Source organism: Grus americana, chromosome 1 (assembly GCF_028858705.1).
Source record: "Grus americana isolate bGruAme1 chromosome 1, bGruAme1.mat, whole genome shotgun sequence".
NCBI classification, from domain to species: Eukaryota; Metazoa; Chordata; class Aves; order Gruiformes; family Gruidae; genus Grus; species Grus americana.
The window spans coordinates 63,411,841-63,913,201 of NC_072852.1; the positions used below are offsets into that span (position 1 = coordinate 63,411,841).

General features: G+C 44.0%; 4 protein-coding genes and 1 long non-coding RNA gene across 20 annotated transcripts; 2 read left to right on the forward strand and 3 right to left on the reverse strand.

Moving 5' to 3' along the window:
- Positions 1 to 15,475: 15,475 nt before the first annotated feature.
- Positions 15,476 to 45,979, reverse strand: SPIC (Spi-C transcription factor). Of its 5 annotated transcripts, XM_054838851.1 has the most exons (8): positions 45,841 to 45,979; positions 41,929 to 42,096; positions 35,081 to 35,127; positions 25,976 to 26,002; positions 25,251 to 25,344; positions 23,490 to 23,602; positions 22,454 to 22,562; positions 15,476 to 17,745 (listed from the first exon to the last, which is right to left on the reverse strand). In XM_054838851.1, the coding sequence occupies exons 4-8, from the start codon at positions 25,976 to 25,978 to the stop codon at positions 17,318 to 17,320; spliced, it is 747 nt and encodes a 248-aa protein (XP_054694826.1). In that variant the 5' UTR covers positions 25,979 to 26,002; positions 35,081 to 35,127; positions 41,929 to 42,096; positions 45,841 to 45,979; the 3' UTR covers positions 15,476 to 17,317. The 5 variants fall into 5 exon arrangements, with proteins under 5 accessions (XP_054694826.1, XP_054694740.1, XP_054694659.1 ...); XM_054838765.1 differs by lacking the exon at positions 41,929 to 42,096; XM_054838684.1 differs by lacking the exons at positions 35,081 to 35,127; positions 41,929 to 42,096; positions 45,841 to 45,979 and adding an exon at positions 30,802 to 31,138.
- Positions 45,980 to 49,658: 3,679 nt separating this feature from the next.
- On the forward strand, positions 49,659 to 66,693 carry PARP12 (poly(ADP-ribose) polymerase family member 12). 2 transcript variants are annotated; one of them, XM_054838153.1, is made up of 12 exons: positions 49,659 to 50,034; positions 51,103 to 51,238; positions 52,275 to 52,569; positions 53,567 to 53,665; positions 55,464 to 55,587; positions 57,159 to 57,354; positions 57,952 to 58,072; positions 59,611 to 59,707; positions 60,704 to 60,782; positions 62,122 to 62,252; positions 62,937 to 63,077; positions 63,951 to 64,122. In XM_054838153.1, the coding sequence occupies exons 1-12, from the start codon at positions 49,709 to 49,711 to the stop codon at positions 63,982 to 63,984; spliced, it is 1,779 nt and encodes a 592-aa protein (XP_054694128.1). In that variant the 5' UTR covers positions 49,659 to 49,708; the 3' UTR covers positions 63,985 to 64,122. The 2 variants fall into 2 exon arrangements, with proteins under 2 accessions (XP_054694128.1, XP_054694044.1); XM_054838069.1 differs by having other exon boundaries at positions 49,661 to 50,034; positions 62,937 to 63,088; positions 63,951 to 66,693.
- A 1,180-nt stretch (positions 66,694 to 67,873) lies between these two features.
- Positions 67,874 to 318,175, reverse strand: TBXAS1 (thromboxane A synthase 1). Of its 2 annotated transcripts, XM_054838288.1 has the most exons (16): positions 318,146 to 318,175; positions 316,796 to 316,879; positions 313,336 to 313,463; positions 303,332 to 303,524; positions 250,243 to 250,336; positions 223,934 to 223,986; positions 199,851 to 199,947; positions 172,070 to 172,186; positions 164,637 to 164,725; positions 162,065 to 162,213; positions 160,247 to 160,377; positions 138,409 to 138,699; positions 77,565 to 77,653; positions 74,976 to 75,113; positions 72,267 to 72,429; positions 67,874 to 71,637 (listed from the first exon to the last, which is right to left on the reverse strand). In XM_054838288.1, the coding sequence occupies exons 4-16, from the start codon at positions 303,427 to 303,429 to the stop codon at positions 71,563 to 71,565; spliced, it is 1,584 nt and encodes a 527-aa protein (XP_054694263.1). In that variant the 5' UTR covers positions 303,430 to 303,524; positions 313,336 to 313,463; positions 316,796 to 316,879; positions 318,146 to 318,175; the 3' UTR covers positions 67,874 to 71,562. The 2 variants fall into 2 exon arrangements, with proteins under 2 accessions (XP_054694263.1, XP_054694355.1); XM_054838380.1 differs by lacking the exons at positions 250,243 to 250,336; positions 303,332 to 303,524; positions 313,336 to 313,463; positions 316,796 to 316,879; positions 318,146 to 318,175 and adding an exon at positions 225,534 to 225,554.
- Positions 318,176 to 339,439: 21,264 nt separating this feature from the next.
- On the forward strand, positions 339,440 to 481,122 carry HIPK2 (homeodomain interacting protein kinase 2). 10 transcript variants are annotated; one of them, XM_054814346.1, is made up of 16 exons: positions 339,440 to 339,871; positions 383,678 to 384,776; positions 435,885 to 436,008; positions 438,134 to 438,253; positions 438,991 to 439,089; positions 440,159 to 440,343; positions 442,705 to 442,764; positions 444,140 to 444,302; positions 447,004 to 447,130; positions 448,737 to 448,858; positions 453,418 to 453,560; positions 453,936 to 454,115; positions 456,744 to 457,025; positions 466,709 to 466,956; positions 467,965 to 468,125; positions 469,877 to 481,122. In XM_054814346.1, the coding sequence occupies exons 1-16, from the start codon at positions 339,853 to 339,855 to the stop codon at positions 470,342 to 470,344; spliced, it is 3,600 nt and encodes a 1,199-aa protein (XP_054670321.1). In that variant the 5' UTR covers positions 339,440 to 339,852; the 3' UTR covers positions 470,345 to 481,122. The 10 variants fall into 10 exon arrangements, with proteins under 10 accessions (XP_054670321.1, XP_054670266.1, XP_054670330.1 ...); XM_054814291.1 differs by having other exon boundaries at positions 339,453 to 339,871; positions 446,911 to 447,130; XM_054814355.1 differs by having other exon boundaries at positions 339,454 to 339,871; positions 438,991 to 439,077.
- On the reverse strand, positions 471,555 to 487,578 carry LOC129202168 (uncharacterized). Its single transcript, XR_008575643.1, has 5 exons — positions 487,464 to 487,578; positions 487,070 to 487,350; positions 477,756 to 477,909; positions 474,313 to 474,493; positions 471,555 to 472,419 (listed from the first exon to the last, which is right to left on the reverse strand). It is a non-coding gene; the product is annotated as an uncharacterized LOC129202168 (long non-coding RNA).
- Between the last annotated feature and the right edge of the window lie 13,783 nt (positions 487,579 to 501,361).

Sequence of the window (501,361 nt, forward strand, 5' to 3'; positions counted from 1 at the left end):
GTGAAAGAATAGAAATGTTGTGATCCTTAAAAAAAGTAGAGAGAGAACTGGGTAACTCTAGCCCTGGCAGCCTGACTTCAGTTCCAGGTAAAATATTCACAAAACCTGAGAGGAGCATCTATTTTTAGATGGATAGAGCAGACAAACCTATTGGCTTGAAGCCATGAGGGATTTGTGAATCAGACAATGCCAAAGAAATCTGATAGCCTTTTTTAATATGGTATCTGAGTGGGTGGGTTTTTATAAAAAAGACCTGTGCCATATGGAAACAGTTTAAATAATGCCTGGATAAGAATTCAATCAAGTGACGAGCAAGCACTTTACATGCATACCGTGCCCTTACAAAAAGTCCTTGTACTTCTTTAAAGGATCTCCTTTTACCCAGGTGCTTTCTTTACAATAAGGCAACATAATTCAGAAAATAAACACAGTATAGACATAGTAAAAGGCAGCACTCTCCCACTTGTCTTTTTCTTTCTTTCTTTCTCTTTCTTTCTTTCTCTTTCTTTCTCTTTCTTTCTTTCTTTCTTTCTTTCTTTCTTTCTTTCTTTCTTTCTCCCTTCTCTCACTCTCCTTCTCCTTTTCTCTCTTTCTCTCTCCTTTTCTCTTTCTCCCTTTCCTTCCCTGTCCCCTATTCTCCCTCTCTCACACATGCTCTTGCACATAAACACACACCTTTATGCTTACTGGTTGTTTGAGGTGCTGACTGCAGGCTGTTGAGATAAGCTACATTGAAGAAGCACACTTAAAAGAACTCAAAAGAAAGATAAACTCAATATTCAGTGTCTCAAGAGATGAAATCAGTGTGCAGTTTATTACCAAATTACACCCATGGGGTACAATGTTCACACCAAACTTTTTATTGCAATAAACCCATGACATTACTGAAGTGACTCAAAACTGCATCGGAATAGACCACCTCCACTCCACTCTGTATGGGATGGGCTCGGTGGAAAGCATTTCTTAAAGTCAGGCATTAAGTATGTGCCCCTACATGTGCTTGGACAGAGCTACGGCAAGCTTAGTTTCCTTTTTCTTGTGCATGGGGTTTGAATTCACAATGAGAAACAGACGTGGTTCTTCTTGTGTGGGATCAAAAGAAATTCTTCTTTCTTTCTTTCCATAAGCCAATAAAGCAATGGAATGGCATGGTAATGCCTCCTCTTTTTCATGTTGGAAGATGTTAAAACCACTTTGATTTTTCTTGCAGTTCTCGGGGAGAACACATTAGAAGCTGCATGCCAGGAAAATTCAATTGAAAAGGAATGTTCTGGCCTCAGCTGCCGCCATAGCTCACCCATGGGCCGGCTAATTTTCCCCTCCCCACTCTCCTCAAACAAAGCTTTATCTATTTGCTGTGGTACAGCTTCATGCCTCACGCAAAGCAATGCAGACAGCAGGCCACCGGGAGGTTGCTGTTCTCTCTGCTGTGCTCTGCTTTGCTCTCTCCCTGCTAGCAGTGCAAGGTGATTGCATGTGCGTGATCAAGATCCAATACATTTTAATAAGACTTCCTCAGCAACTGAGCTTCTCATGTATCTACGGCTTCTCTAACACAACCTATTTGCTCTGATAATTTTGCCTAGATAGATTCTGAGAGGTTTATATATTTATCTAGGATTTCTGGATACCCCTAATGGCTAGGAGGAGCGGACCACGAGCAAAATCTCAGAAGAACAGCCATGCTGGTGTTATAGTGCATGTGCTCATGTCTCTGTTGGCATACACAGCAGATCCAGAAAGGTTACAGAAATTCTAGAAAACCCCTTGAAATGTCATCATTGCTTATGAATTTGTATACAGAAATCTAATACATAGAGACTGCCTGATTAGGCATAGCTCTGTGCCTAACTACTCCCTATCAATTTCTTTGCCCTTTATGATAAAAAAAAAAAAAAAGAAGAAAGAAAAGAAATCAAAGGATAAGCTTCTAAAAATGGCGGTGTCTGGCACAGAGAATTTAATCCCTGCTAGCACTGCAAATTTTAGGCAGTTACTTCTGTAAGCACTGTGCAGAGCTGCAGAAAACTCCAAGAAGGAGTCCTCTCGGAAGCTCTTCCACCTGGGTTGCCTCACGCACCAGTTTTACTTTCTTGCGAACAATCCTGTGCAAAATCGGCTTTAATGTCTCTCCATGGGAACGAGTATTTTGACCAGAGCAACTGTCTGCAGGATAGTGCCCTCTGTCTTACATTTAGTGCAGAACCACAGCGTGAGTAGCTGTCACAGCTGTAACATGTAATGATACGTGAAGGAAAGTTCACGCGCTCTGCTCTGATGTGAACATACAATTGCCGCCTTTGCTTAGAGGTTTTAGAGGAGGACTTGCAACTTAAGCAAAACCGAGAGTGACCGTTCAGGCTAGAGGCTGTGGTGAACACTGAATAATTCTCCTGGGATGGAGATTTTATTGCAGAAATTGGGAGGGAAGCCAAAACAATTGTAAACTGGCAAAAACTGCAGATTTTCTCCCTTCTAGGAAATCTTGCAAGCACTCAGTTAAGAAAAAATTGTGAAACACACAGGTATTTTGCGTTTCCCCACTCTACCAAGGCTTACTTAATATTTTCTGAGCAGCAGAATCCTTCATTCTCAGCACATTGTCACTTCCAGAGACGAATGAAGGAAATTGAATTGTCACAATCAAGAAGGATCAGGTTCCTTTCTTAGCATCACCCTAGCAATGCCTTCCCAAACGAGTGAGCCTTCATCCCCATCTGACTCCCAGCTGTGCCTAAGCAGTTAGAGCCCTGCCAGATGTAGCAGAGCCTTCTCTTACATGTATTGCACAGCTAGGCAGAGCAGGGCCTTAGCGTATTTTGAGGACAGAACCATTACCCAAATACTTATTTCTCCAGCTAGGATCTGACAGTCAAATTAGTCCTAGAGGTGACTCACAGGACCTATGTTCATGTAATTATGCCCTTACATCCAGCCCAAATAAAGATCTCTATCTACATGTGCATATGTTGTATGTATATAAACACATACATATCAATGGGTGTTTGGACGTGAACAAAAGCACCACTTACTTTCTAATGGTCTCCTCAGAATTTTATTCCAGTTTCCTTTGGCTGCATTTAATTTCATCTCAGTTAAGTCAGCCATACTGTTAATTGATTTCAGTCTTTTCATACTTTTTGACTTGATTTCTCTTGTACCTAGAGGTTTCGATGGTTATTGACAGCTCCTATCCTGCAATTATTACTTACTATTGCTTATTACTCCTATAAATTATCTGCAATAGCAAATGCTAAAACATAAAATTGTAAGAAAATAGGGCTAGAATAAATCTCAAAAGATTGTTTCATGCAGCCCCTATGCTAAGGCAAGATCACCTATCCTAGTATGATTCTTGGGTTTTTTCCTAACCTGACCACAAATACCTCCAGGGTTAAAGAATGACTACCCTCCCCAGAGACGTATTGCATTCCTTCGTTGCCCTCACACTCCCCAAATTTTTCTTAACAACTAAATTGAATCTTCCGTGCTAATGTATCTGGTACCATAGTACCATACTTTTAAGTGGCAGATGTAATGGTTTCAGAGAAAACTCACAGAGGAGCTGTGAAAGAAAAGTAATATGATTTTTACTTCATCTCAGCATTCATGAAATGACTTTTATATAATTTTTATAACTGGAGAAAAGACCTGAAAACCTTTGTGAAGATTAGTTTTTCTGAAGCTTATGTTATCACTGGTGACATTTAATGATGAGGTTCAAATAATCTCAATAAATCGTGTCACACAAGGAAATTAGAAACTCACATGTTTTTTTAATGTAATAACCATCATCTGTTTTATTCCTGTAGGATTTTCAGTAGTTATTGTTATTACAGATAAGACCTTGATACTCCTAATAACACCAAATGTTATTTTGGGCATCCATTCACATAATACTTTTGTAAGAAAGAGCTATGCCTGATTACCAGTGGGATGTGATTTGATATGAGTTACTTATCAAGAACTGACATCAGTGTTTCTATTTTTATTGCTGAAAAATTTCTATACAAAGCTATAAAAGATTCATGTCTAGCAAGAGGAAACAGATGAGGTATACCTTACACACAGATATGTAATGCAGTTACTGGAAAAGTGAAAAGCTGATATGTTAGGATTGCTAGTACACTGAACACTGAGTTGTCCTGGATAAAAGGCATGCTAAAATTTTGTCTAGGTCCATCCAATGTCAAACCTCAGCTCATACCATTGAAGCCTGGTAGACAGTGAGACTAGGAGCTTTTGGGAGAATTGCAGAGTCTTTAGCAAGTGTTGGAGGATGGGGACATGGGACTGGAAAAGGTCAAAGCATGGGAGATGACCAGAGAGAAGGGAAAAGGATGGAGGGAAAGCCATTAGGAATAATGCCAACAGTACAGTGAGCAGAGCACATGTGAGCCTAAGATTCCTTATAGAAATGCCATAGGCATGAGCTCATGGACACTGTTACAACACTGCAACAATTGCTTTGCACTAAAAGGGGAATCTTTCCCTCCCATAGATATTTGTGTCCCCAAAGCTCTGAAATAAAGCTTTAACAAAATTAGGGAGCACTATTTGCATCCTGTCTGTCCTACATACCGGAAATGCATTAAAACCAGGATCACTGGACAACGGCTTGTACTGGAGCTCTCAACTCACCACACGCAGGAATTGTCAATTAGTTGGCGTCTCAACTCTTTTCCTAAAGAGAAAAGCAGAGCGAGTCTTCCGTCCATGCGAGTAAAACAATCTTTTAGAGCTAAAGCTTAAATTGCATACAAAGAGCATGAAAGAAAAATTATTAGCTCTACTGTAATCTAATTTATGCTCTTTATTTGCAGCAGCAACTCATTCTGATGATCATTAACCTTTAAAAAAATGAAGCTTTAACCAAAAGGATTTAAAGGGATTTAGTGCTGAATTTTACAGATCTTGCCAAAGTGTAATCTGAAGTCTTACATTTTAGTTCCCATCTTCAGCATGCCAGAGTTTGAATCATAAAGCTAGCACCGAGCATCTTGGCTGTGGGTCAAGATCAGCTGCAGTCACATGCAGGGTGAAGTGGTGAAGGTGACATTGCTCCTACCTGGCTCAGGAAAAAAAGTAATGACCTTTGCAGCAACCTGTGAAGGACTTAAGCTCATAAGTTTGTGGCAGACACTCTCTGGTTCCAGTTTTCCACATCTAAATACTCTCTTTAATATCCAGAGTAAGAAAGTGTGCTGGACAAGACTGGATGTAAATTCATCACTGACCTGGGACATACAGTGCTGTGCTCTTTGATCATATGATTGACAACTGGCAAGAGCCTGCATTGTTTCTCTGTTACCTAGTGAGTATATTTGCAAGGTATTAGGATGTGTCAGTACAGGGCAAGGGAGAAAAAGGGTGAAAAAACCCCAGCAATAAATACCCCCATCTAAAAGAGTGCTCCAGGGCAACATTAAGCTGAAAAGAAGATCAAATGCAAACACAAATTTTTTATATCCCTCACTCTCATGGAGTACGAGGGAGGTGGATCCTAATACAGACTTCACAGTGTGCTCGTCCCTAAATGGAGCAGACCAAGCAACACCGCCTTTTGGAATTTGAAATGCCGATTTTGTGACTCCTAGGCCAGTCTAGTCATAACAAAAGAATTAATTAACTGGGAGTATTCAGATTATCATCAAAGCAGTATATGAAGCCTTTGCATACCTCTTTATGAAATACTCTCATGAAATACTTGTAACTCCTCCAGGACTGGGAAAGAACTTCAACCCTCCTGCAATACTGCAGCTACCAAACAGCACCAACGAAGAGATGCCCACAAGAGGCAGGCTACCCTCACCATCAACCACTGCCAGCTTTTCTTGCACCTTTCCCCAAGCTCTTGGCATGGGCCATTGCTGGACACAAGAGAGTGAAGCGGCCCAGCCTGGCGGTTTCAGCAATACCTGTCATGAGATGATTGCAGCATGAAAAGGCAGTCACAGCTGCTGACATAGAAAAAAAAAAACCCCACTGAAAAATGCCTGTATCCATGCACCCCAACCTGCAGGGACTGACCCCACCAGGCTGCCCTGGGAGCCCTGACAGTGCTGCTGGGGACCTCGGTGTCCTCACCCGCTGCCATTTCTGCAGCCGCTGCATGGCATCTTAGGGTTGGGGGACTTTACTTTCACAGGCAGAAGCATGAAGCACAACAAGATACTTACCACCCCAAGTATTTTTTTCCAAAACATGACTTGGACTAACACTTTGGTGCCTACAAAACACTTAATTAACCGGAGCAAACTCCCACTTCTATTTTAACTTTTAGTGTCTGGACAAAAGTCATTAGGAGGCATTTTAGGGTTCAGCTCACCTTGCCCCCAATACAGTGTGTCTCAGCACAGCTCAGACCTTTAAACCTCACAGCCGCCTTCCTACCTCTGGCAGACCTGGGATGGGGTGAGACCCATCCCTGCGGAGGTGGGCGACCAGAGTCACTTTGGGGTGACCCAGGGTTTAGGGGAACTGGAATTAAACTGTATTTCCCAATGGGACATTAAGTCACTGCAAAGAATTTAACTATTTACCTATATTTGAATCAGGAAAAAAATATGAAAACACAAATTTTATTCAGGTATTTTATCTACAAGATGATGAGTGTGTATGCAAGGTTTATGCATGTGTGTGGTTCCTTTATATGCATTCACTAAGAAGATCCCTTCTATCCTGCATTTGAGTAAAATTATTTCCGACCAATGCAAAGTAGCACTCTCTTCCACTTCTAGGCAAATATCTAATTACATATTGCTTTATTTCAAACTGCTCTACAAAGCATTTATTCATCTATTATCAAGTATTAACAACAGTACAGTTGCAAAAATAAAGTTCAGTTGCTTAACTCTTTCTGGTTTATAATGCAAAGCCCTCAAAACAACTAAAAGACAATAACAGCTCTGAGTACTACTAGAAGTTATCATGAATAATTGCAAGCAAATTGCTGTGTCTCTATAGCCACTCACACCTCTCACTACCTTGAAATTAAAAATTGATCCTGTTACACAGGCATAAATCATATAAAAAATAGGCTCATTTTCAAAGGGCAACATGATATGAAAAGTATTCATGAGATAGATTTCACCTATCTACTGAACCACTTACATCAGTAATCAAACAGCAACAATCATATATCATATTAAAGGAGTAGAAGGAGTTCAAGTAGCTCATGCCTTTCTCTCTTTCTGTTTCAGTCTATGCAGAAAATCTAAATATTTACTATATTCATGCCCATTTGTATATATAAACTTATATGTGCATGTATATGTTCTGCATTATGCAACATAAATGATGCAAATATATAAAAACTCTAGATGCTAGACATTGAATGATTGAGTTATGCACATGCATATGCCCCTAACTGGAAATCTACATGCAATAAATGAGATGTTTGGTTGTGTAATCATATAACTTGTGTGTTTCTTGAGCTCCTGACTAGCTGGACCGCATTTAGCCTGTTCCATGGGTGTCCTCTGCCTGGGCCTAGGAGGACTTACATGAATTTTACACAATACAAAATTGATACTTACAGATAGAAATCCCTGTAGGAGTGGAGCTTAATCTACCTTCTCAGGAAGTACTGCAGCATTCCAGGCCTCTGAATATCTTTGAACAGCTGTTGTAAAAAAATTAACTATGGCACAGTAGTACAAAGTTCATGTCCGGTCCCAGTGCAGGTAGTTCACAGTCTTGGCAGACTGAGACTGAAATGAGGGCTCCTCTGCTTCCAAATGACTCTGGCCCAAGTCTCAGGCTGATGAAATGGTTGTTTTCTCTGACTCAAACCCCACATCTGTACCTGGTTCCAGGCCTCAGAAACATAAGAAAGGGAGACTTTTGCCACTGGAAAGTAAGAAATCTACCCTCCTCATGGCAGGAAGTGCTTCTTCCTTCCAATCTCAGAAGATCATTAAATACAAGAGTTCAAGGTAATTGTGAGCACTTTTAAAGGTGTTCATTTTTCAAGTGGGCTAGTTAATTTTTCTTGTAGTTAAAATGCATAGAGAGCTTCGCGTGGCAACACCTTTCACACCTAATGCTGGAGAGTCAGGTTGCATGGTATTTGACTTCCAGCCCAGCACAGGGTGGCAAAAGTCTTAATCTCAACAAAAGTGAAGATTGATGTGGGTTCCCTTGAACACCTGCTGCTGCTGAAGCCATTAGTGTTTGGGGCACTCTTCTGCCTACACTGAAGTTGGTGTGAACTGTCCTCTTGCCCTTTGCAGAAAGAGGATCAGGCCCTTACTGAACAAGATTAATAGGAGCAAGCCTGCCATTGATTACGTGCTGCTGTCCTCACCATGGCTGAGGGCAAGCCAAGGGGTGAATTACAGCTACCCGGGGACTCCAAAACGTGAGAAGAAATCAAACCGACAGACACACAGTGGAAATTAAAGCATGCTGTATCTGAGAGAAATCAATACAGAAAGCAGAAAGACTTATGTTTCCAGTTACTTTCAGCCTGCAACAGTCCAAATCCTGCAGAGCTGTGTCATTAAAACATCTCTTTGCTTAGTCCAGGTAAGGAAGTGCTACCACTTATACCGCTGACCACGATACTTGTGTAAAGCTTATTCCGGAGTGAGTGTGGATTTGGCAGAGACTCATGAGGAATAAGAACTCACATGTGGAGAGGGGAATACTGGTGTAACAACATTGGTTTAAATTCGCAGTTTAGCACATAATAAGAGAACTTCCTTCTGTAGACAAGAGCTACATAAGAGGTGGGGTTTTTTGCGCAGAGGTCAGAGAAAGAATTAAATGCTTCCCATATGCCAAACAATACTCTGAATGACCGATTAGATACTATTTTCAAGTAATTCCATTTAAGATTGTGTTTCATTACACTTCCCAGAATGTGGTAGTGGCATTCATTCATTAGGACTGAAAATTTTAACTTGCACTTCGGCTACCTTTCTGTCTGTGAACAGCAAGGGCAAGGTGCTCCGCAAGGAAAAGGGAGCAGGATGCTGAACATTTCAAGGTGGACCAGGCAGGGACCTTGCTGACAAGGGCACAGCACCATAGCATCCAAGCAAGGTGAGCAGAATAGGTTTGGTGGCAGTAACCAGGTGTTATGGTTTAACCCAGCAGGCAGCTGTTTGCTCACTCCCCTCCCCGGTGGGATGGGGGAGAGAATTGGATTAAAAAAAAAAAGGTAAAACTTGTGGGTTGAGATAAAGACAGTTTAATATGGCAGAAAAGGATAATCATCATCATCATAGAATAGAATATACAAAACAAGTGATGCACAGCACAATTGCTCGCCACCTGCAGACCATTGATGCCCAGCTAGTTCCCGAGCCATGATCTAAACCCCTGGCCAGCTTCCCCCAAGTTATATACTGAGCATGACATCATATGGTAAGCAATATCCCTTTGGCCAGTTTGTGTCTGCTGTCCTGATTGTGTCCCTTCCTAGCTTCTTGTGCACCTCCAGCCCACTCACTGGTAGGGCAGCATGAGAAGCTGAGAAGTCCTTCAGTCCTTGACTTGGTGTAAACATTGCCTAGCAACAACCAAAATATCAGTGTTATCGACATTATTCTCATCCTAAATCTAAAACACAGCACTATACCTGCTACTAGGAAGAAAATTAACTCTATCCCAGCCAAAACCAGGACACCAGGTGAGACACAGTCCAGTGATTGCCAGACAAGTCCATAGTGATGAGCAAGGTCTGAGGTAACATCACAAAGTCAGTCCATGGGTCAGGGTGAGGGTCTGGATCAACAAGATACATGGCCAGGCAGGGCATGGATGCAGCACAGCTCAGGCAGGGTCTAAGACAGCTTAAATTCAGCTCTCAAGCAGAGGAGGAGAGTCCCTACTGAGGGCTCTTTCAGCTTTTTCTCAAACAGCTCTTTCTTCACAACATCTTCAAGGCCAGACAGCTGTTTATTGAATGTGGCCCTCAGCCCAGGCAGCCAACCCCACGGGAGAGGGGGACGTGCACTCAGGGCCCTGATGCTCTGTAGCCAGCCCAGCACTTTCCATTTCTAGTGTGCTTTTCACAGGACACAGCATAATCTCACAGTGACACCAAGTGAATACTGCAGTTTTCCTTCAGGACTGCTTTTAGTGAGATGCTCAGACCTTCCAAGGCCTTTTGAGACGTTTAAGCCTGATTCTCATCTGGTTTAAATACTGTGGGCTGTTAAACCAGTGGAATGGACAATTAGACTCTCTGGATTTTGTGCTAGCATGCCGAAATGCTGTCTAAATCTTTTGCCTTAGTCTATGAAGACTGAGAGGATCTGCAGACCCCAGAGGTCCAAAGTAATCCAGTAGCATAAAACCAGTCAAGAGGAAACTGAGAGCAGGAGGAGCTGGGTGAAAACGTGGCTGCCTGTGTGATTGCACAGACTTCAGGTGGCCAGAGACCATCTCGCTGCTGCATCTTTTCCTCTTTGTCTCTGCTTGCAAGTTACTAACCACTTGTAGTGGGTGGGTTTGCCTCCATTACGAAGCATGTTGCTGCTTGTACAGAAGATGGAGTTTTCCTAACTATTCTGCATCTCTCCATATGTGCTGCTTTTCCAAGAACCTCAGCTCTCCCAGTCTTTGGTTCTTTCTGTTGAAAAGAGTGTTAGCCTCAACATTGCTGGGTGCAGACTGGAAACCTGAAATCAAGGAAGTTAAAAACTAGAAGGCAAATCAAATACTTTAAATATTATTTTTCAGCCATCTCCTGTGGTTTCTGGTTCTCAACAAAACTAACGGGCTTAGCCAAATCTGTAAAGAATTGTGTCTTCTAGTTGTGATTGAATTCTGCTCTGAGACAGAAAAGTCAACCTAGACCCTCGGACTACTACACGCAGCTAGTACTCCAAATAGATTTGCTGAGTTTTCGTTTCCTCTGAAAGAAAATATTATATGGCTTCACCAGCACTCTGCGTGGAGATAGTACTGTAACGATTAACTACATTCCACTTTAAACTGTCATTAATATTCCCCATATGTAATTAATGCCTCTAATTCTACACAGAGATATCATGACAAACAACCAGCTGCCTGTCTTTTTATTTCATTGTGGTTCTTGAACTCTTGGCTCAGGTTATGTGTTTCTGGAATGTCAAATAAGGAATTTACTTTTCCATCCATCAGTTTACACTCTGCGTGCAGTTTGATGGCATCTTGCTAATACAGCCTGGTTGCACTGTAATTCACCTTATAATCCATTGTATCAACACTGACTGTTCAATGTGCAACTTCCTAACAAGGTGGCCGGTGCCTCTTAGGCACTATAGTGCGCTGGGAGAGTGGTATTTTAAAATGTATGCCCAGCACCAAGGCTGTCTGGCTTGAAGCTCCCAACTGTCATAATTAGGTATAACTTTCTTCACTAGAAAAAAGCAAAAGAAATACTCTGCTCAGGCAAAAAGGTTCCCATCTGCTTCAGGACTGCCCTTCCACACTAGTGCATCCCACATTTCAAACCCGAGGTGTGCTATTGAGTAATAAGAAAAACGTGCTGCCTCCAGGTGTGCCTCCAAGGTGTGCTGTATGCAGCAGTGGGGCACTGCTAACTTCTCTTTTGGGCACTTTTAATGCTTTCAGTGGATTCTGCTAATTATTTTACTTATTTCTTTTGATGTCTCAGAAACAGCAGGAAGCTGGACCGGCACAAGGTGGTCCTGGCTGCTGGCTGCAGGACAGGGTCAGGATGCTGGCATTCTCCTCACACTGCTGAGTCCACGGACATCTGACCGTACCTCATGCGTGCTCTGCTCTACCTGCAGATACAATGGGGATGGTACTTTTACAGAGCCCTTTGAAATCTCGGGGTGAAGGTGATATAATAAAAGACATGATAAGACAGCCATGTTCAAAGATAGGCTCTGTGTTGCTGGTGATGCACTTTGGTGTTAGAGGTCTAGGCCTCTTTTGAATAAACCAATGGTGAGTTGGTACTGCTGCCAGTTTTTGTTTCAAAACACACCACGTGAAATTCACAGCATGTCAATGGGTAAGACAACTAGAAGTTGGGTGAAATAAGGCTCTAAACCAGTAGCAGATTTCAGCAGAGGTCCTTACATAGGTAGATAGTCACTGCCTGTGAAGGGCCACTTGCAGGTGGCCAGTTGGTAACTCACAGGGAGCTCTGCTGGACCTGAAAACACAAGAAAACGACGCATTTTGGCAAACGCCCTCTGCTGTCACTATCAACAAGGGATTTCTCTACATAATGCACTGACTACACAGTTTTCCAGGTCTCCTGCAATACACATGAGGCCTTAATCACATTGCCTAATGGAATATTACAGGAGAGGTTTCAGTGTGAAATGCAGTGTCTTTGTAAACCTGACTGAAAGCAGAATTGGAAAACATTGTCCAAAAAAGGTTTAAAATACAAATTTTATTTTAAGGTCTCGGGCTCTCTCCAGTCCCTCAAGTGAATCTGTTCATGCAGACAGCAGTGGGCACATGCAATGTCATTGCCCTCAGCTTGTGCACAGATGCAGGAATCTGCTCCTGCAGTTTAGAGAGAGTCTGGGAGTTTGCCTTGACCTGCGTTGCAAAAGAAAGTATGGAAACTAGGAAACTAGGAAAATTGCCAAGGTCAATGAAACATAACTAGAAAATGGCCTGAACACCCAACTTGAGCTCCAGCGTTACCTTGATACACCACTGAGTGTTTGCAGTCATTCATCTATTAGGCAATTAGCTATGGTTGTTTAGATGTTGCCAAGAATGCAGGGGCAGCTCTCATTAACCAAAAAAGAAGATGACATAGTTTTGTTTACATCTGGCACTCAGGATACCTTTTAGGAAACAATCCATGGGGCAGTTTCTTGCAAAAAAGCCCACCACTGTTTGTAGTATTTCCCATCCTTTTTATACTCACTAAGCAATGTACTAATGGTAAACCCACACATGCAGCTCTGTGAGAAGATAGGTGAAGATCTCAGCTTGTAAAAAGTAGGAATTGATAACCCAATGCTCTCCATGAGACAGCATCCATCTGCGCTTGGGTCGGTGGGGCAATGTGACCCATCTGCCACCAAAATACACATCTGGTAAGCGTCTGACAAGGTGCAGGCAGGTACTTGATGTGTGGTTAAAGTGCTACCAAAGGGAAAAGTTTCACTGGAGTCAAATTCAAATCAAATGAAATGAAATAATATAATTTTTCAGCTGGAAGCTAAGAATCTCTCCTGCTTTTGGTCTGCTGAAAAGGATATATATATATAGGTAAGTATGGCATAGACCAAGCAAGATGGGGTAGGAAAAATATGTTACAAAGATTCTCTGGTTCTGCCTCCTTCACACAGTCTGTAAGGCTGCCAATGTAATCCCTGCTTGTAGAAATTCAGAAGTCTAAATCTGAGCTGAAAGATCAGCTTTATTTCTTCTTCATGCACCACCTTCAGCACTATTGGAAGCCACTGCAGCCACACTTATTTTGGAGAAGATACTGAGCTGCAGATGTAAAATTGACTGTTGTCCAGGGTAGTTCGACACAGAGTTGTGGATCTGCTGACATAATATATCTGCTTTAATTTGTGGGTTTCATGTCATCATCTTGGCCACAACATTTTCTATATCTGCCACAGCTGGAACTGGCCTTGTAATAACTGCGAAAGTAAAGGTGTTGCTACTGCCACATCTGCAGCAGCACTGTGCATGAAGATGAAAAATATTAAACATGGTGGAGGGGAGGAACCAACATGAAAGGGACGAATAGAGAATAAATGACCTGGAGGCCTGCAAGCTTCACAAATTCCATGTGAAAAGCTGTCCGTTAGTGCCATCTTGTGGGCCCAGAGCCACCCCCCCCACCAAGCCAAAGAGGCAAAGCCCTTTCTACCAAGGTACAACTCCACAAGTTGGCTCCATACTGGCTTGCAGCACAGGGACCTTCCATCAGAGGACTACGCTGAAGCTACAGCAGATATATAAGGCATGATACCCTACCTGCCGTCACGTGAGCAAACAGTAACTGTGTGTTGGGGAGAGGCACCATCCCAGCACTCACCTGGGACTCTGATCTTGTCTGCCACGTCTGCACAGAAACCAGGCTGCAAAGTCAGCACAATGTATGAGCAAGGAGACTGTCCTCATCTCTAGCTACACCTGCACAAGAGGACTTCTGCCATCCTTTCAGAGGCAAACTTCACTCTGGAAGGCTCATGTCCTCATTAAGTGCCTGAAGCATCACGAGGCACAGTATTAGTTACATGCAGGACTTCAGTATGAGGCACCTTGCTCAGACTGGGGTACCCTCTGAAGTGGGGTACTGAGCATGGGAGCTGGAAGGAGCCCAGCTTCTTTACTCATCCCCAGGCCCTGTCCCAGGCTCTTCTGAGGCAAGATGCAGCCTCTAAGTCAGAAGTGAGTGTGAAATAAGGCAGAAGGGTGGGCAGGCAGACTGCTTTCTGGCCCACTTTGGCTGCTGGGGGTGAGGAGAAAGGAGACAGGAGAGAGACAAAGGCGAAGTCAGCAATGGCAGCAAAAGGCCAGCTATCACAAGTTACATCGATGGGATAAAGCCGTTGTCTTGGGAGCTGCCGCTCATGTTTCCCCGGGTGCCTGGCACCATCACATCTTGTGTCCAAGCCTATGCAGATGGGAGGAAGGAGATGCAACACAGACACTGAGGATGGGAGGACAAGGATGGAGGGTGAGGTGCACAGGGGATTGCACTGGGAATCCACATGCCTTCCAAGCACCCACTGCAATCCTGTTTAGATCGCCACATGTAGCCTTGACTTTCCTACATGGAGTTGCCTGACAGGATCCTGTAAATACTGATACTAGCAGGAGTCTGATTTCCTACATTCAGTCTTGTGTCTTGTGGTATGGCTATGACTTTACGATAACCTTATTGCAGTACTGTACATCTTAGAAATGGATATGGTCTTGGGTTAAAGATGTTGAGAAACAATGAATCCACCACATCCCTTGGTGTGTTGTTTCAGTGGTAAACACTTGCACAGTTAAAAACAGCCTCATCTTATTTCAGACCTCAGCAAGTCTAAGTCTGTGCTTCAGATATTTGGTAATCTTGTCCTTTTCCTTATGATTTAACCTGTCTTTGCGGGGTTAAAGCGTTGCTAACAGTCAAGAATCTTTTCTGTATGTAAGCCCAATATGAGTGCATTGCACAGTTAAATATCCTTCTGTATAGCCACAGAACTACAACAGAAGATTCTAAAAGCTCTCCAGATACTTTTGATTGGGGGGGAGGGGGGGGCACTACCTTTTTTGAAAGAAATCTCTTTCTAATACTGCCAGTCCCCATGGTTACTCCTGTGGCTGAAATCTCTCTCTTCCTGTCCACAGATAATATGATTCCCTCATTTCTTCTCTGACTGATTTTCCTTCAGTTCTTCTTACCCCTTATGCTTTTCTCTTTCAGCTCTGTACTATTCTGCCAGCTGCAGCTATAGCATCTCACTTGGTTACCAGTTCTATAGGAAGTAAATGCTAATGTTTATACCTAAGTTAAAAAGGTAACACAGAATCTGAATAAGTATTTATTTCCTTAACAAGTAGACGAGGGTGAGGAAAGAGAATCTAAACATATTGGTAAAGTAAGCATTTTACACAAAGCAGACTCTTAACCTGGTGTATGTCACCAGCCTTGTAAATAACATAAAGTCAGTGTGCAATGCATGACAGATGTGGAGGAACTAAACTGTGCAGTTTCTTGGCAAATTTATGTACATTATGACATTTGAAATGTATTTATGTATGAGCTCACATAGTGAAGGTATCCTAAACTGAAAGACCTCACTCCTTTGTAAGAGTTAAATTCCCACTGCATTCAGTGCTACAGCAGGATCCAGATTCAGTTCTGTAAGACCGGTGGCATTCTTGTTCCTGCTTTGTAGTACTGTTTACATTTGACAGGACACTACACTCGAAATACTAACAACACAGTTATGACCTTCTCATTTTGGCAGATGTTTACTGACTTAACATCTGTGTCTGTTTTTAGTTCTATTTAACACACTTCAGATTTCTAAGAGCACACATCTTTTGTTTAACAAAACTTAACTCAAAACCTTGAATTTCGCTTGAGTGTGTTGCACTGTGATTATTACATAAAATTATATCCCTGTACAAGTAAGCAGGAGTTAGAGCAAGGGGTAACTGTCGAAGTCAGTGAATTTCATCAAACATATCAGGCCACCATTTATACCTCGCCACAGAAATTAATTTTGTCTTCATTAATATCTGGACCTGCACTGACTTGAAGGAAAATACAGAACTTGGAATTTAATGCAGTTGAATGGAAGTATTTTGGCACTACAGATAACTCATATGATGATACAAGTTGATCAGGTAAGAGAAGTATGAGAAAAAGTAGATTTATGGGTATCATCCTGGCATAAAGGATCTAATATTTTCTTTTTACCTAAATTTAGTCCTTCTTCCCCATGAAGAGAATGTAAAATCACTGAGCCTTTCAGCTACATTCCCATGTAGGAAAAGAGCTGGAAAAGTGAAATTGTATTTATATAGAGAGAGTTGTAATTCCAAAGGAGGTTATAAATAACAAAGCTATGTTTGTTAGGTGAGTACAGAACTGCTGGATAAAAGTTCAGCTTCTCGTATTAGTGGAGGAAGAACTGTAAATAACTTCATGAAAAGCATAATCCTTCACTAACCCTCTCATGGTATGGTCACTTTCCTAATGAATCCACTGCCAACAGTGAAACGTGCACCTGGCAATCCTAATACCATATGTCAGGATCTGTGCTAAGATATGTTAATTTAAGTGATTAAGGATTAACAACTTGGCCAACAGGTGCACCTTCACGTGGACTCTGTCGTTCAGCCAGCCATTCACTCAGAAAATGTCTCTTAACAAAGAACATATTGATTAAAAAAGCAGACAGTAGCTTCGTGCAGCTGGCAAATCTCTTCCTTTTCTAATTCAAGTGCACCCAACTGATAGGGAGTCCATGTGCTGTGGCACAACCGCATCTAAATTCTGATTGGAAATGTTGGAAAGTTGAATAAAACTTCCAATGAGTGTTTTCAGGATGGGATCTTTGATGTCTGCTAACAGACAAAAGCCTTGATCCTGATCTTGGATATACCAGCTTGAATCTGAAGTAATTCCTCTGATTAATGTCACAGAAAATAGAATGTGCCCTACAGCTGCTGGTTTTCTTTAACAGTCAATGAACATTTATCATTAACTTCAAAAGGAACAAAACTAGGCCAACATCATTTTTAAAACCCTCCTCTTTGTGTGTTTGTATGATATCATAAAGGAAAAGCTATGTACAGAGAAGAGTTCCTGTGCTGGAAAGTATTGCTAGCTAACAAAGACCTGTTTATGTAAAAGATACGTCTAGCTGTTAGCATGCTGTAATGCATAACCATTGTTATACATGTAATTACTGTAATTGATCCAGTCATCTGCACACTGATATTCTTGATTAGACTGAATGTACGGATGATAAACTGTTTCTTTTCCCAAGAAATAAGATGGAGCAAGTCTCTGTAAAACAACAGCACTGAACTGGTATGTCAGCTTCCTTCGAATTTTAATGATTTCACCTGTTCTTCCATAATTCCTCAGTGCTCTGGCCATTTTCTGATATGTCATGATCTTGCGGTTTCCCTTTCTTTCGCCCCACAGCTCTGCAAGTTTCTCCTTGTTTTTGGAGACAAACTGGAAGACACCATTGGGCTTATCCACCCACTGGATGCAGTTTGCCATAGCTGGATCATACAGAGACTCATGCAGGTACTCAAACAGTCGAAGTTTTTTTCTACCTGTTAAGAAATAAAGTACAAAAGGTCAGAACAAAACTCATTTTAAAAGATGAGCGTTTGTCTTTTTCCTGGAAAGGATCTTACAGGCAAAAGCATAGGTCAACCTAATACCCTGTTACAAGTTAAAAAGATCGGTATAAACTATTAAATGGAAGACCAGCAACGGCAAATGGGATGACAGTTCTGAAACATTCTGGATTTCATCTCTAAGCACATGGAGGAAAAGAAGGTTATCAGGAGTACTCAACATGGATTCACCAAGGGGAAATCATGGTGACCAATCTGATAGCCTTCTATGATGCGATGACTGGCTGGGCAGATGAGGGGAGAGCAGTGGTGTTGTCCACCTTGACTTCAGCAAGGCTCTTGACACTGTCCCCCATAACATCCTCATAGGTAAGCATAGGAAGTGTGGGTTAGATGAGTGGACAGTGAGGTGGATTCAGAACTGGTTGAATGGCAGAGCTCAGAGGGTTGTGATAAGCGGCGCAGAGTCTAGTTGGAGGCCTGTAGCTAGCGGTGTGCCCCAGGGATCAGTGCTGGGTCCAGTCTTGTTCAACATATTAATCAATGACCTGGATGAAGGGACAGAGTGTACCCTCAGCAAACTTGCTCACAATACTAAACTGGGAGGAGTGGCTGATACACCAGAAGGCTGAGCTGCCATTCAGCGAGACCTGGGCAAGCTAGAGAGTTGGCTGGAGAGGAACCTGATGAAGTTCAGCAAAGGCAAGTGTAGGGTCCTGCACCTAGGGAGGAATAACCCCATGTACAGGTGAGGGGTTGACCTGCTGGGAAGCAGCTCTGCGAAGAAGGACCTAAGTGGACAACAGGTTATCCATGAGCCAGCAATGTGCCCTTGTGGCCAAGAAGGCCAATGGTATCCTGGGGTGCATGAAGAAGAGCGTGGCCAGCAGGTCAAGGGAGGTTATCCTCCCCATCTACTCTGCCCTGGTGAGGCCATATCTGGAGTGCTGTGTCCAGTTCTGGGCTCCTCAGTTCAAGAAAGGCAGGGAACTACTGGAGAGAGTCCAGTGGAGGGCTACAAAGATGATTAGGGGGTGGCAGCATCTCTCTTATGGTGAAAAGCTGAGAGAGGTGGGTCTGTTTAGCCTGGAGAAGACTGAGAGGGCATCTCATCAATGCTTATAAATATCTAAAGGGCGGGTGTCAAGAGGAAGGGCCCATATCTTTTCAGTGGTGCCCAGCAACAGGACAAGGGACAACAGGCACAAACTGGAACACAGGAAGTTCCATTTAAACATGAGGAAAAACTTCTTTACTGTGAGGGTGACCGAGCACTGGAAGGAAGAGGCTGCTCAGAGAGGTTGTGGAATCTCCTTCTCTGGAGATATTCAAAACCCGCCTGGGTGCGATCCTATGCAACCTGCTCCAGGTGATCCTGCTTTAGCAGGGGGGTTGGACTAGATGATCTCCAGAGGTCCCTTCCAACCCCTGCCATTCTGGGATTCTGTGTAACATACAGATCTGTGGTGACAGAAAGGGATTTGGTCATTAGAGTTTCAAGAGCAGGTTAGTTGGGGATCATGACAAACATTTGCTGACTTCATTGTGTGGTAAGTCTCAGAAGTTACTTTCAGCAGTCTTCAGACACATGCTGTGCAGGTGCATGGTGAAGGAACCCACCACAGGAAATTACATCCTCAGTGCAGGAAAGAGGTTCTGGAGAACCAATCTGAATGTTTTGGAATAAATGCTTTCCTTGCTTAATTAAAGCTGAAAGATTTTGAGATGACTCAATTTTGTCAGGTTTGTTTCAAGAATGTTTTCGGGATGCAAGGTAGTCTCTGATATAAGAAAGGGTGAGTGGGTGAGTGGGAAGAGCAAGCTAGTTTTGGACCATAAACCTCACTTCGTCAATAAGGAGCTAGACCTTCTGGTACGCTGTAGTTTTCTAAAAATGTGCAGAAGTGTCAACTTGTATTCCCGTGCAGAATAAAGCAAGCTCAGTAGTATGTTATTGGTCAGTTAGCTAAGTGCTTCTCCCCACAGGTTCAGCTCTCAAACTTCAGTTTACTAGTGAGGCTTATTTAGTTTCACTTAGGTCTTGTGGATCCCTCTCTCTGAAGTTCTTCTAGTTCCCTTCACAAAACAAAGGGTGACCAAGAAGCTGTCATAAGGAGGAAGAATTTAAGATTATGAGACAAAGAGGAACATTTTGCAGAAAGGGGAGTCTATGCAGAAGAACGGCTTCCACTTTAACCAAAGTGGAAGCAAGCAGCTGCACCTAAAGTTCATAAAGTCTTATCTTGCAAGGCTATTTTAAACTAGGAAAGGGGGAAAAGTGGCAGTTGCTAAGGAACACTGAGGTCAAGCCAAGACATCTGTTAGGGATGACAGTAATTCTGCATCTGATGCTAAGGAAAGAGGAGAGAAGTGACAGTCAGGCTTAGGAAGAAGAAGAGCCTGAAATCAGAGGTACTTTCCAAAAAATTAACAAAGTTTCATTATCTAAATAAAAATTGGCCTGTGACTAGATGTACACATTCTACTAGAAATACATATAGTATTACCAAGATGAGCAGCTTAAAAGCATACCAGTGAAGGACACTGCCCGGTCACAGTAAACACTTCTTAGTACGTGACCTCCTTCGGTCCCCTCCAAACTGAATTATCCTATAAACCTATTGTAGAACAATTAAGATCAGGGGAAAATCTGCAGACTGCTGCAGACCGAGTCTCTGCTGGAAAACAATAGTATAGCCATGTCTGCAGCAGCATCTGATTTCATGCTGTCCATCCTCTTAGTTCCGGTGTCAATTCTGCCCAAGCTTTTATTTCTCGACACATCACCTCTACCTGATGTCTTGTTTTGAGATGACTTATTTGCTCTTATGTGTTAATGCAGCTATGTTTCTAGACCCCAGCTATTATCTCCAAAGTGCCACACAATGCGGATGCACCAGTTTGAGCTGGGGTTAGTTCACAGATCTTTGCACTGTACCTCATTGCATAAGCTAGTGGTGTTCATTACCAGGCCCTGAACATCAGTCTAAGTTAGCAGGCTAGTGTCTGCCGATTTCTTATGTGGTCAAGTTCCTCCAGAAGGTGTTTCAGAGCGTCTACATGAGATTTCTGTGCTGAATTGTCCCGAAGCAGCATAATTCTCTCTGGGTGTGTCTGATACAGATGCATTTCTGAAGTACCTCTCTCGATTATCTCAACTTACCGAGCTTTAGTTCAGATCATGGAATGGTCTTGACATGCATGAACTGGACTCCTTCAGAGGAAACCTAACTCAAAGATGCTTTCCAGAAACATACCTAAGTCACTGAAGATTTCAGAACTTGCGGCCAGCCTAGAGATTGTCCTAAATACACCCTTGTGAAACACTTTAAACACAGACTTTGGGTCTTCAGTGCTGATAATTTCATCTAAGATCTATTCCTAAAGGGCCACACTACTTGCTAGTGTACAGAAAACCTCTCATGTCTCAATAAGAAGCCAAGATGACTAAATTTATTTAGGTATAGTGGAAATAGTCCCCCAGATCACAAGTTTCTGGCAGGAATATCACCATGGACACAAAAAACCCCTGTAAAAGGACACAAAAAAACCCCGTAAGAATAGTCAGTCATTCTGAAAATTCATGCAATATGGCCTTCTGGAAAAGAAGATTGATAATAATGTAAAAGAAATATGAAATAGTAAATGAAGTTTAACAGAGCAGTAACAACTGAAGGTGAATTCAGATACTGACACATAAAATCCCCAACCCAGTGGAACACTGGGTAAGACTTAAAAAAGCAGTATTTCTGGATTGAAAAGTTTTCATTTGCAATGGTCAATTTCAAGCACTACAAGTACAAAACTTAAAAGGAGAGGCTACTCTTCCCGTTGTCCCAAGGAATTTGTGGTAGTAGTTGCTATTAAGCAACAGAAACCACAGTGTTCAGCATCAATGGGAAGAGATGATACCAAAAACTGACACCATGTGGTTATAGTTGAGAGAAGGGGATTTCGACAAGCAGTAAAACGAGGAAGCTACTCAAAAAGACCCCACAGTCAAAAGTAGGTACAACAGCTCAGAGTGAAGCTGTGTAAATCTCATCTAGCAAAGTCATAGAAAGGATGCTGAGTCCCAAACAAAAAAACAAAGAATGAATGCAATACACTAATGAAGTACTGTAATGACTAATGTCACCCGACCTATTTTTTGCAAAATAGATATCCTCTCAAGTAAAGTCAACCAAAAGAAGCACAAAAATAGCTATAAAATGCACACTGGAAGTGACAAAATCTAAGAGGTAATTTGAAAAGTAAATAAAGGCAGGCATAAAATCAGGTGCAAAAATATTCATGTATGTGAAAAACCTTCAAGAAAACCACTCCTTGTTGGACCACATGAAATAAAATAAGTTATTAAAGTGGATAAAGATGTTATTGATAGCTAGATTTACTTCTCTGCATCAGACTTCCTCCCAGATGATTTGGAGTGAAACACATCTCTGGTTTGTTTTGCCATGTACTAAACAAGAGGACAGAATAAGATGATAATAGATTTATCTTATGAGATTTAGCAGATAGGAATTGAACGCTAGCAGTTGTATTCTAGTTACTACTAAATGTTAACTTATTTTTTCCTGTTAAAAGTAAAAAAAAATAGGAAAAAGAGAAAGCATGATTTGCCAAGAGATTTTTTTAAAGTAACATAATGTACATATAAAGATACGCTCTTTCTACGCACCTTTCCCTGCTTTTGGCTGGCCAGCAGCAGCATGCATCACTTGGCTTTCTGGAGTATTCTGCAGCGTATGGTAGACGGTCTCATCTGCATAAAAATCTGCTGCACTGGTCTTCAAGAATTAAGACAACAAAGAGTTACTAACAGAGCACATTCTCTGAGGAAAAAGAAACTTGTAGTAATTAATTGCCTGAAGCCTTCAAAATGCAACTTTTCATCACCTCACCCATGGAAGACTTTTCTCAGCCACAAAGGCATGCAGCATGCTGTACCAGTAACGAGCAGCACCAGTTTGTGTCCAGTGGGATGGACTGCTCACCAGGGGAGAAGTTAAGAGGGAAATCAGAGTAATTGCCTCACGCTGGACCTTCAACTCTTCTGCTGGATGCAGAGGAGGAACGCTGGACTCTGTTTCCAGAGTTAGTAAAAGACAAGGGCCACCTGGACAGTGGCCCCTACAGACTCCGTAGTTCCCGTGTCGTGTTGTCGCTAATCTGCTGGTTGAAAAAGGGGTTTTGGGGATTCTGTTTACCTGAAATTATCTCCCCTGCAATATCCACTTTCTGGATATCCTTCACTCCTGGAGGCCACACTCCCAGTGTTTTTAAGAATGACTATGGGCTCTGCAGGCTGAAGCTGAGCTCAGAGGACAGATAATGCTGTTCTTTCCAGCACTCTTAAAGCAAACTGCTGGAGAAGAAATCAAAGGCATGGCACATTCTCACAGCAGCTGGAAGTTGTTGTTCTCTGCCTGTTCCTCAGTAATGGAGAGAAGCCCTTTTCCCTATTGTACTAGTGGGCTTGTTTATTAGCTGTCATGTTACGTGGTGAACTACAGAGGAGCATGAGAGGCAAACAGCTAAGAGGAATCCTAAAAAGAGACTATTAAACATGTTTTGCAAATATTTCCCAATGCAGTTTCATCTGAATCATGCCTGGCCAGACTGAACTTCTGTTAGAGCTAGCGAAATGATTCGGATTAGAAATAACAAATTTTCCATTTATGTCTGACTCTGCTATTAGTAATCAGTTCACTTACAATCACATTTCTCCAGCTATACCCTGGGTCCTCTGTAGATGGTGCTGCAGAGTAGCTGGGACTTGCTCGGAGGTGGTGGTGATGGTTGATCACAGTCAGGCAATTTTTATAACCTGAGGGTTAGGAGGATGGAGCAAAAGCTGAGCGAGTAAAAGGGAGAGAAGAGGGGAAAAAACCCCAGTGGCAAACAACCTAATACACTACTGGGTCTGTCAAAAAGCATTTATCCTATGGCTGCCTTCTAGATAATAAACTCTTCAAAGTCAAGTTGTTTTATATCAGCAAGTTATCCAACATAATCTGTACTGTTACTGCTAATCACACCCTTAGGCTGGTTTTGTTTGCCTTCCAATGAAAAGCAATATTTGTTAAGATAAAATGTCAGATATTGCATAGTATTATGAAATAGTTTGGTGAATAGCAAAAGGAGGGCCAAAGACATCATCAAACGTAATGAATGGGATAATTATAGAGTACTATAACACATATATTAGAAAGGAAAACGGAATGTCACTCAGTTCTTCTGTGGGCCATTAGTACAACGCAAGTAAGAGTCTCCAATTGTGAATGAAGTGAAGGAGCATCAGAGCATCCGCAGTGCCTGAAAGAACGACATGGAAGGAACCCAAGACCTTAGGATGTTTAAAAGAAGCAGAGGAGAACACCGGACTGAGGCACTTGGAATAAATTATGCACCATAGGTGGTCAGAAGGAGATTTTGGAGGGTACATCTATGGCAAGTGGAAATGTGGGTGCAGCTGTGGGACATAGTAAACACTGAGTTGCAAGTGTTAAATACCTCTGTCCTTTGACCCCAACAACAGATACTGGCAAGAACATTGCCAGAAATTATATATAGTGGGCCCTTCAGCATGTGTAAATTACCAATGCAGTGGAGCCAAAAACTTATTAACAGCAGCTGAAGATATGGCCCAATTGGTCTTATTTAGATTTCAGTACATAATAGACAATATGTAAATAAACTTCCTTGTATAAAATGCATTCCACACAGAAAACAATATATTCTGTTCTGGACTTAAAATGTTTCTGATGTACCCTCCTATTTTCCCTTCCTTCCATCTCTATTTATAATGTAAAAACACCAAACACAGATTTCAAATTTTATAGTAATTTAATTGCCAAAACTTTGCCTGAACTAGAACAATTTACAGCTTGTCTGTATTTTAAGTCTTGTAAAGCAGAAAATTCTCGAAGCCAAGAAAAACACTTTTCTACTAGTTATCCAGACTCAAACTATCATTTCTGCATAAAAATATTTAAAATTTATTTTTTAATGTAAAAAAAAAGTAATTGTGGAAATTAATTTCACCTGTTGGATTCTTGATCTTTCTCTTCCCCCCCCCCCCGCTGGAATTCATTGTTATATGAGTTTATTCACAGCATAACAGAAGGGCATTTTTCAGCTAAAGCATTAAGACTGGAAAATGGCTGTTGCACTATGGTCATATACCCTCTGATTACAGGAAATCTGAGCTCAATGCACCAAGGCTAGTACCCGGGGGGGGAAGGTCCAACAGTTTGCCTGTGCTGTGACATGGAAGATGTACGCCACACCAGGCAGTGCTAACGGAGGGGCGGAAACCCTCCAAATATTCTTCCCCTTTTCCATCCTCCCAACATACCCCTCTGCTGTGCATTAATCCACCACTGGGAAATTAGTCTCCCACCTACGTGCTTCAAGGTGTACTTTCCTGTAAAAACACCAAGTGGTGAATGAAATGGAATAATGGTCTTTTTTACCCGGTGAACACTGCATTTCTCTGTCAGAGTGCTGCTGCAGTACTTCTAGCGCATCTTCGAAAGCCTGGCCCAGTACGTCTTGGTCAGGAAAACTCTGCAAGAACATTTTTCTGTCAGGAGCCAGAAAAGACCAGTCTGGTTCTTTCAACATTGTCAGTCAGAAAATCGCAGAAAAATACAGTGATTATATAGAATATACATCCTCTTGGAACATGTATTTTGCAGGCACTGAGGCATTACCATAATTGTTTACTATTATGAGAAAGTTCTCACTCCTTTGAGAAGTCTCTTTGAGGTCAGTGGGACAACTCACACGGGTAACATTACTCAGTCGTGCAAAAGTTTCAAGGTTCATTTCCTTAATTTGCAGCAGAAGTTTACTTAAAGGGTGTTTACTGCTATCGGAGTGTTTTATAGTATGTTCTACAGAGGTATGTATCACTTGTGTAACATGATTTATGAAGCCAAAGTTATCATTGAATAACATTGAGATGACAAAAATTATTACTCACAAGTTATGAAGTGGTTATAGAATCATAGAATAATGCAGAGAAAATGCTATAGGAAACCAAGTGTGGATTTTCAGAAAAGTTTTTATTATAATTTCAGAAAATCGTGTTCTAAAAAGCTTAAAAATGCCCCCAAATCTGAGTTTGCCTAAGAGTTTTCTGTAGCATATTTGAAGCAATTAATAATGAAAAAGAATAAAGGCATTGTAGACTTACCATTATTTAGATATCAGAACTTGAATCCTGTTTAAAATAAACAATATTTTTAAAATTGTATGTTTCAAAATAACCAGTAATTCTCTCAGTATAAATAAAATTAACTAAATGAAATAACTCTGTATTATTTCCAATGATGAAATAAAATATATTTAATAACACAAATAAAAGTAATTGAGGATTAGAGAGTAGTATTTTAATGAAATCAAATACTTGCAACATTGTATTTTGTTTTATAAATTCATACTATTTTTTTTGGTACCAAAGTTTCCAGTTTTATTAATACTGTACCTTTTAGATTATTATCCACATCATTGCAAACACATTTTAAAGACATTATGAAGTGAAAAATGTGTTACTGCTGACATTCGGTCTTAGCACAACTACGAATTTCCCAAAGGAAATACTGATCTGAATTAAACACAAGTGTTTAAGTCCCTTTGGTTTGCAGACACAGTTGAAACAAGCTTAGGGTTTTTTCATAATGCAAATTAGCATATGACTGCATATGAATATACATAACTCTCAGACTAATTGTGAGTTCTAGAAGCAAATGTGATTGTTTAATAAACAGTGAAAATAGACACATTTTCAGCCGGTTTAACATGGCTTTTAATTTATATACAACATTACTCAGAAACAATTCCTTTGTACTTCTTTTTTGTCTATATTTGTTACAGATTAAAATAACCAGGTTTTGTTGCCTTGCAGGTTTTTTTTTCCTGTTCTCATTTACTTTATTATTTCAAAATTGTAAATATAGCAATCAATATATCATTATTTTACTCATTACATGTTTGATTGTGATCTCTTGAACATACTGGACATTTTGGCAGTTATTTCAGCAGATGCAAGATTGGTCTCTGTGTGATGTTTTAAAATGCAAAGGAGAGACAAGATACATAAATATAAATGAGGAAGAATTTTATCCAAGACTAACCATGAATGTTCTAACCTGGTAATTATGCCTCCAATAAGTATGTTATAAAGTACTGTCAAAATTTGTAAAAGTGTTTTTTTTAAATCTCGATGACCAAGTGTATATGGTGAAATCCTGGTGACTCCGTAAATTGACCTCATTAAAGTCGATGGGATTTTTCTCTTTGACTTCAGTGCAGCAAGTATTTCAGCAAACTGATCTAGTATTATTCTAAAACCAGAATGGGCCACATTAATCTTTTAGCTGCAATAGTGGCCACAGATTCTTGAGGTATAGTGGGTAGAAATTGAAGACATGAATCTCCTTTGTAAAGATCCCCTAATTTTAAGTAATTTCACTTTCCTTAAATCGCTTTTGTCTAACTCAAACTCCAGATATACTTGGTAACCTTGATGGAACATCCACAGTCACTGTTGGTGCCTTTCAAAGTCTAAAATGTCCAAGTACTGGCAAGGTATTGTTGAATGGTCATACCATTTACCCAGCTGAATTCATACCAAAAAAGAAAAAGTCACACCTTAAATAAGTTTTAAAAAAGTGGACACTTACCTAGAATTTCAGCTCCACATGCAAGACAAGAATCTGTCTGGTTTCATAAATAAATGAAAGACTGAGTTCCCACAGCAATGGGCTGGCAAAGGGGCTGCATTAAATAGCTGATTTTAGGGAAGTGTTTTGGCTAGGGATTTTTTTTGAGAGTAAAGGTATAGTAAACTGCTAGCATGGCCTTTCATTCTGCACAAAAGAAGGATGATTTATACTGATATAAAATAAAAATAAATGTTTTAACTATTGTCCAAAATGTGCAGATTCTAAGCACTGGGAGAGATTTCTTTTGGCTATGGCACATCCTAACAAATCTGTCATTGGTATGGTATGTCTAGGGCAAAAACCTACATCCCTCATGTGTCCCATACAGACTGCAGTGGACTTTGAGGTTTCATCTCATAGCTTAGCTCAGTGTAAGAAGCAGAGCAAACTAGACCTCAAAATAAGAGTTTGAGGGAATTTCAGAAGTCTGCTTCAAAGCTCATGTTTGTAGCCCAGGCCCAGCTCTAAAGCATTCACTGAAGTATTCAGTAAAGATTCAGACAAGCTGTAGTTGTTAATTTGCCACATGCTTTCTGACCAGCTACAAGCCGTGATGTTGCATCCTATAGGATGAGAACTCCATGTTTTCCGGTACAAAACTTCTTATTGCTGACGTAATCCATCCTGTGCCATAGGTCTTTGCAGCCAAGTCTTTCAGAAGCATGTTTTACAAAATTTCCTCAGCATTTGCCATGAAACTGCTGTAAAATAGCAATTACCTCTTACAATATTTATCTATACTCCCTCAACCAAGAACCATAGTCAAAAACTAGCCTGGCTATGAATGCTGAGTGGAAGCAGTTTGAAGCCACTGTTAGCACCAATGATTTCTGCTGGTTTCAGATGCAAGCTGCCTTTTCATGAAATACATTAATACATGTATGTGGTTTTTTTGAACTACAAGTTCCATTTTGTAGCATTTCTCTGGTGTGACTTGGGCTTATAAAGGAAAATTAACCACCAACTGTGCTCTTAAAACATCAAATTGTGACTCAGCACTGGATTTCAGGCCAAATTACGATTACAAAACTAACTTTGCTTCCACATACAGTTAACTTTCCTTTGCAACATGGAAAAGCATAGATTTCATGGTTCAGTTCTTTCCTGAAGTAGAAATATGTATTGGATTTAAAATTATGAATGAGCTTCAAGATCGCTCCTGGGTTTCTTCTTGATAAATGATGTCCTAACAGGCCCTCTGATGATGCAATCTAACCTGCCTACTCCTTTATCTCTACCTGAAGCTGGGCAGTTACAGTTCTGGCCTCCTGTGCTCCCCACTCATCCCGGTCATGAAACCGCAGGGGTGGCCCCTGTGAAGGAGGTCAAGGCTGACCTGTGCTGGTCACGGCCAATTCCAGCGGGCTCTGCAACAGACGCACCACGTGCCAAAGCGGAGCCCATCAGCCACGTGGGCGACGCCTCTGCGAAAACATACTGAGGAAAAGGCAGAAAATGCCAAAGGGGAGGAGACAAACCTGAGATGGAACACCAGAGGGGACAAGGAGGGCACAAGGGAACAAGTCGACAGGGATAGAAACAAGGTCAGAGGAGCTGGAGGTGCACCATGACTGAGCCCGCACACCCCCAAAGGGACTGTGGCCCACAGAGGGACCATGCTAGTGCAGAGCAAATGAGTAAGAAGGAAGCAGCGAAGGAAGAAAAGGGTGAGAAACAAGGAGAGGTAGAGAGAAACCACTACGTCCTGACCCCAACCCCCTGTGCCACTCATCGCCTCGCCAAAGGGACTGAGCGTAACCTGTGGAGATAACAAGAAGGGAGGAGATGTGTCTGGAGTGCAGCTGAGCCTGGGAAAGAGGAAGGAAAGATGTTTTAATGTTTGTATTCATCGCTTCCCAGTACCTGAATCAGCAACCAAATATATTATGGCAATAAATTAAGTTAAATTTCCAAAGTGCGCGAGCAGCTGTGTGGGTGAGTGGCTGCCGGCCGGGGCCAACACACCTCAGTAGTAAAAGAGGGTGAAGGTTGAGAGATTAAAGCTAATGGTTTTAACACCATTAAAACTATCAGTCTTCCTGAATCAAATTACTCTATCAGAATGTTCTCATTTCAAATAAGAGACTACACCATAAGGCAGGTCAGCAAAAGGTTTGCTTTCAGAGGAAATGGGAAGGCGCCATACGTAGCACAAACACACAGCATAAACCCAAGAGCAAACGCTGTCTTAGTAGGGTAGATTCAAACTCTGTAACCCGTTTGTACATTGCATCTTTGGCCCATCACAAGCTCAGAGAGAGAGCACAGGCTAGGTCCCCAGGAAGCCTGTAAGGGTTTGGGAGAGGCAGAGTAAGGTAGAGCTCAGGACTGAGTGTCAGCTAACACTGACTGCTCACTCCTCAGCAAATCACAGCACAGCCAAGGCAGGCAGCGCGTTGGCCTCTACCAAGAAATGTTATTAGACAAGAAAGCCTGCTTTGATTTTTGCATTGCATGGGAAGATGGATTCCAGATACAAGCCTGAGAAAGAGAACTTACTATTCACATTTTAATGTCTCAAACAATTGATGTGCCTGATACCAAAATTTGAACATCAGTTAGAAACCACAACATCAAGCTCTTCTCCTTCCTCCATGTTTTAAAAATAAACTTCCAACAACAGAATGATTGTTTAATTTTCAGAACTTTCTTTCATCCTTGCTTGGCACTCAAAGCTAGTTCATAGTAATGGTACAGAAGAAACATTTTCACCTCTCTTTGAATAAAAGACAGAACTAAATAGTGTATTACAGCACTTGTCGGAAGGCTCAAGAAAGCATGAAGACACACATGAGATATTGTTCAAATGTAGAATAAAAAACAGTCTCTCCCCTCCTAAAGGAATGTAAAACTTGAAATGCCAAGTTTTCTCACCAGGCATCTGTAGCTTTCTCATATGTTTGGGGTTTTTTTTGAATGTCAGACAATTTATAACTGCCCAAATAACACAGATAGACCACTCACAATAGAAGGCACTTAATAGAAAATAAAACCAACTGGTTGTAGAAATGATTCTGTTCCAGGGAGTCATTTGCCCATACAGAAAAGACTGCCTACCAACTCAACAATCTCCAGAAATCAGAAATTGGTGAATGTGACAGCCACAAAGAGCTTCTGTGCTTACATACTTGTTCTAGCCCTTAGCAGACCCCTTTGCCACCCCTCTACTGGCCATGCAGCTCTGTAATAATCTTTGTCGTGAATCCTTATGGGTGTAGGTTCACAATAATTACACAACTACAGATGCTGTCTCCCTGAAAGTGGAAGGGTTGAGAGATTACGTGCCTATGCTCACCTCCTGAGTCTAACCATGGTGGCCAGCGAACTTTCAAATCTCTGCCATTATACTGCTTCTGGTCCACTCCATTCAAGTTTCAAAACAAACGGGAAGTTTCTTGCAGGAAGGATGCAGCCTTTTCTCTACACAGCAAGAACAGGGATCATCGCATGGAGAGCTCTCTTCTTTTACCCTTAGAGTGCAGTGATAATCCAGGCGTGAGTGTTTTGCTGTGAATCAGTCTGCAATCTGAACTTCAAATTAGTAGGCTCAGAAAATGCCTGAACTCACATTCCCAGCCTCAGAATACAGTGAAAACTCCCTTTAAAAAAACCCAAAACACCAAACAAAAAGGAAATAAATGCTGCTTAGTACCAGCCTAAGTACTATTGCTTACCATGATTTTGGTCAGGTAATTTAGGGTGGAATCCATAGAGAAAAAAACTGAAATGGAACACAAAACCCAAAAACACAATTATGGCAAATCAGTTGCTGAAACTGGGTCCAATGATTCCATTTGTGTTGGGAGACTATGCATTTCAACAAACATGATCGTTTATTCAAATACCAGAAGATGAGGATATATCATAAGTTCAAACTCTTCACTTGCCTTACAAATCGTTCTACAAATAGAAAACTCTCTGCAATGCAAAATACAGACTTTTGTTGTAATTAGTGGAGTTATAGTATCGGTTCCTTAGCTGGTGGAAATTGGTATAGAGCCACCAAAGCCAAAGGATCACTGATGATTTGTACAAACAGAGGTTGTGGCTCACAGTTGACACTAGTATTATTTGCAGTACTGGAAGGGGAAACTTGCTGTGCCAGCACTATTGTTGCACATTCTTCCCTGACTTCCTGATTTGTTTTAATTCTTTGGCTACCTTATAAAGCAATGCAGTTGGTTAAACAGAAAGAGTGGCATTTTTGCATTTTAATCCTTGTAAGAGCTCTTTATAGCTACTTACAGGGCAACGTTTTCTAAAAGGGCTTTGTCCAACCATTATCTCCAAGTACACCTTATGTATGATGCTTTTTCTCTTCTTAAGGAAGAAAAAAATACTGAAAATGTTTTACAAATTGAATTTGAAGCCTAAAATGAGAGATTATCTCAATCAGACTCATTTTCTTACCTTTGAATATGATACCTTTGCATATCACATTGGGATTCCCACCTCAGAATCATGTTTTTAATTTTAATATTGCTTTGAAATATTTTGCTTTTAAAATGCTTTAATCCTGTTAGAGTTAATAATTTTCTGGACCTCAACGTCCAAAGAAAAAAATGTCTTGCTATTTCTTAAGAAGATACTCTCTATGTTTAGACTATTTCAGAATTACATATTATTATCTAAATGTAAAGGATATAAATGGAACCACTGATATGTTTGAATCTTAATGTTTTTCTGCTTTAAGAACTTATGATCCAACCTTAAAAGATATATTTACTTGGCTAATTCTACATCTGTAACATATTCCACTTAGAACCATCAAATAATTACAGTCATAAGTTTAGGTATTTGGACAAATCATTGCAGAGATTAGGTCTAAACACGGAATTACCTCTTCTGTGGCCTAAAAAGAGAAGTGCAGATGAAGGCTGAAGTTTCATGAGTGGACAGATCAGCTCTTCAATGGAAAACCCATATCTAAAGCCCCCACTTTACAACTAGACCCAATATATTGGTCCAGTTTTACGTGTCAGCAGGGCTTCTCAGGAAGCTTCTTCTTTGGCTCCATATAACCAAAGGAAGTGACTTTCTGCTGGGAAGCCCCGTGAAGATAGAAAACCAGAAACCACAACAGAAGCACAAGGAACTAATAACCAAAAAGTGCATTGGGAAAAAAGAAAAAAAAAAAAAAAAGCACAACCCTGACTAAAAGAAGATTTTAAAGTGAAATATGAAATAATTACTTTGATTAATGTACCGGTATAATGAGTACTCTCTTAAATATTAGGATAGCTAAACACCCACAAGTCAATAATACTTCAGTGGAAAACTGAAGCAAGACAGGAATAACATGAGAGGACTTCATAAACGTAACAATGGATAAAGGAAAAACTGTAATTAGGAGGTGAGCCTGATAAGGGGTAAAAATGGAAGTTTTTTACTTAAAAAGATAGCATATTGAAAGAAGAACACAGTATTTTAATAATCCTTAATGGTGAAACAGGGGAAGCCAAATAAGAACTAATCATTTTCCAAGTAACCGAGCTATTTGTGGAAGAAACACACCTTCAGATTCAAGGGGCATTTAGATCATTCAAGATTAATTCAATACCCTATTTCAATCCCATTCCCCCTAAATCATAAAGCTGAGACTTGACAAATGTTCAGACTAGGTGACAGAGCCTTTTGAACTGCAAAGAACGGAAGGAAGCAATTGTGTCTACTTTGGAAAAAGCTGAAAAGACAGGCATAAAATAACTGCTGTAGTGACTGCAACCATATTATAGCTTAGAAACCCTGCCTTTCCACTGCATAGACTTATGGCCAGGTCAATAAAAAACAGACTTTACAGTGTAGGCACTTAAATACATATGCCTTAGCCGTCTCCAGAATGCAATACATTACTCTCCTCTGAAGATCTTGGAAGTAGTTTAGTATCTCAAAATCAAATCAGCAGCCGCAGCACCACGCAGAAAGTAAAAGCACTTTATCTAGCTAGGAAGAAACAAGGTGTCTAAAATCCCAGCCCCTTCTTTTCTTTGAAAGCCCCACTGGGGAACAGGGCAGTGGTGTGCATGCCAGCTGAATGATCGCAGCGCTGCCCTGGACAGTGGTGATGTGCGTTGAGTTGCATCCTCGGTTTCAGGAGTTTGACCTCAGTTCCCCACCGTTCAGGAGAAGGCCCTGAACAGTAGATCTGTTTGTTAAATCCCGGCTATGGCACTTCTTCACCTCGAAGCTGTGCCTCAGTGGGACATCTAAATTTGAATCTCATTAACCATCGAAAAGGCTGTTTCCAAATCTCTTATTTCCATAGCAAGCATTCACGCCACTGAACCTCAACACTAAAAAGAGGCAGCTCTCACCCACATTTTAAAACAAAGTGTCTGAAATAACATTAGATAAAAGCCCTGCTCATTAGCATTAGGAATGATCTAGAAACAGCTGAGAAGTATTAGAAGTATTAGAAGGGACGCTAAAGGACACCACAGAGGAAAGTACGCAACCAGCAAAGGATACTGTACTTCACACAACAAACTGTTAATTTACAGAAGATACCAGTTATCTACAGAATGTTGCAGAAAATAAGAAATAATACCTTTTCAAAAATAAATTGGAGGAAAATCTACTCAGGGCTATTAAATATGGAGATTTAATCAAATTCCTTAAGCTACAAATCTTTGGGGAATGCCAGGGTGGCTGCACATGGTGACCATTAAGATGTTTTTGTGTTACATTCAGATCTCTAATCATCTAGAAAACTTGAAAGGCAACTGGAGAGGTGTTGGTGAAATTAAATGTTTACAGACTCAGGCAACTGCAGAACAGTGCTTTCTAGCTCAGTTTGTGCGAGAGTGCAAAACCATTTCCTGATGACAAAACATCCAGGTAGAGTCTAGAAATAAATCTGAGGGGGTGAGTATTTGAGAAAAGGGAATATTCTCAGAATATATACATGCCTTCTAAGAAAAAAAGATAAAAGCATGTAATAGTATGGTTGCTGGCTACAGTGCAAGAATTTTGGAATTGTTGGTGGGACTCATTTTGTAGTTCAAAAAGCAGAGTATGTAGGGAATGAAAAAAATGTGTTCTGCTTTAGCTGTGTTATGGGGGAGGCAGCATTTAAGAACAAGGCTTAAGAAGACAAGAATGGCTGAAATGACTCTGACCAAAAGTCCATCCAGCTCAGTATCTTGTCTCTGACTCACCCTGGATGTCTGAGGAAGCACCTAAGAACAGGATAAGCATGGAGACCTAGTTTCCAGTGATCAATTGCACACAGACCTCCCTGTGGCTAACATATTTGCTTCCATGAATTTCTTATTCTAACTTTTGTATGAAAAAAAGCAGAATAATCACTGATAACTATTATCAACTCTCAGAATAGGTCAACTTTAAAGGACCTGCACCAAGGGTTTGGATACAATGATGATAGTTATCACAAAACATTCATAATTGGGAAAAAAAAAGAAGGACAGAGATTTGAAGAAAAAGGAAAAGAAGGTCTTAGAAATTCTGTAGCAGATAAAAAACCCCCAACAATTAAAAGATCTGTAGCAGACTTATATAGAAGCAAACAATATAAATGTAATGTAATCCTAACATTTTTAAGACAAGATACATACCAGGTTCAGGCAGACAGACCACGTAAGCATCTCTTGAAGGACCACATCTGTAGTTGTTGAACAAGAAGAAAAATCAACATCTTCTATTAAGCAGACCCTAAATCATCTTTAACTCCTCTGTAAATTACCAGCAATGGAAAAATATGCCTATAACGAAAAGGCAGCAGAAGAAAATCATGGGGCCAGCCTGGGATTCCTAAGTCTGTTGAGCTAGAGAATAGAAATAATGAGTGCACTATTAATGAAAATACCCATATTATACATTATAAGAATACAAGGTGCTTTTTTCATTATAAGAATACAAGCTGACCTTTACCTTAAATCAAATTCAACACTCCACAGGATACTAGTATAAGGCTTATGAAGAGTATGTATTTCATTTAGAACTTAAAAATAGGCAGTAATAGTATGAAACACTATAAAAGAAATAAATTACCACTTAAAATGGGAGGAAAATGTTTGTAACACAAATATGACTTTTCTGCAACACCTTTCATGGAAAATGTGCAATTTTATCAGAAGACCAAGAACTGAAAAAGCAAACTGTACGTAGGCATTAACCTCCTGAAAACTGAAAAGATAAATCAGTTTGGGCTTTCAACCAAAAGATGAAATGTGCCATAGGAATTTTCCTGCAGCTATTTCTGCTGCAGGTAATTTTGTCTTGAATAATTATAAATAGGGTACCCTGACAGGCTGGCCCAAATTCCACAATATACAACAGGAAGGCCAACTGCCCTTCCCAGGCAGATGCATTGCAAAGTGAATATGCTCCTATTTTTTCTATTAAGACAAACTATGGGATCACATTTTTACATCATTCCCATGCAAGTTATTACTATACTACATGACTGGTACCACAAAGTTAAGAAAATGTTTAAGCGTGCAACGACCAAAAGCATAGCAGTTTGAGCCTCTGACAAAATGTCCATTTTCAGGGACAGACATCTACATTAAGTCCCACCAGGGAGTTGGACAGATACTGCCTACACAGTACGCAGTAGGCTGAGATGGAAAAAGTAGAGTAATGAAGACTTGAAAACAGGTCATCTGAAAGGAAGGAAGCTGTATGATTGGGAGGAAGACAGTAATAAATAGTTCTGAGAGGTAACCAGTTGATCTAGTTCAGTTGGAGACACGAAAACATGTCTGCCCTTACAGTCAAATGCTCTGAATAAAAGTAGTTAAAATACAGAAACTATTTAAAGCCATTCTTGGTGTTATAATTGTCATATTACAAAAACAAACAAACAAACAAACAAACAAACAAACCCCCAGCATATTCTGTCTTTATTGAAAGTAGAATGAGGTCAGGTTTCTGCCAGAATTCTAGATAAAAGAAATACATTTTAAGGAACTGCAGAGCAGTAAAGGAAATTCTTCAAAAATAGAATTCCTCTCACTACTATATTCTGAAGGTGACTAAAAAACAGCTGTCTCAAATAATGGGGGTTTATGCTTTCATGAGGCAAACAGTTATGTGGGCATAAAGTGCTACGACTAGCAAATAAATGCTTCCTATATTATCAGGGAAGTGCTGAAGAAGCACTTAGGCTTTGGGGATTTTTACAAACTGGTGTTAAAGAAATCCTGTATCTTGATGGTAGGGTAGGAGGTATGTCAGTAAAATTGTTTCCTGGCTTGGAATCTTTTTTGAAAGAGAATTTTCTAAAGCTGAGTGGGTTTTAGTTTTAAATTTCAAATGAAACTGTCTTTTTGCAATGGCTTCTATTTGGCCACACTTTTTCAGTTTCTTTTTGAGGTAAAAGAAATGGTAAAATCTATCAATTATCTTGTCTATGAGGGTTTTTTTCTAAATTCCATTGGGTAAATGGGTAGAAAAGTAAAATCTATGGGGAAATGTTATCAGTTAAGATAAAAAAACTGGGAATGTTTTTTTGGCCACATTGCTGTTCCCACTTCCACTCATCAGCCACAGAAGCCCACAGAATCAAATAAACACTTTAAAATCTAATTCCTTTAAGAAAGACCTACGACAGAAGAAGGCTGGATGCCTGCATTTTGAATTACCATTGGATTCAACAAAGAAGCAAGAGACCTGACAGTTATGCCACACCTTAGACTTACGTATGTCCTGTAAATGTCTTCCATGGAATTCCCCCAACCCACACCTACAACATGATCTCAGTGACTCTAGCTCACTCAAGCTTTCTAGCATGTATCTCATAAAGACAGGTACAAAAAACCCGCGAAAAAACATGAAGTTAATTGAGAAGTGGAATCATGGGTATATAAGCTAAGGCTTCTGGTTGCCTGTTTCATGAAATTGTTATTAAGCTGTTGGCCAGCTAATTGCTTAATACAGTTCTATACAAGAATCTAGAATAAAGATATGAGAGGTTTAATTTAAAATTACTTCTTTAGAGATCACTTCAAAGATGTTCAGAGCTAGGGACCCAGTTCTAGAAAACATTCAGGTGTCATCTTAAACTCATGCCTAATTAGAAGCACATTTTAGCTTTATGCCCTTAACATGTCCAGACAAGTTGAGCTCCTGATTACTGCATGGTAAGAGGTAATGATGTGTTGCATTATAGCTCCCCCAAAAGATGTCAAACACCTTACAGAAAGAAATATAAATATAATTCCAGAGAAGGCAGCTTGCAAGTCGAATCATTAGCATGATGCCTCAAGGGAAATTGAGAAACATTCCACATCAGCCTTCAAACCAAATAGTATTTTTGACCTGTCTTCCATACTTTTTTCATTTTAAGCCAAGCTCTTAACATTACCAGTGCAAAATATACGTTGGAGGCTTGAACAACTTTTAGATTCAGGGAATACAGAGCTTACTCAGTTAAAATAAGCACAATAGAAACATTACATATTTCATATGCACAGCCTAAGAGGTCAAACTTTACTCCATCCCATGTCAGGGAGTTATAACAATGTGGCGGATGACTTGTAATTCTTGCCTGCTTTCAAGGTTGTTTCTAAATACATATTGAGAAAGGTCTGTAAATGCAAATCATGACAGAAATAACTGGGTAGATTTTATGTTTTGATGCCACTGTGTGCTTCATGTTGAATATTTGTTCAAAAGTGTTAGCTGAAATGCACAGCAAGTAGAAACGCTTTGTCATTAAAAAACCATCTTCTTTAGGACTGTTTAATTATGCTATTGATCAGACACAGAAAATCTCACAGGTGCTGTATGGTTTGTGTTGGGGACGTGCTTTTTTTCTGTTCCATAAAAAACTCGTCTGAATTTAGATGACATCATTGCAAGACACTGCAACTCTTCATCCATGCTCAATGAATTGTTATACTTCAGCATCTGGAGCTGGAGGACCCTGGGCAAGGGGATGTGCTGTGTTTCTTCCCATCTTCTTCCTAGGCACGGGACTGTGCATGTACTCTTCCACCAGCACATGCTGCGAACAAGTACTGCAAGGGCAAATCAGGACTTGCCCTGTAACTGAAGCATTGTACCAGGATACGGTTGAGCACTAGCAGTGTGAAAAATGTCTTTTCCCTGCTCTTTCAGATTAACATTTTCTTCTACCGCCACCCGGACAGCACTGAAGCTTCATGGGACAAGAAGATGCTTGACTGGAATACCGGCACAAGAAGGGCTGAATTCGGGAGGAAGCAGTACCAGAGACTGCTATGCAGAACTCCAGGTGAGGTGTAAGAAGGAAACTGCGATTGGTAATTAGAAGAGCAGAAGGTGCTGAGAACACTGGGAGCTGGAGGTCATCGGAGATGGAAGGTGGTTGCACAGACACTGGCTCTGAACTCCAGTGCGCTCAGTGGAGTGGTGGGCAGAGGTGTCAGAAAGAGATTTGACCAGGATTTGAGAAGAGAGGATGGGAACCTATTTGGCAAGAAGATAAAAGGAAAGCTAAGATTCATAAGAGAATCTGGACTAATTTTGTGTGACCTGGATGAAGAGAATAGGATTGGGGATGAAAAGCCTGGGCTAACATGTCTAGGATTGAGGGGGGCAAGAAGACTCAAAGCCAAAGATAGTGGAGAAGGAAGACAAGATTTTGAAAGATAAGGGAAGGAGAGGGCAAGCTTGAGGAATGGAGGGGGAAGGACCCATGCCGTCTTCCCACTCCCAAATTCCCAAGACTACAGTGGAGCCCTAGATTTCACCTGGACTCTTAATGCTTCCCTGCTGCAACAAATATCCGTGAAATTCTCTGGTGAAGTAGGAAGAGAGCAACCTGTGATTGCCATCGGCTGAGCAGTTAACTCAAATGGTGGAGATGCAGGTGGCAGGCTGAATGGATTTTTTACGCCAAGGTTTTTCCAAATGTTATTGTTGTTAACTGAGGAATCTGAAAGCGGAGTATGGGGGAGCCTCTTCCAGGAGAATGCAGAAGCGCTCCAAAGACACAAAATACCAAATCAAAACATAATCATCACCCTTCCCTCCTCCTGAAGAACACTACTTTTTTTCTGTGCATGGGATAAATCTTGCTCTAACGGGACTGTGACTGTTCTGTAAATGAGACTCATTTGCAGAAACCCTGCTGCATCTGTTGCAGAAGTTATAAATTGTCTAGTGAATAAGGAAGAGAGAGGATGCTCTCAAAATTAAAGCAGCTGAATGTTACCCTGGAGAAGTGGGTTCTGACCCTGTCTCTACCACAGAGTTCCCAAATGATGCTAGGCAAGTCCCTTTGAACAAATTTTCACAGGTGGTCACTTACTGTATGTTCCTCATTTTTGGGATTTCTGACTTGAGACCCTGGTATCAGATTTGCAGAAATGCTGAGCAGTACCATCTGCAACTGCAGTCCCTGAGCACTGGTCTGAGCCCACAAACTGCCGACAAATGCTGAACTCTCTAAAACATGAGTTCTTAGGTATCTTATATCGAATACACAAAACCAGCGGGTATTCTGTAATTTAACCTCTTTGTGCCTTCATCTGTAAAACAGGGATAATAAGGTTATCTTCACATCGCAATGCTCTTATGAATATAAATGTCTTAATGCTGATATAGCATTCATATGCTGTAATGGGGGAAGCATAAAAAAAGTCTATAAAGAGGTTGGCAATTCTCTCTTGAAAGCAACATCTGACTTTGTGGTAAATAAGGCTTGGGGATGCAATCAGTAATGAAATCGCACTGACTAATTAGTCACTAAAAGAGTACTATCCCACACATGCACCAAATGAAGGAAAGATCTTGTAGCAGAAACGCCTGGTGATCATGTCAAAATAGTACCATAATGCACTGACCCAGGGAGGGCAAATTAAAGTTGTACTTCTCAACTTAATTTTGCCATGATGTAACTAACATTTGATTACTTTATTTGTAATCATAATATCCTGTTAAAGGAGTTTTGACTGTGTCCACAGACAGGAGGGCTGTGTTTTTACTAGTTTCTTTAGAATAAAGTCTCATCTTCCTTTTTTTTTTTTTTTTTTAAAAAAAGGACTTCTAAAGGAACTTCTTGATCCTTGCCAGAAGGTGCTTTAACAGCAATAACAACTTTTTTCCAAAATGTTTTGAAGACTTTTGACTCAGGTAGAGGTATTTCTATAAAACAACATTAACAAAAAACTAACTAGCTAAAAATTCCTTCCCCTCAATTCTCAGCTTCTCAGTGTTCATCTCTATTTTAAAAATTACCAAAATGACAAAATCTCAGATTGATTACAGGCACAAAGCACATACAACATACTTCAGAAAGTTGTGGGAAGGGGAATCTCGGGGAGTGTTTACAGGTCAGAGATGACAAAGATATTGCTAGTGTTGCGTTTGGGAAAGTATCTGGGCTGAGCTTGCAAATAAATTTCCAAGCAACGTCAGCCTCAGCAGCACCACGTGAGGAATTACGATTGCTAAACAGCCTCTGTCTTCATACAGACTCCAACTAGTTATGAGATGCAGTTAGAGCTTGAGATGTGTCTGTGGCCAAGAAGCTGAAGCTTTGGCACATCCGCTCTCCTCATTTCATGGTTTCATTCATTTACTAGCTGTCCCTGGTCTTCTAACACAAACATGACATGAAGATCTTGATATGTGTAGTGCAGAAATAATCCATTTATATAACAACGAGGAAAGAGAGATGTCAGGTCTTTTTTTATAAGCAAAATTAAAAGCAGAAAAAGAACATGGCTGTATTTTCCTCTATGCATCATTTCCAAGTAATCAGATTGTCTCTTATTCGGTACTATTTGCCTACAGTTAAATATTAAGCATCAGTGATAATAAATCCCACAGGTCATCTTTTAGAGTTCTTTGTTATTTCAGAGTACAAAGACTGATGAAAAATCATCTGCTTGTGAAAATGACATGGACCAGTAATAACTTGGGAACTGAAAAGTACCAAATGAAAGGAAAATGAGCCAAAAAGAATGTCATCAGCTTTGATTAAAATCATCTCTGTTGCAAGTATGGAATTCCCATGAGAATGCTAGGAAACAATTGTAAATCTACTTTTAGAAGACTTATATGACTCAGCATAATGTTTATTACAAATAAGTTCCTCTTTTTTTAATAGAACTTGAAACTTGCTAACGTATAGTAGCACCATTCTAGCAGAACAAAAGCAATATTTCCCCATCCTACATTTCAGCAGACATACTAGCTTTATTTTGAGACTCTTTTGAAGAAGTAAATGCAATCATTACACAAAAAATACACGCAATGTATTTTCATACAGAAATTATAAAGTACTACATAGATAGATAGCCCTTGTACTACATAGGTAGATAGCCCTTGTGTGGCAAGAGGGAGTACAAGGCTAACAGCAGTTCAGCTGATAAACGTCCTTATTCTATGTCAACGTAGAACATTTGCCTTGCACAGATCAACCACAGATAATCCAGATTAGCTAGCCTATCTTGCTAGTTGGAATGGGTACCTGGGCAAAAAACCTTTCTCGTGGGTCATCTGACAAAAGAACAGAAGGTGCAGCAGACTTCTCTGAAATGATGCTTTTTTCTGCACCAGCAGTAAACTGTGTTATAGGGCATATTGTCTTCGGTCCTGCTGGAAGTACTTTTCAGAATGTCCTTTGTCTGATGAAGATCTGTGAATACATTCCAATTTCACTGCTTTTTTCTGGTTAAACTATACATGCTTAAGAATTATGTGTAATTTAGGTCTCCCTTTACCAAGCATCTAATTTAGTTGGGATTCTAGACAGCTGTTTAAGATAGTATATGTTAGTTATACACGTTAGTATACTATTGCAAGAAGCTTTTGAAAGCACAGATTGTTGCTTGCTTTTGATGAGATCCTTTGCTCCTTCTGTTTATCCCGTCACCATAAGTAGCTGCTACTGATTTCTGAATCATTTCCCCGTGACATTCCAGGTGATGTGTGACACACCGCATGAACAACTGTGAACTTAGCTGATGAACACACAGAGTAGTAAATGAACTCACAGAAGAAAAAGTCACAAGAAAATTTCTGAAAGTTTTCACTGCAACTAGGAAGCTTCAATGGAAACTAGGGTCTAGCAGCTGGAAAATAAAGTTAGAAGTTTCTGATTTCTTGCAAAGGTAGTTTTAAGTGTTTTTATATTTGTTTAGGATGTTTCCCATATGCAGTTGGCTGCCGTCTTCAAAGGCTTTGGGCAGAATGCCTGAGAAACATACCAACTCCTTTTGAAATCTGTTGCCATCTCCTCCAGTATTGATGATCCTGCTTTTTCTGTGGTGTGTTCAGAGGCTACAGGTCTTACATTTGTTGCAAAGCGCTGAAGAGCTTTCGGGGCCTCAAGGTGTCTGTTGGTTATGCTGTGGACTTTTCTGAATTGGATATATAAAGAATCAGTTGCTCGTGATTGTGACTGACTAGAGTTGATGATCTGTTTGATCCCTTCTCTCCTGTGTTCCAAACTGGTTTGATGTTATAAAAATACCAGTGATCTAGCCATAAAATAGCAAGGGTTTTTTGAACTACTATGTGCAGCATAGAATTGTCATTCATAAATATTGCATATTGCCATAAACATATCTCTTCATACAGCTGGTGGAGACTGAGCGGAGGTTAAGTCCTTATCAATGGAATTTCACATTTTGTCTAACACAAGATGAAACACCATATGATGAGGCCAACTTCTGTATTATTGCTGATTGCAGCGCGAAACGAAATGTAATACAGGGTTCAATAACTGTTCTGGTTCCTGACAAATTACATTTTTTTAATCATAAGAAACTGAAAAAGTACTGAGCTTTTAAAAGAACTTTTTTAACTGTTGGAACTGCTAATGTAAATGCATGCATGTTAAGTAAATATTTGTGATACAAAGATAAGTGGTTTGGTGACAACTCATACCTGAAGGAAAATAGAATCGCTATTCACTAGCTGTCAACAGGGAGGTCACTCCCATCAGAAAGTGGAAGGCTTAAAGGAGGAATTAACAGGCAGATTCAGTATATTAGGACAGTAGATAATGTAGACAGTGGATAATGTGGTGACAGATGCAGGCAAAACTGTTGTGAGACAACTGAAGGCTTCTAGACTTTGGCCCTATTTGCATATTTCCATAAACTTATTTGGTTTTGGTCGGTTCCCATGCTTTTCCCCTTCACCTTGCACAAGTTTCACCTTCAATTTCTATTCTAAATGAAGGGAAACAGGAACACAAAAACTTAGCTGAAATCAATGGATTTGGGTTTTTTCCCTTATTATAATCGTGACACCTTCCCTGTCTTTTAAAGGGGTGACTTTGTGGGCTAAGATGTTTTTGCAGTTATAAAAATGCTCGTGGCAACATATTTGGACAAAACCATTCAGAGTCACTTGTTAAGGGCATTCCGTACAGCGGTAGCCAGCATATATACTACCATTCACACAGCTTCTCCATGGGTGAATCAAACTACTGCTGCTCAGGATATGGCTCACTTAATGCACATTTGAGGATCTATTGAAGGAGTCATTAACACTGTTAAGAAGTCCTGGAAGAGAGTTGTGCTTCAGAGGCTTAGTTCCAGCATACACAGAAGTTTTAGAGGCATGTCTACATGTGAGCTGACAGGGCTGTGCATTCCTCTTCTAGCAAGAGGTGAGCTTCCTGAAACACTGAATTAGGGAAACAGCCACCAGGAATGAGACCTGCAGCCTCAAAAGTAATGGAAAGATTCCCTCCCACATTTACGCCCATGAGTTTAGCATCGGATCTCGGAGAAGAGTGCACAACTCAGTCCTTAAAAGAATAAAGTAGGTGAGACACACGATCTGTAGAGGAAAGAAGAGTGTAGAAGAGAAGTTCTTAAGAGGTTTCTGAAAGATGGAGGAACCCAGTGTAGAAGGTGATGGCTCCGTGTGAATACAATACCTTTTCGAGGGTATGAAACCAAGAAGAAAAAAAGTCTATGGCTCGTACAATAAACAGATATTTACATCTGCACCAGGTAACTAAAACTTCAATACAATAAAAGTAGAGGTGTGCCAACGACAAATAACAGCATCACTAACTATACTGCGAATTTTCAGCCCAAAATTATTTTTAATTTCAGAAGCAAGGCCACTTGAAACATATTTATGCAACAAAGCAAACTGTATGCAATACAAATTCTTGCATGTACCATTAGGCTGGCCTATTCTTATAAAATAGACATTTTTTCCTAGATCCTATCCAGACTATACTGTTAGTATGTGAAATTAAGCCCTGTTCTGAGGCAACAGTCGAAAATGAGGATTTATCCTGCTTGTTGCAGAGGCTGCAAGATCTCTGGGACAGCCAACAGCCCCACAGTCTGGTGCTACTCATGTACTGCACCAGAACCGAGTTCCCAGTTTCTTGCTTTTGAGTTGTGGATGCACGCATTATCTGTTGGCTGGCTGATTTTTAGATCAGTGTGCCACTGGGAAGCTCTTGGGACTGTAGCTGTAAGCTTGGTATGTTGTCAGTTAGTCCAGATTTCAGAAATACAAGTCATAAGTGAAGAAATTAGAGTAGTACATTGAAATAATATATAGCAGATAAAAGCCACTGTGAACAGACCAGTTGCAGACAAAATTACTGAAGGTTTAGACAAGTATTTAAAAGTAACCATGCTGTCAGACCATCACTGGGAAAATGATTAGCCCTCCAAATGTGTGTTTAACTGTAGGTTGAGAGGCAATCAAAAACATTTGCAAGCAAGCATATCCCACTTCTAAGCTTCTGAACCCCTGAGAGTCAGCAATGCAGCCGTATCAACCAGAAAGTGATGTTTCATCAGAGAACATTCTAGCTGACAACTGGGTCTAAAATTTGTCTTGTTCTGCCCATTTTCCTTACATCATCTTCCAGAATAGACAAGACAAAGCTAGGAGCTTCACCATGCTAGCTAGGAGAAGGGCTAAAACAGGTGGATGGGGTGGGAAGTGGGCGTACCATGCACTATTAGGATGATGGATGTTTTAAAGATGCGTACAAAAATTAATGCAGAAAATCATTCAATTACTACATTTTGAAGATTGATGCATGCAAGATTATGAAATTATGTCGCAATTCAAATTAACACGATTATCCATCAACTGTTCCTAAAAATAAAGATACTAGTCTAATGACTGACACATGAAAATTTCTAGAGTAAAGTTTCCATAGCATAATACATCAGATACTAGCAAAGGTGGCTCACTGAAACTGCAGTACCTCAAGTCCCACAATTATTAAAAATCCATGCATTCTGAGTTCAGCAGCCATTCAGAAACCATAGGAACTGCTTAAAGGGAGCTTATTACGGGGCCAATGCACAGAGTAGTCATTAACTGCAGGCAGAATAGCTCATATGCGATTATGCTACAATGGCATTTAAGAAAACAGTTCCAGCCTTACCTTTGATTAGAGTATTTGAGAGGTGAAGAGGATCCACTGGCTTTATGTGCCCTTGAGGTCTAACGTAACCCCTTCTTTCATTGCAGGTACTTAATGTTATAAATGAAAACTGACTTTTCTACTAGCAGAAAATTCTTCTGAAGAAGGAGAAAGTACAATTTTGCTTATATATAATTCATAGGTGGGGAAGTTCTATCAAATCAAAGAGGTACTTTTTTTCTTCCTGAGGAACATGCCACAAAACAAACTACAAAAAATTTGTGTGAGAAGGAATAAGCTATGATTTACTTTGGGTATGCGTTCGGGGATGGTAAGGTACTTAAAGGCAGCTCTGCAAATCTTCTCTCTGCATCAATCATTGCCTGTTTTCCTAGTTTTACTTTTGTTCTCATGAAAAGAGATAGAATGATAGCTCCGCTCCAGAGCCTCGAAAAACTCATTCTAGCTGCAAAGCAGGAACAGCAATGTGAACTTCCTTGTGATACGCACACCAACACATTGGAATGAATTGCAATGTGGTAAAGCTAACTGTGAACACCCCTCCAACCTGACCTTACACTGCCATCCTTTGCACTTCTCTCTGTAGAGTGTTGACATCTGCAGTGGCATAGTCATTCATACAAATTTTGTGATGAAAAAATGCCGTATTTCTGCCAAATGAGTGGGCTTTTTTTCAAGTGCATGAGGAAAGGAAGTGTAAAGGGGAGATGCAGTTGAAACAGCTATCTGGACAGCACAGTGATGCTGGGACAGGTCTTTAAGATGTAAGAGGTTGGGAACCAGTTAGATAGGATGGATTTAGGACACTGGAAATAAAAAGTAAATGGAGGCCTACTGGGGAGATGTGACTGGCTTCAATGCTTTTTACCCTAAAGGGTTCCCTGAGTTTTGGTTCAGTCAAGATATCTCCTACTGACATGGCAGTATACATAGTTATCCAACAATTTGAAAACATTAGACAAAACACCAAAATTAGGAGGCTTCAACTCATGTTCTGAACAACTCGGGGGTGAAATAGCTGAATTTGGGTTTGGACTAGATGACCTTCTGTGGCTCCTTCCAACCTCAACTGTTCTGTAATTCTGTCCTCACTTAGAAGTGCCTAGCTGCCAGAGGACTTTCTGTAGCAAATGTGGCACCTGGATCTCAGGGGGGATCCAGAGAATTGCAGAGCAGGAAGCTAAACCGCTGAAACCTACAATTTGGAACACGAGTTGTTGAAAATAGAAAATAGTAAACAAAAGCCAGCCAGGCCTTTATAAATTTATACCTCAGAAACACATGGGGCATCAACAAGCATGCAGGCAAGGGTCAGAGGAGTTTGTACAGTTGACTTAGATTTCCAAAAGCTCTTCCCAGCAGAGGGCAGTCCCACAGTGCAGGACTGCTCACCCCTGCACTAGTCAACATACTCATAAATCACCAGGAAAAGAGGATAAGGCAGAAAGATTTGCCAAGAACACTGTATTATTCAGGAAAAAAGTGATTATGGCAAACTACAAAGAATTGCTGAAAGACTCTATAGTACACTGGATGATGAAACAGCAGCTGAAATTCAGTCTAGATTTAGACAAGAAGGCAGAAACTGTCCTATCTTCATATGGATAGTGATGGCTTCTGAACTATTACTGATCAGGAATGAGATCTAGGGAAAATGGGATAATTCTATGAAAACACCGGCTCTAATGTGTCCATTCACTCATATGCTGGGAGCAGTGCCATTAGGTCAAAGCAAGAGCAACACATAGGCAGGACAGGAAAGGATAAAGTTCATGACGCAACCGTTACCCCTGCAGCTTGCTGTCTCCTGCAGCCATTGTCTTCTGCGTTCTTACATATCAATCCTCTGGAAGTTTCTTCAGAATCCACTATCTTATGGAGATGATATAGACCAAACTTCCAAGCTGGAAGGTATAAATGCCATCAGCTTACCCAAAAAGCTGACTGAACAGCAGCCAGACTGCTGAGGCTTTTGTGCTTCCCTTGCCATGACGGAGGAGGAAGGATGAGCGCTCTCACCCTCAGCTAGGTAACTATTTTGCTCATAGGTGCACGAGTTATGAGTTATGAATTAGAAAACCTGTGAGTCAGAAACTTCATGAATTAATGAAGTGATGAGTTAGTGAATTCACATTTTAGTGAAGTCTGTACAAAAGGGGATTGAGCCCTTGTTTGACATGCTTGTTTGGCTTCTTTCCTAATGAGCTCATAAAATAAAGTTCAATTTACAGAGTACATTGTCCTATAAATTTGAGATATCTAAATGAACCGTGACGCTCCAACCTCAAAAGTAATCAACAAAATCAAACAGTAGGGATTATTAGGAAAGCAACAGAAGACAAATCAAAAAACACTGAAAAGCAACTGTGCACATTTGATGCACTCTCATCTTGCAGACTATCTGCAGGTCAACTTCTTAAGGAAAGACAGTCTTAAGGAAAAAAGGAGGACAAAGACAGCCCAAACTATGGAATGACTTCCATAGAACAAAAGACTAAAATAGACCAAAACTTTTCAGTTTGGAAAAGAGACAACAAAGAGGGATATGATCAGTGGATATAACATCAGAAATTGAACCAAGAAAGAGAATAACACTTTTTCCTTGTTTCAGGAAAGCTAATCAGTGGACTCTGGAAGGGAGGGATGAAGGACAGTAACACTACAGCCTCTCATGTCGCCTCCGAGGCACCTGTTGACGGCCTGTCAGAGGCAGGATACAGATCTATATGAACCTCTAACTGACCTAGTATAGCTGTTCTTCTGTTCAATGTACTTGCCTAGCTTCTCATTTTGTCACTCCCTTCCTGATCTCACAGGGCAAGCAGGAAATGAGACGAGACAAGGGGAAAAGCGCAACAGAACCTGACTGGCAAAAGAAGCAAGCAGGCAGGATTCTTGCTCAATGAGAATCACCATCCACTTTAACAGTCCCCGTGCCTGCTGCTGCCAGTCTGACTTAAATAATGGTATTTTACACCGTTGTTTTACCATCATTTAAAGCATGCCTCTGAGTGAATGGGATGCAGCACCAGCAGTACTGAAACGATCCACAGGAAGGCACTTAAAAAAATTAAAAGATGGTCCGCCTCCTAAGGAGTTTGTGAGCTCCCAGAGGGTGAGCACATTGCTTGGCCACAGTCTGGTGCCACGGCTGCAGTGACACCGAGGTGGTACTACATGCATTGCAACCCGGGCCGCTGCCTGTTCAGCAGACGCGTGCCTGTGACCGAGCTTTTAATTTAGATACTGAAAGGAGTGCGAGAGCGGCCTTCACGATGTAGCATCAGAGAGCTGACACTGGTCAGAAACCTTAACTGAGAAGTTTTTTTGGTGCCTCACGACGGTTAAATTCACACACCAGCCTTCTTCCTGTAATGGAAGGTGGTGGAGGAGGCTTGGCTGCAGTCTCTTCTCTCCCCTGGGCCACTTATTCCTATAGGAGATGTGCAACCTTGCAGCTGCCACCCCTTTTTGGTCGAATTTGGTTAAAAATGGCCGATACATCCCAAAAATCAGCAGGAGGAGGGAGGCGAAGTGCCCTCATGCAGTACCACTGCATGTGTCTCCCTCCCTGCAGTCAGGCAAAAGAAAACCAAACCAAACCAAACCAAACCACCCCCAAGCCCCACTGAAGAGATATCAACGCCTTTTGAGTAACGCTGGCTTATCTGGGACCGTCTCAGCAGGCAAAAGGAGACTCGGGCCTTGCGGGCAGCGATAGCCCCGCGGGCCCCGCCCGTCCCGTTTCCCCGCGCCACCGGTTTCGTTTTCGTTTCCCGCAGCGGAGGGTGGGGCGTTCCGGGGCGGGGCTGCCCGGGGCCGCCCCCCGAGCGCGGCTCCGGCCGGGGAAGGAAGCCGAGCGGCGGTCATGGCGTTAGCTGAGCAAGCGCTACGGGTATTGTGCGCCAGTGGCGGCTGCCTGGAGCAGGGAGAGCTCCAGCGGCGGCTGCCGGGGCGGCCCACGACGGAGCAGCTGGCGCTGCTGCTGCGGGATGCGCAGCGGTTCACGCTGGTGCAGCGGCCCGATGAGGCGGCGGGGGCGGCGGCAAGGGTGGTGGCGGCGGCGGTGGTGGTGGTGGCCACCAGCCCCGTGCGGCTGTGCCAGGAGTACGGCGCGGGCTGCGAGGGGCAGTGCGGGCGGCTGCACCTCTGCAAGTACCACCTGAAGGGGCTCTGCCGCAACCAGCAGGCGAGGTGAGGTGAGGGGCGGGGGGCGGCCCGGGGCGCCTCCATCGCCGCCTCTCCGCCTGGGGCTACCGGCGGGGACCCGGGTAGCGCTGCCAGGGCTGGGAGGGGGCAGGCGGGGCCGGGCCCCGCGGGGTGTGTGTGTGTTTGCCTGGGCCTCGTGTGCTACTCTGCCTGCGGGCGCGGTTGACGTCCGCAGAGCCCCCTTTCCCCTCCGGGCCTCGGCAACTTTCCCTCCCCGCGAGGGCCGGGGCCTCGCCCGGCCTTGGGAGTGCCGCGAAGCGAAGCCGCCAGTGCTGTTGCTGGCTGCCCTGTTGGTAGTGCTCACGATAAGTGTTTTGGAGAGGACAGCCGTGGAGGCACCGGGGCGCGGGGGCTGGGACCGTTTCCGCCTCTCTCGGTGCGGGCACGGGGCGGCTGAGAGCTTGGGCCTGGACCCGGCTTGTCCTGTGGGGTGAGGGGGACGCTGCCTGAGGGTCTCAGCCTTGCGCTCGGTGTGCCCCCAAAGCTCGTTTCCGTGTCGGAAACGCTCCTCTCCTCCCCCCCCCCTTTTTTTTTTTTTTTTCAAAGTAAAGAGACGCAAGCAGTTGTTTTACAGACTTTGGATTGCAGCACTTCCTCCCCGGCTCACCGCCCTGCTTCGGGCGCTACACCCCACCCCCCCCCCCCGCCCCGTAGGGTGGAAGCCTTCCCCCCCGCACACAGCGAATCTGGACGCTTTGTGCTGCAATAACCTGGGGAATGCGCTTATCGGTTTGAGTGGGAGGGAGCGTTACTCTGGCGTTTTGGTGTTTTCTCGCGCGTGGTTGTGAGCTGCAGGTCAAAAATGCCAATATCGTCAGACTACACTAATGCCATAACGACTGTAAATCAGAAATAGCGTGGCGATTATCCTCAGACTAATTATGTAATCTGCTTAGCAAATCACATAATTACTTTATAAAGGAACACTACAGTTTTTTTCTGAAACTAGCTAATTTGGTGTGCTTTTTAAACTGTTTAGTGTAATAGAGTTGGCATAATGAGATAGTGCCTGTCTGTTACACTCATTTTGCACTTGGGTTTCTTAACTTGTAGGAAGGAATGTAAGTTTGTTCACAACTTCTACTCGGACCACAACCTCTTTGTTCTAAAACAATATGGACTTGAGCGTTTTAACAGTGATGAACTTCGCCAGCTTCTGCTTCAAAATGATCCTTCCCTCTTACCAGAGGTGAGTAGTGCTGTGACAGTTTCTTAGCCTTGTGTTTCAGTGAGCATCACAAAGTGGAAGAGGCTTGATACTGGCTAGAGATGTTAGGTGTCAGTTCAGTTAACATAATGCAAATCTAAAACTTCAAATCTGCATCATCTGCGGTGGGTTGACCCTAGCTGGCAGCTAAGCACAGCCCTTCATTCACTCCCCTCTTTCTCACCCCAAAACAAGAAGGGAAAAAGTGACAAAACTTGTGGATGGAGACAAAGACAGTTTAGCAAGTGAATGAAAGAGGAGAGAAAACAAGTGTTGCAAAGGAAGTTAGTCACCACCTCCCACAAGCAGACCAATGCCCAGCAAGTCTCTGAGCAAGTCCCGCCTTGTAAGAAGGACCCACCTCTGCTTTCTCCCCTCTTTTTTAATTTTTTTATTTTAGAGCATGACATTACATGGCATGGAATACCCCTTTGGCCAGTTTGGGCCAGTGGTCCCAGCTGTTTCCTCTCTCAGCCCACCAACCCTGGAGTGGGGGGGCCAGAGTGGAGGAAAAGAGAAAGCTTCAACACCGTGCAAGCAGTGCTCAGCAGTAGCTGAAACATTGGTGTGTTATCAACACTGTTTTGATCACAAATCTAAAACATAGCACCATTCGGTCTGCTGGGAAGAAAATTAATTCCATCCCAGCCAGATCCAATACTTCTTACCATCAAATTCAATTCAATAAAGTTCACTATTCCAAAACTAGAAAACCAAAGAGTTTGGGTAGTGACACAATAAAATTGCCTATCCTACATTTATGTGACTTAGTACAAAATCCCATCTGCTTGAGAATGTCTATAAGATGGTTGTTGTCTGTCTGAAAGATCTTTCTAGACATTAGCAGGGAAAAAGGAAAACTATCAAGCAATCATTTGGAAAACAAGAAGAAACTCGTATAAGTCTTTTAAATGCAAATGTAAACATGTAGCTGTAAAAACTTAAAAATCATGAATTCAAACAATCTGTATGAGCACATTGTACTTTAAATTTTTTTATTTTTTTTTCTCTACCCAAGGTCTGCTCGTATTATAACAAAGGGGATGGACCTTATGGATCTTGTACCTATAAAAAGATCTGCACCAAACTCCATATTTGCCAGTACTTTTTGCGGGGACAGTGCAAATTTGGCAGCAGCTGCAAGCGATCCCATGACTTATTAAAGTCAGAATGTTATGACAAACTGGAGAGACAGGGAATGAGCTCAAACATAATTCAGAAACTACCTTCCATTTATAGGAATATGTATGACATAAACAATGGCAACAGGAACATGTGTGACGTACAAGATGCCAAGTCTTCACCATGCAAAGGTAAATGAGATCAGCTTTTGAAAACATCAGAAGAATAATCATTATAGTGAATGTAACATTCTCACAGATGTCATTAAGAAAAAGAAAACAGAATTCACATCTTGACATGTCTTTTAGGAGGTACCTTGCACCTTTCTGATTGACAGAGATTTGTGTGTTGACAGGTAAAGTGGATTTCAAGGCATTGTGGGTTCCTGAGAGATAAAGTGCTTGGTATTTATGAAAATCTTGAATTTGAGGTTAGAAATGCATAACAGGAACTGGAAATAGGGAGTTTTGTTGGTTTTTTTTTTTTTTTAGTAAAAAACATAAACAAGGGTAGTGAACTGGTTAAGAACAGGGGTGGCATTTACTTGTGTGACTATAAACTACTTTAACCATTTTTTTTTCTTTAATGCAGTGATTGTTTAGCACAAGAATACAGACAGCAGCATCGTAGTTCTGAGAGCTGTAATATTTTGTTTGTTCTTTTCTTTTGAAGTTCCTTAGAATTGTAAGATAAATATAATTTAGCAGGGGAGAAAAGAATGGCAGAATGGAAAATCCAAGTGTGTGTGTGTGTTCATCTCTGCCATTCTCCCTGCAGTTCCTTCTTCCCTTCTTTGTTTCCTTAGGTGTGCTTTAATTTACAGAAGTATGAAATTTTGAGACTTCAGATTTTATAGCTGCCAGTGTGTGCAGCTATGTGGAATGTGTGGTTAACTCAAGTCTGTCTAGAAATGTAAAGGCATTGGATTCTATTATTATTTTGTAGTGATAACTAAAAACTGCTTCTGAGGAATTTAGCAGTTACAGGAAAGTCAGGTTTAGAAAGGATGAATAAAGGGTTAGGACTTGTGAGTATATAAGGTTATCAAAGACTTCAGTGCCTTTCTGGAACTGAATGCAGTTTCATAGCTATCAACACTGTAGGCATCTTCCCTACACATAAGTGCACTTTTAAGAGGGTTTATTGGAGCAAGATATGTTAATAAGGCTTATAATTCCCCCCCCCCAGAGAGAAAACACAGCTCTAGTGAAGTATCCTCAACTACAAATGATGATGATTTGGAACAGATCTGTTTATATCATCTGTACAGAAGTTGTGGCTTTAAAGGTAGGTTGTGACTATAGCAACTCCAGTCTATTTTCTCTTTTCTCATTGTCCTGGTCTCGGCTGGGATAGAGTTAATTTTCTTTCTAGTAGCTGGTATAGTGCTGCGTTTTGGATTTAGTATGAGAACAATGTTGATAACGCACTGATGGTTTTAATTGTTGCTAGGTAGTTGTAGTGTCTAAGTCAAGGACTTTTCAGCTTCTCATGCTCTGCCAGGCGCACAAGAAGCTGGGAGAGCACAGCCAGGACAGCAGACCCAGACTGGTGAAAGGGATATTCCCTACCATAGAATGTCAGGCTCTGTTTATAACTGGGGAAGTGAGCCAGGAGGGGGGATTGCTGCTCGGAAACAGACTGGGCATCGGGTGGTGGTGGTTTTGTTTTGTTTTTTCTTCCGTTGTGGTGAGCAATTGCATTTGTGCATCACTTATTTATTTTTTATTATTGCTGCTGTTGTTATTATCTTCTTCTTTTGTTATCCTATTAAACTGTCTTTATCTCAACCCAGGAGTTTTTTTTCCATTCCCCTCTCCATCTCCATGGGAGGGAAAGGTGAGCAAGCAGCTGCATGGTGCTTAGCTGCCAGCTGGGGCAAACCCATGGCACTCATAAAGAGAAAGTTGTAGACGTCTTTCACAGAAAGGGGAAACTTCAAAGCTTATGCTTATCTATACTTAGATCTCATTGTAATCTTGAGTGCTGGTAGGAAAGCGTTTGACCTGCCTGGTATACCAAACAAAGGAGCTGTTTTGTTTTACTCTGAAATGTGTAATATCAGCCTGTGCTGGACATTGGCTACTCCACCTGTGTTCACCTAAGGGTGAACTGACACTGAATGACAGGAGTCCCATTTCCAAATAGCTAGAAAAGATACTCTGAATTCTACGTTCTTCCTTGTTTCTTCTAGCACTCTTCTGTTCCATCTGTCTGAGCTGTCTCCCTTTCAAAATGTTCCGACTCATCCAGGAAGAAGGCTGCTTTGCCGGCTTTCTTCTTGTCCTTTTGTCATCCTTTTCCTTCTTGATGTTCTTGACCTGTAGTAGCTCCCTGATGTAGTGCACAGCTTCTTATAAGAGAGCTGTGTGGTGCAGACTCCTTGACTTTCCCTGTAGTTAAGTTGCCTGTTGTTCTATTATGAAAGCTAGCCTCAAGTTTATGCATATGTGTACTTGTGATGGGATCTTCTTTTCTATTGAGTGACTGCATACTGACTCGATTTCCGATTAACACTTGCGATACCTGAGCCACTGCTACCACTACTCTTGTTCCTCCTGGTGGGGCCTAGACCCTTAGAGACTTCTTGAAGTCTCTAAATTAGCTACCTCCTATCCTTAAACTAAGAACTGTTTTGTGTTTAGGTTTGGGGGGGGGGTGTTCCCCCCTCAGTAATACCACTTTGGGACTACGTAGTTAAGCGTAGATATTTGAGTCTACACTGTTAATTCTGTATGTGAAATAATAGCTTTGTGTGAGCTTGTGATCTTGATGCATTGTAAATTTTTGTCTTTGAGAAGACAGAACGATCCTTCACCACTGAGGTCTAGCTAGCAATTTTGAGGCACAAAGAGAATCTAGTAGGTACAGAAACTGAACTTCTGCTTAAGCTCAAAATTAAGTTTTGCTTGATCACGCTGAAAACTTCTGAGTTACTGCTTGTAATGATTCCATAGGTGAACGCTTTCCATACGTATGCATTTGATACTTTGACAAGCTAGGTGTACAGCCCTGAAATGTTGGAGTTTTTTCTCATAGACTGTAAAAATAATGCATCCCTTACTTTTTTTTTAAACTTTTATAGACAAGTGTATCAGAACTCATTTTCACTTGCCATATAGATGGCAGATCTCTGATGGTAATACCTGGAAGGACTTGAAGAATATGGAAGAAATAGAAAAAGCATATTGTGACCCCAGTAACGCCAGGTATAAACTCTTATAAAATTTTATTACGTTTGGAGTTTGCTATATTGGACCAGACCCTTAGTGGCTATAAATTGCTACAATTCTATTGCAGTCATTACATAAGTAGCTTCATTCGGTATTCTTCTGCTGACCTTGCTATGCTGGAGATCTGCTCCATTGTGACTTACTTCTGCCTGGAGTCTGTGTAGGACCTTCTGGGTTACCATACCGGCTTTGGCTGAGATGGAGTTAACTTCATAGCAGCCCATATAGTGCTGTCTTCTGGATTTGTGACTGAAACGGTGATGACAATGCACCAGTGTTTTAGGCATTGCTGAGCAGTGCTTGCCCAGAGTCAAGGCTTTCTCTTTTTCCCCCGCTCTGCCCTGCTGCTTCACAGTGGGTAGGCTGGGGGTGAACAAGGGGTTGGGAGAGGATCAGCTGGGACAGCTGACCTGGACTGACCAAAGGGATCTCCCATACCATATGACGTCATGCTCAGCAATAAAACCTGCGGCAGAGGAAGAAGAGGGTTGGGTTTTTGGTTTGCGAGGTGGCTGCTGTTTGGAGGCTGGCTGGGCATTAGACTGCCTGTGGGAGGTGGTGAGCGATTTGCTTTGCTTTATTTATTTGTTTGTTTATTTATACCACCACCCTCCTCCTTCACCTATTGAATGGCCTTTATATTGACCCATAACTTTTGTCACTTTTGCCCTTCCTATTTTCTACCATCTATTGTGCAGGGGAGGGGGAGTGAGCAAACGACTTTGTGGGTACTTGGTTGCTGGCCAGGGTCAATCCACCAGTTATGTGACTGACCCGTAGACTAATATTCTTGGCTGCAAAAAATGCATAAATACTTCCTACTGCTGCTACCATAGGAAGTCTTAATCCTCACTAAGAATTGCTGGAAAGCTGCAGAGAACTGCAATTTTATCACAAGTACTTGTGGGAATCTGTCTTTGGTTAGAGCTTGTCAATACACAGCATGACCCCATGCTCAGTAGTAACCTTCTCTTTCACCTTTTGAGATGGAGGATGGAAACGTAGCATGAGATTTGCCCCTCCAGCCCTCTTCCCCCCCAGTCCATATTGTGGAACTGGTAGAACACCTTGTGTATCTGGAGAGAGAGGTGCAGAGAACCATTGAGAATACAGAAATACCTTTAAGAGTTTGGAACTGGAAGGGGCTCCAACCAGTATGCTGTGTCCCATGCTGGAGAATTTACCTAGCCCTCTTATGTTGTGTTAGAGGCTCTTTGAAGCCATGCTTAAGTTATGACAGTGTTCTGTTTAGAATATAGTTGGTTAGCAAGAAGAAGGCAGTGTACTTTTTTCACTGTTTTTGTTCATCTTACGTAACTCAATAATTTACAAGTTGATAATGGTTACTGCACACAGAACCAATGTGAGACGTAATACTGTAATGCAAAATATGTACAAACGCAAGACAGAACTGGGATTGTGGTGGAAACTGCAGGTTTGTGTTCTGCTTTTGAGTGATGTTGACTTAATTTGCAAATTTGTGGTGGGCTTCTAAACCTATGTGTAAAGCTTCACAGTTCTGATTTTTTTTTCTCCCTTTTTTACAGATTTAATAATGATGGTACTGAAAGTGGCTCTGTCTTGTCATGTATCTGCTTTGTGAATATGTGCTGTGGGTTTGCAAAGGTTAGACGTCTTTCTACAGTCTCCTCTGTGACCAAACCCCCTCACTTCATTCTTACAACAGAATGGATCTGGTACTGGAAAGATGAATATGGCCTGTGGCAGGAGTATGGAAAAAAAGTAAGTGTGGAGAAATGGGGAGACTCTCAACTCTGTGTTAAAAGTGCAGAACTACTGAAAAGTACACAGTGTTTATATATCATCCCCTCTTTTGTCACCCTCTCACTTCCTCCCTCTCACTGATACCATACAGATGGACTTTAGAGGCCTAATGGGATCTTTTCCCTGAGAATTTGACTGGTTCATGTAGGGGAATGCTTACTGGTGAGTCACAAAAATTATTGACAGATAATTCTTCAGTGAGTCATGCCAGATAGGATCACATTAATACATTCTTTTCACCGCTTCTGACTAAAACTTCCTTTTTCTGAGGTTCCAGTAGTGCTTTGTGCATCTTCGCTAAGGTCTAGTTGGTGAATGTGCAGTCTCAGTAGTAGTGTTCACCGCATGTACTTTGCAATGTAAATTTAGGCTTCATAACACTGCTTGGTTTGTTTTAGAGGTGGTTTCAACAGGGTTTTGCCTGACAGCCACTGTCATGCACAAAGGCTGATACATACTGCAGCAACCATACCATATGACAGTTGTTGGTTTTTAAACTTGCTTGTATATAACAGACCAGGCAAATCTTCTTTTCCTCTGGTTTTGGCCTGACAGGATGATAATCATGCAGCTGCCACTGTCACTAGTGATGACCTGGAGAAAGCTTATATAGCCAAAGGTTCTCCAAAGCTGAACTTCCAGGCTGGAAGACATGAATATGAACTCAATTTTGGAGGTATGTTCCATTTTCCTGGGGTTTTGTTTTGTTTTTCTCCTTTTCCCTCCCTCCCTGGTCTTTTGGGGTTTTAAACTACAGTAGTGCAGTAGATAGGAGAGAGAAACTTGAACTTTGAACTGCAATGCTTACAGAGGCAGATCAAACTTCTCAGGATAAGAGCTGTTCACCTAAGCAAAGTAGCATTCCTATTCCTCCAAACCTTTTATTTTTTACAAGTTCTTGTGCTAGGCTTCAAAATGTCTGTCAGCAAGTCAAAGTGTGACATTGCCATTGATGCTGGCACCAACACAAATGGTGAGAAACTTCTGGAAGACTTGGTAAGCCAGCTTCTGGTCTGTGTTAATCACTGGCTTGCAGAAAAAGGAATACTTGGGCAAGGTGTGGGGTCCAGACAATCTTTAGCATTGCAATATTTATGTAGCTATTTTCTTTTTGTAGCTCTACCTGTCTGAAAAGGCTGAGGAAATACCTTGACTGTGTCAAAGTAGAGAGATGGGTTTTCCAAGATTTCAGGAAATTTAAGCCACTTGTGATGGCACTGTCCTCTCTGAGCTGTTGCCTTTCCAGGTATCCTCTTCAAAAATCATGGGGAACAGTGGTCGTGGGAATCAACCTGCCCATACTGTCATTTTGGTGTAGTTGCCTTTCATCCAACTCTCCATTACTATCTCATTCTGCACGGGGGGAAAAAAAAAAACAAACAAAACAAGCAGAAAGGGTATGTGATATGTTGTTTGTGATTCAATTGAAAGCAATGCTGTAATCTTCTCTACAGGCTGGGGAAACTTGTCTGGCTTAGAAAAGAAAATTGCATAGTAAATCAATCCCTTTTATAAGGTTTGGGGTTTTTAGTAACAGGCAAACGTGCTCAATGTAGACGTCTTCCAAAACTTAGCTTCTAGGCTTGGTAGTGCCCAGAGGTAGGTTTGTTTGTTTTCTTCCTGTGTGTGTATCTCTGAAGATGAGGACTCATTCTGCTGGCTGCTACTCACTCTTAGTTGCTAGTACGATATGGCAGTAGCTACAGAAAGAATGCCTTTTAAAATTCGGGTTGCTGTGACTTGTTTCTGCTGGTGGTCAATAAAAAAGAACGGCCTGTGGTAGCTGTTGGGTTGCGTTTATAGGGTTTGAAATCTAGAAATACATGCAGGAGGACAGTATCTTGATTGCAAGTTGAGAAGGAGGGGATGCAATCCATGGAGCAAAAGTAGATGCTTATTTTACAGTGATCCTTTTCGGTTCAGTGTGGCTTTTGGAACAATGAAGAGAAAATAGCTACTAGTGTCTTACCATTCCTTCTAAAGTGAATAGCAAAACCGAAACTAAAATCCTTCTCAGTTATTTATACAGATAGATTGTGGGTTCCACATCCTGCTCTGACTTCCCTTTGCGCAGCAAGAAAAAAGCTTGGTGCCTTTTTGTCAACATTTTTAACAAAACAGCTTAGTGGCAAGTTTTGCTGCAATGTGAAGGCTTTCTAAATCATATTTCTGATTGTTCAGGTTTTTGGTGTTTTGTTTTTTTCTTTTCTCCAGCCATGATTCAGAAAAACATTCGCTACAAAACAGAGAGAGAGATTTGCAGAAGACCTAAATTTGTGTCTCAGACAGAGGTGGAAAAGACAAGAGCAAGGTAAACTGCAACTGCTCATTCTGAGGTGATGGATTTAGTGCATTGTGAATGCAGCGTCTTCCAAGGGTGTTAATAAGGTGAAGGAGTAGTTGTTAAGGCAATTGTGAAAGAAATTGAGAGGGGAAGGGACATACCTTTCCTACAAAAATGTCTGCAGTATTGCAGCCTGGCCAGCAGTTTTCAAGCAACTCAGGAGCCTGGGGGATGAAGGAAGTTTGGGCTTGGCCACAGAAAGTGTGGAAGCATAGAAAATAATTCAACAGGTAGCAATGTTGTAGGGAGCTGCTGATTAGAAGGAGCTGTCTTATTAGAGCAGCTGGTGAAGATGGAAGCAATAATGTTTATGCATACTAGCCATTTCTGACATCTGAGATGACTAATTTTCAAAGCTAAGTACAAGTTTAGAAACAATTCTTCTGAGAACAACCAATCTGAGAGGAAAGTAGTAGTTGTTACAGGTGAAGCAAAAGGAAAGAGTCTGCAAGGGGAGAAGTTTTATATAATTGCATGTAACAGCCAACCTTTTTTATGCATTCCCTTGCAGCACATAGTGCTCACTTAAACAACACAGAAAAGAGCACCTAAACATGCGAATTAAAATTGAGGTGGAAGCTTGTGGGGGGGCTGTATCTATTCTGTTTCTGTCGTATTGATATGATACTGCACGCATTTTTATTTATCTGCTGCACTGTAGCAGAGCTTTTATGTATACATTCAACTCTTTGCAACTAAAATAACTACTTCATGTTTAGTTTAGTACGTATCTTTTTTTTTTTTTCTCATTTGGCATCTTACTTCCTGCCATAAGTCTTGACATGATTTGGAACAAATATTTTCATGTACTGAACTGAAAAGACAATTTTGAAGTGTTTCTGAGTATGTTCAGTTGCCTATATTCTCCCTAAACTTGGCAAGAATATTTAGTGTTATATGTACATAAAATGTAGGGATTTGTTTTGTTTTAATTACCTATTTGTAATGTCTTGTAATATACAGCGCCTTTAAACATACAGAAGAGTTTAAGCACATTCCAGCTCACTGGGACAAATCTGCCCTGCCTGAACTAGGATTCAAGGTTTGGAGCTTTTTGGTTTTTCTGTCCATCCGTTTTGTCGCATACAGGTTTGTTACATCAGAACTCATGCCTTTGTAGATGACCGTGTTTCTCATGCCTTTGTAGATGACCATTTCTTACGTAACGTAATGCAGAGGTGTTGGTAAATTTGAGCCTGGCGTCACACTGGGCAGACCTAGAGGTGAAACCAGACCCAAATTTAAACTAACAAATGGTGTCAGTATAACCATTGCAACGTTGACTTTCACTGCTACTATTTATCCCTTTCCTTGGCAAATTTGCCTGAAGCTTATGCTGTATTAGCAAGACTGTTACTGGTTCCCAAGATAAATAACTTTGAAGTCCAACAAGTGCTGAAGCATCAGAAAGAAATCATGCCTCTGAACTTGAGGGTAGCCATTCCCTGAGCTGTGTATAAGTAGACTGTTGTACGTCTATGGAGCATTGCTGAAACGAGCAGAGTTCAGACTGGGATCATTTACTAAAATGTACCATAACTCCAGTGGAGAGAACTTGTTTACCTTTGTAACACACCTAGTTAATATCTGCATGGTTTACCTTTGCTGACTTCCTGCCTGCCTCCAGCACCACCTCTGTCAACTCCAGTAACTATACCTACAGAACAGATCATCTTGTATTTAGCTTGAAAATTATGAACTTGCACAATGCAAATCCTCAAGAAATTGTCAGTAAAAAAATAGGGAAAGCTAACATTGACATTCTCTGTGTTCCTAGGGAAAACATGTGAGTAGAAAACTTTGCTTGCTTTCAGGACTGTCATGTCAGGAACTGATTTTTGGCACAGTGTCCTTACCCTTTCCTAAAATGATTGATTGAATAAAGGCTTTTCAATTTAAAAACATAACAGGCAGTGCAGTTTGTGTTCTCTGGCTGTAGGGAATATAAAGTATAAAGATTTAAAATGCATGGGTGTAGAGGTACTCTTTGATTTGCTGCAATATAAATTCTCCATTCTTTTTTTTTTTTTATTTATGTGTTCATTTCTTCTGTGCTTAGGTAGTTTGATATATGCATGCAAGTGTATCTTAGCCCAAATATTAAAAGGGGCTGAGTGGCTGCACAAAAGCACGCAGCTCCTTTAATCTCCTGTGAGAGAGCAACCTGGGTATCTTAAACCGCAGGAGTTAATGTTCCCTAGGTACGAGCTCACTTTCACAGAGCAGGGATCTCTAATCTGCCTTTTTTCCAAGAGTATTTTTGCTGCTCGTACCTCTGCTTCACAGAAAATACTTTAAAGGTCTGAGTAGTGTACTAGGTAGGGTGATTTTCTTATGATTTAGTAAAAGACGAGAGTAACTTTTTAATCTTTTCCTTACAGCTGATTGAGCTTGACAGGTCTTCTGAAGAATACGAGAAAGTCAAGGCGGGCTTTCAACGCACAATGCCCAAAACAGTTATTAAAAGGATTTGTAGAGTTCAGAACCCATCTCTCTGGGTACTGTATCAATGGTATGTGTAAAATACTGCTCTGGTACATGTGCATGAAATTTGTTGTTTCTGCAGTTAGCTGTATGCTAAAGATAGACACACACATTCCTGAAATGCAGCTGCATTTAAGAATCTGCTTCCACTCCCCCACTGAAATACCTAGCCAAGGTCAACATGTAGATAAAGAGGTACCGACAAAACCAAAACTCAGTCAAGACCTAGAGCTTAGAATAGTCAGATGAGCTCTGTGGGAGGAATCCTTGCTCCTGAGTAAGTGGTTTTGACTTCTGCCAGGCCTGTGTCCAGGACAGCTGCCTTGAAGCTGGTAATCAGTCACATCTGGCACAAAACACTGCTTTGTAGCTGGTCAAGACTGAAATGACCTTCAAAACTAAATGCAAAACTCACTGAGGGAAAGTCTTAACATGAACTCCTGTGTTTAGGAAAAAAAAATAATGCTAAAATTCCTCCCCCTCTCCCAATAGGCAGTGAATGAAACAAAACGTTTTCATTATTAAATATCTGGAGGCATTTGTGTATAACAAAAGCATGTTTTTACACAGCTAGACAGTAAGATACCCTGTATGCCCAAAGTTTAGGCCTTAGTGTAAGGATTTTCAGAATGTCCTCTCTGTGTAAAATTGTCTGAGTGCTCATATGGCTGGAACCTGTCTGGAACTGCAAAGATACTGCTTCTCATTGCAGGCAGAAGGAACAAATGCAGAAGACCAATGGTGGAAAGGCTGTGGATGAGCGATTTTTATTTCATGGGACCAGTAATAAATACATTGATGCCATCTGTCATCAAAACTTCGACTGGAGGATCTGTGGCCTTCATGGGACAGTGTACGGCAAAGGTTGTTTTTCAGCTCTTTCATTAACCCTGGACTTGCTAAAAAATTCTCAGTAGTTACTGCAGAGGTGTGAAGTTAGAAAGAGGGCACTCAGCCAATCTAGGGCTTATCTTTGTGATGATGTAGACAACATAGCTGACTTTGGCAATGGTCATTTGGAGCTAAGGCATACTGAAAGGCCTTGGCCTCTATGCTCCACTCTGTCTTTGCAAGAAAAGACAGGTTTAGGAGAGGCCAGTTCTAGGGACGGTTTCTCCTAGAGTCCAGGCTTACTTGTGTTCTAATTTCTCCAAGCTCCTACAGGAAGGCAATGTGGCATTATTTATTTGGGGTTTGGTTGTTTGGGTTTTTTTCCAGGAACATAAATGCCATTCTGGTTACAGACTTTTTACTTTCTTAGCAAATTATATTCCTTTAGATTGTCCTGTGTACAGGAAAGGATAAACATACCAAATGGAACAGCCAAGAGACAGGCTGACTGACTGACTACCCACCCATCTGAATACTTTGTAACTCTTGGAAATGTTCTAATGAATATTAGTAGCCTCTGTCAAGAGAGGACCTTGGGTGAGATTGGGGGAAGGTGGACGTCTAGGGTCAGGAGGAAATCTTTTTGAGGAATATGATAATATTTAAAACATTATTTGTGTGGCTTTTTAATATCTGTGCTGTGAAAAATAAAAGTGTAGGTAATACAGAGTGGTGGTTGTCACAAAGAAGGACATACAGGACAAGTGAAGGCTTTGGAAAGGTCGTTCATTAACTGCTTCATGGCTTTTGTTTATGAATTCATTTTCACACTGTATCACTTCTTTCCCTGCAATTTTGGTGTCTTATCAACTCTGTCTTGGTTTCTCTTCTGCAGGAAGCTATTTTGCAAGGGATGCATCTTATTCTGACAACTACTGCAAGGAAGACTTATACACCAAGACCATGTTTCTGGCACGGGTGCTGGTGGGAGAGTTCACTCTTGGCAATTCTTCTTATGTTCGGCCTCCCTTGAAGGACAACCAAAACTTCTACGACAGTTGTGTGAATAGCTCTTCAAATCCTTCTATCTTTGTCATCTTTGAGAAACATCAGATTTATCCAGAGTATCTCATAGAATACACTGACCAGGCATTGGCAAAAATGCTATAGCAGCAAAACCTGTCACCATTATGTTTAGCTGGTATAAACATTTTTTTAGTATTGGCTTAAGAGAGAAAAAGTGATTTTTAGAAGTTTTGTAATTGGGTAGGAGAGTGTTCAGAAACATTTATTCTCTATCCTTTCTGTGCAATAGGAAACAAGAGGTAAAAAGACACAAAAGATGTTCTAAAATTCTTAAAATTCCATTCTCCTTCTTTAGCAGGTATCATGTTTCCCTGCATTATTAGAGCGTAATAAATTTATTGGATGAACTCACTGATGGTTGTGACATGAGGATTGGCTGTGACTGCCAAGTTTAAACAGTATTTAGTTACAATTGTTTCAGGATAGATCTTTATACTTGCTTGTTGGTCAGAGGCGGCTGTCTCCTACCTGTTTTTTAACTCAAAACTTGATAAACTTTTTAAAATAATGTCTCCTGTAACAGTAGACATTCAAATGTTTGCAAATGAGACTGTACAATCTCTGTCTCTGTGCTTAACTCATTGCATAAATTCTTAGCAGCACTGTTTTTTGTCCCTACTTAATCTTCACCAACAAAGCCTCAAAAATTAAACGTCTTATTGAAAACTAACAGAGACTTATTTTTCACTTGTTAATTGTCTCATTTAAAACTACTACCAAAGATATGAAGCACAATAAGGGTTTCTTGGTGCTGTGCTACTCAGAAAATTGACTTAACTCTATCAAATAAATGCTTGTGCTGGTTTTTGGCTGGGATAGAGCTAATTTCCTTCATAGTAGCTGGTATGGGGCTGGTTTGGATTTGTGCTGGAAACAGTGTTGATAATTCAGGGATGTTTTCATTACTGCTGAGCAGTGCTTACACAGAGCCAAGGCCTTTTCTGCTTCTCACACCACCCCACCAGCGAGCAGGCTGGGGCTGCACAAGGAGATGGGAGGGGACACGGCCGGGACAGCTCACCCCAACTGACCAAAGGGATATTCCATACCATATGGCATCATGCTCAGCATAGAAAGCTGCGGGAAGAAGGAAGAAAGGGGGGATGGTCAGAGTGATGGCATTTGTCTTCCCAAGTAACTGTTACATGCGATGGAGCCCTGCTTTCCTGGGAATGGCTGAACGCCTGCCTGCTGCTGGGAAATGGTGAATGAATTCCTTGTCTTGCTTTGCTTGTGTGTGTGGCTTTTGGTTTACCTGTTAAACTGTCTTTATCTCAGCCAAGCTGAGATACACAATGTAATTTGCTCACTGCCTGGAACCTGGTGCCCAGCCCATCCCCAAGCAGCAATCTCTCCTTCCTGGCCAGCTTACCCCCCTAATAAACTGAGCATGATGTCATATGGTATTGAATATACCTTTGCCTAGTTTGGGTCAGCTGTCCTGAGTGTGTCCCCTCCCAGCTTCTTGTGAAAATTAACTATCTCAGCCAAAAAACCGGGACACTGTCTCTCATTAGGTGTACTGCCCCTTTGGTTGAAGGAGGTACACTGGTTACCTGTGTAATCAAGGTGCTTTCTTGCAGGAAAAAATGTTTACCTGGGGAGTGCTTTTCAGCCGCAGAGCTGAAACCTTTTAAGCTGAATATTTAATTGTTTCCAGCAAAAGATGTTAGTGTTGAACAGTCAGCATTATATATATGCAGATAATCAAAAAACTTAAACTGTCATGTATTTCTTAAGATTAAAGTTGCTGATGCATAGACAGATACTTTATCACAGCTTTAATGCTCCTGAATGAGTACTTGATAGCTATAGTGTACTGCAAAAGCCTTAAGATATACTTTGCATAGGACCAAAAAAAGCTCATCTCTACCTGTATTCTAGATGCACTTCTTTTTAATTCATCTGGATGATGATTGACAGGTGTACGCTGGCTAACTTTATTACTTCAGCACTGTGAAGCAACGGCTTAGCAATGATTAGCTGCAGTAAGGCTCTGCAGAACAACTTTTTATATGAACTGTAAAACTAGCAGCATGATATCTAAAGGAAAATACTCCTGTTCCATGTTTAAACCCAGTAAAATACAGGATGTGGAAAAGCAAGTTGACTATATGCTTTCTTTTGAAAGACTTGTAATAGAACATGCATGATAAATCTCATGTCATCAAATGAGTTCGTCAGCAAATGCTACATTGAGGAGGAAAACATAATGTATGAAAGCTTTCATACCTGTGCAGAATAAGATTTTTCTGCCAAACCAAAAACATGCTTATCTATGTGTTCATGGCAAGTAAGAATACAGATGGTATGCCTTTCTTCTGCTGTACATAACCAGCATTTCAGCTAAAAACTGGAGTAGCTAAAGTCATGTTCATCTTTTACCAGAAAATTGAAACATTTTTTTCATGTTGAGATATTTTTAGTAACACTTTTGACGGCTAATTCAGGTAAAACTGGTAATATTTTAAAAACCTTTAACTTGATTCTTGGAGAGGATGCGTAAGTGTGTGTGCGTGTGTGTGTATGTAAATAAAGTAACTGGAATAAAATGGCTGGTTGTGTAACTTTGTAATCTGTTATTTTTTCATTAACACACACAAAGAAGAAAAGTTACTATGTTTTCTACTGTTGAAACTGCAGTGGTAACTTTCTTGTGTGTGGTAAACAAACATGTACTCAAACCACTGAATTCCTTGTAATGTGTTTCTCTCTTTCAATACTAAAAGGACCATGTTTCACTATGTACCTGAATTCTTGGGAATTTTCTTAAAGATGCTACTGTTAAGTAGTGGAGTCTCTCTACAGCTGTTTGGATTGCATTTGGAAATAAACAGCTTAGAGTCATTTGTATTAAATCCAAACTTTAGACAAAAATCGATAGTTAACCTCTTTTCTGAGTGAGGAGGATCTCTCTTGGCTGCTTATGGCAAGAAACTGAGCAGGAACAGTGTAATAATCTCTGCCTCACTCCTACACCATGTGAGGAGAAAGACAAGCCATAAAAGTTGTTTCCTTCTGATAACAATCACAGCCTGGCAAGACAGATGAGAAGCCGGCAGAAGCCAAACAACTTTGTTAACGCCAGCAGTGCGGTATGGAGCATGGTAGCTTGTGAGCCCCCGGCCCCCCCCGCACTGGCTGGGCTGGCAGCCAGCCAAAGCCAACCCACCACACTGTTTAATGAGTTTTACCTGTAATCAGGTTTGTCATGATATTCTGCCTAGATTTTATAAGATGTGGGTGTCAAAACCCTGTCTATAAGTGGCGGCAGCAAAGGAGCAGCAGTACGCTACCCGGTTCGGATCCCTGCAGCCTGGCAAAGTAGGAGTGGGGGGTAAGAGGAGCTTAGCTGGGTGGCACGTACCGACTCCGGTAGCGAATAGCTCCCTTGCGCTTCTTGTTTCAGGCCCTGTCATGAATTCATCTCTACTTGCAAAAATCCTGGCAATTTGAGGGAATCCTGCTCCCTCCTTGAACGTAGCCATAGCACCCAGCAGTGCAGGAAACAAACATCTTGGAGACTGATCAGACTTTTCACAGTCAGAAAAAAGAGAACGGGGCCAGTGCAAACCAAGCAATGAAATAAACAGTTTACAAGTCAGCTTTAAATTTTTTTTTAGCATGTTTACTACTGTAAATGCACAGAAGAGTCTGATACTAGGTGAAGCTGTGTCCAATATGGAAACATCATTTAACAAAGGGAAATAAGAAGGTGGTCATTTCAGAAAGTATCATACACACAGAGGAAATTGTGCAGTTTAATGCCAAATAATAGGTAGTTCAAATTTGTAATCAGTGAAGCATAATAATTTCTAACACCCAGCTCTGTTTTTCTAGGAATACTATTTATAAAATACAAAACTAAAGGTTTTCTGTATCTGCAGTATCATTAAAATACCATTTTATACTGACAGCTTTCTGTAATCACTGCAAAGTCCCAGAAGATGTTTTTAATAGAAGTTTTCCTCTACCAAGCAGCCTTTGCTTCGTATCAGCTGTCAGAAAATGACTAAGACCCTTTTGTAAAACAGATATGCCCAGTTTTAAACAAACCCACAGCTCAGCAATGCAAGACAACACACTTATGTTTGTGAGGAGAGAAATTATTTTAAATCAGCTTCCTTGTTCCTCCCTAGACTCAACAGCTGTTGACTGAAGCTTGCTGTACCAGAACTGCTAATAGTCACCATAACTTAAGGATATAAAGATATGTTTTGATATTGCAACTATAAACATAATCCTCTTTTTTTTTTTTGGTAGGTTGGTTTTGGGTTTTTTTATGAATCCTAAAGCCACTTTTGCTCAGGATCAGTTCAGGACCACGTTATATGAATGCACAAGGTCACTGGGATTAACATGGTATTACTGTTTCTATTTTGGAGAGCTGCTGTCAGTCTCACGTCTTGTTTTTTGCAAATGTGTGCTTCCAGGGGGCTAGAGCAGCGCCAGTCCCTCAGCACAGCTTGCTCCTTAGGTATGTGGCTGAGCGCACACAGCCAGGGCGAGGGCCAGCATCATTAAGTATCCTGGTAAAATGTCTGTGCAGTGTCTGGTGACTGTATCAGCAGCTGTTGTTTAAAAGGAAGAAATGGCTTGGGGCTCTTCCTATATTACTGGGAAGCTGGCAGCCTTTTCTCTGTCTTTTACTTCTCTAGCTGTCTCGCTAGGCCTGCATGTAGAACAAGGGCTGATGCACTTCCAGAAATCTGACTTGGCCCACGGCTGCAAAAATAATTCCTCTATTCCATACTACTACAAACTGACAGGTAAAAACAGATAATACTTCCCAAACAGAAAACTTTGCAGGACAGTTGAAAAAAATGTTAGTACAGACTCAAGTGAGTTTACTTGCACATATACTGTCCACATTCAACTTAGAAGCAGCCAGGAAAGACTCTTGGTGCAGTTCCCAAGCCTGTAAAATGTGATGCACCATTGCAGCTTCTGCAGTACTGGTTTTTTCCAGTGGTGTCAACATGATATTCAAGATGATAATGCTCTGTTCAGGCACAGAAATATGACTTGTTCGACTACTCTACATGTTAGTGGCACTATCTTGGATAAATATTGAGGATATAAACAGCATTCGGACAAGCTGTAGAACAGTCCATACAAAAGTGTATAGAACAAAGGCATGAGCTTGATTTAGACTTGGAGTATTTGGTCAAAAATGCAGCACACAATGATCTGCTAATTCCCATAAGGAAGAAAAACAGTAAAAAAATTTTGAAGGGACAAAGAAGCCTTTGACAACTGTCTTCAGACTGGAATGAGCTTCCTGCTCATTCAGGTAGGTAAGAAGTTTTTAGGCAAGGCACATCTAACTTTTTGCCAGTTGTAGACATAAGCTGTACAGTAAATCAGCTGCCAGCATGCTATTTTCAAGAGAGAAAAATGATGGATAACATGTAGAAACTAGGATAGATACAGTGTGTTGCTTTTCAGACAAATAACAATCGCTCCATCAGTAATTCATATAATGGGTGTGTCTGTAACAGGCCACGTGTTTAGCCTGCCAGAGACGCTCCATGGAAATAGGAACAATTCCAAGACTGCCAGGGCAGTACTTCACCACTACTACCTGTACAGTTCTGGTTAAAAAAAAAAAAAAACCCAACAAAAAACAAAAATTAAAAAAAAATTAAAAAAAACCCCAAACCAAGAAAAAAAACCCACCAAACCAAAAAACCCAACCCAAAAAACCAGACATGAAAGAAAAAGGCAAAACCTTCCAGGAAAGATACAGTAACTTGATCAATGTTAAGGCAGCGTGTGGGAACAAAGCAGCTACAGGTGCTTGCTGGAGAGAAACTCAGGAACTAGCCAGGGATCCTTCCAGCAATCCTTGCAGTGAAACTGAGCAGTCAGTCTCTTCCTCCTGCTGCCATGACACTTCCCTGTGCGTACCACCAAGAGACATGCTGTACCGAAGGAAACCTTGAGCAGAGTATGTCAGCAGGCAGAAGGTCAACACTTGCAAAGAACCGAATGGTGCTTCCTTATTTTTATGGTGCCGTAAGAATTTCTGCTATTTATAAAAACTTAAAAAAAAAGGGGGGGGGAAAAAAAGGACCCTAATACTGAGACTATCTCCTCTCATGGTTTTGTTGTACAGCCAACCAGTTTGTGGTTCCCACTGAAGGAAATGTTTTTGTGTTTTGCTGGGTTTTTTTCTGGTCAATTGATCACTGCTGTGTGATGCTCCACTAGCTGTGTGGTGATTGAAGGGCTTTGTAGAGGCGTAGGAAAGAGCGCGGAGCGAATGTGAGGAGTGGAAGCGTATTGCTGCTTTGGCTGTGAAGATGCATGTGCACAGTCATACGGCTTGAATGGATCCACGGTGCTGCTGCAGCTGGCAATCAGACAAGTTCCTTCCTGAGTGGAGGCACTTGGGACGTGACCTGCTCCAGTGTCACGTAAGGAATCAAGAGAGCTGCTGGGACTGATGATCCGGGATCCCACTCCCTTGCCATTGGCTTTAGTGCATGCAACGCTCTTAATATCCTTGAGTCAATGAGCTAGACAGGGATGGTGCCAACTGCAGTGCTTGAAAAGGAGAGGCCTCAATGTGAAGCAGATGTTGTACCAACACCTTCTGATTACTCTTAAATGTCCTCCAGTTCTCCTGCTTTCTTTAAATTTGTATCATCTTCTTTTTCTCCACCTTTTCAACAGCAGTTCAGCAGCCAGCAGAATGGCTGCCACCTCATTTCTTTGGTCTTAGCTACTGGAACTTAGCTGGTAAGCAGGCAGGGGAACTCTTCATTCCTCTTCAGTCATGTCGATGCAATGTGCCAAGTGCAAATTGTTAATCTAAGTGTATTTCAAATCACTTCAAAAGCATGAAGAATGTGCAGCTCCTTTCACTTTACAGACACAGGGAGAGATTAACCATTGTGCAGAAGACTCAGCTTTGATTTTTAGCAGAGTTCATGATAAAATCCAACGCACTGGATCCCAGGTCTTCTGCTGTAACTGTGGTGCCTCTTGGGCTTTTTCTAGAGTAGGGACTTACAAGTGCATGAGAAGGATGTGTGAGATAATGAATTATAATTAAAATCTATTTTAAATCACGTGTACACTTAACACCTGCTCCATTTATTGAACTTGAGCATGAAGAAAGCATTCTCAAAGATAAGTGAAAAGAAGTGCAATGTAGAAAAGCAAGTGAAAGTGGGATGCTTCTTTACAGATACTATTCACAGCAATTTGAAAGCCACCAAAAAGACTGTGGAGCCCACATCTGATTTTAAAAAGTGACTGGAGGCTCTCCCACAGGAGGGCAGTGAGGCAGCACCTATTGACCATCAGTGGGACTTAGGCTCCTACCTGTCTGCAGGGTTTTGAAAATAGCTATACCCAGTGAGCCACTGAACAAGGGGTCCCATCCCAGGAGGCTTCAGGATGTACATTTTCTTTTAGCGAGATTCTAGCATAATGTAGACTCCATTTTTTGGTCCAAGTGTGGCTTTTGATTTCAGCTGCAGAGGAATCTGAAAGAAAAAAGAACATCTTACATACAGTTGTATGTATTTGTTTATGTGTGTATAACACCCCCACATACAGACAGACATTTTTGCTGGGGGACCAATTCATACCAGGATCACTGTGGAAGCTTTAAAGTACTTGTTTTACAGTCTGCTGTGGTAGTATAATATAATAAATAGAATTTACAGCCAGGGGCTGAGGCAGTGGTTGCCCGGGTATACTGTAGATCCGAACAGAAAGAAATTAACTCTGTAAACTCTAGAGCTGCTGAGTAAGTGTCAGGTGCAATGTACACAGGAATAGGCATATACTAAAGTGCTGAGATCCCATGAAAGATGTACACTCCTTCTCACCCCATATAAATCAAGGTCTTTTGACTGTGGTGTTGCTACACTGCTCTCCACTAAGGCAGAGCTGTGTAACTGTTTTGTTGGAAGAAATCATAAAGGTTAAATCACATTTTGATTAAAACATGCAGTTGAAGCCTCTTCTCCCACCTTATTATGGAAGTGGCTCTTGCAGTGTTCTCAAAAGGAGAGAAAGTCACAAAGGCAAGTCAGTCACCCTGTCTAGGACACACTGTCAACTCCCTGAAGTTGACAAGTGTGGCCTTTAAGTCTCTGCACGTACAAACCTCAGTTTCTGGACAGGTCTTAAATTGAAACTTTTGCAAAATCCTCAGCAGAGTAATTTTTGTCTCCAGCAAACCCATTTTCATGCCAATGCAGCCACGGGGTCCTGCCCCAAAGGGCAGGTATGCAAAGGGATGTCGTTCCTTCTTGGCCTCCTCCGTAAACCTAGAAGGTGCAGAGATGGAAACTGGTTCAAGAAATGCTTTTTGCTCCTGATTCCATGTTTTTCATTTACGTCTCAAAAGGTGGTTATTTCAATTGGTCTTAATGGACAGGTCAAGGAGACTATTGACAGATTATGTCCTGATGGGCCAGACACCCTTAAGTAAACAGATAATTGACTTATGGCCATCAGCCTGTGTGAGGACAGACAGACATTAGTATTGCTTCCAGTCTATCTCTAATGCGATTGCCTTCATTTGATGACCACACTCAGAAGAATGATAACTTCAGGTGCAGACATGCTAGCTGTGTCGACCTTTGCATGTATGAGGGAGAGATTGCAGCTAAGAGGAAACTAATGGGCTGCAATGTGAACTAACTAGAATTAGCAACAGTGCTTCCCTCCTGCGCACCGCAGATGCAGATCAACGGGAATTTCTCTTTGAAGCTTGCAAGGGGAGATGAAATCTCGTGGGATTGGACAGGCCATGGAAGACAGTTATTACAGTTCAGTACAGCCCTTCTTTCTGCTCTGGGCCCAAAGAGACCAGGTTCCCCGTTGGGAAACACTGAAATTGCCGACAGCTCTGTTCTTAGAGCTGAAGTACCTCAGTCCAGTTGGAAAGACTGATTAATGTGGCAGTCTGTATGCAGAACTGCATCAACTAGCTAGCTTGGAAATACTTGATCAACCCATTAGAACTGAGCCTTTTTTTTCTTTTTCTTTTTTTTTTTTTTTTCACAAGGAAGGAAACAAAATTCCTATTTGAACAGCAGTCCAAAGGAAAAAAAGTAAAATCTATTTGCCAACATCTGCAAAGATGGATGTATACTGGACAGAATATGTACAGACAAGAGTACAGAGTGTGAGTCAGTACAAGTTATTAGGGCCAATGCATAATCAACAAGGTGAGACTCATTCTGGCCTATGCTGAGTCCCTGATCAGAATGGTTCCTTAAAACACGCAAACCTTTACAGCAATGGCATTACGCTGGAAATCTACATACTCCTCCCATGCCATAAGGTATTTGGAGCTGTTCTGGTAGTACAGAACTACTTTTCTGTAGTTCTGTATGTGGATAAAGGTTCTGTCCTTCATGTATAGGATCATCTCTGAAAATCTCTCATGTCTTTGGATACAGTTTGCAAGAACTTTAGACTGCTAAGGCCCAGAGAACTCATGCAGAGTAGAATGAGATGAGAGGTAATACAGGCTATTTTGAGGTTTGGAAAAAAAGAATATTGTGTATTTCTGCTAGCTCTATCCCCATGCTTAGATATCCTAAATAAGATTGGGCTACTACTGCAAAAAGTAGCGTGCTTCATTCCTCACAGAAATTTCAAAAGGGAATTAATCTCAGATTCGTAACAAACAGCACCATGAGTCAAAGGGACTGCAACCCCCACTATCCATCTTTCCCCTGTAACGTGCTTTCATACTACGTTAAAGTGGTGAATAAACAATTAAGACAGCATTTCTAGATAGGTGTTGCTAAAAAAACCCACCCAGACTTCCAGTAATTGCTCAGATTCCTCCCCAGCAAAACCTCTGGGCTTCTCTAACCCTGGCATTACTGCTCTTCATGGCCTAAAGTGCCTGGTAGGGCATATGCCAAGATCTGCTCCAGAAGGAGCGTTGGGCAAACCCACCTACACCATACATGTGTTGTCTTACTGGCAAAGATGGTTCTGCGCTGCTACCTCACACCCAGTCAGTCATTTGTGGAGCATGCACTTTTTTACTTAGTAGACTTTTCAATGTAGTGGTAGCTTAAAATGCAACTGCCCACAGAACAGCTTAAAATACAGCTGCCCACAAAACTAAATTGTGCTTCCACACAGCACCACATCAGTTGAAACTCTCCCTGTAAGCTCAACTCAGCATCTGTAAGATAGGGCAGAGTACAAAACCACAACTTGACAGTGTCCCCTCGAGGTGAAGAGAATAAATGCTCCGTATGAAAGCATGTCTTGCCAAGCAGAGCTAAGAACCCAGGATACTAACTTACGGACAGAGAGAAAATTCCCAGTGGGAGATGGGATAGGTTCCCCACTCACGTTGTATCCACATCATTACAAGATCTTAGGTAAAAAGGCTGGTCTAAACCAGGCAGGAGCTGGACGAGTTTCCAGGGTACCTCCATGTCAATGAATATACTACCTCACTTCAGAATTTCTCCATCCAGAGGTGACACAATTTGCAGCATCTGATTTGGAGACAGGTCTGAAAGACCGCATCACATTTCAACCTTGACCAAACCTCACACCCTCTGTGCAATGTGCCACTATCACCACTTGTCTAATTTGGTAGAAATAATGTATTTTTATGACCCAAATTAAACTGTGCTCCTCTTCGTGGAAATACTGCTTCCGGTGAGTAGTGGGTTACTGTGGCTGTGAGGGAGCAGCAAGGTCTGGTGTCTCCACTGGACAGGCTGGAATCCTGTGCCCATGCTAATGCGTGAAACAGCATTTAAGGCAGGTCTTTGATCTAAACAGGCCCAAATAAGGACTTCAACCTAAGAATGGAAAGCATTACTACACGTACCTCTCAGGAATGAACTTCTCAGGCTCTGGCCAGAACTCAGGGTTGTGGTGGAGATGTCCAACTGCGGTTTCAATGACAGCCCCAGCTGGAATACGCTGCCCCAGCACTACACAGTCTTTAGCTGCTTCCCGAGTGAACCTGCAACAGTAAGTGTCACATGTCCCAGATGATTAATAAAGGTAAAAACACAGCAGGAAGGGACCATAAAAGTGAATCTCTTCAGCTGGACTGATCCTCCAATTTCGGGAGCAACACTTTCCCAGTAGATAAACACAGCAACAGTTGCTGATGCTAGCGACTTCTCAGGTTACAGTCACCTCCACCTAGAAGCACACAGCTCCAACCCAGCTAGCTAACTTCTGCCCTTGTCACAGTAAAGCATTTCTGATTGCTTACGGTTTTTCAAAACATTAACTGTTAAACTGCATTTTTGCTGCTAATGTTGGTTTTAGACTCATGTTTTATGAAAACTGCAGATGAAATATGTCAGTCATCTCTAATAACAGGCAGAAAGAGTATGCTGCTTTGCTTTCAGGAAAAAAGTTATATCAAATACAGTTTTGAGTTTGTTTATTTGAGAAGCTCCCCCATGTTGGGACAGCACCTGAAATTTAGCAAGGGATGGTTTTAATATTAGGGCTAAGTGTGCTGCTGCTGCTGCTGCTACAAAAATACAAACCAATTCACAAGCCTTGGGAAACTGCATTTCACATACACTCATCAAAGATAGGCATGACGTTAGCAACAAAACTCTCCAGTTTCCTCCCACCCTGTGGTGACAGGTGACAAGAGTAGGACTGTCCTTAGGAACCTCATCATGACAAGAAGACTGAGAAAAGCCACCTGCCAAAGCCAAGCTTGGGTCTGTAAGCCTTGTAAAAAATGGCATGTGGGTGTGCATGTGGGGTGGCAGATCCTGATCTAGATCTTTCGTCGCTTGGGTGGTGGCTACAGACCCCTGAACCAGCTCAGACCCGGGCGGGTGCCCTGCCATCTCAGCCTGGGAGCTGGGAGCATAGGAGTGAGACAATGTGCAGGAGCTCCTTTTGCTGCTCCCCACCCTGTGCCTACAAAGTTGGACAAAGATTTCAGTTTCAGGGCTGTCAGTCTGGTATCATTACAGGAACACATTCATTCCTCGCTGTCACCCATCTCTCTCTCTCTCATAGACAAATAAATAACAGAGGCTCCAAAACTGGAACAAAACACTGGCATGCTAAAAAACACATTGACAGGCCATCCTTCTCATCTTTACATGAATTTGGTGATAGTGGAAACACGAGTTCTGGGGAAGAAAGTTCTCTGGCTAGTAAGTTCATTTTTAAAAAAAAAAAAACTACTCATTTTGCAACAAGCTTGGCTGCAACTGAATTTTCCCCTAACTCAGCATTATCCTTATCATGAGCAATTAGCATCTTTCTGAGGCACTGGGCTGTCCTATCCATTCCACATCCATCAGAGTAAAAGCCAGATCAATAAACACCACCACCAACACCAACCAAAACTTCGGAACAAGTTTGCTCCGTTCTCATTCTGTTTCCCTTCTGACAAACATTGATTCTTTCCCAGTGTTTCAGCTGAAACTTAAAGATCCTTGACACTTTAACTGGCAAAACAATTTCCACTTGTATGCCATGTATAACAGTAAAGCCCAGTCATCTCATCCAGGAGCAAGTATATCTTTGACATTTACTCTCCTAACAATCCTGCAGATGTCCATGGAAAAATCTTGACTTCCGATCTTTGTGAACATACAAAAGAGAATATGATTTAAAGCATTTTTATTTTAAGGTACTTGCAATCATGGGGCAAATTTTTCAAAGGCTCTCACAGCAAGCTCAGATTTGGCTCCTTTCCAGTCATCTGAATTTTTCCCCCAGCTTCACGAGAAGCAGTGCAACTGGCTGACCGCTTTGACAAGTTCCATTCTTAACATTTGCATTTATACTTCTGATAATTTGGAAATTTGACAATCAAACAGTTTTCTAATTTCTTTTCCCCTTGTTTTCAGTTCATCGATATAACTTAGTAAAATTAGTCTTGTGTGAATTGGGGCAAAACTCAAAATTTAATGGATGCAGCCATTAGCTTAGCTATATTAGTATAGCACAGTACTAAATGCAAAACAGTAGGGGTCCAAGTTAAACACACATGTAAAATTCAGTTTTCTGAATGTGCAACCCTCCCACAGATCAAGGCCTTAATGACTAGCAGGGTAACTCATCCACCAGCCAGCAGGCTAGGATAGGTCTTTGCTTCGTATCCCCGAAGCTTGAGGCATACGGAAGCAGCATCATCTGGCTTCCAAAGGCCAGTCCTGCTGCAAAATGGCTTCATCCTCTAACCTTGGGGCATGTGAAGAATGGTGAGGAAGCAATCTTGGCCAATCCGTTGTAAAAAACTCCTTTAGAAATACCAGTGCTAGCCAGTTTTCCTTCAGTAGGCCACATTATATCTTTCAAATGCACAAGCAGTATTGATGTTGGCACAGAGACCAAGGGCACTTTGGTCTTCCAACAGCAGATTTCCATTTTATAGAGCTAGGGATCTATCCTGTGGAATCAGAAGGGAAAAAAAAAAAAAAGATACCTGAATGCAGGTGGGTACATGCGCAATGTCTCTGCAATCACCATGTCCAGGTAAGGGAGTTCTTGTACATTTTGGTAATCAGGGACCATCTGAAAAGGCAGGAAGAAAGGAACAATTACATTTTCTCACATGTAAGTGCCAAACTCATCTCAGATTAGCTTTTAAATCATCTATTTTTTACTGGGCATTTTTCCTGTAGAAGAACTCGATGTCTCATCTAAAACAGTAAATGACAAAATTATACAAAAATGTGGGCAGTAATTAAATGTGTGTATAACATTCCTTTCATCATCAAAACACTTTGGTCCACAGCCCAGCTGAAGATATAATAATAAATCAACTTGCTAGGAAGTATTAAAAACAGGGCATTACAGAGAGCATTAATAGCTACAACAGAGCTATTGTATTATACATGCACTAAAATCTGCACAGGACCCTTCTTTCTTCCCAAAGACGGGAGCGTGGCAGACCAGGAGCACTTTGTCTCCAGGAAACAGCAAGTCCTTCAGTTATTCTTGCTGATGTTGGAGCAAACCCTTTGCCCTTTCCCAGTTACAGAAACGAAGCAAAGTGCTGGTGGAGGGGTGGGAGGTGGCACTTGAAGAAACCCACACCCCGATGAGGAATGGCACGCAGTGGCAAATTGCTCTGCCGAGTAGAGGGGGCTGAGGTACAGCTCAAATCCCACCTGGCAGGATTGCAATAGTGCCTGGGGAGAGAAGCCTGTTTCCTCCCGTGGCCACCCCTTGTGTAATGCTGCTTAATTTTGCGTGGTGGGCAATGTCGGAGCCCACATTTTCATAAGACTACAAAAACACCCGGCCCTTGACAATGAGTGCTGGGCACTAAAACCCAAACAGGGCTGTAGCTCAGAAAACTTTGCCCTCTGACAGGCAGCAAACAGACAGCGAGAGACACCAAACCACGGATGACCACCAGCAGCAGTGGCACGACTTGGCGCATGGACAAACAGAATTTTTCCCACTGTCACCTTCCTTGGAAAAAGGACACCTTCCCTGTCTTATTCAGTGCTCTCAGCAGAGGGCAGCCAAAGTACATCTAATAACCTCATCAGGAAAGCAGAGTTTTGTTTTGAATTAGAGCATCTCCTAAAGACTGACACGGAGTAAATTGGAGAAAAGCACAGACGTCAGACTAGACTAAACCTTTTATGAAGATTTGGGGCCCCTGCCGTTCACAAAGGGGACTGGATTCCATCCTTCCTTTATTTACTACAGCACTTTTCATGTATAATGCATATTTTATTGAATTTTCATGCAAAAACATATGGTACATACTGAAAATACTAAGCAGAGAACAACTCCAGATGGTATGCAGAAAAGGCGTACAATAGAACGAGGATACCTTGCCGGATTAGGGTATCCCACTTATTCAGCACTAAGCCACCATGCACCATTTCACATTAACTGATCTTTTCTAGGAAGGAAATAGATACATTCTATTATCCCCGTTTTTTTACTCAGGAAAGAAACGCAAACCCAGAGAGAGCAATTTGTGCAGGCTGAGCAGAACCAGTGTGTCTGCTGCTCTCTAAGGGAAAAAGATGCAATTCAGCTTGTCAATAGATGAAGTATTTTGTCAGTATATGTCAAATATTATCAATACAGGAAGTACAGACTGCACTGACAGCCTTCCAGTGTTGCTTTTCTAATGAAGTAGTGCTTACTAACTCAAACCTTTGGCTTTGGTCGACAAATGACTAGGAGACTAAAAGCCACAAATGGCAGCAAAGTCATGAGAACTGTGGCTGAAGGCTGTGCGAGGAGCTGTGCTCCAATAATTTGAATAGCTAAAACCAAAGACAGGAGGATGATTTTTATCATCCTTGTTTTGCAGAAAGGGATCCGAGAGATACATGGGAAATCAGCAGAAGGCTGGCAATGAACTGTGATTCGACTCAAATGTCAGGCCTTTGTGGCAAAACTACTCTTCTCCATGACCACACAGGTGCTCCACGCTTTGATGCAAATGCATGCTGTGGTGTGTATTCATTTTTCTTCTGCTAATTTTACGTCTCTTTCTAAGAACTTTCCTCTATCCTTTTTATACTGCTCTCCTGCATCTCTTTGAATCCTGGGTCAGCATCTGAGTCCCGTCCCTGCAATTCCTCCTGATTTCACGGACAGGCTGGCTGAGGGAAGAGCTCAGGCTCAGAGTAAATGAGTGGTGGAGTCGAGAGCACACTGTGATGTGTTCGATTCTCTGAGCCATACTCTTTCCACTGGGCCTTCCTGTCTCTCTCATAATCCCTCGACTTACTTCTGGAGTCAATAATTAAGATAATTATATGGTAACCTGATATAATAAGTAGCCACTAAATCAAACCATACATCAACAAATAATATAACACTAAATTATGGGAGCTTTGATTTGCTCTTTCAAATAGCTTCTATACCTTCAGGGGATTACCAGTTCAGAAAAACAAAACAAAGGTGAAAACCAGCTGATTTTCCTTAGAAGAAAATTCCTTTTGCTGACATAAAGAAAAAGGGGTCGGTCAAATGGCAGCACAGTGAACTCTGCTATCGTGAGCATGGCAGACACATCAGTCACTTCCTACATCTGATGCAACTTAATTATTGGCACTTCCATGCTTTTAGCATCAAAGTAGCTGGACCTAATTTAGTAGTTGTTTGCAAGGTCTGACCCAGGGCTGCGTAAAGTACACACCAGCCAAGTATCTCTATTTAGGAAGGACAGCTTGCTGCTTTTTTTTTCCTTTCAAAGAAAATATTTTCCATTTGTTTTTCCACTCCCTCTCTTCAAAATATTCCTTTAGCCAAGCACATTTCAAAGGAACTTAAACATGCTTTTCTCCCTAAATGTCCCTATTTATATCTTTGAACTGCTGGCAGGTTTGCTGGGGTGGGGGGTGGTGTTGTGCAAAGATGCCACTTCAAGCCCCTGGAAAAAAAAAAAAAAAAAATATCTACATTGCTTCTTACTCAAGATTGGGTGTTTTTTCATTAAGAAAGAGATTCCTTTCTGTAACAAGTAGAGATGTGGGGGGAAGAAAGGAGGCACCACATTGCATGTAATAAAACATCCTATATTTTAATTTTGCAGCCACTGCACAGCAGTTTGTCTTATGCTTTGCACAGCCTTGTAGTACCTTTTCCTGTTGATGTGGAAGCAAAATGGCCATGTAACATCTTGTGGCATTTTCTCTGTGTGCACCTTTCCTCGGTTTGATTTCTGGAGGTGTGGTGATATACTCTCACCCACCCCAGACCATTCAATCAAGCATCTAGTTTGACCACCAGTTCTCCTTTGTGACTGACAGCAAATCCTAGGCCTCAGTGCATTAGAAAAAGGTGGGAAATTAATTCTTCACCCCACAGAGTACCCTGAGGTGAAATACCAGCAATGATTATAAAATTGCCTATGTGCTACAAGGATGGTGCATGTTTTAATCCCCATATAAATTCCAAGAGCGATAACTGCCTTCAGATCCACCTCTGCTTTTCAGTATTGGCTTTAACAATTTCTAGGCAGGCAAACCTATTTTTTGCCACCACCCTCAGTTAACTTTTAATTCCTCAATGAACACCAAGGGAATCCAAGTGCTGACAGGAGAGGTCTGGCCAATCTTTCTGCTGCAGCTTGAGATGTTACTGTTCCCAGTTGCTCGCTCCTCTTTGCTGGCTGTGGTTAGCATCACCACAGCCAAGTCAGCAGAAGGGAACATATGCCTGCACCTCAGTTGCTTCCATACAACGTCCAGCATGAACCCATCTTCAGCGACAGTTTAAGACAAGATTCTAACTTTTTCCCAAAGTAGCTGCCGAGTGAGGCACAGATCCTCCTCTACCACCTCTGTTTTGGGAACGGTAATCCAAGTACACATCAGTGAATAAAAGATTTCCACTTATCCTATTGGTCATGGTCTGGTGGTGCTCAGCAGCCAGAAATGTAAAAAAAAAAATCAGAGAAAATTTTGTGTAGCTGACAGAGTGTGACATGCACCTGAAATTGATTTGGAAGCAGCGAAGGCTGCAGAGACCACATTCCTTATAACTAGTGCTGCTGAGTCATGGCCTGAGACTGAACCGGCTGCGGTTTCTGAGAAATTGCAATCCAAATCAAATGCCTCATGGGCAGGTGTGACTGTGACAAAGTCCATGTCAGAGAGATGACGTGCAGATCTGCTTAAATGCAGATGTAGATCCATGAGTTATCTGTGTATGCATAGCTACACAGCCCACATCGTCTCTCCCTCAAATGTAGACTTCAGATAGCAACAGAATAGGGGAAGGGGAGTCAAAAAAACAAGCCAGCATCATCCCCAGTGTCGCTCACCCACCTCCCCTTCCAAATTGCCAAAAGAGCTATTGAGACCATAGCCATAGCTGGGCTTCACAAACAGGTCAATAATGTTCCTTGATCAAATGGATCAAAAGCTGTTGACAGATCAAAGAAACTGCCTGGGGTTTTGACCTCTCTTTGGCCACCTCTAGGACCTGCTCATCCCCTAACAGAACCAGAGCCTGCGTGCCACGCTCAGCCCGGGAGAGGGGGAAGAAATGCAAGAATACTATGTCAAGTTAGGGTTGCCCCATGACAACCTTGCTAACAACCATATCAAGAAAGGAAAGGTCAGAGACAGGATAGCACTCAAAATGCAGATCAATGGAAAAAAAAAAACCAAACAGGTTGGGTGGTTCAACAGACACCTATCTTTAACTTGCTTAAAGAAAGCTTGCCTCATGTTTTACCACTTCCACAACGATATGCTGGAATAGCTGTAAAGCACCGAACTAAAACCTCCCTACAATGTCAGGCAATGAAACAGGGACAAACCTGAAGTAAAATTTCTTGGCTTCATCCTCAGAACTTGGATCAAATACTAAAAAAATGCTTAAGGCAGTCCTCATGCGATACTTACTGGAAAATAGCTCTCTGCTGTCTGTAGTGGAGCCCACACCTGCCAAGTGAGATGTCTCCCTGAGGCACGGCACCAGGCAGAACCAGCCTCGCCGCTGAGGAAGAGGGACCCTGAAGGTCCGGAGTGCTACTCATCCCAGGAGGCAGGTCAAGGCAGAAGGTGTTGCTTTAAGATACACTGCTTTAAGATAGAGAAGTAGCCTATCTAAAATCACAAGTGTCTGTTGGCCATTTCCAGTGGCATAGGCCTACAGAAGGGTTTCTTCTAGCAAAATATTCAGTTCTTGACTATAGAATTGAGAACTAGGTTCAGAAACAAAAGACCGGACAAGTCTGGTTTCCAGACCAAGATGCAGCAGCAAGAGGCTTCCTGAGCTGCCTAGCACCTCTCCTCTTGAATCCTTACAGCACTAAAGCCTCCCCAGCAGCACTGTGCCTTCTCACACGTTCCCAGACAGGAACAAAGCAAGTTTCCAGCTCCATCTCCTCATGCCTCTTACCCCAGAAGCAAGAAAAGGCTATCCAAAATGTGTACTCCCAAGCTTTCTCTTTATTTATTCTGTGTGGGTTACCTGCCAGCTCTCTCATCTGCTTGGGCTACCATTCAAACGCCAATGCAGCACGCAGGCCCTTGACCCCACCTTCGGTGGATGTGGGCACCGAATGCTCCCTGGGGCCAGGAGTGTCGCTTTGCTCACTGAGGCACTTCCCAAGCTGCCACAGCACACAAACTCTTCCAGCACTCACTGCTTCAGACATCTCATCAAACAAACTCCTCCCGGCTCCTCGTAAAGACCATGCATGCCAAATAATTTAGTATTACAGCTTTTTGTTCAAATTGCCCACCGCTCACCCTCACACCTCCTCTAACTCCACCCTTCCTGTTCCCCTCTTGCCTGGTCCGTCGCCACACAAGTGGCGTGGGCGCAGGCAGAGGCAGGTGCTGAGTCACAGGCCAAGTTCTGAGGTGGTGGGAAAGGCCGGCGCACCAATTACGCACTGATAACCACATTACACGCAGACCTTGCAGCCAAATTCCCTCCGTTACTTTGGTGCAAATCCACGCAGGTCCCTGGGGTTGTATCAGTGTAAGGAGAGGAAAATGCGGTTCTAAGTATGTACCCAACAGTGCTGGGGAAAGAGCCAGAAAGTATAAGGTTACACCAATGATGACTCTCTTCAATGTTACTTTGCTTTTTGAATCAAAGACTTCAGCTCCTGACAGAAGACAGACCTGCACTACCTCCAGTAACTTTCATGGGCTAAAACAAGGTCTTTGTAGCATCACTGTTCACAAGCAAACTTCTGTGAGATAAAAATACTTCCTGAAACTGAACAGTGTCCCAAAACCAAACAGATAAACACAAAAGCTGCAACCAAAACAGTCAGAAATGCGCTTCCACCTACATTACTACTGACACATGGTGATCAGCAAGAACAGAATGAGTGCCATCAGGTAGAAGATCTGGGCGGGGGGGGGGGAAGCAGGAAAAAGAGAAGAAAATCACTATGGAAATCCTTTATAAGGCAAGCTACAAACTAAAAGGAAGGAGAAAAAAATCTGGTTTGATCCCAGTTTTGTAAATTTGTCAACTCCACCTAGTCCCAGACTGCCATGCCAAGAGAAGTGAGTGCTCTTGAATGAAAAGTGAATAAATGACTAGGAGTGAGACTGGGCATGTGGGGTGCTCCGCTGTACAAAGGACGGGGCAGGCCCCCGATGTGCTGATGGTGCCCAGCCAGGCAGCTGGTAATACACAAGTAACCTCACTATACCTTTTTTTTTTCCTTAGGTTTGGTGGGGAAGAGTAGCTCCTCTCCAGAAGTGGCTCCCTACCTGTATGCAATGCGTGCCTTGCTCCGGCTATTTGTGGACATGATATAATCTGTGGCCGTGCATTGTAGCAGGCTAAGCCCATCAGAAGCACAGAGACTGCCCGTTTCTCGCCTCCTTAAAAACCACTCAGCCCCCAGGAAATCCCCCCCCACCCCATTCTCTCCTCAGCCCACCGAGGCTCGAAAGTCTCTCTTTCTACACTTGTCTGACACAATCAAAATTTCTACTTGGGTGGCAGAAATGCTGAATGGTGAAGGATCCCAGTGGGAGGGAGGCAAGGAGGAAATTAAACAGGAGAAAGGACTGCCAGAGGCCCAACAGGCTGAGAAAGAGAATTATAAAACTGGGGTAGGTCTGTCCGAAGGGCATGTCACCAGTCCAAAGCACATTAAGCACTGAAGTTCGTGCAAGACTTAATCCTTCCTGCTATAGAAGTGTCCCTTGGTGGTTGCTGCAGATCTACAGGAATAAAGAGGAGGGATTTTTTTCCCCCTCTCAGCAGACATTCATGGTATCACACAAGAGCCAGATGATTTAATTTAATCATTCCTGCTCCAGCTGGTATTTTCTGTATGGAGGTGACAGTGCTTTAAATTAGGGCCTTGCATATAAAAGGCCCGTGTGTTTAGTTTAATCAAATGTTCATTTCCTCACGTTATGTTATATTAAAAGGCATCAGCATGAATTTTCATGCTGCAAATAGAGGCTATCATATGGGCTATGTAGTGAGGTCCTCTTTGGTCGTTCTTCATCTCTATGGCCTTGGACGCTTGGCAGCCTTACAGACTGAAAGGTGACTCAGCCTCAGGCATGCAGTTTGGGGAAAAAATGCCCTAGAGAGCATGGTCCAACCTATGAGGAGAGCAGAGCTTTACACAAAATAAATTACTTTGGTAATTCGCCCTTCTGCAGATACTTAAATATTGGCTTGAGCCAGTGGCTGCTTAAGTCATTGGCTTCAGCAGCTGCTGGATGAGACCTTTTCTGAATTAGTAAATAGGCAAACATTCACAGCAAAGAAACTGCAAGATTCTCCCATCACTCAGCGTAATTATTATTTGCTCCGACAAGGGCAGGTCAGTTTTAATACCATACAACACTTATGTAGTGCCTGATGCCTTGAAAACATTTTATGTACATTAGGTGCAGTACAACAATAATAAAACTTTGCCTTTCCATAGTTGCTTTTCCCCTGAGGCTCGCGAAGCGTTTTGCAAACATTAATTAGTTGGTCATCTTCCAAATGCATGTGTGAGGTGCTCCTGGTAAATACTCCCTCCCTGTACACAAGGGGCCAGCAGAGGTGCTGAAGACTGAGGCCAACAATTTACAACCTTATGAGTCAAGCACCCACCAACTCGAGCCTTCCTAAGTAGTCTGATTTTTTTTTTTTCAGCCTCAGTGTGACTCCTGTGAGTAAACAGGCAAATACTGCTCTGAATGCATAGACTTAAAATGACCAAAAAAAGAAAGAAATCCATTGTAAGGCATTTAAATATGTCTTGAACAAAAAGGAGCTTTGTTTGTTTTCGGCTGCCAAGATCATAACTCTGGGCTCAGCCTGTCCTTGAGAAACTGATGGTACTCAAAGTACAGAAAATAAAGAAGCTTTTCTGGTGTCAAAGCTCCAATTCCTTGCTGTAGACTCCTGTACCTCCTACCTAATACAGGCAAAATCTTAACCCTTCTCCTTACTTTCCCCATAGTGAAATAATTTTCTAATATAGGGTTTAAAACTGACGAGCTGTGTGATGCCTTGGATCAGAGGAGTGCTGGTACGTCCCATCCGTGTGGCAACTCTTGACCTCCACCTCCTTCTTCTCCCCATCCAGACAGCGCTGGCAAAGTTTCCTAAGCAGGGCCTTAGTGCCCTGTGTCACTCCCACTTGCTGCCTCATTTCTGACGGGCAACGTGGCTCATGCCATGTCCAGTTCTAGCTCCAAATTTTAGCATTATGTCCTTTCTACAAGGCACAAAGGAAAAGTCTGTACTTGTTGAAACTTCTCACATTTTAGCTGAAAATACAAAAAATGGAGAAAGAAAGGGGAAAAACTTTTCTGACCAAAGCTATTCAATGCCTTTTCTTCTTCTGCTCCCTCTGGAAAGTGCTGACTGCCTTGGGTACAACAAAGTAATTTACCATTGGTATGTGAAAAAACTTGATAGCACTTAAAACAGGTTTTGTGTTTTACCGCTTCTATGCATGAAGAGGGTCTTTCAAAAAAACTAGATGCCAGTCCGAAATCCACTACCCCAAGCTCAGTGGGGAGCTGGCTGTGAAAAGGGGTGTCTGCTAGCATGACGCTATCCTATGACAAACCCCTCTAGATATTCAGATAAAGCCGTCTGCAATGAATCCTGGCAGATGCCTATTCAAGGATTTCTTTCCCTTTCTTCCCTTACTCTATCTCTTCTCCATCTGGGAACACAGAAATTTCCCTAAGCCTGTTCACACTTAGATTTAGTGAAGCCATCATGGTGTCATGTTCTGGCGCTGTTTTGTGTCTTTGCTTTCCTCTACCCTTTGTAGAGCAGCATGGCACGGCTGTCCATCTGTTTATGATTTACTTCACACAATAACTTCGTCCTGATTACACTGATAGGCACAGTAGGTTATTTGAGGGCCAACTGGACCTCTGTAATGACACTCAAACTGTACCCAAATTGTGGGAACGTTTCCAATCAAGAAAAAGGCCAGTGGAAAAACTCCACCGGCACCTCCCCCAGGAGAGCCTTCCTGTCCTTAATCCCAGGAAGTAAAGACAAAAATATATTTTTTATATCTGGAATTCTGCAATTGTCAGCGTCAAAGTGATCCACAAAAACTGAAGACAAGAAGAGAAACCGAGACTTGGGTCTTTCTGACATTTGAAGATGCATACTGGAGAAGAGATTATAAAGAACAGCATTCAGTTCAGGTGGTCACATCTTTCTAAAGAACAGCATTCAGTCCAGGAGGTCGCCTCTTTCGTGGTCTCCTTTAGCACAGACGTGAATCACAGTGTCAGAGGAACTGTGCCAATTCGCACCAGCTGAGGACGGGTGTCAGGAAGTGTAGCCGTTTGGGGGGCACGGTGTACTGCCACGGGTGGGAAGCCCCTCCGCGCCTACTGAATCACTGGCCCTCATCAGCACATGGGAGTGAGGGGAAAAAAAAACACAACTCAAAAAGCTGCAGGATGAAGTCATAGGGTCAGCAGCGAGAAAATACAGAATTCATTTGTAATCTGAACAAGGTCATTTCTAGCATGTTTTAGGATGATATAAGACTTTACGGGGAAGGCAAATGGAAAGTATTGCTCACGATTTCTTCTGCTTTATGAGTAAGCTGCTTTGGCCTTTATTTATTTATTACCTCACAGTCCCACAACGAGCCTGGCGTGCTGTTCTTTCTCTCTTGCTTCTCAAGGATATTTTTGCTTCTTGAACCTGACCCTTTCCTGTCTCAGTGCCTGGTCACCTCACTCATTTACCTCCCCATATTTCCAAGGAGACCCTTATTTTCACAGTTCCCCACACCTCACCTCTGTGCTGTCATTTCACTTATGGCCACACTACTTTAATAGCCAGTATTTTATCCTTTCTCCTTTTTTTTTAAAGCTCTATCCTGCTCTATCAGTCACAAAGGCTCTGGGGTGCCGTGTGGAGACCCAGGAGAACCTGCCCAACGTGGTGGTACCCACCTGGATTTGAGTCAGCCCTGACAGGGAAGCCATTTGATCCAGATGCCACTGAGACACAAAGGTGGCACCCACAGAGTGACACACTTGCTGAATCATTCAGCACAAAAGAGCACTTTTAAGCCAGAGAAGTCCATAAACCATAGTAGTCCGCAGGAGGTTCACAAGCAATTTTGCCCATATAAAATACCTAACAAAATACTGTATCCTTTGCCCTTTTTCCCACAAGTTGTGGCACAAGGATCTATGGATACCTACAGATGGGCTAATTTGTTGGGGGAGGGGGGCGGTCCGAGCAAAGATGGAGCGCAGCTACAGGCTTCTCTTGTAAAGGCCCTGTCACACACACCACAGCAGCTAGGCATACTCAGAATATTACCAACCCCAATCGTAAACATTATTAGCAAGGCCCCAACATACTTAGAAACTGGCTAGAAAACACAAGAGATTTATAACAAATAATAGTATTTTGAACTTCATTTGCCTTCTGGCTTCTGAACCAGGTTTAATGTTTTCAGTCTTACCTTTTCAACTAGAAACCTTTTTCCTTTTTTTTTTTTTATTGGTTGCTTTTTGTTTTAATAATGAAAGATGAGATTCTGGTTATACACCTGACTTCAGTGTTGAGTGATTTGAGAGAATACAAAACAAGTACCCAGAGACTTGCAGTGGGATGGCAGGATGCTGGTAATATTCCATTTACAGAGCACCATGGGCCATCCTTGCCTGCCCTTTGGCCATCTGCTGCTAGCACTCGGCTAGAATCACACAGACCTTTTGAAAAAAAAGAAGAAAAGTCTACAAAACCGGGAACTTCATGTGAGTAAACATCGCAGAAGCGTGAGCTGCCCCTCAGAGTGCCCACAGTTTTATAGCACACATTTCGGGGGGGATGTGTGTTAGTGCAAGAGGGGCCTTGGGGATTAAGCATCCCACCTCCTCTTGAAAATGCCAGACTTGGTACCTTGGCAAAGCTTGACACAGAACGAAATTGAAACATGCAGACAAAGTAATTGGGGGGTAAACTGCGCTGAGTCTATATATAGCATTTTGTTTCTGCTGGGTAGTAGGAGGGGGGGTAGGGAAGGGAGGAAGTGAGGGGGAGAGAGGGAAAAGAAAGATAAATTTTGGTTGCTGCTGTCATACGCAGATCCACTTATCTATGGCTGAAGCCCAGACAGCTGTGTGACTCTAAATGAAGAAATTTAATTAAAAAGTAAAAAATGAAAATCAGCAAGAAAAAAAAGGGAGAAAAAAACAGGACTTCATGCTTCCCACACCTACCCTAATGTATAAATAGAGACTATCTGACTGATGAAGGGTGCTTATTATTTCTTTGACTTCCATGTGTGTAAAGAAACCTACAATTCTTTCTAGTGAACAAGCAGGGTAATGACAAAGCCAATGGCACATTGCTGCTATTCCAACTTTGCTGCTCTAGTTTAAATGGTATCATGCAACATCTTGGTAGTCCCAGTCATATAATACCTATGACGCACTAAAATAAAAAAGGGGGAGGGTTGGGTCAATTATGAAGGAAAAGATTTTGGAAAGCAGCTTACTTGGGATTATATTCTGCCTGAGTTACCTCTTAGAAGAAACATGTTCAGAAAAACTGCAAGTGGATGCGATTCCCTTTTGCACCTCTTGCAGACTTAGACCTGCCTTCTGTCAGCATAACTTTGAGCAACCTCGCGGTTTTCCTTGCCTTAGCTCCCAAGGCATTTGCGATGCAGCTCAGAAGAGCCAGAGCATCTTGCACTTCTGTCCATACCCACTGCTTTTCCTAACACATTCGCTTCCCATTTCACATTATGGCACAGTAAGAGAGATTGGTATTAGTACTTTTGGCCTCTCTTCATGTGCGCACACATGAATGCATGTGTATTTTCTCTAACACATCCATCAATTTGAAATGGTATAAAAATGACTAAAAAAAATTTTAAAAATCTTTAAATCTCAGAAGATTTAAAGTGTCAGTGCTGCGAAGTCAGAAAATTCATTCCAAGTCCTATTTATCTAGGTCAGGATGTGGGAAGATTTTTTTTTTGCCTTCTGCATACGCACGTCACCACTTTTGCTCCTTGGTACTACACAGGCTGGGAGCTGAAGAGCCAGGGAAGACGATGGCTTGCTCCCTGCTTCCACTGGACTTGATAGAAAAATCCCTTTTGTGTTCCTTATAATGGAGTCTTGTCTCATCTCTACCACAAGAGACGCTTCGGCCAGTATATTACAAATACCACGCTGACAGTCAGCGCGTGTACACAGCTCTGCCTCAGTGCCACATCACCACTGCCTCTTCTTTAAACCAGAAGAGAAAAGCAGCCTGCAAAGCAAGGAACAAGTTAAAAAAAGGCCTCATTTATCTCCAGCTGATACCAACGTGACAGCAGGAAATGCAGGGTCAGATTCCAGGCACATTATTGTGAGGGCAGGAGGAACGGGGGGAGTAGCTGCTGTGTGGAGAAGCCACGGGGCTCGCAGTCAGGAGGTCAAGTCCTGACGCAGCTTTCCAAGCAAATTTGGGAAAGTCTCTTCCTCTCCTCCACCACTTTTAATAAGACCGGTAAACCTGAATCATGAGATTGTGTGGATACTGCTGGCATGCTCAGAGTCAGGCAATGTAGGATGCTCCTGTTCAAAGCCTGATCATTACACAGTACTAACACTAACTCCACTGCTTCTTTTTTTAAAAATTTTAAGTCATGGGTAAAGTAAGTCTTGGCAGTTAGTAGTGAAATTATATGAAATAAAGGTAAATCTTGAAAGGACAACAAAATTATGGACAGACTACCGGAACAGAAATTTTACACATTCCTTCTGTGTAAATAAAGAAGTGAACTTAACCCATCATTAAAGCTTTGCTTTACGATGTGCAATTGCTGGAGGAAAAAACTTGTAATGGGTGTTATACACTCACCCAGACACCAGCAATAAACAGGCAAAGAAACTCACTGCTTTCCTACCTTTGCATGGAAAAAATAGTTGCAATTTGAAGCTTAAATGATCTGCTTTCAAGGATTATCTATCTATGATGGCCTTGGGTCCCAAACAGAGGTTAGGATCCACGGGGATCCTCCCTGCTTCCCACACCTCTGCCCTCTCAAATTACAGAGGGGGAACCATGCAAGGAAGCTGCTGCTGCTGTAAGACCTCTGGAAGAGGAGCTGCACCAGAAGTGCTCCCTGAGCAGGCACCAGGACGGGCTCCTGCAGCCAGTGTCCGGGTGCAGAAATCCTCGTCCTGCACTCCTCAAAATCCAGAGGTGGGGCTGTCGGGACAAGGCAACACTGTTCCACTGCACATGGCACTCCCAGCGCATCTCTGGTCCAGCTTGGATGGTGCTTCCCTATTTGATTATATTTTCCATCATGCATTTCTTATTTCATTAAGGGTAGTTATTAATCAGGTGACCCAGGAGTGACGGGGCTTCCTGTGAACCTGGTGTTATCAACAGTAAGGGATGCAGCCGGTGCTCTGCTTGGTGTCAGCGCGCTCCCTCCTTGCTCGAGCTGAAAGATGGCTCGTGTTCAGAGTGTGCTGCGTGCGGCTGGGCTCCAGACAGGACGCAGCATGCTCAGCTCAGTGGGAAATGAAAAGGATATAGGCTCTTTTGTCAGCTTCACTTGGTCTTAATAATGTTTAAATATCTGAAGGTCACTAAATTACAGAGTGCAGAAATTTGGCACAAAGGCCTTTCTCTAAGATTATCTGGGTTTGCTGAAGTAAGACAACAAAAGGGAATAAACCAAACTGAGCAAAACCAACAACCGCTGCTAAGATATTCTTCTTCTTCTTAAGCTTATATGCAGAGCCTATAGAGAAGGCAGCATTTCCTGTCCCTCTTGCTGACGGTTCAGTATTAGGGCACAAAGGCAGGTCACTGTCCTTGGTGATATGGTAAACAAAGATAAGAGCTGAAAGCAACAGAGTATTTTTTTAACCCTGATAATTCACTCAGAATAAATTCCATTGTGGAGAGATTTATTGTTTACTTAGCACTCCTCAAAAGAGCTCCTCGGGAATGCAATCTCCTTCCCATGTGCCAGACACAAAACACGTGTTTGAGCTGAAAGCGCTGGCCAGGCCTGCTCAGGGCATCTGTTCCTTGTCCCTGGATTCACGTGTATGAAACATACAGGAACCTGCTGGAAAAACACAGCCCCAAACGTTTGCCCAGATCTGCTTGTTATCCTGGGTTGGGAACTTAAACAGATGTCTTCAATGGGCTGCCATGCTCATGAAAACGCTTTGCCAAAATGCCAACAAAAAACCCCCATTGCTTTCCTTTCCTGCTCACATAATGTCTGCAGCAGAGCAGCATAAGAGTGAAAAACATCAGTATATTTTTTGACATTTTTAGTAGAAGGAGGACCAGCCTTCCCTCTACCCGCCCCAAATCTGTCCCATTCCCTTCCCCTCACAGCCCATCTCCACAGATGCAGCCACACCAAGCCACTATCAGGGGAAGCATGCGAGGAAGACATCACTGCCAATAGCAGAGACAGTCTTATCTTTTCCGTGTAATGGCTCAGCAGCTTGAAGTAAGGCAAGAGTTTAAGCATTTGCTGATCTAGAGCCTATGGCACTGGACAAGAATTTGGGAGCTGTGGGTGCTGGCACAGAAGTGGCCATTAAACCCCGCCATGGCTCCCCTTCCCACTTGGGAAGCAGCAATAAAACCTCTCCAGCAGATTGCCTGGGACCTCTCTGAAAGGTGCAGTCGGTAGACTTCTCCGAGCAGTAGCAGACATAACAGCAAACCCAACTGGATTAGATTTGGGCAAACTGACTTCCAGAAGAGCACAGCGTAGGGACTGGAGGAATAAAAAGGAATTTCTCATTGTTCGTGCTGTACATTTGACCTTCCCAACCTTTTCACAGGGCCTCTGGATTTCAACAGAGACAGGAGTCTCTTTTCAGGACACAAGGAGGCTTGTTGCAATGCAGTTCTTAAACATTTATGTGCTTACTGGGGACATCCTAGGATTGGCAGAGATGGATTACCTATGGCCTTGGGCTGTGCTGTAAAGCAGATTGTGAGTTTAAAATGTTTCTGTTTCATTTTCTGAAAGACCTATAAGCTTAGCTGTTACTAAAGTTTCCAACAGCCTTCTTGGGGATAGATTTTGTAACCTGATCTCATCTCCAAAGCCTTACTCTTTTGTTCGGACTACTCCCTCTCTATTTCAATTAAGAACTGAACTCTCCGGCTCTCAAAGCACTGCAACACCCATAGGACGTACGTGTCCATATTCCTCTTGCACGTTTTCAGATCACTGCTGCTCCTGCTCAGTGGGCGCCAGTTGCTCTATCGATTGCACCAGGCATGTACTTGTTGCTTTTGAGCTGTTCTCGTAACCTCTTTTTAGCAGCTCTCCTGCCAGATAATCTGGAAACTCAAAAATCTGTTCCAAAGAAAGTTTTTTCCAGGACCACACAAAGGTGCCGGAATCACAGAGGAATTGTTTACACTGTACCAGCGTGCCGTCCAGCTTCTGATTTTCAGGTCAGTCAGGGTTTATCAATATAAGCAGTTCATGCTGCAGGTATCTTACTGCATTGAGACCAGTTACGCACAAACAGAAGCTGAGCGGTTGCGGAGTCCTGAAGCAAGCAGCAATAAAGTTAAGCTGTTCCTCTGTACTATAATTCACCCATGGAATAGGAGATCTATGCCTACCTGTGGTCATCACCTCCAAAACACACTGGGGGACTTACCTGCTGTCTTCTACTCATCATTTCATGTGCTTAATATCAAACTGAGGCCCTGCACTCAGACACTTATACTCTACGCTATATGTATAGCATATTTGTATTGATATGCTACCTGATATATGTTAGAGTTATACTTACTGATTGGTAGAATGGTGCTGGGGATGAACCTTACTTTCACAAGCAGAGGTAAATTCAAGCATAGTTGACTTAAAAATGTCAGATGGCGTAATAATTCAGGAAAACCCATGTCAGTACAAATGCCTTTTATTGACTCACTGGACCCATTTATCGCAATACAGCGAGAAGAAACAATATTACCAGAATGCTTTTGCCAGGGAACTGTAGCTATGCTATAATACATCTCAGTGCAGATATGCAATATCTAAAGCTCATAAACGAGTGCTGGCAGAAGAACCACACATGGTACATCTGACCTGTGTAAACATGAGGCTGCTAAATACAGCATTGTCCCATCCAGATACATATATGGAACATGCTCTATGCAAACTACTGTGCTTGGTAGGAGCCTTAGCAATGACCAAGGGGTATTGCTCCACCAACATCTACTAGTTCTCATGGATGAACACTGAAACACACGCCCGTGCCTTGTCCGCACTTCCTCAAAGGGAACTTCTCTTTTAAAAAGAAATGAAACTACAAACTTCAGAGCAACATCTGAAAAAAACCCACAATAAATGGATTGATAGAATTACTTCAACCTATGTAAGTCATTAGCCTATCTATGCATAGGAGAGAAAAGGAATCAGCCCCCTTTTAAACAGTGGTGACAGAAAGGAGCCGTAGAGCACATCCCCTGATGACAGACTTGCCTAATTTGGCTAATAGACTGTTTTAGAGTTTGTATAATTATATCAGATGAGAAACCTTTGTAATTAAAATGAAATTAAAGTATAATGTAAAGGCATTATATCAAACTAAAGATGCTTGTACAGGAAAAAAGAAGTTATGCTGATAGAAGCAGTTTTATACTTGTATACTTCCATGTATGCTAGGAAGTTGCATGGCATTAACTGCGTTGGTTTCTAAAGTAACATAGCCATCAGCTATAGCGATACGATGTGTATAGATGCGTATAGCTGTATACACATGTGTACACCCACCCACATCCTGTTCTTCCTTCAACACTGTGCACAGAAGTTTACTGTTCTTTTCTGTAAGAGCAGTCATGTGAGTAATCTGTAATACAGAAAGGGCAATTTATATACTGCAATTTCTATACATTATTTTTCAACAAAGATCTAATTGAAAAACAAGACCAAAAAAAGGATAGATTAATAAAGCACCCATCCACGCGGTATTGACTCAAGTTTTCAATCACAAGCCACTTCAGAAATAAGCAACAGAGTCCTACATTAAGACGCACACTCACACAAACACACATGCGTGCACACATGCACACACAAAGGAGAGACTAACAGTTATTTATATTTCCTACTTTGAGAGACAGGAAACCTCCCTTTGCATCTGCTTTTTTCTCACTATGAAGAATAATTTTAATTACAGTCACTTGGCAGGAAGCCAATTTTGATTTTTTTTTAATGACATCTGTCTAAGCATTTTTAAACTTCCTGCTCAATGTAACTTCCTTCATTATATAGACCAACACCCAGTTACAGCAAAAAAGAAAAGGGAGTAGCAAATGATTTATTCATTTTTCATGTTAACTCTTATCAGGTATATCAAGTGGTTCATTGTTCTGAGAACTGATGGTACAGAAAGCAGATTTACAGAGGGAATTTAGGACTCAAGCAGTCTGGGAAAGGAAAAAAATAATACATGCATGGAAAAAAACCAACACCGTTGTAACTTAACCCTAAAACAACTCAAGAGTTCCTGTTCCGCAGACTGATTTTCCAAGGTTTGGCTAAGCCTTTTTTCAGAAAAAAAAATGAGGGGAGAATAGGACAAAAGTTGGGGCAACATTCTTAAAACCGAGAACATGAGGCGTCATGGCCTGTGGATGCCACCTACACCAGCTTAACTCTGGGCAAGTTTTTGCTGCACCAGGGAAGTTCCCCTGGGCTTGGTCAGTGAAAGCAGAGGTACAGTCTAGACTTGAAGTCCACATCCCAAGCCAGCACAGCCCCCTGCTTCAGTCAAGTAACTGGGACAGGAGCAAGAACCCCAGAGCTCCTTTAACAAAACTGACCTCAGAAAAAGCAAAAATTTAATTTTCAGATGCTGAGTGTTAAAGCTGCCCTCCCTCCTCTGCCTTTCAGTCTGCCGTCAGCCACGGCTTACAAGGTAATATTGCATGGCTTGCTGTTTTCCTCCTGTACAAGGATCATGGTGAGCTGAGAGGTGAAAAAGAGGAGACAAAAACACCGCCAGAGAAGGAAACTGAATAATGCAGGAGCAGCGAAAGGAGAGAAAACAAGAGACCTGAATAAAAAGTGGATGCCGTGGGATAGAGAGAAGGAAGCAAGGACAGAAGCAATGGTGGAAGGGGTGGCAGGGGAGGTACCCCGTTAGTGGTCACAGCCTTCCATGGTACCTCAGCCCTTCCCTGAGATGTAGCAGGGTGCCACAGGGCTGGGGCCAGGGGAAGGCTGGGGGCCAGGCTGCACCGGGGAGCAGCAAGCGGGAGAGCCAGCAAGCAGCATGGAGGAGCACTTTTTATGCGTCCTTCCTGCCACTCATTCCCTGCTCTGTTGGAGCTCAAGCCACAGGCGCGTACCCACACCTGGCTAACGGAGGTCCCAAAGGGATGAGATTTATAACATACATCAGACACACAGCCAGTGTTCGCTATAAGAATATCTGCCTCTTGGCTGGCCCCATGGCTGGGACACAGGTAAGCCTAATGAATTGTTAATGCCTTGACACCAAAGCTGCATTTTCATTCTTTGCTCCAGACAACCTAGATTTTATTCTTTTGACTTACATGTTTTCTCGAGCAGAGTAAATCACCTTTCAGGACACATGAACAACACAACACAAATGACCTGGGAAAACTGTGTCTCCCTCTTGCACTTTCTGCCTCTGTGCAGATCTAACCTCCAGCCATCCTGAAAGCACTGCAAAAGTTTCCATGTGATTTTTAATTTCCTGGTCCTGGCTGGAACCAAAACTGTGAGTGCTGGAAGCCTCTGGAGGAAAAATTAGTATTGTCAGATTCTACCCTAATTTTCCAAGATTCAGGAGTTTCAAAGAATATCTCAGCTTTTTAAGTGTTTGGAGCCTTCACTCTCACAAGTGGCTGAACTGCCTTCTGACTTGAGTCAACACAGCTGGAAAATGAAGTTAAAAAAAAACCAACCGAAACCTCACTGAAAACCAGATGTTGTCATTGAGCAGAGCTACTGTGTTAATAAAACACTAGCACCCCTGCACTCCCTGAAACAAAATGAATAGCTCTAATAGATTTCCCAAACTGTGCTTTATGCCAGAAAGAAAGTAGAAGAAAAATATTTTAAGACTTGAAGCAGACTGTGGAGAGGTATGGTTCTGGTGCTGGCACTGGGATTACTGCGCAGTAAGAAAGATCTCTATTTTTAGGAAGGACAGGCTGTGATTGTTATTTGGCAGGAAGCGATCAGGACCAGTGATTGCAACATTATTGCCGGACCCGTGGTCGGCTGGATATGAATGATGTGTTGTAACACATGGTTTGGTACCGGGGTGCCGAACACACAAATGTTGCTGACGAGCTCGGTATGGTGTGCCACACAGTTTAAGCAGGGTCAGGAGTTTATGTCTACCCCCGGGGCACACAGTGTTCCCCCAATGGTATTCACATTGTAGCTGTAAAAGAAAACATCTCAGCGCTCTCAGCAGCAAGACAAAGATGTTGGGGCAGTTTTGCTTAAAAAATAGGGGAATTTCTTTGCATACTCCCATCAAAGACATTTTTCTATCAACTGCATATGCCTCACAGGATGTAGATGCATTATGTGATATGATATATACACAGCTAAGCAGGAATGCAAGCAAGAACTGAAAAACAACAGTGTTTTGTTTAAACGCCCTGTTTCATCTCATCCAGCCAACATCCCATTATGAGCCACAGGGGGCCAGCTTTCTGAGGCCACCAAGATGTCAACAGTTGGAGGAAACGTTCACTCAAATGCCCCTGGGGTTGCTCTGAAAGCAGTCACTGATAGGACCTCCACAGCCTTCTGCAACAGAAGCAGTGGGGCGCAGATTTGTTAGCAGGATACTTGAAGTTGCCACAAACTAGAGAAAGCTCATGTCTTTGGAGAAAAAAGTTGACCTCTCTCTTCTTCCCATCACATACAACATCCTCACTTTTATTCTCCCTTAGCATAGCTGATAAAGGGTCTTTGGAGCCGATGAAGAGCGCAGACCAGATTCATGCACCACGTGGCCGCAGCCCATGTGCCTTGGCCACTGCACAAGTAGGCTAGTGCCGGTTTGGTCTGCACCAGATGCCAAGAGAAAAATGGGTTTCACCCCTCATGCTGCTTTGTTGTGATTGAGCCCCGGGACCACTGGCAGTACTGACTGGTTACAGCACTAAGTTTAGGTTGAATCACTGATATGACTTAGACTACTATGAACATCAATATGTCCTTAATCTGTGGGTGGTTTATGTTTAGCAACAATAGCAAAAGTAAAGCCAAATTAAAAGTATAAATATGATGAGGTGTTTCAAATGCAGAGCTGTACATTATAAATAATGCACTGAATGTATCCAGTGCTCTGACACTTAATGAAGTAAATATATGACACCTTTTACCTGGTAATCTCCAGCCATTTTAAAAAAAAAAAAACAGATGGGGAAGGTGACTCATGCAAAAGGTAAAATGTTTTGCGTAAGGTCACAGATCACAAATTCAGTGCTAGAAAAATCCGAGTTCCTTAAGCTAATTCCCTTGCTTTGTCACCAGATAATATTGGCTACAGTACACTTGAGCAATAAATTAGACTTTAAAAAACTCAAGGGCATTAGCAAATTATAATTAAGCACACATTCTGCAATGAGATGAATTGTTTTTATAATAAGAGGCAGCAAAAACTAGTGCCTATAAATTGCACATTGTAGGAGAGTATTACTCCTTCTTAGAGACAACAACAAATACTTTTGCCAGATTTTGATGATACAGATGTGTGTGTATGCGTGTGCGTGTTTAGAATACAGTAAAAGCAATAACAGCCTGGCCGCGCTCACTGCTGTGCACCTTGATGGGGAAGATAAGTGATGCTAGATCCAGAAAACACTTCAGGGCCTGGTTTAATTCAAAAACACACAGTATTTTTTACATTAACACTGCCAAACATGTGAATTGTGTTTCCTGGAGTGGATGATTTAAGCACAAGCCCCAAAGAGACACCAACTGTCTTTGGTAACTGCATAAACTGCATTGACACTTAGTTATTGCTTCTTTGCAGTTAGATGCTGATTGCAAAATCAGGATAAGAAAATCAGCAATGACATACCATATTCAAACTCCGATGCTTAAAATGAGTTGCCAGATTAGGACGACCCTCCTAAATAAATGTTTTGGTGCTAAAAGGCACGGAACATCTACAGCTCTCATTCATGTTAGTGGAAATTGCTGGTGGTTAGTCTTTCTAATGAACTCAGGCATCTATTTAGGTGCTTAGATACAGAGTTAGAGGCCCAACTTTAGGCACCATGACTGAAAATACCACTGTTAAATACTATTTGTGTAGGCTGATGCTGAAATACTAATATGAACTTTCCACAATGTCACAAAAAAGTAGGAGATATAACAAAATTATAATAATATGCTCTCTTCCCTAATGCCCTTCAGTCGAGAATCTTAAGCATCCATTAAGAGTGACCAGCAGGTCAAGGGAGGCGATTCTGCCCCTCTACTCGGCTCTTGTGAGACCCCACCTGGAGTACTGCATCCAGCTCTGGGGCCCCCAACATAAGAAGGACACGGAGCTGTTGGAGAGAGTCCAGAGGAGGGCCATAAAGATGATCAGAGGGCTGGAGCACCTGTCCTATAAGGACAGGATGAGAGAGTTGGGGTTGTTCAGCCTGGAGACAAGAAGGCTCTGGGAAGACCCTACAGCAGCCTTCCAGTACCTAAAGGGGCCTACAGGAAAGCTGGAGATGGACTGTTGACAAGGACATGCAGTGACAGGACAAGGGGTAATGAACTTAAGCTGAAGGAGGGTAGATTTAGGTGAGATGTTAGAAATTCTTTACTGTGAGGGTGGTGAGACACTGCAACAGGTTGCCCAGAGAAGTTGTGGAGGCCCCATCCCTGGAAGTGTTCAAGGCCAGGTTGGATGAGGCTTTGGGCAACCTGGTCTAGTGGAGGGTGTCCCTGCCCATGGCAGGGGGGTTGGACTAGATGATCTTTAAGGTCCTTTCTAACCTAAACCATTCTGTGATTCTATGATTCTAAGAGAAATATAAGCATGCTCCATTGAACAGGTTCACATGAACAGGCTGTGGCCTTAGATCAAGTCAGAAGTTAAGAAAAGTCAGAAACAAAGAGTTCAGGTAATGCTAGCCAGTACGCACTCCCCAAATAAGAAACTAGCCTTCCCCCCTCTGTTCAGAGGAGGAGGAACTGCACATTCCTCAGCGTTTTTGCTATGGTCCTCCTGAGAAGCCCAACACCATGGATGTTGACTGCTATGTCATAGGTCAGGTCTGTGTGCACGCCAAAGTTGAATCAAAAGGGAACAATATTTTCAGCTTAGAGTTTACTAAAACCCCCCAACATACTGATAAAGAAAACAATTGTATTGCTCACTGTGCTCTTTACTGATTTGTTCTCCTTAAATCAGCCCAAGCTACCACCTTCCCCTGGCAGGAGGGCTGGTCAAACATATGTTTCTGCAGATGATCCAAGTGCCAGCTGGCACAGGGTAAGAGGGGCAGTCATGCACAGAAAGGCTGGCCCACATCTTCTTCTGACTCTGAAGATGCTGTTATCTCTGTCACCCACTCCAGCTCTTATGTCCTACAACTAAGCCGTGGCATGGTGGGTCTGCTTTTCGACTTGTCACTCTGCCATGCAGCCATCTCTCTTCCTTGGGATTAACTGTTTAGCTTCCAGCAGGGTGCAGCTATTGGGACAAGCTTGTTATAACTTCACGAGCAGTACTGTTGATTAAGCCATTAAAATACATGCTGCTATATCAATCTGATACACAAAGCCCTTGTTGTTCGCTGATACACCAACAGTACCAAAGGTACTACATAAGGTAGAGAAAAGAGCTAAGGGATGTCTCGGCAATCATTAACTTTACAGCCACACAATTTCTTACACACTTCAGAAACCCGAGGTGCAGGGGCTTACACCCCTTGAAATCTTCCCCTCTTCCCCTTAGAGCTGTATGACCAGAGTTTGACTGCCAGGAGCCAACAGCCAAAGCTGCATGCAGGCTTCCGCTCAAGGTCGTTGCTGGCACCTTCCTCCCCCTGGGAAGAAGGGCTGGGTGTGATGACCCTCGTGCCTGAGGTCTCCGGGACTGTCCTTAGGTCAACCTGGGGATAGGTGCAGCCCCACCAGGCAGCCTTCCCCCATCACAAACCACCTGGGCTCTTCCTGCAGGAGCTTTAGCCCTGGCTAGTTCAGGGAGAGAGAAGGTAGACCTGTGCGTTTAATTCGGCCCGTTCACTGGCAGAGGATCTGAGCGGATACGAACCCGGTGCTGGACACAGAGGCAACGCACCCCCTCTGCACCCAGGGGCCCTGACCAGCACCTGCCACTACAGCAGCGTAGGCCAGAGAAAGCGTTAAGCCCTCATTAACACAGCGATGAATACCATCTCATCTGGGGGACCAGCGGCATGATAAACACAAGCAGCTACTTCCTCACACCCCTGTTTTTGCCAGTAGTTACGTTGCTGCTCAGCAGGCCCGCTGCCTCTGATAGAAACGGAGGGTTTGAACTCCACAAGCCCTGCAGGTGCCCTCAAGCAGCATGGGGAGCGGGGCTGCGCACCACCCCCGGACGGCTCCTGGCAGCACAGGGCTGCTCCGCACGGCATCCGGCTGTCCGCGTTTAAAGCGAGGCAGCTTGGGGTGATGGGGGTTGTGGATGGAAAAGGGTTAGCCCTTCCTTTTCCCTCCTGTCCTTTCTGCTCCCCTGGCCTTCTCCGTGACTGCCTATTAACAACACACACACAGCCTGCTCAGTGACCAAAACTGCCGCAGCAGAAAGATTGAATGAGACAGGGAAAAACTGCTTTTGCAAATTCAAATACCCATCTTTTAATAATATAAACAGCTTGCCTTGCTGAAGCAGCAAAGCCAGGCGTTGATGGGAATGTCTACTTCCATTTCACAGAGGAATTAAAAGATCACTGGCACCAGCCCTTGAACAGACGACCGCCTCCTCGTCTGTGCTGCTGGGGCTGGTACCATGGGCACCGAGCAGCTGGCACTGAGCTCTGGGGGCTCAGACCCAGGCAACCACTGCTCAACCTGCAGGCCCACCTCACCCGAATCACCCCCTGAGCCCCCAGATTATTAAACGATGATAATCCTGTGTGAATGCATCCTTTTTCTTACTCCCACCCTGGCGTGGCTCTTTTACCTCCAGCCCCACCAGAACTTCACAACCTTCAGTAAAATCTTTGCAACCCCCATTTCCCCCCCTTGTGCCGAGTGGGGACGATGCCCATGGTAGCACCCAGCCCGGCACCACAACATGCCGGAGCAGGAAGGCCGCAGGAGCTGCGCAGCAGCCCACGGCAGGGATTTCCCTGGCCATTTCCAAGCTTGTAAAGACAAGCATATGGCAACATGGGCTGAGTGTAAACATGGCACCTTGCAAAAAGTTACAAGGTCCTTTACAAGGCAATGGGCTTTTTCTCCCTCTGTTTGTCAGTGTATTACAACAAAATATTCTCATCTTGTTTGCACTGTTTGGATAATGAATAACCTGTACCGTGTTTGTTTTGTACAATAATGCTCTCTCAAACCTCTATCGCTTTATTTGTGAATGCACACAGACACAACATCTGCTACAAAATTTTCTGGTGAAATCTCCACTAGCTATTAGAGCCATCTCTGCTCCCACATGGAGCAAGGAAATGTCATATAGGGGTTGGCTCTCCCAGCTGAGCTTTATTCCAGTTGTAAATAAAGTTATTAATACTCCAGACAGCATAAATAGCTACATACCTATTTTTAAATGTATGTAATTATCAGTCTGCTAACTATTAGTTTGCTTCTTTAGACCTTTCCAAACGGGCTTAACTATGACACAGGCAGTATTTATTTCTCATTTAATCCCAGCTATTTCAATTGGAGAAAGGTGGCTGCAAAGAGGGTGACTTATCTGCAACACTACAGTATCTGTCAGAATGGCATTCTGATTTAATAGGGAGGTTACAGGGCATGTATGTTTTATTATGCTCTGGCCATTTCATGACACTTGCAATTACAGAATTAATAGTGTTGATGTTAGGAATTAGAAATAAACAATAGTTCATTTAATGATTGATATTCACTGAAAACAAGATTATCTTTAATGTAATTGAATAATTAGTTATTGATGAAGGGCTCATGATTAATTACAATTTACCTGCCTTAGCAGGATTTTAAAGATCCAGTATTATTTTCAATGTCAATGAAGAAATAAATAAGGAGAAGTTGCAACTGTTAAATGTCACGATTTCAACACTATGATTATTAAAAGTAGTTAAAAGATCTGAAAACCCTTCCTAATACATTAAAATCAAAACCTGCCTCAGCAGAGATGGTTGCCCTCTGCCTCTGGGCTACACGTCCCTCTCCATTGTGAACCCTCTGGATTTGAGCCTGAGGCTTTGGGCCAGGGTATCAACTGGCACAAATCAGCATAGCTCCTTTGAAACCAGTGACACAAATAGTAAAAAACTCAATTTATTTGGGTGTTTGTGTAGGTCACTGAGATTATTCACGCTTTGTAAGGAACCTGGATGCTGAAATTGTGGGATCAATTGAAAAACGCCAGATAAATATTTAACAGTCGTCGTGTAATCGATCAACGATGGATGCATAGGATTGATTTATATGACATCACATCACATTTTCACAGCTATGTTAATAGTATCCAGGAAGGGCATAAGGAAGCAACCATGTTTATGCAAGTAAACATCTTATGAAGACAGATGTTGCTAAAACACTGACTAGGTTTTAGGCCTGTTGCTTTGATTTCTGCTTGCAAAAGGGACTCCGATACTGGCTAAAGCAGCTGTTAAAAAATGTTTTCAGGCTTCCAGATGCTACATGCACTTTCTTTCTTAAGGCATTCATTCCTTCATTTTGGCTAGATAATCGGTGTCCCCAGCCTCAGTAGTCCTTGACCAGCTCAAAGACCTCAGCATGTTTTCATGAGTGGGGAGGAGGAATGACAGATTCATCACCACATAGATTTCACCACTGACAGCAAAGCAGTTCTGAGGTGGATCAAATCATTTTAGCACAAAGCACCACTGGTTTTCTGGCTGTATTCAAGAATGCAATGGGTGACGGGATGCCTCCCAAGAATATAAGAAAGGATCAAATAGATGGAAAATAAAGATGCAAACACTATAGGTTTCCAAAAGCACTTAACCTGGCTGACAAAAATAAACCCAATGCAGTTGATCCAAGACCTCTCCTAAAAGTCTTTTGTTCTGCATGTCTCTGCAGGACACTTTCTCCTTACGGAGGCTGCTCTATTCCCTACATTTGGATGGAAAGGACTTCGCTATGCTCCTTTCTTCCTCCACCCCCTAAACCCTAATTCAGAGGCGTACCTTGGCCTTTCCCTCCCCTTCCCTCTCTTCCCTAGAGAATAATTTTTTTAAAAAAAAGGAAAAGAAAAAAAAAAGAAAATGTAATTTACAAGGTGGAAGTAATATAACAAATGATGCCTTATGGGGAAACCCCACTGCTCTAATAAAGAACTAGTAGGATCTTGGGATCATTCCTTGTTGGGGAGGGTTAATGGAGGCCCTGCTCCTTTGCATCACAGTATTAAGCTTGACATTTTTAAAGGAGAAAACACTCCCCACTAAAACATAAAAGGCTTTGCCTACAGCACTGCCTATATATACCACTTCTCTTACGATGCAAAGCTAAAGCATGGGAAGCTATAAACCACTCTGCAGTCACTGCCAGCAGACAAAGGACTTTCTTTAGAGAAAGCCAGAGACTGCAGCAAGAGTTAAAACAAACAGTTAAGATTATACAGCTCACTTCATTTTCCCTTAGGAAACCGAAACATCCCTTTCATTCTACTCCTGCTCCCCCTAAATCAAGTTCAATCCACTCATATGAAAGGGCCACAATACAATACCCTTAAGGAAAACATATCCCAACTGTGATGTGCACTGTTCCTATCTGAAGACCTTGGAGGTCAAGGCTGTATGAAAAGAGCAACCAAACAACACATGAGCCTGGAGAAGTTAAGTAAGAATCCTTTGCAGCAGCTGTCTATGGGAATCTGAGGGAAACCTTGCGTAAACTGATGGCTTTGGGGAAGTGACCCTGGGTTGTGTGATGGCAGATTCAAATATTGCCTAATGGGAGCGTCCTGAGAAATTCAATTTTCAGAAAAATTAGCACTTGGAAAAGGCCCCCTTTTTATGACTTCCTCTGACATGGTAAGCTGTGAAAATATAATTTCTCTCTATAGTTTAGAGAGATTTCACTCACTATTAAAAGGTTAATGTGAAAATGAAAACCATTAAAAAGATATCTGTGCTCACCCATGTACTAATAACAGCTTTGATCATTAAAGATGAGTTTTATTTAACAAATGCCCTGTTACTGCCAGGACTTAAGATCTTGATCTCTCTTTCTTTCTTCCTGTGGTACATTATAATTGCAGCTAGTGATGTTTTAATAGAGGTTTCAAGTCGGCTATGAGGGCCTGGGACCCGTTCCATGATCCACAATGTGTTGGTAGTGTGTGGAGAAGGAGTTTTGTGGACCCTTTCAAACGAGACTCCAAGCATCTGCTTCCACATGAAGGCATGTGCCGTCTCCCTGGGTGTGCAAAAATCTAAGATTGCATTTTACCTTCGTGCTATTTCTTTAACTTTCTGAATTTTACTCAGAATGGGCAGTGGACTCAGCAGCCCATGCTCACATGAATGCACCACAGAAGCTGCCAGAAGGGGCTTTGTGAGACAGTGCTGCCTTGTGGTAGTAAGCTGGGCAGGTCAGCATATGGCTGTGTTGTAGGCATACTATGCATTGTGCGTGCCTCTGAGCTGGACAGAGTTATTGCTTCCATTACTCATCACCACCCTCAACTGCAAGCTACCAGCCCCTCAGATCTTGACAGCAGATCTGCTCAGGCAATTGCTCTCCTCTTATTCAGTCCAAAATCCCTACAACTTTATGAAGTCTTGCACTAAACTAAAATTTCTTCATGCTAATAAACAGGGTCAATTTGGCTGAGGTAGGTGTGGGGGGCAGCTACTCAAGCTTGTAGATTTGAAGGGAATGTAAGCTGTGGTGCACGCAAAAGGTTGGTTGACCAACTGTTGCTGTCCTGCATCCAGCTTGGGTACATCTAGAGGACTACATGATCATAGTCAGAAGCTTTGATGGTGACCTTAGGAAACATCCAGGCTCTAGTACCACAGAGGGGTCGCTGGGAACCCAAGTACTGATTCAGGGTCCTAATCAGTTCAGTGGTGTTTCACTGAAGAGCAATGGTATACCCATCTGCAGTTCCTGTATTAGGAAAGGAGTCAACATCGCCACCAGCGATATACAACCTTAAATCCACATTGTTTTGTCAGTTTAAGTACACACCGCAACTTTTGAGAATCTATGTCCTATTAGGTTTTTTGAACATCGTATGCTCCAATAAAACCCAGATCTAGGGTGGAAATTCTCAGCGGTACTGTAGCAATAATCACAGGAATAAGGATTGCAGCAATATTCCCTCAGGAAGTCTGCTTTGCTGTCTGGTTCCCATGCAGCAGGGATGTGTAAATTATTCAAATGTACCGTGCAGGAAAAGAGGGCTTGTATGAAAATAAGTACAATTGTTATTTAAGAAGAGAAGGAAATAATGAAGGAGGAGCTTTTCAAAACACATCCGTAATTTTTCCACAAAGCAACAAATGGAATTTATACACAGAACTATTTACTGTGAAAGTTTGGTTTGTCTGTTTTTAAAAAAATATATATTTTCAATCAGAAACACCAGAAACAGGGATACAAAGCAAGTCTGAGGGACTTAGAAGTGAAATGGCAGCTTTAAAATATGACAGTAACCGAGACCCTGTTCAATTATTTTACTAGCAGAAAGCTCTTTAGATTTTTAAAAGTTCATTTTACTTACAACCAAAGCTTTGCAAACTTGGGCTCACACCCATGATATACGTTTCGCTGCTTGTTCTGGCACACAAGAGAAAAACAGGGAATTACAACTGACCTGGCACAAACCTGCAAACCAAGTTCGTAACAGCATTTACAAAGCTAATGCTGTGTGACATGGTTAGCAGGTCAAATGAAAGCAAACCAGCAAGTGGAAGTAAATGATGTAAGAGAATTATGTTTAATTTGGGGAGGCAGAACAAAACTTCAATTGCTGTGTTGTTGCCTTGAAAATAATACCGGACGGATTCAGAACTCTAAATGGAAGGAAAAAAACCCTGCCAGCGGCAGCTGTACTTTGCACTTGAGTGGCCACATGGGGAAACCAGGGGCAGGTCCTCAACCAGGGCAAATTGCCTTAGCTCTGAATGGGACCTGAATTCAGTGGGAGTCTATCTGTTCACCGACTTCAATGAGCTGTGAATTAGACCCAAGAGTGCCAGGTTTCCATCATTTCAGAATGCTCTCTTCCTCATTAAAATGTACTTACTAGTGACAGCAGCCAATGTTAACCTAATGAACAAAGAAGTTCATTACTGACAAAAAATGCTAATGCATTTTTATGCACCACTCATGACAAAATCATCTTTGAAGAAAGCAGAGCGAGATCCTCACCCTTGGCTGGCTTGGACAAATTCCTCGTCCAAACACTATGGAAGATCTCCAACAACTGTCTTGCAAGCCTAAATGCAACGACTACCTTGGGCAGGGGAAATTTGGGAAGCATCAGTGCTGTGAAGACTTTATCTGGCCTTTTCCTGAAGATTGTGCTTTCACATAGATTTCCCAAGGCTCTCAATATTAAAGGAGGTGTAGCCCTTTGCCCCAGGAAAGCTAACACACGGACAAGGTGCCAAAAGGACATTCTCTGGCTTTTTTACCTTATAATTTTTTAAAACTTTTTGATCCCATCTCCTTTGTCCTGAAAACCACACCAAGCTTCTTAGACTAAGTCTATACTGCAGTTAGGGCCACTAATGTGGACGTACCTGCTGAGCTAGCTCTGGGCCAGCTAAGAGTAATGGAAACCACACCAGAAGCGGAAAGGTCAGTGGGAGCTGAAATGCACGAGTAACTAGGTGATAATTAACTTGTCCTGTCATCTGGACCAAGGTTACTTAGCTAACCAAAAGCTAAGCAAACCCATTATCTTGGTTATGCGGCAGCCATACTATCAAACACAGAATGTATACACAGCAGGGCCGATCCAGCATCTTTTTTGTGTTTGGGGTTGGTAAAGGCATGCCCCTTTGAATGCTCCTCGCTTGTTTTGTTTGTCCTGCAGGCTGTTGGCTTCTCATGGCAGACACAGATGTTCTGCCATGAAACCAAGAGTAGTGTAAATTGCTGGCCCTCAACGCACCCCATACACAGCCATAACAGTATTTACAGGAGCAGCAGCAAGACCCCGCTGGCTTGTCCAGCAACAAAGGGAGACACTCAGCCATCTTCAGAGAGAAAGACCAAAGGGGACATTTTGAAAGCCAAAACCAGTATGCCGGTGCCCAGTTTCCACCAAGGGACAGTGAGAGACTAGAACATTGCAGGGGATTTTCCGAGGCACAAATGGCAGTTAGCTTGCCCAACTACCACTTCAGCCTTTGAGAAGTAGCCAGTAAAATCTCTGGTCTGAATCTTCTCTGTCCACCACTCTGCCGAATTAGTCGTACTTTTACAAACTGAGGGTAAAACGCACCTCGAGGTGCTTACCTTGGAGCTGCATAAGAAGGAATTACACAAAAGACAGACCGCAGGGCATCAGGCTCACCAACTCCTGAATGGAAGATGGGTGATAGCAGAAGGCAGTAAGTGAACATTAAAAAGAGCTTGAGTCACCTCAGGACACCCCAATTCAAACAGCCCCTGAGAGGCTGCAGAGTAAGGAAGGATTGCTACATCCAGCCACATCCTTCAGCTCTCAACGTGCCTTCAGTGTAGAGCACACCACCGGCAAAAGTGAGGAACAGCAGTATTGCACCACACACATCTCACCCAGAAGCTGGAGCCACCTTTGAGACACCGCTGGCCATATTTTTGGCCCATGTACCAATAATTAAGAATGAGAGATAGGGCTTACCTATATACAAAACCACCAACCCAAAACCCAGCTCCACCCTCCCAACACCAAACCTTTAAGCAATACTGGAAGTATTTAAGAGCGTTAATTGCTCTACAGCTTCAAGAACTCAACCTCCTGAGAGAGCCATATTAAAATATAATTCTGGCTGCCATCTCACAGCACTGTGCTGAGCAGGAAAGCTCCATAACCTGCCATAAACGCAGACAGGAATACAGTATTGCTGTAAATACCGTCACGTCTCAGAGCAAAATCATAGTGACAGGCACTCTGGTCTGCTGCAGTTTACAATTGCATGAAATAGGGGTGTGGGTAGGGTATAGTAACAAATAACAGGTATAGATTTCAAAACAGAGAAACCCATTATTTGTAAGAAAGACGCAGGCAAAAGAACTGAAAGGCAAAATGTATTGATGGATTCTTAAGTCTCTGGAGGTTGATCTTATTATGCTAAAATTTACTTTATCCTCTTTTCCACAATGCCATGTTTACTTAGCAGGCATTAAAAAAGGAGGAGAGGAAAAAGGGTAAAAGAACAAAACCTACAATGACTGAAGCTAAATTTATACGCTCAACAGAGACAGATAAAGCATCCCAGGGGACCTTATCAGTTTTACACAATAACCAACAGGCTGTTTCCTGTATATAGCAGCTTAAGGTCGGCGGATGTTTATTAGAGGCAGAGGGGAAAGGAAATGCAGTATCTTTGACTGACACAGCGTGGATATATAAGAAGTGCTATTTATGCTTTTGACTTGAATAAGAACCACTGTGACTCATAGTTGTCTTATACTTAATATTCCAATTAGAGCTCCAAGAACGCTGAGCACCAGTGTCCCAAAAACGTGGGGCTCATTTACTGTTCCTGACAAGAAATATTAGAGGGTAGGAAGAATTTCGGCTTCTTAAACCCATTACCATCTCTCAGTTAAGAACTGCTGGGATAGATCAACCTCTTTCCACCCTCTTTGATTTTTTAAAAAGAGGCATTAATTATTAAACATTTGTATCATGTCCAGTGGGAATCCAGTCTAGGTTTGAGGCCACACTAAATACAGCTCTGTGGTATGCTAGAGAAACCGGCTGGCTGTGCGCTAATTCTTTTCATTCCTGGAAGCCCTGTCAAAACATGAGAAGAGAGGTAGGCATTTGGTCCACTGTTTTTCTATGAATTAACCTAATATATTATTGAATCAGGAGTTTTGGAAACTCCACAGGCATGAGGGGGGTGGGGGGCAGGGACATCTTGTTTAAGCACAGCTCTCCCCACTATCTGGCTATGACGAGGAGCTTTAACCGGAGGTGGGACAGCAAGATGGAAAAATTAGGAACATACCGAGTATTTAGTAGAGATCCTTCCCCAGAGAGGCAAACAGGCATTTGCTTGCTATCGTTACGCTGCGGTGAGCTCCAAGAGGAGGTCTTCAGGGCTCCATCGTGCTGATGTAACTCTGCACTGAGCCTGGGGTACAGCCACGGGTGTAACATTTTGGCCTCAGAGGGCTAACAGAGCACATGATGCTTCATGTTTCATGAGGAAACAAAGCATACAGAGAAGCATCTCGGGAAAATGAGGCAACTCGCTGCTTGGTCAGAAGAGGAGGGACAAGAAGTCAGTGTCTGCTGGAGACTTTGGAACTAAAGCAATATTCATTTTAGAGAACATGAACTACCCTGTTGTATGTAACCAAATGCCTCCTTCGCTCTCCCCTTCAGCGTGAGACAGTAAAGCACAATTACACTCCTCTTACTTGCTCTTTAAAACACCCATCGTTTCCCACAGTGCTGTACAGAAAAACAGCGATCACACTGCTCTCAGGGCTTTACCTGCCCTGGCAGAGGAGACAACTTCCTTCGTGACTCCGTGCAGAACGGACATAGTCCCTGAGGTCAGAGGCGCACAGGCTTTTCTCATTCCCAAAAGCCTCGAGGGGGACACAATGATGAAGGCAGGGACAAAGGTGAAATGGAACGATCACTCTTTTTTCCCTGCCCCCAGGATTATACAGGCCTGCAAATAAGAAAGAGCTTATGCCACTCTCCTGGGTGGGTGAAGCTGTCCACATTGTACATCACCTGAAAAAAATTGCTAATGATTACTGTTCTCTGCAGAGAACAAAGCCCCTCACTCCATCACCCTGGATGAAAGGACAAGTATTCATCCTTTGCTCCAACTACCTTTTACCAAAGCTGACATGCAAAGCTGCACACAGTTTAACCATATTCAAATACACATTGATGCAAACCTATCTGCTGCACGTGAATCATGCTTTCTCGTGTCCATCTTGAGACACGTCAAGGGGAGGAAAACTACAGCTGGACATTTAAAAAAGATATCAGATAACATCCCCAATAAATTGGAAGTAAACTTACCTGCCTCACAAGAAGAGCCCCTGCTGTAGTTAGGAACACTGACTTCTAATCGTAATTCTTCACTATTGATCTGTGCATTGTACAATGAGGCTTGGATGTTCAGAGGGTTTGATTTCTGCAATAGGTTTCCAAGGAGAGCTCACCTCCCATCTAGATGTCATGCAAGGGGCAGTCAAACATCTGAGATTCAAACAGCTGGGCATACTGGTATCATACTGGTATTAGTATGTGCTAGATGCACACAGCTGTCCTGAAAGCCAGAATCTTATTCACATGCCTAAATGGGGAAAAGTTTCAGAGGCATCAAGTGCGGTTAGGCACGTACCTTTCTTGCTCTGCCCCACAAGCTGGACATCATCTGGGTAAAATGGCAGCAGGACGGAGCTTCAGGCCAGCCTGGGAGCAGCAGCGTGGTCCATAATCTCTATTCCAGAGATCAAGAACTCCAAGAGGCCCTAAGCTTATGCTCAGCCCTGAGTTTATGCTCTGACAAGCCCCTCTAGATTCAAGCCTCACTTCTGGTTCTGGTTATGGCTGGGATAGAGTTAATTTTCTTCCTAGTAGCAGGTATAGTGCTGTGTTTTGGATTTCGGATGAGAATAATGTTGAGAACACACTGATGTTTTGGCTGTTGCTAAGCAGTGTTCACACCAAGTCAAGGACTTTTCAGCTTCTCACACCACACCGCCAGCGAGGGGGTGCACCAGAATCTGTGAGGGGGGACAGCCAGGACAGCTGACCCAAACTGGCCAAAGGGATATTCCATACCATATGACGTCATGCTCAGTATGCAACTTGGGGGAAGCTGGCCGGGGGGTTTAGACTGTGGCTCAGGAACTAGTTGGGTGGGTGGTGAGCAATTGTGTTGTGCGTTGCTTGTTTTGTATATTCTATTATCATTATTATTATTATTATTATTTTCTGTCATATTAAACTGTCTATCTCAATCCACAAGTTTTACCTTTCATTTTTTTCCAATTCTCTCTCCCATACCACTGAGCGTGGGAGTCAGCAAATGGCTGTATGGTTGTTTTAGCTGCCAGCTGGGTTAAACCACAACACCTCTATACTAGCGTTCTGTGAGGATCGATTCATGGACACCTCTCTAACATTTAGGCAAGTATTTGTACCATGGAAAGTCACCAAACAAATGTTTGGGAAAAAATCTATCCTCAACTGCAGATGCCAAGCACTGAGTTGAAGCCACCTCCACTGACTATTTTGGAAAGGTGGAGACCTTGACTTACTGAGCAGTTAGCTTCAGCTGCACGTCTCCAGCTTTTCAAACAAGGAAGAAGCAATACATGTCTCTAGCTATGTCCAAGAGCTCAGCCTTGAGGAATACAAGTCAACCAGTAGTAACCAGCACTTCTTGCCCCTGGCAGGCCTGCTTTGAATAAAAACAGGGATATGCTGAATTGAAATGATTGAGATTGGAGATGGGAATGATTTCACTGTGAATCATATGGCTACAAAAAGGGTATGACATGCACAGCCTTCTCTACAGCACAAGGGAGGGAAGATAGGTGTCTCATGAATTATGAGTAAAGTGGGACAATTTAGGGAAAGTTTTAACTTTAAAAAAAAAAAAGAAGAGACCAAAAGCCATTAGATACATAACCTTGTAGTCTAATATGGCCATAAATTAACAGCTGCACTATATTATGTAAATTTATGTTAAATTATTCACTACCTGTCACCATATCCCCATAAAAAATCTACGTACTGACATTTACGAAAAATGACATCTTCTGATAATAGTTTTGCTACATATTTCAGTGGCTGCAATTGCCTTTTAACCATCCTGACTGCTGCTGAGGCAAACACTACTGGAACAGAGATGCTTTAGGAGGTTTAATGAATTCATTACTATTCACAGATTCACCCTCCAGGAGGGCACCGTCCATGTAAGCCAGTGTCCTTAGGGCAGTACACTTCTCCCTCTAGTTTCAGAACTTGCTGGAGAGGAGCCAGGAAGGATCCCACAGGTCCCTGCATCACTGCGGCTACAAGCTGAATTTGGATGCCCTGTAAAGGCCCTGGCTATGCCCATTTAGCATTGAATGTGCTGGCCACTAAACACAGCAGGGCCATGTTCAAGGGATACACAGCCCAACTCATCCTCCTTCACCCGTAAGGAATCAAAGCGATCATCCAGTTGTGGAAACCTGCCTCAGAGCTCTTCTTGAGATGAGATGTCTCCTGAATCACACCTGGCTCGAGGCAGTCCTTCGGCTTTCCAGCTGCGCGCTTCTGCTGACTGTGGCTGATACGCAAGTGGGACTCCCCAGCAATCCTGACTCTAGCGTGGCGCAGCACGCAGAAACACGTTATCCATGCTTATTCTAAATAGGACATACAAAGGGCTTGGGAACATTTGTGTGTATCATTCTCCACAGCCTCTGAAGCAGCAAGGCACATGCAGCTTCACCACTTTTTCTTTTGGCACCTATGTTAGAAACACAGATACTTTAGGCTCCCTCTTTTCCTAGCCCACAGGGAAAGAAAAGTCTGCAGGGGATCATTCAGACGTTAGGACAGGACACCTTTCCCTCCACACGTGTCCTTCCCCACCGACTACAAAGGGAGCCCGTGATGTGGGTTCACGTGAGCCTCACACGCTGCAGACAGAAAAGCAGGCTCTGGCTCTTGGCCTCCTCCTTAAAGGTCGAGGCAAGAAGCTCTGGCTCAGCCCTCCAGTCCAGGAGGGAATCTGACTGGTTTTACTATCCGTTGGCTAGCTGACCGCTAACACCCAGCTTATGCACAAATCTGCACCCACAGAGCAGGCGTTTGCTAGCGGCGACTGTGTCGTGACTTTAGGTGGCAACAGCAACTGGAGTTTACCGAAAGAGTCCCGCTGATTAACTTTGGACCAAGCCAAGGATAAGGAGGAAAGCTCTGAAGTTCACTGAGAAAGAAATGGGAAAGAAGTTCAGCTTGTTCTGCTTCTTCCTGATAAATTTTGAGTATAAGCTAAGAAAAGAAGCAGAGGGCAAAAGATAAAAGAAAATTCAGGCGCCCTCCTATGAAGCCAAAAAACATGCAATAAACTACTAACGCACTTTCAGGGCCACTGCCCCTAATTTGACCTTGCAGTTCTGCTCAAAAACATTAAGCCAACATTTCAGAGACGAGAGAAGGGGAGAAGGGATATATGTTAAAGAAAAAGAATGGAGGGAGGGGGAGGGAAGGCAGAAGAATAAACAAGCTTTTGTGACAGCAGGAAGCTCTCTCTTAATTCTGAGATAATGAAACGCTTCTAACCAGGCCCAACTGCTGAATATTACAAGAGCCATCATCTCGTGTGGATTGCATGCAGCTTTATTTTCTACTCCCCTGCATGGACTGAATATGATTCACAGCACAGTCACAGGAAACAGTCATTACTATTTATTCGGAGCGAGATGAGTGACTGCTCTAAACAGCATCAACTGCACCTGCGATAGCGCAGAGAATCTTTTTTTCATTAAGCACACCCATGCCCTCTTTTTTCCCCTTCTTCTCTTCAATATTCTCTTCACAAAGAGCATTTTATTACAGTGCTGGCTGCGTAGTTCAAAAAGGAAAGAGGCAAATTTACAGCGATCATTAGAGAAGATGCAAAAGTATGGCAGCAAACGCTAGCTTCGCCACTTTGTGCGCACAGAAACATCTCCACACCGTACACGTGCCACACAAACAGTATGTACACAAGCACGAAGAGACAAACAATTCATAAAGTACAGCTAGTTACAATACAATTAGAATATAATAACGTATCTGGCTGTGGGCGAGCCTACTCATCCCTATTTCGTATTTTTGCTCTGGCTGGAACATGTCAGAACACTCCGAAGTCACTCTGCTCCAGACAACCCCCCCAAAACCACCTCGTCTCCCTCAACCCCCAGCACAGCTCCTCCATTCTCTTTGCAAGACACCGCTCGCAGTTTTGCTGCAGCAATTTATCTCTGGCTGCAGAGAGAGGTGAGCAGCCTGCTCCCCAGCTTGCTGCTGCTCTTCCCCCTGCCGTACTTCAGCAGCTGATGCTGAAGCCTCCCTGGCCCCCAAAACACCGCACCTATGAGGTCATGGGGCCTCAGCTAATTCCCACCCCACTATTATTCACCCCTTCAGCAGTCTCTGCAGACGAAGGTACGCTTTTAGGCTGCTATTTTGAATTTAATATACAGCTACAGGAAATTCAGAGCGCTCAAAGCACAGACCTCTCTCTCATCTATAGCCTTTATTGCCCAAGTGCATGCACCTGATGTGCTTACAAAAAATGTCCTTGCTGGCAAAATCCTCTTAAAATGGCACAGCTCCGTTTTCTGCTGGTTTCAGGCCAACGGTAAGGAGAAGCTAAGGCCATTTCATCCCTCTGCTGTAGGTATCAGTGTCTCAAGTACCGGCATCCTGTGATGCCATTAAAAGCTTCAGGAGATTAAAAGTGTGGGTTTTCTTGTTTGTCTAGCAAAGTAAGGTACTTCACAGAATAATGGATTGCTCTTGAAAACTAATACCCCTAATAGCAGTGAACAGATGCACAGACTGGATTGTTTTTCCGTAGCGAACTTGGGTACTTATTTTTGTAAATTATTTGTGGCCTCTGCAGCAAGCGTGACTTCAGATCACAACACTTATGGGAACGTCCTGTTTCTATACGGTCACTGTGATGCCACACGTGACGGACACAAAGACACCTCCCTCACCAAACAGGGAGCAGTGCAGAGCCCAGCACCCTCTTGGACGAGGGACACCATGGGGAGACCAACAACACAAAAGAGAGCACGAAGGAATTACAGAGCCTGGAAGAGGGCATAGATAACACAAGGGAGAAGGGGGGAGCAAGGACTTTGCGGAGACCTGTACTCTGTTTACACTACAGCAGCATGGTGATCACCCCTATGTCTGGCACACAGACGCTAAAGCAATTGGCATGGATAAAAAGATGGCAGAAAAAAAGGAAATTAATAGGGTTAATACATAAACTACTAAAAAGGTCTTTTGATTGGACTACTACAAGCTATAAAAGTTCCTAGCTATTGCATTGCATGCTGTATGCTTTTCCCCAAATGGTTTTTAAAAAAATCTCTTAATACTGCTTCTCCTACCACAACCTAGCAACAAGTACTACAAGACAACTTACTTTCCAACTGAGGGAGGGTTGCACCCACCTTGGGTCTCAGCAACTGCAATCGCTGCCCTGTGAGGAATGCAGCGCAACGACCTTCTCCTCTACCGGGCTGAGAGCTCTGCTCCACCATCCACAGTGACGGACTGCGCTGACCAAGAAATAAGGACTCTCATTTCCTTGTTGCAAGAGTACGTAGAAAAGCAGAAGCAGTCTCGTACCAGGCAGGTGAGAAATACATCATTCTCAGCATTAGGTCTTTTCCTGATTCCAAAGAGAACACCTTAAATCCCAAGGCAGGAGGACCATCAAAGGCAATCCCAGCTATGATTTCATTTGTTTTGCAATATAGATACTAGCTCACTAGGAGCTGATCCCAAACTATTATCACTTCACTTTTGCCTTTGATAGCAATTAGTCAAGCAATATCTGGGGACAGATTCTCCTCCCAGTTCCAAGCACGGTAACCTCCCGAGCTGACAAGGTTATTCTGTATTTGTACCCCCAGAACCGAGAGGCAGGTCTCATTTTTTTGCAGCTGGAGGTAGCAGAGGTGAAGTGTGGTAATTCCCTCACGGGAGCTGCGAGGGAGCAGGCCCTCACGGACACGAGTAGCACGAGGCTGTCCGTGCTCGAAGGGCCGCGCAGAGGGGAACCGGCTCCAACCTGGCCGGGGAAAGAGCTACCCCACGTCCTCGGTGACGGGGGCTTCCCAGGAGACAGGTCACCATCACGCCAGCACGCTGAGGGTCCGACCATCCCTTGCACTTGCCACTGCTGTTGGAGCCTTCCCTCCTCAGCACGGTCAGGGCGGTGCCTTCTCCGACAAATTATTTTAAGCAAAAGCCAGGGTTTGAGGCAGAAACTGCTTCTCAACATGTGAACTCTCAGCCCGTGAGAAGAGCGAGAGCTGCGAAAGATTCGTGGGTTCCCCCCCTGCCCCCGGTGTTTAAATGATTAATTAACAATTTCTAGAAATCAATTCACAAAAGGAGAAAGGGCAGATTTTCAAAACTATCAGCTTGTAAATGGAGCAGAGCGGATTCTCTGGCAACTCTTCTAACAAGGTTTCTTTTTTTTCCACAGTATTTGTTTTATGCTTCCCAAAGATCTGTCCCTAGTCTAAATCCCAGCAGGGGGAGATGCCAGTGGAGTTTAATTACATTCCACCTATGGGGAACATTCAAGGAACAGGGCTCTGAAAAAAACCCCACAACTTGGTCTAAAAAAAAAATAATAATAAAGAGGAAAAAAGTAATCAGATTAAAGCAACGATATGAATGTGCCGCATGTCCTAACCATAGGTTTAAAACATTCTCTTCTTACATCTCTCAAGGCACAGAGCCAAATGCTCTGCTGAAGCAAATAGGGAATTTATACCATCAATTTACAGCAGACATCCAGCATCCAGGCCTACGGTTTAAGTAAATAGTTATGAGAAGTGGCAATTTGAAGGGTTTTGCTTTTTTTAAAGGGTTTTTTCTTTTTTTTTTTTTCTGCTTTTTTTCTTTCTTTTGCATAAACTAGACACGCCATGTGTTGTGCTGAAAATCCTTGTGATTCAGGACAGGTTTTAGCTTGGACATGAACTATTGTTAGTATTTCATGGGATTAAAACGGGCCCTGTGCTCTGCTGGCTGGGGTGGGTGTGTGCACGCACCCCGCAAGCCCCAGCAGAAGCTGGAGTCACATCTCACCCCGGCCAGGAGGGGGGGCAGGAGGCGAAGGCACGCACATAAAATGCAAAATGGGAGACTCACCGACCCGTAGCCATGTCATGGGAACCCACTGCCCTCAGCACAAGTGTGAAGGAGAGGGAAAGAAAACTGCAGGCAGCCTCCTCCAGGTATAATTCTTTACATCTGGAAAACCCATCTAGCTGAAATATCTTTCTCTGCAGGAATCGGGCAAATGACTCCTGTGCGTTCAGCTGGGACACCTGAATGGCGGACTAGACAGTGGAGGAAAAATATAGCATTCAAAGCCGAGAGGGAAAACCAGGCTTTTTCACCATTCCCGCTTCTGGTACTCCTAAATCAGACACCTCGGTGCTCTGCAACCGGCCACGATGAGACCCAACGTCAGCACTCAGAGAGCAGCTCCCACCAGGGGCTGCAAAAGGGACAGTGAACATCGCTTCTCCACCAACTACCTGGAGCTTGGTATTACGTCCTGCTGCACACAACGGAGAGACTTTCCACCAAACAAGCACTGAAATATTTAATCATTTGAAACATTCAAGTGCGACAAAATTATCAATGAAACTAATTAAGAATCTTGAGATAATAAGCACTGATGACAAAATGTTCCACTCTAGCGCCTGCCATCAGGCAGTCTGGATTTATAATATCTGTCATTTATAAAACTTACACCCTGAAGGATCTCAGTGCACTTTCAAAATGTGTGCTTCCACATACAGATAGTCCTGCTTCCCAAGGTGACTCGAACTACTCATGCACACCCCGCTATGGTCCCCAGATTAGGGGTCAGGACCTCAGTTCACAACGGTGGAAATACAAATATATCTGGCGTTGCAAGCAGAGAAGCTGGGAAGTGCCAGCTTTGATGTCCGTGGGGCCAGGTCTCACCCAACCCAGCCTTGTCATGGAGACCCAGAAGGGCAGGACACAGGAAGGGGAGCAGGGAGCACACAGAGCAGACGTGGGGAGGGAGAAGGTCACAGATTCGATGAAAAGCTGCCGCGCCAGCATTTTATGTGCCGGAATTTTTTCAGCAATTTAGGACAGGAAGTGAACTGGTGTCAGGCGATCGACGCTGCAGATGGGTCTTTAAACAGCCAACATGTAAATGGAGTTTGGCAAAGATACCACCACTAACAGCCTTTTTTTTTTTTTTTTTTTTGTGAGAAATGCCATTTTTAGATACAGTCGGAGAAATGTTGCCTTCTGCCTGCTAAGAGCAGGTGTACAGATGTCGACAGCGAGTTCAGGCGAGTGCCAGGTACTCGAGAGTTGTCACTGGGTATGTAAGCTGCCTAACACCATCTCCAAGCTTTTGCAGGAGGCAGGTTTTTTTGTGGGGTTTTTTTTTGGGGGTTGGTTTTTTTTTCTGAGGTTTCCAACGAACTGCATCTCTGGCAGACCCTGTCTCTGGGCTCAGCAGCTCAGCATAGCCTGATTTTTATTTCTTGTCTTTGTTTCTAAGTTAAGCCCTCTACTCCAGGCCAGGTTCTAAGAGAGGAAGATGGTAGGTCTCTCTGACTCACCGGCGCGGCTCCCAACGAGCTGCCCACGAGACAGGTACAGCTAATCTGAAATGACGCCTGGTAACTGCAACATGTAATTTCAGACTCAAGGCACCAATTTCCCAGTCAGTTTGTAGCTACACTCTGTTACCGTAACGGGTTCTCTGCACAATTATCACAACGCTTAGTAAGTTATTCATTTCCGAGAGAGCTAAGAAACGTTGTAAATGATTTTCATTTTAAAGTAAGTAGGCATATCCCCCTCTGGAAGAAACAAATAGCAAAGTTTCTCCCCCTCATGTTTTGTTTATTATTAATGTTTCACAAATAATATTATTCCATGATTAGTATTAAAATATCTTTACTTTAAAAAAATCTAATAAACAGGCAGGAATTTAAAACCCAGGTGTGTGTGCCTTTGTGGCAATGGCATGCATCAGGCACAGGCAGTTTGAATATTTTATACTTCATAATTTTTTTCTTAAATAATTAACTAGCTTTAACTAGTGATTGTCCAGTCCTGCCAGTGCTGCGGGTTTAACTGCACATTACATCTCCGAGTGTTCCTTTGACGGCTCTGCTTCTCCCCGCTCTGAATCCAGGCAGAATACATCCTCAAGCCCTGCTGGATTTTCAACTTAGAGATCCATTTCCTACCTCGCTCTGAAGAACAATGTAAATCCATTTCCTGCAGCTTTCCCTCCTGCAGCAAACCCAAATAGCTCCTGTTAATATCTCTTGTGTTCACCGGACGGACCAGCACCCAGACTGGTATCTCTTAGCACAGTGGAGAAACCTCCCTAGCTCCAGCTGGTAATGCGGGCTTATTTGATTCTCTGTTTGCCTCTTGCAGTCCAGAAATTAAGAGGTTAAAATCCCATAGCTTGGTTTGATTACTGCATCGCTGGCAGTAACGCAGGATTGGACCAGGTGAGGAGGCGTACTGCACCACTGAAGAGTTGCACCCTTTGGGTAACGCATTGCAATTAAACCCTTTCTCCCCATTGCTGACTTGGAAAAGAAATTCCTCCTTTTTCAAAAAAAATCCACTACCAAGAATGATCTGGTCTATAATTACCATCCCATAGCATAGTCCAGTGTTGAAGGATACATAAATGTACATATATTTAGATACACATAGATGCGCATGAGGGCTTGGTAGCATTTGCCAATGCACTGCTTAGGCTTTGTATATCTGCCTGTGCACAGCAAGTGTCTCGTGGCTACCACATTTCTCTCAAAAGTCTGTCAGCAGGATTAAACTATTACTTCCTTAATCTGAAATGCTAAAAATACAACAGACAGTATTCATATTTCAATTCAGTTTCAAGCAACCATGCGGCAATTAGTTTTGACTTGGTGGGAGTTAAGCGATCTGGTAACATTGTTTTCCTGCAAAACAAAAACCTAAACTCCCAACTTGGGACACCACCTTCCATCTAATTCCTCTTACTGTATTTATAGAACTATAAAAACAGGAAAATAACACATTGATAAAAAGATCTAACAACACTTGGAAACACTTAACTCCGACAACTACTACAACACTTAAAACAAGGGCACGCTGAGCAAAACCAGGTCTGTGAGATAAGTTTGATAAGATTTCACACTGGTGGAGATTGCTTTTAGAATACTCTATCCAAATTATAATATCCACATTTTCCAAAGGGTGTTAAAAACCCGGAGGTGAACCTCTGAAAACAGGCACATATACTGTCTAACTTCCAATTAAAAAAAAAAAAAAATCATTTTAGGAACTTACAGATTTAATACAAGAAAACACTAACGGGTGATATCACTGCTGTTTACAATTAAAGTCACACAACAAGGAGAAAATACTTTTCCTATGCAAAGGGTCTTTTGTACAGCAGTCCAAGAATGATGGAAATTCAGGGGATTCTGAGGGCAGTAAATTGGAAATGGAAACAAACCTAATCTTTATTTACGAGAAGGATAATTAATTATGGGAAGAGATTAAACAAAACTGTGGTAAATTCATTGTTTGCCAGAAAAGTTAGGGTAGAAGCAGGAGGATTCCTTGCATGACATTCCCAGCCCTATTTGTGCAGGATGTCAGGACTGGTGGCGAGATGAATCCTTACAGTGAAGTGGGGATGGAACCAGAGCTTAATTCCATGGAAAAAGTTCACACCTGCATGTTATGACCTGGATCTATCTATGGTTTTTCTTGTAAAATCAGAGCTAGGAGAGAAATCAGGATGTTCACTTTGCACCAAGTCTCTGTGCCCTTGCATTGTTCTCCATTTAAGCGCACTGCTAAGGCTCCACTGATAATAAAAGATTGATTTAAAAGACCATTCTACAACCTAAGCAAACACTGAGCCTGGTTAATGTTACATATCATATCCTCTTGTCATTTACTGCTACTCTGCGTGTTTACTGTGCCTCTCACTCCCCCTCAGAACCAGCCCCAATTTACAGCAGAGCAGCTGGTCCTCCGGGGCTGAAGCGTACGACTGTAACCCTGAGCCCAGCAACAGCAGCCTCTTGATTATGAAAGCACAGCACTGATCTCAGGATCTGAACCAAGAGGCTTTGGGTCAAGTCTTTGCAGATTTCCTAAATGACAGGCACCTCTTTGTTACTACTCTACAATCTGAATGTAATCTCCGGTAAGATCCAAAATTTAATCAAATTATCTGCATTCCTATATCAAGGTTCCTACTTCAGTCCAGCAGAGAATATAATAAAAGAAGGTGGTGTGAACAAAAAAGAATAATACAATTGCTTCCACTCCATCTTTAACTTTCATAAGAAAATTATTATTTTGCATGGGCTGCACTTCTTATATCAAAGTCAGTACACGGCACGACAAAAACATTCATGTTCTTCCCACTAATGAAGAAGGAAAACTTAATGGAGTGTGCCATGTTTTGTCTTTTCTTTCTCTTATCATTTTCTGAATTACTGGTTTGCTTTGTGCTCCTTGCCAGCAAGATGAGTATTGCTCCTTTCCTTTAAACAACTGGATCGTAAGAACAAGAGAGGTGTCTTTGGAGCCTGATTCTCAGTTGCACTGAGGTCCTACTACGGCGGCATAAACAGGCCTTACCGTAGTTGCAAGCACTTGTTTATATGTTAACAAGGTAGTATCACGCAGGAATGAGGTGATGATAACAGTGCTGCAGACAAAGCGTGAGGATGATGTACACACACCTTGACAGTCCATTCCCGTTGCAGGAGTGGTGAAAGAGGACATAAATGTAAACTGAGAATCAGGCTCTTGGTCTGCAGTTGCCCTGGATACAGTTTGTAGGATTTATATGTTTAATTAACGCAAAAGGTGGAAGGTTCCACAATCCTAGAAGAACAACATGCTAAAGATAGTTTTGCCCAACATTTCTGGAAAAGCAAAACTTGCAACAATGGAAAAAGGATAATTAAAAAGATCACTAAGGCATTTTGTTTCACTTGTTCTTCTCGGGATCCTTCATTTTCAAAGTCAGGAAAGACATTTTATGCTATCTAATTAAAACAATTGGGAGGTGGTGTTTTCTAAACAGATATACTAATTTAAACAGAATTAATGCAGTGAAGTCCTATGCCTTTGGTTGCACACAAGATTAGACTGCACAGTAACAAGCTTCTAAACTTAAAATCTATGGTTTAATAAATTTCGTTGACAATACCTCTTTTTTCCCCCTGCAGAATGGAGTGTGCTTTGCAGGGACTACTCAAAACACTGGCAAAAACACAATTTGCATTTCTGTCCTTGCATAGGGTGATGCATGCACATCCTTTAATTTGTGCACACCAGTAGATCTACTGACTTCAGTGATTTGGATCTCTGATGAAAACCACTGTATTTTCACTTAAACCCAGGGGGGGAACACCAGATGATTTTACAAAGGATTCCTTGTGGGATATAAGTTAACCAGAACATGCGAATATTGCTTGATGATTTATTTCCCATGCCAAAACTTTTAAATTCTCTGTGCCTCACCCCAAAAAAACCAGGATCATTAATTTTACAAGCCTTGTAAGTACATTTAGAGGTTAGTATTTATGTATCATTTGGGTGTTATCATATGAAAAGTGCTAAAATAACCTAAAATATTTAGAAAAGATATGGTATCTTGCTCCTGTTGGCAAAAGTCTCTCTGCTGAAGTGGAAGAGTACCAAACTTAAAGAAAAGTCATTTGCCTGACAGTTACTGTTCGGGTTAAACATTGTTGAAACCTGTAGGTAAAGCAACCACTTGTCTCGCTGGATAAATATAAGAAAGAGATAAGTTCCATTACAGAATCAAGTAAGGAGGATTACAGCCCCTGCGCAAAGTCGCACAGGCGACTGTCGCAATGCAAAATGACAAGCAAGGTTATGCGCAAGGCTTCTGCGGGCAGAGTGGCTTCTCCCGGTAGTTCTCCGCACAGACCCGTGTGTTCAGGAAAGAAGGAAAAGGATCAGAAAAGGAAAACAAAGGAGGAGACGAGGAAGCACCAGGCACGGTCTCACAAGTACGGCAGACCCGGCTTGGTGAGGGACTGCCACCGTCCACGCCGCTCCGCGGAGCTGTGAGTGCAGGAGCCACGTCCTGCTGCTCAGCTCCTGCTGGGCTGGGCAGAAAGAGAGTTTGCACCTTCCTTGTAAAGAAGTAGGGTCACTTCAAAGATATTTGGATCCTAGCTCCAAGACAAACAACGCAAAGGCCCTGAAATTTCATCTGGCTGCTCTGCTCGACGCAGGTAACCAATGTAAACAGCCAACAAATTATGGTATGGCACAAAAACTGACAAATGTTGGAATTCTTCTTGGTTGACAACGTGGCCACATCCACAAAGGTATGCCTTTCAGTACCAGAGCTCACACAATCCTCTGGCGAGGGATCAAGCACTCCCGGTTTGCATCCAAATTGTGCATTTTATCTCACATTGAGCTTGCTCAGGCAACAGGCGGTATTTTAGGTAACAACCTACTACTACTTGTTCCTCGTATCTCCATAGGAAATTGCTGGTAGTCATGACTTTCTTATTAAAAAAGGTATCAAACACGTACAAACGTTTTAAAATAACAAGCTGTTGGGGGAAAACCCCACAACCTGTGACACTATCTGAAGACACGGATGCAACTGGTGTCAAGCTGTGCCACTTAAAAGCAGTTCTGTGGCACCCACCTATGACAGCCCGGCAGTGTATATTTGTGAATTTCTCACAGGCAGGGAGTAAAATGCTTTTAAACATCACCTTCTTCACCCCCCCCACTTCTCCTCCCAGCGGGGATCTCCGCTGGCTGGTTTCTACCAGGCAGGTAGAGCAAGATCACTTTTAAATAACAATTTCTCCCACTCCTCGATTTCCTCGCCCCAAAGCCTGGGGACACGTACCTGAGCACTGGGGTGCCGGCACCACAACGTACCCGTGGCGCGAAGCCACGTATGCTGGATCGGGATGTGACATCCTGGGCCACCCCGGGGGTCTGGCAGAAAGTCAGCCCTGGGGTCACCACGTACCAGAGACTCAGGTGGTGAAATCCAGGGAGTTTGAACATTTCCAGAGCGTCCGTCGTAAGCAAAGCTGCTCGTGAGGACGTAATCTTCAAGAGCGGAGGGCAACAGCACAGAGCTGGGAGAGTGCCGTAATTTGACAAACCGCAAAGGGTTAGCTGGGCCCTCTGCCTTGGAAAAACAATGGAAAAACTCACCTTTGGGTGAAAGGGCACTCACAATGCCGGCAAATCGTGGAGCGAAATTCAAGTAAACCCCTCATGACTGCTCCCCTCACCTCTCCTTACGCTGAAACAACATCAGAGCTATCCATCGGTGGTGCTTAAATGCTTGTGTTTTTCACATCACAGAGGCAGGAGTTTTGGACCCCCCGATTCCTATACTTACATACCTTTGGAAATTAGCATAAACATCTCAGCTGGCTACCGATGTGATTAAGATGTGCCTCCACTTGGCAATTTTTCCTTTGAAACAAAGCAAAGGCTTTCATTTGTTAAGTGAAAATTCCCTGGTGGAAACCCCTCTCTCTTTCCCTCCCATTTCTGACCCCATATTGGGCACTTTAATCTAATTTTGGTTTGAGGTTTTAGAAGCTGAAGGCTGCTTCTGAAGATCACTGAGGGAAAAGAAATCACTGGGAGGAACACCACACTTTGAACTGAATGTCCCTGGCACAATGCATATTGGAAAAAGCACTAAGAGCATTTCCCAATCAATGTAGCCGTATTTTTCACACCCGGTTAGAAGAAATGGAAACCTGTGGTAAATAATGCTGCTTTGCACAAGTCCAATTACCTTAAATGATAAATTGCCTAATTATTTCGGCTCTAGAGTCTTTCCCAAGTTCTTTATCCTTTTCTTTGTAGTCACTGTCTGCAGAACAAGAGCGTTTGACTGTTACTAATTAGCGAGAGAGAAAGATGCAGGACACTTAGTAAATTCACTTCCCTTTAAATCCATCTTACAGTTAGTTTTCCCCATCATGGAAAAAAAAAAAGTAATAATTTATTTAAAAGCTGCTCTGCTGGAAGAAATTTTTTCTCCATGACTACTCTATGATATTAAAGCAGTCAGCTATTGTTTTTTACATTCTCCAGAACACCAAAAGATTAAAGGCACAGCAAGGTTAGATTAACACCTTGAAATTATCTGTAAGGTTCTTTACTTATCAGGCTATTAAATCTTCATTCCTGACTGCACAAAATCTTCTTCATATCGTATCCTGAGTGCATATGAATTTGATGCATCTTGAGAACAAACTCCAAAAAGCAAGAGCTCTTAAGAGTGTTTTGTTCCAGCTCACAGTACAATGACTTTCTGACATCTTGTTACTTCCTTGTTCCTTCATTTAGATCAACAACAGCAGAAAGGGGCTGTGGATAATTGCCCACTGTTCAGAACTTTTCCAGTTGTTCTCAATTTTCTCCTTTAAATTTGAAGTGTAACGAGGATTATTGAGAAAGATATTAAAGCTTCTTCAAAATTTCCATTTTGAATAAGGTCAAAATCTTTTTAATGCATTCCTTCTTTCGACCTGAGGGTGTGTTAAGCATACGTACGTAAATAAATAAATAAAAAAAAGTACTATATATTTTTTTCTCCCACTTAGTAACAGAAATTTTCTGAAATTCAATTTTTGTTTAAGATGCACGTAAAATCAAAATGTTTTACATATAAAATAATATGAATACTTTGTCAAATTCTGAAAGCACAGATTTCATACAGGTAGAAAGTATTGAGTCAACAGTACCAAAGAATGAATTCTTCTGTTTGAACAACGTGCCCTAACGCGCTATGCCTCAGTGGCAGCCAGGAAGGATAATTCCTAGGACTGAGAAAGTAACTGAGTTCTCCATCTCATTCGATCTGAGACCTAAGGAAACTGCAGAATTTGGTACCACTTATTAAACGAGTCTTCATTCAAGCACCTATTTATCCACTCAGTGTTGGCTAGAAACCAACAGTCCAGTCCGTACGAGCTACTGGCGTTTCTGGTGTATAAAAGTCCTGTCTCCCCAGACCGAGGCCCCGAATGCCCATCTCGGCAGCTGCTACAGTGGTGAGATTCCACTTCCGACCAGCCCACTTCCATAGAAAGCATTTTGGGGCACTGACCAAAGCATTCAAAAATGTGACTGGTTACATCGAGGTACAAGTTTTTTGGTTGCTTTAAAGGATTTGATTTTGGAAAAGACCTGCAATCTGTCTTTTGAAAACCAGGTATCAAATTAGTTGGCAATATTAGTGAAAAACTGGTATCACCCAGTTCTCTGAGACAGTAAAAATCTATTAACTGGTGTGAAATGGAAGAGTCCTTAAATAGCATGACTTTCCTACATTTCTTTGCGTTTTCCTGACCACTCCCTCTGCACCAGTCTTGCTATCCGGTTAAGTAAGGAAATGTTCACTCACATCACTGGAAGACCACCACATTTCTAGAGCAAGGGCACACCCAGAAATACCACTTTTTCTTTCTTTCCATATAAAAAGGGAAGCATAAGATGAAGCAGGACAAACAATACAAAAGCCATGTCAAGCTGATTAAAAGTAACACACAAACACATTGTTAGAAATGGAAATTATTTAAATACATATGTGCTGCCAGGGTGGTAGAGAAGGGGGGAAAAAAAAGGAGGGAGGGGGAGGAGGTCACAAGAAGTTCATTCTACCAAGAACTGCTTTACATAATCATGAAATGCAAACTAGTTTCCATTCCTTCTGGCACAGGCTCATTCAGCCTTCACTTTGAATGCTTATTGACAAATAAATGGACTGGTTACTTCCTATTAATGCTACCTAATTTATGTACATACCTGGAGGAAAAATTCCATTTTGACCTCACATTCATACAAGCTAAGATCATTTTTAAGCTGTGAATATGCTGAATACAAGTTTAATTTCATCTTGGTTGCTGCTGGGGATTTGCTGTTTCTTAACAAATGAGGCACGTGTTCTCCTCAGCTCAGCTTTCACACCTTATGCATATAATATGTGCAATTCAGGAATCTGTGTTGAACTTTCAGATGAAAGACCTTCTTTTCTTCAGCCATGATTCATTCTCTCCCTCCTCCTCTCTCTCATATGCAGCACACACATGACCTGTTAATCGGTTTTTGGTTTATGAGCTGTTCCCCAATACCACTCCTTCTCTCCTCTCTTCCTCAGCCCATGAAAAGTCCATACCAAGAAAGTGATATTTGTTTTCACAGATCTCAAAATCGCTATTGGCCTGACCAGGGAAAGTGCTACTAAAGCAAGATTTTATCCCTGAGTCTTGAAGGCATCTCAGAAGTAGACAGTTCAGTGGAGGTCTCCACAGCAAACGATGATGCCAGGGCTGGACCAACATCTTCATACCCTGAAGAATCTGCCTATTATGCTGGGAACCTCATGGTGGGATCTCATTCCAAATGGATGCTAACTAACATAGAGCTTGAAAATGTTTCTTTATTTAGTGTTTAATATTCCCCAGGAGACAACTTCCTGTCTGATGAATGTGATTGGCTGCTAACACTGAGATACAGTGTGGGGTTCTGACACAGATGTCCAAGGCCACCTTCTCTCATTTGTAAGTTCTCTCAGGGCCAGATGGCTTGGTTTCTCTGATTTCTTGCATCCAAGGTTGTGCCTATGGCTGGCTGTCCTCCCTTTCATTGCTAGGTATTTACAATTCAGGAGCACATACCTTAGGGAAAATCTTTTGGTGCCTAAGTCCCACAATCCCCCCCCCCCCCAATAAATATGTATTGGTATAGTACCTTTCTGGACTTGACCTCTACTTCACACCCAAAAAACTCCTGAGTGCTAGACAGACTGCCATTAAAAGATCAGGCATTATACCTCTGAATGGCATCCCCACTCCTGAGAAGCCACGCCACGTGCACCTCTCTTCCTGCCATACGTAACTCATCTGGCAAGACTGGTGAGAGCGTGTCCCTCCCAAAGTGGTGGAGAGGGGTGGTGCTGTTCGCTGTCCTTTGAGCTTATCTCCTCATTCGCTTCTGCAAGGCTCAACTGCCCAGTGCAAAATTTGATCTGCCTGGAACTATGCTCCACTCTGCAAATAATGCTACCTACCTGTAGCTAAAAAGTTAACACGGATGCTGGTAGTTAGCACTGATTAAACACTGATATTGGTATGAATTTGGTTTTCTCTGTCCCTGGGGGAAGTATGTTGACTGCCATATAATGTCCAGAGTGGTACACAGGAGCAGCTGGGATACGAAGAAAACTGTAACTAGTTTCTTACTCAGCAGTGATATTTTTCCTTAGATTAAAAGCAAATATGCTCTTTCCTCCATAAAAGCCTCAGATGGAGGGTGGGGAGGGAGGAATAAAAAGACAGGGAAGATACATCCTTCCCTTTACTTCCTCTTTAAACAAAACTGTCTAATCGCATTTAAAGTACTGTATTATTAAGATCTTCACTATTAAATGTTCCATGTCACTAGAAAAATTTATTCATTTAACATGAACCCTGTAGCAGTGATAGCAGGTCAATTATTATGAGGATGGCAAAATACCAGGAAAAATCAGGGGTGAAAATGAGTATCTGTCTAGCATATATTACCTGAGACTCAGTTTTGCTCAAGAATAGCAATAAAGCAGAGTCACTGAGCAACATGTGACAGTGCAAGCAAAAGATAAATTAGTCTTCATGGGCAAGAGACTGATAAGCTTGAAGTGAACAAATGGAAAAATAAAAGTTGTGGGTTTTGGGGTTTTCTCTTTTTTTTTTTCCTTTTTTTAATTTGGTGAAGAGGGGTAAATGAACCCTGCAATGTCAACAACAACAACAACAACAAGTTCCTTGAAATATGAGCACATTAATCATCTCAAGAACACCTCATACCAGGCCACGTAGAATCAACAATTCTCGGCTGTCAAAAGGATTTCCCCAGGAAAGAAGCTTTTTTCATACCCAGGTTGTCTTTTTGTTAGGATTCTTGGAGAAGTCCAGGAAAGGGGACAATACCCCTTCCTTGAAGATATTACTGGGGTTTAAAACACTGACTCTGTTTCTATAAGCTAACAGTAGACTTTTCAAAAAAGCAAAGCCGAAACATTTCTAAAAGACACCCTGGACTTACCAGTTGATCAACTCAACTCTTTCCATAGTATAAATAACCTGACCCTTCAGGAAGTGCTTATCTTTTTAAGAGGTACCTGTGGAGAGCACAGACCTGTAGATAACAGCGTAAGAACTACAAATACATGGTAAGCAAAAAGAATTGCCCTCACACGGCTCCTGGCAGGTCACGCTCTTCCTGCTTGCCCGTACTCCTGCTGAAGGATGACTGCGGCTGCCTACAAACCACAGCTTCTCTAAAGCGGGAGCAAGCAACGGGGATCTTCCAGAAAAGCCTCCAAGACAACTTCTGTGGCTGGCACTGTGAGGGTGCCTGGGACAGAAGGCAACCCGTGCAAAGAGATACCTGCTAAGGCTTGCAAGGTGAGCAAACGCAGCCCAGGCTTTCCCCCTAGGTGCTTCCCCTCAGCGTCTGAGCGTAGGAACAGGCTTGTGGTGAAGTGGGCAAACATGAGGTGGGCTTGGGCTCAAGAATTTGCTCAGGCTACCCCGGCTTATACAGTAGAGACACAGTAGAGTCAGTAAAGAGACCAAAGGCTCAAGTCTCAGAGGTCCTTGAATGAATGAAAGTTAGAAAGAGTTAGGAACCAAAATAACCTCTGCCCAAAAAAAGTGACTTTGGGTCTCTTGAATCCAAAACCTGCATTCAAATCAGTAGACTGCAGATACTAAGAGAAGGGGGGGAATGCAGGGAAGGGTTTATTATCTTCTCCTAACTTAGCAATCTTCAACCTGTATGTACAGAAGCGCCATGAGACAAAGATAATTATCAGATTTCAGACACTGAGCAACTGTATGAAGAGCTGCAAAAATATAACCTAACAATATTCGGTCTCTACATGTTTAAAAGCATCTTTTTATTTAACAACAAAACTGATCGCTGACAGCTGACACCCGTGAATAATGTGAGGCTCTGCAACATCTTCTTAAACAAATAAAGAGATCAAGGAGGGTCATTTCCTTCAACAAAATAAACAGCAACACCATACAATATTGCTTGTGCTTACTGGTTTTGTATGTTTTGCGCCTGTATGTGTATGCATGTGTAACAGCAACTCTCTTCTGTGGACTTTCTTCTGCAAACTATTTACAATTCAGTCTGCCTTGATAAATGCAAGCCTCCACAGTCAGCAATATTTGCTTAGTGAAGCTTAGTCTCTGTAGTGGCAAGCTTCTGAGAGCATAGTGCCTTGAGATACTGCACGAAAGGCACCAAACTGATGCAAATTGTTGTGGTAATTCTCTGACTTTCACCTCTCATTTTCACTAATGCTCGGAGAAAGCAGTCTGTGCTACCAAGGAGATTCTCTGCATAAACAGCTTAAAAATCTAAAGTACTCTATCAGACACAGAGACACCATAAAAATGGTCCTACCTCTCACTGCTCTCTGGGAATTTTATGGGAAGGGAAAATTCTGAAATGACAAAATCTCTTTACAATAAGACATCTCCGTTAGGCTGCAGAAATATTAGCGAAGGAGCTCTTCAATGCAAAGAACGGAATCATAAGCCAGTGTAGAATAGTATGACTCAAGTCAATGACGCTGTGCCACGTTATCCCAGATGAACAACTGCCACACCCAGTTTGTTTGATAAATTACAGCACCAAAGTCATAGATCATAAAAGAGGAGCTTATGTATCAGTCCAGTTCAACCCAGCCCATTCACAACTGACCAATACACAGCAGTTAAAATGGAATTAAACTGTACCTTTTCATAAATGAAACTATAGATTGCAATGACTTTGGGCTGGTGTCATTCAATATTACTGACATGAAAGAATACAGTTGAAACGTAGTCTGATCAACATTTTCAATTAGACAGATGGAAAATATTCCCGGGCCCTAGAGCTATAGAAAAGCAAATATTTGTGGGAACAGGAAGTTTTCTTTCCATTAAAGAAAAACCTCCAAGTCTCCATTTAAACAGTGAGAGTTTGCCAGGATTTTGAAGTTTCTTTAAACTTTATGAGCTGTAGCCAGTGGTGAAAATGTTGATAAGTCACACCAGCACTGAATCATTACGCTAGTGCTTTGTGTGGATAGGAAATTCGATGGAGTAGAGACATGCTGGGGCTTATCCTGCTCTTTATTACTCTCCACACTGATGTTTCTAAGTATCATCTCAAGCAGTGATAAATAAGAGCTGTACATGGCTTTTTAAATATAGAATGGAAAACCCAGTTGGTCTTGCAGTCTCCAATGAATGTTTTACCGTAACAGCTGCCCTTTCATCTATTTACTTTTATTTACTACTCCTGACTCTGTGCTCTCCTTCACCTTTGCCAGGGGTCCTGAAAGTATTCCTAAGCATTAGCAGCAAGGAGGAGAGAGCTGCTACTCTGTCCTTCCCCAGACCTCTGCCAGCTAGCACAGAGCTGCTCCATCCTTGCGTATCAGTGCAGCAACGCGTCTCAGGTTCTGTACCCAGCACTGGAACTGTAATGCAACTTTTTCTTGTGGTGCTTGAAGTAATGAGAGGTTTATGTAGATACGAGCTAAAAACCAAAACTTTTAAGTACTAAGTCTTCCAATTTGTTAATGCAAGGCACGGTTGTCTACTACTGAGAACGTGCAGCAAATTATTCCTGAATCTGAGATTAGAATTCAGGCTGCTCCTTGCTCCAGATTTCTCTACACTCGACACCTTCAAGTACACATTTCTTTATCACATGGAGGCAGAGCAGTTCATTCTTACACCTCTTTTGCCCTCCTTAGCTGCCCCAAAGCATACGTGCTTTCCCTCCCTCAAAAAAATGACCTCATTTCAGTGGTTTAACCTGCTATGTTTACTTTGCAACAGATCAGGAGCACAGACATAGCCACTTACCACATTTCACCTAAGGGCAACAAATAACTTCTTATGAGAAGTTAATTTGATCACCTATGTTTTTGCAATCAATTTTGTGCCGCTACTCTTCCTGTCTAAAATTGTGTAGTCCAGGAAAAGAAAAAAAACCAAAACTATAATTGTGAATGACTCAGGCTTGAGAGGAAGGAGAAGAGAGGGAAGGGAGGAGGGAGGAAGACATTTAAATGCTAAAATGGGAAGAAAGGTAAAAAAGAGAGACCTTGTATTAAGGGAATCCCCAGCATGGATTTTCATGCCCTAAGCACGGAGCAGCTCAGAGTGCAGCGGGGCTCAGAAGCAAGTGTCCATCTGCTCAGAACAAATGCGTGCTGCAGGCTTGCTAAGCTTTTGCTAAGCACACACACATGCAAAAATAAATAAAAAGCAGCTTGTTTTTACAATAAAATAATCAGTGACAAGTACAAAAACTGTTCATAAAGTACACGCCTTCTGAAGGGCTCTTTAACAACTCTGCACAGGGATCGTTTTTGACTGAAATGGAGAGGGTGAACACCATGGGTGTATTCCTTCTCACCTAGTTAATGTGGATAAAAACTTCTCTCTCACAACTGTATAGCCTCTAACAGTTTAGGGATGGTTAGCCACAAACCCTATAAAAATCTGGTCTTGAAATAGCAACCTTTCCCCCCTGCCCCCCCTCCCCGCTCCGTCCTCTTTTACTGCTATATACCAGACTAACGTCTCAGCTGATGCCTATCATCATAGCTGTACTAATACCAAACATCTTGTGCCAGTTTACAACCTTCTGAAGATCTGAACCCTCTCTGCTGTCCTGGAGACAGATCTGTGGTCTCTGCAGAAACTAATATTCTTTTATACACACACAGATGTAGGTATCCTGCCCCCACTAGCTCATATTTAACTCTCTCTTAATTTTGTTTATTTTGTCTTCATGATATAAAACCAAGCTGCACACCCAGCAACAAGCTTGCAGCAAATAGGTGCATCTTATTTTCAGTGGATGGTCCTTCACAGGGCACATACTACACCCCCAAGGGATTCATGAAGAGGGCCAGGTCGGAGTCTCTACAATTTTAATTTCAGTCCGTCTGTTAGAGGAGTTAGGCTCAAACTTATCTTTCCCAGTGCAGTTGGAGCAGACACAGAGATTCACAGGTAGAAAGGGAAGGTGCAGTATGTGGTGACAGTGGTCACCACTCAGTACCCTGTCTCTCTGCTTCCCCCAGAGACGATGAAAAGCTGTGCACTCCCTTTCCCTGCACCCCAAAGAGCCAGAGAGAGGCAAGGAGGGCAATAACCTGTGTGCCCTACCCTCTGCTATAACCAAGGATAGAGGTTTCTCCTGCTTGCCAGACTTTGAAATGGGCCAGGTGCCTCTTCTCACTTTCCAGCCTCCACACTGAGCTATCAGCCAAGAAAAGACCTAAAAAGCCCTTCAGCAAACAGATGAGGAAGATCCTGGAGGTAAAAAAAAGAGGTAGCAATGTGTGATGCACTCCAGGCACTGTTTTCAGAGGACACTTGCCTGGAAGTGCCATTCAGGCAGCATGGTGGAGAGTGATGGAGACATCTCCCAAGAAAGCTCTGACACAAACGGGCCGGACACAACACAGCAGTACAGCACGGTCAGCCGGACCTGCCTGTCCTCTGGGCTCCCGACTCCAGCACAGCGCTGGGGCTAGACCCCTTCTAGCACCTCGTCTCCTATTTCTGCAGCACACCGCAGCAGCCTGCACCACGTTAGCACAAGGATCTCTAACACAGCAGTGCCTCGGCTTTCTGCTTCTCCTTCACGCTGTCCCATTCTGCTAAGGTAACCACTCTGCAAGCAAGACAGCTGAAGATCAGAGCAAACTCAGGGGTATCCTCAAGTACAACCCCCAGAGCCACCAAAACACCGCTGTACGCCCAGATGGGTGTAAATGTTGCTCTCCTTGCTGGCTATCACAAGGTCACTGTGCTTTGAGTTTTTGACTGGTGTGCCAGAAAAACTGGAACTGGGCCTGTCATTGATAGCACATTTTCTCAGATGGCTCTCAAATGTCTTTATAAACTTTAGAAAATGAGTGTATAAACTAGACCTATCTACACATAAATCACTGTCCACCACCAAAGTACAGCCATCTCTGGGATGATACACAGCAGCTGCTGTAAAATCAGACCGCAGCTCTACACCACAGATTAGGGCAATAAAACATGCTGCATGAGGCAGGAAGGGGGACATGGTGGAGAGCATTTTGTAGTTCTAATTACCCGAGTATAAATTTGGCAAAGAGAGTACTGTGTTTAACACTTGCCTATCTGCAAATCAAAGCAGTCTTCCACCACCTGTCAAAACAACCTGACTGTAACATTCTCCATGTTTTGGCCTTCTAAAGCCCTTCCTGAAAATTGCAAAGCACCTTGATAAGAGCAAAGCGATGTGCTGAGCACAAGCAATAACCTAATCAAATTTCTTTAGCAACTGACTTGATAACTGAGTCTGTAGCTGCTATGCCCCCTCCCTTCCTCTTTCCTTGCATGACAACTGAACATAGTATATATTCCCAGTTTTAAAATAGTTTCTGCTCCTGTAACTTGCAAACCATTTACACAGATCTTATTTTCTAGGCTAAAAGTAGTTAATTACAGTCACTAAGGGGACTGAACTGCTGCATCCTTCTCCTTATTCTGGGACGGTCTCCTTGAGCAGTGCATTGCCCCTCCTCAAATCATGAACTGTTTATAATAGGAAATCTTTAGAAGGATGAGGCTGCACAGATTAGATCTATGAATTTCCTGGTATCAAGGACAGCAGATGAACAGTTATCCTCTCCCTCTTCTCCTTGGCCATACAGCCATATACGCATCATCTGAAGCTAAACCTCAGAACTAGTAAAGTATGGGGAAGTGATTTGGAAGGTACTTCCACCCAGTACGCGACATGGGACAGCATGGTTTGGGATGAGGCCACCAGCTGGTGGGCTGATGCACCCCACAGACTGTGCACAGTGCTGACCTGCAAAAATCATTCATTCGAGTGCCATCTCTCTACACCAAGTTTTAACTTCTCTGACGCAAGTGTCCCAATTTCCACAATCTCTCCCAGATACCTCAAAAGCTGAAATTATTAGCAAAATATTCCTGTTGGAGAACCAAGAGAGTCCGGCAGTACACGTTTGAATTGGTTTATTATTTAAATACTGCTAATCGTGAGTGAGAGCTCAGACAGACCATACACAACATAGGGTCCATTCAGTTCCCTCGGTTGGATCAGGAGCACGCTAACACGCGAGTCTCCTGCACGGGTTCACACGGCAGCCTCCACGTGCACAGCAACGGCTCCTTGAACTGGAACTAAACCAGGAGATCGGTCCAACTGCTAAGGGGAATTTGGTACACAGGGCCGGATTCAAACAAACCCAAAATAAACTCCCGAGGTGTGTACAGCGTGCACCCAACAGTCCTTACTACCAACTGTGCTAGATGACAAATCTGTGTCTATGGGAGCATGCTACTTGGTAACGTAGATGTAGCCATATACACGGTCTCCCTGTGTGAAATGTCTGTAGGAATCAGCCAGTTAATCATGGAATCACAGAATGGTTTGGGTTGGAGGGGACCTTTAAAGGTCATCTAGTCCAACCCCCCTGCAATGAGCAGGGCTGACTGCTTGCAGTCAGCTTTCTATGCACTTACATGGAAATGTTTATTAATTCATATACCCATCTACAGACAGATATGAGTGACACCACGTACCTATCATATTGGATACCTCTGCCAGCAATTTCACTTTGGTTTCTCTAGGCTGTCAGTTTTCAGGAACTGGCGAGGAGGTGAACCATGTTTCCCTTGGGGCTGCATAACAGGGGTTTCAATGTGCAACTCTGCCACCAGTATTAACCAGTAAACTGCACATACTCCACACCAAGTTGCACCTTCACATCTTTGCAGGCCTTAAGGGAGTCAGTTGAACTAACCGGACATGAGGGCATAATTAGGTCTGCTGTGTTTGAACGAAACAAGTAAACATGCTCCAGCTGGAGTGTTGCAGAGCTAATAACCTAAGAATATAACCCCAGCCCTGTAAGTTAGAACATGACACGTCAATGGTTTCATTGTATTGAGTTAACTCACACCAGAGGTATGAAGCACGCACCGAGAAAAAGCTCTGTGGATCAGATTGTGCAGTCCTAACCTCTGCTGCTGTCATCCATCTGCACCCTCAGAGCAAAAGCAATCTTAGATAGAGAATCACTACGCTCAGAACCTCGTCATGCAAGACAAAAGAAGACATTTTCTGTGTACACAAATCCTGGCTTTCGTGTTTGCACAATCAAAAGGAGGGAAATGGCAGCTTTTGAATGGGCACACTTCTGCATAGTTGAGAATTTTCTATTACCGGCAAAGCAGAAAATTATACAACTCTTTTCTTGTTCTGTAAGTACAACACAGAGCATGGAACGCATAAAAAGTATGAAACTCCCAAAACTGTATAGTTAAGGATTTCGGCATGCAAATCCAGCAGCTAAAATCCTACAAGACAGCTATGCCAGGTGTCATTTTATTCCTGTTAGCCTCGTGATCCATTATAAAAGTGTTCATGAACAGAAAAAGACCCTCAATCTGAATTTTTATAACTAACAACTTGTTCAGAGAGTGTAAGGTGGAAGAATGGCTGCTGCATGGTCTGCTAGATATATAAAACATTGTCAGTGGTTATCCAGGAAACATAAATGCCCTTGGTAAATACAGATAGTGAAGAGAAAGTAATTTGAACACAGTATAAGAGAATTAGATATTGTCTTTTTTTTTTTTAAGCATACATCTATATTCTGCTGCTGAAAAAAACCAAAATTAAAGCTAAACCTCACAGTTTATGGTTTGTAAGAACGCTGTTTATGTCCTTACAAAGACCAGTAAATAAAATCAACCACAAAAACAATAAAAGTATCTGGACAAGAGGAAAAAAATAGAAATGTGTAGGTTTAGAGTCTGGCGACAGCTGGTTTATTTCAATAGCGTAAAATATTTTGTAAAGGTTAAGCTTTCACTATGACACAAAGTTTCTGGGCCATCTCTTCAGTTGCTGTGACATAATTTACCAGTGTCCAAAAAGCCCTAAATAATATAGATTAATTTTTGGCTGAAAATCTGAATAAAATGTTAATCTATGCGTACACAACTGAGACAAATAGGGGTCATGCAGGTGCCACAGTAGCATGACAACATTCACATTGCCTTGCTCCCCGCATGAAGCTCCACACCAGCACGTTGTACTCACGTGTTTTGCTGAGAACTCATTAACCTCCTGAAGCACCTTCTCCTGGCACCCCGGGTTGGTGGCTAGCAAGTATGTGGCAAAGGACAGCGTGCTAGTGGTGGTCTGGTACCCGGCGATCAGGAACAGGAAAGCTTGGCCTGCTATCTCATCATCCGTTAACGTCTTCTGAATGTTTTCAGACGGGGCCCTGCCAGCAAGAGGCTCCTCGTTCTGTCTGGAAGCGGCAGATGGGCTGATCGCATCAGCGGAGCCGCGGGAGTCGAGCATCCACTGAAGAAAATCTCTGCGCCTCTGCAGAATACAGGATGGGAAGAAGCACAAAGAATGGGTCACAGAGCAATGCCTTTACCCATGGGGGATGGAAGGAGAGAGCTGTTTCCTATTTGTACTGTCCACTTGGCTCCCACAGAATGGCCTCCAGCCTTCCACTGCACAAGACTTCTATAACTCAGCTAGAAATGCCATCACTAAGAGCCAGTCACGGCTTTCTTCCCAGTGGGATGAGACTGATCTGCCCCTAATACATAACAGGTACATAATTTCACAGAGGATTGCTAATGGCCAGCTCCACGCAGAGCTTCCTTCATCCTCAGGGTGAGGTTTCGGTACTTGTGGAAGTAAGGGCATTGGCACAGTCAATGCACGGTCCCGTGTGCACCTGCCAAGTGGAGGTGGCACAACTCGTGCTTGGAGGAGATGGCCCATCTGCTTGGAAGCACCATCCTCATTTGTTCGCATGGTCCAAAGCATGAAAGTCACCATCTAGGTTTAGGGTTGCGTCTACAATCATTTCTGTGCCAGCTTAACAAGACAGGACTAGAAACTGATCTCAGTAAACTAGTGCATCTTTTTATGAGAAAGTACAGTTATGAACACGAGTACCAATATAGCAATTTTTTTTGGTTTTTTACATATTTGCAGAAACGCATTACAACAGTAAGCATTCCTCTACCATAAAACCTGTTTGGGTGCCTTGTCTTTGCAAAATGCCCACTGAATGATTCTACTGTTATGAAAACTGCTTTCTTTCACACTAGTTTCTGACAGAAAAACTCTAATACACAGACCTATGGCCAAGAGTGAGTTGACTTCAAACCAGTCTGAACAGCAAGCTTGATTAGGCTTTGAAATATAACCCAAAAGGTTTGAATTGACTTTTGGGAGTGGGCATAATAGAATTGTGCTGAACCTAAGCCATAAGGCTATGTGATTGATTTTTAATTCCTCAAATACCAACAGAATACATGATAGCTCAAGGACTTAGAAGTGACTGCAGTGCCAGAACATGACAACTTGTGCAGTGGGATGGACAAAAGAAGGCACCAAGTCTTTCTTCAAAAGAAAAAAAAAATGCTGTAGAGCTGCATTTATCCGTTAAAAAGAAATCATTTGAATGATTTCTTGGATCTGATGATTGAGAGATAAAGTAGAAAAAGGAAAAGCCAGAGAAAAGGACAGGCAAACAAGATAAGAGTAAGGAAGGACTAATTAATTATAAATGTCAAAGGACTTAATCAGATTTTTTTTCCACACGACATGGGAAAAGAGAGCAGTGAGACAACAAAAGAGGAGAAATACTTAGTGTCCTGTGCTTAGCTCTGCTGCCGGAGCAAACTGTTCTGACCGATCTACAGGCAGAGAGGAATAGTTATTTTGAGGTTTGTATAATACAAGGGATTAGCACACCGCCTCTTTAACGGCTCCTTCCCTCCACCCCACAGAACCTTTTCATTTTGCGCGGGTACATTATGCACCTTGTACCCATGACCATAGTGCATCTTGCAGCCTGGTGCAACCAAGAACCGATGCTCCGGATAGTAGCTAGTGCCAGTCACTGCACGCTAAAGGACTCAACAAATTGGCCAAACTGCATCACCTCCGAGGCACAGGATACATGCTTTTCCCCCAGTAAGTGAAGGCACACAAAGCAACATTACATATATTGTGCTCAGCAAATGAGCTCCAGCTCTGAAAATATTTCCTTGTGCCTAGACTTAGGCACAATTTCCATATTCAAACTGGCCATGCTTCCTTGGTCTCTCATTTCTAATACAGCAAGCCGAAAGTTCTAACTGCCCTGCCACAGTCATCCTCCTCCAGTGTGAAAGGATACCTCTGCTCTTTTATGTTCTTCTAAACTGGAAGAAACATGCTTCATGCATACTTCAGCTGTGCACAGCTAAAAATCTCATTTAACTTTTCCAAGAAGGGCTTTATTCACATTCTGGGTGTCCCTGTAGTGCACAACTCAGAGTCCAACTCTTTGGCATAGCCTACACTTCAGGGATTTTCCTGCTGCGTATATTTGGGTTAAGACAATTTTTAAATAAAATAATAAAAAACCCCAAAACAGTCCAGTTCCACCGTGTTCATTAGCGTGTGGATAAAGTAGTCAAGGATATTAATGAACTGCATCTGTAGAGATACTCCCTTTTATTCGTAAGACTAGTCATCATCACCTAAACCACCTTTATGACATCAAAATGTATAATTACGTTCCTATTCAGTGGAGCTGTAACACTGTAACATATTATAGTTTGAATGATAAAACATTTGGTCTGGTTCTGCATTCATCCTTCTCTAGCTGTGAATTTTCTTGTAAACAAACCCATTGCTCTCTGAGGGTTTGCAGTTCCCAGTCATGAGCTGTTAGCTGAGTCTGGTCTTATATTTAGACAATACGCTCTCTGGAGACCCTATAAGATGTTTCTCCAGCCTTAGACAAAATCAGGTCCTGGCCTTATACAAAGCATCTGGTTATTGCTGTGATAGTAAAGTAATAATCCTAATGACTAGTGAATAAAATTTCATTCATGAGAATTTTTGCTGAAAGCAAACTTAATGAATGCTAGCACAAGTGGATATTCCCAAGAATGTGCTCTGAAATGCCTCTGTGGCCATTTTGAGGAGCTCTTTTTATTACTCACATAATATATTTGGTTAGGAATTTAAAAGCTTGTCTTGTTGCAGAATCTGTTTATAAGGTCACCCTATCGAGAAACAACAAAATATCTTATCTGTGCCATGTAATTTGTTCACAGGTGAGCGGGGGTTGCTGAGAGCAATGACTTACAAAACAATCCTTACAAAAACAACATTCATTTGTAAAAACTACTTGAATAATAGTGGGGAAGAAAAAAAAAAGCATAAAATTAGAAAGATGCAAGCTTTTTTCAAGATAATTCTACATGCTGGAGGAGCTATTTTTTAGCAAAGCTTCTCTTCCTTATGGTTCATTCTACTTCACTTTAGGCATCAGTATAGAATGCAACATAAAAAATCATCATCAACCCAAGCGAGAGAAAAGATTTCCAGGGTTATAACCAGTCATAATGAAACATATTTTTCTTCCGCATCATCAGGATGGAAAAATCACTCTGACTCAAAAACCTAACAATGGCAATAGAGGCAAACACTAGCATAAAAGCAAATATAATTGGATTGTTAAGTGCTAGAAATGAGGAAAAGGTATCTCATGAAAATTCACGGGGGTTTTCTGCACTTCAGTTGACAGCAGGAAAAAAAAAAAAAGGCATTTCTTCCAGTTTGACAACAGACCAGGTACTAACAATGTCACTGCTTAAAAACATTCTCTGGTCATCACACACAGCTGCTGGCTTCCTTTTTCCATCAGGGACATTTGTTTGATTCTCCTCACAAAAAGCAGAAGTCCATAATAGCCTCTATCCTGTCCTCTGACACTCACATAGTTATGTTACAGTGGGCTCAGAAACAAGTTCCCGCTTCAAAAGAACGGCGTGCCAATGCGACGGACTCTTGTTTTGTCCCCGTACAACACAGAGCCTATCATTAAGCCAATGAAAATTGAATGGAAAAGCTACTATTTGAAAAAATCTAATTTGAATGCAGTATGGGATGGGGTGCATGTCTAACTTGGTGGTGACATAGACATCCCCTTTGAAATATATAATAAGACAAGCCCCACTTTCAGCTTCGCCAAGATAGACACCTTGCAATATATTTCCTGACACCAGTGTTCTGGGCCGTATCATTTCTCTCATTAGTCTCCTTAAACATCACCTGGCCATGCAGAGAAATCATTCTGCACAGAACCGTAACGAGCTATGTGCTACACACTGGAAGAATAGACGCATGCTATACTGGGGAAGGCCAATCCGGCAGCATCTATCACCCCTCCTCAAATCACCGCTTTTAAGTTTTGCTACTGTCAGAAGAAGAGAGATATCTCGCTCACATGCGTGATGTATCATGACTTTTCTCACAGGAGGCAAGGGTCCTGGGGGGCAGGGGATGTCTCCAGCTCCTTCCATCCTAAACAGGGAACTGTATTTTCATATCGAAGATTGACATACTGGCTGACCTTTTGGCAAATTCACTGCTGCTTTGGGGATTCGGGGGACCCTTGGGTTATGCTTTCTGTAAAGAGATTGTGCCATGCAACCTCTCTGCAAGGTGAAGTAAAAAATTACTTAAGGAAAACTAATATACTTACGGTATATTATTAGTTGGAATTTTTGTAACTACTGTTGCGATTTCAGTTGTATTTTCTGCAAACTATATTCAAATTTTGCACCACTCTGATCGTTCAGTTCCCCAATCTGAGTTCAAAAGAGCCCAGAACTACAAAAAGCAACTTAAAGATGAAGAAAAGAAGCAAACTAGAAGACATAATCGGTTGGTATTCTGTAAAGCACTTGCTGTGGTGCGAACATCATATAAATGTGATGCTGTTCATACACTACCACTCACAATAAACTGTGCAGACCCTCCTAGCCTTTCTCAGATTCTCTGATGGCGGCTCAAAAAAAGCAGAAGCTAAGCTTCAGAATCCTTATCTTACAGGTATAAAGCTCACATCTCTCTGAAATATTATTTCAGTTTCCTGCAAACTTGTACAAAACCTGCTATATTAGTTTATATCCAGGTCACTTTTGTAAGTGTGATTTAGCAACCATCTTTTTAGGTGAGACAAACCTGTGTCACCCTGAAGTTCTCACTAAAGCACTGTGGTAGCTACCCAGATCTTTTTGAAAAAGAACAACAAAATGCAGTCTCACTAAAACTATCATTTGCCAAACTGCTTTGAAAGGATCAAATTCAACCTGTCCCTAACACTTGCAGGTTTAATTTGTTTTCTCCGTGAAATCACAAAAAAAAGCCAGTCTCTCTGCCAATACATCCAGTCCCATTTCAGAGAGATCATCCTTTTGCCTTGTGCTTGAACCCAGAAGCTGGAATTAACTGGGAGGCCAGAGCTGACAGCCCTCAAATTTGTGCGTCTGAAGGTTGACGGCATGGTGCTCTCACGGGTGATGCTCAGCTCTGGAAGGACCGGGAGTCTGTTGAACTGCAGGGTACGGCCGTTGTTCGAGCGTGGCTGGGAGGCTTTCAGTCTGGCAGAAAAAAAATCTTTTGTTTGCATTTGTTAACATCTGCTGATGAAATCACTGTAATGTTTTTATTGTAAATGGGCTGAATGTCCGTGGGCAGGCACGTCTTACAAAGCAGTATCACTTGCATTAAAAATCTGAGTAAATTTAAAGCAAAAAAAAAAAAAATTATTCACTGAGTGTCCACTTGGAAAGTGGAGCTGCCTTTTGCCAGCCTGGCCTGATCTTAACACTTGTAGTGAAACCCCAGACTGAGAAGATTTTGTATAACTTTGGACTTGTTCTGATATTTTCATATATTACCATCACTAAACTCCTATGCAAGTTTCTGGCAATAGTTCACAGCAACGAGGGAGCACTGTGAGTATTCAGTGTCACCGCATTTGATATCAGAAGTCACAGCAATGCCTTGGCTTTCGACTTGAAAGAAAACAGAAGTGTCCCTACAATAATGTTGCAAAAATGCAACATGAAATTCTGAGCAGGCACGTCAGCAAATTGATGGAAGCACCTGAGCATGGAAAGTATTAAACATGGTAACAAAACATATCTTCTATCTGTGACCAATGCTGTTTTAAAAAATAAAAATAAAAAACCAAGAGTAAGTGTAAAGTAAAGTATGACATGGATTTTATTGGCTGAGTGTGCGACTAAATCTGCAGAGTGGCTGATAGGAATTACTGGTTAAAGCTCTGACATCCACAGAAGCTGGGATGCTTAAAGCTGCACTCCCTTTTTTGCCTTTAAAACACAGTTATAACTGGTGCAGCTTCTCCATCTGTAAAATCGGTACAACACGCATCAAATCTTACAAAACCCCGTGAGGAAAAGCTAATGATGATCTCAGAAAACCCTCTAAGACCTAGGATGAAAACAGATTTACAGAGACTCACGGAGTTTAAGGCAAAAGCACCATCACACGGGGGAAAGAGGCCTGGAAGGAACTCAGCAAGTTATCTACTCCATCCCCTTGCCAGGAGGCAGCATCAGCCAAACCACCCCTGACAGCTGTTTGTCTAACCTGTTCTTAAAAACCCAGCCAAACTCCAGCTTCACACAGCCTCCCCAGGCAGTCCACCCCAGCACTGAACCATTTTCGTCACCGGAGAGGTTTCCCCTCCTCCAGTGAGTCATTGCAGATCATTAGATTTCACCCAGCTGCACCCGTACCGTCTGAGGCTCCACCACCTGTACTTGTATGCGTGTCTGTATCTCTGTATATTACTTCAGGAGGTCTTTAACAAAGCATGCTGATAACAGAAAAAATCATACTGCTGAAAAATACAAAACTATTTTCACGTGGTAGTGCCTTCCTTCATGAGGTGAGGGAGAAGAGTGCTCAGGTACTGCTGGTTTCTTCCTCAAAAATTTTGCACTTTTCTGACCTTCAAAATACAAAGTTAAAGTGAGAGCATTAATGATCTACAGAGGCATGGGCAAGCCTAATTCAACCTGAAAATAAAGCTGGGGGGAATTCTTATAAACAAAGGATCCATCTCCCTTCAGCTTAAACTGCTGCAGGTGGCACTAGAGGGCTCCCACCCTGAAAGACAGCCACCTCCTCAAGATGTTCCCACACAGTCCAGGGATGAAAATAAATTTGAATTTCAGCTTTAATTGTCAGTGAATGGAGAGAGATCAAAGACCTGTTTCTAGTTGAGACACGCTTAACATAGCTCTTTATGGCTCTTATAGGAGGAGGCTGGTTTTAATCTTAACTGTGTGTGGACCTGTTGACTGTGAGCTGCAAAGATCCTAGCCGGAGGTCTAACTTGGCTGAAGTGATATGTAGGATGAAGAGATATTACAATTATGGGAGAGACAAAACAAGGCACACGCCCATTTGATTGTTTCATTAATTATGTGGGCCCACAGAGAAACCCATGGCTTACCTAGAGAGCTGGAAACCCTTCCCATAGTTCTTCAGTGTAAAACCAAGGGACTGCCTGCAGCCTCGTCCATTTACACCCCTAAGGGACTGACCGTTGTCTCTGACTCTGGAGTATTTCCTTCCAACACCAGGCTAAGCAGAATGATCTAGGTGTCTAACAGAAGCGCTAAGGTTCTCCATTACATTCAGTTTAATGGCAAACAAGCGTCACGCACTCTGTGGCAGCTGGTTGGCATCTCTGCTGCGCTGGGCTGGCAGCCTCAGCCCAGAGCACAGCACAACGGTATAACCACCACAGCTCCCTCCATCGCACGCACACGTGCAGAAAGCTCAGAAAACAGCCCAAAATGCAATGGCTAGAGAGTCTTATCCAGCTTTCCCAATCCCTGCATCATGGTCAGCAAGAGACAGTGGTAGCAAATAACAGTGGACTGCAACCTTCTTATTCTGTATTTGCAAAACATTTAGGATAACAGCACTCCGATAACGACTCCTAGCATTATCAGAGTACAAACAATAAATATGGGACTTGTGCGTGCAGTAGCCGAGCTTCTCCTGCCTCACACACGTTTTGCTGCTTGGAGGTGGAGGAGTGAGGTTATCAGAACACACAGTGGGCAAATACAGGAAGAGAAGAAACAACTGGGTGCTGGAGAAGAACAGCTTGGGACGGTTCCCCCCACGAATGCCAGTATGTGGAACAGGCACTGACTCCCGGATCAGCAGCGAGCTGACCACTCTGCTGCACGCGGTATGCACGCATCCTCTCCCAAAGCTTTTCTGGCCTCCCAGTAAACCATCCGACACTCCTCCCCTCCGCTATTTGCCGGGGGGAAGGGTGCAGGGAGTGTTTTAGGCCAAGTGTCTGACACCCAGAAGCCTGACCCTCTGCCGAATCAAATTGCTGACTAAAGGCTTCTGTTGCAGGCAGCCCTCAGTTCCTTTTCGATTTGCCACAGATTATAATTGTATTTGCTTAAATTTAATTCCTGATTAATAATCAGTTCTGTTTTTAGCAGTTGCCTGACATTCAAGAATATGCACAGGAATCTCATTATTGCTTCTTTATCCTTTGTTCTTCCTGCCCCATATGCTCTCTTCAACATGTTTGCAAAACCCCACCACTTGCTTTGAAAATCCATCAGGATGTTTCGGGGCCATCCTGGAAATTTACTGTTCACATCCTGTCCTCCCTCATGTCTCCCATGGTTTGTTCAAGATCCTCTCTTTCTGCATCACATTACATATAGATTGCATACATTTTGAGGGAAGGAACACCTCATTATTTGGGTTCGTGATGGCCTTAAGTAATTCTGGGTAACTAAAAAAATATGTTATGGCTGTGAGACTGATAAAAATGACATGTACTGTTACAAAAAAGTACAGTTAATGTTATTTATGTTCTTTATTAACAATATGGAAAAAAACCCACTTGCCTTTTCTATTACTTCTCTGAGCAACTGCTCTCCACTGCTGGCGGGCAATCCTACTACTGGCTTATCCATTCAGGATCACACCTGCACCCTACATGAGGATTTATCCTGGATCTTCGGCTATATTAAACTGGCTTTTAGCTACAGTACATAAATTGCCTCTACATCTGACTCTCCACTTGCGTGCGTGAAGGGGTACAGGTTTCTAACGCAGTGGGTGAAAGCAGCGTTGGGAAGGAAAGGATTATTTTCAGCTATTCGGTGACCAATAACAAATTGTGTTATCCTCCGCAGTTTCATGGATGCTTGGGTTCAGTTATGGGTTTTATCCAATAGATGGCTCCTCGGTAGCAGGAAGGATTCTCCCCCTGCTCTCCTTTCCTTCACAGAGTTTCAGTACGACTTTCTAATATTTACACGGCCATTATCTTGCAAATATAGGCATTTTGCGCACACTGATAAACCCACAGAAGAAGCATGTGTGCGCGAATGAAAGAACAAAAGAAAAATTAAATGGCATTTTATACATTTCATGCCACTTTGTCCTCTGCCAGTATGAGGATGTATGAAAAATGACAGTCAGGCAGCCTGTGGTCTGGAATGCTTCCTAAAGTCAAACTAAAAAAATACAACTTCAGAAACACATGAATATTAACAGCCTGCCAGAATACCAGCTGTCTTTCTCCCTGAAAATATGAGGACATCTCCCACACCTTACATATCCCTGACTGAGCAATACTTAAGGAACTTACAGGCATCATTACTCCTCTGTCAATGAAAGATTTTTCACAAGGGAAAAAAAAAAATCCTATGTGTAATTATTGATATAATGAACCAGGAGAGCTCTATGTAATTGGCAGGGTGCGAGTTAACATCATTATGAGTAATGTTGCCATTTCTGAGATGGGAAAAGTGAATACGCTTTTCTTGTTTTCTAGAAAAGCATAATCAGAATAATAATAGCAAAACCCGAGACATTAATTACATTCAGACAAATCATGTTTATCCCATATACGCTCTTGTGACTTCTCTGAATCAGAAGAGCAGTTCCCAGTCATTTCTGTCCTGAGACCTACCTTGCATCTCACTCAGATCTTGTCAAGATCTCGTCAAACACCTGGCAGTAACCCCACTTCAGGGACTGCGACCCTCAAGTCAGACCACACAATCAAGTGAAAAGTGAAAACAGAACACCCACAATAAGTAATAAATCTTGTAGAAGCCAGACCATGGCTATTTAAATCCCTGCGGCTTAACAATTCAATGGGGCACAACCATAAGCCCACTATACCTGCTGTTAGTATCTAAAATAACAACATTCCTAGTAATAACCTTTATCCTTGAAATATTAAGCTGCTTTGTAAAGAGGTGGAAGGTACTAGTTTACTATAAGGATATGTGTAAGTATATAGCATCTTAACATTAGCACAATTACAGCCATAACTGTCAAGAAAAAAAACAGATGTTTTGTCCCTGTTCAAAGCTGAGCACAATCACTGTTTACCTTTCAGCGCTCCGAAAGGACTTGCCTAATTGCATACCTCAAATCAGCTTTTTGCTAGCTAAAAAATGGAAAATTTGAACCAACCTGCACTTTGCTCACTCCGAAATACGCTCATTGGCATGCTTGATCACGGGCTGTTACACTTCTGCCCTTTATTCCTGAGCAGATACCCCAAACAGTCCTCCAGCCTAATGGGTATTGTGCAGAGACACAGCGCATGTAAAGGTAACCCCGTGCTCTGGTCACCCCTCGGCTGGCATAAGGGCCCTCTGCATGCCCAAAGAACAGCTGTGGCATTGCTCTTAACCTGTGCAAGGAGCAGATTTAACCCCAGCCAGTCCCAATACTGGTGAAACACAAAAGCTCCGTCTTTCCTCCTCTCTCTCTCGGGATGCTGCAGCCAGCAGAACTTACCCAGACCCAAAGCCGAGCCTGCAGACTTTCACCCTCCTCCCCTTTTTAAGGGCCCAAGTTACAAACACGCTAAAAATCAGAGTTGGCAAGTGAAATACTGACAACAGTTTTCACCGTGGAGCAGTTTAAAACAGGCAGCAGTGATATTCATTAAGCTGTTAATAATGGATTGTGGCACAAAGCAATTTATCAAGTTTCCATTGTAATTAAAATCACTGAATATTTGGGCACTTGCAATGCACCTAGCTCTCCCTGCTTCTGAAGCTTTACACTTCATTGTGAATTATGGCTCCCTCTCCCCAGAGACCTACTAAAAAGCCCATTTTAATTGGTATGTTTTTAATTGAGATTACGTTATTAAAAAGTGTACATTTCTGTTGAAGAGAGAAAGGAGGTGCTCGGCTCCCCTCTAGTCTCTGTCTCTCTTAGATATAGCTTGCCTATCCCAGCGGGAGGGAAAAATGAAGGGTAGTCGCTGCGAATAAAGTGGGGAGAGCCCTGCACAGTCGCAGGCTATGAAGCCAGGCAAGGCTGCCATCGACTGCTGGGGATGCAGGATTTCCTAGGTGGATTTTCAGGGAGGGAGAGGAATCGCCACAATCGTTCAGGCTGCTCCTTAGCAAAAGGCAGACGGAGGAACGCCACGCAGGGATTCCCGCCTCGCGGCCAGCTGACATCGAGGGCACGTTTTAGAAAGCCTCTCCTCAAGGTTTCCAGTGACAGACAATCTGTCATTTTCCATAATAATGTTAAATTATCCTCAAAATCCAGATACGGTCATGAGCGGATGGGGTCTAGCGAAGGCCTCTGGCTCTGCTGGCTCCGGCAGATTGCAGGGGGGAGAGGCAGCCCCTGGGGCAGCCTGGGCACGGTGGCAAGAAGGTAATTGTCTCAGCAAATAAAGTTGGTCACCTCTGGGCATTGAGATGGTCAGACTGACTTGCCACCAGGTTCAAAAGAAAAGCAACTTCATGCACTAGGCATCCAAATGCTAGCCATGTAAATGGTTCTCCTGTTGGCAAGACGGGCTGTCGGTGTCTCTTACAAGTAGGAGTATGGATCTGCTAAGGTAAGTAGACACAAGACAAAAGGGAGAAATATCAAAAGGAGTGCAAAGTAGACAACAGTTGAGATAGATCAAGGGAAAAACCTCCAGAGATCAAAACATGCCAACAGATGGACAAGACGGTTGAACCAGAATAAAATATCATGGAATGGCTTTTTTCCTAACTGCTTCAGAAAAGGTCATACTGTGTTGCAAAAAAACCAAAAAGGCAGCGCGTGGGGCTGAGAGAGGTCACTGTAGGCAAATACAGACACAGAGACACCAACAGAGACAAATTTGAAGATCACCCGCTAATATCACAAGTGCTGTAACTCCCCTCCTAGTTCTGGGAGAGACTCTGGGAGGAAGGATGGTGAACCAATAACAGATAAAAGACAAAAAAAAGTATGAAATATGAAAGACAAAACTGAAAATGTTAAAACTGAGAAAGAAAGGGAAAGCTCTGTTATTGCAATTAGGTCAGTAAATCTGTTATTTTTTTCTAAATTAAGAATTTAGATGCTATGCTCTAGTTTCATATGTCAAAAGAAAGACTGTAGAGGGGAAGTACCCAAACATGCTATTGCTCTGAGCAGCAAGGTGAAATAAATACATAAAACTCCCATCAACACATCCCTTGCAGATTTAAATCAAGAATAAGTAAAAATAAAAAAAAAAGGCTATGTAAATGAAGATTAGATCTTATATCCCACCTTGGCATTAAAGGCCACCACACTGTTACGCAGAAAATTCATCTCCAGATGATTTCATTTTATGGCAAGATACCCTTTCTTTGCTGAATTGAAAACCCCACACCCTGGATGAAGACCAGATCACGAATTGAGCTGAAGAAAGGAAGGGCTTTCAGTGACCTAAAGTAGGATCTTCTGAGAAACCTGGGAGGGACAGACCGCAAGGATAACGTACAGAAGAGATGAGGAAATGTAAGAGAGAGAAGTTACAAGAGAAAGGGAATGTGCACAACTTCAGGGTGACTTTTTTTTCTTTCAGCCAAAGGGATGAATACCGAGACTGCACCATGAAGGAAAGCAAATGACAGGGAGTGGAAAAGACAAGTTGAAGATTTACTTTATGCTGAGGGAAACGCAAAGGGAAACTGCTTCCAAGCCTATAGGAAAATAACCCTGAAAGACAGATGTAACACTGCTTAGGCTGGATATTTTGCACAGATGAGAACATGCAACAGAAAGGCCAGATTACTTACTGATTTGGCATGTATCAACAGATGTATAACTGCATCAGATTCTGCCCCGAGAGCCAGAAAAGAAAGGCAGCTAGAGATGTTTTGCTCCCTTCCCAGAAAACAGATACCTATTTCTCAGGCCCGGGCATAGCAAAGTCTCATTGGGTCTGTGTAACTCCTGTGACCCAACACCCAGGAACATTTCCCCAGTGACACACAGTGACCCAACAGGTTGCAACAGCCTTGATCCAATTATTTTCTCGGATCGGAGTGTCAGGAGAGATGCTAACTAACCAAGGGACAAACTTTATGTCTAAGGTCATGAAACAGCAGTACTGAGTACTAGGTATAAAAAGTATTAAAGCCTATGCCACATCCTCCTCAAACAGATGGCCTTTCAGAAAGATTTAATCAGACATTGAAATGCATGCTGCGAATACTCATTACTAGCACAGGATCAGGCTGGGACAAGTGGCCAGCACTGACGTTATTGCCTACAGGGAATTACCACAGGCATAAACAGGATTTTCAGTGTTTGAACTTCTCTCTGGATAACAACCACAGGGTCCCCTTGCCATCATAAGGGAGGGTAAAGCAAAAAAAAAAAAAAAAAAATTATGATGAAGTGGAACAGGTCTGGTTGCAGAGGAGAAGCAAGAGACCCAGGCCCTTATAAGGAACAACCACCTTTTTTTTTTTTTTTTTTTTTTTTTTTTGCTTCCTCATCTTCCATTTTTCACCTGTGCTGGTCAAGCCACCACGAAGCTCAGTGACACAGACCGGTGTTTGCTGGATCACACCTTCAAACCACAGTCAGCTCTTGCTATTCTTATTCTTAGGGACACATAAAACAGAGCTGTAACCACTCCCTCCCTTTCCGTATCAGGAACAGGAAAAACAGGGTATAGCCACAACAACCAGCACCTAGAAGGAGGTGTAAGTAGGGCTGGAAAAAATAAAAAAAAAAAAAAAATAGAAAAAAAATAAGAAAAATAAGAAAGAGGACTTTTGATCTCCCCTTCAAGGATGGGGTGGTTTCTTTGAAAAAGACAGATTTGCCTTTTAATTCTTTCCTCCTCCAGGTTTTCAGAGAAATTTTACTGCAAACATTATTTGAAAGAGTCCTTAAGCTATCTTTTGGCCTGGATTTTTGATAAACAGTATTTTAGAAGTGACTGATTTTACCATATAAACACAATTTTAAAAAGTCACTAAACCCCTTGACATTACCAACAACTGAGCATGTGGGTTTATTTATTTTTACTCTGGATGAAAAAGCCTTTTTTCAACACTAAAAATCCCACCCTTCTCAATTAAAAGATGTTTCTCATATGCTGTAGATCAGCAAAGCCAAATGTCCGTTTTCACTTCCCGCACCGGCTGGTGAAAACAGGAGGGAAATACATGCAAACCTTATTGACAGAAGCATTTAAGTCCTTCCTCCCTGTAACTCTGAAGGCATCCTGTTGGCCTAATGACTTCTGCGGATTAATGCTGCTGTAGGGAGTGTCTGAACCTCCCCTGTTCTGCCCAGAAAGGGGCAAAAATACCATTTTTTGGAAGGCCCTCTGAAGGAGCTCCACCATGCATCTCTTAGAAAGTGAGTTTAGCTTTTCCTGCATAGATACTTACATTTTCCCAGTACTGTCTGCAAGATCATTCTTGGCAACTCTGGATACCCAAAAACTTCACCAGCTTAATCCATATGAACACCCTGGTCCTTTGATGTAATTTCTGTCCTTTGGTACAAGTCTACGTTCTCACAAACCGAAGCACGTGAGCAGTGCTCCAAGCAGTCAATGAGATTGTTCATGTGCATGATGGCAGTTTGGACCCCAGATTGTAGCTGAGGTGGGACAGGTGAAATAAGAGATAGGGACACCGCTCCTGTCACCCCCTGAAGAAGAAATGAAGATACACAGCAGTGGCTGAAAAAGGGAGTGGGGAGAGGTGGAGGTATCGGATAAAGAGTCCCAGATGCTAAGATCATTTTGTTACGGTTGCTGCAGGGTTTACTGGAGTGGGGCCGATAATGTATATATGATACCATCTGCCTGTTCCTTGTCTAGGATCCATGAGGTACTCTGATCCGTAAACCAGGAGGCAGTAGAAGTGGTGCGATAAGAGCAGAGGGTGAGCGACAGCAAGCAGACCTGGTACGTGCTTGCTGGCAGCAGGTAACCAAGCAGACATTTGCTCTCTTCTTGCGACTGCAGTGCTCGTAAAGCGCTGGGCTCACAGGTGTGCTGGGCTGCAGAACTGGGACAGCTGCAGCAGTACGCAAAACTCTTCCTGCTTCCCCATCAACGCGCCTCAGGGAGGCAAGAAAGTCACCGCTCTCGTTACTTATTCTATCCTTGATCTCTTTTGAGCAGAGAGACTGCAGAACTGCATTTCCTGATGAAAGCACCTCAGCCAGACACTTCAGCCCAGGCCTGAAACCAAAAGATCACATTTCATAGGCCGGCAATTCATCCTTGGAAAGATAACAACAGACTGATCAAGAAATTTCAACTGGTGACCAAAAATAATAGGGATTTCAAATTCATCTCGATTCGAGGTTTTGAGGCCTTGCTATGTTTGAATGCCCACTTAAAAAATCCTGAGGAAGTTATAAAATTCATTACATCTTTAAGAAGGAAGAAAAAAAAAAAAAAGAAGGATTTTTCTTCAAATGTAGGAAGGAAGGAACACAATTTTAAAGCAAGCACTAATGCCTTGATTTTTAAAAGAAGGTGAATAACTAAAATGCCTTTTAACATAATGCCACTTTTTTCCCCTCTTAGAATCACTGTCTGCTGTCCAAGCACAGATAGCAGATTTACTGTTCAAAAAGGTTTTTAACATATTCTAGAGGAACGACACCCTTCTGCTTAAAACAGCAGAGATACAGGTTTGACATTTGGGTTCAAACCCCATATTTAGCACAAATTCCCTCTATATCTTTAAGATACACGTTTACTTTTCAGAAAAGCCCACTCCACATTTCCACCCAACAAAGGCAGTGGATAATGACACGATCAAACCATGAGAACAGCCCAGCAGAACAGAATCACAGCATCCCTCCTACAGACTTAGGTAAAAAAAAAGGATCAGACTGATCCTTTGTTTTACTGTCTTGATAAATCAATAAAAATGGATTATTTAACATTGCCATATATTGTGTATCCTTAAATGGACACCACCTCCTTTCAAATATAAACAAGTTTTGCTTGGTTTTCTACAAAGGCAGGAAAACTGCACACTATTAGAAGGTGTCTAATCCTCCCATCTGCTGTTTCCTTAGAAAAATATTTACCTTTTAACATCTGTACTGCATTTCCACAGTTCAAACACACACATAGCTCCTGGAATGTACATAGTATTTAGCAAATTTTTAACTAAGTTTTCTTAGTAATTGTATAGTTTTCCCTTGACAAGGAGAGGATCAGACTTTTTCAGGAGGATTACCTCTGCTCAACTCATTTCAAGCAGCTCTTGAATAAAATAGTTCATTAGTTCATGAAAAGGAAAAACTCCAGGGAACTGCTGGGGAAGGAAGAGAAAAGAACAGAGTTCCACAGTAATTAGGTTTTCAGATTGTCCCTTATCCTCCAGAATGCAGGTACACACACACACGTGCCTCTCTTCCCCTTAGGTAAAGCATTTAGGGGAGCTCATTGCACAGTTTTCCCTGGGAATCAGTGTTCCAGAGATTAAAGTTGTAACCAGGCCATCTTCTCCCAGAAAGATATTAAAAGATACCACTTCCTTATAGTACATAAATATAGTACTATTGCTACCTAGTGAAAGGGCAGCTCTCTCCCCTTTGCAAGCATTTGAACAGCTTAGTATCAGACTTCCTCAAAATTCAGTTTTCCAACCTTTTTAGGCTTCCTTGGCCGATGCTGGAAAACCAAAGGATCTCCACACACCAGGAATCACTCGTGTCTGCCCGGCTGTGTGGGCAGCCGGGGGGGCAGCAGAGCCCATGCCTACTTATCAGGGATCAGGGAAAGGATCGGTAAGAATGAGGATGAGAAGTCAGGAAAACTGGAGGCGGCCACAATTGTTCACTGGCAATTGCTGACCAGAGGAAAAAAACCTCTTTTGATCCAGACCTATCGCAGGAGAGTATGGAGCATCCCAGGGCCATATCAACTCACGGGAGCAGAGATCATCGCCAGGACTGACAGCACCATACAGCTTCTCAGTGACTTTACACCACGTGGCTCACAGCAGCACAGCCTTCACCCTCTTCTCCCGCTGTTCCTTCTGTCTGCTCTGCACTTACACCAAAAGCATTCCGGTAGTCCGTAGGTCTCCAGCCAGATTGACTCAACTGCCAACCGAGATGCCAATGAATACAGTACTGGTGGTACTTCTCTATGCTTTGTCACCCTCTCATTTCAAATGGGCTTGAGACCACCAAGAAACAGCTGTTTGTCATCAGAAACATCATCAGGTCACTACCTGCCTGGCATGGATCAGTGACCTCGAATTATGCATTCACAGCAGACAGTATGAGTGGAAAAATGAGGAGATGCCAGAAGAATGTGTTGCAGCCTCTATGAACTCTCCTTGTTCAAGGGCACATATTTTGAGAACTGGATTTTCCCACATATCTGTTGTGATTTTCCAAAAATCATGTTTTGCAATTTCCTTAAATTGTTACATTCCAATTGTTGTTATTACTATGGATTACAAACGAAATTCTGGCCTTTCATCCGCTGAGGGGCCTTAATTTCAACCCACAGTTTTAGAAAGGAGACTCAATTTTGAGCACCATGACAGACTCCTTCATCTAGATATCATAATTTAAAACAGACTGGTAAGTTAAGAACTGAGCTATAACATGATAGAAAACCAACTCTTACATGAATAATGATTTGCGTATCAGATTATTAAATGAAAATCTATCAAACTATCATTTATTGAAGTAAACAAACAATCTATCTGCCCTGTTTCTGGAAACATTTTGCCTAAGGGAAAAATTTGAACCTGGGCAGATAATCAGGATAAGGTATTTGAACACTTAAATCCTGCTGGAGTCTTCAAAGTAGGTGTTAAGTGGTGCATTAAATTTGTGCTGTTTCTTCTGAGCAGGGTGAATTTGCTCTTCTGTAAATAGTGGGAAAAGCATTTTACAATAATTTGAATCCATGAATAAACGTAATATATTAAAATTTCTAAAGCACGACCACTAAATGTTTTTGTACATAAGCCAAATGAGTGGAATATCCAGGACTGAAATTATTTGACTGACCACAGAAAGATAATATATAATTAAAATGACATCTGCAGCACTAACCGATGGGGTAAGAGAAAGTGACATCACAGATCTCATATAAACTGCAAGCGTATTATTAGATCTAAACCTGGCTGTAAAATTACTATCTGCCCATGGGATTATCTTTAGGCATTCAGAAGCATTGTTTCATTTACTGATAGAACAGGGATGATAACAGGCTGACTTTGCTTGTCACATTGTTTTTTGGCCTTTCTTCTTTGTTCGCGTTAGCTACAGATGAGAGGAAGACAAGCTTCAGCTGAATCACTTCTGTGGAGCTTTTAATTGTGTTACAGTTTGTTCCAAAGGCTTTTTAAAATTGTTTTGCCTACCCCCCCACCAGCTCCTTCCCTCCCAAAAAAAGAAAAAAAAACACCGAAAAGCATTTTTAACAGTGATAAAATCAATGAGGAGTAAAAGATGCACACAATGTAACATCTAGCAATGTGGCAACCTAAGGAATACCCATTGGCCTAACGCAGCACAGGGAGACCATAAGACTTTGCTTATAGCTCCCATTATTAGCACGAAGAACCAGTAGCTACCGGTTATATCTTGGCCTCATTAAAATTCAGTGCCAAAATTCTGACTGACTTCAGAGGGTATGTTTCATCATTCGAGACCTAGGACACAGGACATAATTCTCCTTCATATACAGGGCTATCTGGGACACTTAATCTCTACAGATTACATTTCTGCATTAAATTGGACACAGCTGCATTTTGATCTGTTTCAGACCATTTTTATGTTCCTGGCAAATTATTAAGTTGCCTATACTTGTAACAAGACTTGTGTGCCACCAACCTAAAATTGTCAAAATTCTAAGAGCGCGTAACAAGACAGGCAGTGAAAAGGGGAAAAAAGGAAGCTCCAAACTTTCCAGTCACTTTTGAAAGCCATACTAATGATCTTGAACCGCAAAGGGAACTTAATGCGCTCTCAGAAATCTGGTCCTAAGTGTCTAACTCCCAACGTTTGAAATAGTTCCCATATGCCAATTTTACAAACTAGGCAAAAGTCCAGGAGCAGACGGGACCACAGCCAGTCATGGACTCGTGCATACGCTGTTAAGGCAAACATGGACCTTGTACTTCCCTCCACACTGCCCCAATACCTGGCAGCTACTGCCGTGTGTTATCTCTTACAGCACCTCCCAACATCCCTTCCAATATTATCTTAAACCTCTGCTCCATCAACGACTGAAACCTGCAAACAGGCTGCATAGGCAGAGAATGCTGCCTCCTGCTCTTGCAACTACCAGATTGTTTTTCTTTGTGTTTTCTCCTAGCCATACCCACCTGCTGTCCTTCATCTTAGTCTGCAGTTTGAGTGACCGTCTTTAGTGTAGTGAAGGATTTAGCCCATGATGGATGCCCTCAGTGCTACTGCCACAGAAATACATTGCATTTTATTAATAGTAGTTAATACATTAACTACTTTAATTCACATTAGATTGTTTCATTTTCCCTTTTATCCTTTTATAATTGATACACAGAATAGACTTTTCATGCAGACCCCTTTGGCATAAATCTTTGATTCAAAACTCTCCGCATATTCAGCCGTACCAGTATGCCACTAAAAGTTCACAATGGATCTATGCATTAGAAATGAGGTGTCTGCATGCAGCTTAGATACACCATCCCTGTTAGAAAATATTCCGCCAGCACTCAGCCTGGGCCAGGAGCCACGTTTATGAATCACAGAATCATAGAATGGTTTGGGTTGGAAGGGACCTCAAAGATCATCCAGTTCCAAGCCCCCTGCCATGGGCAGGGACACCCTCCACTAGACCACGCTGCCCAAAGCCCCATCCAACCTGGTCTTGAACATTTCCAGGGATGGGGCCTCCACAACCTCTCTGGGCAACCTGTTCCAGTGCCTCACCACCCTCACAGTAAAGAATTTCTTCCTTATGTTTAATCTAACTCTGCCATCCTTCAGCTTAAAGCCATTACCCCTTGTCCTATCACTACACGCCTTTGTAAACAGTCCCTCTCCAGCTTTCCTGTAGGCCTCCTTCAGGTACTGGAAGGCCGCTATAAGGTCTTCCCGAAGCCTTCTGCTCTCCTGAGGCTGAACCACCTCAGCTCTCTCAGCCTGTCTTCATAGGAGAGGTGCTCCAGCCCTCTGGTCATCTTCGTGGCCCTCCTCTGGACTCGCTCCAACAGCTCCATGTCTTTCTTATGTTGGGGGCCCCAGAGATGGACACAGTACTCCAGGTGGGGTCCCATGAGAGCAGAGTAGAGGGGCAGAATCGCCTCCCTCGACCTGCTGGTCATGCTTCTCTTGTTGCAGCCCAGGATACGGTTGGCTGTGGTCAGTCAGTGGCACATAAAATCTTTTGGATGTAAAAGAAGGACGGAGACAAAGACCTAAAGGCTAGTGGGGGCAAAGACTCATAAAGGTGAGCTGCAGGAAAGACAAGAAGCATGTGGTGATAAAGCACAACAAATACAAAAGTGAGACTTCACTGTAGAAAAAAATCAAAGAAAAAGAGCAGAACACGCAACACAGCAAAGAGCAGCAGTATCTTGTAAAACCAATTTGATTTTGAAATGTATCCTGGATGTAAACTAAACTAAAATCCATTTTTTCCTGAAAGGTGACAGCTGTGGGGCTAAGCTATGAGAAAAAGTTGGGAGGATCCATTCTCACCTGCGCTGTTACCCCATCAGAATTGCTCTTCATCTCAAAGTGGTAAGAAAGATCTCTTCTATTTCAATATTAACAGCTTCTTAATGTGTATACTGTAGCATGTTTCATCTCAATTGACATGCAAAACTTGTCTCAGTTATCTTTAAAATGGAATTCTCATTGATATTCTTTGTTTCTCACTACACATCCATATTTAATGGGTTAACTTATTTTTAGGGATATTATGTGCAGTCTGCAGTAAAGAATGGTCCAAAAGGACATGCAGACCTGAAGAACTTTTGCATCACAGAACTGAAGCACATGCCTATGTTTCAAACACTTCGTATATCAAAAATAGAGAGATTTTCATGAAAATGCATGTGCCTTCAGATACTTCATAAAGCAATTATTAAAACAAAACAAAAAAAACCCCAAACAAACCAGAATTGCCTTATGTCCAGACGAAAGAGAAATACATGGGTAACAAATGATTTGCTAATAATGCATACTCATTAGTTTGAATACTTCCGGTAGAATCTACTACCTTTCTCTTTAGCCAGCTCAATATCAAGTGTCTGCTCTTAACCAGACATTCAGGTTCTTTCCATTTTCAAAAGCAGCAGGAACTGTCACAGGACTATATAAAACCTGCCTCAGCTCCTAGGTAATGACTGGGTTGAAACACTCAGTGGGGGCTCCCTTTTCTCTGGTCGTTAAGGAAAAGCAGCATAGACAAAACACCTGACTTTAAGATGAGGAAAAATTCTATAGGGTGAATCCTTCCTTCTGGGTCTAGAAACTGGGTTGAAAAGTCATCCCAGATGTAACATTTTCTGCATCCTTCTTTGAATAGAAATACTGAGAGAAGCAATCTTTCTTACGTGTTAACAATTCTGCATCAGCACCAAGCTTGGCTGATGGTACGTAAAGCTAAAAATGAATAAAATTTTCACTAAATTGCTTTGAATGTTCAAACAGACTGAGTTTGCTTTTTCAACTGAGTCTTATGCCACTTCCAGTTTTTCCTCCAAACATTTGCTTATCCATATATTTATCACAGAAATAGCCTTACCTCAGCTGCATCTTGCTGGTCTCTGAAGACAATTGCATTTTTTATGGTTTGGATAAAAAATCCATTCAGTTCCTTTTGTTTCTTGTTTGGCAAAATCCGGAGCAATGGGATCATTATGAATGGGAAAGAAACTGTAAGAGATTTTAAAGAGGAAAACACTGAATCAGACTGCAAAGCACATATCCCCCTCCTTTCATTAATATTCTAACACTCATCAAGTGGGATGTCTTACTTTTGTGAAACCTGTTTTTTCCTCTTTCTCTCCTCCTCTCCCTCTTTTTCTTCCATCCTCAGAGGATGGTAAAGGATTTCCTTTTAGAAATTCCATGTTGGCCAGGACTCCCCTGCCAGATAGGTGGCTTCCAAGCTTGCTTCCACAATGCTTCAGGATTTCAGTTCAGCTTCTTGATGCCACAGATCCACCACAGCAAAGGGGAGAATTATTTTCCCTGCCTACTCAATCAATCGCATACAGAAGGTGGGGGATCTTGAACTAGCCTAGCAGCTTATGGCACTGATGCATGAAATTGTGTAGTAGTCATTCTCATTTACAGTTCTCCAATATTAGGATATTGGTTTGCTATTTTATTTTGCTTCTCTAAACAGGCCACAGACTCTGGAAGTGGGATGTTATCACAAGGATGCTCTCCAGTCCTTGGTCTTCATAATCAGGAACTAGAAACCTAAGTGAAGTCTTGCATCTTAATAAACCCTTCATTAACTTATGAACGGCTTAAAACTAACAAATCAGTCATCAGAAAAACCCCGTGCTGCCAACAGAGCAATAGAGTGTGGAAATTCAGACCACAAAATGTACCAGCAGAAAGAGGTCAACCAAGGAATCCAACCCCAAACCCTACAGAAACTTTAATGAAGGACATGGTCTTAGACATACAGGGGCACATCTCTGTTCCTTCAGAAATTAATCACAAATCACACCTTGCCATCAGGTTAAACAGGACATTTTGGATACACAGCTCCAGAAGGAAACAGTTCATGTGCTGCTAGTACAGGTGCAATCTGTAATGCCAGCAGGATCAGATGGGCACAGGAAACTTTGCCACTGTGCCACCTGACACTACTGTGAGCAGATCTAGATAGCAAGATGGTAAAACCTCGATTATGCTGTGGCTTCCTCAGCTACAATTCCCACTGCCCTTGCATTAACAAGGCCATTGTCACCACGAAGCCTTAGCTTTCATGGCCTAGAACTAAATGGCTTTATACACCATTCTTGTATTCCCTATCTATTCACCTGAAAATAAATGCATTCTCTTACTGCCAGCCTGTACTGGCACTTACCATCTTTCTCCTTTATAGCCATCAACCAGGCTGCTGCTGCTATTCAAATAAGAATTTGGAGGACTTATATATGTGCTTATGCTCCTCCACCTCTTTTCTTTAGCTGGTTATTAACAACCACTGTTGTTTATGGGTGGGATTTAAATCTCCACCAAGCAAACTGAGCGCACAGAAACTTTACTCTCAGGCTCTGAAGGGCGGTTACTCTGTTTTAATGTGGAAGTGTATTAAAAGAGGTATCATAGAAACTACAGGTTCCAGAAACTTTCCACTCAGATCAACCCGGAGCATCGCCCTCCCAGACTCTCATTTTCTGGAGGAAGTTGCATTAATGGTGACAAGAGCTGTAGAGCATATGGTGGAAATCTTGAGGGCATGCTTGGCCTGTAGGTTGCATTCTGAATGCCTCTGAAATAAAGTCTGCTATACATCCCCCTGCTTCAGCATATTTTGCAATTTGAGAATGACTGTTAGAAAATTAACATAAAGAAGTAGACAAAAGTAGACTATACTCACGGATTAGAATGAGGAGAGGCCTAAACAAAGACATTTCAAAGAATGTTCTGCAATTCTTAACAAAGGGGTCGTCGGGATTCTTCTGAGAATCCACCTCAGTACCAAAAGCTACGCTACCAACGACATCCAAGGTAAAGCAGTTGTAACACCTGCATTAAGTTGAAGAATGATAAATCATTACTTACAAATTACATATCCATTACTATTTTGCTTCTGCAAACATTACATAACATTAATTTTTGCCTCTGATTTTCTTTCTGCTTTTAGATTTGAGCTTTGCCAACAAGAGATGTTTCCATCATTCTGACAAATGCTGGTACTTAATAATGATCTCCATCTACAAAGTGAACATATTTTCATATAGCTCAATAATTCCACAAAAAAATTATAAAAAAATAACCTTTTTCATTTGTTATTACCTAGAGATCAAATGCAACAGGTCAGGGATTCATAAGCATTTTCGAAGTATGCATCCTAATAAAAGAGATAATTTCTTTCTTGTTTTAAACTGCAGAAACCACATCTACTACCAGTTCAGTTGAAACTCTCAGTGACAAGAGGTGCTTGGCCTCCTATAGCTATAGCTCCTTTGCAATGTAAAATTGTGGTAAAAACCAAGAGGAACTGAAACCGTATGAAATCTGTATCTCTGCAGAGGAGCAGCAAATGCTTTGAGAACTGCAAATGATCTGTGGACCATGATCTAGAAACTTTGGAACTTACTGAATCTCTTCCTGTGTATCTGACCATCTATCCAGTTGTCTCACCATCTTTGTTTCTACTGGGCATTAGAAGCTATATTTAGTTTTGAGATAAATGGGCTGAGAATGTAAAATATCTTTGAAATTTGATTCTTCTGATGTGTGGTCAAGTCTGCGATGACTGTTCTTCTATGTTCCCTTACAAAAGGCTAATATCAAATTCTCTGGTGTTTTAACCTGAGTGAGCATGTACTCATGAGAAAGACAGACTCAGGCCCAGTATATCTTGTGTATAAGTTGTGAAGCAGCATTTCTAAACTATGATCTTTGGGCACTGTCATTCTGATGACACCAAAGCAGATTTGGAAGATAACAATGATACTACAAAGCTAAGTAACTTCTCTGGGTTTTGAACTCTTATACACAAACAAAAAAAAGCATTGTTAGAAGTTGGAATGTTAAAAGAGGGGGCACTACAATAAAACAATAATTTCAGAAGCACTTGATCATCTACCTCTCCAAGGTACTGAAAAAGCTTAAAACCTAAATTTTGAGTTGTTGGTGAACCACAAAATGGCTAAGAACAACTAACGTAGAAGACAACAGGAAGTTGCAGATAGGGTATTTACATCCAAAACATAGCTCCCAAGTCAATTCTGGGAAACTGCAGGGCAATGAGTATCACATTTATATATGTCAAACTTGCTGAAATGGTAGTATGATAAAATAACTGGAAGATCATATTCTGAGATAGTCAACATCATTTATACTTTCAAAAGGTCTTTTCCAAAGTGCCTCTTGAGAAGTGAAACCCTATCATGGATCAATAGCTAAAAGACCAGGCAAAGAAAAAGGACAAATGGAAAAAAGGGAAAAGCCTGGAAGGACTCAAAAGGTCAATTTTCATCAGAGCACTAGGCTAAGCGTAATGTATCTCAAGGTTTCATCGCATCTCTTTAGATGTTTAATAAAGAGATCTCTGTGCACACACATACACTTGCGCACCTACTTGAAAGGAGATGGATGAATTGTGGCTAAATATCTATCTCTTTAGATCAAACAAAGTTATTTTCAATGCTGCCGTTTGGAGGAAATCATGAAGAGCTTCAGAGGGCACTGACCAACCTAGCAAATGAAATGTATGCAAAATAGTGCCTATTAGAAAGAATGCATTTGAACTATTCATATGCCATACAGCGTTCTAGAAGAAATGCATCTGCTCAGAGAAGGGACTAGACAGTGTTGTGAACAGTTCAGTGAAGACCTCTGATGAAAGAGCAACAAAAAACATAATAGGATATTAAATGCATAACAAATGGGAGAAAGCACAGTATGGAAAATATTGAAGTGTCATTTTATAAATCAATGGTGCATTCTCATCTGAAGTACCAATCCCGTCATTTCACAAAAGGCTAGTGTGCCATTAGAGGGGGTTAGGACGAATGTGGTAAGAATTATTAAGTGCTCAAAAAACCTCATATGAAAAAAAAAAAGAGGGTGATGGACTAGAGGGATTTGATACTAGATCAATTCCTATATTTGTACATTATTGGCAGACTGCAGAGAGCAGACTGGACAGGGACTGATGCAGCTTTCCTTTCTGCTTCCAGCTGTTAAAACGTCATTAAACAACAGCTAGAAATACATTAGATGCTTTTCCAAAATTACTTTTCAAGTATGCAATGGCTGCCCCCAGGAAGAAGAGGCATCTATCAGACACATCCTCTATTAAACTCTGATCTCCACTTACAAAAGTGAGGGAGGGAAAAAAAAAATCTTCTTTTATACAGTAAGCACATATTTAGAATAACTGCTGCTATTGACTTTTTTTTTTTTAAATCTGCTACTAATTTCTGGCATGTTGAACATACCTCTGGATATCAAAAGCTTTCCCAGAATCTGCATAGACTTTCAAGTTACACAGCAGGACGTCACAGGCCTGGTTTATTAGCGGTGTCATCTAGAAAGGAACACATTGTATTGTGAAAAACATTAAAATGTTAAAAAAAAAATCAATTATTCAAAAATAGTTTTATCCAGTTGATGGGACAGAGCTCTCAAGATCCTCTGGCAGGTGTGATCAGGTACTTTTGCACACATAAGATGAAATGTTGGGACTTTCTCCTAAAAATAAACCTACACATTACAGGCATGCCCTTCTCCAGCTCTGGGCCTAAACACAAGAGGCCCTGTTGCTTACCCTTTGGTTCTTGCCCACCTGTGGCTATATATACAGAGAGCTATCAAGCAAAGACACCCCCCTCTCTTTTTAATCACTCCCCATTCCAACTGATGTTTTATCATGATCCATATTTACAGTACATTACATTTAGGTTACATATGCTCCAGGGCAGAAGGAATAATATTTTTCATAGTCCCAACGTGCTGTAAAGATATTAGCATCAGAGGCCCAGCATTTCCATCCTGCTGTCCCCTAGTTTGAGAGATTTAATGTCTACATTAGAAAAGCACCACGTATACCACTACAAGTTGCTGAGGGCAAACTGCTGTTGCTACCTGAGGAAAGGGTTTTCCGGAGTGGTGATGCCATTAAATGGACATTCACATGAATTTATGCGGCTAATGGTTCTTTCCAGTCACTGACACATGATGGTCAGGTAGACTTACCCACAGCCTGGCTGTAGCTAACAGTGCAACTGTCTCCTCTTTAGGGCTTCATGGAAACCATGACATCAGCAACCTTCAAGACCTCATTAAAGTCTCTCTCTCTCTTTAGCTTTTTACATATGAAAGGCATCAGACACTTGCCTTGATTACTCCTACAAGGGGGCAAAGGAAGGGTGTAGCAACAATCCAGCTGTGACCCCAAAGGCATTATCTGCTATGGCTCTTTCTCCATATAGACTGCTGAGAGATCCTTGTAGCCTACAATTTAATACCACAGTCTTGCCTCAACAATTACGCCAAGCATCAGCAGACATACGCACAGAAACTTGCCTTTCCTTCCTGAACAACCTCCTTCAGCATACGGATGTCAACAAACATGAGAACAGACTTGTCCTACTCCTCTGACATTCTTGTTACCAAAAAAGACTTACTGCAGCCTCTCAGCACACTCAGAGAGCTATGCAGCCTGCCCAGCCAAGTCCATTTTGCTTGGCACTCCTACCTCTGTGAAACTGGCATAACACTCTGTGCACAGGCACACTGCCATCCTAACACATGGGCAATACTATACGCAGTCAAAAGGCCAACGCGGGAGCATCCAACACGTTTTCCAAAGGCAGAAGTCTGAGTCAAGAATGTGTCTAGCTGCTCTCGAGGTCCCGTACCTATATGGGACAGAGCAGGTTGTCGTTATTTCAGTACAAAGCCAGATTGATTTTGGCTTTGCCACAGTCTCACAAGAGAATTCTGAAGCCAGATTAGTATTCGGTAAAAGTAACTGTTATGTGTTGGGGAGGTGTACACCACGTTATGTGACAGTTTTCTTCCCCTTTTGGCTTTCTAAAGAAGGTCCCCTGCAGTGAGCTTCTTCTCAAATGGCTCAACAAAATTAATACATTACTGTTCAACAGATTGAACCAGGGTGAAATGCTTTAGAATCTCTGGGTGCAGCCCCTCCAATGAACTGAACCAGTCAAGGAGAACAAAATGAAAATCCATATTTTAACAGGTATGATGTTTCCTAAACAGATGGTGATAATTTCAGATTTTCCTTTTATTGCCTTATTTTCTCTTTTATTCTTCATCACATCACCAGACCTGCAAACAGCCAGCTGGTTGCTATTGCTTTCCAACAGCTGGCTGAGATGGCAGGGGCACGTACGTCTGGCCAGGGCATCTCACAGCACCTCTGCACTTTCCACTTTCCACCAGCATTTCAAAATACCGTTGCAATTAATTTCTAGCCATAAGACATTTCTATCAGTAAATCTAACCAGAAAAATGAGGGGGGGGGCACATGGATTTGATTTATTGTTAGCATGATAGGACAGAGTCATATCAATGAGACAATTATTTGCATATGAAAGCTACAGGGGATATCTGCTCAGGAATCCTGGGTTTGGGTTTTTATTCCCCTGAGGGACATAAATTAGTCCGAGATTGCTAACTACAAAGACCACAGACTGAAACATTCTTGAGTCCCTTAACACTTTAAACTCTTTGTTCAATCGTCAAGAAAAGTAAAGTAGTGTTGGGGGAGGTGAACTATACCAAACTTTGAAAACCAGCACAGAAACAGACACGTCGATCTGTACTGCCTTGGGTATCACCAACTTCCTATACGTTCTCATTTGCCAGTCAGAACATAAAAGCTGCATAACCTGTCTGAGATTCAGTTCTTGGTGGGTAAACAAACCCCAGCTGCTCTGTGTTCAGATTGGCTGAGGGTAACAGGATGAAGAAAAATCTAAACAATATGGTCCCTGTAAATATTTGATCTGCCAGTTATCTAATAGCAAGAGTAGCCCAGAGTCCAAATTTCTTTCTTTCTGCCAAAGAAGAGCATTTGGGGTTAGGGTTTTCATGATGCCAGGGGCTTTGCTGTATAAATCCTGCCAATATGCTATTTGGCACATAACAACAATTAGTTTCTGATTCTGCGTATGCACAGTGCATGGGGATTTTTGCACTGTTCAAAGGCACTGGAGTCACGTTCTTCTAGCTAGATGTAGTCCTCAGCATTCACTATTATTACTCCTCTTATTATTAGCACCCAAACTATAAAGTAGAAGGCTGGATCATGTTCACTGTAAACAGACACACTGGAGCCTCTTCTGTTCAGCTTTAGTATGCAGAGGTCATGTTCGGCCTCTTGTCGCACAAATGGGATGAACTATAAAGGAAGGAGAAGGAAAAAGAATACATCCCTAACATAAGAACTGCTTCTGTACCAGATTTCAAGTCCCTGACTAAAACCAGGAAAAGAGCAGAGTGTCAGGAAGATGTTTGTGAGAGGATTTGTTTCCATCACCTCACAGTGAGGCCCTGCTATTCATGGGCACAACTTACCAAAGCGAGCAACTCAACTGGGCACTGGCTTGTGGCTCAAGGATATGCACATTCCACATATCGGCTTTTACGTTAGTGATTTGCTTTATCTCAGGTGAGCGCGCTCACTTTGCTGAGTAACAATAGCAATTTCCAGAGACCCCTCCAAAATGGTTCTCGCCAATGTGCACAAGCAGAGTAAGAGCAAATCAAGGAAACCTCAACGGTTGAGCTGTCAGATCTTATGTTCTACTGCGACCTGGAAGATCTACATGCCTGAAAGACACTAGAAGATTTTCCTGCACTGTTCTGCCATGTTATCACAAGTTCTGCTTTGTGTCTCCCTTTGTTTGAAAGAAAATGCCTCAATGTAAACTCCACTTTGCAGGGGTTTAGGGACGTTACATTATGCTGTGCTCTTTTCTTTAAATTTTCTGTTCTGTTTTGTTTTAATGGTTGGTTAATGGAGGAGAGGATTACCAGCATACTGATAGGAGATGACAAGACTACTGCAGCACCATCAGAATAAATAAAAATCAATAGGTTTTCTGCTGGTGCTGGCTGTAAAAGAGAGCAAAGCTATTTATCAAGTCTGACAAGGGGTCCAGAACTGCAGGGTCATCACAGGCACCACGGCAAAAAGAAGAGGAACAAAATAAGAAATACTAAATAGGGAATCAAGATCGGTACAGCAAGATCACTAACGTATCAGCTTGTTTCAGTACAATAATTGCTGAGGAAAGCATGACAGGAACACCGGGAAATGCATCTTTTACTTAAGGACCTCCAGGTATTTTACTTCACCAATTTCTCATGAACTACATCTTGGATCAACCTTCAGTGGTCAGTATTATTCCCATTTAACACATGAAAATAGTTTCATGCACAGAGTAGCTTCTGCCAGATCACCCACGGGCAGTCAGTGGCAGAGCTGGAAGTGAAACTTCTTGGGTCTCCTGTCTCTCATTTCTCACTCTTAGTGCCCCCATTGCAATGGCACTAAGAGGTCCATTCAGGGGTCTCACCGGAAAAAGCTTATTAGCAACTCCAGTGGAATCTCATGTGGGATGCTACCAAATCTTATTCCAGGATCAAGCTTAGAAGTCTATTGATTTGTGCTATGCTCACCACTACAGTATTTGAATTTAATGTTACCTGGAGCCAAACCTTCCTTCAGTTGCAGTGGACTGCTTTACTAACCTTTACATACTTGTTAGAAAAAGAAAATTGAAAAAGGAGAACATACAATTTATAGAAATCCACAAAAGCAACAGTGAAATGGTGCATAGCTTTTAAAGAGAAATTGAGGAGACAGAGAAAGAAAGCTGGAGAAGATGCCAGAAAAATCTTGAAAAATGTTAGGCAAACAACTCTCTGCATACACACACCAATCACTACACTGGCTACCAAACAGCTCTATAACCTCTACTTTCAGATAATTGCTCATAACTTTGCAAACTTCAAAATTTCTGGGATCAACTTTTCCTTATTTGGTGACTGGCTGCTGGAGATTTTTGCCAAACTACGGGGAAATCCCTCAGGCTTAGTGAACTTCTCAGTGACGCTACACCGCTTCTGTGGAGAGACAAGGGCAAAGTACACCTCTGTCCCCAGCCACAGCACTGAGATGCCTCTGTGGGGCATTATGGGTCAAACCTTAGCAACATTCATTCGCTCTGTCTTGGGTTTTGTCCTCCAGCAGCCAGGCCAAAGAGTGGAAGACTGGCTTCTTCGTGCTGCTAGTGCTGAAGCTGTCCTTTAACCTAGTAGTAGATTCTTGTGTTTGTGAAATGGAGATATCAGGAACCTACACTCAACTCTCTGGCCCTCCGTGCACATTTTTATCTGAAGTGATTGCTATGGGGAGCACAAGGAGTTGTTAACATTTATTGCTCTGTCACAGGCTAATAGCTCCCAGTTCTCTCAGAGCATCCAGACAGACAAGTCTATGTTCGGAGCAGCACTAGGCGCTGCGGTGCTCAAGGACAGCCACTCTCCAAAGCCACTCGGGAGGTCTGCAGTCCCTCCAGCATCACTGGGGAGTTTGCACAGGGGAACGGAGGCAAGGCAGACATCCAGAGTGAACAGAGAGGAAGACTTTGGTATGGAGTTTTTGTCAGAGCTCAGATCTCTGTGGCAAAGGAATCAATGTCTTAGGAGAAGAAACGAGGAATGTGTCTAGCAGTATTTATAAATATGTATAAAAAAACATATCCAGGTTCTTATGCAATAAATTAATACCAAAAGTAGCTTATTTGTAACTCCTTTGAGATAGAGAGGAAGAGTTTATAATAAACAGGATGCTTCTACATAACTCTGAATACTCTGTAGTATGGCCAATACTAGAACACAGTATTTTTATTTCCATGCTGCTGTAGGGGTTCCGAGAGAGTACTAAATATGGGAGAGTTAAAAAGTGAGATCATAATTAATGAGCATTGATTTCCTTTGAGAAGTGTTGGTATGGCTTCTAAATTAAGCAACAGGAAGAGAAGCACATGGGCAAGGACTTAAGTTGCATTAACTTCAAATCCCAGGACTGTTCATGTATCTGGATAGAAAATGCAATGTGAGGCGGAGGAGTGCATCCATTCAAAAGAGGTTCTTAATCTCACATGGGCTTACTGCAAGCGTCTCTCTGTGTATCGATGGATGGTCTTCTGGTGAAGACATGGGACAGAGGAACAAAGCTAGGCCTTTCACAGAGACCTTCCCCACTCCTTGTTTTCCCACCTTCTGTAGACTGGTAGGAGAAAGTGACCATTTCCAGGTCACCCTGAGTCTACTCACAATTGCACCCCTTCCACAGAGTTTGGGAAGAGGCAGCCCAGGGAAAGCTGGTTATCACGCTAAAAATAAAGATTTCAATTTTTGCATGTGAGACGGCCACCAGGCACTAGCCAGCCCTCCATTTTACCTCCTACCACTACTCCTGCATTGCAGCTCCACCACCAAGCAGTGCAAAGTGAGCACCGTGACTTCTCCTCCCACCTTGGTTTAATCGGTCAAAACCTGCGGTCCCGTGCCTGCCCGGCCCCAAAGCATGATGCCCAGGACCTCTGCCTGCTCGCCCTCATCACTCTCCTCCGTCAAGTCTGCCCGGCTGGTGCCGGCAGAGGTTGCTCTCCGCAAGTTGAGGGGAGCGCGGCTTTATCTTTTGTTAGTCCGCCAGCAAAGAGCCGATGACCTGCAGTAAGGCAGATTAATTTCCGCTAGGAAAATGCAAAACTCTCCTCTCCCCGCAACGCCATGAGCAACTAATCGCTTGCATATTTAAACATCCTCGCCTCGCTAAAATTTCGTGATGGAGCCAGTGACAGAGCAAATGTCGGGGTGCATAACCAATGGCATTGTCAGTCGTGATTAATCAGTATCTCCGCCAGGCTGGCGGCCAATTAGAATTTACCATAATAAGGAGGTGACAGCCGGCGTTGCTAAGCGACCGCTGTCTATAGAGCTGGGAGAGCCAGACACATTTAGATGTTACTGTGGATTTCGACAGCGGCATGTCAAAACAACACAAGCGTCTGCCCAGTGGAAAATTTTACAACCCAGGACTGGGCACCGGAGTGAGGCATGGTTCCCTTTCAGAATAAAATACATAAAGGAAGAGGTGTGTTTTTTGTTGTTGGGGTTTTTTTCCCCCCTTGAAAGAAGACTTTAAGCAGTCAATCATTTATCCGTGTTTTATTAAGAGATATTGTGCCACTGGAATATGACTTTGTTACCGGGTAATGGGTTCCCATGGCTAAGTAAATGCTGAGACATTTATAGGAAATTAGCAGCAGGTCAGCGCGGAGACATTTATTTTCAGTCAGAGGTATTTATCTGGCAATGACATTCTGTTCCAGTGACTTATTTTATTATATGAAAGGATTAAAGAATAAAAGGAGGAGGGGGGGAAGGAGATGGAGAAATGAAAATAGACTGACAGCAGTTCCCGTGTTAACGTGAGAGCTGCTGACTCTGCAAATCACGAAAAGCTATGTTTCAACTGGGAGCAATAACCTCTCCTGTATTTTAGCTTACTCTTAAGAGGGCGGGGAGGGGTGTGGGGAGGGTAAAGGTGTAAAGTCCTTTTTGAGTTTGCTACACTTTTATGGACAAACTGGTTTATATAAAGACAGAGGATCATATTCTCAGATGAACTATTCTGATTTTCACCAATCTATGACCTGGACCACACTGTATGTACGCTCCACTGCATGTGCTCTTCAGGTCTAAATAAACTGGCACAAAGTAGAAGTTTTTTGCCTGTTCTGAATATAGAGCTATATAAGTAGATGCTTGCATGAAAGAAAACAATTATGTCTTCTAAATTAGGAAAGCGACACAGCCTACACCTTACCTCTTTCAGTTTGGTATTGCTGAAGGCTGGGGTCAGGAGGCTCCGGACATACTTCCATCTGTCATCACGAAGACAAAGGATGCTGTCGAGCATTGGCTTGGAAATCAAGCTTGGCTTCTAAGTCAAAAGAAAACATGATTCAGTTTTAAGACAAATGCAACTAGAGCTACTCAAGACTCTGGAACTTGGCAAGATTGGCCATGAAGGCATTGCACTGCTGTCCCACAACAAGAGAGGTTTGAATCAGTCCCAAACACCAAGCTAAACATGGATGAGGTTAGAGAAAATTTCTCTTTTGCTGCATGCATTTCCTCTTGGACTTACAAAAAAGCACCAGGCCAGTCCAGTAGCCCCTTGCTCAGACTGCTGTTCCCGGTGTTCTCCTGCAATTGCCAGTTCCCCTTTGCTGAACCCTGGCTTCTTTCCTCCCTTTCTAAGGTGACTAGCAAGAGGACCTGTCAACACTCCTTCTCCGTGTGACATGAGTGCCAACGCACCACACGTGGTGTTGGTGGGGGACATGATTTCTGGTGACAGCTGCTATGTCAGACTGTTACATGCATTTTAAAAGTCTTCAGAAAATACAGTGATTAGAAAGCAAGTTCCAGTCCATACTCTGTCTATAAGGAACACTCTCACTAAGAAGTTGTGGCCTGAGACTCTTACAGCTTCAGCAGTTAGTCAAACATAGTAGTTTAAAGCACTGCCCCATGAAGTTCTGTACCAAGATGACTGCTATGGATTTGCTAAATTTTAATCATTCCCTCCTCCCCACCCCACCCCTCAACTAAGAAATTCCTATCCAGACTATAGTGTTATTCACCAAGGAGTAAAAGGATAAAAAAGATGAAAGAGGAAGCATGTCAGAAAACAACGCAGTTACACCTGGAAGAGGTGTCAGGAGATGTCCAGCCCCATAGTGTAATCTACTGAAATTTGTATTACTGCTAGAGGATGTTTCCTAATTGTTCTTGAAAGCCTCCAAAAAGGGAGATTCAATAACATCCCCATGCAAAGTCTTCCAGTGCTGGACTACTCTTACCATGGAGGCATGGTCTCTCTTGCTGGAACTTATGGTCTTTAGTTTTTGTGCTAACACAGGCATAGAAAACAGGTTATTCTCTCCCTCTTTGTAGCAGCCCATACATGCAGAAAGCTATAATAACCTATAATACTTATCAGTCATGCTATCTGGAACCATTTGTTCAGTCCCCTTGCTGTCCCTCTGCATAGTCTTCTTGATTTACATCTCTCTCAAGGTATAGTCCCTATCACTTTACATGGTACTCCAACCAAGGAGGGATTTTTTTCATATGTTCTGCAGGCTATATTTCTCTCTATTCACCCCAAAATACTACATACCACAGCATGGCAATATTGACTTATGTACTAGTTTGTGGTTCCCTGCAACTCTCAGACTTTTTTTGAATAATTACTCCCTAGGAAGTTATTCCCCAGCCTTTATCATTAAAGTTGGTTACTCCTAAGAGTCATATATAGAACATGTCCTTGTTGAACTGTGACCATTCTTTTTATGATTACATCTCCAACGGATCAAGACCACTTTGAATTGTAACCCTTTCTTTCATAGCATCTTTCATCCTTACCAGCTTAGTGCCCTCTGTATAAATTGTTATCACACCCAGTGCCATCATCTAACCCATTAACAAAAGTACAGAATAGCCCTTGCAAGGAAGCCACCTCTGGGATCCTCCCAGCTCATGCATCCCTTCCAACAGTGAATTGTTTCCAAACACTTTCCAAGTCATCTTCAATCAGTATTTCAGATATTGTACAGTAATGGCCTCCAGACAAACCATCCTCAAATTGGTGGGTGGGAGCAGAAGGTGTACAGTTCTGTAGATACCAGGCTGTAAAGAGATATTTGCCCATGTGAGATCTTCTGGCACCCAGGCCCCTGCCTGCCTGCCCAGGGTCGCAGCGGCAGTACAGTCCCCCATGTTATCAGGAGCAGCAGTATCCACTTTACTGGGAAAGACTCAGACAAACCAAAGACACTTTGGCCTTCCAATGCCTTTCCATTTCACCCTCTAACATTTTCTTTCAGTCTTTCTTTCATTACTAATGTACATGAAAAATTAGTTCTTACCACCTGTTCCACACCTGGATACTTTCATCTCATTTCGTGCCTCAAGACTTCTGATCTTATTGTCCCTACATGCTGTTTTTTTATCTGTGTTCTTGGAAATCTGACCTACTTCCCACTCTGTAAAAAAAACTACTTCTCTTCAGGGGCCATGAAGAGTTGACAATTTAGCTACACTGGTCTTCTACTGCACTTCCTTAACTTTCCTCCTTATTGGAAGAGTTTGCACTTAATATCTTTTCTTTAAGGAGCTGCCAGCTCTCCTTAACACCTTTTTCCTTTACACTTGCCAGAATCTCACTACACTGCATAAGCTTGTAAAATGCAGAACCCTGTTTTATATTGCCAACAGGCTAATGGGATAGTTTTACATTCTCAGCACCACCACCCAATGTAGTAAACTAATGTCACTGAACTGACACTACAGACCAGTTTTGAGCAAAGATGAGCTGTTTTCAAGTTGAAGAGTAGTGTAGCAGGATATTAAGCGGAAGGAAGAGACTGACTCAGGTAGTCTCATCAGATGACTACTGTAAGAAAAAATATGGGCACATTTTAAATGTATACATAGACTATCCTATTGCATGCAATAACAAGGAAAACTTGGGACAGGCTGTCAAAGCTGAGGTGGTTTGGACTGTCTTCTCTGAGTATCCTCTTTAAATAAATGATCTGTTTTCTAAGTTGTTGGTAGGTATCTGTTCTGAGGATCAGAAGTGCAGCTAGAGAGACCATCACTCACTGGAGCGCTGCCTCATTTGTTACAGATATTCAAAGGCATAGTAGAATCAGAAGAAACAGGCTCTGGACAACTGGAAATGAGCATCATCCTTGGAGAAAGTACTGTATGCTTGCCTCTGCTCCACAGTTTTTATGTGCTGCTAGGGAGCACTAGGGAACACTAAATCATGATTCACCAAATCATGGTCACCAAGTAAGTGTTCCTTATATCTTTGGTCTTCAGTTTCAAGCCCTGAGGCCCAGATTGCAGAGCTCCTGAGCACTCACTAACGCCACTGAAATCAACAACAGGGAACGTGCCTTGATCACACAAAATGCATTAGTCCAAGAAATCAGATCATTGAATGGGCCCCCCCAAATTAGCACACACTCTTGGACCTGTGCTTCAACCACCGGCCTTCACTCCTGATTTATAAAGTGGAGATATCACATCACCTCCTCAGAACTGCTAACAATACATTAACATTTCTGAGGCACTCAGAAACTGCAGTGAAAGAGCAGAATAACAATTCCCACAAGGAAATGACTGATTCTGTCTTCCAAGCAAGGTCTGAATAGTGTACAGAAAAAAGAAAAAAAAAAAAGAAAAAAAGAAAAATTATAGGCCAACACTTGGAAGAGTATTTTGCATCCACTCCTAAATTGAAGGCTGCCCAATCTGTGCACTCTGTAAGACAAATCTCCTCTGGACGACAAGGCTCCACTTAGATAATAACAGATGCGATATAAATCTCACTGCATTTGCCTTGAAAGCAAAACCCCATGCTAAAACCAAACATTCACCCTAAAAAATGCTCCTAATTGCATAAAGACTGTATATAGCGCATTCACAGAGAGGGGCCCAGTTACTGAACAAAAAGCCTGTTAACTATAATGCTGTAACTATGACACTAACCATAGCATTGCCTCTTTAGCACTCTACTTTATGTCAGTAATGCTCCCTTAACATATTTTTGGTGTGTATAGCATTATATACATATAAGCACTGCAAGGAAGGAAAGACAATTTTGGCCGTAAATTATTTTACTCTGTCTCTTTAAACTGGGTACACAAAAACATGTTTGTGTTTATTGGAATAGCATCAGCGTGACTGACAGTGTAGAGCGGATTTCATTTATCAGGTTTTCCTTATCATTTCTGCAAACACTTTCCTCCTAATTGCATAACCTATGTTACAGGTTCATATAGCAGGAATGAAAATGGATTTGGTATGAGAATGAGCTTGAAGTATCTTAGTGAAAGATGAAGTGTCACCTCGCTCTGAATGGACGAAGTACTAGCTGTATCTGAGAATTTTTGAGCCTATAAAAATCACTAAAAAAATTACCATGGAAGGCAGCTGTAATATTTTCAGGGGTGGAATTTTGGTTTTTAGGCAGGGAAGGGGGTTGCTTTTAAGCCAAAGGCAATCAGACTCATATTCCATCTAGCATTATCTAAATACTCAACGACTGCTCTGCGCTTCCTTCCCCTGTGTAATCAACCATTTCTGACCATGGTACAGTAATGCTGCATGAAAACTACTGGCAGCATGGTAATCTGCTGCAGCATACCTGCAGGTGCTACTGAGTTCCCACAATCACAGGCATGCCATCAGAAGCAACAAAGAAAATTGGAGGGATTTGCTTCCAAATAGATCCTTTAAAACACCAGTGCTTTTAAAACAGAAAACAAAATAATGTTTGCAGATGAGCAGTATCTTTGCAATTGATGCAAGAATTCCCTCCCCATTAAGCTGCTCCTTAGGCTGACCCTTCAGACCCAGTTATTGGCTTGTTTGTCCCCAAGTCAATTTGGCTTGCTGTGTATTACTAAATAATTCAGGCAAGTGACTCTGGCTCTGAGGCCAAGTGGCACAGAACACCTCCTGTCCCCAAGGTTAAATCACTTTACCAAAGAGAATGGCAATACCCAAACTGCTTATGGTCGTGGTGTATGTTCACCTCCCGAACTGTGCCTAGATCATGCCTGGGGGACAGCTAATCAATACAGGACATAACCATGCTAAGAAGCATGTCAGTATGGACATCTGTAGGACCTACCCATGCACTTAAATCCTGTCCCTGTTTTATTCTGGAGTATAACTGTAGCCTTGTGCAATTCACAAATCATTTTCTCCTTTTCTGAGCTTGTCACTAGAAGGCTAGACTGAACCTCTGGCAGCCAGCAATGACTGCCTGGAGCAGCAGGAAGGGTAGTAGCACCACAACATTCCCTCAGAAACCTTCTCTTCTTCCTTTGGCAGAAAAACGAGGGATGAAGGTTTGCAACCAGCAGAAGAAAGTTAACGCAGCCATGCACTCTTAAAAAAAAAACCTGAATAGATGAATCTTCAAAGAATCTAAAGGGCACCTCTAAAGACCTTTAAAAATCTACTAGCTCCAAAACCTGCAATACAAACCATTCACCTCCACAGAAACAGCTGCTAATCTACTTCACGTGCTTTGACAGCACAGCAAGAAATGAAACTCTATAAAACAGGATCTCAGAAACTTTGTTACCTTAAACTTAGACTTAATGATAGCCTAGTGCTAACAAAACCAAATCAAAAAAGATTTACTGCTTCTGGAGCCAGCCCTGAGCACTGAAAGCCTGGTAAGATTCAAACAAGGAACTAAGCTCTAGAGCACCCAAAATCCCAAATCCTAACAGTAACTCCAGCACTAATACTGGCATTAGTCATAGCTAGCAAACACCAGTGGCCTCCATGTAAGTCCTCAGCTTTCTTCTAGCCCTACAGGCTTTGCAAGATCCAGCTTTAACTAGAATCCCGCGTTTACGGTCCCCTGAGCTCTAGCCCTAGTCTCAACCTACAACCCATGCTAATGAGAACCATTCACGCCTCTCACCTCCAGCCTTTCCTTCTGTACCCATGGACACTGCAGAACCCAGGATTAAGTCCAGCTCTGGGATCCCTCCACCCCCACCCTTTTTCCTCTCTGGGACATTTCTGGGGTATGTTCCCAGTGTGAGGGGTTGTCTTTCTCCCAGCCCTTGGGCATGCCATGCAGTATCTGTGATAGCTCTAGGGGGAATGGGTCTGGGTTTTCTCTCCCTGGGTGAGCTCCAGAAGTGATGAGCAGGCAGTAGTGCTGGCACATCAGTGGGTTGATTTGTTCATCATCTTATTTTCAAAGAGAGTTGCTGTCCTTGTCTTGCTAAAAATGGACTTGTGATTAGGCGTTGCCATCCTGCTTAAGAAATTACATTTTAAAATTGAATTTAATGAAATGAAATTTAATGAAAAAAGAGAGAAAGTTTGTAGCATGAAGACAAAACTCTCTCCCCATCCCTCAGACAGGAATTATTCGTAAAATCTTTTCACAAGGTTACTTGTTCAACCCTGTTTGTACCACTTGATTGACAGGTCATCACCACCAGTTCAGCCAGCAGGTGGAACCAGTATGCCCATGAACTGCTCAGATGGTATTTAATCCAGCCAGTGGCAGTGTCATGACATTTACAGATCAACATAACACTTCCTATTAAAAAAAGTAACAGGAAAAAAACCCCTGAGGTATCTCCAGGATTACATCTTACCAAGCCTGCAGTAAGTGGATCATGAAAGTGGGAATGCAGAAGATGCCTCCATATATTTGTTTTAAAAATTCCCTGTTGGTAAACTTGAGAGAGTATATTCCTTCAAACTTGCTTTGTGTTTTGTAAGAGGAAAAGTCATGCTGAGCTCTCCCTGCATTCATGACATTCAAAGACACATTGTGTAGTGACTTCTGGTTGAACCAGGAGAGCACTGTGTTGCATGTTATTAAAAACAAAACAGAGTTGATTTATGTCATATACAATGTAGTTCATTAGCATTTTCATCTAGCAGATTCTTGCTTACACAGATGTTATAGCCACATCTCTTCAAAATCACTTTTCACAAATCATTATCATCTTGGAGCAAGACTCACCTCCCTACCCAAAGATCACAGCCTTCATGGAGGGCAAAGGCCTGGCACTGCCCTCTGAGCACCATGACCCAGTGTGGGAGACGACTGGGTCCCTCCCACCCCTCTGCCCTGCCTGCGAGGGGCCTCCCACCCAAATAGCACCAGAGACGATCACTACACACAGGCGTTGTCTCTCCCAAAGTAGGCTCACTCTTCCAAAATTCCATATCCAAATCCTCAGCTGCCGGACTGTGGCTCCCAGGTGACTGAAGTCACTCCTTCCTTTACTATTAAAACCGTGCACACACGTTTCTTTGCAAACACTTTCCAGAAAACCCTCCCAGATCATCATTAACTCTGCTGATAGTCTGTTACACTTTTTCCCCTCTATAAAGGGCCATTTAAAACATCTTAGTATCTATGATTTAGGAGGTGTTCTTATGGCTGCAGAGGGAAAAAGAAAATCACCAAACTAACTCCAAAAAGCTTATGTTGCTTTGCAATTTCATAAAAGCATCTAGTAAAAGTTTTTAGCTTAATTTGAAACCAACATGCTGCAGAGAAGGGGAGAAAATATCCATACATTATCTGTTTCATTAAGTTTTTAGGTTCTCCTTGGTCATTCAGATACTTAGAAGTGTGTTACAAGGTAGAATTGGTTTCAGTGATTACAGCAATTGTCTTCCACTCTACTGTATAAATCAGACTATACAAAAAAACCATCTCCAAGCCCATTCCTTTGTTGTCAAGTCAGGATCTTCAGCAACTGGCTAATGGCTACTGTTCGTCATTACTCACTGGAAAAATGGCACAGCCAACACCAGCTTACAAGTAAATACTGGCTTTTTTTCTCTCTGGCAAGCAGCCTGGATACATCTGTTCTTGTCTTCACAAACATTCTCTTAAGTCATGGTTTTGTCAATATAAACCAAAGCGAGTCATTGCAATGAGGTAAATATAACCATTCATAAATGCTAAAATAAACACATATGGCCTCCCGCAGTCTGACCCAGACTGATGCAAGTCACACATCATTCCATTCATTGGTGTAAGCAAGATCAAAATTAAGTCCACACCTTCATCAGTTTGCATATAGTGGCCAGTTTGCATATTTGGCGTCAAAATAATCAAACCAAAGAAAAAAGTATTTACTGTTAATTAATTAGGTGTTTTGGTATCACAGATTCAGGTTGTACTAGAGAACCTGTGCTCTATATGCAGTTTCTGCTCTGCCGAGAAGCAGTTTTTAAACACAATGTTTAAATCTACTTTCCAGCTGACGTAACTGGACTTTTTAATATTGGATAAAGTCATAAGACTATTAAAAGCCTCTCTGTTTATGCACACTTTTCCTAGAGGAAAGGTTGAGGACCAGAAGGTTCCTTTTACAGATTGTAAGGAGAATTTGGCAAAAAATAGTTCCCAATAACTTTTGCTACAGATATATTCCTATGCTGTACATGGGCTAGATCTTTCTGTTACATAGGAATATCATATTCCATAGTCTGCTCATTCAGAGACGTCACTGTAGCACCCTTGGAGATTCTGGAGAATACCAAGAGACACTGTAAGTACTACCCAGCCTCCCACTGCCTGTCCCCTAGGCTGCTGACCCCTGTCATAATCCCAATGCTTGGGTCTGCAGTTACATACCTCAGAAGAGGATTCACCAAAGCTGAGCACTGAACTGTCTGAGCTGCCATGACAGCAATGCAGGAAGAGTCCCACACTTCCCTAGGGCCTCAGCACCTCCCTTCTTATGGACATCGTAACACCAGAAGAAAGGCCACTATGGCTGTGATCAGCCTTTATTTCAACTGAAAAGTGAAGGAAGTCATGGTGGTCACTCCCTTTCATAACGTCACTGATGGAACCAAACTCACACATGGAAGAAAAAGTTGTAAGTCCTTCCTGGGTAGAAGGATGGGAAGAGTAAGGAAATAAGAATAACGAAGAAGTAAAGAACTATCAACAGCAAGAGTACAGGCTAGGGGAATGTGCAGGGAGGGGTAGTCCCAAACCCTCCTGTCCTTGCCAGGAAATACTTAGGAGTCAACTGAGACTGGACTTAGAGCACTCTCTCCCCTTGTGAAACGGGCTACAGTCCCTGTCCCTCTCCAAGGGTCTGTTTATATAAAACTACCATTAGATAAAGATACATGAGTAATATTTTGCAGTAGTATCTGAATCCTTGGCCTCCCTGATCAGCAATATTTTGTAGTAGTATCTGAAACCTTGGCTACCCTGATCCAGATGACTACACTATTAGGCTGCAGAGATTCACTAACTTCTCTACCATGAATGCTAAGGACCGCATGGAGTACGGAGCAGCTTCACCACATAATGCTGCAAGTGCATCTTCCCCAAGAATCACCTACAGGTTGCTAGGTAGGGCACTTTCCAGAGAGATAAGATGAGCACCTTGGAATGATTTCCAGAAGAAAAATGCATGAAAGCCTTCTTCGTGCATTCTGGGCAGCTCCCCTTGTCACCGTATTGAAGAGGTCCAGTTCCATCACCTTCTCTTGTGACTCAAAGGAATGTGTTTGCTGCTGTTACTTTTTCTTCAGAGCCTGAACCACCAGCCCGTTTCGAAGGTACCTGTGAGGTCCATCTCCTCTCAAAACATGATATACATAGGTCTCCTAGGCTGAACATGAGGTAGGTCTTTGGCACCAAAGTGCCAAAGATGATGCTTAGAAAAAGAACTGGAGGTGCCTGAGAAACATCGGTGTTGAAAACACCAGCTCCAAGGGACTCAAGATGCTTCCAAGCACTAGGTATGGTTGAGCAAGGGTTTTTAATCTGTATTTTCAAATTAAGCTCCTCAAACGGGGGTTAAATGCTTAAGATTTTCTGATTACTAGCAGAGGCAAGCTAGTCAGGTGAAGGGGAGACTTACCAATGGGTTAGTTTAAAAATATTACTTGTATGCAAAATGTTTCTTCAGAGCAGAGTACATATGAAAAATGTTACTTTTTCATGTATTTTATATTTTATTGACAATTTTGGCTTGACCTCTTTCACTCAGATGTTGTAATATAGAAATAAAATTATAAACAGGCCAGTCTAGCTTAAAATCTCAAAGGACTGAGAAACACTAAAAGTAAACAAATGAGTAGGTACTTAACTATGATCAAAAGCTGAGAGTCTTCTCAAAGGGTTTCTATCAGTCTTTCAAGGTCCCATGCAGCACCTAAAAGTTTTTGCCTAATATCCCAATTCCTGTGTGACAACATCCTGGTAAACAAAATATACTTCAAACTGTTACTTATCTGATTTGAAACAGAACATTTGGAATCCATACTTCAGACCAATGATATCCAATGCATGCGAAACAACTCAAGGAAAAAGTATTTCACCTTTTTTCCCCCCAATGCCAAAAAGAAAATTTGAAAACAATGTCAAACAAAGCAAATAAAAGTTTGCTTGTGAAGAATCCTCATAGTTTTCAAAAATACGAATGGCTTCAAGATGTTATTTAAATCAAACTACTGGAAGAAAAGGGCTAATAAAAATTAAAAACATGGATGCAACCTCCAGCTCAGGAAGTCAGCCATGGACAGTCAGATGTTAGGGGGCTATTCTATAGGAAATACCACTCTGCACTTGCTCTGTTATTCTGCTCTTTTTCTAAGCATCTGCTGCTAGTAAGAGACAGAGCGCTCCCCGGCCAAATACATCTCTCTTTATGTTAGTTTCCCTTTCAAAAGTCATTCAGAAAGAAAACTCCAGGTCAGCTGTAATGGCAGCATAACAAGCTGTCAACAAATCACATTTACAATATCCGCTTAAATGAAGAATTTGAATTCCCTGCCTGCTACTTCACAATTGTTTCTAATTACATTAAGTGTATATTTACACATCAGGGGAAAAAACAAACTTTGTGTATTAAGATCTCTACATCTATCTGTCAAAACACTAATGCATTTTCCTGATAGTAGTAGCTGCTTTCATTCCTCATTTATTTGTCCCTCAAGAAGAGCTAGGCTATAAAACTTTGTAAGTAGTTGCATAGCACACTTTCAGGATTTTATCTTCCAAGATTTCATAGTTGTGGTTATTTGTCTGGTTTCAATCAAGTAAAAAAAAAAAAATCCTGATTTATCAAAGCATGTCAAAACATGCTTATAATGCTTAGATGCAATAGCATTTGTTCATTTGACTCTCACAAATTAATTTGAGCACATCGAGAATTAAGTGTTTGTCATAAGATAATTTCAACAATAATAAAGTCCTATTGCATACAGATAATATTACAGGACTTATCACGAGTTCCCTGGAGCTCGCAATTTCAGTAAAACAGCCTCACTTCCCAAACAACCTGTAACCAGACTGTTCCTCACATCGCTCTTATTTGATTTCTTCCAGGAGAGCAGCTAAAATGCTCCTCTGAGTATCAGCAAGTACCTTGTTCAAAATAAATTAACAGTATCAGCTACTTTTGCATTCTCAAACATATTAGGCTTGTAATAGCAAGCAGTGTGGATTATGAAGCGTAAAGCACATCACCACATCTTGTCATCTTAAGAGTTCTAGGATAAGATAAAATTTAAAAACAACCAAAAACCCTACAGATAAGAGCCCACGCCCCAAAACTCGCCGATCCCTTTCTTGCAGAACAGACCGCCTTCAGGCAACACAGCATTTGGAGGGCCCGTTTCACCACCCCATTGCTTCAGTTTTCCTGCGTTGTCACCATGACACGGAACCAGAGGGATGGGTCAGATCCTGAATTCTCCCCACCCCTTTATGTTGCTCAAAAAGCCAGCGCTAGCATTTCAGGCGTAGACAAGCTGGAGGCTCAGCAGACGCACACTAGGATGGAGCAGCATTTGGGATTTAGATTCTGTTTTATCGAGTGCCCAGGGAAGGAGCGTGTGCCAGCCGTGAGAATGAAACACCTGCAACCTCTCACGGCATATGAACCCCACAACAGCCAGGCACACATGGAAAGACAACGGGGAACTCCAGTGGAGGTTGCCGTAGTCCTGCCTGCTAGGACTTCCCATTGAAGGAGGAAAGAGGACTCGCTCTCTAGAAGACCACGCATCCAGTGAAATTGCACCCATATTCAGCGCGCACATAGAATCGCAGAACGGCAGGGGCTGGAAGGGACCTCTGCAGACCATCTAGTCCAACCCCCTGCTAAAGCAGGATCACCTGGAGCAGGCTGCACAGGATTGCATCCAGGCAGGTTTTGAATATCTCCAGAGAAGGAGACTCTGCAACCTCTCTGGGCAGCCTGTTCCATCACGTTTGATTGCACACAGCTAGTGTTTTTGCAAGTTATCGGTATCTGCACTTCCAAGCCCAGCTTCACTGGTGGGTGGGCTTCTCCTACGAAAGGAAGGGGGTTTAGTTTCCAACCATCAGTGCAGGCCAGTGCAGCATGAACTCCCACATCACAAGAACTCATTTTGCATCTGCACAGCTGCTTCTCCCACATCTGAGGTCGGTGCTGAACCCCCCCCCCCCCCCAGCATCTAACAGCCTGATAAATAAAAGGGATCTTGAAATTGAAAAAATAACCCTGTGCAACATGTCTAAAACCCTGCTGAAATTTTTACTTAGAATAAATCTTAACCCTGGGACCAGCCTAAGTTCTTACAGCCAAAACTGACTGTGCACTGCCAATATAATATAAAAGCTCCCACGAGCACCAAGGGAACAGCCGAAAGAAGTGAGGAAATGAGAGCTCGCTTGACCACTGAGGAGGGAAAAAACAAGGCTGCACCATCCAGCAGCCGGGGCATTCAGAGAACATCTAACCTGACATGGTCAAACACCAATTAGGGAGGGGGTGTTCCCTCTAAAAACCCAAATCAAACATTGAACAAAATAAAACCAGAGCTGGTTAGAGAAACTTAAATAAAGCTCCATAGTTGAGAGAAACTGGAAATACTGCAAAACCAATTTGGTTTTCCAGGCTTTCTGGAAGAAAAAATGGAGAATAGTTCCAACAAAATATCTTGTTATAGATGTTTTCGGAGCAAAATAACTTTACTTTCCAAATTGAAACAACTTTGACTTTACATTAAAACAACTTTGACTTTACGTTTACATTCTAACTAGCTTTTTATTTTTATTTCGACTTTTGACTCTTCAAAACCAGCCATGACATGAAACTGCTATCTTCCACACATTTCCTAATCACATCTCAGAAAACATTAAGGGCCATGTAAGGTTGGGGGTTTTTTAATTCCTGATGCTGGCAATATAGCATGACATCTATTCCTATTGCAGTCAATTAAGATTATATTAGGAGGAAATTAAGAGAGCAAAATAAAGTGAAAAAAGGTTTGAAAAAATCTTAGACTGAGTGCAGCCTTTGTATCCTAAATCATATGCAAAAATGGGTCCAATTTTTAGCTATGTTATCCTATGCTATTTTTCCCCACAGGATCTCTATTTGATTTTGCAAATGTAACATCTTAGAAGAAAATAATGTCCAGAAAGGTTTTAATATTACACATATAAAACCCCCTCAACTTTCACATGAAATGTATCAGTTGCAAACTCAGGATTCTCAACCCTTAGCCTTAAAGCTCACATGACAACTTGTAGAAGAAGTTAGTGATCTGTAGAGCCCTGTCACCAGAGAGTGATACTAGCAAGTGAGTTTCCATGGTCTTTAATAATTTTTGTTGAGTCTGTGTTTACTGAGAGTCTTCAGGGGCTTATAAACTTGAGCAGTTTGGTCAGATTTTCAAAGTGGTTTTTATATCTAGCCCTTACACTAGAGGGATCAAAGCCAAAGTCAAAGAAAAGGACTTAGGGTTTATTTTCCCCCCGCAATGGACAAATAACCCTATCTTTTCCCTAGGCTTCTCCAAAATAACGAGACCATTTTGCCTGAAAAAATCTAAACGGAAAATATTAATTGAAGCAGTTAAAGTTTGATAAACTACTGAAAGGTAAACATTATAACGGAACACATCGGGCAACTTTAATTATAGATATCACCATTGCCTCTGCTACAATACATTTTCTTTGGAACTGATGAAATACCAGTATAGTCCTGACGACATTTAAAACGTGACTGAAGGTCAACGACTGGTTAAACTGGAATGTTTCTGAGCCATTGTTAAATTATTCAGAATTATTTTAGGAAAGCTGCATAAAAAAGTGCAAGAGTGCAGTTTTAGCTTCATCTAAATGCGCATACTGAAAATGGAAAAGGAAATGGGGAAATTGTCCTTTGCAATTGCCTTGAAAAGGGAAAAAAAGAATATCTTGTGTATCTTCAACTTACAATTAATCTAGCAGAGGAGAACAGTGCAAGATAGTTCTTGTTTTTACTACTTATTTCCCCAAACCCTTTTCTGCAAGAGCAAGTGTGAAAGGAAAAGAAGAAGAATGGGACATTATTTCAGTACAGAATGTAGTTATTTTAGTTTCTATTGCTTAACACCAGTGAGAGGAGAATGGTAGGAGTAAATAATTAACAATGATCAACAATCCTTTTCTTTCGCTGCAGGATAGCTGTTTTCCTGATCCCTGTACATATCTGTTGCTGCGTATGTGTCTGTGGGGCTGAATGGAGCCTCCTCTAGCTGTCACCGAGCCTTCAGAAACAGGTGAATCAACATGAAAATGAGCGCTCAAAGCAGGGAGCAGTTGTTATGTGGAGAGCTGGGAGCAAGCCACGCAGTGTGAAGACTTGAAGTTTACATCCCCTCCTTCTCTTTTAAGTGTGGTGAATTTAACGCTGACGAAAAGTCAGCAGCACTGGCAAGTGCTCCGCAACTTTTCTTGGTCATGGTCAGGAGCACTGCGTAGCGCTGCCCCAGCACCTGCATAACACACTGCAGCGCGGTCCCTTCCTAAGGCTCAGGTCAACCAACTATTTGCTATCAACTATTTACAACAAACGATGCCAAGGCATGTGGTTGCTATATAAACAAAGAAGAATTCTCACTAGAGACTAAAATAAGACCCGCCGACTAATTTTTCATTTATGATCCGTAAGATTTATAGCTGCAACTTACTGTCAGTGGTAAGGAGTGCATCGTCTCTAAACACCCTTTCCCATGGAGGTTTTACTCTTGCAGAATGAACATTACATAGTATAGGATCCCAAGCAAAAAAAACAGGATGGCAAAAATTTTTGCTCAGAACAAATCTACTGGAGTTAATTGCTAGGCAATTTTGTAAAGATCAGAAGGGAACTTTCCAGGCTATGGTCAGAGAACGACTGCAAAAACAGCTGCATCAATTTAAGATGCTACTACCCCATCAGCTGTTTGCTACTCCGCATCTATTGGAGATTACCCCTATTGAAATGGAGTTGGTGGAGAGCCTGTGTGAGCACTCATCATCTGCTTCAGTGCCAAGTCAGCCTGCATAGTTTTGAAAAAGTCTGCGCTGATACATAAACTAGGATGGATTAGCTTCTGAGCTGAACCAGATGAGGAATGCTCACATGATTCATTTTGTAGACCTTGCTGTGGGAATGGTAAGTCCAGCTAAGACATCTTAACAAAAGGTTGTTAGCATTGCGCTAGGTAAGAATATTATATTAAAAAAGAAAGAAAAAAACCTTTCATATGTTTAAGTTCAATGATAAGCATAAAGGCAGGTAAATGGATTAAGCTATCTGAATGACTGACTAAAGAGAGAATTATTCCCACTATTTTTGAGATGACAATTCTACTTTTAAAAGACTTAAAATGTATAACAGAGGCTTCCAAGGATAATAATGCCCACCTGTATTACATTAAGTCTCACTAAAGAGGAATGAACTTCACTTGCACACACACAAGTCCCCAAATGTAACTCCTATCACATTCGAAACAAAAAGTTCATCCATGGGGAAAAAAAAAAGTCACCTGCTTGCAGGTGTTAATAGAAAGGATTCAAAACTGCTGGGGAGAAACCGATTTATAGCCTATGGAACCATTAGGAGAAATGACGCCCAGTTGCAGCCTCTGGCACTGGAAGTCACCACAGCACTGGTTGCTGGAGGCTGGGCAGAGAAGCCAGAAGGAAGATTACTGTCACTGTCTGTCTTGCTGTTATGCTAGTCTTCTGATTTCTGCTGTCGGCTACCTTTGAAAGAGGACACTCAGCTAGGCTACACAGATCTTAGGCATGATACACGACAACCATTCAAACTATCATATACTGCCGTGTCACATCTGCTCCAATGCTCAGTGCTGAACTTCTAGGCTTCTGCCTAGGTACGTGTAAATGACTTCTCTGTGCTGTGAAGCATCGCTTGCATGGACCTGAATTGGTTCCTCTACCATCAGATGCTTCAAAAGGACTTTTTGTTCATGAGCAGTTGAGTTACCTCCAAATGTGGATAAAGACATGAAAACATAGCGAAGTATTGGGTCTGAACTCTGATTGCTCATGTGTGTAAAAAGGCCAACTTGAATGTTGTGATCTGAGCTTATATCAATTGCAGAACAAGTGACAAACTAATTACTCTTCTCCTAACAAAAGCGGACTGGGAAAGGCAGGAATCAAAGGACACGATGCTCTCAAGAAAAGGGAAAAAACTGTAAACAAAACAACCAATCTGCTACTGACAAATAACAGTTTCAGAAGTCAGAAATGAGGGACTGTTGAAAACTTGTGCTATTAGAAAAAATATCCCCACAGTATGTGTCCAAAGAAATTGGTGTCGTGGTTTAACTCAGTTGCGCAAGTTGAACTTCCCTTTAAAAAACAACAAATCAACACAAATCAAAGGTCAGGACCAGCAAAGACCAGCACGAACTGCATCTCCACTCCACATGTATCACACCTACTTGTAACATAGTCAGCTAAAAGAGAGGATTAGATAAGGAAGCAATACTGTATTTAAACAGGAAAAAAAATATTTATCAGCCTTAAGATTTCACATATTTTATCCAGCAATAAAACATATTCTTTACATAAGGAACACAACCCTGGGAGTAGATAGTCCTTTCCTGTACATAAGTGTTGTTTGTCTTTAGTGCTGCAGTATAAAAAAAAAAAAAAAGTACTGCAAAACCAATAAATAAATAGCCAGTGTAAGTTTGATGAAAGATTGGCTCAGAAGACTGCTTTTGGCCTGAATAGAAAGATATGCTTTCATCCTGTTTTGACTATACTCATACATTTACCTAACATAATTGGATGTAGTTAATATTGCAGGAGCCTTCAAGCAGCGCACATTTCCCTCATTAGTGGGTTTAAAGCCTTAATGATATCTCCTGTGCTGCAGAAAAGCCCAATGTAGGCTTTAAAAGTGATTGGCAAGTTTCAACAAGAGAAAAACTGGGGGATGGGAAGGCAAAACCTAATAAAACTCTGATCTTGTTTTCTTCAGTTGTTTAGAAAAGGAAATTTTGCAGAATGATAGAAGAAAAAAAAAAAGTGAGGATAAACAAGCCAAAAGAGATAATTTCAAAAGTTGATCTTACAGTAACTCAAAGAAACACGTGAAAGAAACAGGGAGTAAGTAAAAAGAGGGAATGTCCCTTCACGTACCTGCAACACACTAAGACACACACACACTTAGTCCTACACAAACTCCTTCTGACAAACAAGTGCATACACACAGAGTACTGTCAAATCAGCATCTTCCTACACCTGCAGCAAAACCACCTTTTTTTAGTTTCATTATGCAGCTTTTTTTCCCCCCTTTAAGTCTCAATAGAGTTGGCAGGGAAGCCTTGCATCTAAGAAACAGAATGTCACAATATACCATTAACTAAGTACATGCAAAGGGTTTGGGGTTTTGTTGTTTGTTTGTTTTATGTTATTGACTAATTTTGACCATTTTCCAGGAACAGAAATTTCACAGGCTGGTTTAGTTTCAAAAGAAGCATAATTATGTACAGCTGTATTCAGTATTTCTTAACTGCCTTGAACAATCAGTGAAAGGGAGATTTGCACACATTATCAGCCACTATCATTAGTGCTGTAAAGTACGTAATCCATCTGGTGTTCTGGTGTCTACCTAGGAGCAGGTATTGAACCAACGATGGCTGCAGTATAATAGCATAAAGAAAGAGCATTAAAAACAAACAAAACAACACAGCAACCCAAGTAATTTCTCAATACCAGATTGTCCTTGTGTTTGTGTTCCCCCATGGTTTTGTAAACCATTTTTATACGTATAGGCGTGGAGAATGGAGAATTAAAAATGTAAATTTCATCAACATGCAGTTTTGCAGTCTTCACAGGGGAAGAAGTAGCAGGATACCATGGTGATGGCAGCACTACAGCCCATTAATAAACCAGAGAAAGACTCAGGAAAAGATTCAAATACTTAGACCCATGCTGAAAAATAACTCACTTCATAATAAATCCTGTAAAAGATAAGATGGCTGTGCATCTCACATCAGCCGTGGTCTCAATCTACTGATTCATCATGTCTTGATGGGGGGGGGGGCGAGGAAAGAGGAAACTTTTTTTTAAGCTTTCTAGCCTCCTTACAGTCAATTGTTTTGCTTTTATATTGCCAAGGTTTATGGCCCATAGCATCTGAAAACAGACAACTCACGTCTGGAAAAGAGCAAAAGTGGAAAGTTTTTATTCTTGTATTCCATCTGTGTGTAACCCATCTGTTTCCACCATCACTGCTAGCCCTTTCATACAGGAGGGATCAGCTGGTTTTATTTGCTATCTTACCTGGAAATTTGGCAAGTATTAGTGTTTGCTTACTCAATTAGAGATTCATAAATCTTAAGCAAACAAATTCACATGACGTACCTGGACAACAATATATTAGCCAGTTAAAACAGCGGCTTTACAAGAAGTGTGGCTTTCTCCAAGCCCAAGTATGGTCTGACCGCCACTGCTGGGGATATGCTGACCTCTTGCAGGAGAGCTCTCTCCAGCCATGACAACACAGAAAACCTTCCTCAAACAGCAAACCATCTAAGTAAGCGCTCAAAGAAAATAAAATGTCAGTGAGAGGTTATCCTCTTTAACAGAGGGTCTTTCCAAGTCAGTCAACTAGACCATCCTCAAACTAATTGGACTTAACTACAGTCAGCGTTTTTAGATTGATTGCTTGTAAGCCATTCTGTCAATATCTTTCTAAACTTTCAGAAGTCTTTATCAAATATTTAAATGCCAGGTGTTCAAGGTAGGTACAAATGAGCTTTCCCACCTTGCAGGACAGAGATTGCACTTAGTTTCCTGTTCTGAATTAGAATTACAAATAAAAATTACAAACTTAAGATAATCCTCAAAATACATTCAATTGAAACTGTTAATAGTAACTTTATTACTTCAGGGTTTTTTAAAATACTTCAAAATAGAAAGTTATTTAAAAGGAAAAAAAAAAAAGAGCTTTTCAATAATCTTTTTTCTTCCTCTACATTTCTGAAGCTTCTTTTAAGAACAAAAAAACCTCCCTCCACAACTATTTCAATTAACAGATAAACCAAATCCCAACCCTTTGCCATCAGTTCTGAAGCACTAACATTCACTAATGATAATGTTCAGCTGGAAATTGCCAACATATTCTTTTACATTTGTTAAGGTGATAAAGCATTTCCTAAATGATTTGCCCTTGTAAACACAGGAATTCTGTAGCAAAGCCAAAAACTGAGCTCAGAGCTCCTAAATCCCAACCTAGAGCCCTAATCACAAAACCAGACTTCATCTCACTGGGATTCTGAGGATCAGGTGGTTCCCAGAACACGGTCTACTAATATGTCAAGTCATTCTTTAAGGCTAACTGAAGCCAAAGTCTGATTAATTTTACAGTCAATAGCAGTGATCATTTGACATTAGTTTTGTGCTATTAGCTACAGCATAAGGGGAATAAGGGACAATTTGTTGTGCATGCATAAAAAGGCATACACAGTCTGAAAGAAATGGCCCTCTCAATATTTATTATTTTAATTTTACAGTGTCTATTGCAAGCGTATGCACTGCTACTTTAAAACATTTAAACAAAAATGGATTTAATTGCTCAGAAAAATTAACCAGCAAGGTCTGAAAGCAAAAAGAGGAAAGAGAAAAGAAATCCAAAATTTAAAGCTATTTTACCAGGTAAAGAAGGCAGCAAAATAGTCACATATACATTGACCAGGCTAGAAGGTATCCTAGTATATCTAGAAGACAGCCACGGTGGCACACTGTGGGAAGAAAGTAGATATATCATTATGGTTCTTGAGCCTAGGAGTTCCTCCTCCAGCACCGCCCAGTGAGAACCATCAGGTCAAAACAAGGATAAAAGCCCTTGCTCAGCTCCCTGGCAGGGACTGGCACTGGAAAATCTCTCAGGCATCTGGGCTCACATGGCTGTACAACAGCACCCACAAATATGCAGTCAAACAAATTAATATTAAACAGTTAAGTGCTATACAGCCAAACGCATTCCCTGCTAGCATAATTCCCTTTCTATAATAATGCCGTACCAGCCAAGATTTCAAACCAACTATGATCTAGCAGCTGTAGAAAACTGCTAGGCAAAAAAGTAAATCTTAATAAATTCACTGCTTGGACACCTTTTCACTTATCCTCGTAAGGCACAGAATGATTTTTGGAAGCACTGAATATTCTCAGCTCAATGAGACCGAGCCTTATTGTACATGTGGCAGGATCGACACTTGCCTGAATTTGTCCTACAAAGGGAGAGAGGGAGGGAGGAGAGAACATCGCAGCTCTGTATCACAAAGAACTGGATGTTCAAGGCACGGCCTGCCATCAGGTGTGATGGCTTTGCTGCATCAGGAACTGATATGTCACCACGGCATGCACAAAGAGGCACATTTTCTGAAGTTTCCATAATAAGATATGGCACAATTGATGTCTGCAAGGCTCTAGCGAGGACTAGAGTTTCAGCATTTCTTCAAATCACAGAGAGACCCCAAATCAAATATGTGTGCATCTGTATGCATCCACAAATATACAAATATACATGCATGCACACGTGCAGGTGTAACAACTAATCCTGGGACACGTTGTGTGCAGAAGTATTATGCTGGTCACCTTCCACGTCCTATGTGAATCCAACAAAAATCAAGATGAAACAAGATGAAGGAATGGAAAAATGAAGAAACGTAGCTAAAAAGACTGAGGCAGTGAACAAATTTAAAGCATGTTCCTCCACTCTGCTGCCACGAAAACCAGCTTGTTTTTAAAACTAAATATCACAATCAAATTATTAGCACACACTGGAACATCACTTGTGTACTAAACCATCCCACTGAACAGTCATTTTAAAGAGTGGGAAAATGAAGATCTCATGATATACATTTCATCATTTTTCCTCATTTGTTTGAATCATCTTCCAAATATTGACTTACCCACCATCGTAGTGTGTGTCACTAGCGCTCCAAACCACGCGCCCATGCAAAGGTGAGCCTCCAACAAAGCACACTCATCATCTGTTTACAAACTGAGTTCATTGCGCTTTGCAACAACAATTTGGAAATAAACTAAGAAAGTCACAGGAAAGGATGATGATGATGGCATTGATGATGGTGATGACACAACCGGAAATAATCATAGGACATTTAATCTGAAGAAAAGAAACATTTCTAAACCAAACAACCAAGGGTACAGTCAAGCATGTATATGCATCTTTTGGTGACAGTACACAACTTTTCATTCCTTAACTATTTTTACATACCATGTCTCCAAATGAGTACATCAGCGGGTTTATTTTTCAAAACAAAAACCATATCTGTGAGAGAAGGACTGAAGAAATAGCCCAGCCCATAAGCTCGATCAGACTATGGGTTTGGATACACAACTGAATTACCACTGTTTAATGAATGACAGCACATCAGCAGGGCTGCTGTGTACAGGCAATGCCTGTACTCTAAAAATCAAGGCAGACGGCATCAAGTATGATCTTGCACAAGACATGCAAGTGACCCTTTACTTGCAAAAGTCCAAGAACACACCAACACACACACACACAGAGTCAGTTCCTGAGGGACCACACTGAGCTGTTTGAAGCCAGTCGTGCATCCCAGCCCTGCTCTGGAGATGCGTAATTGCTATCAGTCGGTGTGGGGTTATCTGAAGTTGGTGGAAGTACACTGTTTCATGCTGGCCGAGGGCCTGACCCAGAATTCAGAGAATTACAGGATGGTTGAGATTGGAAGGAACCTCTGGAGGGCTTCTTGTATCAAATTTGGATAGACCTTTTGATAGAGCAATATATGGACGCTTTTCTTGCCAGTACTGTGTCCCCTAGCAAGAGACCGGAGAGAACAGCCGATGCAGGAGTATGTCAGCCATCCCAGACCACAGCTGAACCAGATGCAGAAAATACGGGCCTTCCTATTTTGGCCACAGGTAGGCCTCAAGCTTTACAGATTTAACAACATAAAGATGAAGCCAACCTCTTAGTGAAACAGGCAAATTCTACATGTGAAAAGAATTATAGCCTGTGGATGAACTAGGAGAGGAGAAAGGGGAAGGATAGATGAGCAAAAAGAAAAGAAGCTCAGGCAACTCCCTTCTCCTTCAAGAGGGATACAAGGAATTTGCACTGTCACATTATATTAACTTCCATACTACATTTTTATTCTTACTTTTACCACTTATTACTTGTTGTTAATCCATTGTTTTTCCACTGTAGCAGCAAAGCTCCTGATGGAAAACAGCAATGTTTTCTTACAGTTATTGGCATCAGTGTAGGTTTTTGTATTTAAAAATGTCACCCTCCTCCACCTGGTTGTCATGCAGATTTAAGGATTTGGTCTGGATCAACTACTAGTTTCCTCTTGTGATAGCCACATGAATCCTGGCAGAGCACTGACTCCAGCAGTCTGGCAAACCTTGACTAGCCAGTACTTACCTTTGCCTTTGTCGTGGTTTAGGCCCAGCCGGTAGCTGGGTGCCACGCGGCCGCTCACTCACCCCTCCCCCAGCGGGATGGGGAGGAGAAGTATAACAAAAGGCTTGGGTCGAGATAAGGACAGGGAGAGATCACTCACTATTTATCATCACGAGCAAAACAGACTGAACTTAGAGAGGAGATTCATCTAATTTATTACCAAGCAAAACAGAGTAGAGGAATGAGAAATAAAATCAAGTCTTAAAACACCTCCCCCCACCCCTCCCATCTTCTCGGGCTCAACTTCACTCCCGGCTTCAACCTCCTCCCCCCTCAGCGGCACAAGGGGGCGGGGAATGGGGGTTGCGGTCAGTTCAGCACACGTTGTCTCTGCCGCTTCTTTGTCCTCAGGGGGAGGACTCCTCTCAACGTTCCCCTGCTCCAGCATGGAGTCTCTCCCACGGGCTACAGTCCTTCACAAACTGCTCCAGCGTAGTCTCTCCCAAGGGGTGCAGACCTTCAGGAGCAAACTGCTCCAGCGTGGGTCCCCCACGGGGTCACAAGTCCTGCCAGCAAACCTGCCCTGGCGTGGGGTCCTCTCTCCACGGGTCCACCGGTCTGGCCAGGAAACTGCTCCAGCCTGGGCTTCCCACGGGCCACAGCCTCCTTCAGGTGCCTCCACCTGCTCTGGCGTGGGGTCCTCCACGGGCTGCAGGTGGAATCTCTACACCCCCTCATCCTTCCTCCATGGGCTGCAGGGGGACAGCCTGCCTCACCATGGTTTTCACCACGGGCTGCAGGGGGATCTCTGCTCTGGTGTCTGGAGCACCTCCTCCCCCTCCTTCTTCACTGACCTGGGTATCTGCAGAGTTTCTTATACCTCCACACTCCTCTCTCCGGTTGCAAAAGTTTTTTCTGATTTGTTTTTCTTCTTAAATATGTTATCACAGAGGCGCTGATTGGCTCGGCCTTGGCCAGGGGCGGGTCCATCTTGGAGCCGGCTGGCATTGGCTCTGTCAGACACAGGGGAAGCTTCTAGCAACTTCTCACAGAAGCCACCCCTGTAGCCCCTCCCGCTACCAAAACCTTGCCACGCAAACCCAACACACCTTAGGGCTCACTGATCCACATTTTTAGCAAATACTTTGGCCTACAACTTCTGAATCATTTAAATTACGTACCAAGTAATGTCTCCCTTCACATTGTTCCATCTTAACATTCTGCTCTTAGATTTTTAAAAGTACACTTTAATGATTCTCAAGTACTAATTCAAAAACAAATTTTCAATGCAGAAATTAAAAACAATCTGAAAACAGATTATGTATCATTATCTTGCCTGGCAGAATGCAACAAACATCATAAACCCATCTCACAACACAATAATGCAGCTAAAAATGGTCTTAGTGCTCTTAAAAGAAAACTTCTATTCAAGAGATGACTTAACCACAGTTGTGAGAAAAAGGTATCATTTACTGCAGCACAGCCCTGCCTAGAATGCTGGCTGAGGTTTCCATGGTTAACCTAAATTAAAATCAATTCCATATTTTTTTTGGCAGAAGGTCTATAAGCTAATTTTCATCTTTTCTTCTTCAACTATAATTAAAAACAGAGGGAAAAGGCTTCGTATGCCTCAAGTATGAAGGTACATTACAGTAGACATTTTTGGTTTTAAATGGCTACAATGCTCACCTTAATCAAGTCAAAATTAAGTGGGAAAGTAGAATGTCATTATTGCCTTCTTGTGATTACACAGTTAACAACAAATATACCCCATGGCTACAGGGGAATAACACCCTGCGTGCTAGACTTGGTTGCTTTTTCTAAAAGGACGTGAACTTTAATGCAGATTTGATCTGCAGTCACCATACACTTCTGTCACAAGAATTACTAATCAGTAACTCAGAAACAACAGAAATAGGCAAGGGAACCTAAAAGGCTTTCTACAGCAATACTCAAAAGATATTCATAGTAAAGATGTGCAATGTATAATATCAAAGGGAAACATAATTGCATAAAACGAACAGTAGTTTGGCTTGTGTTCACTAGCAAAATCTACTTTGTCCGTATAACGAGTGAGCACATAGGTTCAATGTGAGAGAAATGTACAAGTGGTCCAGGTCTCTCTGGATGTGGAGACAGGACACAAGGTGCTTCCAAAAGAGTCTTCTCAGCAGATTAAAACCACCCTGATTCCATAAATGTCTTCTGATGACTTCCCAGCAAGCAGCCAGCAAGCGCACAATCCCAGATTAAGGTCATTCTTCTAACATGCACTCAAAGGCATGATATCACATTACAGACAGCTTTCATAAAAGCTCGGAGTTCACTGAATCATCATCTTCATTCTATCAAGTACATCATCCACTGTTTGTAACCCTTCACAAGTTCTATTTCCCATTGTCTCTTACTCTAATAAGTACATTAACTGAAAGAACAGCAAAATAAAAATGGAACATAAACTCTTCCTATCTCCTCATACACTTAGCTTTTAGAATTAGTCCTGCGCATCCTGCAATTTAGTGACACTTATGTTAACATATGATTGCTACAACTGCTACAGAGTCTGGTGAATAATCTCTCTTTGTGGCATTCTGAGTTAGATAACTCACATTTCACCTCTGATGGATGAGGTACAAATCTTGATTTTGGAAATATATTGGAGGAAGAAAAGAAAAGCACAGTGGGTTTTACCAAGGCTGGTTCAAACCCCCCGGTCTCGCCCCCTTTCCCATGCTTCTTCACCCTTGAAGACTGACAGTCTTAAGTTAAAAAAAGGCTTTCCGTTGAAATAACAAGTGTATGCCATGTCTGGACTGAAAGATACTAGCCTAGCTTTCTGAAAAGCACTAACTCCAAAGTCTAATCTATGACCACTCATCAGTAGACCATGTGGAGAAGGAATGGGTAAAATAAGGTAGGGGGATCTATTTTGCATTTTGAATTCTCCACCAGCAAATATAAACCCTCAGTTAAAGTCGAGGAACTTGCTTTGAATAATCTTAAAAGATATAAACAGAAACAACCCTATTAAAAGTCTTAAAACATTTAACAATTGACAGTTATTCAGTCAATATGAGAAGAATTCTACTGCTTGGAAAGGGCTTTTCTCACTCTTACCTTTCAACCATTATTCACATACAACCCAAATCACATCTGAATAAATTCCACTGGCCTTCATTACATACCATCCAGCATTATTTATTTTCATATAGATTCCTTAGTATACAGGACAGCCAAACACTTCATCAAAAGAGCCGATTGTGAATTAAAGAGGAGAGGCAGCTTCCAGTGTGAAAATTCAAGAAGTAAGAATGATCCCCAAGTCAGATGTGGCATGACCCAGAAACAGAAGGCTGCTTATCCTCAGTAAGTGAAAAACAATGGGTGGAAGAGGGGGAACCAAGTGGAAAGTGAGAAATAACAACACTCAGAGATTGCAGCTGTGTGAGGAGACCATGGAAGAAGCAGATAAAAGCAGAGAAGATAAAGCAAGTTCATTTGAATTAGACTCATGGGCATTAAGCAAGCCAGAAATAGCAACAGTGCACAGGGGGGAAACTGTTCACTTTGTTAGAGAAAGTGTAGGAGTTAAATTTACTCGTCTGCCACAGGCTTTCTGGTTAGTGGTGGGGATGTCACTCCATCTGTGCCTCAGTTCCTCATCCATAAAGCAGGATGTTGTGCAGAAAAGCCAAAAATGGTTCAGGGGAAAGCCAAGTGATAAGGGTGAGATACAAACCTACACAGACAGGTATACCTAACAGATCCCTGACGAAGAAAAAAAAGGGGGAGAGAGAGAGAGAGAGAGAGACTGGCTATAGTGACCTAACCTACTTGAATTTTAGAGAGGAACACAAATGTTACAGACCATGACAGATGGATATATAACCACAAGAAAGAAAGATAAACCTCTGACCATAAAAGCCTGGAGAGAAAGAAAAAATTCACCAAATAAGGGTGAGAATGCACAGATAGATATATTCAATTGACGAGGCTGACTAAAATTCAGAGCAGAATAAATATCTGAATGTACCCTCAAAGGAACGCTCTCTGATTTCAGGGAGGTGTTACCTGGGCACCAGCTACTGCTATGAATAGTGAGTACAGTCTACTCCTATCAAACATACTGGAGAAAAGCATGGGAAAGTTATAGACAGGAAGAAATAGGGTTCCTGATTGGGAGCAGAAGGAAAGGGCTGGGAAATTCCTTCAAATGAAGAGAAAATGGAGGAAAGACCCTTGCCACACACAACAACTTCAGCCTAAGAAGCTTGCACACTGGGATTCTTCCATTCAGATGTGAGCTACAGGCAGAACGGAGGATGACTGGTACAAGTGGTTATTAAATAAGGTACAGGTAGTCACAAGATGAACCTCATGTACCAAAAGAAGCAAGCAAAGGAGACAAGCAGTCTGCAAACAGACTGTCTGGTTGCAGAGAGGATCCAAGGGACAGAGGAAAGAGACAGCTAATCAGAGATGAAATTTTCCCTGAGGGCACAAACAACCCACCTGAATACATCTGAGTTTATTTGAGCAGGTTTGAGCATACAAAGGTGCCAGGATGAAGCAGGGAATGGATGGCACTAAGGCAGCGTGTGGTCACAGTGACAATATTTCCTTGTGAAATGATGAGGAACTGCTGGAAATCTTTACTATCCCTCTGGCCATTCCCCTCTCATTATCTGTTCTAACCAGTACTTGAAGAAGAGTTTTTATGTATATATATGTGTGTGTATATAGGTAAGTAAAATAAGTAACCAACGGCATATGTGTAAGTCCTTGCTAACCCCAAATTCATTCTTTGCTATTTGTTATTTTATGGTAATTATGACAAAGCAACACATATTAGCTGCAGGAGGCATATCCCTGTCCCAAGCAGCCGGCTCCTGCCTTTGAAAGTCTAAAAACACAAAATAGACCACAGGTGGGAGAAAGCAAATAACACTGTCTTCATGTTACGGATTGAGAACCAAAGAAGAGAGCTAGTAAGTGACTTTCCCAGGATTTCACAGGAGGTCAGTGGCAAAACTGGATATTGAAAGCCTCTCTCTTCAGCATCCATCTGGTGCCTCGGTCACAAGAGCACTTTATCTCTTTTAAGGACATTCTGTTTCATCCTCAGAGCGTCCTAATGAGAGGAGTTTTTGACTGAAACGTATATATTGAGCTTGTATACCTTCAAGTTTCATTGAACCATGTTGTACTTCTTCCTCTCCCTATTTCCAGCTCCCGTGCAGTCACTTTTGATCTCAGCTCAGAAGAGGAGTACTACCACCTTCCTCCACAAAGCCAACCTTTCTATCTACTTACAGTTCTGTTGGTGAAGTTACTGAAGTCTGTCACTAAGATTTGCTTGATCATCTCTGGTGTGGAGACCACCACAAACATCTGGCGACCAATATAATACCTACAAAGAAAGAAAGTAGAGAGTCGTTTTAGCAGATAATGTCAACTAGAGAACAGTCACCTTCCCTAAAATACCTCTGTTGGCTTAAAAACACTTGCCATGAACAAATATCACAGAAAATATATTCCCTTGGGTAAATCAGTATTTTTCCCCATCCCTCTCAACTATTAAATTAAGATGCATGGTCCTGGAATTTAAAGGAAACAGCTTAAAACCTTCTACTGATTAATCAATACTCAGCCAACATTTTTACATACAGGTTTACACACTCAGTGCTCACTGTGAATTCTGTACAAAGTGATGTAGCATCACTAAACCAAACTACAGAGGGGCAAAACATTAGTAACCAACAACGCAAACATTCATGAAAGACCTACAAAATTGATAATCCTGCAGTTAGCCACATGAAATGTCTTTCCATGGCAAAGCCCTGTCTACAATGAGCCTTTCCAGAAGTCCCCCAGCATGGCTGCAGTAAAGGCACACTTCCACCACTTCTACTAGCGCTGGAACTGAACGCATCTCAGACCCCAGGCTCCATGTTACCACAAACATAACCCTCTAACAGATACCATCAGAACCTCACACAACACCAATGAGGGGAAAAAAAAGAAAAGAAACAAATAAACAAAAAAAGGTTCACCGAGTTTAAAGGAATTAATAAACCCTTAGAAGAAGACTGAGTGAATAGGGGTCTCTCACTCTCTGCTTGTATACCCTCCATCTCCCTGTTCCTGATTTAATCTGATCCTGTGGAGCCAGGGTCTGTCCTTGGGGGACTTCACACCATTGTGGATGCCGCAGAGGTACTGGGACCCACCCCAACCCCACAGCTCTGAGGGGTGCAGAGGTCCCTTCTCCAGCAGCATTCCCCCCAAGGCCCATGGGCGCTCCGTGCTTGGCTGCTCTGCAGAGGGAGGAGGGAGTACCACCAGCAAGCAGAGGTTGCCTACAGTCCCCACCTTTGCTGACTGCTAGACCAGAAAGACTATGCAGGCGGCGCTGCCATTCTTCTGCCACGAGAGAGGAAGAGGAGGCTGGAGGCAGGCACAGGAGGGCCCGGCAACTCAGAGCAGAACACAAGAGCAATACCACAGATGCTGCAATACCATAGCAATATTGACGCCTAATCATTTTTGTATGATATAGCTTAGCATCAATATATTGCTTATCACCTGTCTACACTGCAGCAACAGAACAGACAAGCAAACCCTGGGCTGAATTAAATTTAGTAACTGGAGGTTCCCATGGCAATGAAGCTGCAGCAGCACTGATTTCACTGGGGGTAAACAAGTCAAACAAATATCTTGATTCCAAAGCAGGGTTTCACAGTCCACCTTGACCCCCGGTACCACCAAAACTCGTAACAAACAAATGGCAGAGAAGAACAAGAAAATAACTTTTTTCAGGTAGGAAGAGATCTTCTTTTCTTCTCTGGTGAGTTTCAAGAGGGAACTGTTATTTCCCAAATCCAACTCGCAGACTCCACTTGAACCTTAGATACAGGTTGTATGTTCTATTAAAATAAACCTTTTTCACCTCTCCCAGTTTGCTAAACCACAGCAAAGGAGCTGTCTGTTAACAGTCTAACTTTTCTTCAGAATCCTAATAGGTGCATAAGAGCAAGCTGAGACCTCATTTTAAAGAGTGCTTTCACCACGGTCTTTGGCAAAAGAGGATAATGCCCTTCTGCATGTACTTTGTACAATTTCTGTGGCATTAGAGAGGCAAAGCAAGCTCCCAAGGTGAAGACCTGTATCGCTCCAAACCTACCTGGGATGATCAGCCATGAATACTGACCTCTCACACTCACACCTTGCTTTTCTCTTCCCCTCTCCAAGTTTATCAAGTTCCTTGTCTCACTTAATGGCTAGTGGCTGATGGTCCTCCAACACACAGCTTTTCATAGGGACCAAATCCCTAACACCAGATCTCAAATCTGAATCAGAAGCTGATTGCGTCTACCCAGACAGCTTAACCCTGACCACCAAGAGGTACTACACGATACATCATGCAAAGCACACGTGTGTGCGAGAGAAAGAGACACTGCTAGTTTATTTCAAACTTGGGAAGTTGCAGAGCTCCAGCTCCAGTCCACTGGAATAACAGGACATTACTCACAGTCGGAGCCCTTATGTCACAGTGCACATTGTGCTTGAAAGCATTCAGGACTAAAATTTGGGACAGGAGCATCTCCTACTCAAGCTGCTTTTATGAGAAAGTGACTCACAAGCCAAGCTTATGCAAACAAATCTATTCATCATCCTCCAACTCAGACCAGTCACCCGAACTCCCAGTTCTGCTTCCACAGCTAAGATCTTTCTTTTTTATTTACTCTTCTCTAACTTTCTATCTATAGGTATCTATTTTTCCTTTCCTTGTCCAGTTATAAATAAGGGCAGAAAAAGAGAAACAGGAAAAGGGAAAAAATATCCTAAAATTAATAAACTAAAAATAGTGAAAAAAAAATCTTAAATTGCTTTTTAAACAAAGTTCTGTCTGCTTTTAAGGAACGCCTGCTGTAAAGCACACGCAGACTAACATCTTTTATTGTATCCCAGCCAGTAAAAGCCTTCTCCCTAGCTTTTTTTCATTCTCTTAGTTTCTGTATATAATCTTTCTAACCTTTTCTAGGACACAAGAAGAAAAGGGTGTGTACTGACATGCTTTGGAAGTCAAAATCCATAGGCTAGGAGCATGACTTCCAGGATCTTCCCCTGAAGTTAAGGAAAAAGGACAAGAACAGCTAAGCATGAAACAAGATCATCTGAGCTATTTCATTTAGCAAACACAAATCCAGAACCTGCAAAGCCACCAGAAATATGCTTAACTGAGTTTTAACATTTTTAAAATCCTTTGCAGGATCAAGGCCTTAGTCACAAACCAAGAGTATATCTTGCAAATAGATTTTTATTTTTTTTACTTGTTCCAAAATGGCAAGTAAAAGATAAAATCCTCCTGAATAATAATCTATTCTTCCCAAGTAAATAACATATTCATCCCTGCCATGTAACTTCATTTTGATTCTGTATTGCTACATGAGGATATCACCAGCCACACATAGACTTAGATTTATTATTGAACAAAACCCGATATTCTTGTCAGATTTTAATAAATAAGAGTTTGAGAAAAACAAAAGCCTCCTGGCAAGTGCATTACAAATGGATTCATGAATAATTTAGGACAGCACTTTTTATTAACTTTCTCTAGGTTAATCTTTTTGTCCACACACAAAAGTCCTGCCTTTAACTACAGTGATACAGTACCATTGCACTGCTTGACCCAACCCTCTGTAATATTTTCATGTAGGGCATTCGGGGTGTAATACAAATGCTCGTGACTATCTACTCCCTCCTGCACAGAAACAAGAATGCACGAATGCAGTACAGAGCCTTCAGAGCGAGGGGACTCTGTCCACATGGAAATCTGCTGTAACACTGCCGTACTGGTAAAAGGAAATTTCATGATCCACACGTGACTGGATCTCTACACACTTTCCTGTGTAGATGAGGCCTCAGTTATTTAAGTTACGCTGTTGGGGCAATATCTACTAAATTTCAGTTTAAAGTGCAGCCCTCCAAAATAGAGGAAAAAAATCCACTTTTTTGGACCAGCAGTTTTAGCTCCATTGGAAGGCGAGACAGGAAAGACCTGGTACCAGTACATCACCTGCACGAGGACAGCATTAGCTTCCTCCAGCAGATGAAAGGGCGGGCGACAAGCCATCGCCCCAGGGGGGCTGCTGGTGCAGAAGCAGGCAGCCATGTGCTGCACCGTCCCCAAGGAGGGCCAGGCAAAAAGCTTTTCAGAACTGCTCAACAGAGGGCACGGATTTACTCCCACAAGTGACGGAAAAGGCAGGCTGCCCTCCAGCGTGTTTACTAAAGGGCTCATAGGTCAAGGGGGTGGTTATGTTATGGTATATTGAGCAAAGGAAGTTCATCTGCATTCAGAGTGTTTTAATAACTTAAGAGGCTACAAACACCCAACACACTCAACTGCAGCAGTTTGGTTTGTAAGAGCAGACAAGCACCACTCTTACAGCAATTAACGAAAGGGACAGAGACTTCTGCCTCGTGTTTACGTTTCACCCAGGTTGTTGTGGTCCTCTTTGCAATGATTTAGTTATTTAGTAAACATATTTTTTCTTTTATCGGCAAGAATAAGCAGCAATCCAGCAATGATTTCTGCTGTTTTGCACATACCCCACCACTGCTTTCTGCAGAGCTGGGGCCCAGGTGTCCCAACCCACACCTAGTGCCTGCCATGGCCACAGAAGTAACCCCATGGAGGTAAGGGACACCTGCGAGATGAGCTGCTGAGCCCAACCACGAGCCAAGGGACATGTTGGGCTGCCCAGTCCCTCCTGCAATATCCAAGCACACCATCTCTCTTTCCAACTTTCACCAGGGAACCCCTGGGAACACAGATTGAGCGAATCAATCAGCTACTTTTACTTCGAAGGACCAATTGAGCATTATCTTTTCTGTGCCCCCAAAAGCGTTCCGGTCACACTGCATGGTCATCTGCTGCTGAGAGCATCCCCCAGGTCCTGAGCCACAGACGTGCTCTCCGAGCAAAGCCCACAGCAACGTCGCCTTGCTGTGCAGGAAAAGATGAAGTGCGCACATAGTACATCATGGCAAAGGGCCATATGTTTTTGTGTAACACCCGTGTGGGAAACACCTGCAACCCTTTCGCCTTCTTTATAGTGCTGCTGTCAATTCACAGAAGACTTTGATCTCCCTGTCTATTATCAGTCTCATGTATTACAAACACATCACATTAATCATAAAACACATATATGCTGTTAGGCAATAAACAAGGCTTTGTTTTCTATGCTGCAGTCTGGTAAAGCACACAAAGATCATCTGGAAAGCCAAATGAAAATAGAAAATTTTATTATCTCTATCTTCCTCAGGGAAGAGCAAAGAACAAAGAACGAAAAAAAAAGGGGGGGCAAAAAGGAGAGGTATGCAAGGATACAAAGATGCAAGGGAAAAGGCTAATTTTCTTAGGGGACATTTCCTTAAAAAAAGTTCCTTGATCACTCTGCCTCTTTCGTTTATAAAGACCCATTCACTGCAGGCAGAGAAACACAAAAACGAATAGCACACTACTTGTTTAAAATAGGACTCAAGCCTGGCGTTACTTGCTTAATTATTTCAGAGGTCAGCAAATTGATTTGTCACGAGCACTGTCCCCTTCCAGCTCTTGCAGGCAATTCAGGCTCTGTAGAACCAAGCGATACATAACGAGCAGCTGCAAAGCCCAGGCACAATCTTCGCGGAAAGGGTTACTCTGAGCTGAGAGAAAAGGAAAGGAGGGGACAAAAAATTTCTCAGGTACCATGAGTCCCATTATTATTTGTGTTATATTAGCAGCTAGAGGCCTCCAAGGTCCCTGGGCCCTAATTTGGCAGGAGTTATACATAAGTAGAAGGTTTATTCTAGGCCCGCGGAGCCTACGTTTTAAATAAGCGGGAATGACAAACAGTGGGAAAACCACAAAATATCCTCCATTTTCCAGCTGAAGGACTGGGGCACAGGCAGGTACGGAGGAGCCGGGAATTGCCAGCAATCCCCTATTGTTTTTCTGTTCACACCCTGTGAGAACAGAGCTCCTCAGCTGCCACGTACACCCAGAAATCCCACGCCAGCTTTCTTTAGGCAGGGGAAAGTCTGCTGGAAAGTTGGGAGAGAACTCCCGTGCCACTTGTCCTGCGTCCCGCACTGTGACTCTAGCTGGCAGGGAACCTTCCTGGACTATCTTTATAACGCACTGACAAGCTGAGTATCTCCGGATTAGAGAACTGAGAAATACACATTACCATTTAGAAAAAAAACCCAAAACAACTCAAAACAAGAAAAACCCAACCAAAAAACCCACAACACCCTAGAAACAGGTGAACTTATTGCACATGAAAATGCAGCCCCGGTAGCACTGAGCAGTCTCAGGCACAGAGAAAAGTTTCAAAGCACGGCTCTGCCAACACACGCACGCCTCAGCCGGAGACTAATCCAACCAATTGTGTAAATTCATGAAAAAGATGACATGGCCACAGTGATTTCTATTTAAGAATAAATTGTTCTTCGTTTCCTTTTTCGATGAACTATGCTTCTTTTCATGTCGTGAAAGCTTTAAAATAAGCACATAGAACCATTAATTTAATTCCTGACTGTATTAAAAATATCATGTAACAAGATGCCCGCACACTTTCTGCGCTCTGTATTGCTATGCATCCACCTCTTTGTCCACATACCCGGGATTAAAAATGCTATCTTCTACATACCAAGAACCTCTGCGCTATCTCAAACTTGCACCTTGCCAAGAGACCTCTGCTTTCTGACGTGCTTAAGGAAGTATCAAAAAAGGAAGAAAATTCTGGGATTATTTATATTCTCCCCACCACTAAAAGCACAGCTATTTTTAAAGGAGCTCCTCCCTTGTCAGGTGCAGTAAGAGACTCCTGGTATGAAAGTAATATATTTACGGTTGACAATAAGGAGAAGGAGGGCTGATTTGGGCCATTACAAGGTACAGAGCTGGTGGAGTCTTTCAAGTACCTTACACCAGGGTGCAAACGAGATCTATTTCTGGGTATCTCTAACCCCGGCTGGGGTTTAGCAACTTGAGGGTGTCACACATTTACTAATCCCTTCCCCCTTCCAAGTGAGCAGCGCGGGAGACGCAGACTCTGCATGGCTGTGCTAATTCATTCATGAAATGAAGTAGATGACATTTACCCACATATAGGGGATGACAGGGATTAAATTAAGCTCACAAAATGCCACGAAGAGAGGAAGAAAAACGAAAAACCACCTCTGAATTATACAAGCATATTTGGCAATCTATGTCCATTTGGTTTACTGAGGAAATCCGAGTCCAGATCCGAGTGCAAGTAGAAAAACTCAGGCCCATGTTCAGGGGTTGGGAAGAGAAGCAGCAAAGGGGACGGACAGGGATAACAGAATCGTTTCTTTTCCAGCTCCAGGTGGGCTGCGGGAGAAGCTGGGTGCCAGGGCAGCGTGGAGCCATGGGGTCCCGGGCTGTGCTCCTCCGCAGCTGGGGAGCTGCCGCTTCCCAGGGCTGGTGGGGGTTATTTTTATCCTGGCAACTGGGCTAAGATGATTGCCACCACCGCCGCCACTCCGCACGCTTGCATCATACCGCTAGCGCTGATTAGCTACATCAGTATTCCACTTCATTAATGCGAAATGAAAGCTGTAAATAGGGTACTGCTTTTATAGGATGCCACTGGAAATGAGAAGTACTGTGCTATTAATAAGAAACCAGTTGCTCCTCCTGCCTGGCTGCGCGATGCTGTTGCTACTGGGTGACGCTGAAAGCGCTCATAGCTCTTCACCTCGTCGAGAGCGCCAGAAGGTGGTTTCTAAATCTTTTCCCATGGCATTTCCCACCAAGCCTGGACATTATTAGTCTGTGTTTTGTTACCCATGTTTGGACTGTGACATTTTCACCAAAGCTTGTTTTGTCTGTGCTTGTTAAAGCACGGTATGCCTGACTGACCTCATGTGATGGTGCAAGCAGACGTTTCCTGTGGGTTTCAGCATATTTCTATGCCTGGCCTGTCTGTGGGTTTGCGAGACGTGGCGTGAGAGCAGTCTCATCTCTGGGTCTTTGCACCCAATTCACTACCAAAGTACTCCTTTGCCATACCCTGAGAGAAAAACCATCAGGTTACTATTTCTAGAACACTGAATTACTATTTCTAGGGAAGGCTACATCTGGGAGCTAGCAAACTTGCTGTGTCTCCAAACTTTACTTGCTACTGTCTACACACTGTTCATTTGTATGGATTTGTATGAGTCTATTATTTATATTCAACAGTGCTACATATTTTTATCAGTGCAGTAAAAAAAAAAAATATGGCTACAAGATGGCTGAGGAGGATAAGCAGACAATGTTATTCAGGCTAAACAAGGGCAGCCTTTTCTCCATCTTTTTTTTTTTTTCCCACGTAAGGGAGGGAGGTGGATCTGCTCAGTGCTTATCCTGATTTCTAGTCAGAAGCTCTAAGCAGCTTCTCTTGACAGACAGGTAAGCAATTTCTGGGAAACAACAGGCAGTATTACCCTGGCAGGGCTACAGCCATTTCGTACAAGATAAATGGAGATAGAGCAGCGTGCTTGAAGAAGATGAGGGATATGACTGTGATGCTACATCGAATAACATGGCTGAGAGAACACATAGAAGAAGGGCGTGCGGCGCAGGGCTACTTTCTAACAAAGCAGGGGGGACCCATCCGAACCGGTGGCCACGAAGCCAGAGAGGGTCATCAGTGTCCCAGAAAGCCAGAGAGCGTACCTGTGCCGTGGTGCTGGCTCCAAGGAAAATTTGGGGACGGGGGACAAAAAGAGAAGAGCATATGTGTGACCATATGGAGAAAATGAAACAGGAAGGAGGTCAAAGTATTTAAATATAATTTGTGATACTACGACATCGCAAGATACAGCACGCTATAAAACAGGTTGACTATAATAAAACCACAAGTGTAATAAAGTTGCTAGTTACACGCCCATCACTAAACTTCATATAAGCAAACACACTTCAAGATGACTAAAACAAAACGTGCGTGATCTGACTTCTGCCTCTCATAAAGCATTTCTGACCATCATAAAATTGAGGTTTGTATTATTTTTCCTCCCTGAGACTTGACATCAGGGTACAAAGAAAAGCCATCCATAAGGCTGCATTTCTACAACCTTCATCTCTCCTATACTTTACATATCATGGCCAGGACTCGAGTGTGACTAGAGTCTTTCACATCTCTGGTTTTGGTTAGCCATTTTAGCCCTGAAGGAAAGAAAAGGATTTCAGAAAACACTGAGTATCTCTATCTGCTGAAAAGTCATGTCCTCATACATATCTTCAAAAGAGGCATTTGGAACAGAGGCATTCAAAATCAGTAGGCTGTTTCTGCTTGTTTTAATTCTGCACTTTATCTTTGATTTCTTCATAGGCAAGACAGCTCATGTGCCTCCTGTAAATATGATCAGTGGTGGACGATACAATATTTTATTTTTGCATGTGTTTGAAACAAACATACACATAATTTTCTTTCAGTCTACTCCTCCTTACTGGCATTTTGATCTTAAATCAATGAGAGAGTTAGAATATATTGCACACCATCCCTTTTTATTCCTTTGTTCTGTTTACGTTAATGCAGACACATGCATTTCTGAAATAATACCATCTCAATATGTGAAAATTTTAATTCCTCAATGACAAATAGGACTCAATATACTGATTTTTTTCATCATAAAGATAACAGGATGAAATGAGTAAGCCAAACTGAGTTTTGCCTAACTACACATGCATACACCGTTTTATTGAATAAGAAACAAAACACTTTGACTTGATCATGGCTAGCAGCCTGAAGATATCTGAAGTTTAAACAAATGAAAGCAGGGTTTCATAAATGGGAGGCAACGGGCAAGCCATTTATCTGATTTGTGTGCAATAAAGACAGAGATTCCAGCCAACACTGGAGAGCCTTACTCAGGCAAGTAAAGGTTTGCCAGACTGGCCATGAGGCGGACAGTCACTGGGACTTGCTTTTCTTTCCCAATCTGCCTTAAAAAAATATGTTGAAACAAAGAAAAAAAAGGGATAGTAACCACCTACTGAGCTGGGAATGTACTTTTGTATGTTGTAGCATACAAAATGCACACAGGAAAGATTTTTTTTCATTTTTTTTAAATCCTTGCATACCTATAGTAGTGTGCACTTTTTCTATACGTTCTTAAGAGCTACACACGTACACACAAAATCATTTAATTTTGTTAATGCATTATTAAATGCACACTAAGCCCAATAAAAGTCATTTCCCAACGCTTTATGCATTTATCATGAAACGACTAGCAGAATTCTTTACAATAAAAATGCTAGCCGTACACATGACCAAACTAAATTATCTTGGGAAATGGCTAATATCTGACCATGTGGAAACATTAGAAAGCAGGGTTTTGTTATAGGACTAGAAGGAAAAAAAAAGATGTATTTTCTTAGAGAAAAATTGCAATGATAGAAATATTTTTAATAGTAAAAAACGCTGCAGCTCCAGGAAATTTTCCTGTATCAATTCAATCTGTGTCATGCCAGACTTTAAAAACCCATTAAAAATAACCATGATAAATTTCCTAACCTCTTTCAGTGCACCATGCAGAAGACAAAGGAAACTGCAATTCAACAGAGATAGAAAAGAAAGAACAGAATGGAAAAACCTGATAGCTTGTGCATCAGTGGTAACATTGTCGCTAACAACAGGCAAATCTGCGCCACAAAGGACAAGAGGAGCAGGAGTGATGTGTACAGCTGACAATGGCACTCCAAAGTAATGACTTCCAGGAAAATGTGCTGTTACAAATGGACAACACGCTGCTGAGAAGTAGTTGAGTCACAACTTTCATAACATGGCAAATTGTTTAAGCCTAAAAATGGACGTACTGAAAAAACAGGATGCATACAGCTCTGGTAAAGCAACTGCGGGGATAACATCCTACAGACAGCCAATATGCTCACCTGGTTTAAATTATTAAACCTCGCTGAAATCCACGCACATTCAGGGATTTTTCCCAATATTTAATGTGCAGTAATAAGACACAGATCATGTTTCAAACAGTAATATTAGTAAGAGCACTACCTAGTCGACCTATTTTCCATTTATTAATTTGTACATATTATCAGTTGTAACAAAGACACTTCTTTTGATGTTCCCTTTTTTGGGGGAGGGAGAAGGGGCAATTGTGTAACAAATGGCATATATGTCACCTGCGACAACCCAAATCCCTGAGGATGGAGGGATATTTAGCACTCTCTTCTTCCACAGATGGACCCTTTCAGCACAGAGCAGCAGGTCCTGTTCACCGACCTCCTTCTTCTGATGGCCAGCCAGGGCGCAGCGTATCACACCGATGCTGGGACCCGATTCCCATGTGCACATCGCACATGTTTGAGCTCTCTTCACAGCTGCATTAAGCAGCTGTCCCAGGCCGGCATCTGGCTACCCAGGGACATGAGCAAGATGTAGGCTCAAGAACATCAAAGATGTAGGCTCTTTCTCTCGGTCATAGCTGCTTGACTAAAGACCTCAGGACTCCCATGGACCTGCCTCACTTCCGAGATGTCCAAGTAAATGTTATTGTCCAACACTGCTTTGCTATGTTATAGAATCACAGAATGGTTTGGGTTGGAAGGGACCTTAAAGATCACCTAGTTCCAACCCCCCTGCCATGGGCAGGGACACCCTCCACTAGACCACATTGCCCAAAGCCCCATCCAACGTGGCCTTGAACACTTCCACGGATGGGGCCTCCACAACCTCTCTGGGCAACCTGTTCCAGTGCCTCACCACTCTAACAGTAAAGAATTTCTTCCTGACATCTCATCTAAATCAACCCTCCTTCAGCTTAAAGCCATTACCCCTTGTCCTATCACTATATGCCCTTGTAAACAGTCCCTCTCCAGCTTTCCTGTAGGCCTCCTTCAGGTACTGGAAGGCTGCTATAAGGTGTCCCCAGAGCCTTCTCGTCTCCAGGCTGAACAAGCCCAACTCTCTCAACCTGTCTTCGTAGGAGAGGTGCTCCAGCCCTCCAATCAGCTTCGTGGCCCTCCTCTGGACTCGCTCCAACAGCTCCATGTCTCTCCTGTACTGGGCCCCCCAGAGCTGGACACAGTACTCCAGGTGGGGTCTCACGAGAGTAAAATAGAGGGGCAGAATCACCTCCCTCAACCTGCTGGTCACACTTCTTTTGTATTTATGTTTGGGATTGCGCCGACCCACGTGCAGGACCTTGCACTTGGCCTTGTTGAACTTCATAAGGATCACACAGGCCCACCTCTCAAGCCTGTCAAAGTCCCTCTGGATGGCAACCCTTCCCTCCAGCATGTTGACCGCACCACACAGCTTGGTGTCGTCAGCAAACTTGCTGAGGGTGCACTCGATCCCACTGTCCATGTCACCGACAAAGACGTTAAACAGTGCCGGTCACAATACTGACCCCTGAGGAACGCCACTCATCCACTAGTCTCCACTTGGACATCGAGCTGTTGATGGCAACTCTTTGAGTGTGACCATCCACCAATTCCTTATCCACCGAGCGGTCCATCTGTCAAATGTATGTGTCTCCAATTTAGAGACAAGGATGTCGTGCAGGATGGTGTCAAATGCCTTGCACAAGTCCAGGTGGATGACATCAGTTGTTCTTCCCTTATCCACCAACACTGTAATCCCGTCGTAAAAGTCCACCAAACTTGTCAGGCACGATTTGCCCTTAGTGAAGCTGTGTTGGCCATCACTGATCACCTCCTTATTTTCCATGTGCCTGAGCATAGTTTCCAGGAGGATCTGCTCCATGATCTTGCCAGACATAGAGGTGACACTGACCGGCCTGTAGTTCCCCGGGTCTTCCTTTTTTCCCTTAGTAAAAATGGGGGTTATGTTTCATCAGACTGCCATGACTTCTCAAATATGAAGGATAGTGGGTTAGCAACTTCATCCGCCAGTTCCCTCAGGACCCACAGATGCATCTCATCAGATCCCATGGACTTGTGCACCTTTGTGCAATTTATTCCCCAAGCCTTTGGGACCTCTGGAGTCTGCTGGAGCAGTTTCCTAGAGCATTCCCCTTCAAACGTTCAAGCAGATGTGAAACACCAGCAGTCATACTTAGGATTTCTGAGGAGACAATTTCTGAACCAAAAATTGTATTTTTAATTGCTCAAAGTCTACCTAGAAAAAAGGGAAAACTAGCAGATTTGAGAGCAGACCAATGTAAACACTTCATATTCCTTCTACATATATAGGTATTGGGGCAAAATCAAGCAACTCGATCCTCACACAACAACAGCATAGCAGAGATACAACCCACTGAATCTATTCATAACCCCTATAAACAAAGCAAAAAATAAAATACAAGCACAACTGTAGGATGAACCATCACCGAAGTAAATATATTGATCTATCAAAAATGATTGAAGACTGACAATAAAAGGGTTATAAATGCTTAGAAGAAAGAGAAAGCAAAAACACAAAATCAACCCACTGAAAAACTCCCACCTGCATTCACAGAGAAAAATGGACTGGAACAATAAAACACAATGGCAGTGCCTGTACGTCTTTGATAGCTGCCCCTCCCAGAAGCTGGAACAATCTTGCTGTAAACCAAGCAAATGAAAATGTAAATGCATGAGCAATCGTCTGGGGGATTCAGACGCTTCGTGTCCTGTAGGCAAAGAAGGAAGGGGAAAAAGGTAGGAAAGCAAGAGAAGGCACCACTTTTAATATTTGCAATTATTATTGATCATGCTTTCCTCACCTGCAGCCTTTTTAATCCAGGAGAGACCTTACAGTTAAATATGCATTGTTGCCTGCATGGCAGTTTTAGTGCTGCCAGCAACATTTGCTGGTCCTCTGACCTCAGCGCAATCCGCTGCTTCAACTTCTCTGGCAGGAGGCAGCAGGCAAGGACAGCCTGCAGATTTTGGGGGTGCCAGCCAGAATGAATCCCATAAACAGCTGCCTGCAGAAATCCAATATTTAAAATGGCAAACTCAAAAGTAGCATGGGATGGGGCAATATGCTGAACGCAACACCCAGAGCAGTCCTGAGAGTATGTATAAACACATTGGTGTATCAAAGGGGGATCAGGGGCTACTGGAGGGCTTACAAAAAAACTGTGTATTTGTTTAAATATCTTGCTAAGAAAATGAACATGAGGAAAATTACGGTAGTTTCACAAACTCAGTTCTGTTCTTCAGTATTGGTGAAAATCCAATTCCGTTAGTTATTGGGCAAAAGCAAATAAAACACCACTGATGGAGGAGAAAAGTTGGATCTGTAGTAAGAATAAGTTTAGGTACTTCAGGTATTGATCTTCGCATTTTACAATACATTTCTCTGCCTCAAAAATCAGAATTTAAATTATTTAAATAGAAAATAATGTCATATTTAATGGCAAATGCCTTTTCATGTGACATTATGTTACCATCTGACCTATTTTAACATTTCCCTCTATGCTGTACTTGTAGACCTACTTTCTCTTTCTCCTGCCCCATGCATAGCTTATTTCCTACTGGGCCAAACGGACAGCCAGTGGACACAGAAAATTGTGAGGTTGCTTTGATAATATTTTACTTTGGCCCTTCACACAGCGTATTTCATAAGATGTTCCCTGTGATAAAAGGTCCCAAGGAACCAAGATCATCTCATAATGTCACTTTGAAAGACTCTGCAGCAATTCCCAGTGTCCTTGCCAAGATCCTTTTTCAATAAAATAGATTCCAACATTGACAGAAAAGCTTGGATTATTGCTGAGTGATAAAATGTCTACTGCTAGCCCTTACAGAGTCAGAACATTGCTCCCAACTCACTCCTTTTTCTGTAAACTACTTTAAGACGTCTGGATATGTCTTAAAAATTGCTGCACAAAACCTAATTTTATTCAATAGGCACCATCATCCAAAAATCGAAGTTATATAACATAAGAGATCTAAAAACATTGGGTCAAGATCCTCAGGTAGTCACCACTCTATACCTTTAATGGAGCTACACTGAAGTAAACAACAGCTTGAAAGTCCAGACCAGCATTTTGAGGCTTGTTTACATGGGGGAGAGAGGAGATTCTGGGACAAGACATGGTTTGAATCTTAATAAAGTTAGACTAGAAAAAACTCCTATGGGAGCACACCCCTATCAATACAATAATTGCTGGGGAAGATGGTCAGTTTTTTCCCCTGATGTAGTTTGTGTCATTCCAGAACTGGTGTGTCTGTGCAAGGGAGGTTTTTTGACATTACTGTAGCTGTTTAATTATACCAGTACAATTTTATCAGTATGACTACAATAAATCCCCCTTCAAGACAAGCCTTCAGGTTTAGCCACCAAATTTAATGGAAGGAAGGAAAGATTCACAATCCCCAGGGTAATGGTGGCTCAGCTCATTCCACGCTCCCCAAGCTAGGGGGAAAAAAAAAAAATAGAACAGCTGAAAACAACTTCTTCCTCTCCGGCAGGGTACACTTTTGCCTATTGCCTGATGAAATCATACCCAGTTCACCAGCAGAAGGTCTGACATAAAGCAGACTCTCCAGGGAAAGAAGAGAGGTAGTTGAACAGAGGAAAAAGGGTAATTTGAAGATGGTGCCAAACCAACGAAGAAAAAGGAGATATTTTGTTCCCCTTTCTACTAATAAAACATAGTAGACTAAAATTGATCCCCAGACTAATAAGGTAGAGGAAAAACTAAAACCTATATATGACAAAACAATAAAAAAGTAATGAAGATATTTATGGAAGTACATAAAAACCTTGGAATGACGTAAAAATTGTCAGGTCATGTTACTGTTTTCAGCTCAACATGGATAAGAAAAACAGGGAGGAATAAAAATTAGAGCATGGAGGAAAGATAGCATAGGGCTGAAGGGGATGGAGAGAAGCAAGAGAAAGAAAATAAAGTCAGAGCAAATATTTTGGAGGCGAAAAAATAACAGCAAGAAGCATGGATACAAAGCCCACAAGACAAAGTTGTCAAAGTAAAAAGAATAAAATGGAACAAACCCCAGAGCCAACAAAGTGGTTGCACCATCAAAAGACAACAGGCAGCAATGGAATGGGAAGTATCTCTGTACATATTGGGAAAGTGGCAAAGATGACTATTTCTAAGAAACTAAATAAGAGACATCCCCAATCCATTCTTGTGCAATGCTTAGGTGTCCTAAGGGCCAAAGGCTCCATGAGATCTTGTCTAAGGACTCCCCAGCATGGGGAGAGAGGGTCTAACCAGCATCTGTCTCCCTCCTGGAGTTCCTAGCAAGGTGGGCTTGAGGAGGGGACAGTCATGGATGCTCCAGCCTGTGCTGGGGCTCTCAGAGAACCGGGACGTGCAACAGGCTGCTGATTTGCAGTTTCTTCTCTGCATCCTTCTTCTCCAGCCCCCAGTGGGGGATATGTGGGGATAGGAAACCCTCTCTGCCTGTTGCTTCTCATGGCACACGAGAAGGCAGTCACAAGCTGGTTTTGGATTTCTCTAGGCTGCCACAAAGAAGGGTAAACCATCAGTAGGGAGTCACCTGGAGAGGCAGTAACACAGCTCTCCTGTGAAGAGTCGGGTGACCAAGGAAGGCAGGAGGAGCTCCTGAGTTGCATTAATTTAAAGCTGATCTGCTTCAAAGCCTGCCAAGAAATGGAAGGGAGGTAGGCAAGGGACATTGGGAGATGATGCATTTTCCTCCCTCTTTGTAGAGCGGGGGGGAAATGATTCAGGAACGTCACTGACAAAAATTGCCATGCACGGCACTGGGAACAGCAGTTCATAATCAGATAAATAGCTGGTGAAGTCAGGGACCACTAATAGCTCCTGGACGTTACATACTGTATGTATTCACTTAATGTTTGCATCAATACTTCCTGGTGCTGTAGGAAATTCTAATGAAAGCATTTAGTATGTACAGCAAAATTTTTCAAATAGAATTGGTATACTAAAATAACACCCAGATTTTTCAGCCTTTTAAAAGCCCTCAGCCTGCTTTTTCCCAAATGGTGGAAAGGAGTTAAAAATTACAAGATGGACTTTACAGTCTGTTAAGAAAATTAACTAATACAGGCTCTGGTAGATGGTGAAGATGGCAGATCAGGGTGAAATTAAGCCTAGGTAACTGGTTTTTATAAGTGTGGGGTTCACTCAGAATATTTTCTCCCCTTGCCTTAAATTAGGATGACACAGTCTGGTATGCAGGTGCTGATCATATCACTGTTACATAAGAAGAGGAGGCAATCTGTTTAGCAGTCCCATCCCAAGCCCCTTAAAAAATGATGATTTTAAGCATTAATTAGCTAAGAAGCAGGCAGTACAGATCAAAGATCACCTGTGTTGCACATTAGGTGTAAAACGCTTCTCAGGCAGCACGTTTTCAAAAGAAACTTCAGTTTTCAAATAATATTAACCTGGAGCTCACAAGGACTATGCTTTAACAGCTAAGTGCTGCACTACCGATGTTCAGGGAAACAGTGGAACTAAGAAACACTCGCCCCTGGGAGCAAACAGAGGTGAAACCACCTCTCAGCCAAAGCTGCTACCTGCACATGCAGCAGCAGACCAAGATTTAATCAGGTTCCTCAAATACTAAGATACGGTACAAAGGTCTGCGCTGCTACTTCTCTCGTCAGCCTTCAGAGCTGACACAGTTCTGGCCAATCTCACAGAGCCTTTCTGCATCCAGCCAACGCCGTCTCCGTGGAGCTGTACTGACCAGGGGATTTCCCTCTATACAAACACTAATTCAAACCGCCATGAGTACAGAAACAAGCATCAGGAACATGGTGCAGGTGACAGGCACTGTCCTTTGCTGCCTTGCCAAGTGCATATAAAATATCTGTCTCATTTGGTTGGATTTCACACTCTCTTTCCAGAGGTGTAAAAGATTACATCAGATCTTTGACTTACGTTGGCTTGAACAGCTGCAGTAGAGTCATGGAGCAGTCATGGATGGAGGAAAGAAACTTGGAAAAAGCGCAGCAGGGAACACATGCCTGCACCTCAGCCACCCCAGGGCAACGTCTGGATTCTCAGAGAAGAGACGGAGAGCTTTGCGCACAGAAGAGTTCACCACTTGCATCAAACTTTTCCATCCAAGTGGCTTTGCCTGCGCTAAGGGCTGGAACTGTGACATTTTAGTGGCCCTTTGAGTTTCTGTTTGTGAATACCTAGAGCATGACTGTCCCTGGACCTGACCAGGACAGCAAGAGACGACAGTTACAAATCAACAGCCACCACAGAGCAGACAAGCTCAAGTTGCATGGTTCTCATGGGAGGTCATAGTAAACACATAACATTTTGTCCATGGCTAAGAAAAGGTCATTAATGAATGCCTTCAACATTACTAGTACACTAAGCATTAATTCGCAATGTTCCAGAGACCTAAGTAGAGTTGAAACATGCCAGAATTAAACTAGTCAACTAATTTACCATAAATTCTGCCTATAAACTACATCCCACAGGTCTCTGTATGCAGAATGTAAAAAGCCCCATAATGATCAGGCAGCCCACAAAAACTATTACAACTGTAACAATAACACTAGACTCCAATTCTCAAAACAGTGTGGTATGACACCTTTTGGGTAAATCTTTAGCCATCAGTCCCATAAAGGGCTATGTTTCTAAGACCAATTAACTCCAGAGAGAAGAGGAGAAGCTGATGATGATATAGCCATAAGTAATTCACAGGACTTGTTCCAGCAGCTTGATTTAACCATTGGAACTAGCTAGAACCAATACCTGATTATGGTTAAGTGTGAGGAGTCAGATGGAGGTGTAGCATTGTACTGTGACCTTACATTTAGCCAGGAATATTGTTGGGTTTGGGCTCTTTTTTAAAAGACAACTTCTAAAAAATAGGTTACTATTAACAAATTCTGAAAGTGTTAATTAAGAAAAAAAGTTTAACTTCAGAATATTAAGATTCTCCTATTGTTCAGTCAATTTTTGAGATAATCTTTTCTATTTCAGAGAAAACGGCTAGCACATTACACAGAGGAACAATAAAATTGTCTACATGCAAAGTGCTGTCAAAAGAGAGGGTGGGGAGGGTGAAGATGCATTTTTCTCCCCATTAATTTCTTTCAGCTACAATAGACCTAGGTGTTTATGTGTACCAACAGCAGTTAAAATATTTTTCAGGCGCAAATGCAATTGTTTCTTTTACGGCTCTGATTCAGCAAGGTAGATAAACTTCTGCCTAACTTGAAGCATGTTGAGTAACACCATTGACTTTAATGGGATTACTCATGTGCTCAAAGTTAGGCACATGTTTAAGGGTTCTGCTGTACTGTATCCACAGCTTGCAGGTATTTAAAAGAAAAAGAGATAACTCTAATTCACAATAGCAATTCTGGGGCTGATCAACAATCTTATAGAGTCAAAGGACCTTATCACGACACATAAATGAGGAAATACAGTGAGGAGAAAAAAAAAAATCTTGACAGAACATGAAAGACTTGACTCTGGCCATAAAAGTGTATTGCTCTTTAAGAAAACAAAAATCTAGAAAGTGAGGCTACCAAAAATCTTTGTCAGTTTAAATGTGAAACAGAAATTATAAAGAGCTATAGATCAGAAATAGGAAGCCTGTTTTTCTTCCTTCTCCCCTATCCTTGCTCAGGCATGATTTTCTCTAGCTGAAATATGAAAAGTAAATTGTTTAAAATATCAAAATAAAGGAAGGACCACAGGAGAGGTAGTAAGTCCATGATAACCCTAGTGTAAAAGAGGAAATCAAACAGGATACGATTGTTTCATAAAACTAAATTATTTCTTTACATGAGCCTTCAGAGACAAAAATGAGAATACCTGTCCTGGGATTAGTCTTTCCACATAAAGCAGAATAAGGCTTGAAACAGAGAGGTTAAAAAAAAGTTTCTGAAATTAAAATGGCAATAAAGAGACTGTTTCTTTGGGTAAATTAACTGCATGATGAAGACATCAGCTGTTCCCGGCAGGAGGAGATCCTGCCCCTATCTACGGTATGTTCACCCCAAGGTGCTTGAGGAAGGCAGAAGGAAGGATAAGGCTCTGAGAAAAGTTTCAGATGCCCAAATCCCAGAAACGCATGCCCCTCTTCTGTCCACGAAAAGGGAAAGCCTCAAACCTCCACAGTGACCAACCAGTGTGCTTCAGCTCTGATGCAGAGGCCAGGAGCAGCAGCAAGAAAAGCCTGTTTCTGGTCCACAACTGTTTGATTATGGACTCAACTGCAGAAATGCTAACTAGTGCCATCTGCAGCGACATTTTTTTGGGAGAGGAGAAGTCAAGCGTTAAGACAGAACCAACTCTGGCTGCATAGACTTGTGAAAAGCTGTCAGCTGCCAGTGTAGCTCACAATCACAACTCACCCCTGGACACATTTCAAGTTAGTGAGTGGCTCCATGATCTAGCCTAATCCTTTAAACCACCCAACCATTTAAGTGACCAGGCTTGATCTTGGTTCCAATAATGACTTCTTAGGAAATCATTTAAAGAATATTAGGAAGTCTTTAAAGAAAAAAAAAACCCCACCACCCACAGATCAAACATCGAGTAATTCCACAGACACCTTAAGAAAAATCACTTGTTCTATTTTACGTTGCTTTCTGCGTATTACTTTAAAACATGCTGAAGTAACCCACTGCAAACCAAGATACTCTTTATATGGAAATGGAGCTCCATTCACATCTGTGTTTTAACAGGATGCTTCAGCACCCATTTCTGTGCCTGCCCCTTGACATGCTTTCTGTGTTACTGTGCTGATCCCGGGATGCTTATGCTGGAGCCCAGCAGAGGCTCAGTTTGGGGAGATGCAATTTGCTGCTGGTGGTGGTTTTATTAGGGACTGAGAATGGCTTACAACTGGATCTTGTAAGAAATGTTCTCATTAGCTTCTGCCCCCATCAGAAAATGCAGATTTTCAGCTCATTGACTCTCTTTGCCAGTTCACAGCCTGACAACCCTAGGCTCAAACACCCTGATTGTCTTCTGGTTTTTTAGAGGTGGTTTAATCCAAACTCCATCCTCTTGCTACTCCTAGACCCATCTCTTCATCTCAACTTTACTTTGTTCTTGTCCTTCTTAGCACTTATTCTGCTTCATAGTTGGTCAGACTTCTCACAGCAGGTCGAAGTTGAGAGTTCAAGTGAAGGAAGAGTAAGAATAGGGTTTGACCTGCTTTAAGCTGTTTCAGACACAAAAGGACATGAAGAAAGAGTGTCACCCTACAAATTGCACCCACTTTTAATCTTCTGACCTGACTCTTTGATTATACACACAGAGGTCTATGTTATGAACTCTTACACTCTTCCTGACATCCAAATGCATTGCTACAGTCAAAGGCAGACTAGGTTCATTCATCCCAGAGGCAATCACCTGCCCGCTTGGGGCTATATCATATTTTTTGTTCCTGGTGTGTTGTCGGGCCAAGAATATATTACTTATTTTGGCACTATCTTCCAACTCCAAACCAGCCATACATGCTTACAGTGCTGTAAAGTCATAATGATGCAATTGCAGTAGGGTGGTCAAATGCATACAAAGTGTGTATATAAAGTAAAATTAACTCAGTGCCTCTACAGCTCTGCTCATGTTGTAGCAGCTGCTTTTTCTGATTTCATAAAGTACACTCTCCTCCTTTATTTCTCCTCTTTGTTTTTCTGTCTGCTTATACCACCTATTTCTAATCAGTAGCCATAACCTAAAATTGAAATGGAACAATTGGATATGGTACAGGTGAAAGTAAAGTGTCAAAACATCAAAGTTTATACAAAAAATAAGTCACATAAGTCACTGATTTCCGCAGAAACCAAGACTACTTTCCTGCAAAATTCTTACCATAAAAAGGAGAATGTTCAACACAAGTCTTAACATGTATCAATACATTGCTTTCCAAATAGGATATTTTTCACTTTTTATTTTTGGTAAGGAGAACCAGCACACATATTTTAGAGGAGGTGTTTTTACAGAAGATACATCAAACTATAGCTGAACCAAAAACTACCATTCTGTTGCAGGATCTCTTCAGAAGTCCCATCAGTGGCTTGGATTCCCCTGTTGAACAGAAATGCTCCAACTCTGCTTTTGCACCAAACCAGAGCTGTTTGTTTCTGCCTTGGCCTCCACCTTGGGCCATCTCTGTATGAAAACAGACAGTTTTCACAGCACACACTCACAACTGAAGACTATTTCCATTGTCTCTCTCTATAAAAGAGTAATACCATCACCTCTCCTTTAGATCTGCACATGGAAGCGAAGAAAAAAATGCTTTTGTGACCTACAAAAGCCTTACTTGAAATAATTCTCTACGACTTGAGGCCTTTTGGAATGGAAGGGATATATTGTTTTGACTTGATTAAAGCTGAAAAGTTGATTTGACATCCTGTTGTCAAGGAAACCAATTCACACACAAAAGAAAACAGTTGTGATGGTATCATTCAGACTATTCAAGTGACCTTAGAAAGAAAAAAAAGGCTTCAGTTCCAAAGATTTGTATTCAACTCACTTCACCACTGTAGAAATAAAGATCATTGCTCTTTATGCTTATTGGAAAGCAGTTTTCAATCTGGAAAAAGCAAAATGCCACATCTTCTTTCAACTGCCAGATCCAATACTTTGCTGGGACCATACACACAAACACACCTATCATTTATTGCCTATTTCAAAGAACCACAGAAAGAATCACACAGAAGACATATAGGGAAGGAGAAGGAATTTCTTTAATTGACAGAAAGGTGATAAATACCCCCAGACACATACCACACCTACTGAAGAGCAGCTCCCAAGCCAGGTTTTAAAAGATCCTTCTTCAACTACAAATAAAGCTTACCTCAAGCACAGCAATGTTTGAGCCCAGCTTTGTTTTCCTGAGAGATATAAAAAACTAGCATTTATTCTCTGCCAGCTTCCTAGATCCCTCACAAATTTAAGTTTTTCATGCACACAATCAATGGCTATGTGTGAGTTATGCTCAAGCTGCTCACTCCTCCTACCTAGGGGATCCCAAGGAGGCAGAACTGTCCTGGCTGACCACTTCCACCATCATCCAGCTTTGCAGCCCATGCAAGTCTTGCAGAGGTTTCATCCCCTAACAGCTGTGGGTAGACTGGAAAAATGAAACTTTCTATCTATCCGCTCACAAACTGTAATTATACAACTCTTTCTCCGGTGACATAGCCTCTGCCTGGCCAAGTGATCAGACAGACTAAATAGCAACTTGTCTCGAACTCAGCTTAGAAAAAAATAGGCATGATATTAATAAGGAGGGAAATACACTGAGGAATGAATGCCAGTGTTCTTACATTATTGTCATTTAAGGGCATCACACCAAAGGTCACGGAGATAATAAGCCTCAGTCATTTTCCATTTGTTACACAACATACAAATTGCCACAGTGTTAATGAATATCTTTCTCCATTCCTGGCCAGCCAAGACGCTGTATTATTTCGTCTTAGACAAGTACCTAACCCTTGGAATTCATTATTTCCTTCACTTCATCCTTAGGGCTGAGCATAAATGCCACAAGGCGGCTGTGACTGGAGCATCAAATGCTTCGTATGCCTGAGTCTGACTTCTTTCTGATAGAGCTTTTTTTGCTGGAAGAGCATATAAAGCATATGTATGTAATTTATGATCAAACATGCACACACACATTCATACATGCTTACAAGTGTCTTAAACCCCTTGCAGAAGACAGAAAAAAATTTTGACATTGTCTGTACTTTGTAACTATTGCTTGATACTTATATATTGAAATAAAAATTATGCTAGAAACACCAACTGAGCACAACAATAGAAGCTACCATGAAATAAGTGCATTTCCACTTAAAATTATGACAACTGGAAAGTAGTTCTTGGAACAGAAATGACATTCACAGAAATGTGGAAGGGCTTGTATGAAGGGATATACTGCTTAAACTCTCTTTACTCCTAATAAACTGCTAAGATAGCACAGCTGAGCCATAGAGAGAGGAATGCCTCATTTCTAATCTGTACTTCATTGTATTTTAAGTTTAGGAATTTTGCATATATATAGATAGCAACAGCTGAACCAAATTCATACTATTTCATAAACTAGGTGAGGGTTTGGGGTTTTTTTTTAAATGTTAAATTATTTCCACTGTTCACCATAAGTATAAAGAATATGCAGATGAAAAGAGAATATTGAAGGCTAGTAGCTTTGTACAGTTCTGAAAAAGACTAAACTTTATGTGCCTAATTAAAATTAGAAAGAGAAGAATGAAGTCCAACACCAAATGCTGAACTAAAATAAGCCAAGATAACTTTCTGCACATAACCAAACCACCTCCACCTCTGTCCCCCCCACTGAAACACTGCAATCTGCAGTCCGATGAACATCTTACCTGGGCATTTTCTCCTCTCCCACCCAACAAACCCGAACAGCAAGAGCCAGAAAAGAAGAAAGCTGATGGCACTGTTAAGCTTACCCACAAACAGGTCCATACTCTGTTATGAGTTTTGTGTGGTTTTCCCAAAATCCCTGGATAAAAGAAAAATAACAAAGTATTTTAGAACAGTACTTAACAGAAACTCTATTATGCAGTGCTGCTAACACACCAAAGCTTTGAACCTCAACTAGGAGAACCATGCATGATGTTAACTCATAACCTCACCTTTCTCTCATTGTCCATCTCTGACAGTAGAGTCTAGAAATGACAACTGAAAAAAATCCCAACCCAAAAAAAGCCCTATTCATGGAAAGCCATGAAATATATTTTCATCAGGGTTTTACACTCCAAAGTATGTTACCATTTCATGATTTATTTTTTTAACTAATTTCACAGTTGGGATCCTGACTCATCATTTTTTTTCTGATATGTGTGTGGATAGAAAAACTGACAGAGAAATTAATAACCAAATAACTATATGACTTACTACACACAAGAGAAATACAGGAAACATGGAAAGGTTGTCTTGTTTTGGTTTTAATTCTCTTATTTAGAAAAAAAACCCCAAACCTGCAAAGTTGGAGTTTAGCACAAGGCAGTCACCTGGGACACTCTGCAGAATAGTAAGCAGATTTATTTTAACAAACTTTTAGAATTTTTACTGTGTTTCATTTTCATAACTGATGAAAATTGGTATCCATTTATATAAATAAACCTGCCACTATACTAAATTGTTAGCGTCCTAAATGAATTCAAATTGATTAATCTGAAAGAAGGTGTGTAAAACGTATCCCTAAAAGTTAATATAAAAAAAATCTCTTTTCACAAAACCTTGATATTTGAGAATCATACTGCATTGTGTTTGTAACTTGTCTATGGAAAAATAACACTTCTGACTGCATTAATCTGCATTTATATTAATTCAAGAAAGACTTGTGATTTATCTTCATTCTTCAGAGAAAATTCACTAACAAAGTAGAATACTTATGCCTCACATTGAATCTTTCTTATTTTTTTAATGACATACTGCAGAATATTAGCTAGAACAATATGAACTACTGTAAATACATTAACTGCAGACATAAATAAACAAGACTATGTAATGCGTGTATGCTTTGGGAGCATTTTACCACGCTAAGCAAAAGAAAATCTGGTAATCAAAAGTAGTTATCCTGCTTATCACCCAAATTAGCAAAGCGCTTGCCACCACCTACAGTCCTCCTCTTATAGAACCCTTCAATTGGTTTTCATTCTTAATACAGTTGTGGCTTTGTTGGGTTTTGTGGGGTTTTTTTTAATCCTAGACTTGCAATATCTACAGGACAATATGTCTCTAGCTTAAGGCAAGAACTTTAGGTTTTCCTTAAGCTACAGAAAGCTAAAACACTGCATGGTGTGTAACACACTAAAGATAAAATTATGAAAGAGGTAGTTTAGATGATTCCCTGAAAAAATATATATTCTCACCTGAAAAATACTTTACTACTAAGGTAAACAGAAAAGCCTCATCCATTAAGCACACAAAAACTAAGGTAGACAAAGCCTTTGTGATACCATAAATATATACCGCTAACTCAAAAAGGCTTTTATCTGCAGACACGAAGGGAGGGGGAAAAGGTATGCATGCATTCACACCGACCTGCATTTTGCTACAGTGGTACTTCAGAAGTAGCAGGATTTCAGCCTGCAATTGTTATGATTTCAGCATTACAAAGGTTGCTTGCTGCCTTCCCCTGCTGATGCAAGGGGAAATCTTAGGGCCAAATTCCCCCCAGCGCTATTCTCCAAGCAGCCACCTAAGACTGCGTAAAGCAGGCTCAGCCCATGGGTGCACTCTGACCGCTTTGCCTGGGAGAGCGACTCCAACCTGCGTAAACACAGCTGACAGATTTACAGCCGCGCTGAGGCACCAGCGCAACGCAGGGCACTGCTCGAGGTTACCGGGCACAGTCGGAACACCGGGGTGCAAAGCGCTGCTGTATCACAACGGTATCGGCTGCACAGGGCAGAGGGACATCCTGTCTTGTGAGACGACGCCGAATCAGGACTGGCCTCCAGCCTGCCTTCCTCCTGGCCTGAGTGTTCAGCGAGGACATCCCAAACTACAGCCTGAACCTCGCCTGCTAAGTTTTGCTTTGGATTGCGAGCACACACCTAGATATTGCACTTGCTCTATCCACCAGCTGCATTCCAGCGAGCCAGCAGGATATTAACACTTACAAGAAGCCTAGGCTTTAAATGATTCAGTGAAAAAGCCTTCCAGAAAGCCAGCTTCTTGGAAGCACTGCTCCTGGCTCACGACAGTAGAGGGGTCAGGCAGAACACATTTCAAATAAGGCCTGTTAACCAATAACTGGTTTTCCACCTCCACGTCTCCTAAATGATTGCGCTGGCTTAAAATTAACCACACTTAGTCTTTCTTCCCCAAAGTGAGATGTACAAGCCTGCAGGATGGGGGGAGGGAAGGTTGAAAAGAATCTGGGAGAGAATGTGAGAAATCATCCTCAGGAGTAAAAAGAGTGCTTGTTCTCTACGCTCCAGGACACTTTCTCATGTCCTGCACCGCTGCACACACATACACACCGCTGCCTGTCTCCGCTGTCCGCCCCCGGGACCCACTGCTGTCCTGTCCCCCTCCAGGGGCACGTACGGTGCGGTGAGCGCCCTGGGGCACGTCTCCTCAGGCTGCCTGGGAAATACAAGCAAACAGCACACGGGGAGCCCTGCCAGGCTGCGGTGACTGGAAGACAGGCAAGGCAGACGGAACACGTGCGCGCATCCCTAACAACCCAAGGCACGCCTTTCAGCTGGAGTCATAAGAAGGCATTTGTGTTTCTCCTTGATAGCCATGAGGAAGGCAAATGAACCTGTGATGGTCTCAGTACACAGTGAGGGGATACACCACATCCACATAGCTCTGCCAGTTTTGCAGCATCATCCCCGAACATGGCTTCCAGTAGACAGATACCTTGAAAACATCATCATCCTCCTCCTCCTCCTATGAGTCATGTTTGAAGCACAGCAAGTCTCTGAAGTGCTTTTGGTAACTTATTTACACTAGCTGAGGTCAGTCAGCTCTAAGGCTCATTACTGCAGGTTTGTCCAGGTTTATAATTGTATTTGTACTTAAGACTTACAGGATAACTAAGCACCTGCCCACCAGCAGCAACTGTTTTACAAGAAAAGAGAGGTAGAGACCTCTCTTTGACTCAGGATCACCCAGTGAGTAAACACGAGGAGAGGAAGCAAACTTAGAAATGGTGCCTGCTGACATGTACCCAGTGGCTTAAACAGCCTTAAGACAGCAGCTATAATGAAGCAATGTGGGGCTTAGGAAGGGGATAATCAGGAAAAAATGGAAACGTGTATTCTGATTTTTTAGGGAAACTGAAAATCAAAACAATGCATGGCATTATGAGACGACACCATGTGCATCAGGAGGAACTGCAGCACTTTACACAGTCACTCGTAACAATTAAGTGTAAAAGCATAGTCAGTAATGCTGTTCCAAGTCAGAAAAATCACTTGGCTTTTTCTTTGTTTGGAAGCTGCAGAATATGAATTGTCATCAACAACTCAGAAAAGGGTTGGAGCACGGGGGGAGTTGCTGCATGTGGCCCCTACAGTGAGGTAACCAGCCTGATGACAGCCCATTATCAAACAAGATAATGCAGGAGTATGAAAAGCTTCTTTCCCTGAAGAAAGCATATTTTACAGCATCTGGTACACCATGGAAACAGCAGCTCAAGTGGGCTGACTGCTGCACACCCAGAAGGCTTCTTTGTTTACATGGCTGGCGGTTGCCTCCCTACAGGGAATTTGCATTCTCCCCTTCCTCTGAGCACGTATCATCAGCCGCATCTGTGGGTAGAACCACTTGCAAGGCCAAATCCTGCTCTCAGGGGTACAGGTGCAACCCTTATGGAAGGGAACAAGATTTGGGTCTGCATCAGTCAGAGCCAAGTCTGGCCGTTGCCAACCATCTATCTTGAGATATCGAACATTGAGACTTCATCCTGAGCAGCACATACATGAAAGGGCTTTAGAAAGAACGCTGTTGGCTCAAGTATCCTCTTTCCTTTTTTCAATAGATTCTGTCACTGCAAGACAGATCCCTCGGCAATTTCCTCCTTGTTGCACATTCACCTTGCTAGTTCCTCACAGCAAGGAAAAATCTGCAGCAATGTCATCTTCCCTCCTTGCTGAAAATGGGTGTAGGCACTAAGCCAAAGTTTTCAGAAAGAGGCAATAGAATTGTGCGTTTTGATTTTTGGGGTGTCTAACATGAGACTTATCCAACCTGTTCTTATCAGTTGCTCAATACCTGCAGATCTCACGGCTGCAAATGGGGACTTAAGTGACCTGAAGCTTAAACTCAAGCTTAAAGTGATCCAGACTTCATGGAGGATGCTTTGCAACATTTCAGCTTGCTGCAGCTGGAAAACAAATCACACAGTTTACAAACTTAGCTGCAATCCCTAAGGGTCACTAGATAAAATGGTTTGAAGGGGGCCATATAGTCGGGATCCAGCAGATGCGTGCTCCTGACAGTAGCTCAAAATTTGGACTCCAAAAAGGTGACTCAGAAGGCATGAGGGTAGTCCTTGAATTCTGTAGTGTACTGAATGCTACAAAAGCTACTGAGCTGTGTGGAGAGCAATGTGGTGTGCCCAAAGTCCGTTGCAAGTGGGAAACATTACCCATGCAAGAACGGTCAAGGGAAAAAGGCTTCTTTTGTTGCCCCTTTCTGAAAAGCATCACACATTACCTGATGTCAGTCACTTACCAAAACAGCCTGGATTCAAATCTGTGACTCAGAAGCCAAAGATGCCACATCCCATCATTAGTCCCATATGCGCTCCACCCTCACCACCCTGCAGTCAGACATGATGTTCTGTTTCTCTGATATTAATAACCAAAGCATCATTGTTTGAGTGCACAACTCATATTAAGAGACAAAAATCTATACAGTTATTTATGGTACATAATGACAATGAATGCCATATATGGATCAGATTTTTAGTATTCAATGGGCTTCACAAGTCTTTTTTCCTTAGATCGCCTGGAAAAAAAACCCAACTGCTAATAACCTAGTACCCAAATTGATTATTTTTTTTTTAATACAAGCTAACATTTAATTAAAGCAACCTTGTATCAGACTGCAGCCCACTTTGAAGGAATGACCCCAGACTGTACATCATCTCCAGGAATAATCCTAGTGAAAACACTAGGATGCCAGCAGAAAAGAGGAGGAAAACAGCATGAACTTCTAACCAGCCTGATTCCAAGCCATGTACATAGTTTGTTTCCTTTGATCATTACCCTTAATGGCTGTCCTCTGTATGTAATTTGGTTTAATTTATGTGTATGCCATTTCAGATTTTAAAAAACACATATAGCCCTTCCAAATTTATTAAAAGCAGCCTTCCTACCCTTAATAGTTATTAAGAGAGGTTAGTGTTATGTAATTAAGTTAATCCTCATCTGTAAAGGCTAATTAACTAAACACTAATTGAATCTGCATATGAAAATTCGGACAATGTGTTCTCATTACACAATTACAAAAAATTACCTGAACTAAATACCAAAGAAATTTTTTTCCTTCTACCTTTTCAGGTCTTTAATAAAAACTAAGTGGGCAGGTTTATTTCTGTGTGGTGTGTTTGCCCTGGCTGTCTGGAACAAGGAGCTGTCACATCAGCATTTGGAGAAACTGGTCCTTCCCTAAAAGATGGTTGTTTTCCCTCTTGCATGAGGTCTCCCTTTCACTCTGCCCTTACCCCATGCCTTTCATCACCCTCTTCTTCTGCTGTCTGTCACCCACCCTGATCAGAGAAGGCAGAGGCTCTTGGGATCGAGTCATATCACCCAAAGGGCCAGATGGCATCAAGGTATCGCCTCAATGGATCATATCACCTAAAAGGATCAGGTGGCATAATATGATTCAGTCATGCCGATTCACCACCCCAAAACCTCCACGCAGCCAGCTCGAAGCCACCTGGGCAGTTTTGGCATTACAAAAGCAAGACGTGTTTTGGATCCTTTTCAGCCTTTGCTTGAGACATTTACAGTTTAGAACAGTCAGGTTTCCAAGAGGGAATTAAGAAAAGCACATCATCCTTTCTGGTATTTGCTGTCTCTCCCCGTTAACCAGGTTAATGGCTGATTCTAATAGGCTGGTAACTGAAGAGTCGGCGGGAGGGAGGGGAAGCCAAGCAAGTAAATACAGAATTGCGAGCCTGACCTCAATAGCATGCAAGATTCCCCAGTGTGTGGAACACACACAGTCCTCAGATTTTCTCACAAACCCCACCATATGTTTTTAACATTTGAGTCGTAAGCACCAGCGCTGTGTAAGTGGCATGGCTGGACGGAGCAGCTGCAGCCAGTTAACAGTCCCTCCTGCACCACTTCTGGCCCACCGGTAACAACTTGGCACCCTGCTTCACAGGGAAGTGGAATACATCCCGTGTTACCTTTCTTTGGGAAGATAATACATTTTCTAGGTGAGGAAGATGTACACAGACTTGAGTAATGCATTTGGTCTGGTGGCAGGCGAACAGTCATCACACCCAAAAGGATGAAGATCAGGCTAAAAATTGAGAGACAGTAAACATGCAAGCTGTAGGGAAATGAGCACGGACTGAGTTGAAAGAAAAAGTACAGGCATGAAAGAGGGAAGCCCACAGATTTCTCAAGGGTCAGTCTTTGGACAAACCTTGTTCAACGTTTTGAGGACTGACTGGCAGAGAAAGCAGACAGACTTTAGTGAAGTACATTCATGATTCTGGGTTGAAAGACAGATTCTTTCCTCAGCAGGCAGAGAGACTGAGATTGTCATATCAGAAGAACTGGATGACCTAAAGAACCTGAACAACTGCAACAGAGGAGAGTCTTCAGTTGAAAGCAAAGCTTCATGGCCTTAGAGTGACTATGGTAACCCCAAGAATTTCTGGAGTAGTAGATCATTGTTTGAAAATGACAGAGAAGGGAAAAACCTGGATGGACACATCAACCACAGGATAATGATGAAAAAGTATGACGGAAACTACAAATGTAGAATATCTGGGATATGCTTTCTCTGGAATGCTGCATGCAAATCTGATGAACCACATTCAAAAGGAATGAATTAAAAATGGAACGAGTGGAGAAAAGGGTTACACGGATCCTCAGGGACCAGAAGGCCTGTCTTACAAGTAGTAATTAGGAGAGTTCATTTTAGCAAACCAAAGGTTCATTTTACCAGACCAAAGGGAGGAGACATGCTTGCTGTCTATAAATGTACTGGGAGTAATCATCAGGGAGGGAAAAATATGTATTTAATGTAAAGGCCCACATTACTAAAAGATCAAATGAGTATAAACTGGCCATGGATAAATGTTGCTAGAAATTAGATGAAAGTTATTGACTATCAAAGTAGTAAGATTTTAGAACAGCCTCCTAGTCAGAATAGCAGGGCAAGAACCTCAAGGAGGGTTTTGAGGCACAGAATGTGATAAGATGTGGATACTCAGAAAAAAATGAAGTGTAGGATGAATAACCCTGCCCATCTATGCCAGTCCCTCAAGGTGTTACATAGCCACTTCCAGAGTAAGAGAGACTTTTCTTTAATGGAAAAGATTTACTGCGCTTTCACATGTGCACGCTGCATTCACACTTCTAGTTGATTTACCTTAACTTTCCAAAGCATTCCCACATAGATACGGCCTCAGACATTAATTTGGCATACTGCAGTGAGATTCTCGCTTTCTTTTTGTCTTTCTATTTTCAATCTCATTTCACTTTACAAACTTCATTTCCACAACATCTCTGGGATGGTGAGTGCCCATCTGTCACAGGTGAGGAGTTGGAAGTACACACGATTAAGCAATTTGCCAAATGCCACACAGAAGTCAATGGTACAGCCAGAGACAAGTTGCAGGTTTCTCAGTCCTCCTTCTTGGTATCTTACAAAACCATTCCTTCTCTGCTACAGAAACACAGACAGTATATGAGATAGGAATATCAACAAATTCGATCTATTTCTGAGCTTTCAGACATATCACGTGCCTGAGGCTTCGGAAAAAGGCAAGAAGAAAACAACCATACATACACAGTTAACTCTAAAATGCTTTAAATAGAGGGAGGTTTCTCCCTCACCCAACTGTTAGCTTAAGATTCAATTACTCTTATCATAATATGCATAGCTACAAATGTAATTAGTCATAAAATTAGCCAGACCCTCAAATTATTCCAGCTGCTGTATTCGACTCCCTGATTCTTGCAACGATGAATTCTCCAGACTGATTACACTGGCTAAAACAATATTTCTTTTTATCTATTTAGAAGTTGCCTGCCATTAGCTTAGACCTTGTTTATATCTGCTGTAGAGCTATAATTGCAACCTTACTATTTTTATTAGGACTATTGTCTAGATAACACTTAAACCTGCTAGGCCTTTATTTTACTTAATAGTAAATGTCACAGAAGACACCTATTCAGGCTTCTAGGAACCTTTATCAAAACCACAAAACATGTCATTATGAAGACATGTACAAAGAGAAATACAATTTGTGCAATGTGCGTGCATGAAAGGCTCCATATGAGGTCTTACAGACTCACTGCAATTTCTGATCCTGTGATAAACATATATTTATAATAAGTCAAGAAACTAGAAAAAAGAGAAAGGAATGATGGATTTTTTTTTTTTTTACTAGAGTATGTAATTTCCACTAAATCTCTTCTAAGTTGTCTTCTTTCCAAACTGAGTGCAATTCTCTCCTACACAATCTCTTCTTGCATGTAATTCCACTGGATTGCTAACCATCTTTGTTGCCTTTCTTAATATTACTACATCCTCAAATTACAACAGGAAAGCAGAGAATTACAGTGCTCTCTATAGGAGGGGATTCATTGTGCAAGAGAAGACCATTGCAGTGTGTATTTGCACTGTGTGCTCAATGTCTCTCAGATGGATTAGTGTAAGCATTCAGCACATCTTACTAATGGTGAATGAATTTTATTAGTTTTCTTTGCTGGCCTCCCTCAAGGGAAGCAAAGCTGTAATTGCATAATTTAAAGAAATGGAAACAACTTCTTGTAGGACGGAGAGACAGGCTAGCTAAATCTAAGGAAAATAAACATTTCAGGAGCACTCTGACAGCACAGCACTATTTTAAGGGGCAACGAATTGGCATTTGGAGAAATGACAGTTAACTTCTGTCCTAAGAAAGGGAGACAGGGACTTGTTTTTTTCTCCAAGAAATTTCTCCACTTCTGAAGAGTGTCCCCCTCCTCCTCAGATCCATCAACAGCAGATTCCTTCAGATTATGAAAATATCATTTTTAAGGATAAAGTAATTAAGGATTAAGTAATTAAGGATTAAGTAATTCCATTGTGTAATAGTCTCTCTTAGGTGCCAATGAGTGGCACCTAAGTCTGCTATTTCAAAGCATACTTTGAAATAAGTACTGGAAAAATTACATGTCCACATGCAAATCTTGCATCTTCACCTACAGAATTAGGATGAGAGTGTTTAAGCTTTCTTTTCTGATGCAAGCTCTGTGCTATCTCATATTGCTTTAACTCACCAGTGCCTAAGTGAATACTATTTAGACAGGTGGGTTTCAAGAAAACCTCAGCTTTAGGAAGCAACATTACTTATTCAGCGGGTGATATCATCTGGGCCTCCTCAGAGACATTTTCCTTGTACATTGCTAGGGGTCTCTACCATTGTTTATGAACTGATTATAAAAATCAATGCAAGTTAGTTATTTGTGACAACCAAGTTTGAAACTATGAAACGTACATCTGAAAAAACTAAAGGTTATCGCAAACTCCGTCTGTGTTCAGCTCTCAAATTTTCATCTTTTATTGTGATGACACTAAGACACAAACCAGTGCCCAAGTCAAAGCACTAGGCTGCACGCAGAGTACTCCATCAAGGGAAGAGACCTGGAAAGAGCATTACATGTCACAGACATTAATCATGCCACTTAATGCGTTACTGAAAGATATTAGGACTATTTCTGTATTTTAACATAGCTGGACAAGCCCAGCTTTCTATTGTGTAATTCCCACCTTGTATGGATGCAGGCTCTCAAGCATGAAAAGAGAAAAATGCCTCTATAGATTGTACTGGCCTCTGATGCAGAACAGAGCATGCTGCTATCTGTAGCGTGGACAGGCCATGCATAGGCATGACAGGTCCCTTTTTCCTACCATCTATCACATGGCACCTCTGTAAAAGCCACAAGGTTAAGGGCAGACAAGTCAGCTTGACACACACAAGCCTTGAGGTGAGCCCATACATTCAGCAGGGCACGAGGGGGGCATGTGGCTGCTGAGCTACAAGCATCTTTACCCTAGCCATGTGAACAAATGCTTGGTGTGCTTCATCCTGCTCCCAAACTGACAGTCCACCAGGTGGGACAGACCTAGCCTAAACCACTACGGACAGAAATGTGTTGTAAGATCGTGCGCAGAACAGAATAGTTTTATCCCTTCAGGAATAAGACAAGCTGCAGCTCCAATAGCCACATCACACTGGGCAGTTGACTTTCCACCTATCTTAAAATAATTATTCCAACAAAATCTCTTTGTTTTCACAAGGTAAGTTACTCTTCATGTTCTGTCCTGAAGCCAAACACTGCTTAAGACCCAAGCCACCCATGTGGTAGCTAGTAGTATCCAAGCATGGAAAACAGACACACTAGAAAGCTGTATCAGGCCTCCCTGGAACAGGGGATTAGGAAGAAGAATGACAGAAACACGCAGTGCCAACCCATGTGTGGGCTGGAGAGAGGATCACGGAGAGCAGTAGGAGCTGAGATAGCACAAGGAAACTAAATGGGAGGCTGCAGTGGAACGAGAATTTGGGACAGCTCTAGGGATCTTGCCAGGGCGAGCACAGGAGCTGCCAAGCAAAAGCACGGTCATAGGTTCAGCTGGGACAATTTCATAGAGAGAAGAGCTTGATTTTGGAGGTGGGGATTGAACTGGCTCGTGTCAGCCATTCGGTTCTGTTTCTAGATCACCAGTCAGGGCTGGATTCCGCAGCAGCATCAGAAAAAGGAACCTGTCAATTCATCTGGGCTTTTTTTTTTTTTTTTTTTTATGAATGATGCTACACACCTGCAAATACCAGATATTTTCCAGAGGAACTGATCCGTTTAGCTGCCCTTTCATAACTGCATTCATCTGCACCCAGAAAGGGAGCTCAGAGCTCGGCACCCTCATTCAGTACAACAGCTATGCAGAACTAAATGCTTTGACACAAGGCACGAAGTCGAGAGCAACCACTGCTCCTCCCTCTCCCTGTGAATTAACCACATTCCTAGGGGATTGGGCCACTGGCAGAAAGTAACCGCTGCCCAGGACAGAAAGCAACTCTTCCATCACAGCCATAAAGCAACAACCTGGAAGGACTGTAGAGGAAAACAACAGCAAGGGACAAGAGCACAAAAAATCTCATTGTGAAGACATCACTGTCAGCGCTTGCTCCATACTGCATTTCTTATGTATATGGTACCAAAGTGCCACCACCCACAGAATCCAGGGTTTCCACATTCCTGGCTCCAAGACAGTCACGTATTGTAAATATTTCCAAGGTAGGGGCTTTCTCCTGAGGGTATTCAAAGAAAAGAGGACCCCTGTCTGGTAAACAGTAAGAAATCAAATTATGGGCCATTCAAAGGACAAATTCTGTCCAGAAGAAATAATGAAAATAATACAATACATTGTTAAGAAGTGGTGCTCACAATTTAAGCTGACATCAGTGTTTGTCCCCCAGGAAAAGGACCATAGGAGAGACCACTGGAGAACGCGGCATCCACTCATCCCCTGGGAAGTAAAGGGGCATCCTACCATATCACTGGGGGTAGTGGGGCTCCCCACAAAAGCCACGGAGAATCTCCTGCTGGTGCAAGACCTGGCAGCAGCTAGTCTCTGCTGGCTGATCTCTAAATCCTGCCCTGGCACAAAAGGTACAACCAGAAGGTGAATGGACTCTTGATCTACTGTAAGGTCCCTGAGGACTTTCACAGAGACAGGACAGTTTAGAGGCTCCTTAAAATTCAGGAATTAAACTGAGGATTTTGACCACTCTAAAACCTTGGCCTTTCCATCATAGACTGTTTAATTCAACATATCTTTTTACTTCAAGATCAAAATTATGGGGTTGATCTGGAAGTAAAAATAAAAGCAAGATGAAGAGTTTATATATCTATTCCTCTGACTCTCCTGCTAAAATTTCAAGCTAAAAATGTTATACACACACCCCTACTTATATGTAAGAAAATATATATATTTATGCATAACAACCTCAGGTTATTTATATGACAATGCGGGATGCACAAGAGAATCAGGTCCTCCAAAATACAGGCAAATATCTCAGCTCCTGTAGAACAGATCATTTCTAGAGGATGATAGATGAAATTCAATTAAAGGAACAGCTTTGAAGCACTGTCTTTAGAGCAGAGTTCCTCTCACTCCCAAATCCTTAATACAGTAGCTGGACATTTAGTTTTGTTACGTGCCAAAATCTTTATGCCTTGTAAAGAAAGATGCAGGATAAAGAATGTTAACGGCCTCTTTTTACAGTAGCCAGTTGTCAGAGGAGGTGGGAGAAAACAAACCACATGGAAAACAATTGCCAATTTGTGGTCTTGACCATTTAAAAATGGATCCCAAAATAGTGTGCTAAATTGTTTCACCCGGAGCAAAATTACCCATGAATACATATGCATGCACACAAAACCAGCATCTCTTGACGCAGTGCTGATGGTGACTGCAGTCAAGGAAGAAGCGTTATTGCATTCCACATTGTGAAAAGACCACAATGCAGTAATTATTCTGAAAGGTTTTCACAAAGCACAATTATTAAGCTAACATTATCCCATTATTGTTTGTTGCTATGGAGATAATATAATCAATATATTTTCTGGATTGATTTTTTTAATACTACTAGCACATTGCACAATATAGCAAGATTTAACTCAATGCATTAACTGATTTTAGTTTATGATTGGCAAAGTCTTGAGGCAATAGATTGCAATCCATCTCACGCCTATTATTCTATCAAGACACTTAATGTCAAAATCTCTGCTGCAAAAGCAAGTTTTCCTCGTTGAAAATGAGAAAAAGGGTAACAAATTTCTCTGAAGAGAGGCAATCTTTTAAACATGAATTTAACACTTACTCCTGTTTTTCCTAAGCCAAACAAAAATTACCAGACTGACTACAGAAGTAGTAGAAAAGCAAGTTGTGTTTGAACTCTCGACTTAAGATGCTTATTTATTCCAGTGGGGATGTTTTGAGGCGTTATCCCCCTCCATGTAATAAACCTTTCCTGCAGCAACAGGAAGCTCTGAGAAGGTGGCAGCTATTGTGGCGCTGAGCCAGAGCCCACTGGATGCGAATGCAGTTTGCAGCCTTGCCACCACCTCTCTCAGAGGAGTCACTCCCTACCTGCTCCTGCACCCAGCAAAGACAGCGGGCACTCGGTTATTGGTCTCAACAGGTGGTGAAACAAAACTGTTAATACCCACAGCCCTTAGTTTCCTTGCTTATAAAACTGCAAGAACACTTCCTTTCTTCCAGGTCTGCCTCTACAGATGATAAGCTTTCAGCAAATCAAGTGACTGCTCCTGTGCTAGGACAGTGGTAAGTCTGCTGAGTCTCAGACCTTTGCAAGACAGTAATATAAGATATTAAGAGGCTTCAATTCTGAAGCTTGTTTCAGCCTGTTACCTCTCATAGGAAGAGATTGGCTTGTCACTGTGCAAGGTCTCAAAGCCTTTTAACATACATTTGCCATAATGGTCCATAGAAGGATTTTAACAGGTTTTCCCCTCCTATACAGCCATAGTGTGGTAAGGTGCCTTCGCCTCAGTCCCAGAGGTGACCATATTTTGCCAGCATGGTTTGTGCTCACGCCAAAATTTACAAGTGCAGCACGCTAAATTCTGCATACCTAAATAAAAGAAAAGGAGTTATAGCAATGTTTGAAAGTAACCACACCTGTTAACTCCTGTGAGAATCATACGGTTATGCTTTTAGGTGCCACAGAGTGGCTTTAGCTGCCTTGGGTTAGACGCCAGTATATAAGCATTTGGGCCACAGAATGTACAACTGCTTGCATAAAATGTGAAATTATTAATCACAGTAATCACAGTAATTCCACCTTCTCCCTTCCCTAAAGGCACCAGATTGGGTGGTCCTGTCTTTCTACGTGAAGTGGGCTGGGGCCCAGTAATGTAACTTTTGGACTGGCTGGAGGGAATCCATCAGGAATGATCATTCACAGATTAAATACGTTGCCTATGCAACACATCTGGCCTTTCTGGCCCAGGGGATAAGTAATAGAGTTAGGAATGCACATTCACAACCCACCCCCTGTAAGATTGCTGTGCTGCCGCTAACCCGAGCAGAGCTAGGGCTGGTTTGTAAGTCACCGCTGCCCTCCTTGTTCTGCACGGCACGGATCATTCTCTTCCATCGCATTTCTCAATGATGCCACTTTTATCAAAATGGTTCTGAATTGCTATGCAGGCATGTGCCACAGCGTATAAGACAAGCACATATGTAGGGTTGCTTGCCTTCCCACCTTGTTTACTTTTACGTTATTTTATAAAGGATTTTTCTGCTGGATGAGGCTTAGAGAAGTAGGTACGATACTCATTCAGACAGGCTACTGTCACATGTGCAGCCTTAAAGGACACCATCTGCTAGCTCATCAGCACAGCAAAGCATTGCTTAATACACATCACTGTTTCAGATTTGAAGAAAAACTTCATTTGTTTCAAACCACTGACCGCATGCTGTCCACCACAACGCCTTATCATGCAACAGCCCAGAAATTCTGCAAAAATAAAAAACTCATTTAACTATGGTCAGTCAGGGGATATCAATTTTGGTAACAAGAATGATACGATTACATTCCTAAGCAAGCAGTCTCAATAACAGACAGACAGCACCTCCAGTAAATTGACTGCAGGCTTGATTTTACCACTCTCATTCATACCAAGTAGAGTCTACCAGTGAGACCTCCTTCATTCCAGCGCTAGAGGACTAAGACGCTACTTAGCAAAAGTAAAGTAATCAGTGTCCTGCTGCAAAGGTTGAGGCTAATGATGCTTTGCTTTGTTACATTCTGTAATTGCTGTGTATCATCTCCTAGCCAAAGATTACGATTTTCTTTTTTTTTTTTTTTTTACATTAATCACATCTCAAAGGTACCTACAAAAAAAAATTATTACTCCACAACAGAGAGATTGAACTTTTCTGCTGGAGGCTGAGCTCACACTTAGCAGAGAGTTGTGCAGCAGCAAGAGGCATGGCACAGAGGTATCTGTCAAGGGGGAATCCTGCCCCTCTGCAGCAGGACTTCTCCTGGAGCTCAGCTTTTCCAGCCTCGCTGTCCCTGGCCAGTACATTGACCCAGGCTGCTATATGAAGATGTTGGAGTCCTACAGCCTCACCTTCCCAACTTTTCCTCATCTATACATATAACGCAACCTTAGTGGGAACAGAAAAAGGACAACCCTCACACAGGTCACACCATGGTGTAAAAGGCTCTTGCAAACCTCCTCTCTGCTAAATATAATTTAACCTGAAGAACTTTGTCCGTAATTATGCGAAAAGGTGGATTCAAGATTGGAGGCTGGAGGGGAAGCCGGCAGCGCATGTTGCAGAGCTCCCTTTGCCGGCTCCGCAGCAGCGCTGTGCTCCAGGAGACGGGAGCTGTTCAAATGTTTTGACAGAACATGCCGATTCCTCGGGAATGTTTTTATTCTAGTCGATGTGCCAATTCTGCACAGATTTCCAGTGGAAAGCAGGCAGACAGTCTGGGTCTGCTGAAATAAAACGACTTCAACCAGAAAGGAGAAAAAGTTGCATTTTCATACTATTTTTACTCGATTCCTGATTGTATTTTAGTCAGTTTGTTGGATTGTTTTCAATTTTACCTGGAAACTCCCTTTCCTAAGAGGCTCTAAGAACAGGCCAAAAGGCACCAAAATACTGTAGAAAATTAAGCTCAAGCAAAAGACCTCAGAGGACTTTTGAGATATAGGTTTGTAAGTAAACAGTGCATAGAGATAAACAGGGACACCCCCCCTCCCAAAAAAAAAAACCAAACCCTTTACACTAAATTAATGATGTTCGAAGTAGAGCTGCTTTAGTCTGGTTCTGCAAGAACCCAAACACCTCCATTTTTGCATTTGCGGTTGTCTTTCAAAGGCTTTCTTTTTTTCCTTTTGCCTTAGGGAGTTATTTATAGGGCTATTATAATTTGAGGTCTGGTCTTCTCGTGGCAGGTCCTCCATCCAGGAAATGAAATAGCATTAGAAAATGAAATCTCACGTTTATGAGGTCTTCGAGATGGCTCCCTGGGGCACTGGGGGGAAAAAAAAGGTAGTGAAAAATATAAACGCAAATATAACTACAAGATACTTGCATGGTCCCTAATTCTATCTGTCATGAACTATATGAGACTGTTTATTAAAATAGAGACCTCTGGTATAAGGTCACCAACTGTAGCTTTCTTCCCCAAAGCTCTCCCATTTCCCCCTTGTCTATGATCAAGAGCCTTTTCCACCACACCTTGGCTGCAAGGTGCTCCTGTCCCAGACTGTCCTCCGATGTGGAGCACAAAGAAGGATAACTCAAATGCCACCCTTCCTCCAGCCGCCTGGCCACACGCTTTTCAGAACACATTATATGTTGCAGCATATTAACTGATCAAGGTAGATTTGCTCATCTCTTTGCAAGCTGTAACCTTTGCAAAAATCATATATCGATCACGCATTTCTTGTTCATACCTCTTTGTACTTCTTTCCTAAGCTACCATCTAAAGCTACAAGGTGCCTCATCCTCTCCAGAGCTTACTCTTTCCTCTCAATATATAGATATAAAAGCAAACAGAGGCAAATCAATGAAGATTTTCGGGTTCCCCATCCCCTTTTCCTGTGTGTCCAAAGGCATGCTTCCCTCCAAACCCTGCTCTTGCCATGCACCTTTTTCCCTTTTCTTGAGTGGAACATAATCACTGCGTTTAAAGTCCCATTCAGCTTCACAGAGAATAAACTCCTTAAATCATCATCGCATGTGACTTCTTATGGCTCCTGTAGCCCAGCTTTCACTAATCTTACCTAAATCACCTCTGGCATCATGCTACCTATGAGAAGTTAAGAGCTTTGCATATGCCCAGAATTGAAAAAAGCCATCAGATATAATGCACGGAAACTATGGAAGCTCATAAAATAGTAAAGACTAATCTGCAATTATTTTAATGGGGTTTCTGCATAGTTTATTATGAAAATATTTATTTGAGAGTATTTTTAAACATATATATAGGTTTCAATTTCTTTTTCTCTTGCTTGCAATTTTATTTTTTCTTGTCATAGGGTGAAATAAAAATCACTAGTGTCCAGTGAGCAGGCTGGGGGTTTTTTTACCTGAATATTTAAAATTGCACCAGTGCAACTGTCCACAGAACATTTCACTTTTCCCTCTGCCTTAATAGAAATCATCTAAAATTCATGGAATATTTAAAAATTACAAAATGAAAGGAGGAAAAAAAGGTTAAGAACAAAAGAAATAAAACGAAAAGTTAAAAAGTACAAGGACAACCCAAGACTGTATCATCTGTTTGCATGGTGAAAACATGCATCTGCATTGCATGGTGAAAACAGAAAGAAAAAAGAGCAATTTGAAATACATGGTTTTAAAGCATACGGGTTTGTTTAGACTTCCTGTTGAAAAACTTCTTTTTCTTTTTTTTCACCAGAAAAACCATCCACCCCAGTCAGTTCTCAGACAAACCTGATTAGAATCCAACTCTGGTTGATTCTGGTTTCACATTATCGTCTACACTTAGACACGTGCTGAGGCCTCTGAGGACATGGAGAATTAGATTAACTTTTGAACTTCAGACCTTTCCAACAGGATTGGTCCTTTCTTACACTTCCATGTCTTTCTAGGCAACTTGCATTTCTGGATCAAATTGCATAAATATTTAACAAAAAAAAGAACGAACGCTCAAGAAGATTAGGCTCCAGGAAGACCTAACTGCAGCCTTCCAGTACCTGAAGGGGCCTACAGGAAAGATGGGGAGGAACTGTTTACAAGGGCATGTAGTGACAGGACAAGGGGTAATGGGTTTAAGCTGAAGGAGGGTTGATTTAGGTGAGATGTTAGAAAGAAATTCTTTACTACGAGGGTGGTGAGACACTGGAACAGGTTGCCCAGAGAAGCTGTGGATGCCCCCTCCCTGGAAGTGTTCAAGGCCAGGTTGGATGGGGCTTTGGGCAACCTGGTCTAGTGGAGGGTGTCCCTGCCCATGGCAGGGGGGTTGGAACCAGATGATCTTTAAGGTCCTTTCTAACCCAAACCATTCTATGACTCTGTGATGCTAAAATAACATTTATTTTTGACAAATTAAGATAATCCCAAGCACGCAACAGCTGCTTTACATCCCACGTCCACAGCTATTGAAGCCCTCACAGCCCTGCCCCACTGCCTGTCCTGCAAACCCACCCTGCCCTTCCCAGCACTGCACCCATTTGACTATGGGCCATGACTAAGACCCAATTTCACACTCAGTCCCTTTTAGAGAAAGTTATATTTCATCTCTGTGTCCCACCTGGGGAGGGAAGGGGAGGAACTCATGTAAGTCATGAGTCTTACATCCAGAGTTCTCCAAAGCCTTCTGTTACTCATTCTAATATAAAGCCTTGCAGAAACCTAGCCCAGCTAGCTGCAGCAGATCAGACCCACAGCAGCTCTACCTTTCTACTCTCAGAAAGGGTGGGGGAAGTATCTTGCTTGCCACCCTTTCAGGATGACTTGCTGTACAGAAGGCCAGCTTCTTATTTGAAGAGACATGTCATGCTGTAAACATTTCTAGTGGAGCTTGGGTTAGCAGCGCTTGTAAGAAAACCCTAATGAAAATAAATTGTTATGTATTTACCCATATGCTGAGGAGCATATGGCTAATGCATTTAGACACTGCTAATGAAGTTAAGACTCAGCTAAATTTGTTGGCTCATGGATAACAACTGTTCTCAACAACCAATCTGAGCCTGCTATAATTTTAGCATTACAACTGATACCTGGCCATTATTACACATACTGATCCTGCTGACATAGAAGAACTGGTTTTCTGAATATAGATTTCTCCACATCGCAAAGGTGAGCAGCATATGATGCCACTAAAGTCCAGATTTACAGGTAAGCTGAGCAAGTTACAACTTCATTTAAAACAAGAGAGATTGTTCTTATTCATTGCAGCCCTGAATCTATTGTTTTCTTTTTTTATTTCAAGGACTAAAAAACTTTATTTAGTCCAATCCCATTCTCTCCAGGCCAGTGGCACACTGATGTGACTACAGCCAAAATTGAACAGAAGACAATCACGCCTAAGAAATATTCCTGCTTTTTTAAGTCCATTTGTAGAAGCCCGTTAAGTTTACAACAACAGCTACAGGAGTCCTCCTATTCAATCATATCACTATTGCGCTGCTCTTCAAAGTGAAGGTCCCTACTTCTTGTGGGAATCCTACTCCTTGTGCATAATCACAGGGATCCTGGAGTCCAACGTAACTTCCAGTTGAAGTGATTGCACTGGGTCTATCTGTAGCACCATTGCAACCATACACTATCTTCATTCTCTTAACTACTGTGTAGCACGGCTGTTTTGTGTTCATTGTTGCTGCATGTCATGTCCGAGCTGGCTTTAGTTTAGCAGTACACACTGCTAAAGCAGGCTACATAGCAAATTCCAGAAGGTTATGTGATGTACATGCAAATGTACTCTCCAAAAGACACAACACATGGCAAATTTCCCCACACCACTCTCATGAGCCAGGTATCATTTCAATGATGCAAACCTCTGCTCTGATGGATCTTGGATAGTCATTTGTCAGTTGCCACCAAACACCCAAAAAGCAATAGTTTTGGTCAAGGATGGAATGGAACAGCAAAGAAGTGTCCTTCAGCCTTATCATCTTGGGCACCCACCTTACTCAGACACCTTCACTTATAGACCAGAGCTCAGGCCTGGCATTAATTTACAGCCTCATTTGCTCTGCAACTATTGACAAATCATTTCACCTCCCTCCAGCCTTCAAGCAGCCCAGTCCATTAAAGAAAGCAGTGATACTAGCCTTCCCAAATCTACCAGAGAAAGTCCCCAGAGAAGTTGCTCAAAGTGTTTCACCATAACCTGATGAAAAAGCAGACCTATCTGTTCCAGAACACCATCTATGCCATTTTGCAGGTGGGTAAAGAGAGGCCCGAGGTGAAGCAAGAGAAAGAGATTTGCTTACCCAGAAGACAGCTTTGCCTCAGTCAGACTTGCCCCAAATCACATTGGGAGTCTGGGGAAAGCCAAGAGCACAATTGGAGAGTTTCTCTTCTCACTCACTGTGCTGCTATGGAGAACATCATCCCCTTTCTACTTAACAGGTAAAGCCCTTCACATACAGCTAGAAATTGCCTCAACAATCACCTCTTCACCTCATGCAGTGTTTAACAAAGCAAGCATAACTTATGCCAAAAGGAACCACCAAAACATGGCTTAAAGAATACCAAAACTATGATGCTGCTCATCAACGAAGCCTGCATCTCTTTCTAGGGACAACCGCTGAGGTCTACAGCAAACACTCACCCAGCCCTGCACAGCAAATAGGTGTGGGAGCTGCTCCAGGGAGAAGCCACACAGTCAACACACCATTCCTTGGAATACGAAAGGGACCAGTTTCTTCCCTCAAAGGAAAACCAGTATAGTCCAAAAGAGCAAAAGCATCTGTCATGATCACTACCACCTTCATTGCCTGGGTCACCATTATTCACTAGCAAAGCAGCAATGATTTATCCCCCTTTTTCTGTCACGTAAAACCCGCTGGTTTCTTTGTGTATCCTAATACTATCTCCAGCTTGCATAAACATTATTTAAAGTTGACATTACACTCAGGGATACTTTGCAAACACAGCTATCGGAAACATCAAGTGCAAAAAAGCTGAGAACATCGTGCCTCTACAGAAGCGTTTCTGAGGCATACGCAGTGCTCCCCCAGAGGCAGGCTCACCCAGCTGAGATCCCACAAGCTCAGGGAGAAGCTGGGGTGAGCCACAGCACAGCTCTGCCCAACGCCCTTCTGAGAAACCAGAGGTCCAGCTCTCGCTGAAGGGTGCAAATAGCTTTTAGTCAAGTGGGAGACAGCTAATTGCGATGTCTCCGTTTCCTGCATTAGGCTCCCACAAACAGATACTGCACCGACTTTGTCAGGGTATCTGACAATGCTAACATCTGATCAAAGGAGGTAGCACAGACTATCAGCTGAAACTAGGAAAATACACGTATTTGAAGGGGAGAGAGACTGGCTTCATAGATGTATGAATATACACATAAAAACACGTCTAACCCCAGTTTTTCTGTCATGTTGCAGACTGTAACATGGCTGGGTTTAGATCTGCACCACGTGTATTCATGTCACATGAGATGCATGCATACACAGGCCACCCAGTCAAGGGGGGTTTCCCAGGACCTAAGAGAAGACTCGAGGCACCCCGTGAGGTCTGTTTGGGCAGTCAGCAGCCCATGGCAGATGCACAGAGCCAGCTGGGGGAGATAAATCCAGCCTGATTGGTGATGCCATGGCTGCCCTGTGTGGTTCCATGCAGATAGCTATCAAGTAGCCAAACACACACTCCCTATCCCATTCCCCTCTTGTTTATCTGCACGAAGCAACACAAAACCATATGCAGGCTTTCACTGTCAGTGTAAGCCATATTATTCTTGTAATTAAATCCAGGTTCACAGCCTGTCTGAAAGCTCCTCTTCTTCCCCTCCCCTTTCCCTTCCCTGTCTCTTTGCTCCCCTCACCATTTGCCTCTCGCCATTTGCCTCTCTCCAACCTTGTTTGGGTTTACATGCTGTGTCACTAAATTCCAGAACAGTAAATGCTGCAGCCGCTCTCTCTAAGCACTGACACGCTGCTTTCTAGGCTAAAAATTAGACATGGGGTTAACTTCATTCCTGCAAGGACTCTGCCTTTTATTTTTCTTTAGTCCAACTCAAAGGATGCTTTTGGCAGATGCGTAGTGGAAAAAGATCATGTTTGCTCTCTGCTTCCTCCCTCCACTCCCGCCTTTCTCCACTCCCACCCATCAGCCGTAAAACAACACAAGCCCAGCCAGATCCCAAACTGAAAGCAAGACAAAGCACCCACACAGCCCCCACTTCCATTCAGCAGAAATGGGCCGCTCCGGGGTAGCGCAGGATCTACAAGTAGGCCAGACAGAAATAAACAGAGTAAACAAAGAGTATCCTGTCCAAGCAGAGAGGGGCTAAAGAGAGTGATGTCTTTCATTAAAATGCAAGGCAGGGATACAAGCACACAGCCAGTCAAAAGCATCACCGGAGCTTGCTCGGAGTAACGGGAGGAAGGCAGCACATGATCACGCCATTGTGAGGACCCAAAGCACATCATCCAACTGTACGCAGGACGCAAATGCATATCCCGCCTACCAAGTACCAAAACCAGGCAGCCAACCGCACCCCTACCACCGCCCCAAAACACCAGAGACGCCAGCCCCAAGGCTGCGGCAGCACAGCGCTGCTCTCCGGAAGGCTGAGTAGGGAGCAGTGCCCACAGGTACAGTACCAGGCGACCAGGGCCGTGCAAATGTCAGAGCCAATGACATTTATAAACGGCGTAGCTGCCTTTTCTAAAAAGGGATGGGAAAGGGGGAGAAAAGCACAGCACAGCCATAGCAACAGGTCAAGTGTTTGCCGTGGTTCTTTGGGAGGAAGGGTAACGCAGCGCGTGCGCCTTCTCGGTTTTCAGAGCATTTGTCACGTAATAAAATCATTAGGCTGGGAATTAATAGGAGAGTTTTGTTTAGTTTTCCTGCAACCTGCTGCTCCAAAGCCCATGCAGATCCATGTGTGAAAATCCATGCTGTGCGTACCCTCGTGTCTCCTGTTACACGGCTATCACAAACAAACCTCACGTTTTTTCCATAGACTGGTAGGAAAAATGCATTACATGGAGAGGTGGGGGAACAGTCAGGAGTTTCTAGCAAAACAGCAGCCTGTCTGCTGCAAGTCTGCTCGGTTATTGGGAAAATTGAACATGCTGCTTTTTTTAAGCAGCCTAATCATATTTACTATTACATCAGACTTACCCACCACAAACTGTTCTCATGCAATGGAAGAATTTTTAATCTAATATCTTGGACTCAGATAATTTCCCAGCTGCAGAACTGCAATAATTTCCTATCTCCTCATTTTTGAGATAAGCCGATTAACTTGGATATGTTTTAGTTTCAGGGTGCGATTATCTCTCTTTATTGTACTTGAGAGAGAAGGGGCGACTTAGAGTAAAATAACTTTGTTTTCCCCAAGTCAGCTCTTAAAGTCTGATGGAGATAGGTCTTTCCTGTTGCGTTTCCCTTAGGCCCTTAACTTTCCGTACTTCCTCTTCCTCTCTCAGAGACCCTATTCCAGCAACTCTTATTTTACTCAAAGAAAATATACTGTTTGAGAAAACCCTGAAATTACTCTTTCCAAAAAAAAAAAAAAAAAAAAAAAAGAAATCTCATGGAGAAAACATTTTCTTGTTTAAAATATATTTGAAAGTTTATTAAAAACCCCACAACGCAGCACTATTGGTCAAACCCTGATTGCACAGTTCATTTGTTTTCAGGTGCACTTACAGAAGAATAATAACAGGAAAAAAAGAATGATAAGGCCTGATGCTCTGTTCACATATACAGCAGAGAAAAACAGGAACCTCCATTCACTTCAGAGTAGAAGTGATTTACACCCAAGTAAGGGAGAAGAAAAGCAAATCCTTGAATTTATGCCATTACAAATTGAAAATTACTGCTTACTCCCACAATTTTGTTGAGAACTTTTGATATTTAATGTTTTTTCTTAAATCCCCAGGTCTTAGATTTACTTGATCATGTCAAAGGGACTCCCTCTTCTCCTTTATTTTTTCCTTAAGTTTCTAGCAATCATATTCTAGGAGGAAAGCCTGAAACCATACGATGAGGACGCTTTTTGGACTGGAAGGCTGTATACATTGAAGTGTTTTGATTTCCCTTTCTCTTCTAGATCTCATTGTTGCACAGGGCTTTTCAACCTGTGTTGATTTGCAGACCAAATTATATAACGTATAAATTACACACATGCAAATTCCCATACAGCACATAGCAATTCATTCCTCTTAGTCACCATTCATTAATTCCTCTGAAATAAATGGTTCATGGGTTGAAAACCGCTAGTCTTATGATTTAATAGGAGTGTGGCTTGTGCATTTTCCCTGCACGACATTAGCGATACCAAGAAGGAGCTGGCCTATTTAAAGAGACACTCTAAAAAAGTTCAGTGAAAAGACGTGGCTGCATAAACACACAAGTGCAAGAACTTCTCTAACATTATAGGTGTAGCGACAGAACAGATCAGCATTTTGCTACTTTCTAAGAAAAAAAAAAAAGAAAAAAAAGAAAAAAAAGAGTAAACCCAGCCCACAACAAACCGCTGCTCATGCACAGCCATGCCCCTTGCAGCTAAGCCCCTAAAACCATCCCTGTCCCCAGGAAGGGAAGGGAAAGCGGAAGGTGTCCTCTACTGACTGCGGCGAGAGCACTACTGTCCCTGAAAATGCTCTCGTAGACAACAGCCTGCAGTGTGAAAGTAGCCCTCCTATTACCAGCACGTTGCTATGGGCACTATTTCTAAGAAAGCAGCCACAGGAGCAGATCCAGAAAACATGGCAAAATATACGAGGAAAGAAAGAAAGAAAAATTACAAAGAGCTTGGATTTATCCCTGCCTGTTCCTACCAGCAATGACAAGACTGTAGAGAAGATGGACAGTGAAATGTTGCGGTGTGGGACACATAGCCTGATGGGGCTTGTGGTTTTGCACCACTCAACTCTGTTTAAAAACCCTACCTGGAATTATTATTTCTTGGTACTCCAAGATACAATTTCACAGCTACCTTTAATTTTATGGGGTTTTTTTCCCCCTAAAAGTTAGTAAAATGAAGTCTATCTTTTCTTCGTTAGCCTGCTTTAAGTGAATTTAATGAATGCAACTCTGGTAATGAAATTTGCTTAACAGATCATAGATAACAGTTCATAAAAACTTTCCACTGGTACAGGGCAAGCCTATCTACAACATATCAAAATAACTTACTCTCCAGGCACCTTTCCCTACAGCAAGTGCTAGCAGGTAACTAATGATAACTGGGTTTTGTCACCAAAGAGCTACAGATCGAGTAGCTTCATGCCATCCAGCTGAAATTAAACCAGAAGAATGAGGATGAGCTGGTCTGTATTTCATACCACCAGCATCGCCTGTATGTTAAAGTCACCCTGTCAATTCTAGTTCAAATTAAGAGCGGATCAAGTCTACCTTTTATGCTATTTTCTAAATGAAATCAGATGTACCTGTAAAACTGGTATTTAAATGGGTTTTGCCTAATAATGAGTCAGATATTGACAGAACAATCACCATGAAGACCAAGGTAAGAGGCACTATAGTCTCATTAATAATTCAAATCTCAGCATGGATATGGATGACCATGCACTTAAAAGAGGAAATTGGGCAGCAGCTGGAGTTAGCCCAGATTTCCTGAAAAGTTGTTGGACTGCAGCAGATACACACTAGAGAGATTTTACTGTAAGATCCAACCAGAGAAATGGCAGTTCCTCATATCTTGGACCCTCAGAAGCATTACTGAAATTGAGCAAGAAACAAAACAAAACAAAACGAACAGCGTCGGCAGACTAAGGGGATGACTGAGAAAAATAAGGGAACGAAATCTGGAGGCAGAACCCCAAGACTTCCCCTCCCTCCTCCCAATCCAGGACGGCAACATTGGGGGCACAGAGCAACAGCGTTCAGTGGCACCTAATTCCTGCTTAGGAGCAAGCAACGCTACACACTTTAAAATAAATGTGTACAATCAGCAAAAGCACAAACAAACAGAAAGGTCACAGGAGCCAAAACCACTCAGAACAAACCAGTTGGGGCTAGTTAACATAATCTGCTCTATTCACATAACTAAGTTTGTTTCACTGAGGGCATGAACTTTCTTGGAAAAGCTCAAGTAATTAGCTGCAGGAGCTTACACATTTTCTTTCCCTCAAGTTTATTTTACCCTGAAGTTAGAGCTGCTTGCACACAACTGCTTCTACCAATTCACTCAAAACGCAGAGTTTCATTTGTTCTTTCCAAAAGGAGATGCTTGAAGAGATGGTGTCGTTGAAGCGTAGGCTTCCCTTCAATTCCTCCTACCTCCTATCCACTCTTCCCATCGCTTTGGATAGATACAAAGGAAAACACATCTTACCTCACGGAAAAAGAGCAGGTTTCCAATGAAAGGAAGAGGTGGAGGATGTCGGATCCCTACTCTGCTTAGTTTGGAGAATGCAGAGGTGGAGTACCTAGAAAAAATAAGGTAGTAAGTTAATTTTGGATCTCATCATGATAGGACTTACCACAGTAATAGGTTCATATGATTTTCCTGGATTCAGAAAGGGAGAGGATGTTTCTGTGTTGGCCAAACAGAACCGCCAATGTGGTGACATCGCTCAGCAGCTCCTTAGGTCACAGAAATAAATGCAACACACTGGTGCTTCAGAGAGGGCAAAAGACCGAAGAGACTCAAACACAGGCCTGCAAATTGAGCAGTGGAAATAGAGAGCTGCTCCTCTTCCCACAGAGCATCTTGTAAGTCAGAAGTGACTCTCTAAAGCTACGTGAGGTTACAAACGAGATCAAAATAGGCATTTGGGTTTTGACTATGGTGGCACAGCTGGGAAGGGAACAAGACAGATCTTCGGACTATTATTTTCTTCTGCCATCACCGCTACCTATACAGATCACGGAACAAGAATTCAAACTAGTCTCAGTTGTGCATGAGCCAAGACACTGTCAGTATGTTCAAGTCAAGCCTAGTATTTGGGCCAGATATGCTGATTAAGTGATTTTCCAGCTGCCAGTCAGCAAATTAAACAAAGATAAAAAATAGAGGGAAACAAAACCCAGACTGAAAAGCTTCATGCATCTCTTGTTTCAGATAAAACTGTGGCATGATGACAGGGACAATACTAGAAAAAAAAAAAAAAGAAAAACCCAACCCCAAAGCCTTTTTTTTTTTCCTCCCCTCCCCCTTTCTTAATGCAAACAATGGATTTAAGTCAGTGGACTTCAATTAGTGAAACCTGAAAGAGCAGGAGCTAACAGCAGCAGCTTTGATGAGCCAAAGACACAATAATACTGATTACTATCATGCTGAACACTATCACCAGGAGGGCCAGGGCAAAAGATCTTTACATTAATAAAGGCTGTGTCTATATTAACACCTTAGCTCAGAGCAACAACATATTTTTCAAGCTCTCCCCCCTGCGTGATGGTTCAGTGTCTAGGCCAGTTTTGGCACACGCAACCATGCTGTTTTGAGAGGAAGGTGAACTTGAAGCTCTGCTCCAACCCATCTGCTACCGGGGCAGGTCAGAACTAACAACCAGTCCTTTAGCTTTGAACCCCAAGTGCAGTGAGACTGTTTAGTCCTGGGGACCAAATTAAATCTAGCCCAAAATAAAAACTGAACTGCATATAGAGCAGAGGTCATGATATCAACTGCGTTAGTCTATCGAGTCTGCGAGTCATCTGAATGACATAATAGAGAGACAGCAGAAGCAGCACCCTCAGATCCCAATGGGCTGACTCCCTCTTAATCCCAGCGTACAGCCTTGTTGACTCTGCAGACTACGCTAACCCATGGCTATGACTCGGGCCTCTCCTCCTTCAGGTCCAATAATCGACACACGCCTCATTTGGGATGCCCTGTATGATGCAGGCAGGAATATGCTAGTTTAACCTAATGGGCAAACAGCACATCATTCTTGGGGGTCAGGGAGAAGTGGGGAGAGAAAAGACCAGAAAACGGTCCTTTCCTCCAGCAGGGGGGAAAGGAAAGAATGACGCCGTGAAATAATATATATAAAATTAAGATAATTAAATCTCACATGACCTGCTAAGCAGAATGGGGCTTAAATATCATTAGTAGCTTTTTGTACTTCAGTTTCAAGAGAAGATTTCTTGCAGCAGAGTACCTATTCTCTTAATGGGTTTTCTTTTGTGAAGATATTTTACAAAAAATCATAATCAGAAGATATAGCTTTGATTGTTTTTAAATAGCAACAATTTTTATTGGGGGGGGGGGGGCAGTAAAAACCTTCCCAAACACGAACCCTCTCAATAGAAATGATGTGTCTTCAGTCTATGTAAGGGCACTATTTCAGTACAACAGGGTATCGTGGAATAAAGGCACGGAAGTTGACATTTATTACACATTTTACACATATTATTAACTTTTTGGTTACTTAACTGCTTTGAAAAAACATAAGAGTTTTTCCTTATTGAAACAGCTAATACTCCTGGGGGAAAAGTTGTTTTAACTTCAAAACGACACACAGCCTACACGATACATTTTCTTCCCCAAAGAGAGGATTTTTTGCTGCTGTTTGAAATCTTCCTAAGGTGTCTGTGTCATAGCAAAGTCCTCATCTTCAGTATGTAAGCAGCGGAAAAGATGAAAATCTCTCTCAAAGGAAACCCATCAATTTTGCAGCATTTTATCCCGGATGTTTTCACTGTAACACACATGGCAGATCACAAAACGCCAGGCTGGGCTGCCGTTAACTGCTAACTTCACTGTAGACCAGACACTCTGTAGACTCCTGGTCTTCAAGTACCGCAAAGTGAAAACTGACTGCAACAGAGCCTTGCGCTACACAAAGTAAATGATACGATCAACAAATATTTAAAAAGGAGCAGAACTAATGAATATAGTGCACCCAGTTTCACAAGGCAAGAAACACTCAGACTCTGAAGACTATTTATGCTTAGATGAGCAGTTCATCTTTGTCAGCTTCTGAACATTACTGGCAGCTCCACACAGCTGAGGATTTGCTTTCCTTTTTCCCCCTCCTAAAGTGGTTTTCTCTGATGCTTTTTATTCAGTTACATTTGAAGTAGGTTTTCAAAAGGTATAGGAACACATTTTACAATGAGATGGGAAACAGAAGTGCTGTAGTCAAGATACACGCTGAAATATAACAACGAAAGGGTAGGGCCAGCAGGAAAAAAAAGAAATCCCATCGATAAACACATCTAGTTCTACCCTATGATTTCACAATATTTCTGGTATTGTTGAAATATCTGCAGTTTTGCAGAAGAGAAATCAGTATGCAAGTGCTTAAAGACTGATGGTGCTGCATGCACAAAAGAGGGAAGGATCTAACATTGCACAGGTAATCTTGACTTTGGCCATTTCTAATGTAACAGCTTACGTTCTGCAACCTTAAATATTATTTTAAGAGCCTTTTTCCTCACCTCTGAAATATTTCAGCTCATTCCCACTGTTTAGAGTGGGGGGAGAGAGAGGAAGGAGTGACTTGGGGGCTTCTTTTAAGAAGAAAATAAAAATTGTCCTGTGTAACACAAAATTAACATCAGCAATACACAAATCTGACAGCTTCACGACACAAACCTTTGCCTTTTCAGCCAGAAGCAACCGGTAACTCGAACAGGCTAATTTACGTGATTCGGCTACTCAGCACACCCGTGACACACGCCTGGCCGGTAACTCACAGAGCCGCGCGCTAAGCGCACTGGGAAAACGGTGGCTGGGTTTTGTTGCTGGGAAGGGGAGGTGGGCTGGAAGAGTGCAAACAGGCAGGGTTGCCTTGCAGGCAGTCACGAGATGTTCGCCTGGAGAAGCTGTACACCTAAACGAAACAGTTCTGAGCCTGCCTTATCACCAGCGGGAAGTCTTATTTCTCACTCTGCCGCTTAACGCACTTCTGTGTTAATTTATCACAAAAATTAATCTGATATCAGGCAAGCTCCTGCTGTTGCTGTGGGAGCACACTAAGGGTAGAATACCAGCCAACGGACTAGAAGGGCTAAGTCAAATACAAAATCTAGAAATAGAAGAGATACTGAGAGGTGATGAAGATGACCAAAGATACGGAACAACTTCTGTAGAAGGAATAAGCAAACAGGCTATAATCTTAATCCTGGAAAAAGCAGCAACTGATGCAGGATATGGCAAATATATTTAAGATCCTGCATGGCTTAGAAAATAAATAAAGAATTACTCACTATTTAAAAAAATATTAAAATCTACAAATGAATATTCAGGTGACAGGATTAAAAATGAAGCACTTTTCCAAGTAATCAATATACTAAGTATGGAACTCCCTAGCATGGGTTGTTGTCTATTCCAGAAGCTTAACAAGCTTCAAAAAGTGATTAAATAAATTAATGAAAGGAAAAAAGAAAAAAAAAATCAGCAGGCACTTAATACATGAATTTAACAAATGTAAAGAGACACACATGGAAAAGATTAAAGGGAAGGAGGGAAAATTAATCAAATTTATTTTCCTAAGCAGGGAACTAGTCTGTAAGCTTCCAATGGCAGAATAAGAGATTAGACTGTTATAAAACCTAAAAGATAAAACCTCAGACACTTCAGTTTTCTTAAGAGGAAGAGAGGAAGGAGTCTTTGTGCAAAGGGAGGGGCATGAAGAAGGATAAAACTCTGATGGCAGCAATATTTACTGGACAATCTAGCACATTTTCACTCAAAGGAGAAACATACCCTAATATTTACACATGTAGGGCTTCCTGCACAACTATTAATTTTAAACTCTGGCATTGTATTTTGAACAAAGTGACAAGACATCAAAAGGAACCAGAGGAACAGCAGTAATGAAGTAGATCGATAAACAATTCAATAACTCTTTGAAGACGTTCAAATGGCCTCTCAGAGCTAGACGCTTTCTGTATATATTAAACATGACTTTTTTAAAAGAAAGTTAACACGCCAAATACATTCCTGTAGGCCAGCACAGCAAATTTAAGCTCTCTAAAATATGAACTTCCCTCTACAAAACGATAGGCAAAAAATAAGGAGAAAGAGTTAAAAATCATCATATAATTACCATAAGCTGTGATGGATGTACAATCAACAGAACTAGCCATGTGCCCAGCCAGGTCAGTACTGATCAGTACTGCAAGAAAAAGCATTATACAGTCTACTATTAAGTGCAATCAATTTGCGTAGCAGATAACGTTACAGAGTTGCCAGTTTTACATCATAGACTTCAACATACCATTGAAATTACCCCAAATTTCTCTCAATAAAGTGCGTCATTCCTTCTACATCTAAGTAATGTGCAACCTAATAATATCTGAAAGCTATAAACTAGGACACTCAGAGATAAAAAAGTGATGTTATTTAATCTCATTGTTGGGAGCTGTTAGGTGTGGAAGACAGAGAGAAAACAAAGTATTTTGCTGAGATAATGGAAATCATTCCTGCCAAACGAGATAATCATCATGCATTTTCACCTATTTGTCTCTATCTACATATATCCATACCAGATCCCAGTTAACACTGGGATGTGTTTTGCTCACAAAGTAGCGAAAATATACAAAACAACAGTAGCCTCCCCAACATTAAAATGATGGCTCATATAAAATTATACAAGCATTCCTGGGAGCACTGCCTAGACAGCACAGACTCACCAAAACATTGATATCATCCCTGGGCTAGCTACAGAGTGAGACTTTCTTCTTGTAGCCCTCTCTGGGAAATTTTGCATTACGAATACTGCAGCAGGGTCACTGGAGCGCTGCCACCACGCAAGTCTTTTCCCTAGTCTGATGCTCAGGATATTTAAGATGGAAGATCATTCCCATTTGGTCCCATTCCGATAGAGGAACACACGGAACCCAGGTCTTGCAAATGAGTGAGTATTGCAGCCAAACTAGACACCACCTCAGATGGATACAACCACCTCTGGTTATTACTCACAGAAAGTATACTCGCTAAAAGAAACACAAAATTAAATCAGCTGTCCATCCCCAAAGGACAAGTAGGTCCTGAAGCACTCTCACAAAGCAGAAGAGAGAAAAATGGGGAAGGTAAATCCCTCTTATAACCTGTGCTAACCTTGGTCAACAAAGGTTACCAAATTGCCCTTTACTGTTACTTAGCAGTACCCCTGGTGAAAACTGAGGTTTTTGCTGAAAGGAAGTATACTTGGTTGTGTAGAACACCAGGCTCAGAGTAAGGGATTATTACTATTCCTCAAAAAATTATATAGAATATCCACAGGTATAATTTCAGTACATTCTAGAGGTAAGCATCAAAAGAGACTTTAGCCAGTTTAGGACAAGGTTATTTGAGTACTGCAATTTCATTTTCAAGCTCAACAAATGTATACTTTTAACTATGAATTCGTAGGGCTGTATTACCAGTTTCAGAGATAATGAGAACTTCCATGTCACACTTGCTCTCCTTAATCACTTGCATGCACTCCCAGTGTTTTAATTTTCACATAATTGCACAAGACAGACATTACACGCACTTGCACCATCTGCCTCCACAAGGGCAGATGTTTTCCAGCTGCAAAATCTAAATGACCATAGGATTATTATTTCATTGAAACATTTCCTAATGCACCAGGAATAACATGCAGGAAAGGCCGAATTATATGTCCAATATTACATTTATACCTCATCTATCTGCTAACAATAATTTTTTAATCCATACTGTTCTGGTCTGCTGAACAATTTTTTTAGTGTCTCTTATCTTAAGAGAACCGATAGGCTCAAGGGACTGGTTGTAACAAGGCTGCAGGTTGTCACAGTGTGTTTAAAGTTTTGGGGGCTGCTTTGATTTAAAAAGAGAAACAAAAAAAGTAGCAGTGAATCAAGGCCAATTAAATAAAAAAGCCCATACAGAAAAGCAACACGCTTCACCATGCTCCAAAGTAGCCCTAGGAGAGACAGATGGTCCGTACAGCAGGCCAATGACAATATTTCATCACCTCTCTCAGAGTGCAGCCCCTTCACACTGGGCGGTGACTTTTCCAAATAAAGAGCAAAAGAACAAGAGTCATAAATCCACAGTTTCAGCCCTTCATCGTGGGCTCAACACCTTTAAACAAAACGTTGCAGCAGAGTCTGTTGTGTCCTTATAGCAACATACATCCTTGGGAAAGGAGGTGGGACTTCCACACCACGTGGATGCAAAGGGTGGACTCCTCACCAGGAGGGGTGTCCACAGCAGATCTGAGGTCTGGTGCATATGTGAGGCCACGTCCACAGGAAGCCTGGGTCAGAGCTGATAGCTAAGCTCAGCTCTCATGTCACAGCCCCGCTGCCTCAACCACAAGCCAAGCCTTCCTTTCACTCCCTAGGACCAGTGGTACCATACCTTTCTTAAGGACCAATTTCCTATTCCCCCTTTTTACTCATACGTATATTGTGAGGCACACAGAAGAAAATGGTACCACCTCAAGGCCATCAACGTTCTTGCTTCAGCCAGGAAGACTGAAGTTTGCATAAACAGGTGCATTGCTAGAAAAACAGTTTTCAGAAACCATAGTAAAATTTCATATGTTTTTCTTCCTCCCCATGTAATTACATCTCTTAATTTTGTAATTGGACATCTTAATTGCATAATTAAAAGGACATGAAGTTGCAGCTTAATTAGTCTTAATTGTTATGCAAGGTCATATCCTAGTGATGCAACTCAATTTGCAGAAAACATGGCACCTGTTTCTGTCTCAACCATTCCTACACAGCAGGATGGATGAGGGATGCAATTTCATGTTTAAAGGGAGGAAAGTCTGCTTGGGAGCCCAATAATTCTGGCTTTTCATTGCCATAAAGGAGGTACTCAGTAGGCCACTGGCCCATTATTTCACAGGGTCAAAAAGGGATTGCAATGCTATGGTGGCTGCATTCCTGAAATGTTACCTAGCATGCACATCAAGTCATGATGTGCTGTGCAGGCAAAGCCAAGTTGTATTCCCACAAGTGCATACGTACCTCAGCTGCCTTTCACTTTTTAATCTGTCGAGTTCTGGTCAACCAGAGAACTTGCTTGATGTCTGTTGCTGTCAGGGAACTGATTTTAGAGTTCAGCTCTTGTACCTTGTTCTTCAACAGCAACAGTACGTACAGAGACACTCAGTGCTATTAAGAACCAGCTGGCACAAGGGCTGCATGGAGTCGCATCCTGCCACGGAAAGCCCTGGGAAATACAAAATTGCTTCAAGAGGCCTCCAGGTGCTTTTGCGCCCAAGACATCCTTCTTGACAGAAGACAAGGTGGGGAACACACTCCTTCCTCCCTTTTTGGGACCAGCCTGTCAGCATATATATGGCAGGATGGCAGGCACCAAAGCATAGACAAAAAGAGTTACTGGAACAAAAATCCAGGCATCTTCCCCACTTGCAGTCTCAAATAAGCAGCTCTGACAGACTGCAGGGACAATTCACCTCCCTTTAGACAGTTCTGGATAAATGCAGACAGACCTCGTGATTACACAGCATGTGAAATAATTATTTTATTTATTTATTTTTAAGTTAACATTAAGGGGCCACCATCCATCCAGAGGTCCTGCTGACCAGAAACAGATGCGATCAGAGCACCAGAGATCACTTCATAGTGTGCAGACAGCCTGGATTAATGGTCCACAGCCCAACTTTGTTCTGGCATTTCCTAACTTGTGTGTGCTTGACTTTACAACCTCAATAATGTGCCTTTAATGCAATTTTCTGTGCAAGTTCTCAGGTTTTTTAAAAGCTCATTAAAAATCCATCACATTGCATCACTTTGCATCCCCAGGGGTCATCAAAAGACCCTAGGACTATGGCAGAGACCTTTGCCAAGTGAGCTAATGGCAGAGCTGACAGAAGAAGCAGGTTGTCTTTCACACAAGGGAGCTGGGAGGCACAGCCTGCCAGAGGGTCTCTCTAATACTTCCTCAGAGAGAAAACACAGCAAAATTGAAGAGTTCCTAAACCAAAACGCTAGGCTCCTCGCTGAGTGCTGACACCTCACCAGTGAGCCCTCATCTGCTCCTCTGGCAGCACTGCCACATCCCCCGCTCTTCCTCATCCATGGTCCTGCCTCCACTCCCACCCCCAATCTCTGCTTCTCACTTGAGCAGACCTGCACTGCTCCCCTCACCTAGCCGCTGCCTCGCCTCTCGTCCTGAGCTCCCCAACCAATCCCTTCCCAACACAGTCCCATCGCCGTCCTCCACGCAGCGATTTATCCCAGGATCGCTTGCGCAAGTCCCCTCCTTTCTTACCACTTCAGCACCCACAGCACACAACCCTTCCCACCACCCTGGCAGTGCTGCACGCAGGTGGTGCATGAGTCGAGGGAAAAAAGGCTGGTGGGGAGCTCAGACAGGTGCCCCGCTTGGAGTTCTTGTGCCCAAGCCTCATTGATGCTATCGCATGGGGGATCCATTACAGAAATGCTTTGCTCAGTCCCTGTAATTGGAGCAAGCTGAACTGCTCTCGGGGACTCGCTGCCTGGTCAACCCTCAGCACAGACAAAGGGTGGGAATATGCGTAGCAAAGACAGAATCACAAGTATTAGCTTAAAATTATATATAAACATAAGAGATTCCAGTGAATGTGTGCTAACTACAGTTTTTCAAAGACTTACAATTTGCCCACATTTGCATGAGAAAGGCAGAAAGTACATCCACTGACAAAAACTACCTCCTTTCACCAAATATTGAATCCCTGCGTCAAAGCTAATATAAAAATCAAACACCACCTCTAAAGTGTAATAAAAAAAACCCCAGAAAGATCGCAAAAATAAAACAAACAAACTAACATTTTTATTTAGCCTTTGTCTCAGAAATTATGGAGCTCATTTTAACTGAAATTTTTCAGTAATTCCACCTACCACACACATCAGTCCTGGAAAACTTCAAGCCCAGCTGCTTAGAGTTTGATAAAGCAATAGGCAATTGAAAATAGAGTTGTATAATGGGAGCATCACACAATCTTAATTTGTGGTGCTCTCAGACCCGCCTATAATTAAGTATGCCAGATTAAAAATAAAGGAAGTGTTGGCTCTCAGTCTGAGAGCACACATAAAATCTCAGTTCATAGCTAGTTATTTTATGCAAGTTCTAATCCATTATAGTAGGGGGGTGACAATGACAACAGTGTCTGACCCATAATTACAGGAAAGATGCTGTAATACTGTACATACCAGACAGCCTATGATAAACTTGAAATTAATACTTGAGACTCTGCCTGCTCCCCACGAGGTGAAAACTGAGAGTACTCTGATGCCACAAGGAGAAAGGATGCCTCTATTTTTCTTTTCTTGCTCAGATCTTCATTCCTGTTTCTCTCATTTTCCATCATTCCCAATAACAAATAAAACTCACCCCAAATTATTAAATTACACTTCGCACACACACATCACATTCCATTTCCACACCATTCAGGTACAAAGGAGGCACAAACACCTCTGGAGGAGTGATCCCATTTCCTGGCAGGTGGCTAAAGCAGCACAGAAGAACCCACTGGAAGCGAGAATGCTTCAGGGAACAAATGACAATCTGCTACATCACAAAATAGCACCAATGCTGGCTGCACAGCCCCAGAATTAAACAAGAGAAGCTACCATACGTGCATCTAAATAGTGCAAGTCCAGAGGTCTGTGTTTTGCTACATTGATTTAATACCACCGGAACTGAAGTGAAGGGTGTCCAGAGCTCCTTTCATGAAAAGCAGCAAAGCACTGTGGTCACCAAGGGACAACATCATTAATTTCTGAAGGGAGGAAGAGACAATCCTTCCAACCTCAAGACTCCTGCACATATGAACAGTGAGTGGAAGTTCAGAAGTGGGGTTCAAAGGCTTGTGGAAATACAGAAAATAAACTCAGCCTCCTCTTTTCCTTTACACCTTATTCATGACTTCTCGAGTAACTACAGATTGATTGACAAGAGTTGAGCCCACAGGAAAGAGGAGTAACTCAGTCCTTTTCATAATGTGAATTCATCTTCTAAGAGACAAAGTAGACAGAGCAAGGAATATGCATAACTTTTATTCCCTACCCCAGCACTAGCAGACTACCCTTTAGCAACCATAGGCATGAGAGAGTGAAATTATTTCAGTCACCTTTCAGCATGTTTGAGCAGTCAATCACCATCACCAGCCCGAGTAAGCTATCGTGGGCCACTAACAAAGGCTGATACCTACTACAAAACAGAAGGTAGTTGAATAGATGCCAAACAAAGCCAAAGGAAAAGCAGAATTTCAAACAGACTGGATGAAAGGGTTGCAGGAAGCAAACTTCAAGTAGAGTCTCTGAACTCAAAAAAAAAAAGCCTTAAAAAAAGTGGGCTCAAGGGTTGCTCCCAAGTGCCATCCAGATTAAAAGCAAAACAAAAGCAATTGGGATTTTCTGGAGCTCTGAATCACCCATTCAAGCCGTAAGGAGTCTGAGCAGCCAACCACATGCAGAAATAGCAACGCTGGGTATGCACGAAGTGTTGAACCCAGAGCAGGATACACTGAAAGGTATTTTCCTTCTTTAATCACTGAAAAATGCAGCAACACCACGCATTACTTGTAAAACAGCAGGTTGGACTGTTCAGACGGAAATATACTTTTTAAGCTGACACGTTCCTCTCTGGGCTGCTGGTTATAAAAATGTGCTTGTTGCACATTATCTCATCTTCAGGCTGCACTTTGAAGTCCATTCTGGCCATTCCTCCATGACACAGACAAATTCCAATCCTTAAGAATAATTCTCTTAACTTTATAAAGAAACCCTTGTTCAAGTCAGATAATTTTCATGTAGAGCTTGACATGGAAATGGCTTTCCTGGAACAGAGTTGATTTGCATTACTCGGTGTCATAGCACATGACAGCTTACTCTGCAGCCTGCTTTTCTGGATCTTCCATAATCCACGCAGCCGCAGACGTCCTCCTCTCCATGAAGCAGTTGCGCACATGACAGGAAGAGCTAATTTTAATGAAGGGTCTTTGCTCTCGTATCGGTCATGTTCTTTCTCGAACTGTTTATCTGGCAAGCTCCTGGATGCAATTTGTAATCATTGCTCTTTGCTAACAAAGGAAAGCCCATTACTGTCTCCTGTTCCTTTGACTCTTGGGTTTCTAACATCTGACGTACTGTTGCACGAGTAATGTACCATACGAATCCGTTAAAGACCCCCTTCACAGCGTCTCTCCAAGGACCTGCTATTGCACCCCTGTCCCAGCTCATCCTCCCTCCTTCAGTTAAACAGTCTCAAACGCTCCTGGCACATGAAAGCAAAACGCTTCAGCGCCTCAACTGCAAATTCACTGAGACAGCGACCATCTTTCCATTACATTGCACAGCCTTCATGCGCGCAGTGGAGCCCTGATCTTTGACAGGGGTTCATAGCTCCTGCTGAAACGAAAACGATAAATAAATCATCATCACGGGGTTCCCTAAAGCGGACGGAAGCCTGCTCACTGTCATTCGATTACTTTTTAACTACCACAATGAACTAAAATTCCACAGGGAGGTAACAATAGCGAGTCATTACCATGAACGATTCACCTTCAAAGAGAGGCAAGAGGACAGCTGAAGCCCAGAGAAGCCAGTTTTCTTCACCCTCTCCGCAAGTGCCTGGGTGCGGATCAGTGATATTTTCCAGAGGCAGAACAAAAACTAGATGCTGATACACAGAGGCTTTGAAAGAGATTAAGAAGTTGATATAAATGAAAGGACTGCCAACCAAATGGGGATCAAGAGCAGAAGAGAATAAGAGCAAGGCACGATACAAATTACAGAACTCCTGGCAGGAAGAAAGAGGTTTGTCAAAAGGAAAGGTTCTCAGCCAGTCAAAGTTTCAGAGAAGTCACATACTGGAGAGGGGATGCAGGATCATCAACACTACATTGAGTCATAAATAAGGAAGAGACTCTGATGCAAGGAAACAGGTTCATTTATTATTACAGTTGGATTTGTGTATTTCTTGTGCTAAAAGAATGAGGTGGTTTTTTTTTTTTTTAGGCTCATTACAGAACTGCATCATTACTATCAGCTTTAGTTTGTCTCTAAGGAGCTAACCATAAGACAAATAATTCTACTTAACCACTGGGCAGTTCGAATTTAGTGCCTGTCCTAAGTGAAGCTAGACTGGAATATCCAATCATGTCAAAAAGCCTATAGATAAAAATCTTTGAATTGGAGGAATACCAAAAAGACACTCAGGAAAGCATTAGCACAATCCACCCAAACCAAGTAAAATGTAGCAGTGCACAAATCTTATATACCATGTGCCAAACATGGCGATCTGGAAAAAGGTGACCCTCACTGGCCAATACCAGAGCTCTGAAGATAAGCTTTAATTTTAATGTCTCCCCCAAGTGGTAAGTGAAACAGTGGTTGCAATTTAAGGGTAAGGCGATGCATTCCTATATGGCCATACCACACTGCATAGTGTCTGCTTTATTTACTTTGTCACTACACTAGGAATAGCTAGCTTAAGCTAAGGTACTTTTGAATCCTTTAGGAAACCATACTTCTATATTTATGTATGCATCCATATAAGTACATTCATGTGCACGCATACACGCACAAAATCTGTTCATTTCCCCACAGAACAAAATTAATATCCAACAACTTTGTATATTTTGGATATTGTTCATTTTCCACAAGGGGTTCTGGATATCATGCTTTTATTCACACTGAGCATCCATCTTTCACAAGCGTCTTTTCCTTGAAGGAGCATCTGCAGCAGCGGTGAGTGAAGATGACGTTCTGCCATTGAGCATTCACACTAGCCCCCCTCCAGAAAGGGCCGGTTTCCTCCTCCTTGGGAAGGTGCCCTACTGAACAACACTCAGGGAAAGCCTAACATGCAAATTTGAAGATTTTCTATGCTATGGTTCCACCAGTTACAGTTAGTTTTGCTCTATTCTATTGTTTAGGCTCTCTGCTAGAGAACCCAGTCCTTCGCAACTACTTTTATTTCAAATCCATTCAAAGGACCAGATCCCACCCATGATTACCACAGTAGCCTAGGGACCTGCGAGTTGGTGTAAAGGCTCTCTGCTGTGGCAATTTCCTTTTCCTCAATATAAAAATACAAAAAGATAACAAACTTCAAGGATTCTTGGAAGAGGAAGGAAGAAAATGGAAGTTATGTGAGGAAGGAATCGGGTGGCTGCCTACTTGAGTGGTTTAGAAGATCAATTGGTTTCACTTTTGCATCCACAGGTATCGGTATTTGAACAAACAATATTTTGAAAAAAAAATTTCTTAAACTTATGCAATAGAAAAGGTACAATTTGTAACTGAGGAAACGATGAGGCAGCATCCTGCTGAAGGGGAATGTTTTCAAAATTAAGTAGTGTTCCATAACACATGCCTAACAAAACGGCTAAGAAGCTCTGTACTAACAATACTGATTTTTAACAAATCCTGGAACACTAGCACAACTCAGAGCATTTGAAGGACTGCCAGCATAATCCCAAAATCTAAAGGGACAAGAGGAGAGCAGAGGTAATAAGTTAATTAGCCTGACATCATTCTTACAGAAAATAATGGAACTATCAGTTTGGGATGCCATCAACAAGGAATCTGAGGAGAGGTTAAAAACGTAATTTATGTCTTTCACTATTGTCAAACAAGCTTTTTGTTTTGGGCTGGTTTTGGTTTTTTTTTTCCCCGGCAGGGGTATAGGTATGGTTGATAAATACAACTCTTTCAACAGCATCTACTCGATCTAGTCCAATGTGCTAGAATCACTAGACCACATAACATCTTGCTTAAAAGACCTCACACTACATGGAGAACTAACATGACACCAAACTAGACAAGCTAAAAGTTGGTTCAATACTTGGCCACGAAACATTGCAGATAACCACGAGGTATTAATCAGCAGAACTTTTACTAGTATGTACTGGTTTCAGCTGGGATAGAGTTAATTTTCTTCCTAGAAGCAGGTACAGTGCTGGGTTTTGGATTTAGGATGAGAATAATGTTAATAACACACTGATGTTTTGGTTGTTGCAAGGCAACGTTTACCTCAAGTCAAGGATTTTTCAGCTTCTCGTACTGCCCCGCCAGCGAGGGGGCTGGCAGTGCACAAGAAGCTGGGAGGGGACACGGTCAGGACCACTGACCCAGACTGGCCACAGGGATATTCCATACCATATGATGGCATGCTCAGTATATAACTTGGGGGTAGTGGGCCAGGGGTTTGGACTGTGGCTCAGGAACTAGCTGGGCACTGGTGGTCCATGGGGGGTGGAATGCGTGTGTGTACATGGCTGTGTGGTTGTTTTAGCTGCCTGCTGAGTTAAACCACAACAAGGATTTACAGGGATAGTTTCTTATTCACTAATAAAAGGAATAATGAGTTACGGCCACTTAAATCTGGCCCAGATTTTCTGTGCTAAGGAATGTGTCCACTGGTCTCTCTCTGGCATCCTGCTGCCATAGAGCTGTTGGAGTGGCCATGGGACTTGATGTTTGGAAATCTGTCCCGACAGCTGTTTGATAGCTGTTGGGCATTGCATACCACCAACAATGGTCCCACTCACCTGAATTATGACAAATCCATCCTGGCCATGGCATTTATATGGGCACAGTCCAGCCAGCAGGTCATCTATTAGATTAGGGCTGTAGGAGGCAGCTGAGACAATCTGAGAGCCCACTGCTGCTGAAAAAGTGGTTCCCTTCCCCCTGCCACCCACCTCCGCATATTCCCTCTTGCTGCTTTCCCTATGTTCATCTGATCCCTGCCTGAGATGATGCTGCCACTAAACCAGCAAACCAACCCAGCAGAAACGAACTTATTTTGCTGGTACTTTTGTATCTAGGAAGAGAGGGAAGGGTGCCCACGTAGGTAGCCAGATAGGTCCACCAAGGGGCCAAATAAGTGCCAGAGTCAGCAACAACAACTGGGCAATGGGAAGGGGAATATCCCTTTTGGCAGCTGTGAGCTATCAGGTCAGCTCAGTCACTATGTGAAATGTTTCCCTTAAACACAGTGACTCTAAAGCTCTTTCCTGGCAAAGTTAACCACTGACACAAAGATGGGTAGGACAGCACGGAGCAAAAAGGACAGGCTGCAGCTACAGAACAGGGAAGTGAAGTCATCTGGCAACCTGATGATGCATCTAGGAAGCAAAAGCACAGATCATACCTCCAGGATGGAAGGCTCTGCTTGGAAAGGTCACAGACATGTCCTTGGTCACTGCTTTGAGTAGATCTGGAAGCATTACCGGTGGTGCTAGAAGCACCAACATACACCCCAGGAGTATAAAAATGGGCTACTAGACAGAAGTGAGGAAACGGCATGTAGAGCATAGGTAATACAACTGCACAACTGTTACACACAGTCCTGTTCAGGAAAGACGTGGGAGTGCTGCCTGGAGCTCAAAGGAGGCTTGCAGACAGAGACCTAAGGATGGGGAAGAAAAAGTAAAACGAACTTTTAAGCGGGAAGCTTAAGGAGCTCAGTTAGTGCAGCATATTGAACAGAAAGTCGAGAGGTGCTGCCTACATATACTCACACAGGAACAAGCTCCGACAGCGAGCAGCTTTCCTTCCTCTCTAACAAAGCCAAAACATTCACAGAGCTGGGTTTAGACATTACAGAAATGTAACTCTGAATTCAGATGCCATTTCTTGAAATGGAGGGCATGTAAAGATTAAAACAGTTTTACCAGGGAAGCTCGTGGACTCACTGTGGCTTTCAGAAGAAGGCTCCCCTTTCTTTTTTTTTGAAGAAAAAAAACCCCAACAACCAAAAAGCCACACCACACAGCACTTCCCCTTACAAAGTCTAAAGGAAAACACACAGCCTGAATACACAGGAAGTCAAACTAGATGGAAACATAGATCATTCTGGTCTATAAATAAACAAGTGATTAACTATTGCTCTAATTGTTGTTTGCTATCGATGGAAGAGGGACTATTTTCCTCCTCTTCCATCGGAGATGGATTTGTGCTACCAATACAAATCAGTGACAAAGTCACAGAACTGGCCCCTTCCACAGCAATACAGTCACACAGCCAAAGACAGCAACAAAAAGGCGTTGGCTAGAAATTGCCCACCGCTTATATGCAAAGACAAATACTTTGCCTCTTTAAATGGGAGTCTAAGCAATGATACCAAGCCAGCCAAGCAGTCCCAGACACGTTTAGGCTTTTCTGTATAGAAAGATTTTCTAAAATCTAGAATCTGGCTTTTATTTTACTACTTTATCCGACCATGCAGTTTCATTAAACATGTTTTAGAGCATGGAGCCTTCTATATAAAGAAAACACAAAGACCTCTTTGAAGGTCTTCCTCATACCAAATAAAGCCTATTTGGGAAACCAATCATCCCACAAGTCTTCCACTTTTAAAAAAGTTAATAAATAAAAAATAATCATCATAATGAACAGGCAGCTATTAGGAAGAGTGATTCTTTGAAGGAAAGGGGAAAAACAAAAACCCCGTCTTCTGCTTGTGCACAGGGGAGTGTCTATTATTAAAGGCCACAACCACAAACAGAAATGCAAGACCACAACACAGTCACCATTTTGAATCTTACAAGTACAGCACAACATCATTAGAGAATTTCATACAACCCTCTAGATGTACAGAGGGATGAGCATGCGTGGACATATGAAGAGCTGTAAAGAATGGTTTCCAACTTACAGTAACTGCCAACAACCTAAAGCATCTTTTAAGGAAGGAGGAAAAAAGTTGCAAAAGCCTACCATTTCAAAATCAGTGCACCCAAACACATTCTCCAATAAGTAGAGCACTTTCTAAAAGATATATGGATACAGCAAACCTCTAACCAAGTCTCTTTAACATAAACCGAGAAACAAATTCTTCTAACCTACTCCTAGATACTAGACCTCATAAGATATATTCTCCACTTCAAAACATGAACACCCAAAGAAGACCACATATCCTTCAACAGCCATGCCTGCACTGGTTTACCACTCTATAAGATGCAGGCAGGCAGGATTAATTATTCCTTTAGCAACATATCATGCACCTGAGACTTTCTACTATGGCCAGGTCACCTGTGGGCTTAAACCTCCTAAAAATTTAAGTTGTGTTATTACTCTTCTCTCCTGACAGACCAGAGCTAGAAGAACAGTTGCTTTTTTTTGATTCTGAAACAAGTCTATTTGAACAGAGTTGTATTTTACGGCAGAGCATAGCCCTTTCTTCGTGTGCACAATTTGCCTCCTGTTGCTTGACCACTGGCACAGGCTTTCACATGCACCCTTATCATAGCTTTTCTTCCTACGGAGCAAAGCTGTAAAAGACTAATCTGTGATGTTAGAAACCAGCATTTGAGAAGGGAAAAAAAAAGAGTTCAATGGCAGTACATGGTGACAGGACAAAATTTGGGGAATGGATTATCTGAGGTTGTTAGTGAGCTTAGACAAAGAGATTTTCACAGTTATAGCTGCTGGCATGTTGGCAAAAGGGTAGCTGAGTCTCTTACTTGCCTGCACCTGGTTGGTGAAACTTTGCAATGAATAGACGGGAGATGACTCAGAGGCCCTTATGAAACATCCATGGACCAGTCATCCGAGGCTGCGGTGGTTCCTGTTGTTCCACTGGCAAGTTGTGGCTGGTGATAAAATAGGTTGCGCGTCTCTCAAATGGTGCAAATTTTTGTTTGTTTTTTAAGATAATTTAATGCTTATGAAAGATGGTATGTCAGCTCAGGCAGCCAAGGCACCCCAAGTATGTGGTAATTACAGCACGCATGTTAGCTGCTCTGGCTTATCCACCTGTCAGTGAATTGGCCGTGGTCTTGTTTCTGTTCAAGCAGCAAAACAGCAGTTCTGCACACAACTGGTACTCCACAACTCTCAGCTTACAAAGACCTTAAACAAAACAAACTTTCCTGGACTTAACTGAAAAACAAGAAGTAACCCAGAGGCTGCATATTCCACATCACAGTATTAGAAATATATTTCAGTGTTTCTCCCATCATAAAGGAGAAAGATTATGTAGTTTGCATCGCTGCCTGCAGCCACATTTTTCAAACTTGGGTGTCAAAAGACAAAGCTCCTAAATCTACATTTATCTACTCAAATAAAGGGGCTCTATCTTAACTAGACATTGCACAGAAATTCTCCAGAAACAAAGTTGCTGGCACTCAACTTCTTCTAAAGAAAAAAAGAAATCATCACATTATGTACATGTAAGTGTCCAAATAAAGGCACCTGAAGATAGTAGAGGAAAGAAGTTTTGACGATGTTGGCCAGAAGAGTTAAGATGACAGAACGGCCCAGCTGAAACTGTTTGCAGCTGTACTAGTAACACAAGGAAGAAATAACAGGCTATAGGAGTGGAGAATGGAGGAGAGGAAGGATGAGATGAAAAATGACGGATTTGCTAAGTGTGCATCTTAGAAAGGGGGCCGGGGCTTTGAGAGAGCCCAGGGAATGGGGTGCCCTGTCTCACCAACACACAGACCCGCAGGTCAGCCCTGAGAAACGCCGAGTCAGCAAGAAGCAGACTGCTGCACATCTGCAAGAACTAAACTGTTGGGTTTACCCTACCTGTTCTGCGTATAAAATTTCTTTAGCCCTCAAAAGCTGTAATTTGAAGAGCAGAGAAACAATTTTCACACAGCTGAGACACAAAACTGTCTGTACAATTTTACCAAGTGTGTGCCTACATGAACCCCTAATTATCTGCACTGTCATGTGTAATTACTCAGTCTGAACATGTAGTAATCGTAAATACGTGAACGTTAGGCATACTTCATACATTCAATAGCATCCTGTGTTTGCACACAGACAACTCTCAGGCAGTATAACTAAGATCATATCCTGAAAGGGGCAAGCAAAGTAAACAAAAGATTTAGTGTATATGTCATTTATCTTGAGATATTACATGAAAACAGAAAATTCCTTTCTAAAATATATAATCAAGTGTTTTCTGTGTTTTTACTTTTAAATAATCAGACACAGCGCTTCCACGGCCTGCACTAATGACAGAAAGTGAAGCTCATTATTCAAGCCCGCTGTGATCAACATAGAGAAAACACGAGGACGGTCATGAGCAGGCAGTCCTAGCACACAATTTTTAAGGTCAGTGAAAGTTACTGTGTGATTACCTTGAAAAACAGACATGATCAGAGAAATATAAATGTAGAAGTGGAAGAATGATGCATCAAGAAATATCACTGTGCACATCTCAGCACACCTAAACAGTCTTTCACAGAGTTGAACCTCACATCTGCAAAAATCTGGAACTGCTCAAACACAAAACTCAGCATATAAAACAGGGTTGACTTAACCCAAGCATGAAAAGGCTGGCTAAATCTACAACAGCCAGATCTCACCCATCTCTTTCTCTTATTCTGGGTATCAGAAAGATTGAAGTGTTAATAGCTGTCTTATTGACTCATTACCTTACAGGCTTTAAAATCTGCATAAAAATAGATTTCAAAAAATCTCTTATTCAAATCAAGCACATTTGACTGCAACTACATCAAACAGAGTCCCAGTTTTATCAGAAATATGCTGCTTCATGTCAGTTAGTTGACACAACCACGCGTCTGCCTCTGTGCTAAATACATGTGCATGCAGGGAGGAGGGGGAGAGAAAGGAGGAGAGCCCAAGCCCATATGCAAACATGCTGTTATCTTTTTTTTTTTCCAGTTGGAAAAAATTGTTAGCACAGCTCAATCAAATCTATCGAAAAGAGCTAGGGACTCATTCAACCATCCTATTTCAACAAGCTCTTTATCCTGGGCCTTATCCCAAATGTGCTGAAGACCATGGGAGTTCCTCGGCTGACCTCAGTGGGTTTTGGATCAGACCCACTCCGCAAGTAATCTCATTTGATATGGTTGTGTTAATTGGCTGTACTGCTGGAATAAAAAAGTATTGCAGAGCATGAGAAGGGCTGACAAAGTCTGACTTATGGAAAGCAGCAGCAAGGCTTGAGCATGATAAAGGCAATATAAGGATTTTGCCCTTGCTGTATGGGTACTAGTGTGATTGAGGGTGAAGCACGTAAATAATTTGGGCAACACAAAGGTTACTTCTCAACTACCAAATAAGCGATTTAACCCACTTCTTAAATTTACTGTGACAACAGTGATGCTGTTCCCAACGCCTCCTCCTTTGTAAATGCTTTAGCCAGATGTAGAAATGGGCAACACCGACACTCCAGCTTCACTGACATGCTCAGCCACATCCTAAATCAATTTGCAGAAGCCCTTTTAGCTCTGGCCTTCTCTGATGGATGAACATCACTATGCAAGACTTTCAGAGCAGTAATGTCTGCAGCACACTGTAGATTTGTATTAAAAACCGCTTTGTCCAATTTGTCATACTGCATTTTATCAATTAATTTGCTACAGTTGCTGTTTCTAAGGTCTCCACAGAGCAGTGATCTCCAAATCTTTTTGATTGCACAACCCTAACAGTAAAACATTTTTGAGTACACACCCCCAACATATGTATATGTACTTATTTATACATTACCTGCATGCACTACTGTAGTAATAAATTATGTGCATTACAAAGCATATATAAAAACAGAAATTAAGAAGGGATGAGATAAAGATGTAGCAACATTATTTTTTTAATTAATGGTACAAAAAATATTTTTTTCCTGCACTCCAATGTATTAATCTTGCACATTCCTTGGGGTACATGTGCCTCACTTTGGTGCCATAGAGGACCACTCTGTGGAGGTGCTATAGAGGACTCAGATATGTTCCCTTCTCCATTGCCAATGACATTTCAAAGTCTTAACCATATAGACACAGATCCTGGCCTGTTCTCCAGGCAAGAAGCTGGCCCATGAGTGCTGGGCAGCACAACAGATGTTTGCTCTCTGCATCTGCTGGTTGTCACTGTATCATACAACTGCTCAGCACTGCTGGCTTCTGCTCAGTGCTTAGGTTTTATAAGGCTGTTCCCGAATTTCCAGTTGCAATCAGTGAATTAAAAAAAAACCCTTCCCTGTAACACAGTATTTATATTCTGCAAACACAATTAAAAATTTAAGTCTTCTCATCTTTGTTCTTATGGATTGAAAAATCACACAACACTTTCCTACATCTTTCACTTAGTCTCTTTTTGTGTCTCCCCTCCTTTCTGTCCTACTGACAACATCAGTCTTCCCATTTTTCTTTTTCCTGTTTTCATAGATATGAGTAAGCCATTTGCCTCTCTGCCCCTCTGCAAAAGTTTTCCCAAAATCTGGCCACCAAACTGAATTTTTTGGCTCCTTTACCTCTTTCCTAACAACATCTCTTACTGGTCTGCTAAAAAAAAAGTTTCCTCAAATTAATGAGTTCTGAGGCATGAAGACAAGGACATGTGTTACTGAGCTTATTCATATAGGGGAGCCGAAATCACCTAATAAGATAGAGCTTTAAAGCTTTATCAGTTTATGAAAAGGCTTAGGGGATAACACAGGTGCCTGCAATCGCAGGGGATTGGGCTCAGTGTCTCAGGGGCCCCCTTTCCAGACTTAGCCTGTCGCCCACCTTTGCCTCGCTTACTGCTGTTTATTGCTGGGCTGTGCTACAGGCAGTAGAAAGCAGAAAACATGCCCTCGGTTATTTTTTGACAGACCTACCCGTTCCTGTATTTCACAAGCTATAAAAAAAGCCATGTCAAATTTAGAGCACTACACCTATTACCGTTTCCAGTCAAAGGTAGGGCCTCCACTCTTGTCTTCACGCTGACTGCTTTCCCTGTAAGCCATCCCCTTATTAACATCAATTGCAAATCAAACTGTAGAGGTGAAATTCATCACTGCGCAAAGAGTCAGCAGGTATCCTACTTCAGCCCATCAAAACAGGGCTTACATTAAACTCTAAGTAGTGCTTAGGTCTTATATTAAGCCTTCGTAGAAGGTGTACTGCATTTTTTCTGAGTTACATTTCATGCAAACCATAACACTAGGAAAATGCACTTCAGCACTTAGGCACTGTGCAAATAGATATTACAAGGAAAAAAAAAAGCTTCAACAGATAGGCTAAGGGGCACTATATTGGGAAACACTTGAATGTTTTTTTTTTCAATGCCATTTTATTCTAAGAAATTGATTGCTTTTCTGAGAAAATTATAAGTGATGTGATCTGATAACCTGTAATAAACACATTAGGGTCTCAAAAACAGACCTTATCAAGTGGAAAATACCTTTAAAGCTTCTCAAACTACATGAGATTCCAAATGCATGTCTTCGTTAATGACATACCAACAGGAAAACAATCTTAGGAAAGACCCAGAAAACCCCACTAAAACCAGAAGCCAGTGTTCAAGAGTGATCTTAACAGCCTTTTATAGCAACATAGTTCCGCTGACTTCTATGGAACAAAAAATAACCTAATTTGTGTTTAAGGGAAAACAAATCCATAACTGCTTCTTGAGAAACTCTATGACCCTCATAGTATGTAACTCACTGTCCTGACCAGTCTCTCCTCTTCTGCTGAGGGTTTGACCCAGAACTGCGGCTGGCCTGAGCCTGGGATAGGAGGGGAGGCATCATGGGGCTCTTAAAACTATCACATCCAAAAGACTGAACCTACGCTGTTTTCATTTTCTCCTTCACACAGCCACAGCAAAACTATAACTGTGGTACAAAATCCATACTGTTACAGGACTACCAGTACACCACATCAACCACACACCCTGCACTAGTAAAGCTGCACTCTACTGCAGCACAGCAAAGCCACCGTGCCCAGGACCAAGTGGAGCTCTACCAGGGGAATCAGAGCATTTAAGGCTCTGCCAGCAGAGCTCCATCCATCGAGGACCACACTTCTTCATACTCCCTGCACATCACCATCTTGTAGTACAGAATCATACATGAAGCCCAGTTTATTTCTCTGAGAATAAGGAAGGAGCATTGCTATGGAAAGGTGGGACACATCCTATCCTGGCCAGATGGTGCTTCTCTTCTGGCAGAGGGGAGGAAAAATCCACAGCTCTTTTAATCACTTCAACTCAAATTAAAGTACTCCTCCATCAAAGTTTGAACTCACACTAGAGGGGTGGCACATCACTGCAGAGCTTCAGGTTTGTGCCTGGCTTCCAGTTGGTGAAGGCAACACCTGCCTCAAGTGTTGAGTCTCAAAGATCCCACCACCCCTCCCAGAAACAGACCCCACTGCCCACCAGCACGGGCTCTCTTTGTAGAAGGGGAAAGCAGGCTGTTTCACCTGGGCTGCTAACGCTCTGCACTGGTTACTGATTACAGAATTACTGCCTCTCAGTTAATTAATCATGTTGTCTGCAAGCAAGAGAATCTCACTGATCTTAAAATAAGGGTTACCTGCATGTAAACTATGAGAACAGAGCAGAATACAGGAGGAGGATGCTGAGCATTTAATTTCAGTAGATCTTGTCCTTCACATAAATGTTCCACTCATTAAATTCATTGCAGACAACATAGTAAGGACACCTTTATACCAGTTCAAAACTAATTTATACCACTTTGGCTTTCTTTAAAGGGAGTGACAAAAAAATTGCAAGAACATTTCTCAAAGTTACCAACAAAAACTTGCAACTATTTTATTAATTCAGTATAAAGAATGTCAAACTTCCAGATAAACCTGTGCAGGTGTGCGTGTGTACCCACAGGAACAGAAAGCTTCCATGAACTATTTTCCCTCTTTATAAGATCCCCTACATACGTGCCAAAAAAGAAAGAGCAAAACACAGCAAATACCCCTGTCCCGTTTGACTGCTGACACACGAGCGTGGCTGCGTGCGCAGAACATCGGAAATGGCGTCCCACTGCCATGTCTCTCAAGCACGCGGGGCGGCAGGAGGACAGTCACTTCCCAGAAGGCACAGGGCAGCGGTAAGAGCCGACACTGCGTTTGCCCTTTTACGCCGTACATCCAGAGGGGAGCGTGATCTATAGGCAAGAATGTGCGCATATGTGGGAGGGAGTTGCGGGCGGTGGCTGGGGTGAGCGCTTCGCCTTCATCCATCAGCTGAAAGTGCACAGAGGAGGCCTGAACTCAAAAAATCTCCTCACCCTGCCTCCTGCGCTCCTCACAGTTTCTGCCACAAGCGCGGCTCCAGTATTTCCTCCAGCTCCGTTTGTACATATTCCTCGTCTCCGTGCCGAGGGCTGCGCGAGCCCATCAGATGAGTAACACCTTTATAAAGCTCGCAGGTGCTGTTGTGCGTTGCTGTTTGTGTAATAAATATGGCAGTAAGCCAGGAAAGCCAAATGATTATATATGCCTGTAATGGGTTTAGGAAGGATGGAAAGGTGTGGGAGAAGGGGAAGGAGGGAGGGATATAAGTTTAACACTACAGCATTGTTTTCATGGATATTTTTGTTTAAAAAAACCCCAAACCCACACTGATGTGTACGTACAACAGAGCAAATGAAAATAAGGCAGGTTTCTGGATTTTTTAAGCATGTGATGTGCTAGGTGAGAGTTCACACTATGCTTACAGTGAAAGAAAGGCACAAAAGGATTAATCATACAAGCAACTGCAAACCAGAGCTCCCACAGCTGGATGAGAGTAAAGACTAAATCGAGTTGTAGCAAAAATATGTTAAATCAATATTAACTACAGACATGAGGAGCAAAGCTTTATCTGAAGAAGGTTTAAACAACTCTCCCCTCTCTCTCCATCCACCTCCCCACCCCTGCCCCCCAAATACATATGCTGTCTGTCTCAGACCTGTAAGGTATGGCTGGAAGCGTACCACCAGATCCTACAAAGGGGCAGTGAAGCAGGATTCATGCTGAGCTGTCAGCCACACCATGGTACTGAGGGACTGACACTGCTGGGGCCAGAGCTGCAAGAGCCAGCGAGGACACGGGCACAGCACAAAGGACACCTTGGAGGGTCGGTGGTGCCTCCTCTGGGCACTTGCATGGGTGAGGAAACACAAAGTGTACCAGCAAAGCTTGGGCCACAGCCTCCCCCATTTTCATCGTGGTTCCAGAACTTCTCTTCTGGGTACCTGCCCCAGGCTGCAAGGGCAGGTAACTGTGTCAATCATGCAGCGTGGGAGCCCTCATGGTAAAACAAGCCACACGGAGCAGCAGCAGATAGGCAGGTGATGAAACGTGAGAAGAAGCTATGTTTTCTCTAACAGTACAGAATAACACCAGCCATCTAACACGGAAGACTGTCTTTCCAAAAACAGCCCAAGATGGGCATAAAGTTGAGAAGAACACTGTGTATTCTTCCTTGCAGCCCAAGTCATTTATGTAGAAGATCACATGTGCATCAAACTCGCTAGGAACTTGGCTCAGACCATACGATGCAGGGCAGGAAAGGCATGGACAAGCCAAGTCAGCTTTCACAGTGACAAGGCGTTCATTGCTACCACAACTTTCCCCTTGTTCTGTAATCACCATCTGCAGAACAACTGAAATAAGGTTCCTAGAATTTATTATAGATGTTTTGTTTTGCTATCAATACGCAGGAAACACTGCAGCTACACTGGGGAGGAGAGATAGTTTCATGGTACTCATTTTTCACACGAGCACAATATAATGCACAAGAGCTAGCACGCTGGCAAGAAAGCCTGAAATTTTATGTCCACTCTTAGCTCTGACCTGGACTTGTGGACCAGTGGCAAATCACTTCTCTGTGTTCAAGCTCTCTCACCTTTAGATGGGAAAAACAACGCTCTTGCAAGAATTCCAGGTTTGTTTATTGAACAGTTGAAGTCTTAAAGCTAAAGGTGCTGCAGAAACCAGTGTAAGAAGTACAAGTCTGTGCTAAAGTTGTGTTACAGAACTCCTCTTCCATAAAGGACAGCCACTTGTCTCTTCTTTCTCAATGACCACACTTTCAAATCTAAACACTGCTCAGCAGTTGATTTAGTTTTTAGGATAAATAACTTGGAACTGTGGATGAAACTGGTCAAGCCTCTTCTATGCTTCCTCCATGGATAGTCCTCTTAAGCACTTGGCATTTGTCATTAAGTATCCATTTATCAAGTGTTATTTAAATGTAGTGTTCTGGTTGGACAAGACAGACTGTAAGCCAGAATCAAACCCCAGCAAAGCCTACGCAAAATTTAACCTGGACAGAATAGGTTACCTGAATTTGGACCTGTTACAAGGTGGTTTGTTTCTCATAGTGGGGTTTTCTTGGAAAGGGAGGAAAGGTAGGCAGGGAAGGAGGTTAATAAAGGCATTTATAAATACACAGGGTTGCCAGCTTCAATAGCTAAATTCAGGACAATACTGCAACCAGCAAGTCCAGATGACACACATCTGAGCTAATGGAAAGAGCTTTCCACATCGCATTAGTGCCCCAGCTTTTGAAAGCAAAGGCTTGCGGGTGTTGGATTAGCTTGGCTGACAAAATAAAAGTAGAGTGGGAATCTGATTTACTATTTGGGAAACAGAATTAACTTGAGCACACCTCTCCTCATTTGTCAGTGCTTACTAGCAAGTGGTCCCCCTCATCCACTCCACCAGCTCCCTTCCAAGTTGTGTTTCTAGGAAGGCTTCACTGAGGAATGTGGAGGGTACAGATGGATTGCTTCCATGTTTATTCTTTTATTAGGAATTTGTTTCAGTGAGCACCTCTATCATAACACAGTCTGATTTATGCTTACCTTGCAGCAGGGAAGACAAATGCATTAAACTTTCCACAGAACAAGATGACCTCATGCTTTAAAAAAAAAATAATTAAGGATTTTTTGTAAGGGACAAGACTTTGCCCTTAACAGCAAGCTGCAACCCGGAACCCATGTCAGTCCAAGTGACTCAGTACATTACAATCTTGTGACAAATTCTTATTTCAAAGCTCTTCCTTTTAAGAACCACCTTTATGGTCTACATATTCCTTGGGGGTGAGCCAGTCACTTCCTCTGGGCCACTGGCAAATCTTCATTCCATCAGGATCAAGGTGGCGATTACACTTCATTAAGAGGTGGGATAGAAAGGGAATGCAGACTTTTCATTTACCGTTGAGCGAACACCAAGCAGAGGCTTCTTCACTTTCTTTGCAGCAATTGAATTTCAGAGGAGAAACAGATGAGGGAGAGGAACCTATACAGTGCTGGTGGATCTAAGTTTCATGGGGGGTCCCAGAGCTGCTTTGGAGAAAAGACCCTTGTAGCTAGTAGGCTTGCAGTAAAGACTGCAATGGAAAATCTAGATCAGCTCTGTTAACTGAGGGAATGAATTCTTCCCTACACCCCTCAGCACTACGTGCAGAGATAAAGGTTTGCCCCTTGATGCTTAGCAGAAGTCTGACTTTCGAGTCAAAACAGTACCGTGTCATCTGGCTGTCTGGGCTACACTGTACATGTGGCGTCTGCTTGATCTTCTCAGACTGAAGAAATGCTGGAGATAAAGTACGTGCAAATAAAAATAGTTTAAAGAAGAATGCTGGTGATAACGCCCAGTAGTACCTTGTTGCTTCATGCTTCCAAATGTTCTTAAAGAGCTGCTCATGCCTCGTGGGGAAATAGGCAGCACTTTCAGCTTACAAAAATAACTGACACTCCAAATTTCCTCCTCCCTAACACTATTAGGGGAGATACTGGCATATAGACAGGATGCACACATCCAAGAGGCTTTTTGATCAGTAACAGACCCTGATCCCAAGGACACCGATAGCCCTCGTGCTCCCTTTGTAGCCCAGGGACTGAAGAAAAGGGTCAAAATGGGCAAAACAACCGTCATGGTTATCTATAGCCAAGATGAGTGTAAGGTCTGAGGGGTCAGATTTCAGATGGGAAAATGAGAAGTACATGACCCACAAAACCCTCAAGCAGTCCAATTTCTATTTTAAAGAGTGAAGGAGAATGCAGGCTGCGTAGAGACACCTGAAAACTGAAAAGAAGTGCAGTTGGACCCACCTTTCAAGAAAAACAAGAGCTGTGTTGCATCATGTGCAAAATAATGCCTTGCCTGCAGAGCCTCCAACACTGTGAAGCAACAGAAAGGGGAAAAAACAAACCATCCAGCTGCCCCAGTGGAAAAAAATATTGAATTATTCTTTTTAAAGTCTCCAAACACCAAAAGAGCTCAGGTAGGTCAACAGCAATAAAAAATAAATATATGAGAGCGAGCGAGAGAATCATATGAGCCCCTCTGATGACGTGCTTTTCTAAAAATAACCATGGGCACTTATTTTGCCCCCGAACCCAACGAGCTGAATAAGATTGCGTTACAGCTGCACAGTCACATTGCAAGATAATACGGGATGTGAGCCAGATTCTCACCTCACGTAAATCAGCACAGCGCTGCTGGAGTCACTGCAGTTATTCTGAACGGCCCCAGCGGAGGATCCAGCCACACATTTTTGTGTGATATACACAGCTCACAAGCAGCATGACCAGCTTTATTAAAGTTCATATTTTTCCAATTGCTAGTGTCTCACATGCTTCATTATTTAAATTTTATAAAAAAAAAACCTATTAAGATCTCAAGGTGCCCTGAGGACCAAACACATTTTAAAGGAAAGCAGTTAGAAGTAAGGCAATGGGTGTTGTGTTTAAAGTTGGGTTTCGTTTGTTTTTTTCCTGCTTCTCCTATTTAATGGGTCAGGAGAGCTAGCAGGTTAAGAGGGTTACAAAGAGGCCCACTGAAACCATCCTCTCTCTTTCTTCCTGCCTAGATCAGAGGGAATCTGGTTTGTTTATTTTTTCCTGTTGTAACATAGGTCAAAGTATTAAAAAGACTGAGAATCACCGACCTCTTGCTTACAATCTTTGGGCTCACACATATGACAAACTGGGCAGAAAAGGTTAAGTTCAAAGCAGCTTGGACCTCTAGGGACACTTTGAAGTACTTTAGCATAATCTAAATTCATAAGGACCCCTTTAATGTCTAAGTAAACTAACAAACGCTTTTGGAACAGTCTAGCATCCCCTAAGGAAAAAGAGCTGTGCAGTAATAATCACTGAATTACCCAAATAGTCTAAAAAAAATAGTCTGATAAAAAAATCCTATTAGAGCTGCTCCCTTCCTTTGGTAAAGGTAATTGCATTTTTTGCTTTCTAAAAACAGCAGCCACCATCTTCCTCCCAAAGAGAGTTAGTCTTCAAAAAGAAGTGCCATTCTTGATAACTGGTGACAGACCACCGTGAGGAAGTTAACCATTTAGGGCTGGACTGTGTTCTTGCCACTGGACGGGGACGATGCCGGGCTGCCCCGGTCCAGCCGGTGGAGAACTACAAAGAATTAAAACTCCTCAAGCAGAGTTCATGACCAACATGCTGCATCCTGGCTTTGGACAAAAATATACTTGAAAAGGAGTTGGATAAACACCTATTTTGAAAGATGAGCTCCTTCAGAGCTCCATTGCTGTCTGCATTGTACTTACACATGCACATTTCTTGCAGCAACAGAGGGAACTCCACTGTATCTCCAGAAGAGAAACAACAGAATATTTCTATGACCAAATGACCCACAACACGCTATTGGGAATGATGCTTCCCCCACAAAACAAACTCCTCTTATGTTGTCAGTAGTTACTCATAGTTGCTAAAGATAAATAGGGCAACTTCCCACTAACTTGGAATTGTGTTTCTTGAAAAAAGAGATTATTTCGGGTAAGGAAGTGAAATTAGAGTATCTTCTGCTACCACAGGAACATTGTTCTACATCCTAAATTCTGTGTCATTTCAGAAGGGATCTACTGACCTGCCAATGTGTCGTCAGGAAGGAAAATTCCCTCTTTTATTATGTACAAGCAGAAATCATGGAGACACTTGTTTTTTCCATTTTCTACAGCAACGTTAATTCATTTAGGATGAGGGAAAGAAGTCATACATCACAGGCTGTTTCTGGGAGATCAGCGTGACATTTTCTCGGTGTCTCCCTCTTGCTTAATCCCGTATTTACCCAAATTGGATGGATGTCAGTACAGCAGGCAAAGCCTTCATCCAGGACACTGGCCAACAGCTATTAGCTGGTAATGAATACAGCAGTACCAGCAGTCCTCTGCTTTAGATGGTGGGATCTGCAGAGCAGGAAGGTGTCTCTGCTTCACGCTTTGCATGATCAGACGCAGGGGGCTCACAGGATCCTGATTACTTCCAGGAGGAGCTGAAGACCAGCTCTGCGAGCTAGTCCTGTCAGCAGGGGCTCTCACCTGGCCACCTGGCACAGGGGACCTTGAAGAGGAGGAAAATGCAAGGAACAGAGCGCCTGTGACTAGATCATTGCAAAGTGGTGACTAGGGCATGAAAGCAGCACACCGAACCCCTACGTGGCGGAGCCCAGCAGTGGTGCAGGAAAAGCACGTCACATCACGGAGCAGAGCCTTGAGGCGTGAGTCAGAAGCACGGCAGTTTTGCTACTTTTCTCCCCCAGGTAACATCAAGGCTTCCGCTCCTTCAGCTGAAGGTGAAAGCAAATAGGGGTTGGTAATAATGGCCTGGATCAGTTTCCCATTTAAAGTGGCCTCCAGAGAAGTACGAGTGTTTAACATCAATGACCAAAGCAGCAGTGGAACTAATTGCAACACTTTGCCCAACATTTCCTCAAGTACAGTAAAGTCCCTGTATCCATATGCCGTTAATAAAAGGCAAAAAGAATCAACAGTTAGTACTCAAGGAAGTCAATATCGGGGCGGGGGGGTATTATTATTTTTGCTGGAGATAGGCTCCTGGTAAATTCGAGAGGTGGCTTGTAACTAATTAAATGATCTGAAGGAAAGGGATCTCTGATTTAGCCAGACACAGTGGCTAAATCAGCAGAAGGACTTCTAAGTGTGCTGGGCTTGCGTGGCTGTACAGTAGCCATCCCCACTGTGCAGGAGCTGTTCAAAGCAGGGAGCACTACCTCTGCCAGATGTCCCGTCCGTCCCGTGGCCTAGCGTGGAGCAGCAATGTCATGTATCCACAACAGTTGTGCAACTCACACACAGTATCAGCGCTGGAATTACGCCCAGACTCAGCCCTGGTCATTCATAAATATGGATAGAACCCAAGTCCTTGATTATAAACACTCTTACATGCAGTTATGCAAGTGACTGAATAATACAGGCTTTCTTCCCAGATACGGCATAATATTGAGCTATGTAAGAACACAGCTCTGCTCTGGCACAGTCTGACATCTCTGTACATCAGACCTTCTCTCCAGCACAGCTTGTAAACTGGGGTAGAGCAAAGCCTACAGAAAAGCTTCTCATGGCAGCACCCTCTCCCTCCTGAGCATCCCGCTCTCTCCTGCCCGGCTCCTGTCGTGTGTTTTGCACTTTAACACCAGGATCCCAAGAAAAGAGAATCTGTACCGCCAGCTTGCTGGGGTGATGCACGCTCCGTGGCTGGCAGTGTTATGCCAGCAAGGCTGTGGCATTTTGAACTCCAGGGAGAGTTCATGCAGGAGCGCGCCCATAGCCAGGTACAGCTCTGCAGGGCGCAAAAATGCAGCCCAGAGCGAGAGGATCACTGCAGGAAGGTGAACTCTAATCCCACAGTCTCCATCACAACCCATCTAATCCATTTCAATACCACATATGCGTTTGATGGGGTTGCTATAAGAACCAGATAGCTAAAAGTTAGAGAAGGGTTTAAATTTAACGAAGTGTTTGCATGTTTGGTAAAGCAGAAAATACTACCAGCATTCCCCAGTTACCTGACACCCTCTACCAAAACAGCTTTTTCTCAGTGACTTGCTCAGGCACCTCAGTACTGACTGACTTTCTTCCTCCGTCCTCCCAATTTTCCCTTGACTACGCCATCTCCAAAACCTATTTCCTTGACTTGTACCGGGCCATGATACCGTGCGTTACAGACGGAGATACCTCACTCCATGAAAGCTCCCCTTGCCTCTGGTGAGAGGTCTCCTGGGCAGACCGGTCTCACCGTGAACTGCATCAGGACCCAACTCCAATTTCCTGCGTTGCAGCAATTCAAGGTGCTGGCTGATTTAACACCTCCAGAGCCACATGTGAAAATGCTCCGGCCATACTTTCCCTGCTATGCATGTGTGTATGTTTTCAATTTGCATACAAGTAACAAAGCAAGTAAACATGAACTGCTCATCACTTTGCAAAGTGACTTCCCCATCCCCTTCAAATTTGGCCATTTCAGAATTTTCCTTGAGAAGTACTCTATTATCGACACGCATCATATCAGAAGAACAGAGAACAGCTTTTTGTGGGTTCAGGTATTTGATCCCTGCAGCAACATGCTCCTGACACAGTTTTACAGCACTCTGTGGAGTTTTCTAGCAGTACTTCCATCTCTTCAACAGACAGTGGAATTGGAGCACACCTCTCGTACGGGTGTAAGCGTGCTTCCAGTCTTTACAGCCAACTCACAGCTGCACAATATTAAACACAAAAGTAAATTATTGTTCCCTATTGCATTATATGAAAGGGCAGAATACAGCTAGCTATTTAAGCCTCTGCATAATACTTTTAACCTAGAACAGAGAGAAAGTGCATGCTTTGAAAGCTATTTTTCTTTGAAATGTTCAACTAGGTCTTCTGTTCTAGGTGAGTATTTCATCCAGATAATGCTAAGCAGCAGAAATAATTCCTTCCACACTCATTCATTATACAAATTCTGATATAAATCCACATTAGAAATCAACCTCATAAAAGCTCTGACAGGTATTTCACAAACGCTCAGCTGATTCCTTAGATATCCACACTAAAAAAAAAAAATATATATATATATACTTGTTGCTTTGCTATGAATTTGGACCATGTTTGGCAGTTTTGCTTTGGTGTTGTACTATGTTTAGCAATTTGGTTTGGTGCTTGATGGGTCACCACAGCAAGGAACAAACATAAGCACAAGAAGAAAAAGACCAGAGCATTTCAATTACTTATTTTTACCATAAAACATCTACACTCTCATGCAAAAAGAAGAAGCCTCCACCTTAAAGTAATTTATTTTTCTGCAGCTAAGGGACGTTTTGTGGCAGGAGGGAAGACATTTCCAAAACTGCTTCTTCCAGACCTTTGTGCATGCTGTAAAAATCTGCCAGTGCCAAGAGTGACTGTTCTCCTGCTCACCTTTTATGTGTGCACTGTGCAAATGTTACATACAAAGTGGGAGAGGCAGTGTTTTTTAAAAATGAACAGAAAAATCATATAAAGAAGGTGCTTCAATTCTTTACTTCAGTGTGGATGAAAGTTTGAAGTATTGCCTGTCTTCCTCCAAAGACAACCATCTCCATACTAAACACAAAACATACTTTAAGGATCTGAACCTTATTGCTTACTGTACACATGAAAGAGACTATGAACTAAACTGGACTCCAATGTATTCAAGATTATTAGGCCAGCAACCATCTTTTCATCTTTTGTTCAGCATTCAGTTTCATACCTCACACCAGTCTCCGTGGAAGTGTGTGTGTGTGGGGAAAGAAATCATCGCAGGATTATTTTTGCTTGACTTCACAGGGAGTTGTGGTGCCTCTCTGGATGCACTCTGTATTTCTGATGCCAGTCCATATGTCTAATCATCTCTAAACTTCCCCAGTGCATACTTTTGAATCACGCTCAGAGGGACACACACAGTGGCACTCCAGGCTGCCTTCCTATTTATTTTTAAATCCATCTACTCTTATGCCCGTGGGGAAAGGAGACCAGTCAGCATGCCTGCAGTGACAGCGCTGCGGGCTCCCAGCTCCTGCCGAGCTCTGCAGCAGCCTGGCTCTTTAGCCTGGCTCCGGCTGAGCTCTCACCGTTCGCCCTCTTTGAGCGCTGCCTGCTACTGCTTAGTTCACAAAGGTCCTCAAATGAAGAGTTAAAAACTGTGCTGGAAAGTTGGAGCAAGCCTGCAAAAACATTTTGATAAGCTTGTGTGCAAGTGGAAAGGCAACAGTACACAATAGCCAGGAGCCCACGTGCTCTGCCCTGGGCTAGACATAAATTCTCCATCCCGCTCCTCTGCTCTAAGTGATTCCAGGTCACATCCATACATCACGAAACTTTACTATTGTGCTCACGGTGTTTAAACTTGGGGCAGGAAGCAGCTGGGCTCCAGTGTATGATCTCATATGGATCTGGGTAGATATTTCCATGGGAGCATGGTACCGCTTTTAGCAGACTTAATTTCTGCTCCATACCTGTGTTTTCCTGCCTGGGGAAGGAAATGCCATGTGGACTCTGGCACAGGCAGTGGAGAGTTGATGGCAGAATATCTCCAGAGGGAACCACTGTGTTGCAGAGATGTCAAAAAACAAACAGCTATCCAAAAGCGAGAGAAATATAAAGATCGACAAAGAATAGTAAAGCACAGGTTCATCCCTGAACAGGCTTGTACCGTGGGCAGTTCTAACGCTGGAGGCTTCTCCCTGCCTGCTGAATGCCAGTACCGCGGGGCTGCATCGCAGGGAGAGGCGCTGGGAAAGCAGACACCGAGGCACAGGCACCGAGCCCGCGTGGGAACAGGGCATCCACGCGTCTCTTCACACGAAGCCTGTGAGCCAGAGAGTCCCCTGCCAGCGCCCACTGCACAAGCCACAGCGACCCGAAGCCACCCGTCTGTTAGAAGGGACTTTGTTCCAGGGCCGGTCCTTAGGCAAAGCTGCCAGGATTGAAAATAGCAGTAGTTTCCCCCCCACCTCGCCAACATCTTTCCAGAAGACTGGAGACTAGGTGTTGCTCCCTGTCTCATTCAGGAGGATTATCTTCCACCTTCCCCCCATCACCCCCAAGTCAGACGGGGGAGTATCTTGCAGATATGGTCGTCTTCTCACTAGTTATACCAACGGAGAGCAAAACAGGGCTCTGAGAGACAGATAAAACCGGGCAGGTGGGCGATACGCATTTTTATAATCCAATCTCAGAATAATTGAAGTAAATGTCACAAAAAGTTACCCTAACGCCTACATGCGTACTAACATGCAATATGCAGTAAGCAGCTGTGTTTTCACACAGTTAGATCAAAGAGGCTGCAGAACAAGAAGGTCATGGTTTGGTTACAGTGTCTAAACAACTAAATCAGTGGGTACCACTGGGCCTGTCACTTGATCTCATTACCCTGACCTCACCAGCTCTGGAATTTAGTGACCTTCCCAGATCAATATTTCAGAAATGACTGAAGTTTTAGAGTATGCGGAGATTCTCTCAGCATTGGCTAAATAATTATATCAAAAGTTCAGGAAAGGGGAAAACTTGTCCCCCCTTTCACGTTAGCATGCATTTCTCAACTGCTCTGGAACACAGCATGCACCCGGGGGGAGAGCAGTGAATTTCCTTCGCAATTTGCATCAGAGTATTGTTTTCATTAGAACATTTTGGAGATCTTAAACATTTATTTATTTTTTTTAATCAGATAGCTATTACAGCCTTTCTTACATTTTTTCAGCTCACATTTTCCAGGACTGTGCAAAGACACGTAGGAAGCTTTACTCCCCAGCTTTTTTGTCATTTTTGCCTCTGTAAACAGAAAGCCAAGCTCCTCGGCTGTCAACATTTAATCACGTGCAATCATACTTCCTTTTGCCAACTTTCATCGTAATATTATGCATGCAAGGAGGAGGAAGCAGCGCTCAGTTCGTAGCCAACATAGATACTACTTTGTTTTCTATGCACCTGACACCTGTTTGGTTCCAGCTCACCAAAAAGCCTACACTGGCCACATGAATTAAATTGAGTTTCAATCTCCAAACTTCAGGGTTTGTTTTTTTTTTTAAATTTTGTTTTTCACAATAAAAATAGCCTACTTTTAAAAACTTGGCCAAGGCTTCTTCCTTAAAGTTCTATTAGTTCTGCTCCGGAAGAATAAACCTGGCAACAAAATCTCACAGTTTTATCATGAATCCCTTATTATCTGGATTTTTCTGAAAGCATCACCATTAAAGCTGCACGATTGCATAAGGAAGTGGAGTTTGGGCATGGATAAAGGGCTCCAACTAAAAACTTACTTCTAGGCCATTGGTTGCTAGGTAGAACCAAAAGCAATCTCAAAGTCCTGAAAATTATGAGCAAGTAGACTTGTTTATTGCTTAAATAGCAGAAGCGAAAGTCATCGGGGTTAGGGTTCCCCCTCCCCTCCCCCCTCCAAAAAAAATTGCACAATATTTTGGAGTTTGGATAATGCGTTCAAGCATTCAGAATCCTTCAGTTGTACGTTCTGCCCATGGCGATGGCATGCAAGCTAAGAGGCCTTCCTCACCCCCCAGAATGATAACACCCACCCCCCCGCAGCCACGCGCCGCAAACCGCCGTCCCTCAGAGACGGCCAGATGGCTGTCTCAGCAGAGAGACAGGTCTCTGAACGTGAGGACTTGCGCCAGTGGAAAGCCTCCCATTCTCCCAGAGACACGTTTTCTGCCAGAACTGCGAAAGATTCCCCCAACGCTTCTGCTCCCGGCGTTCACACGCTGAACGGTAGGGATGACGATTATTTAGGAGGTTTGGCTGCTACCGGAGCATTCGGTGGAAGAGCAGTGACATTTCTACTGCAAAATAAGCTTCCCAAGCCTACCTACAATGCTGGGATATACAAGCCCCGAAATTGATTGAATGCTGGTAATCCTGCTGGGACTGCCACAGAGACTTGTCTTCTCCAAGTTAAAGTATATAAAGTGAATTTATTCTGCTCTGTATTTCAGAGCTCACACTTCAATTTAGAGCAACTCCACAGAGTTCAGCGGTGCTGCTCTTGCTTTACAGCAAGGTAATAAAGATCATAATCAAGCCTCCTATGCTCCTAAGATATTTCTTACTTGGTTTTGTTAGGAAAGGTATATTCCTCTCATCACAAAGGCATGCATAGTTAGATAGCATATTGTGTAAAGATTATTTCTCCTGATGCGGCCGGCTCTGACTTTAACTGGGGCATTTGAGCATCCTTACAGACTAAACATGAACAACAAAATGTTCTTCATAGATGAAAACTAATTTAAGCATCCATTTAACTTGCATTTGGCAGTTAGAAGAATGCTGGTTGCTTGCTTGCTTTTAGATAGTGAGGTTAATGGCCCTTCAAAAACAACTCCCAAATATGCTGTGGCGACATACCATACATAGTGAGGGTTGGGAGTTCCTTTTTAATTCCTTTTCGATAGTCAACAGTAAGGAAAACTGAGGTTTCAGGACTTTATCTCAGCTTCCTCCACTCGTGCATGCACACGCAAGTGTCACGCTCCATACAGTAAAGCAAAGCCAGAGCTGTACCCGCATTCACCCATGGCACTGCTGAACTCCCTGTTCTGCCCAGGGATTCCTCACCCAAGTCACACATATCTGGTGTTTAAAAAAAAAAAAAATCGTATGTTTGCATATCTAAGTTTATGAACACAGAATTAGTCTGTAAATAATCTGTAAAAGTCTGAGGTAAAGGAAATGAAGCTATAAATGAACAGCACAACTAAACTAATGAAAAGATACGCCGTTCATGTAAGTGCTTCTTGTAATATTGAAAGAAAAAAGACCCAGGCGAACAACCATTAGACACATTTGCAAGAATTAGTGTTTTACACAATTTTCAAAGGCCAAATTTCAAGTTTCAGTTTACACGGGCCTTCACCAGGATAAGACTTCAACCGATCTTCTAAACCGTAACAGAGTTTATGCCTTATTCTGAAACATAGTCAAGATTAAACATATAATAAATTCAGGAGCTGAAGAAACATCCAGACCAAAAAGGATGCATCAGCTGGGACTTTGGCTGAGGACAATCCCAATTTGTTCTTCACTTTTCCAAAGAGATTAACTCATTGCTGAAGGGATGGTCCTAATTACTGGGCCTCTAATTTGATCTATTTTTAGACACAGGACACACAAAAATATTTTAAAAAGAGAGAGAGAGATATACTCATAGGAAATGTAAACAACAGCCAGCTAATAATTGGAAGGAAATCATTGTTTCCCATTATCTCTGACATGCAAATCCTAGATTTAAAGTGAAATTGCAAAAACACAGATTATGCAAGACATGGTTACCATCTAAGAAAAAAAAGTCAGTTTCTTGGAATGTTGCAGTTTCAGAGTTGAATGCATTCATCTTGGGACAAGTGGCTAGCCAAGTTGGATCACATGTATTCCCATTCATTTTTGAGGAGCGCTAAGGATGCGTTTGATCTTCACCCAACTGGTGGCCAATGTTTTGTCTGACTAGACATTGTCCATACAATGCACACATTTGATATAAAGTGTATTATCCAATTTGAAAAGCCCACTATTCTGTGAGATACTACCCTGCGGTTTCAACTGAATAAGGTTTCATAAGCAGTTCAGGGAAACTAATTTAAAGGGAATAAAGCCTCTGAAAATAATTAATTACACCATGTACTATCAAAATCCCATGGCAGTCAGCATGTGTCAACTGGCTGGAGCAAAGTGACCAGCGGATACCCCAGGGAAGGGACCTGGCCCCAGGCACTGTGGCCTCCTTGGCCAGTAGGCAAGTGCTTCGGGCATGCTGGGGAGCTGTGCAAGAGGACAGGCAGGCATGATCAGGCTTGGCAAGATTAGGTCAAGTGAAACATCGCATAAACATGATTGCACAAATAACATCACTGACAATCCCCATCAATTTATCATCAGCCTGAGCATTCAGAGTTTCGCCATCCTTGTGCAAATCCTCAGCTGAACAAATAGGCATGACGCACTGAGATCTGGTCCTGTGGCTCTAACAGTGCCTGTGTCACCTGCAGCCACCTAAGTGAAATGCTTTTCCTAGGTGAAGAGAATACAGCCTAGCACCTACCACAGATCCTGTCTGGATCGGTCCCTCCACACAGGAGGAAAAAACCACCAGAGAGTTAGCTTAGATGGGTTGAAGCTCATTGCTTTATCTCTGCAAATGGAAGCACTGAGCTCTGTGCTTGGGCTGTTTAACCAAACTCTTGCTCAAGCACAGACTCCTACTTCTCCCAAGTCAGTAGTGACCTGATGTTCCTCTCGTTCAACAGTTTTAATAGCTTATACAAAAAAACACCCCAAAACAAACAAACAAACAAAAAAAACAAACACATAACAACAAAACAAATAAAGCAATGGTCTTAGCCTACCATTTAGTACCTGGTTACACTTTAGCTCAGTTCCAGGCAGAACCTGCTGGAGCCCAAGGGTCAAGAGAGAGTGTGGGGGAAGCCATCATTGATTAATTGGTCTTTCATAGATCTTTTAATATCCAGGCACCAGAAATTCTGCAATAGTCAGGAGCTGGTGTCTAGATTCAGTGTGACAAGACTCAATGATGTGCTTTTGTCAATAAGTACACACACTTCATGCTTACTTGCTTTACTTAAAGTACAAATCATAAATAGTTGTATGTGACAAATTCCCCAGTATTGAACCTTCACGGCTGCCAAGCAGCATGCTGCAGAACAGAACAAGGAGAGCTATAATTTTCTTTTCTTCGTTTTGTTATTTGACCTTCATTTTTTCAGTTGTCCTTGGATCAGTCTGGAACTAAATATAGTCCTTTCAGCATTATTTATATGTTTAACCCAAAGCTACCCATGTGTGTCAAGGGACTATCACAACATTGTTCTAAATTATTTTAACAGCTTATTTTAAATTGGAAAATGTGTTTTTTTAAAAAACCATTGTCAATTAATTATGATTCCACAAACTCCTACCAACTCTCTTGTGTTTTGTAACAATTTGCTCACAGCCTACAAGACAAAGCCTCCAAGTTGCTCAGAGAAAGCTCTTGAAATTGTCCAGCCTTTGAAAATGCTGACTGATCTTTAAATTAACACATTGATAATGATTTTGGCCATCAGCTATTTACAAATGCAATGCAATTTACAAAGAAAGAAACCAAAGATGGATCAGCTGCATCCTTGGGGATCAACAGTCATCAGGGCTGAAATGTCCCTTAGTGCACTGCATCTCTACAAACTATTTGAAATGGGAACCAAAACCCACTACATTCAACTGAAAGCCCTTAGTGTCTGACTACATACAGTAATTCCTCCTCTACTGAGCAATATATTTTTCAGTCAAAAGGTCTTTGCCAAGCAAGGAAAAGACACAAAAGCCACTGTAATGACCCTCCCTGAAACCTTGAGAAAGGACATTTTCCACCCCAGGTAGTGGTTCTGTGGTATGTATGCCAGCTACAGAGCTAACCAAAACAACGAGGAGTTGGGTGGGTGGGTGGACAGATAGACGGGCACACATAGGTGCACACAATTTCTACCACAAAAGAGCAATTTCCCCTACATCATCACAATTCTGCAAACCGAATCAATTCTCTTTTATTTACATAACCAGTGTGAGCAACTTCAGAGAAGGATTTATGGGACAACTTGGGTTTCTGTGTGGGTTGCTCTTTTACTGTATCAATATTATGTTTAACAACATTTTTCAGTCAGAAAAAGGTCCATGTGAAAGTTGAAAGGTGAGAGAAGTATTTCTAACTGTTCTCAGGTAAGAAAGAAAAAACCCACACTGTTTTATCACTGGTCTAAGAAATGCAAGCCAAATTCAGCCTATGAATTTAAAGGGCTTACACTAGTAAATCAGCTTAGAGTGGTTATTTAAGAGTTCAGAATTTCTTGGACAATGAATGAGACAAGTTGTCCACGTAAACTTTATGAAAACGTTTTTAAATTTTACAGTCAGCTCCGTAACTTGACACAAAATAGTGTGACCCATAAAAACAACCAGCCATTGCCACCAACAACTGGGACAAGATTTCTGACTGTTAACCACCCCATTTAAAGTAAAATTTTCAAAAGAATTGAGCACCTAAAATATTTTGCTTCTTTGAAAAAAAAAAAAAGTCAGCTATCTTACACACTTACCTTTCATTTCCTTAAAGCTCTGAGTTTCAGCTCTATAGATGCTACAGGCCTACATGCTCAGACATAAGCAAATCACCCTGGGAAACACATGCACAAACAGAAGTTTTAAAAAATTGATTCATGTGCACTTGGCAGTCGGTGAACTTTCTACTGAATTTTTTTGGTGCTGCTCCCTAACTTTACCAAGGCAATCGCACAAAGTAAATGGAACTGAGTTCTCAAGCAAGTTTGAGACCCTGTTTTAATGATACAGTAAATCCACGTTTAGGGCAAGAAGCCTCCGATCAAAACCATCCCAGCCACACCACCCAAAGCATTGATCTGGTAGAAATAAGCTCTGTTAACTCAAATTTGTTAATATGGAAAACTGAACTTTTTGAACCAGATCAGGTACAGCCTATCTTCTCCCGGTAGCATAGGAGAAATGATATAAATTACTTGTCTTGCACTCCAATTAATTAAATCAAAATTGTCTCCTGTGCCCACCCTGGTCTAGATCAGCTCTGCCTTAGGGAATGATCCAGTGCTGATGAGCGTGAACCCGCAGCCCGAGTGCCGCAATGATGGATACCGGAGCGGTGTGGAGAGACTGCAGTTTTTCAAAAACACAGAACAACATATCAACAACAGAATGAAGATATACAAGGCAAAACCAATGTGGTGTCATAAAATACATTCAGGGTCAATAGCTAATGTCCCTGTTATAAAAGTTCTATCGGTTTTACCCAAGGTTATTTCCTTAGCTGCCAGAAGTCATTTGGCTGGAGATGGGATAAGGGGGTTGCTTTGGGCACTCAGCACGATCTATCCAGGGATCAGATCAGTTCTGTTCTGCTGCTTATTTAGAAGCTGTTTGTTCTGAGTCACTTGCTATGTATTCATATATAAATATAAATATATACATATGTGTGTACATACATGTATACTTACAGGGTGTTTACATAAAAGCTCTTGGGAGCTTTTTGGACGAGAAACCACAGGATTTTCCTTCAGTTCTAAACCACACTTTATCAAGATGACCAGAAGAAGCGTTGCCAAATCTTACTGCCCTCCCGCCCTCCTGCTAGTTCCAAGTTCCTCCACATCTCAGAGGCTACTGACTATTTATGGGAAAAAGAGAGTCCATTAACCTAGCAATGCTCAAACTTTTATCACCTTTCTCTGCCCCTGCAAAGATAAATACTACTCCCGCAGGCCCCAGTTTAGGAACATCTGGCTTAGCCCCCCTGCTCCTGTACAGAAGCACGTCTCAGCAGGGGGAAATGAGCAGAAAGATGCTGCTGAGATAAGAGACACCTGCAGCTGCACCTCTGCCAAGGGCTGACCTGCAACTATTCCCAAGCATGCGAGATCTCACTGTGCACTTTCTCTACCAGCTCTTCATCCAGCACCCTCTGCTCTTTTCCCATGCATGATCTCCTTCCATGGTGCTGCTGGGTCTCACCCCCTGCTCCCTGCAGCTTTTGGCCATTAACCTCAGCCTCTCAACTGTTCACCATGGCCAAACAAAAGCAGGAAAGCAAGAGATGCCATCAACCAAGGGCTTCCAACAGGCCGGAAGGGCCACTTCTCATTGCCTTCCACCAGGCTCATTCCTGCAACAGGCTTGTGCCCGGCCACAAAGCCACTGCAGCACCGGAGAGGAACTCCTCACCGACACAGGGACACACACAAGCACACGTGGGGCAGCAAACTCCAGACAAGAGTTTTGGCAGTACCCTCATCCCCCGCCGTGTTTATGATGCAATCAAACTCACTTAGATTATTTCTGCCCCTCGTTCTGCCACAACAATAGTACGAACACATTCAGAGTGAAGATGCAGCGGCTGTGACTGTAGACCTCCTCCAGCATATCTTCTTGCATTGCTAAGCTATACGCTATTAAACAACCAAGCATCTCAACTCTATCAGTAATCTTATTATTACAGCATTGTAAAAGAAAAAATGTGGGGTGGTTTGTTTTTTTTTTTTTTTTATGATGGAGCTGCCACTGTCTGGAGGAAACCTGTGGTTTGCACATACAGAAAGGCACACACGTATTTCATATGGTGCATTGCAAGCTGCACAGAATAGAAAGCAGCTGGAGGAAAATGGCTATAGAGAAATGGTTCTCCTGGGCATCATCTGTTGATTTGTTTTGTTTATAGAAGGAATGAGATTTTTATCTCTGCTCAAAATATAAAATGCTTCCATGGCACTGAGCTCACTTCTTGGCTATGCTCTCACTCAGGAACGTAAATAAAAAGGGGGGGGAGGAGGGAGAAAAGGCTTTACTGCACAGAATCCCTAGAAATGTCAAAAATTAAACAGAAAAATGTTCATCAGTGATACAGTCAAAGTCTGAAAGAGGCATTGAGTCACCAGCTATCATGGAAATGAGGGTCTCCTTGCTATGCTTGTTAACAGCTTGCTTCTACTAAAGCTGAGGAGGCAGGTTAGGGACAAACTACTCAAATCCCAAGTCTCAAATCCCAGCCTGAGTCCTGGCAGGATGAACATCCTTACCCTGTAAATACACCAGTCCTTACGAGATGCATGGCCTGCGAAGGCACAGATTCTTATGGTCCTTCCACCGTCTTGTGCCCACAGCTGATATTCCGAGCTGTCTCTGCACCTTTGCTCTGGGGAGGCTCCTCACTCCTCTGTGCCTGACACCCAAGATCTGATGGTCTGATGAGCTGATGTTCGTTTAACAACAGGGCTCTGTGTCCCAGAACACCAGACAGCTGGTTTTCCACTTAGGTTGATAGCACTTGCGTTTATATTAAGCAAAAGTCGTGTCTCAGGAAAGGAAATAAATTGTGAAACCACTAAATAATTAACTACTGCTAATAATTTTAGCTTTTTAAAGTTTAAAAACATAACTGCTGAGGATAGTGTCTCAACTGTGAGAAATGACCTGAAGTCTAAAACTTTCTGGTAGACAAACAAAATTTAAAATACTATTCTTCTGAGATCAGAAAGGGTCAAGGTTTGTTGCCATAGCTAGGAATAGTTATCACAAAACTGAGGATCCTTTATCTTTGCACCAGATCATTTATCTTTGCACCACCTATTCTTAGCTCTTAAGAGGAGATGAGAGACAGCAGGCCAGATATGTATCTAGAAGTGAAGGCTGCTGAACGTCACTCCAGAACAGCCCAGCTTCATTAGCTACAGAGTGGATCTGAAGTGCTTCTGGAACTACCAAGGGGTGTTTGCTATTCTTAAAGCTGTCTTGTCTCTCACTTGGCCAGAGCTCTGACCTAACTGGCTACTGAGGAAATATTTGGGCAACCCAGAGTCCCATGCTGGGTACAATACATCGTAACTTTCAGAGACATGAAACAATGCAGAACTTGAGTGTTTTACTCACTGAAATCTGTCCTAAGCATACAGCTTTTCCATTTTCCTACCATGAGGCTTATACTGAGGTCTCTCTTGGAGAGATTGTTGCATCTCAACCCATGATGAGTTTTTCAGAAAATCTTAAAACTGAGGTTTGTTAATGTCTTTGAAGAGCAAACAGATCATATTGATATTTTAAGAGTTGGAAGAAGGCCCTTGCAGTCTTGACCACCATCACCCTCTGTCCCTCATGCTAGCATGCAACACATCAAAGATCCTTTAGCTGCTCCTTCCTCTCCCAGGGTGGCTATATTTCATGTCTTTCCCACATTTCAAACCACGTGCCTTGACGACCTCTTCATCTTGTTATAGCTCTACTGAGAGTTTGTTTACATAAAAGCTCTTTGGAGCTTTTTGGATGAGAAACCACAAACATGCATGCACAGATTACATCAGATTTATTGCTACTGAATAAGTTAAAAGAATACTTAGGGTTACAGGTTCAAAACTCTGCACAATAGTTCTCATCCAAGAGCATTCATACAGCAGGAGCTTGTGATCATACAGTTACCAATTACCCATCTCCTCTGAAGTCCACTGCCTTTTCATCCTTCCCATACCCCTCAACTCCTAACAAGTATCACAAGGTTTCTTCTAGCTGAAAGGAACTATTCCTTCCAAGGAAGCAGACTTCACTTTGTCAACACAAGCATACAGCCACTGCCCCGTGCCCTGCTCCCAACATACATCTCAGTTCAGCTCCTTTCCTCCAGCCTCAACTTTCCCAAACATACTTGACCTCAATCTGTAATGACCCACTTCAAACTCATATGGAGACATGTCCTCCTATTCCCACTCATTCTTCCCAGTCCTTCTCCAGCCATTGCTGGGCATCCAGTTGCTTTTCCTATCCAAGAAACAAACCAATATAACAGATTTTGCCCTTTCCCTTGTTTATTGTTTCCTTGATGAACTCCCCCAACAACCCCACAGGTTCTGCAGAGCCGTGAAAGAAGGGACTGGCCAGGGAAGAAACTACCAGAGGAACAGATATGGAGAATCTACCACATGCTAGATGACCCCTGCATTAAAACTCTAGTATCCCTATTGACCTGCACAATGTCCTGGTTCTGGCAAGGACAGAGTTAATTTCACAAAGAGCCAGGACAGGTGAGCCGAGCTGGCCAGGGGCTATTCCGTACCGTGTGACGTCACGCTCACCATAAAAGGGGCTGGTCGGGCAGGGATGGGTTCGCTATTCCATACCGTGTGACGTCACGCTCACCATAAAAGGGGGCCGGTCGGGCAGGGCCGTTTCGGCGTGGCTCCGGGACGGGCTGAGTGTCCGGGCGGTCGGATCGGTAAATTGTTCTCTGTTATCACCCACTGTGAATATCTGTTACCAGTGCTGTTGTTGACTGTTCCCCTCTCCCTTGCTGTCCCAGTAACCTGCCCTTAGCCCAACCCTGAGCCTTTGCCGTTGTTTTCCCGTTCTCCTCCCCAGCCCGCCGGGGGAGGGGGGAGCGAGCGGTGCGTGGCACCCGGCTGCCGGCTGGGGCTGAACCACGTCAGTCCTTTTGGTGCCCAACGTGGCGATATGCTCCCCTGGGGTTCAGGGGAGAGATGAGTTCATGGCACTCTTTGGAGGAATTACAGCAGTCTTGAGAGGCCCCTCTGAGCCTTGCAATTAAATGCACAGGCACAGCAAGAGTCAGCCCCTGTGCAATGGGATGGAGTGCCCCACTGCTCACACAGGCAAAGCCTTCTCTTTAAGGAGGTTGTTTACATTGCCTTCTTTCATCATCTAATTTCAATTCCATTTAGTGCATCAAGAGCAGTGTGTTAAGTCCCTCAGGTTCCTAATATAGTCAGTAGATGGAGGCAGGAGCTCCTACAAGCTAATTCAGAGCACCCAAAATTAGTTTGCAACGTGCCTGAACAAAGCAGCCTGCCCCAAGGCAAACAGCAGATCAGATGTTAAAACCAAAGTGCTGGTCCATAAGAGCTAATTAAAGCTCCAGAGAAGACTCCCAGGCAGAAGCTGCCTGATGGAGAAGCCAGAGTAATTCCTGCTCTTGCCAGTCTCTCCTGCCTGTGCAACCCAGTCCAGACCAGACCCAGTCTATGCCAAGCCCTGCAGGAAGGGAAAGCAGAAATGGGATTGCTCAAGACCTGTGTCCAGCTCCTGTTGGCCTGGCAGCATTTGTGAGCATCAGCCAGCTTTGCAGCATGCTCCGTTGGCCACTAGAACTGGCGACAATGCTAGAAAATAGGTAAATATACTCCTTCCGTGGAAGGAAGCTAACCTATCCCTGTAGATCTACCTTAACATACTATTAACGCAATAATCTCCATGCACTAAAAACAAATTGTGCTTGAGGGATTTTTATGGGGAGAGGCATGAAAAGGTTTAGGGAAAAACAAAGACCACGAGGACTGAAAAGGCTGGAGATTTACTCCTTTACATGGAGTTGTTAGGGTAAAATGCACCTTCACCAAAGCAAAAAAAAACCAAACAGGAAGCACTTGAGGGTCTTCAAATAAACACAGCTGGCCATGTAATCTCTAAACTTAAAAAAAAAAAAAACCACGAAAAACAACAACCAAACTTGAACATAAGAGGCCTCTGAGTTTTGCAGTGAAGTGCAAGCAAACAAAACCAAAGCTGCACAGCACTAGAGGCTCACCTACATTTATCAGGATAACCAAGGTGTTATAACAGCCTCTGAGGACATCCCAGCGAATTTAACTCTGAAGCTGCAAAAGCAATGGTGGTAAACTCTTCTAACTCTCCCCCAAAAATTAAAGAACTTTGTTTACCTAAAAGCAGCATAATCAGGGCACTGAGTGAACTTCATTCAGGATGATCAAATCTACCTTGTTTTCAGAAAAAGTATTTAGTCATTTGTGGTGTGGCACTTTTCCAAATTATAATTCAGTAGCTTACTCTGCTCCTTCTCACACTCACCTAGAGATGCTTGATTTAGCTCAAAGAGGAGGCCATATATTGCACAGCTGTGAGATCAAACTATGTTTGACACGGTAGTGGGAATTTCAGATTTACTTGAAGTAAAGCTGCATGACAAAGACAATATCGAATCTGTTAATTTTTTCTGTCATCAACAGCAGTTTGCTGCTGTTTCCTGTTGAGTCAGATCCTTCTAGCTTTCATAAGCCATTTGAATGAAGGGGAGGGAAGCAGAATGACTTCCACTAACATAATGGTCATTTCAGGGGAAAAAAAACAGCTGGGGTTAACAGAATATAAAACCCCCAAAACTTCCCTGCTATCTGCCCCCGTAAATCTGATGCGGGGTTCACTGCAAACTGAGAAGCTACAAGGGTGTGATAGGGGAAGACCCCTTAGGGACTGTAACCTTAGAGCCCATCTCCGAGGTCAGGCAGTGCTGCGGGGGGATGTGCAGGACCCCAGAGCCTTCAGCAGGCAGAGCCCAGCGGCAGCACAGCGGCACCGGCCGTCTGCGGAGCTGTGCTTCCTGCCAGCGGGGGAAACAAGCACGCTTTAACATCTGAGGATCAGGATGCCTCTCTGAACCTCTCAACTCAATGAGCCTGACATGAGGGCAGAGCTGGACATCTTTATGGACGGATGTTGATGCTCTGTACCCAGGCCTGTTTCCAGCCGTAGTGGTCCTTGCAGCCCTTGTGCCTTTGATGGCAGCAGTGACAGCTGGAAAAGTTTGGGCCTACCCACCCACAGTTGGTCCTCCTTTCAGAAAGGATCCAAGCTTTGTACTGCCTGATACTGGATCTGTCCGGAAGCATTATCTGGATGCGCTAGGGAGAATAACCTGCTCACCCTGCACTCAAACCATAAGCCTAGAGCTCTAGCAATCAAACATCTTTAGTAAATACTGATTTTTTTGAGGAGCAAAAAATGGTATAAGATCTATTTTTAAGTGGCATCTAGTTGGGAAAAATAAAAAAAAAAATACCTGAGATCTATTTGATCTTAGCTTTGCCTAACTCAAGCCAAAATAGCAAGATTCTGCAAAACCAGAATGAAGTTTTATTTGGAGACAGATTATCTCTAAGCTTTCTCTTTCAGAGCCCTTTCCAAAACCACAGATGTAAAGTAATGCCAAACATGCAATAGTATTGAAGTCACTTGTATCAAAATACTACCTGTCCTAAGATTAACTTCTTGTGTGCTCTAGTACAGGTATGGTACCAACTGATGAACTCTAACACGTTTTGTCCCCCATGCCTAAGTATCTCCTGCATCTAACTGTATGCAAATGTCTAGGTTCAAGACCAGAGGAAAAAAAAAAACATATTTAGTTTTCATTCTTTTTGATCGGAGACTGCAAATGCTTTGGATCAGGATTGAATAGTTATGCAACGGGTGGGCCCAAATCTCTCAATGTCTCTATACATTTCTGTAACACAAGCGATCATTAATATTACTTAAATGTAAAAATGGCATTTTCCTGAATGTTTCAGCTTTTCAGAACCAGACAAGAACACCGCTAGTATATGTTTTGCTATGTTTGAAAGCATGCAATTAGACGTGTATCTTACAAACATAAACAAACACCTCCCATCCAACCTCCATGTTTCTAAAAAAACCCACGTTTGTTTAGACAAGGGGTTGATAATCCAGTTTGAACGCAGGTATCTGAATGCTGTGACAGCTTCTTCATAATGCTAAGCTTATGGTACATTAAACTTTAAAGCAAGATAAACTCCTGCTTTCTTTTTATCAAACATCTTCCCAGACAGCAAAAAGAAAGACACAAAGCAATGTTTGCAGCTACAACCAAGCATGGGATACCCAACTCAGCATATGTTTGAAATGAAAATGAACAATATGTTGCATAGATATACTACTGTATATTTTCAGTAGAAAATATCACTGGGATTTGTAAATGTTAACCTCATTCCTCCCTTAAGTGTTTGTTTTTATTTCATGCCTGAAAAAACCCTGAGATTTACAGAGATAAAGTGAATAGAGACAGCAGTCCTTGGAATCAAGAAAGTGCTCTTAAAAGAAACTGCTCTGATAATCAGTTTGGATAGTAGAAATCACAGGGGGTGGGAGAGACATGGACAAGAGATTTTTTAAGGGTGCTCGGTGTATTACTGAACTTTATATATTTAGCCACATTATGCCTTTTTGTGGTCAGTAAAGCAGTAATTTCATTGTCTATCACAATAGTAATGAGGTAGCAACAGCCATTGAAGAATCCATGATATGAGGCCTGCGGGAAGAGACTTTGACCTACGGAGAGCAAGTAGTAAAGATGGGGAAGGTAGCAGACAACTAAGTCCTTCAGGAATGGGGGACAGCAAGGAGGCCTGAGCAGACTGTTAAATTACCAGATTACCAAAAAAGCAACTTCAGGTTTGTTCTCCCTATTTCAAATCTGAAGAGACTATGTAGCCAAAAGCTTCTTTGTTCTTTCTACTCCCAACATTAAATCAACTACCTTAAAAAGCCTCTCCTAACAGCTGACTTAAGGTCATGTGGAAGACAAACACTGAGAGATTATAGTTGCTGAATTTTCCACTGATTTAAAATTGTCACAATACACTACAAGCATCACCTTCATATTACATTGATGACAATGCATGGTAAATCAGAGATGTGCTATTAGAGGATTTGTTATAAGGAGTTATTCGTAATATTCATTGTACCATGAATAACAGTCTAAAAAAATTATCAAATCATCCAAGTTTCCTCCTAAGACCTGTATCTTCTCTAGAAGTTTATTTTTACGCAGCTACAGCCTCTCCTCCCTTTCCCAATTAACCCTTGCTTCTCTCCCCATTTCATATGACCTCACCTTACCCAAAAATGTAAAGAGATTGGTCTTATCACAACTTAGCAAGATACCACCTGCCAGCTGAACTGTGATAAATCACAGCTGGCCTTACAGTACACATGCAAACAGTGACTGAGGCTGGGCCAACAGGCAGCAGCTCAAGGCTCTTGTTTAAACCACCAAGTACCCCATCCACAAAAATCATGCTAAGGAAATAGCTCAATAACATGACGGTTGCCATCACCATGTTGCTATTCTAGCGTGCATTAGATATGACTCTCTTCTCTACTTGCAACTGCCTTCTGTTTAGCCTGCAAGCCTTTTACAGCCAACAAGGTGGACAAACTGCCTATTCTTTGTACTCACACAACAGTTGACACAGTATGACCCTGATCAATCATAAGCTACTACCATAACAAAATTTACAACAGCAAATATTCATTCCTCCCTTCCCCCATGACTGCCCTTCTGAAAAGATACAATGCTGGCAGAAAAAGCTCGAAAAACAAGAATTCAGAAGTTATTAAAAAATGAGAATAAGGCTTAGAACAAAAACGTCGAAGGAACTTGAGGAGTTATCACTTTATTATTACTCCTGCCGTACATAACACTTGTGTTTTTGGACTCATAGAAGAGCCAGACAATTGGGTATGCAATATGATTGTAATGAAAACATTCTCTAGAAATACAGACCTGCATTTCTATTAGCAACCCTTTACATACTCTTTAAATAATTCCTTGAACCCAAGGTTTCAGTCATGAATACAGGAAGCTGTGAGCACGCATTGGGTTTTACTCATTTGTTTAAACAGACATGCAGTATAAAAAAACTTTATAAAAAATAGACTCTCAAATGAATAGGTTGACAGGTTTGAACAACTACCGCACTTGCAGATGTGCTTCAAGCCATTAACCTTACAGGTTCAGTCACTGCATTTTACTGAAATAAATGGGTCACTGCATTTTACTGAAATAAATGGATCTGAATAGCTTAGCCACCAGGCAAACCTACCAATAGCCCACAGATGTTTCCCAGCATATTTCATTGAAAGTTTAAGAAACACCAGCTTCTCATTGGAAAAGTGACCTATAGGCACTTGTATTTAGTAAGCTACTTAAAATCAACCTGTATCTGTAGTTCAACAAGATTAGTTAAAAATAAACATTGGCAGGTAAGAGGATAAAACACTTTCCCATATAAAACTCCATCTTCCTTTACTTGTTGCCTTCACAGAACTCGCCTTTAGCCAGGAAAGGAGAAACACTGAATGGCGGATCTCTATTGTAAGGCAATTTCCCGCCTCGCTGTTAAATTGAACGTTCTGAAACTTATATGGTATGCATTCAATTCAGCAGCTGACTGTCCACAGCCAGGAGCCTGGTTTAACTTTGACTTCAGCCTGCAATTAGAGCTAGGTTTGTTTACAGCAAGACCAAATTCTGCACTGAACTGCCATGTCTTCACTTCAAGGGGAGGAACAGCCTTCCTTACATGGAACCAGAAAATGAGGCTCTGGAGAACGTACCCTACATTTACACGGAGCAGTCCTGTATCTTCAGAGACTTCAGCACATCTTGACATGGACTACGTGGAAGCGTCAGGCTCTTCCAGCTGTCTCACAGGCAGCCAGAGCTCACCAGCTGACCTGCTGCATTTCTGAAATGTGGGTATGCCTCTGCACTCCCTCTCATCCCCAAAAGTTTACAGAGATCCACAGGCCAGCAGCTAAACAGCATGTTTTTACTGAAAGATCTAGTGCTGCCATTCTTTTTCTCAGTAAAATTCAAAGGAAGTAGGACTTGGACATTTGTGATTATTTGGGCAGATCTTACTGAGAATGCAGGCTCACCGACCTACTTGATATGGCAACGCACATCAGTATGGGCTTGACTTGACTCATTTTTTAGTCTCTCTAGACCCTCCCTTGACACACAAGGAAGTTGAACAAAGCTCAACAGGGTCAAAGAACAAAGAAATATGTGCAGAAGTGATCCGTCATTTACACTGCTACAATTCTGCTAAACCCATGATGCCATCACTATTCTTTTCTAGATTAGCTTTGGGTTTTTTGTCAGAGGTTCTTTTTCTACCACCGTCCCTGGAACTTTTTCTTGAACACACATACAAATGAGAAAAAAACCTTGGTTGACTAGAAGGCAGGATTTGAAGAGGTATTCAAGTAAAAACAGTCAGAAAAGCACTCCCAGTTCAGCTAGTTTAATTTCTGAAATAAGTTATCTGGACAGGGTGGGGTTTTTTTCATTTCAGCACAGCTCACTGCAATGCCTACTGTGCTAACCATTAGTGCTGCTGTTATTCTGATTTGTATCTGCTACTCAGTGTGGAAAGAACAAGAGAGGAAATTCAAGCAGGAGTTAAAGTGTCTGTACACTTATGCCAGGAAACCTGGCAAGGGACAAGTGTGCAGCATAATACAGAGAAGAGGTCCAACAACACCCCGCAACAAGTACTCAGTTTCTTTCTGACCAGCACCAATGTTCCTGCTGCCTACAGAAATTAATAAGAAAACAACAACAACAAGTTCTTAATTTTGAAGACAATTTTTGTTAGTTCGTTGGTAGAGCACTTATGAGAAAATATTACAAGGAGAGAATTGTCTAAAAAGCATCATGAGTTTTGTGAATATTTATTTCAACCTCTGCATCCAAACCAACTCCCCCTCTGTGTCCCTTCTAGCCAATTATCTTCCAGTTTCCCCTTAGGAATAAAGGACTCTATAGATGTTGGGGGAGCTTCAGCAGGTTTTGTGTCTGCTATGCAGCCCATATCATCGTTACCACTTACCAGTACAGCAGGACCAGGAAGACCACCAGCAAAGCCAGGGTGACCGTTGTACTATTCATTTCTGTGGAGGCAAATGCCACGAGATCTACAAGCTCCATTTTCCTCCACTACAGCTCCAGACTTGAGTGGTGTGAGTGTGCGTGCAGGGGAAATTCTCTGCAAGAAGCGATAAAGCCTTCCACAGCTAGAATATCTGCAACAAAACAGGAACCAAGAGAGCGAAAACACATCGAGTCAAGTAAAAACGGAAAACTTTTCCTGTTCTCATCGACTGCGCTCTCTGAGAGAGAACTTGAAGGTTCCCTGAATGGTAGGATGTAGCAATTTCCCTCCCTCCCGCTGTTGTTGACTGTCATGCCAGTAAATATTTACATACCCACCGCTTGAGACATCAGTACTGTCGGATAGGTTTTTAGACATCAATTATGGGAAACTGGGGAAAGTGGAGAAGAAAAGAGGGAGAGAGAGCCTGACCATGGTACAGATCATGGAAGAAGAATATAAAGACCCTTTGGGGGTGCCCTGGCATACAAACAGTACCATTACCTGAAGTAACAAAAATAGAGCATTTCTGCAACAGAAAACTTAATTAGCACTTATTATCTCCAAACTCATTATACTTTAAAAGAATGGAACAAAGTAAACTTTAAATTATCACAACTAAATGGAGGAAGTAGGAGAATGTTACTACTAGAAGACATATATAGAAAGAAAAACTAATGAGCAGAAAAACTCAGCTGTAGTACCAGGGTTTGTAAGTTGGCATCTGTCATACTGGTTAGTCCACACATTGCTGTTTGACTGTATCATCTCAGGTTCATGAGTACTACAGCAAACTCTCCTGGCTCACTGCAGTGCCCTCTCTGAAGGTACACTTAACCAACCTCTCAAGAGATACTTTGGCTACCTCTGCGTTGTACTTCCAGTATCAGGATTAACATCTACTATCTCTGCATTGCGGCATAGTCAAGCCATCACACTCCCTTGAATAACTTGCACATGAAGAGTCAAAGTTTGACTGCAGTTCAGGAAATGGTTTGTCTGTATGGCTTCTTTAGCTTTCTTCCATATTTTCAGGTTCAGCAAGGCTAAGTGACGGGTCCTGCACTTGGGTCACAACAACCCCATGCAATGCTACAAGCTTGGGGAAAAGTGGCTGGAAAGCCACCCAGAGAAAAAGGACCTCGGGGTGTTGGTCGACAACCAGCTGAATATGAGCTGGCAGTGTGTCCAGGTGGCCAAGAAGGCCAACAGCATCCTGGCTTGTATCAGAAACAGTGTGGCCAGCAGGACTAGGGAAGTGATCGTTCCCATGTACTCGGCACTGGTGAGGCCGCATCTCGGGTACTGTGTTCAGCTCTGGGCCCCTCACTACAAGAAAGACATTGAGGTGCTGGAGTGTGTCCAAAGAAGGGCAACGAAGTTGGTGAAGGGTCTAGAGAAGAGGTCTTAGGAGAAGCAGCTGAGGGAACGGGGATTGTTTAGCCTGGAGAAAAGGAGGCTGAGGGGAGACCTAATCACTCTCTACAACTACCTGAAAGGAGGTTGTAGCCAGGTGGGTGTTGTTGTCGTCTCACAAGTAACAAGAAGTACGACTAGAGGAAATGGCTTCAAGTTGCACCAGGGAAAGTTTAGATTGGATATTAGGAAAAATGTCTTCACCGAAAGGATTGTCAAGCATTGGAACAGGCTGCCCAGGGAAGCGGTTGAGTTACCATCCCTGGAGGTATTTAAGAGACACGTAGATGTGCTGCTTAGGGACATGGTTTAGTGGTGGACTTGGCAGTGTTAGGTTAATGGTTGGACTTGACGATCTTAAAGGTCTTTTCAAACCAAAATGATTCTATGATTCTATGCTTCTATATTTTCCTGCTTGCAAACCTCAGTCCTGTTTCAAGCATCTGATCCAGTCCAATAAGAAGATCAGGTTCGAGAATATCTAAGGAACCTGAAGGTGCACAAGTCCATGCGACCTGATGACTTGCATCCGCGGTTCTTGAGGGAACTGGCAGATGAAGTGGCCAGACCACTCGCCATCATATTTGAGAACTCCTGGCAGTCTGGCGAAGTTCCCTCCAACTGGAAAAGGGGGAACATAACCCCCATTTTTAAGAAGGGTAAAAAGGAAGACCCAGGGAACTACAGGCCGGTCAGTCTCACCTCCATGCCTGGCAAGATCACGGAGCAGACCCTTCTGGAGACTATGCTCAGGCACATGGAAAACAAGGAGGTGACTGGTGACAGCCAACATGGCTTCACTAAGGGCAAATCGTGCCTGACAAACTTGGTGGCCTTCTATGATGGGGTGACAGCGTTGGTGGATAAGGGAAGGGCAACTGATGTCATCTACCTGGACTTGTGCAAGGCATTTGACACTGTCCCGCACGACATCCTTGTCTCTACATTGGAGAGACATGGGTTCGATGGATGGACCACTTGGTGGATAAGGAATTGGCTGGATGGTCACACTCAAAGAGTTGTGCTCAACAGCTCAATGTCCAAGTGGAGAACGGTGACAAGTGGTGTTCCTCAGGGGTCGGTACTGGGACCGGCACTGTTCAACATCTTTGTCGGCGACATGGACTGTGGGATCGAGTGCACCCTCAGCAAGTTTGCCGACAACACCAAGCTGTGTGGTGTGGTCGACACGCTGGAGGGAAGGGATGCCATCCAGAGGGACCTTGGCAGGCTGGAGAGTTGGGCCCATGCGAACCTCATGAAGTTCAACAATGCCAAGTGCAAGGTCCTGCACGTGGGTCGGCGCAATCCCAAGCACAACTATAGGCTGGGCAAGGAATGGATTGAAAGCAGCCCTGAGGAGAAGGACTTGAGGGTATTGATTGATGAGAAGCTCAACATGAGCCAGCAGTGTGCGCTTGCAGCCCAGAAAGCCAACCATGTCCTGGGCTGCATCAAAAGAGGCGTGACCAGCAGGTTGAGGGAGGTGATCCTGCCCCTCTACTCTGCTCTTGTGAGACCCCACCTGGAGTACTGCATCCAGCTCTGGGGGCCCCAGTACAGGAGAGACATGGAGCTGTTGGAGCAAGTCCAGAGGAGGGCCACGAAGCTGACTGGAGGGCTGGAGCACCTCTCCTATGAGGACAGGCTGAGAGAGTTGGGGTTGTTCAGCCTGGAGAAAAGGCGGCTCCAGGGAGATCTAGTTGCGGTTTACCAGTTTCTGAAGGGAGCCTACAGGAAAGATGTTTATCAGGGAGTGTAGTGACAGGACAAGGGGTAGTGGATTCAAGCTGAAGGAGGGTCGATTTAGATTAGATGTTAGAAAGAAATTCTTTACTGTTAGAGTGGTGAGGCACTGGAACAGGTTGCCCAGAGAAGCTGTGGAGGCCCCATCCCTGGAAGTGTTCAAGGCCAGGTTGGATGAGGCTTTGGGCAATGTAGTCTAGTGGAGGGTGTCCCTGCCTGCAGCAGGGGGGTTGGAACTAGATGATCTTTGAGGTCCCTTCCAACCCTAACCATTCTATGATTCTATGATTCTATGAAGAAAGGTCAGCTGAATGCAAACCTTGAAGAATTTCTGAAAGAAGACCACCAACCTGTTACCCTCAAAGTTACCAAATGCCATTATCAAAAATATCTTCAGGATTACAACATCAGCAGCAGCAGCAGCTTGCAGGTAAACCCTGTTGCCCATGACAAAACTCCCCAAACTGTCCAATGGTGTTTGTTATTTATGAAACTAGAAATACCCATATATGTACTGCAGCCTTCCCACCTATTCCATAAAACCTATTTGAAAGTTAAGGAAATCAAAACTACCCAAAAAAACTAGGTTTGTGAATTATGTGGTAACCCTGAGAAACAGAAATGCTGCAACATCTGATTCCCATAACGCACCAGATGAAGAGTGGTTTCCTCTCATACAACCCCAAGATAATAGCTTAGATTTAATGTGCAAGGCTTCTCCAATATCACTGTATTACATTTCCTGCTCTTATCAGAGAAGTTAATAATATAGGCATCAAAAAAGTAAAGTCTCTAACACAATGGAGTTTAATTTTAAGAAGAATTGGCTCTACTCTAACTGAATCACTGCTATTTTGGTTCTCTGTGCTTCACAACTGCATTAATTCCCTTCCAGCCTCAGATCCTTGCAGAATAAGTAAAAGGTGTTAACCAGCTCATCAGCTCCACAGAATAGCACAGTAGTTCACCGAAAACCTTGCTTATTGTATTAACAATGCTATTGCTATTCTGGGTCAGTAACAGTTCTGCCAGTTTGCTGCTGCTGCCAAGTTCTCCAAGAACAATTACAACAAGATTCAAGACCAGTGACACAAGGAATTAATCAGTGGGCACAAGCCAATCCCAACCAGTAACTGATCCTGTGGGACTTCAAGAAAAAAAATAAAAATCAAATATCCATATGCATTAGAGTCTCTGCAAAAAATAAAATCAATCACCCCAAGTGTAGAAGGTAAGAAGTAATACTCTGATTTTACTGTGCTTTACTTGGCTTTTTAATTAAAGGACACATCTGCACATAGAGGACTGATGCCCTCCTATTAAAGCCAAGAGCAAAACCCTACAAGCAAACACAGAGTCAAGTACAGACCTCACTTCTTTTTTAAGAAGTACACTGGAGTCTTTTCCCAGTCACACTGGGAGGTAGGCGGGATGAATAGTTCTTGAACACACATTATGAAAGAAAACAGGCTCTCACATCAACATCCAATTTGGAAGAGAACACGTAATCAAGCTCCCAACAGCAACAACCATCCTTTTCTGTTGTTGATGTTGGGTTTTCCTTTTTGTTTTGTTTTTTAAGCCTTGGCACCTGTTTCTTGCTGGAGGGTTTTTACTCAGCAGCTCCAACCCATTAAGAAAGGCTGCAAGCAGCATTGACTCTAAAACCAACCCGGAGCACTCCTCACTGCAGACCCGCACGCTCGCAGTTACCATCCCAGAGTTAAGGCCCTCAGCTCCATGAAGAGTCACAAAAATCCACTTTGCAGGGTGGGGGGAAAGGAGTCAGGGATGCAGACAGCAATGAAAATAGGTCTTTATCAGTTCCCTCTCTCTTTACAGGTCCTTTACATGAGAAACGCCATCCTAATTAACTAATTAATAGCACAGATATTTTTCACTAACCTCCCAGTTGTTTTTGTGGAACCACGCTGGTCAGGCTGATTATGATAAGGGTATGAAAGAACTACGGAGACAGATACAAAGTCCTCACTAAGTGCATGCTGGAGGGAGCCAGAGACAAGCAGAAGTGGAAGGGAGCCTTTTCCTGTCAGACTGCTGTAAGTTAGCAGTACTGTCCATGTTTGCCTCCACAAGGCTTCACTCAAGATTGCGTCTACCAAGGTTCACAGCTCCTTGATGCGGTGCCACCAGACCTCTTCTCTTCCACAGCAAGTAAAATCCACAGATGGCCATCTCATTCAACACAAACGTCAATGCACAAAAACAGTGTTCAACACACAAAAAAGCTCAAGGCACCCATCTCATCCTTCATTCCCCAGCAATGCCATAGCTGCAGCCTTGGAGCTTCCCAGCAAATGGCAGACCTACAAGACAGAAGCAGTTCAATCCTGAAGAGCCAGAGCTTCAGCTTATGCGGACGTTCACAGCAGTGAATATTAAAAAAGAGTAGCACTTTATAGCATTCAAAGAGTGAGAAGTTGAAGTGTTGCTCCACAGAAAAAGAAAAATACCCAGCACCCAGACAATCCAGGTTTCCCAGGAAGCCTGCATACCTTCATACCCTGTCTGCTATTCCTCCAGAACTATTTTCTGTAAAAGCTCTTCCAAAACAATGCATTTCAACTTCAAAATGAATACAGGTGGGGCGGTGAGCCTCAGCAATGTTTGACATACATAAGTATCGCTCTGACATGAAATATAGAGCTTATTAAAAAGCAGGATTATAGACCTTCTCAGTAGACCTAAATTATGTTAAGGATTTTGACCTGTCTTCAAAGCATATCAAATGGAAAATGTAGTCTTGTGTATTTCATAGGCTAATGACTAACCAGCTAGACTAACCATGAACTCCTGCTAATGACCAAATTCAACTCCTCTCATGCTATTCTACCTCATATGTTTTAGGTCTATAATAATCTAATTAAGGCTGAGCCACACCAACTTTATGGTAGATGAAGGAAGTCTGGAAAGGTGTTAAGTTTTAATTTTATAGCAGTTCTTCTCTATAGAAATTTGTAGCATAGTCTTCAGATCAAGGAAATTCTGTTATGTAGAGAGCTTAGCCACAAAATACTGCAAATGAAATACCACAGAACAGCTTAAAAAAACCATGAGATTAATCAGAGACTAGTTTATACATAAGCTTTAACAAAGCCCATGTACAAAACTGTGTAAGTATATATGATATTAATTTATCTTAAAGAAAAAAACCTTTCCAAAGCCAACATGAGTTCTTAACATATTTAAGGTAGACCAATCAAAAAGATCCAAGGCACATTTCACAGAGATATTTTTTACATGAAAAACAACCTTAATAACCAAAGTACTGGGAATATTAATGTATGGGAATAGAGGGATTCACAGCGGCCATCTATGACTTCATTATTACTATCCCTGTTCAAGGATTGACCACGCATATTAATCAGGTGATTTTGTACTCCTGCATGATAAACTATGACAAACTACTCAACAGAGAGACCACCAAGGCATCGGAGCCCACTTATGAAGATCCTGCTCTGTATCCAAAACGGATGGGAGCACTGAAAGGACACCAGGGGCTCGTGGAAGATTCTTGAACCACCTTGAATAAAATCACTCCAATGAACTGGATCTCAAAAGGCAAACACGGTAAGTGTGAAACCACACTGAGGAAGTTGCTTTCATGATACTTCCTACTGAGAAACAGTAAGACACACTTTTATACTTAAATTGTTTCCCCAAGTCAGAACGTGGTTATATTAACCTAAATGCTTCTCAGAAAACAGGCACCCAGCTTAAAATTCTAGGAAAGTTAAAATATTATGCAAACTTGTACTTCACTAACAAATTTAATCTTAGTTGACTAAAAGTTATGGTACTTCAAACTCAGTCAATATCACAGGGGCTAAAAAACTCATTATGCTAACTAAATGTAGTGTCGCTGTACTAAGTCCCCTCTAAAGCAACAAGCTGTGAGATATCCTAGTTATTTCAAAGAACTCCACTTAGAAATAGCACAGATTTTGTGGTCAAAAGGAATGACAGTTTCTTCCTCTTGCTGTGAGAGCTCGGAATGAGTTTCTAAAATAAAGTTACCTTTGCTAATAGTGACATTAAGATCTTGCAGCCCCAGTGAAATTCCAGAGAAAGCAGAAATTAATGTAACATCTGCTGCCCATGGCCAGGCATTTCTAACCAAATTGACTTTATTAAATAATCAGTAACTTGTTTATATTTCTTCTATAGCTTGCTTTAGAAACATTGATTGATTCAAGCAATCCTATAATTTCATTGTCCTATAAACTTGACTGGAGATAAGTAAGGATTTATGTTCATGGATCAATAGCTCCACATTGACAGAAAAAGCCAAAGAACCCTGCCTAGACTAGTTTTGTAGCTGCAGAGAGCTGTATAAATGTTTGCCTTTGTAACAATATCGTGGTAAGAACCAGTAAGTTATAATTTGTTCTGTGAAGAGCAGTTTTTCAACACCGTGAAAAATACCTAACCTTCTTTGTCTGATTGAAAAGCTACTCTAGATAGCAAACTCAAGGCTTGAATTCTCCAAACTGTGTTTCAGTGCAGGACCACAGGTCAAAAGAACTGTGAAAAACTTAACAGAAGCACCTTGTTGTATAACTTAATTAACTAAACTGTGCTTATCAACTTCTCTTTCATCCATTAGCTCGTGGGATTGACACCAAAACGTACAAAGCCCTGTCCTTTTCTGCACTTTGCAAATAGGAAGATGTAGAACACTTTTTCCCCAATTAACAGAAATACTTTGAGAGCTCAATGTGTTATCTCTAGCTACTACATTCCCCACCTTACCTCTCCAGTTTGCAGTTCAGTAATTTTATTGTGGAATCCTTTCAATACAATTCAAAGAGGTATCTTTAGAGAAAGATTACACGCAGCCTCCCTAAAAGCCGAGCAGCCACCTCGGAGGCAATTAGCCCTAGCAATCGGCATTGCGCAGAGCAGTGCAATGGCTCCTGGGCTGCCGGCTGGAGAAACCCCGGACGTTGCATCCTTTGAGTCACCCTGACAGGAGAAAGGGAGTCGAGGAACAAATAGAAAGGATGAGGGGGAGAATAGCAGCCAAGAAGAGGCAGGTCTGAGCGTCCTGTTGTGGGAGGACAGCCGCGGCCGTCTGCTCTGCATTCTGCTTGTGAAAAGGACAAGTCAAAAGCTGGATGAACGTGCTGCTCAGTGCTTCTTTCTAAAGCACCAGATGGCTGATACAGACCATCAGCAGCCTGCACACGTACCCTGGAGATGGCCTCCCAGGGCCAGGACGGGGGACGGGATGGCAGCTGAAGGCAACCCCCCATGTAGACCAGCCCTCGCGGAGGGGCGCAGGCCCACCGGGCTGAACGTAGGAGGCAGGTAACAGGGTCCATTGGCGCAGCAAGGGGTGAGCCAGGACCGGGGGTCAGGTCAGCAGCTGAAACCCCAGGTAAAAAGATAATGACAGACACATGGGAGTAGGGTGTTTGAAAGAGTAAATTCACTAATACAACACATTTATCAGTACCCTGTCAAAACTCAAAATGACAAAAGGGAGAAGGTGCCAAAAGTCTTAAAAACCTTGAACCTCAAATGAGGTAAGGAAGTATTCTTCACCTGAGGCCCACCACTGTTTTTTTTCAAATAGCACATGCTTCCACAAGTCCCACAGATGTGAATGGAGAATGTCCCCATGGTTTATGGCCTTCAGTGGTACAATCAGGTCCCATCTGGGAACTGTGGACAGTATCAGCTATGCCATTATGCAATTATGCCTCTGAGATTAATAAAACAGCAAAAAGAAAGAACAAAAGAATGTGCCACATATTAGATGATACAAACATGCCAAAACCAGGATAGGCATTACAACTCAGGCTCCACCACCATCTAGTCTTAGCACAGAAGAGGTGCTAAACTGGCACAAAGGGAAAAGAAAGGTCAAAATCAAGCAAGTCAGACTAATACTATTGCCACAGTAATAGTTTTCATACTTCAAGAAGCCCAGAAGCTATTAGTCTATATCCACTGTAGAAAAGCAATATGACTGCAAAGAGACTCAACCTGGCGGTTCAAAGTAATCACTGAGAACTAATCCCAGTTCTTCAGCAATTCTTTAGTGGCAACCACAGAGCCTTTCTTTTAGGCTGCAGAAACATCCCTACACGGGACATGGGAAGTTCTCCTGGAGAACACCAGGTGCAGGGTTTGGAGATGCTGCTCTGACTCCTGTAGACAGGCAGGGGGAGGTTGGTGCCCTGTTGCCTCTTTTGCCTTTGAAGATGTTTCCCATGGTCAATATTTCAAAATGCTAGTAACTGCAGTGTGAATAATCATACCGGATATTTTCAAATGGCAGTAAGAATACAAAATGTATGGAGCACTGGAACACACAGAGCCGTGACAGGAAGACATATAATGCCTTCAAACTATGGGGTAAATGCAGGGGCAATCTAAAGTACATTGAAAATCCATGTCCCTATCCAGGGGATATTCACTGCCTAAATTTATGCATCTCATGATGAATAATTCTTGGTAGATTGTGCCCAATATTCCTGAAAGCCTTCTTACCTATATGAAAGGGAGCACAGATAACTAACAGGCAAATTGCAGCCCCTTATATGCTGCAGAAGAGTGCATGTAACATATGGATGGCTTTACTCTAGTTCAGTCTTTTGTGTTCTCCCATTCATCACTTTTTTTGCTGCAGTCCCTTCTGCTGACTGCTTGTACACTAATTCACCAAATCAGAAATCCCTTCGGCTCGCTCATTCTCAGCAGATATGTTGTAACACAGATATGCATAACTGGTGAGGGGGCAGAGAAAAGAAAAAGTGAAAAAAGAAACTTACACAATCACAAAACCAGCATTTCCAAATCTCAAGTTCTTACTGCAAGTCTTGGCTTAGTTTGGGTTTTTGCTAAAGCAGTAGTTCTTCATTTGTGCAATCGTTTTACCGAGGGCAAAGATGGATAAGTCCTGAAAGCAAGGAAAAAAAATGTTCCAAAGCTGTGAAACTCAAACGATCAGGGCTAAAATACTAATTAAACTAATTTAATTGCTCAATTTAAAAAATGCATGTTTTTTCTGCAGTCTCATGAATCTGGCAGTAAATTTGTGATTTCTGAATGCTTGAGTTTAGCAATACTTGCAAAAGGGCATGAACCCAATAAGCTGACCTGTTAGCCATGGGAAGAGAGGTTAAGTGGAAGACTAAATAACATGACATATGAGTTGAAACAGCAAGAAGAACTTAGTCTCAACAAGATTTCAACCCTGCTGATGCTCATGTTAAATTGCTGTCTCAGAAAATAGGTATCCTTCTCAGTTTCACTTAAAAAATTAAAATCCATGGAACAAAACTTTTAGCCATCATACTTTATCTTTTCACTGGCTGCTGATGGGAGCTAAGGTTCGTGGAAGATCACGGCCCTGTGACAATCTGAGAGGACCGCTTCGTACTCTCCATAGAGCCTAACAAAGTCTTCAGGCTCCAAGAGTGTTGGGGGCGGGGGCGAGTAAGCAATTCTTAGAAGTTTCTTTCTACTCTGAACATGCTGCTGCTGCTTTCTTTACCTTCAGCCAATTAAGCCCAACAAGCTCAAGTAAGCAATTGCAATGATAAATCAGCTCTAGTATGAGCGTGGCCAGCAGCCCTGGCAACTGTCCACTTTTAACTTCAGCTCGTCTTCCTCACCATCCATTTTAAAGTATTCACGTTAACTCAGAACACCACTGCTCGCAGTCACTTCCTCCTCACCCAACTCTGACGGTGACACTCATACGGCAACTGAACTGCCATGATGGGATCTCTGGCCCAGCACAGAGTCCCACAGCCATCAACAAAAAATTAAACTAGATGCCTTGGAACAGATGCAGCTTTGAGAGCCAGACCTGTCGGACAGGTACCCCAATGTTGGGGTATTTTCTCCTTAAGAGCCCCTGCTCTGTCTGTAGCAGTTCAGGCTAACCAGAGAAGCCAGCAAATACCCAGAGGCATGGCAAAGGAGCTGGGCCTACTTCAGACAGCCCAGGGACAGTGGGATGTTACAATGAACTGTAATTCATTTACTTTATATTTGTAGGCAAAGTGACACATGAATGCAAGATGTCAGATGGAGTAAGCTGACTGGAAATGGAGAAGACGGGTGTTAGATGGGACCTATATTTATGCAAGACTAGAAGCTGAGGGCAGAAACAGCAGAGACACCACACACACGGGACAAAAGCCTCATCATACATTTGATAAAATATAGTTTCTTCCAGTCACCTTTACCTCGGTTTCCCTTGGCCAAGCGTCTAAAGCAGTGAGGCATCAAACGAGAGAAGCGGGTGCCGAGAGGGGCCTTTGCAGATGTGCGCAGGTATTTCAATGGTGTAGCAAGGAACGGCATTTTTGTAAGTCTGGTGTAGGTAGGTGCACTCTGTCCCCGTGTGATGCTCTCAGCTCTCTGGATGGAGAGCACCAACTCCAAGGGTAAAATATTGTTTTTCTCTTAGTATATGTAACTCCAATTAACCTTATTGGAGCATTGTGGGTACACGGAGAAGATTACACTCCTTAATGTGCAGTTACAGCTGTATTGTAAATGCAACATTACACGCTTTCTATTATGGTTCAAGACCGCTACGCTCTTCAAGACTGTTATAAACCTCAGAAAACAGGGGTTTATAATGGAAACACTGAAACACTCAACTCTAAAAGCCCCGGCAGAGTGGAAATACAGCTATAAATTCAGCTTCTGTTTTCAAGCATATACATTGACAAGGTATGAATAATATGTATTTCTACACTTAGAACAGACAGATGTACACATTGCTCAGGGTAACCTTTGCTGTAAAAATGGAGGACGGAAAGAGCTCAAAGTGGAAAGAACAACCTTTTGTCTTGTCTTTTACAGAGTTATTGCAAGTGCAATAATGACATAAAAACAGTAATTGAAATTTAGTAGCCTGTGCACTGGGGTTGGATTCTGAATGCACTTTTTTAAAAGGGTGGGTTATGTTTCTATGGTCAGCAAGAAAAAGGCACACACGCCCCCAAATCCCTTCAGCCTCCTTTTTTTTTTAAAAAAAAAGGAATTGGCTATTTGGATACTGTTCAAATAACACCACAAATTAACTTCTATCCATTGCAAAAATGGATATTCTCTATATATTCTCTTCTGCATATAATCTGGTCCCTAGCTTGTTAACACTATCAAGGAGCAAAATATGGACTAGCAATTACTGGACTTGCTACCATAAAGAGACCCCATCTGTTTGGCAAGAGAAGGATGAGCAGGCAACTGTATTATCATTGGGGCTGTGGCATTTGGGAATTTCTTCAGATATTAATAGCAACAGCAGAGGTGGGTCAATATAATCCCATTAGCCACATCACGCTGTTTGACTTCTGATATGTACAAGGAAAGGAAAACAAAACCAACGCAATTGCTTTTTGGGAGGTACGCTGATGCTGGGTAAACAGGAAAATCTGTGCATTTTAGACACTGCAGCCTTGATTGGCAGATGGGGAAAGGCGGAGTAGGAAGGTCCACGCATTTTGCTGGCACAGCCTTCACCTCCAAGTGGGAGCAGGGAGAGGCACCCACCGCTGCTGCTGCCTGTGCAGGGCTCGGTGCAACAGGAGGTCCCACCACCACCATCCTCCTCCTCAGGCACCTGCCCTGCCCCAGGGTTTCAGTGGCATCCCCGGCCATGCTGCTGCTCTGGGGAGACATTGCTGCCAGTCCTGCAGTGGCTTTCACTGCCTGAGTTAAGCTGACATATGTGGTGTCACCATACAGGGAAATACCCAGAACCCAGCGAGGCTGCGTGCAGATACGGTCCTCCATTTTTATATTACTGCTGCTCACATTTGGGAAAGTTCCTTGAATGTGTAGGGAATGTTTTCAGATTCAGTGCCACTGCCCCCATAAATTATTTTCTATTATTACCTACCTATTAGCAGTGTCTCTAATACTGTAAACAGGGAGAAGATCAGATATGCCAGAAGTCTATGAGGTGTACGAAAATCTTCACGTGAAAAGCAGCCCACGAGCCCTCCCCAGCTGTTGTTTAGGTTTTTTTAAGGTAATGGATTAGTGTTCACAGAAAGTTTAGTGCTTCTTACCAACACCTCTAACACTAGCTATAGCATCCTTATTTCAGATGTATATTCCCTCCTCGTGGGTAACCATTCGAGGGCACTGTATTTAACATTTCTGCGTGTTTGGTTTGTGAAGGACACCTTGCTGCTTTCCGCCTTTCCATACGACAGCAGCCCTGGTGCCCACAGTGCACAAACCCAACACGCCCAAAAGCCGTACCTCCACGTGGACCCAGAGGCAGCATGTCTGTGAGCAGGAAGGGAATTGTCTCATTGTCCGGACCTGTTCAGCATTTGGCAGCGTCTGCAGAGAGTACGGGCAAAGCTACTTTATTACCATTAAAAGGGCAATGCAATTCCCAGCAGAACTGAGAAATGTCTTTCCCAGCTTCACTTGGGTGAGACCTTTAATAGGACTGACTCCTATCTTTGCTTCCACTTTTGTTCATTTAAATAGGGTCTTGCACCAGTAGCCTTAGCTAAAAACTTCTACTCTGTTCCTGCAGTTTCCAGCGTGCCCACTGCTTGCTGTCCCACCCCAGGAGCAGTAGCTGAGAACCAGTGTCACTGGCCTAAGTAGTGCATACAGCAAATCTGCAGTCTTCAGCACAATTAGTAAACTATTTGTAGAAAAGGACCAACAGGGTATAACTGTGTCATCGAACCCAGTCCCTGTGCATTGAGGATCACCATCTGATGTATGCTCAGCCCTGGAAGGCCTGCAGAGCACCCTTGTGCAAAGTATTTCCAGAAACTCTCTGGCAAATTTACACTCTGGTGTAAGGACCAACAGCAAGGCTGGAATAGTTTCCCATGTGCCTACTTGTCAGAGGATCATGGCCAAAATGCTCGGGAGTATTTTACCTGACCCATGAAGCACAGAAAGCCGTTTCTCCTCCCTTTGCTATCCCGACCGCTGTTCTGTTTTATTAAGCAGCAGCATGAAACCGAAGCATTTCCAAGGATTTTTTCCCTGTAGTGATCTGCACAGCCTGAGACTTTCCGTTGCCTCCAGTTCAGCAAACAGTAGAAGCACTGGACCAAGGAAACGTATGTAGGCAAAGGCTGTGGCAGCCACTTATGCAAAACTTGTATTTGGCTATTTCTCTCTACTAAGACCTAGAAAGTGAACTTAAAAAGAGAAGAAAAAAAAAATAATTTAAAAAGCAAGCTTAAATTCAGCAAAAAGCTGGATGTTACAAGACCCTTATTGACTACAGAAAGATTTCCAGTCCCTGTAGGGAGTGGGATTCCCTCCCCCACCTTCTCCTAAGATTGAACGATTATTTATTCCCACTAACGTGTACATAAAGGAGCCAACAGCCACACTTCTAACCGCGGCTGCAAGGGAGCATGACATCGCTACGCTGCCAGCCCCACGTGCGACTGCTGCAGATGTTTCCACAAGCCAACCCAAACCCAGATGACTTGCCCAACGATGTGCCACAGGAACGACATGGCAAAACCTCCCAGGGGGAAAACAGGCGGCGAGGAGGACCTGGTAGCGGCCAACGGGATTTACAGCCCCCCTCCTCCGCCAACTCCACAGCAAATCCTGGGAGATCCTTACCTTTACATTTCCCCCATGCCTCCTCCACCGGTTCCTGGTTGGGCTGCCAGCAGGGAGCTGCGCTGCAACACCCCGAGGGGAGCGGTGCGGAGCAGTCATCGCTGCCTCCCACGAAACAGACAGGTGCTTGGAAAGCTGCCCTCGGCCCAGCAGCGAGGCAGAGGTTGCGGGACTACAACTCCCAGAAGGCCCCGCGCCTCCCTGTCCTTCTTCCCGCCAGCTGCCCCTCGCCATGCACTCTGGGGCCTGTAGTTCCTCCAGGGAAGCACACGCACATTCCACCCCCGCCGCTCCCGCTGACGTGCCCTTGCTGGGAAGGGGGGCTTTGCATGGTTGCAAAGGAAACGAACACTTTCAAACCTGTTACATATATTTTTAAAAAAAGCTCCATATAGAGAGAGGTATGTCTGTATAAGAAAGCAAAACTCAGCAAATATTTTTGTCTACAGTAAGGGGAAAACGGGAAGTTGGTGTACTTGCAATGCTCTTTCGGATTCTGGTGGGAGTTTGGTTTGCTGGGAAGGGAGGGGAAAAAAGGCTCATAATCAAGTATTGCCAAATGACTTTGCAAAATCAGATGGGAAAAACTTCTATGTTCCCATACACTAATTAGTTAATTACTGGCCTCAAGCCTATGAATGTGCCTATACTTAACTGTATCCTCCACTGAAGTGAATGCAATTGAATCTCATACTCCAGTTGTTCCAGAAACTCAAGGCCTCTAGAAATTATAAGCATGGCTTAGTAATGGTGAGATTTTAGAAGTAATTAAGGCCTTATCCACATTGGGAGTTGCTGCAGAGTAGCTTCACTTGCATAACTCCCTTCCCCTGTGCTGGACATGTATTTCACACCAATGCTGCTTTATTCTGAATTAATTTGCACCATTAGGGCTTTCAGTTCACAAGCTACCTTCACCTGAATTGATGGACTTGTGCAAGGTGACCCTAAACTGCACGTTCTTGTTTTTACCTTGTGTTTGAGCCTTTATTTAGGCATCTCTTCCCAAAAGCTAGGTATTTTTTTTGAAAACTGGAGGTGAAGTTTCTCACGTGATCACTGCTGTCCTGAATTTGGGAGATCAATAGGAACACTAAATGCCATGAGACCCACCAAAAAAACCTTCGGGAGCATGGCCTTATTTGCCTAACTGGGAATGTTTGCTTTTGTAACACCAAGAGGAAGGCTGTGCAGAGGAGAGAAAGCTCTCCTTTCAGAGTAAAATCTCCTCTTAGTAATTAGTCGTTGTGGGTAGCAATTTTTAACAATACTTCATGGAGAACATAAAATTCGTAATCTGTCCAGAGTATAGTCAAAGCTTTAAAGTTTTGCCCAAATTTTATTAATTGCATATGCATCAAACTGTGAACAATGTTAATGTCCAACGAGCCAGAGAAGTTCTTCCAAGACAAATAGGTATTAAGCCCATGGATATACAAACAGCTCCCCTTTACCTGAGGTGAAGAGGAGAAGGACAGGTCCTAGATAATGGAAAATCATAACACATGAGGTTTTAGCACACAGACAGGTGGTACCCATGAAGACTTCCTATGGCAGCGTTCCTAAATGAGGAAGACTTCCCAGAGCTTGGGACGTGATGTGGAGGCAGACACAGAGTCCTGCCAGGACTGCAGAGGACCCATGCTGCTCCATGGCTTGTAGCGCTGAGGCACAGCCCAGCTCTGCACGGGGCTGGCGGGCGGCTGCAAGACTTCTTCGCTTGAGTCAAACCGTTGAACTGCTTCTGGACTCTGTCTGGCACGGGGAAGAGTTTAGTAAGGCACCACAGCTCAGCTTGTACTTCTAGAACAAGCTGGCAGCACATGAATAGCATACTTAAGCCATAACCCGGATAAGCCTTCCAGGATAATTGAGATTCTACAGTATGTGGCTTTTAAAAGTAGGTTTTCATAGACTTGCTAGAAAAATGTGAGTTTTGACCTAGCACTTTTCATTCCAGGATTTCTGAATAATCTTTTTTAAGGCAGGTTTAGAAAAGGGCGGGGGGGGGGGGAAGAGTACGTTCTTTTGATTTCAGTTCAAGTTCAATTGATAGAAGATCTATTAATCATCAGCATGCAATTTACATCAAGAATGCCTCTATTAAAGCAGAGACATAGAAGAGCTAGAATGGATTGCTTCCCAAGATCTTGTGGCACTAAGAGTGCAGCTATGTTTGTTTTCTTTTTTTTGTTCTGAACTCTGTCACATTTGGTTGACTGAGGCAGTATCTCTTATTAAAAAAAGAGCTGTAAGAGAACTGCTTTTGTGAACACACAGGATTATTACTTATTCCAACAGGTATTTTGTTAGTTCCTGACTCTGCAAAGACTTGCATAACTAAATACACCATGAATAAGTCCATTGGAATTGCTAAGGTCTGTCTAATGTTTTCATCTTCCTATTTCCCAGAACAATAATGGTCTCAGTCATCTATTATTTGCAAGAATTCACAGATAAATTCACAGATAAAATCAGAATAAAGAAGGATGGATAATACAGCACCAGACCCTCCTATTGTTTTGTAGGGGTAGGGAAATCCACTGGAGACTAAGCTTTCTGTAAACATCGCTCTGATACTGCCTGCCCTTCTTCCCTCCCCGAGGGGCTTGCTGTCGTGGGGAACCTCAGCACACCCCATTCACCTGACCGCCTCTAACGCAGAGCCGAAAGAGATGCCATCTGTAGGGACTACAGGAGGATGAACACGATTCTTTTCCCATATGGAAAAGAGAAGCAAAATTCAGGTGCAGATGATTTCCCTACAGCAGAAGGCAGGACAAGAGGAAAAAAACATTTAATGCTGATGATGCCAGACCTAAAAACCCCCACTGCCTTTCACGGGGGAGCTTTCTTAAACCAGCCTGCGTCTACTTGCACAGAGAATAGTGAGTCAAGTTTGCAATGCCATTCAGCCTCATACATGGCAAAAGCTTTCCGTGTTGGTTCCGTATTTTGAAAAGAGCAGAGCTTTCTTCAGTACGTTCTCTTAAACACCTAGCAGGCACGGCAAAAATGGAGGTAAAGCCAAAACAATAACCTTGCAAAGTGCTGAGTAGCAAACCAGAGAGCCAAAGTGCTCATGTTTCCCCTGAATACCTTTCACAGCTGCACCCTGATTTCTTGGGCACTTGCTGAGCTGAGCTACTGCTGCCGTCTCACCCCGTCCCCAGCAGCATCCCACTCTGCCACACAGCCTCACAGGGAATTTGCAGGGTATTTCCACTGGGGCTTGACTGACCCCAGGTGAGCAGCAAAGTCAGGTTCCCAACCAGTAGATGAGATGGTGAATACGCAGTAGGCACAATGCTTAATTTGCTCCATTGTAACCTTGATGACGTGTTAAAAGCAAAAATAGCGGGAAGCTCATGGGAGGGCAGTTCCTCATCCTGTGACCCAAGAGAAAGCGTTGTTCTCCTTCCTCTGCCTGGGGAAGGCTCTGCTCTTCCCAGCCTTGGCCCTTGTGGCAGATGAAATGAGGCCACGGCGGAAATCTTGTGCTGGGGAAGCCGCAGGAGGAGCTGGATCCAGGCGGGCAAGAACAATGCAGGAGGCTTCGCATTGTTCTTGCCAGCAGGTGGAGCAGGGCTGGCATGGGAAAAGTGAGCTGCAGGAGCAGGAGGCCCTCCTGCCCCCATCCACACCTGCCCCTCTCCCAGCAGGAGCTTCCCCTGCCCGGGAGGGGTCTCCCGTTTCTTGCAGGGGATCTGTCTTCTTTCCTCCCCTGGCTGGAGCATCCATCCCAAAACTCTCTAGAGATGAAGGTAAATCTCCCAGGGCTGCCTCCTCGCACTGGTGCCTGCAGAAAGCTGAACACAGCAAGGAACATTGATGAGTGTATAAGCATTTATCCCTGTTCTCCACTGGTGCATGCATGTCCATGCTCACACGTCCACAGGCACCCACCCACCCTTTTGCTGTTTAGCTGTGGAACAACTTGAGCAGCTGAAGACCTTCCACATACCTGTGCTCACCTTCCATTTCTCCTAAACTGGTTCAGTGTCATTGTCTGTAGTGGCCAGCTAGGTTATTTTCTACTCTTATTTCTGTTTCTAATGAGTTTAAGCCAGGATCAACATGAAAGACGGATATGTTCTTGTCAGGTCAGCAAATTAAACCTACTGAGCTAAGAATGACCCGATGCCCAAGGTGAAAAATCAGAGATGAAGGTAGAAATGGAGATGAAGTCCTCTTTTTCCTGCTTAGCCCTGGACACAGGAATGAATGGAAAAATAACATGTAATGCCTCCTCCCCCCCCAGCCTTGCCTTAGGGCCCCTCTCCAAGACTGATTTCCCCCAGCACCCCTTTCTTCAACTCTTTCACTTGCTTTTTTGGTGAGACTGTGTGTGAGACACAGGTCCTTCTGCAGCTCCCACCCATCCTATATGTTTCAAGCTTTGAAAGTCAGAGATAAGAATCTTCCCTTAATAAGGACACATGCGGATGAAGGCGAGCAGGGTACTGACCACTGCATTTTCATCTGCCAATTTGAAGAGGGACATGTCAGACCCCAGCACGCTGTGCGGTCTCAGTGGGTCAGTTCTGCGCAGGTATCAGCCTCCTCATGGTGAAGCTGCTCGTGAAATAAGGTGGTCCACAGCAGGAGAAGGGACAGCAGGCTCTGATTCCTCCGCAGTGGGCAGCACTCAATGGGCACTATACTCAGCCAGTGGATAATGCAAATGCAGTGCTGCTAATGTGGGCATGGTTCAATGCTAATGTAAAGACGGACAGGTTATCCTATGAGTGACGTGAAGTGCTGTGCAGGATACAACCTACTGCGCAGAATAAATACCATCTTGTTTGCAGAGGGAGACATTTGCAGGTAACTCCAATATTTATGCCGCGGTCTTCCTTCTTTTGCCTTTTGGTTTTCATTATTCTGCTTTTTGGAATCAGTTCATTCTTCTTCCTCAAGGAAGTGGGAATATTTTTTTATTTTATTTTATTTTTAAAAAGCAGCTCTTTTGTTTATGTCATATATATGATCTTCACATCATTAATTAAGACATCACCTGTTGTTATGCCCACAGGGGCAAATACAAGCTTTGTAAATGGAAAAGTACATCAGTATCTCATTTGCTTAATAATAGTCCACACATTTGAAGCCAAAAGGTAGTTGTGTAGCCCTGGTATGTTCTGAACCTGCCATACTGGTATCACTTATTTTAGCCTGTTGTAGAAAAAATAGAGATGATTGAAAATCCTAAAGCTCATACTTGAGGAAGGACAGCAAGAAATCAGCATGATTTGTATTCTGTCTTACACTTTTTTAGGGGCAGAAAGAGGTCCTGCTGCAGAAAATGCCTTTGACATAGAGGTTTGAGTGATCTGCTACATAGACAGTAAGGAATAGCATTTTATACGCTTTTTATGGGTTATTGAAAATCCAAAGGGGCCCAGTTTTCTAATGGAAAAAGCAACATATTTCAGGGTTTGAACAGAGGCACCATCTGCATTGGAGTGACCCCAGACTAATTGACTGCGTGTGTGTGTGCACGCGCACGCGTGTGTGTGCACGCGTATGTGTGTGTTTCAGAGGGACATTCTTTGCTTCAGTTCCATTATAATTCCTTTAAATATTTATTACTGGAATGTAAATTCTGCTGAAAACTGAGGTCTTTGCTTTGGAAAAAAACAGACCATCACCTACCACGGTGTCATCACTCAGTAGAATATCCAAGTCCCTTTTGGAGAAACAAAAGGATTCGGTTATATAAACAAGTCACTGCATTGAATTATAAAAGTGGGGGGAAAAAAAAGAACAAAAACCTGCTGACTGCTGGTTGAACTACTCCTCGGCTACGTGTGAACTGAAGTTCTGCAGATCTAGCAAGAAGCAGGAGCAATATTAAAATGAATTGGTTACAAATAGTGGAAATAGTCCAGCAAGCACATTTAGAATATGCAGCCCTAAGGATGGCTTTGTTTTCAGATTGGTTTGTCTTTATTTCGAATGTAAAACATTAATAAGCTTCTTAAGGAGATTGGGGATGGGAGAAAACATTGGCTGATCACCTTAAATCCCAGGAAAATAAAAAAAGTTCTCAAGTTGCTGGATGAAATAACAAACTAGAATGGGTTTATACTTCTTATATTGCTATGAAAGCTTTACTTCTTGATCATTTCCAGACACCAGAATGTTATTAAAAATCCACAAAGGGAAAAGAAATTCTACATTTATGTGAGCTTTAAAACTTACTTTGGTACCTCAGCTCTGTAATGCAGAGTAAACCTGTAACATGAAAACTATTGCTCATCAGAAAGAGGGACCAAGGACCAGTCTAGCACTACCAACACTTGGGAAGGGATTATCACATAATGTTTGGGGTCACACGTTATTCTGGAGGGTCAAAACTGGAGTAGACTAGTGTCGTGTCCAGTAGTCCAGTGCTTAGGCTCATGTATTTGTATCACTTTAAACCCCCCTGTCATTTCAGGGATATAAATAGGCTTGGAAAAATCAGATTATTGGAAGGATTAAATTGGGATCAGTGTCAGTAATAATCTATTCCTTTGGGGTGACACCAATTGAAAGAGGGAAAGTTTGGGGGAGGGGAGTAATGCTGTACAGCCCTGCCTGTGGGTTATGTGGGAATGGGGAATATAAGCGAGGGGAAGGAGGGTTAAAGCGCACAGCCCCTGCATACCTGGTAGGCAGGGCAAGCCTAAGGACGAGAATATCATCCTTAGAAATAGCACTGGCCAAAGACCCTGGCTCACTAAGCGCTAGTTACAGTGATGGAGTGTCAAGATAGACTAGTCATTCTAGTTTATTAAACTAATAAAGTCTGTCTGTGTCCGGTGTTCCCGTACTTCCAGCCCCACCACCCAGCATGCTGAAAGAGCCACATAATCACAGAGGGGATTTTTTCTTCTTTCTTTTTTTTTTTTAAATCACATTGCCTGAATCTTCTCCTTACAGTGTCACTCCTGTTATCTTCTAACTGGGCTGGAAAAAAGCTAGCATATGCCTGGCTGCCGTGTCTCTGTGGACTCTGGAGCGTCCCAGGCTGAGGAACATAGTGTGGTCCCCAAGCACCAGCCCCTCCGTCTCCAGCTCAGCTCATAGCACTGCAATTCCCCCAGCCAGCGCTCCCTCAGCTGGTCCGTGACTGAAATCCATGCAGGTGTCGCCTACATAAGAGCTAAGCGAGAAGCAGCCGTCCCAGGCTCTTTATCATTGCCCAAAATATATTTTTACAAGTAAGACCAAATTTATTTGGCATTTTTGGATCTAGAATGATTTTGATAGCAGTGACTTTAATGTGGTGATAAATTGCCTGCTAAATTTTCTTTCATCCAGAAACACGAGAGAGCAGACTACAGAAGGTACCTTGTGAAGTGATATTGAGCAAAGAAAGCGTATTTGAACTTGTTTTCCATCTAGCCTTTTGGAAGAAAGTTAAAGGCTGGGTTTTCAGCCTTTCGGGAGCTCTGTAAGTGAGATCCTGCTTCCCTGACAAGCCATTTTCTACTTATATCCTTGCCACCAGCTTCACTGGTTAATGGGGTAGGACGCACCTCTAGGAAAGGACTAGGAGTCCAAGGGAGATTTGTCATTGGCATCTGTTGGCTTTTGGGATGTGCCATAAGGCCTATCTTTTTTTTTCTAGTTTTTCCTTCATAAGAAGAATGAAGAGACGGATGGGGAAGAAGGGTATATCTCACTGGATAGGGGTCTTTTGTCCTTCTGCTGGCCGGCTGAGCAGATGGTGCTGGGAGACTGGTGATAGTGCAGCTCAGGGATTTGAGCGCACTTAATAAATACATCTGACTATAAGCAACGTAATGGTGAGAAGAAATAAATGCAATGTTTCTTGGAATAAATAATACTTCTAATAACTACCTCACTTATACTACCCAATGACTGGAGCAAAAATAACAGGGCAAGCCATTCCCAGCACTGTCTTCAGGTGCTTTCCCAAAAGTTTACTTTCACTCTGTATGAAATGATTTTTTTTTTTTTTTACTGTTGAAGGAACAAAGGTTGATATTTGGATTTGTGCCTTTATAGCTCTTTCTCTTCAGTCATTTCCTCACAAAAGCTCATGGTTCTTTTTGCATTTCCCATTTGATTTTTTTTTCCTAAATATGTATTTAAATTTCTTCCCTTATGTCTTTAGGCACAAAATGCAAACCTCCGCATCTACAAAAAAATCTCAGGCGCTTTTCCTTTCCTTCTGTCTTTCAGCCCTGCTTCTGTTCTCCATTTTTACTTCTGCTCAGTTAACTAGTCACTTATAATTATTTCCCTCTTTATTTATGCAGGCATGTATTTTCCCTGGGGAGCTGCTGCCAGGTCCTTGGGAGTCAGTATAACCTGACCCCAGCCCTGCTTGTTCTCCGCAAACCCGCTGGCATCACGGAGCAGCCCTCAGCAATCAAGGGTGCCCACTCGCTGTCTGCCTGGTGCTCCAAAGCATCTGGTGACGCACGTTTATCCCGTCAGAGCCTGCCCTCAGATGGGCTGCGAAGGCAGAAACCCATGCGGGGGCAAAGCAGGAGGGACGCGAGCGACTCGCAAGAGCGAGGAAGGTGAGGGCATCCCGGCATCGCAGGCTCTGTCCCTTTGCCTCCCTCCGCCGCCGTGCTTCTGCTGGGGAAAGCATGCTGGCAGCAATGGCACTACCTGCTTCAAAGGGCTCCTGGCAGGCACGTCACTCCTATTTGTGTAATGGGCTGAAAGCCTTGAGCGAGCAGTGATACATAAAGGAAAAGTCATAGTGTAATTACTGATCCTTACAGCTTTTCATTCCAGAAAATTTGAGGGCAAGGAAATAGCTGTAAGGGTAAGCAGGAGATAAATCTCGGTTTGCGGCACCTTCCTTATTTTTGCATTTTCAGCGTGTCCCAGGGTTGCTGTCCCACAGGCAGGACTTACCAAGAGTGCAATCCCTTTCTTCTGCATTTCAAAGTTATTCCCAGCTTTCTCCTTGGACATGAATTAGAACCATCAGAGCTGATCAAAAAGCAGGGGAAAAAATCTTCACAGATCCTTAATTTCAATTTCCTTCCTAGTATTTTTTTAAAATACAAATGTTATAAAAATGTATTTTGAACGCTTCTTTCTTGAGGTTGTGAGCAAATTTCCCTCTACTCTCCCGTAATCAAGTAATAATAGAAACAACAAATGTCCCCTTCTGTATCCACATTAAAGAAGTTTATGCCTGTCCCACTTAGGAACTAGTTGCTACTGTGACCTGCATTTTTTCATCTCATCTTCACTTTCTTGTGGGATCATTTTAATTTCTCTGTAGTGGTAGAAAGGGAGTCCCAGCCATGTGTTTTTCTCCAAATCAGGCTGAGACTCAGTCACTGGCCACAGCTGGCAGTCAGGTTGCTCAAATGCTCTAGTTTGAGCAGCAAACTGCCTCTTTAGTACCAGTAGCCAGAAGAAATTCTTCACATTAATGCCAGCCAGGCTCCAGCAGCTCTCAGCTTGCTTCTAGGCAGCTCCTGGTCCAAAGAGTTCGAAGCTTTCCACGCTGTCTGACTGGGACACCTTCTGTGACTGTACACAGGCTGGAAAGCAGCACCTGGTTTGGTTTCAGCCGTCCTAGTTGCCGCAGTTTGCTGGGTTTCAGAAAACATCATATGGAAAAAAAATTTGCTAGCAGACAGCATGCAGGCTACACGCAAAGCAGACCCAGGCTGCTGCAGGCTCTGCTCCCGGTGCCGCTGATCACAGCGCTGGTGCCTCAGGTCGCCCACCAGCATGAGGGCCAGAAGCATGGCCCAAGATGGAGCCACGGGCACCAGGTATCCCCCCGGGGGGGATGAGTTTATAGCAGAGCAAAAAACTAACCTTTTCTCAGATGCCTCACAAATATGAAAAGGAGTGGGAGGGAGAGGACAAAGAAAAGTATTGGAGTCAAAGGGGCCAAGCGCTAGGATGTGAAGAGCAGAGTCCGTGTTCAATAACATTTATGCTTATCTCAATATTGTACCTGGCGCCTAGGTACTGCAGCAATTGGAACCTCATAAATACCAATGACAGATAGTAATTAGCACCCCATAAATACCATCAACAGATAATCTTGCTGCTAGGAAGCAAGAACAAGCTTTTCATACCCAACTGGCCAAGCAAGCTTGAAGGTGAAAATAACAAGAAGATGGAAGAAACACCATTTGAAAACAAAGGTCTTCCTCTGGAGTAAAATTTTTTAATGGAAATAAAGCCTAAACCAGAAATCTTATACTAGCCTTAGGCTCCAAAGTGCCCCAAGTCAATTTATATGTGGCTGGTAAACGGCTGGTGGATTGATTCATTACAGCCAAAGGCTCAGCTCCTAGGAATGCATGGTGCTTAATTTTTTCCTGGGATCCCTTTGATCTCTGCTGGAGGTTGAGGAGCAGGCTCCAAATTATGAAGTATTTTTGGAATTGTATTGAAAACATTTCACAGAAAAGTCACCTTTAAGTGTCCAAGAATTTCCTCAACTCTCTCTAGAGACACAGGGGTGGTGGAGAACTTCTAGCATGACATTTTTATCTGAGAGAAAAGGAATACAGCAGATCTTAAAAGAATGGTAATCCAATCACGTTTGGACGAGCTTTAAGATCTGGATGTAGGACTTTAAGTTGTCTATGTACTAAACTAAAAGCACAAGTTTCTATCAGGGTATGTAGAAGCAATAACAGAATTAGAGATCTCTGTAGATCAGCTAGAGGAGGAAGATAGGCATCCCACACAAATCTAAAAAACTAGCAACTGGCACATGGGAGACACTCGCCTTTCAATTCAGTGTATTAAATTCCACAAGAGTATTTATTCCAGATTAACAAAAATCTGACATACAGCATCTGCTCCCTACCACTCCCCCTCTACACAGAGCCCTTTCTGCCTCCCCATGTACCATAGAGCCCAGAGGGTCTTTCACCTTGTCCTGCCTGCCAGCCTTTTGTCACGTTTGCTACCCTGCTGTAGAGCTCCTGCAGCCAGACCAGTGGCTGAGAGTCTGCTGGAGCTTGGGGATCTTCTCATCACTGCTGGTGGTCATCAGGACTGGAACCTGCAGTTCAGTATCTGACGAGCACTCCGGCAAAGCTGGTCACGTAACGAGGGAAGCTCCTTCAGTGCAACTCTAATGACCTCCTCCATAATAATATAGAAATACAGAAGACTCTGCATTCACTGACTGTATTTACCTGAGTATTACAAAATATTAAATAGCATATTTAGCAAAACAAGAGCTTTCAGGTATTCTCTTCGGTATGCAATTGTCAAGGGCAGAGCTGCACATCAAGTTTGTATCTGTGTTGAAACCCACACCGACTTAATTAGAGTAAAATGCATGAAGTGTAGTCATTATAATCTGCTTTGCAGCGACACAAACATATATAAGCCTTGTTCATATGGCAGGAGTATCCAGATTTTGCATCCAAACCTTTGCCAAGAACAGCCAGGTTTGAGGGGGGAAGAGGAAAGGAGGGGAGAAGGGAAGACCGTAAGAATTGCTCAGCTGATATTGCTAAAACGCATGGAAACAGCCGCTAAGCCTTTCTCTGCCTCCACCCTTCCCAGTAGTCTCATTATGGTAAATAACATTGCACTTATTTGAAAACTCAGGTTTGATAAGGCTGGCTGCGCTGGGGGAGCCGGCAGCGCAAGCGGTGCTGGAGATCTCTGCTCCTAAATGCCAAATCCCGGCGCTCGTGCCCCTTCGGTTCCTAGGAGCGTCTCTGTTCGCTTTTGGAGAGCGGCTTGAAATTCTGCCTTAAAGTAAAAGCGTATCGTGGCAGATACTCTAATCATAACGTCTAAATATAATACAAGGGAAGACAATGTAAAAGAGCTCAGCTACACTTTTTTAAGCAACTGTCAGGAAACTGCCTCTGTGGCTTGCTGCTTTAGAGTAAGATTAAATGAATCAGTCTCACCATTTGAATGCGTGGGAAGTCAGAGACAGCAAAGTGACAACTAAGGACGGTTTATTTATAATTGGGCCCTCCTCCTATAGCTATTTGTGCACAAGTCCTGTGCACTAAGTTCAAAAGTACCTGCCCTTTTATGTAAAATTACTCACAAATGCTATGTGTAAGTCAGGTGGATGCCTACGCTGGTTTGGCTGATTATAAAGGTCATTTAATAATTATTGAACTGTCTAGTGATGTTTGGGAAAAAAATACAGCTTATTACGCAGCAGCTTCAAAAGGCTCTGAGTCCCCGGTCCTTCAGCCAGGAGTCTTTCACAACAAGAAGAGCCTGAGCTGGGCATCACTGCCAGGAGGGGTCCCGGGGGATGGCACAGGGACTGGGGCACCGCCTGAGCAGCAGCTTCGCAGCCAAGGCAGGTCTGCGAGGGCTGGAGGGCAACGCGGAGGCAGCGTTGGTGGATGCTTTACTAGCGGGGACCTTTGATAATTATGCTGCAGCTCCTCACTCCTTGAGCAAAAACACCTCTGACTAACCCAGAGGTTTAGAGGTTTCCAAAACAAGAGTTGCCAAAGACAGGTAAGAGCACTGTAGCTGCAGCTACAATCACAAACCCGAGAGAAATTCAGTAGTTTATGGCACTGTCTGAGTAATGAAGCCAACTGGAGCAGCATCGCGATGAGAAATGGGTTTGCCAAAGGAAAACCGTGGGTATGGCATCTCCACCACCTCAGGATGTGGCCCCAAACTTTTGAAGTGTCCTTCTGAGTGAGGAAGGGCAATATCCATGTATCTGAGAGAAAGACCCGGGAGTGGCTGAGTCCCTCAGAAGAGCAGGATTGCTCTTTGCCCAGCCTCCAAGTGGGTAAGTCAATGGAGTTGAGCTGACCTCAGTCCATGAGCATCTTCCTCCCCACTTTGGCAGGCTTGGCCTTTAGTCTGTAGCATCAGCCTGCACCCCTAACTGGGAAATATTATTAAAATGGCATTAAATATTAAGAGAGACAACACAGCATCTCTCACAGTGAGGGAGCTACTGACACAGCAATGCTTTTCCTAATAAACTGCCTTGACAAACAGTTTACTTATATTCTTATTTCAATTAGATGAACTACTCTACAGCAGTAAGGATGAGTGCGGCTGGGTGTTATTATGAGAAGTAGTAAATATTTATTTGGCTCTCGCAGCATGGAAGTGGGTGGGTGGCAGGGTCTCGAGGCGAGACCTCATCAGCACAATTTTTAAAGCCATAGTCACAAGCTGTGGCTAACCGGGCTGCACAAGGCACGACGCTCTTATGTGAATCCATCGCCGACCGCTTAGCTATTAATTTTGGTACAGCATTAACAGCAATGGACATCATGGCCAGGTTTGGCTTTTATAGAGATCTGGGCTGGAAAAGGAGATGACCTCCATTAAATAGTCAAATAAGTGTAAATATTACAAGGGTTTCCCATCTGTGGCCAAGAGGCTCCTGCCAAGCTCAGGGCTGTGTCATGGCAGGCACTGCGTGTACCAAATGCACTCCTTGGCCCACAGTACCTAAATGCACAAAGTCCCCGAGCAGATCGGTGGTCAAGTCATGGGCTCACATCTCCAGACTCCCGGCTGAGTGAGGGAGCCCTGCAAAGGCAGGAAAAGGACTGCTGGAAGGTACTGGGAAATTTAATCTAGGCAAAGAAAATCTCCATCTCTGCTTGCTTGGAAACTTTGCCTGCAATTTCAAGTATTTTCGGCTGGCAGCGTGAAAGTCATGGAAGTAAACACGCATGCTTGTCTGTCTTTGAAACACTGCTAGTCTTCTGGCCATTTGGGAAGGGGGGATAAGAATGTTTAACTTAGAAAAAGCAGTTGCTTTCCAGAAAATCCCACGAGGCTCTCCACAGCATATGGGTTGGAAGCCACGAGGTTCCTGTCAGCACATGCATACTTATCCCTGAAGTACGGAAGATCAGCTTCTAGCAAAACGCCACAGAAAGTTTTATTATTTTAAAGTCACTGAGTTTGTCTTACAAGGCCTGACCAAAATTTTACCTTAATCTGTGTAATTTTTTTTCCCCTTATTATAACTTCCAGTATCATAAAATAATTAACATTACTCTCCTGATAGCTTTCTTTGAAAAGGCTCTCTCAGAGGCTAAAGGGTAGGGGGAAGTCCCTTCCCTTACTGCTGAAGCCATGTCTGAGATCAAACATAGCTGTTCTGCACCAGTGAGGCCATGCAATGGGTCTTTTTAAGATGGAGAGCAGAGAATGGGATAAATAAAGCTGAGTGGCAAGGTGGGGTACATGAGCGGGTCACGCAGGTGTTGCCCAGTGGGAATTTGGCTTGTAACTCAGCTGGTGAATAACTCTATAGAGTCTATAATGATAGGGGACCTCACCTAATGCCTCATCAAAAAGACAACACGCTTTGCAGAACAGAGCATCCCTCAAACAATCCTCTATAGGCACTTTATACAGCGCTATAATCACAGCCTGCACATATGTGACTTTTTTAATATGTGTCACCCTTTTAATCTGAAAGAGTTTCCTCCTTCCCCTTTGTCTGGTGTTCAGGAATGGATTTAAAATGGATGTTAAATCTAAAATTTCAGATCCAGAAGCACGGGGTTCCGAGTGCAAGACAATTCCTCACATGCACGCACCCCTACGGAAATTATTCGGAGTCTGGAGCAGCTGGTTTAAAAGTCTGGGCCAAATGGTCCTTCCAAGCGGCTGTATTTAGAGATGCATATCTGTCCACGGGCATCATAGCATCACTGGTACCAGTAGAGCTGCACTGGCTGGTAGCAGCTGAGACTCTGCCTGTGGGGCCCTGCTAATGCCACTGGCCACCAAAAAGGTTGAGTTTATGTTGGCGGAGACCGTCCCTCCCTTGGGAATGGCACTGTGGGTAAGAGGGAGTGTGAGCGCTGGAGTTTAGGGGATGCACTGGTGGTTTCACCAAAGGAAGCCAAGGAATTACAAACTGAAATCAGGGCAAAATTTAGAATAGGATCATTTGAAAAACACCATCTTTAAAAATTGGGAAAATATTGGGGAGAAAAAGTTTGTGGAAATAACTTCATTGCACCCTGGGTTATTTTCAGCAGGATATAAGGACTGCCATTTAATCTTTGTTGTGTAGAATGTTTTGGGGGTTTTTTTTTACCTTGCTTTAAGCGTGTCTCTTAATACAGCCCTGCCGGTGGAATAATTAACAAAGCCTGCGTCATGAATGCGGTCCTCTCAGGATCTAGGTACTGGCGTGCCCTCTCCCACTGCAGCGGAGGTAGGAGGGTTTCTAGCGAGCTCTGGGAAGCCGGAGTCTCTCAGGAATTTCTGAACACAGAAAATGCACGACTAGGTGCTGTTGGCAGTGTTCACCAGGAGGATTTTCTTCAGTGAATTTTTCCTCCTTCCAGCCAAGGACAAACCTCTGACACTAGCCCACAGTATTGTTTGAAGACAGATTGAAATCTCGTGATTCTGACATCGTTTTATTTTTAATTTCCACACTGCAAATGTCAGGGGAAAAAATACCCTAAAAATTATACTTCAGAAAAGACTATAATTACTTCCAATTAAATCATGGCCCTGGTTGTTTGAAAGACTTGACCACAGCTAGAATTTCATTATCTGATAAGCACTTTTTTTTATATTTCAAAGTTTCTTTTTTAATAATAAGAAGAAAAGGATCCAAGACCCTGACAACAATACCTGAGCCAACTGCAAAAGCTCGATGATGGGAAATTGTGTTTAACCCCTCAAATGGAGAGGCCACATCATTTTTACGGCATTTACTTCAGCGATACTCCTGATGGGAAAGCAAGGTTCAGAAATGTGATCGGATGTAGTGGTAGGCATGGATGAGGTGACCCAGATCTCCTCCTTCCCCGGGGCACTAATCAGACTGTGCGCTTTCATCGCACCTTTCTTCCACCCGTGGTACCTAAAGCGTTTTGCCAACATCTGTCCTGTTTCTCATTGCCACACTCCTTTCTATATCGGGGTACATCTGTTGAAGCCCCTGAGGTTATATCAGCATCATCTGGTTTCACAGCAGGAATAAAGTCTCATCTCTCTGTACATTTGCACCCTAAATCCAATTGTTACCCCCTGAAAGAGTCACTTGCATCACGTGAGCCGCACTGAGGATACCACTGATGTTTACGCTGAGTAGAAATATCTGTCTTCTTATAGAGTCCCACTCTCTGGTGCATGGGATAATTTTGCTGTAGGTTTTTGTGGTCTTATTTTGAACTTTAGCTATGACAGGGCCATCAGTCCCCAACCCCACTCAAGTATGCAGTGCATTTTCCATGTGCATTCAAAGATAAGGGCCTTTACACAGAACATTAAAAAATAAGCAGTCACGGTCCCAGTTCAGTACGCTGACTGTTTCCTGATGTGCTCAGGAGACAGTCTGTATCATTTGGCATGATGAAGAGGGAAGTGCAGGCTGGAGGGAAGGGGCGAGGTGGGGGGGCTTCTGCAAAACATCTGCCTGTGAAAAGGGCTGTGGGGAGGGACGGGTGGTACTGAGGGGAGCTGAGTCTAGCAGCAGAGCAGCAGCAGGGTGTAAAGTCAGTTAACACTGCAGCCCCTTTCCCTTAGCACCCCAGCCAGCAATAAGCCCAAGTGTTTCAGTCGCTAGCAGCGATCCAAAATCCCAGTCACAAGGGACAGGATTTTCTCCAGGTGATGCCATGGAGGCAGCCTATACGGAGTGTTTGCTAACGATTAGCAGAGATGTAAGGCTGGGAATGGACATACCATAGCAGGCTGCCTGGGCACCCACAACTTGCACACAGAGCAGACATTCCTGCTATCCGTGGAAAAATCCTCCCCCAAATATTCCACATCACAGTGGCTAGTCTCAGAGCTGATCATATTGAGAGGAAAGAAATTAAAAATTGCAATTGACTCACCAGTAAAAATATGTGAGTGTACCCAGCAAATAAAGAAGATTCCCTCAGCACTTACCTAATAATTTTGCTTTTAATTAAACTGTCCATTCCCGCACTGATTTACATTTAAAAAGAAAACACCTGTGTGTTTTTCACTGGGAAACCTGCCCTTGGTGTTTACAAAAATATTTCGCTTTGCTTAATGCGAAAGATTTGGGGCCTGATTCTTGTTAACAACATGCTGCCTTCCAGCTCCTCCGTGAAAGCAAACAGGTATTAAAGGTTGTCACTGAAGGGGACGTGCTCATTTCGTGTGCTTACAGCCTTTCTCTTATGTTTTTTGTTGTTGGTTTTCTTTTTAAATGTACCTTACAGCCTTTTATTAGTACATTTTTTAGGCCCAATCTTTCTGAAGAAGAAAATGCAGTGGATGGACAGTGAGCTGAGAAAGCTGGGTGCCACAAACCCCCTCAGCTTTCTTCAGGAGAAAGAGGAAAAATTGCACCTCAGCAGCACGCACCTCTGGCATTGCCCCTCACACGCTCTTGGCACCGCCGGAGCCCGGCGGAGGCAGCAGAGAAGAGGAGACGATGCCACCGTGGTGTTTCTGGCCCTGAGAGACCAAAGGACACCTCATGTCCATTCGTGCAACCCCACTAAAGTGTGAATGAAGCCCAATAACTATGTTTTAAAACTCGCCTGCCTTCTTTCTTGCACTTTCATGTCCAAAATCTGTATTAATTGCCAAGAGAAAAGCAAAAGAACCCCAAACTCTCACTGTTCCCAGCAAGAAACAGTAAGTCTGGCTACTCCCACTGCAGTTGAGTGCAGGCTTGGCTTGTTACCAGCAGACCCCTGAGAGACGCCAGTCAAACACCGTGTGCCTTTCTGGAGAAGTGAGTGACATGCTCAAGATCACCAACATTTGCATATGTGGGGCAGAAGTGGAAACGAGCCCCCCTGAGTGCCCATCCAGCACCGTAAAAAGCCCCCCCTCCTTTCCCCGGTTTAGTCTCTGCCACCACCGCCCGGGAGCCACAGTGGACGTAGCTGAGGACGCTGCCGCCTCGGTGGTACACGACACTCCATGGCAAGGCTGAGCGTGCCATGTACTTGCACCCAGATTATCGGTGTGTTTATAGTAGACCCAAATATACAAATGAAGAAATGAAAAATCATAAGATGAGGCATTAATACGTGCTTTTCAAGTGCTGGCTTGCCATCCACTCCTGAGTGAAGGGGCCAAAGAGCAGAAGTAATCTGTTGGGGTGGGAAAGTCTCTCTGGATTCAAAATTTTAGTGACAAATCCTCAGGCACGCAGAGAGCAGACCATGATGTCTCCGCAGAATGGCCTTGCCCTGGGGCTGCTGCGGCCGTGCTGCCAGCACCTGGCTCCCGACAGGTACGTTCACACCACGGCTTTGGCCCTGGCCTGGGGGCCTAGATGACCAAGGGCATAGCATCCGTGCATAGATGCTCAATTTTGGGGAGCATGGAAAGGAGGTGGTAGGCTCACAGCTGAGTCACCTCTGGAGTGCATCCCCATCTGTGCACAGCAATGGAAAAGCACACCAAGGGGTTGTACCCCCAGCTCCAGTCACATCCCCCAACTCCCCTCCGAAGGAGTCTCTCACGGGGAGGCCCCTGTGTGAGCCGAGGAGGAAGGTGAACCCGTGCACTGGGTTTTAGCAGCCGATGCAGGTCGAGGTCAGGACCTGTTTTTGTTTACCAAATGTGCTGTGATGTCATTTGGCAGCAATATGTAAAACCATGTAAGACTTGAATGGTCCTACTTGGTGAAAATATCCCCATTAATTTTCCTATCTTTGGACACATTATCAGCAATGAGAATCTGTAATGTCCTTGGCGCTACTGAACCTGAAAGGCAATCAGGAATTGCCGTCCTGGGCCAGCCAAGTAGTCCATCAAGTTCAGCACCTTGCCCCTAAAAGAGGCAGAATAACCTGTGCCTTGAAGCCAGGCAGCTTTAGCATTTGCGTAGGTATGTCACGCACAGGTCTGGCTGCTCCCGCGTCCCCCTCTGTGCTCCACCCGCCAGCCCCAGGGCCAGGAGGCACCATTGCCATGCCCGGGCCACACACAGTGAGTCCTGCAGACCCCTCCGCCAGCCCCTTCCTCTTTTCTTCTGCTGGGGGAGTGAGTTTGGTTTACGTTTTAAGCTCCTGTGTCATGCTAGCTTTGATGGATGTGGAGTTAACACAGGTCCGACGGCTACGGCATAGCTCAGGGTGAAACAGAGAGGAAGAAGAAGCCACCAGTGCAGCCTCACACAGCAGAGGCTGGTACCACCGCCCCCATTTCACAGCCAAGGAGAGCGAGGGTGCTGTGGCTAACCTGGAGCCATGCTGCAGCGAAACGCAATGACAAGAAGCGAAGCCGGTTCCTTTAGCAGCCTGCTCCTCCCCTCTGGTTTTGTCTTCGGCTCTTCTCCGATACTTTTCCACGTCTCCTCCGTGGCTCTGAGACAGGGCTCCATGGCTGCCACTCTGATCGAGGGCAAGGAGGTGGGCTGGGATCACAAGCATCAGGAGCCTTGGAAAGCAGATAATGTCCTCCATCATAAAATAAGAGAGCAGTGTGGAATTACAATGACCAGAAATGTGTTTTGGGAAAATGTGAGGTTATCAACTCAGTGCCTAAAGTCAAACCTGGAGGGTCGCCATGGCTAAATAAAAGAGGTGCGAGAAGCAAGTTCAAATACTGCGCCTGCTGATGTCTGCACTGCTTGCCTTCCAGCTCTGGCCTGGACTTGCCCAGTGGTCCAGCTGGAGGCAGCTCCATTTCTTTCCAAGACTTGGTGGTGGTTGGTCTTGTGATCCCTTTCAAAATGAAGCAGGGATGAGACGGCGGCAGGCTTTGCTCCCTCTGCTGTACACAGTCCTCCAGTGCTGTCCCAGCCGACTTTGCACCCTCAACCACCTCCACCTGCCCTGCATGCCACTCCCTGACACATTTAACACGTATTCTCAGCTTCATGTTGTAAACAGAATGCTAATGGGCTGTGAGACAGCCCTCCTGTTATTTCAGGCATTTTTCAGTGGGGGGAAAAAATCATGCAAAATAATGAATATACCTTGTGAACACAGGGGCCCACAGGAGCCTGGGGTCACATCCTCTGCAGCGTGGACATGGCCATCCTGCTCCATCGGCTGGTCAACACGGGTTGCTCCCTGGCCTGCTTTTATCAGCCAGCGTAGGCATCCTCTGAGCACCCCCAGACTAGGGGCCAGGCCGGTGGGCCCGTTTGGTTCTCACTGAAATCCCCAAATAAAAGTTACCTCTTGCCTCCTCCTTCGAGACATCAACAGGAGTTGTCAGGTGTCGAGCCTTGCTGCGATCACATCCTGCGGTGGGAGAGGTCTGGGCTGGCACCAGCAGCAGCAAGAAGCAGCGTTTTTGGGGATTAGATGTAATAGCAGGCGCGAGGAGAATACGTCTTCACAGGTCTGGTCCCAGACTGCTCGCCAGTAAGGAGCTCCAGGCAGGCAGATCCAGACGAGAGTTAATGCAGGATCACAGCCCGAGGTTTCGTTTCCGCCTTTGCCAGAGGCTTTGCATGAGTCTCAGCTTCCTTGCCTGTATAGTGGATACCTGGTGACGGACCTTCCTTTGTAAAGCCCCTGTCAGGCAAAGGGGGCTCTGGATAATGTGACTTCACGTACAGCTTTCCTGTATGCACTGACAAAAATGATGCTGGTCGGGTTAGTGTTCCTACAGCAAGAGCTCATCCAGAGAGATGGATCTTTTAAAATAAAAAGCGGGGGGGGGGGGAAGTAGTGGCTGTCAATCTCAGTAAGTAAATACTTCTTTGATGTGGTTCCCTTTTTTTAAAAAACAAAAACACAACCGGAATCCTAAAAGCAACAACGTATGTTTATTTTAAATGCATCCGCTAAATATTTACACTGCAAGCAAGCTAAATGAAAAAAAAAGGATAAATTGGAACTTTTGTCAGTGAACCAGATTGTGAAATGCCTTGAGGGAATAGAAGATTTATTTGGGGAGAGGGGGAGAGGTAGGAATTTTCCATGCTATTGTAAAACATGAGCTCAAATTATATGATCCCCACAGCCAGTGAATTGCAAAGCTTCAATCAGCTGCCTTTTTATTTTTTTCCCTTCCTCTCTTTTCTATAAAGAGGGGGGGGGAAGACAGAAGTGTTTCACCAACTTCTGTTGACTGTTCCTTTTTTCTCCTGATTGAAATGTGTTGTTAAACAAGATCCCACATAATCTCAGCAGAGGGTTTCTCTCGCTCGCTCCCTCTCCTTCTGGGAAGCCGCGATCAGTGCCATCGGCGCTTGATTATTTGCAAACTCCCTTCGCTTTTTTTTTTTTTTCCTTTTTTTTTTTTCCTCCTCTCCGTCTCGGTCTCCGTCTCCCTCTCTCTCCCTCCGTCTCTCTCTCTCTCCTTTTCTCTCACCCCCAGTGCAACTTTTGCAGGCGCCCCGGCACACGCAGCCATGCCGCGCTGAGAGCAGGGGCACCGCGCCAGCCCCCCTCCTTCCCTCCCTCCTTTCCTCCCTCCCTCTCTCCTTCCCTCCCTCCTTCCCTCCCTCCCTCCCTCCCTTCCCAGCGCCGCCGTCCCGAGCCGGGGGGGCCCCGCCGCCCGCCGCCCCTGTCCGGCCCCGCGCCTCGCCCCGGCCCCGGCCCGGCCCGGCCCGGCCCGGCTCGGCGCCGCCGCCCCCCGCCCGCTCGCCCGCCCGCCCCGGCCGCGTCGGAGGGCCGGCAGCGGGGCTGGATGTGCCCGGCTCCCCCCGCGCTGAGGCGGGCAGCGATGCAGAAGGCAGGCGGCAGCTTCGCCTCCGCCGAGAGACACCCGCTCAAGATGGCAGATGTGTGTTGAGTTTGGGGGGCTGCGATCTCGCGTCGTTCGTGGCGGCGTTGCCATGAATAACAGGCGTCCTTGCACCGATGGCCCCCATGTACGAAGGTAAGCCCCGGCACGGCACGGCCCGCCCTGTCGGCACCTCTCGCCCCGCCGCGGAGAGGGGGGGGAACTGGGGGTCCCCGGCCGCCCGTGGTTCACCGTACCCCCGGCGTTGTTGCGGGGAGGCTGGCGGCGGCGGCGGGGCACCCCCGCCCTGCCCGGCGCCCGGCGGGGAGCGGGGCGAGGCGCGGGTCGCCGCCCGGCTTTGCTCCCCCACCCCCCCTCAGCCTTCCCCGGCCCCGCGGTCCCGGGCGCTCGAGCCCCGGCGGGGGGCGGTGGGTGAAGTCCGTGCCGGTGCCGAGCAGAACAATGAGGTGGACGGAGCTTGCCCTGCGCCTCCGTGTGCGTGTGTGTGTGCCTGCCTGCCTGCCCCTCGCTGCAGTTTTCATTTTCAGGACCGGCCACCCCGCTCCTTTCGCCGATTTCCCAAGAGTTCCCCCCGCCGGGGCTCTCCTCCGGGGCGCCGAGATGCCGCGGGCAGCGGCGGCGGGGGACGGGGCTGCCGGCACCCGGCTGTCAGCTCCTCCGGCTTCTCCCTCAGCCCAGCCCGGGCTGCGGCGAGAAGCCCAAGTGCCCCAACTTAGTTTTTTCGGGTTGAAAAAAATGAAAATGGGAGTGTGTGTAGAGAGGTGCATATTTGAGGGTGGCTGTTTAAAATATATATATATATATATCAGGCTTAATTTAAATTCCCTTGCGATGTATTTATCCTCCCCCGTCACCCCTCCCGGCTCGGTGCTGGCCGGGGAGCGTTACATAAAACCAGAGGGACATCCACCCGGCGGGCGCTTTATCCCGCCCGGGGACCGGTCGGTCCGCGGCGGCAGAGACCCGGGCGCCCGGCGTGGGGGGGATACGGGGACACGGTACTTTTCTGCCTATGGCAAGGCCGGTAAAACTTATCTGAGGAGAAAATCGAGCCTGGGCTGCAGCGCCCGAGAGGAGGGCGCTCGGCGGCCGGTGTAAAGTTACCGGCCCGCCGGGTTATTTCTGTGCAGTCCCGGGCTCACCGGCGGTGCGGAGTTTGGACCCCGCGAGAGGCAGGCAGACAAAGAGGAGCGTTTTCGGCAGCGGAGGGAGGACGGCCGTCCCTCCCCGCCCTCGCCGCTGCCGGGCACCGGGCTGCCGGAGCCCGGGGGCGGCGGCGCCGCCGGGGGGCGCGGAGAGGACGCGGCGGCGGCGGCGGGGCCCTGCGCGGCGGCGGGCCGGTGCCGGCGGAGGGGCCGCGGCGGGCCCGGGGTGCCGGTCGGAGCCGGCCCGCCGGCGGCGCCCTCTGCCGGCCGCGCCGCCGAGCGGCCTCGGTCCCCGGGCCCGGGCAGCTCCCCCCTGCGCCCGGGCCGCCCCCGGCGCCTCCAACGGCAGCGGGCGGCAGCGGGGGCCTGCCGCGGGCAGGGGGAGGCCGCCGCCGCTTGGCCGCCGCCCCCCGTCCCCGGCCGCGGCGGCGGCTCGCAGCCCCGGCGCGTACCTGCCCGGCCCCCGCCTGCGGCCCCCCGCCGGGCCCGGCCTGGCCCCCCCCCCCCCGGCGCGGCCCCGGGCCACCGGCGGGCCGGTGAGGCCTGCGCGGCATCGCACCGCCCGCCGCTGAGCCTGCCCAGCCCCTCCCGAGCGGGCGCCGCTGGCAGGGTGGGTAATGCGGCGATTCCTCTGAAGTTCGCTCCTCGCCGGGCCGCATCCCCCGGGCGGGCGGCGGTGCGGGGCGGTGCGGTGCCCCGCGGCGGGCGGCGGCGCCCGGCGGCTCCGCAGCGGCCGGGGGCGGAGTGAGGCGCGGGGCCTGCGGTCAGCCCGGCCGCACTCCCCTTCCCGGCGCGCCGCAGCGGTCGCCCGCTGAGCGCCGGCACGGCCGCCTCCCCGGAGCCGGGCAGGGCAGGGGAGGGGAAGGGAAGGGAGAGGAGGCCTCGGCCGCAGCCAAGGCGGGCAGGGCGCCGGCTTCCTCCCGGGGAGGAGGCGGCGGTGCCGCACCGAAGCGTGCGGTGGAAGTTTAGCGGTTCCTTAGAGCATCCTAACTTCAGCGGCGCCCGTGCTTCTGCCTGACTGGAAAAAGAGAGCGGACGGAAAAAATGCCCTGAAAAGCAACCCGTAATAACAAATTCCCTGCAACCGATACGGAAGGGTCCACGGCCAGGTTCTGCAGCACGCCTCAAGCCTTAAAGTAGGTGAATATCCCAAATCACCAGAGCCAGTGGATAGCATAAAGGCTGATAAGGATTGTTTTATCTGTTTTGTGTTGCAGTATGTTTGCGGGTTAAATTGCTGCTGGATGGCTTCAAGGGAGGCGGAGGAGGGGTTAATGAATGTTTTTTGCCTCCTAGTTGCTGTGAGAGGTCCTTGGAATTCCCTACAATATCGCAGTGCGTAGATAAAAACTTACTTATCGCAGGGGATGCAATTTCCTCCTTGGAAGAAGGCAAGGACTGCCATCCTCCCTTATGAGCCTCATGTTATGTGCATAACGTGTCTGGTCTGTAGCCTTCCTCTGGAGCATCAGGTACAGTCAGGCCACCGAGGAGAGTGCAGGAGCCGAGGGGCTGGATCAGCGCTGCAGCGGGCAGTCGCTTCTCTGCTCCTGCCCTTGATGAGCGGTCTCGCGTGGCACTCACGCACACCCACTGCCACCACCTCAAGGCAGGCGAGGGTAGGTGAAACAGTACCTCTACCATACGGATTTCAGAACATAGGCTCTTTGACAGAAAAGGCACCCCGGGAGGAAATGTGACACCTCGGAGGCCTTATGAAATGGTTCCAGTAGAAATTTAAGTGAGTGATAACGTAGAGCACATGCACAAATTCACCCGCGATTCTCGACGTGTAGGTGAGGGCGGTGTGTGTGTGTGCTGAGCAGCTGGCTTAAATACTGGTTCTGGGAAGCTAAACGGTGCCTCACCTAATATTAACAGGCGAGGCACGATAAATAAGTGAATATCTGGTGTGAAATCCTCCCCCACACACCCTGTGCAAGGAGAATTTTCCCATTTGTTTTAAGGAGTTGAGAGGTTTTGCTGTTGTCTTCTCCTCTGTTGGGTTTTTCTCATTCATTTTTTTCTGGGTATTGCAGAGCTGAGCAGTAAAATGAAGGACATAAAAACCTATCAAGTCAAATAAAACAGAAGTAACACCACCGTGCAATGTTTGACCTGGATTTTAGTTTTGGTTGTGAGCCGTACAGGGAAATGTGTTGGGCTTGAAAGTGGGCCTCATCAGGTGTAATCCTGCACGGCCTCTGCTCCAGAGTTGGGGCAAACTAATGGCCGCCATCCGGCTGAGCACCGGAGATGCGGCTTGCTCAGGGGTGGCTGTAGGGGGTGAATGGCTTGAGGCGGGCAAGACTCTGGTTCTTTGGGCTCTCTCTAGGCAATGTTGCCCTTGCTGCGCAATCATCATCTGTGCACTTGTCGTGTGACATTGCCTCCTGTGCAGAGGACAGAGCCAGGCTCTATGGACCAGGGGAGATAGCGTTTTAGGAGGCCTTACTGCTAGACATCTCCAGTGCCTGGGCTATGGGTAGATTTCTGCCCTGGGTGGGTGTCTCCAGGGATTTCGTACCTGGCATCCTTCAGAATTGGGCAAAAAGAGATGTTTATACACCTTAACCTTTATTTTCTAAACAGTGATTACCTCTGTTTTGGTTTTGTTCCTCTTTGCTATGCTTCTTACTTATTCCTGACAACTTTGTTGCAACTCACGGTGTATTTTTAGCAGCCGTGTCGGTAGTTTTCTATGTGGGTGGCTTATGGAATTAATCTCGGTAATATTTGTAAATTGCACCTCGCCACCGATGCCGCTGCTGGAGCTTGGCGCAGGCAGGGACCTGCCTGCAAACTGTCCTTGTCACACGAGGGGCTGGGAAGCCTGAAACTCTGACCCCGGATGCGTCGCGGATCAGATCCCGTTTAATGTCAGGAACAGGCCAGCCCTGCTGGGTTTTGAATGCATTCTTAAATCTCGGTAAAGCGCACACAACTTGCTCATTGGGGAGGCGGCACCAGTGAGGCGGAGTAAAGGTCTTTACCCCAAAGTTCGTGCAGGGAGATGATAACTAGGAGGCGCTTCCTGTTTATGAATTAATAACCAGAACTTAAGCTAAGTCAATGCTGGGACCAAAAGTGTAAGTTTTTATTAGCTCAGGATATGGCTATAGCCAGGATAACAGGAAGCCCCTTCCAGTTATAATTATTGTTCTTATCATGCTGCAACGTCTAGCGATTAAATGGGTTTGAGATGTAATGGGTAAAAAATGCTCTTTTATTTTCGGAAGCGGAAAGAGCGCTGGGGGGACCAGGGGCCGGGGCAAGCAGACAAAGAGGCGAGCACAGTTACTTGCCACAGTCGTTGGTCCTTGGACTCTGTGCAGCGTGTTCCTCTGCATAGCTGTAGCAGGTGGGGAAAACCCTCTTGACTTCGGCTGGACACTTCAGCAGAAGTAATTTTCATTTTCCCGTGCCTCAGTTTCCCTGTTTACCCAGTGGTTGCTATTTGTCTCCCACTTTCACGTGGTGCTTTGAAACTACTGGATGTGGTTTCATCCAGACTGGCTAAGAGCTGGCTATGGACCTTGATTGGTGTAGGTCTTCTACTGATGGGGGACAGCTCAGAGACCTCCTTGATGCTTGTGAGGGTTTTGAACGTAGGTCAGCCTCTGGAAGTTAGACCATTTATTCGGAGGCAGATAATGCACTTGGAAGGCTAAATGAGTAAGCCTCAGTTTTGGCCACGTCGCAGCAATGGCGTTAAAAGCATGTGGGTATTCGATCAGGAGGAAAGTTCTGGGAAGCCAAATCATAGAAGGATCATTGACCTGGGTGTGGAGGTAAATCTCTGTCCTGATTGTGGGCCTTACCAAGTGGATCCCAAGTGATGGTGTTAGAGCAGCCTGCCAGATGGCAAGGTCAAGGGCAAGTTCAGTCACCTTCTGCTTGGACTGGGCTGAGACACCAGTGCGATGCAAATTAGACCACTTAGGTGCAGGTGTTGAGGCAACTGGGATAGTGTGCACCTTTGCACAAGACTCACGAGAAGGGGAGTTTGCAAAGGCTTTCGGTGGTGGGCTGACAGCTATTGTGGTGTCCCCATCCCTGTATCCATAGAGGTCGGGTAGGCTGAGACTGGATGTTTTTGAAAATTCCACCCTTTTCATCTCTGATCCCAATTTAAGAAGATATTTTAAGGTATGTGCCTAAATTTAAGCTCACAGGCAGTGCTGCTGACTTAATTAGAATTGTTTATGTCTTTAAAGCTGGCCACATGCTGAAGTACCTTTCTGACTCATGGCCTCTATAGCTTAATCAGTCCATTTATAAAAATGAGGTTTCCTCACCCTTACTAGGAAATCTCTGCCCTCTGAATGTGAAATATTATTTATAGGGCTTTCTCTTGGTTTTGGACAGTTAACTGGTAGATAACAAGAAGTGAGAATTAAACACTATTTAGAGAAAAGGTTGTTCCTTCAGCTATTGACATACCCTACCATGGACCTAGGTGTTTAACAGGAGGCCTTCTCTTTTGAAACTATTCCCCCTAGCAGTACAGAGTTCAGCTTTTGTTTTGAAAATAAACCCAGGTGATAATTTCACTCCAGATAGGGCATTTAGCAATTTGTCTGTTTGTAGTGGGGGGAGAGTAGAGGCATGTTATTGCTTCCACCTGTTTACAGCACAGAGGCACAGAGAGCGCCCCTGAATCCTACTTCATTTGGCCACATCAGGAACTGAGATCCTTCTTCTGGAAGGCACAAGTGCATGTATTTTGGGACCACTCTTGAGTTCAGGTAGCCTTCTGAGTTGGGTAATTTCTATGGTAGAAATCATTCTTGTAAGACTTCCCCATTCAAGTGAGCAGAGGAGCAGCCCGCGTCTCCGTAGGCTGGCAAGGGCATCGCCACATCACAGAATACCTTGGAGAGTCAGGGCTAAAAGAATTAAGAAACTGTGCCATTAGAATTTATTTATTTAATGGAAGTAATAATAATCTGTAATGGTGTGTTTATACAGTGCATTATATGCTCAAGGTGCTATATAAAGAGTGACTGTCTAATCAAGCCACTGACAGAATGATGCCAAAGAACGGAGTCTTTCATTTATTCGCAGGGGACATACAAAATAGCCAGTGAGAGGCAAGTGTCCTTGAGGTGTGAGCCCCTCGAACTGCTCCTGGGCTCGATTCTGATTTTGGGGATCATAATGTAGATCAGCAACAGCACCACTGAAACCTGAGAAGTTACATGGAGGGGAAGCACCGTCTCCATGCGGCAAGCCTTAGCCCATTTGTTTTGTGTTCTGGAGCAAGAGTTTTATGCTGGGTGAAGGATGACATAGTTTCCTCCCTTAGTTTTCTTCAGCAGTTCCTGCTGAATGGGACATTGGCTTGGAGAAGCTGAAGCTCACTCTTTATTCACGTGTCGTTCTCTGTCCTGCTGACTTGCCAGGACCTGTGCTGGCATCTGTCTCGGGAAGGATGAGGTGAGAGCAATTGCTTACAGCTCCTACCCTGAAAAGTAGGAAAGGTCACCCCGCAAGGCAGTGGTATTTGCCAGAGATACTTGGGAAACTCAGAAGGACAGCTGTCTTCCCTGTTCACTATAACCTTTAATCCTTAAAGGCATTAGCAAGACCTGGAACAACAGTGTTACACAGCACTACCCTGCAGGCGGTGTCCACTGGTTCTAAACGCTGACAGGTTTATCTTGGTCTGTGGGTTATGCTGAAATGCCGAAGAAACTTAACTCTCACCAAAATCATTGAAATCATAGGAAAGACTTCAAAAAGTTTTTCAAAGCAGGATGTACTATATCAAATGCGTGCTTGTCCAGCATGTTCCCCAGCACCTTTTCCAGCGTATTCCCCATGTATGGAGGGTCCACAACCTGCCCAGCCTGTCCTTGCTGTCCTTTGCTTTGTCACTGAGAAGATTTTTACCTCCTCTGTAACTTCTGCTTTGCTTGCTGTGATTCCTTCTCCTATCAACAGTGGGTGTGGAAAAACTATTCCTTCCTCTTTGTCATGTCTCTCTCTGGCTTCATGTTCCTTAGGCTAGATTCTGTCTCAAACACATCCTTCAGCTTTGTCCCATGTCTTGTTTTCTGCAGCTCCCACCATCTTCCTCCTTCTCTGTGTTCCCTTCAGCTAGTCCACCTCTGTCTTCAGTGGCACTGCTAGAGCACAGTGCTGTACCTAGGGTCCTGCGCTGGCCAAGTAGAGCAGAAGTATTCCTTCACGCCTCTTACAGGCAGTGCTCCTCTTTGGTTTAACTTTTGCACCATGACATCTGTTTGTAGCTTGTGATGCGCCGTGGCTCCCAGATTCTGTCCAAGAGGTCTGATGCCTCATGAGCCATTTTCTGTCCTGTATGTGCGGAGCTAGCCTTTCCTACCTAAGCTCGTGAGTTTTGTATTTGTCACGTTTTAATTTCATCCTGTACCATTCAATTTGTAGGGATTGTTTTGAATTGTAATCTAATTCCCCTGATTTTGCAGTCCCTTCCTGCTTGGTGTCACCTGCCAATTTAGAAAAAGCACAATCTCTGTTTCTTCACCAAGATCAGCTTTGGTTTCCACTCCACAGTCCCGAATAGAAAGCACAGAAGAGAAGAAATTGTTTCATAAAAAATCGGAACAGAACCTTGCCCCTAAAATATAAAAGAAACTGAAAAAACACAAAACACTTGGCATTGTTTTCACACCTGCTTTTCTTTTACTCTCCTCTGGTGCTTTTGAAGTATTCCTATGAACAGTTGTATTTGCTATGGCAGTGCCAGTGCCAAACAAAAGCAGGACCTTACTGCACTGGGCATGACATTGACATGAAGGGGTAGATGGTTCCCACCACAAAGGATTTGCATTTTATGTCAATGAAGATACAGGAGGGCGGATTATACAAACCGGCTGGGCTGTTTGGGGAGAGGAAATCACAATGTGTGAGTTTCCTTAAAAAAGAGGAAGTCAGTGAGGCCTTCTGCAAACAGCTAGAAGTAGCCTCACAATCACAGGCCCTGGTTCTCATGGGGGACTTCACCCACCCTGATATTTGCTGGAAAGGCAACACAGCCAGGCACTCACAGTCCAGGCAGTTCCTGCAGAGCATTGATGATGACTTTTTGACACAGGTGGTGGAGGAGCCAACAAGGAGAGGTGTTGGACCTTGTACTAACAAAGAAGGACTGGTTGGGGATGTGAAGGTTGGGGGCAGCATGCAGTGGTGGAGTTCAGGATCCTGTGTGGAAGAAGCAGGGCAATAAGTAGGATTATAACCCTGGGCTTCAGGAGAGCTAACTTTGGTCTTTTCAAAGACCTACTTGGACAAATCCCATGGGTTAGGGTTGTAGAAGGTAGAGGTGTCCAAGAGACCTGGTCAATATTCAAGCATCATTTCCTCCAAGCTCAAGATTAGCGTATCCCTATTAGCAAGAAATCAGTCAAAGGAGGCAGGAGACCTGCATGGATGAGCAAGGAGCTCCTGGGAAAACTCAAAGGAAAGAAGGAAGTTTAGAGCATGTGGAAAAAGGAGGGGTGGAAGGAATATAGGGATGTAGTCAGAGTATGCAGGGATGCAACGAGGAAGGCTAAGGCCCCCTTGGAATTTAATCTGGCAAGGGATGTCAAGGACAACAAGAAGGGCTTCTTCAAGTACATCAGCAGCAAAAGGAAGACTAGGGAAAATGGGGGCCCACTGCTGAATGAGGTGGGTGCCCTGGTGGCAGATGATACAGAGAACACAGAGTTACTGAATGCCGCCTTTGCTTCGGTCTTTACTGCTAAGGCTGGCCCTCAGGAATCCCAAACCCTGGAGGTAGGGGAGAAAGTCTGAAGAAAGGAAGACTTTCCCTTGGTCAAGGAGGATTGGGTTAGAGATCATTTAGGCAAACTCGACACGCACAAATCCATGGGTCCTGATGGAATGGACCCATGAGTGCTGAGGGAGCTGGCAGATGTTATTGCCAAGCCACTCTCCATCACCTTTGAAAGGTCATGGAGAGCAGGAGAGGTGCCTGAGAAACGGAGGAAAACCAGTGTCACTCCGGCCTTCAGAAGGGCAAGGAGGAGGACCTGGGAAACGACAGGCCAGTCAGCCTCACCTCCATCCCTGGAAAGGTGATGGAGCAGCTCATTCTGGGGGTCATCTCTAAGTATGTGGAGAAAAAGAAGGTTATCAGGAGATACTACCTATATCCTAATGCTCATAGGTGAGACAGAGGGTCTGCCTGGGGATTCCCTGGCTGGAGCTGAGACCAGAAACAAAACTGCTGCTACGGCATTCTTGTAAGATCTCTGATCCTGCTTTCCATGCTCAGGAAGTTCTGATGGGGCAGAGATTAGCTGAAACACCAGCACTTTTCATTGATCTGAGATCCTTGTGGTTTGCTCCCTCACTGCCATTGCCCTTCACATGATGAAGGCAGCTATGCAGGATGAATTTGATTTGCCATCCTCCCTCCTCCTCCCCAGCAGGCCTCACATGCTGATTTTTCCCACAGCCTGCACATGATGTCTTTAAGGGCATGTGTGGCTGTCCCACCCTCTGTCCCCGTGTCTGCCCTACTGTCGCCATCAGTCTGGGTGACTGCAGCGAGTACAAGCGTGGAGACACAGTCATCAGCAGCTGAGCTCATGGGTGAGAACCGCACGTGCATCATGCCGCACACGGATGTGCGCAGCCTGAAGGCTGGGTGCGTTTTGCGCATATGAGGCTCAACATACTTTTCTCTGTAGTAGCAGGTCAGGTATGTCAGTACGTTTGGCAGCGAGTCTATAAGATTATGGTTTTTCTCTTGGGTGAAGAGAGCAAGAAAAGTTCTTTTTTGCTCATAGTTTGGGGTCAGGGCGTTTATTTGCTACTGGATGTGATCCAGTGGATTCAGTACGTCTCTGTTTATTTTTGCTTGAAGACATGACTTTTTTTTTCTAGTTACAGATCGTAAAGGCACACGGGATGGCAGGTAGCCAGCAAGCTCCCTAAGTATTAGCTGCATTGGTGGGGTGTTACGCTAACACTTCTGGAGGGAATGTTACAGCAGATGATGGAGTGGGTTGATGGAGACTTGGACTCTAGCAGCAAGGCTCAGAAAATATCCAGTCCCAGAAAACTTGCAGAACATTTCAGAGAAAGTTTGGTTTTTCAGGAAGCTCCTTTAGCTTTCCCAGAATATTTTTACTTGTAGGCAAAATTTGTAAGCGTTCTTTATTTTTAAAACACAGTTTATATTCTGCTCTTGTCTGCAGCAGCGCCAGCACCGTTGATGTATTTATCTTTTCCCTGTTAACACTTGCCATTCCTGGAACGTCTCCTGCTCAGCAGCTGTTTGTAGGTGTTTTTTTTTCTCTCCCATCATCATGTACCTTTCCTTCCTGTTCAAGGCATCCATAAACCTCTCGTAGTGACATCATAGCTGTTTCCATAGCAACAGATTATGATACTAGAACAGAGGATAATATCAAACAGGAGGAGGAAGAGATAAATTATGGTGTTTGTGCGTGTGTGTCTGAGGGCTTGATTATATTCCTACATCTCTTCCGAGGATGTTGTCTGCCTGGTTTCTCCTCTGTTTATCTTACGTGACTTTTAAAGGTTAGGAAAAAGCGAAGATAAAAAAAGATCTGGAGGTCAGAACAATACAGAGGCATATTTTTGATGGTCTCTGTGTAAACCTAGTAGGCTGAGATTTATTTTTTTATCTCAGTGGTAGCTCTCTTGTGTCTCCTGAGAGTAATCTAGTCTGGAAAAAACTTGGAGGCACAGCAGTCCCCTGGTGCGGCTTCACTTTTATTTTAATTATGAATTGTTTGTAGCTTCTAGCAGCTGGGATCTCAAGTCAAAGATCTCTGTGCTGCACATTTTCCAAAAAGTGGACAAACGTGGCATGGCATTGCCCCAGAGAGCTTGCAACCTGTATTTGGGAAAGGATGCAACAGGTACTCAAATCAGCCAGAGCTGGCATGGGGAGAAGAGGGAGAAGTACCCAAAAGAAGGGTATCACCAGAAGTATGATCTCTAGACAATGCTCCAGCCTGCCCAGAGAGCAGTCGTGGCACAGTTGGTCTGAGCCTCTCCCCAGTGTTAGCTTTTTACAGCCGGTAGCCTGGTTTGTGACCATCTACATGGTTCTTCCATGGCTTCAGGCTGTCACTCCGACAGGAGCTGACAGCAGCAGGATTGCAGAAGCACAAGTATCTGGGTTGCTCCATCCTTACATTGGGTAGGAAGTCTATCTGTTTGCTTAAAGCATGAGGCTGGAGGTGAAGAACGTCCAGCTAAAATGCATGGGGTTTTATTTTCTCCTAGGCAGCATTTAGTGTTGACAAATTCAAAGTTTGGCAAAGATTTTCAACAGGTCTCTGTTTTGCCTCTAAATAGCAGTAATTTCTGGCCATCATTGCTACTTTCCTATTTAGATGATTGACTTCAGAAGCTGGAGAGAAAATTCAGAGAAAACTCTCTTAGATACCTTCATATTCGGTGTGTATGTGCAGTCTTTAATCTTCCTCTTGTGGCAAATTTTCTAGGGAGTTAAATGGCCATTGCTAGCTTTTAAAATACCCAGAGTAGGGTCATCTGTAACATGGCAAATCTCTCTTGAGCACCTTAACATTGACAAACAGTTTTGATCCCACACTTAGGCACTCTAGTGCCCCTGGGAGGAGTGCAGGGGAGGGATCTGGGCAGAGTGGCAATAGGTGATGTGTCAGCTAGCTTTAGCGATGTGATAGGGTAGGGGAGTACATAATGGGGCTCTTCCTGTTACGGGAATACATCAGCGTGCTGCAGGATGAACCCTGGGTCAGCAGCAGAACGGATTAGGTGATGCCCAGCCTCCAGCTCCCAATACATCAGTGCGCAGGAGCTTTCTGGAGTCTGGGTGGGCTGCTGGTGGGCTCGGTGGCCATGTTGAGTGAAGAGTTTTTGGTCCAGCTTAGCGCTGCCAGGATGGAGAGAAGTTGGCAGGTAGGAGGAATCGCACGAGTCACTCAAACTCTGCAATGCTGTCGAGGGTTAAAGTTGCTCAGAAGACACATGAGCACAGAACACCTTGACAGGAATTAGTAGTTAGGTCAGCTTCACGGAAGCTTATTGGGAGCCAGTAGAGCCCACAGAGGACTAGTTGGGTGTGCTTCCCCTGCATGGTGCCAGCATGGCATGCTAGCCCCAGTTTCTGAGTAGGCTGATGGTGTTGTCCTGTGGGAACATGCTTCCACAGTCAGGTCTCCATGTGATGGGGGGAAGGGAAGCTGGAACAAGGTCCTTTGCAGAGGGAAGAGAGACCACAACCTTCTCTGAAGCCAGATTAAAACAAAAGGACAACTCTTGGCTACATCCAGTTTGTGGATAGCATGGAGAAACCCAAGACCTCATAACTCCTCCAAGGCATGCGCCTACAAAGCAAGTGGGGATCACATTTAGTCATGAGTACAATTATAAATTCCTTCATCTCTTCTAGCACTATCACTGGCACCACCAGAAACCTGCCTTCCCATCAAACTCCCCCTCTGCATTCTCTCAACATCAGAATATGTATGTATTTAGCAAGTGGGGATAACATGTTTATGTTGCAAACCCCATTTTAAAATAGCTGCACCACCTGACAAGGACACGTGAAACCCACACAAGCATATCCCATTGATGGTGACAATACTTCTCATGCAGTGTCATTTTCTCATTGCTTATCTGAGGCTGTAAGCACCTGGATAATGAAAGTGCAGCTTCCAAATGCCTGTGCTGCCTGAAAGCACGTGCGAGTCAGAAGGGACGGTAGATGCTGTTATCGAGCCGTGTGTGTGAGAATACATGTGGAAGAGTGTATATGTGTATATATATGTATATGTGGGACTCTTTCCATGTTTCCAAGCATGCATAGGAGTGTGCACATGTGTTTGCGTGTGGCTTCATCCCCTTTGTCTACAGAAGGCAATGTGGGCCTGATTCTCCTTAGAGCTATTACGCCATTCTCTCAGCAAATTGCATTTGTACCGAGCCTTTTTTCCACTGCAGGGAATGAAGAAGGGAAATTTATTATAAATATAAATTAGGCTTTCTGTGTGTTTGTGAGCTGTCGCAGCCTGTACAGGAGGACATATAAATAAGGTGAATGCAGGGTGTTTATATGGAGCGATGCTGTGACAGTGTATGTGTGTGCAGGAGTGCTGTCTGCAGTCACTGCATAAGGGGTTGTGTCGCTGGTGTGAGTGTGGAAGGCTGTAAATCACGGTGTGTTCAGAAGGGGACACTGCCACTCTGCCTGTAAAAGGTAGAGAGAGATTTTTGAAGGAATGTGGCTCTTTTCAGGCTAAACAAAAGGGTTACTAGAAATCCAAGCTTGAGGAAAATATAATCCGAGACACTTTGCCTGGGAATGATCTGTAACCCACGTCCACCAGCTTGTCTCCATCCTGGCCCAGAACAGCCGCATGGCCGGCATCTTTTACACAAGTCTCCCAGTGCCAGGTTTTGGTGGCCCTACTGGACCATTTCTTTGGTATCTCTGCAGCTCTGCTAATGTGTTCAGGTCTGTTCTCCTGTATCCTCAGTTATTTCAGTCTTGACCTGGTACTGTGGTGTAGCTGGCGTCTGTATGCAACTGCAGTATCTCCTGGAGAACCTATCCATTTAGATGTGGTTACCATACCACTCACAACATATCTAATGTAGATGAGACCACCTCAGTAAAGTAGCTGTACCTTTTTCAGCATCCCTGCAGGTAGGTGCCTGAGCCTTGATTTTGTTCTTGCTCATCTGCAAACTTGAGCTGTGGAGTTCCCCTCTTTAGAACTAGGCTTGACTTAAAAGTTATTTCGTGTTCCTCCAAAATCATTGCTGTTTCCCAGAGGAGCACTTGAGTCATTATTTCCTCTAAGCCAGGAAAGGTTGAAGGGGTTTCCGGAAGAGGACGCTTTACAAGGAGACGTCTGCTTTCCCTTGCCATGCCCTGTTGCAAACAGACACCGAGACTCCTGCCAAAAAGCTGCTGTCTGTAGAAAATAATGTGTGAGGGAAGAAGAAGGTGGTATGTGAGTGAACGGCAGGGTAGGGCAGGATTTCAGGTGGGAATGCCCGATGCTTTTGACACCAGGCGCAATAAAACAGATGCTTGTAGCAGCACTGGGTGTGAGCTAGGAAACGTACTTATGTCACATGGCATCACTGGAGCAAGCTGCAGGTCACAGTTTTTCATTTGGATTTCATTGTGGTTGGTACTCCTGTCCATCTCACTCTCTGTCATTGTAGGGCTTGTGGAGGGGATGGGGCTTTTACTTTACTTGTGCATTTTGTGTCCTTTCTCCTGTCCCCACCAGCCTTTTCCCTTCTGCCGCCCCCTCCCCAGCACAGCCCGGTCGTGTTTGGTCATGCTTGGTTGAAGATGACCAGCCCACCTGAGGTGTTCATGGCCAAGGACGTAGCGTGCCTTGTATGAAGAACATACCAACTTCCCGTGGGAGCTGAATGCTGCCTGTCAGATGTCCTGAGCTGTGGGCTGGCGAGTGCGGGGGCTCTGTGGTCACCCCTGGGGCTTGGGGTGAGCTTTGGGGGGCCAGCGGGCGCAGCCAGGAGGAGAAGCGCTGGCACAGTTGCATGGGTAAAACACTGTGGTTACTGTGAAATGCTTGCTGAAAAGGCAGATATTGGGAGTTATTTGGCTAAATGAGGCAAGGGAAGTGGGAGCCTCTCCCAGTGATCTCAGCCCTCCTGCCTTGCCCGCCGGGGGCAAGGGAAGGGCAGTGGAGGGCAAATGCTCCCCATCCCCTGTTTGAGGTGTCCAGGTGGATGGGCTGCCAGCGAGCCAGCCTGTGGGGCCTCGTCCCTTTTTTGGTTGGAGGTGGCAACCCAGCAGCATGCGAGAACTGTGAAATCCAACCCTGTGTTGGGCTGGGCTGCACTTAAGCCCCATGTAAGCCCTAATTTGAAGGCCTAAAAGGAGCTGAAGTGCAGCACCGAGTGCTGCGGCTGAACTTCGCCCTTCCTGAGCTGTGACAGCCTTGTCCTGAGGGGAACTGAGGCACAGGACAGCCTCTGCCTTCCCAGCAGGGCCAGGTACCTCTAAGCTGAGCTTCCTGGTCCCAACAGAAGAGTTGGATTTGGTCGGGTTTTAAACTGTAAATGTGATTAATGATGGCTGGTGGTTCTGACCTCTGTGATTTTCACTGGATGCCCAAAGAAGTTGTTGCAGTCCAGCTGATCTCCGTACATCTAGTTATGTATGTTCATCCCTGTAGTTCTGCCCTGATAACCGCTCTCCATCTCCCCAGCCTGGTCACTGCTTCTCTCTGCAGGCAGCGGGCACAGCTTGCGGCTGGTAGCAGGTAACATCACCCCTGCACAGGCTCCCAAAGGCCACGTAGCCATTGCAGTGGGCCTCTGTCAGGGTAGCCCCCCCCTACTTCCCTCGCCTGCTTGTGTCCCCTCCTCCTCATGCTTGATCTGTGCATGGGGAGCCCTTTCATGTGGTGCTCCTCAGGGGGATGCTGGGCTGCGTGTGCTGTGGGAGTGGGTGAGCCGCCCAGCACGCAGGTGGTCACAGCAGGCCGAGCCTCACCATTTCTTCCTTTTCTTTACGACTGTGATACTTGTTTATTTTAACAATTGTGGCATTCACTTAGGGTCATTTCTGCATTGGATGCTTTCATTTATTTCAGAGCCCTGTCATTGCATAAAATGCAGCCATAGTTTTGGGAAAGTCGGAGCGTGCCATGCTGTGCCTGGGCTTGGAAGGGGGATTCAGATAGGTCCTGAAGATGGCCCCCAGTGTCATACCTGCTGCTGCATTTCAGGGAAGCACACACGTGCACCCATGTGCCCATACAGACCCGAGTCTGTGGATGTCCCGGGGAGCATCCTGTGGCATCCTGCCCACCTTCCTCCCCCAGTCAGATCCGTGGGACTTCAGCCAGTACGCTGGAGAAAGGGTCACTGGTGTTTGTCAACCTTTTACAAGAAAACAGATGGTTTTTAAGCCACGGCTAAGATTGTAGCACATGCTGGAGGCTGGAAGGTAACTGTAAATCCTAGGTCTCATTTGCACAAATACATTGGGTTCCAATCCAGAGGGCATTTTGCCTTCCCCTGCCTATACCTTTCTTTGAGAAATGTGGAAATTTAGTTTGGATTCGTTTTTTTTCAAAACAACACAAAATGTGGCTGGGGGGGGAGGGGCTTTTAAATTACATTTGGCACAGAGGGGATAAGGATGATTCTGCTCCATTGGGTAGGAATCCATGCATGTTTGTCATTTACGTGCTGTCAGTGGGGAAACACTGAAGAGACTGGATCCACCAGGAGAGCAGTAATGGCATTTGCAGCCTCTTGTAGGTCTGCTGCTCAGATCAGACCTCTCAGTTTTCTTCTGGCCTAGCATATGAGACCCCACACACTGGGTCATGTTTCAGGCATGAACCTTACGTGTAGGGTCATCTGGTGGATAAATGTCCTGTCACATGAAGGGGAGGCGAGGTTGCTGCAGGAGAGAGAGGCGACACTGGCCAGTTCGGCTCCTTCCAGGGCAGAAACCTGCAAGATGCCCCTGCCTCTCCAAAGAGGCTGTCCCTTTTACAGCAGGGTCCGTGGACCAGAGAAAAGGGATTTGGTTTCTGTCCTGAAGACACGGGAGGTACAGACCTACCTGAGAGCTCATGAGGAGGCGGCCGTGGCAGTGATTCCCAGGTTCACTGGGGGTCAGCAGTGATGGCATATTTATACCACTGAAGGCCTTACCCATAGCAAAGTTTTTGTTCACATTTACTGGCTGCTTACCAGATCTCAAAATCATGACAAAGAGCAACAAACCAGCTAAGGCAGCCCGCGGGGCATGGATGGGGCTGGGCTACCCCCCTGTAGCTCCCTTGAGGAGGCAGGAGGAACGTGCTGGCAAGGTTGCGTGGTGGGAGCTCTGTACTGACACAGAGCTGTCTGTGCTTGGTGATCTGTGTCCAGAGCTGCCAATTCACTGTCTTTCACCTGCACTGGCTCTCTAGGAGGAAGAAACCAAAGAAGAGTTGGAGGCTTGTCCATGCAGAGAGTGGCTGCTGGAGGAACTCCCTCCCAACCCCCCACCTCCAGCCCTCCTCTTACTGTCGGCAGAGGAGAGGGAGAGGTTTGTGTCCTCTCCTGCCTTTCAGCCAGAAGGAATGCATGTGCTTGGGGGCTTCCTGCCATGCTCTCTTGGTTTCATGACACCACTTTTAGCACCTGAGGATAGGTGTGAAAAGGGAGGAGGTGGAGAAGGAGGAGGTGAAGGTGGTGGTGGTGTGAGTTAATACAAGACCCAGTGGGAAGCAGCGGCAGGCAGTATTATTTCAGTGGTTTGAGCCAAAACTTTCTCTCTCTCTCTCTCTCTCATTAAATTACAACTAATGCAAGTAGCATTGTGAAGGAGGAATTTGGGAACTGTTGTTCATCATCCAATCGCTTGTAACGAATGTGCTGCTCAGTGCCATAGCCCATAGCCTAGCTGAGAAGTAATTCACTTGGTATTTGCAGGCATGACATGCATGCCATAAGAATTCTGCTGTTAGCATTATTCCAGCATTAGCAAGGGGATATGAAAATAAATGATGAGCTATTGTTTTTCATGATTAAGTCCAGGCTTTTTGCTCCTCTGTCTTTTTCCCTTCCTCCATCTGTGGAAGGAGAGGCTTCTCCGTTCCTTTTGGTTTTGGAGCAGGCAGGTTGTGCCCTCGCTCATCCCAGTTCCCTCATTCCTCTTCGAGACCAGCACCCTTCCGCTGCTCCTAGTGCCTGTCTCCTCCCAGGTATTGAGACCAGCCATAGCGGTCCTTTAAATTGCTGTAGGATATCACCACAGAATGATACGACGTCAGAGGGCACCTTAGCATTTTCTTATGGGTCTACAAAGCCGTTTGGACCTCACCATCCCTCAAGTGGACCAAGCCCTGCTCTTCATGGTTGCACTGGCAAGCTCAGAGTTTGGTGGTAGGTCAGCAGTTTGTTACTTTGAGGTCATCCGCAAGGCTTGAGGGACTCTTCTACTATTTTAAAAAAAAAAAAAAAAAAAAGAAGAGCAAAAGCTCTCGAGGAGCTGACAATGTGGATGTGCAGGAGCAGAGCTGAGCAGCCTCTGCCAGGGTCTGCTGGCGATGGCCAACACTTAAAGAAGTCCACAGGGCAAACGAGGGATCTGCGACCCATGGTTGTGAGGGGTATCCCTGTCCATTCCAGTGGGCTTTCCTGCAGAACTTTATAAACGTGAAGGAGTTAAACAGGGGAGTGAGGTAGTTAAGTATTATTTATCCCTACTTTCTACTGGGGGTGACCAAAGAAGAAAGCGTAGCAGTTTCAGAGGTGACCCCTGTTTCTGGGATCATCGGTTCATGGGGCCGGTTTAAGCAGGCACGCGAACACCCAGCTGCGCAAAATAAAAGACTTCTTTGGAAAACCAGGCTTAAATATCCCCATGAAATCTCCAGACTGAGTCAGTACCAGCACTATACAGGATTCCTGTGCTCTTAATCTTATTCTTAATCAACTAACCCAGGCAGCCTTTCATGTCACTGAGTTGCTGCTCACTCCAGTGGCCCAAGCCTGCATTGGCTGTTCAGCAGAAGGCCTGGCTGAGCTGAAGGCAGATGGCAGGGTAGGAGCTTGTGCTGATCTTACTACCATTAACTCTACCACTCCTCTGCACAGCAAGCTGCTCCCTTTGAACATCAGCAGAACCATTTTTAAAGCCCTGAGGCCCAGCCTTGTGCGACAGAATAGCTCATTTTGTCAGGGAAAAAGATACCTTCACAAACTTTTGAGTGTAAGCTGTCAGGGGTAACCTCAGGACGCTGGAAGAAGCAGCTGTAGGCTTTGAGGAAAGAGCAGCAGCCAGCTGCAAGCGTTGCGTTCCCACCTGAGAGGGGACGCGTGAAAGCCGTTACTTTTTCCCCCCCGTGTTCTTTATTCATCCTCTCACAGGAGCAGTGTACGCACTGGAGTGTTCTGTGACGTTGCTTTGCACGTAATCACGGTTATGAAATCCAAAGCTGCTGGGTCGCTGTACTTGTCCTGCTGCACCAGGCTGCCAGCAGACCTCGGCACACAGCGACGTGCAGTACGTTGCGGTTATCCCAGCGTAGCCCTGACCCATGGGTCTCCTAGAATGTCTCAGGCCAGGTAGCTCCCTCTCCCCCACCACCGGCACTCGCTGACATGCGTGCACACACACGTGCAATGCACAGCCTTTAGCACTGATAGCGTGTGCAGCTCTTGCTAGTTCACTTCAGGGCAATTGCAAAGTCCCCTCCAGAAACACATCCCTCTGCCCGAGCTCCTGCACGCAGCCCTCTCACAGCCCTCGTGGTGATTGCCAAGGTCCTCTCCCCTTGGGAAGCGATACCTGTGCTTGATTCTTCTCAGAGTTTGCAATATGCATAAATGGGGGGTGGGGGGGGTGTGTGTGACACTGGGCTTGAAGCCATCAGCTCATATTTACTTGTGATCTAAGAAAACTATTTCGGTTTAGACCTCAAAGGGCAAGCTGCTGTGTGATTTGAAATTGTGCTACCAGCAGAAGCATATGACCTCATGGTATGAAAAAGCAGGAGATTAGCAAAGAAGTAAGCTTCTAAGGTACACAAATGTCCACAGGGGGAAAAAAAAAATCTTAATAGAAGAGTCAGTTGTCTGTGTAAGACAAGGCTGGGGAAATGACTAATTTGCTGGTTCTGTTATACATGCAATTTGATTCAGTTGTTCCTTTGATTCAGGCCCCGTCCTCCATCCTTTGCTCTATGTACCCCCTACCTCGCCTGGGCTTCTTCTGCCTTTTAAGAGAGAGTGGGTAAGGGAGAGTGGAAGGGCTCAGTGAGGAAGGAGTTAAGGGAATGCTCAGTGGGGATTATAAAACAGTCAGGCACTTGGAAACAGTTAAGAAGAGAGAAGCAGATCTGCCAGGAGGGAGTGTGGCACTGGAGCCGGTGGTTTATTTTCATGCCTCCCTACACAGCGATGCAGAAGGCTCTTTCTCCTACAATGGGGATGGAGGTAAGAGCAGGGGGAGCAGGGTCAGTGCCGGGGTGGGGGTGGCAAGGTCAAATGGGGAGCAGACTTCTCCGGCACCAAGTTGGCAAGCCTTCCCACTGATCCTTGCTGACGTGCTCCGCTCTGGATGTGGGTCGTTCCCATTAAGAGTGGCAGGAGTTAGCACCTACTGTGGCCTGAGGGCATGGCCTTGCCCTGGGGGCAAGGTGTCCTCTTTGCGTGTTGGACATAAGGGGGAGTGGTCTGTGCGCTCTTGGCATCGCCTTGGAAAGGTGAACGCAACAAACTCGCTGCTTGAGCGCGACGCCAGGAGAAAAGTGTGGGCAGGTTTGTGGGTATGCCTTCGTGAGTGTGAGTTGCATGCGAGGTCCCCTGTGAGCGTGGCTGTGGGTGGACATCTTGTGCAAGCCCACCTGGCCAGGAGGAGCCTTCTGTCATGCTCTGATGAGGTGGCCTTGAGTCACGAAGAGCTGTGTTTTTACTCACCCTGCATTCGTGCCTCAGAAGCCCAGCTGAGATCTTCTGCATGCCATGTCAGGTACCAGGCGCCTCGACAAGGGCAGAGACTCTTAGTCCCGGGAAGGAAAAGCTAACACAGGCACCTGGAGGCAATGTGACCCAACAGACCAGGTTACTGGCAGGGCTGCAAATAGAAGCTAGGTCAGTCGAGTCTTCCTCCATGGTGTTCCCCACATGCCCGTGCTTGGGGCAGTAGCTAACCGCTTCCCACTTTGAGGGACACTACGACTGACGGTGAGTTAAGTGACCTGAATGCAGGCTCTGTTATCTCCTCCTAGCTCTTCAGCTCTGTGCATAAAAAAATCGTGGTCTTTGCAGCTGTGCAGCAGCGGGAGTGTATGTGGCAGTGACCACAGGGGAGTACTGCATGTGTGCAATGCGGAGACCCAGTTTTCTTGGGGGGAAAAAACAGATGCAACTGTTGGAGCCAAAGTGTGCGGAGAGAAGGGTTAGTCGCTCTGCAAGTGTCAGGGGCTCGTGGAGGAAATAGCGGGAGTTTGCTGACTAATGCTGATGATGATCAAGGAGTAAATGAGAAATACAGAGGGAAAACCCTCTGTTTCTGAATTTGGAAGGGAAAAAAAAAGAGAGGAAAAAAAAAAAAGAAAGGAAGATGTACAGAGTTACTAATCAGCCCCCAAAGTCTCTGACCTATATCTCCCTCCTTTCCCTGGAGCCGTTCTTGAAATGAAAAATTAATAGAGAACAACCAGGTTTTACCTCCAGGGTACCCTTTTAGGCTGCCATGTACTGCAGGCTGAGACCAGCAGATAGGACTTTGGTGTCCCTCAGCACGATCTAGAAAGCGGAGTGGTCTCCGTCCAGGGTGTTGTGAGGACATCCAGAGAGACTGAAAGCGGGAAGGTAATCTCCTCTCTGGGAAGGATGGTTTCTGGCTTCAGACGGTTGGGAAAAGGATGTTGAGCAGACACGCTAGGTTAAAGTAGACCAGTAAGGAAGGATAGTCCTTGAAGTTACAGTAACTTTATCAGGGGAAATGGAGGTGAGAAGGAAAAAAATAGTATATCAGGTCATTAGCCCTCTGAGGGCCAAGTTCATTGTGTCTACAGAATATTCTTACCGCTCTTCCCATTTTTAATTTTTTAATGAGGAAAGAGCAACCTTGTTTAAGAAGCTAAAACCTAGGGTTGTGGGTCAGGAGGTTTTCATTTCCCAGTTCAGCTCCTGGTTGTGGGTCAGGAGGTTTCATTTCCCAGTTCAGCTCCTGTCTCTCTAAGCTTGAGCAAGTAACTTTACTTTCTTCTGGCTCCATCTTTGTGGTTTTTATACCCTTCGCAAAGCAGTTTCAAACCTGTAGAAGAAAGGAAGGGCTACATTTTCCAAGGTGACCAGGGCTGGGATGTGGCGATGACAGCTGTGTGCAGTGCAGGAGGAGGAGGGCTGATGCTAGGGGGTTTCTGCCTGCACTGGAATAGGCTCTGCGCCTGCACAGCACACCCACGGCTTTGGGCACTGCCAGATTTACCCTCCCACGTGGCATGGGAGGGATGGGACCACATAGCTGTCGAGTGCCGTGAGAAGAGGTGCTGTCACCCATGGTGGCAGCAGGGCTAGGCTAGCTTTGAGGGGATCTGAGCATATGTGGAAATCTGGTCCTTTCCCATCTCCTTGTTTTGGATGACCTCAACTTAGATCCCTGGGATCACTAGCCATATTTAACGTATAGGTCTGGAGGCATCATGTTGTCTTTGTTGTGCTCCTTCAGAGCCTAGCTCCTTCGATGTTTGCAAGTACCTCACTTACTGCTATCTTTTGTGATAAATATCCTCCATAACCCTGAATGGCCAGAAGCTGAGCCGTCCGGGCTGTCTCCGTGTGGTCTTCTGTCTCTCCAATATTAGGATGCTTCATGCAGCTTGAGAAACTAGGTTATATAGCAGCTTTAATGGGGCTTTTTCCAGACACTGCTTGACCTGATTCCCCAGACCAGCTGTTTTATTTATTAGGCAAAATAGGAGAAAAAGAATGCATCTCCTATATAAATTTGATTCATTGGGAGAATGTTTAAACTATTTTTTGGTTTTTTGTAAATTGATGTGGAGCTCTTCATATTGATTTTGGAGATATTAATTTATACACTAGGAGTAAGGAAGATTTGCCTCTTCATCTAATCCTGTTTCTAGAGAGAGATTCACTTAACGTGCAGTGTAATTTGTCTAATGTGCAACTTTGTATGTAGAGTGTACCCAGATCCAGTAGAAACAGTGGGTATAATAAAAGAGAGCACTGTAGTGCAGTGCTCTAAATCCCTCTGTGATTAAAAATACTAAATTAGTCAATGTTAGTGCAGTCAGGAGACATTTCTAGCTGAAAAACAGGGATACATGGCTAGGGTTTTCAGTGCTGGACAGAGAAATGGGGTTTGTGTTCATCTCTGCATGCATGTGGTATGTGTCTAGGGGAGGGACAGTTTATAATGTCATTGGCCAGGAATACAGCTTGGGTGGCAAAGAGGAATCATCAGGAGTTATCCCAGGGTTGTCCTTGCATGTTCACAAGGTGATGGAGGAACCAGTTCTCCTGCCAGCTCCCATATTGTCTCACTCTGTTTCCCCTCGAATCCTGTGTGTGCTTGGTGGACAGTTGCAAGGTTGGATTTTACACTTCTACAGAAGTGTCTCTAAAAATATTTTATTGCTCTGAAGAAGCCTGGCACCATGGATTGGTTGATTCTTTCTTTTTTTTCCCCCATCTGTCTTTTTGTCTGTCTGTCTGTCTTTTCTGGTGTTAACACAGATAAATCACTGCCTGGAATTTTTAGATGGGTCTTTTTTTAGGATTTCGTGAATATCCCTGTATATAAACAGGGAAAGGATACATTTATAGCAATGTAAGAGTCACTACCTTTGAGTACTGTCCATCTGTCCTATATCCAGCTTATGACCACAGCTGCCTACAATACCTGATACTTAACTTGCTTTCTCTTTCCCAGACAACAGGAGGAAAGGTGGGGCTCATGCAAAAGTTGCTGTTTGGAACTTAGTAACAAGACTTTGTTGTGCATTAAGATTAAAAATAAATGAATCTTTTTTATCTGAACGGAACCGGGATATGAAATAAAGCTTTACTTACAGTTTGCATTTAAGTTTTACATGATTCTGTTAGTGTAACATCTGGCACTTGTGGTTTCTTCAACAGCTGGATAATACAATCCCAGAGGGAGAAAAGGGTATGTCATGGCAATGACCTGCTGTTGAGGCCATCCAGCAGCTTCCCTGTTATAAAACCCTCTCTTTGGTTGTTCACAGCTCTACCAAACTTAAACTCTCTGGGCTAAAATTTTCCATCCCAGCTACCTGCCTCAGAATGTGTATTTAGAAAAGAGCTCTTTTATACCTCTGTTGACATTTTTGATGAACGTTAAATATAACAAATGTACAAATAAGTGAGCAAACAACTCCCCACCTTAACAACCCAATAAAATTTGCATGGTGTATATGTCTCAGGCACCACTTCTGCTGTCTTCAAGAACATCAGCCCAAAGTTGGCCAAGTTTTAAGCCTTAGAAAAAATGGTTGTTGTCTCATCCTCAGCAGACAAAACAAATCTCTGAAGAATTTGGACCTAAGAGTTTCAATTAGGCAGTTAAAATTAGTGGAAGCTTTTCATGATAATCTCTCTGTGCCTCAATTCCCTGCCCATGACATCTGGATAATACTTTTATGAGGGCATTGTGAAAATACATTCCTTTATGTTTGTGAAACATTCAGTTACTCTAATGATGCATGCTATAGGAAAGCCCTTGAGTAAATTACTAATTCCGTCTGCAGAGCAGAGTGTGGCTAGTACCTAGTAAACAAGGCTTGGGGCCACACCTCGAACGGTGTGGGGAAGACGAAATAGTGACTAGTTGCTCACTAAGCGAGCACCGTGTATCCTGCTGTACTGGGTGAGGCCAAGGTCCTGTAGAAAAATAGCCTGTGATTATGTAATTAACAGCTCTGCCACCGTACATAGGCACAGGCAGTCATAAAGCTGGGGTTTCCTAAGCGTTGCATTCTTGATTTTCAGCTTTAAATAGGCTTGCTTTCACCTTTTTCTGTTTTCTGTGTAGTTGTCTATCATGCAGAGTGGGCATGAGGAATAATAAACAGCCATTGCTTCTGGAAGAAGAGACAGGGAAACGCCTGGTGCCATCGATCATCAGAGAGGAAAATTCTTGGTGAAGCCTTGCATCCAGGCATTGTGTATAGGAGCATGTGTGACCCTCGAGATAGAGAGAAGTCGGGGATGGAGGGAAACAAGCAAACAAACAGAGATGTCTTTTTTTGCCCTTATGACAACTGTTCGGTTTATGCTGTTTTTCTGTAATAAAGCTGCGTACCATTAAACCAACAGACTCGCAAGGTATTTTAAAGAAGGACAGGATCGTCCCATCGCTTTTTGCTTTTTGTGGGAAGGTGTTTCCTGGTTTTACCCTGAGTACTCACAGTTCTGGTCGCTCCCTCTCCCAGCTCCTGTCCTGTAGAAATCCTAAGTGGTACACATGTGAGACCGTCATCTTTAAGCTTGGGAAGATGATCCAGTCTTGACTCACAAGCAGAATCACCCCCAAATCCCTCTGCTTTTGTTCACTTTCTTATACTTTGCTTTTCTAGCCATATGTGTTTCATCAGGTAGAAGGAAGTAGGGCTGCCCGCAGCCTGCTACTAGTTGAGAGTTGTATGTGGGCAGCAGCAGGGGAGGAGGAGGCTCTGGTTGAGGGTTTGAAGTAGAAATCGTGATCGTGCCCCTAATGAGCAAGCTACTGGATGGCTGGGATGCACACTTCAGCAGAAGTTTGCCCGTGTCACGGTAGTATCGACTGTCTGCGCGAACTGAGGATGGAAGTGAGCTGGTTGCTCTGGTGCTGCTGACAAGGTGGGAGTGGAGAGCAAAGATTGCCATGAACCAGGAGCTATGAGATGCAAGAGAGTTGTATAGAGACACTGACTTTAAAGGGTTACAGTTCAGCACAGGAACATACTCACTGAGCTGTACAAGTTGAGGAAACTTGTTCATTCTCTGCCTACATTATGAGTCAAACCGGAATGCACATTTTCTTCAAATCCCTAAACCCTAAAGCCCATGCACAAGAGCCTCTTCTTGATGTGGTTTTCATAATTGATGTTTGGCTATTTCACAGTTGCTTTTCCCCATGGAGTTTCTCTTAAAAATGCCCTATATTTCTTTTTAATTTTGACTGTGCATGGCAAGTTTATATTTCAAAAAAAATATTTGAGCATCATTTTTTGTAAATCTAGGATGCTGTTAGGGTGCTTTGGGGAAGGAACTGCTTATTATTTGTGTTGTCCCCTGAGAAGCTGATAACTGAAGTCCTACCAATATTTCTCCTTCTTCTGCATGTGAATTTTCAAAAAAGTTTGTCAAGACAGACACTGGTCTGCCAGCACTGGCTGGTTATTTCAGTTGTTCAAGCATTAAGCAATTGTGCTTTAGCAAGCAACAATAGTTTCTCTTTCTTTCTCTGTTTCTTTCTCTTTTAATTGCAAATTCCCTGCTATTGTTTCCTCCAAAAGGAGGCACGCCTTTTAAGTGGCAGCTTTTGGTGTGTAACTGAGCTGAGATCTCTCAGCCCTGTCCAAACCCTGGAGAACAAGCTGGGGTAGAGCAGGTGGTCCTGCTTCAGCCAAGGGTCCTAAGCAGGAGGAATGAGGGGGCCGTAGTCCTTTGGCCTTGTTTCATGCAGCGTGTGCCTGCACCCAGGGGCAACCACTGGTGTGGGCATCTTTGGTCACCTCTAGGTTGTACCTACGCTCAGTGTGGATCACCACCAGTGATCCTCCCATAAGCCTAGCGACAGGAAACACAGACTTGCTCTGGAACAGGGATTTTGGAGGAAAGGGGCTGTTACCACAGGAGGGGCTCCTCTCTTCTGTGGGACAGTGTTGAGCCATGTGAGCGAAGGGCTCGGACATGGCCCGCCCAGGAGTCCACGGCGATGCATCAGTCTGTTGCCCCGACCGCTGGTGTTTCACACCCAAACTGCTGGGTGTTGACTTTGTCACGGTGTGCAGCTGTTTAAATAACCCTTACTAAGAGGTGGAAAGTGTCTAACCCACGAAGTGTCTGCATCCTCCCTCCTGCTCCCCTCCACAAAGCTCCTGGGGTGCCACAGCATGAAGATGTCCTGTGTGGCAGAAGGGGAGGTAGTGGAGTTAACGTCCCCCTCTGAAGGTCTGGTACGTGTTAGGACATGGGATGCGTTATTCCATTTCTGACCTCTGAAGATGGCCTTGTTTTCATTTTCGACCTCATGAAAATCTCCTCTTTGCCCCTTTGCGTGCCAGCCAGCCCCATTCTGAGTTAGAGCACATGAGGCAGGGTAGACAGGATCACTGTTCTTTCCAAAGAAGAGTACAAGGCAGCACCAGCACTTGCTTTAATTTATTCCTGCTCCTGGGTGTAATTATAACCTCTGGGTTTCAATGTAAAGGTGGAAGGGGATGTGATTGAATGGGGTTAAGTTGTTTTTTTTTTTTTTTCAAATTGCATTAATACATGACTTATATAAAAACCAACCACCCTCAGACAGGAATGCAGGCAGTGTTTGCAAGCTGCCTGTGGATTTATGAAGCGTTTGGAAACACACCGTACGTTATTTCCTGAGACCTGTTTCTTTACACAGCAATGGTGTTTGCTTATTCTGAGACAATGAAGAGACATGAAGGTATTAAAAACAAAATTAAAAAAAGGATAGAAAATGTTTATTTCAAAAGCTAATAAGGGCCCCATTTCTTAATGGAACACAAACAACATGACAAACCTTTCAGTACCTAGTTGGGACTTTGAGAGATCTGCCTAGAGAAAACTCTATTTATCATAAATTTATTTATACTTCTTTGAGAAAACTCTATTTATCATATATTTGTATATACTTTTTTAATTTTTTCCCCTCTTTTCTGTGAAGGCTGTTTACACCAAAACAATATCTTTGTTTTCAGAGTTCATCTGCTCCCGCTGCTCCTTTTCCAGCTGAAGTCACAATACTTGGTCTGTGACATCACCGTTGGCTGCAGTGACAGCGTGGTGTCACAACGAGGAGTTTTCACTCCAGGTGGAGAATTTGCAGCCCCAGCAGCCAGACTCAGAGAGCAGAGAGCGTGTTTGACTATGTATATTGCTAGTCATGAAGAAAAGGAAGCAAAAATCCACAGGAAAATCCAGGAGAAGGCAACCCGCGGAATGGCTGTGTAGGTCTTCTGGGGTGGGCGTGGGTGCTGGAGACTCTACCTTCCACAGGATTTCTTTTGAAATCAGTTAACAGCAGACCAAATACTTGACTGGTAGAAAACTATTTACTTTAAAAAAACGGAGAGTGGGAGCGAAGATTTAATTCGGATTCAAGTATGACTTGGATACCTGAACTGTATCCACAAGTTTTGTGGGTTGTTTTTGTTTTTTTTTTTTCTTTTTTTCCTTACACAAGCCCCCTTGCAGAAAACAAGGGAAGATGACTAATGCCCTGATCCTGCTAACACTTACACATGTGGTTCGCTTTCAATGCGTGAGTTGTCCTGCTGAAATCAGTTAAGACAATTCATGTGCTTAAACTCAGACACAGGCCCACGTGCCTGTCCCGTGAGGGTCTAGCTGGCTGCCCTGGGGAAACAGTTAAATGAAGAATTTATAGAATATTTTCTAATGCAGACACTATCTTGACCTGGAGAAGCTGAAGTCTCTGGCCTGAACCCTCCAGGAAAAGGATACAAACTAACCTTACACCTTTCCCCTTTGCTTTCGTCTGCCTGATTCATCTCTTGGGCCACAGGCTTGCACTTGCTGGTTAGAAGGTGAGGCATGTCTGCGAGTCTTTGAAGGACTGTGGCTTAAGAGTGACACAGTGACGTCATTGAAAAGCAGGAGGGGAAACAGAATGGTAAAACGGTCAATATCCCCATTGACCATATCACAGTGATACAAGTGAAAAATGTATGTACATCCAAAGTCTAGTTATTAGTGACAGGTTCTTTGTTGGAATGGTATGTCCTGGTGCCCCGCAAGCCATGGATGGAGTAGTCATTCACTCTGAAGGCTGCCCCAAAAGGTGAAGGCAGCATGGAAACCCCTCAGATGCACTTGTAGCGTTATTTCCATGTTTCAGTCTCAGGGCTGCACCAAGGGCTCCAGGAGGACCTTGATCAGGAAAAAGCATTGCTGTTTCTCCAACCTAACTTCCCTGCCGGTGTGAGAGGAGCAGCACTTCCAGCTGGCTAAGTGCACTCGGAGGTGTGTTTTCCGAAAGACCTTGAGCAATGTCTGCAGCCACATCCCTCGATGACCGATGAGCAGCTTTTGCTACGAGTGTTTTCTCTCACTTCCAGCATCCCAGGCAACCCAGGCATCTGCTTGGTTGAGGTCCAGGTTCCCAGCGAGAAGAGCCTTTGTGTTACTTCTCCTTTCCCCTGGATCCCCGCTACAGCCACACTGAAGCGTTTCTGAAGTGTCACAAGTCAGGAGGGTATATATTTTTCAGGCAAGCCCGGTAGGATAACTGTACTGGCAGCCTCAGGAGAGTGGCTGTTTACCTACATCTGTGTTTTGGGACGACTTAGGATTGGTTGGTTGGTTGTTTTTTTAGCAGGGCTGCACACACTGTGTTGCTGTTGTGGCAATCCATACGATTCATGTCTTGCACAGTCTGACAAGTTTATTGTAGCTCATGTGTGCTGAGCTGCACACTGCGTTTGCTGCACTGCTTGTGGTTGGTACCAGGGCAGCCCATCGTGCCGGTGCTGGGCTGGGAGCGAGTGCCAGGACCCAGAGGGTGCTGTGCGTGGGAGGGCCACTCAGGCGAGCTGCTTGTGTAGGCTTTGGGAAGTGGAGAGGACATGAGAACACTTGCTTGGGTTTTATTTTTTAGAACTCCGCCAGGAATAGTGTGTTCCTTGGAGCAGGCAGAGCAGAAAGTGGGAGGGTCAGTTTTGGGATATCCTGGTGCTGCCAAGATCCAGTTTCATATTTATTTTCTGACCCTGCAGAGCATGGAGTAAGTTGTTTCATTTGAACAGCTCAAAGTATCTACCACCGAGCCTTTAAAATTAAAGACTAGATGTCCGGTTACACCTGCTTCTGTTTGACATCTCTCTTCCCTAAGGTTCAAACGTTATGCTGGCTTGTTGGGTCCTGCGTTCAATGATGCCCATCTGAACCTCTTAGCTCTTTTTCTTTTTTTTTTTTTTTTTTTAATAAGGAAGGTGCAGAGGGCTGGGAGCAGAGGCACAGCAAGGTGGATGCACCATGGCCTTACTGAAACCCAGGGATGAGCTGGAGGGAAGGACCAAGACAAAACAGGAGTGACATCATTAGTTGGGAAATTTAGAGCAGTTTCATGAAAACCTGTTTGGTGCCATCTCGTGTGTGGTCCCTCAGTGCTATTCACCGCTGTGCGGGGCAAGTGAGAGGAGTGTGGTCGGGAGCCTCAAGCCAGCAGGTTTTCTGGGTGAGCCACAGAGGGACCTGCACTCCTGATCTGCCACACACACTGTCCCCGTGTCCCCCCACAGCTCTGGAGCCCCCCACACTTGGCTCAGTGGCAGCAGGGCGATGGCGAGCTGTGCGGAGACAGGTTTCCCTGAGCAGCTGTGCAGTGTGCCCCGGCCCCTGCAAGTCAGTGTCGCTCTTTCATGACAGCACAGGGAGAACAGGCGTTTACCCTAGAGATCTGCCTACTGTTCATTTTGCTCTAGAGTTACATCTTGTCCCTTTTACTTGTCTCCTTTATGAGTATTTCCGTAATAGTTAGTATTAGGGCTTTCTGTGGCTCTCAATGGTTTTGTCACTCAGCTACATCTTATTTTCTATTTTTACCAGATTTCCGGGGGGTGGGGGGGACAGAGAGAAAAGTGAGCTCTGTGTTGCAGGACACTGATTTTGTAGGTTCTGGTATAAATATATCTGTTTTAAACTTCACGCCTGTGACAAATGTTTGTAGGACTGAGGTCCCACTCAGCACTTTTGGCCTGTTCAGGTGTGTCAGAGATGTGCCTGAAGGGGTGTGCTGATCAAGGGCAGGTTTGGGAGGGCTGGGCAGCTGGTCAGGATGAGCATTCTTTGTTCGGTGCCCAAATGCAAGGTTGTGGTGTGATGTCCAAGTGATGTGTGGGGCAAGGGAGCTTGCACTGCATCTGCTCACAGCATGCCCAGCTCCTCAGGACAGGTCTGACAGTCCCCCACTGTCGTGAGTTCACTTGCTAAACTTTTGTAGTCACCATAAAAAAATTGCTAGGTAAATATATTTTCTGTGCCCAAAAGCAATTGCCCCACTTCCTTTTGTTCTGAAGATAATAGTCATAAAAATGAAATACGGACCTGTGTTCTTAAAGGGTCATAGTTATTTAGTCCTGAGGGAGATTCATATCAAAACAGGTTTAGTTAAGATTTGATGATACTCTAAAGAAATGGAATGAATTAGGACTTTGGTTCGTAGAAGTTGGAAAATCAGCTAGAAGTAGCCCGTGATCTGGAAGACGGAGATGGCAATTTCTGAGATAAGGAACTCGCTTTTTTCTTAATGCAACTGGGATGGGGAAACTGAATGGAGAAGGGTGTTGCATCAGATGCAGAACCATCAGTCAGTGCTTGATTTGCATTGTACTAGTTTCATTTAAGGCCTTCTTCTGTCTGGCTTAAAATAATGGCTTGTAGTGGCAGTGGTCTCCAACCCTTGCTGCCTAATGCATGGTTGGTTGCTAGGAGGACTGTCGTCATCCATGTTTTAGTCGTGGATGTGATGACCAATTCTGCATCGCTTTCCAGGCTTTGGCTGGATGACTCAGCTGGTCCTCTGGTGACTCATTTCAGTCTCCCATGAGCCTGGGAAGGACTAAAGAGGGAAGCATGGCTATTTTCAGATACAAAAAATGACCAAACCCAAGGAGTATGTCCACAAAGGAGTATTGCAAACATTGAATGAATTGGGTATTTTTATAGGGTGTATACTCACCCCTTCCCACTGAAATTCTTTTCCCAGTTACTGTACTTCTGCTGAATCTAGTTTCCAGTCTCTTCTTATTCTTCATCCATATGAATATTGGAAAACTGTCCATGAGTTTTGAGTGCATAAGGTCTGGTAAAAGTTCACAGGACTTTTGGTACTAAATTCCCCTAGCTGGTTTTGGTTTTGGTTTTTTGGCACTTCTCCTCTCTCATCATTTACTAGGATTCTTACAATCGCTCTACCAACAACCATAGGCCCACCCCAGGCCATTTTTTTCCCCCCGTTGTTCCTATGTTAGACAAAGCTAAGATGCCCAAGGTTCTTCTAGACCTATTGAAAGCTCTTGTGATTGACCACAAGCTGTTAGTAATTTGTTTTTTCTGGATCCTGTGGAAACAGCAGTGTATTTGGTCCTTGTGAAAAAATCATACACAGCTTACTTTCCTAGAAACTCTTCTTTCCCCGTGACTCAGTTTGGCCAGACTTCCTTTTCATCATTAGTCGAAACCCATAGATGTAACTTGGACTTGTGCTTGGCTGCGATATCACTGTCGCGTTGATGATTCTGAACGCGATGTCCAATTGCATCTAGGCTGTATTCTCTTTATTTCCTTGCTGTAGGAAAAGGAAAGAGTCGAGCGTTCTGGGTTGAAAGGGCATGACTGCAAAAGAGCTGTAATAGTGCCAAAAAGATGGTTATGGAGGAGATGAGGTAAGTGCATAGCGACGTGTCAGTTCACAAACGTAGGATCATGAATAAGAAGGAGGCTTGACAGCCCCTTTAGCTAGTCTGTCATCTGTAGCCAGGTATCCTTTCTAAGGTGGATTTTTGATTCTATAGGTTTGGCTTCAGCAATTGTGCCGTACCCTTGAGTGCTGCACAGCAGTTACTGGTAGCGAAGAGTGAGCGCAGTCGTACACGGCATGAGGTGTGCTCAGGTGCCCGTGTCACTGCAGGGTGATGTTCAGAGTCTCAAAAGCACCGAGCGGTCTGGAGCAAAGTTATACCAAGGGCTGTCTTTCACTGTACACCCCACCAAAGCCATCACCTACTTGCTCTTTCTTGGTCGAAGAGGACTGTGTACACCCAGTTTGGCTGTGGGGATATCTCTGCCCAGAGCCTGATTTTGAAGGTCGGTCCCCCTTTCTAGGCCATCACAGTGGTAGAGTGCCTCAGGCAGCGCTGCAGAAGGCATTTGGCATGTATCGCACTGGATCTCCAGGTTCAACTTTGCTCCTCTTCTGTCATGCTCTAGTCTGGCCAGCACAAGAAGCCCAGCAGCCATGGCGTTAAGTGCAGTAGAGCTGAGTAAATAAATATGTCAATAAATAATCATATCCTGCACAAAAGAAAAACCTGGGGGAGAGACTGATGGTAGCCAGGGAGTTCTGCTGATACAGGTGGAGGTTTTTATTGTTTTCTTTCTCTTAATGACTTCCCTTGCTCTGATTTCTTTTCTTCTAGAGCTTTAAGGGGAAGTAGGCAGTTACTGGTGTCCCTGAGCTTCTTCATCAGACACAAGGGCCTTATATCCTTCTTCCTCAAGTAGATATCCTTTTCTGAGCTCCTGGATGTTTTCTCTTCAAGGTTCTGAAATCCTTCATGTAGTTTATCCCCATGCCTACATCAGGTTTTCTTTCTGCGTTAGCAAGAGCTTCCTGCATCACCTAGGCTGTCCTTCCTTGGGTAAACAGGCTGCTTCTCTGCACGCTGAACTAGCCGCAGTTCTATTAGACCTTGCTTAAAAAGAAAGTTGCTGTGAAGACAGTGGGAGATAAGGCATGTACAGCCAGCCCCCAGCCCCAGCAACCAGCCAGCAGTGGGGCAGGGAGGCATCCAGAGGGACTTGTGTGGGGTTGCTTGGGGCAGTGTCATTCATTTCTTCTGGAGAAGAGATTTATGGCCTTCATGGGTCATCCGCTGGCTGTGCGAGTGCTTGCACGTCTATGTGTGCCTGAGCGTGACCATGTGTTTTGTGTGACAGAGGTCAATACAACATCAAATACAGCAAAACACATCATTGGAATTTCCGAGCCATTGCAGTCACCGGGGTTCCCAAGGATACGCCCGTTAACACACCATGTTCTCATGGAGGCTGCTGCAGCTCCCTCTGACTGTGGTCTCCTATGAGCTACTCACCACTCTCGAAGGAGAAGGGATCGAGAGAGGCAGTTAAGTGGCACTTTTCTACAGGGTTACTCTTCTCAGGCACAGCCTCTGAATTAAAGAGGGTTTTTTTGGGGAAAAATGAGTCCACACCCAAAATCTAAACCCTGTGTCTCCCCGATGGTTTTGGGCCAGGTGGCTCAGTCCCGCTGTGCCCATTCTGGTGCCAGCTCACGGCCCCAGCCACTCTCATGTCATGCATTTCTGGGTTTATAGTCTGACTTTGGAATGCAAGCCAAAAGCCATGAGTGACAGCAAAAAAAGGTTTCTGACTTTAGCCATCACTTTGGGGATGTTTTCTTGGCCCTAAGTGATGAGGAAGATAAAGTCTGGATGACAGCGTGAAAAAATCATGCTCAAGATGTGTTTCCTTGAGGAACTGAAGGGCTTTTGTCTGTGTGGGTGTGTGTTTGTGTGCCTGTGTGAAGACAGGTTATTTACAGGATTGTTTTAACGACTTAAAGTGCAGGTCAGGTGATTACCCTGCAGTATCCTTTCTCTTAATTTCCTAAAACACCCCATAGCCCTCGATGTATGAGGGTGCTGTAGATCCTGTGTTTGGTCATTCTTATTTGAAAGGGAGATGTTGCTGCAGAAGCGAGGAGATGTAGTTAACCCTGGCTTTGGGATAGTTGCAAAGTCATCAAATCAGTCTATCATCTCAATTTTCTGCTTTGGCAGAGCCCCGTGCCCAGTTTCCCCAGTTTTCTCCTTGCATCTTCGTCTTCCTTTGCAACCCAGATCCTGTGTATTGCATCTAGACCTCACCAGAGCCTTGTCTCTCTCCAACAGGTCTGTATCCTGATGGAAATGAAATGAAGGGAGGGACTTTGCGAACAGGCAAACTGACCTTTTCAGCCCAGCTAGTGCTTGATCTGAGTTTCAGATTCCGTAAACAAAGCAAGGGCTGAATGTCATGCAATGGCCTCTTTGCAAATGAAACACTTCTTAGGAAAAAATCCTGTGGGTGTGAGAGGCTCAGCCTGAGACTCCAGCAAGCCTTGCCCATGTCCTGCCTTCACAGGTAGGGTTGCTTCTAACAAGTGAGGTATGCGAGGTGCCAGCCATTCCCTATGTTTTCACCACACTTGTGGGCCAGTTGGAGTCATTGCCATTACAAAGCTAATATTTACAGGTGGGAAGTCATCCAGGTGGGGAGGCAGCTGTGGTGGAAAAAGCCAAAATATCCTTTCCGCTAGGCAGTTGTGGGAAGCCACTAGTGTGCCAGTGCTGCATGGGTGAGGGGGGCATGGCCAGGGCAGCAGAGGGAAACACTGATTCATTTTGGTCCCTTTTCCAGAGGCTCTGGTACCCCTTCCCAGGAACTTAGATCACAGAGGGCCAGGTAGGGCAGCCAGTGAAATCTGGGGTCAGGAATTGAGGAAGTCCTCTGTTTCCCCTGTAAGATGGGGATACTATTGTCAACTGCTGTTTGGAAGATGGAAACTGAAGTGACCCGGCTGAGTGACTTGACCCACACTGCCTGCGAAGCAGAGCCATGCTGAGATCCTTCTTTTTTTCAGTTCTGCTTTCAGGATGCAACTCTGTCAGTGAGTAGCAATCAGAGATGGAGCTTGTGGGAACCTAGAAGCTCTTGCATTACAGATTTGTTTGGAGGTTAAACATACGGACCCACGTATGTGCTAAACTGGACTACAAGGCAAGCCCCGGCCAGTTTCATATTTACTGCTCAGGCTGTCTTGTATAGCTCTCCAAAAGGAACTTTGGGTGCCTGTAGAAATGCCGTGGTTAAAGTTTGTTCCACTTTGCCTCCATGGAGGACATGTGATGGGAGGAAGGTGGCCAGAACACATATGCTGTTGCCAAACAGTCCTGCCTGGCACGTGGATCTGAATAACTGCTTTTAGGCTCATCTGGCTCCGTTTTGGCTTCAGGATGGGGAAGCCACAAAACATTCCCTGGTAGCTTGCTTTCTCCGTCTCTTTTGGCCGTTCCCAGCACTTCAGGAGCTCATTTAAGCATGGGATTATACAAGCCTGAGTGTGTCATGCCTCGTTTTGAATGGTGCTGCGGGTGTTACCATGGTCTCCTGCTCTTTGAGCAGATGTGGTTGCTGCTTATGGGTCCCCCAGCAGCCTGCAGCACAGCCCCAGCCAGGCACCTGGCACGTGCCTGAGCTCTGATGGGCCTCTCTCCGAGAAAACTGGAAGAGGGATTTCTTTTGCAAAGCATTTTGTTAAACATCCTTCAGTGTCCTCCAAAGATACAGCTTCAAAACAGGGCTTCTGTCAATCCTGCCTGTCTGACTTCATCTTGTTCTTTTTTTCTCATCCCATCTCTGACTCCAGAGCAGACTTTTTTCTCCTCCAAGGCCCTTGGGAGTACTGTTTGGTTGTAAAACTTGTTCCTGACTTCACTGACACCCACTTCCCTAAAATGTCTTTACACTGAGATTGCGCATAACTTCCTTTGCACTCTCATGCAGACTTTGAAGACTTTCAGGTGCTGCTGCCGCCTCTGTCTTTATCGTGATCGTGCATCACTTTGTTTTGCTCTTGGGACTCCAGAAGTTGTCACAGGAGCTGGAGGCTTTGCTCCCTGGCTCGGTAGGACTGTTGCTCAGCGAGCAGGGCTGTCCGTCTGCCTTGTCAAGCCGCCGAGACCTGCCATGGGCACAGTGGACTCCCAGGTTTCTTAGATTATGTCTGGAGAGCACTTTGACGTCTTGGTCGAGCATTTGCAGCGTCATTTCATGATTTCCGTAGAGGTGACAGATTTCCTGTCAGCTTTGACAGGTATGTTGAAGGAGGTTTACTTTTTGGGGTCTGGCTCTGTTTTGTGAAGGCTTTAGCCTATGAAATGTATTCACTTGCTGCCTTCATCTGCTTTCCACTCAGTGAGGTTGAGACGTCCTGGAGAGAGGAAATTTTGCACTATTCCAGCTGTGCTGGGTTTTCCCCTAGGAGGGTATCTAGGGGACACCTTCCGGTTCAGGGGAGCAAGAACTTAACTGCTGGACCTTCTCACACCGAGATCTAGGAACTGGTGTCAGGTCTGGTGGTTGCAGCATCTGCAGGGAAGTAGTGAGACAGCCGAGTCTCTGGTGAGGAATATTTTAACCTGCGTTCTCAGGTGTTGCATCATTAACTAACTACAATGTTAAACATAAACTAGTCACATGATTTACTGAGGAAATCTGTAATATCTCTTGTCATTACTGCAATTCATTAAAGTAGGAGATGGAGGTGACCCCAAAGGGATCCTTCGCTAAGGTGTAATCGAGGATATAAATGTGAGTGTATATATTTGTCCCTGAGATTTTGCTTCACGTGCCTAAAACCAGGAATATGTCAGAGGAGCCCACAGCTTGTTACTCAGCCTCGTGGGCACCTGAACCCACATCAAAAGGATGAATAAGAATTGCGATGTTTCTAGATTACAGAAGACATCTAATAGTATGGCTTTGTGACTTGTAGTGGCTATGGAAGTGTGGAGTTTTGTAGTGGTGAGATGTGAAATTGTGGTCACTGAACGCTTAAGGAAGGGATTGATATTGCAGGGACTTGGCTTAGGTCTCTAGAGACAAAATAAAATACAGCACAGATGGTTCAAAGGGAGATCTGTGGCTGGTGATGCCTTGTATGCGCTAATTCCTGAGAGTTTGCTGTTTCAGATCTATAGCATGCTTATTTAAGTAGTTGCCCATGGTCCAAATCCAGCTCACATGACATTGTCTAGTGACCCGCCAGATGTGGCAAGTGTGGGTGGATGGGGCTGGAGCAGCCTAGGTGTTTCCAGGCTCAGTGCAGGGTCTGGCCTGGGTTGGTGCTGCCTTGTTCAGTCTCTGTGGGACACGCCAGGGCTCTGGGTAGCCCATATTCCCCCAAGCTACTCATGACAGCTCTCACCTGGAGTGGCAGGGATGCTTCCAGGAGCACTGGACCCAGCAGAGACAGCTCTGCCCATATTGCAGTCTCCATGCGTAGCCCTGGGAAAAGATGTGCTGCCCCTGTGGGGACCGTGCACAGGAGAGCACCCATCTCCCACCAGCCCCAACACCAGGGATGCCCTGGAGGTGAAAGGAGGTGCGCACCATCTCACCAGCCTTCAGCCTGCATTGGTACGTAGGCACCGAGCCTGGGCCTGCCGACTGCCCTGCTCCCCAGGCAGTGCTGGCTAGCAGCCCCAGCCAGCCCTTACCACCCTCCCAGCACCTCTGGTGCCCACAGGCGGGTGCAGTGGAGCTGGAGGCTCGGGGAAGGGTGCAGGATGGACTGGGCTGGCTCAGAGGAAGGTCGCCTCAGTGTTTTCCTAGCTGTGTCCTCTTCTCCCTGATCAGCTCAGAAGGCTGTCAGTACCCAGCAGGCAAGTTGCCCTGGATTTAAGGAGTTAAAAAGGAGAGTGAAGAAGGGAATAAAGATGGGTTGGGGGGGTTGGTGTGGGAGATAGCAGTGTCCTGAGCCACATGCCAAAATAACCTGCTCAGGCCATGATAGGGGACAGTTGCCTACATCCCACCATGCCCAAGAGTACTAACTGAGGTCCTGGTTGCTAACTTTCATCCTATCTATAAAGGAAAGTCATGGTGTGGAGTATGAAATAATAAGCAGGGTTGCGTTGCTGATGATATAAATGCAGGAGAGGGATGTGTAGGAGGGCAGTTGGGGTGGCGAGGGAATACGGAGTGTGAAGGTGATTGGGATCAGAGTTCCCTGGCCATTGCGCTGCAGCAGAAAATGTGCTTTTCAGGGGAGCAGGGGGTAGAAGGATGCTTGGCTTTGGTTGGTCGGTTTTGTTTATGGCTACTCTGTGCATTGGAAAGTCTTGCTTTTTCGTCTGGCTGCAGGACATGGATCAAATGTGGCAGCTTGGAGCCACGTGAAGCCAGATCTGGAGCAGTGCAGGGATGGGCTCTGTCACATCTTTGAGAACTGCTGCATGCTTTGTAAGCATTTAGGAAACTACTAATTAGGAAGAGACAGTTTTACTAGCAGGACAGGAAGAGCAGAGCAGGAAGGTAGGGAGATTTTCACCTGGCATGAAGGCTCCCTTGACATCTTCTGCTCACCAGGAACGAGGTGAGGCTGTTGAGGTCTGAACTCCACTTTGAGGTTCTCTCCAAACATTCTGTAGCACAAGGGAAGGAATTTGTGTAGCCTCCAGGGACATAAATTTTAAGGAGGTTCCAAGACTGCAGTGTTAGCGGGGACAGTGCCTCAAAAGGGGCCACACAGAGGCCGCCGTGAAGAAGAGTGCTGTGCTTGAGACATGGCTATTTTGAAAGTGCAATACATTAGCCATACCTGGCAGATCCCCTTTTCATTGCCGCCTTAACCTGGGCATGCATATGAGTTTGCAGGCTTGTGCCTCTCTGGGGAGAAGTGGAAGATATTTATTTCAGGAGTGTCTTGTGTGCATCATTTATATGCTGAACACATGCCATGTGCTTTCGACGGTATTTTTCAAGCAGGCACTGTCGTTCTGGCGGCAGTCAGCAAGCAGCCTCTGGTTACAGTGCACTGGCAGCTCTGCAGGTACTGCAAAAGGTCTTACTGCCTACTTAATACAGGGCAGGGGCTTGGTCTCTTGCCACTGCAAAGGCCACGTTTATAAATCAGCAGTAAGTGCTAGAAGTAAAGCAGAAGAAAACATCAGTGACTTTCAAACTGTTCCTTCTTTAGTCCCCGAAGTGTATTTTTTGCCCTTTGGGGTGAGGTGGGTGGATAGGGAACTTTACCTCATTTGCTTTCCTGAAACCTGTTGGCTGTACAAGTGAGGCGGCTGCGTGATTTGTGTATGCATGCAGAAGAGGGCCATCTGAATTGTAAATAGCACCTGCTAAATTATTATTAAGTGAAAGCTGACGTGGGAGGAGTTCTCAGGGAAAAAAAAAAAAAGTCAAGTCTTTTAATAAAAGTCATTCAGGCTGTTTTAACATCGTCCCCTGGCTGCACGCTACATACTTCAGCTCATGTAGATGCTACAGGGAGTTACGTGAGTCGTATCAAGGACGGGGAGGCCCCATTAAATCCAGTTACTGTCAATTGTGTGAGAGCTTTAAATGGCTGCACTAAACCTCATTATTAAAGAAAGGAACTATCAATTTTATTTAATGCATGGTGCTCAACCTTGATTCTGTTCCCAGCCCAGAGACTTGCTGTGTGCAGGGGTGATATAAAAATTAGACCTGCACTCTTCAGGGCTTGTTGCGGAGTCCTGGCTGCAGCCTGGCTGGCTAACTGGGGCTGCAGGAGGCAGCCCTGCACCCCTGCCAAGGCAGGGACCAAGCCTGAGCTCAGCCCGTGATGCCGCTTGCCTCATCCAGACAAAGCTTTTGCTAGCGTAGCTGGGGCTGCTGAGCTGGGCTTCAGGTGAGCGGGACTGCTCCGTGAGCATGGCTGCTCCTCCCGAGCATCCTCACCCCCTCCGCTCCTGGTGGAGAGTAAAAAGGCTGGGTGCCAGCCTCGGGCCATCCCGCGCAAAACGTGGCAAGGTGTCTGCTAGGATCTTCCTGGAGTGGAGGGAGGCGGCAAGAGAGGCCTAGCCTTGCACGGGAGGTTTCTTGGCAAATTTGTGAGCGGGGGTTTAAGAGGACTTTTCGGAAGTGAAAGAGCCCATTTGGCATCCCTCCATGGCTTATGGCCCCTCCGTCTTTCCAAGACACTGGGAGTGAGGATGCTCCCCGGGAGCATCCCTGCTGGCTCTGGGGGATGCTCAGGGGGCATCGCTGTCAGAGGGCTTGGCTGGCATGGATCATCCTGTTACTGCTGGCTTGTTTCTTCATGGACGTTGTGGCAAGCTGTTGTCAGCCTATGTAATCAAAAGGCTGAAGTTGTAAATCATACTACAGGCTGTAATGAGGAATTTGATCCCTGTAAAAAAACATCCAACTTTTATTCACATTTATTACCATTTCTGCTATTGCCATGGAGTAAAGATCATTTTAAAAAAAAAAAGAACATGCCACCAGCACAATTTGATAGTCTCCTCAGGAAATTTAGGGTTGTGTTTTTCTCACATTAGCTGCACAGGCAAATTTGCAATAAAAACGACTTTGCTGCAGAAGCCTTCCTTTCCCATCACCAAGCTGTCAATCAGCCTGTAATTTCTTGGTATCGGACTATGCTGAAGAGCTGGCCGAATTATTCTCCTTACAACATGTGCCCCTAAAACCTCAAATGTGAGAAAATCATTTTGGATGGAAGGAAGAGTATTTCATACTTCTTTTTTTAGGGAAAAAATATTTCTCCTGCGATGAAATATAACCTCTGAGGAGGGTGGAAGTGGCAGCAGAGGAGTCCAAAGTCCTCCATTTAGCCACAAGACAGCCCTGCTTTCTCCACCCTCTCCAGTTTTGGGGTACCAGGGTGGGTCAGTGTTTGTCCCCTGTTCCTGTCCCCCTGCTGAGGCTGCCAGCAGTGTCGCAGGGACAGCAAGGGGCTGGTTGTTGATATGGAAACCAGTCCCTAACAACAGCTCGTTTCACCAAGGGGCACAGACAGCCGGCCATCTGACGTTGACAATGTTGAGTGACTGCTGACCTTGTTTTTAGCGTCAGCTGATATCAACTGGAGCCCTGCCAGTTTGCACCAGTTGAAAGTCTGTCTCTTAATGGTGGCGATTATCCTGATTTTTACAGCGGCGCTGAGAAAGTTGCAGCTGCTGCGCTTCACATTCCTGACTTTAATTTGGGGTGCCTGGTGCTATGTTTTGAGGAGCATGTCAGAAGAACCTCTCTCCTTGTTCTGTGTCAATCATTTTTTCCCTTTTTATTTGTATGAAGAGATATTGCTCAAGCACACCATGGAATGAAAGCCATAAAGCTATAAATTACATCTCTGCTAGGTCCACAATATGTTACCAATTACATCTGCTTTATTATTCACGTCCAGGGGGAAAACATACATCAAACCAACCCCACTCTCCAGGCAGGTCGGTACTGTACTAGAAGGAACACCGTGACTCTTCTTAATGAGTGGAAAAACAAACAGAGTTTCGGCTCACTCACATACGATATTTGTGTCCAGGATGACAAGTTGAGTAATATTGCTGCGGTTCTCCAAGCTCCCCGTGTGCCACATGCTGCGGCATTTGTGGCAACATGGAGAGGGGAGAGGAGAGAAAGCACTTAAAGGGGCAGAGAGCTGGGGGAGTCCGAGGACCCGGTCGCAGGGACCTTGGAAATTGCTGCCGAGGAGGTTGGTGGGGGGGAGTTAATACGAATGGCAGCAAACTGCATCAGAAATCACATTAAAGCCAGGGGTCACATCTGCAAAGGAGGGCAGGCTGTGGTTTGCAGGGCTTCGTTGCTAGAGCAGGGTTAGTGGGGTTTTTGCACAGCGTGTTCCAGCAGGGGTGAGGGTTTCCCCATGTGTGCTGATAGGGATTTTCTTCTGCGTCTGCCTTGTCTTCACAAATTCATCACTGCGGCAGGGATGACGGCGGGGGTGTTGAAGCAAACTGGAGCGATTGCTTTGCCGGTTAACTTCTGTGTAGCTACGTAAGGTGGTTTTTGTCTCACCACAGCACCCCTCTCCGCAGCAGTTCCTGGGCTTTGGCCTGCTGGGAATTAACTGGAAAACAGGTGTTGGGTGTGTTTAGGTATGTTTGCTTGACCATGCTACTCAGCAGTGGAAGCGTGGAGTAACGTTCGTATTTTTCTATATGGGTGTTTATGTTCATGCATGCATGTGTGTGAGTGTGTATGTGTACGCATTAGCTCCAGAAAATCTTCTGAAGAGCAACACAGACTAGTGGAACCTGGGTTTCTTTTAGGAAAGGGAGCCGAGTGTTAGATACTCTGAGGTCTCCACATGAAGAAGTCATCCATGTGCACTGCGGAGTTTGTTGTGGTTTTGTCACTGAAGCATTCATTCAGCTTTTAACTTTTTAAAGTTGAAAACAAGTCAAGGTTATGTTTGTGCTTAATAATTCAGCAACGGTGCCAGCTCAGCATATTGTCTTTTTCTTCCCTAGTCATTCTGGTTTATTAAAAAGAAACACTGACGACAGATAGAAGGGTGAAGGAGGCTGTGCCTTTCTGCTTTAACTCCTGCCGGGCGCTGACTCCTTCCCCAGGAATCCTCATAGATTTGTGCCATTCACAATACCTTTGCCTCATCGCTGCCCTGGGCAGGGAGAGCTGGCAGCAAGTCAGGACTTAGATGTCCTCTTCTCTGTCTTTCTTCTGAATAAGAGCATTTTCTGTTTCAGTGGAATATTACTCAGAATCCTTCAGTAAGTCTGTCTCAGTGATACTTTATTTTCACTTTGGTTATGAGGTCGTGGGGGTTTTTTTGTTGTTTTTTTTTTTAATAAAGATTTAGAAGATCATTAACTCTTCTGGAACCAAAGCAGCGTGCAGTAAAATAGTTTTTTTTGTCTTTTCTTAAAAAAATAAAGTTATATTAGGACCTAATTCTGCCACATGCTAATGTGTACGTTGTTTCATTAACAATGTTGTTCATTTCAAGGGGATCTGCTTTCCAGTGATGGTATTGTCATTGTGAATAAGAAAAGATGAACACAATTTTATAAATATGGGAGAACTGAGAGCTCACAGTGAAGCTCATGTTCTGTAACTCCCATCTCCAGTGTCCCTGAGCACAGACCAGCATTGTGCATGATTCCCACACGCAGGCTTGGCAAGCAACCTGAAGCATCATCTGCTGCTTCTATCCTGGCTCCTCAACTTTGTCCGCGCACCTCCATTTTGTCACGGTGTATCATCTCCTGGTCCCATCCTGGCTCTCTGCAGGCCAGAAGCTACACAGTGGTTTTATGGGATTAAACGGAGGGCTGAAGTCAGATCCACCAAACTGTTTAATATAGGATGAGCCTGAGGGTTTGAGATTTGGCCTCCATGGGCAGAATACTTTGCACTATTTGACACCGCTTCTTCATGAGAGCTAGATGTATTCCTGGAGATAATGGGAATAGGAATCTCTTTAGGCAGAGGAGGTAAAAATAACATTTACATTCCTGTTATTAAAAATGAGACTGAGGAGAGCAAGAGAGCAGGAATCTTGGTTGTCGTTAGTATAGTTCAAGCAGGGGTGATGATTTAGTTTAGAGCATAATATTTTATTTGTGTTGAATACATATTTCTGGAAGAACTTGATTTTTGTGTGTGTGCATGAGCTGTATCTGAAGTCTGTATCCCATTTTCCCTTCCTGCTACTGAACAAATGAAAAAAGCTGGGGAAGGCATCTTGACACTGTGGTTTCACTCTGATATTGTATTGCAGGTATGGCCTCGCATGTGCAAGTTTTCTCTCCTCACACCCTTCAGTCAAGTGCCTTCTGTAGCGTGAAGAAACTGAAAGTGGAGCCGAGTTCGAACTGGGATATGACTGGGTACGGCACACACAGCAAAGTCTACAGCCAGAGCAAGAACGTGCAGTCCTCCCAAGCAGCCGCCGCAGCAGCCGTCAACGCCTCCCTCCAGATCCCCAATCCGAGCATCCCTTACGAACAGACCATCATCTTCCCAGCCAGCACGGGGCACATCGTGGTGACGTCCGCCAACAGCACTTCCGGTGTGGTTGCAGTGTCTGGGCAAACACTGGGCGGGCCACACAACCTGATGCGTCGCAGCACTGTGAGCCTTCTGGACACCTACCAAAAATGTGGACTTAAGCGCAAGAGTGAGGAGATTGAGAACACAAGCAGCGTGCAGATCATTGAAGAGCATCCACCAATGATTCAGAACAATGCCAGTGGGGCCACTGTAGCCACCGCCACCACCTCCACGGCCACCTCCAAAAACAGTGGCTCCAACAGCGAAGGGGATTACCAGCTGGTGCAACATGAGGTGCTCTGTTCCATGACCAACACATATGAAGTGTTAGAGTTTCTTGGCCGTGGAACCTTCGGACAAGTAGTCAAATGCTGGAAACGTGGCACTAATGAGATTGTGGCCATCAAGATCCTAAAGAACCATCCTTCCTATGCCCGGCAAGGCCAGATTGAAGTGAGCATCCTGGCTCGGCTGAGCACAGAAAGCGCGGATGACTACAACTTTGTCCGTGCGTACGAGTGCTTCCAGCACAAGAATCACACGTGCTTGGTCTTTGAAATGTTGGAGCAGAACCTCTATGACTTCCTAAAACAAAACAAATTCAGTCCCTTGCCCCTTAAGTACATTCGACCAATTCTCCAGCAGGTAGCAACTGCCCTAATGAAGCTGAAAAGCCTGGGACTGATTCATGCTGATCTCAAACCAGAGAACATCATGTTGGTAGACCCATCCCGACAGCCATATAGGGTCAAGGTCATAGACTTTGGTTCAGCTAGCCATGTGTCTAAAGCTGTGTGTTCTACCTATCTTCAATCCAGATACTACAGGTAAGAGACTGGGCTCATGTAACATAACTAGAAGTGTTTTACCTATGGGAATTTTCCTACGTTCCTGTAAATGAATGAGAGTCATCCCTTAATCCTAAATGGGGATGGCTCTTAGAATGACTTGTCGGTGATAGAAAAAAAATATCCTAACCTCTTGGAGTTTACTTGCATTGAAAACCATTGTAAATTTGTAAATAACCATAAAATGTTGTAAAAACAGAGTCTATCAGTTACAATTTAGAAAGCCTTTCACTTCTCTCAGTACTTTGTTCTCTCTGGGACTGTTTCCAGAAGAAGGGGTGAATCTGGAGAGTCCACATTTCCTTTCCAAGTCAATGCAAGTAGGTTCTTGCTTTCAGAAATACCTTAACCTAAACAATCAATCCATATTTCAGCCATGTCTTCCAGTCTTTACTCATATGTGAAACCAGGGACTTTACAAGGATAAGGTGCTTTGTCAAGGAGTAGTTTTCACACAGGCTATGGAGCTTCCTAGAGTCAATGAGAGTGTTCTGACTGGTTCCCGTCGGCTCTGCTCCAGGTGGGCTTGAAACACCTTTCTCCATGTGGGAAGCTGTTGGTAGGGATGAATGAGTATTGTCAGTAATTTGGTGTTGGACTGAGGACCTGTTGTGGACTGTCGATTCCTACTCTGTGCTTTTAACTACAGGTATGTTACGTGCTAGGATGGAGTACTGACCTCTGCGTAGGTGCGCCCGAAACGTAACATGTGAACCAGCCATATCCCTCTTCAGTCTGTTGTACAGTTTCAGCAAAGCAGCTTCTTTTCGTAACCTGCTGGAAGGTCATCCTCTCCCTCTGTCTTGACTCCAAGACACAGACTCTGTAGATGTTCTCAGACCCTCTCTTGGGTACCAGTCAGCTTAATTCAACGTCCCAAGGACAGAGAAAAGCAATTCTACTGCTTCCTCAGGAGTGGGGGGAAACAGGGGTGGGGAAAAAAAGGGCATTTGTCTTTAGATGACAGCTGAATTTAGAACTGTTCGGGCCATGTTTTTGTTGTAATTCTGTGAAACAGGGGCAAAGAGGGAAAATGTGATCCTTCTTGATGACTGATTTAATGAAAATCAGTCCTGGCAGCATCCACAGCTCATCAGATGGGTTACAGAAAAGTAGGGTAGTTGCTCTGTTTGTAAATAGGAAATAAATCTGGTTTATACATGAGGAGGACTGGGGACAAAAAAATGGCATGAGTTGATAACAGTCCATTTTCCTACTTCATAAACATCACAGTGGCAAAGCCCACCTGAGCTCTGAGCTTGGGAAGAGTTAATTTTCAGAGGAAGAGGAACTTTGACAGGATAGCACTGCAGCAGCTGATTTTTATCTGCTTGTCCTTTGCTCTGAAGGAGGCCAGAAAAAAATCCCAAACCCCAGTTTATACCTCAGAAGAGGCTTATTAAATGAAATATTCTACCTGATGACAGTCCCATCCTCCAGAAGAGACGTGTTTCTGTGGTAAATATGCAAAAGCTTTTAGGGTTGCAATTACCTGGCAGACTAGAAGAAGGGGAAAAAAAAAAAAGGATAATACAGGCATTTTGTTGTTGAGTTATCTGTGATTCTGCATTAGCAGCCTAGGTCCCTAGCTGAAAGACAGAAGGGGCAGCCAAAATGAAATATGTGACAGAAAGCAGAAATGAAAGAGAAAAATGGTTCATTCTCAGCGACAAACAGGGAATATTTTTGTGGCAGTCTCTGGGGAGGAAAAGGCTTGATAAAATTTGCTTTTTATATTTTAAATGTTATTCCTGCCCGGTCTGAAGTTGCAGCTTGTTAGATAATAAGTTCTGTCTAATTCCTCCTTTGTTTTCCATGCCTGAATTGATGGGAGGAGGGGAAAAGGGGCAGCAGCTCACCAGGAATAAAAATAAGAAAAAGAAAAATCTCATTGGGTTGAATTACATCAGCAGGGGGCTGCTGATGAAGCTAAATTCAAGTCATGAGGAAAATTTATATTATTCTTCGTTTTCTGATGGGGAAAAAATACAGCACAGAGTAAAGACCCATTCCACTCCAAAGAGAAGGAACTTTCATGCTAGGGGAAACACAGGGCTTTATAAAGATTTCATGTGTCTTCCATTTAATTTACACTTGTTTTGCTTGCTAGAGTATAAAAGACAAGGGGATGACTTCAAGAAATGGCACATTTAAGCTGAACGTGAAGGAAAAGCTTCCTCAGAGTAAAACCTCTCAGACGCTAAGCAGGCATGCCAGAGAAGTGACAGAAGCCCTGTGCCCCATGCATTTAAGGAAAGACAAGGCAGAGCGCTGGCGAATATAATGTAGAGGTCAGCTCTCAGCTGGAGGTTTTTTATAATGGGCTTTTGGGAGCAAATTCCCAGGTTGTCCCCATATTTTATTAACAACTTGCTTTTTCTTTTCCCTCTTTTTTTGTTTTTTGTTTTGTTTAAACACTACTCTCAAGAATGTGATGGCCAAATCCTTGCAATATAAGGCCTTTCCTCTTCCTATAAATGATAGGCCTATTTTCTTCTCCCGGAGGTGGAAGACAGAAAACAAACTCCATACTTGTTCTTGGCCCATATCTGCATAGCCCAGCATAAGCTAAGACAGTCCCAGGGCTGCTTGCAGACTTTACGTGAGCAATTTGCCGCTGCTGCCATGTAAAGCAGCCTGAAGATGAGCTGGATCCCTCAGCCCAGTTTCTTGTGAGAGGAACAGACTTGGTATTGCGCTGCTGGCAAAGCTCGGGGGCCCTTGCTGGGTGCCCCAACATCAGGACCTCTCTGTCCCACCATGGGTGTTTCTGCCAGGCTAAGCCAGTGCTCTCCGGAAGGATCTGGAGCTCCTGACTGTAGAGGGGCCCGAGGGAGGCAGGACACGTGCAGGACACAGGATGAGCACCAGACGGAGCCTAGCAGGAAGAGCGTGGGAGGGGTGTGGGACAGGCACAGCCTGGGCCCTACTGCTGGCTCCACACCAAAATGACAAGGACGTCATGGCCGTTGTGAGAGCTTAAAGCTCCTGGTCCTGAGTCCTTTGCCAAAACGGGAATGATCTCAGAGCAGACTGGGAAGCAGGGGTAGGGTCCTCTCACCCACCCGACCCACACTGGCACATGGTCATCTCCCCTGTCCCCGATGGCTGCACAGCTCCAGCGCTGTCATGCTTGCTTTGCTCCCCCCACTCCCCGCCAGTGCTGGTGGGCCATGCAGGGGCTCTCCTGCCCAGTCCCCATTTCATCAACAGCTCCTTGCACCGCTGCTCCAGCCAAGTCAGAGATTTTGTCAGTTCTGTGGTCAGAGTTTTCATCTAAAAGGGAGAGTGCTGCAAAGAGGATAAGCCTCCTTCCTCCCACCCATCTTCAGCCTGTGGTGCAAAGCGTTTCTCATGTGGCCATCCTTAGCCTGCGCTTGTAGGACCTGGCTGGTGGCCATTCGAGCATTCTCCCTTGGTTGGGACAGTGGTCCCAGCCTGCCCTCCAGTCACTGTAGTCCTTTGTCTTGTCACATATTACCAGCTGAGTCGGCCTGGGCCTGATCAGTGACCCTTCATGGAGGTACGTGGTGATGCAGCCGTGGTCTGGATGTGCCTGTGCGAGGAACCAGCTCGCAGTGCAGGAGCGGGGCTTTGCAGCTGGCAGTTTTAGCCAGATGCACTTAGGCTAGAAATGAAGTCCTCTTCACAGAGCAACCGATCAAAAAGCTGCGATAGCAGCTACATCACAGGGTATCTTCATGGGATTTTATTTTTTCCTTTTATGTTTTATGCTGCAGTTTGAAGGGGAGCTCATTGAGGTAGTCTCTGTGGTCTCTGTTTTGCAGGAGGTCAGAGGGATGAATGACCAGAGACATCCCTTCTGGGTTGATAATCCATGTGTGAACAGCTTCCCGGGAAAACCCTCGTCCTGAGAAATGCAGGGCTCAGGCTGGAACAGACACCCCCTCCATTAGAGCCCCCACTCACACACCCAGGTGGAAGAGGGGGTGGTTGGGCTGGTGGGTAGAGCTGCAGTCCTCCTGTGCTGGAACCAGAGCGGTTCCCTAGCGTGGGGTGGCAGCGCTGGGACGTTCAGAGTGGGAGGGCTTCTCCTGGGGACGCTACCACTATGCTACCTTGCCCTCTTGGCTTTTCTTTGCTGCTCAGCTGAAACAGCTGCTGTGTTGCACCCCAGGGATGACGGCGTTTCACTAATTAACGGCGTAACCACCTTGTGAGATTTAAGTCTTTCAGAATTTGCAAAATATTGCAGATATAAAATAATGGCTGTCATCCCTGCACTATTAACAGATAAATGTAGTTTTGGTTCCTCGTTTTCAAAAGGCTTTGGTATGTGGTGTGTCTGGCTGGGGTTGAGATGTCTGCTTTGTAGGTAAGTGGCCTTTGATGAAATGTTTGGATAACAGAGAATGAAGCTGAGTATCAGCTTGAAGAGGTGTTTATCAGTCTAGTTTCAGACACTGCAAGAAAATATGCAGGCATAAAGGCCTATGCACATGTTGTCAACTGCACATATGAGTATATAATGAGGCTGTGTGCGTGTGTGTTTTTTAACTGGCTGTACATGCTTAGCTGGGTGAGTGCGGGTCCTGAGGGATGCAGGGGGCTCAACTGGGTCCGTCTTGCCACACATGGACATCGTGCCATGACAGGTGTCAGTCCGTCCTCTAGCTGTGCTGACAGGGAGCCAAAGCAAGGTAGATTCCCGAGCAGTGTCATGACCTCTTCCCCACTGTGTGACTCAGAGTATGTGTCATTCTGGCCTAAACTGCCTTTTGAATGAGGCAGTAGTAATGGCAGCAGTGATAGGCTATGCTTATTAGTTTACTCACTGAATTGGCATCTGTTACGTCCTTGTATAACAGTGTTAGCGCACTTTTACATTTCAAAATCTTCTGCCATTCCAGACTTGCAAAAACATCTCTATCTCAGACTTGACTGCTTTTGCAGCTGTGGGAGCCTCATTGCTCTGCCAGTCTGTTTCAGTCCTACCTGCAACATTCACTGCTTTACTGACTCTGCTTCTCCAAGGTAAAGAGCAGGATAGCTAAATGGTTTGAGGAGAAAAGTTTCTTCTGGTGACTGGAGTGAAACCACCAAGTTCATTGCTGAAGTCTAAGCTCGGTTTCGCTTAGTGATGATCACACCTGGTAGAACTGCAGGCTTGCAGAACAGGCAATACGTTGCGGAAGACTTTGTGGAGGAAAGCAAACTTCAAGATACACTATTTTAAGCAGTTGTTAATTTCTTTCCCAAGGACACTTGGAGTTTGGAGTTGGGTTTTTTTTTTTTCAGAACCAAAATTCGGTTGAATTTTTTTTGCAAAGCCAACACCAGGATTAATTGAATCTCAGTTTCATTGTACCCAGACCACCGAGTCTTGGAAGGGAACAGACATTCAGCTGAAAGCTTTTGGCTTTTTCCCATCTCTGTGCTGGTCAGGCAGGTTGGTTTTTTGTTTCACAAAACTCAAGCAAAGTTCTTTGCCAAGTTCCTTTGTATATAAATCACCTTGGAGCAGGGATGATAAACTGACGTTGTGCCCATGGTGCATTCAACAGAAGATACACACTATATATTCCAAAATAACTCCCTTTCTGGGGTCTAATTTAAAACAGAAAAGCCTATATTTCAGCCTGAACAATCTCCTCACATCGGAGTCTCCCTAAGGTTTTCTCTGATGAAACCTTCTTACCATTTCCCTAGGTGTTTTTTATTTTGCTCTGAGCAGACTCACCAGCTCCTCCTTTATCTTGTCAAAGTTAGCGATCTGTGCCTTTCCCTGTGACACCGCAGCATCTCCCTGCCCAGCTCCGGCACATGATGCTGGCCTTGCTCCAAGAGGAGCCCTGCATCCCTGTGCAGAGTAGCAAAGGCTGTCACAGGAGGGCTTTGTTTATTTATTAACCAAGTAGTTCTTGGACCTCTGGGCTCAAGAAGATTTGTAACAAAGGGCTGTTTGCAAGGAACCTGCCAGGGAGGCTTTCCCCAGCAAAGAGAAGTTGTCGATAGCCTGAGGAGGGGGAGAAGTTTTGTGCTGCTTCCTTCTGGTTCATCTGGGTCTGACTGGTGAAAAATCAAATATCTCGACTGAGTGCTGGGCCAGTCCGTTCTGTCTCCTCTCCCCTCTCTGAAAACAGCTCCTATATGGCAGAGACAGGGGACTGACAGTAATTATTCCTTCTGCAAATCTCAGTTTTGTCTTGGTGGCTGGAAAGGAAGGAACCTGTGTCCCCACAAGCAGGGCTCAATCCATGAGGGGTGTTGTACATCAGAGACAAGTACGTGAAAGGCAGTCAGAGGCAGGTACCAGAGTCAGGAGCACTGGTTTTCCGTCAGCTGGTGCCACCCCACAGGTGAGGGGCTCTGGTCCTCACCAGTATGCTGGAGTTGCAAAACCTCTGCCATAGTCCAATGAGGTAAAACACCACAGGGAACCGGTTGGCAAAGTCCCACTAAGCACAGATTAACAACAACAACAAAAAATTAAATAAAAAGGTTTTTGGCTGCCACACTCACCATTAATTGTTGGAACAGCCAGAGACCCTAAGAGCACCCTGAAATCTGGGCTTTGGGCCACCTGTTAACCATACCGTCGTTCCCGCATTGCTTTTCCTTTGTCCATCGCCGTTAGAGATACTTGCGTGAAAAAGGGTGTTTGTTTCTTAGGAGTTCTTCCCTGCCTGAAGTTGCAATCTCTTTTTAGATGTGGAAAGGGGATAGGATTGCCAGTGCGACCAATTCAAGTGGCAGGATGATGGCCTCGGGTGAGGGGGATGAGCACTGGGAGCAGGTGAACAGCTAAGCAAAGATCCCTCTTTTAGGAAAATGGCAGTTGTGCAAAAGAGCAAGCAAAACACAGGAAAAAGAATGTAAATGCAAATTTTCTTCTAATAAAAGAGCATTTTTCCAAGGTTGCCTCAGTTTTCAAGTGTGTCAGTGATCCCCATGGAGGGAAAGGCAGCCCTCTGGATGCAGGCAGCCCCATTCACCCATGGCAGTGCTGCCTGCGGCCCGGGCAGTGCTTTGCGGGCAGGGAGCAGGAGCAGGAGCAGAGCGGCAGCAGCAGGACTGCTGCCCAGGGCTCAGGGGTTGACCACCCGCTCTGACACAGTCCTGCCATGCTGGGGCAGCTCCTCACTTTTCTCCACATGAGCTCTGGAGGGACATGATTTTGGAGAACAGCGCTCCTCTTCCCCCTTTCCCTCCCTCCACCCCCTCTCCCCCATAACTTTCCTGTTTAAGCACACCTTCCCTCCATGAGCAGTCACACCACCCAGTGCTACGCAGTCCCAGGCCTGGGGCTGAGCGCTCTGAAAGCAACACTTTCTGGTTTGGAAACAAATACTCTTCAAATGTGGCTGAGCTGGAGTTCCCGCGTGCTTTCGAGAGGGCTTGCAGAGAGGGGGCAGCGTGCAAATAGACTCCATTACCTGTCTGCGTACTGCTACCTGAAGTCATCTGGGTATTCCCAAAATAAACATCCATGAACTTTTATTTTTTTTAAACCCAATGCTGAATCCTAAACTAATCCCTACCTTCTCTACACTCGCTGCCAGAGTCATTTTGGTAATGCCAAGAGGATCAGTGAGAGGCTTGGAAGTCACAGTCTCTCCACTTGCAGGTTGGCCACAGGTGTTCTTGTGCTTAGGGGTTTTTTGGAGGTTTTTTTTTCTCTTGCTACCATCTCTCTCACATGATCACCAAAACAAGCCTGTCACAGGATTTCCTGCTGTCTATTTTTCTTTCTCAAGCTTTATAAGCACAATAAGTCCCTTTAAGGCTGCAGCCTGGTGAAACGATGTGAAAAATCAAGGTCACACTCATATTTACCGTACCAGGGCAGGTCTGAAACAGCTACAAATGGCTAGTTTGTTTTATTTAAAAAGAGCTATTTACCTAAGAGAAATCAAAACCCTCCCATTGCAGCTATTGGCTGTAGCGCTTGAGGCTCCGTCTCTGTAGTACATAAAAGACATACTGTCTTTTGGTAAAGATACCTGTGCTCAGAGCACGGCCTGGGAAATAACCTAGCTCAGTACGGTGACAGGCAGTTGCTTCTGCAGCGGTACTTGTGAGTGACGGTAGAATTAGCAGGGCCAGAACAAGGGCTGGCTGTAATCAGAGTCCGCTGTTTGCATGTATATAAGAGACATAAAGTTTGGTCTCTGCTCCTAGTTGCTTACTTCTGTGGTTTTGTGTTTGCTCTCCTTTCTCTCCTCCCACTCAAGTAGCTTCCTCGCAAAGTGCAAAGGAAATGGAGCGGGCAAAGGGTGCTCTTTTTTTCAGCTCCAGTGGCAGAGCAGCAGTAGTTGCTCATAGGAACAGCAGTGTGGTGACCCACAGACGTTACTCCAGCAATAGGTGGTCAGTGAAGGAGAGGGCACTGCAGTCACACTCTGGAGTGTGATTTTCCATGTCGCTCTCCGCTTATTTCAACACTTGCTTGGGTCAGGGCAGTAGCTGGCTAATGGCAACAGTGACTGCTGAGAAGCAGAATGAGGTGAGGGGCTGTTGGCATGAGATGGGTGCTCGACTGCAAAAATCAGAATTACAAGTAGTGAGATTCATCATCTGCACTTCTGAATATGAAAAAGCAGCATTAGCAACACAGTTTGCACAGGATTTCAGGGATGCTTTGCTCAAGTACTACGTATTTAAATCCTATCAGGTTTTTGTCTCCCCTTGTACGTTTGCTCACTGCAGGCAATAGATTTAAGTGTAACATGGAGGAAGCTTACTGCGTACATCTGTGCATTCATTAGGTTCACAAGTTTTAGGCCCCAGCACAGTGGGACTGAAAAGCTGTATTACACTGAAGAGCATTTTCTGATTGGAAAGTGTTTCTGCTCTGCTGCTTATTGGCAATGAGGTTAGAAAAGTGACTGACGTTGGTTTATAAATGAATGAGTCATTACCAGAAGAGAGAAATTACCTAAAGATACTACAATTAGTATGGGGTTATACATTCTCCAGCTTCAGACCCCTGAATGCTGTGATTTCAGTCCCCAAAGTTTCTATCTTAACTTCTCAAGCCACTTGCTGCACGGATGCTTCAAATTAGACTAAGATAATGTAAAGGCACCTAATTCTCAGGTGAGAGTTCAGTAACTGCCTCCTACTCCAGGTCACGCTAGGGAAAAGAGCAACTCTCAAGCAGCTGAGAGTGGTTATCTTGCTTGAAAAACACTAATCTTGTGGTCTGACTTAAGCTCAGTTAGAGCCACAGCTGTTACCTGTTTAAGGAGGAAGGTCAAGGAAATGTCCTTTGCTTTTTAGGGTAGGTCATGCAATGGTTATTCTGTGGTGCCTTACAAGGAAAAAAAAATAAAGCAAAAGAGAGGCATGTGTGTATATACTGTGAGAAATTTTTGCTTCTGAAAGGAATAAATAAAAGGGAAGTGGCTCCAGGAACCTAGAGAGGGGAAGGGCAGAGGAGAAATGCTCTTATGGGCAATGCTTACCTAGAAGTCATCCTTCCCTGTATAAGGGAAGATTGTGGAAGGAAAGAAGATGAGATTTCACCCTTCTTGCTATCTAGAGACTTCAAAACCAGAGACAGCTGATTTCCAAACAGGACAGCGTGCTTCTCCTGCAATGGGCTGGAAAGTAAACTGTGAGTCCCTGAGTGGCAGCTTGACTTCTGCCTTTCCTTTCTTGAAAGACAGAAGTAATTGTAGATGTTGTTTTACTTGCAGAGACACAAATTATTTTGTGCAGATGGGTTTTGCCTTTATTTTGCTGTGACTGCATGGGATCAATGCTTGGGTGCACCTTCAGGTTTGGTTCCCTCTGTCCCTGACTACTGGTTTGCGTTAACCAGAGAGTAGCTGACTTCTACCTGCTATGAAACCTACTGTCTGTCTCCAAGGGCTCCTGCTCAGGGGTGGAGGCAGGGGAGATGTGGGACTTGGCCTGAATCAGAAACTCTATGGTTCAAAGAGTTATGTTAACTCTTTATTGTTTTGTTTGTTTTTTTTGCCAACCACTGCCATTCCCAGCTGGTTCAAAGCAGAGGCTCTCAGGCACGAGTGTAGTACTCCAGGCCTGGTGAGACATGGGAAGTGCTGAAAGTTTCATAGTGTTGTCACTGAATTTCTACCTTTGTGGGAGGCTTGGGGTAGTTTTCAGATAAGCCTGGTGACTTGGGCTGCTCCCAGGCCTGGGAAGCTCACCAGCTGAAGCCTTCAGAGGAGGAGAAGAATTGTCTGTTACAGGAGCTCGTGCTCACGTAGAAGCAGATGAGGAAAAGTTAGCAATGTTTCGGTTAACTTGACAACAGGAGGAGCAGTACTGTAATGAGTTGTGTCTAAACTGCAGATTGTACGATTAGATCATTTGTGGTAATACTGCTGAGCAACGCCATGCTTTCTCCCCATCCTCTCCAGCCTAGCTGTAGGTGTCTGTTGCTGTTTACCTTACGCTGTGCTCCTCAGATGCCATGTTTTCTGAAGCGGGGCTGTGTTTACAGCATCTAACGCACAAAGATTTTTGTGGCTGAGGCCCTTAAACAAAAGGGTAAGGGAGACTATAATGGTACACGTGACCATAAGGGCTAGCGCACACATTAATGTGACAGCTGGTGTGCAGAAGGAAAGCTGATGGCCTTTTTTTGGATCCGTCATGGTAAGAATTCGTGCTTCAACTAGTTGCTTCCATGCAGAGCTGTGCACTCGGAAGAAAGTCCAGGATGGTGGGGTGGTAGAAGTATCTGATGGCTTAAAAAAAAAAGTGTCAATTTATTTTGTCTTAAGAGTGTTTTACTTGCCAGTGGGAGACTGCAAACAGAGAATAATCATCCAAGAGGAAAATGGAGTATTCCTTTGATGCTCACAACAATATTAAGAGGGACAGATGAAATCTAAAAGGTAAACAAGTTCAGCTGAGGCTAGCTGAATTTGCTGGTTACTGTGCTAAAAAGTTAATGATGAAATGCTGCCAGTTGATTTCAGCAGGTAAAATAAAGTAATAGTGAAAGTCTGTATCAAAAATAAAAGCTCACCTAAGCAATCTCATCCCCATGGTTGTCAAAAACATGGCTTCTACTGTTGTTAGCCACTTAAATTAGTGGACTGGATTCTGGAGGGTTGCATGAGCACAAGTAAAAGCATAAGATAGCCATGTTATTGTTTCTGGAAATGCTTTCTGGAGGCTCATTTGATAACCTATCTCCTCTTGGCAGGTGTGTGAGGGACCAGGGAAGGGAAAGGTAGCATAGGCTGATTTTACTTAGCAATGCCAATATGCATACAGAGATGCGGTGGCTCCAAACATATTCCTTTGTAAGTGAGGTCAAAATACAGCTTGATGTGTAAGATGTACAATGAATGAGCGAAAGAAAGGCATGTTAACTGGGTTGGAAGATAACATTCTGTCTTTTGAATGGATTCTTGCTATTGTCACTGATGTTACTTTCAGCAAAAAAATGACGTTGAAATTATTCTTTTTTTTTTCCTCTGTTGTTTAGCTCTTGTTCTCAGCTTTGTTATGGCCACAAAGAGATGATAAAAATGGATTGGCACAAAGTTGGGTTTCCTGTATCGTTTAGAGTTATGTTTTCAGCCCTTAGCACTTTGATAGGGTCTGTTCTTCATTTTGAAAATAGCAATAAAAGAGCAGAGAACATAAGAAAACACAATTCTCTCTCTCTTTTTTTTTTTTTTTAATGAAATTGTCAGTGCTAGTCTGAACTTTGCCTCTGATCCGTATGAAGTCTCTGAACTGTGCGGTTGGAAGAAAGCAGATACAAAAGAGTGATAAAATATCCATGTGCCTGGCTACTTTAGAAGGTAATAAAAAGCCCCTGAAGTCTTTCTTGTTTTTAATCTGTATATTTATGTCTAGATAAATCCTCTGGGAATAAACTTTAAACATTTACGTTGGATTTAGAGAATTACCTTCCAGCATCAGTACCTATGATCTAGCAAAAGAAACTAAGCTTAAGCTTACGTGAATGGCCCTCTTGGCTTCCAGAGACATGGGTAACATTAAAGCATGTGTTGAATTGCTACACTAAAATGAGGAATGGTGGTAGCAGGTACGAAGCATTGCAGTATATTTGCTGTTCCAGTGTGGCTATCAGAGGTGTTGGGCATGCATGGGGAGACAGCTCACATCTTAGAAAAAGGATCAATCTGCAGCATGTGGCAGCTGAGTGTCAAGACACTGTTGACAGGTGGGGAGTGTCCTGTCAGGTGGACCTTGAACGAGCCCAAGCCTTCAGCCTTCTCCTTCTGCTCAGGAAGTGCAGCAGCACCTCTCCCACCTGTAAACTGTCAGGGCATTTTCATAGCACCTTGATGCCCTTCTCAGGCTCTGAAGGGCAGCCAAAGTAAAGTTGGAGAGGGAAGAAGCAGGAGCAAACCCAGAGCATGAGAGGTTGGCTCAGATGAAAGATGAGGATGGCAAAGGCCACAGTTGCTCTAGACAGCCAGTACAGCCACATAGACTGCTCCTCTCAGCCCAATTCTGCGGTGTGGTCTTATGTGAGATTTGAAGAGACTCACTTCCAGTTCAAGGTCTGTGCTTTTGAGCAACCCTGGAGCTCTAGCTCCTAGACACACTCACAGCTTTTCTCTTAGCCTGGGGACTAATTACTGGCCACAAAATGGTGTTTTACATCGTGTGAGAATCCTGCAGAATATAAATATAGCCATTACTTTATTGTAAGGGGTCTGTCACGGTAGCCCAGTGGCAGGGCAGAAAGAAGGGGATGCTGCTTGGTTTTCTGCAGAAACTGCCTTTCTGTATTGTACAGATCAAACTGCATGGCAAGTGAGGGCTGGGGGAGTGGGGATGGTTGCAAACATTGCCTTAAGTTTTCAGAGCCATTGGTATGCTCAAGTAGCTGGCAAAATAGCCACCTCCATTCTATTTACCTCATGCTTTTACCTTCTGAGAGATCCAAATTGTTGCGCATTTCCCTTCCGCACCAGGAACAATGCATTTACTTGATACTGCATTGTCTTGCTTAGCTTTTAGGTTATGCTTGAAGCTGTGCCACGCTATCATATTTACTGCCGTCACAGTTTCCAGCAATGGCATGGCTGGGCACTGGGGTATGTTTCTTCACGATGCTTTGAAACGTCTGCCATGCCGTCATTGTCCATACCCATGTGCACACCAGAGAAGTGCACGTGTGAGCAAGGGTTCTGCGTGCTGGCCAGTGCAGTGGCAGGAGGGCTGGCAGCTAGCTGGCTGTGGCAGCAGACCCTGCGAGAGTCAGAGGGGAGAGAGGGCAGAGGTGCTGCAGGAACCATAGCATGATAGAAAGGATGGAAGGCTGCTGTGGCTACAGTCTGAGCTTGCTTTCCTTGAAGCTGGCACAAGATTTTCCAACGAGGCCTTGACTGACCAGGAGCTTAAAGGCTTTCTTAGCTGCACAGTGTGGCTCAGGCTGGTGGCAGCCTGTGATTAACAATGATACTAACCCTCCTTATGCAACCAGGGGATGTCTGACAGCGTTAGTAGGTAGTTGCTCAACAACAAGGCATGTTACAACTAACCAGCTGGGACCAATTATGAAAGCCTCACTAATGCTAGCAAGCACTTGTCTGTTCACATCGTCGGGCTGAAGTTGAAGAGATGAGTGACTGCTCTGCAACACGCGGGCAGGCTGGCGGCTGCGTAGTGCATGGTGTTGAGCCGAAGCACAGCCACTGTGTCAGGTGTGGGGTGTCTCCGCTCTGGAATACGTTTGCTGAGCACCGATGAGCCGTGGTGCCCAATGTTGGCACCGTCTGTAGCTCGTGCTCCCAGATCTGGGGTGAGGAAGCACCCCCAGGGCTGCAGCACCATCTCCCTTCCTGCCCCGCAGCTTCTCCTACCCCCTCACTGCTGCAGCAGCACCGATATATGCCCAGTACCTACTTAGCTGCTCGCTATGGTTAGAAAAGGCGGGGGGGAAGCGGGGGCTCCTACTTAGGGCTTCCTCATGAATTTTTAGTCACTACATGAAGTTTTCAAGAGTGTGCGAATAAAATATAAAATGAAGCGAAAGACTAAGTGGCACTGCACAAAAGGAGAAAAAAAAGCACTGAATCATTGTCCAAAAGGTGCAGCCATTAGAGAATAATGATAGTTTTTGTGTGCAGTGCAGCTGGGGCCACAGTTGCAGAAGGAAGGTCCTCAGTGACCTGTGTGATGGCTCTGTTTGTTTAATGTGCTAAAACAAAGAACTGAAAAGCAGACAGGGCCCTCGGAGATACTCGCAGGGCTTCTCTCTCAGTTCCTGCGTCTGTGCCCTCTCTCGCTGCGTGCGTGTCTTCATGCTCCAAATGCAACTAATCACAGCTACATGCTCTTGGATGCCTTCCGTTGTGCATCCCTTGTCTCTGTGCCCGGGTACTCTCTTGTTGTTGAATTGCTATTTTTGTAATTTAGAAACTACAACAAAAAAATGTAAAGTCAAACAGTTACTACTTTATTGTCCATTTTTGTAATTCTCTGTCCTTCAGAACGAGCTCGGGGTAATGACATTATTCCCACCCCTCCACCCTGACCTCAGTCTTTTTCTATCCATTTAGCAAATACTGCAGCTTGCTCTGTTTTTAATGGGTGGGAATCAATGTGGCTTTTTAAAATTGGATTCTCACTGCCTGCACAAACAAAATCAATGGTGTTATTGAGCATGTGCAGGGCTGTGTGAACAGGAGCGAGCCAGCAGGGTTTGCCGCCTCAGCGAGGCGGGGGCAAAGCCTGGAACTCGCGCGGGGATGATCATTCTTCTTATTTCTCTGTCATTTTGGTAAGGGCTGACGAGCAGCTCGGTACTGTTCAGAAAGTAGGGCCTAAGGAGCACTTTTCATCAGGTTAATGACGTTTTTTTTAAGGTGGTCAGCATGAGGCTGTAAAAATGGGCTAAAACTAGACCGGTTTGAAGATCCCAGTAAAATGAGGTTTAATCTGAACCGTCTTTAGTTCGATATGGACTTTACAATTGGGTTTGCCTCATCTTGTGCGGCAGTCCCACTGTGGCCTGGTCGGAGGCCCTTGCTCTCAGAAGTGAGTTTCAGAGGGAGCTATAGCAGCAGGGATGCAGTTTTGCTTTGTTTAAGCTAAGTGTTTGTACACAAACAAACAGGATGGGGAACTTATGTCTTCGCATTTGTCTTTTGTGGGGGAATGAGTTTACTAACCTTGAGCTGATACGGGAAACTTGACTGGCAGAATTGGTCATGGCCTTGGGAGATGAAGGGAAGGGCAGATTACAGGTGGGTGGTGTTGGGTTTTTATTGTGGTTTGTTTGTTGGGGGTTTTTTAATTATTTCTTCAGGAGTGATCTTCAGTTTTAACACTAGCAGGATTTTATTGCATGGTGTGGGAGGAATGGACTCTTCTAGCATGTTCTCTTGGAGACATCAGCATCACCTGTAAGCCACGGTTCACAAGGCTGTGGTAGATGGTTTGCGGGACTGTATAAAATGGTAATATGGAGGATATTTTCAATTAAAACTTAGTTGTGGAGGGTCTATCACAATCCATGAAAAGCCTGAAGAGCCTACCAGCTACCACAGCAGACTGTGTTGGTGGGACAAACAGCATGCACAAAAAGGAAGCTCAAAATTCATTTCTTTCCGAGTCTTGATGTCTCTGTGTAAAGTACCCGAAACAGCTTGTGTATTTGTCTTCCAGGAGTTAGAGTGATGCTACCAACCCTGTTAGACAGGACACCAGCAGTCTTCCAGCTGCAGCCAGTTTCAGACGCCACTGATTTGGGTTGGGTTCAAACTGATGACTTTAGTTGTATGTGAAAGACTCCAGAACCTTTTATCAACCTGTGGGGCCATTCAGTCATTTCACATAAATGCACATGCCAACCCTTGTTTTGAACACCACTTTGTTAGGAGCACAGCAAGCCTGGTGTTTTGAGTGAGAGCAGAAATTTCTGACCATGTGACAGAAGGGGTTTTCTAATGCTCCTGTCAGCTGAGGAGCTCTAGGTCCTGAGAGGGAAGGGGTGGCAAGAAGGGACAGAAGATGTGCTTGTTTGGTGCCCCACGCTTTTGTGGCTGAATGGAGTTTGTTTTGAAATGCTGTCAGCTCTGAGGATGCAGTATTGATGAGTGGAAGAGTTGTGTTTGTGATAGCTTCGTATCTCCACAGCCAAGAGGAAAACATGAGCTGGCATTTGGTTCCTGACAGCAACTTCTGCTGGGGTGCCAACCCTGGGGTTTGTTGCATAACTTTCCAGTGAAATCCTCAGAGTTTGCTTTTCCTGACCCATTTCAGATTTCTTGATTTCGAAGCGCTGAAAATCCCCATCGCCCCTGGATTTCACTTGTAAAAGGGATTGGCCTGTTTCTAGCAAACAAGAAAATTAACCTTCTCCTACTGTCCTAAGTTTGAGTGAAGATTTCTTTATGGCTGTCATTTAATTATGTGATTGTGACTGACCTGGACAAATGAGACAGTTTCAGTATCCTGCATTTGGTATAGCTTATCCATGCATAACATTATGAAGTTCGTAGACCAGCTATAAATGATGCAGGAATCATTTCTCAGCACAGTGCTTGGTGCATGGAAGTACGTACTGGTGGATACCTTTTCTCATTGTGCAGACACAGTTTTATCCATGCAAGAAGCTTGTGATGATCAAATATTCTTTAAAAGAAGCTAAAAATATGTCTTTATTGGCTTCTTTTCTTTCCACAGACAACAAAGGTCCTACTTAATTATTTTCAAATGTTGGCAGCAGTGGGGTTTTCTGCAACTTGCAAATCAGTGCGAGAAGCTTCCCTTGGCTGAAATGCGTTCAGCAAAGGGTCTAGTCAAACACCAGTTCATTAACCACCTAATTTCCATGTGTAATGTAATTTTTAATCAATACAATGTTTTTTTTCAAATGTTCTGGTGTGCTTGATTAGAGCTCTGCAAAAAAAATCAGGGTACTGTAGCATGTGCCAGGACATTTTCCTCTTCCTTTATGAAGTCCCCAGGACAGGTAGGTTTTATGGTTTTTGGTTGGGTTTTTTTCTGTGGAGAGGTCTCGTGCCGCTTTGATCTGGCCCTTCCCTCCGCTCCAGTGTCAGCAGTGTGCCCAACTGGGAGGGCTGGACGTTCACAGTGCTTGGTGGGACCTGGGCAGAGACTTCCAAATGTCTGAGCAGGAGATCTGTTACCTCCTGGGGGCTCCTGCTGTCCCTGCTTCCCCTGCGTGCTGTCACAGGGACGGGTGAAAAACATTGGTCAAACTGCAGGGGGAAAAAATAACAGATTCTTTTTTATTTTGGGTTGGGATTTTTTAGATTTTAGGGTTGATACTGTAAAGATTTGGGTTGGAGCCTTGACAATCAGAAACTTAATTAAAATGGAAAGCTAATGTTCTTAGATGAATCCACAGCTGAGAATTTAAAAAAAAAAAAGTATTGACTGAAAGAGCCATCAAATAATGATGGTATTTGGACTTCCCTGACTTGTTTTGATGTGGATAAGTGATCTCATTTAGGGCTAATGAGAACATGATTTCCCTCCACAATTCCACTTCTCCAAATTTTTTTAGCAAAAAAAACCCCCAAACTTTTTTCCATTCTAATTGAAAACCTGCCACTATGAAATTTTGGTGGTGTTGGCTTTATTGTAACATTTTTAGTGGTTGAAAAATCAATCCAATTTTGCTTTATATAGAGGACAATTTTTGCTTTTATTTAAAAAAAAATCAAACCAAAACCGTGTCCCCTTACTACCCTCCAGAGTGTATGCTTAAACATTCTTCAACGTTCTTCCTTCATTTTTAACTTTTTTTTTACAGTGGAGTAAAAATAATAAGCTGCAGTCTGAAATAGAATTGTTGCTCTTCAACTTTCGAAAGCAGTAAGGGAAAATAGATCACACAGCAAGTTTTAAAAATCAGCCAGTGTGTGGGATATGCTACACTGAACCTCTTTTCAGAAAAGAACTGGATTGCAGCCTTTAGGAACTGTGTTTACTGTAAGAGAAACTTAATTTATACCAAGTAAAGGATGTGGGAAGCACCAGCTCAGTGCCGCTGTGATGACTGCAAAGCAAAAAAATAAAAAAAAAAAAGCACAGCCAAAACAGGGATTTTCCACCGAGTGGATAACTTACTGGAAATGTCTGAAATCCATTTGTTCTGGGAAGGTGCATCGCACAGTCATTTCTTCTCTCCAGCAAACTAGCAAAGGGTTAAAAGTTTGAGCGAGAATTGATTCGGGGAGAAGACTGCTGCCACAATGCTAAAGACTCATTTATTGGGAGAGCGCTACACTGCTTACTGTAATTGCAAGAAAATTAAAAGAAAGTAAATTAGCTGGGAGCTTTTCAGAACTCTTCCTCCTTTTGCTGACGTTAATGAGATTTTCCCCATACCAAAGGGGCGTTAATAACTTCCGCCGAGTGGCTTCTTGTAAGCCATTGCTTACAAAATGAAACAAACCTGGGGTGACAGCGAGGGGGGGAGTGCGGAGGGAGAAGGGTACTGAGCACAAGGGGTGGCGGGGAAGGGGTTGAATCCTTAGGATAGGTTATATTATGGTCTCACAAATCCACACATGAGGTAGCTCCATGCCGAGGCGTGTGCCGATGGTCTGTGTGCAGATCGCCTGCTGCCACCCGTGCCGCTTCTCCGGCAAAGCGCCACTTTCCCCGGTTTATATTCTGCGATGGTTTTCGTTGGGATGATTTCAGCAAACAGAAAGTTTATGTAGCAAAGGGAAAAATGTCACAGGCTGTTCTTAGGGCTGTATTTATAGCCAAGGCATTTCCAGGAAGGTGAATTTCCTAAACTGGGGTGGAGGTCGGGGCAGAAGGGAAGGGCTTGATCGGGATCAGCTTCCTTAACAGGAATTCCTATCTTAAGCAAGAATCTGCTGCTTTCCAAGAAACTGGGCTTTTCCACAGCTAGCAGAAGGGATGCTTCAAAGGCAGGGAAGGAGAAGAGTGAAATTATCTGTGCATTTGGAGGCCCCTCTGTGGGGAAATGCTGAGTTGCAAGCGAGTTGCATTACAGGGAAAGGCTTTCAGCGGGGCAGGACCCCCTTTTGCTCCTCCATCTGCCCCAGGAGAGAGGTGGCTGACAGGGCCGTGCTGAGCACGATCCCTTCGGAAGTGAGGCGTGGAGGAGTTGGGATCCCAAAATTCTGCTGGGATGAGGGGATGGCTGAAAGCGGTGGGGCTGTAGCTCTTCCTCATTTCGGGTGCAGTACTTTCCTGTGAAGGGATGGAAAAATACCTTTGTTTTTCTGAAAGCTCATGGATACAAATGTTTGTTTATGGTGGGCATCTCTATAGCTATGTACACACAAACCCAATGTATACATACACGAGTGCATGTTGAGTGGGAGTAATATTTTGTAATTTCTAAGGCACTCCTACATGAGGAGACGTGGGTGCCTAAGAAAACATAGCTGAAAGCAAAATCAACATGACCTAGTAAACAACAGCTATCTAGCACATGTGTGCCTACTGTAAAGCAGATCCTGCCTGTGCAGGCTGTGTGCGCTTCTTCGGACGGTGAGAAGTTAACATCGTTTGAACTGAGAGCTCTCTGTAAGATTTTGCTGAATTCAGATAATTATTCCGCAGATTTTCTTTTGCATCTAAGACCCCACTGTCCAGGTATAACAAAGTGACACCCAACAGCTACAGCCGCCTGCTTTGTGAGAAATGGTACCTGCTTGGTGCAGCAAGAGTTGAGCTGGTTTTTGGCTGTTGCTGCTTGGCATGGGCACCTTCCTGGTGCTGTCCTGTGGGTGACAGCACAATTTGCAAGTTATTAAAAGTTTAGGAGGATTCAGAACATCCTATTCCAATGGTTTCTAAATATTTCATGCCTGTCATCTAAAGCAGTTTCAGTGCTTCAAAACAGCAGGAGAAGAAAATTATGCATTGTATATTTATAATACATGATTGTTGATCTCTGCTGACATTTATCTTTACTCTAGAGAAGAGACCGGATAACTCGCTTGTGGCGGGGAAAGTAAATGTCATAACCAGGATAGCCTGTTACAGATGTGTATTAACCCTTTCAATTAATTTTCTTACTGCTTTAATGGGCTTTTATCATGTGATAAATCAGGCCAATGTCTTTTGTCCTCTCACGCAAAGGGATGCACAATGAAACTTGTGCTGTTCCAGGAGTGGGCACAGAGATGCGAACCGTAAAATGACTCTCAATGTGTGACAGCAGAGAACGAGCCCAGGAGATGGTGGCTCTGTGTACCCTGGCAAGCAGTGTGGCCTGGTGGGAGATGGTCTACAGAGTAAATCAGTTGGTGCCAAGGACCTGGCAGCCATGTTTGGGGTGTTTTGGGGGATGGCTGGTTTGGACTAAGTCTTGTTCAGTGGGTGAATGCCTGTTCGTGTGCTCTGAGGCCACTCCGTAATGTGAGTGCAGAACAAGTGGGAGCAACTGGGAGGTTTGCCTCAAAAGGGCCCAACTGAAACACTGGTGTAGATGCACTCAATATTGTTAGTTCCTTATGTTTTCAGCAAGTCTTATAATGAGCCTTTTTTTTTTTTGACATCCTACCTGCCCAGGAGAATCTGGAGTTTAACTTAAAGGCATTTCTAGACCTCAGTGTTATTGCAAGAGAGTTTAAAAACAAGCTAAATTTAAAAGAGACTGAATACATTCTTAAAAAAAAAAAAACAACACCAAAACCCCTCTTCATCTCTCTCTCTTGTGATTTTGGAGGTTGATAGGTGACTTCTTAGGTTATGCTTTCCTGGGAGAAAACCTGCAGGAACAGCCTGGGTAGGAGAAGAATACCTCTGTGACTTTCCATGATACTGAAGTGAGGGGAACTGCTTCTCTCTTGAATTAAATCCTTGCATCTCCAGTGCAACAGCTGTGGAGTTATTTGTGGTTCAGGTTCACTGTAGCGACAGCTCTAGGAGAATCTGCTTCCAAAATTTCCCTGAATTCTGACAAGGAGCTGCCGAGGAAGTCTAGGCTACATTATTTTCTTTTTTTTTTTTTCTCATGCTTTTCTAATTTTTACAGGCCCAACCTGCATTTTCCTCTCTGGGGCCAGTGTTCTTTCTACACCTCTTGCTTTGAGCAGGCCCTGGGGCATCCCCCACCCAAAGGGGCTTGGGGTGGTTGGTGTTAGGTGCGAGCCCCGGCCCTGGGGAGCGGAGAGCTACCCCAGTGGACATCCTCTCTCTGTGCACAGCTACCCAGAGTCTTTCAGCCCTTTGAAATCCTCAGCACCCCATGGGGGGAAGAAATTGGGAAGAATCAGGGGGGAAGGTGATGGCCCCTGTGCCAGGAAGCCCGCATGATGGGCAGCCTGGTGCAGGATGAAGCCCTGGAGCAGGAGGGCAGCGTGGGGTCGTTCCCATTCCGATCTTTCCCTCAAACCTCCTTGTTCTTAAATGCTGAGTACCAAACCCTCCACCGCCTCCACGTGCACTCGCCCCCATGCTTGCTGCTTCTCTCAGAAATGTGTTTGTAGTAAGAGGGAGTTGAAGAGATCAAAGCAATAAAACACAGACCGCACTGGTACCCAGGAGGGACGGCAAGTGCGCAAAAACACCCCGTGTTCGGCAAACCGGTTGGGAAGGAGGGATTTGGATAGATGCAGTGTTATTTCATCTCTGGGCTGGCTGTGCCAGGCAACACATGGCTTAAAAACCAAGAAGAGAAAAACATAACGGGGTGTAGTGGTTTTGAGGAGTGTCTTTGGTGTGTGGAGAGCTGCAGCCAGCCACTGGAAATCCTGGAGAGGGAGAGGCTGGATTATCATCATCTGGATGAAGAAGAGATTACTCACGAGTTAATAAACACCTAAAAATTTCACTAGTCCCTGAAGTATGACAGATTACTAGAATGGTCAGTGCTCTGCTGGAGATGACTTGGCCTCAAATAAGATGAATCTGTATGCAAGGAAAATGTTAGGTTTGACACCTGAAGAAAATTTCCTCCAGGTGGATGCTTGTCTCTTTTTTTTTTTTTTTTTTTTTTTTTTTTGTCCTCCTTCTTTTCCCCTAGTACTTTGAAAATTGGGATTTCCACACCTAAGATTTGGGCCTGATTTGTTCCTTCCTTAAACAATAAAATAAAACAGAAGTTTGAAAAGCTTTCTATAGGAATAAAAGATCAACACCTGCCTGCTGAGATGATTTCTAGAAAACTGTATGTTATGGCCAGGTTTTTTTAAGTATCTCCACATAAAATTTTTAAAGATGCTGGTAGGTCAGACTCAAAAGTCATCCCAGCTTTTAACTGCCTGGCTAGTTCTCTGTCTTAAGAATCTAAATGCATAATATATACTTTAAATATTTTATATATATTAAATACTTTAGAGAATTTTGATTTTTTTTTTTCAGATGGAACTCTTCATTTGAGGACTAACGTGAAAAAAATAACTATGCTATTGATTATTTTTTTGTCTATGTGTGAGGGCAATTAATTAATAACTTGTATTCTCCAAATGGTTTCTAGTATGTTGCAGTGATGTAAACTACAAAGCAATCCAAACATTAATATCAAGCTGTAGGAAAAGCACAGGCAGAGTATGGATGTTTGCTGAATGAAGTGAAGCTGAATTTTGAAAATTCCCAGAGCATCCTAAAGGTAATGCTGAAAAGTTAAACAAAACAGAAAAGAGCATATTTGCACCAGAAAGGAGGGTAGTTTCCTTTGACTTACATCTCCATTAGCCCTGGTGAAGGTGGTGTGACTGTGGGAAGTGTAAATCCACACTGCATTTGGATTAGGCACCTTTCGGATTCGGGGCAAGCCTTTCTACATCTGCAGTCTCTATTAATTTATTCTATTAATAGTGGAATAAAGGTGAGGGGTCATGCTGCTGTGTCAGTACAGTTACCATCTGCCAGGGTGACCCTCTTCCGCACTTTATTCTTGTGTCTTGTTTCTTTTTTTTTTTCCACTTCAATTCACATTTCTGACTGAAGAAGGGGAAAACTTAAGAGTGCAGCCCATTGCGGCCAGAACAGCTGCCTGCACTGATGGGGTGTGAAACTCTGCTTGGTTTCACTGGTTCTCACTTGCTTTTCCTGTGGGCAGTGGGAGCTGCCTCTCACTTCTGGAATGAGCGCCCACCCTTCATGGCACCTTGTCTTGCTCAGCTCCATCCATCACGTTATGATCCATGGGGGTCAGGAGTGAAGGCTGGGGCTAACGCAGACCTGGACTGCTGAGTCAAGAGGCGGTTACCTGCTATTTTATCTGCTCCCATCACATGCGGATAAAATAGTGGGTGACAATGAATGCCTTGTGCTCCTCCGCCAGTGTTACGGGAAGGTGGGGGCATGCTACGATGGGCCCGGGCACACATAGACTGCCCGGGGGTCTGGTGGGCTCCTGCAGAGGTCACCGGTGGCCCTGGGGAGAGTGGGGACACCTCACCCTGGAGCAGGAGGGGCTCGTGAGTGGCTGTTGGGCTCAGAATTAGTATTGGTACTTGCAAGAAACTCAGGAAAAAGGAGGCAAGTTTAGGATGTGAGAGGAACTAATCCTGCACATTACCTCTGCCCTTGAATTTCGTCAATCAGATAGAAAAGGGAAGTAATATAGACGTTGCAAGTTTATTCAGAAGTTGTCAGTCTGGAAAGGGCCCTGCCTAAATTGAATATAGCTTCCCTTTGCGGAAGAGACTTCCTTGCTTGTTCTTTATGTATTTATATCTGACCTGGGCTGGCTCGATGGACAAAATGTTCTGTGCTTATTTCCTTTTCTTTTTTTGGAAGAAGGCAGACATCGAGTATAGGAGAACTGCACTGGGGCTTGCTGGTCCACACCAACTGGGGACAGACACCCTCTTTCTAGGGCAAGAGCTGGCACCTGACAGGCATCTTTTGTCTGTACCTCTGTGCTGCTGCAACAGGAAGACTCTGGTGTTGTATTAAGAGAAAAGAGCTGTTCCTCTGCCTCTTTCTCTAAGCTTTTTGCTTTTATTAAGCAGAAAGCATCAGCCTCCGCTGTGGTGGAAACAAGGGCGGAGGTGAAGGATGGTGAGATGGGCAAGGCCAGCATGAAATAACCCTACAGGACTGCAGGAGAATGTATGGAAATCTCCCTCTGACTTGTATCAATTAAAGGGAAAAGGGGAATAGTATAGGCATTGCAATTAAAAAAGGTAATAGAGTCTGATTTACATTTCAGAATGTATTAGCTTGGTTTTAATTGGAAAATAATTTGAATTGCAAGTGAAATAATTAGATTAGAAAGCCACTCAGCAATTTACTGCTCATATTCCCCAGAACCGGACTCCTGGTTCATAGAGTAATTGTGAACATTATGGGAGCTGCGTTTGATTTTTATTTTTTTTTTCCCCCCTTTTTGCTCTCCCCTTCACTCCTCTCCTAACGAATTGCGTTCTGGAAGTAGAGGCACATCTTCATTAATGGCCACATTTTATGTCTGAGCTCTCAGCTGGTTGCAGGGGCTTTTTTTGAGGTATGAAATTTGTGAGGACATGTGAGAAAAGGGCTAAGGGAGTTATTCTGTATTCCTGCAAGCCATTTATTCCAAATCTAGGCTGTAAAAGAAAAATAATTGTCAGCTCTGCCTCGGTATCCCTTCTTGAAATAGTCGGGGGCGTTCTGGAGTTGTTAAATGCAGGAAAACTGGCGCCAGAGATATGCAGAGCTTGCAATGAGTACATTTTTTATCCAGGGACATAGATGTATAGCTGATGCTTTATTTACAAAAGGCATAGCGCATCCCCAAGCACCGTGCAACCCAGGAGCCCTAGTTCTGCAGACCTGTATGCGTGAGCGAGCCCAGCCATCGTTTCCCTCCTCCTCGCTCTGGGGCGAACGCTCAGGGATGGGACCAAAGGCAGGCTGCAACTGGGGCTCGTGTCCCCGACAAGCATGGGACTTGCTTTCGAAGTTATTGGATGTCGCTAATGCTTTCATGAGGTTCGATCTTTGTATTTAAAAGGAAAATCTTTTTCCATCCCTGTCATGGAGAAGTACACAAGGGAATTGTATTTGGGAACTTACCTATTGCAGCTTATTACTGTTATAAATCATTGTTTACTGGCTCATAAAAACAATCTGTCATAAATTACAGATCTCGAAAAAATTCCTCACAGATGTGAGACAGAAAGCAATGCGTTACTGCTGCTTTTCCTTGTTTCTTCTCTGATGGACCCCAGTAACTGCATCATCAGCCTATAGTTATTTCTAATTATTTATTTACACGTAAAGCCCTTGCCTTCTCTTCCAGGTCAGGAATGCTTCTTCCACTTGAGGGATAACTTAAAACCAATTTGATTGGGCATGAATAGTAATTGGACGTCATTTTGAGAAGCAAGTCCTCTCTGTAATCCATCACTGTTGTCATGCTAGCCTGTTTCTGAGGCAGGGCAGCATTCGCTTATCTCTGGTAGTCCGAGGCTGCTGTTTCTCCAAAGTAGAGGCCCCTTTTCCATACTGACTCTTTTCCAGCCTCTGTTTATTTCCTTAATGACTGAAGTGAAAGCAGATATTGTTAGATAAGTGGCTATAAATGATACTGGCAGCTTTGTATAAAGGCATGTGATAAATTTTCAGGAAAGAATTTGTTGCCAGGATAGCTTCTGGAGCCAAAATGTTGGTGCCAAACTACGCGGGAAGAGTGTGTGTGAGACCCGTCGGGGTGCTACCCTGTGGGGTTGCAGCCTTTCCTCTGGTGGGCCCCGCTCTTGCAGCTGGGGGGGTGAGGGGTGGTGCAATGCTCTGGGCCCTGACCTCTTCACCAAAACTATCATTGGTCCCTCATCCTTCCTGCTGTTTCCAGACCCTGTTCAGTATGTGCAGTCCTATTTCATTCTTGGGGGTTTGGTTCTTCCTTTTTTTTTTTTTCCCCTTTTCTTTTTTGAGCAACCCTTAACCCTCTAATTCAGTCTCAGAGGTTGTGCGAGGAACCCTATAGATTTGCTGGTTGGACTTTACCTGTTTGTATGCAGTGGGTGGCCTGTGCACATGGCGGGGACACGTGGTTAGGGCACGTGCGGTGTAGCACGAGGACACCTGTGGGAGCTCCCCTGGAGCTGGATGGAGCTGAAGGACGCCCCAGCAAAGGGCAGTAGCGGGCCTGCAACCTGAGCCTAGGGTTCCTTTGGCAGAAGCGGCTCCCCCTGCCTTCACTGGCAGCAGTGCCATCACCTGAACCTCTAAATGTCTCGTGCGAGGCAGTGATTTGAATCCCCAAGCTCACAAGCTGCAGATTCCTCCATCTTAAAGAGCTATTCTTCCATCTGTAAGCCGGCTACTTGTTTGATTTTTAAATCAGGTTTTCCTGGTGAAAGTAGAGACTGAGGGGAAGGGCCCTGTGGCAGGACCCTCACCTCTGGCAGCAATGTGCACGCACGGTAGTTCCCATTAGTTCCTGTCTGCTCCAAGTGGATTTAACTTTCATTTTTCAATGGCAGCATTTGAAAGGCATATAGGGTTGAGCTAACCATGTAAGTAATTAGACTAGGAATGCAAGCAGAGGGGGCCATCAGCACTCATTATTTAAGAGCCAGCTTCATTATTTTTACTGCTTGAATGCTTATCTTAACATCAGCAGCCGCTTTTATTTAAAGGGACTTTGCCTTGCAGACTTGATGTTCCTTGTTAGGCTCTCCTGGAAGGGCGCTTGGAAATCGCATGCCTTCCTCAGAGGTGAAACAAAAATAGTTTGCTCCAAAAAGGATGCTTCCCGGTGCTGACACTCCCAAAGTAGTTACATTCTGTACAGGCTTTGCAGGGATTCCTGTCCCTGGAACAGTGCTGCCACCATGATAAAAGTGAGATGCTCTTTGACAGCACACAGTATTTTTTATTAGGTCAGAGCATGAAAACTGTCCCAGGCATCTAAAATTAGAAGACGATGAGGTCTGTAGGGAAAAGCAGTGTCGAATCACACAGCTGCAGTCCCTGCCCCAAAGTGCTTGCAGTTAAATGCCCCCCTTGGCTCCAAGCTCTCATTGAATCCGACTTGCTATAAGGGAGCTGACAAAACTGCACAGTCCAAGGTGAGCCTGAGTGCAGTGGTGACTTTTATTCTGACTCCTTTTATTAAATATGTATATACCTAGGGCTGTATTTCGGTGAGAGACTTGCGAAGGTGGCGAATAATGCAATATCATATACCAAGTGATCGTACCGGTGTGCTGCTGCGTCCCTCCCCTGAGCCTTTTCATTCTCTCTCCTGTTTTTTTATCATTCCTGTGTGTGTGGTGGATGTCCAGGCTCTGCTCCTGTCAATGAGCCTTACACAAGGGTGGGCCACGTGGGAATAGGAATATGCTGCCACTCTTCAGTAGGAAAGATTAGCCTGAGATGCTGAACTCCTTTGTGAGGGGCTTTGAGATGTATAAGTGGGTGTGCTGCTCTAGACCTCTTCTCATGCCACCCAAAACTGCCTGGAAATTTGAAGGCATCTTGCAGGAGATGTCTCAGCAAACTCCTGGGTGCTGAGCAGTGTATTTGTCCAGGCATCTGGGGAAAGGAGAGGAGATGCTGTCTTTTACCGTTGCAGTTTCTTGGCTGCTCTGGTCTTTCCTGTGAATTTGTGCCCAGCCCGGCAGAGTTAAACGCTGCCGCCGCAGCCGTTGCGTGCAGGGCTGCTTTGTTGCCATGTCAACTGTGCATGTCATTTGTTTACATTTGATTTGGCAGAACATTTCATGATAAGAACCAAGGCCTCCAGCGACTTTGAACTGGGGGGTGGCTGGGCAGGGGCACGGCAGGATGGGGAGCGAAGGAGAGGGTCTGCACCCACCTTCTGCTGGTTGCCCACCAAACGAGCACGTGAAGCCGCCTGGGGCCTCATCTTTGTAGTTAGTTTCCAGGAAAGTGGGAACAGGGGAAATAAGTGTTGGTTTTCACATTAATATCAATAACAGCATACATTAATTCTCAGGTGGCTTCTTGTAGTTCAACCCATGGAGCGTGAAGGTTATTTCCACAGCCTGATGTGGGCAAGGTTGCCACAGATAGGTAACTTCTGTGATCCTACCAAATTCCCAACAACCAGATCTGGATTGTTTGCACCTTTTAGCGGTGGGAAGAGATTAATCTTTATAGGCAAAGACCCATAATTCAAGACAAATATGTGACAGACTTTCCTGAGGACTTTCTCCAAGTAAAAAGAATACCAAGGCTTGGCCCACAGCCAGGGAGAAAATATGTCTTAAAGAAAATCTACGAAGTCTGATGTAGTATGTGGTCGTCTCAGCCAGCGCAAAAGTGATGCAATAAGAGTTGGTGCAAAACTAATTTTTCAGAATTACTTCAATGACGATTTATTTTTATTTTTTTTTCCAAATAGAATAGAAGTGGGAAGAGGTTGGTAAAGCATAAGAGATTTTTTTCCCCGAGTCCTTCTGTTTGCCAGGGACGTTTTCCCCCCATATATGTTGCCTGATTGGGAGTGGTAAATTCTCCATTTCCCTTTACGTGTTGTTCTCTGCCTTCTGCATGCAAGACACTTTGCTTGTGGTGTTGGTGGGAAACACATTCAGCTTTCAAGTGCTGGGAAACTGGGGAGGTGATGCAATTTCCCCTTTCCTTCTTAAAAGAAAGAGATTAATTTACTCTGTGTTAATATGAAACGCAAAGCTCGTCTCCCTGGCAGCTCTGCAGGTGAGGACAGGGGACAGTGTAAAGTCCATGATCCCTTAGGAGGTGGGTGCCCCTGCCAGCCCCTCCATCAGACGCCCGGTGAGTCACAGCGACCACACAGCACCAGTGGGCTGCCTTCTGGGGAGTTTCTGCTTTCACGTGAGAGAAAATACCCTTCATCTGTGATTAATGTCCCAGCCACCGAGCACCACCTGAAAGACTGCGCTGCCAGGAGCGTACAAGAAATGAGTCGTGGGCCGGCAGTGTATTTCCCCACTTTGATCTTCGTCACTCCGCTCGTTGCTCTGGCTTGATTTTTACATAGCTGTACGTGATAGCTTGGTCCTGAGCTCACCAAGGCAGCATCTGGAAAGCGCAGGGGTGGGACCTGGGGTTTGGGGCAAAGACTGGTTAAACCAGCAGTGCCACCAGGAGATGTACCTGGAGACCAGAGCCTGTACAACAGCCAAGGCAAATTGGGGGTGTGCTTCCCTATGCCTCCCGTGGAGGTGGGACTCTAGGTCTGTAGATGGTGCATGCTGTTCACATTGGTCTAGAGCTGTGCAGGAGTTGACTGTGGTGGTACCTGCTTTGTGACTCTGCTCTGTTGATCAGGGTGTCCCCCTCTGATCAAGAACAGTTAGGCTCATGCTGGGGAAGTAGGCAGGGAAGGTGGGGAGCATGGTAGCATGATTGATGTTGAAGCAGGGGTGAAATGCCTGTTCCCCTTCTTCTTTTCCCTCTTATATGGCCTGGAGAGATCATGTCTAGGTAAAGGGCTAAGCCAGCCTCATGACTCTGTTGGTCTTTGGCCTCTCTAGGCCTGTGCAACCATTCTACCAAAAATGACTACTTTTGTAAGGTGGGTCCAGCTCCTGGCTGCTGACCAACCATTTTTTGAACTCCATTCATGCAAGCTTTGAAACAAATCACTGAAAAAATAAAGCCCATCAGGTACTACTGACATGCGTAGGGTTTAATCTGGCTCCCAACCTGTGTAAGGTTTTTATAGGGCACTAATAATCACATGGTGTGCTCCAGTTCTTGCTTTTTAATTTTCTACTTAAGGGCGAGACTAGGTGCTTTCCTCAGAACATGAGATTCTTTAATTTTAGACACAAGGTCTGGCACCCTTTGTGGAAGCCAGCTGTCTTCTCATTTTCCTAGCAGTGCTTTCATTCTTCTGCATTGCAAGCCAGCTCTTTTTCTGTGTGGGATCCTTCTCACCTCAGCCCTTTCCCGGTTACATAAAGAAGGAAGAGCACTAAAAGAGTGGTCGCACTGAAATTAAAAAAAAAAAAAAAAAAATCATTGAGGCCCTCTGATGTGTTGCTACATGCCAGATGCCTGTCTATGGTTATTTCCAAATAAAAGCACTTCCAGGCAGCAGGCATGGATCTATAGCATTATCTGTAATAAAGAGCAGTATATGGGATAATAGTACAGAGTACAGTTCAGAGCAAAGTAATACATCTTGGTCTTGAATCAAAGATCACCAAAGACAGGATGTCACTTCGTCAAGATTTCAGTTGTTATATTGTTTTGTAGCCTTCCTCTCTCCCTTGTTTTGAAGTTGGTATTTGCATAACACCTAAAACCCAATGCATGGATGAAGCATGCGGAGATAACTTCTACAAATATGGCCCAGTAGCTTTCATTGAGGAAAAAGGGAAGTTACCTGTGTTCCTTCTGGATGTTGCCTTTTCCCTTGCTGAATCCAGAAATAAGCCTTATTCCTTCCCCCAGGCTCGCTGCTGAAGCAGTGTCAGCTGGAAGAGGTGCCAGTGAGGGCTGTAAGGTGCTTCTGCTCAGTCTTGGGCTTTAATTCTATCCTGAACTCCAGCTCCTTGGAGACTTATGATTCCTATGCTAAGAGCAGGGATATATTGTTTCTCTATTTATTGGGCAAGGCAGATACCCTTGTTCCTTTGTAACTCCTAGCAAAAGAGCTTTCCAGGTGGGAACCTCATTTCCAAATAGTTCTTCAAGAAAAATGATGTTTCTTGGACTACTTGTTCTCAAAAAGTGCTCCAAGTGATCTTAATGTGTTCTCAGCCATCCTTTACATCAGAGAAATATTCCTGAATGCAAGGTCACCAATTGCAGTAATATGTATTGTGAATAAACTTGGTACTTGTATCTAAAGATGGTCTTGTGGCTAACATACAAGTTTGGGACAAAGGAAGCTATCTTCTTGTTTGCTTGTGTGAACTTGTTTAAACAATTCTTCTGCTCCATCTCTCAGTCTTCCCAGTTATAAAGTGAGATTAATAAACTGTCCTTGCCTTACCTGGATATATTAAAGTTTCTGAAAGACCAACAGCTGTCTTTATGGAAATACGAAGTGCTGGGTCTTTCAGATACCACCCACACCCTAATGGCTGACCCGCTGGCTTGCTTCTCACAGCTAGAATCAACTGGAAGTTCATTCTGCTTGCGGGCAAGTATGGTAGTTATCAGCAGCTCTTGTGAACATCCTTGACCTAGACCCTGCTCCAAGGGCCAGGCAGCACATGCATCAGGGTAAAATTTTCATTCTGTTAGGTGTCTCTTCAAAACTCTCAGTAGAAATACTTCTGCCCCTCATCAGCGTTATACCTGGGGACCTGTTGCTTGCCAGCAGCAATTAATGCAATGCTAGTAGCAGTCCTTGGGAAGGAATTGAAGTGATTGACTTTCAAATTCAGGGCTGTTGTTTGCAGGACTGTGCTTTGGGGAAAATGGTAAAAAGGTTTCTGTCTAGAAACTGAGCGTATCTGATGTGGAATTACAGAGAAACAATGAACACAAAGTTGACAGTACTGCTGTTACTGAGGAGAGTTGCACTTTTAAGTCCACTTTAGAAGTAGGTTTTGCAAGACAGGGCCATAGACATTTAGGAGGGCAATCCAATCATCATCCCACTGCAGCCTCTCATTAAGCAGAGTATTAACTACCTTATCTCCTTGATGAAACTTGGTAAACTTTACTCTGACAGACGCGCACACATGGCTTTCTCCCTGGAAATTTGGAAGTTAAGACATGCTTTCTCTATCATCTATATGATTTACTTTTCCCCTGACTATTCCTCTGGAGTTGCACTAACGCACTGAACTAAGTGCAGCTGTCTACGCCTTGAGCCGTATTTGCATAGAGCTCTATTTGCATGTTGGCTTGTGCTGGCGTGCAATATTAATAAGGTATTAAAGGAGAGCAGGGGAAGGGGGAGGGGCAAGTTAAGATTTCAGCCTTGTCTAAGTAGGGCCGTGCAAATAAATTTCCTTTTATCCAGAATTAATGACTAATATGTTAACTGGCCTCGGACTGGGATTTTGCTTCCTGGGAACGATGTCTGCGGCAAGAGGCTGTGCTTCCTGCTGTGTCTTCCACGCCTCCAGAGACAGTAGTGGGTTTATCCACCTTCGGCTGGAAGCTGCAAGGCTGCTTGTGCAAGGAAATCTTTCTGGTTACAACCATGCAGCCCAGTGGAAAGACACAGCATGGGAATGGATGAGAGGGAGAAAGGGGGAAGGGAACAAAGGAAAAAGGGGAAAAGAGCAAGTTCTTTACCAGGAAAAAGCTAGAGCTTTGATTTTTGGACCTGAGCTGCTGTTACCTGAAAGAGCATGCCTGTAACAAAAGGGTCTGTAGGAGGGTGTGCCCCTCAGAGGCAGAGATTTGGGGTTACCTGCCATCATTCAGCATGGTGGCTGTGCTTGACACCCAGATCCGCACTTGCCTCAGAGTTAGCCTGGCCTGGGCATCTGTTCCGCCTTACGTGCAGGGCTCAGCAGCAGCACGTGCTAACGGAGGTAATGGTGCTAGCACCTTATTTTACACCGTTGTCTGGGTGGCTACCTGTTAGTTTGTGTGGTGAGTGGGCAGGGAGCAGCAGGAGAGACGGCTCCCTTGCCTGCTGGATTCCCAAGAGGGGCACACTACTGTGACCAGGAGAGCTGGGGGACCTTGGGAGACTCGCCGTTTTACATGTAGTTAGCTCTTAGTGATGATAACATGATGGCAGGACCGTAGGAGCCCAAGTAGTAATGGCTTCTGTGGGGGGAGCTGATTAGTGTGATCTCCCGGGAGGGGTTGCCTTCACTCTGCAGGTTAAGGAGTACTTCTGGAGCTTGCACACCTGGCACCTTTTTATTGACAGCCCAGAAATGTCTGAAGAAGGGGAGGTCTTCTAGAGGGACCTGTTTATGATTGGGGTTTTACTGGGTTGCTCTGTCCCAGATATATGGGGGAGTACAGGAGGGCCGGAATTCCTGTGCTGATGAAGAGAGGTGCCTTAGCCCCAAGCAGATACACATTGCCTGTCCTTGTGTGTGGTGGGCCAGAAGTCTTTCAAACCTGGGCTTGCTGCTAGCGTAATTGCCTCCTGTGCTGATGTTCCTGGGGTGCCGTCCAGCTGAACTGGATCACCTTTTCCCAAAAGTCTTGATGTTTCAACTCAGAATGGAAGAATAAGCGAGGTGGTGGTAGGGTGCAATGCTCCTGTCTCTGTGCTCAGACATTTTGGTGGTAACCTGGTAATCCCACAAGTCACTTGGTGGAACAGTTTGATCTTGCTGTGGGGATGGTGCCACATTATGGGGGAAGCTCTGTTCTTAATCAGCGCAGAAGCTGTGAGGGGAAAAACAAGTCTGCAACATCACTTGGCAACACAATTATTATAATAGGGTTTGCTTCTTCCTACACTGCCCAACTGAATTATTTTCTCCATATGGTGGAGCTACTCTGTTTTTAACTGGTTCTTCCTGCCCCTTCACCAGATGGCTGTTTTTATGCAGGACCTCACAGATCTTGTGCATTGTGCCTTGCTGAGCTGAGAGCAGAGAAAGGATCTATGGGTGAAAGCAGGCTCAGGACATATGCTGCTAGCCCTGGTCATTGGGGAAGCGAACATACCTGGAGCTGGACATTAGGCATCATCATTAAAATGCATATTTAGATGTTACCTAACAGGATAACTCAAAGCTATCATCCTGTTTATTTTTGGTGGTCGTGAGATTTTGATGAGAACGTGGAGTTGAAGGAGCTGTAATGGGCTGCACTCCATAAAGTGTTCCCCTCCTGGGTTGCCAGCTCACTTCAGGCCTGACCTGTAACAGCTCGTTGTCATCCTTGTCTTAGGTGTTAAGCTCAGCTCTGCTAATAAGTTGCAATCCTGTCTGTCTTCTGGCTATTTTTGTCTTCCTAGGGCAGGGCACCTACCTGTAAGCTTCTTGTTGCTCTCCAGCTCCCAGGGGATCCGTGTCCTGCACCACAGTGTGCCTCTGCTTTGTGCGCATCCTCATGATGCTAAGGACGTGGGGAGTAAAAAACACCCCCCCACACCCCCCCCAAAAAAAAACCCTCAAAAAAACCTGTAAAAAAATAAAAGGGACATACAGGAATTCCAACAGGAGGTGCAAAGTGTTTAGAAAAGATAAATCACTTCTGTAATTTACACTTCAGGAAAAAATAGCCCACCTGGGTTCTGGGTAGCCAGGCGCTCTGCATCTGTATTCAAGGGCTTTCCTCATTTGCTTTTAGTCTGCTTTTCTAAGGAAATGAGATGTGTATGATCACACTGCTGCTGTGTTCCCCGTAACTTTTTGAATCCGGTGGACAAATTCAAGCAAATTTGATGCAGGAGGAGAGGTCTCGGTAGTATTGAGTTCTACATGTTTCATGAAAATAGGCAGCTGGGCAGAGACCCTGTTAATGCATGCCCCGAGGGAAGGGCTGCAGTGTCAGCTTGCCAGTTAATATATACTGTTGGAGGAGTGTCTCAGCACAGGAGCTCAGTCCCAAGACCCCCATCTGTAGGAAACAGCAGAAGTCTTTCTCTGGCCTTTTCTAATTTTCTTTTTTCTTTTTCTTTGGGTGAGACTTGAAAATAAAAATAACACTTTTCATCTTCAAAGGGCTTTACAAACATCAGCTAATTAATCCTTCCCTCATCTAGTTTGCTGCTTCAAGGAAGAGTGGAAAAGCAGGGATTTTTCTAAAAGTGAGTGAGATGGATCCTCAGAGGGCCCACCTCAATCCTGGAGGGTCTGTGGCTGTTGCTCCACTCCAGAGCATGCGGCTCTGTACCATGTTGTTGTTTGTTCTTTGTTCTGTGGCAAATAAATAAACAATAGAATTCAAAGAAACAACCAAGAGATGTCCCCAAACACGTATGCCCCAGCTTATGGGTAAACCATCAGCCTGAAAAAACTGTAAATTGGCTTAATCAGGAGAGAAGGAAAATTCCCATCATTCAATTTTAGATCTTTAAAATTGATCGCACATGAGACTGTCAAATTTTCTCATAAATTACCTTGACAACTCCTGTTCTTTTCTTGATGTCCCTGAGGATCTTGCGGTCATTGTCAAAACCTGAAACTTTTTACATCTCCTGGTCCAGTTCTCCTCCCCCTTGGTCCAGCAAGCCGTACTTGAGTACAGCATCAGTTCTGCTGCTGATGTGACAGGTAACCATTGCCTCGTGGATTCAGGGGTGGAGGAGCGCTGTGCTGAGACTGGCCCTCTCCCTTGGATGACAAAAGATAACTATCAAGCAGGCCTGGCTCTGGAGCAGTCAGCGCGATGGCTGCGGATGGGATGGGGCACAGAGCACAGCCAGGTCTGGCAGAGGTGCAGCATCACCTCTAGTCACAGGGATGTGGCGTGGAGCGCCACAAGGGTTCAGTAACGAGACACCCCATTGAGTGGAGGGGGTGAGAGCTGAACTGGAGGTGCCTACAGCTGGAACGTCTGTGCCACAGTCAGTGCTGAAGATGGCAGGTCGCTGTTACAGCCATCCCGTGCTGCTTTCCTGAGGGCTTGGCTGAGGGAAGTCTCATCTGAGTGCAGTATGCACTCATGGGCATTGGGAGCGGGGAGTTTGGCTGAGCAAGAGTTTGGCTCTCGCAGCATGATGGAGGAGAGGCTTTGCATGGCACCTGCGGGACATGGGAACCAATATCCGCTGGGGTCCGTTGGGGTTTTTTTCCACCATCCTCTCCGCTGTCTGTTGTGGATCCAACTCAGAAATAAAGCTTTAGGGATGGGCTGATGCTCTGTGAATTTTTAATTTTTTTTGGCCCCTTCATAAACACTTGGAAACACATGAGAGTGTTTTGGTATGGTTCAATACAGTGCATTAGTCTGGAGGGCAGCAGGGGCTGTGCTTTTGGTTTTCCTCGCCAGTGTGAAGGAGGCCTACACCTCCTTGGTTTTTCTGGGTCCTACCTGTGCCTAGTTTTCTATCAGGATTCCAAGGTGAGCATCTCATTGCTTAGCAGCCTCAAAGGCACTGCAAAAGCTCTCACCTTTCTAGGTTTCTTTCTCAAGACAAATTCTGTATTTAATTTTCTCTTGAGCCTACTAGTACTGGCTTTTCCAAGGTTGTTCCCTCTTCGTTAGCGTTCAACGGGTGTGAACTTTTCTGAGGCCTAAAACAGGACGTGCATACAACTTTGTGTCATTGCGTGACTTGTCATGCAAGCTTTTTGCTCTTGTCAGCAATTTTTTTCTGTTCCACTTTGCATCAACAGGGAGTTCTATTGCAGATATGGTTACAATTAGAAAATAATGATTTTTAGTATTGTTAGAGCATGCGTTAATTATAATTTCTAGTGGGACAGAAAAAAGCAAGAACCAGAAAATAGTTCTCAGATCTAGGGCTTAAAGTATTTCTCACTATTGCTGCTGCAGCAGAAGTTTTTCTTATTTTATACATATTTACTATCATTCTAGAACTGAAAAGCCTGGATCCAGATATACTGCAGAAGGAAGAAATGGTGATTACAGAGTGCAGGTTCTCAAAGGAAGCTATTTTAGGTTTCCCCAAAGCAAAAAAAAAAAAGACAAAAAGACCCTCAGGCTTCCCTGCATCAGAAACTTGATGCTGTACTTTGAGTAGAAACATACTGAGTTCCGTGCAAATCCATTGTCTTCAGATCACTGCCTTGCACTTCCCCTGTCCATCTCTGCATAACTCTAGTTTGGCTGCCCATGTCTGCATGCATAAATGTGCAAGAAATGAGTGCAGAGTGGCTCTCAAAGCCTTGGTTTCATTTGCCGGACTGGTAGATAAGAAAAAGGGGGGGAGGTAATTCTTTTAAACTGAGAAATTCAGATCAGGCATCAGGGAGACGCAGTAAACAAGGAGCCTGGTGTTGCTGTTTTTAGATAGGCACTGTTCGGAGTAGGATTGCGCTTTAGGAGGTGCTAAGTATGTTCAGCAACATTGGCATTTTATTTCAGTTGGATGAAGATCTGAAAGCAAATCTGAGGCTTTCATGAATGGAAACGGTCTTCCCTCATGCACCCCTACCTTGTTTCTCTGTCTCACGTGGCGGATGTAAGGACCCACATCCCTCCTACCTCCATCCCACCTCGACCTCCGCTGAGAGGTGGCGGCTTCTCACATTGAGCAAAGGAAAGGCAGGAAAGCCCTCCAGCTGCCTTTCCCCGGCCACACCGCCCCGTGGGGGTCACAGAAGTTGTGCCACTTAATCCTTCAGCCATTGTGGCATGTTGCGGAGTGGTGACAATGAGTGTAAGCAAAATACATACACCTTTTGGTGAACCTCCCCTTAGAAAAACATGGGAAATACAGTTATTCCCTTTCTTGCCTTGTTTGTTGGTGAAGCTCTCATGTACCACCTTATTATTGCACCCTAAATATTGCCACGTGTTTGTAGTAAATCATACAGTGGGTAATGAGCTGCACCTCATGCAGGGACCTTTCCGTCCTCCCCCTGCCCAGCCAGAGGCCACCTGCCCATTGTGGTGGGGGTGACGGCACTGACTGTCACAGTCCCAGTTAAACCAAGACGACCACTTTCCACAACTAAAATATGTGTGGGGGCAGCTGCGGGGATAGAGGTGGGGAAGGGTGCAGTAAAGGACGTAACAAAACCAAAGTGTATGCTGATGTTTTTGGTGGAGGGACAGGGAAGCTCTAAGATGTTGGGGTGATGGTGGTACAGGCCTGGGTGAAGGTATCTTTAAGGGGAGGTGGTGTGGTCCATTTGCTGCTTGAACACACTGTGATTTTACCTATCAAAGCCAAACTTGCTGTTGTGTTCAGTAATTTATAACACAGCCCTCAAGCGATGAGGTTTCTGAGAGCCCAAACTCCTCTGTCAGGAGGAAGATGGTTCGATTCAGGCATTTTGAGGGAAACATATGATACATACCAGATAAAATTGCAACCTGTAAAAAAAAAAAAGTGAAGAATGCCAGGAAATGTTCTTGAACCCTGCAGTTGACTTAGCAGAGGGCTAAATGGTTACAGGCAGTCATGATAATTGAAGATATGAATGTATGCGTAAGAGAGCCTCTTCTTTCTTGAAAGGGTGGATCTTTGCCTTCATGGCCTGGGAAGTACTTTTGATTGTTGTATTTATTTCTCTGGAGTAATTACTAAGCTTCCCCTCAGCCAAAAGCATTCCTGATATATGGGGATTTTTTCGCCCTTTACAAGGACAGTACTGGCTACTTGCAAAACAGTCAAATTAAGAAATGACATCCGTACCACAGTGCGATCCAAGGACGAATTAGAAGTTAAAATTAATCAGACAGGAATCAGTCCAATTTCCCCTTGTGCATGGCAAAGAGGAGGAAACATTTCCTTTGTATGATGTTTTTTTCCGCAAGTTTTGTCTCTCCAAAATTTCTGCCATGGCCACCTAAGATTTTAACATGCGGGAAATGTTTATATTTTTGCAGAACATCGGGATAGCTTTAAGAATTTGTTTTGGCAAGAAAAAAAAGAAACTGTAAAAGGAGACATTTGAAGAGTCCCAGAAACAAATATATGACTATGTGTTGACATGTTATGAAGGTGTTGGGAGCGACTCCTTACTTAAAAGTGTGTTGAAATTTGCACTTACTATGGATTTAAATTCATCAGCTTCACACTTTAATGACTGAATTTAGTCTCCTGATTTGGTACAGAGATGCGTCGGAGAACAATTGAATTTTCCATGTGACGGTTTTAAATAAAGAATGAACTTAACTTTGCAGAAGACTTTATTTTAAAAGTCTTTTCTTCTGAAGCATTGTCTTTCTCCCTGCAAGCATCATGGTTCCTCCAGATTATTTGCACACCTCGTGTGTATTCTTGCTTGTATTGTGGTTTTCTGCCTGGCGGGTGAGCTCAGTGGAGTTTCGAAGTGGAGCAAGGGCTGGTGGGGATGGTGGGAGGAGTGAGAGGGAAGGGCAGGGACTAGGGGAGCTGGTGTGTCCACGCTGAGGTCCATACTGATGCGATGCGTGCTAGAAGGGTGTTTGTGCGCTGGCTTGTTGAGAGCAGCCGTGCATTGTCAGCAGCCTGAGATTTTAGCGCTGATCCTTTGTCCTTCCTGCAGATTTGCTTAAGCCTTACTTTATTGTACTCCTTAAGTAACCTACAGCGGGATGCTGGTAGCGCAGGCTGCTGGGGCTTCCCAGAGGGGCTGCTCCCATCCCCATCAGCTGCAGCATTCAGACTGTCAGTGGTCACCCCGGTGGGTCAGGGACTGTATTTTGTGCGGGCTTGGTTGCAGATCCTAGCTTAGCAGATGCTGAGCAGCAAGTTCCAGGGGGTGACGAGGGATCCCAAATTAGGTTGCAGGTCTTCTAGGGCAGGGAACACTTTCTTATGCTTTTTTACAGCACCTAGTATAGTAGGGCCCTGCTTAAACCTTCCACATTTTAGCCCTAGTACAAATACAATAAAAATGAGTTAAATTCCAAGTGGACTTGTGTTTCTGCAATTTTGTGGAAAAGGAATATTTTTCCATGGTGCTGTGCCCTGCTGCTTATATAGGGAACTGCTGTCACCTGCTCCCTGGGTCGCTCTGTGAGCTGTGTTGATTTGAGTAATCAAATCAAAATTTCCACCTCGAGTTAAAGGTGGAAATTTGCTGGAGGAATAGGCAGCTCCGGGATGCCCCTGCTGTTCCCAGCCACGCGTGCCTCCACGTGCCAGTGGGCAGGCATTCCCAGGCTTTTCCTAAAACTTATTTGTAGACCAGGCAGGTCCTCAACAGTGTAGGCACGATGCTGTGACTCACCGAGCGGGGCATTAAAGTGGGCCTTGGATTTTGTGAGCTGTTCCTGACACACTGTCTTGCTGGGTGATGTTTACAGGTCATTTTGCCTCAAAAATCTGCCTCGCCTCAGTAATACACATCTCTTCTGAAAGAGCTGTTGAATCCCTCTATTATTATTGCTGTTCCCAGATATCATAAGTAGAAGACGTTGTGGTCTAATAGATACAGCACGCTGTTTGCAAGGACCCCGCTTTTTTTCTTGGCTTTGCTACGTTCTCTCCATATGATCTTGGGCGAACTGCTCCACCAATCTGTTCCGCTGTCACCACACATCACCTTAGATCATCAATTCTCTGGAGCAGACGCAATCCCTTAGCACGTCGTCTTTTAGCATCTAGCATTATGGGGCTCCAGTCTCCACCGGGACTTTTGCACGCTACAGAAATACAAATAGTTGCTGCTAGTAATAATATTAAATCTGCGTGGCTCTTCAGAGATAAGTAAAGGGCAATGCTCCTTTCTCCAAGGAGCAGGCAGGATAAGTACTTTATTTTTGTCTTTGTCTTTTTCTAATTATAAAAGAAGCAGCCAGTAGACATGATTAAAAGGAAAAAAAAATAAAGGAGGCTGCAGTAATTTGATATTTTTAGCCTCAGACCTGCTGCTTGCTCTGTGAAGCCAATCTTCGGGTCATGGCCTGAGTCTGGTTCGTATCCGTGTTTGCCAGGGGTAGAAGTCGTTTGGAGCCTTATATTGGCTGTTGGCTCGGTATTCAGCCTAATCCCATAAAACCCCCATGCAGCTTGCTGCAGCTTTCAGTATTTGCTGTGAACAAAAGTCTTGGGGAATGTTACAGGTCGGACGCAAGGAGCTTCACTTGGCCGATACGTGGCAGGACTCTGGGCTGGAACCATAAGGGTTTGGGATGGAGCTGAGCGTGACAGAACAGGAGACCGTCGGAGACGAGAAGTCAACTCTTGACTGTCTCTGTGCGCTTTGGGATTTTTTTAATTATTATTTCATTTCCAAAGAAACACAACAGCAACAACAAGAGGTCTTAAATATTCAACAGTGAAAACAATAGATTTGAAAAGGAAAACAAAAAGTTAGAGCCAGCTCTGGCATTTGTGGACATTTGGCTCTGAAGGAAGCGAGAACAGCTTGGATTTGCATAAATTGCATACTGCGGGTCAGAAAGCGGAGTCAGAATTATGCTTTCATTGCAGTGGCATGAATGGGAGCACATAATTGGCATTCTTCCCTTCTTGATCAGATGCCTCCTTCAGGGGATCTCTGCACCCAATACGATGCAGCCCATCCATTCACTGCCTGGCATGGATAGGGCTTTTGTTTTCAAATTACGATTTTTCTATTCTCTGATTTCTTCCATAACCTGGGAAAGCCCCAGCCCTTCCCCCCTCACCCCCGTGTATTACCCTTTGTTTCGGAGAACAACCAGAGGTCACGCTGTGCTGAATGTAGCTTTTGTTGCATCACCCCCCATGCATGTTTCTGCACTTTTGGGTCAGTGTGGAGCAGATGACCCCCGGGGGCGATGGTTGTGGTGCTCAGCATTATGTACCTCCTCTGAAGTTTACAGAATCCTGCTTTTCTGAGTCCGAAGAGACAAGCATGATTGTGATCAGTCCAGTGGGGCTTCCTCCAGGGGTGTACAAAGATGCACTTCTGGCTGGGACAACCTTAGTATGCCTCTCGGTTGATCCAGGACCTAGCTTTCTTTTCCATTATTGGGCTTAATAGCTTTTCTTGCCTCTTAAGATTTCCCGCTCAAGTGCAATGAGGACTTGCTAGCGGATTCAGATTCAGCAAAGCACTCAATCGTATGCTTAACTTTCACTGCATCCGGTGCCCTCACCAGGACTCAGGCACGTATTTGTTTCAGGTGATGCAAACACTGAAGGGTTTTGCTGAACTGGAGTCACAGCCTCCAGCAAGCGCGTATACTGCTGCTAAAGACTCGTGTCCTTTCAGACATCGGCAGCCACGTGGAAGCCTTTCCGGCTAGATGTCAGGTCCTGGTCCTCCTGCCCACGTGGCTCCCTCTCATCCTGGCTGCATGTTTATAGTTTCTCTCTCCACAGAGTCACTGGCCAGACCAAATGCCAAGTGCCGCTTGGCCATGTCCCATCCTTTCCTGGGACCATACCCACCCTGCCGTTGATCTCGGATCTGCCCAGCAGCAAAGGCAAATAGCAACTAACAGCTATTGATGGCTGAGACCTGCCCTTTTCATTTATCTGCAAATGTTTTAACCTGTCGGTGCTAAGAAATCATATTGATTGGAGAGATTTTGTTTTATTCCTTGGGTCTGTTAATCGAAAGGGCGAGTCCTCCTTTAATATCTTCCTGCCGCAGGCTTGGTTCTACTGTACCTTGTCCGAAAAAGCTTTTATTTTCAAGGCACAGAGAAAATGATGTTTATAAAATATAAACTACGGGAATTTTCATTCCCCTCTGGCTTTAGGAGGAGGAGAGCAGCTGGTAGAGAGTGGATGAGAAAGGCTTTATCTGCTATATTTTGGTTACTGCGCTTTGAGTGATGGGTTTAATAATTGATAGAGCAATTTAGCAATGATCCATAATCCTGAAAGAAGCCTACGCTCCCTCTCTCTCCCTCCCTCCGAGACTGACAGGCTGCTCTCCGTGTTTTTGTCTGCAAAATTTCATCCCTTGGTTTCTGTAAACAGCCTGACATGGGAGAGGGGGGGAAAAAAGCAACTGTTTCTAAATCTTTTGTCTTGTTTCCACAAACAGCTGCGCTGCCTTCTCCAGCTCAGGGCTTCAGTCATTTGCTCACACGCTCTTGCTGAAGAGAGCAGCAGGTTTTCTTTCAGGCCCTAACCTAAATGGAATGTACATATGCAATGTATATAGAAGAACAGAGTGGTGCAGAACCTTCCGGCAGGGTCCCCTCCCTCCCCATGTAAACCCAGGCTTTGTTCATGGCTGAATCCAGCTTTCTTAACCGCAAGAAAGGTGCGTAGTGAAAAAGGACACAGAGGTAAGCAGGGGAGAAAAAGAGACAAGGCTATAGCTGCCGTGTATGCGTTGAGGCCAAGGCAGGGTGACGACGGGGAGGAGGTGCAGCCTGGCAGAAAGCTGGGTATAGGCAGAGTCAAGTGAGATGTATTAAGTTACGGTTTTCCCTATGTATTACATAGATGCCAGAGTGACAAGAAGTTTTAATTAAGCATGTCATAAAGTCAGCTATGCACAGCTGTATTATTCCTTAAAATTGTAAGAGGTGATGTCCTCTGGGGCACAGTAAAGTTTATGGACGCTCCACCATGGGAGGTGTGTAAGACAAGCTGGCTCAATGCTTGGAGCGACATAGGCATGGATGGCCTGATATCGGGGCAGGGAGGGAGCGAGTGACTTCCCAGGGTCTGGGCTAGGTCTGTCAGTCTCTGACACCATCCTCTGGACTATTTTCATCCTTCCCAGTCAGCACCCTGGTGGAACATGAGCAGTGTCAAGGGGCGGGTAGTTTAGTCTGCTTCTATGATTTATTCGCTATTAAATACCCTTAGTAATGATAGGCTCCCGAGGCTTGTTTGATAATTATGCCAATCAAGTCCAGAAGTAATTCTTGTGTAACTTGCTCTCTGTTTTTAAAAGACAGATAAAACTGTGTGCGTACACTTGCTAAAACCAGCCTGGGACCTGCATCTGTACCTGCTGAAACGCTCCCAGCTGCATAGTGTTTTGCCTGGATGTAGGAGGATCGTGGTGACCTTCCTGTTGACAAGCGGATAGTTACTGCACTATATGGAGTCAGAGTAGTTCGGGTGGAAGGGGGCCTCAGGAGGTCATTTAGCCCAACCTGTTGCTCAAGGTAGGGTCAGCCATGAGATTAAGATCAGGTCTCGAAAGCCTCCCAGGATGGCAACTGCATGGCCTCTCAGGGCAGTCTGTGCTGGTGGTTCATTATCTGCACAGTGGAGGTGTTTTCCCCGTGTTTCAGATTATGTCTACCATCTCCACCTCCTGCTGCCCACCTGAGCAAACAGCCTGACACCATTTTCTTCATGTGGCAGAGGAGAAGGGGGCATGCTGCTGTCAGGTCCCTCGTGGCTATCTTTTGTCCCATTGAGATTGCCCCAGTTTGCCCCTGCACTGGGGGCACCAGGCTGGACATGGTATCCAGATGTAGTCTCACAAGTATGGCTGGAGGTGGGTCATCACGTTCCTTGGTCTGCTGGCCCTGCTCCAGGGAGGCTGTTGGTCCAGCTGCTACCAGGGTCCTTGTTTCAGCCCACCACCCCCCAAGTTAAGGTGCTCATGGCCTTTCCCACTGAGCAGCTCCCAAGGTATTGTCACCAGGGCTCATCTATCTCAGGGGCAGAACTCAGCATTTGTCCTGGCTGCATTTCAGAAGGTCCCAGTTGGCCCATGCCTCCTGCCAGTCCAGGTCCCTCTGGGTGGCAGCCCTGCCCACAGGCACATCACCAGGTCCTCCAGTTTGGTGTCACCCATAAACTGGATGAGAGTGCACTCTGCCTTCTCCCCTGGGTCAGTGATAAAGATGTTAAACAAGACTCGTCCCAGGATAAGCCCCTGTGGTACCTCAGTTGTTACCAGCCTCCAGTTTATATTTATGTCCTGTAACATAAACCATCACTGAAGGCTGAGTGGATCCCGCTTCCAGTCCTCTGAGCTGATACAGATATTTTTTGATGTGCTGCAAACTAATCTTGAGGGATAGGTGAGGGCAATGTGAGCAATGCAGTGTTGGAGCTACCCTCTAGTGGTGGTTGTGCTGGTGGTCTGACAGCCCTGGAAATGGCTCTGGCTACACCCACAGTCCTTTCCAGAAACTGAGTGTAGCTGTGTTTGACTTGGGAAATAGGGAGTGTGTTTTAGTAGGCCCTTTAGAGGGACCATCCCACCTTACAACTCAAACCATCTTTGTGGGTAAACAGCGTACTCTGATGGATTGGGTGATGCTCCTCAAGGGCCCTTCCCCCCCTCAGGAATATCCCTGTGTTGACTAAGCTCTCCAGGATTTGAAGTTTATGCTGGAATCTGAAAGGCATGGTGTGCCTGTGTGTTCTGGGATGAGTCCTGACTCCCAGGGCTGTCCCTTGCTGTGATTCTGATGGATTGGTGCTTCCCAACACAGTCCACAGATGATGGCAGTCCTGGAGGCCCTAGTGAGAGGTCTGCAGAGCTGTACCACTTCTGTATGGGCTCTGGCTAAGCATCCAAGCAAATTCCAGCACTTAAAGATGCAGGAGAAATGCGGAGGTCCTGCAGTGAGGCCAGTAATGAGGGTGAGCCCAGATCTCCCTGGCTGGGAGCAGCGCAGGTGGGGTCTGGAGCTGCTTTCTGCCCACTGCATGGGATGGGGAGTGAGCAAGCAAGCAGGAGCTGCTGGTGCTTGTAGGTGTTAAGCTCTGCCCCTGATGGCTGGCTTTCACAGGTGGGAAGTCTGCAGCTGCCCAGCCCCAGGGCAGAGGAATGCCTTGAGTCTGGGGGTCATCTGTGTTAGATGTCTGCATCCCTTCTAGGTGTCTGTGCAAGTGGAGAGTAGTTGGAGGGGTGAGGGAAATAGCAACTATAACCTTTTACTCCCAGAATATAAGCCTGTCTCTGTTTACAGCCCTGCACTTAAGAAATGATTGGGGTCTGAGAGGTACAGAGGGACAAAAAAAGGTGCTGTATGCTCTCCATCTCCATTAACTAAGAGCTAAGGGTACTCTGCATGCTACAGTATATGGCAATAAAAAGTGGATACCTCCGCAAAAGGGTCAAGTGAGCAGATATGAGAAGGAGTCCATAAAGATGCCAAAGAAAGGGTTCAGCTAAGAGGAGGATGGAGCCCCATCACTTGATTAAAAACCTGTTTGTAAGACATGTGAAGGATGCAGTTCCTCCTCCTCACAGGAGGTATCTTGGTGTGTGGGAGAGCAACAGCACTGAGATGGGTCGAGCCCCGGTTGTGTAGCCGGTCAGTGGGTGCCCACTCGGGCTGAGGGGTTTGGCTCCTGCCTCTCTGCCTCTGCCCAGGGTTTTCTGGATGGAGATGTGAAAGCTGTTGCTTCCTGAAGCTCAGGCTTTGGCAGGTGAGTCTTAAGAGGCAGAAGAAGACAGGAGTTGTGTACATCAACTCAGCAGACAGCATCACTGTAGGTCTGTCTGCACTGCCGGCAGCTGCCCGCAACCACCTTCTAGAAGCGTCACCCTGAAGGCGAGAAGCAGGCACGCTCTCTGCTCGAGGTGCCAGCAAGTATCAAGTTTTGAGTTATATTTTTGTCTGATATTTATACTTGTCCATGAAGGACTCTGCTGAGACAATCATGCTCGGCCACAGGACACTACCAGGGGTGGTAAATTATCCCTGAGGCGGGCAGTTTGCAGGGGAGTTTTAAAATTCAGAAAGAGCCCAGCTCTCCAAATCCAAGTCCGTGGAAATGAATTTTTTTGGCATTTGTTTTTAATGTCCTGTGATGTGTGGGTGAAAAAGCCAGCAAGCTAGACTGGTAATTAATTTTCCTGACAGAAACACCAGACAATGAAATTACCCTGCCACAAAGCAGGGTTGCTAAAGTAAATACTCTGCCAGCAGCAGGCCTGAAAGCAGGACAGGGTCATATGTGAGATGCAAGCAAATGATGAGATGGCACTCCTTCCTCTGGGGACCTGCGGGCAGTGCCAGCACAGAGACCCTTGCGCCCTGGGTCCCCAGCACCAACAGCTCTTTGGTACACGTGGGCATGTTCAAGGTGGGCTCCAAGGTGATGGGAGCTGGACCCAGCGTTGAGCCAAGGAGCAGGTCATCCTCTGCTTCTCTCCTGGAGATACAGGCTCTTGGCAACGCTCTTCAGTCTCTCCCAGGCTGCTGGCAAGTGGTTTCTAAATCTTTGGTCTATGCTGGCGAGATTTGTGTGAGCTGTAGGGCAGGTTGTGCCTGCGCATACAGAAGGGGAGTGCCTTTCATTGGGAGACATCGAAAGCAGCTTGTGGGAGAGGAGGGATAGGAGGGTGAAGTTTTCTGTTTTCCCTCCATGTGTCTTGGACTGGAGGCTGGAATTACTGTGCTGAAGGTGTTGCAGATGCACAGCCAAAAAACTGGCAGAGAGCAGTAAATGGGGATGTTCCTGCACGTACCGAGGTGTCTGGCTTTGCACAATTTCAAGCAAGATCCCCACCACAATTGAAAGGTTTGGTGAGTCTGTCTTAAAACAAGCGGTATTATCAGTACAGAAGACACTTCCCTGTGCAGCCATGGAGAGATTTGCTGAAGACCTCAATGCTGTTCCGGGAGGACCTTCTGCCATGTGAATTGTCCTTCTGATTTATAATTGCACTACTCGGACGTGCACACTTTAATAGGGCATTTTTCCCTGTTACGTGGTGTTACCAGCTGCAGAATGGAGAAATCCCCCATAAGAGCTGGCTAAGAAATGGAAATGTTCTCTTTCCCTTTGGAAAAGAGAATTACACCATTCTTATTACTGAGCTAAATCTGAGTGCTTTTAGGAATAAAAGGGTCAATTGCGGAGTGGGTTGGATACCTGTTTTAGGACCAGAGTTATTTAATGTATTAATTATCTGTAAAAAGTGGTGGACCAGCAGTGAAGTGCTTAAGTGTGCAGATACCACAGACTTGCTTAGGTTAGACTGCAGAAGAGAGTGAGGAACATCTAAGGGACTTGATCTAGGTTACAGACAACATTATGCCAGATCAGTGCAGTACTGAAAGGCAGTAAACATTGGAAGAGGAAAAACGAACTATTTCTACATAATTCTATATCCTAAATTAACTGCAGCTCCTCTGGAGAAAGAACTGTGTATCTCAGAGGATCTCCCAGATAAAACATCTGTTGAAATGCCTCGTGTCACTCCAAAAGCAAACAAAATATTAGGCTCAGGGAAGACTGGAATGCGAAAGCATTCTGCAAATAGTGTAAAATAAGTCTGGGGAATATCCTCGCATTTAACAGTTTCTAGGTCTGTTCAGCCTGTCTCCAAGCAGACATGTCAGGAAGATGAGTTGTAGGGCCAGGCGGTGGAAGTGGATTCAAGCATCCATGGGATGGAACACTGAGAAGCCAGAAGCTGCTGCCAACAGGGGAGAATGGGGCAGAGATATAAAAATAGCTTGTGCCAGAAGAAAGGTGTTTCAAGCACTTCCATCTTCATCTCTAGGCCAATCCATGTGAACGTGAAGTGAGAGGTGACAAATTTAAACCTGATGAAGGAAAATCAGGCTTTAAACAACTGAGTTACGATGCTATTGAAAGCAGAAGGTTGCCTGTGGAACTCCGTGCCACAACGCGTGATTGAAGTCAAGATCTCACCTTGTCTTAAAAAATTGGCATGTTTATGTTAAGAAAGAGAGGAGTTCCACGTCTTAGATATAGGTCTATATGTAGAAGGATCTATGCATCCATAACTGAGCATACAGAACAATTTCTATCCAATAAAGGTTCAGAAGGCTTTTAATCAGTTGGCAAGTTGTTTCATTACAGAACGTGAAGTATCCTCCACCAAAATGCTTGGTGTTGGGCATTAGCAGAGTGGTAACAGGCAGGTAGACCGCCGCTCCTTCTGGGGTGACTCCAGCTCTCTTTCATGTGGCAAACAGGAGGTGTTCCACTTGCTGAAAATCTGGAAGCCTGTGTGGTGTCTGATACCTGTTGTTCTCTTGGTGCCTTAATGATGACTTAATTAAGTTAACAAGTTCTTTCTGACTTAGAGCCACTCCTCTCCCTGGAAAAACTGCAGTCATGATATGAAGGCAGGGCTGGGAGAAAGTTGCAGTGAACGCTGGCTGTGGTGTACGTAGGGCATCGTCATCTGTTTGGGGCTGAACGGGCAAAGATTGCAACTAATGTTTAGGCATGATTGAGTAATGCAAATACCAGCTTTCAAAAAGGTAAAATAGAACTATCTCACCACCTCCCCTCCCTACAGCAATAGGTCTGGTTTAATATCGCGAATAGCATTCCAGTTAGTTGCCTTTTATGTGTCTAAATGGTACAAATGTTGGCTTTGTGTTTTCCTTCCCAACAGTGGAGATTTAAAACTTCTTTTGTGTTTGAAAAAGAAAATCTCTCCCAAGTACTGTACTCCAGAAACTGGAGTTTTAAGGAAAACCCACTGGAGAGTTGAAGACTCATGAGAAAAAAATTAGAAATTTTGAAATCTCAAATTCTAGGTCATCCCTTCTTGTAGGGGTCTGGAGCTGTTGGCAGCGTAAGTGTGGGGAGAGAGGGGAGGAGGTGTGTGCTGCATGTGACAGCAGTGCAAGCGATTTTTATGAACAGGGAGGTTTCTACACAAAATCACATTGGGAATATCCCACCGTTAGTCCACCCCTCCGCTCCCTCCACTTGAGTTAGTGGGAGGGATTTGAAGTTGAGGCGATGCGATGTGTGGCTGAGCTCTCATTAGTGACCAGGGACATTTCGTTCACAATGTGGAAGGCAGACAGGGAGAGGCAGATGGCTTTGAATGCAGGATTTACATAGTAATGAGATTCAGGTCACCATAGCTGTCTTTTTCTCTCTGCATTTTGTCTAGGTGTTGAGTAGTGTGCAGGGATGATGGAATGGGGGGGAAAGGAGGAAAATTAACCCCTTGTTCCTAAGGGGAGATTGGTATTAGAATAAAAAGTTTGTCACAATAGGCTAAAGAACAGGGGGGGTATGAGAACAACAAGCGTAGGTGAAGCTAGAAGGGATGAAGGTAGCTGCTTTTTAAGTTTCTGGCAAGTTTTCTGTGGGAATGGCATAACGCGTCCTAGCCTTAAAATCCCAGGACTTCCTGTAATTTTTACGTTCTGCGTTGCTGGTTTGAGAACAGATACTTTTGGGCTTTTATCATTACCAGTCAACCCAAAATTGGGGAAGTTTGTGGATTGAAGATGGGGCATGGATTATTGCTACAGGGCCTTTGCTTGTTTCCTTGGAAAAAATTATCCGTTTTGCTTGGTTTCTTGGCTAAAGACTTGTCTTCACATGACTATGTAATGGCGTGATTAAAACCTAATATTTTCCACTGCAATTGGTAATCCTTAGTATGATCTCACTAGTCTTAGATCTTACCCTGATGACAGATGGGAAACTGGGGACCATGGGCCTTATTTCCAGCTCTGGATGGTGGTACTTGATGTACTCAATAGTCAATCCCAGGAATTCCCAAAATATGCATCATGGCCTGAGAAATCCTAAGGCTATTTTTAAGAGGACAAAAGTTTTAAAGAAATGCATGTTTCTTTCTTTTATCTGTCTTCTGCTTTTTTTACATAGTTAGAGGAGTATGGGAAAGTAATGTTTTCTTTCTGTTGTACATCATCTGACTCTAGAAGGTGGGGCTTTAGAAGAAAGTGTTGCAAGATCTGCAAGAAGGGCTGGAGAGAAGCCTTAGGTGATCCCTGTTTAAAAGAGGAAATACGGCACTTAACTGCATGTGGAAGTCTGGGCTGAGGTAGGGAAAGTAAGGAAGGTGTTTGTGCGGAGGTGGGCTTTGTATAAGGTTTTCAGTATTTGTAAGGTACTTTTGATTCTTCCACAAAGAAGTTGCTTTTGCAATGCAAAGCATTTGGGGTGCCAAGGGGAAGATTCATCTTGTCTCACCTTGGCCACTGGAGTTTAGGGAGCTTGTCTAGCCTCAATGAAGAAAGTCCCAAGACAGTGGGACAAATCCCTCTTGGGGGTGGGGGGGTGTCTCTCCATTGACTGCACGGTCTGCATGGTATCTGGCTAGGATTTGGCACCAGCTTCTACCTGGCTGAAAGGTGAAATCACCCTCACCGTAACGTCCTGTCAAGTCTGAGCTGAGACTGGTCATGTTATTTGGGTGTCTCCTCCATGCCCTGGCTGGGGATCCTCCTGGAGAGCTGAAGCAAAGCTTGTACCTTGTCCTCTCCTTCCTCAGCAGAGCTAACCCCGAAATTCACTGGGCAGAGGTGCCTCAGTGGGCATCTCCTGAAGCCGGCAGTAAACACATAGCAGGAGCGCCGCTGCATTTTGGCTGTTTGGGCTGGAAGGGAAGAGGAAATCTAATCAGGCGCCTGGGACAGACTGGGAAGTGAAGGCTTCTTGGCTATTTCCTCCTGAGGAAAAGGCTTAGGTCTAATAGATCTAATTACATTATTTCTCTGTTTTATGGTTACAACCATTTGTTTAAAAAGTCAGTAATCCTTTTATACCAGTCCTGTAATGATTATTTAATGTCTGGCTGTTTGTGAAGCCCGCCGAGCTGTGTGAACGGAGGATGCTTCACCGTAGGGAATCCACACGGTTCCTCCACAGGACGGCAAGCTGGGCCCGAGGACCTTGAGCGGGTGCCTTAATTGGGTGGCCTTGAATGCACAACGTTTGTTTTGTGCTTCATTTTCCCACCTGCCGAATGAAATAATGGTAATTCTCTCCTTTGCAAACTGCTGTGAAACGTAGGACTGTCTCTTGGCGAAATGCTGCCGGAGGTCTCTCCGGCAAGGATAAATATTCACTGACCCATGCTGGGTTATGCTAAGACATAACATAGACACTTTGCTGGTGGCCAGTGAGCCAGCCAGCCAGGCAGATCCACTCCCATTACTGATGTTTTCTAACCTCTTCCTTCGCAGAGCCCCTGAAATCATCCTCGGTTTACCGTTTTGTGAAGCAATCGATATGTGGTCGTTGGGATGTGTCATCGCAGAGCTGTTCTTGGGCTGGCCATTGTACCCGGGAGCTTCAGAGTATGATCAGGTCGGTACGGATATTGCCCTGGGTGCTGGTAAGAGCACGGGTGTTTTTTCCCTTCTCTTGTCACAGTGAACAGATGCCAACTTTTTCCGTTTTGCTAACAGGGGATATGTGATTCTTACACTTTCAAGTCAACTTTTTCATTATCCACCCTGGGGTATTTATTCTAGGTAACCAGTGTGCTGTTTGGTACGCTGGCTTTTAAGACCTGACTGCCTAAGTGAAGTCTCAATCAAGAGTCAACGCTGCTGTTGACTGGAGAGCTCTGTACGTGTCTCTCCTCACTGAGCAGAGCAGGCACCCTTTCTCTGCTGTAACAGCAAGTGTTGAATAAAGGTTTATTTGTTAGAAGAAACTGCATGAACTCGACTGCATTTCATAATCCCTTTTACGAGGGTGCGTATTAAAAGCAACGACAAGAAGGAGAACATTCACAGTGGTGTAGGTTTTCAGTTAATATAAGCTGTCGTCCTTCTCTTCCTATAGGCTTTTACGCTCCTTTTGTAGTCCTAAAACAGATAGCGCAGCGGCTGCTAGAGCCAGGGCTGCAGAATGCTTTCCATTCCCATAGTCGTCTTTGGGGTGATCTTAGCTGTTTACAAATGCAGCCTGTGAAGGGTCTTTTTCCTTTTAAAAAATAAAAAATAAAAAAAACCCCAACCAAACAAAAAAGAGCAGGATAATTAATAAGTTTTTCATATGTGAAAATGTTTCTTTGACTCTTCTTTTGCAAATAGTATTTTTTAGTCAGAGCTTAAAAGGTGAAATTTGGCAGGGGAAATAACAAGCAGTGAAGAGCAGTGCCATTAGTAACTCTAAAGGAAATCAGATGTAGCTGAAAAGCTTACAAGTGTTTGACAATCACATACCAAGCATAAGAGTAGATTTCTTTCTCCTCCCCTCAAAAGCCATAAAACACACAGCTGAAAAAGAAATCACCATGCATACCTGCCCAGCACAAAGCTTCCTCCGGTGAAGTACAGTGAGGGCTTCTGGGGAGCTGGAAAAGGGGCAGGGACTGATCCTGGCTCCTCACCACAGCCTGTGTCGCCCTGCAGCAGTGGCGCCAGGCTGCAGGCAGGATCCTGGTGCTTCTCAGGTGCATGGGCTTCAATGGACCTAAGGAGCTGCAGAGCCAAGCAAAGCACACTCTGTGAACTGGGTCTTGAGCGCTTGGAAGTCTTTGAAACCATGGCTGCTTTTTATGCCTTTACTTATTATTTTGTTTTACCTCTCTCTGTCTCTTCTCTCAAAAATGCTTTCCATTCTTCCCTAGAATTTTCTAGAGTAGATGATTATTTTAGTAGTTTTGCAGAGTTTGCAGCAATTTTGCAGAGTGAAACACTCAAGAGTCAGGAGATGCCAAATATAAGATTTCATATGGCACCCCAGGTGTGTGTGAGATCGGTCTCTAATTGTGTAATCACAGACCCTTTCTCCTTTGAATAAATAAATTACAAGTCTGGGATCCTGGAAACACATGTGTAGCATCTTTTAGCTGTGTGAGTGCCAGCGAGGTCATACTCATGGAAGTAACCCAAATAACAAATGAAGTCATGTAGGCAATAGAGATGAAGTACTTTAAATACCATGAGGGTGTCAGTTCATTTGAGTGTATATTTCGTCTGCGTTCAAAGATAGCCACTTCATAGTTCTCCGTTTTGAACTTCAAACTGCTCCTAGGAAAGGCTGTGTGCTTAGCTGGGGGAAAAAACAGCAAAAGTTAAGAGTGCAAATATCAAATTATTGAAATTACTTCCTGGAGAGGGGAGTGTGACATAAAAAGGTGCAAAGCAGTGAAATACCTTATTGAAATCTCTGTGTGGGTCTTCCTTTTTGGCCTCTGAAACCTAGGGACTTTCCTCTCTTTATCCGTAGGCTTTGTGGGAGCGTACCGTAAGGTTGAGTTTCCTGCCGTGTACGTGATAAATGGAGGGATGCCGTATGGGAATTCTCTTTCCTCTCATTCCTTGTGGTGTTTTGGGGGTTTTTTTTTTTTGTGAAGTCTGACTATGTGCTACATTTTCTTTCTTTGTTCTATTGTTTTAAGTGCCTCCTGCCCTCCTTCAAGGAAGACCTCCAGAGTTCTTCACAGGATGAACAGTGACCTCTCATCCTTCTCTTACAGATTCGCTATATTTCACAGACACAGGGCTTACCAGCAGAGTATTTGTTAAGTGCAGGGACAAAGACTACGAGGTTTTTCAACAGGGATACAGACTCACCGTATCCTTTGTGGAGGCTGAAGGTAGGAAGACATTTCCTTGTTTCTTTTACCTTGTAGTTGTTGGTTGGAAGTGAGGAGACATTAGGTCACCTCGGAGCCTGGGTCTCTGCTTTTTGCAGTGCAGCACAGACATTGGGGTGGGCATAGCCCGAGGTAAAACTGCCATCCCTGAAGTCTGCAGCGCTTAGCCTACCTGCTTGGCACTGCTTTGTGGGAAATTTAAGTCCGGAATTGACCTGGAAATCTCCTTCTAAGTAGTCGGTGAATTGATGTGTAGTTTAAATGAAACATGCCCTGGGCAGACTTTGCTCTAATATCTAATGCATTGGGGAAAAAAAAAAAAAGGCAAGCAAGCATTTTAATTCTGACAATCAAACCCACTAGTAATGCAAGTGAGCTCTGAGTCTCCTGTACCAGCGTGTTTGGCTGCATTTGTGCCCCAAGGAGAGAGGCCAGTGCGTTGCTGGCTGTCAGGATGAGATGCTGAGCCTCACGCTGGGGGGTGGGTGTAAGAGACCTTTGGGACTCCCACTGTAGTTGGAAGGATCCTCTGAAGTGAAAAAGAAGAGATAAATCGCCTTGTGACACAAATGCTGTCATGTAACCATAGCAGAGAGAGTGTAAATGTTATCTGGTCATGCAAGAGAGAGACAGTGGTCTCTGATGAGGGCAGGATAAGGCACAAGCTGGAAGTGGCACATAACCCACAGCTGATTGCAGGGCAGTTCTGGTCAATGCCTGTCTCCTGTTTTGAGCAGACGCCAGATGATCATGAGGCAGAGACGGGGATTAAGTCGAAGGAAGCAAGAAAGTATATTTTCAATTGTTTGGATGATATGGCACAGGTAAGAGCATTGGTGAGTAACCAGCAAGACTACCTCACGTGCTTTTGCGCAACGCTAGCAAAGGGGAACTACGTGATTTCTCTGTGTGTCCTATTCTTCTGCCAGCTCCTGAGAAATACTAGGGTTATGCCTACCAAATCAGCTCGTTATGTGCCGTTGTGTAGGGGAATCTGTGCACAGGGGCATGTGGGCTCAACATGCTGTAGTAAAGCAGCCATGGAAATGCCTGAGTCACATCTCTGAGTGTCAAAATCCTGTGTTTTCTCTTGTCTCTCCGGTGCTCCTCTGTGTGACCACTGGCAAGTCGCTTACTTCTCTGTGTCTTAATATTTCCATTTGTAAAATGGTGACATTGGAAATAATTACCAAGGCTGCAGAAGTGTGCTCTCTGTAAAATGTGACTACCTGGGGGAACAGGGAGTACTAATTCTCTATGTTGATTCCACATGGTTGTGAAAGTTAATTCCAGCATAACAACTCCTGCGACTGGAGTTCGCGCTAGCAAACAAGCTAGCGCACAAAACTGGCACAACATGAGCACAAACTGGAGTTTGTGCTAGCAAAGTCTAGACGTTGCAGCATTCGCAAGCAAACATGCAGAAACGGAGGACTGCATAAATGGATGAAATAACATAAAGGGTTTTTTGCCTGACACATGATACATGAATGGGATGTTTCCCATAAACCTACTGATGTTTTTTATTTGTTTTATATATCATTTCTTGCTCACAGGATGCATAGTTAACTATATGGTAGCGCAGTCCTTTATATGATAAATACACTGATTATCAGAGCTTGCCTGTTACCACATGGAAGCTGTTCATCTTCACTGGAGGGTGACTAAGTGTTTCATTAGCCATTGACCCAAACGAGCTGAACACTTTACAGTCTGTCTGGAGATCTGACATGCACAAGCCAGACGACTGGCCACCGCAGAGTCTGCCGTGTGACTTCAGCAACTACCCCTTTAGACAGGGAGGTTTGCAGGGCATGTGCTCCAACGAGGAGTAAACACAGTTTGCTGGAGACCTGACCATCTGCTCTTTCCCTTTAGCGCTCATCCTTGTCCTTTCTCCTTTAGGTGAACATGACAACAGATTTGGAAGGAAGTGATATGTTGGTGGAAAAGGCGGACCGGCGGGAGTTTATAGATCTGTTAAAGAAGATGTTGACGATAGATGCAGATAAGAGAATAACACCCATTGAAACTCTGAACCACCCTTTTGTCACCATGACGCACTTGCTCGATTTCCCTCACAGCACACAGTACGTGGCTTTCATTTCCCTTGGGTTTTGAACTGAGGGCTGAAGAGGAGAGCTGTTTGTGGTGGAGACCAAATGTATCTGAGGGGCATTATTAGGATGCTTAAGCCCTATGTTTTAATCTTTTTCTGGTTGAAAGAAAAGAGGATTGCCAATTCTTAAGGTTGCAAGAATTGTGTTGTAGGTGCTTGGCACTTAAAACACTGCAGAGTGTGCTACATTCATTATGTAAATATTCAATAATTACATATGTTTGCATTAAAATGCAGAAGAAATTATGCAATTAGTGCTGAAAGTATCAGTATATCTCAAAGTAATATAGTCCTGATTGTTACTGCAGTAATCAACCTTATCTGCAATGGGGAGCCAGCCCTTCCTCCCAGAACCTTCCCATCTTTCAGGGGTCAATTTGGGGCTGTTTGCTTTTTAAGGAAAGAGCTTTTTCTGCGAGCAGGCTGGTTTACAGGCACAGGCAATGGGAAAAGGAGTTAAGTTTTTGGCTTTGCTGTTGCCCGCCTGTGTAACCTTAAACACTACACTCTGACCTCAGCTGAGACATTTGTGGAATGGAGATGGGCTTCACTGCCCGATGGAGATGTGAAGAAGCGTCATGCCTTCAAGCCTGACTCCCCCTTCTCCGAAGGCTGCGTCACGGAGTGCAGCAGCCTGAAACGCAGTAAACCTGCGCGCAGCACGTTGCTCTTGTCCCCTGGGGAGTTCATGTAGGGCCAGGCTGCCCAGGTGCAAATGAAGACAGACATGTAGTGGGAGTTTTCCAAAGCCTTCAGGACACCTTGCTTTGAACATCATGCTCTACAGCACTTCGCTGTTCAAGGTGCTTTTGCAGGCTGTCCCTTCGCCTTGTCAGGAGAACAGCGTGACTGGCACACCACTGTACTTCATTGGGTGCCATGTGCATGGGTGTTTAAAGGCTATGAGGAGCTCAGGTACGAAAATAAAGGGGCCTGCTTAAAAAGCCGTAGAGTATGTTTGTGGGGGTACTGCAGAGCAACAGGTTACTGTGTGTCACTTCTCCTGCCTGTATATGTGCTTTTATCTGTGGTATTTCAAGTTCATTTAAGGTAGTTTTCCCTCTGTGAAGGAGCTGTAGCCGCCTTTTTGTTACATTTATCACAAGATAAGAGCAGCTGCTTACCAGAAGGTAGTGGGTGCACGATCTGTGTAGACCCAGACTTACCCTGCACAGACATCTTTGAGCATTGTTATCTATAAGTAGATAGTAAGTGACAAATGTAATGAAATCAAGATGGGAGATTGTTGTGCTAAAGAGAGAGAAAGTAAGTTTCATATAAAAATGTTCACAAATAAAAAAAGACAGTATTTTCTAACAGTGTTAGCATCATATACAAAAATTTTTTAATTTGCAACAGTCCTTCTTACTGTGTAACAACTCATTGTATAAGATGGGAGAGATTTGTGGCATAATGCATTGCCATCAGAAATCTTGCCACTAACACAGCAGACCATAATCACATCTTCATTTTGAAGTGCTCACTTGTGGCTGCTCAGGCAAAGCCCCAGAAAGGTTGAAAATATCATCGGGGGCCAATAGCAGTGAGAATTTTAGCTGAATAAAAAATTCAGCATCAGGTCTCTGAATACTAAATGCTGTGCCAGCCGGGTGCGTAACCCCACGCAGCCCCTCCGCGTTGGAAGCGGTGATTGGTAAAGAGAGCAATAAGCTGTGACCAGCATGGCAGGTTGATGGAAATTTTGTCTGTGATTGCCTGTGGTTTTGAGAATAGAAACTTCAAAGCCTTGAGAGATGCAGGGATTTGTAATCTCTCTACAAAGTAAATCAAGCAGCAAAGTGAGAATATTCCTTCCAGAAGCTACGTCTTCCATATCTCTGCTGTGGCGTGCTTCAGAGAGGCTGCAAGTTTGAGCAGCCCGATACGGGCTGTTCTGCTTACTTCCAAGCAAACAGCAAAGCAAGTTTAGTTCCCCATTTCACCTATTTAACTGCCTGGCTCTTGAATTGTTGGGTACTCCTCAATCCTTCTGTCCGTTTTGCTCTGTCCTTGCCTTATTATTTTTTTTCCCCTTTTTTTAAAGTAAAGACATAGAACATAGTATTACATTAGTGGAGATCATACCTTGTTATATAAAACCATTTGGTTTTACACACAGTTTACCATATACAGAATATGTATTCCTTCCAGTGCTTTCTGCTTTTTGGAGGGAGAATTCATACTTAACTGGAAAAATGCAATCCAATAGTCTTCTATATTTGTGTTTGATTTTTTTGAAATGTTCTGCAACTTACAGATATTTCATAGTTCTTTAAATGAATGCACATAATGCGCAGCTATGCACAGTGTCCTGAGCCTGTCTTGTCTGCAGGTGTTTATGGCACAGATCCAGTTATCAAGATATTACCTCTAAGAGAAGGAAGATGACCATGTGAGTAAGAGACAAGACAGGGATAAAAAGATCTAGGTCCTCTTCCTGACCAACCCTAGGGATCATATGAGCTTGTTCCTTTTGAAGGGAAATTTTGTTTCTTAAAAATTATGTGAGGATTCGTTTAGCTCCCTTACCTCTAACAGCTTAGATCATTACAAAAGAAATTATGCATACAGCTGATTTTTTACAGCTACAGCTGATTTTCACTGCTTGGATTTTCTATTTTTCTGGGTTGGGATAATGGAAATAAAATAAATGCCTTTATACTTTTTTGGGTTGTGTTTCAGACTCTGAGGTCACATTTGTAAAAATTATTATGGAAGAATTGTGGAAAACGTGTATTGGTTTTTAGACCTTGGAAAAACAAGATTTTATTAAAAATACAGTTTTGTGCAAGATCGCTATCTTGTTATCTCATAAACCCCTATATGGTTTGGTATCCCAATTATAAAAATGAAATACCGGCAGTTTCATGTATCAGACACCTAGAGTGCTCCAGCAATGCAGAGAGTATTTCATCTCCTTTACTGGGGATAGAAAATATGATACTTCTCAAAATTTCCATTGCTATGTCGATAGCATTTAAATGAAAGTCTGTGTAGAAAAAGAAGCTGTAATCTTTCCCCTAGAGATCCAATTCTCAGCCTGAGATAACCTCAGAACCTGATGCCCTCGGGACGTTGATGAATGTGATTTGGCATAACCTTTTGCGATATGAATGGTCCCGTTGACTGCAAGAGGACAGCTCATGTGCTTTAAGATAAGCATCTGCAGAAGCGTTTAGCCAGGCAGGTGCAATGTTTTAACCACTGGGCTGGACTCAGCTCTCAGTGAACTACTTTTTTAAAAGGAACAAGTGAGATTTTTCAGGGGTCTCAGTAACCAAGAACAGTAAAATTCTTCCTTGCAAAAGACTTGTAAAACTACCTTTAGGCTTACACTGAGGCAGAAAGCATGAGTTGTCTTTTCCTCTCAGGCTCAATCATCAGAAAAAAGCAGTATCTATCTATCTTGCTTGCTTGCTCTCAGTCTTTTAAAATAGCCACTTTGTATTTCTTGCCCTGCCACCTACAGAGCAACCAATTTGCTTGCTTTTTGTGACTTACATTGCAGTGCTCAGACCCACAGGGGCACCCAGGAGTGCCAGAGCAGCCGCTCTCATCTTGACACCCATTTGACCCTCTTCAGTACAGGGTTAATCTGACTCTCACTGGTTGAGAGACCTGCATAAAATAGCAAAGGGCTTTAAGAGCCTAGAAAGTGCCAAGCTTGCCGTAGAGACCTAATCCAGGGCCACTGTGGTGAACTGTTACCTAAGTTGGCTGGTCGGTTGATTTTCTGTCTCTTCCTTGTTCCCCTTTTCCTTACGCAGCGTCAAGTCCTGCTTCCAGAACATGGAGATTTGCAAGCGGCGGGTGAATATGTATGACACAGTGAACCAGAGCAAGACGCCATTCATCACCCATGTAGCCCCAAGTACATCAACCAACTTGACCATGACTTTTAACAACCAGCTGAACACAGTCCACAACCAGGTAAGGGTTTCGATTGGAAACAGCCAGTGCCTGAACCATTTACATCAGTAGGGTTTAGATGAAAAGCAAAGTGGCATCCCATTTAACATGCCTGCAAAAAGGTGGTACTCTTACACTCCTTCCTCCACTCTTCCTCATTCTCTTTTCTTCAGGCAAGTGATAATCTTGTGACAATTTGTGCGACAGTGAAATATTGCCCTCGTTGTGTATGTTGTTGTTGGGGGTGATAAAACCTTCTTGCTTGGAAAGTTGCTATGGGGAAAAGCTCATTAGTCCCTTAATGCAGCAAGCAGGACTGTACTCTCTGGGTCAGGCAGAAGCGTTTGTGATCTTAGAGCACTTCTTCAGATTGGTATTGAAGTGAAAAGAATGTAAACCATTCTGTAACAGACACAGCACTGTAACCAATCAACAGGAAAGAAGAGTTTAGTGGTAATGTTTATTCTTATCTCTCATTGGTTTTACTCCAGGTGCCACACTTGACGTGGTGACCCTGTACACATACCCCTGCTCCGAACACATTGCACTCCGTTGGTGGGCTCTGGCTTTGTAATCATGCTTTGGGCTCTTGTATTAGCTTCACATGCCTCAGTGTTAGGGGGTGCTGGGTTGACAAATTTTATGTGACTAGCAGGCTAAGTTGTTTACTGCAGTACTGTATATTACAAGAGTGAAAGGAAACTCTCCAGGGACAGCACTCTAGGAGACTGAAGCTCAAGAAATAGCTACTGTCTTCTAAGCCTTTTGGGAACAGGCTGCTCAAGATTCGCTCTAGAAATTGCAGGTGGTGTTGCGGAAATGGTGCTTGGAAAGCAAGGGAGCTGAAGAGTCTGTGTAGATGTGCAAAGTGTTCCTGTGTCACTCAGAAACCAAGACTTCATGACTCAGTTCTCGATACATATGATCACAGAAGGTCTTTTGGAACAATTCATTAAGCAGATGCAGACAGAGATAGGTCATGGCTTGGTGTGATAGGGTATTAGTTACAAACACTGTTTCCCTTTCTTGGCTGTTTCGGAGATGCTGACTAAATAAATGTGTGCTACATGTTCCCCTAGGCCCAGCTGCAGGGCAGAGACACTACTTGTACCACAATTGCTCATAGGAAATGCAGACTTGCTTTCGTTTCCTCACAACTCACCTGATGTTAAGATCAGTTGTTAGCTGGGGAGGTCCATGGTAATCCCTGAATTCTCGTAAGGGGTGTGTGTTGTGAGCAGAACTGGTGTCTCCAGTGTTTCTAGAAGAAGTGTTAGAAACATTTCCAGGAAGGGTGTTTTAATTTGAACGAGCCCTAAACCTTTTGTCGTTCTCTTCAATTTACCGCTCATCTTTGCTCTCTGCTGCTCCTTGTCTCTGTAAAATATCTGGTGTTTGCCTCCTTCCAGTTACAACTCCTGAGATTAGGAGTGTGGGAGCTGTCGTGATTGCTGCTCAGTGTGTTGTACAGGGGAACAGATTGTACTTCTCTGCCTTTGCAACAGAGAGGGGAGGAGGAGGAGGAGGAAGAAGAAATGTTTCACCATTGCATCCCTCGTGGCTGTGGTTGTGGCAGTGCAGCATGGGTACCCCTCCTGGGCCCAGTTGCAACCAGGGCAGTGCGAAATGCTGAGCCTGTTGCTTACTACAGCCTTGATCAAGGCCTCGTCCTGGCTTCATGGATGTACCATGAGAAAGCATTGTCTGATCTACCTCCAGCAGTGACTGTGGTGCGTTTGGGTGGAGGGGCAAGGTGGGCTCTGGTCTGGTAGAGCCTAGCTGCCTAGACATGAATGCTAAGGACGTATTTGTATAGAGAAGTGACAGAGCTGTTCAGGGGTTGTTTGTCTGTAACTGTTACAGACTCAGTCCAAATAAAAAACAAATCACAGTAAGATTTCTAGATGTTTTGCAGAACACTGGGCTGATTTTTGTGGCTTTGCAACATACCCTGCTGGAGTTTCTGCTCTGAGAGATTTTAAAGTCAAACCAAGGGAAGTTTGGACTTTGAAAGTATTATTATTACCAGCTGTTATGCCTTCTGATTCCTTCAAATTCAAAACGTAATTCAAGGGGCGTGTGCTGTCTTAGATACAAGGTAGAGGAAAGGCTGGAATGAGTCTCCCCTCTCAAGGTGAGGCTTCACAGGGCATGGAGGTGCTGAGTTTCTTTTACCTATGAAATGTGAGCAGCTTCTAGAGCTATGTGCATCATGAGACCAACATGATTTGGGCATAGTAGCATTTTCTAAACCTATCTTCTGTATGCTGCAAATCAGAGCCAGTTGGGTGATAAATGGGGATACAGTTCTGCTGTGAAGAACACACTATGTCTCCGAGCAGTATACAGAAGCGCTGCATGGCTGGAGGTCCCATGGCATGGTACAGCTGCAGTTACTCAGGCAGATTGTGCTCCTTTCCCCATCACTGCCCTTGCCTCTGCGCTCTTCAGTATCCTGTTCTACCCCTTGTTTGGTTTTGGTTTGCTGTTTGTTTTTTTTTTTTTTTTTTTTTCAACTTTATCTTACACTATTTTACTTTTTTATTTTATTTTTGGATTTTGCTTCTTCCAACGTACCCATCTCCCTCATTTTTTGTTTGTTTTTGTTTAATTCCCGTCATTCCTTTAGACCACCAACCTGGCTCCCACCTCCTCCAGTGCCACTATTTCCTTAGCCAACCCCGAGGTCTCCATACTAAATTACCAATCTGCACTCTACCAGCCCTCAGCGGCGTCCATGGCTGCGGTGGCCCAGCGGAGCATGCCCCTGCAGACAGGAACAGCGCAGATCTGTGCCCGGCCCGACCCCTTCCAGCAAGCTCTGATCGTCTGCCCACCAGGCTTCCAAGGTAAGTAACAGCTTCGCTGGGTCTTGGCCAGTCGCTGCTTGCTCCCCACTGCTGTTTCATCTAGCTCTTGTTGGAAACAAGGTTCCCTAGCGCAGAGCATATGGTAGAAAAATTGCTGGCCTAGTAATTAAGAGCAGTGAGGTTGTTGCAGATGGAAATGTTTGCAACAGCGGAGGATCTTGCAGCCACCTCCAACATCATGGGTTGGAGGTGGCTGGTCTAAAACAATAGGGCAGGCACTGAGAAGGGGCTGGGGGAGAATATGCAATATTTGTTGTCCTTTGCTCTGAACGGAAATTTTGAGCCTCTTCTGCCTCACTTTGGTAAACTTGAAAACTTTCCCCCTCAACAACGGTAAATCAGTACATGAATGAGTTCATTGCTTCTCAGGGATTCGTTTGTTAAAAGGGGGATGGACTCAGGAGGTTAATGCAGCAGAGTGTGTGGTGCTGCTGGAGATGAAGGTTTGCTACCATAGCAGATACTCGCGACCATTTATCAGTACAATTCTTTCAGCTCCAGCCCTGCTGCAAACAGATCTGCCTGTGTCTACGAGTGTCAGGTACCATTGTCAGACAACCTGGGTGATGATCAGATATAGCCACTTGTCCTTCTCTTGACTTTACATGCTGTAGCAATTTGGAAGAACTAGCCAGGTATCTGTAGGAAGTGGTCTAAATAGACCTTGGTTCAGCTGGTGCAACTTCTGCTCTTCATTTCTACAAGCCTGTCTCTGCAGCAGTCTCTAGGCACTTGTTAAATGTTCTGCAAGATTATCAAAGCTCTTTTGAACTAGGGGAGTTTAGCTAGACCTCTTCTACATAGTTAAAATGCATCTCAAGGGTTTGACTTCAGAGATGTGTTGCTAGAATATGCAAGCTAACATCTTCCGCTTGCTGTCTTCAGAAAGCTGTAAAGCAGCGGAGGTAGCACAGGCTGTGCCACGCACTAAGGTGGTGAAGAGGGAAGCTTCCTCTAGCTCAGTTAGGCTGATGTGTGGCTGAGTCAGCGATGGTTGGAGTTTGGGGTGTGCTAGATTACACAGTCAAATCAGACCCTTTTAAATATGAGTCCTGAGAAGCTGTGCAAAAGAGAATCACCTATTCCTGTCAAGGCTGAGGGAGTACAGAGTTCTGGCTTCCCGTCCCTCTGTCCCACTTCAGTCTAAAGAGAGCATTCTCACATAGCAATGGGTTTTGCCTGGCAAGGGAACCATTTTCTGTTGTCAAACCAGAGAATGTGGAGGAAGAGAAGCCATTCCCTCTACCTCTTCCTTTTCTCCCTGTACACATTGTATTGAGATGTTTCCCACAGATTCGAGGTACCTTAAAAATATGAACTCACTTAATCCCTTAATCCCTTAACATCTTTGTAAATGTCTTTTCTGCACCCTTATGCATGTATCATGTTTATCAACATTTGATGGACATCTTTGCGCTGGGGTAGAATATGTGGGTCTCTGAGAGCCCAATTTTTTGGAGGGACTGAAGACTGCAATTAAACTGAACATCAGCAAGTGCCTTTAGGCACTGGTGTGAAAACCAGACCCCCATTCCTAGCAATGCTGTTGATGGCTAATGCTGTGCTTTCTGTGCTGGTGGAACAGGGTTACAAGCCTCCCCTTCGAAGCATGCTGGGTATTCAGTTCGGATGGAGAATGCCGTTCCCATTGTCACTCAGGCTCCTGGCGCCCAGCCTCTTCAGATCCAGCCAGGACTCCTCGCACAGGTAAGGAGCTCTGAAGACACTGAGGTTGGCAGGTATTTTTTGTGTTGTTTAGCTCTTGGAGGCTGAGGAGAGTAGCTTTCCTTCTGTGATGCAGTTTGGAGACTTGGGCAGCCATATAAGGGTCTCCAGCTTTCTCTGAAATGCCCAAACCTCCCCTGGTTCATTGTTCAGCTCAAAGGCTATGTCAGAGTTACAAAAGTCTCTGGAAAGACGTTTGTTCCTTCTGCTTCTCCACTTGAATCAGTGGGAAGCCTCAGGGGAAGCTGTCAGGCCTCTGCTGAGGAGGAAACAGTAGTAACCTTCCTACATCCTCCTGAACTCACAGGATGGTGAGTTTACAGCCGGGAGTTGCACTGGTGAATTGCATGCTGCCGATAAATATCTTTCATGCTTTAAGTCTGCACCATTCTGTTTTCTGAGCTGCCCCTCTGTTCTTAAGTTATGAGAGAGATGTAGGGGGCAGAGACAAGAGCCCCACAGCCAAGGAGCTCTCCTTGTCAGCAGCACTTGTTGGCACAATTGTCCAAAATGCCCTCACAGGAAAAGCATGGTTCCTCCCAGGAAAAAAAAAACCAAACAGGAATGGGAACCACCAATCACATGCACATTCTCAAGGGGAGCCCCAGCTCCCCAAAAAGGAAGAGCAGTTCATTCCTCTGTGTGCTGGCTTCAGCAAATCTGCCCCTACCTGTTTTCAGCTGATGCCATGGCACCTCTGCCAGTATCAGGCATGTTTCTGGCAGGAAAAAAAAAAAAGCACCTTGTATACTTAGTATTAAGTTGTGCAGCCTGGAAAAGATGACCTACAAGTCAAAAATGTATGCCTCTGACTCAGGATTGGTTGATCTGCCACGCCTTCATTAATGCCAGCACGGTCATCCACAGTCAGGTACCAGCAGACTTCAGGGTTTGTGCCCGTGCATTGCATTGCTGGGGTAAGACTGTTGGTGCAATTGCCTTTCTTTGCCAGCTGCCAGTCACACTTATCTGGTGAAGGCAGATCAAAACACAACTTGCAGCCTGTGTGATTTCCGTTAGCTAATGTGCCCTGCCCCATCCCAATAGCCGAGTCTTTGTTAGAAGACTGTCTGAAACATTGAACCTATCTCTGTAACAGCCTATGTGGGCCACCTCTCTCTTTGGTAGGAAAGGAGAGCCTAAGAGGCAGGGGAAACAAAAACAATGGCAAAGCAAGAAGCAGTCTGGGCAGACGCGTGGTTGTGGGCACCTATTGCTTGTGCAAGAAGTCAGCCAAGGCAGTGGGTGAAGGTGACAGAGCTTTGCGCGCCCCTGCCATTCTGCCAGGCCTCCTGAGGTGTGCTGTTACACGGGCCTTGAGGAGGTGAAGGTCTGAAGCATCTGAAAGATCTCAGGACCTCCAACTCATTCTTTATTCTTGAGGTGGCCTTATTGGGGTCACCACGCAGTCTGTGGGAGGGAGGGAGCGTTCAGGAGTAGCTTTGCTACCAATTTCTGCCCCTGCTGCCCCTGCTACATGAACTCCCATTTCATGGGCTGCCCCTCTCATACTTTCTACTGACATTTTATTCACTGTCACTTCCACAAGAGAATTTAAGCTGTTTCTGAGAAACACTCCTGTCTTGCATAGATTTTTTAATTTTTGATTTAATAAAAGAGAGGCAGTCTGCCTGTTGATATATCTGTCTGTTTCACATGATGAGAAATGCTAGCTGCCGCTCTGATGGCAAGGCGCTCTGATTGATGCCGGTGGCATCTGGTGTCTGCGGGCCTCACTCGGTTCGGGCTGAGCAGCTGGTCTGATAAACAAATCTGTACCCAATTCCAGTTTCCTGAATGGAAAAACACAGCTTCTTTGTAATGCATTGTAGTCACATCTGATCTCTGAGTGACTGCGTGTCTCTCTCAGCAGAGAGCTATCCCTCTCGTGCACAGCTGCTTATCTAATGCTCTTCAGACCAGACCGTGCAATTGCTCCAACTACTAGAGGGACTGTCCCCAGCAGGCACCGTAGCGCCTCTGGAGCCCAATTCTGTCTTACATCCACCCTATTTGTCCCCCTGATCAGGCGTGATGCCGCTCCTTGTGCTCCCAGCACTGTGTGGTGCCATCGGGCTTTCTCCCCTGCCCAGCACGCAGCGCAGGTCTCTGTGCTTGCCCACATCGGTATGGCTGTGGCTGGCAAAGCCTTACTGCATCCCAGCGCAGCCAGCGTCCAGCTCTCCCTCTGTGTTTTGTACGAGACCAGCAGTCCTGGAGGAGTGACGTGGGAAGGAGCTCCAGGAGCTGGACAGACCCAGGGCAGAGGTAGTGCTGGATTTTGAGCATCATCTCTGGCAGCTGTATGTCTGCAACCTGTAGCGTAGAGCTAGACAAAACAAGCAGCCTGCAAGATGTAGAGCCAGTGGCCAAAGTAACTTATTTGTAACTTCTCTGGGTCTATTTTCACCCTCTCAAGCAAGTGTGTCCACATACTATATGCATAGAGATCAGTGAAAGGGGACTGATCCTGTCTTTACTGATAGCTCTCTGCAGTTTCAGATCTCAAAAGAGACAAAGCTGTACAGTTTTCTGGCAGGCTTCCATGACATGACCCAGAACTGTCCCCTGTCCTTGAATAATGCCCTGAATTCTTGATTTTCTCTCCTTTTAACTCCTTCCCAACAACACTTCTTCCCATGGAGGTCCTGCCACCGGCTTTCAAAACAAACACGCTTATTCCATTAGTCGTTCTTGCTCTACATCCAAAGCGGGAGCTCCGTCGCACCAGGTGACCCGCCACCTCCTGAGCGCAGGGGCCAGCGCGGCACCCTGCTGTGGCGGCACAGTTTTGCAGTAATGCAATAACTGAGAACAGGCTGTGGCTGCCGGCACAAACCTCCCGTGTGTAAGCACAGCACGCTGTGCTAGTGGATCAGCCTAGACAAGTCTTATCTGCAGATTAAATGATTCAGTGGTCCTTACCTAACAAGTGAGGAATTTGTGCCTGGACCCTGACACTTCATCTAAATTTACGCACTGCAATTGGGAAAGGAGCTTAGATTTGTTCAGCTCTCTTCCTGAAAAGGGAGGAAGCAGTTTTCTCTGTAAGTAAATCCAGGTAGTCCCCTGAGAATGACTGCAACAGTAGTTTAGTCTCCTCTTTTAAATCAAAGCTGGGGAAAAAAGGGGGGAAAAAGAAAAAAAAAAAAAAAAAAAGCTTTTTTTACCTCCCTAGTCTTTTTGCATCTTTGCTTCTTCCACCTACCTGCTCTGAGCAGCGCCAGTCTGTGGTTGTGGCTCCTGAGATGAAGAGCTCTCAGGAGCCCTGTGACTGTCCATCCTTTGCAGGCGTTGCAGAGAGGCCTCACCATAGCAGCCTTTTCATCTAACTCAGCAATGTGGAAAATTATAAGGCAGTCAAACTTTGGAGCAGAACTGGGAAAAGGGTTTTTTTGGGGATGGGAGAGGTGGGGGATGTTGGTGTTTGTTTTTTTTTTTTTTTTTACTGGGAGATAGGAGGGGATTATGGAGATAGTTAACAGGATTCTTGTGAGGATGAAGATGGGGACAGATGCATTCCTGGAAGAAGCTTCCCCTCTTTAAAATTTAGCCTCGTCAGAGGTGAGAGACAATACAACACGGGTCCAATGTAGTCGTGCTGTTTGGGACTAAGGAGAGCTGTAGCCGCTACCCCTGTGTTCCCCAGCCCAGGCAGTGAGAAGCTGCTGGAGCCGCTTTCAGGCAGCACATAGCACAGAAAGTTTCCCAAGTCAAAAAAACAATCATCTGACTTGTGTGTGGAGTCACCGGAGCAAGACGACCTGAGTCATGCCTGTGGCAGCGCAGCTGGAGGGATAGTCGCATAGCAGAGCGATGGCTCAACTCACAGGGCAGAGATTTCCACTCCTGCAAGGGGGGCACCCGCTCAGAAAAAGCTGAAGAGCATATGGAGAGGACAGGCACGTGATGTGTAGCCATGCTCCGCTCTGCTTTGGCCGGGGGGGCTCCTGGTGAGCTGGAAGCAGGTGGCTGGGCTCCTTGGCCCGTGCAGCAAGATGGTCTTCCTGAGGAGCACTCAGTGACCCAAATTCCTCTTCTTTTCCTCCCCACAAAAGCCTTGCAGCCCCCTATTCTCTTTACTGATCCTTGAAAAGTTCGTTTTCCTTTTAGGTTCCTTTAAGTTCCTGAAGTCCCTTAGGGTCCTGTTGGGGTGGGAAGGAAAATTGGCTATAGGAGGGGGAAAATAACAATGGGACCGTAGTGCCCAGCTGATCTAGAGAGTCAGAATTCAAAGGTTTGATGTTTGGGTTTAAATGTCCACCAGTTTCGATCCTTCCCATTCCCAGTTTAACCTGAAACACAGCTGCTGCTTTGAATGGCAGGGATTTTTTTTCCCCTCCTTTGTGTTCTCTATATTGATGACTTTTACTGCATTTACTGTGGTTTCCTAACAGCATTTGTCATCTATGACTGAAAAGTGGTAAGAGCTAGGTAGTATGACTGTGGCCGTTATTAGGAGCCCCAGCTGAGCACAGACTACCACCACACTCAGTGTATGATGCCTCTTGTTAAGAAATTGTTTTCCCTCTGTCCGACAGCAAGCGTGGCCCAGTGGCACTCAGCAGATCCTGCTCCCTCCTGCCTGGCAGCAGCTGACCGGGGTGGCCACCCACACTTCTGTCCAGCATGCGACCGTCATCCCAGAGTCCATGGCGGGCACCCAACCACTGGCAGACTGGAGGTAAACTGGAGGTGCTTGGAGGCTCCCTGAAGTACCCACTGGTGCTGGAGGAGGCGTGAGAAGAGTTGGGGTGGGAGGGATGGGGTCCTGTAAGGCTGCAGAGCTGGGGGGAGAAGGGCAGAGGCTGCAGCCTGCCACCCCGCTATCTGAGAGCTGCGGGCAGCTTCTCCATTCCCTGTCCCCAAAGCGGAGTGCTGTGCCCACATCGCTCCCTTCAGTCAGTTCCCTGGGGAAAATGCTCCTTCCTAGGGGGACTGGGAGCCCAGTGGGCCCTGCAGGAGGGTGCCTCAGTGAAGGCAGTGGGAGCCTGCAAAAGAGCTTGCTGAAGAGCCACCGGTTGCATTTTAAACGTGTGCCTGTCTCCCCCCTTTGCAGAAACACCCACGCTCATGGCAGCCATTATAACCCCATCATGCAGCAGCCTGCGCTGTTAGCTAGCCATGTGACTCTCCCCGCAGCCCAGCCCGTCAACGTCGGTGTTGCTCACGTCATGCGCCAGCCGCCCGCCACCACCACCTCCACCAGGAAGAGTAAGCAGCACCAGTCAGCTCCCCGGTGAGTGAGCGCGGCTCCCAGCGCTGGCTTTGGTCATGGCGTCAGTGAGGCAGGAGTCCCTACCTGGGTTGTTCTGAATGCAGCCCTTCAATGCAAGCATGCTGATGAGGGTAGTGTGTGCTGACATCTGTGGGGCAAAATAAAGTTTGTTCCATGGCCCACTAGTGATAAGATCACGCTTTTTATGACTGGGCTCTTTGGTGCCTCACCTTTCCTGCACCCATGTCAGGAGAGCGGAGTGTAAGAGGTAGTCAGGCCCATTGTATACCCAGTGGGCTCCATTTTGTGTGGGAGTTAGTGACTGGAGGGGATGCAAGATAGGAGACTCAGGCCCTGTTCATACAGCTGTGATAACCTGAGGCCCTATAGTAACCATAATTAAAAATGTAACTATATTCTCAGGCCAGTGTGGTGCAATGCCCAGTTGCCAAACCTCTTCTTCCCATGTAATCTCAAAGCACTCCTGAGGTGCGCTGTCTACGTTTCCACAGGGTGGTGCACCTCCAGCGGACCTCATCTTCAGGAACATGTACCTGATGCGTGCACACACGATCTGCCCTTTCAAAAGCAGTGGGATGTTGACCTATCTTCTGAGTTTTAATGCCATGCAGAGTGGAGGACTGGGGTGGCTTTAGGCCACCTTCAAGCTCTCTAGCTCCTAGTGTAGGTGGTTGGCCCCTATCTTCAACAATACACACCGACAACAGATACCCACATTGGTCTTTTTATAATCATGGCAGCATAAAACAAGGAGCACTTTATAAGGACCTCTCATACAGGGGCAGTCCGTAGACACCTAAATCGGTCAACTCTCAGTAGGACCATTTAGCTCTGCAAGGAGGAGACTGGGTTTTGGTTTATACTATGTGGCACAACTCAGGATGATTGTGGTGCCTGTCACAGCCCTGTAATCTTGCCTAGAGGACATGGCCGTTTATGATGTATGTGCAGCTGTTCTGGGGAAAGTCCTCTGGGCTGTGTAACTAGCACATTTCTTTAAAAAAAAAAAAAAAAACAAAACAAACCAGTGCAGAGGGGAGAACCAAAATGGGTCACCACTTGTGCAGTGGCAAAAACAGAGGAGCTTGTGGTTTTCCTGGGTGACTGGACTGGGACCAGAGGAGCTCTGAGTTCACAACCGATTTGACTCTAGTGAAGAGGCCGCTATTTAAATCCTTCCTGTTTATGTGCTCTCTAATGCTGCATTTACTTTGGGTGGGCTCCAGCTGTCTTAGTCCATTCGTAATGTAGAGCAGAGGCAGCTACATCCCCAGCAAGCCAGTAAAAGAGAGTGCCTGTTGCAAGCAGTGTGCCTGCGCAGGGCCTCCCCTCTCCCTTCCCTCTCCAGGGGCAGGCTGGCAGTGTCCGGGAGGAATCAGACCCTTTCAGAGCAATGGGTTTCTACAGCTTCATTAATTGTGATGCTTTTGTAGCCAAATGAGGAACGTGCTCCTTTGGAGAGGAGGATACTCCACGCTACTCATTGGTATTCAAAAAGCACTGCAAATGCTACTGTGCAGCCATTTGTTATGCAAAAGACCCTGTGTAAGTTGGTATAGTGCGATACGTCCAGAATGACTTCCTTTTGATGGATGCCACCTATTTCTTTTGTTAGCTTTTGGGCCAAGCTGAACGTGCAGCCCAGGCTTCACTGTAGAACAAAGCCAGAACTTTATTTTTTTTTCTTTTTGAATCTGCACATGTTCTGCAATAGGCATAAGAAATACAAGAAGGAAAGAAAACGTGGGAAATGAGTAAAATGGGCTTTAATCGGTGTGTTGTGGTAAATATTCCCACCTTCAGACCTGTGCCACCCTTCATAGTGGACAGGTTCCATGTTCAGATCCCTGATCAAGTGGGCCCTTTCCAACTGTCAGGCAGGGAAGCTGAAGTAGGAAGACTGAAAAAAAAAAAACCAAACCAAAACCCAGGACTTGAGAATGTTTTCCTACTGCATAATAAAAAGATTCTTCTTTTCCTTCTGATTTATATATGCTGTATCTGCTGCCTCATATGGGAATGAAATGGAACTGAGTATATGTCCTCCCATCTGCATGCTCTCATCCATGGGACTCCACTATCCTAGAGGATGAAGCATTGGGCAGATATTCATTGATAAGATTCTTAAACAGAAAATTAAATTTTCAACTGAAAGCAGCAGTTTTCCTGATAAATGCTTGTTGTTTTCCACAACAAATTTTACCTTTAGCTTTTTCTGGCCGAAAAATATCTGGTTATGATGCATCCATGCAGGATACAGGAGAAAGGGGTTATCATTTGGGTGGTTCTTTCTTCTGCCACAGCCATACCATGCCTGCCTATATTTTGTATGTCTGGTCTGTGTGACTAGCCTGTACCTCCCAGTGCAAACTCCTGGGAGGCAGCATTTCTCATTCGGAAATTTCTAGGGAAAACAAAATGGAATTTTTTACTAAAATAAACTACTTTTCAGCCAATTATATGAATAAGTCATGTGAGGCACTCTGTCCTTTGAAGAGGTGACTTTGCCAATTTTGCAGTTTCCATAAATCAGTGCCGCTGAATCGGAGACCAGGAATCAAAAGCCATGGTGACGGGCAGCTTAAGCAAACAGAGTTTTAACCAACTAACAACCTTTCCCATTTCCAGAAATGCATCCACCTATGAAGTTTCATCCTCTCAATCCATCAGCTCGCCTCAGCGGTCAAAACGAGTGAAGGAAAACACTCCTCCCCGCTGTGCCATGGTGCACAACAGCCCTGCCTGCAGCACCTCCGTCACGTGCGGCTGGGGCGATGTGGCGACCAGCACCACGCGGGAGCGTCAGCGGCAGACGATAATCATTCCCGACACCCCTAGCCCCGCAGTGAGTGTCATCACTATCAGCAGCGACACGGATGAAGAGGAGGAGCAGAAGCATGCACCCACCAGGTGAGCAGTGGCTCTCCGCTCTTCTCTGTGTGCAGGAGAGACAGAAGCAGAGGGCTGGAGTATCCTGGGAATTGCTGTAGGGTCCCAGGAGTTACAGTTGGGTCTCAGCACCCAGGTCATCTTCTGTTTGAGAAATAAGGCGATGGGAAGGCTAAAATACTAGCTGAGGACTCTGCAGACTTAGGTGATGTTCCCTACTGTGCTGTATGTACATTTGCTGTGTGACCTTGGAGAAGTGTAGTAGTCTCTCTGTGCCATAGTTTGTCACCTGTAAGAAGAAATAATAATAGGTTTTTTCTGTCTCACAGGACTGTTGAAAGGAGACTTTAGAGATCCTATGCTGATGAGCCCCTTAAGTCAGATGATAGCTGTTTGAAACAAAGACAGAGAGAAAGGCTTGGAAGGAAGGTAGCTTAAAATTGTCTTTTCTCTTTCTAAGTGATACAGGCATTGTAAAGAGCATTAAATGACATCTTCCATATGTGCTTTTTTCCGTAAAAAGGTCCCAAAACCAGTTAGTGGTTGTGTTGTAAACACTCAATAATGGTAAATACATTGCAAGGGTTTGCTCAGTTCTGATTGTGTTGCCAAAACATCCCTGAACTATTAAGTGGTAGAAACTGATGGCTTTTTGACTGAATGTGCAGAGGGGTGTAGATGAGGCTATAAAGACCGTGGTGACTGAGTTTGGTCCTCGGGAGAATTAACTCACCTGAGTAAACCGTGTGGCCCAGGACAGCTGCCACTGCTGATCGTCTGCTGCAGATGAGAGAGGACTTCATTTTCCAGGACACTCTTTTCAGCGCCTTTCATCAGAGGAAAGCACTCTAGGCATCCCATCTGATGCCAGTCATAAGATATCACTCTGCTGTATAAGTTGTAGAGAAGTAGCCTTGCAAACAGCTAAATAATTCTGCCATCTTTATGTAGGTAAATGAGCTAGGAATTTTTTAACTTTATCCCTCCAGTATTGTCATCAGAGAATTTTTTTTTTATTATTATTTAGGACGTGCTCCACAGCAGATTTCCCTTTAATTATTAGAGATACCTATCTGTATCTCTCCGCCGTGGTGATAAGTGGAGCACTGCAAATGTGCACAGAAAAAATGAGATGGGTTTGGCCTCAAGGAGCTAAAAATCTGTGATGAGGAGCCATACAATTCAGGCATCTAGGGCTGCAATTTCCACCTTCCACCAGCCACCGCTGCTTCCCATTCTCCTCCTTACCACTGAACTCCAAAGAGCAGCAAGAGCTCAGTGCCTCTCGCATTCAAACTTGCCATGAATGCAATGGTTATCGTGGGGAATTGATCACAGGACAGCATAACATATTTCACCTTGAAACAAAATAAAAAATTGTTACAGTATTCCTTAGTTTGGTAGGGAGAAGGAAGCGTGTTTCCAGAAAGAGTTGAATGAAGGTCAGCGTGGAAGTCTAGACTAGAAATGAGGAAAAAAGAAAGGAAAAGACAAAAGAGATGCTGAAAACTAAGGTTGTGAGTTTGGGCAGCATGAAGAGGACAGGTATCCCAAGGGTCATGGTAGCTATTTGCAAGCATATTCAGGGAGACAGACAGAATAAAGTTCTGGAAAATGTCTGGAAATCAAGTTGGGAGCTTGGGGTATTGAAATATTCGGGCAAGGTCTGCTGAGGGGTTAGGAAAGTAGTCCCGGGAGCCAGACTTACATAAACAAACTGGCTTTGATATAACTAAAGCATACTCAGGACACGTTCCTGCCTGGGATCAGATCCCTGGCTACTTTTTGTATCCATATGGCATACATATACAGAGTGCCAGGGCAACAGCATTCCTGGAAGGCCAAAGCTTAAGAACTAGATTTAATTTTTGAGCCATGTAGAGACATTTCATGCGGATACAGGCTGTTTTCAGACGCCTTTTGGAATTGCCTGTGCAGATGTAACCAGAGCAAGTGGAGAATTAGGGACAGAGAGACAGATGGAAAACAGCATGTCCAAAATGAGAATTGTTGGTTAAAGTCTCCAGGAGAGTGAAATCAGCTCACTCAGAGCCTTTTGACCTGGGCATATCTAAGACCAGATTCTCCTCTGGAGTAAGAATGTAGCTTCCAGTCAAGGAAGCTGCATCAGTATTTAATGCCAATGAGCCTTGCCCCTGCCAAAGTTGAGGTCTTTTTCATTGAGAACACGTTTAGGAAAGTACCTCCAAGTTTTCTTGTGCATTTTTTTGGCTCCGAGAAAAGTGGGAGTGACACTGAAGTATGTACTGTACTGTAATCAGTGCCCAAATGTTCAGGATCTGAGTCAAAAATGAAACCGTGCAAAGATTGTGTTGTCTTGCCCGTATTTATGCAAGTATTACCCTGTTGGGCAATAGCTGTGGTGTGGGGATGAAAACTAAGGAATAACTTGAAATGTGCTATTGGTCACATCCTAACAGTATTAGCTTTTTCTAGATTAGAATACAGAAATCGTATAGCACTGGACAGATCAAAGTTAATTCCTGATCCCATCTTATTGATAGCAGTGATATCTTTGCATTAACTGCACTGACGTTGGATCAGCTCCTGAATTTGTGACAGCACTTCCTTCTCTTATTTTCTGGGGGACTGGAAATTCCTCTTTGACCCATGAGATTAAAAATATTTATTTTATGGATTGCTTGGCGAAGAAGGATTAGAGCTACCTGTGGTTGTGCGAAGCACTAGCTCCTTCGATGATGTAAGAGCTCCTAAGTCTCGGTTTTAAGTAGGACTGGTAATGCTGATAAAATATGATACTGCTGATGCAGTAAAGGAGCCCTACAGCTTGGATTTACTCTGACAGAAAAGCCTCTCTGTAATACCAGAGCAGCAGAGAGAGCTTTTCTAGTACAGGGGATGCAACTTTTTTATTGGTAAAAGAAAAATCTGAAGAATTCGTTGTGATATGGGCAGAATTTTCCTTTTCCTAATGAAAAGCACAGATGTTCAAGTAGGATGTTTATGAAATACCAACCACCCGGGCAGGCAGGACAGCACGTTGCTTGTTCTTTGCTCACATGTGTGTTTTGCCCTGTTGATGAGTGTAGCTTGGTGTAATCTTTTTAAAATCAATAGTCATCTGAAAGTATTGGGTTCCTGTTGGGTGAAGGTGCTGGGGAGGTGGTGCAAGGTGGACTCTGGAGGGCCTGCTCAATGGAGCCTTGTCAAAGGGGGCCATCTACTGGGCCCTGGCCCCATGCCTGGGGCAAAAATCAGAGGACCTCAGGTACAGTTCGGCAGGGACAGTTCTCAGAGAAATAGAGATTTTCAGGGGGAAATTTCCTGATTAAAAAAGTCAATTTGTCAAAACCAAGGCTTTTTGCAGGCTACACTGAGATTTTTATAATAATATCCCCAACACAGTAAAATCTGGGGAAGCTTCAAAACTGCAAAAATTTTGACCGTTTTTTTTAACGGGAACAAAACATGAGGTAGTTAACTAATTAAGGGGAAGACTTCTCTTTTCTGGTTTAACAGAGGGTTTTTTTTCTTCTTTCAAAATGTAAGGAAATAAATTTTGAAATGGTCAAAATAAAAAAGGAACATTTTGACTGACTAAAACTGTTTTTGCCTGATGCCCACAAAATTTTGCACGTGACATTTTGTCCCGTAGAACAGTAGAAAAAAATTAGCACATAAAAAGCATTATATGGACAGGAAACAGTTTTGTGACCCTGTTTGTTTATCACCAGTGAATTTCTAGACTCTCAATTCAGCATCCTTTACAGAGACCTCTATAAGCTAAAGAGATGTTTACTGCTGTGCTGTTATTTATTCTGGAAAGAAGAATTTAGGTCCAACCATTACCTGTAAAGCACTGAAGAAAGTAGAAAACAGAGCATAGGCTTGATATTTTTCTTATAAATTTGTTCCTCTTAAGTTTCTCTACTTGCCCTAGCAAGAAGGTCAGCCAGCCAGCCAAACAGTGCAACTGCAATCTCAGTAATCGGCACACATATTCAGCAAGTAGTAGGGGTTAAGAACTCCCCGGTACTTAACAGCAACTTCACATGGTGCAATGGTTTAAATGTAAATCCTCCATTGATTAAATATTTCTGAGGCTTAGAAGTGGAGAAAAATAAAGCAACAACTTAAACACAGAGCAGAGAGGCACAAGTGCAGCCTGGGATGGCTGAGTTGTGGCTGGGAGGGAGGGAGAGCACAGGTGGTCCTGCAGGAGGGATGTGCCGGGCTGCACTGGTCGAGCAGCGAGGAGTATTTCCATGGCCCGCCAAGGGCCGTGTCGCAGAGTGCAGCAGGAGGAAGGGGTAGAAAGGCAGTGGCGGTGGTCGTTGTGATGGGCTTAGATGACTTCCCATCCAAGCAATGAGTGCAGCAGCCAAGGAAAACATGACTTTTCTTGAAACAATACAGTGATGGCCTTGAGGTGGGTGGTTTTGAGGGTGCTTCCACCCCAAAGAGGCAGGAGACCCCCTCACTTCCCCACTGCCTGCTCTGTTTGCACTGGTATCATATGTAACACCTCTCCAGTTTGGCTTTCTGTGGGATCTTCACAGTAATCTCTGTCTTCCTGGGCAAGACAGACTGACCACAACTGTCGTGGGCATACTGAGTAACTGCCTCACTGGCCATCTTCTCTGGCCCAAAATTCTTGCAGGGTTGAGTTTTTTTGCTTTTTCTTGAGATGGTAAACTATACAGTGAAGTCTCTGTGTGACTCTCACCTTTATAACTGAGCATGAGCTGATGCAAATCGTTCATTCACCTTATTCACGTCATAGCGTAATGGTGGTGAAGCCTACGTCAGAGGGCCTTCATTCCCCTTACGCACAGAAATCGCAGGCAGGCACAAACCAGGTGTTTTTGCCAACTTGCTGATGTGCGCATGTGAGGGTCAAAATACCATTTGTAATTCTCTGACATCTAGCCTATTGTGGCTATGTTATGCTGTGCATAGTAATGCACTGACTCTGCATAGCAATACGTTGACTAACCACAGTCATCTGGTAAAAAGATTGCTGCCTTCCATCTCCAGAAGACACACTGACATGCAACTAATACTTAAAATAACAGAGATAGACAGTAGCTCTCTCAGCAAACCTTCAGCAGCAGAACCTTTACAACCTGCTAAGTGATTCCGTATATATGACTTAAATAGCTACAGCACGTGCTGTGTAGCCTAATAAAACGGCCTCAGTGTAGTGCTTGATAAATATTTCTTCCCATCACAAAGAAGGTGAGAGCAGATTAACAGGTCGGGATGGAGGTTGAGCTGAAGAGAGAGGGGCATGTTTTCAGCACTGAGCTATGCCTGGCACAAGATTTCAACGTGAAGAGAGCAATTGCAGTTGTAGTGTGAGTTTTTGTTGGCTGACTCTATACTTTCCTAGAATAGGTGGATTAATCTGAAGCAGCAAACTGAAAAGGTTGCATGTTACTAAGTTTTCAGAAACCTGGAAGAGAATTTTTGTAGATGTGATGTAAAGCTAATGTGCCATGGTATACATGCACACCAGCTCAAAGACACAGTTGTGGGATGGGTGCCTTCTTCCCCCAAACTAGGTGGCCATCTTGGTGACCTTCAGAGCCGAGAGCCTCTGTTGCTATAGCGTCAGCCACACTGAAAGGTTTATATCTCTGTGGGTGAACTGTGCACTGAAGAATTGCCCCTGCTAGACTCCATTTGCTTTTTCTGGGGTTCTGGTGTAACTTGAGATACTCAGGGGAAAAAGATCCTGTTCATGCAGTGCTATCACGTACTGAGCTTTTGGGCTGGGCCTTCAGCAAGCAGAAATCATCTCAATTTGCACTGTTACAAGAGCTGTTGTCCCTGTCCTTGACTATTTAAATGGTTCCAATGCTGTTTTAACACCTAATTCAGTATCTTCTTTTCCTTAATTTCCTTTCTCTTTTCATTCTCAACATCTACCTTTGGCACCTGTCCATTAACAGTATCTGAGATGCCCACCTTAGTGCCTGTGCACAAGCTATCTTCTCTTTCCTCCGTTAGACTTTTCCTTGAGATCTTGTCTTGCTGTGGGGAATAGGGACCCACGTTTGTCTCTGCTGTGCGCTCACGAGGGTGGTATATGTTAGAGAGTTTTCTCCAAGACCTGCTTCTGCATGTTCAAAGGCACCGTTGTGCTCTGTGTCTGCATGTTGGACAGACATGAATTGTTTTGGGCTCAGGTTTGAGAACAAGCTCTTTGGGACCAGGTGGGAACGGGCTACCACTCATAAACTAATAGTAAATGTACAAAACAATGCATATTTTTTCCAGCTGCTGTTCTGAAAGGGAGGATGCAGCTCCAGCCAGTAAGGGTTAAAAGGCTTTCCTGGCTTATTGCTTTTCAGTCTGTGTAGATGGATTTGATGCCACTTTGGTAATCTTCCCTTCTCCCTCCTCTGGAGAATTAAAATACACCTACCCACATAATGCAGGCAGGCACGCAAGCTGACCAGGAACACATGCCGACTCTCAACACTACTAAATCACGTATGCTGCTGCTACTGTGCTTGCAGGAGGGAAAGCAATTACCAGGCTTGGAGTGAGCTTAATAGGAAGGGGGCAGGACTTTTAATAGTATTTTTCTGTGTAAGCACAAACATCCCCAAAAGCTGTGGCTGAGTTATAGGAATACAGTAAGCTTGCTGAGTAGGCAAGTGCTGTGTCAACAGGTAAAAGCTCTCAGTCCTGACAGTTTGTGAGCAGGGAAGGCAATACATCAGCCTGGACCTCACACAGATAACTCCTGCATTAGTGCAAGGTGGGGAGAGCAGCTGGAAGGAGGGCAGTTGCTGGCTATCAAGGAGGCTTTGAGAAGGAGGAACGCTAGCTCTTCTGGGTTGAATTTTCAAAAGCCCCCATTTTGACTTAATGTGTATCTTTAAGCCTGTGAATCAACTGATTTTCAGCATGAGTTGGGCCTTTGATGCTTTTGAAATTGCCACCCTTAATCTCCAGGGCAGGCTATAGTACAGCAGGTGCCAAGCTCTGGGTATGTGTGAATAGTCCTGACTGACTTCTCTGCCTGCTCTAACATTAACCGCAGTCGTTACCTTTCCTAAAGACAAAAATGCAGCTGCTTTCGATGGGACTCCTCGTGTGCTTGAAAGGATGCAGCCTGCTGAATCGAGAGGCTAATCACTTGGGCCCTATTCCTGCAAATATTTACCCATGTGCTCTAGCTCTGTTACTGGAACAGTCCAGCTGACTTCAGTGGATGACACGTATTAGTGGTGCTGAGCACTTTGCGTAAGGCCTGGCAGGACCATAGCTCTGGTCCTTTCCAGTTTCCCGTCCATGAAATGAGTTTACTATCCTGCTATGGTCCCTCTCTCTAGAAAGGTTTGGGTTTGGGGTCACTTATTTGTTTAACCAAACATCTACTTGATTTTTCTTGTTGGAACCAAGGAGCTATAACACTTTGAAGGAGAAGGCTCCTTATGCTCCCTGCTTTGAGAAGCCCTCAATCACATTGGTGAAAATTATGTTCATTTTAAAAGAAAACATAACACAGATTACACAGAAAAATACCTTTCCAGTTCTACAGCTCAGCCTTCCCATGTCAAGTGTCAGCGGAGAGCAAGTATTTCCAGTTCAGCAGCTCAGCCACTTATGTAAGGAAGGGACTGTAAAAGAATAGCTAGACCTTATCAGTTGTCAGAAAACTCTTTAGTGACTTGATTTTTCTTTATAAAATGTAATAACTGTCAGAGGTAGAGAATATATATCTCTTCCCAACTGGCAGCCAAGGGTAGCTGCAAAGGGCAAGCAGTGCGGATACTCATAAATGCATGATTACAGGCATTTCTACTGAAGGAGAGAGGAATATTGATGCAATATTCGTCACTTTTATTGGCTTAATGTTCTTCTTTCATAGCACCATATCCAAACTGCCACATCTTTTTTCACATACAGTAGTTGTCCATCTAAGATACGCTGTTGCTTTTTCCATTTCTAATCCAGTGCTCTCCAGCTCCTTCTGGAAAACCAGAATACGAGGGTTTGCTGTCTTACACCTTCCTCATCAAAAAGATCCCTGCCCCTGCCAAGACTGCTTTCAGCTTCCAGGTTGCTGTGCAATAGCTTCCCCCCTTCTTCATCATCTACCCTGTTTCACATGTCAATGCTTTAGGATAGCAGGGGCCTCTCGAGATGTATTTTTCACTGTGTGTAGAACAACATGGTCTTGCATCCTCTTCTGGGCACACCAGGATCCTGTGATGATAGCCCAGGATAGGTCTGTGTGATGGTGACTTGTTTGTGAATGCAGCACCCTGAGGCATTCTGTAACAGAGGAGACAATAGCTTTTCTGTTACAAGTCTTGGGAGCGAGGTGGTGAGTTGCAGCTCGTGAATGCTGACAGAGAGGCTTTGGAACGGACAAGTTGAAGGGAACCCACCAGTGCTCCTCTAGCACTGTGAAAAATAAATCAGGCAAAAAATGTCCTTGGAAGGAATCTGTACTCAGGAGCTGCTCCACCTTTTCCTGGGTGAGAAGCGATGCTGAGACTAGAGAACTAATGGCGCGATCACAGACAAAGACCAGATTAATCAGCTGTTCCCTGGACTGGACTGGCCAGAGTGAGAGAACGGAGAGGAGACTCCATGGGAAAGGGATCTTTCTCTTTTCAAAGTGCGCACTCAGGAAGTTAAGAGATGGATTCCTTTTTCTCCATGGCATTTCTGTTCCTGTTGGGGCTGTTTCCACCATTAAGCCTAATTACTTAGCTTTTTATGTGCTATCCATTTCTTTTCATCATTTTAAAAACTTCAGTTGCCATAACAACATAATGCAATCAGTGAAACATAGCAGCTATTTTCTGTAGTCAAGGTCTGTGCACTGTCAAGGATGTGAGCCATTTAAGCAAATCTTCACCATCCCCCTTCCTCCCTCCTCTTTCTTGCTCTCTCTTTTTCTCCCTAAACAAGCTCATAACAGGAAGGAGAAACCATCAGGAATAATTAGACACAATAGCAAAGCAAATCCCAATCGTACTCCTGCAGTCTAGTCTAATGAACTTCTAGCACTAATCTTGGAAGTGTTGATGTTCTTTTTTAATCACTTTTTTGATGTCATAGATAGATTAGCTGCAGCAGGACCTTGATAATCCACGCTAGAGTCAGGAGACCCAGTGCCTATTCAGAGAAAGAAAACTGCAAGCTTTATATGCTTGGCTCGTTTTTTCTTCATTCGTTCCTCAGTTTCAAATGTTTATTGAGAATATATGCCCATTGTGCCATATTAGTAAATAGAATGGAGTGTATTTTGTAGATTCATGGGATTTAAGCATGAAAAGTCGTAGCATCTATTATTAAATCATTGCTGGAAGGCTGGGAGAAACTGCCACATTTTTGTGTGGGTGGTGAGACTTGCAACAAAGCATAGTATAACTGCTGGGCTTCTACTGCACACATATATAAAAAGCAGTCTGAAAATAAATCTGGCAGTCTGGTTCAGTGCTATTCTAAGCAGTGTGAATATAAGATCTATCCACAATGTCTTACTCGCTCCTTGACCTCCATGAAGGCTTTCCTGGAATAGCAACGAGTGAGTTTCAAAGCCTGGGATTTGGCTTAAGCCGCCTCTATCTGGCGGAGGGCTAAAGGGTGCGCTTTGCCTTTACAGAGCTAGTCTGCCGTGGGCCGAGTCTTCTGGTGGCTTCCGAGTCAGTCATTGCCCATTCACTCTTTCCACTTGTGTGCTTGTGTTTCAGCACCTTGTCCAAGCAAAGGAAGAACGTCATCAGCTGTGTCACCGTGCATGACTCCCCCTACTCGGATTCCTCCAGCAACAACAGCCCTTACGCTGTGCAGCATCGTGCAGGGCAGAATAACGGAAACACCTATGACACCAAAGGGGTTCCAGAGACTCACTGCAGTGGGAACCCCCGAACGATCATCGTGCCACCACTGAAAACCCAGGCCAGTGAGGTGTTGGTAGAGTGCGATAGCCTGGCACCAGGTAAATTGCACCTCTTCCGTCAAGAAAATTAGTAAGAAATAAATGATTTATCTTGGAAGAATCTCATTGTTCGGTTTCATTTTGTTTGTTTGTTTATTTTGTTTTCCAAAGAAACCGTGCTCCTGCCCTTCTCTCAAGTGACACATCTGTTCTTGGGAGCCGTATTGCATTATTGATGTACCCTGGTACACTCAGGGGTCACAGGGGCCAGTGTTGGTCCCAGTTACTTCTGTACAAACCCAAGAACAGAATACAGCCTTTAGCTCAACATTTGACATGAAAGGCTCCCAAATGCAAGTGTGAACCCTTCTGCCTTGCCTTTCCGTAGGTTTACTGTAAAATGGGTAAGAGATTGAAAACACATGTCCATTTTCATCCAAACTTGTTGATGTTTCTGGGAAGAACACTTCCCCAGGATCTTCATTCTGGACTGATGCGGTTTGCTCATCCAGAGCCTCTGCAATGCTAGGTAGTACAGTGTGTTGAAAAGGAGCTTATGGTGGAAGTCTGGCCCGAAGCAATTGGCTTTGAGCTATTTGGCAGTCCTTTCTTTTGATGCACTGCTGGTGAACACAAAGGCTCAGAGGGTGAGCTCCCCACTAGCTGCTCCTCCCTCCCCTTCTACTCACCGTGAGGTCAGCCAAACCAGGGCTTTTTTGTGCTGTGCACACTATACTATCCTTCCTCTCCTTGGGATTTGTACCTGCATCGTACAGTTCTGCTGGCAGAAGGTTTCTCGCACTTCTGAAGGATCTATAAAGCCTTCTCTGGGCCTGGTTTGGGTCCAGATACCAGGTCTGCTTGTCTGCCTCTAGGATAACAGGCTGGCCATGTATATGAAGGACTGCTGAGGTACTCTGTTAATTAAGAGAAACCATTTTCTTATCCTGCTTCTGTTGTGTATCTCCTCCCAAAAGCCACTCTGAAGGAGATTCAGTGAGGAAAAGGTAGGGTGAGCAATTAAAAAATGTGATGTAAGCTACAAATGTGTTTCCTTTCCTGGCACAGTCACCACCAGTCACCACTCATCCTCCTACAAGTCCAAGTCCTCCAGCACCGTGACCTCCACCAGCGGTCACTCTTCAGGGAGCTCGTCTGGAGCCGTTGCCTATAGGCAGCAGCGACCAGGAGCACATTTCCAGCAGCAGCAGCCTCTTAATCTAAGTCAGGTAAGTCAACTGAGACAGATTTTGGTGGTGCATCATCCAGCTGTTACCTACCGCTCCTCCAGCAGGAGGGGCTGTCCTGTTCCAGTCTAAGGATAGTTGGGGCCCCGTGTCAAGTTTGATCAACTTGTTTCAACTTCACTGCAGACCTTGATCTTCCAGCTCAGGCAGTAGAGGTAGTGCAGATCCCACCCCTGAGTGGGCCGGCGGTACCCTTGCCATGCGTTTTAAAGTCAGATGATCTAACAGTGTGAGGAGGAAGAATATGAGAGAGAGGGTGCGGTGGCTCAGATGCCAAAGAGTGGAGCAGGACCGTGTGGGAAGGACTGAATTCTCTGTAGCTGTGGGGAGTGTGTTCTTCATCTTGAAAGGGAGTGCATCAGCCTGGCTGCAGGATTGGGAGAGAAGCCCCGATCAGATGTGACAAGGCAAAGCAAAGCCTCTACGCATATACATGACCTCATGTAATGAGTTCGATCCATCCCATGATAAACCTGGGCTGAGATCTGGACAAATCTCGTTACTTGGTGGCATGCAGTTCTCAAGATGTTTCATAGTCTGTGATCAAAAGACCCAGGGGCTCCTCAGGAGCTTCAGTAAATAATGCCCTTTTCACATACTGCACCTGGGGCCTCTCTTCCCCGAGGTGAGATAATGAGAGTAGGGAAGTTACAGCACAGTTACCAGCATTTCAAGAGGAGAAAGTCTGGAGAGCTGAGAGGACAGCGCTGGGTTGTATCCAGAGCTGGATATAAGCAGAACTGGTTTAAAAAAAATAATCTGGGGGAGAAGACTGTCCCCTCCCCCTCAAAATGTAGTTGAAATTTAAACAAACTTGAAATAAGAGTGAGTGAAAATGGAGGAAGCGGGTGAGATGCTGTTTCCAAGAGTGGGGGAGGAGTGTGGCTGCTGCATTTTAGAGCACAATGACAGCACAGGGAGTGCTTAGGAGGAGGATGAGAAGGTTTGGAAGAATAGAAGGAAATAACATGGAGTATTGGCCTCCTTGCCTTCTAATTCCTACTTTATTGGTTATTTAATACTCTGACTACAAATGACCAGGAAAACTCTGACATTGTTGTGCAATGCAAAAAAACCAACTTGGAAAATCCCTGAGAAAGCACATTGTTCCTGTCCAACTGCAAGAAGTTGCCTGTGCTCAAGTAATTATAGCTGATTACATGAGGGTACCAGGCACCTGCAGGATCTGATCGAGCCGAGGGTTTTATCTTTAAAAAATAAAGTAGTTATTTTACTAACTGAGGAAGTGATAACCGCAAAGACCCAAGCCGAGCAAAAATAAATTGCCTGTTCCAGGCGTAGTGAGGCAACTTTACTGCCCTGAGCTATCAGCGCACCATATTTCATCAGCAGAGAGTTCACTAACAAGAGCTGTGTGTTTGTGTGAGCGACTGGACTTGTGGAAAATGTTCTTAGGAGCCAGGCATCCAAGGTTGGGTCTTCGTGGTAGCTGTGCCAGCAGATCGTGGCTCAAGCTGGGGGACTCGTTTGTCCTTTTGGGGCCATTTTGGTGAATGTATGAAAAAACAGGGTCTTCCTAGGCTTGGGAGGGACTCTTTGCTGTCACCCATTTCCAAGGGAAGACTGTGGTGATGCTGAGGGTGTCAGGAGGAACACAAGGGACTTTCCTGAGGCCGTCCTGGTGGTGTAAGGAGGCTTCCAGGCACCGCTGCGGAGGTAAAGAGCTGTCTCTTGTCTTGTAACTGCTTATCACTGTTGCTATCTTTATCCAGGCCCAGCAGCACATCACGACCGATCGCACAGGGAGTCACCGGAGACAGCAAGCCTACATCACTCCAACGATAGCTCAGGCCCCGTACTCTTTCCCGCACAATAGTCCCAGCCATGGTACAGTTCATCCTCACTTGGCCGCGGCTGCCGCTGCTCACCTGCCCACCCAACCCCACCTCTACACATACACCGCCCCTGCCGCCCTGGGCTCCACGGGCACCGTCGCGCACCTGGTGGCCTCCCAAGGGTCTGCGCGGCACGCCGTGCAGCACACCACCTACCCCGCCAGCATCGTCCACCAGGTCCCTGTCAGCATGGGCCCGCGGGTTCTGCCCTCACCCACCATCCACCCGAGTCAGTACCAGGCTCAGTTTGCCCATCAGACCTATATCAGTGCTTCTCCAGCCTCCACAGTCTACACTGGATACCCACTGAGCCCCACCAAGGTCAACCAGTACCCTTACATCTAAACACTGGAATAAGGAGCAAGAGACGCACCCATCCCGGGGGAGTGAGGCGGCCGCTTTTGTACTGAAGAACATGACAAACTAACAATGCAATGGGAGGCTCGCATGAAACTTGAACGAAGGAGACTTTAAGGAAGAAATGAAAAAGAGGAAAGAAGGGGGAGAACCAATTCTACACTTTTTATTTAAAAAAAAAAAAGAAAATGGAAAAAAAGAACCGAAAAAAAATAAAACCACAAAAAACCAACCATTCTGCACCAAACTAGAGAGAGAGAGAGAAGCAGAAGGACCCTCCAGCGGGTCCTGTCTTTTGAAGAACTTCACCAATAGACTTTTAAAGGTTATTTTCATCCAGTAGTGAGCTACATTTAGAAATTTGTTGTCCAGAACACCTAAAATTAAATCCATTAGGTTTTTAATCCAATAGGTATATGGATTAGGGATTTATCCAGCATTTCAAAGGGTTTATGCCCTATCTTTGCAGTGGTCTCTCTGGTCATAAGGTTTTGGGGTTTTTTCTGGAAATAGAAAGTGGGTAAGGGAGGCTGAAGGAGGAGGAGAAAAAGTTATCCCAGTGCTCTGAATTCAGATCTAGCTCCACTATGCTTAAAAACACGTGGGCAAAATAGGCCGTGCAGCACTGGTGGAGAGCAGAAGCAATGGGGATGTTTCTCCCTTTCCTTGAAGACACTGGATAAATCCCTGAGAAATGCTATTCATAAATGAGATCTCTAATAATGTATGTTGGATTTCAGTTGCATTTAATTTTATTTTATTTGGAAATTTTCCTTTTCAAACCCTAGCCGTTTTAGTATAGGAGGAGACATTTTAGCTGCCCACCCACCCCACCCCCTGGTAGAATGTAGCACTATACAGGTCATACACCCTTTTTACTATTTTGTGTTGAACTTCAACGATACCAATAGACTATTCCTCAATGTGATTGCACAAAGAAAAGTGATATAACATAGGCATGTAACAAATGTGATTGTCCAGGTATGTACGTGTGTGTGCGCGTGCGTGTGTGTGTGCAGATGCTGCCTTCTCTCTGTGGTGTGTTCCTCGGCACAGCCATTACAACTGTCACAGTCTTAGTTTTACATCATTCCCTCGTAGTGCCTTACCGAACTACAGACGCGGTTTAAGGGTTTACTTCCACTGGTACTCCTAGAAACTGACTGAGGCTAGTTGGAATTTACTCTCAGCTCTTTTTCTTTTTTTTCTTCTTTTTTTCTTATTTTTTTTGAGGTTGTTATTGCTGATTTTCTTCTGCTGGTGGTGGTGGTTTTTTTCCCACGTCGTCAATCTTAGCTCACTTGGCGAGGTGTTGGGGAGGTTCGTAGGGGTTGGAAGTGTGTAATAGCTGGGTGTTTTGTTGAGCACTGGATGGGCTGGAAGTGACCAGGTTGGTTGTGAGACCCAGGGTGACTCCCAGAGGGTCTGGGGATTTGTCTGTGGACTGGTCTGTTTCTATCCTGTTGAAATAGCAGGTTTCCTCCCCGGAAACTGAATTCTCAGTCTGCTGTTTGCCGACGTTCTGGGTGGAATGGGAGGACAGCGTGTCCTCCCAAGTTGTCAGGTTGTCCCAGTTGTGTGTCTGACATGGGAACAAAACTTTAGTCTGTGAAAGGGTGAAACACTAGTTGTTGCCAACATCTCTCACTATGTCTGTTGATGGGAGGGGGTCAGGAAAGGGCTGGAGTCCCAAAGCAAGCATGAGAAAATCCAGTTGAGAGAGTCAAACTCAGGTTTCTTAAGTGGAAAGAGTGGTGTAATACATCAGGCCTTACCCACTGTAACGTAGCTGTGACAGTGTGCGCTTCCCTACCTCCCTTTTCACCTGCGCCCCGAAAGATTGCCTGAAGTGATAGAGTAACCCTCGAACTGAGAGCACGGTGGTCCTGTGGGTCCTCCACGCCGAGGAACGCTACGTGGTCGTCTTGTTTTCTGACAGGTTTCTGAAGAGAGCCTCTTCCACAGCTGGGTTTGGTTGGGAGGGGAGTTTCGCTGGTAACAGCTGTTGCACTGGTGCATCAATATTTGGAAGTGTCTCTAGAGCACCCATGTCTGTAGGTGGCCTGGGGAGGAAGGAGAGAAGGGAGTTTGATGGAATGTTTCCATGAAAGCTGAAGTCTACATGGCTGCTCGGTTCCACTCTACGTTTCCCTGTAACTAGAGCATGAAGTATTCGGGTATTTCACAAGATGCTGGAAAATAGCAGGTTCGTCAGCAGGGTGGTGAGGGGTGGGTTCCCTGGGTGGCAGTGAGGAAGGAGGCTCTCTCAGGTGGGAAAAGCTGACAGAAAGACAAGGACAAACATATTGTCTGGCGGTAAGTGCTTGGCTGGCCTGGAAGAAGAAGGGATCCCGCTATGTATAGACGTTTCAACAAGGCTGTTCTCTTCTGGCAAACCACCAAATAACCTCCCTGGTTGCCAGCTCTGGTTCCTGGGCTATCCTTGCACAGTTTTCTTTTCCTGTCTGTCCTTCATTCCAGCTCAATATACTGTAGATGAGGATGCAATCTCCCAGCAGCCTACGCACCTTACCCCCGCTTCCTTTGGAAAGACAACATGTCCCCTTTTGCCCGAGGCAGGAAAACAAAGCCCCGCTCTCTCCGTTGCATTCCTCTCCTCTCCTACCAGTTCGGGAGCGAGAGTGTCGTGCTGCTTGTGTCATGAAAAGGAAAGATAATGTTATTTTATTGTATGGTTGTTATGATTATGATTATTATTTTATTATTATTATATTTTACTCTGGGTTTTAATTGCACACGCATTCCTTAATCTTTGTGTTAATTTTTTTTTTCTCTTAGTGTTGTTGTTGTTAATTTTATTTCTCTTCATCAGTGGCATCAGAAGGATTGCTGTGTTTGTGAAAACTGCAGGAGGAAGGGGAAACGAGATTGTCTCGAGGCAGAAAACTCTGCCTCTAACGTAGGGGAGTGGGGCTGCTCTGTGAGAGCCCTCACAGCCCTGAGGGACAGGAGTTATCCTCCGGGTCACATCTGCATTTCAGAAGCAGTCCGGAAACATTCATTCAGAGGCCAAAACCAAACAGCCGTTAACGTAATGATCTGTCAGGAGAGCTGGATCAAAGGCAGGTAAGGGCCTTGGTGCCCTAGGATCCAGCTCACCATCACTTTGTTTGATAGGACATTTATATGGGATCAAGACCTATTTGTGCTCCAGGCCATGATCATTGGGCCCTTTCAATCAACCCAAGGCCACGTTATGTGTTAAGGGTTTGGTTTTTCCTAAAGGAGAAAGCAGATAGGTGGCTCTCCAGAAACAGGGCTATCAGAGGAGCCGCAGCGGAGGTGTGAGCGCGGCTCTCAGTTCCATCGCTGGATAAAGGACACTGGTGCGGACGGATGGCGTTGGCTGGGTAAAGCACGGCCGCAGACAGGGCAGCGTTCTTCACCTGCTCTTCCGCTCTCACTGACGATGAATCAGGTGTCTGCAGGGCTAGGATGCTTGGTTTGCTTTTTTTTGTGTGTGTGTGTGTCCCTGATGTAGATTTTCCCTTCTTCTATAATTATTTGTTGTGGAATTTCTTAAGCTATTCTTGTTGCTAGATCTGAGATATTTATGTTTTCATTTGCATTGCCTGCTATGTTAGAATGGGGGGAAGCAGTAACTGAATTCAAACTCCATAAAAAAATGATAGGACTTCAGCAGAGACTTAAAGTTAATCATGCACTTGAGTGCTTTGCTAAAGAACAGACTTAAACCCTTCAAATTAATTACTTGTTTATGCGCTCCTCTGGCCTAGGACTGGCGAAGCGTGGAAGGTTGCAATCTCAATCACAGTAATGTTTTACTTGTATTAATTGCGTTTTTCCTGCGTATCCATCTGACCTGCTCTCCCTTGTGGGCTCGAATCTGACTTTGGGGGCCGTTTGGCAGCAGAGCTGTTAGAACGGCAGATGCTGGCAGTGAGAAGGGGTGCAGTGCATGTCGGAGGAGCTACCTTTCATGTCGTTCATCCTGGAGTTGCTGACCTGCCAGCCGTAGGTGGTCAGATGCTCGTGGTGGTGGGACGCTGTGATTGTGAGAGATGCGCGGCACAGCCGTCAAATTGCTTTGATGGCGCAACACTGCGTGTTTTCTGGTGGGTACGGGGGAGCCCAGCAACACCTCCTCTCTCACACCTGTATAAAGGCATAGTATGGAAAAAAGTGTGGTATGATTAGTCCCAGAGGAAACCCGATCGTTTTAGAAGAGGAAGCAAAAGCTTTGCATGCTGTTGGTGCCACATACATAATATCAGCCAGCTTGTTTTGCTCACAAAGTCCTTTGGAGAGGAAATGGGATTAGCGTGGTTGGGTTGATGTTCTGTGTATGCGTGGGGTAAATGGCAGGGAAACTTGAGAGGGGAGGTGAATGTTTAGATACGGGAAGTTTTATGGGTGGCTTATGGCTGGCACAGTGAAAAAGCAGACCCTTTCGCCATCATCTCGTCTTACATTCTTCTCTTGCGGGAAGCAGAAGGAAGCATGGATGTTGCCTCTCCTCAGAGACAGATGTTCAAATTCCTGCTGTGAAACCAGAATGCAAGAGGGAGTGGAAAGAACCACTGACACGAGCAGAATGGAAAGCCCGAACGGAAGCACTTCTCACTGCAGACTGGGCCAAATCCAGTCGCTTGAGAAAGTAAATGCAATTGCACCTTCCTCAGCAGAGTTGTACTTGCTTGCACCCAACAAATTGGGCCTTGGCAAGGTCTCTCTCTCTCTCTCTTTCTTTAGTAGTTTTGTTGTAATACGTAAAACATTCCAGGAAAGGGACACCTCTGTCTGTGACATTTTTCCTTTTTTATACTTTCAAGGGATTAAGTCTTGTAATTTGGTTTGAAGGCAATTCCATGAGCAAACTTGAAGGGCAATTAACCTGTTTTTTTTCTTTAACCAAAGATACTTCTTTTTTTTTTTTTTTTTTAAGAGAGGGAGAGACCTCCACCCACTCCAGAAATGAAATGAAGCCACCAGTCATGACTGCCAGGCAGTGGGGATACACTGTGGAACTCCATCTTTCCTTTCTGTTCTTTTCCTTTTTCAAGTTTCTGTCATCATTTCGAGTAGCTTGCTTGACGAGCAGAGAAATTCACACTAAATATTGCTGCTATCCTAAACTGTAGGGGATGTCGAAAACTTTATTCTTCTCTCATTATTGTTCACAATGATTAAAGTGTTTCAGTGACAACAGTGCAGTGTGGAAATGGTGAGCTGTGTAGTGGGGATAAGCTTCTGGATGCTCTGCATGCTTCTGTAGAGTCTCCTTCTCTGGATTTAGGATGCTAGTTTTGTTCCATGGGTCAGACCCCACAAGGTGCTGCTGTGGTCAGGCCTCCACACAGCTGGGCAAGGTTATTGGGCTTACTCCTGTGTTCTTCCATGTCTTGGCAATCAGCCCATCAGAGATCTGCAGAGCTACTTGTGGGCCAAATCCTGGATACCTGTACACAAGGCCTGCAGAAATAGTCTTTGTCGAGGGTAGGCAACGCAGAAGGGAAAAACGTGGGAAGGGAATGATTTCCCCCTTCCTGCTGACAGAGCTGCACCTGCTGTCATCCTGTTTCCCATGGGAGCTTCCAAGCAGTGGATCCGCGGTCCTGGGCACTCATCTGTGCCACCCCCGCTCCGTTCCCAGGTCTCACTGGTGCTCCTGTGAGGAGAGCCTGCGTCTGATGTATGCGGTGTCCCCGGCTTACTTCTTGTGGCCCGTTCCTGCACCTACGAATCATTTTGCTCCCTCCGTACTCGGGGAGAAGATGGGTCTGTGCTGCCGGGGTTCCCCCACTGCCGTACTCTGGCAAAGCAGCCTCTGACGACGGTGAGAATTCCACCCTGGCCTGCAGACGCTGAGCGAGGCGCCATGTTTTACAGCAGTGCTCGAAGCCGTGGTGGCAGTCCTGTTGTAAATGGCCGTGCGTGGGCTCTTTGCTGGAGTACTGCGTTGGACGGGAGGCGCTGGGCTCTCCGGGCTGGTCCCCGTCCCCATGGTCCATCCTTCCCACCCCCCCGGGAACGCCACTACCAGCGGGTGACGCCATGATGCCACCGCGCTCACCGCCCACCCCCGGGCACACAGCGGGACCCACCGCAGGGGCGGCCCCCTGAAGTAAGCGCAGGCAGCGTGCAGAGGAGCACTGCTAACCGAGGGCTCCGCGCTGGAGGTGTCTTTTCCCCCCCGTGACAAACGTAGTCGCTGGGGGTGACCCCAGAGGTGGTAGTTACCTGTGAGGAGCTGCTGATGCACGTGGAGGTGTGAGAACCAGGCTGGAGGTAAGCGGGGCTGAGCTCTGCGCCTGTCAAATGCTTTCAGTGGGAAGACGCGGTTTAGAGCATTTGCGTGTGTCAAGAGTGAAATTTGAACGGTAGATTGGCTTGGTTCTTCAGAAGTGTTAGGAAGCATACTAGGAGGCTTTGCGTTCGGCATTTATGGTTTGAAACTCCTGTTTCTCATTTACGGGTTAGCTTTGTCCTTCCAGTTTTAGCAGTGCTGCTATAACAGACTATCCACGTGTGTTTGAAGGTAAAGTTTTTGTTTTTAATCTTTTGCTTATCATAGTTAATCTAAGAAAGGCAATACTAAAGGTATATTTTTTTCCAAAAATGATATTTTTTACTGCACTGATAAATATTGTGACATCTCTGTTCTTAACTCTTTTGCTGTGAGGGGAACCGTGTGCAGATTCACACAAACCTTGTAAATACTTGCGTGTACTTCTGACAGCCAGGGATTTTAATTTTTCCTTTCCTCCTCCTTTCCTCCTCCTTTCCTCCTCCTTTCCTCCTCCTTTCCTCCTCCTTTCCTCCTCCTTTCCTCCTCCTTTCCTCCTCCTTTCCTCCTCCTTTCCTCCTCCTTTCCTCCTCCTTTCTCTTCCTCACAAGGTTTCCTCTTTGAAACAGAAAGCAATGGGGCAACAATGCTCAGAGCAAAAGCAAAGCTTATCCCACTTTCAGAACATAGCCAAGGAGTTTTTGCAGTGCTGGCTTAGAGTTAATATTTAATGCCGATGTGTTTTGATTTTTTTTTTTCCCAGCAAACTGTTTGGAAAGGAATAAGACAGATAGAAAAGCTTTGGTCTGGAATTCTGATCAGAAATGTTACCCATCTATTTTATGGCACCTCTGATTTTTTATTTCGTTTTCTTTTTCTTTAAAAAAAAAAAAAAAAAAAGGCTCGTTGCAGGCTTGCTCGCCTGAGCTCTAGGCTGGTCGGTGTCTGTCCCTGGGGCGCCTGGTGCTCCAGGACCACCGGCTCCTTTGGAAGCAAACCCACTGATCAGCATTCTGGATTCTGATTGCTACAAAGGGTATCCCCCAGTACTGCGGGATACCTTCGTTTTTTTTAAAGAAGGATTTAGATACACTTATATTACGCAAACTGTGACCTAATGGCAATAATTACCTCAAATGTGGGCATTCATCCTGGTTTTAGCCTTTTTGAAAACATGTAGCCAGCTTGAACTTTGATTCAAAGACTCTGAACTCTGCAGGGGCGGAATAGCGATAAATGCCCACCCTGGTCATTGTTGCTTGAGTGAATTCTGAAGACAGTGAATCTTTAAAAAGAAAAAAAAATTAAACCAAGGAATAGATTACTCTTTTATGTATTTTAATCAATTGTGATGTTAAAATGCACATGTAAGTATATATGTTTATAGCTACTGTAAAATGCTTTGGCCTTCTAGAAGATATTTAATGAGTCACATTTTAAACCAATATGAACTGAATAATAGACTGTGGCTACTTAAACAGTTTTCTGGCTACATTTTATAGTTATTACAGTGTTTTATAGTTTACATTTAAACTGGTACTTTTTAAGGGAAATCTTGTGTTTGTAAGTGACACCTTCAAAAACTCAATACAGCTGCCTCTTTTTAATTTTGCCCGTTAAAAATGGAAAAGTACAAGTGTGTCTTTAATATGTATATTCTGTTTTGAGATATAACATAGTGTTGGAAAGTCAGTCCAGAGATCAAGTAATCCACTGTATTCCAAAGTCTGGTCCAAAAAACCACTCCACCCACTCTAAAGTTTTAGTCCAACAGATAAGCTATTTGTTTGTCCACTTGTTTTAATAACATACTTTATCAGGCTCCTTGGGTTGAAGCAGGGGGCACAATACTAAATTCACTGTTCTATGTAGGATCCTCATCTGGATGAAGATACCCGCATCAGGAGAATGAAGGATATTCAAAGGAAGGATTGTATTGTACTGTCGATAAATCATTAGCCAAACGATTAATTCCTGAGTTAGTGAATGCCTGTTTTTATTCTGTGGGGGGGTTTGTGTGTGTGTGTGTGCGTGTGTGTGTGACAGCCACTCTGAGGCAATGCTGTAATTTGGCTTTCATCTGTTCACCCCTTTCTTACAAACGATGCTTGCCACCGCAGAAATGTTTTGAACCAGTAAACGAAATACAAAGTTCACTGACCATCTCCTTGTCAGCTCTGTTTTCTCAGCCCATGCCGGTTCCCATCAAAGCTGTTTCCCCGCTGTTGTTATCCCGTACTTTGCATTTTGATATATCACATTCCCCCCCTCCCCAGTCTCGCTTAGCTGTCTAGTTTTGTCCGTTGTGTTCTTTCACTTGGGTAACCAATGAAGATGGTATACGTGTCTGCTGGGCAAAATGGTACTTTGAGGTCATGAAAGTACAGGAATTGGCATTTAAAAATACATTGATGTACATCTGAGGAACCGAGCTTCAGTCGTGGAGCTCGGGTACTCTCAGGAGGGCTCCTTACGTGTTTCCACCGTGCCTGACGGGGCTCTGTCAGTCAGCTTAGAGCAGAGGTAGTGAGAAGGAGCGATCGGCGATGCTTTGCAGTTGGGCGCCTGTGCTGCTCCCAGTACAATCGGCGGCGGTGGTGGGGCCGGGAGAGCGCAACCTGCCGCCTCCTCCTCCTCCTCCCTCAGTACCATTCCAGGGCTGCCGTGCCCACCCCGTCATCCACATTACCAAAGCGATAACGTATCATACGGCGAGCCAGGACTGTCAGCAGCACTCGGGCCAACTGGAAAACGTCCGCCCTTTCTCACCGTGCACCGCCACCCAAAAAACCCACACTTAGCTGCCCTTGGCGCCTGCCCGGTCTTCTGTTCCCGTGGGGGGAGTCAGACCCGCAAATACCAGCACACTCAAATGAAGGAGCCACAGAGCCTTGTGGAATACTTTGGCTTGCAGCTTGTTAGGCAAGAAGGGGTTTCCAACACTGGCTACGCACATCCCGTAGGATCCGAATGGTTACATATAGCACCTCTGCCCTCAGCAAGGAAATAAAGTGCTTCTGCAACGCTTCCACCTCACGTGGTTACGTACAACACTTCTGGCTTTTCTTTTTTTCCCCCTTTATCCCTTATGTGTTTGATTTTTTTAAATATTTTTTTTTCCACTGTATTCTTCTCAAAACAAAACTTCCACGGATATCCCAGGGCACAACCATTTCAGGTGTAAAAAAGGATCTCCTCATCCCATGTTTCACCAACAGAGCAATCGAGGCATTTTGGGTACCAGATTCTACTTGGGCAGAACCAGAATGTAGCCTGTATCTTTCATACCAAATCAAATTTCTGAAAGGAGAGGAAGTGTCATTAATAGCTTTATTAAAGGAGTGTGTGTGAGAGAGAGAGAGAGAAAGAGAGGGAGCGAGAAAGAGAGAAGAAAGAGGGGCATCTCGTAAGGTGAAGAGTCTAGACTTCGGGTAGTTAGAAACGAACCAACGGGTGAAACATGTCTTTTTATGAGCCGTAAAATCCTTTTAAAAACAGGAGGCGGGAAATGGAAGGAGTGTTTTCTGCCTTTCGACTGCCCACAAGCCCAGCGTACTCTGGATGGAAAGTGGAAGTTAATATACACTGCACCAAAATTATTAAGGGGAAGGGGGGGGGGGGGGGAAAGCTGTGAAATGCTATCACAATCGCAAGGGAAAAGATGCCCCTGCCCCAGCTCTGGATCTCGAGTGGTTCTTTCTCTACAGTATCATCTCAGCCCAGTAACCCCACGAAAGCCCTGAGCCGTTGTGTTCCTTCACTGTACGGTTTCTGTAATAAGAGTGTTAATCCATGTTAATCTTTGTGAAAATTATTGTGTGCAACAGTATTTTCTTGTGTACTGCTTTTTTCCTATGTGAATTGTCCCTTTCTTTTTTCTTTTGGGTTTTTTTCCCCCTCCTTTTTTTCCTTTTTTTTTTTTTCTTTTGGTAAATATGTCTTTCTTCTTTTAAAAGAAAAAACAAAAACAAACTGATGTGTTGTAGACCTATATGTAACCTATTCCTTAGTCTCATATTATAGGTATGTTATAAGAATGGATATTTTACTTGGCTTTAGAATGTTTTACAAGAAAACTAATTCTTAACCAATCAAGTTCTTGCTACTAAAAAAAATGCTTGTGTTTTTCATCATGACGTTGTGTGCTTCTAATTAATAATCATTTTCGTTGTAGAAAAATGGAGTGAATTTATATTAGTCTTGGAAACTAATAATAGCATTGTAAATTTATGAGATGATTTTAACAGAAGATACATTATAGAAGAATATAGTTATTTTAATTGTAATATTACTAACTGTAGGGTGAGAAAGGAGGTCCCGTTGTGGTGAACTATGTTATAGCTTGTTATTCACGGTTTCTTTTTGATCATTTTTTCGGTCTCTGAGGTGAAACGAGTTATTAATCAGAATTTGTAAACTCACATATGCATATTGTATATGTGTAGAAATGTAATCACACTTTGTCTTGGAATTACATTAAACTGTTTTAAGTCACTGCACAGCTTGTGTGTCTGTATGTCTTCTCGCTAGTTAAAGTTTGGTCTGAACATTTGGTTAGTTTTCAGTTACTATTATTTAATCTCCTCAGCCTATTGGAAAAACAGCAGTAATAGTATCATTAATAATAAATAGTTTTCCCTTTGAGGTGACATGTTTAGATCTGTGAGATGTATTTTTTTTTTTCCCCAGGGCAGAAGAGCATCTGCATTCAGATGTTCAGATCTGGAGCACAGAAGGGTGCCCAGAGCTGCCGCGTTCAGCTCCGTCACGAGCCCCCTGCTACGTCCCGCTGTGCCGATTGCGGCGTGGGGATCGGCTGCAAATACCCGTCTGGTTTGTCTTTTCCTTTTGCCTCAGCCGTCATTTCATTTGCTCCCTTAATCATTGTTTTGCCAAGTCCCAGCTGACCTTTGAAAGGCTGATATAGACCTGAAGAGGCTTAAACCACCACCTGTTGCCAACAGCAGTACCTGCTATTTGGGACGTGCCTGATTTTCACCACGAGGTTCTCTCAGGAGCAAGCTGGAGGTGTGTCTGCAAACGGTCCCCTGTTCTATCGCAGTGTCACCTTGGAGGAGGCAAATGGCTCCTCAACAACTCCTCTTAACGCAGGAAGAATAAGACCTGCCGGGTTTGTTGCTGACTTTTCCCAGCGTAGCGACTCACGTGCAAGCTACGGGGTTTCCTGGCCTGGGGGATTCATCTCCTTAGTTCAGCCTCTCCATTCCCGGGGATGGCCAGAGGAACCGTCGATGGGCTGCTCCGGGCTGCCTACAGTACGGGGACACACTTTGCGTTAGGTGCCTGACAAATGGTGTCTGCAAACGTGTGACGACTGCCTGGCAGCACCGCGCAGCACCGCCGGGCGATGGGCTCGCAGCGGGACACAAACCTTCAGGTGGAGCAGGAAGCTTGTTTTATCAGTGGGTGCCGGCAGCGAGTCAAAGGCCCCTTTGCACGGGCTTGGTTTTCCAGCCTTCTGCCTCAGGAATGCCTGGAGACAAGCAGCGAGCGTTGTGGAAACTGGTGCTATGGGTTTCTAGGTAGATACTGAAACTTTTGGTAGCAAGAAAGGTCATGAGACCTTTCTCCTAGCTGCCTTAAACTAGCTGAGACCCCAACTCAGCAAAAGCAATTAAAACTAATGCCTGGGCCTGTTCAGCAAACCAATTAAGTCTGCGTTTAATTTAAAATTGTGTGTCCTATTAAACATCAAGCTTTTTAAACATATGCTAACAGGTAATTGCAGGGTTAGGTGCTGTACTGGAAATGGGGAGTTTACTGGGTCATGATATAAGAAGAGACGCTGGTGAACGATCTCGTCTCAGAAACGCCTGTAAATCCAGAAGAGCTAGATTAACTAGTGCAGAGTTTCTCCATATTTGTATCATGTTACAGTGTCTTCTTTTTTTTTTGTTTTGTTTCTTTGTTTTGTAAAACCTATCTATAACACTGCAAAAAATATTCGTCATTCTGTTGTCCAAGACCAAAACAGATTAAAAATGCATTGTAGTTGGAGAATACACTTTCTGACCATTTTTTCCCAGTAGGGGAAAATAGTTTCTCAGTTTAAGCAGGGCTGCTTCTAATGAAGCCTGCGATGCCTTGCAAGAGGAAACAGCGGGTAGTTTCAGCCACCAGATAAAAGGATGAGAACGGACTTAGACAATCCAACACCATCAGTGGCCCAAGCCTGGTCTCCAGCCTCCCCAAGACCAAGGACTGGTCTGCAAGTGCAGCCGCTTCCTGGGTTTCTCCTCGGATCGGTCATTTATCTGCATATCCACTTGTAAATACTCCTGAGTTCAGTTAAATCTAACTTGGTAGCCATCTTACCGAAACCCAAGGGCACTCTTACTGACCAGCAGGAGGCCAGGAGTGTCCATGCATCTTCCACTGGCACAGCTGGTCACAAGGAATTCATCCCCCATCGCTGTGGGCTCGCTCAAAAGATACGAAGTGCAACTTGCACGAGGCTTACGCTGCCCGGCCGGGCTCGGAGACCCCAGTCCACTGCCAAGCTGAGGTCAGCTGATGATGCATCTCTCCCTCTGGGACAAACCCTCTGGAGCTGCAGTAACGTCGGCACCTGGAGAACATGAGCCTGAGCAGCGGGTAGGAATTACCACCACGAAGCGTGGGCTAGTCCAGCTCTTCGTGGGCAAGAAGGAATTTCTGCTGCCCCTCTGAGAGCCTTCGCCTTGGCAAAACCGGTTTATTCAAGGTGGGTATAGCTCAGTGAAAATTGGGAGGGTGGGGCGAGACGCCGACATGGCACACGCGTAGCGGTGCAGCTGTTCCTGGCACGTGCTGCTTGTGCTTTCCAATGCAGCGGCTATGTTTTAATTCTTTGGCATCAAAATTTGGGACCTAAATTTGTATTTATCCATATAAGGAGAACTTGTCTGACTTCCAACGCTGCTCTGCCCTCCTAGTTGCTATTCACTTCAAATGAAACTGGATGGGGGACTGGGAGAGGGAAGGGAATGGTCCTGCTCCATGTAACGCAGACCGTTGCCCTTTAGTCACCTGTGCACGTGTGTCAGATGTCCACAGCAAACCCGTGCTGGAGCTGTAGACAATTTACAAGATTGTAAATTTTTGTGTCTTCTCTTTCTTACTATGCCAGTCAGGCCAGGGCAAACGTGCCTGCATCAGCGTTTCCTGCAATGCGCTTTCCCTTTATGTTTTTCTCCTGCGAGGTAGCTGTGCAAATAATGAGCAATGAAGGCTGTTATTTAAAGGCCGCCGCACTGCACCGTATATCAAAGTCTCTGCTATTCGGGGCTTTTGCTCAGAGGGAAGCAGGCACGGGAGGAGCTGGATGCACGGATCCTGAGCCACGCTAATGCCCTTTTGTCAAGGCAGCAGGCTGGGACAGGAGCAGGCTGCTCCGGGCAGTGCCGCCACCGCCGTGCCAGCCCTGGGGACCCAGCACAGGCCAGGGAGCAGCACTCCATCCCCACGGGGACTCGTCACACCTGTGCTAACCCTGTACCAAGAAGGTCCAATGAAAAGGCGCACCAGGTAGCTTAAGTACACTTAGCTCCAGGCTGCGTTTGCGCACAGGCCTTGCTGGACACATCCGGACGTGTGGTGTTGGGGTGCAGGAGGCCAGAATTCCAGCAGGCACATGGAACGCTTCCCATTTGTACTTGGACAGCATACTGCCTCTGGTGTGTGAACTCATTAAGTATGAAAAAGTCACTTTATTCCCCTTTTTTTATTCCAAGCCCGGGGGGGGGGGGGGGGCGGGGGGGAATTAAAACTTGTAGTAATGTCACAGGGGGAAAAAAGGAGGGGAGCCAGGGAAGTATGGTTAAAAAGAAGGACTTACTGTAGTTCACGATACTGTGGCTGGACCCTGAGACAAAAATTCCCATCACTTCCAGATGCTCAGGGACAGGCTGAAAACCACAGAGAGGAATTCACGCAGGCAAAGAGCGAGGCTGCTGCTGAACTGCTCCCCCACAGACCAGGGTCTGGGTCACAGCTCCATCATGGTGCTTTTGGGCTGCTCGGGAAAAGCTCATGTCAGCTCTCTGAGGGTGTTTCTTCCACACCCAAATATCCTTGATCTGCCTCTCTCTTTCTGACAGCAACAGGCCTCCTCAGGAGTTTATGGAATATGAGCGACAGGAATAATAAAGGCAGGTCTGGAAGGAGACCACAGGAGGCATCAATGAAGGTTCAGCTATACTTCACCTGCATGTGCCGTATTATTTGTCTACCCTGTTCTTAAAAATGTTATGTATGTGACGTGGAGTCCCCAGACGTCAGAGCTCTGCTCTCTTCCGTGTCTTTGAGCCAGCCATGTCTCCCTCCCCATCCCTGTCTTCCCCAGGCTCAGAGTACCCCCTCCTCTTTTTTCAACGACCCTTGCCCTGCATGATCCCATTTCCTCACCTCTCCCCTCGTCTCCTTTATTTTCTCTCAATATTGGTTTCACCCCAGCATGCGCGTGCATAATTTAGCAGGGCAGGTGAAAGCCAAGGGATGGCGGGGAGGGGGGTGGGGGGCCTGGTGCAGCTTGCGAGAGGCAACAGTGTGTAGTGGAGAGTGACGGCGAAAGCAAATCCCATTAGGTTGGGGGTTTTTTTTAAGGCTTTAAAATAATATCAGGAATGACTGTGTTTGCACGGAGACAAGGCCCAGAGACACTGATGGTGATGGTTCACCATTCAGCCCTGTGATAAGAACTTCTTTCCTAGCGTGTTTGTTTTAACCCTTCACGAGTGTGTGCCCCGCTGGTGTTAAAACACTGGCAGGGAAGAACGAAAGCAGCTGGGAATCCTTTCCCCAAATCCGTGTGATCCCCTCTAGCTGTGTCGCTTGCCCCAATCTGTCATTCTCTCCACCACCACCCCCCCCGCCCTTTATGCTGCCTGCTAAAATATGGAAATGGGGGTGCACAACGCGGACAGATAAAACAAAGGAGGTAAAAAAGACCGTGTGAAGCAGGGGAAGGGCACCACACGATGGGGGAGGGTCTGGTGTTACTGGGAAAGGTGGATAAAGGGGATGAACTGTTCAGAGACCAGGCACGAGAGGAAACGAAAGAGAGCTGAGTGGAAAACAGGCAGCGGGTTGAAGAGGAGTAGAAGAAAATAGTGATGTAGGTGTGAAAGGGAAAAGAGGAGATTTTTTTTTTTTCAGAAGCAATGAGTTTCCACTGCTCTAACCAAAATACAGAAGACTGGGTTGGGGTGCTCAACCGCTTGAAAAAAATCAGGTCCCCTCTCAATCAGATTTTTCCATCCAACCTCTGGAGCGGAGGTCTCCCAAGTGGGGTGTGCACAAGACAGTCCGTTGGGGTGCAGGAAGAACATATTTTTCCCACCATCCCTAATGGCGGAGCCATGACCCCACCGCCCCCGGGCGCTGCACCCCACAACCACTCCTGCAGGCACCCAGCCCTTCCCAGGCGCACGGCCCCGGCGGCCGGCAGAGGGCACCCGGCGCCCGCAGCCTCCGGCCGCCCGCCCTGCCGCGGCTCGGCTCGGCTCGGCTCGGCTCGGCTCGGCTCGGCTCGGCTCGGCTCGGCTCGGCTCGGCTCGGCTCGGCTCGGCTCGGCTCCCCCCCCAGGTACGCACCGTCAGTACCAAGAAGTGAAGGGATTTTGAAATCCTGTCTTATTCTTGGTATTTAACTGCAGCTTGGCGGCACTGAAAAGTCAGTCGTGGCCAGTTTGTGGATGCTGTACATCCACATGAAGTAAAGCAGGTTGGGTGCTAGATGACATTTTTGAGTGCTGAGCACGGTAGAAATATTCAAATATATGGGCGTGAAAGAAGGCTGGGTTGAGATAAAGACAGCTTAACAAGTGAAAAAAGAAAAACCACAAGTGATGCAAGGGCATCACTCACCACCTCGCACCAGCAGACTGATGCTCAGCCAGTCCCTGAGCAACAGCAGCTTTGGAATCTCCCCTTTCCCCTCAGTTTTTATTGCTGAATATGACATTATATGGTATAGAATATCCTTCTAGTCAGCTGGGGGCAGCTGTCCCGGCTGTCCCACCCCAGCTTCTTGCCCTGCCCCAGCCTACTCGCTGGGGGGGGGGGTCAGAATGAGAAACAGGGAAAGCCTTGACTTTGTGCAAGCGCTGCACAGCAATAGCTAAAACACTGGTGCCTTATCAGCACTGTTTTGGACACAAATCCAAAACACAGCACTATACGGACTGCTGTGAAGAAAATTAACTCCATCCCAGCCAGAGCCGGTAGAGTTGGGAGACCTTGTAATTCAGGTGCTTTGAAACAGAGGTAGCAGAAGAATTCAGAGAACATAGAGACAATTGCAAAAAAAGTACTCAAAGATTTATGTTAAAAATGTAGTTGGTGCTAGAGGTAAAGTAAAAGTAAGCAGAATATTCATTCAGCACTCAAGTAAGGACATCACCAGTGCTTTTCTCTAGAAGGAGTCAAAGATCCTCAAACACATACCTTTCATCACAGGGCTTGCCTTTGATCACAGGGAACAGCGCTGTGCCCGCGCAGAGGATTTTATAATACCTCAGTTGGATATCAAATGTTAACAGCTCCGACACATCCAGTGCTGGAACCATTGATTGTGAGATTCCCAGCAAATTGATGGAACTACTTGAACGCAAAATCTGGATGGCGAAAGGTCATGGGGGCCCATTCATCATCTCAGTTGCCCTTCCTTTGAACAAAAATGAGAGTCTTCTGGTTTCTTAAATGCATTGCTCTCCAGAGGCTCCTGGCTAAGTAATGAAGATGAAGAATATCACTTCTCTGGAAGGTGAGGGACTGTTTGGATTGTTGGTTGGTTTTTTTCACACACCCACACCCCCCCCCCCCCCCCCATATATTTTACCTCAGCCACAAAGGCAGCATCCTGATTTCAGTCTCATGAGAAGAAAACTGAGCGGAGAAGGGTGTCCATTTTGTCTTTCCTCATTACCACTTCCAGAGTTTTCAAAGGAGACAGGGCTTTCACCAAGAAATACTCCAAGGTTTTGAGCTATGTGCAGATGCTCAAGAAGCCAATGATCTGCTTTGCAGAAAAAGAGTAACTGATAAGCAATCTCTGAGATGTAAACCGCCTGCAGTTTACAACAGAAACAATGCTTGGGTTCCTTTCATAATGTTTTATTACTCCTTATGTTTACATGAAAACTTTGAGGAAATTTTCCTGAATCAGATTTGTCATTTATGACCTTACTTCACTACAAGCTGAGGTCACAGAGAAAGGACTTGGGTTTTTTAAGAGATTTTTTATAGGGTATGTGCCTCCTTGCTTTCTAACTATAGGCAGACAGGGTCACAGAGCAATGCTGACACGATAAAGCTCAGGTTTCTGTGGCTGCCTTCTCTCTCACTTTTCTTCTTCCTTTTTTTCTTTATTTTCCCCCATCACCCTGATTTTCCTCTTTGCAATATGCAGTGTTATCAGTGGTCCTACCTGGTCTGTGCCAAGCTCTCTGTAACTGCGCCATCCCGCTTGCTTGCCCAGGACACTATATTTACTCTCTGAAGTGTGAAGCAGTTGTTCTTTGGTTTATTACGGCCTCTGTCTCCATTTATTAACAGGCCTCCTCAGCAAAGGGCACTTGAGGTATGTTGCCAAATACAGTAAAAATCATCTGAAACCAATTCTGCTGCATCTACCCTCTGTACCGTGCAAGGTGTGTTTCTCCTGTGCTCTCCGTGGCCTGGCATATGCTCTTTATACGGGCTTATACGACAGGTTACCCTGGCACGACAGCTGTATGATCTTGAATCTGTTTCCTGGTGAGTAGCACTGATTTCTTTAAGGACTTGTAGGAAAAAAATCTGTCTTAATTCTCTGGGGAACCCTGCAATCAGGGAATCTGTCTTGGTGGGAAGGAGCCCCATGCACGCTGCATGAAAGGGGCCCAGCAAGTGGAAAGAAGCCCCGTAACTCCTCTGGAGAAGCAAATGTAACTGCTACTGCTCTCCTGCAGAGGAGACCCTCTGATCATGCTGAGCATCCCGAAAAGGAAGAGAATGAGTGTGACGCATCTTTTATACCTCCAGGGAACGGCAATCATAAACTCATATCTGATGCTAATTGATGCTAATGAAAAGACTCCAGCAGATTTCAGAGTAGACCCGCAGGTAAGGAGAAATTATATCATTTGAACCTTGCTGCTGATAACAACCAAGAGGATGATATTATGATATCATCAACCATGACAGTACAGTTAAACCTTTTGGATAAAGGTTAGGAGAAGTGTAAGCAGGGTCAGGAGAACTCTCCAGCTCTGCCCTCCTCACTCATCCCTCATTTCTCAGGCAGTCTGGTCTCTCTTGTGACCAGGGGCTGTCTCCATGGGACAGACTAACACATTGTGGAGGTACCGAGGTGGTACTGTGGGCACGCAGATCCCCACAGCCCTCTCTCTTGCCCTCTGCCCTCCCAGAACCCAGAGTTTCATACAAGCAGCAGCTCTGCAAGGGAGAGGAAGAAGCCTCAATCCCTTTCCCTAAGCCTCTCCAGGAGCAAAAGAGGACATGCTACTCTGTGAAGCAGATCAGTGCAGAGACAGTCAGGGAAAGGTGGGGTCAGGACACAGTAAAGGCACAGATATAGCAAAAGACTAGTATTAATTTTGCCCCAGAGAATGAGCCCAGTAATTGCAGGCTGGCTAGGCTTAGCTAAGTTCCAGGGAAAATAAAGGGAAGCTTGTATGGAATTCAGTCAAGAAAGAATTAAGGGAAAGAATATGCTTAATGTCACTGACATAGTTTTATGGTAACTATAAGCAAACTTGTCAAACAAACCTGATTTTTGTGCTTTGATGAGACTATATATTTGGTTGACAAAGGTAATTGCATAGTGATAATGTATGTGAAACTATTGGGTGTATGAGTCAGTAGTGTGCTGCATTTTCAGCCTAAAACTGAACACTGTGCAATATTAATACAGCTTGAGTGAACAGCACCGAGAGGAGGACAACTGACAGACCTCAAAGAGCCAGTGAGGAGTCCAGGAGAGGCTCATGGAGATTTGGGTGAAACTGGAAGCTGCTTAATCCATTAATGTAACAATTTAATCTGTCATCTAAACGAACATGAAATCATTATTGATAACAACAAGGGCTGGCAATGACTAGCAGGATGGAAGACAGTGATTAAGACAGTCATGCAGAGTGATCGGACATGCTCTGATAGTAAAGGGCTGCTAAGTCTTGGAAAGGTGGATGCTGTGAGTAGGAGCAGATGGGGAAGTTTTAGCTTAGTGGATGGTGTTGATGAGTCTGAAACATTCAAGATCTTAGAGCAGATTTGGTGAAATGAGCTATTTTTAACGCTGAGGATGTAAAGGGTCTGTCTTTGATCCAGAAGTAAGTGGCAGAGACTCTCCGTGACACAGGACCTCCATGATCAGAGCCCTCCCTGACTCCCTCTCAAGCTTCCTAAGCAGCAGAGAGCCTTTTCCGCCACAGCACGTCTCCAGCCAGGGCTGTGGAGAGGACACCACCGCCTGTACCCCACTGCCAAGCTGTCCTATAGTGTGAACGGGAGTTGAGTTTAAAGCCCTTGCAGACAGCAGAAGAGATAACCTTCAGGTTCTGTCACCTGGTGCCATTTGCTCCATGAATACGCTTGGGTCTGCTGTAAGGGAAGATTGTGCTGTTTCTGCGCGGAGTGGGATCAGTGTCCTCTTGCAAACCGATACCCTCTTCCCGGCCGTCAGCCTGGCGGGGGCAGGCAGCAGCAGGGGAGCGGTTGCCTGGGAACTACGAAGCACATCCCGGTGGGAGAAACAGTAGGGTCAAGTGACAGTACACTTCTCAGGTTTACCTGTTTGCTGGGTTTGGGTTTGTTTGTTTGTTTGTTTGGGGTTTTTTGTTGTTGTTGTGGAGTTGCTTTTCTTATCTGGGAATAACGAGTTCTCACACTTGTGTACCGCTGCCGAAAGGAGGAAGCACGGGCTTGTGGGACAGCCGGCACACTAAGTCGTCTCATGTCACGGCCAGCCAGGGATGTTTTTTTCCCTCCACATAGTCTTCTCCAGGGTAGTTGCATCCAGCACCCAACATGTGAATAGGGAAGCCAGGGAAGCCAGCAGCCCCTGCTCTGCACCACATCAGCCCAACACACTTCGGGCCAGCAGCAGATCCAGAGGGCTCAAGAATATCTTTTTTGAAAGAAAAGATGTTTCTTCAGCCAAAGGAAGAAAATCAGAAGATGAAACATGAGATGAAACAAAGAAAGAGCATTTGTACATGTCTTACCAGAAAACATGGTTGTTTCAACAGTTTCCACTGAGCATAAACACACCTGTTCGAGGCCAAGTGCCAAAACCAACTCTCTCTTAAAGGCTGGCTTTTTCTGGCTCATCCCAACACTGCTGTTCATCCATTCCTCTTTGTCTAGCTGTGGTTTTCAGTGTTCAGTGTTCTTTATTCTCCCTGGACTTAGGAGAAATTAACATTTGCCTGCCTGAAGGTATGTGGGTAGATATTCCCCGATATACTTCTTTAACAGCTCTGTGATATTTGAAATGGTATTGGTACGTTGTCACTGTTTTCTTCCTGTTTGCTTCCTTCTAACATTCTTCTGTACAGCCTGGCAGAAAAATAGCCAACAGGAAAACTGAGATATTGTTGTCATTCATAAAAATAACTTGTTTTCTCCATCATTTTTCGCACATAGATTTATCTTACTACTTCTGTTACAACCACCCTAAATCATCAGCAAGTGATTTCTGCAGAAAAAGGTATCAGGGTTTTCAGTATCCGTGCATCCTGCCGGGCTACATTTAGATGCAGCATTTTCAACAAATGGACCCAAATGGCCAAAAGGTCCAGATTTTCCAGGCTTACAGTGAGCAATGCCACAGGCCTGTCCCGAAAAGTGGGCCCATGGACATCCCAGCAGAGGCACAGTGGCTCTGGTGCCAGATCTACTGGATGTGCGCTGAGTGTTTCCACGGTAGTGTATGTATGACATAACATCTTCTGTGTATACTGCGTGGCTTGGCCATCCTCAGAACCATCCTGTTATGTCTCACACACACACAGAAAAAAAAAAAAAACAAAACCAAACCTCAGCAAGCTCCAAAAATGAGTGTGCAGAAGAGGAAGGGCTGAAGCATCAGTCCTTGTCCATAAGCAGGAATTGTCTTATTAATGTGGTCTACCTTGTTTCTCCCTCCCTAGGAGTTTACCCTGAGGAATGTTTCAGTTTGTACATATCCCCGACTTTTCCTCCATCATCTGATATTCCTGAGGTTTGCAAGGTAAGCCTGTTTTCCTTTATATGAGCTATTATTAGGTTACTTATAAAAGCAGGACAATTACCCTAAGCGGTGAATTATCAAAACATGCCAAATGGCAGCCCTCTTCCCCATGAGCTTTTTGTGAGTACTTGGCTCTTCTTTCCCTCCCTGCGGTTGGTGTGTTCATCCTCCCTCTTGTGCACACTGAGGAACTGATTACACTGATACAATTCCACTGAATTTGAGGGGATTACCTTTCAAATTACATTGGTGAGACACCCTTCTGTCCTTCAAACAGTTGCCCTGATCAGAGTTGTATTTAAGGGCATAAAATCAGTGCAACTGTCAGAAGCTATGAATTATACAGGTGGGATTCATTAGACCTTAGGCAACCATGCAGATCACCTGTAACTTGCCTGAAGGTACCTGAGTTTAACCTCCTGAGACTCCAAAAGTTTATCTCTGGCTCTGACTACATCTAATTTACTCTTTAGTTGATGTGGGGGGTTTGCCTTCTATCTTCCTCCTACACAGTTTTCTATCTCTTTGCATCTTCCTTTCTTTTCCTCATTATTGCTTTTGCTCTTCAGCTGCATGTTACAATAAAGTGTGTTTTTTCCAAAGCATTTCTGCATGAGGCTGTAGTGAAGCTAAGGCTGTGGTGGAAGGAAAGATACCAAAAATATATCAAGTGGTACACTGCTGGGTAATTTCAAAAAGAATATGTTTTGTGTTAGTCAAACAATACAGCGTTTGATAAGCTATCTGTAGCCGAGAGGATCATTTTCAAAGGGTGGTCCACCTGCAGCGCAGAGTGCAAGGATAAGAGGTAAGCTTCAGGCTGAATTCCCAGTCGGGGATCTTCACCACCCTTTCCCATTCTTTCTTCGGGGTGGAGGTGAGGTGCTAGTGCTAGGGACTAGGACATTCGACAAGATTTTTTTATTGTAGCAAGAAATGACAAAATGGAAAGGAGGCATAGGGATGGCGAGGGATGGAAAAGATTGATAATTGTTTCCTTGGCAACTGAATCTGTGGAGCTTCATGCAGGAATCCCTGAGAAAAATCCTAAAGGAAGCCAGACTGGATGATCATAATGGTCTCTTTTGCCTTCAGACTCTGTTTCAGGCTAAGTTTACACATCACAGTGTGGTGCTGCATAAAGAGATCGAGTTAGTGCTAAATGGAAACCAGAAGCTGTACAGTTGTACAAATCCTTGGGCAGAAGAGAAGCACTATTGTCTCCCTTTCATAAAATGGAGAACATTTTGTGATGCACAAGATGAAAAGATTGAATAACTTGGCAAAGATTACTAAAATGTCTCTTGCAATACAGAGGATGGGCACGTTACAAGTCCCTGCCTATCGCTCTCATCACTGCGATGGGAACACGTCCCCCCTCAACTGAGGGTGCGCTGAAGATATTCAAGGAATTAGCAGAAGGGCTAAGGGAGCAGAAAGCAGGTGAGGCGGCTGCTGTTTAATGAATGTTGTTTGCCCGCCACGCAGATCAGTGCTCCACGGGGGCTGCTGGCACAGAAGGGTCCCGGTCCTGCACAGTGTTCGGCTGCAGCAGAAGTGAATCTTCATTAGTGGATTTAAATCTAAGAACTGGGGTGTCTATATGAATATTAATGAAAGGAAGATTGACTAACTTCATGCTATTAAAAGATTTCTAGTCCCAGAGAGTAGGTGGAGTCTTTTAAAAAATGTATAATGAAATACACTATGTGATACACAACTTTAAGAGCACTAAGAATGTGGATTTTGATCCCTTCTAATTTTCTGTTTATATAGTGCTTTGCAAGTGTGAAGTGGAAATATGCCTTCATTTGAAGATTTTTCTTTTTTCTCCTCTATGTCCCATGTATCAGTGTTTGTTAATGCAGAATTTCATGGCCATGCATTCTGGGGAGCCACTTGGCAGTGGGCAGCTAGTATTGATTTCTGCTCCAAAAATAGAGCATCAAATGCTTGTATATTTATAAATGTATGTGTGCATGCATACATATACATATATATATATATATATAAAAAATGAGTGTTGCAAAGATATAAAAGACATAGGAAGGTTAAATCAGAATTGTAATTAATAACCTTGCCAGTTCCAATGTAAACTTTTGTGCCAGCAGTGCATGTAACACACAAACGCTGGAAAGCGTAATATCCTGGACCATGCCTGTGAAAGGCATCCCCAAGCCAGAGGCTGGTGCATTACTATACATTCACTAGAAACCAGATATTCAGGGCAGTAGAATTTCCAGGCAGTCATGTGAGAAAGAAGTACTGCAGCATCAAGGCAGCCAGTCCACTTATTTCTATCTGTTCATGATGTTAAATAATTGCCGAGGCCTGCATTGCTATCAGTTACTTCTCAGAGTAGCTTAATGATAGGAAACCAGCTTTGTGAGTGATTCCCTGTACAAGTGAGTAGAGATGTTGCATGTGTCTGTCTGATCCTCTGCACGGAGCGAGCGACTGTGGCAGTTCTAACAAAGCAGACGAAGAAAATGAAAGGATCCTTAGGGAGCCGATATATATTTTTTACTCTTCAGTGTCTGTGATGGAGACGGCTGGCATACAGCACAAAATGAAATTTGTGTTCCCCGAGACTTTCTTCTGGGCTAGCACTAATATTCACAAATAAAATGCCGTGTAAGTAAAGTGCCAGAATGGCCATGTTTGCAGGTTCAGTGGGAAGGGGATACTATAAAGTATGCCAGCCAAAATGAGATGGGTGAACCCTGCCTTAATGTCTGTAGGATTCCTTAAAGGTAATTAGTAATGGGGTATCTATGTGTGTGTATCTGGGTGCGTGACTATATAATTAGTATGTAAAAAGTGAAATGCAAAGCTAAAACCAGTGAGTTTGTTCTTTATTGCTCTCCTGTTTAAAATCTTACTTGTTTTTTTCCCCCTTTTTCTGCTTATTTTTTACCCTTTAATATCCAAAACATCGTGTCTCCGGTTCCTTTTCTTTGATGAAGGTCATTTGGAAACCTGAATAATGATATCAGATAAATGTGTAGCTTTTATAAGGAACTGAAATTTCACTGCCTGGAGAGGCAGCGGTTCCTTTAGGGCAAAAAATATGGAAGATATTTAAGGCAGCAAAAATGAAAAAGGAATTTAATTTTATTATTTTGTTCCATGGGTACCCAAAATGTGACGTCAAGGTTGGGATTCATTTCATCTAACATTATCCATCTACAAGAAAGGACCTAGTTGTTGAAGCCTTCTTCTACAGACAAGGGAGAGAGTCAGGCAAGGCCAGAGGCTGATGTCTGCCCTATCATATCATGAAATGCATATTTATTTCTTTCCATTCACAACAAAGGAATGGCACTTAGAGACTGAGTTTCAAAGAAATGTATATATGTAACTTCAGTTAAAAAAGAACTATTGCATTTGTCCTGGTTGAGCCAAGGAATGCAAGTTCTTTCCAAAGTGGATGCAAGAATGATTTCCTCCTACCAAAAAGGAGAGGTCTATAAGCAGTCAAGGGTGCAGTACATTGAGTACAAATGAGGAAATGCAGGATAGGTATTTCAGAGGAACAGAGATAGGGACATATTAGAGCAGGAGTCAAGCCTTCTGAAGCTTCAAGGAAGTATAATCCACAGTATGACGTTATCCATATTTTTCAAGACGTACAAAATGTGCTTCCTTCCAGGAAGGCAGGTCAGCTGGCTAATTGATTTGGGGAACTTAGCACATGGCCAATGATTCTTATAAGTCTCAACTTCTTTGGTATTTTTATTTAAGTCCTAGATCCTGGAGTTGTGTGATTTAGTAAAAACTTGGACTTTACTTAAAAAGAAAAAAAGCTCTTTTTTTTTTTTTTCTTTTCTGTAAACTGTAAAGGCTCCAAAAAGGAAAAAGCAAATACAAAACCAGACATGTATGATCCCTTAGACAGACTGATGATTTCTGAATACTCAGACTTGAACACCAAGTTGGCATTAATGTAGTGTTAACATCATCCATTGTCTGCTTTCCAAAACTGTGTTAGCTGTGTTACACATGGAAGGAAAAAAGGATGTAATTCTCTGTAGTATGGCCTTCCTCTTTTCTTCCCTTTCCCCTGTGTGTTCATAAAGCCACACTTTGCCCCATATGTGCAGCTCAAGAGACATTTAGAGGTACAATTATGGTGCAAACATAACTGGGTTATTACCACAATAACACAACAAACCGCTCTAGCTAAAGTATATATATTGCAGGCCTGTGACGTTCAAATCAGATTCCCTTAAAGTGCCTTTGGTTGCAGACAATAAAACCAGCCTGTATGGCAGAAGACCACTGAAAAGAACTTTTAAAGAAAGGATCCATTTTTACAATAGCAGCATTTCATCTGATGTGCAGACCTTGGTTCATAATTGAAAGTAAGAGAGCCAAGGGAACTGGTAGGATTAGGCTATGGGAATTCAACCGAACAATGTTTTGCATTGAGATAATTGCATGAAATTGCGCTATTAGTGTAAGTTTTGCAAATTGCAATAACATAAAACAAAGTAAAATATTCCCAGTGTATACATTCAACTAATGTGCTAAAAGGGAACCACAACTGGTTTCAGACAAAGCATAGAGAACTGCCATTAACTATTCAGAGCTGTGTCCAAATATTGTTCTCAGTCTCACAGGTTCCCCAAATGGACTTTCAAAGGGAAACTCTTTTTATAAAACAGTAAGTAAATAAACATAATTTAATAGTTAACTTGTGGTTTTCACTGGCAAGGACATTACTAACATGTCCTTTATCTGACCTTAATTTAACGTTGCATAAAATATCACCAAAAAGAACTGGAGAAGGAAAGAGTTTCGGCTCAAATTGCAGCTGCTTGCTCCAATAGCTCTCCTGACCAAACGTCAGCAGTAGCTGCAGCTCGTGCCTTTTTAACTTCTTCCACGGGATAGGATTATTCTGTCCTGTGGCTTTCCCCTAGCTAAGCAAAAAATGCTACCAGGAGAGATGTCCGAAAACCTCTTTTGTCTTCACTTCTTGATCTTTACTTTTAACCTGCATTCACCCTTGGGACGCAACCTCGGTGTTTGGAATGAGCATCTACAGAGGACAGTTTCGGAGTTGGCTTTTGACCACGCAGCTCCAGCCTGCTCAAGTCATCACAGCAGACAAATGCTGGCCCACCACCGACTCGGGCTAATTATTCTAATGCTTTGAGCTCAGTCTGGCAAATGCCTACTGCCGTGGCACCTGAGAAGAAAGACTGCAATTAGTCGTGCTTTTATCTTTATTAAAGACTTGGCTGCTCAGGAGCATGGGCCAGCCACATGACTCGCTGGACTGCCCGGGTGAATGCCAGTGTCACTGATGTCTCTGTGGGGTTTGGAGGCAATTTCCCATTTGCCTGTCTCTTCTCTCTCGTTTTTGAAGGAAGGGAAATAATTTAAATTATTTCTGCGATGAACATAGAATATGATATTATCAAATAATCAATTAATGTATCTGTGTTGGTAATTCAATCTCTTTAATAGTGTTTTTCAGCTTAAAATCCATATCAGAGTACAGAAGAAAACACCATGGCAGCGTCCTGTAATGAATGTAAACGTGAAAGACAGTTGAGCTGTGAATGAGGTACCTTAGTAACACTGGAGCTTTCAGCTCATTTTGTGTCACTGAGTTTAGCGGCAGAGTAAGCTTTTCATGGCATCTAATGTTGTCCCCTGGATTCTGCTCTGTGCCTAGTCTACGTGAGCCTTCAAATTCCAAACGAGGAGGGGTTTGTTGCTGCCCCTGGAAGGCGATTTCCGTGCTGGTGTACTCCACTGCCAGAAATGTTATCCAGAGGTTCTGACTCAGGTTTGCCTTTTATGGATTAAATTATTTCTCTTTCAAACATTGCCCTTAAAAAATTCTTTTTTTTTTTCTTGACAGTTAAGGCTTTTCAAGTGGTTTATGTTTCTCTATTATGCCTGTCTGTCACAAGTCTGTACAATGGTCTTTTAAAGTTTACTTAAGGCGCACCTGCACTGGGACACACCATGGTGCAAATATCCCTGAGGCAAAGCTGAATGAACCGGCTCCAAATCCGGGATTTGTACTTTGGCCATTTAGTGGAGAGAAACAAGGAGTATCTTTTCTGGCTTGCTTTGTTCTGTGTCTGTTGTGTTCGATACATCGAGGCCCTGGTTTGCAGGCAGGGTTGGTAAACTCTGCTTTCAGAAAAGAAAAAAAGTAATGAAAGTAGCGAGAAGTTGCACATCGCTCCGACTGCAGCGTTCAATGCTAAACAAGGGTGTTCAGTGGGAGACAACGCTGGTTGAAGGAAAAAAATGTGAAACATGGTTTAGGAATCATACAATTTGGGCCTCAAGTCATATAAAGTAAGTTTCTTGCTTTACAGAGATCTGGATGGTGACATTTCACTGAGAGATAGGGAAGCAGCATGGGGAGAAAAGGTCTTTATGGTGACATAACGGCAGGAAGACTGTAGGAAGACAAATGTGAATGAAGAAAAAAGAGTAGAGAACAGAAGTATAGGTATTTTGTGACAGGTATTGAATGGGAGGGAGCCTGAGGTTGTAACTTCTAGAGGGACCAGAAACTATTAGCAGTAGGAAACCAAAGTAGATTTGAGGGAAAGAAAAAAGGCTGTTAAAGCATTTATCTCGGGAAGATCAAGCTACTATCATCTGTCAGCAGGAGCAAAAGCTCACTAGAGGTGAATGTCATGGGCAAGATTTTGAAAGTGTTCATTCCAGCTGCTCCTTCTAAAACCTGGCAAAGCATCTACTGATTGCCTGATTCAGTTATTCTTACTTTCCAAAAAACACTGATCCTGGAGCCTGCAAAACCTACTGATCTGCCTTGTTCATTATATAAATTAGGATAGCATTTGATTAATCTTTGGTATAAACTATATCTGGGCCAGACAGGAGGAAGCCTTATCTTTTTATATGAAGTCCAAATGGTTTCCGGAATGGGAGATGTACCCTGAATTATGAAGTGATGATTGGAAACATGTGGGGGAAGATTTTGCAAGGTCTGGATATTTTTTGGAAGTATTTATTGACATTGCATAAAGTGGCAGGAAGGTTTGTTGATTCTGTTTTGTGGGAGGATGTACATGTAAGTGACCTTTTCAGTGAACACTCTGTTTAAGATGGGATTACCAAGGATATTTTATAGTAAATTCACTGTACTTGGAATTTACTTCTCTTAAGTTCCAAAACTACAACAGACAGAATCTGGCTTGCTTATTTTTTGTGTGTCATTCCGTAACGCAGAGAAATAATCTAAACGCTGTCACAATCAATGCTATAGTAGCTTGAAACACTTTATTTTTAATGTGGTAAGTTAGCCAAGTATAGATGGAATTATTTTAAGTTGCTCGGTGTATAAGGATGAAGGATAGTTCGATAGAGCAAAATACGTCTGCGGTGCAATAATTTCTGACTATGGTATGTCTATGTGTTATAAAATTATATTTTATGAACAAAATGGGATGGTTAAGATCAGGATTGGTTGCAGATATGAAGGAAAAAAGACTACAGGTTCAGAGAACTACATACCTCTCCACTGGAGGAAAAGCACTAAGCCCGTTTATTCTAATGCGTTGCCTCAGAAGAACTGAAGAGACAGGAATTTGAGGTAAAAGGTTTTGGCAGGTGGTGAAAGTGAAGGAGTCAGAGGAGGCAATCAGAGTAATCATTCTTAGGAAAAGTTGTAAGAAGCTGTATATCAGAGACATTTGTTGCAGACCCAATGCCAGAAGTCCAGGAACTGGATTAAACAGGCTGCCCGAGGTATTTGCAAAAAGATGACAAGCCTTTCAGCAAAATAGAGATGCACTTGGCCAGTCTCTCTAATGTCTCCATGAAATCTGTAGTGGAAAATGTGGAAGAAAGACATTTACTACACCTCTACATTTTTTATAAAAGGCTATTTCTCTGAGTTACCTCCATATATTTCTCCAGCTTTGAAGCTCAGAATTGAAAACACAGCATGCATGCATCTCTTGCCTTTTTCACATAGGAACAATCTGGTATTTGTGTGGGCGTTCCTGGTGCCAGTTCCCAATATTGCATTTGACACAGTTACAGCATGAGACCATAAAGGACAGTCTTGTTAAGCTACAGCAGTACAAAAATTTATACTAATTTACAAAATTATACAAAAATTTATACTAATGAAGTTTGGTTTTTTTCTTTCACTTTTTAACCTGGAAAGCATACTTTCTAGTACCTTCCCTGTACTTTCTAGAACAAAACTGTTCTGTTTTGCTAGTCTGGCCTTCTGAAGTTGGCTCTTTTCTCTTCTGGTGCCAGCAGCTCTTGCTACTGTACTTCATCACATAGTTCAAAAGAGCAGGGCAGAAGTAACCTAGAGCACAAGTTTGGATCAAGCAAAGTATGAGAGTTCAGAAATAGAATGGCAGTGCACAGTAGATTGGACTGTATTGATCTGTAAATGGTTTGAGTCTTTTTTATGTCACATACCATGCAACTTTCCATAGTGTGCAGTTTTGCAGAGAGTAAAAGAAATACCGTAATGAAAAAAAAAAACCAAAACAACAAAAACAACAAAACATTCTGTTCCTTTAGACACAAGTGTTGGTAAGAAAGTTGTATATCTGAGAACATTGGGAATAGCCTAATGAACTGTCTGAAGGTCTTCACAAAGCCAAGCTAGAACACCTCCCTTTTTGCACATTTTTTCAACAGGCAGTTCAGCAAAATTGTAAATGTTCACCAAAAAATCTGTTTCTTCACAAATTTCAGCAACAGCAAAAGACCAGGAGAAAAAAATCTCTGGGTAGAGTGGGGGTTTTTGGGGTTTTCTTGGGGTTTTTTTTGTTTTGTTTTGGTTTGGTTTTTTAATGTAAATATTGTTCACTAAAGCAAAAAATATCTTCAGCAGCTCTGGTCACTGACTCCCAAACCAGTAATAACTGAAAGTTAAATTACTGAGCAGTTGTCTGGTTCCATTGGAAATAATGTTGATAGTCTCCAATTCACTTCAGTATCTCTGAACTGGTGTTTTGATGTGCAGTTTTGAGAAACAGGTTTCCAGATTTGGGTATTACATACTCTATGAAAAGCAAGATGATTGGAAAGTACTTTCAGTTTTGTAAGAGGGTCTCATTTCATACCTGGGCAAGAAGAAATGAGCACTTCCACGAAGAGCCTTCTGAGGACGCTCTTGTTTCTGTCATTGCAGCATGGGTGCTCACTTGCACTGCTGACATTGCAGCTTCCAAATGTCCCCGTGTGCGGTCACTGGTGAGGTTTCTATCCAAAATGTTGCAGTTTGGTTTTTTTTTTTCCTTTTACATCCTTCATAAAACAAGCTCTCAGTTTCCAGGTGGAGCCTGTCACCATTAATCTAATCATGCTTTGCATAGCCTTTGATTTTTTTGCATCCTCAGTCTTGCCCCAGTGATAAATCAGAGTAGCCATCACTGTAGTGGAAAGCTCAGTAATGTCAAAAACTTCCTGGTGTGTATGCAATGGGAAGTCATTCAGCAGTAAGTAAATAACCCTTGTGAGCCACGCTGTTACAA

Excerpts from the sequence above, each read along its gene's own strand:
- HIPK2 (XM_054814291.1), top strand. Across the intron at positions 438,254-438,990 it reads ATCCTTTGTGGAGGCTGAAG|ACGCCAGATGATCATGAGGC; the intron begins GTAGGAAGACAT and ends TGTTTTGAGCAG. Across the intron at positions 453,561-453,935 it reads CAACCACTGGCAGACTGGAG|AAACACCCACGCTCATGGCA; the intron begins GTAAACTGGAGG and ends CCCCCTTTGCAG.
- PARP12 (XM_054838069.1), top strand. The coding sequence starts at position 49,709 with ATGGCGTTAGCTGAGCAAGCGCTACGGGTATTGTGCGCCAGTGGCGGC. Across the intron at positions 52,570-53,566 it reads CAAGTCTTCACCATGCAAAG|AGAGAAAACACAGCTCTAGT; the intron begins GTAAATGAGATC and ends CCCCCCCCCCAG. Across the intron at positions 63,089-63,950 it reads TGGGACAGTGTACGGCAAAG|GAAGCTATTTTGCAAGGGAT; the intron begins GTTGTTTTTCAG and ends TCTCTTCTGCAG.
- TBXAS1 (XM_054838288.1), bottom strand. The coding sequence starts at position 303,429 with ATGGAGCTTGTAGATCTCGTGGCATTTGCCTCCACAGAAATGAATAGT. Across the intron at positions 75,114-77,564 it reads ATGTACCCACCTGCATTCAG|GTTCACTCGGGAAGCAGCTA; the intron begins GTATCTTTTTTT and ends TTACTGTTGCAG. Across the intron at positions 71,638-72,266 it reads AGACCTGTCCAGAAACTGAG|ATTCCTCTGCAGCTGAAATC; the intron begins GTTTGTACGTGC and ends TTTTTCTTTCAG.
- SPIC (XM_054838508.1), bottom strand. The coding sequence starts at position 25,401 with ATGTTGAAAGAACCAGACTGGTCTTTTCTGGCTCCTGACAGAAAAATG. Across the intron at positions 23,603-25,250 it reads AGAAATGCAGTGTTCACCGG|GTTATAAAAATTGCCTGACT; the intron begins GTAAAAAAGACC and ends CCTAACCCTCAG. Across the intron at positions 22,563-23,489 it reads ATAGCTGGAGAAATGTGATT|ACCAGTGCAGCAGATTTTTA; the intron begins GTAAGTGAACTG and ends TAATTCTTGAAG.